Raw genomic sequence first — 576,716 nt, forward strand, 5'->3', positions numbered from 1 at the left:
CAGGTTTTTGTGTGGACCTAATTTTTTAGCTCATTTGGGTAAATACCAAGGAGCATAATTGCTGGATTGTATGGTAAAAGTATGTTTAGTTTTGTAAGAAACCACCAAACCGTCTTCCAAAATAGCTGAATCATTTTGCATTCCCACCAGTAATGAACTAAACTTCTTGTTGCTGCACATCCTTCCCAGCATTTGGTGTTGTCAGTGTCCTGGATTTTGACCATTCTAATAAGTGTGTAGTGGTATTTCATTGTTGTTTTAATTTGCATTTCTCTGATGACTTATGCTATGGAGCATCTTTTCATATGCTTATTTGCCATCTGTATATTTTCTTTGGTGAAGTGTTTGTTAAGGTCTTTGGCCCATTTTTTAATGGGGTTATTTGTTTTCTTATTGTTGAGTTTTAAGAGTTCTTCGTGTATTTTTTTTTTAATTTTTTGTTTATTGCAATAACATTGGTTTATAACATTGTAAAAATTTCAGGTGTACATCATTGTACTTCTATTTCTGCGTAGATTACATCATGTTCACCACCAAAATACTAATTACAACTCATCACCACACACATGTACCGAATTATCCCTTTCACCCTCCTCCCTCCCCCCTTCCCCTCTGGTAACCACCAATCCAATCTCTGTCCCTATGTGTTTGTTTATTGTTGTTATTATCTACTACTTAATGAAGGAAATCATACGGTATTTGACCTTCTCCCTCTGACTTATTTCACTTTGCATTATACCCTCAATGTCCATCCATGTTGTCACAAATGGCTGGATTTCATCGTTTCTTATGGCTGAGTAGTATTCCATTGTGTATATATACCACATCTTCTTTATCCATTCGTCCCTTGATGGGCACTTAGGTTGCTTCCAAGTCTTGGCTATCGTGAATAAGGCTGCAATGAACACAGGGGTGCATGTACCTTTGCAAATTGGTGTTTTCAAGTTCTTTGGATAAATACCCAACAGTGGAATAGCTGGATCATTTATTTATTTTATTTCCCCCCAAAGCCCCAGTAGATAGTTGTATGTCATAGCTGCACATCCTTCTAGTTGCTGTATGTGGGACGCGGCCTCAGCATGGCCGGAGAAGCGGTGCGTCAGTGCGTACCTGGGATCCGAACCCGGACTGCCAGCAGCGGAGCGCGCGCATCCAACCGCTAAGCCACGGGGCCGGCCCTCTTCGTGTATTTTGGATGACAGTCCTTTACCAAATGTGTTTTTTTTCCAAAATTTTCTTCCATTCTGTGGCTTGTCTTTTCATTCTCTTGACATTGTCTTTTGTGGTACAGATTTTAATGAAGTCCAGCTATTTAATTATTTCTTTCATGGACTGTGTCATGAAAAAGTCATCAACATACCCAAGGTCAACTAGGTTTTCTCCTATGTTATTTTCTCGGAGTTTTATAGTTTTGCATTTTTCATTATCTTTGATTTACTGTAGCTTAAAAATGATTTGCCTAGGTGTAGTTTTTTTGGCGTTTATCCTGCTTGCTGTTCTCTGAGCCTCCTGGATCTGTAATTTGGTGTCTGACGTTAATTTGGTGAAATTCTCAGTCATTATTGTTTCAAATATTTCTTCTGTTCCTTTCTCTATTTCTTCTCCTTTTGGTATTCCCATTATGCATATGTTATACCTTTTGTAGTTGTCCCATGGTCCTTGGATATTCTGTTCTGTTCTTTTCAGTCTTTGTTCTCTTTGCTTTTCAGTTTTGGAGGTTTCTATGATATATCCTCAAGCTCAGAGGTTCTTTCCTTAGCCCTGTCCAGTCTATGAGCTCATGAAAGGCATTCTTCATTTCTGTTGCAGTGTTTTTGATCTCTAGCATTTCTTTTTGATTCTTTCTTAGGATTTCATCTCTCTGCTTGCCTTGCCCATCTGTTCTTGCATGCTGTCTACATATCCATTAGAGCTCTTAGCATATTAATCATAGTTGTTTTAAATTCCAGGTCTGATAATTCCAACAACTCTGCCACGTCTGGTTCTGATGCTTGCTCTCTCTCTTCAAATTGTGTTTTTGTCTTTTAATATGCCTGGCAATTTTTTCTTGATTGCCGAACATGATATATTAGGTAAAAGGAACTGCTGTAAATAGGCCTTTGGTAATGTGATGGTAAGGTGTGTGTATAGCAGGGGGAAGCATTCTATACCTGAACTGAATCTTAAAGAATGAATGAGAGTTGCCAGGTGTAAGGTGGAGAGGGTAAAGGAGAGAGGTAGAGAGCATAGCATGATTAAAGGCTTGAGGCACAAGAGGCAGCAGGAACAAAATCTCCCTTGCTTAAGATCTCTCAGGAGTGAAATATTATGGTAATGACCTCATATTAGCTGTTTCCCTCACCAGACTGGGATCATGCCCAAATCAGCTTTATGTTCTTCACAGTGACTAACACAGAGCATGAATTTGGTGTGCAATGCTTTGTAAAACTAATAAATAATAATTTCCCAATAACATGGGACCTCTCTGCTGTCAGAGAATCACCTTGGACAAGCATAAGCTGGGCTTGGGGTCACATAAGTTGGGCCCGGTCTCACTCTTACACTAGTGAATAAATTACATTTGCCTCAAATCATGGATGGTCCCATTACTGCTACTCTTTCTACAGATACTATGATCACTACCACAACAATATCTATATTGTTGTAGTATATATATATCTAATGTGTGAGTATATAAATATATATGTGTGTATGTGTGTATATATATATATATCTATGGTAGTACATATATATATACGTATATATACACATACACAAAATAACAACTTCAAATTTTTAAATTACTTTCATATACATTATCCTAGTTGATCCTCATAAAATACTGTTATATTGTTTATGGCTACTCCAAATAGAGCATAGAGAAATAATAATGAAGAGATTTTAGTCATTCAGTTAACAAATAGTTATTAAGCACCCATATGTGTCAGACTGTGCTAGCCACCTCAGGGATACAAAATGCATATTGAAATAATAGTGTTTGTAGCTAAAAGGATTATTTAGTCTCATTTTATAGGCAAGCACTACAGGTAAGAGAGGTCAAACTTTTTGGCCTGTGCCTGCAAACTCCGTGATTCTATAACAATCTAGTAGTAATGACAAAATGAAAACATGTGAAATAATTCAAAAGCAATTAGGCACTAAATAGCATGGTCTTGACAGATGGAAAAAGATCCATACAGAAGAAAGCTGACAGGACTAGGTACCCGACATATGGGAACTTCCATGTGATGTTTATTAATCCTAAAAAAACACACTATCATCATCATCATCATCATCTTTATTTTATGATAAAAACTAAAGCTGAAAGAAGTCAGGTGACTTACCAAAAGCCACACAGCAAGTGGTAGGTCTGGAATTCAAGCCAGTTCTGTCTGAATCCAACGCTTGCGTTATTTAAACTTCAAACCACTGAAGTAGAACAGGCACGGCCTCTGTGTGGGATGAGAAAAGCTTTTCAAAAGTACTGAAAAAAAAATAGAGTGGGATCAAAGTAAGCAGGGCCTTGAAAAAAGGAAAGTGAGTTAGGTAGGTAATAGGGAGCCTTTGTAGGTTCTTAAGTAGAGGCAGTAACATGACCATTATCAGGGGACTTTAAAGTTGGAGGGAATCTCAGCTTAGAAGTCACGTAGAAATCTATTTATAGCACTACTTCCAGACATTTACTCAAATTCTGATTTAAGTAACCACTGGACAGGGAACTTCTTCTAAGGCAGTGCGTTCCATTACCGGCCAGCGCTTGTCGTTGATGCTTCTTTGGTAATCATGCTTTGTATTTCTTCAACTAAAAGAACAAATCAGCTCAGGACCAAGCTCAGAGCTTTGCATCTCACTCCTGGAGATCTTCTAGGTTAACACAAAGCCAAGAATCCATACCTTTTCATCCATTCACTCTTGCACAAAGACTTACTGAAGGCTTCCATGTGCCAGTCACCTTCTAGAGCCTACAAAGATCTCTGCCCTTTCGGAGCTTACATTCTAGTGGAGAGATAATAAACATTAAACATCATAACAATAAAAAAAGAGAAAAGTATATAGAGTGTTAAAAGATAAGTACGACAGAAATAAAAGATAGCCATAAAGTCGGAGGGAGCACTGGGAGTGGTGGCGGGTGGAGGTGGTGTGAGCAACGTTTTTACATAGGGTGCTCAGGGTAAGCCTCACTTGAGAAGGCAGCATTGAGAAAAGACTTGAAGGAAGCGAGAGAGTTATCCTTGCAGGTATTTGGCAGAAGAACATTCTAGGCAAAGGGAATAGCACCTGAAGATGTCCTGAGTGGGGCGCAGGCCTAGCATATTTGGGGAGGAGCAAGGGGGCCAGGGTGGCTGGAGTAGAGTGAGTATGGGAAGCGTAGCAGGAAACAGGAACAGAGAAATGATGGGGGCCAGAATATGAAGGGCCTGGTAGACCAGAGGCAGGAGTTTGACTGTTATCCTGAGGACAATGGGGAACCATTGTAGGGTTTTGAGCAGAAGCATGATCCTACTTTAATTTTAAAAGGATTCTTCAAGCTTCTGGACTGAGAATTGACGGTAGGGCAAGGGTGGGAGCAGAGAGACTAGTCAGGGTTTGTTGCAGTGGTCCAGGCAAGAGGCAGTGGTGGCTCAGACCAGGCTGGTAGCAATTTGAGGTTGGTTGTATTTTGTTGCAATCTAAACCTCCCCGCATCAACCCAAGTCAAACACTTTCTAAAAAGTGTTTTTTCGTGTGGAACTTGAACTACCACCACTCACTCTCTCCTTTGGTTTTTCCCTTCTCCCCTGACTCTGGAGGTGGACATAGGGAAGCCCAGCTTCCTTTCCCAGTCACTTCCCAAGACAAGCCTACAAGTCCTTTCCACTTTACAGGTTTTATTGCAAAACTGGAAAACTGACAGGAGATAACAACACTAACATGGATGAAGAAGTTACAAAGGTTAATTTCATGGTTTGTATAATAGCAATGCCCGGTCTACAGTGTCTAACTACCTTTATGGTTGTCTTGGGAACCTCATAGCCTCTGTGCTTGGTTTTTATTCTTGAAGAGTGAGTCTCCCTAATAGTCTGCTCCCTGACCTCTGCCTTTATCAACGGCTTCTAGAATCCCCCACTCCCTTACATTTTTTCATTATGGTCTCTTGACCTCAGGTTCAAAGGACACTCTTTACAGTTCACTGAACAATGTCATAGTTCTTTAACATCTGTCTCTGATCCCCTTCTCTTAATGTCCTTGTCTGAGCATAGACCAGAAAAGACCTTTCTCTTTCTTTCCCATCTTTCTCTCCTCCCCTCCGTAAGTCCACAAATGCTCAGAAGCCAGGTACTCAGGCCATGGTCACTGCTTTTCCCTTTCTCTCTATCATAAACTCTGGGCCTCCTTAGCTCCATTTCTACCCTGCAGTGAGTTGCTCTCTGTTTCTCTTAAAGTCCAGTTTCTTTATTATGACTTTTAGTTCTCTCCTCCCTTTTAGGTCCCCAACTTCTCCTTCAGCTTCATTTTCCACCCTACCACCTCCGTCCTTCACAAAATGAGGTTGGCATAGTAAGTATCAGCCAGGTATGCAGGGTCTTACAGTCCATGCTAAATACAAAGGAAAATCATTAAAGGATTTTAAGGAGGGGAATGAGAAGATCAGACTTCTGTTTTTTGTTTTTGTTTTTCGTAGAATATACGTAACATTTGCCATTTACCATTTATAGGTACACAATTCAGTGGCATTAACTACATTCAAACTGTTGTGCAACCATTGTCATCATCCATCTCCAAAACTTTTTAATCTTCCCAAACTGAAATTCTGTATCCATTAAATAATAACTCCCCATTCCCCTCTCCCCCCAGCCCCTGGCAACGACCATTCTATTTTCCATATCTATGAATTTGACTGTTCTAGGTACCTCGTACAAGTGGATTCAGAGTATCTGTCCTTTTGTGTCTGGCTTATTTCACTCAACATAACATCTTTAAGGTTCATTATGTTGTAGCACGTATCAGAATGTCCTTCATTTTTAAGGCTGAATAATATCCATTGTATGTGTATACGACATTTTGTTTATCCATTCATTCGTCAATGAATATTTGGGTTGTTTCTACCTTTTGGCTATTGTGATAAATGCCGCTATGAACGTGGTTGTACAAATATCTGTTCCAGTCATTGCTTTCAATTCTCTTCGGTATGTACCCAGAAGTAGAATTGCTGGCTCGTATGCTAATTCTTTGTTTAATTTTTTAAGGAATTGACAAACTGTTTTCAACAGTGGCTGCACCATTTTACATTACCACCAACAATACACAAGGGTCCCAATTTCTCTACATCCTTGCCAACACTTGTTATTTTCTGTTTTCTTTCTTCCTTTCTTCCAACATGTAGGTAATTGCCTAATCCCCCAGACTTTCCAGTCATTTGGTTTGGTCATAGCTGTACTTTATAGAATTGTAATTGAATCAGGGGCTTAATAACAATAAAAGTCACATTTGCACAGCAACTCACAATTTTAAAGTCCCTTCACCATCTTATTTAATGCTCACATAACCCTAAGATTTGGTATTATTATTTCTCATTTTCAGATAAGAAAACTCAGTTCCCAGAGGTTGAATAACTTGGTCACCGCTAGCCAGTAAGTGATAGAACTAGGATTCAAACCAGATCTTTTGACTCTAAATATCATTATGTTTCTACTATACCAAGAATATGAAGCTACACTGATCCCATATTCCGTCTTCTAGGCTCCCAAATGTCCTGGTGTTTTTCTTGTTTTGTTTTCCTAACATTTTATCGATTATTTTCAACATAAGACATGTATTTCTCTACTTTGTTTTTAGTATGAACCTAATTCTAAGAGCATGATGGGGTCTGCTGTATTAATTGAGCAAATACAACCATCGCACAAATTTTATTGACCTTGTTAGGTTCCATCATAACGGTATACTTGAGTTTTATCTGCGTGAATCAAGCACTGGAAAATCCATTTATCTGTCATGAATAAAGTAGCGTCAGTTCAATTTGATTTATATTCCACAAGTCTGTAAGAGTATAACTAATTGTAGTAGCTATTGCCCTCAGTCTAACCCAATAGTAGATATGGAAGACCTTCAAACCACAGGCAGATTCATATCAACTGGGGATCTTGTTAAAATGTAGGCTCTGGGGCCAGACTGGTGGCATAGCAGTTAGGTTCGCGTGCTCTGCTTCGGTGGCCCAGGGTTCACAGGTTCAGATCCCAGGTGCAGACCAACGCACTGCTTGTCACACCATGTTGTAGCAGCATCCCATGTAAAGTAGAGGAAGATGGGCATGGATGTTAGTCCAGGGCCAATCTTCCTCAGCAAAAAGAGGAGGATTGGCAATGGATGTTACCTCAGGGCTAATCTTCCTCACATACACACACAACAAAGTAGGTTCTGATACAAAAGGCTTAGGATAGAGCCTGAGATTATGCATTTCTTTCTTTTTTTTTTTTGTGATGAAAATCAGCCCTGAGCTAACATCCGACACCAATCCTCCTCTTTTTGCTGAGGAAGACTGACCCTGGGCTAACATCCATGCCCATCTTCCTCTACTTTATATGGGACACTACCACAGCATGGCTTGACAAGCAGTGCATCAGTGCACACCCAGGATCTGAACCTGTGAACTCCAGGCCGCCAAAGCAGGACATGCACACTTAACCACTGCGCCACCAGGCCACCCAAGATTATGCATTTCTAACAAGCTCCCAGATGATATCGTGGCTGTTGACCCTTGAATGATACTTTGAGAAGCAAGGACCTGGACAAACCCTGAGAATATAGTGAGTCTCTATGGTATTAGTCTTGCTCCAAGGGTGAGTCCTTTGAAATGAAGCCTAGCAATCCAGCTCTCTCTAAATGTGATTTCCGGATTAGTCCTTTAGTTCTCCTCATTGAAACTGTAGGCCTACCCTGAACCTTACCATCAGCTTGAGTGACAACCTATACAATTCTTCCCAGACTACTCTTCCTGAGGGCTAGGCCCCATCTCTGGTCCTCCTCATTAGGTTCTATTTCCAACTAACCACCTGATTATTAACACTGCCATGGTGTGATGGTGCCAGCTACTATGTCTTACTCCTAAGATAGAGCCTCTTGGATCTCAGTGTTGATCCAGATGGAGACAGGGTTTGCCTTGCCTTCATTGACATTGACCTGAATGACTGCTTGCCCTCCACAGAGTGCAAAATTTGTGTGTCAATAAAAGCCTTTTTATGTCCCTGATCCCACTTGTTTCTGGTAAGAAATGAGCTATGGATTTGTAAGTAGGATCTGATGGAGACAAGCCTGGAGGTAAGACGGTTCCGGGTTAAGATGGCAAAATGAACACACATCAGGCTTCACTCCCTCTCAGAGCACTGCTATAACTGCAGTAAAGGTATTTTTTAAGTTGTCTATTTTAATTGAGAAAAGATCTTTTTAACAGAAAAGAAAACTCCACTAGGACAGGAAGAACAGTAGATAATAATCAAAGGATTATTAATTTGGCAGAACCGAGAAAGCTAGATTCCAAACTGGCAGCGGGGAAATCTCAGAACCAACTTGAACTGCATCACAACAAAATCTTCAGAAGGCACAGCAGTTGGTGGCACTAAGTACCTCTGGACCTGGATGAGTGGTGGTATGGGGATGGGGGTGGGACTAAAATAAGGAGGGTTTTGTGAAAGCTAAGCAAGAAAGATAGATTTCCTGTGCCATTTCATTGGTTGACTGCCTGTCCCTCATCCTAGAAGAAGATTCAAGTTATATTCTCTGGAGAAGGTAAAACAGAGAGGTTCTGGACTGGAAGATGGCAGGCACAGTGAAACAGGAGGATTAAGTGACTATTCCTATACTGAATGCTGAATGCATAGACCCCCTAACCCGTTTTTACGCTTGGCTCTCAGAACACACACCTTTACTATCAGGGCAGGTGACTGAAAGAGATTTGTCTGGGGAATCTTGTTTCCCAACAAATGACCCATGCAGATCACCCCTATGGTGAAGCTCAAAGTCAACAAGCCCCACGGATGTGCTCAGAGATTCCAACAGCTGTTTAGTACCCCGCTCTTAATCAAGAGCAGAGCAGACAGCCAGTGTTACCAGATATCTGAGAAAAGCCTCCAATACTGAAGATAGAGAACAAAACAAGAAAACAAAACAAAACTTTTTTCCATGATTTTTTCAAGGAAAAAGGTGATTTTATGATCCCTCAAAAAGAGTATGATGGAGATCATGGAGGAAAGAGAATATGTAAGGTAAAGATAACCTAAAATATATTATTGGAGAGTGGTATTAGAAACCAAGATCTAGGTGCTGCGTGTCCTCATTGCTACCGGGTATCATTGCTTGTAGGCCTCTCAAAGGACAGAGCTAGGAAATGAACATACCTATACTAACGTGTATACACACACACTATAATTATCTCTCCATCTCTCAGTGTCTAAATTAAGCTAAGCACGAGTTCATACTGATATCTCCCACTGTCATCCAGGATCATATAATTAATTCTAGCTTTCCCTCCTTTCCTGTCTGTAACCTCTCACCCCAACAGTGAGAAACCTGGCTCCCACCATCTGCCACCCATATACTTATTTGTTCATCCTCGGTATACTTGTATAGTGGTTTTAGAATTGTTAACCCATACCTCTAAGGGAAACAACTTTACCAACTAGAGTACAGTGCTTATGTATAATTCCTTTTGTCTTTAGTTTTACAGCTTCCAGGGTTTCCAAAGTTATTAGGCCAACATCTCTTTTTCTCCACCCCCTTCAGTGAAATTATGTCATTTATAACACAGTTAGAATCTTTTGTCACAGTTTGTATTCTACCTGAGGATCTCCTGTCCTCCTAGTTGATTTTTTTAAATTTGCATACGTTTAGTCTCACTCTTTGTGCTGTAAAGTACTATTGGTTTTGACAAATGGATAGTGTCATGAACAATGTATTTTTCACGCAAAAAAAATTTTTTCCAGTGTGATAACAACAAGGGATTAATCTCCAAAATATATAAAGAACTCATACAACTCAACAACAAAAAACAAACAACCCAATCAAAAAATGGGCCCAGGATATGAACAGACATTTTTCCAAAGAAGATACACAGATGGCCAAAGGGCACATAAAAAGATGTTCAACATCACTAATCATCAGGGAAATACAAATCAAAACTACACTGAGATATCATCTTACACCTGTTAGAATGGCTATAATTGCCAAGACAAAAACCAACAAATGTTGGATAGGATGTGGAGAAAAGGGAACCCTCATGCACTGCTGGTGGGAATGCAAACTGGTGCAGCCACTATGAAAAACAGTAGGGAGGTTTCTCAAAAAATTAAAAATAGAAATACCATACGACCCAGCTATCCCACTACTGGGTATTTATCCAAAGAACTTGAAATCAACAATTCAAAGAGACTTATGCACCCCTATGTTCATTGCAGTGTTATTCACAATAGCCAAGACATGGAAGCAACCCAAGTGCCCATCAACTGATAGTAGATAAAGATGATGTGGTGTATATATACAATGGAATACTACTCAGCCATGAAAAAAGACAAAATGGTCCCATTTGCAACAACATGGATGGACCTTAGGGTATTATGTTAAGTAAAATAAGCCAGATAGAGAAAGACAAACACCGAATGATTTCACTCATATGTGGAAGATAAACAAATACATGGACAAAGAGAATAGATTAGTGGTTACCAGAGGAGACGGGGGTTGGGGGGGCATAAGTGGTAAAGGGGCACATATATATGATGACTGACAAATACTAATGTACAACTGAAATTTCACAATGTTATAAACTATTATGACCTCAATAAAATAAAAAAATTTTAATTATATTAACTTACAATTAAATAAATTACATTAAAACCAAGGTAATAAATATTCAAAACTCTTTAAAAAAATAGTGTGATAAAATATAAGAAAATGCCATTTGAGAGCAGGCAAGGGAATACAATAAGGAAGAAGCAAATAGATATAAATTATTGGCAGAGTTCCATTTTGTAAGTTGGGCAGTGAATTCATTATATTAATTAATTAGTTAAAAAATAAAAGGGGGCCGGCCCCGTGGCTTAGCGGTTAAGTGCGTGCGCTCTGCTGCTGGTGGCCCGGGTTCGGATCCCAGGTGCGCAGTGACGCACCGCTTCTCTGGCCATGCTGAGGCCGTGTCCCACATACAGCAACTGGAAGGATGTGCAGCTATGACATACAACTATCTACTGGGGCTTTGGGGGAAAATAAATAAATAAATAAAATCTTTAAAAAAAAAAAAAAAAAAAAAAAAGGACCATGCATGGACCAATGTTAGTAATATGTATGTACCAAAGATTATGAATTATGATTGTGATCAAATTGTATGGACTTCCTATCTCTATCATCAGAGTGGAAAGGGGGCCTTCTAGCTTCCCTAGAGATTTAATCAGACGGGTCAAAGAGTACCCAAGTGTCCGCCAATGGATGAATGAATAAACAAAATGTGGTATATACATACAGTGGAATATTCTTCAGCCTTAAAAATGAAGGAAATTCTGACACATGCTACAACCTGGATGAACCTTGAGGACATTATACTAAACGCAATAAGCTGGTCACAAAAGGACAAATACTATATGATTCCACTTAATGAGTAGTCAGGTTCATAGAGACAGAAAGTAGAATGGTGGTTGCCTGGGGCTGGGGAAAGGGGGTGAATGGAGACTTAGTGTTTAATGGGTACAGAATTTCAGTTGAGGAAGATGAAAAAGTTCTGGGGTTGGCAGTGGTGATGGCTGCACAACAACGTGAAGGTACTTAATGCCACAGAACTATATGCTTAAAAATGGTAAAAATGGCACATTCTATGTTATATATATTTTACCACAATTAAAAAAAAAAGAGACAGAGAGACAAAGACTGAAGAAATATTCAGATAAGTTTGCCCTTCCCCAACAGGAGTCAGAGGGAAGTGGTACGTAGGAATTAAGACTATGTCTCCTTGAGTTCTTTTATTCCATCATCAAGAGTGAAGAGGGGGCCCAGGCACTGGCCTACGCACTGAACTAAGACCACAAATCTCTCGGGTCTTCCATTCAATCATCAGGGATCAAAGAGGGGGTCTCCACTCTCGGACTAACCCCTGGTTTCCTGAGAAACCTCAGCTCTTTCAACAGGTATCAAAATGTAGTCTGTATCCCGTGTAAATTTGTCCCTCCTCCAACAGGGCCAAGAGTGAACCTGAGCACCTGAAAACCTGATCATGACCTTTACCCTCCCCCAGGCCTTCTGCCTATATCATCAGAAAAAAGGGGTACATGAACTGGGACCGAGAACTCGCATCCCTAGACTTTCTTACTCTATTAACAGGATATCCAAACATCCACCACTCCCTATGCCCCAACAACACTTAACAGACTTGAACTTCTGTCTATCTTGGATCCATTAGAACCAATCCCATTATGCCCTTTACCTCTGTTTTTGTCAGTCACCACAAAAAAACCATGTAATCCCTCCCCCTGGAAGAGGCAGTCCACTATCGGCCCTGGATGTCCCTGCAGAGAGTACCAAACTGCAAGACTTAATATCTCCTGATACTGAGCAGTTTTAATAGTCACAGGAGCAACTAAACAGATCAAGGTGACCGCGGTGTGACTACTGTCTGCTTGCTCACCTCCGCCCTCCCTGGGGGAGGGGAACTGGCTTGTCTGCTGCTTACTACAAAAGATGTGGAGCCCTTGGCCCTGCAGTTCTCAGCCATGGCACGACCCACTGTGTGTGTAGCATCCATCTGGGCCTATCATGTCATCCTGTGGGGCCTAAGGGCAAGCAAATCAGCACAATTAGGCTGATACTCCTGCTGTTTGCTGGGCTATAAGTTATAAACTGTCTTGCTCTGATCCATTAAGTTTCATTGTCAACATTTAGCCACCAAGGAGTCATGGAAACCAACCACATGCTTGTCTAGTTATCACCTTCGGAGTCCTTGTTACTTCTTGCCTTCTTCTATGAGATTGGGGTTCTTCCCTGATACCTCATCTCCCACATTCTAATCTCCATAAAGATTGGCATATCTTTTACTCTGTCTCCTCTCGCACCCCTCCCAGCTCCTAAAACTCTTCCACTGTTTACTCTAAAATACGTGATCCATTATCAGCAAAATCACCTGTGTTCTCAAATATGTCGAACAGTTCCTGCATCTTCTTGCCCTAAAGGCCGTGTAAAGTGGTGGCTGTATTACTCCCATGACCATCATACCCCTGGGCCTGGACATGGGGTAAGTGTCCTGCCACTTTCAGATTGTTCTCAGTCTCTCCTCCATGATAACCCTAAGTTCAGAATCTCATGTTATCAGATCTCACCCCTTACCCCTCATAGCTTCCATCATCTTCTGACATTCTCCCCATCCCGGTACACTCCCCTCACTTACCTACTGTTTTAGCTCCTGGCTTACCCTCCAGAATCACTCCTGTCTTAATTCTTAGTAATCTCAATATACACATAGATGATCCTTCTAATACCCTGCCTCTCAGTTCCTTGACCTCTTCTCCTCCAGGAATATTGTCCTCCACCCTATTTCCATCTTATTTTACCAATAACAGCAACCTTTTCATCAGTACCATGCATTTCCCTCTCTGACCACCAGTCACTCTTTTCAGTCCCCTGACACCTGCAGTTCTTTAATCCCCTGGACCTCCTAGCCTCCTGCTACCTTTTCACTATACCCCACTCCCCTGATGGCCTCTCTCCCCTCCTTATCTAGATTAAACTCCATGATCAATCATTATATCTGCACCCCTGTATGTACTGTAAACTCGCTTGCCGCTTTCTTGATTCATCATATTTATCTGGCAAAACCACAACCCTGGATACATAAAAACTTTTCACCTGCTCTGAGCAGCTGAAAGTGACTGACTGGAGAAAAAACATAGCAAAGCTGATTGGTCCCACTTTAAAATCTAGACCATGAACTTCAAGTGGTCCCTAATGCTGCCCGGCAATCATGGTATATACCCTAGTTCATTCACACATCCACTCTTCTGGATGAGAACTTTATAGCTTCTCTCTCCTCAAATCTTAACCCCCACCCAGATCATGACCTTGCCTCCTTTCCCAAAAAAGTTGAAGCAACCCAGGGCCGGCCCAGTGGTGTAGTGGTTAAGTTCACACACACGGCTTCAGCGGCCCGGGGTTCACAGGTTCGGATCCCAGGTGCAGACCTACACACAACTCATCAAGTCATGCTGTGGCGATGTCCCACATACAAAATAGAGGAGGATTGGCACAGATGTTAGCTCAGGAACAATCTTCCTCAAGCAAAAAGAGGAAGATTGGCAGTGGATGTTAGCTCAGGGCCAGTCTTCCTTACACACACACAAAAAGTTGAAGCAACCAGAAGACTTTCACAGACTCCCAACCTCATCCCTGCCTCTGGTCATAGGTCAACTCTCTGTGCTCCTGCCTTAAGCCAGTCCCTCTGCTTGTGCCCTAGGTTCTATCCCTGTGATCTAATGAAGGACATTACTCCAGGAATTGGAGTAATTATTTTTCACTCATTATTTTTCACTCTTTATCAGATAATTCTCTTTAGCATACAAACACTTCCCTCTTCCTCAAATATTTTTCTTCCTGTTTCTGTTTGGTTAACTCCCTCACCTCCTTCGAGTCTTTACTCAAGGTCACCTCCTCAATAAAGCTTTTGCTGAGCCTCCACTCCCTGCACTACTGAATCCTTCATCCTGCTGTACTTTCACTTTCTATCTATCACATTTATCACCTTCTAACGTATTATATGGTTTATTTCTTTATTATTTTTATAGTTTCTTGTTTGATTCCCCTCGCTAGTATTAAGCTTCATACAGGCAGGGATCTTTGTCTTGCTCACTGATATATCCCAAGTCTCCAGAACAGGGCCTGGCTTATAGTAAGAACCTCAGCAAATATGTGTTGGAACAATGAATGACTGAACCTGAGGCCTAAGAGACATCTTACCAAAGGGCATAGAACTAGAGTTGAATTAAAGGAAAGATCTACCCCGCTCTTGGATGGCAAGACTTAATACAATTAAGATGTTACCAACTTACTACATAAATTAAATGGAATTCCATTTAAAATCCCACTTCGATTTTTAAAAATTTTTAACTACTATATTTAAAAAATATACAAAACAGAGAGTAATGTAATGAAAAGTGACTGTGTCCCCATCTCCCAGCTTAAAAAAGTATCCACTTATAGCTATCTTTTATTTGCCTTATCCCCCCATCTACACTCCTAGATGATCTGTTATTTTTATTTCTCCCAAATTGTTTATTTAGAAGAATTTAAATTTACACAAAAGTCGCAAGAATAGTTCAAGGAAGCAAATGAACACCCTAGATTCACGAGCAGTTAATACTTTGTCACATTTGCATTAAAATAAATATGTTGTATCCTCTTCTGCCTCCCATATGAAAAATAAATTACCTGTATATTAGCATATATGCACAAGGATGTGAGCTGCAAATGGTACAGTGAGAAGTATGTGTATTTGTCTATACCTTTGCAAGACAGTATATACAAATATGTGTAGTTTGTGGGAGAAAGTTGCAAACTTTGTGACATTTTATGATAGGGTTTTTAATTTTGATAAAATTATCTTAAAGTTCATGTGGAAGAAAAAATATTCAAGAATAGCCAAGGAATTATGAAAAAGAGCAATAGTGATAATCTAGCCTTAAGAGATATTTGTATTACAAAGCCTCTGTAATAAAAAATATATGAGAATAGAGTATCTAGAAATAGATTCAAATATATATGATAATTTTATATATTAAAAATGTTATTTGAATTTATTAGAGAAAGATGATTTATTTAATAAATGGTCTAGAGAGAAAATAAAGTTTGATCATTACCTCACATCATATGCAAAAAAGTCATTTTAAGTGATTAAAACTTAAATGTAAACAACAATGCAAGTCATAGAAGAAAATTTAGGCACCTATATATACACAAGCTAAATGTTATGTAACCTTTAAATCCCAGGAGCTATAAAAGAAGAGATTTAACAATACCAAAAAAGACCCAAAAACTGTGGAAAAAGATTCCATAAGCAAAGTCGAAAGACTATTAATTTGTTAAGAAATGTTTTTGCAACACAAAGGACATACAAGGACTAAGAATTACAAATGTAAAGAGCTTTTATAATTTGGTGACAAAAAGACAAAAGACAGATAGAAAAGTGGACAAAAGATACGAATGGACAATTCACAGAAGAGCAAATACAAATGACAAGAAAGCATATACACAGAAGCTCATCTTCCCAGCAGTCAGAGGAATGCAAATTCAAGTACAATGCAGTCATTTTTATTTATTTATTTATTTATTTATTTATTTATTTATTTATTTATTGTGAGGAAGACTGGCCCTGGGCTAACATCCGTGCCCATCTTCCTCCACTTTATACGGGACGCCGCCACAGCATGACTGGACAAGCGGTGCATCGGTGCGCGCCCGGCTCCGAACCTGCGAACCCCAGGCCATGGAAGCGGAGCGCGCGAACTTAACAGCTACGCCACCGGCTGGCCCACAATGTGGTCATTTATACCTATCAAATTGGCGAGAATTAAAGAGTAATAATGCCTACTGCTGACAGTGACATAGAAAGGAAAGACTCTCATGCTGGTGGAAATATGAACCTTGTTGATCTTTTTGAAAGTGATCTAGAAACATCTGTTAAAATTTAAAATACACATACCCTTCAACCAAGCAACCCCACTGCTGGCAATGAATCTCATAATAATAAAGGGTGATAATTATTGAGTGTCTATTTTGTGCCAACTTCTGTTCCATGCACAATAATATATTATCTCATATAATCCTTACAACGACCCTATGAGGTAAATATTATTATTATCCTTATTTAGGGAGTAATGGGAACCTGTGGCACAGAGAGATCAGGTCACTTGCTCAAGGTGACACAGATCATAAGTGTAGAGCTGGGTTTCAAATCTAGGCTTCTGAATCTAGGGCTTGTACACCTCACCACCAACTGACTCTTCCTTTCATAACAGAAATAAAAGCACCAGCATGTGAGGTTATAAGCACAAGGCTGTGCACTGCAGCCTTGTTTATGATGGCAAAAAACAGATGCACGGGTATGTGGAAGATAAACGAGCAAACACATAGATAAAGAGAACAGATTAGTGGTTACCAGAGGAGAAGCGGGTGGTGGGGGAGGGCAAGAGGGGTAAAGGGGAACATATGCATGGTGACAGATAAAAACTTCACTATTGCTGGTGAACTTGATGCAGTCTCTACAGAAACTGAAACATAATAATGTACACCTGAAATTTACACAGTTATAAGCCAATATGACCTCAATAAAATAATTTAAAAAAAAGAACCAGATGCAAGAGGAAGAACCATTCACAGGAAATGTTTGAACAGACAGTGGACCATTCATGCCATGAAACATTATGCAACTATGAAAAAGAAAGTATTAGATCTATACCAGTTGATTTGGAGGGACTTCCACAATGTACTAAGTGAGAAAAGCAAGATAGAGAGAAACATACATAATATAATCTCTCTTTTTTTTTTTTGGTAAAACAAAAGCAAACCCCCTCAACCATATGAAAACAAAAAATAAGCAAAAGATATGAACAGACACCTCACCAAAGAAAATATACAGATGGCAAATATGCATATGAAAAGATGCTCCCCATCATATGTCTTTAGAGAATTGCAAATTAAAACAACAATGAGATACTAGTATACACCTATTGGAATCATCAAAATCCAGAACACTGACAATAACAAATGCTGGCAAGGCTGTGCAGCAACAGCAACTCTCATTCATTGCTGATGGGAATGCAAAATTGTTCAGCCACTTTGGAAGACAGTTGTCAGTTTCTTACAAAATGAAACTCTTACCATATAAGTCAGCAATCAGCAATCATGCTCCTTGGTATTTACCCAATGAGTTGAAAACTTAGATCCAAATGAAAACCTGCACATGGTTGTTTACATCAGCTTTATTCATAATTGCCAAAACTTAGAATCAACCAAGATGTCCTTCAGCAGGTGAGTGGATAAATAAACTGTGATACAACCAGACAATGGAATGTTATTCAGCCCTAAAAACAAGTGAGCTATCAAGCCGTGAAAAGACATGGAAAAACCTTAAATGCATATTGTTAAGTGAAAGATGCCAGTCTGAAAATGCATCTAATTGATTCCAACTATATGACATTTGGAAAAGACAAAACTACAGAGACAGTAAAAAGATCACTGATTGCCAAGGGTGGGGGAGGGGAGGGCCTAGGGATGGAAAGGTGGAGCACAAAAGATTTTTAGGGCAGTGAAACTACTCTGTGTGATACTGTAATAGTGGATACATGTCATTATACATTTGTCCAAACCCATAGAATGTACAATATCAAGAGTGAACCCTAATAATAAACTATGGAACATACATACATTAGTTAATGATAATGTATCAACATTAGCTCATCAGTTGTAACAAATGTACCACACTCATGCAAGATGTTAATAGTAGAGGAAATGTGTGTGTGTGTGGGGGGGAGAGCCGTAAGGGATATATGGGAACTTTGTACTTTCTGCTCAATTTGTAAACCTGACTGCTCAAAAAAATAGTCTATTGATTAAAAACAAACAAATCCCCTAATACGAGTCTTTCTGTATTTATGTGTGATCACATGTGCACTGAGAAAGCTAAGGAAGAGAACACACCCAGGTTTGGGTGATGGTGTGATGGTGGGAATGGGAGGGGATTCAATACAGACTGAACTTGCCAAAGCACTCCTGAGAAAAAAGAACAAAGCTGGGGTATCACACTCTCTGACTTCAAAATATACTACAAAGCTATAGTAATCAAAATAGCATGGTACTGGCAGAAAAACAGACACAGAGATTAGCAGAACAGAATTGAGAGCCTAGATAGAAAACCACACATCTAAGGACAGCTAATTTCCAACAATGGAGCCAAGAACATACAATGGAGAAAGGAAAGTCTCTTCAATATATGGTGCTTGGAAAACTGGACAGCCACATGCACAAGAAAAAAAGTAGACCATTATCTTACACCATACAAAAAAATTAACTCAAAGTGGATTAAAGACTTGAGTGTAAGACCTGAAACCGTAAAACTCCTATAAGAAAATATAGGTAGGGCCGGCCCCGTGGCTTATCGGTTAAGTGAGCGTGCTCCACTGCTGGCGACCCGGGTTCGGATCCCGGGCGCGCACCGGCACACGGCTTCTCCGGCCATGCTGAGGCCACATCCCACATACAGCAACTAGAAGGATGTGCAGCTATGACATACAACTATCTACTGGGGCTTTGGTGGGAAAAAAATAAATAAATAAAATCTTAAAAAAAAAAAAGAAAATATAGGCAGTATGCTCTTTGACATCAGTCTTAGCAGTCTTAGCAATGTGTTTGTACTCTTCAGGCAAGGGAAACAAAAGAAAAAAATAAACAAATGAGACTATACCAGACTAAAAAGCTTCTGCATGGCAAAGGAAACCACCAACAGAATGAAAAGACAACCCACCAACTGGGAGAAAATATTTGCAAATCATATATCTGACAAGCAGTTAATTTCCAAAATATATAAAGAACACATACAACTCAACAAGAAAAAAATGAACAGCCTGGTCAAAAAACGAGCAGAGGACATGAACAGACATTATCCAAAGATTTACAGATGGCCAACAGGCACATGAAAAGATGTTCATCATCACTAATTATTAGGGAAATGCAAATCAAAACTACAAGTAGATATCACCTCACATCCATCGGAATGGCTATTATTAAAAAGACAAGAAATAACAAGTGTTGGAGAGTATGTGGATAAAAGGGAACCCTCGTACCCTGCTGGTGGGAATGCAAACTGGTGCAGCCACTATGGAAAACAGTATGGAGATTTCTCAAAAAGTTAAAAATAGAAATACCATATGATCCAGCTATTCCACATCTGGGTATTTATCCAAAGAACATGAAAACACTAATTCTAAAAGATATATGCACTCCTATGTTCATTGGAGCATTATTCACAGTAGCCGAGACTTGCAAGCAACCTAAGTGCCCATCAATGGATGAATGGATAAAGAAGATGTGGTGTATATATATACGAGGGAATACTACTCAGCCATAAAAAAAGATGAAATCGTGTCATTGCAACGATACGGATGGACCTTGAGGGTACTATGCTGAGCGAAATAAGTCAGACAGAGAAAGACAGACACTGTGTGATTTCACTTTTATGTGGAAGATAGACAGACAAACACAGAGATATGGAGAACAGATTGGTAGTTACCAGAGGGGGCGGGATGGGGGAGGGCAAAAGAGGTAAAGGGGCACATATGTATGGTCATGGATGGAAACTAGACTTTTGGTGGTGAACATGATGCAGTTTATACAGAAACCAAAACAATGATGTACACCTGAAATTTACACAGTGTTATAAACCAATGTGACCTCAATAAAATAATTTTTAAAAAATACAGCCTGAAATTTGAGCAAATGCATAAACGTGAAATTCAGAATCCTGAGCCTGATCCTACCAGCTGAAAGAAAACTTTCTCCTTCCTCTGAGCTTCCATAAAACTTCACCTGTATCTTCTGTGGGCATCTATATTCTATCTGTATGTATACATGTCTTAGTACTATGAGGGACACTCCATGACCGAAATAAACCTTCTTAAAGGCATATTTGATAAGGATTCATTGAGAATTAACTCCCATCCTGGGATGAGAAACATACAATTTACCAGAGTTAACTTGAGTAAAATCGTTTTCAACACGTTAAAAGTTAGTTTAGAGTAGGGGTCTTACAGCAATTTGTAATTCTTTTCTTACTATAATTCATCTAGCATGGTACCACAGTATCATCCATATCTGGCTTAAAGACTTCTGGTCTCCTCTGCCTGTCTCTTCTTTTAGGTTATACTGCTTCACTTCCTCTGCTAATCCTGTCCCATCCAATCTAGGCTAGGATGTGACTTCTTGTCTCGGGGCCCTTATTATTAGTGGACAATTCTCCAACTCCTTATCTGCAATTGCCCAACATTCTTTGTAAGTGCCCAGTGGCTAGCCACCTTCTATCAGAAGAGGTTTGCTCACAATGACACTTCTTGTGAAATGCCTATTTTTCCAGGAATGGATTCTCTTTCCATCTGTCTGACCCTGCAGCTTTCTGTTCTTATCTCTTATCTGAGCCCTCCATGTTCTGGCCAGCTGTCTTGTAGAGAAGAAAATAAGAGTCCTTTCCTTTGGTAGGAAGAGTAAGTTTGGTTGTGCCCCAGTGAATAGACACCTAGATACTTTCTGCATAAGAGTAGCCAGCAAACCCTTGACTATGGAGATGTCTCTTGCCCACTGCGAAGTAGCCTACGTTAGCTCTCCTCTAGATTCTGAACTCCCTGGGGGCAGGAGCTGGGTCTAATTTATCTTGGTATCTCCTGAAAAATCTAGCATGGTACCACAGTGTCATCCTCATAGGTGATTAATTCAGCAAGAATTCATTAAATGACCGTGAGCCAGGCATTTTACCTGATGCTAGGGATACCAAACAAATACAATTTCTGCCTTCATAGAAACTACTTGTCTTGTTGTGTTGGAAGTTGGGATCAATGAAAAAAGAGTGGCAGAGATTGATAATTGAGTTGGGTGATGGGCAAATAGGGGATCATTGTACTATGCACTTTACATTTCCATGTTTGAAAATTTTCGTAATAAAAAGTTTAGAAAGGTAGAGAAAGGGGGAAGTGTCCTGGGCAGAAATGGGACTCTCTGAGAATTTTTTTAAAAAATGATGAAGCAATCAACTAGTGTTATGGACTGAGTGTTTGTGTCACCCCCAAATTCATATTTTGAAACCCTAACCCCCAATGTGTTAGTATTTGGAGATGGGCCTTTGGGAGGTAAGCAGATTTAGATGAGGTTGTGGGGCCCCAATGATTGGATTAATGTCCTTATAAGAAGAGGAAGAGACTGGAGTTCACTCTCTTTCTCTGCCATGTGAGGATACAGCCAGAAGACAGTCTTCTACAAACTAGAAGGGAGCTCTCACCAGAACCTGACCATGCTGCCACCCTGATCTTGGACTTTCAGCCTCAAAAATTGTGAGAAATAAATTTCTGTTGTTTAAACCACCCAATTTTATTATGGCAGTTGGAGCTAAGACAACCAGTAACCAGAACTAAGAAGAAGATGTGGTCAGAATTGACCTGATAATTAGATCAAGGGAGTTGTGATCTGAAGGCCATCAAGGCAGTATCTACAGTCCCCAGAAGCCTGAAATTCACCTTTACAGGCCGAGAAGAGGATTGGTACCTGAAGCCCAGATGGGACTCTAATGTTCTCCTCTTCACCATTTCTAGGATCTCTAGACCAGAGTGCTAGAGTATGCCACAGTAACAGGAAGAATGAACTGGTAAAATCCTTCCAATAGATGCTTCATCACTCTTGCTCTAGATATATTCAAAACTTCCCCCAACCTCAGAAGTGTTAGATAGGGATGGTATCTTAGGATAGGGAAGGAGTTTATCAGTGAAAGGATCAGCATCCAAGGAAGAAATCAAGTCTTCAGGCTCCTGGCTCCTTTGTTTTATGAATTTGCACCTTTCTCCCAATCATTTCAACAAGTCTGATGAAAGCTCCCAAGTTTCCGTTGAATAAGTTGCTTGCAAACCCTTGACAGTGGTGGAAAGAAAGAGTAAATAAGGCTGCCGTTGCCTATGCCCCAACTCCGACTTATTGAATTACAATTCCTGGTGCAAATTCCCTCGGTTATTATAGACACTTAAGATTAAGAACCGCTGATTTATACCCTTTCTTTGGTTACATTCAGGCAGCAAGCTTATAGACCTTGAAACTTTTATCTTTATTAACTTTCATTTGATTTACTTGTCACTTAGCTAGATTGCTGATTATTGTCTCTCCCCCAAAACAGAAGCCTGAAAAATTCTTTCCAGGGGCCGGCCCGGTGGTGGTGGCGTAGCAGTTAAGTGAGCGCACTCTACTTCAGCGGCCCGGGGTTTGCAGGTTCGGATCCCGGGCACGCATCGACATACCGCTTGTCAAGCTATGCTGTGGCAGCATCCCATATAAAGTAGAGGAAGATGGGCATGGATGTTAGCCCAGGGCCAATCTTCCTCAGCAAAAAAAGGATTGGTGACAGATGTTAGCTCAGGGCTAATCTTCCTCACAAAAAAAAAGAGAAAAAATTTTTTTCCACCTTAGGAAATCCTAAAGGAGATTCAGCTTCCAATTCATTAAATAGTCATCTTTAAACTGAATTCAGGATTAGGAACAATCAATTTTTCTCCCTACCCCCATAGCTTCATCCCCAATGTATTAAAGATGCAAAGAGAGTACCTGTCTCTTGTTTTCAGGGAAGATAGAGTGTTGCCTATGGCAACCACCAGACCACTTGAGATTTATTGCTGCAGGTTCCCTAAGCAACCCTGGCACCCATCTTTGCAGGGACTCTTCAGTGGGCAAAGGGTATGCACAATCTAGATCTATCGTATCCCTAGCTACCACCAGTTTCTGACTTTTCTTGGGAGGTATAAGGGACTCTGAACAACCTATTCACCAGGTGAAGACCTAAGGATTCTCTGTCTCCTTTGGGTCCCTGGAGCAAGGCAGAACACAGAGAAGGCTTTCTTTGGAAAAAGCAGAGGCAGCAGCTGCTCTGGGTATAGGCAAATGGCAACAATTACCTGCCAGGGAGACTTGCTGCCTAGCTCTTAGTCTGGCACAGGTATTAAAAAGGACTCTTTTTAAACTCTATAGGCACTTCGGGGTGTTGCAGAATTAATAGTTGGATGTTGGCTCTATGACTTGTGGAGTAAGAGGCACCTGTCAACACTTAAACCTGCATGGTGAGCCACAAGAGCACAACTTCAACCACCCCTTCTGTGATATCAGTGATTCCAGTCTACTGATAGTTCTGTTATCGGAAACAGCTCTGTAGCACATGAACTGCTGACTTTTTAGGGCTCTCCTGCTAACATAGGGGCCCCAGCCCTCTGCAAATTCCCCTTCTTCAATGTTCCTGGCAGCTCCATAAGCTATCTACCATCCTTCATTCCCAACATATCCACAATGCTCCATCAAGAGCTGCTGCTGCTCTGAGCTGATCCATTAACACCGCTTCCCACCCTGCTGCCTGGCATGGCAGCTTCTGCTAGGGACTGCCACTGCTCTGTTGGGAACAATGCACACTGCTGTATTCAGTTGTTGTGCTACAGTGCTTGCTGGAAATTGACACCTCCACGGGCTGGCACTGCCATGACTCCGCTCTTTCTCCTGGGTGCTCTGGGTCTTTCCCACTGCTCCCCGAGGAGTCTACTGGGTATCAAAGGAGCACATGGTCTGTAGCAGAGCAGGGAATAATTTCTCTCACTCTTTTGTGTTACACACCCAGGGAGGGGCCAAAACATGTTGTTTGAATCCCAGTGCGCAATAGAGATAGGGAAACAGCTCTTTCAATGTCCAAGACTTTTCTTTTTTTTTTTTTTTTTTTTTTGTGAGGAGATCAGCCCTGAGCTAACATCCGCCAATCCTCCTCTTTTTTGCCGAGGAAGACGGCCCTGGGCTAACATCTGTGCCCATCTTCCTCCACTTTACATGGGACGCCTCCACAGCATGGCTTACCAAGCAGTGCGTCGGTGCGCGCCCGGGATCCGAACCAGCGAACCCCGGGCGCCGCAGCGGAGCGCGCGCACTTAACCACTTGCGCCACCAGGCCGGCCCCCTTTTCTTTTTTTTTTTTTTTGTGAGGAGATCAGCCCTGTGCTAACATCTGCCAATCCTCCTCTTTTTTTTTTGTTTTTTGCTGAGGAAGACTGGCCCTGGGCTAACATCCGTGCCCATCTTCCTCCACTTTATATGGGACGCTGCCACAGCATGGTTTGCCAAACAGCGCCTCGGTGCGTGCCTGGGATCCGAACCGGCAAACCCCCAGCCGCCGCAGCAGAGTGCGCACACCTAACCGCTTGCGCCACCGGGCCAGCCCCGAGACTTACGTTTTCTATGAGTCCTGGAGCTTCAGCTAGGGAGTTGGAGCAGGGTTGCTTTTGTGAAACAATGACCGCACTCCATTCTGATGACCAGGGCACTAACTCTTGGCGAGCCTATCATGCCTGCTTCCATATTTCCCTAGGAGGAGCTCTCTCAAATGAGGCACCACAGGCTTCTTGCAAATAAACTTCCTTATAGCCACCCTACCAACTAGCCAGACACACCCAGCCACACCTGAGTCATCTGCAATGGACAAGATGAAATCCTGATCAACCTTGTGCAGCCATGTGCTGTTTTTCATGTTTGTAAGCTTATTTGTTCTCATAGATCACAAGATACTCGAGATCAGAGACCATGTTTTCCACTTCTTTTCTATCTGTAATGATACTAGCATAGTCTCAGAACTATCCTAACGTTAAGCAAAACAAACCTATATAACCTTTTATAATTTACGAAGTACTCTTGCAAACATTATCTCATTTAGTTTTTACAACAACCCTGTAGTTAGGGTATTATTATCCTCATTTTGCAATATCCCAAGCCGTCCAAGGTCACCAGGATACTCAGTGGTGGAGCTGAGCCTTGAATCACCATTAACAGGCTCCAGTGCAGGTCTCTTTCCACTGCTCCACTGCTGGCACATCAGGGCCCCTTACAGCTCTTATACTCTCCATCGAGGCCACTTTTTCTCTATTTGACCCCTCCTCATCCTCCACATCTCGGCAGGAAGCATGAAAGAGGACTGAAGACAAACCATTTTTACTTCATCCTTTTTCTTTCCTTTTTCAACTTACCCTCTTGTATTTGGGATCTTTTCTTGCTTGGACCTCCGAGACCTTGCTAAGGACTGAATGTTTGTGTCCCCCCACAAATTCATATATTGAAGCCCCAACCCCTGATGTGATGGTATTTGGAGATGGGGCCTTTGGGAGGTAATTAGGTTTAGAAGAGGTCATGAGAATGGGTTCCCCATGATGGGATTAGTGTCCTTAGAAGAAGAGAAAGAGAGACCAGAGCTTTCTCATTCTTTCTTCGAAACGAGGACACAGCCAGATGGCAGCTGTCTGCAAGCCAGGAAGAAACACCTCTTCCTGGAACCGAATCAGCTGGCACCTTGATCTTGGATCTTCTGAGCCTCCAGAACTGTAAGAGATAAATTCCTGTTGTTTAAGCCACCCAGTCTATGTATTTTATTATGGCAGCCTGAGCTGACTAATATAGACCTCATTGCCCATTCTTTCTTTGCCTTTGACTTCCAGGTCTTTGGTCTGCTATAATTATGGAAAGGAGAGGATTCCTTGTTGCTGCTTTGGTCTTTTGGTTTCTAGGCTTTTCTTCTCTTGCTTCTGGGAGGAAACAGTATGAAGGCAAGAGTGCTGGCTTCAAAAGGAGAGAGTCAGAAGATAAGCCTCAGATTCCAACCCTGCCACTACCTGTGCGAGCTCAGACAAGTCCTTTAGTATCTCCAGCTCTCAGACAGGTCGCTTCATCTCTTTGAGGCTCACGTTTTCTCATCTGCAATGTAAGGGGATTGAAAGACAGGATCCAGGACCCTTTCAGGTATAAATTGTTCTGATTTTATCGATTTGAGCTGACATCCTAGGCTCCTTCTCTGTTACCTAGCATTCCTCTTTATCAGCCACCAGTTCAGACATTCAGTCTGTCCCTCTTCCTAAGTCCTGATCACATAGCTCATATTATCTGATGCAATGCTAGGCACCCTAAAATACACACAGGCTAGTTCCCTAGGAAAGAGATTTTTTGCTACAGAATTAACTACAGCATAGTATTGTCTTTGTAAGTTTTTTAATTTTTAAAATGAGCTTCTCAAAGACAAGGAGTTTATTTCAGTGAATCTAGTTCATGTACACAATGTAGGAGCTGTTTATGGCTTGTTGGTTTACATAACTTGAAGTCAAGTGGTCTGGTTTACTTTGTTTCAGGTCTTTCCTTCATCCCACTACTTTACGTACATACATGGTTGATCCAAGAAACCACAGACCCGTCATGAGTTGAGGCACATGTGTCAGAGTTCCATGCTGCTTTCTCAAGCCTTGAAAATTACACAGCTGGCACTGTGAGAACAGTTACCTAACATAGACCTGGTATTGAGATAATTTGTGTGTGTGTGTGTGTGTGTGTGTGTGAAAGGATTCCCCTCATCTAGTGAACTAACACATCCATCACCTTCCATAGTTATCTTTTTTTTGTGTGTGAGAACATTTAAGTTCTACTCTCTTAGCAAATTTCAATTATACAATACAGTATTATCAACTATATTCACCATGTTTTACATTAGATTCTCAGACCTTAATCATCTTCTAGCTGAAAGCTTGTACCCTTTTATCACCCTGTCTCTATTTCCCCCACCCCCCAGCCCCTGGCAACCACTTTTCTACTCTCTGTTTTTATGAGTTTGACTTTTTTTTTTTAAGATTCCACATATGAGTGATACCATGCAGTATTTGTCTTTGTCTGTCTGGCTTATGCCCTCAAGCCCCATCCATGTTGCAAATTGCAAGATTTCCTTCTTTCTCATGGCTGAACAATATTCCATTGTGTGTGTATATATATACACACACACATATACTGTATCTTCTTTATCCATTCATCCATTGATAGCGACTTAGGTTGTTTCCATGTTTTGGTTATTGTGAATAATGCTGCAGTGAACACGGAGGTGCAGATCTCTTCGAGATCCTGTTTTCCTTTCCTTTGGATACATACCCATAAGTGGGATTGCTGGGTCATGTTGTAGTTCTATTTAAAAATTTTTTTTGAGGAATCTCCATACTGTTTTCCATAGTGGCTACACCAGTTTACATTCCCACCAACAGTGCACAGGGGTTTCCTTTTCTCTACATCCTCGCCAACACTTATCTCGTCTTTTTTTATTTTTTGGTGAGGAAGATTGGCCCTGAGCTAACATCTGTTGCCAATCTTTCCTCTTTTTGCTTGAGGAAAATTGTCCCTGAGCTAACATCTGTGCCAATCTTCCTCTATTTTTTTGTACGTGGGGTGCCACCACAGCATGACTTGATAAGCGGTGTGTAGGTCTGCACCCAGGATCCAAACCCACAAACCCTGGGCCGCCAAAGCAGAGCAGGCAAACTTGACCACTATGCCACTAGGCCAGTCCTCTCTTGTCTTTTTGATAATAGCCATTCTAATAGGTGTGAGGTGATATCTCATTGTGGATTTGATTTGCATTTCCCTGATGATTAGTAATGCCAAGCACCTCTTCACGTACCTGTTGGTCATTTGTATGTCTTTGGAAAATTTTCTATTCAGATCCTCTGCCTATTTTTTTTTTTTTGTGAGGAAGACCGGCCCTGAGCTAACATCTATTGCCAATTCTCCTCCTTTTTTTCCCCTTTTCTCTCCAAAGCCCCAGTAGATAGTTGTATGTCATAGTTGCATATCCTTGTAGTTGCTGTATGTGGGACGTGGCCTCAGCATGGCTGGACAAGTGGTGCGTCGGTGTGTGCCCGGGATCCCAACCCCGGCCACCAGTAGCGGAGCCCATGCACCTAACCACTAAGCCACGGGGCAGGCCCCTCTGCCTATTTTTTAATCAGATTGTTTGTTTGTTTGTTTTTGCTATTGAGTTGTATGAGTTCTTTATATTTTTTGAATTAACCCCTTACCAGATATATGATTTGCAAATATTTTCTCCCATTCGTAGGTTGTCTTTTTATTTTGTCAATGGTTTCCTTGCTGTGCAGAAGCTTTTTAGTTTGATGTAGTCCCACTTGTTTATTTTTGTTTTTGTTGCCTTTGCTTTTCAAATCCAAAAATCACTGTCAAGACTGATGTCAAGGAGCTTACTGCCTATATTTTCTTCTAGGAGTTTTATGGTTTCAGGTCTTACATTCAAGTCTTTAATCCATTTTGAGTTGATTTTGTATATGGTGTAAGATAGGGATCCAGTTTCATTTTTTTGCATGTAGTTTTTGCATCCAGTTTTTCCAGCACCATTTATTTAAGAGACTATCCTGGGCTATATATGCACACACAAACACACACATATTACGCCACTACCTATGATGCATTGTGCGTAGCCACGCTGTACTTCTTCTATGGAAACTCTGCTAACCTCTTTCCATTATTTTTCTAGCTTGGCTCCACCAGGGGTGGGGAGGTAAGCAAAACAATATCATTCTAGTTCTTTCCCCAACACATACTTCAAACCCTATTCTGGAGGAGATGTAATTCATCATCTCCCCTTAGGTCTGTCTAAGATACTCAGAAGAGCTGAGCTCATAGCTGTGTCTCTGCAGCCGTGAAACAGCAGATTTAGCCATATACATATTCAACCTTTTTCCCCCAAGTCAACAGGGTACTGAGTAAACACATAGTAGCTGAAAATAATTCAGCCCATGAGACTACCTCCAAAATGAGACTGCAATTGACAACCCTTGAGGTCTATCAACAAGGGATAGACAAAAAATAAGCAGACGTTGCCACTGCCACCAAACCAGCTGAGCTTTTTATAACCATGAGGGATTCTTCAGGGATTCCAGGGTTGCTGGTTTTCCCTGGAATCAGTGGGATCAGCAGTATGGCCTATTGAAATCATTGCATATGAAGTGGGGTTTGTATCTTTGAGTACTTGTTCAGCAAAACTGATGAATGGAAATGGGGAGAAACTTCATTTCTTCCTCCTGTGAAAGGCTCTCTCCCTGAGATGCTTCTCATACACTCCTCATTCCCTGCAATACGTGTTCTTCATAGAAATAAACCTGGTTCTGCTTCTGGATTCTACAGGTCAAAAAGTAGTTCAGACTTCAACCCTCCATACTGGCTTCCCAGAAATCATCTCTCCTACAAAGACCCTTGGTGCTTGGATGAAACACTTGATAATATATTTTTGCCCCCTTTTTATTAAACTCCTTTTAGCTGGGTCTCCATTGGTAGAGAATTTCTTCTGATTGGTTTTTCTTTAATTAAAAAAATTTTAACACCTTTATTGAAATTTAATTCACAAACCATAGAATTAACCCATTTAAAGTGTACAATAGGGCCGGCCCCGTGGCTTAGCGGTTAAGTGCGCACACTCTGACGCTGGTGGCCCGGGTTTGGATCCTGGGCGTGAACCGACGCACCGCTTGTCCGGCCATGCTGAGGCCGCGTCCCACATACAGCAACTAGAAGGCTGTGCAACTATGACATACAACTATCTACTGGGGCTTTGGGGAAAAAAAAAAAAAGTGTACAGTATAACAGTTTTAGTATATTCCCAGACTTGTGCAACCATCACTACAATCTTTCAAGTATTTTCATCACCCTAAAGGGAAATGTTGTATCCATTGGTAATCGCACTCCATTCTTCCCCACCCCCAACCCTGTCAGTCCTAGGCAACCACTAGTCTACTTTCTGTTTCTATGGGTTTGCCTATTATGGACATTTCATATACATGGACTCATACAACACGTGACTTTTGTGTCTGCCTTCTTTCACTTAGCATAATGTTTTCAAGGTTCATCCATGTTGCAGCATATCTCAGTACTTCATTACTTTCTATGGCTGCATAATAATCCATTGTAGGGATATATCACATTTTATTCATCATCAGTTCATATACATTCGGGTTGTTTTTGCTTTTTGGCTATTATGAATAATGCTGCTATGAACATTCATGTACAAATTTTTGTATGAATATGTTTTCATTTACCTTGGATATACTTAGGAGTGGAATTGCTGGGTCATATGCTAACTCCATGTTTGACTTTTTTGAGGAACTGCCAAACCATCTTTCCAAAGTGACTGCACCATTTTACATTCCCACTAGCAATGTATGAAGGTTTCAATTTCTCCACACCTTCACCAACTCTTGTTATTGTCTGTCTTTTTAATTTTATCCATCCTAGTGGGTGTGAAGTGGTATCTCACTGTGGTTTTGATTTGCATTTCCCTAATAACTAATGGTGTTGAGTATATTTTCATGTGCTAATTGATCATTTGTATATCTTCTTCGGAGAAATGTCTGTTCAAATCTTTTGCCTACTTTTAAATTGGATTATTTCTCTCTTTATTATTAAGTGGTAGGAGTTCTTTATATATTCTGGATTCATGTTTTTATCAGTTATATGATTTGCAAATATTTTCTCTTATTTGGTAAGTTGTCTTTTCACTTTCTTGCTGATATTGTCTGCAGCACAAAATGATTTATTATTAATTATTTTTATTTTGATGCAGTCCAAATTAGCTATTATTTATTTTGTCTGTTGCGTTTTGGTGTCATAGCTAAGAAACCATCGCCCAACCCAAAGTCATGAAGATTTACTCCTACATTTTCTTCTAAGAGTTTTATAGTTTTAGCTCTTACGTTTAGATCTAGAATTCATTTTGAGTTAATTTTTGTGTATGGCGTGAGGTAGGAGCCCAACTTTATTCTTTTGCATGTGGACACCCAGTTGTCCCAGCACCATTTATTGAAAAGACTATTCTTTCCCCATTGAATTGTCTTGGTATCCTTGTCAAAAATCAATTGACCATAAATGTAAGGGTTTATTTTGGACTCTCACTTCTATTCCATTGATCTTTATGATTTCATGCCAGTACCACACTATCTTGAAATAGGGAAAGTGTGAGTCCAACTTTGTCCTTTATAAAGGTTGTTTTAGTTATCCTAGGATCCTTACATTTTCATGTGAATTTTAGGCTCAACTTATCAACTTCTGCAAAAGAAGTCAACTAGGATTTTGATAGGGATTGCATTGAATCTGTAGATCAATTTGAAGAGTATTGTCATCTTAACAATGTTACATCTTTCAATCCAGGGACATGAGATATATTTACATTTATTTAGGTCTTCTTTCAACACTGTTTTGTTGTTTTTGGTGGACAGGTCTTGCATTTCTTTTATTAAATATTTGTCTCAGTATTTTATTCCTTTGTATGTTATTGTAAATGGAATTATTTTCTTAATTTCATTTTCAGAATTTTCATTACTAGTGTATGGAAATATAACTGATTTTGGTATATTGGTCTTGTAGCTTGCAACCTGGCTGAACTCACTTATTAGTTCAAATGGTTTTTTAGTGGATTCCTTAGGACTTTCTACATACAAGGTCATGTCATCTGCAAATAGAGATAGTTTTACTTCTTTCTTTCCAAATTGTATGACTTTTATTTCTTTTTCTTGCCTAACTGCCCTTTCTAGAACCTCCAGTACAATGTCAAACAGAAGTGGCAAGATTGGGCAGAAGAGTCTTTGAAAGGCTTTATTTTTCCTGGAGACCTGGTTAGAAAGAGTCTAATAAATAATGGTAGCGAAGAAATAGAGCCAATGGCTTCCCACTTGTCGTGGGGACAGAAAGAGATTTAACTACCCCTTTGGAGAAACTATTTTTAGCTCTTATGCAGCCTTGGGGTCATGTTTTAACAGTAGTTAAAAGAGTAGGCTCTTCTACCTTTCCTTTCCCTTGCATTGAAGTCAGAACTGGATCTTTGCCAACTATCCCTTCTCCTGCCCTTCTCCCAGCCTTCTGTTTCCCTGAAGGGGCAGAGTACTGGGCTATGCTATGTGCTCAATTATCTGAAGGGTGCTTGATTGCACAGCATACCCTTCACTTTTCTATTGGCTTCTCCAGAGGTGCCTTGGGATCCCCACATTTCTGCAAAATAAGGTGCTCAGACCAAAGTTGGATTTTGGATGGCAGCCCTAGAGCACCAGTCATGTCTGCTTGAACTCTCAGAAGAAAGAATATTGCTTTAGGATAAAACTTCCCTATTTTTCTCTTGCTTTATTTTTGACAATATGTGTATATACTGAGTGCTACCAGGTGCCAGCACTGTGTTAGGTTCTGGGCATATAGAAATGAAGTGATGAAGAAATGCTCTGGGCATATGGATTTCCTTGGCCTCAAAGAACTCATAATTTAGTGGGGAGACACTCATTTATTTAAGAAATATTTATTGAGGGGATGGCCCAGTGGCACAAACGGTTAAGTGTGCATGCTCCGCTGCGGCGGCCTGGGGTTCACCGGTTTGGATCCCAAGCGCGCACCGACACACCACTTGTCAAGCCATGCTGTGGCGGCGTCCCGTATAAAGTGGAGGAAGAGGGGCATGGATATTTGCCCAGGGCCAGTCTTCCTCAGCAAAAAGAGGAGGATTGGCAGATGTTAGCTCAGGGCCGATCTTCCTCACAAAAAAAAAAAAAAGAAAGAAATATTTATTGAGTATTTATTATCTCCCAGGCTTAGTGTTAAGTGCTGGATATACAGTAGTAAACTAAAGAGATGTGGTTTCTGCCTATTGGGGATTGCAATCTAATTAGACAGACAGCTATGCATGTAATGCAAGTTAGACTGTTAAAAATGCTACAATAGACTCATAATAATAATAATAATAATAATAATTTAATCATAAATAAATAAATTATTATTAATAATAAATTATTAATAATTTATAGAGTACTAATTATGTGCCAGGCACTATTGTAAGTACTTTATATGTAGTAATTTATTCAATCCTCCCAACACTCCTGTGAAATAGGTGTTAATATTATAGCTATTTTACAGTTGAACAACTGAGGCCCAGAGAGGTTAATTAATTTTCTTAAGATCACACGGCTAATAAGTTATGGAACCAGGATTTGAACTCAGTTAATCTGGCTCCAAAGCCTGTGCTCTGAATAGACAAAATGCTTGGGAGACTCAGAAAAAAACTGTGACTAATTTTTATAGGAATCTAAAAATCTTGAGCTGAGCTGTACCTTAAAGGAGTAGAACTTCCAGTAACAGATGGGTGAGCTTCAAGAGTCTTCCAAACACAAGGAAAAGCAAGAGCAGAGGTTAAGGAGAAGGTGCAGGATGTCCTTTGGTAGCAAAGGAGCCTGCAGCAGCCCTGGGTGGGGAAGGGTGGGGTGGGAGAATACAGGAAACTTGAAAAGCTGAAAAAGTAGGTTGGGCCCAGGTTGCAAAGGAGTTTGAGTACTCTGCTCTGAGAGTTTGGACTTTACCAAACAATGAATCCATAAATACTTGGTGCTTGGAAGTCACTGGAAAAAATCTCTAGAGAAATCAAAGCTGTTGTTAAAGTTGCTATGAAATGTAAGGGCAGAGTATTCAATACCTACTTTAGTGTCTACATCCAGCTTTTGTCGAAATGCGGCTCAATTCAGAGTTTAGAGTTGAAGTTGGGCCTGTCAGAGCTCCAATCCTATTATCCTACCTCATCATATCTTCCCCTTATTTTTAATTTAAAATTTAACTCAATGTTATAAGATTAATTAAGAATAAAAAGAAATTAGGGCATTTTAATTTTATTTTGAAAAATAGAGTTAAAAATCACACGTGGGTGTTTAGTTTCTTAAAAGCATATTATTGTATAAAATAAAGACATTAGTATATGTCAATATAATATATGTAATTTTTTACATATATGATTTTAAGTGAATTTTAGCAGGAAAAAATGTCACCAGATTGACTGATTCTTTCTCATAGAGCTCCTTTCTCATTGAGCTCTCACAGAGCACTTGCATTCTGCACAGTTTGGGATGCACACAATTTCTTAAGCAGATTGTTGCATAGCAATGATATAAATATTTTAGTATTTTTTAAAACATATATACTTTAAATAAATTTTAGAAGAAAAAAGTCACCAGTATCTTTTTTTTTTTAACCGACTATAGACACTGGTATACTGTGAAGTTTGGAAAGACAACTGGCTTTGGAGATTGAAAGCCCTGGATTTGCTCCTCAGATTCATCACTTTCTGGTTGTGTGAGCCAATCTTCAGATAGGCCAAGTAACTTGAGCATCTATAAAGCGGGGATCATAGCTACTCTATGAGGTTGTGAGAGGGAGAACGTTTTCATTGGACATGTCGAGTTGCCTCATAAACACAAATATGCCCAACTTCCAAAGACTGAACTATGCATGTTTATTAAACCAAACCAAAACATTTAAAACTATAATTTTCTCTTTTTAACTCTGAAGTTAATCCATTTTCACAACCATAATTCTACTCTCCATCATCCCTAATCTTTTGAAAGTGATTTGGAAAGCAGCATGTCGTTGTTGACATGCCTTTAGCGTTTAGAGGGAGGAAATTAATACATGAGGCATACTGTGCACTAGACTCTAATCTGGGTCCTTCTACATTAATACAGTTGATTCTCCTGACAATCCCATGAGGTAGGAGTGATTTTCCAGAAAAGAAAACCGAGGCTCAAAGATGAAATTGTAGGTGGAAAACCCCCCTAAAAAGCCTAGTCTAACTGTAAAACTCTTGTTCTTTTTACTCATCATGCCAGGCTGCCCTTAAATGTGCCAAAAAAATGAAATTATTTTAAAAATAAAAACAAACGGAAGTTAATGTCATCCTTAAGAGTTCTTTTTAAAATGCCACGAGATCTCTTGGGATAACTGGAGACATCCTTGGGTGGCACAAAACCACAGTTGTGGACTGTCACCTAAGCTCAAAGCACTGCTGTAACTTTATCCCACTGTACTTTCCGTTTGGCCGAAAAGAAACCCAGTTTCCTGGAGCTGGCTTCCATTTGGATTCCAGCTTTCTGGCTCCTGATGTGGGTTTGTGGTTTTCAACTGCCTGCAGTTTAAATAGAAAAGACTAGAAGGCCTTCGTGGATTGGAAAAGAGAGTAGTTACGCGTCATGTAGTTCAGAACTTTGACCAGCGGGTGTCTCTGCAGACAAGGGAGAGGGTTCCTCTCCACCTTAGAGGTGGAAGACGGATTTTCTAGTTTGAGGAAAACTGTGGAGGAAATGAAGCAAACAAGGTAGGTCAGTTACCTACAGAAATCCATCCCAATAGTATACATTTTTCTTAACCAACAGGTGGAAAGGCTGGTAGAAAACCTAAGCGAACACCAGTCTTAATGCAAGGATGCTGCTGTACAAGCAGAGTCTCTACTGACTTCCAAAAGACGCAAGGCGGTTTGAAGGGGAGCACTTAAAACCGAGAGGCAATTCCCAAGGCAGGTGTGGCAGAGAAGATGGCTCTTTAGTCAGGAGAGATGTGAAGATGAAGGGAAAAGAGGAAAGATGCAGTTCTGTAGGTTTAGAACCAGGGAAATCAAGAACTTCCATCTGAGGTGGACCTCTGAAGTATAACTCCCCTTAAGGAGCATACACTTTTGTGAAAAAAGTTGTCCTGGATGAATTTTTTTTCTCTACTAAATGTATTTTCCCATTGATTGTCCTTATAAAACCAAAAGTGTATTTACCTGAGGAAAATATTGATTCCAAATGATAATATAGTCACATCTAAGAATGCAGAAAACCTGTAAAAAAATCATACTTAAAGATCTTTTTGGATGATTTTAAGGGTAATTATTTAATAATAATCTAAAAATGCTTAAACCATATCCTAGAACATATGCAAAGTCGTAAGGGTAATTTTTATGTTTTGTGTAGTAGCTTGAATGGTTCCATTAAGAAGAAAACTGTGGGCAAGCTCAAAAGAAAATCCCCAACTGAAAGCCCATTTAGCTTCTCTTAAGCCCCTTCCCTGAGATATTTTATAGCAGGAGACTGTGTACTTACCCCGGCTGCTCAGACCTGTGTCTGAAGACCCAGGGAAGCACTGGGACATGACTAGGTTCATCTGGGATAGGAGGAGGAAAGACAACAGGCACACAGCTAGGGTGGAAATGCAGAAGGCAACCCTAACAAACAGAAGGCGCCCATTCAGCTCACACGGAGAACCAGGGCGCTGAGTGTTCTGACAATGTGTATCCAACAGGGCCCTGATTTCTATGTGATGGCAGAATTTATAACCGGCTAATAATTTCCTTGTTGGGGAATATGTGACCTGTAAATATTCTATGATGTTGCCTTTTGGCATACAGAATTTGTAAACAATACTTCCGTGTCAACTGAATGCCCGTATAATGCTAGCCTCTTGCAGAGCAGTAACGAGTTGGGCCAATGTAAAGTGAGGGGCTGAACTTTCTTCAAGGTCCCAATGGCTCTGAGAATTTGTGGGGCTACATCGTGAGGCTGTTTTCTTTCGGGTTGCTGGTAAACTGCCCTGCAGACAGGCTAAGTGGGCCTTTAAAATCATAAAACAGTTAATGTAGTACCTCCCACTGCTTATATCACTCTCAGGTCAAACCTACATCCTCACTTCTAGAAGTTTCTAAACGCCTATCATATCCATCAAGAATGCCTTGGTTTGCCCTTTTCAAATTCTAGAAACAAGACACAGTGACATTATGTAGGAAAATGTCTCATTTTCATCTTTGAATCTATCTTTTGCTTTTCCAGAAAAGCGTGATTTTGTTATGGAGGCTGATTGGGAGCTGGGTGGTGGCTAGCTCTCTGCCTCCACCCTGGACTGCAGGGGCTCCAAGAATTCAGGCCCAAGTCACTCCTCTGAGTCTGTAGCAAGGCAGGAACACACCTACCCGCCTGTTTCCTAAGGGCACCACAACTACACAATAAGCAGTGAGTCCCTCATGGCGCTGTTTACAAGTGAAGCCATCACAGGTACTTCAATCAGTTTTGTCGTCTGTTGTTCTTTATTGATATGCTTCAGTGCCTGCTCTGTCCTGCTTTCAAGAACTCTCCAAGTCCTCTTCTTCCTTGGGTCTAAACTGAGGTCAGTCACCCTGGGCTTCTGGAGAAATCCCTTTTCCCACTAGCTCCTACCTTGGCAGAGCTTGTAACCCAGTAGGGGGAGATCTTAGGCTCCAGAGGTAGGCTGCCTGGGTTTGAATCCCAAATGGATCGCTTTCTACTCTGTGACTGTGGCCAATTCACTTAATCCCTCTGCGCCTCATTTTCCTTATCTGCAAAATGGGGATAATAATATCATCTATCTCACAGGGTTGTTGAGGTAAATGAGTTCGCTTATACAAACTGCTAAGCATAGTGCCTGGCAAATTGTTTTTATGATTGACTGTGGGTTCCTCGTAAAACCTAACTCAGTCCTTGGTACCCAATAAATCCTTATTAAATACATACATCTAAACTATTTTCCTTTTTCCCTAATGATCTTCTTTGATTAGTCTCTTCCCCAATTTTCTATATTCTTTTCACCAAAGAGGACTCTTCAGAGAGATCTCCAAGTCTTTGTCCAAGTCTCAATGGGACACACCATTTGCTGGCCTCAATCCATATAAGCAGGGAACCTAAATGACAGAACAAATGCAGCATACACATTCTGGTCATTATTAGGGGCAAGAGTGATCTACCTCTTCTCTTGGGAAATTAGACTGATGCTCCATTTTCCAGTTTCTCCCCAGAGGCCTCTTTGTTTTTGACACCCTCCAGGGAGCAGCAGAAGTTGTGGTACTGGGTGTTCAAATGATCTACGAGGGTGGAGGAGACGCTGTAAAGTCACTAGTGAGAATGGTTTCAGGGCTGCTTCTGTAGCCTCCAGAGTAAAAGATGTTTTTTCCTTGCCTTACCAGGCTGCTAAGGTTTCTGTTGAGACTCCTCATCCCTGCCCCCTCCGCCACAGGGAGATGGTAAAACTGGGACCCTGGGGCCCAGCACCAAAGTTAATGTAGAGTCCCTGCTCCAGGCAGGTAAGTGAGGTCATGAAGTGGTAAAATCTGGGATTGAATGCAATGAACCAATGAAAGGGCTTAACCAGAGCAAGAAGCCTAGGTTTGCTTCATCTTTATCCTTATTTGCTAGTAAAGGAGCCAATTAGTGTTAATTGTGTTGGCAATGTGGAACAGCCACCAGAGAATTGATTTAAGACAGTTGTAGAATGACCCCTCTGTCCCAACTCATAGTCAGATGGAGAGTCAGAGCACTTGTCAATATCTTTTGGTCAGAGAGAGTAAACATGCATTCTCCTTGTCACACGTTTACAGCGTCCTGGGTGTCAGTTTTTAATATTGTACGTGCAGTGACCTGACAACACAGTTCTGCCAGTGAGAGACACAGATGTGGATGGATCAGGACTGGAATGAAGGAATACATTTTAACGTTGGAGCATTCACATTCTTCCCTCCTCCCCTCAGTCTGCCAAAGACCACCTTGTTATTGAAAGCCCAGTTGCCTACCCCTCCTCATCCCACCTAAAGCAGTAAAGTCAATCTACTTAATAAAGGGAGGGGAGAAAAAGAGGAGGGGGAAATCAGGGAGCTAGTGAGGGGCTCTGGAGGGTGTGGAATATCAGATAACAGAGCAGGGAAGAAAAAGAGATATGAGATTAATTGTTGAAGTTATGAATTTGGTCACCTTTAATGTCCTTGGAGAGTCACTAGTAAAGATGGAATTTTTATTTCATGATTTACTTATTTCTTTTGCCTAACAAGCGGTTTGTCTTTAACCGTGACGTGGCTCACTGGACAGTGTGCACCACTGCTTCATCAGGGTTATACAAGTGACAGAAATAGGACAGTCATTGAGCTCTAGAATTGTTCAGAGATGGGGTGGGAGGAAGGAAAATGACGTACCTTCCCTGGCCCTCACCCACCCAATGACTGGAATGCGTGTTTGGGCTGGTTTCTGCGTCCTTGAACACGCAAATCTTAGTTTCTCCATTCCCCTATATTCGGTGACAATTAAATTGGTCGTACTGGGTGAGTTGGGTTTTGTAAGAAGAAGGAATTTTACTGAAGAATTCCCCTGCCTCGCGCTACCAACTTGGTTACAGTTTCTTCAACACTGCAGCTATTCCTGCCTTTGTGGCCTCAAGGGCTAAAGTGGGACAAGGCTGGTATTTTTGGTGATGAGAAAATATTTGGTTTTAAGGGAGGCTGGGTGACTGCTAAACTGGGACAGAGGTCACAGTAGGGTTCACCGTAACGATTCTTGGGGCAACTGGGGGCTGGCTTCGGGTCAGGCATCAGGTGCCCCCGAGTCGGGAAAGCTGCAGCGGCTTGGGACTGGCTGGTACGCTGGCGGTGCCCACTGTCTGCTCCCCAGAGGGGGGCACCCGGGAGCCGGCGCCTGAGGAACAGGGCCCACGCGGGAAGGTCGAGCTCGCCGGTGAGGTCACGGTTGCCATGGCTCTGGGCAGTGACGCGCGTCGGCACGTGACGAGCGGTTGCCATGGCGCCGGGCCCCGGCGGCGCGGGCGCCCCGCCTCCCGGAGTGACGTCCGCCAGCCTCCCCCCCGCTCCTTTCCCGCCCCCCCGCCCTCTCCCCCCCGCCGGCTCCCCGCGGGGCCCCGGAGGTTTCACTGCACAACAAGATGGCGGCGGCGGCGGCGGCGGCGAGCGGAGCTGGCGGGGCTGCCGGGGCCGGAGCGGGGGGAGCCGGGCCGGCGGGCCGCCTGCTGCCTCCGCCCGCCGCGGGGCCCCCGGCCGCCCCCGCTGCTGGGCCCCCGGCGGCTGGCCCGCCGCGTCCCCCAGCCCCGGCCTCCCGCGGGCCAGTGCCTGCCCGCATCGGCTACTACGAGATCGACCGCACCATCGGCAAGGGCAACTTCGCCGTGGTCAAGCGGGCCACGCACCTCGTCACCAAGGCCAAGGTAGTGGCGCGGTGGCACCGGGCGGCCGCGGGGCTGCGCAGCCCGGGACCGTCCGTCCGAGTGTGGCGGGGGCAGGAGAGACCCGCGACCCGAGGCGGAGGGTCGGCGCGGCGAGCGGGGCTCGGGGTATGGGAGAGCGTTGGGGACCCGGGAGACGGGTAGGGGCTGTCGGGGGAGTGAGGAGAGGGCGAGCGGGAGGAAGGGACACCGGGGGACCGGAGCGAGGGAAACTCCACGGCGGAGGGGCGCAGGGGGGCTGCTGACCGCCGGGACCTGGGGAACTGAGGCGCCGGGGATGGGGAGGGGGTGCCCGGGGCTGTGCGGAGGGTAGTAGAAGAGATGGTTGGAAAGAGGAGGTTTGGAACTCGCATGGAGCCAGGAGTCTTCTTGTAAGCTAAGAAGACTCTGGAACGAGCGATTAGGAAATCCTGAGGGAATGAGGGCAGGGGCATAGGGAATGTGGACCAGGAGGATGGGGGAAGACAAGGGTAAACTGGTAGCGCGGGGGTGGGGGGAGTTATGAGGGGAACAAGGACGGCTGGGGCACGTACCTGCGGTGTGTGGTGGGTACGGGGTACTTCGAGATATAGGGACCTGGTGCCTTATGACAGATACCAATCAGCATTTGGTCGTCTAAGACTGATAGATGGTGGGAATGGGGGCCCGAGGACAGACAAGATTATTGGAGGAGGCGGTGAAGAAAATGGGGAAATGAGGGAGGAAAATTATTTTGCTTTTCTGCAGGAAGGGGCTCAGGGAACAGAGGCCCTGGGGGGCCCCAGGTTTATGGTGGCACTGTGTAATTAGGGGTTAAACAATTTGGGAGAGCTGGATTGCTGGTTATTTTTGGTTGCTGGAGGGTCTGAAATTGTGGGCTTTATAGAACCCAGAGTGGGCTCTCCGTGGTGAGGGGAAAGCCTGGTAACTGAAGAGGTGTATGAGGAACCCAGACACCAGAGGATTATACACATGCGTTGGGCCCTTGGGTTCCCAAGGGATTTGTGGAGCTGTAGAAGTGAAATTGGCCAAGGTCAATTAGGAAGCCATATATGTATACATATCAAATTCACTTTTTGAGGAAATATGGGTAGCACTTCCCAGGAGCCTTCTTCATGGGGAGTATTGGAATCTAAGACATCAGGAGGAATGGTTTGGTTTTGATAGGACCCACAAAGCCCATTTGTACTCCAAATTTCTTTCTTTGCACAATCTCTCACTTGAATGAATACTTTAAGTGTAGTCACTCATTGTGTTTAAAACTGCAGTTTGCGTTTCTTTCAACCTAATGAAGAACCCTTATAGCTGCTGCTGGTGCTTCCTACCAAAGCCACATCAGTTCTCCTCACCTCCTCAGCCTAGCCTCTGGTTATCATCACCTCTCTTGTTTTTGCTTCTATGGCAGTCGCTTGTTTTCAGAAGCCAGGGACTTATCTAGGCCTCTCTCCTGCCCACTTACAACCTGAAGTTCCCTTTTCCCTCCTTTCTGTCAAAGACAACAAGGGGCCCTTCTTACCAGTGTGGCAGGGTAAGTGGCTGTGGAAAATTGATTGGTCAGTTTCACTTCCTCTGGGGGGCCCCCTTCAGCCTTTCTGTCAGTTTCCACAGTGGGCCTCAAGTCTGCAGGTCTGAGCTGAATGAGATACCAAAGTCCAGGGTTCCCTGATGTTACCCTGGGACCCTGGGGCTGAGTCGACTGAGCCAAGACTCTGGGGAATCTCCACCCTTCCCCTTGAGTGTTTCTAATTGTTTACTGTTAGCCTAGCCAAAGTTATGTTTACAAACAACTGTAGTTGTTCAAGCTTTATTCCTTGTTTTGGTATTTCCTTTTTTACCCCCCTCTCTTCTAAGTAATCACATTGCGCTCCTGTGATTATTTTGCTCTGATCTCTGGGGGATGGACTCCTTGAACTTAATTGGTTGCCTTTATGGTATCTATGATTTAAAGAATTTTGTTATCTTCTAGCCTTGGATACGCCAAAATATTGATAAAAAATCTGTGACAGACAGGGTTGAATGTTTCTGTAAATGTAATTGCAAACAGTTGATTCTTGGCTTTATATATAAAAGAGACATTTCTATCTTCAGTAGTCAGCAAAGCCAGTGGCTAATTATGGCTGGTCTGTCTGCTTTCTAATTTTCCAGTATGTGTGTTTTTAGTTTTTCTCTAAGGCCGTGGTATCCTTTAGGACTGCAGCATTTTAAACATAGCTTGTTTATAAACGGGTGTCACTATTTACGTTGCTTTTTATCTTTGATCATTTGTGGTGTGCAGTTATGTAATTTCTATGTATGGAAATATTCAAAGTCCTGAATGAGACTGAAATGGCTTGGACAATGAGTTGCATGTGTGACGGGACCACACCAGCACTCATTTGTGTTTCTGTAGCAGTGTGCAATTTCCTAGTTACAGTTACAAGTGCCCTATCTTTTGCTGCTTAAATTACTCTGATGACATGAGTGAAGCTTAATTCACAAGGAGTTGTCTTGTGCTCTGGGTGAACTATGAGCATATTTTGGCCTGCTCCATGCTTATCTGAATCCACTTTGGAAGGGATTCTTGAATGCTGACAGCTTGATGTGCCTAACAGCTGTTGACATACAGTAGGATGGCCTATTAAGGCCATGGTTTGGTTATATAATGGCGAGGAAGGTGCCCAGGTACTAGCAGTTGAAGAAGCTGCTGTTTCGGTACTCAGGTAGAGAGATTTTTCTCCCCATGCACTGCAGCATTTATCTTACTTCTGCAGTCAGGTCACTAGGAACCAGAAAGCTTATTTTTTTTCCTTCTCTTTCCAGAATGTATCTTTTTTTGTTTCATCTTTTAGGGTATGTGATTTTTTTCTTCTTTTCTCCCTGTAGACCACTGAATGGTCTGGGTCGTTCTTATAATCGTGTATAACAATCCGACTCAAGTAACTCAGATGATATTTGTGTTAGCTGAAGTAGATTAGGTGCTTTCTGAACATCAGAGAAATATTTATGATCGCCTTTTCTTAACACACACTACCCATCCCAAGGACTAAGAGGCTAAAGTAAACTTCATTTATGGACTAACCCACTGCGCTCCGTCCAACAATAAGTGGAGAAGCTGGCCATTTCCCAAATTCTTTTAACTCTCAAACCTCTTAGTGTAGGACCCTGGGATGAATAAAATCAGTGGAGGAAAGGAAATATTTTCCTATTTGGTTGTTGGTGACTTGTGCAGCACGGCGTTCATGAGCTCAGGCTTAATGTTGGCAGCACTGCAGTGCTCAGAGCGCACTGCAGAGCAGTTAACAGGAGAGAATGTTCATCTGTGACATACTTTGGTTAGCAGCTCACCCTGCTGTCTTTGTCCCACCTTCTTTGATTTCCTGTTTTTGGAGGAGCCTTAGTCTGAGATTCTTTGGCTCTGTTCTTTTGGTAGGACAATATAAAGTATTAAAGAGATTTAAAAAAAAAGATTTTCTACTCTCAATTGCTTATAGTCTGTTGCCTGTGCCTAATTATACTTTCTTTGGTTAGATGGATGTATTTGGGGTACGAAGAGTAAACATATTTTGTATGCATTTTTTTAAGTATGTGTGACTATAAAAGCCGTTGATCAAATACTTTTAAAGTTTATTTCAACAAATATATATCACTTGCCTGTGATATATTGGTTTGTGGTAAGAGTGTGAGCTTTGGATAAGGCTGCCTGGGTTTGGATTCTCTGCTGCTTAATAGCTGGGTGATCTTGGGTAAGTTATTTAACCACTCTGTACTTGGATTTCCTCATCTGTAAAATGAGATGACAATAGTACTTACCTCACGAGACTGGGTGTTATGAAGATTAAATAAGATAACGTATGTGAAGCTCTTACAACAGTGCCTGGCACATGGTAGGCGTATAGTAAATATTATCATCATCATTATCATTATCAGATGCTGTAGTACCAAAGATGAGTTAGACATAGTCTCCCTTTCCTGCTTTTCCCCCCTTTGGAACAGTTCATGAATGCATATGCCGTTTGTTTTGTGCAGGTAGATGTCATCTACCTGCCGTGATGATATGCTGTCAGGATAAACAAAATACTTTGCTGTTGTTTCAGGTGCCACTTTGAGAGATTTGGGTTTAACTCTTGTGGACTGTGGGCTGATTTCATGAAATTGGCATTTTAAAACATAATTTTTCATTAGTTAAACTTTTTAAAAACAGTTATGAGACTTGCCTAATGAAAACTGTGACTAACACTGGCTTTTATTTGGGCTGCCTTGAATATTCAGTGTGTTTGTGTAACTACTCATTGTCATATTGGTAATGGAACAGAGTTTGTTTGAATTCAGTCTTTTCTTCAGAGCGTCGCTTAAATTTGGTGGAGAATATGAAGAAATATTCCTACAAGCTTAAGAACACATTTGCACTTGGGCGTGGAGTGTGCTACTCTAGAAGGCCAAGGTCAGGATTCTTAACTTTAGATATTACACAGAGAAAACATTTTGCCCCATGACACTGTTCCAAATATTGACCAGCCAGGACCTATCTGTGTGCTGTGTGGTTTTGTGCAAAGTCATTTCCAGGAGGAGAACAACTCAAAGTGGGCTAATAGTATTATTTTCGCTTGTAAGGAAGAGTTTAATGAATCAGATGAGATGATACTTTCTGCTCATTAGAAGGCTGAAAACAAGATTCTTTGGTAAATAGAGAATTATGTCAAAAAGAAATTGAAAGCAAGATTTACATGAGTTACGTTTGAGGAGGATAGTTCCATCCCTAGATAATCTAGAAATGACTATTGAAGGATGACTAACTTCACTTTGATATAGTTGTGATGGCGTTACTAACTGTTGAAACTTTGTGAAGAGCTAAGATTGATTTGGATTAGTCTCTCCACAGTCAGAATACCAGTATTCCACTTTCAACATCAAAGCTGTTTATTTTAACATTCTGACTTTGGTGCCAGCTCCCTAGAAAGTCATAGATCTGGCTCAAGCCAGAGGTGCCCAGACTAGTTATTTCTGTGCCAGAAGTGCTGTTTTCATTTTCCAAGCATCAAGCTGGCTAATGTTTTCTAGTTCACAGCATAAAAGAGAACAAAATGGATGCTTTGAGAAGAATAAGAAAGGCTCTCTACTCATCAGAGCCACTATAATTCTAATAAACACCTAAACCTCTCTGCACAGAGATGGAGCCTTTCCCTTATCCATTCATTCATTCAACAAATATTTACTGAATCCAAATTTTGTGTCAGGTTCTATCCTGAGCTCTTGAGTACTCCAATAAACAAGAGACAAAAAGCTCCTGCGTTCTTGGAGCTTACTTTCTAATGGGAGAAGACAGACAAGAAACATGTAAACAAATAAATAGCTTCATATAGTGATGGATACTATGAAGAAAATAAATGGGCTAGAGAGTGTTTGGGGAATGGTGCTGCTTCAGGTAGAGTGGTCAGGGAAGGCCTTTCCAGGATGGTGATATTTGAGCTGACACCTGAATGATGAGAAAGAGCCAGCATGGGAAGATTTGGAAGATGGAATATTTAATGCAGAAGGGATGGCAAGTGCAAAGGTCCTGGGGTAGAAATGAGCTTGGTTTGCCCAAGGATTAAATCCAAGGTCGTAGTGCCTGGAGCTTAGTGAACAATGGGGAGGGTGGTAAGGGATGAGGTCAGAAAGTTAGACAGGGGCCAGATCATATAAATCTTATAGGCCATTTTATGGAATTGAGTATGAAATGAGGAATTAAGTATTGACATCAGAGGATATCTAAGCAAAGCACTGACATCATCTGATTTATGTTATTAAAAACTCATGCTGGTTACTTTATTGTTAAGGGTAAAAAAGCTTTTTCTGATGAATTTCTTCAGCTAGAGGAGGTGTTCAATTTTAACAACTTATATTCTTTCATGCTATAAGAGGATGGCAAACATGATGAGCCAACAAATATTTGTTGATTTTTTTGGGCACAAAAAAGATCTTAGAAATGTTCTCTTCCAACTCTTTCTTTTCCAGAGGCTAGAAGGATGGCCTTAATGGAATTTAGAATCTCAGGCTTTTCAGGGGCTATTAAAGTAGTGTAGACCAATTATCCATTAGATTCATGGCTCTTTTGGGTATCCCTCCCACTTGCCCAGAATCCTTTAGCTAGTTAGTAGGGGAGCTGGAATTAGCATCTAGGCACCTCTGCTCCTAGTTAACTCTACTCTGACTCCTCCATCACGGAAAACATTGCCCTCGCCCTCTGAGCACTTGATCTTTTATTAGAGAAGTGAGATATACCTACTAATTAAAGTCTAAGATGTTTATCCTTTCTTTTAAAACAAACTCCAAAAGGGAAATGTCATGATGAGAGGAAAATTTCCAAGTAAGAGGAAGAGTAAATATACCCACACTGTGTTTCACCTATCCTTTCTCATTATTACACTCCATCACCCCTGCCACTTACCAGCGGTCGCCCATGGATCCATCGCTTTGCCTTTAAATCTCCTACTCAAATATGCCTAGGTGCCCCCTTGACAAGACTGAGGTGTCAAAAAAGTCTTTCGAAATACTAAGGAAGTAAAAAGGGAAAGCAATAGACACATAAAAGGCAATGACCATAAACACAGTCTGCCTATTATATAGTTTTCTTTTGCCACTATATCTAGCTCACTCCCAGGGAATATGAGTAATTATACTTTTGCTCTGTTGGGCTGGTCTGGTCTGTCTTTGAAGGTGCCTTTCTTAGATGGACACCTCACTTAGCAGATCACTACTAGTTTCCAGGGGATGGCGCCATCTTATGATTCATTAAGAGAACTGGTCACCAAGGTACATACTTTGATGTCACAGTTGAGGGCCAAGAGAACCACTTATCTAGGGCTTCTCATGTGGGGTTCTCGTTTCTGGTCTAAAAGCTATGCCCAGGGACGGCCCCATGGCTTAGCGGTTAAGTGTTCTCGCTCCGCTGCTGGCGGCCCAGGTTTGGATCCCAGGCGCGCACCGACACACTGCTTCCTGGCCATGCTGAGGCCGCGTCCCACATACAGCAACTAGAAGGATGTGCAACTATGACATGCAACTATCTACTGGGGCTTTGGGGAGAAAAAGGAGGAGGATTGGCAATAGATGTTAGCTCAAAGCCGGTCTTCCTCGGCAAAAAGAGGAGGATTGGCATGGATGTTAGCTCAGGGCTGATCTTCCTCACACACACACAAAAAATAAATAAAAATAAATAAAAAAAAAAATAAAAGCTATGCCTGTTCCCCAGGTGAATGACCTCAGCCATCAGGTGAGTCTCTGCCCCCTTCTAGTAGTGAGTAGCTTGGTCCCGTCTGGTATAATGCATAATATAGGACAGTCATACTGTCCTGTGGATGACTGATAACATCCAGAGGATGAAAATTATATACATTGTTGTGGACTTTTGTCCTAATGTTATAAATAGTTGTTAAATAAATGGCCTATGCAATGTCTTTGAGAAGCCTCAACAGTTGAGGATGAATTAGCTTGAAAGGGCTTCTTTTGGATCTATTCAGAATAAAATTCCATCAACTAGTACAAAACTGTTGGATGTGCTCTGGCGAAGTTATGTTAGGAACATATTTCTGTTTAGAAGGTGTGGGATCCACTGTAGACAGGGAGTCTCTGGCCACTGGTAAGTATTTCATCTCAGAATTTAGCTTGTCAGAGAGGTAGGAACCAGTTTGCTAATGCTCAGCCTCGTTTCTCAGAAACTGAAGGGGAAGGAGAATCAAACCCATCGTCCTTTTAAGCTTGTCTGTGTATGCTGGGCTCACTCAGTTGGATACTTCTGGCCAGTTTTCTTAAACTGTATTCGGGTTTTGATTAGAAAGTTCTGAGAAATTATCAAATTTCTGCCTAGTTTTAGCTCCAGTGCGTGCTTACCACCGGTATGCTTTATTTCTCATTGCTTCCTCCAGAAGAATTGAATGTGAAAATTTAGGCTAGCTAACCACATTTCTTGAGACTGAATTTTTTGGAGAAGAAATTTTTCATTCATTTCATCCATCCAGTAAACTTTTGAAAAATTATTTATCATAAACTTGGAATGGATATTTGGCACAAAATTCAAACAGTACACATTTGTATATAGTATATAGTGTGTAATTCAAAAAGTGCACATTTGTATGTCTGCCTGCCACCCCAAAACCTCAGGCACACAATTTTTTAGTCTTGTTTTATAGATGTTTATTAAGGGCTTCCCTGGATCAGTCCAAATATTAGATGCTGTTTATTTTCTGGCAGTGCTCTGACATACTTGAAATTTCTAAAAATCATTTTACTTAAAAAAAAGAAAAGAAAATTCTAACTTGTAACGCTTGTTAGAGGCACAGTGTGATGGTTTGACGTAAGCTCCCTGAGGGCAGGGATTCTCATCTGTGTTTGCTGCTGTATTCCCAGTGCCTACTACAGGGCCTGTAAATACTCATTCAGTGACTGAATGAAAGGATGAAAAAAATGGGAGCTGAGTTGGTTTTTATTCTCTTAATACATCTTACAATTTTACTATTGAAATTTCCTATCTTGAGTTAAGATGTTAAAGAAAAGTAATTTTCTACCCTTTTCTCACAAATCTCTGGGTAAGGAGATTTCACAACCTTTCTGGGTAAGTAATTTATTTTTGGCATTTCTCAAACTTTCATTATTAGGAAGTTCAGTATATCTCAAGTAAATCCTGCCATTTAAATCCGAGTCCTTTACTTTAAATAGAGGGTTCTTTCGTATCCGGGCTCCCAGTAGGTTACTTCCTGGAGAAGGCCCCACAGGTATGGTCAGTATAGTCAGCCTGTGCCTCGTTTTCCCTCTTCTGCCTTGGAGTGTCTTTCCACTATTTGTTGAGTTACCTCTTGTTCTTTTCTTTATACTAAATGATCTGATTTAAAAACAAAAATAAAACAACTTTCCTGTCACTGGGCCTTAATTTCAAATGGGTTGCTTTTAATGATTCTTACCTTTAATGGACTAATTCAGCTAGTATTTGTTGTGTCATCTGTATGCAAAAAGTAGCCACTACTGGTACTAGAAGACAAGAAAATAAATTTTATTCTTGTCAGGGTAGAAGAAGGGTTAAGTGAAAGGATGAATGCTTACAGCTTGAACCTGATAGACGAGGAAGACGAGGTATTAAGCAGAAGTTCTCTTACTTCAACCCACTTGCTTATTACTGGCTCTCTTCTACCACCTTGCCCTGTTTGTTTCTGATTTTAAAAGTAATTTGTGCTTCTGGGAGAAATTTGGGAAAACTCAGAAAATTATAAAGAAGGAGTAGGAAAAAAGTCACCCATAATCCTGCCACCAGGAGGCAACAATTATTAATATTGGAAAATACATAATTGGGATCATATTGGTATACTATTTTATTTCTCCCCTCCATCATTATAAGTATTTTCCCATCATTAGAAACTATTTGTAAACATCAATTTTAATGGATGTATATTTTTCCATTATATGACTGCTATTATTTTTTGAACCTTTTTCATACTTGAAGGTTCTTCCCAGTTTTTCACTGTTAGAAGTTTGCTGTGATGACCATTTTTGTGCATGAATCTTTGATGCATTTCTGATTTTTTGCTCAGGATAGGTTGTTGGAAGTGAAATCATTAGGCCTTAGGGTACCCATGTTTTTAAGATACCTGATACATATATTGCCACATTGCTGTCCAGAAAGGTTGTGCCAGCACTGGCCTCCCCAGCAGTATATGAGAAGGCCTTCTTTCTTTGTCTTGCATGTTTCTGCCTTTCTTGGCTTGGGAGCAGAGGGCTTCTAAGTCTCAGCTGCACCTCTAAACCTAGGGTGATAGATACAGGACAGGTCAAAAGATGGTTAGGGCATCTTTTGCCTGATCTTTCTCTCCCTGAACTAAACCTAGACAAGGAGAGAAAAGATTAAGTGTGACTCCTTCCAATTGTTTTTTATGAGTCATCATTCTCTCCTGATCTTTCACAAGGAGACATAAACCTAAGTTGGAGAAATTGCTGAAGGAAAGAAGAAAGGTTAATGAGAAATAGACTCAGATTACCCGAACCTTTAATTTTTAAATAACTATTCTTTGAGCCAGCCCTAATGGCCTAGAGGTTAAAAAGTTCAGCCCACTCAGCTTTGGCAGCCGGAGTTGGGTTTCCAGGCATGGAACCACACCGCTTGTCTGTCAGTAGCCATGCTGTGGCGTTGGCCCACATAGAAGAACCAGAAGAGCTTACAACTATATACAACTATGTCCTAGGGCTTTGGGCGGGAAAAGGAGGAAGATTGGCAACAGATGTTAGCGTAGGGCAAATCTTCCCCTGAAAAAAAACCAAAAAACAAAAAACCATATTTTGGTAAACTTGAGTGAGAATTTCAGAGATTTAATGAAGGTTGTAAATTTCTCCTCCCTGTTTTTAATGGTGAGAAGATGGTGAAGAAGATTGTCAGGGAGTTAATTATGTGAGTAAACACGGTGATGCTGCAGCCCTATTAGGTTTAGATTTGCTTTATGCATGTACTGTGTGCATTATTTAAGAGATTGTCAGGGGTAATTGGGCCATATGGGATACTGTTCTTAGAATGTTTTGGGGTTACCACTGTTGTATTTTGGGCATCTGATGATATGTTCTATCTCCAATAGAAGGCCTCTTAAGTTTGGGTTATGATTGGCTTAGTTAATTGGGGGAAAAAAACAAATGAAGCAGGAAAATTAGAAATATGCATATATACTTTTAATATTTTAACTTAAAACATACATATACATTCATTCACTAATCTTTTAAAAAGAGTTTATTATGGAAAATTTCAAACATAAACCAAAGTAGAGAAAATAGTATAATGAACCCCTACTGACCTGTCACCAGCTTAAGCAGTTGTCACCTCATGGCCAACCTTTCATCTATACTCCTTTCTGCTTCTCTTTTCTCCCTACTTTGTTTTAAAGCTAATCCCAGAATCCTGTCATTTCATCAGTAAATGTTTTGGCATGTATCTTTAAGTAGACCAGGATTCTCCTTCAAAAAAAAAACGTAACCACAGTATCATTATCCTACTTAAAAACAATTAACAGTAAGTCCTTAATGTCATTAAATATCAAATCAGTGTTAAAATTTCCCTGATTGTCATATATATATATATATATATATATATATACATATTTATTTATTTATTTATTTTTTCTTTTTTCTAGCCATTTATTTGTTTGAATCAGGGTCTAAATAAAGTCCATACATGGGCTGGCCCCGTGGCTTAGCGGTTAAGTGTGCGTGCTCCGCTGCTGGCGGCCTGGGTTCGGATCCTGGGCGTGCGCTGACGCACCGCTTCTCCGGCCATACTGAGGCCGCGTCCCACAAACAGCAACTAGAAGGATGTGCAGCTATGATGTACAACTATCTACTGAGGCTTCGGTGGGGGGGGGGGGGGATGTCCATACATTATAATTGATTGATGTCTCTCAAACTTTTTTTTTTTAATTTGTTTGTTTTGTTCTATACGTTTCCCTTCCTTCTCTTTTTCTTTGCGATTTAAGAAACACATTTGCTAATCTTTTGATGGAGGGCCAGGGCGTTTCTTTGTATGTTAATGCCCTGATTGGCGTTTCTTCATCTAGTTTGCATTAAACATACCCATAGTTCATCATCAATGATTTCCAGTTTTGTTTTGCTTTTTAAAAGAAAAACAGGAATTTAAAGGCATTTGTGAAGCAATATGAGTACAGAATCCCTCGTGAGTTTATGATTTCCCACCCAATTTTTTACACCTGTCTCATCCACATCTAATTTGGCTTTACCAAGTCTTTTTAAGAATTCAACTTAGTTTTCATAGGAACATGTCTTTCTTTTCTCCTGGATTTCTCATCAGTTTACATATCTAATTAAATTACGCAACTATAATAACAAGAGCAACTGGTATAAATAGGTTTGGAAAAAACCAATTAATTCTTGGTAAGCCTGCAACTTAATGGGTGGGAACAGAAATATCTAGGAGTGGGCCGGCCCCGTGGCTTAGTGGTTAAGTGCGCGTGCTTTGCTACTGGTGGCCCGGGTTTGGATCCCGGGCGCGCACCGACGCACCGCTTCTCTGGCCATGGTGAGGCCGAGTCCCAGATACAGCAACTAGAAGGATGTGCAGCTATGACATACAACTATCTACTGGGGCTTTTGGGGCGGGGGAAGAGGTGGAGGATTGGCAATAGATGTTAGCTCAGAGCTGGTCTTCCTCAGCAAAAAGAGGAGGATTAGCACAGATGTTAGCTCAGGGCTGATCTTCCTCACAAAAAAAAAAAAAAAAAGAAATATCTAGGAGTAAGAGAGAGTAACCATTAATTGGGGCCAGTTTCTATGCTGGGGCACCAATTATTTTATAGAGAAAAGGGGAAGCATTGATTATTTTGCCAGGTTGGTTGAGTGGAGATGGGTTAAGAGAGCATCCACGTTAATTTAAAATTATAAATAAGCCAAAGTTGTTAGAAATTTGAGGACAAGATATTTTATGGAATCTTTTATTTATAGAGTATACTTCAGGGTAGTATTTTTGCCCACTTATGTTAGAGTTTGCATGAACTGAGTTGAATTTGATAATGGGCCAGTGATGTTAAAAATTTGGTGAGGAAACAGCCAAAACTCTTTAGTTTAAAAGGTTCATGTCTGTTCCTTGCCAGTGTAATGTTCCATGGAACAAGTTGACATTTTCATGTAGTAAGTTGTTTTCGGTTCCTGGCAAAAGAAATCTTGGTTCATATGCCACAAGAAACAGAATTGTTTTTATTGTGGAAGACAGGAGCGGGGCTGTGTTTCTTATTAGGACTAGTTGAGCACCTGCAGGATTTCTTACTTCTTTCTTTGTGCTTCCTGCCTCCTGTTGTCCTTTCCTTCTGTCAGAATGTTCTAATGTTGCATACGCAGTGTTCTGACAATAGATGAGTTTTTTTAGTAGCACATTTTTTTAAACCCTCGAAATAATGTTTTTAGTGAATGTTTTAGCTTACTTTCCATTTCTGTATCAACAGTGATATTGTTATTCTAGTCAAATGGGGCAGTTGTATTCCAGCAGTGATCTTTGTGTCCAAGTCAGCAGCAGAGACACCACTTTCATGTATTATACCTAAGTATCTTATATGTGTATAGTAATTCTGGGAGGTAATTAAATTTGGGGATGATACTTTCAGATCTCTTTAAATGATTTTACAGTCCTTGAGAATAAAATAACTTGTTTGAAGCATGTTACTCATTGGCCTCTTTGACATATGCAGAAGAGTAGCCGGTGATTTCAGCCTTCTGCCTTTTCTGATCTCATTTTCCTTCCTTTTCAGTCAGCAGCTGCATCCAGTGCCCTGCTCTAAGTGAGCTCTTAGTAAAAGAGGTACTGTTTTACTGAGCACAACCCCCCCCCTTTTTTTTTTGTGAGGAAGATCAGCCCTGAGCTAACATCCGTGCTAATCCCCCTCTTTTTGCTGAGGAAGACCGGCTCTGAGCTAACATCTATTGCCAATCCTCCCCCCCCCCAAAGCCCCAGTAGATAGTTGTATGTCGTAGTTGCACATCCTTCTAGTTGCTGTATGTGGGACACGGCCTCAGCATGGCCAGAGAAGCGGTGCGTTGGTGCGTGCCCCGGATCTGAACCTGGGCTGCCGGCAGCAGAGCGCGCGCACTTAGCTTAACTGCTAAGCCACAGGGCCGGCCCCAACACAACCTCTTTATATCAATGGTGGTTAGCTTTTTTAGGCAAAGAATTCAGTTTGGAGTCACATTAAATTTTGAAAATCACATTCCAAGTGTGTTACCTAAATTTCTCTTCCTTTTCTTATGTTAGTGCCAGTGTTTTCTGCTTTTCCAGCTCTTTGGGGAAACTTTTTGGCCCCTCAAAATTGCCTGAGGCAGTCTGGAAACTGAGCATTGGTGTGGGAGTCAGGGCACTTCTTTCCAGAGTCAGTGTTTACTAGCCTAGCAGTTTTCTTTGGGCAAGTCGCTTAACCTCAGGGAGCTTCCAGTTTCTTTTATATTTATATATTTTTTTAACCACTTTATTGAGATATAATTCACATGCCATACAGTTCATCCAATTCACTGTTTTTAGTATATTCACAGAGTTGTGTAACCATCACCACAATCAATTTTAGAACATTTTCATTCCCTTTGGAAGAAACGACATGCCCATTAGCAATCACTGTCTGTTTCCTCAGCCTCCCTCTCCCAGCCCTAAGCAACCACAAATCAATCTCTATAGATTTGCCTATTCTGGACATTTCATATAAATGGAATCATACGATATATTGTCCTTTGTGTCTGGCTTCTTTCACTTAGCATAAAATCCTCAAGGTTCAACCATGTTGTAGCATATATTGGAATTTTATTCCTTTTTATGGCTGAATAATATTCCATTGTATGGATATACTGTGTTTTGTTTATCCATTTATGAATCGATGGACATTTGCATTATTTCCACTTTTTAGCTATTATGAATAATGCATACAAGTTTTTGTGTGGACGTTATGTTTTCATTTTTCTTGAGTATATACCTAAGAATGGAATTGCTGGATCATGTTTATGGATCAGTAATTCCAGGTTTAACTTTTTGAGGAATTGCCAAACTGTTTCCCAAAGTGGCTGCACCATTTTACATTCCCACCAGACATGTATGAGGGTTCCAGTTTTTCCGCATCGTCACTAAAACTTACTCTCTTTCTTTTTGATCTAGCCATCCTAGTGGATGTGAAGTGGTATCTTTTTTTAAAATAATTTTATTTATTTATTTTTTCCCCCAAAGCCCCAGTAGAGAGTTGTATGTCATACACACATCCTTCTAGTTGCTGTATGTGGGACGCAGCCTCAGCATGGCTGGAGAAGCGGTGCGTCGGTGCGCGATGGGGATCCGAACCCGGGCCGCCAGCAGCGGAGCGCGAGCACTTAACCACTAAGCCACGGGGCCGGCCCCGTGAAGTGGTATCTTATTGTGGTTTTGATTTGTATTTCCCTAATGACCAATGGTGTTGAGCATCCTTTCATGTGCTAATTGACCATTTGTAGATCTTTAGAGAAGTGTCTATTTAGATTTTTTGCTCATTTTTTAGTTGGGTTATTTGTCTTTTCATTGAGTTATAAGAATTCTTTATGTGTTCTGGATACAAGTCCTTTATCAGATATATGATTTACAAATATTTGCTCCCATTATGTGGGTTGTCTTTTCACTTTCTTAGTGGTTTTGTTTGCAGCACAAAAGTTTTTAATTTTGGTGCTCTACTTTCTTAATTTGTAAAGTTATTCTAACTCTGAAGTTATATGTTCTGTTGTGAATATTTTCCTCTGTACTTGTTCTGTACCTTGCTCCCATGTTTGGATAGTTCTTCCTTTTCCAGAACATTTTATAGCCTCAAAGTCTCCTTAAAAACATCTATCTGTGTATCTATCTATCTGATACATGTGTCTTATAAGATAATCACACTTTACAAAATATATACCATAGAAAGTGAAAGTTCCCTCTCAGCAGAGAAAAAATTGTTATTTTATCACTAGATTTTTTCCTATTCATGTGTTAACATTTTAGTTTTCTTTATTAAAAAGGGTTCGTACTACACATCCAGTTTGCTATTTTTAATAATGATGTATCTCCAGCGTTCTTCCGTGTCAGTACATTTTGCCCTGTCTCAATCTTTTTAATGGCTGCAGAATATTCCATTTTATGGATATACTATAATTTATTTAGGTAGTATCCTATTGATAGATTTAGGTTGTTTCCAGCCTTTATTTTTTTAATTACAAATTATGTTAGTTAATGTTTCCATGCATTTATATTTGCATACTAGTGCTAGTGTTTCTTTTCTATTCCATTTGTTTGCTGTTGGGCTATTTACTGTTTGAAAGACACTTAAGTCTCATACGTAAGTTTTAAAAATACAACAGTTTGGGGCCGGCCCCGGCTTAGTGGTTAAGTGCGCACGCTCCGCTACTGGCGGCCCGGGTTCGGATCCTGGGCACGCACCGATGCACTGCTTCTCCGGCCATGCTGAGGCCGAGTCCCGCATACAGCAACTAGAAGGACGTGCAACTATGACATACAACTATCTACTGGGACTTTGGGGAAAAAAAAAGGAGGAGGATTGGCAATAGATGTTAGCTCAGAGCCGGTCTTCCTCAGCATAAAAAAAAAAAGAGGAGGATTAGCACGGGTGTTAGCTCAGGGCTGATCTTCCTCACCAAAAAAAAAAAATACAAGAGTTTTATCAGGTCCAACCTAGAGTAAACTTCCCAAAAGTTACGTATTCTTTTCCATTATAATATATACGATTTTGGAATCTTCCTTTGAAACTAGGTTTTTCATTTTCTCAGTAATTTCATAGAGTAATTCACTAGAAGTAAAGTGTCTGAGTCAAAGTATGAGTGCTTAAAATTTTATAAATGTTGCCAAATTGCCCTCCAAGAAAGGCCAAGCTAATTCATTCAATTCAAGAGTGTAGGACAGTGTTCTTTCTGTTCTCTTTAACACTGGCAACCAGCCATCTTTTTAGGGAGTCAGTCTGACAGGTAAGAAAATGTCATTTTAGTCTGTAGTTATTTATTAGTGAATTTGAGTATCATTTAATTTGTCTATTGGCTATTCATATTTTTTCTTGGAATTGTCTGTGTCCTTTGTCTACTTTTCTATTGGGCTTTTTGGCTTTTTTTCATTAACATGTAATTGCTTTTTGAATGTAGAGAAATTAGTTACCTCTTAAAATATTATGGATATGTTTCTGTATTTGTCTTTTGTCTTGTGTGTGTGTATTCTTTTTTAATATAAAATATAAACATTTTTATATAGTCAGATTTTCCTGTTTTTTACTTTATGACTTCTCGTTTCCTTCCTCATTGTAATCTTTTAAAAATATTTCCTCATGTTTTCTTCAAGTACTTTTATGGTTTTGTTTTTAAATTTAGATCTTTGCTTCATGTCTGATGCATTTTGGTTTAAACTAAATGAGAAAGGGATAGGTTGTGGAATTTATTGGAGTTGTAATTTTACATTTATTTTTGTGGTTATTAATGGCTTGCTTTTTTTTTTTTTAAAGATTTAATTTATTTATTTTCCCCCACAGAGCCCCAGTAGATAGTTGTATGTCATAGCTGCACATCCTTCTAGTTGCTGTATGTGGGATGTGGCCTCAGCATGGCCGGAGAAGTGGTGCTTCGGTGTGCGCCCGGGATCCGAACCTGGGCCGCCAGCAGCGGAGCTCGCGCACTTAACCACTAAGCCACGGGGCCGGCCCTATTAATGGCTTTCTTCTCCCACTTGACTGTAAGCTCTCTGAGGGCAGTGGACTGTGTCATTGTTTTTCCTTGTTCTTATTTTCAGTGTCTAGCGCAGTGCTTGCCTCATGATAGGCCCTCTATTTATGGAATGAATGAATCTGTCTTTTTCTCCAGATGTCTAGCTTGTTGTCCCAACACAATTTATTGAATAACATCTTTCCCCTCTTGATTTAAAAAGCTGCTTTATCCACAAAACCTCCAGATACTTGGGTACATTTCTGAACTCTTTTAATCCATCAATTGGAGTGTCTTTACTTGCTTTGATACTATACAGCTTTAATTATTATAGCTTTATACTACTTAAAGTATATTTGGAAGCCTCAAAATATTCTTAAATTATTATACCAGTTTGGGAAGCACTGTAATCTCTTTTTCTAAAACGTCTTGCTATCCCTTAGAAAACACTCATTTAACTTACTGATTAAACATTTAATCCATTCTGAGAGTCAGCCTGCTAAGTAGAAATGATTTTGGGGTATTACTTGCCAAAGAATCTTTCTAGGATATGACATACTTAATTCTGACTTGACATCCTAAGTGTCTTTTTAAAAACTCTCATTTTATAATCTTGGGTATTTCTAGAAAGAGAAAACATTTTCCTCACAATTTTTTAATGCAGAATACACAGAGAGAGAGTAGGTGGTAGAAAAGGCGTCAAGAAAATGTGTTAGCACTCAGCTGATGTCAGAGCAGATAGTGGAAAAGATATTACTTAAAAGTGGTATACAGAATTCAGTTTTGTGACCTTGATTTCTCACCTTGTGCTTGACATGTTTCCTTCCTGTGGCATGCAATATTAGATCGATTCATTGGTTATGCCTTGGGTGAAGTTCAGGTAACACTGCTAAATAATCACTTTCTTTTTTTTTGTGTGTGAGGAAGATTAGCCCTGAGCTAACATCTGTTGCCAATCCTCCTCTTTTTGCTGAGGAATATTGGCCCCGGGCTAACATCCATGCCCAGCTTCCTCTACTTGATATGGGACGCCGCCACAGCATGGCTTGGTAAGCGGTGTGTCAGTCCATGCCCGGGATCCGAACCCCCGAACCCTGGGCCGCTGAAGCCGAGCGCGTGCACTTAACCACTATGGCACTGGGCCAGCCCCAGTAATCACTTTCTTTTTCTTTGATGTAGCCTCCTTTTCTCTGTAAAACATTAGCGATTCTTAGAGTCTGAAATAGAGCATTCTCTTGGGTCTTTCTCATGCAGGAGCAAACTTTAGGGTCTTAGGAGTCTTAGAGAAGTTTAAAGCAGAGAAATTAATGTCTGGGGGAACAGACCTAATGGAACAGGACATACCTATTGTGATAAAATCCTTGCTTTCTTTTTGATTGAGTAGTATTCTAGAGTGCTTCAACACAACTCTTAGTTCTATATAACCGCTAATTTACAAGTGTATTTTCAGATGATTACCCATTTTCTTAAAAAAAAGTACCAATAATTTTGTCAAGCTCTTTCAGACTTTTCCTTAATAAGCCTAACCATGGATTTTAGAAATATTAAAGTAGAAAAATACTCAAATAGGTTTTGTTTGGGACTCTCAGTCTCCACCCTGGAATTAAGTACCACTGAAAATAACCCTGGAATGAAGGGTTTTTGTGTGGCAGGACTAGTTGACTTCAACGATTATTCCTTTTGCAAGTTTTCTGTTGGTGGAAAATGGGCTTACTTTTCTTTTACTTGTATTCTTTATTTTTCTCAATGCTAGTCTTAACTGAGAGATTTTTAGGCAGTTAACTGTCCCAGCATACCAATAAGCAGCTTACTAGTAGATGTTATGATTTGTTACTCTTGAGATTGACTGTCCTTGCAAAACACCTGTCTGTATTGGAGCTTTGCTAGGTGGTTGGCTTTTGTGTTTGAAGATTTGCTCCAAAGAAAGCAAAGCTATTGGAAAAAGAGCAAAGGGGAAAGGAGTCAGTAAATCTCTATATGCTTTCATTGAAGAGACGTCCCAATTAGAAAGCTTTTGTAGGCTTGACCTTTTTGCACTAAAGTAACTCAGCATTTCATTATGTATTCCGTTGAGGTTTTGGAGCTCTGTGCCAGAAGGCGGGAACCAAGGTTGAATGTGAAAGGAATATTCAGAGGATGAAGCTCATAGTCAACAAAGTGCTGCTTCATAGGCTAGGTCCAAAAATAACCTGCTTGCCATGGGAGAGCAAGAATGGAGGTAGCACTTAGTGCTGTTTTCAGCAGTGTCTTAGGTCCTGTGATGTCATTCCAGCATGATTAAAGTCATGTTTAAGGCAGTGTCATTACAATTTAGGTTCCGGAGAATGTTGCCTCGGTGTTTTACTTAACCCCATGGAAAAGTTATTTGCCAAGTTTGGAAGGAGTACTTTTCTGCGAGGTTGGAGGAAATTAGCATAATTTACTCTTCTCTGAATAGGAGAATGGTCTGCATTATGGCAATCTAATCATTGAGACTCAAATTAGTGATTTGCTTGGGTCCTTTGGTGAATCTTGAGTGATTTTAAGGGGCTGAACTCAGTCTGGTTTAGAAAAGTTGTCATTGGAATGGATTGCTGACTGCCCTGAGGGTAGGAAATGTTATGGTTCAGAGGGCCCTTCTAAGGCTTGCAGTAGAACCCTAAAGACAATAAGTTTTAAGAGTTTATAAATAACATTGAGTGTGGAAATGCATAGCACCTAGACACATAGTTAGCAAGTCAAGAAGTTTGACTAGAAGCAATAAATTAACTCTAGTCATTTGATGGAATGAGATCATGGAAGGGCACATAGTTTGTTTTAGGGGGTGGTAATTGTGATGCTGAGGCTGGCCCAGGAAATGAGCTGTCAGATATGCTGTTATCCCCATTAATGGTTCGTATTATTTTTCAGGTTTATAGTTGTATGAAGAGATGATTTTCCTACCCTGTCTAGGGGACTAGAGGTTCAAAAATTTAAAAGCTATGAAAGAGTGAAATACAGAGAAAAGTTTCCTGCCCCCGCATACCCCATAGCCATCCAGATCCCCTTCCCATAGGCAGTCGGTATTATAAGTATCTCATATATCCTGAGATATTTTATGTGTATACAAGTAAATGTGTATATCTACCTACTGTACTCCCTCTTTTAAAACAAATTGTAGTAAATTATACATACTAGTCTGCATCTTTTTTCACTATTATATCTTGAGGATTATTACTTATAACTATATAAGAAGCTTTCTAATTAGAAAAAAATGCTGTACGTAGTCCCATAGAAGGGTGTATCATATTTTTTTAGTTAGTCTCCTTATGGATGGTTATGTGAGTTATTTCCAGTCTTTTGCTAATATAAATAATACTTCCTCTGGAGATCAGATGAAACTATAAAAGGGTAGGTAAGTCATCTCACAACTGGACTAGAGAGAGTGAGACAATTCATGCTTTCATTATATAGTTAATACTATTTGGAAACCTGAGTATAGGCCTGGTCATCAGTTTTTCATCGTAATTACCATGTGCTAAGTGCCTACTATGTTCCGGATACTTCAGATAATTCATGCTAACCTCGAAACAACTTTGCAAAGTAACTGTTGTTACACCTAGTTTCCATTGAGGAAACTGAGGTTCAGTTAGGTAACTTGTCCAAGGTCACATATCTTTTAAGTCGTGAGAGCTGAGATTTATAAGTAGGTCAGTATGACTCCAAGGCTCTTGTTCTTTCCACAATACCAGGTGTTAAGCACCAAAATTGAACAATGAAATTCTAAATAACCAGAATTCTATCACTGTCGTTGTAACAGTGTTAATATGTAACCAGACAACTTGCCTGTTACTGATGATTTGAGCTGAAAGAGTAGAAGGAATGCTAAGGAAAATGACCACTGGGGAAGCTAAGAGCTTCTATTCAAACTCACTCTGAGTATGCATATAATTTAAATTCAAGTAATGCACTTGCCATGCATATATAGCTTTAAGATAAATTCTCCAGTGTCCCCTTCCCCCATTTTATTGCAGTTCCTAAAGTCCTTCTATATAGAGATTATATAGCTGCCACTGAAGACCATAGCTAGTGGTAGCCAGGACCTGGAACTTTTTTGGGGGGAATGTCTGGGAAATCCATATACACCGAGACTACCAAAACCATGAATTCTCCTCCCATTGTGAAGTTTGAAGAGGTGAGAATCTCCTTGACTTAATAAATTTTGACTTATAAACTTTAGACTCAACTAGATTTTATTGCCCTCAAACCTTTAACATTATCCTGCAAAATATTGGAGAATACTTATTGGATAATACTTTTGATGTACTTCCAACAACCATTGTAAGGGATCGTTAATATGGGAGGTTCACATTTTGGTGAAATAATCACTTGGAAGCTGTGATTCAGCATTAGTCACTGGCTTTTCTGCTAGGTTACACTCACTCGTCTCTCGCCCTAATTGTGGTGCGTCTCAGGCATTTGATTACGCAACTCCCTAAGAGACTGACCTTAGTGATAACCCAGTCACATTTCCAGATAGTAAAAATATTCAGGGAAAAAAGTCATTCATCTGTATTAGCTAATGGTGTTAGTTCTCCTCTGGAGAAACGTTAGCACACTTTCTAGGTTATGCCCAATTACATTACAAAGATAAATGACCATCTTAGGAAAAATGGCCACTTACACTTTTAGTGTTCTTAAAAAGTGGAAGCACAACAGAATGTGCTTTCTGGACACACTCATTTTAGTACTTAATATGGGATCAGTTTTATCTCTTTTAACTGACTTTTTAAAACCATGGATGATTTGGGTTTGTTCTACCTGTTTTACCTCATTTCTCACCGTTCTGTGTTTCCTCACTGTCTCATGAAATTGCTGTGTTTAGTCTTTCACTTAAAAAATCTCTTTTCGGGAATGCCTATTATTTTTTTCCTCCCTTCTTTCCCTCCTTCTATTTGTTGACAAATATTTGAGTGTCTCCTGTGTTCCAGCCACTGTGCCAGGCATTGGGATGGAGTGGTGAACGAGAGAGAGACATGGTCTCTGCCCTCACGAGCTTACAGTCTATCCTAGTGTAACTGATTCCTATCCTGCCCTGCCTTCAAGATTCAGCTCTTCTGACCTTCACATACTTCTCTTTGACTTCTTTAGCCCTTGATGACGCATTACTTCTGTGAGCTACACTGCTTTAAATCTGATTCACACAGTTTAGTGCTTATTGATGTAATACCCATAATCTGGGCTAATTTTTAAAGTATCTTAGTCTCATCTTACCAGCTAGAGTGTAAGTTCCTTAAAGGCAGAGAATGTCTTGTTGTTTTTTGTCCTCCACAATGCTGAGCCCAGGTAATAAAAGCGTTTTGATCCATCCTCCACTGCTGAATGTCCAAGTTACTAGCTCTTGGGGTTTAGAAGTAGTTGTGAAGATTAAACTTTTTTTTTCCCCCTCCTAATTCTTTCTCTGACATTTTCTATCTGCTTCTGTTAATCTGTGCTGAAAATGAATGAAAATGACCCTACTGATTCACTGTCCACATTTATATTATTTTCCAGTGAAGGGTTGTATTGGAGCTGATTATTGCATAGCTTCTTCTCTGGTTCCCCTTGTGACTCATGAGGGATGGATTTCATGCCTAAGGAATAGAGCTAACCTAATGTTGATCTCTTAGCACTGTGCCTGTAACTTTTGGGCTTAAATCCCCACCAGCTATGCCTTAGTTCCTGAAGTGTTAAGAGTAACTCACTTAAAATGGGAAGCTGACAATGTAATAACTTAAAATTTAAAATTGAGCTCCTCAGAAAGATTAATAGAAATGGAAAATACTCTTTTAATGGAGCTTACACGATTTACATTTGTATAATGTTGGAGTTCAAAACTCTTCCTGATTAGTAAATGAAATGTAGCAACTTAATGGTGAAGGAAGGAGGCTGTGTCATTGAATTAAATGTTTTTCTGAATGTGCTAAAAGCTCTGAGGTAATGGCAGACCTCAGTATTGGGCATAAGAAGGGATATTTTCTTTATTAAGAAGGAGAGTAGAGGGTACTGGGAAAAGGAAATCCTCATCTGCCTGCACCTAAAAATTAAGAAGGTTAGTGTATGAAATTGAAGGAGTAAAAGACTATGGAGCAGGAGAAAAGGAAACCATTTTCCCTCCTGAAGTGATCCTAGATCTTGACTTGAACAAGCTGATTGCTAATGATCAATAGGGAGATTTGAACATTGACTAGATATTTGATGTTAAAGAATTATTATCTTTTTAGGTGGGGGTTAATAATATTGTGATCATATTTAAAAGAAAAAGTACTTACCTCTTAGAAATATTTACTGAAGTACCTATGGATGACATAATGTGATGTCTGGGATCTCTTGGGGGGAGGAAAAAGTGGTCAGGGTTATAGATATGAATGGCCATGTATTAATAATTGTTGTAGCTGGCTGATGGGTACAGGAGGTTCATTATACTATTTCTTTCTACTTATGTGTATGTTTGAAATTTCCGTAATAAAAACTAAAAACAGAAAACCCACAAAAAACCAAAAGCCCGACAACTTAGATATAGAACTGTCAAACCTACCCCTTTACCTTCTCCCAGCTTAGTGCCAGGTGGGGCAAGTAAAACCATAGATTCTTGCTGCTGTTGCCAAAATGGAATGTAGTTCCGATTTCCATCCTCTCGAGTTTGAATCTGTCTATAGTACAGCATCACTGAGAGAGCAACAAGCCCTACTGTCTTCCCAACAGTGTGGTGAGTTACAACAGGGAGAAGTTGTACTATCCATCTTTAAGTCTCTTCGTTTTTGTAGGTGAAGAAATAAGATTTAAAAAGCAAAACATAATTAAAGACTAGGAAAATATAGTTTAAAAATTGTGTCATTTTTATAGTGCCGACTAAGCACTGAAAATTCAGAGAAAGGAAAGAACGTTTTGGGTTAGGGATAAGCCAAGTTTTTATTAGGCGGATGGGCTTTGGAGTCATCGTTAAACAAAGTACAGGTGTGGATTGCTGACAGTAGTATGGCGACAGCATGCATAGGGAGAGAAAATACTATGTTTGGGGTTGAGTAGGTGAATTTGGATTGGTACGATATTTTAGATATATGGGATGGGGTTGACTCACAAAGGACATGAATTTTTAGCTGAGGCATTTGGGCTTGATCTTATAGGCAATAGGGAAACATTTTTGACTCTTAAGATAGCTAATTATTTTTTGATTTGGTGATAATGTAGTGTATTCTTAGTTGCATGCTTTTGCATGGAGACTATAACTTGAGTGTGTAACTTGTAAATTCTTTTTTACGTAAGTTCTTTATTTCTGCAGTGTCCCCAAAGGGCTATTCAAGGACCATAATTAATATTTCTGTTTTAGAAAAGGGAGGGTACTGAGCCACTCTATTAATGACCTTAATAGAAAAGTGTGAGTGAGTCAATGGCGGACCTGGGTTCAGATCACATATCTTGGGTTCTGAGCTCCTTCTACTCATTTTACTTATATTAAAGGTAATCGTTTTCCATATGACTGGTCTTTTCTCTTTTTACTTATTTATTTATTTTTTGGTGAGAAAGAGTGGCCCTGAGCTAACACCTGTTGCCAATCTTCCTCTTTTCTGTTGAGGAAGATTGGCCCTAAGCTAACATCTGTGCCAGTCCTCCTCTATTTTGTATGTGGGTCGCCGTCACAGCATGGCTTGGTGAGTGGTGTAGATCAGCGCCCATGAACCTGGGCCGCTGAAGCAGACTGCGCTGAACTTAACCACTACACCACTGGGCCCACCCCAATTTTCTTTTCTATTTGAGATGTGTAGTACATATAGGTAATGTTGACCCTAGGCCTTTCCTGCCTTTTCTCACCCCACCTTCTTCTTGGGAATATATGTTTTTCTTTGTCCCTTATTTTTTATGTGGTTCTATCCAGTTTTTTCCAGCAGGTCAGGACTCAGCACTTTCTTTATGTCAGTTTGTTGGGTGGTAGTCATTTCATTGCCATTGATAAATCTGCCCAGTGTAATGTTATGTCTCCAACTCATGCTTCTAATTGCTACCACTGTGTATCCTGCTTCCCCTCTGCCCCTGCAATTTACAAAATGGAATGATAATCCCAGCCTTTTCTGAGGTACTTTGTAAGAGTGTCAAAGATGTGAAAATATCCAGTGGAAGGTACGATAAACATCTTAGGAAACATGATAATTTTGTAGATTTTTTTCCCGCAAAATAACATTTTAATATTCTTAATCCGCTTGATTGAGGTATAGTTTGCATTCAATAGAATTGAACCATTTTAAGTATACGATTAGCATTTTGACAAATATATATGCCCATGTAATGACCACACAATCAAGACATAGAACTTCTGTTATCCCAGAAATTTCCTTTAGTGCCCTTTGCGTTCATTCCTGCCCTCCTTTACCCGCAGAAAACCACTGATTTGCTGTCACCATAGGTTAGCTTTGCCTTTTCTGGAATTTCATGTAAATGGCCTTATCCAGAATGTACTATTCTTTCATCAGCATCCTGTGTTTAAAATTCTTTCATTGTTGTTGTCTTTATCAGTAGTTTGTTACTTTTTATTGCTGAATGGTCTACCTGAGTAGTGTTGCATTATATGGATATAACAGAATTTGTTTATCCATTCATCTGTTGATGAAACTTTGAGTTGTTTCTGGTTTTTGGCTATGATGAATAATGCTGCTATGAACTTGATGTGGAACTCTGGGTAGACTTATGTTTTCATTTCTCTTGGGTAAATACCTTGGAGTGGAATGGCTGGATCGGGTGGTTGGTAGGTGTGGGTTTAACTTTTTAAGAAATTGCCAAATTGTCTTCCAAAGTGGCTGTACTATTTTATACTCTATCTAGCAGTATATGAGAGTTCCAGTTGCTCCATATCCTCACCAACACTAGTCTGATAAAATTTTAGCCATTTTAATAGTTGTGTAGCACTGTCTTATGGTTTTAATTTACATTTTCCTAATGACTAATGATGTTGACATCTTTTCATATACTTATTTGCCAGTTGTATATCTTCTTTGGTGAAGTGCCTGTTCAAATCTTTTGCCTATTTTTGAAAATTGAGTTGTTTGTTTTCTTTTCTTTCTTTTTTTTTTTTTGTGAGGAAGATCAGCCCTGAGCTAACATCCATGCTAATCCTCCTCTTTTTGCTGAGGAAGACTGGCTCTGAGCTAACATCTATTGCCAATCCTCCTCCTTTTTTTTCCCCAAAGCCCCAGTAGATAGTTGTACGTCATAGTTGCACATCCTTCTGGTTGCTGTATGTGGGACGTGGCCTCAGCATGGCCAGAGAAGCGGTGCCTTGGTGCGCGCCCGGGATCCAAACCCGGGCGGCCAGTAGGGGAGCGCGCGCACTTAACCACTAAGCCACGGGGCCAGCTTGAGTTGTTTGTTTTTTTAATGTTGAGTTTTGAGAATTCTTTATGTATTCTGGAAACAAGTCCTTTATCAGATAAATGCTTTGCAAAGACTTTCTTCCATTCAAAGGCTTATCTTTTCATCCTCTCAACAGTGTCTTTTAGGAGCAAGAGTTTTTATTTTGAATTGCAGTTTATCATTTGTTCTTTTATGAATTATGCTTTTGGTATCATATCTAAGAAATCTTTGCCTTTAACTCATAACTCAAGCAAGTAAAAACTGTCTTTCAGATACTTCTTCAAGTATCTAGGGCAACTGCAATGTGTTGTTTAGTAATCACCAGATTTTAATAATATTTGGAAGAAAAATACTTTACATGGGGTAATATTCACCCATATCTAACATGGTTTGCTAGAAAAATCATGTTTTTTAGTGGAGGCCATACTCCTTGGTGTAAGATGTCAGAAATCTTAGATTGAGAGGAGTAAAAAAAAAAAAAAATCTTAGCTCAGGGAATAAACTTCATTAAAATCAATTTATGAAGATTTTTTAAGATTTGAAGATATTGAAGAAAGGTGCTAGATTTGTGTGAAAATAGCTATTTATAGTTATGACAGACACAACAATAAAGATATTCTATATTTTGTCTTATAGCATACTTAAGTTCCCATGCTCTCAAATGAAATACAGTGCAAGGTTTAAAATTTGTTTTCATGGATTATTTTCGAAAGTTAGTGGGTTGTCTGATTTGCTGTAAAAAAAAAATGGAAAATTCATTTCCTTCGTTAATGAGATGTATTTTTTAGTGTGATTTTTTTTTTATTTTACTGTTTTAGATAACTCATTGTGAAAATTAAAAATTTAGTCTTTATCCTCTCCTTTCACTTTTTGAAGTAATAAAGTAGTTTGGGATTTATCAGAGCAGGGCAAGAAGTCAAGCTACCTTCCATTTTATATCCGGTAAGAATCACTGGAGACATTATTTTCTGTGGGATCGATTCCTGAATTTTCTCTAGCACAAGATTTTTAGCAATTAAAAGTCAAATGCAGTTCAGATATATTACTTAACTTTAAGTAATATTTTGAGTGTTTCAAGAGAACTCAATTTGTAAGCCACTTAGTTACTAACTACCCTGCCTTTTTTGTAGGAAGAACTTAAGTTGAAATTCTGTTTTAAGGTGCCTTTTTTAAAAGGGGCCATTGTAGGTCTAAGAGTTGACAAATGAACATCTGAGTAGCAATGGATGAGTATAAAGTACAAAGTCTGATAAAATATGCTAAATCGTACTTTTAATCCTAATTTGTGGCAGTGCTTATCAGTAGGAAAGAAATGTGAGCTATGGTTAAATACTCAACTACCACTGAACGTAAAATACCTTGTAGATGAGTTGGAGAAATGGTGAACCAGTCTTTATTGTCCAATTTTGACAGTCAGTAATCTCAAAGAATACAGAAAAAGGAGTTAAGAATGGGCGGCAATAAATAGTATGCTGTTTTCATTTAAAATATCTTTAAGAGATAATTACAAAGGCATAGGGTTATGTAATTTTTGGTGTTTCTCTGATGATAATGGAGTATATTATAAATTGGATAAAACAAGCACTCTGAGTTGTTTAAGAATAATTTCTTGGCAGTTGCTGACAAATTACACTTGAGAACAAGCCTAAGGCTCAGCACAGAAGCAATTCCAACATTAAAAAGACTGGAGGATTTCGACCTTAGTTCTGAGCCTGCTTCCTCTTGACCAGTCTCTGGATGAATTCTTAATACTGTGCTCTTACAGGCACATTTTTCCTAGCTCTTTCTGATACTATACTCATTGGCGTATGGTGAAGTTATCAGTGTACCCGAAGAGCTATTTTTTTTTTTTTTGTGAGGAGATCAGCCCTGTGCTAACATTCGCCAATCCTCCTCTTTTTTTGCTGAGGAAGACGGCCCTGGGCTAACATCTATGCCCATCTTCCTCCACTTTATATGGGACGCCGCCACAGCATGGCTTGCCAAGCAGTGCGTCGGTGCGCGCCCGGGATCCGAACCAGCGAACCCCGGGCCGCCGCAGCGGAGCGCGCGCACTTAACCACTTGCGCCACCGGGCCGGCCCCCCGAAGAGCTATTTTTTTTCTGACTGAATATGAGATGTGGAGTATACAATTTCTAACATTACTGACAAGATTTGTCTTTCTCTTTTAAGATGGGGAATCTTAAGAAACTTCACTAAGAACTTAAAACCTGGGTATGCTTTCCTCCTGATAATGTCTTTCTACTCATGTCTTAATAGATAAATCAGGCCAGAAGGATTGTTTTCCTTTTGAGAAAGAGAAACTAGGTCCTACGGTTTGTTTTGGTTGCAGATGTCTTGGCAGCTGAATTTGGGTTGAGCAGAGGAATACTGCCGTGCTTTCTGGTTCTGAGGATGGATGCTCTGGAAACCAAGATACTATGCCTGTTACATATAAGGTGGAAAATAATGAATCTTTTCTTTCCTTTGTGGGGGAATTCCAACCTCACTAATTTATGGTTTTTATTGTAGTTATGGTCATACCTTCTGAGACATGACTACTGATTATTTTAGCTGAAACTTGTTTAAGTGACAGTTTTAGGAAAAGTTTAGGAGGTGTATAATTCCAACAACTGGCAGTTTTTATTTATCACTTTAATAAATTCAGGTCTAATGATGTGAAGAATAGTTAGTATTAGGCAAGTCTACATGTATGTGCAACTATGACATACAACTATCTACTGGGGCTTTGGGGGAAAAATAAATAAATAAATAAAATTATTTAAAAAAAAGTCTACATGTAAGACATTTTGTTAAGTATAAGTCGGAAAAAAACCTCTAAGTAGTCATATAATTCATTATAGCAGCTGAAAATTTCTAACTGCATTATAAGAAACCAGTAAAGCTCATTTCCAATTCATCCAAAGCAAAAGAATTTAATATTCTAACTTTAGTAAAAGGCAACCAAAAGACAAACAGACTTGAATCACTTTATGTGCTTTCAGTATGTCAGATTTTTTTTCATCTTTTGTCATAGATTTTACTTCTTAGTCATTTACTTCCAGTGGTTTCCAAATTGGCTGAGGGAATTAAAGTGGTAGCTGAGTTACCTGTGTACCAGATTTTCCTGCTGTGTATGGGAACTGCTTTTTCTGGAAAAACCCTTCCATTGGCAGTCTTCTTGAGAGCATGTACTTTTCCCACACTTAGCGATTTGGGGGCTAAAGCATATGTTTAGTCAGAGGTGACAAATGGCTCAATTTTTTTTTCCAGTTTAGTGACGGAGAAATGATTCAGAATTGAAACTGAAGTGAATGTGGAATTACTTGAAGTTACTCTTAAACAGTTGCTGTCCGTTACTATTAGGCATATTTTGGACATGTGGGCTCCATTTCAATATTTTGTGTTATGTTGCTAAATTTCTTGTCTGATTTAGACACTTTGCTTTTGAAACTAAGTTGGAACTGGCTTTAAATAGAGGGCCACTGGAAATTGAATATAGTGGCCCATTTGGGGAGGACAGAAAGTTGGCATATTTTTACTTAAAGAATTCTTAGGAAAATTTTGATAATGTGGAGGCATATTTTCCAAATGCCGTAAAATTTTGAGGTTAAGTAATTTTTGGGAAAACCAGGAAGCTTGTGGTTCCTACTGAAAATATTAGCCTTTGAGCTAAAACTATCACTCAACATTTTTTCTTTTATAATTAAACAAAGGTAAGTTAAAAAAAAAACAAACACGTTCATTGTAAAAAGTTCACTTTATATAGAAATTTATAAAGAAAAAACTAAATGTCTTTCACTATCAAATTTTGCTCTCTAGAGATAACTACTATTAACAGTTTGGTATATGTTCTTCCTTACCTTTTTCTGGGCACATACAAATATTTGTAGGTAGATTTTGGGGGATTTATTTTATTTTGATCTACTGCAGCTTTTGTAACTCAGTCTCTTTGCATGAGTGTATAAAATCTACTTTATTCCCCCACCCTCGTTTTTCTGTTAGCTTTTTGAAAGATTATTATTTGTTTTCTTGTTTATGTATGGGACTTTAAAAAAAATCATATTATGGCGTGCTTTAAGTATTTTCTCTCTGCCTGTCATTTCTCTTAACTTTTAACTTTTGTGGTATCTTTTATCATATAAAAGGTTTTTTTATACTATAGTTGCAATATGACTGCTGGGTTTTATAATATGCTTAGGACTGTAGATGCCCACCTGCACATTTAAATATTCTACATTTTATTCTAGTGCTTTGTAAATTTATTTTTAATATTTAGGTTTTTAATCCACTTGGAATATATTTTCAGTATAATATGAGATAAGGATCTGACTTTTGAAAAATATTGATAGCCAGTTGTCCTAATAGTTTATCGTTTACCTATTTCTTTGAAATGGTTTTGTTAACATATACTCTTGATAAAGGCTACATATTCATGTACCTGTACTAACATTTTGTGTGTGTGTGTGAGGAAGATTAGCCCTGAGCTAACGCCTGTTGCCAATCCTCCTCTTTTTGCTGAGGAAGATTGGCCCTGGGCTGACATCCATCCCCATCCTCCTCTACTTTATATGGGACGCCGCCACAGCATGACTTGACAAGCGGTGCATCGGTGCACGCCTGGGATCTGAACCTGCCCGGGCTGCTGAAGTGGAGCGCGAGCACTTAACTGCTACGTCACCGGGCTGGCCCCTGTACTACATTATTTTAATTACTGTCACTTTAGAGTATGTTTCAAAATTTCAATTACTATTAGAATTGATTCTCTCTCTTTTTTTTTAAGTAGACTATCATAATCATCAGCAGATAATTTGGATGCTTCTAGTATTTCTGCTCCTTTTTTAATGAAAATGTTAAAGAATAACTCTGATGATAATATTAATACCACGTGATATAGTGCTTTTCAATGTTGTGTGCACAGAAATGACCTGGGGGATCTTACTAAAATGCAGATTCAGTAGTTCTGGGGTGGGCCTGAGTGCATTTCTGACAAGCCCCAGGTAATGGTGATTTATAGGTTTATAAACCTTTGAGTAACAGGGAGCTAACATTTATTGAACACTTAATTTTTTCTAGTCACTGTTCTAAGTGCTTTACATGTGTGAACTCTTTTAATCTTTTTAACTCCACGATGATTATTATCCCCAATTTAGCAGTGAAGAAACTGAGACTTAGAAAAGTTTATAACTTGCTCAAAATAACACAGCCGTTATGTGGAAGAGCCAGATTGAGCCTAAGCAGAGTTTGCACCCTTAACTTCTTTTTTTTTTTTTTAAATATTTTATTTATTTATTTTTCCCCCCAAAGCCCCAATAGATAGTTGTATGTCATAGCTGCACATCCGTCTAGTTGCTGTATGCAGGACGCGGCCTCAGCATGGCCGGAGAAGCAGCGCGTTGGTGCACGCCTGGGATCCAAACCCAGGCCGCCAGCAGCGGAGCGCGCGCACTTAACCGCTAAGCCACGGAGCCGGCCCTGCACCCTTAACTTGAGTATATTTCCTCACCAATAGCAGAAATTATTTTCTCTTGTGTGACTCAAATAGTAATGCCTTTAGTTTTAGTTTTAAATTAATAGACTTTATTTCTTGGAGCAGTTTTAGGTGTATAGAAAAATTGAGCAGAAAGTACAGAGAATTCCCGTATACCTCCTTACCTCCTGCTCCTCCCCCCCATTTCCCCTAATATTAACATCTTGGATCAGTGTGGTACATTTGTTATATTTGATGAGCCAATATTGATACATGATTATTAACTAGAGTCCGTAGTTTATATTAAGGTCCACGTTTTATCTTGTATAGTTCTCTGGGTTTGGACAAACGTGTAATGTTGTATATCTACCATTATGGCATCACATAGAAAAGTTTCTCTGCCCTAAAAGTTTCCTGTGCTCCACCTATTCATGTGCTTCCTGTGCTTCCTCCCTCTGCTACTCCCAATCCCTGGCAAACACTGATCTTTTTACTGTTTCCAAAATTTTGCCTTTTCCAGTTGTCATATAGTTGGAATCATACAGTATGTAGCCTTTTCAGATTGGCTTCTTTCACTTAGCAATATGGATTTAAGGTTCTTCCATGTCTTTTCATGGCTTGATAGCTTATTTCTTTTTAGTGCTAGATAATATTCCATTGTCTGGATATACCACAGTTTATGTATCCACTTACCTACCAAAGGACATCTTGGTTGCTTCCAAGTTTTGGCCGTTATGAATAAAGCTGCTATAAACATCCAGGTACAGGTTTTCATGTGGACCTAAGTTTTCAACTCACTGGGTAAATACCAAAGAGCATGATTGCTGATTGCTGGATCATATGGTAAGAGTTTCATTTTGTAAGAAACTGCCAAACTGTCTTCCAAAGTGGCTCTACTGTTTTGCATTCCCACCAGCAATGAATGAGAGTTCTTTTTCCACGTTTTTGCCGGCATTTGGTGTTAGCGTTTTGGGTTTTTGCCATTCTAATAGATGTGTAGTGGTATCTCATTGTTGTTTTAATTTGCAATTCCCTAATGATATCTGATGTTGAGCATCTTTTCGTATGCTTATTTGCTATCTGTATAGCTCCTTTGGTGAGATTCAGATCTTTTGCCCATTTTTTAATTGGGTTTTTTTGGTTTTCTTATTGTTGAGTTTTAATTCTTTGTATATTTTGGGTACCAGTTCTTCATCAGATATATGTTTTGCAAAGATTTTCTCCCCAGTTTTTGGCTTGCCTCTGCCTTTAGTTTTTACCATTACCATGATGCTTGCTCTCCAGTTGTGACAAATAATCAAGTTAGGAAAGTTTCCATCCCTATTTGTCTAAGAGCTTTTGTCAGGAATGGCTGTTGAAGTCCTTGAAAATTATTTGGCTAAATGAATAGATTAAGCTTTGTTTTTAGCAAGGTTTCTCTGTTTTATTCCAGATACTTAAAAACATTCCTATGGTGTTATATTTAACAATATAACTGAAAATTTATTCCTAATCTTTGTAAATAGTTTATTCTTACTCCTTCCATGATCTCATGTGCCTTTGATTCCCATGTTGATTGCTTGTCCAACATCTTAATCTCATTCTGGCTTGATTGTCTTTGTTTCAACTATCTGTCCCTCCACATGTCTGTAGTAACCTATTCCTGTCGCCAGACTTCCACTTCTGAAATCATAAATTTGGAAGTTTTACTCTCTGAACAATATCCTGTCTTCAGTTCTGCCATTTGCTGAACTTATTCTCTGATTTCACTGAGGTCTCTAGCCCCTTAAATCATCCCTGTCTCCAAATTTGTGACATTCTTCCTGGCATCACTTTATCCCATATGGACACCATAGTTGGTCATTTCCAGTGAGTCATAAGTGTCCTCAGTTCTTCTGCACCTTTGTTCTCTCCCACATGCCATGCAAATCTCCAGCTGTGGATTAACAATACTGCCCATTTTCTGTGTTCAGCTCTGGGGCCTGAAGAAATGATTGAATCATATCAATTTGTTCTATTATTAAATCATGAGTTCTACCCTCATCTGTGCTTGTTATTCTCCTTAGTAATCTTCTTATTTGTCTGTAGTTGATTTCATTTCTCTTTCACCAGAATGACTGTTCTTTCTAAATCTTGACCAATTTTTAAGCTTAAGTTTATCTCCGTCCATCACAGAAAACTCCATACTCCAGTAAAGTGATCTTAAAAAAAAAAAAGAAAAACCAACAAATCTATTTCCTGAGTAATACCTTTTGTTAGTCAGATGAAGATAAAGTTCTTAAGTTTAACATGCCCTTTCTAGTTTTCCAGCCTCATCTGTCTCCTCTCAGAACCCCAGCTGCGCTGGCCTTTTTTCAGATCCTTAACATGCCAAGCTCATTCTTAGCACAGAGTCTTTGTATAGGTTCTTCCCCCTGCCAGACAGTTTTTCTCTTTTGATGTTTAATTCACATTTATCTTTGGAACCTAACTTATATGTTACTTCCTCAAAGAAGCTTTTCCTGACCTTCCATTAACCTGAAGATAGATTAGATTCTCCTGAAATAATTAATAGTAATGAGAGTAACAGCAACAATAACAGCAAACATTTGAGAGTTTATTATGTGCCAGGCACTGTTCTGAGCACTTTCGACATATGGACTTTTTTAGTCTTCACAGCAACCCTATGGGTTAGATAGATGGGTAAATAAATAGGACCTATAATTATCCCCATTTGATACATGAGGACACTGAAGTAAAGAGTGTTAAGTCGCTTGTCCAAAGTCACACAGCCATTGGTAGCAGAGTTGGGATTTGCACCCAGGCTGTCAGGCCCCAGAGCCCGTGTTCTAAACTGCTGTGCTGTACTGTAATGGTAATTATAATTATGTAATTTTTGGTTAATGTCCACCTTCCTCGGCAGGCTCTAAGTTCCTTGAGTTCAGAGGTTGCACCTGTCTGGTTAATTTTTGATTCTCCAGTGCCTGGAACAGAGCCCGACAGTGAGTAGGCTGTGACAGAATTCATCACAGCCTGCCATTCTACTTAACTGAGTAAATAGAAGCTTTCAATGTGGTCGTCCTCAGTTTCCTTCCCCTCTCTTCCAAACATTAAACCCCCTTGATTGAAAGAATAGGTGCCCCTATTTATGTCAAAATTTAACCCCTTCTACCTGTTTACCTTCTGTATCCTAAAAGTAATATATGCACTTTGTAAGTAAGAAAAATTAGTGTAAATTTACATAATTTTCTTCTGTTTTCTTCCTCTCTTAACCTTTCTCACTTGCCAGAGGTATCGACTATTAGCGGTTAAATGTATATCTTCTTCTGTACGTGTACAAACCGTATGGATGCTTAAAATACACAAAAGAGAGTGTATGTAATATGCATACTCTTTAAGTTTGTTTTTTATATTAAAAACTAATTTATGATATTAAACTATAGTTTTGCAAGATGCCACCATTGAGGGACACTAGGTAAAGGGTACATGAGATCTCTCTGTATTATTTCTTACAACTGCATGTGACTCTACAATTATCTCAAAATAAAAAGTTTAATTAAAAATTAAATTATAGGACTATTTCCATGTCAGCATATTTATGTCTTTCTTCTAAAGACATAAGATTCCGTTGTATGGATGTGCATTGCTTTCTTTCACCTTTCCCGTAGTGATGGACTTGTAAGTTATTTCCATCTTTCCATTTTTGCCAACACTACTGCGGGGGACACGCTTGCATCATAGCTTTATACCTGCTTGGGTACATGTGCACAGCCAAGTTTTAGAAGAGGAGGAAAGATCAAAAGTTGTGCATGTTTGAAATTTTGATTGGCAGGCTGTTCTCCAAACCAGTTTATCCTTTCACCAGTGGTTAGCATAGAGCCTGTTCTCTATGTTGCCTACACTGTCTGGATCACGTTCCTCCACTTCTCCTTTGGGACTTACTTTATTAATTAGTCCTTTTCCATTTAATGTATCTCCTTCTCCGTTGGCTTTCTCCTGTCTGCCCATCCCCTAACAAATCCTTCACATTTTCTCTAGTAGTGAAGGGCTTTATTTGTATTTACTTATCCTTGCAGCAACCCTATGATTATTATCCCCATTTTACAGGTAAGGAAACCAAGACACAGAGAAGTTAAGTGACTTGCCCAAAGTCACCCACGGAGTGAGTTGCTGGATATTAATCCAGTCAGTCTGGCTCCAGAGTCTGTGCTCTTGACCACTGTGCTCTAAGGAGTCAGGAAACTACTGCCAGCTGCTCAGATCTGTCCTGCTTCCTGTTCTTTGTATAACCCAGCTAAAAATGCTTTTTACGTTTTAAAAGGTTGTTAAAAAAACAGGGGAAAATATGGGACAGTGTGTGACCCACAAAGCCTGGAGAAAAATTTCACTGACCCCTGCTAGTACCTCTTTTTTACCACCAAACTTCTACTTCTTCACTTTTCTCTTCTACACCTGTGGTAATCTTATGTCTGTCTCAGCAGTTTCACTTAAACTGCTCTGGGAAGGGTTGTCAGTGCCTTCTTGCTAATCCTAATTACCTAATTTAAATTCTTATTCTGTTGGAGCTCTTTGTATCATTTGACACTGTTGACTACCCTGTTCTTTTAAAAAATTTCCTTTCCTTTAGTCTTCAGAACAGGAGTGCCTTTTGTTTTTTCTCTTACTTCACTGACTTACTGCTACTTCTTAAACCCCTTTGCTACTCTGTTTCTGTGCCTGCTTTCTTTCTTTCTTTTTTTTTTTTTTGCTGAGGAAGATTGGCCCTGGGCTAAAATCTGTTGCCAGTCTTCCTCTTTTTTGCCTGAGGAAGATTGTCCCTGAGCTGACATTTCCCCCTATTTTGTATATGGGACGCCGCCACAGCCTGGCCTGATGAGCAGCGTGTAGGTCCTCGCTTGGGATCAGAACCCGTGAACCCTGGGCCGCTGAAGTGGAGCATGTGAACTTAACCACTACGCCACTGGGTCGGCCCTTCTGTGCCTGTTTATTAAGTGATTGTTCTTCTGAACTCAGTCTTGGGCTCTTCTTCCCAATCCATCTTTACCCCCACTTTTGCGTCTCTTCTTCCTCCAGATCAGAAGGACCTGCATTTGAATCTAATTCCATTATTTTCTCTCTGAGAGATTGTAAAGATTTACTTTATCTCTGTTTCTGTAAGAGTGAGAATAGTCATACACTTCAAGATTGTGTGGATTAGTTGAAATAATGTATGTAAAACATTTAAACAGTGTCTCATTTACTGCAAATGCTTAGTAAATACCTGTAATTGGAATAGTAGTAATAGTATAATTGTGGTGGTGTTATGACTCTGTATCTTTAGGACCCTCAGCTTTCCTGAAGTCCACACAAAGATATTCAGCTGCCCACTAAAGATCCACATTTGGATACCTCCCCAGATACTTAAACTCTGTCTGTCTGAAGTCTGTCTTTCTTTGGCTTCAATGCTTAGTGACTATGGCCTCAAATAAATTACTTATTTTCTTGAAGCCTCAATTTCTCCATTTTTGAAAGCATGATAATAATAGAACTTACCTTATGAGTATTAAATAAGATAATTCTTGTAAAAATATTTAGCATAGTGCTAGTATGTACTAATAGCTTAAGAAATATTAGAGACATTCTTCTTCTTCTTGAAGTTTGGTCTTCCTTTTGCCCCGTTCTGCTCAGAACAAGAACCTCAGAAATAGCTTTTCTGGTCTGCCTTCTCTTCCTTATCCACCGTGTGCAGTCAGTCACCGAGTACTGTTAATTCTACTTCAGAAGTATCTGCTCACATTCATCCACTCCTTATCATTTCTTGACAGAATTATTGTGTAACCTCCTAACTGGTCTCCTGGGCTCTGGGCCACCTTCCACCTTTCATCCAGATTTATCTTTATTGAAGGCAGATCTGCTCATATCACTCAGCTGGAAGGCCTCAGATGAGTCCCTCTTACCTGAAATGGAAAACCTGAAAGGCCCATAACACTGCAGGCTTTTTTAGAGCCTCATCTCTTGCTCCTGGGACCTATGAGTCCCAAGCACTCTAAAATCTCATGCTGTTGTCCGTCTCCTGTTATTGCTGCCCTTTCATTCTTTTTGCTTAGAGTGCTGTCCCCTCAACCACTCCCTGCAAATAAGTACCCACCCCTCCATCCCAAATGCCTCATCTGTCTGGTGAATTGCTGGTTATCCTTTAGTGGTGGGTCTCAAATATGTTATCTACTCTTTTCTCCTCTCTTTTGTTTTGGTGAGTAAGGCTGTCCCTGAGCTAATGTCTGTGCCAATTTTTCCCTATTTTTGTATGTGGGACACCACCACAGCGTGGCCTGGTGAGCGGTGTGTAGGTCCACACCCGGGATCTGAACCTGTGAACCTTGGGCTGCTGAAGCAGAGCACATGAATTTAACCACTACACCACTGGGCCGCCCTCTCTCTTCTCCTGTCTTTGGTCTTAACTGCCCTTCCAGACAACATTAATCTGTCCTTTGTTAAGAGGCAATATAATGGGTAGTTAAAATCCCTGAGTTAGGAGCCAGTCTTGGTTAATAACGTAGCTGTAGAACTGGGATAAAACTGTTTAACCTCTCTGTGCCTCAGTTTTCTAATCTATAAAAAGTGGATAATATGAGTCTTGTTGTGAGGATTAAGTGAATTAATATAGGAAAAATGCTTTGAATAGCACCTGCAAATACTCAGTACTTAATAAAGATTAGCTGTTATTATTATTATTCTCAAAGCATCTCTTACAGACCTCTATAATAGCATTTACCACTTTGTATTACAGTTACTTGTTTTGTGTATTTATCCGAGTTGACCGTGGCTTCTTCGAAGGCGGGACTGTTTTAGTCATCTTTGTGTCATCACTATCTAGTACACAGTGGGCCCTCAGTAAACATTCAGTCAGTTGTGCTGTTCGGTTAGGCCGTATAATAAAGCACTGGATCTTCCTGCATTTCAACAATCAGGATCTTACATTTCCTGGAAATGATTGCTCTCTGAAAGTATGACATTAGAGACACAAAACTGTTTGTTTAGGACCTCAGTGGGCTCTTTGACCAGAAGTTTTCTAACAGTGAAGCTTCCTACCTGTAGCAGGCAGAATGCAGCTGATAGCCTGCAGTCATGGAGAGGAAGTTTTTCCCACAGTATGAGAGAGCTTCTAATATTTTTTGCTTAAAGGGACACAGTCCAAGGCTAGAAAGTCTATTTACTCTCAGGCCTTTTTTGTTTTGTTTTGTTTTTGTATAGTAGAGCTGTTTCTTCCTTTTCAGCTTTGTTCTTATGAGCCTGCTGAAGATTGAAATGTTAAAACTTTTCCCTTTTAGTGATTCAGAGAAGAGATTTTTTAAATTGTAAACATGATACAGAGCTCAGAATGAATGCCGGATATGGGCTTTCTGTAGATGATTCCAGAGTATTAATTCATTAAGCCCCAAATGGTCTGGTTCTACTGCCAGCTCTTAACATCCCACTATGCCTGGGCTATTGCAATAGTAACTGGTCTTTCTACCTTTAGGCTCTTCTCTCCAGTCTGTCCTGTATACTGCTGCCATATTAATTTTTCAAAAGCCCTGATCTGATTTTTCTCATGCATTATAAAAAAATCTTCCAAAAGTACCCCATTGCATACAGGGTGAGTTCCAAACTCTTTAGTTTGACATTTGGGACTCTCTACAGTCTGACTCCTGTTACCTTTTCTGCCTTATCTTCCACTGGACCCTAGAATGAACTTTGTGGCTTATCTGAGCTCGTTGCGATTCCTGTAATGTGAATTGCATTTTCCTTTTTTACCTACTTGGAGTATTTTCCATTCTTTTCCTATTTTCCTTTTGAAATTCTGCCTCTCTTTTAAGATCTGTATTTTATTTATTTATTTATTTATTTATTTATTTTTTAAATAATTTTATTTATTTATTTTTTCCGCCAAAGCCCCAGTAGATAGTTGTATGTCATAGCTGCACATCCTTCTAGTTGCTGTATGTGGGACGCGGCCTCAGCATGGCCGGAGAAGCGGTGCGTCGGTGCACTCCCGGGCCGCCAGCAGCGGAGCGTGTGCACGTAACCGCTAAGCCACGGGGCCGGCCCAAAGATCTGTATTTTAAAAACTTTTTATTTTGCAATGATTATAGACTCACAGGAAATTGCAGAATAGTACAGAGTCCTGTGTACTTCCCCCCCAGCTTCCCCCAATGATGATATCTTATATAATTGTAGTATAATATAAGATCAATTTTAAAACTCCATTTTGAAGAATATTCTCAGTGATAGAAAAAGCTCTTTTCTTTGCTTCTTTCCTTTTTTTTTAAGGCTGGATTGGATTTGTGGAAACGTCCAGGAATCGTTTGGACTCATGTCTATAAAACAAACTAGGTGGGTGATCAAGCTGGGCACTATGGTGTCTGGTCCTGAAAAGGAAAAGGATATGGCTATACGATATATAAGACTGATTTTATCTGTCTTTATGAACTGGCTTTGAAAGTAATTTCAAAAAAGGAGTTTCTAAAGGTAGAATACGGGTGTATAACCTCCTTAAGTAATTAAATGAGGCACGGTACTCATTTAGATGTGAATATTCTAGTGTATTGGTTAAGCTAGTCTCAGTATTTTATAGCCATACCATTTATATTTTCTTTTTTTTCCTAACAGTTTTATTTATTTATTTATTTATTTATTTATTTTTGTCGGGGTGGGGGGGGAGATCAGCCCTGAGCTAACATCCATGCTAATCCTCCTCTTTTTGCTGAGAAAGACCGGCTCTGAGCTAACATCTATTGCCAATCCTCCTCCTTTTTTTTTGCCCCAAAGCACCAGTAGATAGTTGCATGTCATAGTTGCACATCCTTCTAGTTGCTGTATGTGGGACACGGCCTCAGCATGGCCGGAGAAGCGGTGCGTCGGTGCGCGCCTGGGATCCGAACCCAGGCTGCCAGTAGCGGAGCGCACGCACTTAACCGCTAAGCCACGGGGCCAGCCCTATATGTTCTTTTAATGCTTATGTTCTTCCTAGAGAATGTGTTTTCATAAAATAAGCTAGTTGTTAAAACACACACTGGATTGTGAAAAAAAATTATTTTTCTCATGGCTTATTTTTTAAAGGAAGGCAAAGGCTTTATAAGAAGAGATTTTGGAAAATAAAATTTATTTTCCAAATTAGAACACTCATACATTGCTGGTGGGAATATGAAATGGTACAGCTGCTTTGGAAAACAGTTTGGAAGTTCCTCAAAAAGTTAAACATAGAGTTACCATATGACCCAGCAATTCCACTCCTAGGTATATACCCAAGAAATGGAAAACATGTTAACACAAAAACATGTACACAAATGTTCATAGCAGCATTGTTCACAATAGCCGAAAAGTGGAAACAACCCAAATGCCCATCAACTGATGAATGCATAAACAAAATGTTATTTCCATACAATGAAATATATTTCAGCCGTGAAAAGAAATGAAGTACTGATAATGCAACTATGTAGACGAACCTTGAAAAACATTATGCTGAGTGAAAGAAGCCAGACACAAAAGGCCACATATTGCATGATTCCATTTATGTGAAATGTCCAGTCTGGGCAAATCTATAGAGACAGACGGTAGATTAGTGGTTGTCAGGAGCCGCAACCGGGATGAAAGGAGAAGGAATGGAGAGTGACTGTTAATGGGTGTAGAATTTCTTTTTGGAATGATGAAAATATTCTGGAATTAGACAGTAGTGATGGTTGCACGTCCTTTTGAATATACTAAAAACCATTGAATTATACATTTTAAAAGGGTGAATTTGATAGTACCCTGTGAATTATAGCTCAAAAAATTTATTCTCCAATTTCTGGTATCAAATTGTGTTGTAGTTTGGGGTGCTACCTGTTTGCCTGGTGTGATGGAACATGTACATAAGATTTCTTACATTTTGAGCTCCAAGTGAGATAAAAGATTAGCGGGAAAAGGGAGTAACTTTGTCAGACTTAAGCCTGGTAGCTGCTCAGTGCCCTATAACTAGTGGGCAGGGTGGAGGTAGAAGCAGATCAGATAAGGATGGAATTAACATCTCTTAGATTCCAGGCAAATGTATTAACACACAGAGAAATCAAGAAGTATTTTTTCTTTTTTTTGAGGAAGATTGGCCCTGAACTAACATCTGTTGCCAATCTTCCTCTTTTTTCTTCTGAAAGCCCCAGTACATAGTTGTGTATCATAGTGGTAGAATTGTAGCTCTTCTGTGTGGGATGCCACCTCAGCATGGCTTAATGAGCTGTGAGTAGGTCCGCACCCAGGATCCGAACTGGGAAACCCTGGGCCACCGAAGTGGAGTGCGCGAACTTAACCTGTGCGCCACTGGGCCGGCCCCTCAAGAAGTATTTTAAATGAAGCAGGTTCTGACTTGTTAAATTTGATAGGCTGAAGTTCCTGCCGTTCTCTCTGGACATGTACCTCACAGATCTTTTTTAAGAGATAGTGAGAGAGAGAAGTCTGTCTCATAATGAATTACAAGGAAAATTTTAATAGACCTTTTATCTGTAAGAGTATTTTTATCAATTTTTAAAGGTATATCAATCTAGGTTTTCATCTAAGTGTCAAAAATATGATTTTCACCAATGACATACTTATTTTTTCCACATTTGTGTAAAAAGCCTTTTGGTTTTTCTCATATTAATCTGTATGTTTGTGGTGTAAAAATCCTAACATGTATAGAAATGGTACCACCAAGATGGTAGCCATTCTGAACCATTATTCTTTGGCAGACTGAGCTATGTGTATTTTTTAAAAATAAATCATACTGCCATATCTGAATAAGATTTTAATCTTATTTAAATAAATGTATGAGCGGTGGGGAGAAATCATAAGATTTGTCTGATGGCAGGTAACATACAGTGAATCTTACTGTCTGCCAGGCACTGTCATCAGTGTTTTATATCCATCATCCCACCTAATCCTCACAACAGACTTAATCATTTGACTAAAAAAAAAAAAATCAGCATAACATGGATGTTCTCAGTGACTAACATCTTTTCGTAAACTATTTTAATGCAACAAACATTTATTGAGTTCCAATAAATGAACCCAGCTGGGTGCTTTAGAGCAGTTATCTTCAAACTGGAGTACACATCTAAAGGTATCTGGGCTGGATAGTTTTAAGAGAATCAATTTCCTGGTTCTCAACATTCATTTATATTCTTTCCTGAAATTGATTTGTCTGAAGGCAACACTGGCATTCTCTTTTCCTATCCTCCCTTTAGTCCCAGCTTTTCTTACAGTTGACAAAAGAAAAGCCATACCTTGCACTCATCTTAAATCTTGCCATTGTACAGTATAAAATCTGAGGTATAAAATCCTCCAGAGTTCCAACAAAGGGATAGTGGAAGCACCGGCACCAAGTGTGAAACTTTCTCTATCAAGGTTTATACCTTCTCTGTACATCTTGTTAAGAACTGCATCTCCAAAAAAGGAAATTACGTTTTATGTTTAGTTGTCAAAATTTGTAATATATTTGCATTGTTTTCATCAGTTGTATACTACTAATAACACCAACAGGAACTCAATCCAGAAGAAATACTTTAAATAAATAAAAAGTAATTAACATGCTTATTTTTGTTACAGGAAAGTATGATAACAGAAATTATGTTAAAATATTATGGAAGAAAAAGAATCAAATATAATTTCAAGAAGAAAAAGAAGTAATATAACATTTCATATAGGAAATTATATAATTTTAAAATGGAGGATGGTGGGTATCAAATTGCTCAGGTGTTTAGATTTCATTGGAGGCATTTAAATTAGTGATGTAATTGTTTTATTTTTTTCGATGTCGGTTTTGAATCGGCAAATATTGATCTATAAAGGAAAGTACAGCCTTTGCAATGATTTAAACTTTTGATGAAAAATTTCCCCCCAATTTTGTTTTAGGGGGTATATGAGCAAAACTTATTTTTTAATAAGTATGGTTGATATATTAGTTTCAGGTTTCAGGTGTATAACATAGTGATTCAACATTTGTATATACGTTATGAAATGATCACCACTGTGAGTCTAGTAAACATCTGTTACCGTACAAAGTTGTTACAGTGTTATTGATTGTATGATTGTATTCCTAATGCTGTACGTTACATCCCCATGACTTATTTATTTTATAACTGGAAGTTTGTACCTCTTAATCCCCTTCATCTATTTTGCCCATCCCCCCACTGCCCTCCCCTCTGAGCAAACTTTTTGAAGAATAATGCTCTAAAGGATAAAGAGATTGAGAAGAAACTATTTCTGCCCTCCAGAAGCTTCGTAGTTGAATGATGGAGCGGGGACATATACATGTAATTTGGCTTTAATAAAGCCTTTATTGGGTCATATTTTGCTGCTTATTTAACGTGGGCATTGTGCCTCGGTGTTGCATCATGCTTGTTAAAGTAACCCTTGAATAGTGATTTAGCTGATGTTCTCTGTTTCCGCATCGGCTGTTGTGCAGAACAGAGAGGGACTGTATCTTTTGAAAGACAGATGGAAGGGAAAAATGCCCACTGCACTAACCACTGGTGAATAGTAGGGCTTTCTCTGGTTGTCTAGTTACTGTGGTCATAAAGAACGTGAGACTGGGAGTCAGGAGAAACTAGTTCTTATCCTGACTCTACCACAGGCCATGTGACCTTGGCCAAATCACATAACACATATGAACTCTAGTTTCCTCATATAAAAAAAGTTTAAACTGGGTGATGTTTTAGCTCCAAAATTTAGAATCCATCAATTGAATTCATACATTTTTTACACAGTGCATTAGTTTTGGAAGTGATAGAGGTAGCAAACTTTAAGAAATAGATGCCAAAATAATGGAGCAGGTTACTTGCTTAATGTAATGTTGTGGAGAAGAATAGCTTACTCCTCGTTATTTATCTGAAGTATGACTGAGACAATCTCTTATACAGCCTGTTAGAACTCTTGTGGGTCTGACCACTGCCCTTTTTATTTAAAAAAAAAAAAAAAAAAGGGAGAATTTCCCCCAGTTTTTGAGAATTAGAACAAATTCTACATAGGATTGGTAACTGAGAATCCCAATTTTAGCTTCATGCCAGTGCCTTTAGTGAAAGCCACATTTTCGTAATGTTCTAGAAGAATATTAAAATGGATTATGGATTACTGACAGCTCCAGGCTTTGCCCTTTATAGGTCAGAGGCGGAAACCAGTAGAGCAATTACTGTTCACTCTTGTCATGGACTAGGCCTCTTAGGTTCTTTATGGAGCCAAAGTGAAACGCTCTGGAACAGTTCCACTAGAATGGCTTTCCTGGGGGCTTATGAGGCTTACATTCTGAAACCAATACTCTTGTAGTACAGGAATAACTACAAACTGATGTGGAATTAGGAGGCCGTAGAGGGGAGATGTCATATGCAGCTCTCATTCTCAAAAGTCCCTTGGCTAGTGAACAGAGATTTTTCCCGTCGGTAAGCAGATATTTGGTTATATATTGACAGCCCTCTCTAAACAACTTTTAGAATAGAAGACTCTGCTTCTGTTTCATGCCTTTGGAGGCTGAGAAGGATATTGAATTAGCTTGTGGTAGTTTAACATATACAAATATTCTCTGTTTAATTCCTGTCACCAGTCTCCATTTCTTATGTTTGTTCTTGAACATTGTTTGTGGCCAATAAAGATTACTGAATGAATTTTTACTGCTGATTTGCAGAAGTTATTGTCCTTTCGTTATTAGCTTCAATGTTGGATAGTTTGACTGATTTGTCTTGTTTAGGTAGATACTTAGATTGGACCCTAAAGGTTTTCACTTCCTTTTTTTTTTTTTGGCAGTACAAAATGTGGAGTGAAGAGGTCTATCTTTAAAGTGACCAGGCTTGGTGCCTTTTGATGCTGAAGAGGGAAACACTATTTCCTGGCAGACGTCATTGTGTTTTGTATCATCAGATCTCTAAGTCAGCAGTTTACTTTTTGTTTAGTAGTATGTCTTGGCTTGTCTGAATGAGTCATAATTAAAATATAGTCACTGGGACTCATTTTGTCTAAAGAGGAGTTACAGAGATACTGTGCCTTGCCATGTATAGAATTAGAATGGTACCGGTCTGCTGTGATCACTGAGATAGGTTTTTATAAATACTAAACTCCTTTGGAAGAATTCTAATGAGTTTCTTTATCACTAACCAAGAAAAAAAAAAGTCTAGAAAGTAAAAATAAATAGAAAATTAAGTAAAAATAATGATTATTAGAGTTGAAATCTGAAAATTTTCCTTTCATCTACTTGAGTTTTTATATTTATTATGTGAAAATGAAACGATTACTTTGTTTTCCTTGAAAAGATTCAAGGAGTAGAACAGTTTAAAAAACAATTTTGGCATTCCTTTTGTTCATTGACTAAAACATTGTCGGGAACACCACCTCCGGGCTTCTGATGTGGCTTCTGATCCATGTCAATAAGTAATACTGCTCAAGTTTGCTGTGGTCATTTGACATAAGGATTTTATTGAGCTAGAGCTCTACTAGGGCAGTAGCAATAGCCTTCAAGTCAGTAAAAATGAATTAAGAACTTACAGGCCAGGCACTGCACTAGATGCGGAGGATGCAAAGGTGAATAAAACATTATTTATGCTGTGTCTTGTCCCACAAAGAATTTGAAGTGGCTGACAGGAAGTAAATATAATAACATTGTAAAATGTAACTAAGTTCTGAACCAGGGAAAATAGAAATTAGATTTGGAGGCTCAGATATGGTTGAATAATAAGACGTGGGCCCTATGTTTGAGAAGCTCCGTTTAATGTCCCTCCTGGTAGTGACGTGGTGCAGAAGCTGAGCTTTATGTTCGAGCTGTGTTAAGGCGTGGTTAATACACTTAGCAGGATTGTGAAGAGTTCAGGCATTTTTGGGGAACGCCCATGAAAATGTCATCTGGAGTTGCTTTTGTAAGTGGTAGTGCTTTTGCTGTTTAGTTATATGAGTTGACTATCAGATGGATTTCAGTATAATTTTTTGATGTTATTTAAACCTCATCGTATGGGGGGACAGTCAAAGTACCCAGGCTGAGGAGCTAAGAACTGATGTTTCACTTTATTTTTATATGGTGATGGGTTTTTGTTGACATGATAAATATAGATTTAATGTTGAGATGGAAAGAGTAGAAGAAGTGAGTAGAAGTTTAGAAACTGTTCTATTTCCCTTCTTTCTATTTTTCTTTTAGTTATTACACTTTCCCCTTCCTTTGTTGCTAAAGTTGTTTCATGGCATCTTGGGGAGGCAGAGTGTGATGCTTTTTGCTGAATCGAAAACTACTGTGTTTCTCCAATTTCATAGGTTAGGGAAACTCTGATCAAGTAAATAATTTGTAATTTGAATATAGAGGCGGTTTTGGTGACTCATGTGGGCATATCTTGGTTTTAAACAGGAAAAAAAGATTTGCTGTTCTAAGGGGATATAGAAACACAATTTTATGACAGTAGCTTTAGATTTTTATTGGTTCAACAAATATCATTGTTGCACAATACATAATCTTCCAAGATGGTAGCTAACTACGTAACTGCTAACTGGTAGTAACTGCATAATTACACCAACACTTATGTGCCTTATAGAATTTGGCAGCTACTAAGTAAACAGTTTTTTTACTTATCTTAACTAGCTAAGTTATGTGCCATCATTGAATGGGTCTTATATTTTCCTTCATGCTGCTGCACTCCACATTTTTAGTTGAACAGAGAAAGATATTAATTATTGTAAAAGAGGGCTTGCTCTTATAGCATTTTAGCCAATTGGCTTTCCTTATTTAGGATGGTTACTCATATTTAGATGAAATCCAACTTGGGAAGAAATCACAATGAAGTACTTAATTAAAAGCATTCAGGTAGTCATTATGGAGGAAAGCCTCCTAGAAGGTAAAATATTTCAAGATTGTTTTAAAGTTTATCCTCATTGTTTTCATTCATCTTTATGTGTGTTAACTGTACAGAGGTTTCTGGTTATGGTACTGATGTTTTGGCAAGGGCCTGTGTTGTGTCTCAAGAGCTTCTGAGGCAGGTACTGACTTAAAAACCAGATACATGTAGATGCGCACCAAGACACCACTCTATCCTTCAAGACCATCTGTGTTTCTTTTCTGACCTGTAAGTTGTTTGCTAGTGTATTTCACATTTCAGCCAATAGAATCTAAAGAATGCAAATGGGAACATAGAGAACCTGTCTGTGAACAGGTTTCACTTTTAGGAGATTGAAATAGCTATTGAGAGCACTGTGGTTTTAGTGGGAAGGAGTGCTTTGGTGGATGGGCAGTGTCTACTATGGGTCAGATTGGGGGAACTGTAGCACGTACTCCTTCTATCTGTCGTCTCTGGTGTCACTTATTAGGAGTTGAACACATTCTCTGGTCATAATGAGAGTCCACATGCTCTAGATAATAATTTGAACAGGGAGCTGGGAGAAATAAAGAGGTCAGAGGTATATATGACAAAAGTGAGCCAGTAAAACGACAATCACATAAGGATGGAAGAATATAAAATGTTGAATTGGAAAGAAAAAGATTAAAAAGACATGGAAAAAAGAGTAAGAATAAACAGGCTCTACCAGTTTTCATTTTTTGATTAGGAAAGGAAAATATATCCCTATATGAAATTCTTGGGCCAGTTTGGGCGATGAAATTAGGGGTTAATTCAAGTTGTGTTGTTGTCAGAGTACAGTCTTAAAATTTTTGTTGTTCTCAAGGTAGAAAACAAAGTATGATACTTACTCATGGTACTCCTTTAGTTGGTTTATTTGCCACTTAGGATAAAACAAAATAAGGGAGGCTTCCAGAGTAGTGTGTAATTTTGGAAAAGTCTTTCTGAAAAATGATTATAGGGCTATAAGATGTCTCCTCTCTCTTTTCATGTGAGATCACAGCCTCTTTTTCCAGATATTTTAGTATCAAAGTTTCCAAGAATGAGATCTGTGGAACACTAGTGTCCCTCAATGTTTGAATATATGTTCTAGGAGGAAAAGGATCCTAAAGCAAGTTTGGGAACTGATAGTAGGTGCACAGTGAGTATTTGAGTGAATGAACAAATGAATGAAAGAGCAAGTGAGGCTTTGGAAAAGAGCCCCATCACCTGTAGCTCAAGGTTGTAAGTTACTTTCCTTTTCGAAGTTGACATTTATCTAGCCATGTGATAAGTTCTAAATGACTAAGAAAATTAGCAGGAGTTAGGTGGGTCGTGGGAGTGGTAGAGGTGGGTGTGTGGGGAGATGCAGGATGTTGTGTGTAGTCAAGAAGGTTGATTGCTACACTTGAAACTGCTGCTTTCCTTGTTGAGGGATAGTGGTGAGCCCAGGCTTTTGGAGTCCAAAAACCTGGATGGGAGTTTCAGCTTCCTCATTTATTAGCAGTTTGGGCAAGTTTCTTAACTGTTATAAACCTCTGTTTTCTCCTCTGTAAAATGACATAGCTACTTCATTAGTGTCTTCGTGAGGATTAAATCATGGAAAGCACTCAGCATGGTGCCCAGAATGTATTAAGTGCTCAACAAATGTTACTTACGGGACAACAGGTTTGACTTAATGTAAAATTAGCTGCTATCCCTTTTCAAAAAAATATGGCCCTTTGAACTTGGACCTTCAGATTTTAGTCTGTTAGAGTATTAAATAGATCTATTTTTTATGATTTTCTTCCCCTCTACTTCACATTATTTTATCTTCTAATTTGGGGAAGATAGTAGTCCAACATTCAGTTTATTTGTTTTCTATTTCATGGCAAATAAGTGAGCACTAGATTAGGAGCTCAAAGCACTAGGTTCCAACAGTTTCTTATTCATTCTGTTTACTTTCGTAGGTGATGTTGGCTGTGTGACTTAGCTTGTGGCTCTAGTCACTGATCAGAGATTTTCAGTGCTTTCATTGCCTGTTCTGGTAAATGTAAATATCTCATGCCTTATTGCCGTTTGTAATATTTTGACATAGTTACAAAATTGCTTTATTTTTAAAATAAAAATATTATCTTTAAATAAAAAAGTATCTAAACTAAACAATTATCATTGTTTATATAACAATGATATGTATACAAATATATTTACATATATATACAGCAAATAACAATTGAGGAGAACAGAAAGCATTTCTATTTATGCTTTGCAGTAAGAATTCTAGTGTACATTGCACCATACATGCACTGCAAATATGGTACGTTAATAGAAAGTCTGTCATAAACTGAGTTTGTTCTGAATATTTTCTCATTGCTAAGCTTTATTTTTGGTGTTTGCAATGTAAAGATAATGGCATCTATTTATCTGTAAGGTTTATTTTATTAATTATGCTTTTTCTTTTAAATTGCACCCTCAAGAGTCAGATCCTTGCCTTTCTGTGCTGGGAATTGCTGTAGCCTTAATGTAGAGCTGAGGTGAATCTGATCTGAGAGATCCTGCATAAATGTGGGATAATTCGAAGAATCCTAGTTTTGATTCATCTATAGGGAAAAAATGTGAGATTATTAGCAAAGATAAGAAGAGTGGAGAGGCATTGCAAATAAAGAATCTTGTAGTAATTTATTCTAGACTAGATCCAGGGGTGTGTTGATTTGGCTATAAATTATTAAAGTTGATATTCTGTGAAATTTTCTTTGAGTAGTTCTTTGTTTGATTGAGCAGGTTCAGATGAGGCTGAGAAAACAGGAAGATTGTGCTTAGAAGGGGGGAAGGTTGTCTTTAGGCCAAGACAGGTCAGTAATCTTATAAGAAGAGTCCCCAGACAGGACATTTCTGCTTTTAAAAATACTGTCTGATATGTAAATTCACATATCTGACGTAAATTATTCTGGCTAAGGTTGCCGCTTTCTTTTGATTTAGAAATAAGACAACATAGGTCTCTGCCCAAAAACATACAACAAAAAAGAGAAATCATAACACTTCTCAGAACTTCTTAAGTGGTATGATTTCTTGATGCATTCAGCATTTGAAAAACTGTGTGAAAACAGAGGAAAGGTGTTTAGCATAGGAATTAACTTGTTTCTTGGCAAGGAATCCAGGCAGCCTTTGAATCACTGGCTCTGTGGTGGTTCTGTTGTTTCTCGTGCATGTGTTTTTTTCCTTCTGCTTGATTGTCATCTCTTTTACAATTTCTGCCTCGGAAGATGTCTCTTTATCTAGGGCAATTACCTTGCTTACACAGGAGGCAAATTCAAAGAAGTAGTTGTTTTGTTTAAGCAGAACTTCCATTTACAACTGGTCCTAAGCTGAGTCATTAAGGTTTGTCCTATCCAGCTTAGGTCTTGAGGCTTGCTTGCTTTATTATTTGGGAGTGGCAGGAACCTGGAATTCGGTTACATTTCTTTTCCATCGTTTTTCATGTTAGTTGCTTAATGCTAATAAGAGGTGTCAGATCCACATCCTTCTTCCAATGTAGCCTCCTTCAACAGAATCAGGACTGTGAGGACAGGAGTACAAGTGTAGGCCCTGAGCGCCCTTCCTCATTCTAAGTACTTCCGCCCATTCCTGACAGCCTGGTTTAAATGCTTCTCAGCCTTAGGGAGGCTTTCTCAGCTTAGTCTGGCCCAGGTGATCATTCCCTCCTTTGAACTCAGATATCCAAATTGTCTCTGAGTCATGAAGCAATTAATGTTGTTTTGCTTTGTGATATCTCTTTTAGTTGACTTTTATTGTTAATGTTAAGCTGCTTGAGGACAAGGGCTATTGTTAATTTATCATTCCCTGTACTTTTTACAGTGACTCTTGATTTTTCCCTGGATTTACCTTGGGAAGTTTTCTTGCCTCCCAAATGACAAGAGGATCATTTAGAACATTTCATAAAAACTCACAGGATCTTTTAGATTTTTCGGGCCCTGCTGTGTGTGCCCATGGCCTTGATACAAGCAGTTTTTTCCCTTGCAAAAGACACAACCAAGTTTCCGGGAAAGACCAGGCACCACAGTCTTCCTAGATTAATACTTACCTTGAGCAGTTTTTTTATTTGGAGAGAAATTAACAGTATCCTTTACTTAGGCTTAATTTTTACCACCAAATATTTTAAAGATTTTTATTTATTTATTTTCCCCCCAAAGCCCCAGTAGATTGTTGTATGTCATAGCTGCACCTCCTTCTAGTTGCTGTATGTGGGACATGGCCTCAGCATGGCCGGAGAAGCAGTGCATCAGTGCACGCCTGGGATCCGAACCCCGGGCCGCCAGCAGCGGAGCGCGCGCACTTAACCGCTAAGCCATGGGGCCGGCCCGTCCACCAAATATTTTAAAGATGGAAACAAATGATGTACAATACTTAGCTACGGTGGCAGGTAAATAAGCAAACATTTAAAATTAAGATCTTGCATGACTAGTTAATATTGTATAAAACAGTCTAATTTTGCTGCACCTGCTCTGTAACACTAGAAATGAATGACTTGATTTTTTTTTTTTTTTTGTGAGGAAGATCAGCCCTGAGCTAACATCCATGCTAATCCTCTTTTTGCTGAGGAAGACCGGCTCTGAGCTAACATCTATTGCCAATCCTCCTCCTTTTTTTTTTTTCCCCCAAAGCCCCAGTAGATAGTTGTATGTCATAGTTGCACATCCTTCTAGTTGCTGTATGTGGGACTCGGCTTCAGCATGGCCGGAGAAGCCGTGCGTCGGTGCGCGCCATGATCCGAACCCCAGGCCGCCAGTAGCGGAGCGCGCACTTAACCGATATGCCACGGGGCCGGCCCTGAATGACCTGATTGATCTGGTGCTCTGAGCTTCCTTTAAGGGATCTATTTCTTAATGAATTAGGGGTTTCAACTTTAAAAGGAAACTGTGTATTTTTATATAATATCCCAACTTTCATCAGAGTTATTTTGTGTTTTTCATTGCCCTACTGGAAGCCCTAACTATTTTTCCAAAGAGTCATTTAATATATTTTCCACACTGACTTTGGCTTGGTGGCACGTAACAATTCTGGAGGAACTAATGATATGCTAATACAAGTTGCCTGTGTTGGAATAATGACAATAAATATGTCAATTTTTGTTTGGAGAGAAAAGTCTAAAATTCTACTTTAAAGGAGCTATTCTCATCTCCTGAGAGGATATATTTAGATCTCCTTTTTTTTTTTTTCTCTAACGAATTCTGGGGAAAATACAAACCTTGAGTTATATCCTAAAATATTTCCCGTGATGATTACTACCTTAGGTGTTTTTTTCTGTGTGTGTGTGAGGAAGATCAGCCTTGAGCTAACATCCGTGCCAATCCTCCTCTTTTTGCTGAGGAAGACCAGCTCTGAGCTAACATCTATTGCCAATTCTCCTCCTTTTTTTCCCCAAAGCCCCAGTAGATAGTTGTACGTCTTAGTTGCACATCCTTCTAGTTGCTGTATGTGGGACGCGGCCTCAGCATGGCCAGAGAAGTGGTACATCGGTGCGTGCCCGGGATCCGAACCCGGGTCACCAGTATCGGAGCGCACACACTTAACCACTAAGCCACGGGGCCGGCCCCACTACCTTAGGTTTTAAGGCTTCTTTCTTCAGGAGCTGACTCTTCTATAAGCACAGTCAGAACAGTCAGAATGCAGACTCTTCTTTAAGTAGAGTCAGCGTGCGCCTTCCAAAGGCTCATTGAACCTATGAATTTGTATGAGCCCGTGAACCTATGAATTGTCTCCATAGCATCTATATTTCCACATTTTCTCTTGTTATGGTTATTTTTTTCTGAGCACTTTTTGCAAAATATCTCCATACTACAATATCTCAACTTTTAGGAAAAGACAACTTACATATTCTTTATGTTATTATGAGAAACCATTTATTGCTTACATTGTTATTTTTAAAAATTTTATTTCCTGTTTCTATCTTGTACAAAAAGAACAGATCTTGGATTTTAGGGAAGTATAGATGTATCCTATGCATTGGGTCATGGAAGAACTTTTATTTTGCTTTAATTTAAAAAAATTTTTAAATTGTGGTAAAATATATATAACGTTTTAATTTTGTGTTTTTTCTTTACTGTTTCTGTTCTCACTGAAAACAGTTCTCTTGTTTCTCAGCCTCACACACCTTACTCACTAGGATATTTTATTATTCATAGAGAGGAAAAGAATTCATTGTCTTTTTTTTTTTCCAAAACATTTTTTGAAATATTTTTATTCTTGAAAACAAGTTCACCTGAGAGCATCCAGTTTTGAGCTTGAGTGAATCAGCACTGTTGTCTGTATTAGATATTTTAAAAATTGAGCGTTAAGACCACTTCTTATTAGGTTGGTTTCTGAAATAACGTTTTATAGCCAAAATTTGTGTCCTGAGCTCTTTGACCTAGTCTGAGGTTTTGCAAATGAAATTCTGTCTGTAACCTCAATAAGTGTGAAACTGAAAAAAGTGGAATTTTTAGTATAATTCTATTTTGTAAGTTTATTAAATTTTTAAGCAAGTTGTGTTTGATGAGCTCTAAGGAGCGCTAGGTTATTTTTGTGTTTTGTTTTGGTTGTACAGTATCAAAAACGTCCTTGTTTACATGGAAAAGTCCTTGTAAGTGGTAACAATTTTTTAAAACACCTTGCCTAACAACGACAATAATAATAAAGGCCACTAACATTTTTGAGCATGTAAGCACTAGACTCTTGATAAAGCTTTATATGTATTATTTACACAACAAACCCATAATGTAGGTAATTACTTTTATCTCTGTTTTACAAATGAAAAAATTGAGGCACAGGGAGTTAAATTAACTAATACAAAATTCAGATAGTAGGAGGCAGAGCTAAGCTCAAGTCTGGTGCCCTTAACCACTGTGCTTATTTGTACTGCTCTGAAAATGTTTCAATTAATCCGATCTAGAAGTTTTAAAATGGAGTAGCAGGAAATTCTCATTTTCAGGTAGAATCACTAATATTCCTTAATTCATACTTGTTCAGTTTGGAGTGATTGTTGAATAAGTTTCTCAGCTAATTTAAATCTTCATTGTGTGTTTGAAAATATTATCAATGTCATTAAAAAAAATCCTCATTGCCTGTCTTTGTCTTTTATTCACTGAAAATTTTAAAACAGTTAAACATACTTTGTTTTGTATGTTCAGTTCAAATTTTGTTTTAATTTTATCATTGACATTATTTGCAGCTATAAAACATGGTAGCATTACAACTTTGCATTGCAAAATTGTTTAAAATATTAGCAGGATGCGCCAGCTGGTGCAGCCGTGTTATAACTGAGAGATACTAAAGGAGTTTCTTGGTAACCAAAAGTAAAAGTGTCAAAAAAATTTTTTTCATTTGAACTATTTATAATAGAACTTGCCTTTGGATAGCCAACAAATTTCACAAAGGAAAGAGGAGATTCCGGAACTCATCATATAGTTACAAATAACTGTGAAATCTGAAATTTAAAGACCATGCCTTAATAAAATTGATAATTTGAATCATGCTGGCATCTTCTTAACAGCTCATGCTTGTCGATGGAGCATGCTATTCTTATTTATACCACATTTAGGTAATAGCTTTTGTAAGAGCCACTACTTCTGCAGTTTTTCCTGTCATTGTTTTTTTTTTTTTTTTAATTTTATTTATTTTATTTATTCCCCTCAAGCCCCAGTAGATAGTTGTATGTCATGGTTGCACATCCTTCTAGTTGCTGTATGTGGGACGCGGCCTCAGCATGGCGGGACAAGCGGTGCATCGGTGCGCGCCTGGGATCCAAACCCGGGCGGCCAGCAGGGGAGCGCGCGCACTTAACCGCTAAGCCACGGGGCCGGCCCCTGTCATTGTTTTGTTACCACCAGTACAGATCTTGGTATGTTTTGACTAGCTTATTTGAGGGCATTCTAAAAAGTGATCTAAATATTACTTATTTTTTCCCCTCCTATTGTGCATGATGTTTTACAAATAAACCTTTCTTATCTTTACTTGCATGAACATATCATTAAAAAAATTTGAGATTTCCAACATTCATGTCCTTGCCTAGTTAAAAGTGCAAAGATTTCACATCATTTTAGCCTTTCAATTATTCGAGTATTTTAGATGCTTTTCCCTGGTCTCTGGTTTCTAAATAACCGTCCTAATAATATTTAAGCAGTAGTATTTTCTCCAATAAACTTGTTCACAGTGTTGTAGTAGGATTTAGTAAGCTTTTCGTCCAGAGTGTGCACTAGTTCTTCATGTTCTTCTGTGTAATAACTTACCTTGAACAATGCTATGGTACTTTTATTGTTAGAGTTAAATTTTATTTGAACACTGCCCCCTGTCCCCCCCAATAACCTTAGGCTTTCTTTTTATGAACTGTCTTTTTCCGCAAAATAATGTTATAGCTTGACAGGGATCATAAATCTATTTTGTAAGATTTAACTTCATGTCAGGGAGTTGAGATATATTTTTTTCTTGCCCTAAAAGGTGACCTGTAATGACAAATAGCTAGTACCTTATTTATTTATATGAGATTCTTTCATTTCATATGCGGTTATCAGTGTGTTTGATAATGGTTAAAGAATTGATTGGTGTTGTTTTCTAATACTAATTATTAATTTGCCTTCAGCCTGATCAATCTTTTATATTCATTATCAGATTTTTTTTTTTTGCTGAGGAAGATTTGCCCTGAGCTAACATCCATGCCAGTCTTCCTCTATTTTTTAGTATGTGGGCTGCCAGCACAGTGTGGCCGCTAAGAGTGGCGGAGGTCCATGCCTGGGAACTGAACCCAGGCCACCGAAGTGGAGTGTGCCAAACTTAACCACTAGGCCACCAGGGCTGGCCCCAGATATATTTCTTAAATCTCAGAATTTTTTTCATCTGTTGATATGGTTCATTGAGGGTAATCATTTTACCTGACCACAAACATGTAAGTTATTGAAGAAGTATTGAAAATTTATGATAATGCTATCATAAATATAAAAGTAGGGCAACAAGGACCTGAACTTTTGTATTACAGGTTGACTTATTTTGTGACAGTCACGCTGACAGTCACACTGTGTCATCTAGAGCACGTGCTGAGGCAGTGTTGCCTGACACTTAAGGGAGTGCAGCATGTGTGTGTGCTTGTACCATTTTATGTGAGTGGATATATACAGTCCTGAGCAAAAGGAAGAAGAAGAAGAAACACAAGTACACAGCCATAGTCTTCCTAATCAAGGACAGATTTTAAAGAATTTCACATTCAGCAAATGAACAGAAATGCTTGGAGAAGCTTTATTTTGAGTCCTGCATGAAAGCAAATTAACCTGGTAGATGTAATTGCCTGGAGCTTGTCTCCATTTTATTAAAATTGGCATATAACACATCTGTGGGCATCTTTGTTATTGAAGTCTTAAAAATAGTTAAAGTTTATTTAAAAAGTGCAAGTAGCATAAATGTTTGCAAAAACCCTGATGTTTTTGGGGCATAGTTTGAAAACCACTGTGCTCAGATGACTAGTTCTAAGCCCAGTCATTGTCTCAATTCAGGAAGGATAGGGTCTTCACTTATGAGGCAGAATCTCTGCCTTGAGTTTGCTTGACTTAGACTGTATTTGTCTTGAGAGAAGTTGTATTATCATAATCAGCTAGAGCATGGATTTTTGCTCTACAGATTTGTTAATTAAGAATAACTAAACATGAATTTTTTAAACTTGTGCCTTATTTCCCATCCCATGATATAATGTTCTGTCCGGTAAACCACCATTCAAGGACATTGGCCAAAACGTATGGCTGCACTCAGCAATACTGGGCATGGATGAGAATTGTCCCCTTTTAGGTAGAAAATCTTTTAGCATCTGTATCGGGAGCTTGAATATAAGATTGTTATGCTGAAGTTATCCATCACACGGGTCAACCCTAGTTGTCTTGGCACAGGAACTTCCTCTTGATTAGGTACAGGATTTTAATTTTTATAGTGTTGAGGATTTTCTTTATCTGCAGAATTAAAAGTATTTGTCAGATATGATAAAAGATTGTTTTATGGGTAAATGAAGTCTCAAATATATATTTATTAGTATGTGAGATGAATGGAATATTTAATCATTGAAAGGCCTTCGATAGGCTTTGAAATATCTCCATTTTATATATTAATACTTCCTGTATTAATATTAATGGTAAGATACTCCATATTATGAATACTACTGATAAATGAATCTTAATGATATACGCTATTGTTTAAAAAAAATTTGGATTATAGCCCAAAACTGGAAACAACCAACAAATAAATGAATGCTGGCATATTCATACAATGAATACTACTCAAATAAAACAGGATGAACTTGAATCTCAAAAACATTATGTTGAACAAAAGAAACCAGACATGAAAGGTTATATGCTATACAATTCCATTTGTATGAATAGTAGAATAGGTAAAAAACTAAGTGATGGTGTTGGAAATCAGAACAGGTGTTGTCTCTGAGTGGATGGGTGCAATTGACTGGAAAAGAGTAGGAGGGAACTCTCTGGTGGAAATATCCTATATCTTGACGGGAGTGCTGGTTATATGTGTGCATACATTTGTCACAGTTCATCAAATGGTACACTACTAACATGTGTGTTTTACTATATGTAATTATACCTCAATAAAAACCATTTGGAATAGAAATCTTTCTAAAGTGAATAATAGTGGTAGCAGTAGCCATAGTAATAGAAAAGACTAATAATTATTGAGTTCTTATGTACCAGACAACAGCTCAATGCAGTAGGTTTTATTAGTTCCATTTTACATATATAAGGAAACTGGTTCTTAGAGAATATAAGTAACTTGTCGAAGGTCACAGAGCCAGTACGTGTTTCAATCCAAAGATCTATTTGACTACAAAGCCAGTGAGCTTAATAGCGACACTGATACTGAACCTCTTATTAATCTCAAGTTCATGTGCCCGATGCCCAGCAAGCCAAACACTGAGACGTCGGTGCTTGGAGATGAGAAAGGTTTATTCAAATTGGCCAAAACGAGTAGGTGGGAGCCTGGGTTTGCTCAAATCCACCTCTCCTAGACAGAAAGCAGGGGGGGTTTATAGAGCTACGGGGCTTGGCAGAAGGGGCTTCAGGGAAACAAAGGGGTCACTCCCAATAAGCCTCTGGGCAACCTGACTTCTGGGCTTCAACAGCTGCTGAGGGCTGGCCATCCGTCAGGTGATCGTCAGGTGATCGGCCATCTGGTGATAGCAACCTCCCTGAAGGCATTCTCTTTCTCCTGCAAAACAGGCTCACAAATTCTTGAGACCCCTGAGTCACCCTTCAAGTTAAACAGGAAAAATAGCAAATTGGTTTAATATCTACAGTACCCCTCAGATACCCGGCTCCAGCACTTTCCTGGGTATGTATATTTAAAAAATTAAATGTTTTCTTAAACAGGACATATGAGTATAATTTAAAATTATTTGGTGACTTAGGGTCATCATTATGAACACTATTTTTTGTATTGAAGTGTATAGGGCTCTTTCCCATGAATTGAATGAACTACATGTTTTGTTGAATTCTGTTTTGTAATACTTCTGTCTCTCCCCTCAATCTAACGGATCTTTTCTCTCCTGGTTCCCCTTTCTACTTTTTTCTCCTTTTAATATGCTGTGGGCTGGAAATGAAACTTAATAATGGTTTTCATATAAAATAAGAATTTAGTAAGGACCGAAGAGGCCCTTCTCTTCAACATAGTGCATGAGCTTTAGTGCATGAACCTTCTGATTTAGTTTGGCTACTCAGAGCCTGTCTCCCTGCCCCTCTCCCCTCTTTTAAATTTACCTTCTGGTTTTTGGTTGTATTCCAGGTAGAAGTAAGAAGAAACCAGGGGAGTAGAAACAGCTTTTTTTTGTGATGACTGACAACTAGTATTTAAGCGTTAGGCCCATTGTTTATTTAGCAAATTACTGTGGGTCAATCGGTTCTAGGCCTAGAAAAAATCAAACTATGAGTAAAGCTTACCATAATATTGGAACTTGTAACTTTAATTCTGCTTGAGGTGACAGATATTTCTTGCTTTTGGTTATGTTGACATGTATAGGTTGAGTGCTTTTATATAAGGAAACATTTCCAAGTTAGTAGCTTAAAAATAAAATTTTTGAAAAATGCTTTAATTTGTGGCTTAGCCTGACCTCCAGAATAAACAATGACTATAAGGAGTTTTGCAAGGAAGACTTGACTTTGTATGTGTTTATTTCCTTTATTTTGCAGCATGTCTGTACAAAGCGTACGGTATACACACACACACACACACACACACACACACACACACACACTTACATACAGACACATGTATATACAAACATACACAGGTACGGTGAATAGAGGCTAGTCTGCTCATTTTGAGCCTGCCCCACCTGAATGTGGTAGCCATGAGAGAGAATATTTTAAATGCTTCAGACTATTAATAGAATTTTGGTCAATGGAAAGATTCCAGAAGAAATCTACAAAAAGTACACAAGTAATTTTTATTGTTATTTTTGCTCCGTCTTTAGTCTTCAGATGTTATAATTTGAAAGGGGCATTTTCCCCCATTTCTTCTAGGCTTCTCCTACCAAACGTGAAAAAGAAGCCCATTTTTATTATTTGCATGAGCTATTTGAGAGGTAGGAAACAAACTACGTTTTTCTATAGGTTGTAAATATCCATCATACTTAAATGTTGGTGTAGTCTATTCAAATTCACATTGAAGGGGTTGAAATTTTGGCCTTTCCTTTTTAAAAAACTCTATAATGATGCCATTAAATAGTGACTTAAATCAATACCTTTATTTATTGCTAGCTATGTTCAAGGCACAGTAGGAGTATAAGCAATGTGTGGCATAGTCTCTATTATTACTGTATTTAATAATCTAGGGCCGGCCCTGTGGCTTAGCGGTTAAGTGCGCACGCTCTGCTACTGGCGGCCCAGGTTCAGATCCTGGGTGTGCACCGAGGCACCGCTTGTCCAGCCATGCTGAGGCCGTGTCCCACATACAGCAACTAGAAGGATGTGCAACTATGACGTACAACTATCTACTGGGGCTTTGGGGAAAAAGAAGGAGGCGGATTGGCAATAGATGTTAGTTCAGAGCCGGTCTTCCTCAGCAAAAAGAGGAGGATTAGCATAGATGTTAACTCAGGGCTGATCTTCCTCACCAAAAAAAAAAAAAAAAAAAAAAAAATCTAATTGTCCAGGTTATCTAGGTTACCAATTTAAAACAAAAAGTTATTGTCTTATCTTTATGACCAAGCTATTCTGGTAGGAAATGCCTGATAGGAGATATCGTGGTTGAGTTTAATTAACAGTGTTAAAGAGTTGTGTATAGATAGGTTACCACAGAGTGAATTGCTTAATAGGACAGTACATGTGTTGCCTTGTGAGGTTAATAGAGTGATCTTTGGATATACATGAGAGACAGAGAGAAACAAGTAATTCCTTTCCCCTTTGTGAGTGGCAGACTCTTTTTATACATAATCTTAGAAGGTCTCTACTTCCTCAACTTGATAAAGAGCATCCACAAAACACCTACAGCTAACATTATATTTAATGGTGAGAAACTGAGTCCTTTTCTATTCAGATTGGGAATAAGACAAGGATGCCTATTCTCACTACCCTTATTCAACATAGTGCTGGAAGTTCTAGCTAGTGCAATAAGGCAAGAAAAAGAAATAAAAGGCACATAGATCGGAAGGGAAGAAATAAAATTTCCCTATTGACAGATGACATGATTGTCTATGTAGAAAGGAATCTACAGATAAACTTCTAGAAATATGTGCGTTAGGCAGGTCGCAGGATGTGAGATAAACATACATAGATCAATTGCATTTCTATGTGCTAACGAACATGTGGAAATAAATACAATATCATTTACAATTGCTCAGATAAAATAGTAATAGTTAAGTGTATATCTAACAGAACATGGATAGGACTTTATGCTGAAAACTACAGAATGCCTGTGAAAGAAATCAAAGATCTAAATAAATGGAGAGACACGCTGTGTTCATGGATTGGAAGACTCAACATAGTAAAGATGTCAGTTTTTCCCAAATTGACATACAAGTTTAGTGCAATTCCTATAAAAATTCCAGCAAATTTTTTTGTAGATATAGACAAGATTATTATAAAGTATATGTGGAAATACAAAGGAACTAGAATAGTTAGTATAAGAAAAAGTGGGAGGAATCACTCTACCTGATTTCAAGACTTTTATAGCAACAGTGATCAAGATTGTGTGATATTAGTGGAAAGATGGACACTTAGATCAATGCAACAGAATAGAGAGCCCAGAATAACAATAGAGACCTACATCAATATCCTCAGTGGATTTTTTTTTTATTGAGATATAACTCACACACTATAAAATTTTTCCTTTTGTACAATTCAGTGGTTTTTAGTATATTCATGAAGTTGTACAACATTCACCACGCCCTAATTCGAGAACATTTTCATCACCTAAAAAAGAAATGCGATGCCCATTAGCCATTGCCCAACTGATTTTTGACAAAGATGCAGAAGCAATTCGATAGAGGAAAGATGACCTTTTCGTTAATGGTGCTGGAACAGTTGGACTTCCATAGACCAAAAAATGAACTTTGACCTAAACTTCACACATACAAAAATTGACTCAAAATGGATCAAGGAGTTAAATGCAAAACATAAAACTGTAAAACTTTTAGGAAAAAAACAGGAGAAAAATTTTGGAATCTAGATATAGGCAAAGAGTTCTCAGACTTGACACAAAAGCGTGATACATAAAAGGAAAAATTGATAAATTGGACTTCATAAAAACTAAAAACTTTTGCTCTGCTAAAAAGAATGTTAAAGACATCCTTTTAAAGATGTGTTAAAAAGATGAAAAGACAAACTACAGACTGGGAGAAAATATTTGCAAATCACGTATCCAATAAAAGACTAGTATCTAGAATGTGAAAGAACTCCAAAATTCGGTAGTGAAAAACCAGATGAATCAGTTAGAAGGTGGCAAAAGACATAAAAAGACATTTCACTTAAGCGGATATACAAATGGCACATAAGCACATGAAGAAATGTTCAACATTATCGGGGATTCACGAATTACGAATTGAAACCACGAGTTATTTCAAAGCAAAAAGTTTAATTTTAAAAAAAGGAAAAAATATTACATGAATATTATTAAATTTGGTATATACAAAAAAGGCTAAAGAAGAAGACAAAAAGTACAAGTGATCTTGCTACCTGTATGTAACTTCCACTACCATTTTGGTGTATTTTATACCTTTTTCCTTTTTTTCCCCTCTGTGCGTTTTTAATTTACATAGTTAACTGAATATGCAGGGATGTGTCCTGTTCTCTTCAACAAACGTTATCATGAGTACTTTTTCATATTACTTAAAATTATCCATGAATATAATTTTTAAATGGCTCATAATATTCATTGTATGAATGTACTATAATTTAGGTAACCATTCCTCTCATACATTTAAAATATTTCCATTTTGTTGCTATTATAAATAATCCTGTGCTGAACATTTTTGTATATAAACCACTGTCAGGATTTCTGACTCCTTCCTTAGAATAGATTCTTAGATGTGGAATTAGTGTGTCATTGGGTGTGGGCATCTTAGAGGTCTTTGAAACCTACACATTGCCGAAATACAAAATACTTTACAGAAATATTGTTTCAGTTTGTGCTCCTTCATACTCCCCTCTTAAAAAAATTTTTTTTTTTTTTTAAATTGTGATAACTCCCACTCTTTCATGCATTTCTCTTTTCTCTAGGTCTCCAAACACTTTATCTTGGCTCTCCTTCTACAACTCTGTCCTCTTCTCAGTCTTCTAACATTGTTTCTCTTTACCCCTTAAATATTTGGGTTCTCTACGGTTCGGTTCTCAGTCTCTTCTATGTATTTATGTTTTTCCTGGGCCATGTCTTCAACTGCAGCTTACACCCTAATGACTCCTAAATCTCATATCTCTTTTGAGTTTTAGGGCCCCATTTCTAACTGCATGTTGGACATCTTTACCTTATGCCACATAGATATCACAAACTTATCTCAGTTATCTAAAACTGAATTCATTATTTATCTAACCAGAACAGCTTCTCCTTTGCTACCTAGTAGTATAAGCCAAAAGTCTGAGTTAGCCTGGATTACTCCTTGAACCTTGCCTGCTACTTCTTGTCAATCACTAAATTTTAAGATTCTGCTTCCAAAATAGCTCTCTAGTTTGTTACCTCCCCTTCATTCTTTTTCATTGCCTGAATTTAGCCACTCGTATTTTTTTGTATTACTGCAGTAGAGTCTTAACTGATGCCTATTTCTGGCCTCGTTTCCCTCAGTTTCATCCTCCACACTAAAACCAGCTTGATCTTTTTAAAGCATAAATTTCAGCACGTTACTCACCTTCTCTGTCTTCTATCTCCTGTAAAACAAAGCCCATTTTCCTTAGCATGGCGTCGGTGAGCCTTGTCTTGACTGCCACAGCCCCTGCCTGTCGTCCAGCTTCATCCATGGCCGTGCCTGAGAGGCTCCTAGTCCTGCTAAGCTAGTTTCCTCGATATATTATATATATATTATATATATATTTTTCCTGCCCTTTATGCCTTTGTTTATCTCGTTTTTTCTTCCTGATATGCTTCCTCCCTCTCCTATCCACTTGCCAGATTTCTTTCACTTTTCAAGATTCAGGTAGCATTATAACCCCTGTGGGAAGCTTTCTTGCCCTCCACAGGAAGAATTAAGGGCATCCTCATCTGTGTTCCCATTGTGCCACACACCCACTTCTGTTACCACTTCCTATATTGATGTACTTTTTTTTGTGATTAATCTGTTCCTGACCGTTATACTAGATTCTGATACATCCTCTCTACCACTTAAAGAAGGACTTGTGTACCGTTTTTGTTTCCTCAAGGTGAGAGAATTGTGTCCAACATATGGTAGATATTTAATAAATATTTCTTGACTAGATAATGGAATGAATGAATGGCAGTTTTCATGGATGAAGGGTTTCATGCTGACAAATGAAAAAAAAGTTTAAGGAAAAATCACACAATTTGGAGTCAGAGGAATTGAGCTTGAGTTCTGCCATCATCTCTTAGTGTCTATAATTGTAGGCATGTCATTTCCCTTCTCTGAGCTTCAGTTCTTTTGCAAAATGGAGGTAGTAATAGTAGTAGTAATAATAATAGAATTGCTTTTTAAACAATAAATACTCTGTAAATTTTAGTTGATACTGTTTTCAGTAATAAAAAGCATCCTGTATGTTCAGGCCACGCGTGTCATGCACTATCTTCATTGAAGTAAGAGGAGACTTACTCAGATCTTTGAGTAGACATACGCATCAATTACAAGATCAGTTTACCTTGCTGTGCTGTAATTTGGTTTGCTATAATTTTATTGACCCATTACTTTATTCTTGCATTGCCTCATCACATGTTCAAACACTGAAGATGGGTCAGGGTGAGTCGGTTTCAGAAAACAGCCTTCCCTGAAAGTAGTCCTTAATGCTTATGGTCTGTGATGTGAAATTTCCAGAATGATGAAGTATACAGATGTTAACAAAGTTCCATGCTGTTTTCTAATGTGGTTTGACTTTTCTAGCTGTTGTCAGTGACAAACTTGTGTACTACTAGTCTGCCCTGTTTTCCGTATTTTCTATACAGAGATGTATAGTTAGAGCGGTGATGAGTAATATGTTTTCAAGAAATGCTACTGTAACCTTTAAGTCTAGATGAGTAGATTGAGCATTTAAAGTTATACCTCTTGAACTGCTCTGGATGACTGTGTGTTCCTACCAAATGAATCACTTTATGAATATGCATGAGCTTATAAACACAACTTTTTAAAAGAAATTCCTGTGTTCTGAAATAAAATTACACTGGTAGTATGTTCCAAGTTTTCTGTGAAAAGAAGCTTTCCATTAGTCTTAGAAGCTCTGAATAATAGAGTATTTTTTTTCACTCATTCTACATTTTAATGACATCTCTGGCTTTATTTTCTCTATCCTTTTTTTCCACGAGTTTCTTGATTTCACTGTTTCTTCTTCACCCTTTAGACAGGTGAAAGAGCAACAACTCAGTTTAAACTGTGAGTGGGGGAGCCCAGTGGCCAGAGAGCTGGTAGACCCTGGAGCACTAGACAGCCAGCACCCAGTCCTCTCTCTTTATTGTCCAGGCAAGGTTTGCAGTAGAGATGTGCCCATTCAGTGTTCCATTAATATATAATTTGTAGATTAGATTACTTTACTTTGTCAATTAGTATTTCCATTTGACCTGGAGGTTCAACTGTGTATTGCTTTGGGACATTTTTAATTGTTAAAAATCGTGGTTGGGTTCTGATCAGTGTATACAGCCTCAAGTTATTATTCATCCACATTGTGGGCTTTTGTTTCTTCTTCAGCACATCAGTCGCACACAGCACCTCAGAATGGTCCAACTTGTTTGGTTAGTGCCTTAATGAGCAGTCACTATATCATCTTGTAGAATGCAGGTATATACTTTATCTACAGTTCCCCCTTTCAGCTTGCTTAGACTGTAAATTCCTTGCATTTATATTTATTTTGTAAGATTTAGTTTTATGCATGGCACCATGTTGTTTTCCTGATAAAAATGGTAGAGGCCGGCCCCATGGTATAGCGGTTAAGTTCGCGAGTTTGGTTTCGGTGGCCCAGGGTTCGCTGGGTCGGATCCTGGGTGCAGACCTACTCACCGTTTATCAAGTCATGCTGAGGTGGCATCCCACACAGAAGAGCTACAGCTCTACAATTATGATGCACAACTATGTACTGGGGCTTTGGGGAGGAAAAAAGAAAAAAAAAAGAAGATTGGCAACAGATGTTAGCACAGGGCTAATCTTCCTAAAAAAAAAAAAATGGTTTTTATAAAACCCAAGTTTGAGAAGTTGATAGCAGTGGCTTAGCAGTGGACACAAGTATTGTGTGAAGTAGTGCAAAAAGCCTTGGAGAGGTGCCAATTAGGAGACTTGAGTTCCAGATCTGGCTGTGCACTTAACTCACCATGTCATCTTGGCTAATAACCTAACAATAAAAATAATAATACCTTAATTTATACAGTGCTCTGCCGTTTACAAAGCACTTTTCTAGATATGGGCAGATATGATTATTCCCATATTATGATGAGGAAACTAAAGCTTAAAGAGTTTAAGAGATTTGCTCAAGGTCATATACCTAGCAAGGGCTAGGACCAGGGTTAACTTTATACCCCACTGCCTCTCATTTTACTTTTAATTGTAAAATGAGGAGTTGGACCAAATCAGTGATTTTCAAGCTTCATTTACCCAGAATGCTAGGATTCTGTAGAATAGCCTCTGGGTTTGCTTATGAATGATAGAAATATGGGGAAAGCTGTTTAGACTGGGCACCAGGGTGGACATGTGGGGTGAGGTGGTGGTTGCAAATGACCTTTGGATCTTTTTCTGCATCTGTTATTATCAGTGCAGTTTTTGTGTCCATTGGGGCAAAAAGAAGGTGGAAAGGCATCTGATAGAAACTCTTGTTTTTTAGAAAAGGAGGGGGGGTTCCATAGTTTCTTTAAAAATTTTGAAAACAACTGCATTAGATGATCTCTAAGGCCATGTTTCAGCCTACGAGTCTGAAAAGTGTTGCAACCTTAACTTTGGTCGTGTTGCCAGATGGGCCGGTGGTGACTTTATAGATGTTGCAGCCTTACATCAGTTTAGGGTTAAGGCACTATTGAAGCTTTATGTATCTTCCAAGACAGTCTATTCTTACGTACGTGCTAAAGTGCCTATGTTTAGTAGTCTTTAGGGAAAAGAGGCAAAATGTCAGAAATGAACATGGGTAATTATGTTTATGTAGCCAATGTTGGTAATGCTTTTTTTTTTTTTAAAGACTGCTAGTAAGAATGACTGACTTTGGAGTTGCACTGGAGTTATTTTAAAAAGTGAACATGTGTGCTTTAGTCTACACTAGTTATCTTGGGTGTCATTTGTGTTTTCTACAGTCTGCTGATGGTTAAACCCAGCATTTCTATTAAGGAGGGGCTCCTTTTGTTTTTTCTTCCAAAGTAAAGGTGTTTTTATTAACTCTTAACACAGAGATCCACTATCTATTCATTTCTATGTTTATTTCTGAACAAAAGAGACTTGGCTTTTCGGCTAAAATATTCTTTTAGCTTCTTGTAGATCACAGTGGCAATTTCCATTTGTAATGTAAATTATTTACATTTGTACTATTTTACATTCCTCACCTGCCCTCCGCAATCGCAATCTGATATGCATCTCGTTGGCAATTATGAGAGACTAATTTGGGCCATGTGGTTATCAATGAAATTTCAGTTCATCTTATCTTAATCTGCCCAGAGGAAGTATCTCTGAGATAACTATGACTTTTTTGATGATACTTTTGACATAGGGATGGTTTGTGTTACTTGGCCTGATGTATGAGGCAGCTCTAGTTGATGAATGTGGTATACGTGCTCATAGGCAGATGCGGGTGTCCACACAGCCCTGAGACTCCTTTCTGCTTAGTGGAGGTGTTTGATTCCTTAAGAATTAATTAGTGGACAGACATTGGAAATAAAGGCTCAGGAGAAAAAAAGAGCAAGTTTTTTCATCTGGAATTTTTGTCTTATTGTGGTATGACATGGGGCTTCCTCTTGGTGCTTCCTAACTCAAGCGTTTGGTTATTAGATAATCATCTTTGACACTTGTATTTTTTAGGTAAAATTTGCATACTAGGAATTGCACAGATCTGAAGTATACAGTTCAGTGAGATTTGATAAATCCTTAAACCATTACCCTAATCAAGATAGGGAAAATTTCTATCATTCACATAGTTCTCTTGTGCTTCCTTCCAGTCAGTCCCCAGACACCTTTACTTGTATAATAAAAAGATTTTTACAGTACAAAATGATCAGACCTTTGTTTCTGTAGCAACTGGGTAAGTATAAATAATACAATGTATAATTAAAACTAAAAATTTTTTTTGTAGACAGGCCTGTGTGTATAGGCAGAAGGTGCTCAAAAACTGCTTCCTTAACTAATTAATAGAATTTTTGATGATAACTGACAAAGACAGTGGTAAGCAAAGCAGCCCTGCTACCTTTGGTATAGACTTTACATCTTAAAACATAGTCTCTTATGTGTGAGATTGAGAGCAGCTTTCTATAATAAAGTGATAAACAGGCATCATGTAGTTTGTTTTTTTTGAGTAGTCTATATACCAAGTAAAAGGCAGAGAGGACATTGGCCCAGGGGCCAAGTCCTCACATTTTTGTATCCCTAGGATATACTCCCCTATTTGTAAAACATCGTTTACCTCAGTAGGCTGCCATGGACATTGGTTAATGTTTGGAAAATTCTGTGTAAAGAGTGGGGTTCTGTCCATGTGCTCTTACCAGGGAGATTGAGCAAACTTGTACTAAGTGGTTGACCTTTTATAAGAAACACTCCTGGGGGCCGGCCTGGTGGTGCAAGTGGTTAAGTGCATGGGCTCTGCTGCGGCGGCACGGGGTTCATCGGTTCGGATCCCGGGTGCGCACCGATACACCACTTGTTAAGCCATGCTGTGGCGGTGTCCCATATAAAGTAGAGGAAGATGGGCACGGATCTTAGCCCAGGGCCAGTCTTCCTCAGCAAAAAAGAGGAGGATTGGCATTGGATGTTAGCTCAGGGCTGGTCTTCCTCACACACACACAAAAAGAACCACTCCTTCCAGCCCAACTTCTGATTCCATTTTTCTTTTGTGCAAATAGTTCTGGAGGTTTACGGTTTATTTTTCACTACACATGCAGTGTGCTTGCTCTTCTTGTGTAGAAACTGCCCGAATGACCGTGGATGACCCAGGCTCTTCTCAAGAATGTGTGCTTTGTGGGAACCGGCCAAGTTGGCTTTACACTTACTTTTTCTGAACAAACGAATATATAGTTTCATCTGGCAAATATGGTCAAACCTCTGGTTTGGGAGGTGGTTGTTTCTTTTTGTGTATTTGTTTTTGTTTTAGCTAGTAGTAATTGATGTGGTTGAGGTGGGGCTTTTCTTTGGGGAAGGTACCACTTTGAACTTCCCTTCCCTTTCAAGTAGAAATAGTATAGCCCCTTATAGCTCAGTAGTATCAGTAAATACTTAAGTTTTATATCCTCTTCTTTTATTAAGGAAAATATAGGGGCAGAAAATGATTTTGTTTTGTGGCCCTGAAGTTAGTTAACAGTGATTTCTTGAAATATCTCTTTTTCTAATATTGAACATAGTGTTTATCAGTATTATCCTTGTATATTTTGGAAAAATTATTTTTATTTCATATAAAGGAAGGAAAAAACAACATCAACCCTCCATTTACTAAGCCTAAAGTTCTGTTAGTATAGTTTCAGATTAATAGAGATTGTGTGTCTGGTACTGGTAATATATGTCTCTGGAGAGCAAAGTCACAGCAAAATGATACAAATGAATGATACTGAAGAATGGAAATGTGATATGAAATTCTTGCAGACTTCTTAATCCAACCCCCATCTTGTGTTAAGGGAGATGGAATTTACATCACTGTGCCTTATGTAATAAGGCCACTGATCTACAGTTTCACTCCTCCCGAAATTGTGTGGGGCATATGAGGCTTCTGTTTAATTGGTTTGATGTGTGATCATTAGAAAACTCTATACCAGTTAGATTCGAAATAGCAATCCTTTTTCTTTGAAAGGATTATTAAGAGAACAAAAAATTGTTTATAGTACTATTCCAGTGATTTCAGGTTTTTTTTTTAACCTGTTCTATTTGTTTAGTCTTGTGTTTGCATGGGACCTAAGCATTGCTTTGTGACCCTTAATACTTATTATTATTCACAATTGCTTATAGTTTTGGATTTCTCCAAACCTAAAGTGTAAATTAAAGTTCATCTCAGTCATTTTAGTAGTTTATCTTTCTTAAAAAGAAAGAAGATGATAGACAGTTTAGCTATAATTTCCCAATTAAATTAGCTTCGTTCTTCTCCCATATGATCACCTGTTGGCCAACTTCAAGAATATTAAAGTTCCTGATCTTCCTCACAAAATATTCATTTTGAACCTCGATGACTAAAGTATCAGATTCTTTACTTGGAAAATGTCATTATCGTTTGGAAAGCTTTGTAACTGTAGGATTTGACGTTCTTTTGGCTTCCCTAAAGTCAAACCTTGTTCCTTAATAGTGAACAAAATCAGAATTAATGATAATCTGGCCTTAGAGGGGCTGAAATCTACATTTTGCAATCTATTAAGAAAAAGTTGATTTCTAAGTTTAAATATTGGGAAGGGAGGAAGAGAGGAGGAGATTTTAGTTTCTAACAAGCTTTGTTAATCGTGAATGAATCTTAACTGTTTATTATGGGAACTTTATTTTGAATTCACCTTGCAATTATTTACTAGTAAAACTGCACCTTACTCACTGTGACCTTCAGGAAGTCATTTCTACTCTTTGGGCTTCATTGTTTTTTGTTTTTTTTTCTCTCTTTTAATAGACTTTATTTTTTAGAGCAGTTTAGGTTCACAGCAAAATGGAGTGGAAGGTACTACAGAGATTTCCCATATACCTCTTACTCCTACTCATGGATAGTGTCCCCCATGATCAACATCCCCTACCAGAGTTGCACATTTGTTACAGTTGATGAACCTACGTTGACACTTCATTATTACCCAAAGTCCGTAGTTTACTTTAGGGATCATTCTTGGTGTTGTACATTCTATGGGTTTGGACAAATGTATAATGACATGTATTCACCATTATAGATAGTATCATACAGAATAGTTTCATTGCCCTAAAAATCCTCTGAGATCCACCTATTCATCGCTCCCTCCCCCTAACCCCTAGCAGCCACTGATCATTTTACTGTTTTTCATAGTTTGCCTTTTCCAGAATGTCATGTAGTTGGAATCATACGCTACGTGGCCTTTTTGTAGCTTTTACCTGCATTGGCTTCTTTCACTTAGCAATATGCATTTAAGGATCTTCCATGTCTTTTCATGGCTTGATAGCTCATTTCTTTTTATAACTGAATAATATTCCGTTGTCTGGATGTACCACAGTTTATCCGTTAACCCACTGATGGACATCTTGGTTGCTTCCAAGTTTTGGCAATTATGAATAAAGCTGCTATAAACATCAGTGTGCAGGTTTTTGTGTGGACCTAGGTTTTCAGCTCATTTGGGTAAATACCAAGGAGCACGATTACTGAATCATATGGTAAGAGTATGTTCAGTTTTGTTAGAAACTGCCAAACTGTCTTCCAAAGTGGCTGTACCATTTTACATCCCCACCAGCAATGAAGGAGCGTTTCTGTTGCTCCACATCCTCACCAGCATTTAGTGTTGTCAGTGTTCTGGATTTTTGCTACCCTAATAGGTGTGTAGTGGTATTTCATTATTGTTTTAATTTGCATTTTCCTGGTGAAATTTGGTGTAGAGCATCCTTTCATGTGCTTATTTGTTATCTGTATATCTTCTTTGGTGAGGTGTCTATTACGATGGTCTTCAGCCCATTCTTTTTTAATTTTTTTTTTTTTTTGCGAGGAACATTGTCCCTGAGCTACCATCTGTGCCCGTCTTCTTCTATTTTATATGTGGGACACCACCACAGCATGGCTTGATGAGCGGTGTGTAGGTCCATGCCTGGGCTCTGAACCCATGAACCCCGGGCTGCTGAACTTAACCGCTATGCTGCCAGGCCGGCCCCTTCAGCCCATTTTTTAATCAGATTGTTTATCTTCTTATTGTTGAGTTTTAAGAGTTCTTTGTATATTTTGGATAACAGTCCTTTATCAGATGTGTCTTTGCAAATATTTTCTCCCAGTCTGTGGCTGGCTTGTCTTCTCATTCTCTTGAGGCTTCACATTTTTTCCTTTGTAAAATTAGGACTTATATTATGATGTCTAGTGTCCCTTCCATTTCTAGAATTCTGTGATCTACCCATTTGCTTTAAAATTTTAGAATAATTCAGTCTTTTACATATTCAGAATTGCTGTTCTTTGAGTGATATGGCCATAGCATTTCTTCTTCTTGCCTCCTTCCCAGCAGCATTTGCCTATTTGCAGATGATTGGAGTTGATTGGACTGGCAGGGGGCTCTTTCCTTTCTGTTTTTCCATTTGTGTTTTACCTAAAGCTTCTTATAAAGATGATTAAGATCAGTTTCTGCTTATTAATTTTAATATAATGAAATTAAATAACATTTTCCTGTATGATTAGTGCTTTCTGTCTTGTTTATGACATAAAGTCATGAAGATAACTTGTAATATTATCTTCTAAAAGTTTCATTCCTTTACCTTTAACATTTAGGTTTCTTAAGAGCTGAAATTATTAGATCACTAAGTATTAGTTGATTAAATGTAATTAGTGAATAAGTATTTATTGTAACTCCAGCTATGTAGAAGAGTCAGTGAAAGATACAAAGAGATGTAAGACATAGTCCCTGCCCTGAAATAATCTACATTCTGTTTGTGTAGGTGAGGCCCTTAGCAATAGGCATCATGTAGCAGAACACTGGACTGAGAATCTGGAGGCGTCTATTCCTTTCTAAAGGCCTGGCTGTGATGTTACCTTTGTGACTTTAGGCAAACTCTTTTCCCTCTTGGAGTCTAAGTTTTAACGTACTTGTAAAATAAGGGGATTAGCGTAAGTCAGTGGCTTCTGATTTTGATTCCTCAAGTTGATAAGGGTCTGGGTAAATACCAGTGGAAGCTATTTTTTCCTTTTAAAGCTGAAAGAAATTGCGCACTTTTAGCCATGATTAGGCATGGCTCAGGTTAACCAAAATATCAAGTATCTTTGTTTTTAACTGGAGTTGTATGTCCTTTCTGTGTGAGAACTGAGTTGAAGAGAAGGAAGCTCTGATCTACCATAAAAGTCTTTGATTTAGGTTTTTTAAAAAAAATAGACTTTTTATTTACTGATAATTGTAAGTTAGTAGACACTTTTTTGGAACATGGCCTTTAGACTTCAACTAAGAGGCCAAAGAGTGACAAGCAGGGGTACGGGGAGAATGTTAAATAACAAAAAGTGTCTTTGGTGATGAAAAAGTTAATGATTTTTAGGAGCTTTTCTAATTCCAAATATTATGAGTCAATGAAAAGATAATATTTACTCTTTGTGTTACTAAGTACCCAAATGAGTGATCTGAACAAGGACCATTACAGAGTTTGTGAGGAGGGACAAGAGAACGTGTGGTTGACTGGGATAGTCGGAGAAGGAGGGCTACTAGGATGAGCTAGGATTGAGTTGTGAGAAGGATTCTGTTTATATATGGGGAAAGACTTGGAGAGGGCATTCCAGACAGAGCAATGAAGGAAGGATAGGAAAGTACAAGTCATTTTTAGGGACAGCAAAAGAATCAGGAGATGATGAAAAAGTAGTTTGAGGTTAGAGTATAAAAGGCCTTTAAGTGCAAGAGTAAACACAGATAGCTTGGGAAAAGTTGAATGTTACAAGTGTGGTTGTGTAATGAGGATTCTAGTTCTTCTATAGGCCTGTGTAGAGGCTGCTGACTTTAGGATGTCCTCTGTGCAGTAATATAATGGTGCTGTCTGGCCCTTGACATTAAAAAAATTTTTTTTTAAGTGTTTGAGAGATAACCAGATTGGGATTGTATTGACAGCCAAACTACAAAGCAGTAAACCTATTTTATGGTAGTTGTTCAGCTATACCTTTCCAAATTTTATGTATGAATGACTCCTCAGTAAATCACAAGAAGCTTCTCTTAGTGCTAAAAAATGGCGATAAATGGTATTGAATTCTTTGTAAATCTCACCAATCTCAACAGAATCTCTGGTTCTCGGAAAAAAGAATTTTCTGTTTAATTTCTGTAGAAAATAACCACTTAGGAATAGTCCCCTCTCTATTATGTGTAACCATGGAAAGAAATTCTTCTCTGCATGGTACAAAACAATGGCTTATCCAAAACCATCTCTTGGAATTAAAAATGTAATCTTAATACACCCATAAATACTCATGTATACATGCTTAGACAGTCCCATTCTGCCTTCCTTTTTATTATAATATCTCTCATCTCATTGTGGTTTAGCCTAATCTATTTGCAACACATCAGCATTCTTAGTACAAAACTTTTGCTGCTTTGATTTGGGGAAAAAAAGAGGGGTGTGGAGATTTCAGATTTTATCTCTGATAGTGTTTCTGAATCTAAACTATGTAGATATATTTCTTTAAAAAACGTAGTAACCATTTTTTTGGTTGACTCATATAATGTAATTTACTGAAGTGGGGTTATCAGACTTGGGCTTCCTCCATAGGAATAGCATTTGAATGCTTAAAGGAAAAGTTAAAGAGAACAATGGCCCTGGGGACAGGGGGTTGGAGCATGGTTGTCATACAACCTAACAAGCTAACAGAGAAGAGAGGAGTCCTGCACTAAGCTGAGGCTACCCTGGTGATGTAATAGGCACAGTCCTTGGGGACTAGAGAGGATGGTTTAGGTGGAGAAAAGAGAAAAGTGAGGTTTTGATGTTCTCAGTAGGTCTTGCATTCCTCACCCTCAATACCCATGAGAACATAGCAGCCTAGCCCTCTTGTCCCTGGATTATCAGCTCTCTCCATGTTAGGGGATACCTGTCACAGCTTTTACCCCAGGACTGGAGAAGTTAGTCTTGTCTTCCCATCCCACCCATCCCTTTTCAGAAAAGAGTCTCCAAAACCTTCAATACTGATGCTGAGAGTACTATAGATATTTGGAAAGGGGAAAGGGAAAGAATAAATTCTTAGTGCAACGGAGCCTTAATTTGCTGCCTTTCCTTTCCTTCCTTCTCTCATCTTCAGAAAGGGGGGCCCACTGTGAGCAAGGAAGAGGGGAAGCCTGTCTGGAAGAGGCTTTTTGGAGACTGGGCTTCCATTGTGGAAGCCTCTTGTACCTGTCCCCTTGATGTTGGTGTGGCCTTTGCTCTGGGCGGCCAGAATCAACCTCTTTGGGGATAAACTGATAACAGCTGTTGTCATTAGTGTTATTTTAAATTTTTCATGATTTTAACATATATTTTTTCCCAAATGCATCTTCAATATATGGGCTTTGGAGGTAAAGTTTTGTGGGATTGGTTAATGCTGATCTAGAAGTTGAGCAGTAAAGCAAAAATGATACCATATCAGTATTAAAACAAAATAACTGAAAAAACATTCTTGAGGAGTAGTTGAACATCAGTTGAATAAAGATTTAGATCCAAAGAGAAAATTTTCAGAAAGACGATAAGTAGTGAATTATTAGGTGGAGATCTCTAAAGGATTTGTAAAGTACGTTGATTTGGTATAGATGTTAGAGCATGCTAATAAGTATACTTAGATTGATGGCCTATAAAGCAATGTGACTTTTATGGTATTTATGAAATGGTACATTTTAAACAATAAATCTTGACTTTATGCATCATAGTTTCTTAAAAATACCAGCCGATGTCTTGGTCTTCCTGTCTTTAGTTGGTCTAATTTTGGAATAATTTATTTCTGGGTTGCTTTCTGTAGTCTTGGTATAATTGCAGACTCACAACATGCTTCAGGAAGGCAATTTTACCAAATGTAAGGCTATTTTCAATTTAATTTTCTGTTTCAGAAGCCATAACTATTTGCTAGGTTTGGTTTTTCATCTATTTAATCAAACATTTTGATTTCCTTATTTCCTGTCTTAACTGTATAGAATTAAGCCCCTTGCCAATAGGAGTTTGACGTAATTCTGGAATTTGAGATAAATATTTTTTTAAAGAAACCACAGTGTCATTTTCTGCAGGAAAGGCTTTTAATCAAATATACATATAGCAGCCTGTGTACTTAACTGAATTCAAGGTTTTAACTTCTCCCCTTAGAGAATTTGAGTTGATTTTCTTGGTAGTTTTGCCTTTTTTCTCTTTCCTCCTTATTGACAGATTTGTGAATTTCCAAGGTTATAATAGAAAAAATATGGAGTTTGGAGTCAGAAAGTACTAGGTTCAAAATTCTAGCTTGATATTAGGCAAGTTACTTAACCTTTCCGAGCCTCAGATTCCTCAGCTGTAAAATGGGATAATATTATTCATCTCTTGGGGTTTTGGTAGGGATTAAACTAGAAAAAAGTGCTTAGCAATAAATGTTAGTTTATTTTCCTTTTGCAATCATTTATACTTAAGGGTTGAATTTTCTACTTGTTTTGGAAAAAATCCAAATTTTATGGTTATATTTCAGGATTTTTCTTCAAAGTCAGGCTTTTTTATATGTCTTCCTCCCTCCCAATTTTTAAAACTGGGCTTTCTGTCTGCCAAATATGTTTCTTTCTAACATATGTTTTCCGTAAGTGATGTATTAGTTATTGAAGTGTTATTGAAAGGAAGATGGTGTGCATTTTTTAGTGAGGAAGATTGAACAACTTGACAGTACAGTGAACTCACATTCTAAACTCTTAGAGTTTGCCAAATGACATACTTCTAGAAAAAAATTATCTAAATCTAAAAATTATTGTGATACACTATAACATAATTATAAGCCCCGAGGGCAGGGGAGGGCCTATAAAGATATAATGTTTCTTAGGATTTCCCACTGCACACAAGCACTTGTGATTGAATGTACTTTGGCATGTGCAGCAAATGGGCTTATATTAAATTTTAAGGTATACCACAGATATTTAGTTCACCAAATTATTATTTTTCATCCTTTTGCTTTCAGTAGGAAGCTGTTGCTATAATAGAGCATGTACCGAAGGGAACACTATGGGTTTGATGAGATAGTAGTGAATTGTGGGTAATAATCCAGTTTTGTGGCTTAAGTCCCCATTTCCAGGTTCTTTCTTTCAGTGAATTCACTGGGCTGCTCTGTTGGTAGCTTTGCTAGGACCACTTTCAAGTCAGTTCATTTTCCTTTATGGTAATTGTGTAATGTTCCATAACAAGATTAATCTGAGACAAGGGCTTTTCTGTGAAAGTTACTGTTTTCATTCTGGGGGAAGAATAGAACAGAATGCCAACTGTGTGTTTTTCTTATCCAGCCCTAGGTAAGTGAGGGGTTAAGATAGTCTGAACAGAAATACCTGTATTTGCAGAAGCAACAGCAGGAACCCTCCCACTCCCTTGCCTTACATTTACCCATTTCACATTGTGAAGATCTTAAGTTCTGTTCTTTAACTCTCTTCTTTCTTACTGCTTCCCACTTGCACTCCTTTTCCTCTTTCATTGTTTAATATAAGAGCCTTTGTCTTGAGTACACTTTGAGTGAAGTACCTAGGTGAGACTTCGAATAAATCCTCACCCAAGGTTGACCCCAACACTTGGTCATTGAGCATACCTAGATTCTGCTTTTGACTAGATGTGGAATCTCTGCCCATCTAAGATCAAGCTACAGTCCGCAAGGAAACATCCATCCAACCTTCTTCTTTACCTTCACTTAATAAAATTCAGTTAGTTTCATGTTCTGGTGATTTTACCTTTTGGATTGTATTTTTACAGATGCTAACTCAGTTGTGCCAAAGACCAAGAGAGGGCTTTGTATTCTAACCCATTTGTCCTCTGCATTTTTGTTTGTTAGTGGTTAAATCTAAATGAAAGTATAAGCTAATTTCTTTAGCTTGAGCAAGGTTCAAGGAACATTGTATTTATTCATTAATCAGCCTCTACTTTCTGCTCCCCTCTCTTCCCCTACCTCTACTTGACTGTGGTATCATGATTCTTCTTTGCTGGATTTATTTTCATTCCCCCAGTGTCTCACCTTAGCCCCACAATGGAGATTCATCTGTTTACCAATGACTGCAGTGGTATCAATTTCAGTAGGTGCATTTTCCTTTGCTTGAATGGAGTGTATAACATGCTAGATATCCTGCCTCTTTCTGATTAAGCATCTTTCCTGGGGTCATTTTGACTTGCTGCTTATATAAGTATCATGTTTTTGGGGTTGTGATACTCAAAAGCAGCAAAAAATAGTAATATAAATAAGACTTTTGCTATGTGCCACATAAAATATACTCTTTTGCTTATTACTCTCAGTCAGTTTGTGAAGTAGCTGTTGTTATGCACATTGTAGAGATAAGTAAATTAAGAGAGTGGTTAAACCTGAAATCCCAAGATTAGTAAGTGACATGGCTGGATTCAAACCCAAGTGGGAAGGACTTCAGAATCAATGCACTGACCTCTCTTGAGTCTGTAGGATACTGACCCAGTGAACAAGACTATTTCTAAGAAACGTTCAGGTTCTGGGCCTTACAGTGTTCCTTATTGTTCTGTATAATTTAGGATTCATTTCTGAACCACTTGGCACTTAGTTTTCCCGTTTACAAGTTATAATATAGGCAATAGTTCTTAATATAACAGAATTAGGGCCAGTGATGCAGTAGGCATTCATAGTTTGAAAATGAGTCTCTTCCATTATTGGGGATCACTTTGTTTGAGAATTGGTAAGAAAATGAAGACTAGGAAACACACTCCACAGATTATAAGACTGTTGTGGAACCATTAAATTCCCGATAAACACAAATATCTAGGAGATCCTATTAAAAATATTAGTGGAAGAAAGCATAGCTTATTCAGTTTATTTATACTCTGAAGTATGTAGACAGGTTGTTGGGGGTATTTTTTGAAATTTTTTCAGAGGCATATTTGTCAGGAATGGTCTAGGTGTGACTCTTCCTAAGAATAGGACTGACTAACCTCTCAGAATTCCTTTAACTCTTGTTCAATTCGTATATGACACACCAATTTTATAGATAGGAAAGTGATAAAATTTAAGAACTGTCTGTCTTTTATCTCAGACTAATTTCAAGGCTGCTCTTTCTGAATTAAAAGGTTTCCCTAACGTCTTTGAGATATTTCTCATTCTTTCTGTTGTCTTGAGAAGATCTCACCTCGTTTTCATTGAGGATAGTTCTTGTGCTTCTGTGAAATTGATATTTCACTTTGTATGCACTCTATTTCCTTGAGGGAATGGTAACTTCATGAGGTTTCGAAGTCACTGATTTAATGGGACTGGAAAATAGGACCTTTAAGCCAGTTTAAGTAGCAACAGATTTCCATATGCAAGGATGGTAGTCATTTTCATCATATCTTTTTCCTTGTGAGCTTGTGCCTTTTCATTGGATACTTGCATCTTATTTTAAAGGGCATTTTAAATCTGAAACCCACTGCATTATATAGCTTGGCCAGAATTGCAGTTCTCTGGGACTCCAGTATTGGCTCTTGAAGGTTATTGTGTGGAGGGCTGCGTTCCTTACAGTTGGGCTGTGGCCATGGCTGCCATTCTGAAAATTTCCATTTTTAAAGGAAAGTTTGCTGAGTGGAACAGCCATCTCCCTGAGTTGAGTTGAAAAATCTGTATGATGAGGACTCAAGAACTGGACGCAGTTTTTGGAGGGCCTTGGGGTTTCTAAATGATCTCGTTTAGTGCAGCTTTCTACCAGTGATTATATTTGTTGGCCGGGAAACATATCAATGAAAGAAAGGCAAATAGAGAAGAGGAAAGTGAGAGAGAGAAAACGTGGACGTATATAATAGTCTGTAGTCTTTTTGGGTTTGTTTTAATAAGGAAAATCCTCTTTTGGGCTTCATTCTTGAAATTAAAATTGGGCCAGTAGCCTGACAGCAGAGCAATACTCTGTTCTTGCTGATTTTTTTTGATCATTGCACCTCTACCAAAGCCAGATATAGACCAGATCTAGATTTTACTAGATTTGGCAGGATTGTAGCAAACACTGAATCCTGTACAGAAGTTTCTCTTAAGAGATTTGACCTTAAGGTCGAAATAGAGGCCCCAATATAGTGTCTTCAGGAGAAGGAAATTTTGTGGATATTGACTAGATGAACTGCTTTTCTGGTGATGTCTTTTCTTTTTGCTTTGCTACTTATGCACAGGCTCTGGGGTCAGACTGAGCTTGAGTTCTAGATCCACCATTTACTAGCTGTGTGACCTTGGCTGAGTTATTTAACCTTTATGTGCCTCAATTTCCTTATCTGTAAAGAGATGCTAGTAATTGCACTTACCTGTAGGGTTATTGTGAGGATTAAAGGAGATCATGCACCTAAGTGCTTAACAGAGCGCTTGGCACATAATAAGCTCTCAGTAAATGTTAGCCATTAGTATTTTTGTTTTCAGTGCTTTGTCCTTTGTTCACACTTTGTTTTTATATTTTGGGTATTAATCAGTAAAAAGGAGAAGAGGTCATTGATACATCTAAAGCTGATCTCAGAGATTGAGTAGCAAAAACATTGGATCGGGAGATAAGAGTTTTGGGTTCTAATCCTGGCTTTGACATTAACTAGTTGCATGAGACTGGGCAACTCTTCTAGTTTTCTTACCAATTAAATTGAGGTAGCTGCACTAGATGTCTCTAACATGCCTTCTAGTGCTCAAGTCTTTGTGACATTAAGCTTTAATTAGAAATCTTTGGTTTTGGGACCTCTTTATTATCCCATAGCCTTTAACCTTGTTTCCCTTCTCATTGCCCAGTAGGAATTGGACCCCAGTTGGTAGAAGGTGGGATGAGAAGAGGTAGGAGTCTTACTGCAGTTGGTTGGAATACAGTTATTGGCAGGTGGGAAGAAGTATTCTAGTGACTTTGTGGTTGTTTAAACCTTTATAAGATTAGAAAGAAAGAATGGAGTCAGGTCTTAATTAATAGTGTCATTGTTTCAGGGCCGGCCCCGTGGCCTAGTGTTAAGTTCGGTACGCTCTGCTTTGACGGCCCGGGTTCAGTTCCTGGGCGCAGGCCTACACCACTTGTTGGTGGCCATGCTGTGGCGGTGACCCACATACAAAATGGAGGGAGGTTGGCACTGATGTTAGCTCAGGGCAGATCTTTCTTGAGCAAAAAGAAGAGGAAGATTGGCAACAGATGTTAGCTCAGGGAGACGCTTCCTCAGCAAAAAAAAAAAAAAAATAGTGTGATTGTGTCATTTCTTCCCTTCCCCTTTATTATTATCTTTTGTCAGAATTGATTAGCAAAATGCAGTTACCCACGTGTTTTCAGGGATCCTGTTTGTATAGGCCAAATAGTATTGTTAGTTACTTTTATCAACATATTCCCCTACAGGTAGATTCAGTAAACTTACCTTTAAAGCTTAATTAAGGACAAGCTCCAGTCTTAGTTCAGACTAGTTAAATTCAGGGTTGCGTTCTATCAAATTTTGTTTCTAATCATTGGATGATAGGATGTTATTTGGAGAGGATTTTTAACACATACAATTCCTATGGTGGCATTGTGCTATTTAGTAAATACCTTTATCTAATTTCTTACTTCTTTTGCTTTTCCTTCTCTACGGTTTTTGTAGATGCCTGGATGAAGGCAATAGCACATGGATAAATTATGGTTTATCGTTTTGAGCATTTCTTGCTAAAGTGTAGTTTTCAGCAATGCTTTGCATCTGAAATGGGAACCAATCTATATTCCTCACTTCCATATTAGTCTATCAATAAGTAGGTTGCTCTGCCTTTAAATTCTCAGCTTGAATTGTTTGTTTTTTGTATGTGGAATTCGTAACCCTCTGTGATATTGACCCTACCTAAAGCAAATAGAATACCTCCAACAGCGAAATCGAAGTAACAGTAATAATAGCTTTTATTTACAGAGTGCTTACTGTGTACCTGGCGTTGTGTTGAATATATTATTTTATTTAATCCTGAGAACAACCCTCTGAGCTAGGTACTTTTGTTATAACCATTTTTCATTAGACGAAATTGTGCTTAGAGATATTAAGCAAATTATACAAAGTGCAAAAGTAATAAGTTGTGGAGTTTGAATTCCAAACCAGATCTTCCTGAGTCAAGCTTTTCTTTTTTATGTTCTTCTTCCCTAAAGACTCATAGAGCAGAAATGAGTGAGTGTTGGGCATATGCAGCTTGGTTAATTCTATATAAATCCTGTGAAATTCTGAATAGTGTAGATGTGATAAAGTCAATGTGAATTTCTCATTATTACAAGAGATTTAATGTAGCAAAAATCATTATCATAGGAAAGTAGATGTTAATATGGTAGGCGGACTAACTTTTTTTTGGTGGTTGTTGTTGGTTATTGCTCTAGCAACTACTACAAAGGCAGCATTTACTTGGCAAGTCATGTATACTTAAGGCAGAACACTGACTGCTTTTCATGCTGTCAAGTCCATACTTTACCAGTACTGGCTACCTGTAAGGAATGTGAGTGTGTTGGATTTTAGAACAGGAAAAACACAGCTTCCACCTCATTTCACAGTAGAGTTCACTTAGGGATACAGACTTTTTGGTGACAGGAACTGTTACTTTCTGCTTGTTATTTCTGATACTTGCATAATGCTAACCTGGTAGATATTGTCAGATGACAAGCCTTCCTCCTACGTGTTCTCTGTAAAAGAACTGCTGGGGACAAGCGTTTTATTATATTGAGAATTCTGCTCGATACTGTTTTAGGTTAAAGTTTATTTATTAGGAAGCCAATATTGTGAAATGTTCTTTTTTTCCTCTTCCGGAATGTGTCATTTTTTTCTCAGTAGTGGACTAAGGTGCAAGTGTACTGTGAAGAAGGACAAGTTATTGTCCAGATGGACCCCAGTGAAAGTAACTTAAGTATGTAAGTAGATTCTGCTTCTCTTTGGGAAAATGATCTAAGATGGACGCTATCTTTTTTTCTTGGGAGGCTAATACTTTATCCCAACATTTGCAACTTAAGGTCAGTCTTCTCCAGAGTCGGAAAGTTTTCTAGATGTTACTATAATGTTCAAAATGTAGGCTTTAGAAAGTGGGGAAGGGAATTTGGGGTAGATACAAAGACAGGCTTGAAAAAGCATGGTAATTTCAAGGAAACTGTCGATGCTTTCATAAGGCCAAAGCACAATGGCAGTTGTGGGGAAGAGGCAGGAGGTGAGAAAGTGTAGGTTAGTAGAGACCACACAAGAAAGGAGCTTTGTGTTGTATGCTGAGAAGTTTGGATTTGTTCCTGTAGGTAATGGGGAAATGTCTAATATCTTTTAAGAAGGGACCAGATAGAATCAAGTTTTCTTTTATTAATTCATGTGGCAGTCTGGAGGGTGGATTGAAAGTAGGGAAACTATTTTATTCGTTAGGAGACACATTCATTATTAGGGGACTGTTGTAATCATTCAAGCAAGAAATAATGACCTGAATTAGGGAATTGTTCTATTTGAGAAATGTTTAAGTTCTGTTATGTGTCAGACACAGAGTTAGTTACGCGTTGGTTAACAAGGTGAACAAGATATAGCTCTTGCCTTCAGGGAGCTGACAGTCTAGTGGGAGATTTGGCAAATAATTTAATTGTAATTTGGCAATTACAATTGTCAAGTACTGTAACAGGGCGATTATGATAGCACATAGACCCTAACCAAGTCTCATGGGGCAGAAAAGCCTGTTTAGGAAAGTGTAAGTAGAAGTCAGCTAAGTAAAGTTGTGCAAGATAGAGGGGTGGCGTTTGGGATGTTGGAAAGAAAAGTGTCTCAGTTGAGGAAATAGTATCTGAAAATGGCTAGAGGAGGTGAGAGAAAAACCCTGGTTTGTTTAGGGAACTACAGATTGTTTGGTGTGGCTGGATTGTGGAGAGCAAGGAAGTGGGTTGAGAGAAATGAGGCCAGGGGAATTAAACACTTATCTTATAAACTGTGTGAAGGAGTTTGCTTAAGAGCAAATGAACTGTTTCAGGCTCGAGAGTGTCATGATGTTGATTAGACCTTTAGAAAAATCCCTCTGGCTACTGTGTGGAGGATTGGGAGGGGAGGAGGAATAGAGTAGATAATGAAGGAGGGGAGGGTTTTTTGGAAGCAGAAGGAAGAGTTTAAAGAAGGGAGTGGTCAGTTCTGTCAAGTACTGCTGAGAAGTCATTAAGATAGAGACTGAGAAGTATCTACTGAATTTGATATTAGTTGGTCAGTTGGTGACCTTAGTGAGAAGAGTTTCAGTGGAGTAGAGGTGGAAGGCAGATTACAGGGGACTGAGGAGTGTTGAGTAAGGAGGTAGCACCAGTGATTAAAAACTACTTGTGAGGGCCAGCCCGGTGGTGTAGTGGTTAAGTTTGAGCGCTCCGCTTCGGCGCCACGGGGTTCACCGGTTCGGATCCTGGGCACAGACCTCCTCATGGCTTATCAAGGCAGCATCCCACATAGAAGAACTAGAAGGACCTACAACTATGTACTGGGGCTTTGGGGAGAAAAAAGAAAAAGAGGAAGATTGGCAACAGATGTTAGCTCAGGGCCAATCTTCCTCAAAAATAAAAAAAAACTACTTGTCATAGAAACTTGGCTATGAGGAGATAAAGAGCAATTGTGCGAAAAGGGAAGGGGGAGGTCAAGCGATTGAAGGTTCTAATGAGATTGAAGAGTATTTGCTGATATGATTGCTGTAAAGTGAACAATGAGGTGGGGGAGGAGAATTATTATTTTAAATGCTTATTTGAATGCTTGTTAGTTGTTTCTCATAATTTTGCAGGACAAGTATTATGATTGTTGGAAATGAGAAACTCTGCCTAGCTTAATGCAGTTATTGGACTTTTGGGTTTCAAGACTGGAGTACGTATGGATTATGATAAATCTAGGAGAGGGATTGAGATAACAGTAGAGTAGAGATAAAGGTCCTTGGCAGTAAGGTCATAGTTATGGGAGGTTGCCTAGAATGTTGGTTGTAATTAAGATGGAGAAGACAGAGGCAGATGCCAAATTATTCTCTATACATTGAAAGATGACCTGGAAAAGAGTTATGACATTGACTTAGTAGTATAGTTAACTGATGTGAGCTTCCGAGGAAAGGAAGATTTCCCTGCTATACCCCCACCCACCTGAAGGTGGGAGAACTTTGGGGAGAGGAAATAATGATCTCATATTCTAGTTCCTGTATGTGAGGAATGTTTGCCAAGAAGGTTGACTTTTTTAGTTGAGCTCCTTTGCTGAGAGATCAGTGAGTACTGTTTTATGAATAAGTTTAGTCTGTGATTCTCTGTGGAGAAGATTGCGGTCGGTTCTTTTCATATGAGTGAATGCATTTGGAACACTGCTACCTAGCAGCCTGTTATCATTTCCTAATGTTACTGTAATATGGTGTCAGTGACTAATGATCTCATTGGGCTAGTTATCTCCCCTCCAGCTATGCTGGCATCAGGAAGTACATTAATAGTCTTTAAGAAATGCATTCATTGAAAAGCAGATAATCACTTTGGAGCTGACCTTGGCAGTGTCTGAATGAGTTGGACAAGTTAGAGAAAATCTTGAGCCTGAGAGCTACTCTGTCTTTCAGGTTGGTTTCGGCAAGGTAACAAGAAATGAATCAGTTGTAATTTAATGGGATCTGATATTACTCTTATAAGATATATCACTTTAATATGATGTGTTGTCATTAATGTTTTAGTAATCTGACAGCGTTAAAGAGAGTTGATATTCCTCCTATTTTATTATTTCTTGGCTCCATGACAGAACTATGCATTAAAATGCACTTAAAATTTTAAAAGGATGTCTAAGAAAGTAGTTAACAAACAAATCCAAAGTGGGTTGATTTGACTTAGAAGTTCTAACAGTATGTAGCTAATGGCGGATAGATTTTATTATTTGGCTCTCCTGTGTATAACTTCTCTATTGGAACATAAGTAATGGAGATGTTGTCTTGCCCAACATTGGATTTGAGGAAGTATTTTCTAAGACAGGAATAGCAGAATAGTGTTATTTTATGGTGTACTTTCCCTTTTCATATAGCCTGCTAAAATTCAGAGATTGGGCAAGAGGCTTTTTTTTTTTTTAAAGCTCATTCTTTTTTTTTTTTTTTTGAGGAAGGTTGGGCCTGAGCTAACATCTGTTGCCAATCTTCCTCCTTTTTTCCTTTTTTCTCCCCAAAACCCCAGTAGATAGTTGTATGTCATAGTTGTACATCCTTCTAGTTGCTCTATGTGGGATGCTGCCTCAGCATGGCTTGATGAGCGGTGCGCAGGTCTGCACCGAGGATCCGAACTGGTGAACTCCGGGCTGCTGAAGTGGATTGCGCGACCCCAGCTGCTACAACACCAGGCTGGCCCCCTAGGCAAGAGGCTTTTGAAAGTGAGCTGATAGAGATTTTTAGCAACAATGAAAAAAATATACAATAATATACATATCTAATATTAGATCTACCTTATATACGTATTACCCACATAGAAATGCCAATTACAATGACATTCTTTTTTACTTGCTAAAATGGCAAAGTTTTATTTAAAAAAAAGATCATATTTGTGTGGGATGGGGGCTAATTAGGCACAAATTTAATGGTATGTATCAACAGTGTATCAACAGCCTTAAAAATATATACTCTTTAACTTAGCAGTTTCAGTTTTAGGGGTGTGTCTTGTAGAAATAATCATAGGTCAAAACAAGAATGTTAGCCATTCTATTTACTGCAATGTTATTTAGAATAGCAAAAATAAAAAACAAAAAACAACAACAACCCTGAAAGTCCAGTCCTGGGAGATCAATTTTAAATTATGACACACTTTGATAATGCAGTACAAAACTATTTAAAGACATTGAAAGATAAACAGTATGTTTTCTTAAGTGGAAAAACATATTCCATATAGTATGTGTGTACAGAATAGTTTCATTTTTGTGTTGAAAGATATGTGCATAGGAAAAAACTACAGACATATTCAAGGAATTTAGGGTGAAGTGTTGAGTAGGTACTTCTGCTGGACCTGGAGGAGGTTGGGGTGATGATGGAGCTGAGGTCAAGGTGGAAAATAACTGAGCCAGGTGACAAAGACGTATACTGTTCACTAAAATGTCAATGGTTGCATTCCGTGAGTAGTAGGTAACATTAGTGATTTTTTCCTTCTTTTTTGATCTATATTTTCTAAATTTTCTGCAATAAACATGTATTGCTTTGTAATTAACAAATGCTTTATTTTAAAAAACAAAAAGGTGGTCGGGTGCTCAGCTTTCAGTGAATTGTCAGAAGAGTTTATGCTGTGAACTTTAGCAAGTAGGCTAACTACATATGATGTGATGATGATGGAGATGATTATTAATTTCCTTATTTTTATATCCTTAGCCATGGCCAGTTTATAGGATTCTTTTGGGAAGACATTAAATTAAAGCAAAGCATGGAAAGATGATTTGTATTTAAAGTTAGATTACTAGATCATGGAAAATTGAAACATTTTACTGAAATGCTTCTTCAGATCAGGAATATTTTTCAGTTAAAGGCCTTAGAGATCCAACTCCCTCGTGTTTTACAAGAGCATATTCTTACTGATCTGATAAGGCTTACAAATATGTTGAACTTTAAACTGATGTTAAACTAGTGTTGTTCTGGATTGACTGGATAGCAGTTAGGATTGTAATTTATTTGCCATTGCTCATCTACCCTGAGCTTAAAGGAATCACAGATTTTAAAGAATTTTAGAAGAATTGAAGTTTTAGTTTCAGAAGAGTCACAGACATTTAAGTTTTGGAACTATATTTGGAATGCAAACATCTGTCTGTGGTTAATTATCAAACACTTGCCCTGTTATTACAGTTTCGTGTAAAGAAGTGATGGACCTAAAAGTAAACTATATCTACCAATAAAAAACATAAAAATGCTTGAAACTTTGGATTTGAACCTATGACTCCAGAACTCTTCTAACGTTTTTAACTATTTGATCAAACTCTAGGTAAGCAAGTTTGGTTCTCCTATGTTTGTGAAAATATATTTTCTTTCATAAATCTTTTGAAGTAAAAGCTACCTGGAATCTGATTTGAAATGTGCCTTGATTTCATACACCTTTGTTCTTGAGGCTAGTCTATCTGTAATTGTCCATATTCTCTTTGATTTGTTTAAAATGAATCACTTAGTAAAATTAGTTCTCTAACTGTATAGTTTTCTGATTAAAAGCAGCTTTATGGACTAATTTGGGCTTATGGCTAAATTTCTAATTTTGTATGGCCAATAATTTATACTTTTACTGTATTTATCAAGCAAAAAGTTTATGTAACTGCACACATTTATAAATCTGTGGCTATTCCTGAAAAATTTCAGTGATTTTGGGATTGAGGAAAGAGCAAAGCACTAGATTAGATGAGACTTCTCTGTGCCAGGCTGGGGCTTTGTGAGGTGCACAGCCTAAAGTTTGTTGAGGAAATGATGAAAGCCATACCCTTGGCCTGCCATTTTGTTTCTTTATTTATGAGATCATGGTTAAAGTCCCTGGCTCTCATTATGGTGAAATTGAGATTTTAAACATGTTTCTGTTTATATCCCAGATCCATCCTAGGTAAGAGGAAGAAGACATACAGATATTTTTCAAACAGCAGTTGTCAGTCTTTAACTTACTTTCCTTCCCTTGACCCCTTGAATAGCTTATCTTTGGATTATTATATATAGTAGTACCCCTATGAGGGTACTACTCTGGGGCATTAATGAGGTGCCACCATCTCAATCTGTTCTGTCTCCTAGGCATTTCTAAAAATGGTAATGGGGGAAAAACACTTTTAATTGATCCCAGAGGTTAGGTGAACCATGAAAATAATTGAGTTGTTAAATTGATTCAACAGATATTTATTAAGCACCTACTGTGTGCTTGGTACATTGCTCTAGGCGTTGATGTTACAAAGATCATGAAAAACCTGGGAAGAATGAATAAAGATACATAAAGTGCTGGAGGACATAGATGAGGAGGTGATCACTTCTGTTCGGGAGTTGTCTAGAAAAGCCTCTCACACTTTTTTTTTTTAGAGCAGTGGTCTTTGACTTTGCTTTGTTATTTAAAAAAGGAATCAACATTCTTTGTCAACAGTGGCACTATTATGCCCTTTTGGGTCCCAGCCTTCCGTGACTGTCCTGGTTGGATGAGATCGTTGCTCCTCCAAATTCATAGTATTCTGTTTTTTACATTGTACATTTGTCTATCTCTGGAAAAATGTTAAAAATCTTAACGTTCTAATTTTATTATACTAACCTCTTACTTTTTCTTTATCTCATCTTCGTAATCTCATTTTATCTTTCTTTTTCTTCATCATTTTATATTTTATTCAGTGTGTATTTATGTAAACTACCTTACATCTTTTTTGAATCAAAGTGAAATATAAATTAATAAATAAATGATATATATGCCTCTTTAGTAGTATATGTCATGTGCCATTTATTAAAAATTTAAGCCACTATAGAGTGAGTCTGTGATTTAAGTACTTTTACTCCTACAATACTGAGCAAAGTGCCTTGCATATTGTATATATTGCATAGATATAGATATGAATTTAGTGCCTTGCATGTTTGTTGAGTGAATGATTGCTACACATACAAGCTGTTTAGGGTCTTCTGTTTGCCTGTGTTTGATTTGCTTATCTAGCAGACTGCCTGCCCCATTAGATCCAGATAACTGGCTGAGTATATGAGTGTTTTATTCAGCACACTTCTGTTTGTTTGCATGGATTTATGCCTATTTGCAGACTAGTTGCCGAGGAGTCAAGTTCATGGCAAAATGAAGGAAGACTGGCAGTGAAGATATCTCAAGAGAGGTTATCTAATAATAATGGCCTGTGGTTCCTCTGAATCTTGTTTCCTCAAGTTGTTAACTTCAGAGAGATGTAAAATTGCTTGCATTAGGGTAGATTTGGGAATTCTTTTTTAATAATGGAATAAAGTGAAAAGGTCCTCTATGATATTGTTGTGGATGAATGTGGCACTGATCAGAGAACATGAACCTGCCAATTTTAAGTCTGCATGCTTCCATTAACAACTTAATCAAGAATAATGAAATAGCTCCCTGTTTATTCTTTTTATATCAAGGATAGAGAAATGCCATATATATATATTTTTTTTTGGTGAGGAAGATTGGCCCTGAGCTAACGCCTGTTGCCAATCTTCCTCTTGGGAAGTCTTCTGAAAGAATCTGAACTGTTTTCTGGAAGGGTAGATAACATTCGCACAGGTAGAAAGTAGGGGTAAGAAGTGCCTGGAAAGTGGGCCTTTTAGAAAAGCTGTAGTTGCTGACAGGCAGAAACAAAAAGGTATGCTTTGTATGAAGGAGAGTGAAGAGTAGCAGGACTAACACTGATTGTTTGGAGGCAGTAATTGGAGAGAGGTTTTAGAGGATCTTGAAAGCCAGACCCGTAAGTTTGAGTTTGGTGTGAGTAAACATAGGTTCCTGACGCACTATGAAAAGAGTGTTTTAGGAAGTTTAGTCTGACAATGATGTTATAGGGGATAGCTTGCAGTATACTATATAGCTGTGGTCAAGATGAGGAGGTTAATTAGATAATCTCAAAGGGATTTTGTGATCATTTATTGAATCCTTACCGAGCACTGTTTGTCCTAAGTACTTCAATCATTTTGTTTAAATGTCACCACTACCTTGTGAGTGAGATATTATTACTATCTTCACCTTAACAGATGAGGAAACTGAAGCACAGCAAGGGCAAGCAACTTTCTTAAGGTTACAAAGCTAATAGGGCTTAGAGCCGCCAGTCTGGCTTCAGAAACCAGGGTCTTAACCACTATACCCTAAAAGGTTGTATTTTCCAGAGAAAATTAACATTCTTTTTCTCCTATGTAGTTTTTTTCCCTTATTGATTCCCTGTCTTCTTACCTACAACATGGTTTAGTAGTCTTAGAACAAAGGTTTGGCTTGAGGATTTCCAATAGGTTTGCTCATTTCAAACTCTTCAAAACTAGTGACTACTGGTTACTTGTAAATAATACTTTGTAATTTCGCTTTTTTCCTTCTAAACTGGGACAAATCAAAACGACTTTAGACTGGACTTGAAGGCTAGAGGAAGGGAGGCTAGCTAATTTCATGAACATTTCTGGTTTGCTGAGTTTCTTTACCTGGGTCGTATTATAAACAATAATGGTTTTTATATTTATATCTGTTTAAATATACCACGTATGCCTATTAAATGTTAAGCTGATGGAAGATCTCTTGAGAACTTAGCATATACACACATGCGCATTTTGGGTTTCAGCAGTCAGCAGGTTCGTCATCAATTTCCACTTGATTGGTGGTCGCTCTAGTTGAAGCCTGTGTCCTGCGTCACTTACAGAAGGAAGCTCTTGGCAGTTGGTGTGCTCCAGGTTCCCTTGTCATTCCTGACAGTTGATCTCTTTGCCGCACGTCTTTTAGAACCAGGAATTGAGCTCCTATGAAAGCATTTCAGAGGTTTTCCAACTAATGACTTTTCCTCTTCTTCTTTACTGTTTGGTTTCTTTGGCAACCTGGCCGCCCCTAGCACCCTGCTGACGTCTTTTCAGCCCCTCTTCCTCTCCACTACCCCGCCCGTTACTGGAGGGTTTTTTCCCCGTGCTGCTTTAGGACTGCGCTAAGAAGAATATGCATGTTTTCTTAAATCTCTGTTCCTGTATGCTTCTCAGAATACACTAGAAGGGTAAAGAGAGAAAAGAAATGACTTTTGGAAGCTAAGTAACCTGTATTTTCAGGTTTCAGGGTTTCAGCCATAAAAGGCTAAATTTATTCTGTTGTCTGCAGTGTTTTTTTGTGTGTGTTAAACAGTAATAAAGAAAATGTTTTCCACTGAAACCAGACATTTTATAATGAAAATATTTTAGGAATGTAAGGTGTTATAGAGGGAAAAAATCTGAAAATGATGTGCATAGTTTGGTTACTCTAGGGTTATGCTGTGATTTGTCTTTTTAAAAATCATTTGTGTCTATGCAAAACATTTCTATTACTGTGGGGAGCAGAAAAGAAGTAAAGATCTAAAAATCTATCAATTGTTCACATTTGGTCTCTTAGTGATACTTTTTGAAACCCAATTCCTTGACCCTGTTACTCTCCTGGGCAGAGGTGGCCATTTTGCTACCTAAAGCACAGTGACAAGCTCTGCTTCTTGAAATACAAATGAAACCATTTGTACAGTTAATATACATTGGGTGCCACACTGTCGTTCTAACTGTAGTTCTAGTTGCTATGCCGTTTACTTTTACATTTGGAAATATTTTACTTTGGTCTCGTAATTTTTTTTTAAGTAGGCTGTAGAGTGTATGGGGTGTCAGTAAGGAGTGGATAAGAAAGGAAGGGATAGAAACAGAAGTAGTAAGAATTGCTACACAAATGCCTTTTCCTATAGATACACAAATATATGAGGTTTCTGTATGTGTGTCCAAATATGTGAAAAGATATCTGTTTTTCAGGATCTGTAATAAATTTGATGATATATGTGTATGAGTGTGTATGTATATGTACATAGATGTGTGTGCTATAAGTTAGGAATGAAAAGCCTGCTTTAGAAGCAAGAAGAGGGAGGAATTCATTTTGCCTGAAGAAGTCAGAGAAGGCTACATTAAAAAAATTGACCACAGACCTGGCCTTAGGAGATTGAATGAGAATTACTAGTTGTGTACAGTGGTTAGTACCAAAACGTGTGCGGCTAGGGAAGGGAATAGTATCTGGGAATATTGAAAGATATAGTTGAAAGGTAGGTTGGGAACAGATTGTGAAATACTCTTTGACCTTGTCATTTAAGCAATAGGTAAACACCAAAATATATTTTTTATTTTGGTCTTTTTAGATCAGATTCATGTTTTGAGACTATCTTTATATAAAATTGTGTGTATTTCATGACTGAAACTGTATGGTAAATAATGAATTGGTAACTTAGTTATTAGAGTGATAAAATTACACCTGGTTTCCCCCTTCCCTCATTTTTAAAAAAAGCATTCTGTAATGAGGTAGTTGTATATAGTGGTTAAGAGTTAGCATCTGCTCTTGAACGCCTAGTCTCCCACGTGTTAGCTCTCTCTGACTTGGGATAAGCGTTAAGCTTGGTTCAATTCATTTGTGGAAAAGGTGCACCTGGGAGAAGTGTTTTGCCGACTGGATTGAATGAGATGATGTATGTAAAGCCCAGCACTTCACACAGAAAACTTATCTAATAAATAGTAGTGATGATTATTTTGGAATGCTGCTTTCATTATAGAAGAAAATTTTTGGAATGTGAGGGATTAATGGTTTTGGGAGGTGGAGGGGAGGACCTTTGGTAAGTAAATTAATTAGGAAGTAGATTAATTATTGCTTTATCCAAAGAATGCTTTTAGGTGACGATGGAATTTAGGGTAGAAGAGGAGGTTTGTCAGGGGAAGAGAAAATGTAATCAGTTTAATTATGGATGGGCTGGCTTTAAGGTAATGGAAGACATGAGGGTGATATCCAGGAGGTAGTGGTTGGAGATATGAAGCCTGGAGATACAGATGGGGGAGTTATTACTGTCTGATTGCGGAATCCTGAGTCTGGGAAGAGTGAGTGAGTAGCTACCTAAGCAGAGAGAGAGCCTTAAGGAAAACAAATGTTTAAGAATTGGGAGCCTGTCAAAGAGCTTGTCCCTGTTTGACTCGAGGGATATAGTTCACCAGTCTTTGTAGTATATTGTTCAAGAAACTAGGGACTAAGAGAAATTAATGTTTTTTTTAAATGAATGTACTTTTTAATGTACTCCCAATAAAATAATCAGTACTATTATACTAAGGTATTAGACTGTGTATTCTGAAGGCCTGTGAGTTTAGATTTGTTGCTTTACTCATTAATGTGGGTAGGATATACCCAACTTTGCTTAGCCTTCTGACTGGTGGGCCTCATTCATAACATTTTCTCCAGTTCTTGCTCAAAGTGGGGGGTGGGGGGAGTTCATTCTTTGAACTGGGGAAGCTCTCTGATGTTGGCAGGTTTCCTCCTTCTCAAGTCTAAACATTTGGCCTCTACAGTAGTTTTTTATTCAGAAAAGTTCTCACCTCTGAATTGTAGACTTAGTGCAGATTAGCTGGTAATTGGCTAGTCAAGATCACTACAGTGATTGGTATTGGTAAGTACCAGGTTGTATTGCTGGCAGGAAGCTTGTATAGTTAATGTGTTTAGTCATAGCCTTTTCTTTACGTGACTGCACTATTAAAATACAGACTGTCTTCCTGCCTTCTCACAGAATGTCTACTGTTTCCAATTTATTTTTTTCTGAGTGGGAGGAAGAAAAAGTCTTTTGCCACTGTCTTTAAACTGAAATTTAAATTTCAGTAGACTCAGAAATTATTAGAACAGAAGTTTCAGTTGCTTACTTTCCAGTTTATAGTAGGGTTTAAACCTTAAGCCTTATGTGTTTTCAGTTACTTTTTGAGTTAAACTGTCAGAAACTATCTTGTTAGGTTAAAGATTTACAGTTGTTAATTGTCCTGACTTATCCTACTTCATGTGTTAAAATCTACACATGGGATTTTAATTTGAAAGCCCACAGTAATAGGAAGTTAACATTTCCACAGAGTTGAGTCTAATTTTTTTTTGTGTGTGTGTGTGTGTGTGAGGAAGATGGGCCCTGAGCTAACATCCATGCTAATCCTCTTCTTTTTGCTGAGGAAGACCGGCTCTGTGCTAACATCTATTGCCAATCCTCCTCGTTTTTTTTTCCCCAAAGCCCCAGTAGATAGTTGTATGTCATAGCTGCACATTCTTCTAGTTGCTGTATGTGGGATGCGGCCTCAGCATGGCGGAGAAGCGGTGTGTCGGTGTGCGCCTGGGATCTGAACCCCGGGCCTCCAGTAGCGGAGCGCACGCACTTAACTGCTAAGCCACGGGGCCAGCCCGGGTTGAGTCTAATTTTTCATTTTTCATTTACTCAATCTCTTCTTTACCTCTAGGATACTAATTGAAAACAACTTGGGTTGTCTTTAGTTTTAATTTATAACTTTTGTTAGGATTTTATGATACTGTATCTTTTGGGTCCTGGAGGTCTGAGCTGGCTGACCTTATTCTTGATCCTTAGGGACTTAGAAGGATAGTTTGTATTGGTGTTGAACCAGCAACATCTTGCTTGTTTTCAAGAAGCATAGAGGCAGAATACTGAGTTGCAAGTTTATGCAGACTTGAAGTGTATGGTGAGCTAAAAAGTTACAATGTTAAATTAGTTTCTGGCCTGCCCACATTGTTTCCAAAGTTCATTTTGCATTTTATTTTATTTATTTATTTTTTTGTGAGAAAGATCAGCCCTGAGGTAACATCCATGCCAATCCTCCTCCTTTTTTGCTGAGGAAGACCTGCCCTGGGCTAACATCCGTGCCCATCTTCCTTCACTTTATATTGGACGCCGCCACAGCATGGCCTGACAAGTGGTGCATCGGTGCACGCCCTGGATCCAAACCCCAGGCCGCCAGCAGTGGAGCGAGTGCACTTAAGCGCTACACCACGGGGCCAGCCCCTCATTTTGCATTTTAAAAGCCCTTACTGATTTTGAAAGCAAATATAGAGAATTGCATGGTAACACAGATCATCTGAGGGACATTCGAACTTGCAAAAGTAATGAAAGTAGAAGGAAGATATTGCTGGCTAGGCATTATAGATTAGAAACCTGCGTTTAAAATGTAAACTTGTTGTTTAAGATGACATGTTTTCCTGGTTTATCCTCCTATTTTTCCTGATGTCTCCTTGCCATTATCACCTACAACATAGAATAATATTCTTTTATTTACTGCAGTCTTATTTGGAAGAGAGACTAGAGTGTGGATTATTTAGGGTCAAAACGGGGGTTTGAGGTCTTTTCAATATTAGGTATTTCTATGTATGGACATGGCATATGTGTTCTTTTAGGTCCTTTACTAACATTTTGCAGTTTTCTCCATAAAATTCTCACATGTTTTTGTAATATTTTTTCCAAGGCTTCTGATAGTTTGTGACTATTGTGAATGTGTTCTTTTAAAAATTATCACCATATCTTTTTATAAATTAATGTTGGTATATTAGAAAGCTACTGAATTTTTTATTTGCTGGGATCTCATAATTTATTTTGCACTTAGATTTTACTTATCCCCTCAAAGCTTCAGTTTCATCATCTATGAAACAAAGGGGTTGGGTTAGAATAAGATATTTCCAAGGATCTTTGTAGTGTTAGCATTGCATGCTTCCCTGTTGAGGTGACATCCTTTACATACTTCATGAGGTGAGTGGGAGTTGTACCACCCAAACTATAGATAAATTCTGTGAATACGACCAAACTTACCTTTGTTCATATGTGCTCGCGTGTGTTTAACATACTTTGTTCTCTGTCTAATGATTCTTTAACATCTTGAGGTAAAGAGTGAATACTTAACATTTAAAAATAGCTCTCAAAAATACAGTTTCTTATTCTGGTTGAAGTGGTTTACTATTATCTTCTCACCCTGCATTTTAGTTTGTTGCTGTGTTAGTTTTACTGCATATTTTCCCTCCTAAAAATAGATGGTTTTTAAACCATAGTTTTTATAAATATTTGCATCTCAAGTCAGATTTTTCCTATAACATGGATTTCATTTGGTGAGTCTCATGAGAGCAGGTTATGTTAAGAGAACTTTCTACCAAGTGTTTATTCTCTTCTATACCTCTGTCCCAAGGATCCTGTGTGCAGATGTCAGAAGACTGCAGTGAGTGTGAGTAGTATTCTTGAAGGATTATTTTAATATTTATTTCTGCTGAGTGTAGGGAAGCAGATGTTGTACTTGTTATCTCTGAGAATATATTCTATCTTAACCCCAAAATGTACTTCAACAATGGGCCATCTTTTGTAAAGACATAGGTTAGATTTCTGCCTAGATGCTGGCCAGGAATTTGTTTGAACAAATTAAAATGGCTCAATGAATTTTAACCCTAATTTGAATAGGGTTCCAGAAAATTAATTCAGGGCAAAGGTTAGTGGAGGTCATAGTGGAATGGCACTGAGCTAGTACCAATGTGTATGTATACATGTATGCATGCATGTATGTATGTATTTAAATTGTGGTAAAATTCATAAACTTAGCATCTTAACCACTTTTAAGAATACAGTTAAGTAGTGTTAAGCACATTCACATTGTTGTGCAACCAGTCTCCAGAACTCTCTTCGTCTTGCAAAACTGAAACTCTATGTCCATTAAAAAACTCCCCATTTCCCCCTCCCCCCTGCCTCTGGCAACCGCTGTTCTACTTTCTGTTTCTATGAGTTTGAACCAGTAGTTATTTTTTGAGAACTTGACCTCCTATATGCCAGCTAGAAGGATTTTGAGGATGAAGAGGAGAGTGATCCTGTAAAACCAGTAGCCATTCTCCATAATCGTGTGAACGTTGGTAGTTGCCAACCCTGAAATTAGAGCATCAGTCAGTCTTCTGTAATGTGGAATTTGGAAATTGCTATCCCTTTTATTTGAGGAAGATGGTGATGATGGTAATAGCTAGTGACTAACACTTATTAGGCACTTATTATTTGCCTGAGGTTGGAGGAAAGACCTGCTTCTTTGGGGATGAAAAAGAAAAGGCAGGTTTGGGTGCATGAAGATGTATAGAGACATAAAGGAAACTGAAGGAATGCTTCATGTCTGTTTCTCTGCCAAGCACAAGACTTGGTCATCTGTTGAAAGTTACAGGTCTGAGGTTGGTTAGAGGCCTTGAAGAAAGTGACAGAAGTTTGGAATTACTAGGAAACTAGGTAGGGACCTGATCAGGGATAAGTAGAGTAATAATAGTATTAATAACAACAATAAGAACAGCCAATATCTATTAGTTATCTGTTCTGTGCCAGCTAATGTTCTAGGCGATTTATGTTTTAACCTTTATATAGTAACTTCATTAAAGTAGTTGTTCTATAGATAAGAAACTTGAGTGCTAGTTTCATTGTCATTCTTGGAAATTCATTCAAATTTCATTCTCTTGCCCCAAGCCTAGCCTCTTTTCTCTTTCTGCACTGTTAATGACGTTGAGAGTATCTACTTGACTTTGAAAGCCAGACGTTTAGAGTTTAACTTAAAAAATTGTTCTTCAGAGAAAGGAGGAAGAGTAGATTGAAAAAAAAATGTATATATCCAAAATATGACAAATATGTTGATGCTTTTTTCCCCACCAGAATAACTGATGCTCTTGACGAGTTGCCTGGCTAACTGAAGTGAGCTACCAGAGCCCTGTAGAAACCCAGACCTGGTTATGTGACTTGACAGTTAGAGGTATCTGAAATTATAAACTCATTTAGATTTACATGGCCTAAAACTGTAGAATGAATCTTTACCCCCGAAATCTGCCTTTGTCAGATTACTCATAATTCAGACTGAGCATTTACCTCTTCCAGGTTTAACCCTTTTAAACTTGGTAATATCTCATTTGCTAAAGGTATCTTGTGTACTCTCTACCTTGTTGTGATGCCTAACTTTTTAATTTTAGTATTAGGAAAAGAACTGTCAATAAGGTATGAGATGAAATACAGTATAGATGAAGTCTGTCAACTTGGTAAACACAAACTACTAGACAATAGGGGTTTGTTGCAGACTCCTTTCATAAGTAGAAAACTTTTCCAAAAGACATTTTTGAAGTTTTGCTATCATGAAAGATTGTTAGTGAATGAAAAGAGCCTTTTGTAGACCCCTATTTGAGAGTCTGGTAACTGGTACTTTTGGATTCTATGCACAGAGATCCAAGACTGGGAGAAATATCTCAGGGAAAAGCTATCTAAGTTTGGTATCCAAAGCTATTAATTTCTTCAATTATGAGAAGAAACCACAGATTGCATAATGGCCTTGGTATTTTGTTGGTATGGAGAGGATGATCTCAGAAGACTTGTAAGCCTGTGTTGAGATGTGTGTGACACGTGCCTTTTTTCCGATTTTTTTATTTCAATAATCGTAGACACATTTTTGAAACTGTGGATATCCGAAGTTAGCAAATCCAAATCAGTGCACAAAGCAACCATTTTTGCCAGTGCCAAATGCATGCTTTGCTGAACTTTCTAATCTGGGCACCAAAGTTTATGCATAGCAAATTCTAACATCTGCCAAGTTCTATTATGACTTAGAGGGGAGTAGAGCAAAGTGGGCTGAAGAATCTGGAAATGCATGCTGCCTATAGGGTAAATTGCATTTTGGAATTTGCTTCCATGTGGATTTTCTCCTCATGGACCACTGTGACTGTTAGCAGACTGAGCTGGAAAGGTCATATTGCACAAGATGAACAATAATAAATGGTCTGTTCAGTGACTTGCTGTTAAGCCTCCTGCCAGTGCCAACTAATAGTTGTAATAGCCATTTCTCCTCCGGGATATAAGAGTTTGGCTGTCATCTTTTTGGGAATTTGGTAATTTGTAGCCATTGCTTTTCAGCATGTTGGGGAGATCTAACGTTTAAAGGCTCTTATCCCAGTGGCTTACAGCTCTTTTTTTTCATGAACTGCTGTTTCTTCTTTTGAGCCTTGATTGTAATTTTAAAAATTACAGCAAGAGTATTTATTTTAAAAAAGTACATGTGAATATTAAATCCACTTAATTTGTTTTCATTTTGCTGAAGAGAACTTGAATTTATCTCTTCTCACAAAGCATTGGCCTCATCTTTATTTCACCTGAGGACACTGACCCTAGAAATAGTTTGCTGATTTTTTTTCCCTTTGCTTTTCTTTTAAATCAATAAAATTTCTTTTTTCTTGTGTTGTGGTGCAGTTCTAAACCATGTTTAAAATATGTACAGGGACACAGACCGCAATAGGGTTTCAAAGACATGAAGAATCTGTGGCAGAAGTTAGTGTGTCTAATAAGTGTGAGTTCCCGCAGATTTGCTTTAGAAGAAGTGTATTAATTAAGGACATTTTCCAAAGCATTTCCATCCGTGTGATATATGATATTTTACTTAGCTGCCTTTTAGAAATGTGGATGTATTCCTGAAATTATTTATCAATTTTTAATAAGTGAAATAGCTTAAAATGAATAATGAGTAATTACTTTTTCAGTAATATGGTAAATCAGATGTGCAGAGAAGCCCCTTCTGGTCAGAACATTTTATTTATTTATTTATTTATTTTTGAGGAAGATCAGCCCTGTGCTAACATCTGCCAGTCCTCCTCTTTTTTTTTTCTTTCTGCTGAGGAAGACTGGTCCCGGGCCAACATCCGTGCCCATCTTCCCCCACTTTACACGGGACACCGCCACAGCATGGCTTGCTAAGCAGTGCGTCGGTGTGCGCCCGGGATCCGAACCGGCAAACCCCGGGCCGCCAGCAGCGGAGCGCGCGCACTTAACCGCTTGCACCACCAGGCCGGCCCCAGTCAGAACGTTTTAAATGAAGCTGAGGAAGGGAAAAAGTTTGTGAACACATATAAAATATATGTAAAATGCTGGAGCTTGTGTAAGAAAAACAATTGAAGGCCTTGAAAGGAGAGAAAACGTGATTTTTTAAGGTAGAGGAGGCACTGAAGGTGATGTTTATGCTGAGAGTTTCTTATAGGATTAGAGCAAAAGGAGACAAGAGAAAAAGAATAGTGTCCAAGTAGAGTGGGAGGTCATACTGGAGACTGCCCCATATAAAACTGGGACCCCAGAGAGGATGAGGAGGATAAAAGATGCCCTACACACAGCAGCTTGCTGGTTAATGTCTTGGATCTGGATGGAGAGGGGTAAAGTCTCCCATGAAACTGCCTCAGCAGAAGCCTGCACTCACATGGATTTTCACAGCCTGCACTCACAGGCTTCATACTACCTGTGAGGCCTAAAAACCTCTAAGCTGACAACTTAGTTGGAAGTACTCCCAGTTGGTTGTGATTTGCAGTGTCTGGGAGAATCAAATTCAAATCTCTGTGGAAAGACACTTTATAGACAGGCCTCGAAGAATTTTTATAAAGTTGCAAGAAATGTGAGCTTGCACAAGAAAACAAGCAACTGTGAGTTAGTCAGATGTGGCAGATTATATTTTCCAAAGATGGCTGCAACAGTATTCCCGACCCATGTGCTCCTCTAGAACTTTGGTTTTCTACCATAAAGAAATAGAGTCTGTGTCCCCTTCCATGAAACCTGGGCAGGCCTTTGTGACTGCTTTGACCAAAAGAATATGGCAGAAGTGATACTGTGTGATTTCTGAGGTTAAGTCATGAAAATACCACACAGTTCTTCCTTATTCTCTTGGGATGCTCTTTCTTGGAACCCTTCACAATCCTGTGAAGAAGCCTGTGCAGTTCATGAGAGACACATGGAGAGGAACTGAGGCCTCAGGCCGGTGGCACCAACCAAGCTCCCAGCTGACAGCCTATACTAACTTGCCAGCCTTGTAAGTAAGCCATCTTGAAAGTGGATTCTCTAACCTCCTGTCAAGCTGCCCTAGGTGATGTCACATAGAGCAGAGACAAGCTGTCCTTTCTGAGCCCTGGACAAATTGCAAATTTGTGAGCAAAGTAAGTGATTGTTGTTGTTTTAAGCCACTAAGTTTTGGGGTGGTTTGTTACACAGTGATAGATAACTAAAACATCAGCAGTAACCATCAGTGTTGTAAAGACTATAGATGTTTAAAGAAATAAAAGAAGATATTAAAAATATAGTATGATGAAGAGACTCTCAAAATTGATGAGAAAGATGTGAAAGAAGAGCTCAGTCTCAGTAGAACTTCTAGAAATAAAAAACATAAATGGAAACAATGGAAAGATGATACAGATTGGATAGAGTTGGAGAGTGAACTGGAAGATAGATAAATATGAAGAAAATTTCCAGAATTTAGTACAGAGAAAGAAGAGATGGGCCATATAAGGTTTAGTGACATAGAGGATGAAAAGATACCACATATGTCTGATTTAGCAGTTCTCAAACTTTTTGATCTTAGGACCCCTTAAACTCTTAAAAATTATTGAGAACCCCAGTTGCTTTTGTGTATGTGGGTTACACGTATAATTTGGTCACATTTCTGTGCATATGTTATAGTTCAATAAAAAATTTACTTAAGGGCCGGCCCTGTGGCTTAGCGGTTAAGTGCGCGCGCTCGGCTGCTGGCGGCCCGGGTTCGGATCCCGGGCGCGCACCGACGCACCGCTTTTCCGGCCGTGCTGAGGCCGTGTCCCACATACAGCAACTAGAAGGATGTGCGGCTATGGCATACAACTATCTACTGGGGCTTTGGGGGAAAAATAAATAATAAATATAATTATTAAAAAAAATTTACTTAAAAAAAGGACAACACCATAAAAGATTTTATTTATTTATTTTTTCCCCCAAAGCCCCAGTAGATAGTTGTATTTCATAGATGCACATCCTTCTAGTTGCTGTACGTGGGACGCGGCCTCAGCATGGCCGGAGAAGCGGTGCGTCGGTGCGCGCCCGGGATCCGAACCCCGGGCCGCCAGAAGCGGAGCGCACGCACACAACCGCTAAGCCACGGGGCCGGCCCAGGACAACACCATAAAGAGAGTGAAAAGATAAGCCACAACTTGAGAGAAGATGTACTGAGGAAGTTCATTATCCAGAATATAAAAGAATTCCTTGAATTAAAAAAAAAAAAAGGAAAAAAAGGAAATAAGAAAGTCATCAAGTTTATTTCACAGAAGCAGAAACAAATGGTCCATGAACATATAAAAAGATACTCACCCTTTTTAATAATAATCAAGGAAATGCAAATTAAAACAGAGAGGAACTATTTGCCACACTCCCCCACCAGACTGGGAAAAATGAAAAATAAGAGTTGTTGGAGATGATATGGAGCAGTGGGTGCAGTCCCACTGTTGGATATAACCATTTTGGAAAACAGTTTAGCTTTGCTTAGTGATTCCTAAGTGTATACCCTAGTGAAACTCTTGTACTGGTGGCCCAGGAGACATGTTTAAGAATGTTTGAAGTACTGTTCATGATAGCTAAAAATGCAAACAAGTCAAATGTCTAGCAACTATAAAGCAATAAATAACGGTATAAAAGGGTGACTATTTCGCATAAAGTGAATTAAGTACCACTACATGCATCTTCATGGAGGAATATTATAACAGGATCAAAAAAGGCAGTTAAAAATAATAAGTATGATTCTATTACATAAAGTTTAAAAACAGACAAATCTATATGTTTGGTGATACATATATGGTAAAACTGGAAAGAAAAGCAAAAAAATGATAGCAAATTTTAAGATAGAGGTTATCTTGGGGTAGAGAATGGAATGGAAAAGCACATGGGAACTATGGTTTGTATATGACATATTTCACAATAAAAATTTCCGTGGGCCTGTTGTTGAAAGGAACCCCGCAGTGATTCTTTTTCTAAGGAAGGAATTTTGGTAATGCAAATACTAGTTCTTAATTAATCTTTTGGTAGGTGTTTTGCATATAAAATCCTCCAGTAAATATATTTCGAGTTTATTTTTCACAGTTTTTTTTATGTCAACCTTGCTAAGTAGGAAGTGTGCCTAGGAAGAAGATGAAACTAGGAGGATTGATTCACAAATTCAAGTTCAGTGGTTATAGACCTAGAATGAGAAATTAGGCCTGTTATCCTGTCTTAAAATTGGCTTAAAAGTGTTAAGAACAAAAGCCTGTTTCTTTATCTTTCTGGTCAGCGGCAGAGGCACTCTTTGGCCTCTACCCCTACCCTGAGTCTGCCGTTTGTTAAAAATCTCTATGTATTGACATCTCTTCCTTTTCTGAAGGAATGTGAAACCCGATAATTACACGCAGACCTGACCTACTTGGGAGGAACCAGAGGACAAAGAAACCCTAGCTTTCTTCATCCTTTTTTGGTTAACAAGCAGAGATTTGGGGAGGTGAGGGCCAGAGCTTCTTTTATCTATTCTTCTTTGAAGAGTCTAAAACAGTTTCTCCCTGTCCCATACATTAGAAGTTTCCCCATGTGTGTGTTGGTTGTAGACTAATGGACTTGATGCTAGTGAATCCTTTGCATGTCTGCTGATCTGGAAATGTTTGGCCATTTCCCAAGGGCACTATGGCTTTGAGAAAATAAGGATGAAAGAATCTATTGATTTGTTTTTACTTTTAATTGTCTTGTTTTATGTATTTGATTTTGTAAACGCTTCAGTCTTTTTTTTTTAAGAAGTAGTTGGGATCTAAACATACACACTTATATTAATGAATGAATCAATTGGAATAATAGTTTGGACTAGTCATCCCATTTAGTTACTGTCATGGTTGCCTAGTAACTGTTATTCTAGTTCTGTGTTAGTTCTGTTTCTCTGTCATTTTGCTAAGTTGGTAGGTTATTTTCATCCCAATTTTTAATATTTTCTTTATCCATTGACTTTTTTTTAAATAACAAAAGTTCTCCCTAAACCACAAGCAAAAATCTTTTTGGTTTGTTTCATTAACAGTTACTAAATCACAACTGGGTTCTGGGTCCTAGGTCCTAGGTCCTGTATTGGGTGATTGAGACTTTACTAAACCCACTGTTTTGTGTAATAAACACCAGCCTTAACAGAGTAAGGTGAATATCAACATCTGGAATATCAAGAACTAGGAGACAAGAGAGTGTGCATAAAGATAGACGTATAGATCAATGGAATAGATTCAAGAGTCCAAAAGTAATCCTTACATTTATGGTCATTTGACTTTTGACAAGGGTACCAAGACAATTGAATGGAGAAAAAATAGTTTTTTCAACAAATGGTGATAGGACAACTGGATAGCCAGATGTAAAAGAGTCAAGTTGGATCCCTGCTTTAACTATACACAAAAATTAGCTCAAAATGGATCATAGATACAAATATAAGAGCTAAAACTATAAAACTCTAAGAAGAAAACATAGGAGTAAATCTTTGCAATCTGGAGTTAGGCAGTGGTTTCTTAGGTATGACACCAAAAGCACAAGGGGCAAAAGAAAAAATAAATTAAACTACATCAAAATTAAACACTTTCTGGGGCCGGCCCCATGGCGTAGGGGTTAAGGGCGTGCTCCACTGCTGGCGGCCCGGGTTCGGACCCCGGGCACACACCGACGCACCGCTTGACAGGCCATGCTGTGGCGGCATCCCACATAAAGTGGAGGAAGATGGGCATGGATGTTAGCTCAGGGCCAGTCTTCCTCAGCAAAAAGAGGAGGATTGGCATGGATGTTAGCTCAGGGCTGATCTTCCTCACAAAATACATAAATAACTTTAAAAAAAAAATTAAAAACTTTTGTACTACAGACAATACTGTCAAAAAAAGTGAAAGACAATCCACAGAATGGGAGAAAATATTTGCAAATCATGTATCTGATAAGAGATTTGTGTTCAGAATATATAGAAACTCTTAGAACTCAATAATAAAAAGATAACCTAATTAAAAAATGAGCAAAGAAGGTATACAGCTGGCCAATAAATACATAAAAAGATGCTCAACATCATTAGTTATTAGGAAATGAAAATCAAAACCACAATGAGATACCACTTTACACCCATTAGGATGGCTGTAATAAAAAAAGACGGACAATAATAAGTATTGGTGAGGATGTGGAGAAATTAGAACCTACTCTTGCATTGCTGGTGGGAATATAAAATTTTGTAGCCACTTGGTCATTTTCTTAAAATTTCCAAAAAATATTATGTATGGAGTTACCTTATGACCCAGGATTCCACTCCTAGGTATAAATCCAAGAGAAATGAGAATGCATCCACACAAAAATGAAAAACACATGAATGTTCATAGCAACAATATTCATAATACCCAAAATGTGGAAACAATCCAGATGTCCATCAACTGATGAATGGATAATTAAAATGCCTATCCATACAATGGAATATTATTTGGCAATAAAAAGTAATGAAGTATGGGTACCTGCTACAACATGGATAAACCTTAAAAACATGCTAAGTGAAGGAAGCCAGTCACAAAAGACCACGTATTGTATGACTCCATTTAGCTGACATACTCAATATAGGCAAATTTATAGACAGAAAGTAGCTAAGTGGTTGCTTAGGGCTTGTGAGGAGTTGAGGGGGGAATGGGTAGTGACCTATGGATACAGGGTTTCTTTTAGTGAGGGACAAAATGTTCAAAATTAGATTGTTGTGATGGTTGCACTACCCTGTGAATATACTAAGAAGCATTGAACTGTACACTTTATTTATTTATTTATTTATTTTGTGAGGAAGATCAGCCCTGAGTTAACATCGTGCTAATCCTCCTCTTTTTTTGCTGAGGAAGACCTGCTCTGAGCTAACATCTATTGCCAATCCTCCTCCTTTTTTTTTTTTTTCTTCCCCAAAGCCCCCGTAGATAGCTGTATGTCATAGTTGCACATCCTTCTAGTTGCTGTATGTGGGACGCGGCCTCAGCATGGCGGGACAAGCGGTGCATCGGTGCGGGCCCAGGATCCAAACCCGGGCTGCCAGTAGCAGAGCACGCACACTTAACCGCTAAGCCACGGGGCAGGCCCCCAAACCGTACACTTTAAATGGGTGAATTGTATGGTATGTGAATAATAATAAAGCTGTCTTTAAAAAGAGAACTAAAATATCAGGAAAGTAGGGAAGCCTTTGCTGAGGGGAAATACTAATGTGATTATTTGTCTTGTTAATGAATTTCTCATCCTTACTCTGGCTAAATATTTGCAAAATTTAAGAGAAGTCTACTTTTGGAAAGAATTTCAGGTATCTTTAGTGAAAGACCTATAGACTGAAGCTTTAAAAGAAATTTATTTATTTTTATTTTTTTAAACTTTATTTATTTATTTATTTATTTTCCCCCCCAAAGCCCCAGTAGATAGTTGTATGTCACAGTTGCACATCCTTCTAGTTGCTGTACGTGGGACGCGGCCGCAGCATGGCCGGAGAAGTGGTGCGTCGGTGCGCGCCCGGGATCCGAACCCGGGCCGCCAGCAGCGGTGTGCGTGTACTTAACCGCTAAGCCACGGGGCCGGCCCTAAAACAAATTTAAATGAATAAGAGCCCGATAGTCTAGGGGAGAAGGGAGATGGATATAATTTTACCAGAAAACTTAGGTTTACTATAGCTACCACAGTTCGCTTAGCTTTTGGTTGCTGGCGGTAAAGGCAAACAAAAAAAACCATGATGAGTTCTTTAACTTACATTATTACGTAAAAGGAAGCAATCCAGTTGAGAAAACCTATTTTCCAGTACTTTATAGCAAACCTATTTTCCAGCACTTTATAGCACTCCACTGTAAGGCAAAATTTAATTGTCTGTGACTTGCTGTCAGGTTCACAAAACTATGTTTAAAAAAGAAAGAAAGAAAAATAAAGGATTCTTCAGTAGTAAATTTAAAAAAATATTCTAATATCCTTTATGTGGAAATTCATTTTGACCCTGGATATATGTCTAGTGTAAAGTGTTGAATTTATTGAGCTTTCCGGTTATCTGAATTGAGGAAAGAGTAGGAAACTGTTGTTTGATCTGGTGTCTCTGGCATTAAATAGAAGTTATCTAAAAATAGTTTGAGACTGAACTTGAATGTTGTGCCAGAAAAGCAGAGTATTTCGTTATGATGTTTGAAATGAGATGCATATGCTTGTTTTAAAAATTTAGTAAACTTTTTATTTTAGAATAGTTTAAAATTTACAGAGAAGTTGCTAATACAGTACACAGTTCCCAAATACCCCACACCTAGTTTCCCCTATTATTAATACCTTACATTAGTATGGTACATTTCTCATAATTAATGAAGCAATATTGATACATTATTATTAACTAAACTCCATAGTTTATTCACACTTCCTTAGTTTTTACCTAATGTCTTTTTTCTGTGTCACAATCTAGGATACGACATTACATTTAGTCATCACATCTCCTTAGGCTCCTCTTGGCTGTGACAGTTTTCTCATGCTTTCCTTGTTTTTGATGACCTTGACAGTTCTGAGGAGTGCTGGTCAGGTATTTCCTAAAAGGTCCCTCAGTTGCAATTTGTCTGATGCCTTTGTCATGATTAGACTGAGGTTGTAGGTTTTAGGGAGGAAGACCACAAAGGTAAAGTGCCCTTCTCATTACATCGTATCAAGGGTGGGTGCTGTCAACATGACTTAACACTGTTGATGTTGACCTTGGTCACCTGGTTGAGGTTGTGTTTGTCAGGTTTCTCCACTGTAAAGTTACTCTCCCCCGCCCTTTCCATACTGTCCTCTTTGAAAGGAAGTCATTAGTTATACATGCTTTTGATACCATTTTTGCCATTGACAAAAGCAAGTGTTTTGAAAACTAATGTCTCACATGCTTACTTTTTCCAGTGGAGAGCTTACCTATGTTTACACAGAAAGGGTTTGCTGGAATACCTTATAAGTAGGGCCAAAGCTTTTCTCCAGGAAGAGCTTTGCTTCTGTTCACGTGCTTGAACTCTTTTTTGAAACTCCTAGATTTCTGTACCATAAGTTATGGAAGAGATTTCCTTGGCCTAGAATTTCTTATAGATGAGAGTCACCTACTTTTATGGTCATAAAGAACCATAAGGTACTAGTTTTCTATTGCTGTGTAACAACTTACTGAAACTTAACAGCTTATAACAGCACACATTTATTATCTCACAATTTCTGTGGGTCAGGAGTCCTGGCATGGCTCAGCCCAGTCCTCTCCACAGGGTCTCATAAAGCTGCAGTCAAAGTATTGGATGAATTGTGTGCTTATCTGGAGGCTCAAATAGGGAAGAACCCACTTCCAAGATCATTCAGGCTGCTGGTAGAGTTTGTTTTCTTGTGGCTTTATGACTGACTCTTTGCTGACTGTTGGCCAGAGGCTGCCGTCAGGTTTTAAGAGGTTGCGTACAGGTCTTTGAGGCCACCCACAGTTCTTTTTCCTATGGACTTCTTAAACACGGCCACTTTCTTCATCAAGATCTCTAGCTCCAGTTGGAGGGGAGGGGAGAGATTACACAAAGGCACGAATACCATGCATCATTATGTGTGTGTGGAATCATTGAGATCCGTCACCTTAAGGTCTGTCTGCTACATATTGTATGACTTGTAATAAGGATATTTAATTTTGAGTAGGACTGTATCCAGTGAGTCTGTTTTAATGAAAGTTAATCACAGAGCACATCCCAAATATCAGTTTGATCTGGTAGAGCTGGTTGTAGTGAAAAGAGTAAACCTTATAATAATTGGCATCATGTTAAATGAAGGAGAGTAGAGGTGTTCATGGAGCATACCAGCAGAAGATGGAGAAAGAAGCTGGAGGAGAGGTGATATATTTTCCCATATGCTGTGATATATTTTCCCTGTTTCAAAATTTTGCTGACTTCTGAGGTCGTCTGTTATTCATTCCTTTTTTAGTCAGTTTTCTATGTTTATATTTAAGAACTCATTACCATAAAATCTTGTTTTGAGAGGCAGCAAAACATAATGTAGTTAAGGGCTCAGGTTCTAGAGCTCAACTGCCTGGGTTCAAATCCTGCCTCTGCTATTTAATACTGTATAACCTGGACAAATTGCTTTATTGGTGTGTGCATCGGTTTTAAATAAAAATAGTACCTACTTCATAGAGTTGTTGTGAGGATTAAGAGTTAATGCCTATAATTATTATTCATTTTTTCAAGTGTGATAATGATTCCATGAGTATGTTTTTAAAAAAGAGAGTGAATCCCTTTAGAGATACATATTGAAATATTTACAGATGTAATGATACAGTGACTGGGATTTTGGAGGAAATTGGTAGAGGTATAGATGAAGCAAAATCGGCCATGAGTTAATAATTGTTGAAGCTGATTCATGGTTTAATGATATTACTCTGTCTACTTTTGAATATGTTTAAAGTTTTTCAACAGTGCCTTGGCACATAGTAAGTGCTCCATATATTTTAGCTATTCTTATTATGTTTATGTTTATGTTTAACATATTGGAATTAACTTGTCTAAAACACAACAAAAATATAAAGCAAACTAAACTTGACACTTCAATTTTTTCATTTCTAAGATTCTTCTTATAGATGGAAACTTTATCAACTTTGGATAACATGTACAAGATTCTTAGACTTGGATTTTTGGTTTCTGTGTTAGCTTCTTCCTAGTTAACTTGTAATTTATGGTTTAATTAGTTTGACTTAATTGCAGCCTGCATCACATTCCATTTAATTTAGTTTACTATTGCTTGTCTATAAGTGGGATGGAAATTAATGTCAATATTATTGATTATTTAGTATTATTAGTATTAATGGTAGGAGACATTGACTTTACCAATAGTGAGTGTATTAGCAGCAAATGACAAGGCTTTTCTGGGTAAGCAGTGGTGTTATGCTTTGGTTTAATGTATTTAATTGCTGCTTAATTTAAGTAAGAAAGGTAATAACCTAAGAGCTTATTCACTGAGGTTATCTCAAATGTGGTAAATGCATCTTTCTGCTTATTGTCATATGATCCTACATGTTATAGCACTATAAAACTAGATGGCTTGAATATTTTAATTGTTCAAGATTAGGAGTTATCTAGTGATTCTGATTTATTTTATGTGTATGAACCTTAGAACTTAAAAAAGAAAATAAAAATTTAAAAGAAGCAAAACCAAAATCTCTCAGAGTTCTAATTAGGAATAGGCACAGTGAGCACCTTGTCTTGATAACTGTTTTCAAGTCTCATACAGGCACCTCTTTTATATAATAGATGAGGACATCAAGGACTACAGAGGTAAGTCCTCAATGGATTTGCCCAAGGTCACAAAAATTTCTTAGAGATGGAGTTGGGATTGAACTCGAGATCTCAGCTCTCAGTCCAGTGTTCTTTTTGCTGCCACATTGATTTCCAAATTGTCCACCAGAGCCCTAGAATTCTAAAAAGTTTTGTCTGTCTCTGAACCTTTTTTTGTGTGTGTGAGGAAGATTGGCCCTGAGCTAACATCTGCCAATCCTCCTCTTTTTGCTTAGGAAGACTGGCCCTGGGCTAACATCCGTGCCCATCTTCCTTTACTTTATATGGGACGCCGCCACAGCATGGCCTGACAAGTGGTGTGTTGGTGCGCGCCCAGGATCGGAACCGGAACCTCGGGCCGCGGCAGCGGAGCGCGCGCACTTAACCGCTTGCGCCACCGGGCCAGCTCCATGTCTCTGAACCTTTTACCCAAAGTTAACCAGAGTAGGTTCTTTTTTTCTGTCTTATGTATTAGGGTTTCTGTGAGATTTTGTTCAGAGGGAAAAATATTCTGCTACTGTATATGTTAGTTTTTATGTCTTTCCTACACTGAGCTCTTTATTCTGTGCCATATTCAACCCAGAAAAGTTCATTTGATTTGTTGGAGGGGTTTTCTTTGACTTTGTTTCAAAGAATGCCAATGTGATCTCTAAAGAAATCTGTGACCCAGAGACCTCAGGAAAATTCAAAAGGATTTTTAAATATGGAAGGATAATTATTTTTAGTAGGAAGCAAGACGTTGTTGGCACTGTGTAAATGTTAAAATAACAACAGCAATAATAATGTCAGTTTGGCTGAGAGAGTTGCACCTTATGTTAGAAACACTCCTAGGACTTCTGTTTTCTGAGAGGATAAATGTTAACCACATGGGAATTATTGGAACTGAGAGATCATTTTCTTTTTGTCTTAAAAATTTCCCTTCTATGCCTTGAATTCCAAGTAATCGCCAGAAAATTTCCATTTATTAATTATGCTCAGTATACCATGTTCCATCTTAGAAATGCTTCCAAGAATAACACGTTTCATTGTATATTTTCTCACTTGATAAGCTCTCAATTCTCTATCCCCCAGACATTGTAAATGCATGAGCTATTTTATTTTCACCATTCAGTACAGTCCAGAGAAGTATAGAAAAATAAAAGTCACCTAAAGACCTGCTAGATATTTTAAACTATTTCCTTGGGGGTTCATTGAGAGCCGGCTGATCCTTATCTTTGGTGGTCATGTTGAGTCTTTCTATATGGAGTTGGCTAGAATCCTAACATCTCAGTCATTCCTTAGCCTTGACAACTGCATATTTTCCCAGAAACACTTGTGATTGGTGTGTAAAATGGATAGAATAATTGGTTTTTTCTAAATATATGTCTTTGCTTTGCCCCACTTAGTACTTAATTTAACTATTTTTCACAAACTAAAATATGGACTCCTTTTTTTATTTTGTGAGGAAGATTAGCCCTGAGCTAACATCTGTGCCCATCTTCCTCTATTTTATCTGGGACGCCTGCCACAGTATGGCTTGATGAGCGGTGCGTAGGTCTGCACCTGGGATCCGAACCTGTGAACCGTGGGCCACCGAAGCGGCGTGCTGGAACTTAACCACTATGCCACCGGGCCGGCCCCTGAACTCCTTCTTGATTGGTTCCAATGCAGAGGTCGGGATCTTCCCAAGAATGTGGCAGCCTACATCCTGACCCTTGGCCATGTGGCACATCATTAATCATGGCCATTTAGTGCCTGGCGGGTTTAGCCTGATAGTCTGGCTTGTGTAGTTTGTGGTGGTTTAGGGTTTCTTTTTTTTTTTTAAACCTGTCTTCTGATGACACTTCTGTTTTCTAGTAAGTTTAAAAGAAAAAAGTTTTTTTTATCAAGGCTGATTGCAAAGGCATATAAATTCCTTTTCTAGAAGCCATTCTCAACTGGGAATGAATTAAGCCCTATAAAAGAATTAAGTACTACAGAAAATAATTTAAGTGACTATTTTCTCAGTTTTCCCAGAGATAGTACCATTCTACAGAAAATAATTTAAGTGACTATTTTCTCAGTTTTCCCAGAGATAGTACCATTCTAGATACATAGGAGAGAAGTTATTTCATTACATACAATGATGCTTTAGGGCAGTTGTTCTCAAAGTTTGATCCAGGGACCCCAGAGTCTCCAAAACTCTTTCAGAGTCTGTGAAGTCAAAATTGTTTTCATAAATATTCAAACATTATGTTCATTCTCTCACAATTATACAGTGGAGATTTCTAGAGACTACATGATGTATGATGATATAATTACTCTGATGGCTGATGAAATGTGTGCTTGTGTATTCTTACGTTTTAAAATTTTCTGTTTTAATTTAATTCAATTTTAAGTGAATATTGATAGATATTACCCATATAAACAAAACTTCTCTGAAGGCTCTTAATAATTTTTAAGGGAAGGAGTCCTGAAACCAAAGTTTGAGAACTGCTGTCTTAAGAGGGTAAAACTTAATTCTGTCATGGAAGCCTGGTGAGAGTAGCTGCAGGAGAGCTGCACAGGGGCAAGGCCTTAAGCCAATCAGTTGTTCAGTAAACATTTTTTAATGGAATTAAATTGAGTTCTTGGAATGCAGCTTTTGGGATCTTATTTAAGATTCTCTCTGAAGGCAGTATTTGAGCATTGAGTACCTTGCAGCCTGCCAAGTTTCTTCGAGGTAGGTGACTGGCAATTCTCAATATTGAGTCCAGTATTTCAGAAGTCATTTTCATGGAATACTGCTTTAACTGGTAGCTTATTGGCATCTTCTAGACCAGTGCTGTCCAGTAAAATGAGGGCCATGTATATAATTTTAAATTTTCTAGTAGTCATATTAAAAAAAGTGAAAAGAGGGGCCAGCCCAGTGGTGTAGTGAAGTTCCCGCTCTCCACCTCTGTGGCCTGGAGTTCGCAGGTTCAGATCCTGAGAGTGGACCTATACACTGCTCATCAAGCCATGCTGTGATGGCGTCCCATATACAAAATAGAGGAAGATAGGCACAGATGTCAGCTCAGGGACAATCTTCCTCAAGCAAAAAGAGGAAGATTGGCAACAGATGTTAGCTCAGGGCCAATTTCCCTCACCAAAAAAAAAAGTAAAAAGAAACAGATGAAGTTAGTTGGTTCCCCCCCAGCTTTATTGAGGTATAATTGACAAATAAAATTGTAAGGTATTTAAAACGTACAATGTGATATTTTGATGTACATATACATTGTGAAAGGATTCCCCCTATTATGTTAATTAACACATCTATCACCTCACATATTTGCCTTTTCTTTTTTTTTTGGTGAGAACATTTAAGTTCTCTCAGAAAATTTCAGCTATACAACAGTGTTATCAGCTATAGTCACCGTGTTTTACATTAGATCCTCAGACCTTATTCATTCTATAAGTAAAAGTTTGTACCCTTTTACTAACCTCCCTCCTGTTTCCCCCCCCCCCCCCCAACCCCTGGCAACCACTTTCCTACTTTCTGTTTCTATGAGTTTGGATTTTTTTTTTTTTTTTTTGAGATTTCACATATGAGTGATACTATGTGCTAGTGTGGTATTTGTCTTTCTCTGTCTGGCTTATTTCACTTAGCGTGATGCCCTCAAGGTCTATCTATGTTGTTGCAAACTGGCAGGATTTCCTTCTTTCTCATGACTGAATCATATTTCCTTGTATGTATATACCACATGTTTTTTTTTTTTTTTTTTGAGGAACATCAGCCCTGAGCTAATATCCATGCCACTCCTTCTCTTTTTGCTGAGGAAGACCAGCTCTCAGCTAACATCTATTGCCAGTCCTCTCCTTTTTTCCCCCAAAGCCCCAGTAGATAGTTGTATGTCATAGTTGCACATCCTTCTAGTTGCTGTATGTGGAACGCCACCTCAGCATGGCTGGAGAAGCAGAGCATCGGTGTGCGCCCGGGATCCGAACCCGTGCCACCAGTAGCAGAGCACACGCACTTAACCGCTAAGCCACAGGGCTGGCCCCATATACCACATCTTTTTTATCTCTTTATTTGATGACAGAAGCTTAGGTGGTTCTCATATCTTGGCTATTGTGAATAATGCTGCAATGAACATGGGAGTGCAGATATCTCTTCGAGATCTTGTTTTCATTTCCTTTGGATATATACCCAGAAGTAGGATTGCTGGATTGTATGGTAGTTCTATTTTTAATTTCTTGAGGAACGTCCATACTGTTTTCCATAGTGGTTGTACCAGTTTACATTCCCACCAACAGTGTACAGGGTTCCTTTTCCTCCATATCCCTGGGAGCATTTATCTCTTGTCTTTTTGATAATACATATCCTAATAGCTATGAGGTGATATCTCATTGTAGTTTTGATTTGCATTCCCCTGATGATTAGTGATGTTGAACATCTTTTCATGTACCTGTTGGCCATTTTTATGTCTTCTTTGGAAAAATGTCTGTTTAGATCCTTTGCCCATTTTAAAATTGGGTTATTTATTTTTTTGCTATTGAGTGATATGAATTCCTTGTATATTTTGGATATTAACCCCTTATCAGATATATGATTTGCAAATATTTTCTCCCATTCCATAGGTTACCTTTCATTGAAATTAGTTTTAATAATATATCTTATTTAGCCTAATATATCTAAAATATTATTTCTACACATAACCAATATAAAATTTATCAATGAGATAGTTTACATTCTCTTTTTAATATTAAGGCTTTGAAATCTGGTGTATATTTTACATTTATAGCACATCAGTTTGGACTAGCCGTATTTCAATTATTAGACAGCACAGATCTAGACCATAAAATGATTCTAGATCTGAGATGAGAATGATCTAGAATAGATAAGCTTTGTCATAGAAATAGAGAATAAAAATTTAGCTACAGAAGTTAATATAAAAACATCCCTGTTGAAAATAATTCACAATGGCAAAAAGTTTGATATCTGCCTAAATTTTCAGACACTTCAATGAGAAGGAGAACTTCTTTCCTTAAAAGAATATTGAAAAAGTAAGCTTTTCTCCACACTGTCGTAGTGTTTTTTCTTCCATTCTTAAAAGCATTCAGCCTGTTTACTGTATTCTGTGAAATTATTATGTGTGTATCTGTATACTAGTTTAAGGGAGCACTGTTTCTCTTTTTGGAGGAATTTTAGCGCTTGTGGTCTTTGCATTTTCTTCCTAAGTTGTTCCTCTCTTTTAACTGTCCATTTGTCATAGCATATCCCTGAATGAAGAGACCAATTATTTCTGACGGGTGAGGAGGAAGGCTGGTTTGTTTTGATCTCAATACTGAACTTTTCCTTGGTTTATTGGTTTTTATTCTGTCATCTTATCTTGGCTGTGAATGTGGTGTCAGGACATTCAAGTGAATTACTGCCTGTTGTGAAAAAACCACTATTTTTAAAAAATTTTCATTCCCTGTGAGCATTACTGTGCTTGCAAAAATGAGGTAAGAGTTAAAGGAACTGTGGTTTAGAAGTGAGACCTAAGGGGAAAATGGCTATTTTTCCCCTTCTAGAATCAGTAATAAAGAACTATGACTTTAAATTTGGCATGATCTGAATTTAATACTTTTTTTGTACCACATGCCAGTTAAAAAAGAAGAGTTTGTTGAATGGAAATATCTTGGGTGGGGAAATTTGTAAGGACTCCCGCAATCCGTGTCTATTTAGCAGTGTATTTGATACAATACCATGTTTGATTAATGTTAGTGTCAATTCACAAAATCATGCTCTTTGCAAGATAAAAGAATTTTATGTAGAACAGGCAAACTTTAGAAATATATGATTTCTTGGTAATGTGTTGGAAGTTTCCTTCTTGTTATGCTTTTCATATATAAGTGCGAGTATGTGATTCATAGATTTCAGCATCAATCTAGAAACATTCTTTGAGAGTTTATCTTCTATTTACCTACCAATTTGCCTTTTGCTGTGGACACATTTAATTTTTCAAGCAACTGATGTGTACTTTAAACTAAAACCGTTATTATATAGCCTCCAGTAATCTGTAGCAGTGAAAATTCATGATCATTGATCTCTTCAGTTATTCTCAAAATAATCATACCTGATTGCCAACTACCTGCTCTCTGACTTGATAGTTTTTCTGTTTCATCGGTATTTTTCCACTTTTTAGAAAATCTCCACTTTGCAGTTTGCAGCTAATGTAGGAGCTGAGCTTTAGGAAGTTGCCTTCTCCATTAAGTGGTCTATCAGGTATATGAGCCAGGTAGCACTGAGTATCCTCCTCTCTGGTGTTAGCTGCTTATTATGGATGGAAGGGAGGTCTGGCCTGCCGTGAAGATGCAGACCATTCTCTCTCTGGCACAGCCCTTGGATCAGGTCTTGGATGGATTCCATCCTGTGGCTCAGTGTGGCTTTCCTGAATGGAATGCATTTTTTTCCTAGCCCCATTCCTTCTGTGTTCTTCCCACATCAGCTGGAAGCAGCCGGTTGGTTCTGAACGCTGTCTACAAATGGTTAGCTATTTTGCTTCTTTGGCCCCCCAACTCGCCGGTTGAGTAAGGAATTGATGTGTTTCAGATCCAAGATTATGTTGCTTACTGAAGCAAATGTAATCCTTGTCACAGAATGCCTGAAGTTGAAGGCTTGATTCCAGAAAAAAACAAATAACGACAGTGGTACCTGTAGTTAATATATATTGTGTTTACCGTATGCCAGGCATTATACTAAGCAGGTTGCATGCATAATTAGTTAATCCCCAACAACCTTTAAAGTGGGTTCTATTGTTGCTCACATTTTATAGATAAGGAGCCATAGAAAAATTAAATAACTTGCTGAAGGTTGTACCTTAAGGGACATTTCCAAGGTTTTGAACCTAGGCAGCTTGACACCAAAGTCCTTCCTTTTGACACTATATTCAGCTACCAGGCAAAGCTTTGCCTTTCCGTGTCTTCTTGAATCTTGAATCTCATTGAAGAGCAGACAGGAATTTGGTGTTTTAATCTATTAAAGCCTCTTTGTGTCCACCTTCTAAGAACAGTTTATACTTAATGCTGTTTCCTCTGAAAAGATGAGAATACATTTCATTATGTGGGACCATGTTCCCTTTAGGTGTAGTCGGATATACTTGTTATGAAATATAAAACTGTATCCATACTATACCATTATTTTATTAAATTAAAAATATTTGTTAAGTGCATAATATATGTTATAAGATCTTAAGAGCCAACTTTGTTCTCATGGATGAGTAGGTATGGTTTTCTCTTGACCTTCGTGAAAGTCCTATTCCCTCAGAGTACAAATGAAATTCAGAATGAGTCCGCTGTGAATCAGGAGGTCCCACTATATGACTCTCTCAATTACAGTGTAACCTAGTACTCTCTCAGGGTTGAAAAAGTGCAAAAATATGGTCAAATGCATTGACAGCCCTCGTTCCGCACCCTCACTCACCACCCCCTGTTACTTTTTCTATGCCATCCAGTAGTAGGCATGGGCAGAATATGGGATTTCAGGGCCAATCCTTGGACAGTTGATGATCAACAAATCTTAGCAGTGCTTGCCAACATTTTGTGCGTTGTGGCACACACAGAAAATGATAATGTTTTCTCTGGAGTAAACAAATGAGGTTCCTTGAGGCTGGAGGTGATCTAGTATTGCCTACCCATTGCCTCGGGTACATCTGTAACCCATTTCCGGCATACCAGTTGGGAAGCTCTGCTATGGGCATATGTCTGCAAGTTTGTAAGCTTGTTATGTGTATGAAAGCACTCTGTAACATATAATGTGCTAATCATGTGTAACATTTTATTGATAATTATTACTATTAAGACCCAGATATTTATTCTATAAAAGGACATTGTGTACTGTGATTTTTTTTGTTTTGGGAACTGTTCTTAGAGAACCAGGTGCAGGTGCCAGACAAATTGCTGGAGTTAAGGTCCTATATGTGATCTGGCACAGTAATGAGAAGTAGAAATGCTGGTGGTCAGGGGTCATGTGGTTCAAGACTTCTTATAGGAAATCAAACTTCTGGTGAGATTTGTTAACAATTCTGCTATTTCTCCTCATAAAATTCCCTACCCTCTTTTCTGCCTATCCCACTTCTTTCTCTTCTCTAGTTCTGCCTTCTCGGTGAAGTCTTTCCCTATGTCTGCTACTTCTCCCTCAGGTGAAGGTGGTGCTCCATCCTTTGTTCTACTGTTAGACCTTGTACATAGCTTTATTGATTGTATTTCCAATGCTGTCTTGTCTGTTTCACATATGTCTTTCTCCTGTTAGATTGTGAGCTCCTTGAAGTTAAGGCTGTGTCTGATTAATCTTTGTAGCTCGAGCTACACATAACTCATTTTATCACATTTCATCATTAGGCAGGGCTTAAATGCTCTTTGAATCCAGCTGAAATTTGTCTCCCTGTGCCTTTCTCCCATTAGTCCTCATTCTAACATCTGAAACAACTCTCAGCAACGTTACTTTTGTGCTAGTCATTCACACATTTGAATCATCTACCTCGTATACTTCCATACAGTCTTTTTTCTCTGGGCTAAACATTTTTAGTGCTGATATTTTGCTTCCCTTGTTTTTCTTTTTTCCCTCAATAAGTATAAGTTTCCTTTCTCTCTCCCAGTGTATAAAATCATAGAATTTTAAGAACTGAAAGGGCTAGGATTTGCCTAATCCTGGTCCTTCATCCAACTATTTGTTGATTACATGCTGATTGAGTAATTGAAACTGAGATATAGAGGTATTTTGGGGCAACACAATATTTTGGGTATTTCGCTAAGAATAATGAGGAAGTTTAGATTAAAAAAAAGTCCTTCATCTTTCATTCTGTTTTAAAATGTATGTGCTACTGGGTATCTTAGGAATAATGAGCAAAATAGAAAGATGTTATATTCTGAAGCAGTGTATATGCAGTTAAGAAAGATCTTCAGATTTTTAGAGCATTACCATTAAGAATTTGGCTAAAGCCAAGCTCCCTGGGCTTCAGTCCTGGATCTACCACATACTAGCTGTAAATTACTTAATCTTGAGTAAATTACTTAATCTCTGTGTGTCTCAGTTTCCATATTTGTAAAACAAGGTTAATAATATGAGGTGTCATGAGTTAGTACTTGCAGATTGCTAAGAATTATGCCTGGCACATAGTAAACATGCAGTATATGGTAACTGCTGCTGCTGCTACCACCACCAACACCATTATTGAGTTATGCAAACACCCGGTGAGATGTGAAATGCACTTGTGGGATTTCTGGTTGAACCTTACTAAATTGTGTACTTATGATATAAGCTTCTTGTCTTAATAGGAAGCCCTACATATCATTCTCTGCACCAAAGCATGATGCCCAGACTGTAACTACATCTATGGAGTAATGAAGTGTTTTGTCATGGGATTTTACTGTAGGAGCAATTTAAGAAATGGTGAAAGACCCATTTGCTTTTGGAGTCTGTTCTTTTGTAACCAACTTTGCTAGAAATCCATTTCCTGTCTTTTTAAAAAGAGTAAATTCGTTTTCTTCGTTGACATTCTGTAAACAAAATACTGGCAGCTTGTATTTTGTGGAATATAATGTTTTTATGTGGATTTAATTTTCCTTAGTAAACTTCTTAGTAAAATGCATCAGATTAAATTTTCTTCCTTTGTTGTCAGGTTGCCATCAAGATCATAGACAAGACCCAACTAGATGAAGAAAACTTGAAGAAGATTTTCCGGGAAGTTCAAATCATGAAGATGCTTTGCCACCCTCATATCATCAGGCTTTATCAGGTAGGATTACTAGTGGTGTAGCATATGACAGCAAAGAACCCAGAATGGTCACTTGTATCTATAGCTACCTTTGAAGAAAAGGTGGGTGGGTGAACATCTGCAACTTTTTTGTTTCTATGTTCATCTTACTGTTTTCCCTTCTCTTCTCCACTTGGTACTCATATTTCCCCTGGCTATTTACTGGTAACGTCTACCTTACTCAGGCCTTTTTAATTTGTTCTTTAAAACTTGAATGCCATTCTTACTGAGAATTACACAAAAAGATTATTCAGAAGATGATGAGAACTTATTTATTTAGGTCAGAATCCTGAAGCAGAATGGGAAACCCAAAAGGAGCAGAGAATTTTGAGAGGTGAAAAGCTGGAGATAAATATAACGTTTTTCATAACGTTATTCAAATACTAATTTCTGTGATCATGTTATGAATTATGATGGCAAATGATATTTTAAGGATGGCTTCTTGTATCAGTCAGAACCTGAACTTCCTTTCTGTTCTAGTAGGGTCCTAGACTTAGTTTTCCAAGGTAGAATTTGATTATTTTGATAGCCAAGAGATTGATTCTGTGTAATGGAAGAGATTTCTATTCTAGTTTTCTTACGTTCTGAAGAAACATACATATTTCATGCCATCATCAAAAATGATTCCCTAGCCTTACTGCAAGCAGTAAATCTAATAGCTGGAATTACAAGACAGATAGGAGGAGTGGACTTTGCCTTAGCAGGCTGGTGGAAGAGATATTTCGGGAGAGGTGAGGCTTTAGAGTGCTTCTCAAATTGCAATGTGTTGGCAGCCACAAGCTCTACCTCTGCATAGGGCCAGCCCTGCTCACTGCTTTCTATCAGAACAGCCATCACCTAGTTCTGCAGGAAGTGGCCACCCACTCAGTTCACTTGCTGCTGTTAGTCCACAGTAAATGGTTACTGGCCCAGACATGGGACCATGTGTAAGAGTGGAGAAAGTACATCCAAAGCACAATGGGCAAGCTTTCATTGTCTGTTAATTTTATGGAAAAGAAAGCATGTGGTGTTGTTAGTATGTGTGGTTAAGGCTACAGCTTTAGGGCTCGACTGGCATCAGCTGCTCATATAATGAAATGAATTAGATCAGCAGGAGCAGACTTGTTGAAATTTATCAGACTGAATTATGTTGAACCACACCTACATTGTGCCCCAGAAGCAAACCTGTGAAAGCTTCCTGGTGTTGCCTGAAGACTTGTATCTGCAAACTCGGAGGTGTCTAACCTCTGCTTCCTTCCTATCCTGGTAGGCTGACTAAACTGCTTGACTTCACTTTTTAAAATAAAGCATCTTTAGATAATTGTAGGGCTTATTAGGCTGACCTTTCGCAAGTGGTTAACTTGTAGGTTTTAATCTTATAACTGAATTCTGCAGGTTTACCTTTCTTACTCAAGGTTTCATTAGCCTATAATAATTTCCATACTTTCAGCCCTGGCTTTGAACAGTGCCCTCTTTTAAGCCTTAATTTTGCTCTCCAGCAGCTAGTATTGTTATTGGGAGATTCTGAGCTGTCAACATGAGTGGCTATTAAATTGTCTTCATAGTATCAAGGTAGTTTCAGGTCATTTGCCAAAGCTTCAGTCTCCTCAGGTTTACGGAGTGAGCCAAATATAGGTAACTGTATAGGAAAGTTTTTGAACTCCTGAAAAGTTTAATAATGAAAGAACATTTGCAGTCAATAAAAGGCCTGCGGGTACAAAGGAGATATACAATATGGCATTTATTTTTTTTCAAAACACCTGCATGTATTTAGAGCACTTTTTGTTATATAAATCAACATATAGAGAGAGCTTGGAAGCAACACATGTAATAGACACTGGGCTAATATCACCAGTATATAGAGAGTTTTTAAAAGCTAAAGAGAAAAAAAGAACAACACAGTTATTAGATTGGAAAATTAATGTGCATTTATATGATGGAGTACCATGAAACCATTAAAAAAAGATAGCTCTATTATTATAATACATAGTACTGTTACATGATGTTAATGTGTAAAGATGTCAAAGATAAAGTAACTGGGAAATAAATGAACAAAATAGTTAACCGTGAAGTATAGTGAAAGTCTAGAATTACATTTTAATTAATTCAGAAGTAAAAACGGAAGCAATTTACAATTTAAAAAATTTTTGAAATGCTAATATTTTGGACATGTTGGGGTAAATGAAATATATTATTAGAATTAATTTCACATTTTTCTTTTTACTTTTTTAGTGTGGCTACTGGAAAAGTTAAAATTATGTATGAAGCTCACATATTTCTATTGGACAGCACTGCTCTAGAATGATACAGAATAAGCTATTAACAATGTTTCCTCTATGGAATAAAATGGAGGGGGTGGGGAAGAGGAAAACTTTTGGTCTTGTGTTGATATACTAGGTATTTAAAATGTTTATAGTGAGCAGGTATACTCATATCTTACTTTAAGAAAATATTTAATGAAAAAGGTAAAAGGAATAAAGGACTGACAACACACTACAACTAATTTAAAAAGTAGCAAAATAGAAAAAAAAAGTAGGAAAATAGAGACCAAGATAAAATACAAATGAGTAATTTATATTACTTAAAGTATTGAATATTTATATTATTATTCCCAGTTTTGAATAAATAGATAGTGGAAAGGAAAGTTGTCATTTCCATTTAAAAAACTGCCATATGTGATTTTTGTGCTGTTCTTAAGTCATTCTCATTGTTTTCCCTAAGGCTTTTTTTGTTTTGGTTGGTTTTTTGGGGGGACATTTTTGAGCTTCAAGTGATCAATGTTGAATGTGAACTTTTTGGTTCTTGACAGCTTCTTTGCTTCTCAGTTTTGTGGAGCTTAAGAGATTGCAGAGGCCTCCTGGAATGATAAAAGGACTGTCTCTCTCAAGTAGTAATTTCCTACTTTTAAGAACTTGGAGGAGGAATATCTATTTTCCCCCTTTCTTCTTAATAACATATCTGCCCCCCCCAACATTTTAAGTTTTCTTTAAGCAGTAATAGTTATTAATATTTAAAATGACAAAAGAGGAGTCGTTAGTTTCTCTCCCTGTGATATCAGCCTGTCATTTTTGTCACTGTCTGTCACTTTCCTGCCTTTGCACCAGGTTATGGAGACAGAACGGATGATTTATCTGGTGACAGAATATGCTAGTGGAGGGGAAATATTTGGTAAGTACATTTATTGCATTCTTTAAACAGCTATTGAGCACACTATGGAAAACCTAAAATAGCTGTTCAATGCCTTTGTCAGTTGAGCAGCTGTCACTTCATGCTGTCCTTCAGTGCTGTCATTTTCTATCAACAAAGTAGTTTTAATTATTTTTGATTTACCTATTTAAGTCCCTTCACCATCTTTGTTTCCTTAGCAAAGGTGTTTTGTTTATTTCAGTCAGGTGTTGACAGTTGAGACTAAAGATGTCCAAAAACAAACATCCCATCTGAACATGTGACTGAGGGTCTTTCCTATTGCCAGGTTCTAACTGGGGTTCCCAAGTGTGACAGAACTCCCACAAGTGTGTGGGCCTCTGTTGTGTCAGAAAGAGCCACTTGGAGCAAACAATCACACCCTAATGCATTCTTTAAACTTTGTTTAAATATAACACGTAACTGTATTCCTTCCCATGTGTTCCCAATTCCCTTGATGAGTCTTGTAATTTTGGACGTTTTGTCTTCACTAGCTGTCTTTTCCTCTAACACTCAGCCCAACATCAGAATTAAGCAGGAGAATTTATTACCAGGAAATCTTACTTTTTGAGGCGGTAAAAACTGGCCACAAAATTTTTTTTGTGACAGTGATAATGGAGCCAAGTAGAGGTAAAGGCTAAAGTTTTAAATCTAGATTGACGTGTCTTTTTATCTAAATTTTTTTTTCTTTTGGCAAGTAACAACAGGCATACTTGAGAGAGATTGTGGTTCGGTTCCACACCACCAAAATAAAGTGAATGTTGCAATAAAGCAAGTCACACAAATTCTTTGGTTTCCCAGTGCATATAAAAGTTATGTTTACACTATACCATGGTCTATTAAGTGTGCAGTAGCATTATATCTAAAAAAACAATGTACATACCTTAATTAAAAAATACTTTATTGCTAAAAAGTGCTAACCATCATCTGAACCTTTAGTGAGTCGTAATCTTTTGGCTGGTGGAGGGTCTTGACGATGTTGGTGGCTGCTGACTGATCAGAGTGGTGGTTGCTGAAGGTTGGGGTGCTGTGGCAATTTCTCAAAATAAGACAACAGTCAAGTTTGCTGCGCTGATTGGCTCTTCCTTTCACAAATGATTTCCCTGTAGCATGCAATGCTGTTTGATAGCATTTTACCCACAGTAGAAATTCTTTCAAAATTGGAGTCAATCCTCTCAAACCCTGCTGCTGCTTTATTGCCTAAGTTTATGTAATATTCTAAATTCTATGTTGTCATTTCAACAATCTTCCCAGCATCTTCACCAGGAGTAGATTCCATCTCAAGAAACCACTTTCTTTGCTCATCCATAAGAAGCAACTCTTCATCTCTTAAAGTTTTATCATGAGATTGCAGCAATTCAGTCACACGTTCAGGCTCTACTTCTAGTTCTAGTTCTCTTGCTGTTTCCACCACATCTGCAGTTACTTCCTCTACTGGAATCTTGAGCCCCTCAAAGTCATCCATGAGGGTTGGACTTAGCTTCTTCCAAATTCCTGTTAATGTTGATATTTTGACCTTTTCCTATGAATCAGGAATATTCTTAATGGCATCTAGAATGGTGAATACTTTCCAGAAGGTTTTCTACTTACTTTGCTCAGACCCATCAGAGGAATCACTATCTATGGTAACTATAGCCTTACTAAATGTATTTCTTAAATATTAAGACTTGAAAGTCCAAATTACTCCTTGATCTCTGGGCTGCAGCATGGATGTTGTGTTAGCTGGCGTGAAAACAACATTAATCTCGTTGTACATCTCCATCAGAGCTCTTGGCTGACCAGGTGCCTTGTCAGTGAGCAGTCATATTTTGAAAGGAATCTGTTTTTCTGAGCAGTAGTTCTCAACAGTGGACTTAAAATATTGAGTAAACCATGTTGTGAACAGATGTGCTGTCGTCTAGGCTTTGTCGTTACATTTCTAGAGCATAGGCAGAGTAGATTTAGCATAATTCCTAAGGGCCCTAGGATTTTCAGAATGATAAATGAGCATTGGCTTCAACTTAAAGTCACCAGCTGCATTAGCCCCTAACAAGAGAGTCAGCCTGTTCTTTAAAGCTTTGAAGCCAGGCATTGACTTCTCCTCTCTAGCTATGGAAGTCCTAGATGGCATTTTCATCCAAAATAAGGCTGTTTAATCTACGTTGAAAATCTGTTGTTTAGTGTATTCACTGTCGTTAATTGTCTTAGCTAGATCTTCTGGATAACTTGCTGCAGCTTCTACATCAGCACTTCCTGCTTTACCTTGCACTTTTATGTTATGGAGATGACTTCTTTCCTTAAATCTCATGAACCTAATTTCAGACTTTTCTTCTGCAGCTTCCTCACCTCTCTCAGCCTTCATAGAATTGAAGAGAGTTAGGGCCTCACTTTGAATTAGGCTTTGGCTTAAGGGAATGCTATGACTGGTTTGATTTTCTATCCAGACCACTAAAACTTTCTCCATATCAGCAATAAGGCTGTTTTGCTTTATCATTCATGTGTTCACTGGAGTAGCACTTGTAATTTTCTTCAAGAACTTTTCCTTTGCATTCATAACTTGGCTAACTGGCACAAGACCCTAGCTTTTGGCCTATCTCAGCTTTCAACATGCTTTCCTCACTAAGCTTACACATTTCTAGCTTTTGATTTAAAGTGAGAGACATGCGACTTTTCCCTTCACTTGAACACTTAGAGGTCATTGTAAGGTTATTGATTGGCCAACTTTCAATATTGTTGTGTCTCAGGGAATAGGGAGACCCAAGGAGAAGGAGAGAGGGAGGGGAATAGCCAGGTGGTAAAGCAATCAGAACATACACAATATTTATTAAGTTTGCTGTCTTATATGGGTGCAATTTGTGGTACCCCCCAAACAATTACAATAGTAATCAAAGATTATTATTACAAATAGAACATCAAAGTTCACTGATCACAGATCACCATAACAAATGTAATAATTATGAAAAAGTTTGAAATGTCGCCAGAATTACTAAAGTGTGAGATAGAGACATGAAGTGAGCAAATGCTATTGGAAAATTGGTGCTGATAGACTTGCTCAATGCAGGGTTGCCACAAACCTTCAATTTGTAAAAAAAAAAAAAAAAAAAAAAAAAAAACACGCAGCGTCCGTGAAGCGTAATAAAGTGATACGCAATAAAATGAGGTATGCCTGTACAGAGAAAGATTTCTTCTTATATACTTTAGCTTTATCTAGTTTTTTATTTTTAGGATTTTGTTTTTGTTTAAATCTGGATGGTAAGAATTTTGTTATATTTTGTATATTCAAAATATACACTTGGCACTTACTAATTTAAAATATATTTAAAAGCATGAAATCACTTTTAAAGTGGAATCTTCTTATTAATGACTGGTCAGTTGTGACTGTATGGATTTTTTGGTATGTTAAACTTTCCCCCCAAATCTTGTAATTTTGTGTCTAAGAATCTTCAGGATAAGTGTGAGTCTTTTTTTAATGGAAATATCATCATTTCTTAATATTTTTAATTGGTTTTGCATATGTGCTTATGCACAATGGTAATCTTGAGAGAAAAGAGACCTTGTCATCTTAATGTTCGTAATAATCAGAGAACCAAACAGTGCACATCAGATCTACCTTGCTCCTTAGGAAAACAGATTTTAAAAGTACAGAAAAGATAACAGTTCCTTAGTCATAGATTCTTTGTGAGAATGTAGCTCAAGGCATGAGGAAATAGAATAGTACTTTTTATAGAATTATTATAAAAGATCCAGATGAGGAAGAAAATGATGTATTTACAACTAAAGAAATCATTGTGACTGCATAGGGACATAACTGTCTCATGAGTTCTGAATTTTAGAAGTATCTGTATAAAAGGTGAAAGGACAGAATTAATCAAGAGTGTGAGCTTTGGAGGCAGTTAGATCTGGTTTTGAATCAGATCTTTGCCACCTATTTGCTGTTTTCCTTGGAGCAAGTTACTAAATGACTCTGGGACTCAAGAGCCAGCCCTGATGGCCTAGTGGTTCAAATTCAGCGCTCTCACCGAACAGCCCAGGTTTGCTTCCCGGTTACAGATCCACACCACCTGTCTGTCAATTGCCATGCTGTGGTGGTCGCTCGCATAGAAGAACTAGTATGACTTACAGCTAGGATATACAACCATGTACTGGGGCTCTGGGGAGGAAAAAAAGAAAAAAAAATGAAAAAAAAAGAGGAAGATTGGCAACAGATGTTAGCTCAGGGCAAATCTTTCCCTGCAAAAAAAATAAAATAAAAAAAATAAAAGTAAGATCTATAATATTTGCCTCACAATTGTGAAGATTAAATGAGATGGCATATATAGAGCCCTAGCACTTTGCTTCCTTCGCCTGCATGTTAAAGAACACGGGAGATTGACTTCTGGCATGATAGCACGAGGAGCTATGCTGACGTACTCCCCAGTGAAGCTGGTGAAAATGCTTTTAAAAATCCCAGAAAACCAGCCATTTAACGTCTCTGGAAATGATCCTAAGGATGAACAGCAAATGAAGAAACATTTATTCATGAACATCTCTGAAAATTTGGTAAGAAATGAGAGAGTTTGTGGTTTTCAAATCAGTACTGCGGGGCCAGCCTGGAGGCATAGCGGTTAAGTGCGTGTGCTCCGCTTCAGTGGTCTGGTGTGAAGCGGCCTGGTGTTTGCAGGTTCGGATCCCTGGTGCCCAGTGACGCACTGCTTGTCAAGCCATGCTGTGGCAGTGTCCCATATAAAGTAGAGGAAAATGGGCATGGATGTTAGCCCGGGGCCAATCTTCCTCAGCAAAAAGGGGAAAATTGGCAATGAATGTTAGCTCAGGGCTCGTCCTCCTCACACACACACACACACACACACACACACACACACACGAACAAAAAAACAAATCAGTACTGCTTCCTCTTTCCCTCTTGCCGGTTCAGTGAGGTAGAGATTCCACCCAAGACTACTTTAGCCAACAGCACAGTCCCCGCCACCCCCCACCACCTAGACTAATGACTTTCTTTCTGGAGGAACAGGACTTCAGCATTTCTCATCCTGCCCCCAGCTAGCTGTTGCTGCTGCTAAGTCTTGGGTGAGTGCAGTTGAGGAGTGGGGACTCCCTTCTTCTGCCCAGCCCCACTTGTGGAGTTTGGGTGTGATGTGCTGAGAATACTGGGACCCAGATCACTCTTGCTTTGGGTTGTAAGTTGGTGGTTCCATCCTAAGAGAGGAAGCTGAGAGGATCCTAGACTGCATTCCCTCTCCCTCCACTGAGCTCTCAGCTTCTAGAGTGGGAGTGTCGCTCAGAGAGAACTTTGCCATTGTCCCCACACCTAGCTTCAGAGCCCTGGCTCAGAGATTTGCCCAGAGGGAGGAACAGATTATAAAACAGATAGCTCCTGATTTCTTCCCAAAGGAACTGACTTCATTTGCAACACAGAATGAAGTTCAAACTTGAAGACACTCAAAAGAACAGTGGAGGGGGCCGGCCTGGTGGCATAGCGGTTAAGTGCACCTGCTCCGCTTTGGCGGCCCGGGGATCGCAGGTTCGGATCCCGGGTGCGCACTGATGCACCGCTTGTCAAGCCATGCTGTAGCGGCGTCCCGTATAAAGTAGAGGAAGATGGGCACAGATGTTAGCCCAGGGCCAGTGTTCTTCAGCGCAAAGAGAAGGATTGGCATCAGATGTTAGCTCAGGGCTAATCTTCCTCACACACACACAAAAAAGAATAGTGGAGGTTGTGGTAAAAGGCATTTCAAAGGAGATTCAAGATACAAGCTAAACTATAGGCCAACTAGTTTGCAGGAGAGAACCAGGGAGTAAAACATCCCAAGAGCCTTCCAGAGGTCAGAACAGAAATCAAACACTGATCTCAGAAACTATTCCTTCAAAGGAACCAGAATTTGATTAGATTGTTTATAGACAAATTTATGCCCCAGGACGTTGTTGAAAACAATAAAGCAACCAGCCAGCAGTTATTGGAGTGTAACAGCTGATGTGGTCGAGGAAAGAGAGGAAGAGAGCCCTACCCAAACTGTGGTGATCCAGTGATCTGAGGGTTACTGTGGATATACCAAAACTGTAGCTCCCTCAGGAACAACAGCTGAAGCTGAACATTGTATAGAGGGGAATAAACTTCACTAAAACAATCTAGCCAGTCACTAAACAAACAAGCAAATAATAATAATACACTCCAGAAGGGTAGAGGTGTACCAGTACTCAGAGATGTTACAATATATTATCTAAAATGTCTAGTTTCCAACAACAACAAAAATCTATGAGGCATGTAAAGAAACAGGAAAGTATGACGCATACACTGGAAAAAAAGCAGGCCACCAACACTGCCTGTCAGAGAGACCAGATGTCAGATTTATCAGAAAAAGTAGCTATTAAAGACATGTTCACAGAAATAAAGGAACTCACAATTAAGGTGGTAAAGGAAGATGTGATGACAATGTCACATCGTATAGAGAATATCAATAAAGAGACAGAAATTATTAAAATATGAACCAAAAGGAAATTATGGATTTGAAAAGTAAAATAACTAATAAAAAATTCATTAGAGAGGTTTAACTGTAGATTTGAGCTGGCAGAAGAAGCAGCGAATTTTTAGATAGATCAGTAGACATGCAAGTTGAAAATGAATTAAGAACAATGAACAGAACCTCAAAGAAATGTGGGATGCTATCAAGTGCAATAACATATACATAATGGGAATACCGGAAGACGAGAGAGAGAAAGGAACAGAAACAATATGCAAGGAAGTAGTGGCTGTAAACTTCATGAATTTATTGAAATTTGTGAATTATTGAAAAACAATAACCTACGTATCCAAGAAGCTCAACAAAATCTAAGTAGGATTCAACACAAAGAGATCCACAAACAGATACATCATAGTAAGAATAGTGAAAGTCAGAGATAAGGAGAAAATGTTGAAAGCATCAAGAGAAAAATGATGGGTCACTTAAAGGGAACTCCATAAAATTAATAGTGGACTTTTCAGCAGAAACAATGGAGGCCATAAGGCAAAAGAGTAACATTTTAAAAGTGCTCAAAGAAAAACAAAACTATTAACCAAAGCCCTATATCCAGGGTAAGGCTATCTTTCAAAAATGATGGCAAAATAAAGACTTTCCCAGATAATCAATAACAGAGAATTTGTAGCTTATAGACCCACCTTATAAGAAATACTAAAGGAAGTTCTTCAGGGTGAAAGCAAGTGACCCCCAGATGGTAATTTGAATCCACACAAAAGAACAAAAACAGGGCCAGCCTGGTGGCATAGTGGTTAAGTTCATGCCTTCTGCTTTGGCGGCCTGGGGTTCACTGGTTTGGATCCTGGGCATGGACCTACTCACTGCTCATCAAGCCATGCTGAGGTGGCATCCCATATAGAAGAGCTACAACTCTACAACTATGATATATAACTAAGTACTGGGGCTTTGGGGAGAAAAAGAGGAAGATTGGCAACAGATATTATCATAGGGCCAATCTTCCTCAAAAAAAAAAAAAAAGAACAAGGAGCACCAATAAAGGTAATTATGTAATTATAAAAGACAGAACAGATGCATACTTTTCTCCTTTTTTTAGCCTATTTAAGACTTGGTTGTATGAAATTATATATATATATATTGCAATGTTAGGCTTATAGTGTAATATATGTGCAATATATTGGCTAATAAACAGGACACAGGATGTGTGTGTGAGAAAAACTGCCTTGGGCTAAGGAAATTGCTACAGATGGTAAAGAAATAATCATTACAATTTATTGTTGAATTTGTAACATTAATTGCTGTAATGTTTATTTAAAAATACTACAAAAGGAGGTAGACAGAAGAGCAAAAAGGAAATATAAGACTTGAACAACACTATAAACCAACTAGACCTAACAGACATCTGTAGAACACTCCACCTAACAACAACAGAATATACATGCTTCTCAAGTAAACACAAAACATTCTCTCTCAAGGACAGACCATATACTAAGCCATAAAACAAACCTGAATAAATTTAAAAAATTAGCAATAATACAAAGTGTGTTTTGCAACCACAATAGAATGAAATTGGAAATGAATAGCAGGAAGAAATTTGGAGAACTCACAAATGTGTGAAAATTAAACAATATATTTCAAAGTAAGCAATGGATCAAAGAAGAAATCAAAAGCAAATTCAGAAAATACTTTGAGATGAGTGAAAATAAAGACAAAACATACTAAAACCTATGCAGTGCAGCTAAAGCATTGTTTAGAGGGAAGGTTATAGCTGTAAAATGCCTATGATAAGGAAGATCAGTAATCTAGTCTTCTTCCTTAAGATGTTGAAAAAGAAAGAGCAAATCAAACCTATAGCAAGCTGAAAGAAGGAAATAATAAAGATTATAGCAGAAATTAATGAAATAGAGAATAAAAAACAATAGAGAAAATCAGTGAAACCAAAACCTTGTTCTTTGAAAAGATCAATAAAATTGACAAATCATGAGCTAGATTGACTAAGAAAAAAATAAAGTCTCAAATTACTAGAATCAGAAATGAAAGAGGGGACATTAATACTGACCCTAAAGAAATAAAAATTATTATAAAGGAATATCTGAACAATTATACACCAACAAATGGTTTAACTTAGATAAAATGGACAAATTCCTAGAAATAAACAAGCTATTGAAACTGACTCAAGAAGAAATAGACAGGGGCCTGGCCCAGTGGCGTAGCGGTTAAGTTCATGCACTCTGCTTCGGTGGCCTGGGGTTCGCGGGTTCGGATCCTGGGCACAAACCTGCACACTGCTCATCAAGGCATGCTGAGGTGGTGTCCCACATAGAGCAACTAGAAGGATGTACAACTATGATATACAACTTATCTACTGGGGCTTTGGGGAGAACAAAGGAAAAAAGGAAGATTGGCAACAGATATTAGCTTAGGGCCAATCTTCCTCAAAAAAAAAAAAAAGTAAATAAAAGAATACTAGCAAAAGAGGCAAGTCCTAAAATAATAAAAAAGGAAGAAGAAATAGACAATCTGAATAGACCTGTGTCAAGTGAAGAGATTGAAGCAGTAATCAAAAAACTACACATAAAGAAATGTCCAGGTCCCAATGGTGTCACTGCTGAATGCTACCAAACATTTAAAGAAGAATTAATAGCATTTTTTCACAAAGTTTTCTAAAAAATAGAAGAGGATGGGATACTCCCCAACTCATTCTATGAGGTCAGTATTGCCAAACAAAGACATCACAAGAAAAGAAAACTATAGACCGATATCTCTTATGACCATGGATGCAAACATTTTCAACAAAATAGTTACAAACAAAATCCAGCAACATATAAAAAAAATTATACACTATGACCAAGTAGAATTTATCCCAAGAGTACAAGGTTGGTTCACCATATCAAAATCCATTAATGTAGTACATCATATCAGTAAAACAAAAAACAAAAAGACATAATCATCTCAATAGGTGCAGAAAAAGCACTTGACGTAATCCAACACTCTTTCATGATAAAAATATTCCACAAACTAGAAATAGAAGGGAACTTTCTTAATCTGATAAAGGATCTCTGGAAAACCCCAGTTAACATGATACTTAGTGGTGAACTACTAGATGTTTTCCCTCTCAGATCAGGAATACGACAAAGATTTCATCTCTCTCCACTTTCATTTAAACCTTGTACTAGAGGTCCTAGCCGCAGCAGTTAGGCAAGAAAGAGATATAAAAGGCATCTAGTTTGGAAAAGAATAGGTTAAACTAATGGTATTCAAAGATGACATGATCCTGTATATAGAAAATCCTAATGAATCCACTAAAAAACTGTGAGAACTGTATAAGAGGTCAAGCAAGATTGCAGGATATAAGAGCAGTATGTGCAAATCAGTTGTATTTCTATACCTTTACAATGATCAATCTGAAAATGAAAGAAATAAAACAATTCAGTTTACAATAGCATCAATAAGAATAAAATTCTTAGGGATAAATTTAAGAAAAGAAGTGCAAATCTCATTCTCTGGAACGTACAAAAAAGTACAAAACAATGTTAGAAGAAACTTAAGATCTAAACGATTGGAAAAACATCCCATGTTCATGGATTGTAAGAGTTAACATTGTTAAGATGGCAGTACTAGTCAGAGTGATGTACAGATTCAGTGCAATCCCCATCAGAATCTAAGCTGATATTTTTTTTTTAGAAATTGACAACCTGATTCCAGAATTCAAGTGGAATTGCAAGGGACCCAGAATAACCAAAACAATCTTGAAAAAGAACAAAGTAGATTCAGGTGATGCAGCCACAAGTCAAGGAAAACTGACAACCACCAGAAGTTAGAGGAAGCATAGAGAAGATTATCCCCTAGAGACTCCAGATAGAGTGAGGCCTTGCTGATACCTTGATTTTGAACTTCTTGCTTCCAGAACTGTGAGTGCATAAATTACAGTTGTTTTTAAGCCACCTACTTTGTGGTTATTTGTTTCGGCAGCCCTAGGAAATTAATACAGATGAGGACAGGATTTTGGCATAATCTCAGAATATCTCGCCATAAAATACTAATCATTTACAAGGGGAAAAATCAATTACCAGGTGGAGGAATCAGCAGACCCTCAACATAATCAGGTTATTATTATTAACATCGTGTGTGGTGAAGGCTTTAAAGAAGTAATACAAGGACTGCATCTTGGGGTACTTGCTGGAATTAACTAGGGGGAGCAAGGTATTTCAGAAATGCTGTAGCATGTTCGAAAGATTTCACGATGAGAGAGAGCATGGTGTATTTCATATTCCTTAAGTTGTTTAGTATGGTTTAAATATAGGCTCTATGTGAGAAAATGGCTGGAAATAGGCTCGTAAGGTAGGAAAGGCTCAATGGTGCAGGGCTTTGTATGAGTTCTCTGACTTGGCCAAATCCTCTATCGCACCCTCTCCTTGCCCTATATCCTTTCTTAGTAGTACTTATGTCAGTCGTGGTTTTATATTTATTTTTGTAATTATTTAATGATTTCTCTCTCCCACCAGACACCAAACTTTACAAGTTTATGGGCCATTTCTGATTTTGCTCATGATTGTATCCTCATGTTACTTCTTGCTCTCCAATTCATACTATTGGATGCAAATATTTACGGAGGGAAATGATCAATAACTGTTTATTGAAGGAATGAGTGAATGAATGAATGAACCAACTGTGTAAAAGAATTGAATTTTGTCTTGAATTATTGCCATATGAGGAAGAATTGGGTTGAACATACCAAGACCAGTTAGAAAACTGTACAGTAATATTTGAGAGTGATGAGGTATTGAAGTAAGGTAGTGACTTCATCTATTTCATTTTAACTTCAAAATAATCTTATAATATAGATATTTTTATCATCAGTTTACAGACAAGGAAACTGAGGTTCAAGGAGGCTAAATAATTTGCCTAAGATTATATAACTAATCAGTGATCTAGCTGAGATTTAACCCAAGGACTATCTGACTCCAGAGTACATATTCTTTCCCATTCGCTGAGTTGAGAATCTCTTCTTTCATATAAAAGAACTTCAATTAAGTATTTCTGGGAGGATTTTTTATTACAAATATAAACCAAATTTCTGTTTTGAAAATTTAGCAAAATATAGCAGCAAAGCAATCCTAATATAAAGTATTTTTTACTCTTCTGTTATTAAATCTCCATTGAAAGAGAGAGTGAGACAGATTTTTCTTAAATGAGTATTATTACTGTCAGATTTAGGCACAGGCAATGGCTTGTTTACAGAGCTAATATTTATAAATTAGCATTTTTCTCTATTTCTATAATAATGACTCCATCTTCTCTCCTCAAGACTTTTTGTTTTATCATTGTTTATGTAAAAGAAGTGGCCAATATTACTAAAATTTTAATTAAGCATATCAAGGATTTACTAAACTTTTTGAAAGTCACAGTGCTAGGTAAAGGAAAAAATAAGTAAGATGGTATTTAAGATGATTATTAGATTTTTGACCCTGTTATTGGTGTGACTGGTAGTGTCATTTACTGAGATAGAGAATACCAGGGTTAAAAACAGATTGGATAAATTGTGTTGTTTTAGACATATTAAATTTGAGGCACCAGTTGGTGAAAGTTGTCCATTAAGTAATTGGATGTACTAGTCTGGAAATCAGGGATAAGATGGAGCCCAGGGATGTTGTTTCAGCAGATAGGTTGTAGTTGGTCATCAATATGTGATAATGCAGAAAAGAACAGGTTTAAAGATGAAACCCTTAGTACCATCAGTGTTTAAGTGGAAAGTGAGGCCATGAAGTCTATGGAAAAGCTGCTGTGGATGGAATAAGATTGTGGTGTTATAAAAGCCAAGGAAAACAGGAATTTCAAAAAGGAGCAGTGTTAAATGCTGTAGAAAAGTCAGATATTATAAGGACTGAAAGGTAGCCGCTGGCTTTGTGACAAAGATGTGCTCAGTGCTCTTAGAGAGAGCTGTTTCACTAGTGTAATAAGAATAGAAATCAGAATGTAACAGGGTGAGGTATGAGTGCATAGAAAGGAAGGGGAAACAGAGTTTTTACCAGTGTTTTCTAAACTTGATCATATAACATATTAATAACCTTTTAAATTGTACACTCCAATTTATTCAAATATATATACAAACTTAAATGTTATATATGATATAATAACTACATTCTAAAGTATATACATATGTACAAATTGAAAATAAGATAAATAGAAGTGACAGGACTTATGGTAATAACAGAGTGAATAAGTTGGCAAATCTTCTCTCAAAAGGACAAATATACAACTGAACAAAATTGTCAAAAACAACGATTTTAGGGCTCTGAAAATGAACCAGTGGCAAACATCAAATTGAGAAGCTTTAATTCTTGAAAATCTTTGAACTTGTGAATAGAACAGTGAGAGTCTTTGGTTTTCTTGCCTGAGCCTCTACACTCTTCCTTTCCCCTCCCCAAGGGGAAGCATAATGTAATCAAGGTTGGGCTGGTCTTAAAAACCAGCAGGTTTTTTGCCAGAGGCAGCTGACTTAATTTGGAAGAAAAACCCCTGCCTAGTAATGTTGTCAGTAAAAATAGCAAGTTTGGTAGGAAATGAATGTGGAAGGTTCATAGCCTTGCTAGCTAGAGGTTGGGGTCTTGCTAGGGGCGAGCAACAGGGTGATTGACTAGTCACAAATTTAGTAGGGAGATCCTGTTAATGAGAGAACCACAACGGGATAGGTTCTCCATTCACCTCTGGCTTACTAGGGAAATGGCATCCACTAGAAAGTCCTCAGAGAGCCCAGCAAAGAGTAAAATCTGAGGCTAACTTTGAAACTTTCTGAACTTAAAATGCACTCTTCAGCTCACCAACAGATTTGTCAGCAAAGGGTGAAAGGTCTATTGGCTTGACCACTAATTGATGTAAACACAGGGATGAGCTCAAGGAAGCTAGGCTAAAAAATAAAAATAAGAATTAAAAAAAATTTAGCAGAGAAATCAATGGCTATATACCACAGGGAGACAGATTCTCAAATTATTTCCAAGAGGGTTACTAAAAAACAGAACAAAACAAAACAACGAAGAGCAGCAACAACAACAATTCTCAGGGGGAAAAACCATAATCCAGAATTGGTTAAATATATTATCTATAATACCCACTTTTATTAAGAAAACACTACTGAGTGTTAAAGAAAAAAACCTAGGAACATGTGATTCATACTCAGGAAGAAAAGTAATCAATAGAAACTTTCTCAGAGTGGGGCTAGATATTATTTTTGGCAAAAGTTCATGGCTATTATTATAAATTTGTTCGAACAATTAAAAGAAACCATGTCTAAATAACTAACAGAAAATATGATGAGAATGATTTAACAAATAGGGAATCTCAGTAAGGAACTAGAAACTATAAAAAAGAACAAAATGGAAATTCTAGGGTTGAAAAGTACAATAACTGAAATGAAAAATTCACTAGGTGAGTTCAGTAGCAGATTTGAGGTAGCAGAAGGGAGAACCATCAGACTTCAAGAAATATCAATAGAAATAATCCAATCTGAAGAACAGAGAGAAAACCATTGAAGAAAAATAATCAGAGCCTCACAGACCTGTGGGACAATATCAAGTATACCAACATATTTATAGTGGGAGTTTTAGAAGCAGAGGAGAAAGAGAAAGGGACAGAAAAAAATACTTGAAGAAATAATAGCCAAGAACTTCCAAAATGTATCATAAAACATTAATTTACAGCTTTAAGAAGGTCAGTAATCTTAAATAGGATAAACACAAAGGGATCCACATCTAGACATATCATTGTCAATTTGCTGAAAGCCAAAGAGAGAATGTTGAAAGCAGCAAGAGAAAAATGACTCTTCATGTACAGGGTAGCAACAATATGATTTATAGCTGAGTTCTCATCAGAAAAAAATGGAGGCAAGGAGGCAGTGGATTGACATATTTAAAATTTTGAAATAAAAAAACTGTGAACCGTAGATTCTCTATCTAGCAAAACTCTCCTTCAAAATGAAGGCAAAATAAAGACCTTCCCAGATAACCAAAGACAGAGAATTCCTTATAAGCAGACCTGTTATACAAGACATTCTAAAGGAAGTGCTCAGGCTGCAAGGAAATGATACCAAATGGTAACTCATATCCACAGGAGGAAATGAAGAAAATCAGAAAAGGTGACTATATAGGGAATAAAAGACTATATATAAATGCTTTTTCCCATTTTCTTCTCTTGATTCCTTTAAAAGACATAAAATGGCTTAAAGAAGTAATTATAGCACTTTATTTCTGGATTTCTAACATATATTGATGTAGCATAAGTACCTAAAGGAAGGTTGAGGAAATGGAGTTATATTGGAGGAAAGTTGCTATATTTTACCGGAATCAAGTCAGTATTAATTTGAAGTAGATTGTGATAAATTAAGATATATATTATAATCCCTAGAGCAACCACTAAGGTAAAAATCAGCATTGTACTGATTTGAAGACCAGTGATATAAATGACTCTTGAGAAACTTTGCTATGGTGGGAAGAAATGAGAGAGGGTTGGTAACTAGAAAGGGCATTGGTTGAATGTGTGTTGTCTTTTTATTATATATTTGACTTAAGCCTATAGTTTATATTGAGGGGAAAGAACCAGTAGAACCAGAGGAAATGTAGGTATAAGGGAGAAAGTGAGATTTAATGGAGCATTCTTCAAGGGGATACATTTTAGTGCATAGGTAGAGGGAATAGTCTTTGGTGAGATAGAAAGGAAGAAGGTAGGGGTAGAGTTGAAGCCTGGTAGTTTGTAGACGTTGATGTTTAGGGGATTCAAGTTGAGAGTCCAACTACCTAATACTCATTTTTGAGAAGTAGGAAAACAATTTGTATGCTGAGATGAGATCTTGGAATAGCAGCTGAAGGAAATGAAAGAAGTAGATGATAGGGGACAAGTTGAAGGATTGATGGGCAGCATCGATAGGCAAGCAGTTGTTGGAGATTGTAACTTTGTTGGGACTCTGCTTGTGGCTTATTTTATGGGTTGTTTGTTAGCAGTACTTGACAGCTTATGTATAGGAGTGAAAAACATGGTTGGTTTGATCCAGAGTTTTGCAAGCTTGCTTCAAGTGATGCATTGTGATACTTGGAAGTTTCTGCCCTAGGTGTGAAGGTTGTTAGCTGGGAACTTTATCCTGGTATTATTGGCAAATTAAGACACAAAACTGCTTTGGGTGGTAGTTGGCTACTTGATTCCAAATTCAGTTTCAGATTTGCTGGAAGAGTTGTTGCTGTCTTACCCTTTGTGGCAGTCACACCATAACTGGAATATTTTCTTCAGTTTTGAGTACTATATTGTAAAAGGGACATCACAATCAGAATGTGATAAAGCTGGTGAACAATATTTGCAATTGTCAGAGTAAGGAATGGGCTAGAGAAGGCTTTATAAAGGAAGTAATATTTGAACAAAGATTTCAAGTATGAGAAGTTTGCTGAGTGGAAATGAGTTTCCAGAGGGATAATATATGTAAAGTCTCTAAAGCATTGAAACAACTTGGCGTATTCAGGGAACTAGAACTAGTTTCTTAGAGGATTGGTGATGGGCTAATGGTTTCTCAGAATATTCCAAAAGTTCTAAGAGTTTTTTTGAAATGTCTACGATGCCTTTTCTGAGGAGATAGGTATATGAGGCAGTGCTAAGAGATCATGCTTTCCTCATAAATACGTTCAACTACCCTCTATTTTTTCCTCCTATCCAACAAGAGCATCTCTCCTATTATACCTATTATACCTATTAGATTTCCACATAAGATTTCATTTAAATAAATGCATCTCTGGCTGCTAAAAGTTTGATCCACTGTTAGATGATAGTGAGCCATAGAAGGGCTTTAAAAAAGGGCCACGATACAGTCTGACTTATGAGTTAGAAAGTGGACTTTGGTGGCAATATGAGGATGTATTTGAGAGAAATAAGGCTAGAGTCTGGGAGGGTAGTTAGAAGACTATTGTAATAAAACAAATAAGAGCTGAGGAGGTCCGATAAGTAGTGGCAATGGGGATAGAGAAAATGAATTTTAGTTATAGTTAAAAAAGGCAGCATTGTTAGTGGTTAAGAATATGGAGAGAGTCAGACTGCTCTGATTCAAATCCTAACTCCACCACTTACTACCTTTGTGACCTTGGGAAAGTTTTTTTTATCTCACTGCCTTACTGTCCTCATCTTTAAAATGAAGATAATAATAATAATAGTAATAATGATGATGATGATACCACTTATTTCAGAGGGTTGTTGTGAGGATTATGTGAGTGTTTATAAAGTGCTTTGTCCATGCAAAAACTTGTACAACATGTTCCTAGCAGCATTATTTATAATAGCTAAAAAGTTGAAACAAACCAAATGTCCATCAACTGATGAACAGATAAACAAAATGTGGTATATCCATACGATGGGATATTATTCTGTGGTAAAAAGGGACAAAGTACTGATACATGCTACAGCATGGATGAACCTAGAAAACATTGTTATGTGTAAGAAGCCAGAGAGAAAAGGCCACGTATTGTATGATTCCATTTATATGAAATGTTCAGAAAGGACAAATCTATAGAGACAGAAAGTAGATTTGTGGTTACCAGGGGATGGGGCGTGAAGAGAAGTAGGACTAACTGCTTATTGGTACAGGGTTTCTTTTGGGGGTGATGGAAATATTCTAGAATTAGATAGTGGTGATGATTGCACAACATAGTGAATATGTTGAAATCACTGAAGTGTACACTTTAAAATAGTTAATTTTATGCCATGTTCATTATATCTCATTTTTTTAAGTTTTTTAAAAAATAAAAATGGTTAGTTTATAGTAAGCTGTCACTGGTAGCTCTCACTATTATTTAGGAAGTATTGAGGAAGTTTATAGTAGCTCTTGCTATAATTTAGGAAGTGTAATATTACAAGATTTAGTAATAGATTGAATATAGGAGTTGAGAGAGATCAAGAAATCTAGGATAGAGGTTGGCAAACAATTTTTTCTAAAGGTCAAGGTAGTAAATATTTTAGGCATTACAGACCATATGGTCTCTGTGCAAAGCTGCTCAACTTTGCTGTTGTACTGCAAAAGGAGCCATAAACAATACGTAAACAAATGGCAGGGCTGTGTTCCAGTAAAACTTTATTTACAAAGACAGGCAACACTCTGTAAATATACCAAAAGCCATTGAATTCTGCCTTTCAAAATGGTGAATTTTATGGCATGTGAATTATATCTAAATAAAGGTGCTATTAAAAAAACATCAGGCAGTAGGCTGGATTTGGCCCATGGGCTGTAGTTTGCCCATCCCTGATCTCTCAATTTTCTGATTTGGGCTACTGGATTGATCATAGTGCTTCCAACATAGATAGGAAATTAAAGGAGGAACAGCAGATTTAAGGAGGGGAAATGAATAATTTGGGTGGGCAGTATGAGTGGGGAATGAGAATGGCATAAAGCATTTTAGGTGTCTGGAATATCCAGCTAGAGATATATAGGAAATATTGGGTACAGTCATGCACTGCATAACATTCTTTCAGTCAACGATGGACTGCATATGTGATGGTGGTCCCATAAGATTAGTACCGTATAGCCTAGATGTGTAGTAGGCTATACCATCTAGGTTTGTGTAAGTACACTCTATGATGTTTGCACAATGACGAAACCACCTACTGATGCATTTCTCAGAGTGTAACCCCATCATTAAGCGACACTTGGCTGTATATTGTTTTGGAGTTTGGCATAAGTTTGGCTGAACATAAAACTTTGGTAGTTACTAACATATAGGTAGCTTTTAAAACCGGCGGGTAGATATCATTCAAGGGAAGCACAGAGAAAAAGAGTGAGAAGAGGGTGAGGGAAAAATCAGTGTTAAAAGAACAGTCAGAGAAAGCAGGCCTAGCAAAAGATACTAAAAAGGAACAGTCAAAAAAATAGGAGGAGAATCAAAAGTAGAACACCTCATGGAAGCCAAAGGAGACAGCTTTGGAAGGAAATGATCAAGAGTTTAGATGCTCCAAAGAGGTCAAATAAAATAAAGATTATCAGCTGGCAACTAGGACATCATTTGTGACTTGGCGAAAAAGTGTCAATGGAATGACGGAGATGGAAGGTAGCTTACAGTATATTAAAGAAGTGGAGGCATTGCGTAAGGCTAGTATTTTGAGAAACAGCTCTGAACAAAAGAATGGGAAAGACAGTAGCTAGAGCAGGAAGCAAGGAGTTGGGAGAGAATTCTCTATGGGTATCTCACGTTTCTTTATATCTTGCAAGCGAGGTACTGATTGCCTTTGACATCCTTTTCAAGGATGCTTGTGGAGTGAACAGCCTTGGAAGATGGAGATAGTTTCTTCCTTGGGAGCTAAAGGGTAAATCTAATTATTGCCTATTATAAAAGATTTGGGTTCTCTAAGCTCAGAGTTCCTCTCCTTTAATGCACCTAACTGTATGGCAGGTGTCACCTGGCCACTTCACATCATCCTGTGGGAATTACGACTTGGGGAACTGAAGCAAATATGTTGATGCTCGTGCTACTTGCTATGCTCTAAATGCCAAAGTCCTTTGTCTGTGACCTAGGGGTCTCGTGTCTTCTGCCAGCATCCATGCAAATTATTAAATTATTAGCTTGCAAGTAGGGTAAAATCTCAGATCCTCTCAGTACTTGACAAGGAGCAAGGGGGAGTTCTGTTTTGTTTAAATATGAGACTTGATTATAGGGTGAGGTTGAGGATACAGTCATGAGCAAGGTGAGTTTGACTATAATTGATATGGAAAAGATAACCTGTACAGCCAGATCCATGAGGAATAGGAGGTGATTGAGCTATGAGCATAGTTGCTAGGAATTGGCCTTGCACAAGAAAGATAGAAGAAAGTAAAGGATTTAGTGGCTGTAGGTAATTTTTTAGGTAGAAGAATGTGAAGTAAGGTACTTCATCCATTTTGTCTAATTTTCTATTTGAAGTAAGAGGCTAGATCATCACCTGAGAGTTAAGAATGAGAGGATAGGGACCTGGATGAGGGTGGAGAAAGTGAAATTAGCTGCTTGGGGAGTGAAAGAGGGAGTGATCAAGGACAGCTAAAATAGTTGATTAAAGGCCTGAGAGATAGGAAACCATGAACTTGTTATTCCATTATACAGGATTGAATGATTTTTTTTGTCAGCAATACTCAACTACCTGTGGGTAGATGGGATAAGAAAGACAGTTGGACTGATCCAGTGTTTGGCGTTTACAGGACATGTGGAAATAGAAGAGAGACAGGTGGCAAAGGAATTGAGGCCACTAACAGTAAAGTAATTAATGTGTGGGTCCTTGGGCTTAGGCTGAAAGGAGGAGAACGCAAGTGAGACCAGGATAAATGATGTTAAATATGAGGAATTTAAAAAACTAGAGGTCTAGATGAAGTTGAAAAGCAAGTGTTTTGGGCATAAGAGGAACAGAGAGTTAAAAGTATAAAACTGTACTGCCCAATGCTGTAGTCACTGGTCACCTGTTGCTATTATGCATTTGAAATGTAGGTAGTGCACCTGAGAAACTGAATTTTGAATTTAATTTAACTTATATTTAAATTTAAAAACTGAGGCAATGTGCAAGAGTTTTAGGCTAACTGAGAGAGTTAGCGAACTACAAAGTTAGAACACAGTCTCCAAGGACACCGTCACTTCTGACACCAACTGTAAGTTCGAGAAGTTCTCAGAACCACTCTCACCTTTGATAATTTGCTAAAAAGGACTCACAGAATTCATTGAAATCTATTATACTCACACTTACAGTTTGTTACAGAGAAAGGATACAGATTAAAATCTAAATCAGCTAAGGAAAGAAGCACAGAGTCCACGAGAAGTACCAAACGCAGAGCTTCTGTTTTCCTCTCCCAGTGGAATCAGGATGTGTTACTCTCCTGGTATAGAGGTGTGACAATATGCACAGTGTTGCCAGTGGAAAGCTCAGCTGAGCCTCTGTGTTCAGAGTTTTTGTTTTACATAGACTTGATTGATTGCCCACATGACTGATCTCTGTCTCCAGGTCAACTGATACTGCATGACCCAGAGCTCCCATCCTAAGTCATATTGTTGGTCTTTCTGGGGTGGGCAGCCTGCACCCTAAGACTGTATGGGTATGGCCAGGCCCAGGCTAATCATATCGTTAGATTATTTGGCATGACCCAAGGGCCCTGGGCCAACAAAGACACTCCCGTCAGACATAATATTCCAGGGACCCAGAGATTACCTCCCAGAAGCCAAGGGAAAAGCTCAGACCTTCCCTTTGGGCAAGGCCAAATTCTTTATTATATACAGTGTAAAATATTTTTCTATTAAACACAACTCTCATTTTGGTAAAATTACGTTTCACCTTGACTTTAGACAGGTTAGTGTTTGAAATATGATATGCTATAAGTATAAATTGCACACTGTAGTTTGAAGACTTAGTATCAAAAAAAGAAGGTAACATCTCATTGCTAATATTTATGTTGATTACATGTTGCGTTGGTTATATTTTTGATGTATTGGGTTAAATAAAATTAATTATTAAAGTTAATTTCAAAATGAGTGATTCTTTTTACTTTTTAATGTGACTACTAGAAAATATTTAATTATAAATGGCTCACATCTGATTTCTATTCAATATTGCTGATCTAGAAGTTTATGTTAAGAGAAAGGGGAGTTTAGTTACTGATAACTAAACTACATAGTTAGAATTTCAAAGGCAGAAAAATATTATGCAAGGACAAGTCCAAGATGTGGCCATAGGAATAGTTGCTGAACTTGGTGGGGTAATAGGTCACTCACTGGAGATAAAGAAGGTTCGAGGAATCATGGGCTTAAATCATCAAATAGATTATTTTCATGGATGTTGACATTGCTTAAGTGACTAGCAGAATCTGGGTGGAGCAGTAGACTATGAACTGCATTTCAGTGTCTTTGATCAATGTGAAGGCAACAGAGGCAGAAAGGGGTTTACCAGATACCCTAGCATATACCATAGTGGTGTGAAGCTAGCATATACCATAGTAGTGTGAAGCTAGTGGGGACTTTGAATTTATGTTACTTCCTAATCCCTCTTGGAATATTGTCCTTTTTTTCTTCAGGGGACCTATAAAGGAATTGTTAGTGTCAGAGGAATTGATTGGAAGTGTGATTATCAGTAGGAGGGGTCAGGACACAGGATACAAAAGTCCTGCTATCCTTCTTTAGCCTGTTAGCTGCTACTCAACTTTCATGGCCTTTCTCAAATGTTATGCTTTCTGTGAACTCTGCTTTGATTTTGCTAGAGAGTTAATTGCCTTTTTCCTTCTTCCTTTGAACATACCTCTACTATAGCACTCTTTGTGGTAAATTTTCTTCTTTTTTTTTGTATTTCTATGTCGGTCATTTACTGATAACTAAACTACGTAGTTTAGACAATGGTCTCGTCACCGATCACTTTTCTTCTGGTGGTTCGTTTGCCAGATTCTCCTCATCTTGGTGACATCTAAATTTTAGAGTGCTCCTCTGTTCTCTCCTCAGAGCTCTTTTCTTTTCTGTGCACATCTATTCCCTAGTTGATTGTATATGATCTATTAAGCTGTTGGCTCCCAAATTTTAAATCTCCAGCCCAACCGGTCCTCTGAACTCTAGATTTATATTTCCAGCTATTTGCTTGACATTTCCACTTGGATGTCTAATAAACATCTCTCTTAACATATGCAAACAGAAGTCTTGATTTCCCCTTATCAACTTTCTCTTTTCCCCAGTCTTCCCCATCTCAATAATGGCAACTCCATTCATCCTACTTGCTCACCAAAAACTTCTATAGAGACATACTTAATTTCTCTCTTGTTCTCATACCTCATGCCAAACCCATCAGTAAATCTTGGTGACTCTACCTTCAGAATATATGCTGAATTCAATCACTTATCAGCACCACCACCAGTACCAACCTGATCTAAGTCATAGTCATCTCTTACCAGGATTACTGCAGTAATCTTTAACCAGTCTCCCTGAATATGCCCTGATTCCCCTATTGCAGCTAGAGTGCTTTTTTTTTTAAATGAAAGTGGAATCTTACCATTCAGCTACTTCTATTGGTTTTCCCATCTATTTGGAATATATGTATAGTCCTTTCTCTGGCCTATAAAGCTTCCTATAATCTATTCTCCAGCTACCTCTCTGAACTCAGCTCCTAGTTCTCCCCCCTTTTCACTTTGGCATCTTTCTCTTGTTCATTAACCTCTCCAATATATTCCCACTTTAAGGCCTTCAGAAATTCCATTCCTTCTTCCCGAAATACTCTTTTTCTAGATATTCACATGGCTGTCTCTTCCATTTCTTTTAGAGAGGACTTTGCTAGCCATGCTATTCCAAATCTCTCTTCCTACTGGCCCACTACTCTATATTTCCTTCCTTGCTTTATTTTTTCTTCTTGGTTCTTATCACCAACTGACATATATTTATTTATTTATTTGCTTATTGTCTGACCTCACTAAAATGTAAGCATCATGAGAGCAAGGACTTTGACATTTTTTAGCCTTGCTAAATCTCTAGTACTTAGAATAGTACCTGCAGTGAATACATGCTCAATAAATATTTATTGATCAGTTGAATGAAAGGCTAAGTGAATGAAAGAATGTCACTAGATTGCAGATTGTGGCATTTGAATCTTATTCATCTGTGTCTTCGTTGTTTAATGCAGTGTCTAACATATGGTAGGTACTCAGTAAATTTATTTCATTGTGTCACAATGAAATTAACCAAGTCAAGCATGGAATTTTCGTGTTATTCCTTAACATGTTTTAGTTAAATGAGCTTTTGATGTGGAGAGAAAACACCTTTTTGTTTTCTGGATCACTGCAGACAAAGACATATTGAAGATTATGAATTCTAAGCAATGTAATAGGCTTCAATAAGTGGTTATTGAATGAGCATTTATTACTCATTCAGTTGATTTATTGAGATGATTATTGCACGCTATTCAGTACTATATTATAAAGAGCCAGCCATGACAATGTGGGCCTGTTTAATTTTACAAACGGAATTGAGAAACTGGTTAGTTTTGTAAACCACTAAACTCATAATTTAAAACTTCCACAGTATGATTTCTTTAGATATATATCCCCAAACTTCCTATTTGAGACCATGAAGTCATAAATCCAGCACTTTATCAAGAAAGTTTCCTGAATACCAGGCAGAACTCATGGGCATTTAAAATAAATTACTAACTTAACTGTAGGTTGTTGAAGTGTGTATGATTTATTATGGACATTCTCAGTGCCTTAAAAATAACATTTCCTAATAGTGCCAACATGTATGAACCGAGAACTTCTCACAGTGCCATTTATTTATGCTGTGGGATACTCAAAGACTGACTAATAGGGCAGAGAATGGGAAAGACTGAATTGTGTAACCATTGTGTACCAGATATTTTGTGAAGTGTTCCATATGTGTTGTCTTGCAACCTGCTAGATGTTTGAGAACACTATCACATTTGTTTATTGAACACACTACCATGTTGTTGGGTTTTTTTGTAACGTGTTTTTCTCATTTAATCCTCACAACAGTCTGTATATCTTTACAACTAAAATACTATTTTCTCACTAAATTATTTACTTCCTTTGGCTATAAAAACAGGCTGTTTTCTGAGGCTTTACTGACAGAAGTAAATAACCATCTCGTTGAACTTCATTTAGTCACTCTAATTCAAAACAATTAACTTATCTCCTTCCCAAGGTAATTTCCCATTCATTATTCTTCATTTTTTTGTTTTATTTTCTTAATATCAGGCGTAACTTTAGCATTTATATTTGCAACCTGCCCAAGATGTATGAGGAAGTCGCCTCCTTGAAAGCTTACAGTTGAATGTCCTCACTTTACTGCTAAACGTCCATTCAGAATTGTCTGGTCATCCTCCAGTTCTACCCTGACGTAAAAAAAAAATGCGCCAGAGAATGAGCAAAGTATTTTTGCTGCATTGAGTGTATACAAGTCCCAAAAGAATATTTTGCTTGACTCCTATATTAATATTTTTCCTAAGGGTTTTCTGTTTTTAACCTCTTTTGGAGGTGGGGCGAGGGCAGGAAGACTCCATAGTCTTCCTATTGCGTCGTTTCAGGAGTTGTATAATGTCTGATTTCCCCACTTTTAGGGATGTATAAAGTTTTATAAAGTTTCCCATCAACCTTTTACCTAATGTTTTAGCCACTCTTATTATTTAGTTGCCCAAATACATTATTTCATCAGAAGTTGCAAAATGGTGATTTTCTAATTCTCTCATTTTTTCTACATTTATTAGCTATAATTCTTCTGTAAAGAACTTTGCCTCTAAACTATTTAGAAACTATAGTAAAGGCAAAATAAATGCTTGATTCTTTTATGTATCAAATTTCAGAATAATAAATTGGTACCCAGCAGTATCCAGTCCTGGTAGTCTAGTGGTTAAGATTCAGTGTTCCCTGCCACGGCCCAGTTTCGTTTCCTGGTCAGGGAACCACAACACCCGTCTATTGGTTGTTATACTGTGGCGGCTGCGGCTGCGTATTGCTATGATGCTGAAAGCTTTGCCACTGGTATTTCGAATACCAGCAGGGTCACCTATGGTAGACAGGTTTCAGCGAAGCTTCCAGACTAAGTCAGATTTAGGAAGAAGGACCTGGCCACCCATTAATGAGAAAATTGGCCATGAAAACTCTATGAATAGCAGTGGAGCATTGTCTGATATAGCACTGGAAGATGAGAGGATGGCACAAAAAGACCAGGCAGGGTTCTGTTCTGCTGAACACAGGGTCGCTAGGAGTTGGAATCGACTTGATGACACAAACAACAACAAACCCTAGCAATCTCCAGTGGTGACCAATGAAGTTGATTTTGTTTATTTTATGTATCATTATGAGGTTATGGATTTTAATACATTTGATGTGTTTTGGTCTACTGAGTCATTCTTCTTTTGTTTGTTTGTTTGTGAGGAGATCAGCTCTGTGCTAACATCCGCCAGTCCTCCTCTCTTTTTGCTGAAGAAGACTGGCCCTGGGCTAACATCCATGCCCATCTTCCTCCACTTTACATGGGACGCTGCCGCAGCATGGCTTGCCAAGCAGTGCGTCGGTGCGCACCTGGGATCCGAACCGGCGAACCCCGGACCGCCACAACGTAGCGCATGTGCTTATCCGCTTGCGCCAACGGGCCGGCCCTGAGTCATTATTCTTTTGATGCTCAAATTATTTCACTTAGCCAGTGGGAGCCTTTTCAAGTTGACTCCTGTGTCCTTTTGACATGATCCCAACAGTCTCAGATAGCTTCCTTGCTTTTAGGTAAGATGTCCAAGGCTTATCTTGAACATTTCCTGTCCCAGACCTGGAATCAAACATTTCTCTTGGAAGCTCTGGTTCCTTCAAGTGGAAAATAGCATTTAAAAATCCTGGGGCTGCTTGTTATTGCTACTGGTTTGTCATTGCTTAGAGGCCTTTTCAGGGCACCAAGGTAGGAAATATGTATTTTTTATACAGAGAAAAGTAAAACATGAGTTTGTACTAACATTCCAATTGAAATTTAAGATTTCAGTGTTTTTACTTAACTTCTTTAATATTCTTTATTTATATCTCTTTTCTCTTATGCTGAAAATTGTGGTTCCAAATGACTTGAACATAAGTACATATTTGATATGAGACAGTGAGGTTAAAGCTGTAAAACATGCTAAAAAAAAAAAAGCTGTAAAACAGGGTACATTCAGAAAAGTCTAGCTTCCACCCCTTTTCCATCCTCCTATAAGTAACAATTTTAGAAGTTTTTCACTTAACATTACTTTTTTTGGAAAATATAAACTAATATACACATATGTACACACACATGCGTATTTGTATTTCCTCTTTGTACATAAATGGAAGTACATTATACATATTTGCCTATACCTTGCATGGATTCATGGATAGAAACCCGTCCATAGACCAAGAATCCCTGGTCTAGAAGGGAAGATATGCGTGTTAAGAAATAACTGTAATTCAGTTGTTCAATGATGTTATGGAGGTGTATAGACTAAATGCCGTTAGAAACAAATTATGGAGCAGTTCTTCTAGGGGAGGTGATTAGATTAGGGAAAGCTTCAGATAAATGACTTTTCAGCTAGATTTTAAAGAATGAGCTTGATTTGGAGCCTGCAGTTTATACTAGGAATCAGGGAGGAACCTCTGAATTACAAAATTAGCCAACCCACCTTTGCTAGTCTGTTGGTGTAGCATGAGAAACATTTGCACTACATTAGAAAAGTCTGAATAACATTCTTGAAAGGTCTTTTGAAATATATGGGATCCTGTTTCATAGGCTGCCTGGGCTTATCCTTAGTCTAGGACTATTTTTTCAAGAAGCTATGAGAAAACAAATCCTCCTTTATATATTAATGTGAATGGACTTCATATCAAAAGAATAGCATGTTTTCTATAAAGACTTAATAGAAACAGTGCTTAGTTTACAAACGTTTTGTTTAGCGGCAAATGGAGAGTAAAAAATGTATTTTTTTAAAAGTTTATATCTTTTCTCTGATTGATATTCATTGAGTTAATCTGTAATTATTAAGCATCCATCATATGCAGAGCACTCTTTTGTATGTAGTAAGGAGGCAAAGGAAAAAAATAGTTCTAGTTTAAAACTTTCAAAACTAAAGCATACCTTGTGACGATTTCACAAGAGGAATTGTATTTTCTCAAAACCCTTAAAGAAAAAGTTTAATTTATTTGAGATAGGCAGAAGAAAATATAGTGTGCTTTTTGTTTTTGTACCTGCTAGAATACTCAGTAATGAGTAACTCCAAATAATTCTTTATCTTATTGCAGTGATTATTCCACAAATCTACACGTGATAAAATGACCTGGAAGTATACACACATTGTACCCATGTCAAATTCTGAGTTTTGATATTGTTCTAAATTATGTTAAGATTTAACCATTGGGGGAAACTGGATGAAGGGTACTTGGGATCTTTCTCTACTATCTTTGCAACTTCCTGTGAGTCTGTAATTATTTTGAAATGAAAAGTTTTTTTTTAAAAAAAGGATTATTACTCTGACTGTTGTTTTGAGAATAGATTGCAGGTGGCCAAGGGCAGAATCAGGGATACTAGTTAAGAGTAATATTAGGAGGCTATTACAGTAATCCAGGAGGAAGATAATAGCTGTTGGAGGAAGTTGGTGGCATCAGAGTGGGGTGGGGATAGGGGTGAGGAATAGTTGAATTCTGGGTATATTTTGAAGGTAGAGTTAATAAAATTTGCTGATGGATGTGAGGTGTGGGAGAAAGAGAATGAAAGGTGACGCCAAGGTTTTTGGGCTGAACAACTGGGAGAATGAAGAAAAGAGATAGTAACAAGAAGCAGCAACAAGTAAAGAAGGCTGGTATGAGATGGTTGGATTCTTGGCCAGGGAAACAAAATAACAAACCCTCTTCCTCTAGTCAGTGGCAGCTTGGGGCCTACGAGAGTGAGGACAGTATGACATTCAAGTGAGTGCACTCCTGTTAACCTGCTTCCAGGCAGCTGAGTTATCTTGGCCTCACCCTGGCTTTTTTGGAAAGAAGCATTTGTTTGATAAACAGGAAGTTGTTTCCATGGGTGTAGAAAGAAGAAATGATAGAACTGAGTGGCAAAGCAAAGAACTGCTAGCTGTGGTTAGCTTGGAATTGGCAGAAATTTTTTCAGGTAGCCACCTAAGCTTAGCATACATACTGCCTTTTCCCCATTCTGGACTGGGTTATTTTTCCATCATGAAAAAGGAAAACTTTCTGCCCTATTGCTTGACCTGCTGTCAGGGTATGTTCATTTTCAGCTAGTGTTTTGGATCAGTTGTGAGTTGTAGACTTAGCAGACAAATGGAGACACTGTCTGTTTATAGTGGAAAAGTGACTTATTTTAAGAAATGTTGGCTCCCCACCACTATCCCATTAGTGGCATGCCTCTGACCCTCCAATGAAGCTGGTCTAGGGAAGTTAAGACTGCCTGATGTGTATTTTTGCTCTTTGAAAGGTTAGAATCTAAATGTACCACAAGATATTTCTTTCTGAGTCAGATTGGGACAAAATTACAAACAGTGAATTCTGAAGCAAACGTTATACATACGGCGCTCTAATGCTTTTGAAACTTCAGACTTCATTCTCTCCACTTCTAGTCATTCTAATCCTCATGAGGTATCTGAATCCCTTAGTGTCACTAACTTCTTATTTTGTGACGAAGAACAGATTAAAAAGATTAAAGAAATCCAGTGCCAGGTGATTTGTGGCGATTGGAAAGTGAGAAAGAGAACTTATATTCCTTACTTTTGATAAGAGCTTGAAACAGGAGAACCATTTTCTTCTTCTGAGTCACCTCATCCTTGTCTGGATTGAAATGGTTGAAGTGAAGTTGTGATGGAGAAAAACTTTAAATTTGCCTGAGATGAATAGTGGCAACTAAATAGGTAAGTAGTTAATTGATGGTGAAAAAGGACTTACTGTGATGGAGTTTTTGCAGCAGGTATCTAATTGAAGATTGTTTAGCCTCCTGGTGGGTGAAGGGAGAAGGAATCTAGGAATACAGAAAGCTAGGGTCATGGCTGCCATGTGGGATGTTTGGGACTGAAGATATGGGTGATATCTCGCTGAGTATTTAGGAGAATTACCTCACTGAACTGCCTGGAAGAAGCAGAACAACTCTTTAGAGTTCCTTGCACCTATGGTTTATCCTAACAAGATTCAGAATATATTTTACTTTGAATCTTGAGTGGTTCGGGAGCCATTTTCTTTCATTTGCCTTCTGAAATGACCCCAGTATTTATTCAAATGCTGTGACTTTGTGTTAAGTCTAGGCTGGCTACTGCTCTGGGTTTTTCGCTGAAAGGTAAATATCCCATTTGAGCTTTAAGAATTTTCACTGCCTGCCTATAGAGCACACATGGACATAAAGCAGCCATTTGTCCGCGGGCAGCTAACAGGCAATTTCAGCAGGGACGAAAACCACTGCAGGCTGCTGGCTTCCTGGCACACCCACTAGACCCTGTAGGTTTACACTGAAAACAAACTAACAGGGGATAGGGGTGGTGGTGGTAATAAGACAGGCAAAAATAAAAGCAGAGGCTAAAGTCTGAAGACATTGAGCCATTAAGATGGTCCTGTATGTGGAGAAGAGCACAGTGCTCCCAAAGAGGAGAAAACTTGAACATCAAACGCAATGTCCAGGAGAAAACATCTGATGTTTGCAGCTAACACTTTTTAAAAAGTAATAATTTATATATCTTTATGTTCATAATTATAGGGATATTGTAGGTATCTTTAGGGAAAATGCTATACAATTTAAGCTGTTATACCCAGTGTGCTATCACGAATATCTTTTGGCCAGAACCATGTAACAGTGAAAATTGATATATATTGTAATCACCTTTAAACACTACAGAATCCTTGTGATCTGTTAACCAAATGCTTAAATATTCTGTGTATGATGTTGAGTGGACCTTTAAAAAAATAGCTTTTTGAATGTCTTTAAAGTTATGTCATATATGGTAACTCTTAATCAAAGTACAAATTTTGTTCCCAAATATGCTATCCTTTCTTTGGCCATTGCATGTTAACAGAGTTTATTTCTATTTAGCAGATCAAGAGATGGGGATATTGGCAGTATAAATGATTTGTCCAAGGACAACCAATGTGTCATTGTAGAGATAAAACAGAACAAGGCTACATTCCACCAGCTCCTGGCCTATGTAACAATTTTGAGAACTTTCCAGTCATTTTAGGAAAACAAAGTACTTAGAAAATATAAAGAGTTTTTTTTTTAAATAAAAGAAAACCTCTTATTTTGGAAATCACCAAATTAATCATTCTGTTGTATTTAAGAAGCTCTTTGATGTGTTCTGGTAATTAGTATTTACTGCCAGACGAATGTCTCTTGGGCATTTTAATTAATGGGTGGCTTGGCCAAATGAGCTTCTGATGGTAAACCTTCATAAGAGTTTATTTTTATGTTTCTCAAGAATAGCTGTCTCTTCAAAGCTCTTTAATTAGACAAAGTTTAGCAGCTAAAACATATTATTAGAATAATTGGGCCTTGGGTTAAGAGAAATAGGGGGTCAAAGGAGCAGGTACTGTTAGAAAATGGCCTCTTAAAATAACACATAGCGTTCCACATCTGATGGATGTTCAGTGTTTTAACAGCTTATGTTAAGTTACTATCCCTAGTTAGGGACTTTGTATTGTTTAAAGTTCATATGACAGATCTCACCAGAAGCCTAAACACACCAGAGTGTGAGCTCATTTATCACCACCTCTAAACTCTGTAGCAAGCTGTATTCTATATTCTAGTCCTTTTGACTTCTAAGCTGAAGACTTCTTACTTTCTCCTTCTTTCTACAAAATTGATAATCTTGGCCATAATAGTGATTGTTTTTGAGGAAAATGCTTCAAAGATCTTATGTTTGGGTCATTGATAACCCTAACAATTGTAACAATTCCCTTGAGGGGTCTTTCTTAATAATTTAAATCATCTGTTTGTAAGACATTGTTCTTAAAAATTCTGTAGTATTTGATCTCCAAAATTTTATGTTCTTTGAGGTCATAATGTTGTTTGAATTATTTGAAAATCTACTATGTAGATGGATTATCATTTAGCTCCCCTTCTTCACGTGCTCTCCCCCTCTGCCCCCACCCCATTTCTTGACCTAAGCTCTCAATCTTGGCAGTCATTGCTAGTGCGTTTGTTTTATCCCAAATTTCCTCTTTGTGAGGAATAAAAGATAAACCTGACTGGTCCTGTGAGTGATTGAGATGGCGCCAAAACAATGGAGTAGTATTACTGAAACTACTGTTGATAAACAAACAATGCATTTATTTATATTATCTAATTTTTCACTTTCCCACTATCTCAGGATGCCTATGATGGCAAATGTGTCCTTTTCCCAGCTAGATCAGTTGTTTTAAGGATAGTGCTAATGAGACTTCAAAAAGAGCAAACTATATTGTCACTCACATTTCTAATCCCATCAGTTGTCATGACCTGTGTATGTTGTTGGTCAGATGAAGAACTGGGTTAAGGATATGTATGTCATTGGTTCATTGTAAACCTACTGCCACTATTAGAAAAGAAGTACTTAAAGAACTTACAGTATTGATTATGGGTTAATCAATTCATTTTTAAATATAGAAGATAGCCTAATTTATAGTATTACAAAGTTTATCACATGTAAATTCTTTTGCTATACCTTAGTTAGCAACATAGCAAATGAAATTATTTCATTTAAAGTGGTAGAAACTTCACTTGGTTTTCTATTGATGTTATCTGTAAAAATTAGTAACATAGTTTTGAAAAATATTTGGTAAGCACAATAAATGCAGATGTAAAGATGCAGGCATGTTATTATGCCTTCCAGAGAATAGTCTCCAAATAAATACCTTTTTAAAAATGTCAAATTGTAAAACTTTGAGAAAGCATAAGAGATATCAGCCTAAACGGAGTCCTGTGTAAAGCAGTTTTTTCCCCCTTAGCAAGGACTGATTTCTGTCAGCTCTTTTCTAAAATGATCAATTATTGTGACTTTGCTTTTTGACTTGCGCTTTAGCACAGGAAATATTGCTGATACTTATCTTCATGTGTGTTTGCTTCGTATATATAATCTATTGCAATGGAGATATGACAAGGAAGGTGTTGAATGTTATGGTCTTGAAAAATACCGTTATATCCCTCAGAACTCTTTTTTTCAGGATTTATACTTAAAATAGTTTGGGTACTGATTACCAATGAATTTTTATAGATGCCAACCAGGACTATAAATGTGTTGTTTTCTGTTTGTTTGTTTCACTTCTTTAAATCCTTCCTTTGTTGGGCTCCTTGCATCCCTCCTTAAGTCTGCCTTTTGAGATTATACCAGGATCCAAAATGAGAACTGACTGTGTTTTTCTTCAATGCAGACCACCTGGTGGCCCACGGTAGAATGGCAGAAAAGGAGGCCCGTCGGAAGTTCAAACAGATCGTCGCAGCTGTCTATTTTTGTCACTGTCGGAACATTGTTCATCGTGATCTAAAAGCTGAAAATTTGCTTCTGGATGCCAATCTGAATATCAAAATAGCAGGTGAGAAGTGTATTGAGTATGTGAAGTAGAAGTAAAGGAGCTTTTCCTTCGGGGTTCTTAAAACAAGGAATTGTTTATTTCCATCTATGCAGAGAGAAGTATTGTGAAAATAAAGGATTTTTCTGTGGCTTGAAAGCTGATAAACTTTCAGAATACATTTATATTATTTTTCATGTAGTATAAGATGGAACTAGGCTGGGAAGAAAGAAGGAAAAGGGTGATATTTAAAATTCTATTATTTTGGTCAACAGGTCCCTTTTAAATATCAAGGAATAAAATATAGAATAAAGTACTAAGAAAAACTGCTAAAATTGTATACCCTCTCACCTTCGTTTGAGAAAGTTGATATATGTCACTGCTAATATAGAGCATGCTTATTCTAAAGACTGTAGTTTTATGATAATTTACGAAGAATAGATCTTATAGTGGTTTAAAGGCAGTCCATGTCTGTTTCCTCAAATTTCACTCATCTGCTCATCTCACAGTGCCCAAAAAGTTCTTTTCACTGCCTCAGTCTACTCATACTTCAGTTTTAGTAAACTGTCAGCATGTGCCTAACCAACACAAGCTCACCACCTATTGATAGAAGAAAGTGACTGCAATCTATATAGAATCCATAAATATGAGAATAAGCCATTTTTGTTTTCTGACAGTTTTCAGTATTGCATTATGTGTCCCTCATCTCCCAGATTAAAAGGGAGGGAGTCTCATATAGAAAGCTGAAGTATAGCTAGAGTAGAATTGCCTTGAAAAGCCAAGGTAAAAAGCAATTCTAAAAATTTTCCTCCTTAATAGGGTGGGAGTTGAGAGTTCAGATTTAAATTATAGATCAAAGTAGCTACGTGTACCCTTGCAGCTTGATGATTCTTCTGATAGTTTCTTTGTGTAGATAAGTCTGTTCGCTTTCCAGGCTCTACTTTTACATCCTTGGAACGTCACCTAGGTTTTTATTTGTTCAAGCCAGGCTGATGGATGCACTGGTTTAGAACTTGCACACAGTTGTAAGCTCTTTGAGTCCTGCACTTGCTGAGTACATAGTAGACAGGAATGCTTTCTTTATCTTACATAAAATCATGTTTTTCCTATGCCCTTATGTCTGTTTTATATTCTCCAAAGCTCTCTAGATGCTGACATTTCTGACAGAGGTGGGTAGCATGGAAAGGCCTGGCAATTTCAAACCCTGTTTCAAATTATTTGTTGTAGCTTCAATTAAGTTAATGGTAATAACACCTACTAAACTTCACAATCCTTAAAAGTATAAAAAAATGTTGTGTGAATTTCCTATTGTTGCTGTAACAAATTACCACAAACTTAGTGGCTTAAAACAACACAAATTTATTATCCTACAGTTCTGAAGTTTAGAAATCTGAAATGAATTTTACAGGCTTAAATCAAGGTATTAGTATGACTGGTTCTTCTGGAGGCTCTGGATATCTGTCTCTTTCGGCTTCTAGAGGCCTCCTGCTTTCCTTGGCTCCAGCCCCTTCCTCACATCACTCCACCTTCTTGCTTCCATTGTCACGTCTCCCACTCCTAATGTGATCTTCCTGCTTCCCTCTTGGAAGGACCTTGTGATTACATTGGGCCCTCCTGAATAGTGCAGGACAATCTCCCTATCTCAAGATCCTTAATTTAATCACGTCTGCAACAGTCCCTTTTACTATGGAGGTAACACATTCAAAGTTCCATGGATTAGGACATGGATGTCTTTGGGGGCCCTATTTAGCCTACCACAAATGTTACTGTCGAGTTCTTTGCATTATTGATTAGGGTAGTGAGTTAAAAGAAGGCCCTCTTTTTCTACTATAGTTTTATTCTACTTCTACTGACCAAATGTTAAACATTTTTTTCGGCTTCCTTGGTTCTTGATTTTGAATTTAGAACCATTTTGATTTAATTAAGGGACATTTTATGTAGTTTTTGCATTGAAAAACCAGGGGTCAATGATAATTGAAATTAGAAACTCTACTGACAAGTATTTGGGTAAGGAGATTTTTAAATGCTTTTCCTTGTTAATAGTTAAAACAAATCCATGTAGTCACAATAAGAGTCTACCTGCTGATGTGTAATTACAGACTCCTAGGGGTACTGGCAGCCAGCCTTGGGCTCTCTCTGTGTTAACATATATACTTTGGCAAGCTTTTTAAGTTCATTAACCCAAAGTTGCATTTTTATTATTTGTTTTTAGAGCCCAGCAAAGAATAATTGAACACCTCTAGTTTTGTGCCCTGCGATATATAGTAGCTAACATTGTCTTTGCTCATGCATTCTTTCCTACATGCCATCCTTACTCCGTTTCTCAATCATTGTCTGAACTTCATTTCTTACACATAAATTAGATAGGATTCCCATTCTCATCTGCCAAGTCTTCTTTGAACTTAATGAACCAGTGGGAGAAATGCTTTAGTTGAACTGACTACAGCATGACTAATTTTGGAGAGGGAGGTTGGATGGTTCTGACAGGATACGGTCAGATAAGTAATGAAATCAACTTTTTATTCTAAAAGCTAAAAGTAACTTTCAGATCCCTGATCTTTTCAGTGGTCTTTTTGATGAATTATTATAAATCTCAGTAGCAAGGAACTACTGCATATGAAAGAAACAAATGAGAGAGAAAAGAGTTTTTTTGTTTTATTTAAAATATTGTTAGTCTTTAGCACTTCATCTTTAAAATCATCATATATGTTATAGTAGTAAATTAAAGTGGAATTAATAAAAATTCAGATTGGGAAATTTAAGGAATTCATGCTCTTCTTATGCCACATTTACCTAAGTGATTTTGATGAAAAGATTATGCATCCTCTTCAAACGTAGAAGATGAATAAGTTGTTATGAGAATGTTTGTTTTACATTAATTTATTTTTACTTTTTATATGAATTAATGTGGCAATTTACATTTAATACTTGATACTATAAAAATATAGCTATTATAAAAACCCATGCTAGCCCTCTTTGAGAGAATATGTGTTCCCTGGATGTGAGAGAGAAACTTCACTTACAGGTATTAAAAGATTCAGCATCATTCCATGGTTTAAGAGTTTTTGTGCTTAAAGTCTTATCTATGAATATTTGTTCTAGTACTACTTCTAGAGAGAATGAAGCGCAGGTGAATAACTTTGTTTTCTTTCTTGTTTTAGAATAAAAAAATTCTTCTTCTTAATGGCACTAGCAAACCTGTCTTCTGTAGAATTGTTTTAAAGATGTTTCTGTCTTTAGTAATCTAGAATAAGCATTGATGGTTTTCAGAATAAAGAATTTTATTTCTGAAAGGCAATGTTACCAAGTCTAGAACTAAGAATTTGTAGGGGTTATCTGAAATCTTATCTGTTGTTAGCAAAGGCTCTTTGCTCGGGTGTCATGGAAGAGAAAAAAAGAAATGTAAGGCATGACTCCTACTCTCAAGAGTTGACTATTTGGGCAGCAAATGCTTAGACCTTTGAAAAGTTAAGTAACACTGAAATTATGCTTTACGCATATAAAAAATACTTTACAAAGCATTTTCACATGTATCATTTAATTTCATCATATTTGGCAGGCAAATATAGCTTATTTAGAAAATATTAGAGTTTCCAAAACACATACCTTTAAGTTTTCAAAACTTTGTATTTTTTATAAAGAACACTCATGCAAATTTCTTTCACGTAGAGAATCCAATGGCGGGAAAAGAATAGGGTTCTTGGCCTCTAAACTTTCAGTTTTCATTCTTCAGACGTGTAAGGATCCACAGAAGAGCAGATGAAGGGTGGGGGAGGCACAACACGGCTCTCTCAGCGTATAGCCTATTTCCCCGGGTGACAGCATGTTCAATAGCTACCAAATCATAGTTTGACACAGTAGAAGAGATGTTACAAGGCACGTCGTGATTCATCATTTGTTAATTGTACAGTCTAATTACCACAGGAGTTCAGAGGATGAAGAAACCACTTTTGTTTGTAAAATTCCATTAGATTATAAATGCCACAGGCACTGTAACCATATTGTGTTTGTTGTTTCCCCCCCACTGCCTAGCATATACCTGTTCTATAGTAGGTGCTCAATAGCTTTGTTGATCTGAACTTTAGACAGTGATGATGAGGACATAAATATCCTATTGAGGACATAACAGTTGAGGTGAGTCTTAAAGGATAAGTGGGATTCTTTAAGGTGTAGGCGTAGAGGAGAGAATTCCAGTAGAATTAGTCAGTCAGCAAATGTTAATAAAGCACTTGCTATGTACGAACACTGATCTAGGCACTGGGGATACAGCAACAGATAAAATAGTCCTTTGGAGTTAACATTCAGATGGGGGAGATAGAAAGTGAACACGTAAACAAATAAGCTCTCATAAGGGCTGTGAAAACAATAAAATCGAGTAATGTGATAGAATGCCTGGAGATACTAAATAAGGGGCGGGGGGTGGAAGGAGGTGAGATGAGAGAGCCGGCAAGGGCCAGTTCACATGGGGCCTTATGCACGTGGTGAAGATTTGGGATTTTATTTTGGTTACCGTGGGAGGCTGTGTCGGAGAAGCAAGATGAATGCACATGGTGTATTTGCAAAAAAAAGGTAAAGCAGCTTGAGTGGAGGGAAGACTCAAATAGGGGAGTCATGCCTGAGAAGGTGAGAAAGGTAGGTATTTATTTTAGATTGTGAAATTATTTGAATACCAGGCTTAGTAATCAGATTCAGAATGGATAAGATAAAAAGGTGGGAGTAGGGGGAAGGGGCAGGAAGGCAATAGGAAGATCAGTTAAAAGGCTGCGAAATGGTAAAATCCCACGTAAGGGTGGTTGTAGTAGACATGGAAAGGAAGAAAATGGCAACACATACAAGAGGGAGAGCAAAGGAAGGATTTCCAGTTCTAGATAACCAATCAACTATCTGGGCTAGGAAGAGGGAACTTTTAATGAAAGATATGTTTAGAAATAGAGAATTCAGATTTTCTTATTGATGGATTTTATTAAGCTATCAAAGAAAAACGGTATTGTCTTATTTTTGATGGTTGATGCGCTGCTATTTGAAAGTAATTTTAATTCTTGTCCCCAAAGATTAAGTAGAGAAATTTCTATGTTTAAAAAAAATTGCCTAAGAAAAAACCTAAATGTAGCTGGCTTACTCCCTGAAGCAAAGTTATTTGAAATACTCAGACATTATGAGAATGTTTTGAAAATTGTGGAAACTTTTTTTTTAACCTAAGGAAGTTGGAAACTTTTCTCTTTAAATGTCGACTCCCAGAATGGTCTCCATGAGATAGTTTCCACTCCGGTGTTATTGTTTTAGTTGGCAATCAGTAGACAGCAAAGATCTGAAGTACAACGACAGCAAAGCCAAAATTTTGGAAAGAATTTCCAGAGTGCATGGATTTAAGGTACTGTGGAAAGTTTTGACCTTAATGCAGTGAGATCTAGACTATTTCATTTTTTAAAAGTGAGAAACTAAAACGTTTTGTGAGTCTATTGACCTTTCACTCCTAGTATGAATATACTGAAATGCAATCATATAGGAAAAAAGGTTGGATTTCTGAGAACTCTTCCACAGTGTGGTGATTGAGAATGTCCCTGACTGGTCCACAGAAAGTGGTTATGCAATATTCATCGTATCAATCTCAAATTTTATGTCATAATCCTAACAGTTTATTTGGGTAATCAGTCAGTACACCTCCCTGGTTGACAGGTCAGTAAATTGAGATCCAGAGACCTGAATTCAGGTCATAATAGAGCCTAGGAATCATAATGCCTCAACTTGTGTTCTCATGCTGAAATGGTGAATGACCTTCAACTAGAAAGTGCTAAACAACTTTAATGTATGTTGACCATTGGCAAAATAAAATTTGAAAAATTCTCTCTTCTGAATCCTAGTCCTAAGACTGGAGCTTTACCAATGAAAAATTAGCGTACCTTCATCCAAAAGGCATTTTAGGTACACCCAGTTGATTTATTTGTATGAAAAAGTTCTAAAGTTAAAATTCAAATGAGCAGATTCTTTTGTCAGTCATGGTTCGAGGTTATAAGTGAGGTCTTACTGATCTTGAAAAGTGATTGCACCTTGCTAGGATCAAGAACAATTTTCTACTTATAAGACCTCACTTACTTACAATAGCTGTGCTACCCGCTTCTCAGATTTTCCCACTGTGGTTTCCCTCATCCTGGGGGATGAACTCCTATAGGGTAGGGGGACAAGCTGGGATTGATTACATAGTCTGAAATGGCTTACTTTAAACACATTTTTAATCACATGCTTTATCTTTAAAATTCATGCATATTTTGTGTTCTCCTCAATGTCATATCTATATTTGTTTTAATATTAAAATTATTCAACTTTATTTAACATAGAAAAAAAATCACTGTTTCAGGAAGATGTAGTTTATTTATTATATAGTTTCGCGTAACTCTTGGTACAGTGCATCATCATGCCTGAGGATATATAAACATACACCAGTTGGGAAAATTGAGAATAAAGAATTTCATCCCCAACCATAGGTTTCTGTTACACAAACTTTTAGTTTTTGCACGTTGACTTCTCTATTACTTTTCCTCAACCTCAAGGATTTCCATGCCAGTCTCTATTAATTGCGAAATCATTTATTTTGGGGATAATTTAAAAAAGAATGAATTGGAGCTTGAAAATAGACAAGGAGAGGGAAGTAGAAGACAGAAAAGAAATGGAAGCTTTTTCTTTGAGGTCTTGGGCAAAAGAAGAGAAGCTGTGGAGGAGGAAACCTGAGCCTCAGAGCTTGCCTCCTCCAGCTGTGGGGAGAAGGGAGCTGAGTGAGTGGAAGAGGACTGGGTGGCATGTGTTTTGGACCTACCCAAGCGTCTCAAAATTTCAAATTGCTCTTTGTCTCTAGGACCACGTTGGGTACAGCACTTAATAATAAGCAAGAGATAGTTGAAGAAATTGAGTACACACTTATCTGTGGTTTCTATTTTAAGGTGTTTTAAAAGAACATTGATATTCTATTTTTTCGAGTGTTGTTTTGATTTTATTATTGGATGTAGAAACTATAAGAACTTTCCTAACCCAAGACCATGTTTCCCCAACTCTGTTTTCCTTACAGGATCGTAAGCTCCTAAATTGCAAGTTGGTGTCGGGGAGGGACTAACAAATCATCTAGAGTATTTTTCACTCAGACTCTGAAGAAGTCTTTATTGTGTTGTATAAAGTGTGACAGAAACTTTTAAAATGAAGGAGATTTTAAAAGTCAAAAAGTGAGACTGAGTCCTTTTTTTTGAGTGCATCCAAAACTACTTTATCACTTTCTTTTTGATTATCGAGATATAATTGACGTATAATATTAGTTTTGGGTGTACAATATGATGATTTGATGTTTGTATCTATTGCGAAATGATCACCACAATAGAGACTGATTTGTTAGGCAGCCCTTCTCTAGGTGGCAGAATATTAGTAAGAATCCCCATTAGTCCAGAATCTGGTTCTTATTTTTATAAATCCTGAGACTTACTTTTATCAGTTCTCTTAAAGTCATAAGAGAATGAGTATAATATTTATATCTGCTTTCCTAGTGTCAACTTGAGAAAAACTCAGTTAGCTAGTGGTAGGCATAGATTCAAAACAAAAGGACTTGTAAGATCCTGAAGAGTTTTTCATCTAGTCTTTAAAAAACATGTTGATGTATTTGATCTTTAACTACTCGTTGCTCAGGCTGCACACAGACCACCCTTAATTTAATACCTCAAATAGTATACAGTATCTTTTCCCAGTCAGTGATCTGAATCCTTAGAGGTTCTGAGTGTTCCGGGAGATTCATGTCATAAAAAGTGATAATGACTTCTCTTGCCTTTTCCATTTTTTAGAAGTCAATAAATGAAGTAATGACTTAGGTCTCCCCACCCTAGTTTGAGAACCTCTGAGTGTAAATCAGGTGAGTCTGCCTGTTAGCAGGGAGCTAATGAGCGTGCTTATGACCCAATCATTCCATTTATTGCTCAGTTGAAGTAGTTGGTTACTGTGAGAGTTTTGACTAGTATACAGTTTTTCATCATATTTTGTTAAATCTTCTATAACATATCAAGATGTTTCTAGGACTTCAAAAGCCAAAATTTTATCACACACACACACACACACACACACACACACACACACAAACACACATGTAATATCCAGTTTGCTTTATTGGGAATAAAGACTGTCTACATATGTAGTGTATTACTTGCCAAGAAGCACTCAACTTGCTAATTCAGCTCATCATTTAAAAACAAAACATGAAAATAATTCAGATAAACAAGTGTTTTTTAGGTTCAAAAATGTAGACATTCCAAATACCAGGTCATGAAAAGTTTTTGGCTCTTTTAGATGTTATAATCTCAATATGTATGTGGTTTCCAAACTAAACATGATGTATCAATTTTAAATTAATACTTTTCCTTGTGTAATTTAAATAAATTAGTGAGTCACTTGTAAAATGGGAAAAAATGAATTTTCTTAAATAATATTTATAGTGACCTTTTAAATTAATTTTCAATAATGTAAAATAAAATCTTTTACTTAAAGTTAGTTCTTTGTCATAAATCATGCAAAAATGACCAGTTTATTTTTAAAATTTTTTTCTTGGGAGGTTTTTTAGATAATATATTTCTTTGAAAAGAGTTTGTGAGTCAAAAAAGTTGGAAAGTGCTGGATATCTGTGCAATTAAATAGGTTTACATTCTAGTCCAAATATAACCGTAGTTTTCTGGAACAGATTGAGAGATTCTCTGAACTCTGATGGACTCTTCTTCAGGAAAGCTCTCCTTTTCTATTATTTGTCAGTTGCCTCTGAACTTCTCCCTAAAACTCATTTGATGCTTATACTTATACAGTTAGACGTGTGGTTGTGTGCCTCCCTCTGGGACTAATCTGCTCCATGAGGGTAGGGGCCACGTGTATCTTGTTCACCTTGTGTCAAGAATGCATTAGGCGTCCCTCAAAAGCTTGAGGAGTACCCTACTCCTATTATTATATTCACACATTACCTTTTAGGTGGGTTACTTTTCAGATGTTTGCTCTCATTTGAATTATGTTTATTCTTTAACCCAAAGGGGTATTTTCCTCCCTGCTCTCAATTTCTAGGTGACAACTTAAAACTTCTTATATGATAATCATACCTTCTATTCTCCAACAGTAGGCTTCTGCTTATCAGACCATATGTTTTAATTTGGAAAATATTGTTATTATACCTATATACTATATTTCCATTTGCTATCTTTAGCTTCTGTTGAGAATTTAAGGGGACTTTGATTCATCATGGTCCGTAAAAGGCACACTAAAATTTGTATAGTATGCTCACCTATCAATATTAGAAACTTACCTGATTGAATGAGTGGACTTTTATTGTTCTAAGTGATATGAATTATGACTATCATGATATGCATTAATGTTTTCAATAATCCCAGTGATTATTGTTTGCAGGTCTTATAGAAAGAATTTCATTGCCACTTTTTTCTTTATACATCTACTCAATACTAAGTTCGATGAAAAGGTCCTATGTTGTGGAATAGTTTTTTGTTTATTATGAGAAGGGTTAGGGTAGTGCTATCTATAATAGAGTAGAGGGGATTGGCTTATTACCTCATTTGAAAATAGCTGAGTTCAGTGATGCTAACTGCTAAGGTATTTTAAAGCTTTGGGGGAAAATACATAAGTCATTTATTGAAAATGCCAGTGTAATGCTGGGCCAGCATTTTTGTTTTTAGACTTTGCTTTCCAGAGATAATGATCATACTATGTAGATAGATAGTGCTAGGAAGTTGGGGAGGGTCAGGAGATGTCTAAGATTAAGTGATGGATGTGGAAGCAGCCCCATATATGGTGTAATAGCAGCAGCTGCAACAAAATAGTACTGTAATACTTTTCTAATACCTTTCCAAAAAGGTAGATATATTCTTTCAATCTTATGAATATCACCCTCTCTCTTCCTCCAATTCTGACCTCCCCTGGTTTCTTAAACAAAACCAACACCTCCCCATCACAAATAAGCTGATTACTTGATTTTTTTTTTTTTCCCCCATGAAGGAATTTCTCTTGTGTATGAATGCTCAGGCTGTGAGTCAGTAGTTTTTGGCATTACTTCTCTATTAGCTCCTAGTCAGGAAGTTCAGCCAGGGGTTGGAGTGATTGCTAAACACTGAGGACTTCCCAAGACCCATTTTTAAGAGTGAACTAATACAGCGACTCCTGGGAACTTTGAAACTCATCCTTCATCACTACCATAGTTCTGAGATCCATACAGTTGACTCTTGTTTTGTTCAATTCCAAAAAAGCTTTTGATCACGTGATTTCGATGCTAGTAATATTGTATAGGAAAAGCAAGATTAGTTCCTTATCTGTGTTGTATAAGTCCATATAACAGTCTAAATCCTATTTATATAGAGTTCTTACATGGGTGTTGATCTTTGGTTCTTTGAGTCATTTCTAGCAAGAACACCTGACAGCTTGTTTTCCCCACTCTTAGTCCATTAAGAAATTAATCAAGGGCCAAAACTATTTCTGTTCTTGGTCTTTGTCTCTAATTGCAAGTACAGTATTGCGGTTATGAGTCCTCAGAAGCTTTCAGATTTTAGAACATGAAGGATCTTGTCACAGTGTTTTCTGGTGAGGTTGTTTATTCAGGATATATAAATATTTTCCCACTTCACTTTTTTCCTCTGCCCCCTGCTTACAAGCTGTGTACTTACAACTGCAAGGAAATGAAGCATAAGTTACTCTTGGAGGGGCTGGCTGTCACTTGTAGCTGTGCTGTATTACCTTAACAGACACTGAGCACTGGAACTGGCTGAAGGCTGTGCCTAATCTGTTTACGTCTGCTTTGGATTGATCCTTGGTCAGGCAAAAAGAAGTCAAGGGTATCACTCTGAAGTGGTGGATCAAATACGAAAATTTCCTGTTGCAGTTGTCCTGATTTTTAAATTAGTGCCACTCATTCTTCCCTTTCCCCTTACCACATACGCATCCCCAGTTGATGAGATACTTATTTTAAGGATATAATATCACCACCCTTTATGGCCCCAGGCTCCTGATCTTGCCTAGAACAAAGAATTTCAAGTCACAAAATTGATAGTAAAGCTCTGGTATTTTTTGTGTGCGTGTGTGAGAGGAAGATTGGCCCTGAGCTAACATCTGCCAATCCTCCTCTTTTTACTGAGGAAGACTGGCCCTGGGCTAACATCCATGCCTGTCTTCCTCTACTTTATATGGGACGCCGCCACAGCATGGCCTGACAAGCGGTGCGTTGGTGCACGCCCGGGATCCGAACTGGCGAACCCCTGGCCGCTGCAGCGGAGTGCGCACACTTAACCACTTGCTCCACCTGGCCGGCCCAAGCTCTGGTATTTAAACCATCCCTTGGGCCAGCCCCGTGGCTTAGCGGTTAAGTGCGCACGCTCTGCTACTGGCGGCCCGGGTTCGGATCCCGGGCGCGTACCTACGTACCTCTTCTCCGGCCATGCTGAGGCCGTGTCCCACATACAGCAACTAGAAGGATGTGCAGCTGTGACATAGAACTATCTACTGGGGCTTTGGGGGAAAAAATAAATTAATAAAATTATAAAAAAAAAAAATAAACCATCCCTAGAAGATAGACATATGGTTCAAATTAAAGTCTGTTGCACTGTATTAAGAGAACAAGGATATAAGATACCATTTCAGCCTGCAGACAAATGCTAACCAACCAGGGTGTTGGGGGTTGGAAAAGAGACTTGAGCAAATTATGGAAGGAGCCACTTATGAGAGGAGAAATAAATGACTATAGGCCACATGGAGAGAACAACTCCACCCATATGACTTCTGTTGTGTGGGTGTGAAGTATCCATCTTAACCAGTTTCTTCTGTTGTTTCTCTTTTGCTTCTGTAACTCTTTAGAATATTTATCATTTTAATGTTGAATCTGGAGGTCATAAATCTTTCCTATGGCCAATAAATACACAGTAAGGGATATAAAGTGTCTTTATGGGAATCTTCGTACCTGAGAATTTTCTGAAACAACAACAAAAGATTTTAAATATTCAAACTGGGATCCCACCTCCAAAACTATCATTATTTTTGTTTTGTTTTTTACAATTTATTTATTTACTTATTTTTCCATCAAAGCCCCAGTGGACAGCTGTATGTCACAGTTGCACATTTTTCCAGTTGCTGCATGTGGGACGCGGCCTCAGCATGGCTGGAGAAGCGGTGCGTGAGTGCACGCCCGGGATCCGAACCCAGGCCGCCAGCAGTGGAGCGCGCGCGCTTAACCGCTAAGCCACGGGGCCGGCCCAAAACTATCATTATTTTGAATGCATTTCTTTTGGGTTTTTTTTTCCTATATATATATTTTCCATAATTATAATCAGTGTATGTGTAATTTTAAAGGCAGGTTTTGTCCTTTGTATTATATCAAATATTTTCCCCTTGCTGCTCCATATAACCATTTTTAATGATCGCATATCAAGTAGATATACCATAATTTACTTAATGTCTCCCCTATTGTTATGAGCGCACAGAAATTCTTGATAGGACTTTGGTGTTAGCACTCCCCTCTCCTTTTTTGACATTTATTAGTGCATTTCAAAACTACAAAGTATGTATGCTTAACATTTTGAACATATGCTGAATCTATTTTCTCCTTTGCCTTAAGTTTCCTTGTTATTTTTTGTTCTTGTTTTTTACTTGTGTTGAAGTTGTCACTCTTCCGTTTTTTCCTTTATATTGTACTGGTGTCTGGCCTAATAGTGCTCTTCCTCCTGAGCCATGTGACCTAAACTTTAGCTTATGAGAGAGTTAAGGTTATTTATCTGAAACATTTGCCAAAATTATGTCAATTCTTAGTTGTCCAGTTTTTTATTATTGTTCTACTATCCAGGTTTTTTGGGTTTTTCCTCTTTTTTCTGGCCATCCATGTTTTTTGATTTACTAGTTTATTGAGCCTGTTTGCCTTAAATTAGACATATTAAAGGAAAAGGAGGAGAATCTAAGTCTCTTTAGTGTTGTTGTTCTTTGTTAGAAGCTCTTGTTCAGTTAGGGAAGACGGTGACATTATAGACAAAAAGGAATTTTTAAATTATTTATAAGCAATGTATCTCAGTCCATTTGGGCTGCTGTAACAAAATACTGCAGACTGGGTGACTTCTGAACAACAGAAATTTATTGCTCACAGTTCTGGAGGCTGGGAAGTCCAAGATCAAGGCACCAGCATGGTTGCGTTCTGGTGAAGGCTTCTTCCTTGTTCGTAGCCAGTGACTGCTCACTGGGTTCTCATATGGTGGAAGGGGCTAGAGCCCCAGGAGCCCTGGAGCCTCTTTTATAAGGCACTAATCCCATTGGTGAGGGCTCCAGCCTCATGACCTAATCAACTCCCAAAGGCCCCACCTTCTAACACCATCACATTGGAGATTAGGATTTCAACATACGAAGTTAGAGGGGACACAAACATTCAGACCATAGCATAATGTTTGCTATCTTTGTCTCTTAATATGAGTTATTGAGAAATAGTTATATAAGAGTAATACTAATATTTTTAATGTTGTTAAGTGCTTATCATTTATACCTGATTGCTGTTATAGTACGACTGTAATTATATGTATCATTAAAATATTTACTTTTCCTTTTAAAATGTACTTACCTACGACTGTAAACTTTAGCGTTGTATAGAAAATCTTCATAGTTTGCTGTTCTTCATATAGGATTATTGCTGTTGTCAACAAACACTTCAGTGAGATCCCTGTTTTAGCAAGAAGCTCCCAATTCCTACCCTGTTAGCTGTTCACTAAGGGCTGCTCTGAGTACTCATACATTTATTCCTTTTTTATGCTTACCTCTCGTTTCTTCTTTTTCTCCCTTCCTCTTTGTTCTTAGTTAACCAGTGAGTCATTTGTAAGATATTTATTGAGTGCCTTCTCTTTTGCCAGTTCTAGGTGTTAGGAAATCAATGGTGAGAAAAACAGCCTAATCCCTGCCCTCCTGACCCCTGATGTTAGTGGAGCTTAGATCCCAGTGAAATGGCCCTGAATGGCAAGAAATGGAAGTTGGGGAGAAAAAGATCCTATTCTTTTCTCTTTTTTTTCTTTGCTTATTATGAAATATTATGTATATACAAAGAAATGTGCCCTTACCCTATACATACACTATAAAGCAAACACCTGTGTAGTTACCACTTAGATCAAGAAACAAATAATTTCATCAGCCCAGACTGCACCCCCAACCCAGCCTCATCCTTCTCCCAAGAGGAAATCACTGTCTTGATTTTCGTGTTCATCACTTACTTGCTTTGCTTAAGAGACTTTTTTCCAAGTAGTTTTACCACCTGTCTAATGCATTCCTTAGGAGTTTTGCTCCAAGGGATGCCATTTATATTTAATATAATGTGCAATGGGCCCATCCCTAATATAGTTTGCTTTTTTTTGAACTATATATGAATGGAATCATACTAAATATATTATTTTGTGTCTTATTTCATACAACACTTATGTGTGCCAGATTTATCCATGTTTGTTTAGCTGTGATTTATTCACTTTTATTTCTATGTAGTATTCCATGATATGAATCTGCCACAGGAATTGTATCTGTGGATAGATATTTGGATTGCTTTCAGTTTGGAGCCCTTACTAATAGCTGCAAAATATTCTTAAACATTTATCTTGGTACACTCTTAAACATTAATGTACACTCATACATTTAAGAGTATTAACCCAGGAGTAAAGCTGCTAGGTCATACAGTCTGTCTGTTTTCAGCTTTTACTTAAAAATGCCACACTGCTGTCTGGTGTGTGTGTGTGTTCCCATTCCTGCATGTCCTCCCCAGTGCTGGGTATTATTACACTTGGTAATTTTTGTCAATCTGGTGAGTATAATGGTTATCTCATTGTGGTTTTAGTTTTTTTATTTTTCTCTTTCATGAGGTTGAGCTGCTTTTTATGTCTGTTGGCCCTTTTTGGTGAAATATCTGCTTAAATAAGTGTTTTGGCCATTCTTCTATTGGGTTGTATGTCTTATTGATTCATAGGAGTTTTTGTTTCAGCAGTAAGGATATGAGTCTTTTGTTTCATGTGTTAACGAATATCTTCTCTTTCAATGAATGACATTTTAGTATAATTTTAATGTCTTTCAATGAATAGACATTTTAGTATAATTTTAATGTAACCCAATTTATCACTTTTTCCTTTATGATTAGTGCTTTTTGTTTCTTGTTTAAGAAATCATTCCATCCCCTGAGGCTATAAAGATATTCTCCTTTATTATTTTATGAAAACTTTGTAGTTTCACCTTCTGCATTGTCTGTGATCCACCTGGAATTGATTTTAGGACATAATGTGAGGAAAGTGTCCTATTTAATTTTTTTCCATGTGGACAACCAATTGTTCCTATGCCATTTATTGAAAAATGCATCTTTTTTCCCCTGACATACAATGCCTACCATTCTTTTCAATGCACTGTTTTTAAAGAAACTTGTAAACACTCAGTATTCCTCAAGCACTATATGCCTTTGGGAATTACATAAGCAGAGCAGAGGGTTGACAGTCAAGAATAAAATGAAAAACAGTAGACTATAATAACTAAGGAATTTGGATGTTGTATAAAAATAGTTATGGGATGTGCATTTACCCCAATGTAAACATGTATGCGATGCTGAAAGCACACTGTGGGTGTGGGCTTTGAGGGCATTCAGGCCAGCATTACAGGCTGGGCCTTGTTAGTGATTTTTTTTTAAACTTTAAATTTGGGCATGTTATTTAATGAACCTCACTTTCTCAGACAAACAAAAATAATGCTCCTCTCAATGAGGTAATAAATACAAGATACTATAACACAGCACTCGACAGAGTATCCTTTAAAATTTGTCTATTTACTTTATTCCATATAGTGCTGCACAAATGGAAAAACTGCTGCCCTGAGAGAGATGACTCAGGGACAGTCCTGTTCTAGGTCTTCCCCGGGCATCTGGCTCCCTCCAGGTTCTTGCCATTCAGCTGCATGGCCATGTTGTTCATTTCTAAGTACATTGAATGAATTTACTAATAGTTCAGAATTATTTGTTGGTTGTCGTCAAACTTGGTAAGAAATGCCTTATTTTATTCACAGCGTGACATTCTAGATGATGCAGAATGAATCTGGATTATGTTTGTAGTCCATTCCTACAACGTAGCATTTCTTTAAAACAAACTAACAAAAATTCTGAGGGGAAATTATACCATTTCTAATCTAAAGTAATTATGTCATCATAGTTTTCCCCCAGATAAAGTTGCTTAGCACTTGGATGACATGGTATGGATACTGCAGACTGCATTTTCCTTCTTTGAAATGCTTTTCTCCTCTCAGCTTCTTTGTTATAATGATATTTTTCTGATTTTCTTCAAGAAGGTCACCCTTTCTCTTTCCTTTTTGCTACATCCTCTTTCTGTTCCTGCACCTGTGGAAGAGGAAGTACTTATGGGTGTTTCCACAGCCTTAATTCCCATCCCTTTTTCTTTACTTATTCTTTCAAAATTTTATCCATTGATTGCTACAACTTAGTTCCTCAGAACATTTCCACTTGAATTTCTTCTCACCTTCTTAAACTCAAGGCATAACAAAACAGTATACTTTTTTCTTTCCAAACCAACTTCTGCCTTCCTTGAGACTTTCATCTACTCAAACATGCATGGTCGTACTCTCTACTTTTCCCTCCTTTTCATCTCAGGTATTCAGTCTCTCCTCAAGTACTGTCCACTCTTTCTTTAAAATATTTTTTGAGTTGTGTTTCTCATTTTCACTACTCCTACTTTATCACAGGCCTTCAACGTGCCCTCACACCTTGCTTTCAGGTTAATTTTACTACATCATCAGCCTGCTCTGAAAGTGCTGACAACTCCTCATTGCCTATAAGAATGGTTCTCAAACCTCTTCAGAAAGAATTACATTGTTTGTTTACATTCAGATGTCTAAATTCTTTCCTCAAGATCTAGTAGGTCTAAGGTAAGGTTTGTAGATCACTGCAAATACGCTGCTTAATGATGGGGATGCATTCTGAAAAATGTGTCGTTATGCCATTTTGTCGTTGTGCAAACAACGTAGAGTGTACTTACACAGACCTAGATGGTGTAGCCTAAATGCACACCTAGGCTACATGGTACTAATGTTATGGGATCATTGTCATGTATGTGGTCTGTTGTTGACCAAAGCGTCATTATGCGGCACATGACCGTACACTTGTGATTCTGATGTATGGATAGGGTTGAAAGTCACTGGTTGGAGAGGGGACAAGGGATGGGATGTGTGGTGCTTATGATTAGATGTAAGTAATTATCAAGATAGTAATTTTTCATTTGGGTAGTAGCTTCAAGTGTGCTCATTGCGTTACTGAAAATGACTACTTCTAGAAGAAAACATAGGGGTGAATCTTCGTGACCTTAGGTTAGGCAGTACTTTCTTAGCTATGACACCAAATATGTAAGTGACAAAAGAAAATCCGGATAAATTGGACTTTATCAAAATTAAAAACTTTTCTGCATCAAAGGACACTATCAAGAAAGTGAAAAGACAACCCACAGAATGGGAGAAAATATTTGCAAATCATATCAGTGGACTTGTATCTAGAGAATAGAAATAACTATTGCAATTCAATAATAAAAAGATAGCCCAATTTTAAAATGGGCAAAACATTTGAATAGACATTTGTCCAAAGAAGACGTACAAATGGCCAATAGGCATAAGAAATGATGTTCAACATCATTAGCCATCAGGAAAATGCAAATTAAAACCATAGTAAGATACCACATCACCCCATTAGCATGGTTGTAATTTAAAAAAAAAGACAGTAATAAGTGTTGGCAAGGATGTGGAGAAATTGGAACCCCTTGTACATTATTGGTGGGAATGTAAAGTGGTGCAGCCACTTTGGATAACAGTTTGGGCAGTTCCTCAAAAGGTTAAACATGGAGTTACCATATGATATGACCCAGCAGTTCCACTCCTAGATATACCCAAGACAAATGAAAACATACGTGCACAAAAAACCTTACATGAATATTCATAGCAGCCTTATTCATAGTACCAAAAAGTGGAAACAACCTAAATATCTATCAGCTGATGAATGGATAAATAAAATGTGGTATATCCATACCAAGGAATATTATTCAGCAATAAAAAGAGAATGAACTACTGATACATGCTACAACATGGATGAACCTTGAAAAGGTTATGCTAAGCGAAAGAAGCCAGTCACAAAAGACCATGTACTGTATGCTTCCTTTTATATGAAATGTCCAGAATAGACAAATCCATAGAGACAGAAGGTTGATTAGTGATTGCCCAGGGCTGGGGCGTTAGTGGGAGAGTTGAGGGGGGAAAGTAGGGAGTAACTGCTCATTGGCACAGGGTTGCTTTTTGGGGTGATGAAAATGTTCTAAAATTGATTGACGTAATGGTTATGCAACTCTATGAATATACTAAAAACTACTGAACAGTACACTTTTAATGGGTGAATTTTATAGAATGTGAAATATAGCTAAATAAGGCTGTAGCAAAAAAAATCTAAATAAAAGCAGGCCATGAGTGGAGCAATGGTGAGAGTGTGTCATGAACCAAAGATTATAATTAATTCATAATCAAATTCTTTGTATCTGAAGTCTAATAAAATTTAAAATTTTTTGGAAAAAAGAAGAAAAGGGAAAGAAAGAAAAGCAGTGGTCCACAGGATGAAGTCTAAGGTCCTTGTTCTGTCATTTAAAGCTCTATTTTGTCTGGCCTGATGCTACTATGTAATCTGATTTCTTTCCAAATACCTTTACAAACTTTACATCATACCCAGGGCAGTCTCTTTATTGTTGCTTGAGCTTAGCGTGCTAGTTCCAAGTGATCTGCCTTTGCTGTGCTCTTCTCCAAACACTACTTAGAATACCCGTTTCACATTTCCCCTCTGCTTCCTCAGATCTTAGGCGTTCAACTAAGTTCTACTTCCTTTTTGAGTTCTTCTATGGGAACATATTTTTTCTGCCTTTGGTTCTTTTATAGGAACCAACACATTGCTCTACCCATTGGAAGGCGTCTGTAAATACATGTTATATACATAAGTGAAGGAAATGGAGGAACTTATGTAGAGACTTATTTAGGAACTTATAAAGAGATATTAAGAATAAGAAGCTTTAGGCCGGCCTGGTGGCATAGTGGTTAAGTTTGCACGATCTGCTTCGGCGGCCCGGGTTTCATGGGTTCCGACCCCGGGCATGGACCGACACACCGCTTATCAAGCCATGCTGTGGTGGCGTCCCATACAAAGTAGAGGAAGATGGGCACGGATGTTAGCCCAGGGCCAGTCTTGCTCAGCAAAAAGAGGAAGATTGTCAACGGATGTTAGCTCAGGGTTAATCTTTCTCACACACACAGAAAGGAGAATAAAATCTTTAGTAAATAATGAAAGACACTATGAATAAGAACAGCTCCAAAGCCAAAATAAGATGAATAATCCCATTGAATGGAAATATGGTTTTCTAGGTTCAAGGTAACTGATCAAACTTAGGTTCTAAAAGCATTTCTTTCCCTGCTTCTTTGGCATTTCTGATCCAAGCCAGCAAGAATTCTTTCTCATTTATTTTACTCATTCCTTTAAATTTTGTTGTGAGAACTTTCTCTTCCAAGTTGGGTCATCTTGCAGGTTTTTCAGTTGTCTATATGTGTAGATAACTAAAAACCAACAAAAATTGTAGTAATTCTGTGCATGTCTATCTATTCCCCACCTACCCCATCCCACCTCCACTTCCTACCACACATCCCAGCGACATTGCCTTAGTACTTCCCTAAACTACCAAAAAAAACCCAAAACAGACTGGTTTGAGGTTTTTTTTTTTTTAAAAGATTTTATTTATTTATTTATTTTTCCCCCAAAGCCCCAGTAGATAGTTGTATGTCATAGCTGCACATCCTTCTAGTTGCTGTATGTGGGACGCGGCCTCAGTGTGGCCGGAGAAGTGGTGTGTCGTTGCGTGCCCAGGATCTGAACCCGGGCTGCCAGCAGCGGAGCGCGCGCATTTAACCGCTAAGCCAGGGGGCCAGCCCTGTTTTGAGTTTTAACTGCTTTTATTTTTCCTTTCAGTCTTCTTAAAATGTGTGGCAAATGCTCCCAAACACAAGCAGCTGAAAGAATAAACGGGAGGTATTCTTCCTGTCCAGGTTATTCAGTCTCTGAAGCGTTGATTAGAAGGAACTGAACTTTCAAAATGAGTTCCAGATTTGGTATATTTTAATAATTTGAGGTTTCTCCCATATCCATAACTTAAATTTTCAGAAAATAAGTTATGTTATAGCTGAATGGACAATGAACTAGCCAGAATTTTAACTTACAGGCTACACAGCAATATTGAAGATTGATGTAAAATACTTGTGAAGAGGCACTAGTAGGGAAGATAAGACAGCAGTGTGCTTTCAATGAAACTGTGAGTTTATAGTAATATGTATATTGAAGGGGAATGGTAGGTCAGATCCTGTTAGGTTTGGTGCATTAAAGAATGACTTGCGGGCCAGCCCCAGTGGCCTGGTGAAGTTCGGCATGCTCTGCTTTGGTGGCATGGGTTTGGTTCCTGGGCGTGGACCTACACCACTTGTCTGTCAGTGGCCATGCTGTGGTGGTGGCTTACAAACAAAGAGAGGAAGATTGGCAGCAGATCAGGAGATTCAGGAAAGCAGATCAGAAGATTCAGGGTGAATCTTCCTCAGCAAAAAAAAAAAGAATGAATTAGGATATCCCAGGATCACTCATTGGAGGAGACTGACTTTAATGAAAAAGAAAAAAAAAGTGTCATAGCAGGCAGGGAGAAGCAAATTTTGCTTAAGTGAGCAACACCTTAGAGTTAGGAGTTAGAAAATTCCTTGGAATGACTAAAGGAGACCCCTTGACAGGTTTACAAGTTTGGGGGTTTTGGCTTAGTATGTACTAGGAAATAGAGCAAGCAGGTGGGGGTTTTGTTGTTGAATCTTATTGCAGTCTTGCTGTTGGTCATTGGATCTAGCTGTTGAAGCCAGCTGTTTGGCTGTAACATGCTGCGGAGGCAGGTGCTTCTCCAGATGTGGCCCTCTCTAGTTGTCAGCCCCTAATCGTATCATTCATTTTTGCACACTCATTTCTCATATAAACACCGAATAGCAATCTCAGCCTGTAGTCATCGCTGAAGATAGTTCCCTTTGATACTATTTCCTTTGTAAAGATTTCCTGTTTTGGTAGATATAATAAACAAGCTTGTGCCTTCCCCTCCCTGGCTGACTAAAAGGGTAGAAAGGTTACTAATTGTAGATAGAGCATTCGTGGTTCAAAATGAGAAATTTCATATATATTTTAAGCTGCTTATTAGGAAAATTTTATATCAACTGGTTTCACTTCATTGCTTGGCCTATTGCATTATCCATTCAAAACACAAACAAAATGCTCCGTGATTCTCTCTTCTGGACTTTGCTATCCGATCACAGTAGTGTGAGTCCATCAGTTATTACAGAATCCATTAGCATTCCTCCTCCACGCTATGGAGAGGAAGGCCAGTCATGGAAAAGGACCTGATAAAAACCAATAAAAAAAAATTAAGGGTTCTCTTTCTACATAATTCCTGAAGACAACTGCTTTACTGAATCTCATTTGTTGGGATTTTTAGCAACCTGTCCCCCTTCTCCTAAGAAAAATCTTCACAGGGTTCAGTGCATGGAGACTTTAACTTGTAAATTAAAATTATTGGCTTTCAAAAGTTGTAGGTTAGTTGGTAGAGCTTTAAATGCAGTTTCACTCAGTCATTATTTATTAAGTACTTACTGAGTTTAAACACTATGTTAGGTAATGTGAGAGAGTCGGAGATGAATAAGGTATTTTTAAGGAATGAGAGAGAGAGTAGATCTCTACTAGAGAGATAGGGTGCTTTTAAGGAGCTAGAATAGGATATATATAACCAAAATAAAGGAGAAATACTAAGCAGTAGGGGAGTACAGAGAAGAGAGAGAACATTTCTGATAGGAGATCCAGGAAGACTTGACAGAAGAGGCATTTATTTTCCATTGATGAATGAGAGTATTCGATTTCTCATAGAAGTAGCTATAATGATTCTAATGATGGGCCCTGACCTCTAAGCCCCTTGTGATCATTAAGTTAATTTTAGAACCTTAGGAGGGATGGCTAAGAGAGGCTCTAGTAGCTGGCCAGCTGCCACTGTCAGTATGAGAAGGCTCCAGTAGCCAGGAGGTGACGAGAGGATTGGCCCAGTGATTTTACTGCAGTTTAATTTAGTGACCCTTTCTTGAGTCCCTGCTATGTATGAAAACACTGTGTGGAGACTAGGATAAATAAAATGATACCCCTCCCATTTACTAACTAGTGGAGGGTATACACGCATAATACAACTAAGTGTAACAGAAGACAGAGTTGTAATTGGGCTGTAGAGGTATAAACAAAGGCTGTGGAAGCACAGAGGAGGAAGCCATTGGCATGGTATTTTGTGGTGGAAATCAGTTAAGGCTTCATACAGGAAGTAATATTTGACTGGGCCTTGAAAATGAGTGATATTTCAAATGTGGAAAGGAAGGGAAAAGGCTTGGCACAGAGAGGAAATAGCGTAAGAAAGGCACATAAACACAGGATTTGAATAGTCTAGTAATGCTAGAGTGGCTGGGGATAAGTTGGAAAGGTAGGGTGGAGCTGGGTAGTGAGTGAAGGACCTGAAATGACAATGCTAAGAGATTTAGACTATTTTGTAAGCAGGAGGGCGCCACCAAATGTTTTTGAGCGAGGGGGTAACACAATATGATTTGTGTACCATTCACTGTGCTGTGAATGGGTGACTTAGAGGAAAATGAAATAGGTATAGGTAGTAAGCAGTAGCATCAGTGTAGGTCAGAGATGATGAGTATGAACTGAGATACTAGGAATGGAAATAGAAAGGAGGAGATAGATTCAAGACACGCTTGTGGGGTAGAAGCAATAGAAGTTTTATTACCAGTTTGAAATGGGAAATGAGAAGGAAAGAAGAAAGGTTACTCCAGTGCTCCCAGTTAGCTGGGATGGTAATGCCATTCATTAATGAACATGGGAACATCACTAGAAGAGCAGATTTGATTTTGGAAAAGGGTGAGTTGGAGGTGTTTCTTTCCAGGCAACTATTGGGAGTTCATGTCAGGAACTTAAGTTCTGGTACCAGGGCCAGAGATATAAAATTTGGAGAATTATCACCAAACAAATTATGGTGATAGCTGTGGGACCAGAGGAGTTAGCCCTGAGAAAATATAAAGCAAGGGGAGACAGTCAAAATCAGCACATGCCCTAATAGAAAACACCTTCTGTAGAAGGTAGAAAGAAGAAAAGCAAGTAGCAAAAGGAAATGGTTGGCAACAAGAGTAAAACTAGGAAAGGGAAGAAAGAGTTTGAGAGAGTAGGGAGGTGCTCAGCATTTCAGATGCAGTGACCGCAGGGGACGTGGTAGGCCTGGGGCAGGACGGGGTTCTAGCCTGTCATACATATGAATTGTTCATATAAATATTTATGTACATGAAAGTATTTATAAGTCAGCCACTCTCTATCCTTTGGCCTGCCATCCTTGCTCATTTTCTTCATATTCCTCCCAAACCTCACCCCTCATATCTCCCATCTACTCTTTCTTAAAACAGTGAGAGGAGGAGAAAAGAAGGGGGAAGTTGAAGCACAACGAGGGTTGAAGTTAAAATGTAAACATTCTTGGGTCACTTTATAAATAAGTTGCTTATTCTTTATTTTGGATAAGCCACATTAATGATAATAATGTCACTTTAATTTTTTAAGTCAGTATGTCTCTAGTGGTCATAAATATGTTTGTCATAAGTAAAAATAATTTGAAAATTCTTGGTTCAGTTGAGTAGGCTTGCGTGTATTTACTGATTCTGATGTGTTCTTAACATCAGTCAGTATCCAATTTCATTTTTGTTCTTAAATGAACAAATACCACTTGCCTCACTCAGTCTAGGCTTATGAAGGGAACAGTGCTGGTTTTGCTGACATAAACCAATCGTGTTTTCTTTCAGTTAATCAGATATTTTTTGCATTCCACCTCAATCATATCTCTATTTCACTATTATTTTACGTTTAAGTGGCTGGTTATATAATTTCTAAATGTTCTCTTTTCACATTTGCTATTCAAACTTAATGATCCAGAACCTTTATACTAGTGACCAGAAACTAGTATTTGCTGGGTGAAGATAACATGAGTTATGTCCGTTTGCCTTTCTAGATTTTGGCTTCAGTAACCTCTTCACTCCTGGGCAGCTGCTGAAGACCTGGTGTGGCAGTCCTCCCTATGCTGCACCAGAGCTCTTTGAAGGAAAAGAATATGATGGGCCCAAAGTGGACATCTGGGTGCGTAACTCCCTTCTCTTCTACCCCATAGCATTAGTTACCCTTGATTGATGACAACTGTCCTCATCCTGGATGACACATAACACTGCATGTGAATTGAGGTCTTAATTACCTGTTCTTTGAATTCCTGATTCTTTGTGCAAAGTCTTTCCTCCAGCACTTGTCTTATGAACTGAGCCACAGATTTCCAACTCTCCCTTTTCATCTGCAAAAAACCCCAAGGGCAAGCTTGGATGGGTGCCCTTGCCATGAACAGAGATTCTTTCTGTTGTTGCCACTTGCCATCTCCCTAGAGGATGAGTACTGAGAGAACTTCTAGATATGTTACCCAAAATTAATGTCTGGAAGCAAAGAAGAATGTTAACTATTCTAAAGATGGTTGGCCTTGACAATGCCCCATATTATTTCTCATTAAAAAAGAATAAGAAATTTGTTCCATTATCTTGTGCATGACTCACCATCATCTTCATACACATACTATAATGGCCTCTTTTGTTTCCTCTGATGTGGTTAATTGTCCGTACTCTCTGTTTGGGATGCAGAGCCTTGGAGTCGTCCTCTATGTGCTTGTGTGCGGCGCCCTGCCATTTGATGGAAGCACACTGCAGAATCTGCGGGCCCGGGTGTTGAGTGGAAAGTTCCGCATCCCATTTTTTATGTCCACAGGTAAGGGAGTTGCTAGCACACAGCTGTGATTGGGTTCATGGAAAGTTAGACATGCTAAGTTATCCCAGTAATTGAGTGATGGAGTATAAATGGCCCATTTAACAACCTTTCTTAGCTCCAGTTTGCTGAATTGGCACCTCTGGAGGCAAGGTTCTATAGGAACAGAGTGCAGGCTCTGGCTTCAGATAGCCCTGCCTGAGTTTGCTTGAGTTTGGCTCTGGGCTCTGCACATAGCTACTAGTGTTGTGTGGCAGATTACTAAATCTGTCTGAGCTTTAGTTTCCTCCTCTATAAATGGCTGACAGTTTTGTGAAGGCTATTACTATGAGACTAAATTAAATAATGTATGTAAAGAATCAGGCCCGTCACCTAGTAGCAAGGCAATAAATATTCCTGTTTCACCCCTGTCCTTCACCTCCTCTCCCACTCTTTTTCAGGAAAATATTTCCATGTACTGGGGCCCCACTGAGATGTGGCAATAAATGCCAAGGATAAAGCAAGCTTTGCGTCTTAGTCTTGCTGCTACTACATTTCCTACTTCTATGACATCCCCCCAACTAAAATAAAAAAGTACTTTTTACGTGAATAGGCTGTAGGATAAGTAGCTCTTGGAAAAATTTAGCGCTGACAACAGACACCAGATACCCAGAATCTGCAGTGTTTTAATCATCATTTATGTGCACATGAGAAAAGAACATTTTAGACAGTGCAGTAAGCAGTCTATTTAGTTTTGCCTAATCATATTTTCATTTTAAGGAAGAACATTCAGAGTAAATGTCCACTGGGGGGGCCACAAAGTGTGCTACATTTTAGAATAAATAGGTGAAACTTGTACTAGATTTAACTTTTAGTCTCCTTAGAATTAATGACTTAAATGTAGGTCAGATAATAAGAAAAATAAAAATAGAGAAAAATAAAATAGAGAAGGAAGTTTGAGGACGGTGAGTAGGAAGTTATTAAGTGTGGTCAGGGAACCCCTTCACTACGAAAGTGACATTTCGGCAAAGACTTAAAGAAGGTGAGGGAGTGAGCTGTGCAGTCTGAGGAAGAGCTTTCCAGGCAAAGGAACAACAGGTGCAAAGGCCCCACGGAGGGAGCATGCTTGAGTGTGAGGATGGAGGCCTGTGTGCTTGAAAGGAATGAGTGACAGGACAAGAGAGATGAGGTCAGAGAGACAAGAGCTTACTTTTAGGGTCTAGTTAGTCAGTGTAAAGACCTTAGTTTTAGTTTTTACTCTGAGTGAAATGCAAAGGATCAGAGGGTTTTGACAAAGGGGTGACATAATCTGACTTGTTTTTTTCTAAATTTTTTAATGAAAAATTTCAAAGAAAGTCAAAAGAATTTTACACTGACTTTTGTTTTAAAAAAGTCACTTTGGCTACTCTGTTGGTTGAAAGGTTCAAGGGCTGAAGGAGGGAGACCAGTTAGTAGGAGACTTTTGCAATAATCCAAATGAGAGATATTGGTGGCTAGTTCCCAGACTGGGGTGTAGAGGTGGAGATGGGAAGAAGTGGTCAGATGCAAGAGATACCACATACTGTGTGGCAGGCACTGTTCAAAGCATTTTACAAACGTTTATTATAACAACCCTATGAGAGACATAAGACTGTCACCTCATTTTACAAGTGATAAAACTGAAGCCAGGAGACGTTTAGCAATTTTCTCAAGATAACACAGCTACTAAGTGGCTAAACTAGAATTTGAACCTAGGCAGTCTGGCTCCAACAACATTTATGTTGCATTTGATGTGAGACAAAGAGAGTAATTAAAGGTAACTCCAGGGTTTTTGGCTTGAGCAACTGGAAGGATGGATTTACTGCTAATTGAGATGGGGATGGCTAGGGAAGAATACTTATATTTTGGAGAGATGTTTTGATCTGTTAGTCTGAGATGCCTCTTCGACATCTAAGTTGCGATATTGTGTAGTTGAACATAGGAGACTGTAACTTAGTTTAGAGTTGTGGGCGGAGGATGTACATTTGGGAATTGTCATTGTACAGATAATATTTAAAGCTATGAGATGAGATCACTTTTTAGGCAGTGATTATAGAGAAGAGAAGAGGTCCAAGGATTAACCTCTGGAGCACACTAATATTCAGAGATCAGGAAAATGAAGAGGAATCAGCATAGGAATGGCTAGTGAGGTAAGCCAGAGAGTCTGCTGTCCTAGAAACAAGTGAAGAAAATGTTTCAAGGAGGAGGGAGTGAGCAACTGTGTGGAGTGCTGCTGATAGGTCAGATCAGGTAACTAAGAACTGAATATTGGATTTAGAACTGTGGAGGTCATTGATGATCTTGAAGTACAGTTTTGGTGGAGAGAGAGGAGCAAAAACCTAATTCATGTGGATACGACAGAAAAGGAATGGAAGGGAAATGGAGAAAGGAAATAGACACAACTTTTTCAAGTTTTACTATAAAAGAAAGCAGAGAAGGGATCCAGTGGATTGCTCTGGCTGGAGTAACCAGTGAGCTTGTCGTAATCAACTGGATGTCCTCAGTCTTTATCTTAATAACCAGCAATATTTAGCACTTGACCACTCCTTGCTTTCTTTTTTTAAAACAGACTTTATTTTTTAGAGCAGTTTTAGGTTCACAGCAGAATTGAGTGGAAAATATAGAGAGTTCCCATAGAGCCCCTATCCCCACACACATAGCCACTATCAATATCCTGCACCAAAGTAGAACACCTATTACAATCGATCAACCTACATTGAGACATCATTATCACACAAAGTCCCTAGTTTACATTAGGGCTCACTCTTGGTGGTGTACATTCTATGGGTTTGGACAAATATATACTGACATGTATCCACCATTATAGTGTCGTCATACAGAACAGTTTCACTGCCCTAAAAATCCTCTGTACTTATGCATCCCCCTCTCCCCCCTAACCTCTGGCAACCACTGGTCATTTTACTGTCTCCATAGTTGTGCCTTTTCCAGAATGTCATATAGTTGGAATCCTACTGTATGTAGCCTTTTCAGATTGGCTTCTTTCACTTGGTAATATGCGTATAGGGTTCCTCTGTGTCTTTTCATGGCTTGATAACTCATTTCTTTTTAATGCTGAATAATATTCCATTGTCTGGATGTACCATAGTTTATTTTATCCATTATCCATAACCCGTTGATGGACATCTTGATTGCCTCCACATTTTGACAATTATGAATAAAGATGCCATAAACATTTATGTGCAAGTTTTTGTGCGGACATAGGTTTTCAACTCGTTTGAGTAAATACTAAGGCGTATGATTGCTGGATTGTATGGTAAGAGTATGTTTCATTTTGTAAGAAACCACCAAACTGTCTTTCACAGTGGCTGTACCATTTTGCATTCCCACCAGCAGTGAATGAGAGTTCCTGTTGCTTCACGTCCTCACCAGCATTTGGTGTTGTCAGTGCTTTGGATTTTTGTCATTCTAATATGTGTGTAGTGGTATCTCATTGTTTTAATTTGCAATTCCCTAATGACATATGGTGATGAGCATCTTTTCATATGCGTATTTACCATTTGTATATCTGATTTGGTGATGTGTTCTCTCCAAGTGTTTTGCCCATTTTTTAACTGGGTTGTTTGTTTTCTTATCATTGAGTCACTTCTTACCTTTTGAAATACTTTTTTCTCTTTGTGTCTCAGATACCACATTTCTCCAGTTTTCCTCCTGTGTCTCTAGGTGCACCTTCTCACTCTTTGCTAGATTTTTCTCTCTCTGTTCATCCTTTAAATCTTTTCTTCTTTACACCGTGTTTCTGAACCATCTTATTTACTGCTGTGGGTTCGGTGATTGCTCTGCTGTTCAGTCCTCACTTAACTCTCAATTAACTCTCTGGCCCAGACCTCTCCTCAAGGATGAAGAGTCATATATCCAATCAGTTTCTACGATCAGTTTCACTTTCAAGTCTTAAATTTACATCAATGGAAACATTTTCAAAACTGAATTTAACTCCTCCCTCCCTAGATTTGCTCTATTCTGTGTTCCCTATCTTAGTGAATGGCATCAGCTTCTGACTAAGGCAGAAACTAGCCTTGATTCCTCCTTCTCTCATACCATCGGCACAGCCAGTCAATTATCAAATCCTGTAGACGCAAGGCTCCATTCCTATAGCCACTTCGGTAGTGGCTCTTGCGTAGATTAAGTAATAACCAACTCAGTGGATTCCTGGCTCCAGTCTAATGCCTCTCTAATCCCTTCTCCACACTGCTGCCTGAGTAATCTTTCCAAAACACAAATATAAAACAAAATACACGCATAAACGCGCACGCACACGTAGATCTGATATCATTTTTCAGCTTAAAACTTTTCAGTGGTTTATCATTGCCTGTAGACTAAAGTTCACTCTTTTTTTTTTTTTTTTGTGAGGAAGACCAGCCCTGAGCTAACATCTATTGCCAGTCCTCCTCCTTTTTCTCCCCAAAGCCCCAGTAGATACGTGTATGTCATAGTTGCACATCCTTCTAGTTGCTGTATGTGGGATGCAGCCTCAGCATGGCCGGAGAAGTGGTGCGTCGGTGCGCGCCCGGGATCCGAACCCGGGCTGCCAGTAGCAGAGCGCGCACACTTAACCGCTAAGCCACGGGGCTGACCCCTAAAGTTCACTCTTAATGTGGCTAGCACATTGACTTTCAGACATTTTTGACCATGACCATAGTAGAAAATACATTTTATCGTGTGACCTCAAACACATATATATACAACTGAACAATGTTTTTTGTTTTTTTTTTGGTTTTTTTTTGTGAGGGGATCAGCCCTGTGCTAACATCCGCCAATCCTCCTCCTCTTTTTTTTTTTGCCGAGGAAGACGGCCCTGGGCTAACATCCATGCCCATCCTCCTCCACTTTATATGGGACGCCGCCACAGCGTGGCCTGCCAAAGCAGTGCATCAGTGCGCGCCCGGGATCCGAACCAGCAAACCCCGGGCCGCCGCAGCGGAGCGCGCGCACCCAACCGCTTGCGCCACCGGGCCGGCCCCTTGAACAATGTTTTAATAAGAAAGCAAAACTTGCCTTTACTATGTGCATTACGCTCCAATATATTTTATTCTATTACATTAAAAAATATTGATTATAGTTTACTAAATTGATCTCATGACTGCTGTTTGGAAAACAATGGCAGAGAAATACCTTTATGACCTGGCTCCTGCCTATCTCTTCAGCCCCAATTCCCATTCTACAACTAGTCACCCTGATTTTCTTCTAGTTCCCTGAACAGGAGATATTCTCTGGAGTAATTCCCTCTGCCTAGAATACTTCTTCCTCCTCCACCCTGGCCCCCCCCACGCCCTCCCTCCGCCACTACCCACTCCTATATTCTACAATAAGAAATTAGATGTGATAGAAAGAAGAATCTAGATAATTTCTAACATTTTTCAGGTTTCTGGGTTTTCTTTTATCATGGGACTTACCAGACTTTTTACTGTAATTCTGTCATTGTATATCTTCCACACCAGACTGTGAGCTTAGAGGAAGTAAAGGCAAAACATGTGTTTTTTACAGTTGTCTATAGCCTAGCAGAGTATCTGGCCTGTAGTAGGACTTAGTAAATAGTAAGTACATAGTAAATAGAATCCTGCTTAAAACCCTCCAGTGGCTTTCACTTACATTTAGAATAAAATTCAAAAGGTCATTATTATTATGGCCTGCAAGGCGCAACTGTGACTGGCTCCCCTCTTTAATCTCATTTCCTACCACGCTTCACCTTAGGTTCTGAACTCCAGTCACGGAGGCATCCTTGCTGTTTCTCAAACTTGAGGAGCACATGCAGGTCCTTGTTGCGTCAAATATTCGCATGGCTTGCTTCCTCACCTCACTTGGGGTTTCTGCTTAAATGTCCCCTCAGAGAGGCCTTTCCTGAATCCTCCCATCATTCTCTTTCCATAACTCTGCTTCATTTTTTTTCATAGCACTTACCACTATCTTACTTGATTTGTTTATTGTGTCCCCACCCCCACATCCCCACTGCCTCTTGACTGTAATAAGATTTTGTTTTCGTTCACACTGTATTCCCAGAGCTTAGGACAATGTGTGGGTCCTAGTAGGCACTCAGTAAATATTTTCTAAATGAATGAATGCATGCATGCATAGATTTGTTAAAATGCTAACTACCAAAACCCCTCCAGAGTACACACTGTATTTAAATAATAATATCAGTAACAGTAATTTACATTTCTTCAAGGCTTTCAGTTTACAAAATATTGCTTATACTTGATCTAACTTGAGCTACATAACTGTACTCTGGAATTGGTATTGACACGTTATTTTATCATTTTGCCAATGAAGTTTAAGAAGCTGAAGTTTAAAGAAATTAGTTGACTTGCCTAAAGCCACACAGGTAACAAATGACTAAGTCAGTACTCAAATTCAGTGTTTGTTCTACTAGACCACACTGTTGCAAAGAAAGGGCAAGATAAACAAACCACTTCCTCTGCTTTTCCAGTGTCCACAGTATTTCCTGTGAGCAAGTTGGATCCCCTCCACCCTCTACCCCCACGCCCTGGCATGATGGCAAAAGATTTTTACTCAAGCCTTACCAGAGCTGGCTTCAGGGAGTGGATGCTGGTAAAATACCTAACCACGCTGTCAACCACATTGTCTATTAGTGCTTAGAAATAAACTATATAACATTTTAACTACTTAGAAAGAAGTAATGTTTGTAGTATAAGTTAACATGTAAGTTTAAAGATTCTCACACCGTCAACATAATTATCCTAAATGTGGTCCTTTTTAATCTCAGACAAGTAATTCCTTAGGTAGGAATAAAAATTTTTTATAAAATTAAGTACAGAAAATGAGAAACAACCCAATCTAGGAAATGAGTAGACAGTTGCTATGGTACCAGTATGATCTCTCTTGCCCTGGGGGATGTGCACGTGCTTGGCCTTGTCTAACATCATAGGCCTGAATCCCAAAGCCCATCAGAGAATGCTGTCAAAAGGATAAGGCATAGGAGAAAATGAATTCATAAAGTAGTTTAGTCTTTTCTTCCCTTAAACATTCTTCAAGTACTGTAAATTTTCAGGTTTATGTGAAGAAAACCTAGAGCCTGTCCTTGAGTCCTTTTTCTGCTTACATCTCTAGTTTCTGGGCACAATTGCACCTCACTGGACCTAGAGTTAATTTTTTACGTGGAGGCTGGAGCCAGCTACTTTCCAGCCTGTCAGGTCTACGGTTACTGTTCGACAGAAGGTAATGTGGTTGAGGGAAGTCCTTAAGAACAAGATCCTTTCTTTTCTCAGGCTATTTTCATAGACTTGAGCTGACTTTTCTGTCAAAAGGATCTAGAAACTCCAGCAGAACTGGTATAGTTTTCTGAATTAGCACTTGGGAGGCAAAGTGGGGAAGGCCCCATCGTCTAACTTTTTCTAGCCAAGTTGAATTCCAGAGCATCTACAGCTGTGTGGGAGGCCATGCTGTAAGAATGGATACAGTTAGTTCAAGAATTCTAAGCGTCTCTTTATTGTCAGTAATGTATGGAATGAAGTGTCCTCACAATTAGTGGATATTTCTATGCCTGGTCTTATTTGTTTGATACAGGCTTCCCTTCATGGACATCTTGAGATGTACTAAAGACACACTTTCAAGTTGGAATGACAGTGTTATAAATTTAAAAGAGGATTTATTTGAGGCTGAATCAATTTTATACCACTTAGTTTTATAATTATGTGTATGTCTTCCTCCCCTCTCCCTTAGAAAAGCCCCTTGATATCAGAACTGTGCTTTGCACATCATCATCTTCCATAAAATCTAACAGTGCCTGGTATGGTATAAACATTCAGAAAACATTTTTTATTGAGAAACTGAATCATCACTTACCTATTGAATCTTAAATCAGACTCCGGTACTTTATTATTAAAGTGCTAGTTAACTCACTGATGATCTGAATTATTAATTGGTTTTATGTACTTTTGTTATATAGGTTATTATGTAGATGACCAGGTCAAGTTACTTCTAGTTTTAAAAAGGTTTTGATCTATAGAGTTGGCTTTCTATGTCTCAAATAAAATAAGTTTGGTCCAGACCAATATTTTTGGATTAAACTTCTCAGAGCATCCCAGAGAGCAGTTAGGTAAAACCCTGAGCCTAAATTATAGAAGGATTACAAGTTAAAACTTGCTATTTTTTCAAGCTGTTGCGAAAGTTGAGACATGGCCTGGCCACATGTATTAGCAGATACTCTTTCTGCCTTCCTCTCCCGCTGAGGGAAGCCAACAACGTAAATTTTTTGAGCACCAAACTCATTCGCTACCAATATATTTTTTAAAACCGTCAGAAGCCTACTTCTTAAAGCCTACTTTGTCTTATTCAGCAATTATGCCACCTGCTAGCAAATATAGTAAGATCAGTCATTTATTTACAGTGAAGGAAAATTAATTTATAGTGAAAAAACTGCAGTGACAGCAAGTGCATAGAGATCTCTTGTGGACAATATTTTTGAGTCCTTATTGATTAGACTTCATTGTGACTTAATTAATTGTAATACTGCATAAGCATTTTATCACTGAGAATGCAAAACCCAGGCTTACATAATGCTTCTGATGGAGACTGTGCTGTGCAGCTACTGCCAAAAAGCTTCTACTTAGATGCAAACAACTCTGCCCTGATTGGCTTATCATCAAGAACCACACAACATCTTGCTTGGCTAAGAGCACTTTGTTTAGAGGGAAAGGGACAGGAGATTAAAGTAGCTCACTCATCAGTCTCCATATACTAAGGGGCTCAGAGTCCTCAGGGCAGTCCTCTCATTCCTTTTTGAGGCATACTCTACTGCAAGGGAGAAAATCTGTGTAGTGCTTTTGTGTTAATGAATACAGAAATCACAAATGTTTCCAAGAAAGAGGCTAGATCTACTTCAGAGTTAAGTAGGCCTTCTCTGCCCGTCTCCATGATTTTATCTTATATAATAAAAAACTAGTGGGTAAGTATTAGCACTGCCTTATTTATTATTACCCTTTTCAAGCAATCTGTCTCCTAGTTTATGGCAACCCTACAGAGGAAAATAGAGAAAGGGAGGGAGTTAAGTGGAAGCACTCCAGAGATTTGGATAATAGCTAACGTTTATTGAACATTTTCTATGTACCGACACTGTTGCATTAGCTTATTTAATGTTCAAAACTATCCTATGAAGTAGGCTACTATTGTCATTTGATAGACAAGAAAATGAAGGCGTGGTAAGGTTGAATAACATACCCAAAACCATAGCTGGTAAGTGACGGAGCTAAGGTTTGAACCCTGGCAGTCTGACTTCAGAAACCATCAAACTACCCTTGGTTGTATTTTAATTCTCAATAAATATATATCTGCCAAGTTATTCCAAATATCAAGAGAGTCTTGGAATGGATATCTTTGTCATCTACATGTGGATTATTTATCGACAAAAAAGTTAGTATCAAGTACTTTGTATTAGACTCTGGAGTAAAACTGAGCCAGAATTTTGTTCTACTATAATGATATTAGAACTTAAAAATATTTGAGTAATGACATGATAGTATAAGCAACAAATTTTTATAAATGCGAACTGCAAATTGGACAGCCTCTAGTAGTATAACAGTGTAGCAAGCCAGGGTCTTTTCAAGGTCAGGGCTAGAGGTAAGTGTTGGCATCCCCAGCGTTTAAGCCAGCATCTTGTAATTTCTGAATCTTAATCTGGCAGCCTCACAACTTTCTAGAAAAACTGTGGAAAATAAGGAGAGTTCAGGAAATAGGTGTTATTTTTCTAATAAATGGAGATAAAGAGTCAAACACTTGATTTTCCTCAGTCAGTCTCAGGTTGATAAACTCTTACGACCAAAGAGAAAAGCCTCACAGCATAAATTTATTGATTCCTATTGGAAGCTTTTCTTCTCAGTTCCATCTTTATCTTCCAAAGTGTTCCAAGCCATCTTCCTTTGGCCTCTGCGTTCAACTGCTGAAAATGTGTCATGGGATCGGGATTTAGTTATAAGGAACTTTATTTCTATTCCAGTATAATCTGATAATAATTTGCAGAAACCAGTGGTGTTGGAATTTATTAATGTATTAAATTTTGTTTCCTTCTTGGATTTTGAGATTTGAGAAATATGGAGCCCTCTTTGAAATTTGAATTGCTCTGGAGGATTAACCATTATTAAGACATTTGTTAAAATTATTGAAAATAAGAACTCTTGGGCTAAGTGCTTTGGAATTACCTTTGAACACACCTTGTGTTAGCTGGAAAGAGTACATGAGAAACCAGACCATACCCTTCCTGCAAGCACCTGTAAGAAACGTGAATTTCCTGGGTAATTGCTTCTTCCTTGCATTCTTCCCATGCCTCTGGCACACACATGTCTTCTGTTTCCACCAGCTCAAAGCAGTTTTATGTGGTCAGAAAGAATCCATGACTCAATTTCTTTTAGACCACTCCTCTGCCCACAGAGCTGAAAAGGATTGCTTTGCCATGTTCCACACTTTGGCATCACATGAAAGGTTTAAGGGACAGTTGGCGTTCCCCCCATCATAGGATCAGCCTGAAGATTCCGATGATCCAGTTCCCTAAATTTCTGTCTATCTTTTCTCCTTGGCTGTGATTCCTTGGTTGGGGAAGCCTGTTGTTTCTAGCCTTCCATCACAGTCTTCATCACCATGCAACAGCCAGAGTCTATGAACCAAGTTCACTCTTCTGTAGTCCATTTAATCCTCACCATTAAGTCTCTGCCTTCTCAATTCATCTTAATCCAATTTGCCATTCCTCCTTAACATTGTTTTCCAGGTAGTTCATAGCTTTCTGACCGTGAATTTACCCAGCCCATTTTTTATTAACTTGGCTTGTAGGTGACTCTCATGTTGGAACTTGTGAAGATTACATGGCATTTGATCTGTCAGAAGAGGGAATGAAATTGATTTGATTTTTTATAAAGATATGCTGGCTACTATCTAAAACATCAATAATTAATTTATTTTAGGTACTATTTGGGTTAAGAACTCTGGCTTTGGAGTAAAACTGACCAGAATTTGTATGCTTGGCTTTGCCTCTTATTATTTGGTCAAGTTTCTTAACTTCTCTGATTTTTAATTTTTTTATCTATACAATAGGTTGGTGAGTGAATTAAATGCTTAAATTAACTTAAAGGGTTTAGTACTTTGCCTAGCGTATAAGTGCTCAATGAATATTAGTTATTATTATTAAATGATATTTTTGAATGAATTGCTCTATTAATCTTTCATTCCCTCCTTCTCTGTGTTGTTTTTTATTGCTTTCTGTGTGTCTTTTTCTCACCCTCACTATCTTAACATGCTAAAGATACATTATTAATACTTTCAGTTAGCTCTACAGGGTTTATGGAGAAGACTTAGCTGCCTAAAGTTGTTTTGGTTTGTTGTATCATAACTTTGATGCTGTGGCTATACCCACGTGCTGATGTCTCTTCAAGTGGTAATCTGATTTACAGATTATTCTGTATAACCTCAGAAAAAAATCAGTGAGTAAGTACCCTCTGTGTGAGACAAAGAACTCTAAAGCTACAAGGAGAAGCCTTGGAAATCATCTGATTTGGCTTTTGCCCCCAAGTAGTGCCACTTCTCCATGTTCTGTAAAATGATAGTTGTCTGGTTTTTCTAGCTTGAAGCATGGAGAATGCCTGTTCTGTTGTGGATTCTTAGAATCAGTTTGTTAAAGTTGTTAGATGGAATCGTAGCAGTCATCTAGTCCAGTGTTTCTTAATTGGCATCATTGAGGGACTGTTACATTTTGGGTGTTATTGTAGGTGCTGGGGATACACAGCTCTGTGAGACACAATCTCCATCCTTAAAGGACTCTCAGTCTTCCTCACACCTAATGCTGGGAGCCCTTCGAGAGACATCTCAAATGCCAGCCTCTGATTAAAGATTCCCAGTGACAATGAGCACACTATTTCACAGGACAAATCATTGCCTTTTCACAGTGACACGGTTTTTAGAGTTGGAGGGGACCCAGAGTTCATCTCATCCACTTATCTCTGGACTTAACTCTTCAAGTGAAATCTTACCCAGAACACTAATCTATAAAATGGATAAAATTAACTGTGCTCCGGGTATGGCCCTGCCCACTTGACTGCCGCCTCTTACTTCCCTAAGGGGCCCCTCCTCAAATCCCTAGGACCCTGATCCAGTAATCTGGAACAACTCTAATAATTAGAAAGATTTTTCCTAAATACAACTTGTTACTTCCTAATTATTCCAATTTGAGGCCCCTGGAGCAGCACAGTATAAATTTACTTTGTCTTCTTTATAAAAACTCTTCACGTATTTGAAGAACACCCAGCATAGCTTTCCTGCCTACACCTTCTCTTCTCCAAGATAGGTCAGCTTCATTGCCTTTAACCTGTCTGCAGGTGGCATGTTTTCAAAGTTTTAGTCAGAAAATCCTTTCTTACATTATTCTGTTTCTTCTTCTAGCCTGGAAACTGGAGACAGAGCTTCTATTAAATATCTTTATTGACTTTGAAGTTGATTTTTCATTCCCCTTCCCCATTCTTTATTTTTTCCCCCTCAGGCTGAATACTTTTAACCTCTTAGAGAAGGCAGTTTATTATGAAGGTGAAAAAAGAAGAAAGAAGTTAAAGACCTGGCCTTCTTAGATAGAATTAGACTGGCAGTCTCAACTGAATTCCCATTTTAGGACCCTTGCTCATACAGCAGCTCTCTCCCCACAGTCGTCCAAATGCCTGTCAGCGCTGCAGGGCAGGGCCTAGCTGCGCATCCTCTAGTTAACATTCTGTTGGCATATCAAGTTTCATGGGCCCACAGTGATTTTCACTTCAGAGACCGCTTGGCGTCTTGCGTGGAGCAGATGAAAGCAGCCTCTGAAGGGAAGCAGCTCCTCTGGCACACACAAGCAGAGCAGCAGATTCCTGCATTGCCCAAAGTGCTTCAGTTTCATTCAGTATCAAAAGCTCTGTCTGCCTTTTGGGAAGGAAGAAGTGATGGGGCCATTTTAGACATTAAAATAGAGTACTTCTTGGCATCTGGAAAAGTTGATGTTTTGTACCCTTTGATCTGAGGCCCCATCTTCTTTCCACTTGTTTTAATTGACTGTCCTGTGGTTGATTGTGTTATTAGGTTTGAGAGCGTTTATTCCCTTTGTTTTCACTGTCTTTCCATATTTCATGTAGAATAGTGCATTCTGACCTAGTTTGAATTTAATTTCATGAGCTATATGACACTTAGGAAGTGTAGTTGATGATAATACTCTGGCTTTCTGCATTTTGTCGTGTTTTACCATCTGTGCAACACATGAGAAGTGTTGGCTGTCTGTTCCTCTGCGTGCTGGATGTCATGGGAGACACGCGCTGAAAGCTCGTGTCCTTTAGGTGTTGCCGCTGCAACCAGTTCTCAACCTGGGACCTGTGGATTCTTAGCCTGCCAGTCTGTGACGTGCTTTGGGGGCTCACTGAACAGACTAAAATTATGTGCACATTTTTGTGTATAAATTCTTGTTCACATTTTTCTGGAGATTTTTCAAAGCATCTGAAACCAAATAATGGTTAAGGATGACTGAATAGAGGTTTCAAGATCCTGAAATTGAACTAAATACATCTTTTAATCAGGACGTATTATGGTGGTGCTGATTTTTTTGTTTGTTTTTAAGGAAATTGCCTTGAAAATTCTGTTGTGAAGCAAGCCTGTAACCAAACATCATTCTGCCTTGGTCATCTGATTCAGGACTAATGTGGTTACCTTTTATGCACTAAATGCTTTATGGAAGCCAAAAGAAAACAGAAGAGTGCCATCTAGAGGTCTAAACAATTTCACAACTTTCCAGTCAGGCCCAGGCTTTCTCCCTACACGGGGGTCTTCAGTTTTAGTAACTTTCTAAATTAAGAAAATTTTTTTCCTCTCAAGTAAGTTCCGACCATAAAGGTGTGTGTCAGTATTTACAATCCATACAGATGCTACAGTTGTGGGGTCTAGCCTTGGGAACATAATTTTACTAAAAGCTTAATGTTGTAGATGGCATTTACTCTATTTTATAGAGATGTGGGAACTACAGGCTTTAGGATCCACACTGCATTTGAATATACTTTTAATCATAAAGCAAGAACACATTGATGCCTACTATAAAATCATTTTGATATAGGGACTTTGTTGTATTTTCTCTGGAAGTTAGAATAAATTAAAAATTAAGACTAATTTGTCTTAAGTACTCTTAATATTCCTTTCAAGATGGTGATATAGAATGGTGTTTTCCAAATAGTGCAGAAATTGTGGGGTTGTAGAGTTGAATTCACTCTGGAAAAATAGATCAGAGTTTACAGCCACGTGAAGATGTATAAAGGGTCGTCAAGAGGATAGTTCTCAAGTCCCAGCTCTGCCATTACTGTGCAGTGTTGAGTACATTAGCTTTCTTCTTCTTTTATAAATGGGGCTAATGATAGTATCTAATTTAGGGTTGTTTTGAAGATTAAATGAAATGAAGTTGGTAAGCACAGTGGCTTATATATAAAAGGTCTTTTAAAATTAGCAGTAATTTATTGTTATTGTTGTTATCACTAGCCAGTTTTATTCTCAGGACAGCTGTAATGAAATAGAAACAGACTACCTTAAAACCTGTATCTTATAGCGAATTTTATAGGTTCAAAAAGCATTTTCACAAATAAAATTTCATTTGATTAGAGTTTCAATAAATATTTATTCACATATTCAGTAGCTATTTATTCAGCTCCTATTAGGTGTAATAACCATCTTTGGTTTTGGAGGTTTGGTACTGAAAACAGCGGTAAGAAAGACATGGACCTTACGTTGTGGTGGAGGAGTTAGACAATAAACAAGTAAATAAACAAGATTTCACAAAGAAGTCATTAATGTGAAGAAAATTAGTGTGATATAAATAGAGAGTGACTGGAGGCCTACTTTAAACTGATTTACAGGAAAGAGCTTTCTGAAGAAGTGGCATTTAAGCTCTTTCCCAAATAACAAGATGCCAGCCACGTGAAGGTCTGAGGAGCAGCCGTTCCAGCTAAAGGAACAGCAAGCATAAAGGCCATTAGTGGGAGCGTATTCAGCAGGTGCACAGGCTAGAAAGAATGCCAGTGCGGCTGGAGCTCAGGGAGCCAAAGGGACTGTGGCAGGAGTTGAGGTCAGAGATGGAGGCACTGGCCTATAGGCCCAGGACTTTGGACTTTATTCTGTGGGTTATAGGAAGAGATTGGAAAGTTGTAGGCAAAGTAGTGATATGCTCAGATTTACATTTTGGAAATATCCCCTTTGCTTCTCTATGCAGAGTAGACTGTAAAGGAGCAAGAGTGGTAGCAGAAAGACCAGTGAGGTGACTTTTGTAGTAATCTAAGCAAGAGTTGGTGGTGGCTTGGATGAGGATATTGAATTAATGGTTGAGGAGTTTGGATCCTGCCCACAGCTCTGTGCAGTACAGAGGCAGTAGAGCATGTGGTTAAGAGCACCAGCCAAAGAGTCAGACTGTCTGGTTTGAAGACAGACCATGTGACCTTGGACAAGTTTCTTGACTTCTCTGTGCCCAATTTTTACCATCTCTAAAATGGCACTGATGATTGTACCTTGCTCCTAGGATTGCTGGGAGGGGTAAGTGAGAGAATGATAATTGTAAAGTGCTCTAAAGAGTGTCTATTAATACTGCTGTTATTATCGTCATCACCACCTGCATCATAAGTGCTACTCTCACATTATCCTCAATACCCCAATTTACAGATGAGAAAACTTAGAAATAGAGGGTGGTTTCGAAATCAGAATATAGGTTTCTTGATTGTGAATTCATTGTTCTTTATGCAATATAATACATAGTATGAGCTCCCAGAGAAAAATATCTATTGATCTGAATCTCTGTAGCTCGGAGCCCAGTTGTATGTACCTGTGAATGTTTGAACAACTTTGAGAAAATGATAAATAAGGCTAGCAGAGTCCCAGTGTGTGGTAGGGAGGCATCCTGTCCCTGTGCCTCTCTCCCCCACACCTTGGACAATCAGAAATTTAAATTCTGACTTTTTTTTTTTTGAGGAAGATTAGCCCTGAGCTAACATCTGTTGCCAATCCTCCTCTTTTTTGCTAAGGAAGATTGGCCCTGGGCTAACATCCGTGCCCATCTTCCTCTGCTTTCTATGGGATGCCACCACAGCATGGCTTTGGTAAGTGGTGCATAGGTCCATGCCCAGGATCTGAACCCGTGAGCCCCAGGCCACCAAAGCAGAGTATGCGAACTTAACCACTATGCCACCAGGCCGGCCCCTAAATTCTACTTTTGAAGAGAGCTTTTGGACACTTAAGCCAAAAGTGTTAGTATGCACATAGTAATACATATAGGAGGATAGAACTGAATATTTTGAGGACCTGGTAAGATAGCGAATCTCTTCAAAGGACGTTCAGGTTTTCATTAATTGTGTTAAATGGGGCCGTACATAATATAAATAAATGAAATCCTTGGCTTATCCCTAGACCTTTTCTGGTCAGACTTTTAATGAAGGTATTAACCCAACTACCAGATTTGAATTTCTCTTTTCTCCACCTCTTTCTGCCTTTGCCCAGTCCCTTCTGGAGTAAGCAATGATACGGGTACGAATCAAGGAACAAGAGAGACAAATTAGAAGCAAAGAGCTTGAAAATCTACCTGCTCGCTTTGCCTCCAGTTCCTCACCCTCACTGGTTCCTCCCTCATGGAGACTGAAGGCAGGCTCTTTGTCTGTTGCAGAATGTGAGCACTTGATCCGCCACATGCTGGTGTTAGACCCGAATAAGCGCCTCTCAATGGAGCAGATCTGCAAGCACAAGTGGATGAAGCTAGGGGACACCGATCCCAACTTTGACAGGGTGAGCTGGGCACCACTTGCCTCAGGGAACTCCTCTCAGAGCTACTGCAATCTCTTTTGCGCGAGATCGTAATCAGGCCAGAACCTGAAAAGGCGGGCACTGGGAACAAACTGTTGTGTGATACTAAAGCAGCCAGTGAAGCGAGAAAGAAGGAATTTTAAGCCAGCTGAGTTGTTGAAGTATAGGGATACCAGTTTCCTACCACTTGGCCACAAATCATAGTGCCTTCTTGGCTTTTGAGAAAGTACAGCCCACAGTTCTGCAGCTCACCCACCACGGGGAAGTCTCCTTCCTCTTGTCTTAGTGTGCTCAGTTCAATGGCTCCTGTAGCACACCTTTATTTAAACTGTTATGGCCGGGCCGGCCCCGTGGCTTAGCAGTTAAGTGCGCGCGCTCCGCTGCTGGTGGCCCAGGTTCGGATCCCGGCCGCGCACCGAGGCAACGCTTCTCCGGCCATGCTGAGGCCGCGTCCCACATACAGCAACTAGAAGGATGTGCAGCTGTGACGTACAACTATCTACTGGGGCTTTGGGGGAATAAATAAATAAATAAATAAAATTAAAAAAAAAAAAAGCTGTTATGGCCATCCCAGGTACCCCCAAGGAGCTCAGGGAAAATGGGGATCTTGTCTGCTGATAGCTGAGTACCCAGGACTGTCTTGCTTAGGCTTTATCTGAGGCCAAAAAGATCCCAAGCTAGGGGGCATGGACCAGCTTGTTCATTATATATGATATGCCATGTAGACATGGTTAATTGGGGGTTTGATAGCTTGCCTTTTTTATGTTACAGTTAATAGCTGAATGCCAACAACTAAAGGAAGAAAGACAGATGGACCCCCTGAATGAGGATGTCCTCTTAGCCATGGAGGACATGGGACTGGACAAAGAGCGGACACTACAGGTATCTCTCAAGGAGTCAAGAACAAAGTGAGGTGTAGCCATACTCCCTCTGTCCTGCTTTCTCCATTTTTTCTCCTTCCTGAGAACTTGGATCTTTCTGTTTTCCTCCTGTTCTTCTTCCTCTGCCCCTCTCTGGGCTTTGGAAAGAAGGTGCTTTGGTCTTCTAATGTTACTATTGAAAGGGTTTTGTCATTGACATACCATTTCACCAGGGTTTTTTACTGTTTTCTCTCTTGGTAGTCATTAAGATCAGATGCCTATGATCACTATAGTGCAATCTATAGCCTGCTGTGTGATCGACATAAGAGACATAAAACCCTGCGTGTCGGAGCACCTCCTAGCATGCCCCGAACCATGGCCTTTCAAACACCGGTCAATATCCAGGTGGGCGATAACTCTTGTGACCTGATTCAGGACAGTGATACCGGGGGCTGGGGGTGGGTGGGAATTGTTAGCCATTGCTTACTAACACTAAGTCAAGAGAGTTTCCTGTCCTTCCTTACTTCTGTCCCCTCCCATCTGTTATCTCTTCCTTTGTCAGAGGTCAAGCAAAGATCTGAACCTTTCTTTGACAGAGAGGGTGGAAGGGTATTTCTGTATTCGGAATGGATGACTATAGTTGCTTTTTTTTTTTTTAAGAAACAGCAAATCATTGAAAGAAACTGTCCTCTCTAAAGTATGCTTCCTTGTAGCTTCTGAGGGCAGAGGAACCAGAGTCAGAAGGAGTAACATAGACTTTAGTGATCAAGAATAGTTTGAAAGACTATCGTTATTTCCATCTAGTTTTTTAAGGTGTGTGTATATACGTATGTACTACTTTCCAGGCGGAGCAGGCTGGTACCACTATGAACATCAGTGTTCCCCAGGTGCAGCTGATCAACCCAGAGAACCAAATTGTGGAGGCAAGTAGCAACCTCTGATAGTTGTCAGCTGAAACCACTTTCTTTCCCGTATCCTTGCTTCCTTTCCTTACTTCTTGTTTCTGATTGGATTGTGTTTCCCTCCACCTCAGCCGGATGGAACAGTGAACTTGGACAGTGATGAGGGTGAAGAGCCTTCCCCTGAAGCGTTGGTCCGATATTTGTCAATGAGGAGGCACACAGTGGGTGTGGCTGACCCACGGTGAGTATCTGGCCAACAGCCCTGATAACACCAGGGCGAAGAACTCCCACCTGACTTTGAGTTCATTCCATGGCAATTTTTCCTACTTCATTGTATCCCCTAGATGAGATCTAATCCAGCGGCCAAGACATGTTTTTAACCCAGTTCAGGGTCCCTGGTAGATCAGACTTGATTTAAGAATTACAGAGCTTTCCCTAATGGATGGTGGGCTGATAGCCACCATCAGCCAATTAATCACAATACTTGGGCGAAGAGCATGGTAGCATCTTTGCCCACAAAGACTGAGGTCTTCTGATCTAAGTTACATAAAAGTACCCCTTAAAGTTTATCTGCATTTGACAACTTTTAAAGATGTTGTTTGCCGTATGTTCTAATGCAAAATTCATCTAGAAAGTGAGGACAAATTATATAATGTAATTTATATATGTTAAAAATTAAATTAAGTGAACAAGAATCCGAAAACACACTGAATAAGTACCAGTTTCCCAAAGTGTTTCCCCAAAACAGTCCTTCAGTATGTTCCCTGATGCTCTCACACTGGAGAAATGTCCTGAAGGCCAGCTCTCTCCGTTTTTGTTCTACATTTGAAGACTGTTTTTTTTTTGTGAAGAAGATCAGCCCTGAGCTAACATCCGTGCTAATCCTCCTCTTTTTGCTGAGGAAGACCAGCTCTGATGTAACATCTATTGCCAATCCTCCTTTTTTTTTTTCCCCAAAGCCCCAGTAGATAGTTGTACATCATAGTTGCACATCCTTCTAGTTGCTGTATGTGGGACGCGGCCTCAGCATGGCTGGAGAAGCGGTGTGTTGGTGCGCGCCCGGGATCCGAACCCGGGCCGCCAGTAGCGGAGCGCGCGCATTTAACCACTAAGCCATGGGGCCGGCCCCTGAAGACTCTTGACATTAAAAATAGCCTTAGCGCTTTTCCGGATATTTCTTTTACTGAGTACGGAAGAGAAGGTTGCGGCAAGAGTTCTCTTGAAAGTCAACTAAGGGCAAAGCCGGTTTTCTTATAAATACCTCTTTTCTCTGAGAGATTTCCAAAAAAGACTCCTGGGCCTGCTGATTTGCTGGCTTTCTGTTTCTCATTCTCGGCCCACAATCAAACAGGCAATAGGGGAACATTCTGGCTCGTGTCAGCTGCAAAGGGGTGGAGTCCTGTGTTGCTCTGTTAGTGGAAAGATCTCTTATTTTAAAGTATGCTATAAACCCTACTGTTGGAGCAGGACAGCCCTGCACGTCCACTCCTTATCTGTCCTATCAGCACCGACAGAAGTAATTGCATTCTTTCCCTGGAGAATCAGTTGCTACTTCGGGCAACCATTGTTTTAGTGGATGGCTTGTGTCCTCCAAAACTTGCTGTTCACCTCCAGGCTTTGAAAACCTGAACAGGACTGGAGCCAGTGTTTCCTCTTGGCTCAGAGCTGTTGGTTTTAAATGAGTGGTCAATGAAGAACAGCGGTCCCCAGTCCCAAATAGTAAAATAGCAGAAAGCCAAATTCCACACACTCGGCTTCCACTTGCTTTGGGATCTTAGAGAGAAATACACATTTAGGAGGAAAGTAAAAAAATAAAATAAATTGTACTGAACTTATCAGTTTCATCAGTTTTGCCAATTAAGCACTTTTGAGTAAGATTATTAACCAAACTTCTCTGTCATCCTGTTTCCTTTTAGCACGGAAGTTATGGAAGATCTGCAGAAGCTCCTACCTGGCTTTCCTGGAGTCAACCCGCAGGCTCCATTCCTGCAGGTGGCCCCTAACATGAACTTCATGCACAACCTGTTGCCCATGCAAAATTTGCAACCGACTGGGCAGCTTGAGTACAAGGTACCTGGATACGGGAGAGGGCTTGCCCCAGGAGAAATGCATTTGAGCTTCCTTTGAGGGACCTGCCCCAGGATTTAAGGGTGTTCTGATAGAGCAGAATGATTTCTCTTGCATTGCAGCTCAGGTGAGAGGGAAGATTTCACTAGTCTATATCAGGATCAGAGGATCCCTTAATTTCGGTAGATTAGAGAACTGCTGTTTTCTCTCCTCCTTTTCCCCCCACCCCACCAATCTGTCCTTCCTGCCCTACTCCTGACAGGAGCAGTCCCTGTTACAGCCGCCCACCCTACAGCTGCTGAATGGAATGGGCCCCCTTGGCCGGAGGGCATCAGATGGAGGAGCCAACATCCAACTACATGCCCAGCAGCTGCTGAAGCGCCCACGGGGACCCTCCCCACTTGTCACCATGACACCAGTGAGTAGCAGCACAGATCCCAACTTACTTTTTCAGAGGCTTTTGATCAAGAGGTTGTGGGCCTATGGTTGGAAACCCAGAGTCTGCAACCTAAACGTCTGAATTTTCCTCTTTCTTCAAACTTATGATGCTTAGTGTAGTCCCATTTTCTTCAGGCTTGTAGAATTTTCTGGTCTTAATATTTAGCTGACTTCTTTACTTAACCAAATAATTTCTACACTGAAGCCTGCTCCTGGAGAGAGCCTCATTCTCAGTGGGCCCCTCATAGACCCCCTAGTTAAGTACAGCTGTAGTCCTGCCAGCTTTGAGGCAGGGTGGCAGTTGCCTAACTCATAGCCTTCTCACAGATAACGTTTCCCTGCCAGAGGGCAGTGGAATCTAACAGCTGTCTCTGGAATTAATTGCTTTTTAGACTGGTTTCCGAAATTGCCTTCTCACCAACCCTTACTTCTTTGATTAACACTACCTCACATTTTTGGTATAACCTGGATCACTTGATTATTTGGGTTTCACAAGCTCTAACCTAGTCAGTTGGTCTCTCTCAATCCCATCTTTTTTATATGACAGTCACATTCAAAGATTCTTTTCCTCCCCTGGGTTCTGTTTATTTCTGGTTATTTTCCTGTCATAGGTAAATTCATTCATTCATGCATTCATTTATTCATTCAATCTCATAGTACCATAAGATTGGGTACTAATGATATCCATAGCCCTTACCAGGTGTTTTAGGGCAGTGCTTCTCAACGTATCTCTAGTTGAGGACCCTTTTTTCCCTTTCAATCTATCATCAATTAATACTTTTGTAAAATACAATAAAAGTTAATTATTAGAGAAATGAAAATTTTAAAACATACAAAACACATGGCTAAATGTTTTATTCAATTCAACAGACAAAATTTCTCTGTTAAATCGCTATAAAAGTTTCTAAAAGCTTACTCTCTATTTCTGTACTTACCTTATCATGAATTGGTAACAAAACAATTTGTGGACTGGCACAGGTCCATGGGCCACACTTTTAGTAACACTGCTGTTGGGAAAAAGGAAAGAATTATAGCCATAGTTCTTGGCCTCACTGAGCTTATAATATGGGAAGACAAGATCAATGTATGTGAAGTATTGGAGTAATAGTAAAAGACCATATGTGATTAAGTGCCAGAGTGAATACCATGGACTAGTAGGTGGCAGAGGCATTCACAGACGGGCAGGATCAATGCAGGTTGTGAAAGATCAGGAACAGCGTTATGGGAGGTGGAGTGACTTACTCTGTGCACTGTAACTGCTTTTGCCAAGGTCACCAACAAGCTCTTGTTGATAAATCCAGTGGACATTTTTAATCTTTATCTTTTTGGACCTCCCAACTGTATTAGTCACTGTTGACTGTTTTTCTCCTTGAAATACTGTCTTCTTTTGGCTTCTGTGATACTACATTCTCCTTGTTGTCCTCCTGCCTTTCCTTTTCAGGTTCCCTTTCTGCCTGTTCCTTGAAGTTGGTGAAACCTGGAGTTTTATCTTAGGCCCTATTTCTATCTCATTTTACCTACTCTTTCTGGATGATCTTGTCCATTCCCATAATTTCAGTTACCGGGTGATTCCGCAGCCCGGAATGCTCTTTGAGTTCTATATTTCTGTATGTACGACTGCCTACTGCACAAATTTAGTTGGTTATCCTAAAAGTACTCGCAGTTTTGATTCAACATGTCCCAGAATGAATTTATCCTGACTCTGTGAAACCTGTTTCTCCTCTTGGGTAGCAGTGAATGGTACTGTCATTGTCCTGGTACACAAGCTAGGAGTATTAACTCTTTTCTCTCCCTATTTCCATATCAAATCAGTTATCCATTGCCTGTGAAGTAAATATCTTCCTTCTGTCCGTCTCCGCTGCCCTTTCCTTAGCTCAAGCCACTGTCATCCTTTGCCTAGATGAATACAATGGCCTGCTAACTGGCTTCCTTGCTTCCAGTCCTGTCTCCTAATGCCTGTCACCAGCCCTTTTCACACTGCGACTAAAGCAAGCCAGCTTTCTAAAATATAAATCTTATAACTCACATCTCTGCTAAAAATCCTTTAGTGATTCACCACTGCCCTTCCTCAAAATAAACTTCTTAATGTGGTATTCAAGGCCATTTATAATTGGCCACAGTATTTTTCTCCTGCCTCATCTACAGCCACTTCCTGCCTAACCCTGTTCACTCCAGCCTTGTAGAACTGTAGTAAGGGATCTGGAAACCCTAGAAGCATTCAAACAATGGAATTATTCCAAAAGTTTTTTTTGTTTTTGTTTTATAATTATCGTCCATTAAAAAAATGCTCTTTTATAATAATTCAAGTATGATTTTTTGCTCTAGTGCCTGAGACATGCTGATAATATGAGCCACCAGGCTTTGAGTAGCTATCAAGGACGCACAGCATTCCATTCCGTATGCAGATGGCAAGAGTCACAGTAATGCATGCATTGTGGTGGTCTTATTTCACTTATATGTTTTGGTGGGTAACGACTGTTTTAAAGCATTGAATTGCAATTACACAATTATATGTTATGTACTAAAATGTACTTTTAAAAAACCATTTTGGGGGCCAGCCCTGTGGCTGAATGGTTAAAGTTCCGTGCACTCCACTTCAGCAGCCCGGGTTCATAGGTTCAGATCCTGGGCTTAGACCTACACCACTCGTCAAGCTATGCTGTGGCGGTGACCACATACAAAATAGAGGAAGATTGGCACAGATGTTAGCTCAGGGCTAATCTTCCTCAGCAAAAGAAAAAGAAAGAAAGAAAGAAAGAACTGTTTTGCTTTTCTGGAGTTAAAGACATCTAAACTCTGAAAATAATATTAATATGAAACAACAGGTCAGTTCCTAGACATTCCCGGTAAACAAGCTTCTGTTATATTTTCAGGTCCTCAAACACCTGCAAGCCGTCTCTTTTCTCTCAGCCTAGAAACCTCAGAGCTTGGCACCTCTTTCCCTCTTTGCTTGGCTAGCTCCTATTCATCCTGCAGGTCTCAGGTTAGGTGTCACCTCCTCCAGGATGCCTTCCTCAATTCCCAAGCGACCCATTAGAGGACTTGCTATTTTGTAATTGTCTGTTTACTTGTCTCTATTTACTACTAGACTGTAAAATGAGGGCAGGAACTGTGTTTGTTAATTCCCATTTTTATCCTGGAGCATAGTAGGTATTCAGCTATTTGTTGAATGAATAAATGAATGAATGAAGATGAAGCAGAGGAAGAAATCCAAGTTAAAATCACCTGAGCAGGGTAAAAATGGAAAAGTAGAAAGATATATGGTAGCTCTCAATAACCCAGGGGTCCTAGAAAAGTTTTGTAAGTAAGAAAATTAACAGAAAGGCCTGCCCCAAGTCCGGTTTCTAGAATAAGAGATATTACAGAAGAAGCAGTACCTTGAGTCTTTCCTTCCTGTCTCTCTTCAGGCAGTGCCAGCAGTTACCCCTGTGGACGAGGAGAGCTCGGATGGGGAGCCAGATCAGGAAGCTGTGCAGAGGTAATGTGGCATCTGGCAGTGCTTGCAGAACGTCCTTGGGCAGGCTCCCCCTGCAACCAACGAAAAATCACCTCTGCCCAAGGAGGTGGTACAGTGCAGCTTCAACATTTGTGTGGTCTCTTTGCTCAAGCCAGATGGCATGTTCCTCCCCACATGGAAGTAACAGAAGACTACCCAGAAAATTTCATTTCTGTAAGCGCCATTGGAAGTCCCCTAAGTGACAGCAATAACCATAAGAACTTTTTCTCTCCTCCCTCCTTCCTTCCTTGCCCCCTGCCTTCATATTGCAACTCTGATAGTATTCACAAGGCACAAAGCCTGCTCCTACCTGCCAAGAACTGTTTACTGAAAAGGAATTGGAGATTTGGGATGACAGTGATCCTGGCTAGTCTGGCCATGGACCTCTGGCATGGACTCTTCCTTTCCAGGAGAATGAATACCTCTTGTACTGTTTGCTGTGTGCTTCTTCCATCCCCTTGTACCAACAAAGAGATATTGAAAAAAGAATATGGAATTCGGGCCAGGGACAGATGCAAATATCCATTGTTTGCAGAAACCTGTTGACAGATGCCTAATTCACAGAAAACGGCAGTGACCATCAGGCATGCTGTACTGTCCGTTTTACCTCAGTTCTATTAACCATGGTCCTCAGCTCCATGCATGCCTTCTTGTGGGAGATGTCTTTCTTATTTTCCGGGGAGGGGGGTTTGACCAGAATCCAGCATGTATTTTCCCAGAAATACAGGTGTTCTTCAAGATTATATGTTTTTTCCTTGAGGGAAGTTGAAATAAAATGGTTTTCATGGGCTCTTGGGGAAACTTTGGGTGTCTTTATCAAATGGATATTAAACCACTAATGGCTTACTCTTTGGCAAGTTTACATACCACTAATTACTCTACAGTCTGTTAACTGTTTTTAGCTTAAGTGGGCAAAGTAGTTAAGAATGAAATAAGACCACTTTTTAAGAACCTGATGGTTGCTGGCCAGTACTGTCTTCCTCCCCCAGTAGCTCTGTGCGAGAGCTGCTGTTCAAAAAGAAGCTGGGCCCATTGGAAAGGCCAGTGGAGAACGGGTGTTGGCAGGTGGGCCAGCTCCTTCTACAGCTTAGCCAATAGAAGAAAAATTATAGTAACTCTTTATTCTCTTGATGCTGTTGTTTCTATAGTTTGTTGATAAAAAGGTATATAAAATTGTACATGGGCCCTGCTGGTATCATGAAGGAGAGAGAAATTAGGAAACTTACTGCCTTCCTACCATAATTACCTTATTAGCAATATTTCATTTTATCTTCTTTATCTTGGACTTTACTTCCTCCAGCTCCAGCTTCTTTCTTCTTTAGACCAACATTTAAAGGGTAAAATTCCCGTCAGTTTTGATGTAGTGAAAAGGAATAATGCTTCTTTTATGCATACCCCAGAAGAGCAGCAGTGGTGGAGGAAATCATCAGCCAGACGAAGGGGGACCGATACCTTATTAGTGGTATTGACTAAGTAGTGGATCTGAAAGATCTTCAGAATAAAAGCCATCAGCTTGTCAACTCTTCAGCTTTTGAAACTTCTATTTTCTTGCCTTGCCTTTTTTCCTCCTAAAAACAATTCTCAACATTTCATGTGGTTTCATTTCTTCATCCTCTAGAGAATGTTGGTTCCCTGGGAACAACATCAGTTTTTCTTCTCTGATGATTAAGTTAAAATCGTGAGGCATGAGGGAAGGGGTGGTTTTGGAACTCACTATCCCTGAATGGAAGGATCTGTTTTCTGTGACTTGTACTGGGGACAGTCTCAAAACCTGGAGGCCAGTGGGATCAAGAGACATATGTGGAACCCTTCTGAATATCTCCTTTGGCTCATCTCTAGGAATAATCCTTAGGGCTCATTTCCTCTGACTTATATTTTTGGAAATTTGGAGGGAAAAGAGGAATAAAATTAATAAGTAGAAAATAAATTCTTCTGTCAAATGGAGTGAAGTAAGGAAAATTGATCCTCTTTGTGAGCTACATCTGCTTTCTCTCTTCTTTTCAATGGCCACTCTTAGGTCCAAAATTCAGCCACTTCAATGATTAGCCAACTTTTGTTGGCCGGTTGGACATGTTTCACTTTCATCTAGTTAGGGATCTGTTTGCCCTCGAGCCCTTTTTGAGCTCTGGCACTATTTCATTCTGAGTGCTTTGGATTAACTTCTAATGCTTCTTGCTGAGGAATATTCCTGTCTGTCTTTTTTACTATGAAATGTGCTCCTGCTTGTTGCAGGTACTTGGCAAATAGGTCCAAAAGACATACACTGGCCATGACCAACCCTACAGCTGAGATCCCACCGGACCTACAACGGCAGCTAGGACAGCAGCCTTTCCGTTCCCGGGTCTGGCCCCCTCACCTGGTACCTGATCAGCATCGGTGAGTAGCCACATGAGCTATGTGAGCTCCTTGAGGCTCACCGGACAGACACCCTTCTGACTAGTCTTACAGTGATGGTGGCCAGCATCGAGGCTTTAAATAGCATCCTGAACTTACATCTTCTCAGCTCCTTGCACTAAGCAGTGCACAGGGCAATATGAAGTTCTTCTTTGCCATTACCTGGTAGACATGTTTATTGTCTGCAGTTTATTCTCATGATTCTAGATGTTAACTCATAGGTGAAATTGAACTTGAAAACTGGAAGGAGGTGAAGCTCTCAGAAGGCCAACTAGAAATAGGAGGATTTGTAGCTATACCAATAGACTTGACCTTTAATAACCCACCGCCTTCAAAAGAATGAGAATTTCTTATGGTATTACCACTGAACAATGAGCTTGGATATTGAGGAAGAAACATCCCTTTCTGAATGGTAGAACAGAGATATTGCATCCTCTTGAATGTTGTGCTTGAGAAGTCATTCTTGCAATATTCTGATGGCAAAATCTTTTGCTAGATCTTTGCTACATTTATAATTCATTCTCTTGAAGAAATAACAACAAGTTTAACCTTCCTGGCCAAGAAAACTTCACAAAATTGAATCCAAGTAAGCCTGGAAGCAGAAGGGAATGACACTTTGCTAGATGAAGAAGATGATTATCTTCTGTGAATACCTTGATGACTGAAAAGCTTAGCTGTGTCTATTCTGAAGCTGTCCCCAAGCTCATGGGCCACACTTTCAAAGCCACCACCAATTGCTAGAGCTTATTTTATTTCAATCTTTGTGGGAGGACAATGAAAATCAGTCTTACTTGGGAAGGTTGAAAAGCAGTCAGATTCTAAGGAAATTAAGTTTATAAATGTGTTGTTTTTAAATCTTGCAACCAGCTCACACTGGCAAGCTTGACACGATGTTTTTGTTGTGGCCAGTTAGCCATTGGGCATTGATGTAATTAGCAGAGACAGGTGAACTCTGAGCAGACTGAGACATAATTAGTGCCACGTTGGAACTCTGAAAGAAGGAAGATAAGCTTTTATAAACAACCATGAGTAACTTAGTAAAAAAGTCTCTTAGGAGTAGCAGGAATGATGATTCTCAAATAAAACTCTGGTGGCACAGGAAGACAGAATTTTTCTAAGGAAAATCTCTCAAGACCTACATTGTTAGAGTACTACATCAGAGGGTACTTTGAGTGATTATTGGAGAGCTGCCTTTTCCACTCCATAAATTTTCTGTGATTTCTCAATACTCTGAGCTCTACACTATTACCTAATAGACGCTTTATTACTTTCTTTCTCCTTGTTTCTATCTTCCCCTCCTCCACAGCCTGAGACTTAATTTTTCAGCCCTTGTCAGGGTCTCTTGTTTCATTTAAGTCCTTTGGGTATCCTTGTATAATTCTGAGTGTTCCTCAGGAGGTATTCTTATCAGGGAAATATGAAGGTCGGCCCATCTCCACAGTCAGCCTTTATCACAGATCCTATATCCTGTTTACATTTGTTTCTAAAGGAATGCCATATTGGCCCAGAGCTCCGTTTGTGTGGTTTCCACCCTGCCTACAGTCATTGTCAAGGCTGGAAATCTGTCTGCTGTCTGTTTGCATGTGAACACTCTTGGTAGAGTGTTTCAAGGGTTTCCTGTGGTCAAGCCAGTTTGAATTGGAATGAATGCTTTATGAGTGGCAGATTGTGTAAGGTGAGGCATTTATGCAAACTCAGCATGTCTTGATGGGGTTACCATAAAAATAGGGCAACACAAGAGACTAAAGGTAGTCTGCAGAGGGAAAGAGAAACCTTCCAAGGCCGTAAAACACAGAAAATGGGTGGCCTGGATAGATTATTGAATTCTTTTCATTTTCTGGAGGAAATGACACAAGAACAGCACATGTATCTTCTTCTGGGGTATAATAGAAGAAGTCCAACATGGAGACAGAAGAGAGATCTGATCAACCTTTTCAGTTGTGGAAGTGTGTAATTTAAAATTAAATTTTTAAAGCGTAATTTTTAAAAAACTAACACAAGATGGATTTGATCTAGGTGGGGAGCCAAGTCCCTGTTTGAAGAGTGTAGTGGGAATATCAGCCTAACGTGAGGCTGTCTTGAGTTTGAACATCATTGCCAATAAAAATAAAACACAACTGATACTGTCAGTGCTTCCAAAATGAGCAACTACATCAGAACTGTTCCTCTGAAGTTACTGTGCTGGATTGACCTGGGTATCAGTCTCTTCACAACCTGAGCTTCTGGAAAAGTCGTGAAATACCTGAACCTGGGAATATTGCTCTGATGGAAGAGAATGGGTTTTGTGCAGTGACTGTATTAACTACTCGAAGAACACAGCTTTCTGAGTGAATCAGAAATGTGTCTGTTATCAGAAAATATTGAAAGTGTAAGAATCAAATTTTAGGAGAAAATAGTATTTGCTTGGTTTAACTCCAAACACCTGAAGTAGAAACAGAACTAAGAAGGATTGAGGAAATGCTCCTGAAAGCAGCTTTCATGATCACTGTTTCTGGAGTGTGTCTGCCGAAATCATTTGTCTTTTGTGTTACTGAAGCAAATAGACGTTCGTGCTCATTTCATTAGCTCACTGCTGTGTCACGCTTCAGGTAGAGTCTGAAACAGAAGTCATCGTTAGAAAAAAGAGGGCAGAGGGCTTTTACCTACTGCCAGCACTCTTTTGACCCCTCTGCACAGTCATCAGACCCTTCTAGTCCCTTTCTGTCTGCATTGTATTTGAACTTGCTTGTTAACCCGCTTCCTTAGCCTTGGTTCTGCTTCAGTCCAGAATGAGTAACTGGCATTTCACCCATAGTTCAGTGTGATGTCATCTCTGCCCTGAACATGAAACCCTGATCCTTTCCATCAGCTGCTGGAATGCTGCCTTGGCAGTCTTTTATCTGCTTACCTCAACCCATAAACATCTCTTTCTGGTTAGGTAACAAGTACAGGTGTTAGCTTCTAACGCTGATGCTTAGGCATTTTTTATCAATAGCTTGTTCTTTCTTTTTGTAAGATACTGGCTAAGTTCTGACTTCACTGTGGGGGTTTTGAAGGTGATCACATGACGCTTCTTTCATTAGGAGGTTGGGAGGGCTGCTGCTCTGAGAAGTTAATTTTCCTACTAGGTAACCTTATTTGCATTGACCAGGTACTTGCAGGATCTTGAGGCCCACATTCCTTAAGAACGTGCTGTCTCCATCTCAGGATCAGAAATATCCATTCTCCCCCACTTTAACCTCCACCCTCCGTTTTCTAGCACAGAACCTATGAGTTCCAAGCCAGACTTTTGACCACAAAACTGACTGGTTTCCCTCTGGCCATATGGAGATTGCTGCTCAGGCAAAACTTTGGGTCAAACAGTGAATTTTAGGTTTCTAAAGGCACTAGATAGAGACATGATTATAAAAGCAAGAGTTCCGGTACAGCTTGGCCTGGGAGATATTGAGAAGTTCTTCTCGCTGACCTAGTGTATTTGTAAGAACTGGATGTGTTTGATCCCAGGACCTCACCAGGCTTGGAAATTAAGCCAACTAAAGGTAAGTGGCAATGGAAGATGTGCACCTGGAGCCCTCTAAAGGGAAGCAGGCTAGGGAAACGACTGGCCTCTGGAGGTGGCTCGGAAATGGCATAGTACGCAGGGCCACACGTGCAGCCAGCCACCTTTGTTCACCTGGAACAGCAATCCCTAGGTGATTTGGTCAAAAACCTTGAGTCCAAGCCCCTAACCTTCTCTTCCCATGTATTCAGCTCTACCTACAAGGACTCCAACACCCTGCACCTCCCTACGGAGCGTTTCTCCCCTGTGCGCCGGTTCTCAGATGGGGCTGCAAGCATCCAGGCCTTCAAAGCTCACCTGGAAAAAATGGGCAACAACAGCAGCATCAAACAGTTGCAGCAGGTAATGGAAGAGATGGCAGGCATCTCTGGAGAAGCATGGGTAACAGAGACCAGTATTGCAGGAGGACTGGGGTGTTAAACTTTCTACCCCCTTCATGTCAACAGCACTGCAGTTTTATAGGTTCAAAACCATGTAGCTTTCCAATGCACTTTCCTGACTTCTTGTTATGTACAGCTTTCCCCAGAATCAAATTTGCTTACCCCATGAAGGGACTAAATTTTCCTCCTGTCTCTGTAGTTCATTGGAGAGGAATTTCTGGGCTTGGCTTTCAGTGGGAAGCACCAGGGAAGGTACTTCTAAGCAACCCTGGTATTCCTCTCATGATTTATGGGTCTTGTTGGAGCCTGCTCTGCATGGTTACCACCTGGCATATACTCCAGTTGGTGTGGAATGGTGCTCCCAGAGGAAGGAAGTGTACCTCCAGGCTTCTATAAAGGGCCAGTTTCCTCTCTGCCTTCCTGGTGACCAAATTTCGAGTGGCACGTGCTCTTTTGTACACAGATTTCACATCAGACACTTGTACACAAGCCTCTTTGGTGTTTTCCATTCGTTCATTCAGAACAGAGTTTGAATGTATTTAGTATACAAATACTATATAAATAGGTTAGTTGCTCATCAAGGACACTGTTCTTCTCTTGTGGCTCTTTCTGCCCATGAGACCTTGGCGCAGATCTGCATCTGCTGACATCGCTGTATGGGGTGGGCCTGGCTACATCCCATCTGTATGAACTGCTTTCCCTTCAGGAGTGTGAGCAGCTGCAGAAGATGTACGGGGGGCAGATTGATGAAAGAACCCTGGAGAAGACCCAGCAGCAGCATATGTTGTACCAGCAGGAGCAGCACCATCAAATTCTCCAGCAACAAATTCAAGTAGGCCTTCCCTCTTTGCTTTCTCCAACTTGTTTGGAGTTTGCTCTCAGGCTGATTTGCCTGTAAATTTTGGAGGAGATCACGCAGGGCAAAGTGGAGTTGAGTTATGCTTATGGTGGATATGTTTGAGTAAAGGTCATCACACCTTTTGATGCACAACAAAAGCATGAATCTCAGTCACAGATAGTTCTTTCTGTTTCTTCTCTTCCTGAGAATAGCCCTGATTAATCTTCCAGCTCACAATTATTTTTCTCCTTTCCCCCATATGTTTTAGGATTCTATCTGCCCCCCTCAGCCTTCTCCACCTCTTCAGGCTGCATGTGAAAATCAGCCAGCCCTCCTCACCCACCAACTCCAGAGGTAATGAGTCATTTTGTTTCATGCCTAAGCCATTGTCTCTAGAGCTTGGTGTCCTTGGCCTGACTCATATGGGAGATACTGACTGACTTTAGCATTTGTCTTGGAAGAACCTATTTGAAAAGCAGAGAAACCAATCTAAATTTCAGCAACCTTCCTAAAATCCTGACTTCCTGTGCTGCTTCATTTTCTTAGCCCCATGAACAAAGTAATCTGACGTTTAATACAGGAGCTCAGACACAGGCCCACAATGACCTGTCTCTTTGTCTTTCTGGTAAAATAAGATGTGGAGAGGTTTTAAGTAGGCTGTGGTGGGTGCTTTTTGTATTTTTTTCTAGCCTGGAGGCTTATCAAAACTAAAAAAGTAGTTTCTGCTTGTGTGTATCGTATGGCTGAAACTAACTTCAAGGTTATATTGTCACCTCAAGAAAATTATTTATCTGGTTTTGTTGTTTTTTAAGGTTAAGGATTCAGCCTTCAAGTCCACCCCCCAACCACCCCAACAACCATCTCTTCAGACAACCCAGTAATAGTCCTCCCCCCATGAACAGTGCCATGATCCAGTCTCACGGTGAGTGGAGGGGCTTAGACTGAACATGGAATGTCATGAAATGAATATGGAAAAAATGAATCTTAGTCTTGAGTGCCACAAGTGGTTGATTTGAATGGCAGAATAACAGTATTTAAAGGTGTCGGCTCTAGAGCCGGACTGCCTTGATGTGAATCCTGTTTCTACCAACTCCTTAGCTGTGAAATTTCAGGTAAGTTACTTAGCTTCTGTGTACCTCAGCTTTCTCAAATGTAAAATAGGGATAAGAATAGTATTTAATTGATAAATATATGTTAAACACTTGGAATAGTCTCTGGCAAAAAATGGTTCTCAATAAAGGTTAACCATTATTGACATTTTTCATAAAACCCCCTCCAATTCTACCAAATAAAAAGCTTAATTGATAAATATATGTTAAACACTTGGAACAGTCTCTGGCAAAAAATGGTTCTCAATAAAGGTTAACCATTATTGACATTTTTCATAAAACCCCCTCCAATTCTACCAAATAAAAAGCTACTACCAGAACCTTCCTTATTGTCATGCCTCCGATTGGTTATCCATTGTCCTTGTGAATCCTCTTTTGTGGGTGTTTAGATGGAGGTGAAGATGAATATACTCTAATTGGTATGGGTCTTCAGAGACCAGCACTCTGAGGGTTTAGTATTCCAAAAAACTGGTAATCTCTTAAGTAGCACCACACAGTCTAGATCTCCTGAAGAGTCTGAATTGGTCGCTTAGCCCTTCCTACTCAGAGTGGGGTTCCCTGACCAACAACATCGTCAGGAAAAATAGAATCTCAGGTTTCATCCCAGACCTGCTGAATCAGAATCTGCATTTTAGCAAGATACCCGGGCCATTTGTATGCACATTAGAGTTTGAGAAGCACTGCCGTAGATCAGAGCTACTCAAAGCATAATCCATGGACCAGCTTTCAGGGCAACTTATTGGAAATACAACTTTTTGGGGCCCCACCTTCACCTACTAAATCAGAATTCTGTAGGTAGGGCCCAGAATCTGTATTTTAACAAGTCCTCCAGTTGAGCCTTATGCATACCAAAGTTCGAGAAGCACTGCTCTAGTTGGTATCCAGTTTGAATATCCTCATTGGCTCCCATTACTTCCAACTGGCAGGTAACCTGGGCATTCAGTCACTCTGAGGTTCCTTTCTCTCCAGGTGCTGCGTCTCCCTCCCAGTTTCAAGGCTTACCCTCCCGCAGTGCAGTCTTCCAGCAGCAGCCTGAGAACTGTTCCCCTCCTCCCAATGTGGCACTAACCTGCTTGGGCCTACAGCAGTCTACCCAGTCACAGCAGGTGACCATCCAAGTACAGGAGCCTGTTGACATGCTCAGCAACATGCCTGGGACAGCTGCAGGCTCTGCTGGGCGGGGCATCTCCATCAGCCCCAGTGCCAGTCAGATTCAGATGCAGCACCGTACCAACCTGATGGCCACCTTCAGCTACGGGCACCGACCCTTGTCCAAGCAGCTGAGTGCTGACAGTGCAGAAGCCCACAGGTAAGGCTGCCTAAAGTCACCCAGCCATTTATTCAGGCACTCCAGGTGAGAGGAGGCCCCTTAGCAGGGCGAGAGAGGAGGGGGGAAGAAGAATGAGTCTGACTGGGCTGTGCTCATTTCACCTTTTCTAAAATCAGGGTGGTGGGTTTGGGATGAACTTGAAGCCTATTTATTGACCCAGGATCAAAATGCTGAGACAGAGGAGGAAAATGACAAAGCTACCTTCCTATTTGTCTGCAAAGAGGAAAACAGCCTATTAGAGAATAAAAGTGCCAGTTTCCCTTGTCTGTTCTTATAGGATTCTTTCCCTCTCTGTCACTCTTATTCTAAGAGATTGGTCCTTGTTAATAGCTCAAGTGATGTTGTAAAATAGGCCAAGTTGCTACCTTCAAGCTAGAGCTGGATCTGTTAAATACAGTGCCCTAGGTGTCTTGGAAGTTACTGGATAAGTGAGTGTGGGGATGAGTAGGGTTGGTACATACACCCCAATCTTCCCTGTCGCGCCACAGTTCTCTGTTCCACTGGGGGCTCCCTACTGAGGAAGAGTAGTAGCTATTCCCTAGGGGAGTCTAGCGGACTTGTTACGTGGATACCTGGTACTCACTCCCTTTTGTGTCTGCAGCTTGAACGTGAATCGGTTCTCCCCTGCTAACTACGACCAGGCGCATTTACACCCCCATCTGTTTTCGGACCAGTCCCGGGGTTCCCCCAGCAGCTACAGCCCTTCAACAGGAGTGGGGTTCCCTCCAACCCAAGCCCTGAAAGTCCCTCCACATGACCAATTCCCCACCTTCCCTCCCAGTGCACATCAGCAGCCAACGCACTATACCACGTCGGCACTACAGCAGGCCCTGCTGTCCCCCACACCGCCGGATTACACAAGACACCAGCAGGTACCCCACATCCTTCAAGGACTGCTGTCTCCCCGACATTCGCTCACTGGCCATTCGGACATTCGGCTGCCCCCAGCAGAGTTTGCACAGCTCATTAAAAGGCAGCAGCAGCAGCGACAGCAGCAGCAGCAGCAGCAGCAGCAGCAGCAAGAGTACCAAGAATTATTCAGGCATATGAACCAGGGGGATGCTGGGAGTCTGACTGCCAATCTTGGGGGACAGAGTATGACAGAGCGCCAGGCTTTAGCGTATCAAAATGCTGACTCGTACCACCACCACCATACCAGCCCCCAGCATCTTCTACAAATCAGGGCGCAAGAATGTATCTCCCAGGTTTCCTCACCCACCCCGACCCATGGTTATGCTCACCAGCCGACACTCATGCATTCAGAGAGCATGGAAGAGGAGTGCTCGTGTGAGGGGGCCAAGGATGGCTTTCCAGACAGGAAGAGTTCAAATACATTGACCAAAGGTTGCCATGACAGCCCCCTGCTCTTGAGTACTGGCGGACCTGGGGACCCTGAATCTTTACTAGGAACTGTGAGTCATATACAGGAATTGGGCATACATCCGTACCGACATCAGCCAACTGCTGCTTTCAGTAGAAATAAGGTGTCCAGCCGAGGTAAGAGTCCCTTCAAAGTAAAAGTCCTTGGCCAAGCTGCCCTAATTCAATTAACTCAGTAATGTTATCTTTTTTCAGCTGGTACTCTTGTGTTCCTAAGGGAAAAGGAATTCCTGAGAAGACCTTCAGGATCATTTTGGGGAGAAGCATGTAGGAAGTGGGTGTTGGTGGGTAAGGGGTCTATTTTCAAAATTAAAAGATAGTGATAGAAAATTAACACTTAGTACAGTCAGTAAGATTATGAAGATTAAAACATGCATATATGTGTTTTGGTTTATACATGATGTTTGTGTGTGTGTGTGTGTGTGTGTGTGACAGAGAGAAGCATTTGATAATCCGAATGTATGGTATAAATAATATGAAGTATTATTATTACTCTGATCATTTGATTAATAAGCTAAATACAGAATATTATAGCATCATAAGGGGCCTCATGTCATTTCATTTTGAATAACTTTATAATTAATGAGTACATTCATTTTCATTCTGAAGGAGATTAGGATTACCATCAGTAAGTTATACTCAGAAATCATAGCATTCATCCTAGACAAAATCTGGATTGATGTCGAACCCATCATCATAGATCTTGAAAAATGAGTTTATCTATAAAATATACAACCCTGAAACTGAACATTTCTTCCATTCTTCCCTTCTTGGAGCTACCTGCATCTCCTGCCCTATTCTTTAAAGTCAGCACACAAAACTCAACTCGTAGGGGAATTAGGTCCTATAGCACAGTGCAGGATAGAAGACCTTACTCTAAATCAGTTTATGTGAAGAAGACTTGATGCCTTCAGGTGTCCTCATTAAGCACTGATAGGGAGGGATGTGTGATTGCATAAAACGCCAGTTAAATCCTAGGCTTTTGAACAGATGGGTGCCGTCCATTTTGGAGGTCTGTACCAGTGAGACACATTGCGTCCACTTGTGGCTGCTGTATTTTTAGGTGGACATGGGTTGATGGGAGGTTTCAGAACCAGACCATATGTGGAATGGCTGACAGACCTGGGGATGTTTAGGCTTGGGGGGAAAAAACTAAGGAAACCACCATACGTGTTAGATAGAAGAAAGGATTAGACTTTTCTGGGTTCATATTATGGAGCAGAACCAAGATCAGGATAGAAGTTGCAGCAAATTTCAAGTCCTGTGGAAGACCTGTATAAGAGCTTTCTAGAATAGACTGCTTCAGCAGCCTGAGAGCTTCCTGTGGCTGAGAGTAGTCTAGCAGAGGCAGGTTGGTGGTATCAGGGATGCTGTGGAAAAGCTTCCTGTGTGAATGAAAGCTTTCACCAGATTAGCATACTATAGTTGGCGTAAAAAGGCGTATAGCGAACATTTCTCTAGTGCTTTCCATGTGCCAAACACCAAATACTATTCACGTATAAATTCATTTAATCCTCACAACAACCACATAAGGTAGTAACTCTTGTTATTCCTATTTTACCAATGAGACAACTGAGGCACAGGTGAAGTAATTTGCCCCCAAGGTTAACAGCTAGTAAGTGGCAGTGGAAGCCCAGAGTTATTCATTTCACTCCAGCAGATGCTTACTGAGTGTGTCCTGGGTGTGCAAGTCCCTGAGGAGAGAGCAAGGCTGGAGCAAATTGTGTACACTCCTTGCTCCCCCTACCCTGGATTGCTGTGTATTAAAACACTTTTTGAAATAGGTTTCTTCAAAAATTCTTCTGATTTCTCTTTACTTTTCCCTCCTGTGAGACACCCATGTACAGAAAGCCTGGAGGGCCCGAATTCGCCTGTGTCCCATAATTGTCAGAGGAACCTCCCTTTCGGCAGACTTGGGGTCTATTTAGTACCTAAAGTAAGGCAGAATGTGGTTGGTACAAGTCCTGTGGGAGCACAGAGGAGGCAGAGATTAGTTCTCAATCAGAGGAATAGGGTAGGTTTCAGCAGTAAGTGGCGTTTGAGTTGGGTCTTGGTGGATGAAGAGAATTTTGCCATTTGGATTTAGGGGAGAAGCCTGAGGAAAGACCAGTGGGTGCGAATGTCTCAGGGATATTTTGGTGAGAAGGCAAGCAGGCTTGGTTGGTTTGAGTGTAGTGTACATGAAGGAATTAGTAAAAGTTAGGGGCAGTGGTTTTCTGAATCCTGAGTTTGGTCTAGATCCAGCTGCAATGTGCCGCAAGAATCGTGGCTCACTGCTCAATTTTCCTGGCAGTTATCAGTACACGGACCTGTCAGTCAGTCTGTGTCGTACCCCTTTTTGTCAGTCTCAGGCCTTTACTTCAGGCCGAAACTTCATGGTTATGATTCTTTTGACAAATCTCTCCTGCTTCTTCCCCTAGCTGAGTTACTGTCATTACTTCTCTCTCTCTTCCTTCTCCCAGCCTTCTTACATCCACCACCATCACCGCCATTATCCTCTACAGAATCTCTTCTGGTTTCTGGAAGAATCGGGTCATAGTATATCCCTACAGGTTTCAGCTCAAAACTACCCTGTCCTTGTTGCCTCGTTATAATTTTTGCCAGTGTCTTCCCCCAAAGTCCTCTTTTTTCTTGAATCTTTTTTTCCTGACCTTTGATATGAGCTTTTCTAGAAGCTGTACTCTTAGCTCCTGCCTTTCTTGCTAATGTGTTGTAGAGATTATTTTTCCTTCTTTCTACCCAGTTTACTCTAAATGTACTCTTTAATTTAGCTACAGAATATGCTTTTTTGTTGCTTGAATACTATGCACCTTACCTCTTTCTAACATCTACTCCTATTTTGTGACTTTTGAGACCACATATATAATCATCTTTAATGAATAAAGCCTCAAGTTTATAACTATGTGAATTTAGAATCCAGTATAGTAAAATAATGCAATAGAGAAATTAATGGCCTGGGGAAGCCCGATACTGCTTCCCCGATTTTAACTAACGAGTTAAAATCCCTTTGGGGATGTACATCGTGCTTAAAACAATGTCTTATCCTGAGGCATCCCTGTTGTCCTTACCTTCAGTGACTGAGCTTGCTCTGTGACCATGGGCCTGGTGTATGATCTGCCCTCCCTTTCTTCATCTGTGTAATGAGATATCTGGGCTAAGTGCCCCCTAAGAGGAGGAGAAAGGAACTCATGTCTTTAGTATGTTTGCTGCATGCTTGGTGCTTTCGACTTAGTTACTCATTTATTTCTCACAGCCACCTTGGGACATATATGCTATAATCCCTTTTACAGTAGATACCAAGGCTCCACAATCTCTTCCTGCTTTAACCTGACATGATTCTATTCTTTTAAAATCTTGAGAGCTCACGGTTTTACAATACCAAAGAATCATTGGATAGTTTGCTATCACTTTTGCCAAGAGAGGGTTATAATGCTATACTCCCCAACAACCCCCCTTTGCAGGCCAACAGGGGAAGCTCACCCTTGTTTATCTCTTTGGATGGGGAGGAATGCCTGCAGTTTCCTTTAATGATAACCTCCATCTCTGTGTAGTTTCACACTAGTCCCAAAACACTTCATCTGTTATTTCCATGATAGAGCAAAGTCAACAAAATTTATTGAATGACTGGGTTGCACAAGACTCTATTGTCGGTGCTGTGGGGAATGCGGGGATGAAAAGATAAAGAACCTGCCCTCAGAGACCTTACACTCCACTGGGGGAAAGGAAGACAAGCTCATAAACATGAATGCTATGTAATGAGTGCTGTAAGAGGTATAATTATAGAGAGTAGAGCTACTGTGATCTTTCTAAAATTTTGTAAAAGTAGATGAACAGGGATCACTGGCATTAGTCAAGGAAAATTAAGTGCCGTCATATCAGTGTCCATGATTACCTATTTCCTTTATGGCTGTTTGCCACCAATCAGTGGGGCCAGGCACTGCCAGAGCACTGAGCAGGCAGCATGCCAAAGGTTTCTTTCAAATGTGTGGAAGTTAAAGGGCTATCCATGCCCCACCTGCCTATAATCTCCCTATCTGCTACTCTAGAAGTAGAAATAAGGTTTATCTTCCTTCTATAGTATTACACACACTTGATTTTTTTCACTTGGCAAATAAATAAGTACAACAGCATAACCAGTTTACACGGTGAGATTACCAACTTAAACTCACACAGAAAACCGCGTCCTCTTCTCCGAGCCTGGTCAGCTGCAGCAATATTAAAGGACCTCAGGCCTCATAGAGGGGTGAAATGATGACACACTGGGAGGGTCTGCCCCTCAGGATCTTGAAGAGGTATATACACGCATCTCGTTTCTCTCATTTTCTCTTAAAACCCAGTAAATGAGTAAGGACAAGTCAACATTGATAGATTCAATAGAGAGTTGTGCAAGCTGCCCCAGAGTTCCCTGGCCAGGTGGGTGGTGTGCATTGTGTCCATTTGTGAATTTTTTCTTGTTGTTGTCAGAGGATCATCCTCCCTTCAGTATGCTCCCGGCTCTGCTTTGGTAAATACCCAAGAACACTCCTCTCAGCAGTCTTCTTCCCCCATTATTTATATATCCTTTGGTGAGCTTGACAATTCCTGTGGCTGCTGAATTGGCGTAAAGGATGCCAAAGATTTGAGCCTAATTTTCATGTCCCTTGGTCAGTGGGTTAGTCTACTCATACCCCCCTAACCTTGTCTGTGGGTCTCATCTATAGAGTGTCACAAAAGACTTCTCAACTCAGGAGTCAAGATTCTTACTAAAAATACTTGCGTAGTCTTTGACAATTTTGGAAAGACGCTTTCACATGTGTTGTCTTTTGAGCCCCAGACAACCCTCATTTTTCAGATAGGGAAGCTAAGGTTAGGAGAAATTAAATGACTTACCCAAGTTCAGACACCCTGTTGGTGATGGGGCTGGATCCTGACTTCAAGTTTTCTGATTCCCTAGTCTTATATTCTTTCCTTTATGCCTCCTTGTCTCCCATTCTACACCTTCCAAGTATATCTGCCAAACAGAAGGTGCTAGCCCTTCCAGATCTTTGACCTATGGATTACATTGAAACTTGAGCAGACAGAACCCTGGTTTATTACCCAACTCATATAAATAAGCTTCTTTTTCATCTAGTTCTTAACTTGCATTGGTCCCTCCTAAACCAGAGACTTCTTCTCTGGAAATTAAAGTTTCAGTAACTCATTTGTTCACTAACAAATGGGTAAATTGTCCCCATAATTCTGGAAGTAGGGTTCTGTGATAAAAATCAGTTTGTTTGTTTGTTTTTGTCAGCTGGCTCAGTATGTCCTTATCCACTCAGAAATAACATCGCTGAGATGGGTATCAGTCTTGACTAACTCTTACAGTGTACCAAGTTCTAGTCAGTACTTTACATACCTGTGGAGGAAGTCCTGTCTTACAGATAAAGAGACTGAGACCTAGTGAAGTCAGGTAACTTGCCCAAGATCTCACTCAGCAGGAATCCTGGGATCCATGCCCAGGTCTTCGTGACCCCAGAGCTTGTGCTCATGAGCTCTGGCTGCAGAGTCAAGAAGGCTCATCAAATGATTTGTGAAGCAGTAGCTTGCTCTGTCTTGCTGGCACTTTCAGGTGTGTTGGCACCAGGCCTGAAGGCTGGGAAGAGAGCTGACAAAGGAGGACAGGATCCATGTGACCTTCCCAAAGGCAGGCCCAGAAGAGGGGTGGGTGTTTGGATTTGGAGAAAGCCCATTCTCAGGAATAAAAATAAATTCAAAAAAAGAGAGAGAGAAAGGAGACAGCATACATATCAAACACACACACACATTGAGCCCTCTAGAAGAAGTGGGAAGGAGCTAAATATCAAGAACCAGGACTGTATGTATACATTTTGTTAGCTTTGTCCCTTCCTCATGTTTGATAATGATCCTTTAAAAATCTTTAAACAGGGCCGGCCCCATGGCTTAGTGGTTAAGTGTGCGCGCTCTGCTACCGGTGGCCCGGATTCGGATCCCGGGCGCGCACCAACACACTGCTTGTCCAGCCATGCTGAGGCTGCGTCCCACATACAGCAACTAGAAGGATGTGCAACTATGACATACAACTATCTATCTACTGGGGCTTTGGGGGAAAAAATGGAGGCTTTGGAGGAGAATTGGCAATAGATGTTAGCTCAGAGCCGGTCTTCCTCAGCAAAAAGAGGAGGATTAGCACGGATGTTAGCTCAGGGCTGATCTTCCTCACACACACACAAAAAAATCTTTAAACAGGAGAGGTGTCATGTTTGTCTTTATGGGGAGCAAGGGGGTGCAACTGATGAGATTTGCATCCAGCATTATTATCCAGAAAAAAAGAATTGAGTAGATGGTGTTAGCTATCAAAGAAGAGCATATAGGCATTAGAAAATACTTTGAGAAAGTAAAAAGCAGCTACTTGTGTTGCTTCTTGGGAAAGCAGACCAGAGAGCCAGTTCCTTGCTCCACAGAGCCAGTGTTGCATCACTTCCTGCCAGTGGTTTTTGTTTGGCCCTGGGGCCAGCAGATGAGCAGTGCCCACTGAGAGGAATTGGGCTAGGTAGGTAGAATGGGCGAGATAGTCCCACAAAGCAAGTCTTGGTATAGACTTTTTTGTCTTCTCTCTGCTGGCTTTTAGCTTTCAGTAGCAAAAGAGTTGCCTTCTGGCTGGTCCTTTGGCCTCTTTGCTCAGAGAACTTTCAAAGAATTTCTCACTTACCTTTATCTTTGGTAGTTGGGAAACTTTCCCCCTCTCCTTTTTCTCCAGAATGTTTGCATTCCCAACAACATGCATGTCAGTTAATTCCCCTCCCTTCCCTTCCTACCTCAGCCCCTAAGCCCAGGCCTCACCTTGATCATTATAGGAGACCATTTGAATATAGAGACCTGAAACCCTTTACCCAATACTCAAGCAGTACATTTTGCTTTCATTATTCAAATAGATGTTGGAATGGGCTAATTAGCATTAGGGTTGTGTTTCCTATTAAAATCATTTTTAAAACCTGGTTTTGCCAAGGTCCAGTTCATCAGGAGATAAGCCCAGTAGTTGCCAGGAGCTTTAACTCAAAAAAACCAGCCAAGCAAGCAAAACATATGTTCACATCCCAGGCTGTTAAGGACTGGAGCCAAAAGTGCTACCAGGAGGATCCTGTCAACCTAGGTGTGTTATTCTTGACCATCCTTGGTCAGGAAGAAATATTCACTCCTCTTGAACTCCTATTTCTCTCCAAAATCCAGTCCATAGGGTTGCATGACTCTGACCAATATTATACTTAGTAACCAGTATTAAGAGAGCATTTATTAATTTCAGTTAAAGAGATAATTATTAAATACTGAGTATAGGGCAATGTTCTGGAACACTGAAGGCTCACAGACATGTGTAAGATACAATTCTTGTTCTCAAAGAACTTACAGTCTAATATGAATGATTAAGAGAAGTACACAATTGAACATTGTACCAGGAATAATGTTAGAGTAATCAGAGTCCAGTAAAGTCTTCTGACATTTAAAGAAAGAAAAGATAGAGGAAGATGGCCACGGTTGTCAGCTCAGGGCCCATCTTCCTCGAGGAAAAAAGGGGAGGATTGGCATCAGATGTTAGCTCAGGGCTGGTCCTCCTCACAAAAAAAACAAAACAAAAACAAACAAAAAAAAAAACAAAGAAAAGATTTATTTCTATTTGAAAGGGAAATTTCATAAAGATGAAAACCTTTGAGGTGGACCTAGAAGGATGAGTTGATTTGGATTGGCAGGAATGGAAGTAGAAGAATCAAGCATTTCGGGAGAGGGAACAGTGAGAGCAAAAGCACAGAATTGTGAATGGGTAGGAAGAGCTAAGTGGTCCCATTTGACTAGAGCTTAAAATATAGGGGAGAGTAGTGTGAGGTACTCATTGGAAGGTAGGCTGGGGCCCTGCTGTGAAAATGAAGTGTTTGGGCTCGCTATAGAAAGATTAATCTTTGTAGGGTAGTGGTGGAAGGATGGTTAGGAGGCTATTGTAGTAATCCAGGCAAGAGGTAATAGGGCTTCAGTGGAAGCAGTGAGATTGGAATGAAAGGGACTGAAGTGACCAGTATTGCGGAGGTAGATTCTTTAAACTTAAGGTGATGTGGAACCAGAAGTAAGGAATCAACAGGGACCCTACGAGCTCACACCCAGAAGATTAGGAAAATAGACACCCAAACAAGGATGTCTGAAAGGTGCTGTTTGTGAGGGAAGTCGATGAGTTTGGAATTGGACATGTTAAGTGTTAGATGTTGGTTAGCTATCCAGGGAAAGATATGTAGTAAATAGTTGGAATTATGGATCTGGAGCTTAAAAGAGCATTTCAGTAATTCCTTACATAGAGGCAATATAGTTGAAGCCATGAAAATACATGATATTGCCAAAGTGTGGGAAGAGAGAGTAGATCAAGGATAGAAATGTAAAGGATGCTTGCTTGTAAAGAGTGGAGGAGCCATGAAAGGAGTTGGGAGCAGTAGTTTGAGAAGTAGAGGAGAGTAGCAGGATGGTACACTGAGATGGAAGCCAAGGAAGGAGAGAAAAAGCATCCACAGAATGGAGGCCTCCTAGGCTAGAGGTTCCTGAAAGCTCCAAGAGTGATTTTTATGTGCGTCTAGGTTTGGGAACATAGCACTGTCAAGTCAACAGAGAAATGAAGAAAAAAGGAAAGGTTCACTGTGATCCAGCCAACCGCTGATCTGTGGGATTTTTCTCTTAAGGGTATGATGCCTTCATAAAGAGGCTCATATTCACTGGAGGACTTAGGGTTGGCCATCTGCTCCAGGCTCCTCTAAGCGCCATCACCAGCCAGCTGAGGATTAGCAGATAGTGCACATGTGGTCTTCACCCTTGCTTATCGTCCCCTGCAAGACATTTCTTTGATGGGAGTTGACAGTGTGGAGAGAAACTCTAGGTCTGCTGACCCTGTTTTGCTCTGTCTCCTCAGAGTCTGTCATAGGGAACTGCATGGATAGAAGTTCTCCAGGACAAGCAATGGGGCTGCCAGATCACAATGGACTTGGGTACCCAACACGCCCCTCAGTCAATGAGCACCACAGGCCCCGGACCCTCCAGAGACACCACACGATTCAGAACAGCGATGATGCTTACGTATGTTGGTCTCCTCCTGCTTCTACGAGGTGGGATCCTACCAGTCCCAACCTTGAAAACAGAACTTAGTAATGTGGGGTAGCATCTACTCCTCCATTCTTCTCAACCGGAGTCCAGCACCTCTGGGAACTATGGGAGCATGTCTTCGGACAACCCTAACAGACCAGTCCCTAACTCCAGTAGAATCTATACCCCAAATTTTAGACTGAGGAATCAAGGGTAGTTATCATCTGTTCCCTCTAGTCTTAGTTATTGAACTTCTCCCCAAACAGTCTAAACTCAAGCCCCAGCAAGTGAACCCTTAGGCTCTTAGTTAGGTTTCTGGTAGCTACATTGAACTTATTCAGATAAAGGGAGCTAGTCTGGCTCAGCAAAGCTTCATTTTCCTGCAGCAGACTCTTAGGGCAGCACTGCCTAATACAGTAGCAACTAGCCACATGTAGCTATTCAAATTTAAATGTACAGATCTTCCTTGACTTATGATGGGGCTACATCCCGAGAAACCCATTGTAAGCTGAAAATATCCTAAGTCGAAAATGCATTGAATACGCCTAACCTACTGAACACCGTGGCTTAGCCTAGATTACCTTAAAAGTGCTCAAAACACTTACAGTAGTCTACAGTTAGGCAAAATCGTCTCACACAAAGCCTATTTTATAATAAAGTGTTGAATATCTCATGTAATTTATTGAATACTATGCTGAAACAGAATGGTTGTCTGGGTACAGAATGGGGGTCAGTGTCTCGGTTGTTCACCCTCGTGATCGCGGGGCTTACTGGGAGCTGCGGCTGCTGCCCCTGCCCAGCATCACGAGAGAGGATTGTACCGCATATCACCAGCCCAGGAAATGATCAAAATGCAAAATCTGAAGTATGGTTTCTACTGAAGTCCTACTGCTTTCGCACCATTGTAAAGTTGAAAAATTGTAAGTCGAACCATCGTTAAGTCGGAAACTGTCTGTAAAATAAAACGAAATAAAATAAAAAATTTAGTTCCTCCGTCACACTAGTCACATTACGAGTGCTCGGTACCCACTGTGGCTAGTGGCTAGTGGCTCTGTATTGGACAGGGCAGATAAAGAATATTTCCCTCCTCATAGAGAGTGCTATTGGACACTGGTGTCCTAACACAGACTCCTAGTGGTGATAGTGTGACGGGGATAGGTCAGAAATAGGGTTTTGGAAGGCGGTGTAGGTGTCAAGGGCATCTGACCACCAGCTGAGATTCACCACGCCCTCCTCCACCCCTACCCGCTCTGTGGGGGAAAGCTGAGGCAGCTTCCCACACTCTTGCCACTGCAGCATCCCCCTTTGGGTGGCACTGCAGAGGAAGGGAGTCTGGATGGTACTGCTTGGGAGTGATGCCTGGGACTGTTCTTTCCCTGGGCTGTTAGAGGGAACAGCTATCTCTAAGGGTCACCTGGCAGTGGCACATTGTCTGGTGTCCTTACTTCTTCTCCTAATGTTGTCTGCAGGTGCAGCTGGATAACTTGCCAGGAATGAGTCTCGTGGCTGGGAAAGCACTTAGTTCTGCCCGGATGTCGGATGCAGTTCTCAGTCAGTCCTCGCTCATGGGGAGTCAGCAGTTTCAGGATGGGGAAAATGAGGGTAAGGGGCCTTACACGTGGGGCACCCTGGAGAAGTTCCTGGAGGGCCCCACCCCCATCTTCACCAGTGACTGCTCCCCTCTGCTGTATAAAGAGTTTATGGGAAGGCAGAGGCACAGCATCCCCATGGGGTTCTGGACACAAAACCCTTCCCCACTTCTCTTCCCCCGAATGTGGGTGCCTGAAGGAGCATGTCTTCTGGTTGAGAGCAGGGGTGTCACATTTCTGTTTGTGATGCTTTGTGAAGATAGTCCTTTAATAACTGTTTTTCTGGTTCTGATGAGAAGCATTGTGTTCTAATGGAATATTTCTACCTCTCCTTAGAACCAAGAAAGGGAAGGTGTCTTAATAAATATGAAGCATAGCCCTGGAAATGGCCAGGTCTGCAGTAAATTGTGACTGCACCCTTTACAGGCTCCACAGGCAAGGAGCTTAACCTTTCTGAGGCTTGAGGTTGTCCTCTGTAAAGTGGCAGAAATAGTAGAGCCTATATCCTAGACCGTGCTGTGACATTAACTGGCTTAGTGAGTTTAAAGTGCTTAGAACAATGCCTGGAACACAGAGAGTTCCCGGTAATCAGTGTCTGCTAGCGGTAAAGTTGTCTTCTCCCCTAAAGAGCTAAGTCTTTCAGAAGGAGTGGTGGTTGTCTTCTCTCACACTACCATAGTTGATAGTGCTTGATGGTGGGAAACAGTGAAGGAAAAGGGAACAATGAAACACTTAGAGACTATAGGAAGAATCCTGGCCCCCACCCCAAAGTCACTAAACACACTGAGGGCCTGTTACGAGCCCGGATTTGGGTCTGGGAGTCAGCTACAGGGTGCTCAGACTTCTCTTCCTCCTCTCTCTCCTTTGCCCACCTTCCCTCCTAGCTCCCTGCAAATCTCACATGTTCTTTCTGGTCGTGCAGAATGCGGGGAGAGTCTAGGAGGTCATGAGAACTCAGACCTGACTGATGGCAGCCAGCATTTAAACTCCTCTTGCTATCCATCAACGTGTATTACAGACATTCTGCTCAGCTACAAGCACCCCGAGGTCTCCTTCAGCATGGAACAGGCAGGCGTGTAACAGGAAATGGAGAGTGAGTATCACCCTGGCCAGGGCCAGACCAGCCCTTTGGCCCAGTGCCAGCTCCTGATCCTGTCAGGGGATTCCTTGCATGTGTGGTAGCCAGTGAGGTCGACAATGCCACTCTTCTCCTCATGGTCTTTGCATCTTCCTGCTCTTTCATTAAGCACTATGCTAGTGGTTTGGGGGTTTGGGCAGGGGCCATACAGAAGAAATGCTGGCCAGAGTCCCTTGGTTTACTTATGGGGGATAAGGCACGTGTGTTATCGGTGCTGTAGCCTTCACAGAGACCGTCAGTGAGCTACAGCTTCAGAGGACAGAGGGGATCCCTGGCCAGGGTAATAAGGAAAGAAGGCAGTCCTTGAACTCAGTCCTGAAGGATAAAACCCAGCAAGAAAACATGTGCAGCCATATTTTTTAAGGCTGTGCTGTGGCAGAATATCCTAGACAGGGGGAATAGGTGATCAGAGGCCGGTGGTAGAATATGGGTAAATTGACCAGTTTGTCTGGAGTAATGCCTAAAAGTACATAGTATTGGCTCTGTCTTTCAAAACTCTTTGACAGAAAAGACTTGAGGAAAGTTAAGCCATCTGGCAAATCCATATTAGAGCCTCAATATGGCAAACCTCTTAAAATACCTGAGGTAAAGTAAACCAGTTGCATTTATAAAAAAGTTTTCAGTTGAATATTTGAGATGTTCTTTTTGGAGACTAATCCTCCTGTGTGTCTGCTCTGTTGTAGGTTTGTGTACAGCTCGGGAATGAAGAGGTTGACTTTAAACCAACAGTATCTAGCAGCATTGCGCCAAATTGCCGTTGTGTTTCTCTCCACCCAGAGTGTCGTGGCTCCTTTCCTCACGTTTGGTTCATCAGTGTGCTGTTCTTTGGGTTCTGAGGGGGTTTTGCCATGTTTGCTTGTATGACCAAGTCACCAAGGAAATAAACAGGAAATCCATGTTCGCCACTTTTTGTGAAAGCGTATTTGGTGTATTTGAGTTGGTGCTTTGGTTTGCTTTGGTTTGGGTTTTGGTTTGTTTTTGTTTTATTTTGTTTTTTGTTTTGGTTTTGATATGTTTTCTTTTGGAGGTGATTTTCTTTTTTTCTTTCTTTTGTGTCTCTTTTTTTTTTGTTTTTTTCCTTTCTTTTCTTTTTTGAGACAGAAGGGCAAAGCAGTTAGAGTACAGAGGCCAGGGGACCCAGAGCCACTCCTCTCCCAGCTTCCACCCACAGAGCACCCTCCGGGCCTTGCATTGCTCCCCCACAGGAGCAAATTCTAAAGGAGAACATCCTCTGGAATTGTAGTGGCTGGAGAAAGGGAGAGTGGTAGGGGTGATGGCCTCTGGCACTTGGAGAGCAAAAGTGGAACCTGGGGAAGTCTTCAGTGCTGGGATCCACTGAAACATGTCTGGCCCAGCCAAGGTCAGATCAGAACGTTAGCCTGGAGGCTGCAAGTGACCTGGCATTGATGGGGTGCTGGTTAGAGTGTCTCCATGTGAGCCTTCTCTGCTGCATACTCAGCTCCCCTCTTGTAACCTGGAAAGTCGGTTCCCTTTACCATCCTGCTGGTTCTACCCATGGACTGAACCAACCTAACAATGGGGCACTATGCTTTGTGTCACCTTTCATCCTCATTTTATATTGTGCTGTAAAAAGAATTGTCTCCATATATGTATATATATACATATATATATATACACACACACACGTGTATATGTATATCTATGTATGCTTTTCCCTTTCAGCCTCTTTGTCACAAGCAAGAAGAATAAGAGGCTGTCTCGGGTCTTGTCTCTCTCCTAACATTCTCCTCCTCCCTGGGCATCCTCAGCCCCTATTTTAATTCTTGATCATGTAGGAATTGTTTTTGGTAAATGTTGATATTATTATTATTATTGTTATTATTATTAATAAATAAAAACAAAAGGAATTTTTGTTTTAAAGAGAAATGTTTAACCAGATTCTGTTCTATTTGAATTGTGACTTGCACCTTTTGTTCAAAGTATTTTATTTAGACATTGTAATTGTGACCAGTTCTCTCTTGTACCAGTGACAGACATAGTGGTCTCCTTTCCCCAGTTGAAGCAGTGCATATGCAATAGCTATTGTGTCACTATCTTTATTTTTCTTCACTGTTAGAAACCAAAGTCTTCTCTGCTGGCTGGGGGCTGACAGAGGATCTGGGTTATCTCCTTCTGATCTTCAAAACAAGAAAGAGATGTTAAATATTTTGACTCTTGATCCTTTTTCCTGGGAGAGGAGAGTAAAGGGTCCCCAGTCCCCCTAGTCTTTCATCCTGAATTTGCACAGAAGAAAGCGGGTGCCCAGCATGGCCGTCCTGCTGCTGCTGACGGACCCCCATGCAGCTGTCCTTCTCACTGATATTGGCAGCTCAGCTCCTGGACCCAATATCCCTCAAGTGGATTTCTGCAGAGCAAGAGTCTTTCTCGGGATCTTTTCTATGGTCCCCAATCTCCCCTCCACTTGGCGTTGTGTTGGCCACCAACTACTCACCAGACAGAGGCTACCAAGAAAGCCCTAACAGCTACTGTTTGACTTCTCGGGGCTCGTTGCAACCTCGATGCCCCCAGCTGTCCCCCCCACCCCTGCCCAAGCTCAGCCTGTTCCATTGACGTGGTACTGTATCGATGGAAGACCAGACTGCCACCCCCAGCAACCACCCAGATGAAAGCCAGTGAGCCTATTAACCGTGCCATCTTGCGAACTACACTTTTAAAAAATCATTGCTTTGTATTGTAGTAACCAATATGCGCAGTATATGTTGAATGTATATGAATATACTTTCCTATTTCTGTTCTTTGAAAATGTCAGAAGTATTTTCTCTTTCTCATTTATGTTGAACTAAAAAAGGATTAAAAAAACCTCCAGACCCAAGTTGCAATAAGACCTTTAGTCCTTTCTTTATGGGCGCTTACAACTTAGTAACTTAGTTGGACAGTAGGGGATTGTGAAAATAAAAACCTGATTACGATCTTATGTTGATATATTATTTGCCTTGTGGTTCAGAGTCTAGTTGGGAGAAGCATCCAGCTGGGTAGAAGCTGGAACGCTGGAGGCTGCAGAAGTCTGTCTACCAAGTGTGAGTGGAACTTTGAGCAATCCACTGTCTCACCCCACCTTGTAAAAGTAGCATTCTCTAGAATCCGGAACTCAGCTCCGCACTGTGTCTGCAGGTACCTGGCTTGGACTCTGCCCCTCAGAAGGGAGCATTTGAGTTTGCTGAGTTGGATGGAAAATAGATTCCTTGAGAGGGTACTTTTTTTTTTTTTTTTAAGATTTTATTTATTTATTTTTTTCCCCCCAAAGCCCCAGTAGATAGTTGTATGTCATAGCTGCACATCCTTCTAGTTGCTGTATGTGGGACTCGGCCTCAGGATGGACGGAGAAGTGGTGCCTCGGTGCGCGCACCGGGATCTGAACCCGGGCCACCAGCATCAGAGCGCACGCACTTAACCACCAAGCCACAGGGCCGGCCCATGAGAAGGTACTTTTGAAAGAGTAGAAGGAGGGCCTCAAAGAGTTGGCACAGGCTAGGGCCTTTATGAGGTGACTTCAGTCAGCCCAGAGATGTGATCCCCAAAAAGTGTTAGGATAGAAAGGGGACTTTACCTAGAGTTTTGCCCTTTTCCCACACCTGGACTCCAACAGGGCAGGGTAGAATTTCCAGCAAGATCCCAGGCATGGCTAAGAGAAAGCTGATTGAAGGTCTTCTCTGAAGCAAGATGACTGAAGCTGGAAATATTGACTGTGTTTGTAGAAAGAAGAGTGAGAGGAGGGAACTTACCAAGGCTTTCGAGTCCCTGGTGGACTAGAAAATCACTGTGGGACTATTTAGAACAGAAAAGAACCTTCTCAAGCAGAGTCTTCTAGAAATCGTCTGTCTGTACACACTCCCATGGAAGGCTGGGTGAGTGTCTCTGGAACCAAACAGCAGTATACCCAGGTGCCTTCCAACAACTGGTAACAACCTTTTGCAATAGGTGCCACTCTCCCCAAGTCAGCCAGGGTGCCTTTGGGACAAGCACAGAGGAATCAGTGCATTGCCTCCTGGATAGATCTGGAGATCTGGGCTCTAGAAAATAGAAGGCATGCTGACAGATCCTTACTGGTCTTCTTTCTGACTTTGTGGTACCCCCTACCCAACTCCAACTGCAAAAATGAAGAATTCAGAAGGCTGGCATGCCTGCCAAGGAGCCAGACCCCTGCTCATGCTGGTCACAGGTGAGCTCTGTCGTCACCTTAGTCTCCTAGGCAGAGGGGCAGGAGAGAATCTTGCATTTGGTTGGTTACAATGCCCTGCCCTAGAGTCTAAACTAGGGCTCTATTTACCACCAGGAGCTACAAGAAAATTGCCAAATAGGAAATATTGGGAGGGGGGGCTCCTCTCTCCCCTGATCAGTCCAAACCTCCCCAACCCCCAGTCTCCCATCCTGACCTGCACCACATGCTCTCAGATGAAACGTTCTGAGCGGGGTCCGTGATCCAGGGCCAAATGCTTAAGAGTTTCCTGAGTCTCCCAAGGCCCGCTCCTTCAGATGACTCTTTACCATCCTGGGGACACTTCCGTTAGTGCACCAGTGTCGTTCATTGAGCAAATATTTGTTGAGTGTCTGTTAGGTGCCAGACCAAGCAAGGGGACAGAGTCCTCCCAGTGCAGACTGACCAGTACGACGTTGGGACATAAATTGTGAAATGAGTTGCTAATCATTCTGAGCAAAATCCACTCCTGCAGTCAGCTAGCAGCACTGTCACATGTGTCAGGGGACCCAGGGCCAGCCACTTGGTCACCCATTTCTGGAGACTCCCATGATCAGGGGAAGAGAGTAGTGGGACTAAGGGCCTATGTTGGTGGGCCCTCACCCACTAGGCAGCTAGTCCAATCCATGGGCACTCGACACCTCTAACAATACAGGATAGACCCCACGTCTGATTCTGAGATATGCCCAGTTTGTTGGTGGTGGTATTTCCATAGGCCTCCATCCAGAAAGACTTCCTTCTCTAAAATATTAGTAACAAGGGTCTTGGGCTAGTTTAAGCCAAATATCTTACAATGAAGCAGAGTAGACATGCTAGTGTGTGTGTGTGTGTGTATAAGTATAAGATACTTACCTAATAAGTATATTAGAAAAGAAACCTTCCTGCTTGGTAAGGTGCTGTCAAACAGCACTCCCTAGCCTGATGCCTTGAAATCCCCAAGCCAGGAAGCTAAGAAGTCCTGAGCAGAGTACGAGGCACCATGGGAGTCGGGGCCCTGCTGCTGGTGGCCAACAGGCCACCATCAAAGCACTAGAAGCCAGGCCTCCTGATTCCCAGTCCTGCGAACACCAAATACTAATGGCTGGAGAACGCAGGGCAGCTGTTTGCAGCTCTGAGCTGCAGTCTTCTCTCAGGCAAAATAATAAGGAGAATATCTGGCCAGCTGGCCTTACAGCAACATACTAAGTTAATTGTGAAAATGCTTTGGCCACTAAAGAACTATGCAAATGTCGGATACCAGATTTAGCCATAATAATTATTTCAGTAATAAACCAAAGAGAAGGGTAAAACAGTGGCAAGTAGCTTGGAGTCCAACCAGTAAGCTTCTGAAATCCCCCATATGCTGGCTGGGACAAGCTCTACCCCAAAAATGAAAAGAAGCTCTCTCAGCCTGAGACACCAGGAGCTGCCCTAGCAGGGGAGCGGCCTCCCTCCCACTCTGCAAACAACAGGCAGGAAGCTGAGCTGGCCAAGTGGCAGCCCAGGCAGACTGTTTGCTGAGTCTCCCTCTGCACGGTCCCACAGACCCCTGCGGGGGGTGTGGGGGGGCTAGTCCTGGAACAGAGGTCCCACACCTCAGCATCTGCAAGTCAGGGCCACGCGGGAGAAAATGCGATTCCCTGCCTTGCCCCACTTCTGCTGCCAGAAGCCGAGGTCTTAGCTCTGGTCTGACAATGCAAACTTGTTCAGTGGGAACAAGGGGATAGAAGGCCAGAAATTGCGATTCTGGGACATAGAATAGTTACCGTTTACTCAGTGCCAGGCACCGTTCAGTTTTGCCATACATGTTCAAATTGAGTGCTTAAAACAACACAAATTTATTATCTTACAGTACAGTTCTGGAGGTCAAAAATCCAAAATGGGTCACACTAGGCTAAAATCACGGTGTCAGCAGAGCTGTGTTCCTTCTGGAGGCTCTAGGGGAAAACCTGCGTCTTTGCCTTTTCCGGCTTCTAGAAGCTGCTCACATTCCTTGGCTCATGGCCCCCTTCCAGCAATCACATCAGTCTGACTTCTGATTCTGTCCTCTCTTCTCCTTCTCTGACTCTGCCTCTCCTGCCTCCCTCTTGTATATTTAAGGATCCTTGTGGTGGCATTGGGTCCACTTGGATAAGCCAGGATGACCACCCCATCTCAAGGTCCTTATGATCACATCTGCAAAGTCCGTTTTCCATGTAAGGTAAGAATCACAGGTTCCAGAGAGGAGGACATGGACATCTTTGGGAGGCCATTATTCTGCCTGCCATACATATCCCTACTATAACTCTAGGGGATGGCATGTTCTATCATTATCTTCATTTAACAGATAATAAACTGAGGTGTGGGGAGGTTATATAACTTGCCCGGGGTCGTACAGCTAATAAGTGGCAGAGCTGGGATTCAAATCTGAGACTGGCTCCAAAGCTTTCTTCTCTGAGACGAAAGGCATGAGATTGGCTAGGATGGGAGAGGCCTGGAGCCCTGCCACTCCACGATCCGGCAGACGGTGGCCCAGGCTGGTCTTCAGAATGTTAGGGAGTTTCCAGGGTAGATGATGCAGGGCCCATTCTGCCCTGGGTCCTAAGTTCAGAGACCTGGGTTCGAAGTCCAGCCCTGCCTCTAACTCCCTGGGAGACCAGAGACATCGGGCAAACTCCTTTCACTGTCTCGTTTCCTTGTCTGTAAGATGGTGGGGTGGGGAGAGGCTGGAGCCGTTGATCTCAAAGTTCTTCTCAGCTTGAACATTCACATGTTCTATGACTCAGGTCCTGTTGGTTGGAGGTCTTGGCCTCTCAGGAGCAACCTTACAAAATGGTGCCACAAATACCAACGAACACACAGCACTTTCCAATCGCAGGATCTCACTGGGTCTTCCAACAACCCGGCCATTCTTGTCTCCATTTTCCTGATAGGAAGCCACGGCTCAGGGAGATTACATAACTGGCTCACGATCCTCCTCCAGGATTTTGCAAGTTGGAGGCAAAGTGAAATGAGAAACCAGGTCTTTTGCTACTTCCCAGACCAGAGATCTCTCCCCCAGTGACCCTAAGGGCTGGCATCCATTCTCACCTGTGCGTGATCAAATATAAGTATGGACAATGCAAGGATACATGTATTCAATACAAGTGACTTCTTTATTCTGAGATTATGCCTTTTTTTGGTGTTAAAAAATCTTCTGAAGTGCTGGTCATGGTAGATGGTAGGGTTTGGGCAGGAGGGGCAGTGGGAAAGATTTTTACATGACAAAATTAAAAGTTGGCAGCTCCATGGGTCTCTCAAATTTGTATTGAAATATTAGAGGTCTCTGAAGTTTCAAAGTCTAGGAGCCACTGAGCTCTCTCTGCTCTCCCCAGGCAGCTCCCTAGCACCGCAGGTTCCCTTTGCTTATGGATTTGGGAGGTCTTCCAGGGCCCGGAGTGGGGTGTGTGGGACCTGTCGGGATGAAGGACGCAACAGAATGTTGGTGGGAGGGCTGTCTGCCGCCTTTGTGGGGTCGAGGTCAGGGGTGGGTGTGACATAATTTCCCTGGAATGCGAGAGGACGGTGGGGGAGGACATCTCCTGAGTGGAGGAGTCCCAGCCAGCTTGTGTATTCTTCTTCCTTCCCTCCTCTCCCCGGGTGGGTGGCTGCTCTGTCACAATGGACAATGGCGGACACATACCCCCCCACCGAGAAGAAGGGGATGGGTGCAGCTGACCCCGGCCCAGGGGACCCGCCAACCTGCAACCGCCCCCTCCCACTCCCACCTGAATCCTTGATCCCTGGCCCTGCAGCCCCTGGAGCTTCCTGTTTGCCCACTCTATTTGCCGGCCCCAGGGACAGGGCTGATCCTTGAACTCTTAAGTTCCACATCGCTAGGACCAGTGAGCAGTGGCAAGGCCTGGGCTGGGCTTATCAGCCTCTCAGCCCAGCCTCTGCCTGGAGACATAAATAGGCCGGGGAGAGCTGGCTGTTCGAGACTGCTGAGGCGCTGAGGTAAGTGCTGCCGCCTGCTCCAGGTTCCTCCGGTTTCTCCCAACTCTAGCATCTGAGGCTCAGGCTCTGGGTTCCTGGCTCCAGGCTGCCTCATACCCCCGATCCCGGGCTCTGGAGACCTGAGGCCTTCTCCCATTCTGTGCTCCCCTTCCTCCTCCCTCGGCTGGAATGAGTGGGGAACACAGAGCTCCTGCATGCTAGAAGCCGCCCTACTCAGCCAGGCCCTTCTTCTCCAGGTCACCCACATCTCTTCAGGATGAAAGCCGTGGTGCTGACCGTGGCCGTGCTCTTCCTCACGGGTAGGTGCCGCCCAACCTAGGGAGCCAACCATCAGGGGGACCCTTCTCCCTAAACCCCAGTGGTCCACCCTCCTGGGCACAGGGAGCAAAATTTCTCACTAGCCCCTTCTCCCCTGCCTCCAAGTCTGGCATTTCAGCTCAGATCCTGGCCCAGAGCTGACCTGATCTGAGTCTCCCCTCCCACCTCCAGGGAGCCAGGCTCGGTATTTCTGGCAGCAAGATGAACCCCAGTCATCTTGGGATCGAGTGAAGGATTTAGCCACCGTGTACCTGGACGCCGTCAAAGACAGCAGCAGAGACTATATGAGCCAGTTTGAAGCCTCCGCCTTGGGAAAACAGCTGAAGTAAGGACCCAGCCTGGGGCCTGGGGCAGGGGCTGGGGCTGCTGGTCCTGGGGGGCAAAGAGGCCTGTGGGAAGATGTAGCCCAACTGCCCGAATCCCCATCTACTATTTGATGGGCCCCATAGAAGGCCCGGATGGAGAAACAGGAAGGGGATCCCAGAGCAGGGTCACAGCCTCCTAGCAAGCGACAGAGCAGTGCCACCTAGTCAGGAGTCACAGCACTGCCTTCTGTCTGCAAGTGCAACAGCCCCTTCCCGTTCTCAACCACCTCCTCTGCTCCTGCCCAGCAGCAGAGATGGCTGTCTTCAGAGAGGAGAATGGTCTGGAAGTATAGAGATGAGGACCTTAAAAGGCCCAGCTATGGGGACAGACAAGACTGGATACCAAACCCAGCTGCATCTCTTTCTAGCTCTTCAGTCCACCTGTACAATGGGATGTGGTGGTGGTGGGGGTGTGGGGTGCACTGGGTGAAGATAGTGTATGGGAAAAGGCAGGCTGGGGTGTGACCCACAGCTATTGCACACTCAGCGACAGGTGTTGCCCAGGTCTCACTACAGGTGAGCTGGGGCGCTGGGCCTGCAGCTCCGCGGTGTCCAGGGTGCCAGTGAGGCCACCTCTGAGGCCCTCTCTCTCTTCCCCTTCAGCCTGAAACTCCTGGAAAACTGGGACACCTTGAGCGCCGCCGTCAGCAAGCTGCGCGAACAGCTAGGCCCAGCTACCCAGGAGTTCTGGGACAACCTGGAAAAGGACACAGAGGGGCTGAGGCAGGAGTTGAACAAGGATCTGGAGCAGCTGAAGCAGCAGGTGGAGCCCTTTCTGGACGACTTCCAGAAGAAGTGGCAGGCGGAGCTGGAGACCTACCGCCAGAAGGTGGCGCCGCTGAGCGAGGAGCTCCGCGAGGGCGCGCGCCAGAAGCTGCAGGAGCTGCAAGAGAAGCTGAGCCCGCTGGCCCAGGAGGCGCGCGACCGCCTGCGCGCCCACGTGGAAGAGCTGCGCGTGCAGATGACGCCCTTCAGCCAAGAGCTGCGCCAGCGCCTGGCCTCCCGGCTCCAGGAGCTCAAGGCGGGCGGCGGCGCCACCCTGTCCGAATACTACACCAAGGTCACCGCGCAGCTGAAAGCGCTCAGCGAGAAGGCCCAGCCCCCGCTGGAGGACCTCCGCCAGGGCCTGCAGCCCATGTTGGAGAGCTTCAAGGCCAACGTCCTTTCTGCCATCGATGAGGCCTCCAAGCAGCTGACCGCCCAGTGAGACGCCCATCGCCACGGGAACTCCTCCTGTGGGCCCCGGGACCCAAGGGGCTCTCTCCTCGGGTTCCCCTTTCCGTCGGTTTCTTAGAATAAATGTTTCCAAAGTGGGATGCACGTGTTGGGTTGTATGTTTTTTGGAGCTCCAATTATGATTTTTAAACAATAAAATGTTTTCAAAAAAGTCTCTTTTGGGAGAGTGGGGGCTGGGTGTGGGCCACTGGAGGACACCTCCAAGGGAGACCGGCCAGGAAGCAGCACTTCCCTGTTGATTTTCCAGTTGGAGCTGGTCAACTCCGAACCTAGGCCTTTCAGGGCCTTTCGTCAGTGTGGGAGGACCTGCTAGGCCCTGGCTGCTTGTTGTCGGGTAGTAGATAGAGCCCCTTCCCGAAGGGGGCCAGAACAGAAAGGAAATAAGAGGACTAGGCAAAGCGACAGAAAAGCTGGGAAAGAACCTCAAACAGTAAGTCCTGCACCCTGGCTGAGGAGAGTCAGGAAATGGTCTGCTCTGTTGGGAGAAGTGGACTCCCTGTTCCCAGCAGGGTTCCTGTGGGCAGAGGACAGCAGCCTCTCCCAGCCCTCCCGCTCTCTGCTGGCTGGGGTGGGCCCAAGGAGCAATCGAACTTGAAGGATTTGGGCAGGTTCAGGTGAAGAGCTTAGTGCTCGCTCCTTCCTCCTTTATTAATTCAAAAAAACGCTTAAATAAATGCTTCCTTTTGCTTTTCTCACAAGGGCGGCATGCCACTCTTCACACTGCCACCCCACCCAGAAGCAGGCGCTGTTTCCTCAGGCACAGCTGTGGAAGCCAGTGTCCTACCCACGGGGCTCCAAACCCTGCCACCCCCTCTTTCTGCCAGCTCTGGCCTGAGTCAGAAAAATAATCACCACCTCCTGCAGGTGATTAGCACGTGTTTATTTCCCCAGATGCTTTCATATCCGTCATCTCACTGCACCCTTCCCGAAGTCCTGAGTAGACTGCCATCAACTCCACGGGACGGATGAGGAAGCTGCAGCTGGGACGTGTGAAGTCACTCGCCGAGGCTGACGAGCAGGATGGGCAGCATTGCCCTTTTTAGACCCATCTGCCCCTGGGCATCCATGATTATTTTTTTAAAAAAGTGTGTGGCCAGGCACTCAAGTTCACATAGATGCGCACGCAGGCATGCATATTCTCATGTGCATCTCTGTTCACAGCCAGCCCCTCTCCACACTCAGGTACATATACCCCCATGTGCATGCACGTGGCTTTGCTGATCTTCAAAGATATGAGCCGTGCATCCATGGAGACTTCCTTACCCTCTCCCCCTGGTGCAGGCCGCTGGATAATCTGTCCCTCCTCCCCCTCCAGTGTGTCTTAACTCGCAGATAAAGGAGTGGGCTTGCAGTTCTTAACCATCCAGAGCTACAACAAGCAGTGTCAAGCCCAGATTTGGGTTAGAATATTTTCCAGGTGTGGGGGCTGCGATCCCTGGGCCAGCAGCGCCAGAAGAGAAGCCCGGGTAGATTTCCATTGCAGACATCTCCAAGTGGGGCTGGATGTACTGATGCCACCAAGATCTGTCAAGGAGCCCTCCGACACCTGGCCTAGGAGTAACTAAGCAGAATATGGGCAGCAGACCCGCGCTTGAGGTCCGGCTCTGGCATTTGCTGGCTCTGTGACACTGGGCAAGTGCCTTCACCTGTCTGAGCCTCAGTTTTTTCATTGGAAGAGTGGGGGGCCTGCTCAAGTAGTCTATGGTTCTGGAACTCTCTGTCGTGAACATCTGTTGGGTGGTGCGGACATAACAGAAGCAGCCTTTGTTGTGTAACCTTGGGTTCCTTCTTTGTCCCCAGGACACTAGCCCTCCTCTTCAGTCCTGGTCCCAAGGGGACAATCGGCTCAGCCTATAGCAACAATGACAATCGTTTACCAGGTGCTTTTGATGGGCCAGGTGCTGTGCCCTGTCTCATTTCATTCATTCATTCAACAAACCTACAACGGAGGAGGTATTAATGTGCCCACTTTACAGATAAGAAACTGAGGCTGATATAAAGTGATGGAGCCAAGACTAGAGCCTAGTTGCATATTACTCTAACCACCACCCCATCGGCCTCCTTCCCTCAAGTGTGGTTGCGAGGGCCAGGCGGCCGGGGTGGTGCAAGTCAGCTCCATAATTCTGGTGAACACACACAGTCTCAACTCTGATGATGACAGAAAAATGCCAGCCACAGTGCCTGGCAGAGACCACACACTCAAGTCATGTTGTATGGCATTTGGCAATTTATCCAAGTGTTGTCAAATCTCTTATCCCGTTTGGTCCTCCCCACAAGCCTGTCGAGGCAGTAGGGTAGGTAGGGTTATTCCTCCCTTACAGATGAAGAAACTGGGGCCCAGACACCACCCAGCTTCTAAGAGGTGGGTAGGGCACTGGCCCCAGGTCTGCCCGAGTTGGAGTCAGTCCAGCGCCTGCCCGGAGAACAGCCCTGGCCCATTCCCATGCCCGAACATACATGGCACGTGTGGGACACCCACTCATGGCAGCTTCTCATCCAGCTTTATTGGGAGGTCAGCATGCCTGGGGGTGATCAGGTCCAGGGTGGGGTGAGAAGGCACTGAGGATGCTGGCCCTTTCAAGCGACCTTCGGGGGCAGCCCTGGAGGCCGCAGGACCCAAAGAGCCTGCAGGATGGACAGGCAGGTGGACTTGTGGCGTCAAGGTCTCAGGCGGCCTCAGAGCCTGCAGTTGCTTTGGGCTAAAAGGTGGAATCCCAGAACCCGGAGAACTTGCCCTTCAGCTTGCTCCAGTAGTCTTTCAGGGAGCTGAAGCCATCTGACACCCAGTCCCTGGGGGGTAAATCAGTAGGGGGAAGCAACAGAGGTGGGAGTGAGAGCTCTGTAGGTGGCAGCAACCACGGGCCCCCACCACGTCCTCACCGCCTCTCCCCCCACCCCAGCCTCACCCAGCAACGCCCCTGAGACCTCAGGCAGGGACCCCCACAGCTGCCACCCCAGGCAGAAGAGATGCCGAGGGTGGTGATGGGACCCTAGCACAAGTCCAACCCATGTTTCTCCAGGTTGGGCAGCCCTTTGTGCTAACACGGGTCCGAGGCAAGCTGGAGAGGAGTGACTGAGTGGGGAGATGTGTAAAGTCAGGGCTCTCATTCTATTCTAGGCAAATGACGCCCCCTAGAGTTGTACAACCTGGTGGCTCTGAGTGGGATGGGGCAGAAGGAAGCAGTTTCTCATTTGGAAAATCATCAGAGGATTGATTAGCTGTGTGATCTGGGGCAGGTCACTTAACCTCTCTGAGCCTCGATTTTCTCATCTGCAAAATGGGGAAAATAATACTCCATAGCCAGTTCTGAGCACTAAGAATGTTTGTGAATGCCTCTGCTACGTCAATGGAGCGGAGGTGGGGAAGGGGGTTGGGGAAAGGAGAAGACTAGCAGGCAGGGGCAGGGTGGGAGAGGAAGGACAGACTTCTGCTCACACAGGACCCCGGGGTTGGAACAAGGCAGAATCACACATACAAACACCCTGGGCTGAAATCGGTCAGGTGGGGCCTCCCAAGCCAAACCTCTAGCCAGACTATCAGAAAAGGAAATGCAAGTGAGGGCTGCAACGGCCTGCCATGGAGCCACGGGGCACTGCGGGAGAAAAGAGGGACGACAGAGGGAGGCGAGGCCAGGGGGAGACAGGAGGCAAGCAGTCCTGCCTCGGTCACCTCTCCTGGCAGCCTGGAAAAGCCCTGGAAGGAACCCCGTTTTATAGACCAGAACACGGAGGCTCAGAGAGGTGCAGGCCCTGGTTGGGCGTGGGAGAGCCACAGCCCCACCTCCAGGGCTTTCGCCAGGTCAGGGGCAGGTGGGTGCTGAGGGAGCCTGTGCAGAGGACAGGTAAGGAGGGCGTACCTGGCGTGCTGGGCCACCTGGGACTCCTGCACGCTGGTCAGTGCGTCCTTTGCTGTCTTGGAGGCGTGCTTCACGTAGCCATGCACGACATCCAGAAGGGAGGAATCCTCATCCTCTGCAGCTCCTACGAGGAAAGCAGGGCTGAGTCGGGGGGATGAACCTCTGGGGAGCCCTCGACTCCTGCCCAGCCAGCCATCAGGGCCCGGGATCCCCAAGCCACCTCCCAAGGGTCCTCTAGGCAGACAGCTGCCCCCAGCCCAGTCCCCACAAGCTGCTTACGGGCGGAGGCCAGGAGCGCCAGGAGGGCAACAACGAGGAGGACACGGGGCTGCATGGCACCTTCGTTCCTGCAGGAGAGTCCTGTGAGGGGCACCCCAAGTCCCCCCACCACCTCTGGGCCCTCCCTGGGGAAGTGGTGTGGCCCCTTAGGTGGAACCTGAGCTGGGTCAAGCCAGGAGAAGAAGTGCCCTGCTCCCACGCTAATACGGGGAGATGAAGGGCTTTCAGATAGGGATCCCGGGAAGACCCAGGTGCAGAGAGAGGGGGATGGGATGGAGCAGAAAACCCACCAGCCTAGGAATCAGGACACCTGGGTTCTGGCCTGGTTTCTGCCACTAACATGCTGTGGGACTTTGGGTAGATATCTGTCCGTTTCCAGGCCTCAGTTTTTCTGTCTGGGGTAGGACTAGGGTGTTCTTCCAGTCCTACACATGCAGAGTGAGGGGAATCTGGGGCCAGTTCCAGGCCCAGCTCTGCCGCTACACTCTGTGTAACTTTGGGCAAGTGACCGTCCTCCTGGGCCTCGGTTTCCCCCAGTGTGCAGTCAAGCCTATGGCTTCCTTGGCTCCAGCCAGCTCTCTTCCAGCTCTGCTGGCTGGGCCGGGCAGGGACCCTCCTCTGCTGCTCCCCATCCCTGCTCACCTCACCTCCCAGGGGCATTACCTGGAGCAGCTGCTTCTAGAAGAACTGGGTAAGCAGACAAGAGGGTTCTGACCTGTTTTATACTGTCCCCAGGGCAGCAGGCACCGAGGGCCCAGTGAGCCGGGCAAAGGTCACCTGCTGATCAGTCTAGACCAGAGCCTGAGCAGGGCAGCCTGCTGGGAGAGTTGGGAAATCTCTAGAAGGCTGTGGGCGCCCATGCCGCTCGCTCTCCTGCTACGCCTGTAGCCCAGATGGGCTCAGGAACTGGGGGTGTATGGGGCCTTCCTAGCAGCCTGGCTCCCCAGGGAGAGGCTGGTGAGATGGGAGGGTGCTTAGGGGACAAACCAGGGACCTCTGGGCCCACCTCAGTCCCTCACACTTGGTCCCTCCCTCCCCTGCCCCCAAGCCCTGAAAACAGCCTGGACTGGGGGGGTGGTGGCGGTGGTGAGAGGGTGATGGGCTTCTTCAGACTTGGGAACAACTCAGTGGGCTGGGGTGGGGTGTCTAGAGGGAAGTCCCAGAGACCTATGGGCAGGGCTTGCGTGGGGTACGGGTGACACAGTGGAGTTCACACGGCCCCCTCCCCAGCATCTCCATCTCTGGGCTTCAGTCCCGGGGCTGCCCACCCAGGAGCCTCCCCAAGCTAAGCCCAGGGCAGGGGTTGGTGGGAGAAGGGCAAAGGCCACGCTGAGCCCAAGGCCTTTGTCCTGCCCTTCCTCCCCTCCTCCTCCCCTTGCCCTCTGGACCCTCTGATAACATTCCCTGGGGCAGGAGCTAGGCTCATGGCTGAGGCCCTCTCTGAACTGTGGGAGCAGGGTTGATGCCAGCATCGAGTACCTCACACCCTGGGCCTCAGTTCTTCCGCCTGGAAGCAGCAGACCTCATAGCCCCCTGGCTGGGTGCACACGGGAAGGAACCAAGACTGTGGGGAGGCCCGTCTGGTGGGGGGAGTGAACCCAGAGGAGCCCTGCAGAGGCAGTCGGCTGTCCAGGAGAGGCCTCAGGCCCTTCTCGGGGTGAGGTGTCCCCTGCGCCCACGCTGGGAAACGGAGCCTGGATGGCAGGACCAGGGGACTTTGTCTCTGGATGCTAAGACTTCGGAGCCAAGAAATCCCAGGTTTAAATGATGCCTCTGGCACTTACTCGTAGACCCAGGTCCAGAGATCTCTCTCAGAGCCTCAATTTTGTCCTCTGTAAAATGGGGATAGAATGGTGATATGCCAGAGCTACGGCAAAAGTAAATAAGATATGTACAAAGCAGCTGGTCCATGGAGGGGCCTTGATAAATCTCTCTCCCTGCCTCCCAGACACCTTGCCCTTCCCCAGACAGCATAGTCTGAAGGCAAGAAGAGCTTCCAATGTAGAAACTGGATTTTTGGCAGGCAGCCATCCTCTCAGGAAGAAGTAACTAACCCCACAGTGTGAAATCAGAGGCCTGAGAAAGTGGCCTGGCCCTACCCTCAGAATTCTTTATCCACAGCTGAGACTCGAAATTCCTCTATTAGAGACTCATTCCTTGGACTTAGATCTTGTTTTCTTTTAAAATGCAATTATTCAGATTGCTGTGAAGGAGACATTATTAACCCCATTTTATAGGTAAGAAACCTAAGGCTCATAGGGGTAGAGACATACCCAAGTGCACACTTCCCATCTGTGGCAGAGCTGGGAACCAGAATCCAGGCTCAAACACCCATGCTGGTCCCAAACAGCTTGGAGAGATGAGACCCTTGGAGATTTATCAGATTGATACCTCAGAGCAAATCAGTTTCAAATGTCTTTAAAGCACAGCTTTGGGGATGGGGTGGGGAGGGAAGGAAGATGATTAGCAGGTCACTGAAGGATTTGGGTATTGGAGAAGGTAGAGGGCCACCTGTACTCACTTCCTTCTTTTGTTCTGGCCTGTTCCTCAGCCCCGAGGTGAGGGCCACAGTGGGAACCCAGATTCCAGGCTGGGCTGGGGTACAAGGTCCTTGGGCCCTGGGCGTGCTAGAATGGGCTGGCTAGACCCCTTAGCCCGGTTCCTCCAGGCCCCTCTCCACCCGTGTAGTGGTCTGGATGAGCCTGTGCTCTCCCTCCTACACAGCAATGGGCCCAATGAGGCCAGGGAGGTCAGGAGACGCGGCAGAGACCCAGCAGGGCGGTGCTGAGCTGGGTAGAGAACCCGAGCGTGCGGACTCGTGCAGCTGGGTCATGCATGCTGTGAGGCCTGGGACCTCACCTCTGTCAAGAGCTCGGCACCAGTGAGCGCCTGTCCCCCTTCCAGCAGCTCTAGCCTGGGTCTGGGTAGGGGCTGTCTCGGGGCCAGCCTAAGCTCTCCCTCCCTCCTCCTCTGGCTCCCCTGGAATGAGGAGACTGCTCTGGGCTCAGCCCACAGACTGACTCTAGGGAGTAACTAGTGGTGGTGGGGAGGAGTGGGAAAAGGCTTGACTAAGTGGGGCCAAAATGGGTCCTCTGGGATTGGGCCCACTCCCTCTGCTTGCACTTGTGTCTGAGAGTGGCTTACTACATGAGCCTCTGTGATCCACACCCCTGCCTCTAGGCTGGACTGAGCAGCCCTGATTCAGCCCTGCCAACCACAGGCCCTGGTCCACCATGCCTCTCCACGCTGGAAGTTCCTCCTAGAATCTCACTCAGATCCTTCCTATTACAACAGGAGCTACTCCCCTTTAGTTCTGCCCTGGGAGAAGGGCCAGTGTGGAACATATGTGGGACACAGGTCCATATGCCTTGCCTGTCCTTGGCTGGGCCTGTCCCTGCCTGGGCCTGAGCTGTCCCCTCCTGACTCCGATCTCTGGGCTGACCCCTGGTTTGATCCCCATGGGTGGACAGGAGGGTGGCTGCAGGTAATGCTGGACTGTCGGCCTCATCGCCTCACCAACCATTCGGTCTGTCTGTTGTGCAGACAAGGACACTGAGGCTCAGAGAGGGATGTAACTCACTCAGCACCACACAGGCCCTTTGTGCCCACCAAGGTGGCCGTCCTCTGACCTGCAAGCCCAAGTCCTTCTGTAGGTGCTGGCACTTGTGCCCAAAGAGAACCAGAGGCCCAGCTGGAGCAGAGTCTGCTCTTTCCATCAGCAGCTTGAACTCTTTAGGATGGGGCACAGGGGCTCTCATGCTCCCCCGGCCCCCAGCACAAACCCATCCACAGATTGGTACAAAGCATGCCCAGAGTCTTTGGGAAATACAGGCATTCACTAATGGCGTCCCACCACGACAGGTGGGGAGGCAGCGCACCGTCCCCGGGGCTGCACACAGGCCCGCGCCAGGCCTGTGGCTCCAGGCCTTAGCTTTGTGCCCACAGACAGCTGAGATATCTGCACACTTGTGTGACTCTGCACACATCCTGGCAGTCGCTCTCAAATATGCTCAAATAGGCACTGACAGTCCCAGCGTGTGTACACCAGGCCAGCAAGACAGGCAATCTCTGACCCTGTCACGTTGATGGCACCTGGTGCTCAGATTAAGTCCAGGAGGGCAAACTGCAGCTGAGGTGTCCTTCGTGACTCACTGCCCTCCTCACCTCTGGCCAGGGGGAAGGGAGGGGGGCACTGAGCACTGAACTTTGCGCCCACCCCAGGCTGCACTGTGCCTGATTCGGGAGCAGGACCAAGGCCGATGGGTCAGTGTTGCAGGGGGTAAGCCCCTCGGGGGCAAGACATGGCTAATGCTTGCTGAGCGCTTACTATGCACCAGGCATGGTTCCCAGCATTACACAGGTCATCTCACCGAATCCCCGCAGCCCAGGAGGCAGGTACTATTCTATGCCCCGCTGAGGTAGCCAAGGCTCAGAGAGGTTAAGAGACTTGCCCAAGGCACAAAGACAGTGAGTGGGGAGCCCAGATGCAAACTCAGGGAGTCCGACTCCAGAATCTGAATGCTTAATAACTACTGCGAGGCGGCACAGGCTGCTTCAGGAAGGAAGGGCTGCCTGAGACTGGAGGTGACCATGGGTGGTGTGGGGACACTGCATGGTAGTGGGGACCCTGCAGAAGGAGTGTAAGCATCAGAAGGCCTGTTAGCTGTCTTCAGTCCCATGAGACATCAAGGCACCTCTGGTATGTGAAGCAATGGAGACGTGGTAAATCAGAGTCAGCACAGCTGTGTCTGTTCTAACAGCAGATAGCAGGGCCGCCTGCACGCTGGCTCGGCGCTCAGCGACGGCAGCCAACAGCGCAGTGTGGGGGGTTTCCTCTCGTGGTCACTCAGGGTGGCGTGGTCTAGCAGAGGGACCCCAGCTGACCAGGCTGCGTTGTTTTCTTGGTGGCTGTCTTTCTGTGATTGTGTGTGTGACCTCAACTGTAGAGAATGTTAGAAGTTCAAGTAGAAGACCCCCTGGGCCCTACCACCATCCCCCGTCCCCCGGAGAGCCTCAGGGCCTGCGATTCATCACAAACCCACTGCCCCTGCCCAGGGAGTGTGGCCAGGGGGGAGGTGGGCAGGAGTCAGGCCTCAGGCTGGCCCCGCCCACCACCTGGCGACCCCCAGGGGGCTGGGTCGAACTCTGCCACTCTCACTGGACTGCACTCCCTGCATTGGTCCAAATCCGGAAAATGATATTATTATTAATAACAACTATTTTTTAGGGCCTACTCTGTGCCAGGCACTACACTACTCACTTCACAAGCACCATCTCATTTCATACACCCAACAACCCCACTTTTCAAAGCAGAAACAGGCTCAGAGCTAGGTCAAGTTGAGTCACTAGACTGAGGTGGCACAGCTTGGCAGTGGTGGGACATGAAGCACACTTGCAATGAACCCCTTCAATACAGGGCCCTGCCCACCGCACCCACCTCCCCAAAGGCTTGGAAAGGCCCCTTCCTCCCGGCCGCACCTTGACTGGAGCCCTGGATCTCAGCTCATTGCCCCCATCTGCGGCCCTGGGTGTCCCAGTCCAGTGTCTGGTGCTCTGAGCTGGAGTCAAGGTTGGGGGATGTGGGTGCGGGGCTCTCTCCCCTGGGGCAGACAGAGGAGGGATGGACTTTGCCCCCAAAGCCTGCACAGACCCAGAGCTGCCAGCAGGCCTCTGGGACAGTAGTCCTGGGCTCAGGGGTTCCCTAGGCCTCAGTTCTCCCGGAGCTCGTGACTCCCCCACCCTCCCTCCCATGCTGGGTGCAGCAAGCACAGAATAGCTGCCTCTGACCGCTGCCCAAGCCCCAGTCTGCTGTCAGCTTCCACGTTGTCTTAGGATCACAAAAGTCCAAGAGGCCTTCTGGGAATGTGTCACCTTCCAGCGTGGAGTCACACCGGGGAGGGAGGCGGGGAGGGCAGCCTGGAGCGGGTTTAAATGACTGGCTGGCTCCCAGCTTCAGCCAGTTGCAACAGCAGCACAGCGGAGCTGCCTGAGAACTATTCCTCTGGCCCCCTCTGATTCCAGGAGGGATCCAGTGTGGTGTGAGACTCTTCCAGCCCAGTGAGGAGCCCAGGATGTTCCTGAAGGCTGTGGTCCTGACCCTGGCCCTGGTGGCCGTCACCGGTGAGTAGGAGCTGCCTTCGGATGAGGCTCTCAGGCAGGGCCCATCTGTTGCATCAAGTGGGGCAGGGTGGAGAGTCTGGGGCAAGGTGAGAGGATGATTCCGAGTGCCTGTCAGCCCCAAGCTGGACGCAAGGGGCTGCCCAGTTGCCGCCTGGCTCTCAGGCGAGCTGGCCCATTCACAGTGGTCGGCCCCTGGCATTGGTGCTATATCAGCGTCATATGCCCCTGTGGTTTCTAACCAGCCAAGCACGGAGAGGGAAATCTGCGGTTGGGCTCCCCCACCATCATCCAGTCTGCAGCTCAGGGCTGGGGCACAGGGGCGAGGAAGGAGACGGGTCCTCATGAATCTCTGTTTCCTGCCCAGGTGCCCAGGCTGAGGTCAGTGCCGACCAGGTGGCCACTGTGGTGTGGGACTACTTCAGCCAGCTGAGCAACAATGCCAAGGAGGCTGTGGAACATCTCCAGAAGTCTGAGCTCACCCAGCAGCTCAAGTAAGAGGGGCACAGCTTGCAGGGCGTGGCTTCTTAAAGGCCATGCAATGTGCTGTCAAGGGCTGAGCTCCGAGGCAGGAGACCTGGGTTTAGGATACCCACCACCCTGCCACTAACTCCCTGGGTGACCCTGAGGTCTTGACCAGGGATTCACATATGCAAACAGGAAGGCTGGACTGAATAATCCTTAAGGTGTCTTCCTGCTTTAACTTTCTAGTGTGACAAATGGCCACATCTTAGCATTGAGGCTCACGGAAGCAACTGCTTGTGGTCACATTATAGTAGATTCTGTGCCTCATGCTCAGGATGAGATCCAGAGATACAAATTCAATGTTATTACACCCATGGTCCATTACCTCCATTCTCTCAAATCATGATCCACCATAGGGAGGGGCCATAGAGAAAAGACGGGTGAACTCGGTACCCGCGACCACTCACCTGTCCTAGGCAGGTGCGTATAAGGTAGGTGCTGTGTAAGGAGACAGGTCCTGGCATGTAACGCCAAGTGTAACGGTGGCCCCTTGTGCCCTTCCCTGGCAGCGCCCTCTTCCAGGACAAACTTGAGGAAGTGAACACCTACAGGACTGACCTGCAGAAGAAGCTGGTGCCCTTCGCCACGGAGCTGCATGAACGCCTGACCAAGGACTCCGAGAAGCTGAAGGAGGAGATTCGGCAGGAGCTGGAGGAGCTGCGGGCCCGGCTGCTGCCCCACGCCAACGAGGTGAGCCAGAAGATCGGGGACAACGTGCGCGAGCTGCAGCAGCGCCTGGGGCCCTACGTGGAGGAGCTGCGCGCCCAGGTCAACACCCAGGCGGAGCGACTGGGGCGCCAGCTGAGTGCCTACGCGCAGCGCATGCAGACCGCGCTGCAGCAGAACGTGAACAACCTGCAGGCCTCGCTCACGCCCTACGCCGACGAGCTCAAGGTCAAGATCGACCAGAACGTGGAGGAGCTCAAGAGGCACCTCACGCCCTACGCAGACGAGCTCAAGGTCAAGATCGACCAGAACGTGGAGCAGCTGCGCCGCAACCTGGCTCCCTACGCGGAGGATGTCCAGGAGAAGCTGAACCGCCAGCTGGAGGGCCTGGCCTTCCAGATGAAGAAGAACGCCGAGGAGCTGAAGGCCAAGATCTCGGCCAGCGCCGACGAGCTGCGGCAGAAGCTGGCGCCCCTGGCCGAGGACGTGCACGGCAAGCTGAGGGGAAACCCCGAGGGGCTGCAGAAATCGCTGGCGGAGCTGGGCGGCCACCTGGACCGGCAGGTGGAGGAATTCCGCCGCCACGTGGAGCCCTACGGGGAGACCTTCAACAAAGCTTTGGTGCAGCAGGTGGAGGAGCTCAGGCAGAAGCTGGGCCCCTATGCGGGGGACGTGGAAAGCCACTTGAGCTTCCTGGAGAAGGATCTGAGGGACAAGGTCAACTCCTTCTTCAGCACTTTCAAGGAGAAAGAGAGCCAGGACAAGCCCCGGGCCCTCCCCCAGCAGGAGCAGACGCTGACCCCCCTGGAGAACTGAGCTGCCCCTGGTGCTCACGTCCCACCACTGACACCTGCCCTGCCCTGCCATCTGTCTGTCTGTCTGTCTCAAAGAAGTTCTTGTATGAGCTTGAGGACACATGTCCATTGGAAAGTGACACTGCCTCTGGCTACTCAATAAAGCTGCCGAGAAACTAGCCCAGCCTGATTGCAGTGTGACTTCTCTGTGTTGCTGGGCCTGAGATGGGGATGAGACCACTCCTTGGCAAAGCTTAGCAGAGGCTCACAAGGGGTAGTTTGGGGGACACCAAGGTCTGGGGAGACTGCAGGAGGGGTCAGGGCAGGGAGTGCCAAGACGGGTGAGGGGAGCGCTCTAAGGGGGAAGTGGAAGATATCACCCATTATCCAAAGATGAAATATGCAACCCACTTATGTTTGCTTAGCTAGCAAATATTTATGGTTACTAAATGCCTCAGTGTGTCAGTCACTGTTCTAGGCACTGGACAATGAGCAAAACAGCTTTTGTGGAGCATGACTCTGACACTGCTTCCCTCTGAGGGGCCATGGAGGCAAGCAGGACATGGTCCCTGGCTTTGGAGAGCCCACAGCCCAGTGCCGGAGACTCTCCTTGCACAAGGAGAGAATGCCTTTAACTTGACTTATTTATGTGAATTTTGGTTTATTCCATCCTACCCCACCCCACCCCACCCCATTCCCATTATAAAAATGATTCATGCTTATTTTAAAAATTTCCTGACTACCAAACCCATGGTCTCCAGAGTTGAGGAATGAGGCCTGGAGACGTGGATGAGTCCTGGGAGGTGGAATGCAGCAGGTTCCTGGGGCCTGTGGGGCCTGCTGTGCTCTGCCCAGGACCCTCCTGCAAAGGGGCCTCCTGTCGGGGTGGAGGTTACCAGCCACTGGGGTAGACGGCAGGGCGAGAGAGGAGCTGGACCCCAAGCAGTCTCACCAGCGCAGCCAGCTGTGGGCAGCTGCAGCCTGTGGAGTGGGCTCCCCCTCCAACCTCAGAAATTCAGACTCCCCTGAGCAGGAAGCCTCAGAGAAGAGCCAGTTCAAGCCCTTGTCCCAAAGGAGCTAATATCCTGGCTGTCACTTCTGACCCTAGGTCTGCGAGTCCAGCCTGGCACCCCTTTCCTTCCCAAAGTGGGGTGCAGGCCTTTCAGGGCTTTCCTAGAACACACCCAGAACGCCCTGGGGGGCAGGGTCCTGGGAGAGTGTTCTGGGGCCTCCTGTCTCCACCCTTCCCCGCTCCCTCCCTCCTAAGGTTCCCTCAGGACAGTGGCCCCACAGGCATGGTCTGGCCCAGGCCTATCCCGCTCCGGCCCTGGTGCGGCCCTGGTGCTGGTCTGAGCGTCTGCCTATTGGGAAGGATTAGGCTTGGGAATTAGGCAAACCTGAGTTTGAATCTGGGCTTTTCCACTGACCACTGGGTGCTTTGAGGTAGACTATTTGACCTCTCTTGGAAGATAGGAATGGTAATGATGCTCAGCTCCCAGAGTTGCTGGGAGGGTTTAATGGGACCGTGCATTTTAAGCACTTCACACAATACGGGGCAGAGTACACAGCAGTAACTGTTGGCTTGTTGCTGCTGCTGCTGTAGCACCATCGATGCCCAAAAAATGTGATTTCCTTTCCCTGCCCACTCCTTACCCCCCTGACGCTGGGTCACATGCTCTATAACACGAGGCCACCAGAGCTGGCCAAGGGCAGACCCCTGGCTCTCCCCGGCCCCAGCTGCTCTCACTCCCACCCTCTGGGTCAGTAAGGCTGCTGCCGCCTGCACAGCTGGCCCACTGGGAGGGCAGGAACCTATGTGTGAAAATACCTTGACAAGCCACCAGGCACCTGGAGGTTTACTGGCCACCTTTGGGAAAGATCCAAACAGAATGAGGCACTAAAATGATGTGCGACAGAGGGTGAGCAGGTTTCTGAGTGGGTCTGGAAGCTTCAGAGATGCTCTCAGACCTCATCTGAGGGCCGCCCGGTTGAGTGCTGCCTCCAGGGTCCCTGAGGCCTCAGTGTGTTCCAGAGCGTGGTCCTTAGTATGAGTCCTGGATAGTCTCCCCCACAGCCCCCCCGGGCCCTCCTGCAGGCCTCCGAGGGTCGTGCCATGGCCGTGGTCCCCCTGCGTGAGGAATGCCTTCTCTCCTACACCAAGATTTCTCACCTGCTCTTCAGTCTCCGGGATCCCTGACCTGGCAGATGTCCGCTGGTAGCGGCATCGCTTCCAGCTGCCTAGCCTCGGACCCTCCTTTGGTTTGTTTGGGGAATTTCTCACTCATGAGTCTTGATGGTGTCAAAGCCTACTTCCCATGGGAGACACTAAAAATGCCAGCCTCTTGCCTTCCATTCTCCCTTCTTCTAGAGTGTGGCACGGGGCCTATGCTCAGCAAATCAGATGCAATGCCCCAGACTCGGAATAAGAAGCTGGTGTAAAGACACAGGGAGAGTGGAGAATCTTTTCTGGATGGGCCGGAGCAGCGGGGCAGCAGGAGCCAGCTTGAGGCTCAGGGCAGCACTGGGGCTCGCCATGGCTGCAGGGCACGCTGGGATATCCTGGCTCAGTGGCGGCAGCAGTGTTGTCCCCATGGGTCTAGTTTTGTGGAGTGATCATGGCCATGTTTCTCCCTTAGCTTCCCTATTCTTGTCTATTTTCCAAACCAAGTACTACCGCTTTCCTCAAAATTTCCAGAAATATTTGAGTAAACTCATTTTCTGCTTGTGATTCTCAGAGTAGGTTTCTGTAGCTAACAATTCAGAAACTTGATTGACATGCCCCTTCTCTCTTGTGGTGGTTTCTCTTGCTTTGGCCCTTGGAAGCTGTACCCCCATCCCTGACCGGTTCTGGTTGGTCCTGTTGGTTTGTCTGGGATATACTTATTAGTCCTCCTTAGGGCTGGTTCCATCTTTCAAGGAAGGCAGTCTTCCTCTTTTGCTCTAAGCTAGTGGGTGGGCTGTGTCTCCTATGCCTCAGTCATCCCAGGGGACATCTCTAGCAGCTAAAATGATCAGACAACTGAGGAGATGAGGACACGACCGCGTTGTGCTCAGCTTGGGCAGCCAGCTCCATCCACCCTCTCAGAGGTGCTCTGACAACCAGGCTCAGGTCTCCCATGACGTCCTGAGTTCAAGCAAAATGCTCTGATATGGTTTGGGGAATTTTTTTATTTATGAGAAGATGTCTGAGCTATTTTAAGCAAGACAAAAAGGCAATGTCCTGCATTATATGCATCATACAACCCCTTGAAGCAACACACATGCATATTAGAGTGTGAATGTGTAAGGAGGTGAAAAGTCTGTTAATTCAACAGCTGGACCTAGAATTCCTCTTACAGAGAGCACTGTATTTGGCAGTCTACACTGGCTGCTGAAGAGGAGACCCTGAGGAACTGGCTGGAAGGAGACTGTGAAACAGACGGGGCTTCAGCTGTCTGTGCGTCCTCTGTACAGGCGTTTGAGGTGGTAATGAACAATGGGAAAGGAGGGGAGGTCACGGGGGGAAATAGGGAATAAAAGAGGAGGCTAAATCATCCCCCCACCAAAAGCGATGGCCAGTGAGGAACATCCAGTGGCAGAAGGTTGTATAACTTGTAAATATAGCAATGACAACAAAGCCGACACTCTGCTCACTAGTGCTAAGTGCTTTTGAAAGACATGATATATGTACCATGTGGACTCATATAATCCTTACAACAGACTGTGACATCAAAGACGCAGTAGGCGAGGAGAAGGCAGTTCAGAATGGTGAGGTATGTTGTCTGGCATGTGGTGGAACTCAGACTGGAAGCCAGGCCATCCAGCTACAGGACTTGACTCTTAACTCCCAGGCTGTGGTGCCTCTAGGGTGAGCCTGGCATAACGAGGAGGAGTGCAGCCCTGCTAAGAACCCCTAGAAAGAAGGGGGGACTCCCACCATACAAGGGCAGGTGGGTTCTGCCCAGTTACATTTGGATTCCAATATCTGGCTTATGGAGAAGAAAGAAATCTGGAAGCCGAGAAGGTAAATTCATCGGGGCCCATCTCAGGAGGGTGGGCTCTTGCTTTCTACTTTATACATTTATTTATTGTTGAGATTTTTTTTTTTTTTGCAAAGAAGATTTGCCCTGGGCTAACATCTGTTGCCAATCTTCCTCTTTTTTTTTTGCCTCCCCAAAGCCCCAATGCATAGTTGTATATCCTAGTTGTAAGTCCTTCTAGTTCTCTAGTTCTTCTGTGTGAGCCGCTGCCACAGCATGGTGACTGACGGACAGGTGGTGTGGTTCTGTGAGCGGAAAGCGAACCCAGGCTGCCAAAGCGGTGAGAGCGCCGAACTTGAACCATCAGGGCTGGCTCTATTGTTGGGATTTTAAGATGATGTTTTAGTATTACTTTTTTATTGTAATAAAATACATGTAACATAAAATTTGCCATTTTAACTGTTTTAAAGTGTACAATTCAGTGGCATTAATTACATTCACAATGTTGTACAACCATCACCACTGTCTCCAAAATTTCTTCATCACCCCAAACAGAAACTTTGTATCCATTAAGCAATTCCCCATTACCAGTCCCCAACTGCAGCCTCTGATAACCTCTAATCTACTTTCTGTCTCTATGAGCTTGACTATTCTGGATAGTTCATGTAAGTGGAATCATGCAATATTTGTCCTTTTCTGACTTACTTATTTCACTTAGCATAATGTTTTCAAAGTTCGTCCATGTTGTAGCATGTATCAGAATTTCAATCCTTTTTATGGCTGAGTAATATTCCATTGTATGAATATACCACATTTTGCTTATCCGTTCATCAGCTGATAGACACTCGGGTTACTTCTACCTTTTGGCTGTTGTGAATAATGATGCTATGAACATGGGTGTTACAAACACCTGTTTGAGCCCCTGTTTTCAATTCTTTTGGGTATACACCTAGAAGTGGAATTGCTGGGTCATATGGTAATTCTATGTTTAACTCTTTGAGAAACTTAGTATTAGTTTTTTTTATTGTGGTAAAACATACATATCATAAAACGCATGATTTTAACCATTGTTAAGTGTACAGTTCTGTGGCATTAAGTACATTCATATTATTGTGCAAGCATCACTACCATCTGTCTCCAGAACTCTTTCGTCTTTCCAACTGAAACTCTGTACCCATTAGGCAAAAATTTCCTCCCTTTCCTCAGTCCCTGGCAACAGCCATTCTACTTTCTGTCTCTATGAACTTGTCTACTCTAGATATTTCATGTGAATGGAATCATACAGTATTTGTCCTTTTGTGACTGGCTTCTTGCACTTAGCATAATATCTTCAGGGTTCCTCCATGTTGTAACATGTATCAGAATTTCCTTCTTTTTTAAAGGCTAGATAATATTCCATTGTATGTATATACCATGTTCTGTTTATCCATCCATCAATGGATGCTTGGGTTGCTTGCACTTTTTAGCTATTGTGACTAATGCTGCTATGCATATGGTTATAGAAATATCTCATCAAGTCCTTGCTTTCAATTCTTCTGTGTATGTACCCAGAAGTGGAATTGCTGGATAGCATGGTAATTCTATGTTTCCTTTTTTGAGGAACTGCCATATTGTTTTTTGCAGCAGCTGCGCCATTTTTGCATTCTCACCAACAGTGCTATTTCTTAGCTGCTTGTCATTCTCACCAACAGTGTTATTTTTTGTTGTTGTTGTTTTTTGAAATAATAGCCATCCTAATAGTATTACTTTAAAAACTAGAAATAAATAAATATTCACCAGAGCTTCTCCAGGATCCAGTCTTTACCACTTGGCAAGACTGAGCACTTGCACACAGAAGGGTGGTGCACTGAGTCCTCTGCGAGTGCCAGGGAAGGGCGCTTTCTGGACTCCGGGGCACATCAATATCTTCCAACAGTGTCCCCGGAGCCCAGCGTAGTTTCAGCTCTGGGTCCTCAGGTGACCTGGAGATAACGGACTCTCTGTGGGCACGGGTAAGTGCCCCAAAAGGAGCGTCGGCCAGCACCGATGTGTGCCAGGCTGAGACGCTAGCCACACCCCCGTGCCCCTCCCCAAAGCTCAAAGGTCATCAGTCATCTGAGAACATCAGAGGGGTCAGCACCCCTGAGGTCTCTGGCACATGGAATGGCCCTGATCAGGGAGAGGAGAGCAAACAGGGCAGAGGGAGGGGTCTGGGGCTGCTCTCTTCTTGTACCCACAGGGCTTTGCTGCTGTTGAGGGATTGTACCGGCTGGGTCAGGAGCAGCTCCTGCATGGGGACATGGTGTCCTCCTGTTACACAGGACACCCTGTGCTCTGGGGAGAGAAACAACAAGCATGGGGTGATCTGGGGACTTTTGTATCCGAGAGCACGTAGAGTGGGACCATTGTTATCTCGCTGCATGATGACAAGCAGCTAAGAATGGAGGAGCACAATTAGAGACCCTGGAATTGCCCATGTCAGAGGAGGGAGGATTTGAACTGCTAGTTCTAAGATGGTGGACTAGTGATGTGGTGACAAAGAACTAGGACCTACAAGCACAAAATCACAAGACATTAGGATTGGAGGGAAGTGCCTTGTCTCTCAGTCCAATTTCTTTGACATCATCTCTATCAAATGATCATAATGCTCCACTAACAGCCTCTTAAGGTCAGGCACCCCATTTGTTTGCTCATCATTGTAGCCAGTCTCCAAGATGGCTCCAAGATTGATCCTCATCTCTAGTGTTCACACTCTTGTGTGGTTCCTCTCAATATTGAAGAGGGCTGATCTGTGTGATCAATAGGCTATTGTGGAAGTCACAGTATATGACTCCCAAGCCTAGGTCATAAAGGGCATTGTGGCTTCCACTTTGCTTTCTCTTGGATCATTGATTCTGAGGGAAGACAGCCACCATGTTGTGAGGACACTCAAGCAACCCTGTGGAGGGCTCCATATAGGGAGAAACTGCAGCCCCCAGCCTCAACAGCCAGCACCAACTTGCCAGCCATATGAGTGAGCCACCTTGGAAACAGATCCATCAGCCTTGGTCAAGCCTTCAGATGACTCTAGCCCCAGGCAACATGCTGCCTGCAACCTCCTAACAGAGCCTGAACCGGAACCACACAGCTAAGCCACTAACCCATAGAAATCGTGAAAGATCATACGACACTAAGTTTTGGGGTGATTTGTTATGCAGCAATAGCTAACTAATACACAGTGCCTAGCACAGTCCCTGGCACATGATCACCACTCAGTTATTGAGTGAATGAATCCTGCTTAGTCTTGAACACTTTCACTGATGGCCAACTTACCATCTCCCCAAACAATTGATTCTATCTTTGGGCAACTCTGTTAAAGATTATTAAATTAAACTTGTTCTTTGTCAACACAGCTTGGGTCTTATTTTTACTCTTCTTTTGAAACAGAGAATGATTATAATTCCTTTGTATGTATGTTCTGCTCATATAAAATCCACCCAGCGGCTCCTTGCACGGAACCCCAAACCTTGTGGACAAAATTGAGCCAGAGATGTGCCATACTTCACAGCTGCCTTGGGATGAAGACTCTTGGTTGGTTACTGAGAGGGCAGAGATCTTGTCCATCTCGTTTGTTCTTATGCAGTCAGTGTCTAGCACAATGACTAGAACTTAGTAGGTGCTCAATAAATATTTGTTGACTAAATGAAGGAATTTAATGAATCTTTTTTTCTTGCTCAATTGTGCAGTATACATGTATTTATCTTTACCTGGTAATGTTGAATTGTTTCCCAAGGTGATTGCACCACTTTTCTTTTATCTCTTCCAAAAATAGGAACTTCCTGGACAGGTCTTCTAATTCTCTTATCTTTTCTCTCATTTCTTCTATCTCTGCACTCTCTCCTATCTGAGAGATTTCTTCACACTCTATTCAGTTTTTTGTTTCTGCAATCACGTTTTTAATATGAAAGAGTTTTTTTCTTTAATTTTGTGAATGTTCTTTTAGAGTTTCCTGTTCTCGTTTCATCGATATAATACATTCTTTTGACTCTCTGATGATATTAACGGTATTTAATGGTGTTCTTCTTTCTGTGTAGCCTCAGTTTCCTTCAATTTCCTTTTGTAATATTTGTTTTGGTGTCTGTCTTTCATGTTAGGATCTGTTCCCAAATGACCAATAATCTTTCCTTGTCTGCTTAAATTTAAGAGGGGATTTTTAAGCTGATTTGAAGCTCCAAGTACACGCATCATACATGTTGACCATGAGCTTCACTGTTGAGTGATCTACTGGAAAGTTTGGTTGGAGAACTCCCAATGTAAAAATATTTAGAGCTTTCCTTTTGAACTGGTCATATTTCCCTAGGAAGTGTCTCCCACTCTTCTGCCTGGAGGGTAAAGGCCTGGATACCAGCGTTCTTGGGGCCAAATGGAAGAAGCAGGATGGGGATCAGCATTCAGAGGGCATACTTTGATTTAATCCCTCTATTTCTAGTACAGTACCCCTGCCCTCATCTCTGCCTGGCATTTTCCTTTCTCAGATATTCAGTCTTTCCTCTTCGCTTTTTAGAGAATAAACCTCCAGTCTTCTGCCAAGGTGAGAGAGAAGAGCTAAACCTTAACCTGCTTTTTAAATAGTTCCAACCAATATTTCATATTTTACAATAGCCTCCTCATTCACCTCTGCTTTCAGCGGTGACTGGTGTCTTCAGTTTGGGGCTGTTATGCACAGCTGTGCAAGTTGTGGACTGCACAATTCTGAGAGGACTTTTCTCACACTGTAGACATTATGGAATTGTATATTTATTATGACAAATTTCTAGCAGATGGTAGTAGAGGGTCTTGAGAAAGGGGAGGCTATTTCTAATTCACACACAGGTGCAACCCAGGCTAGCAGCAGATTTACTACAATTCTTTAGCCTTTTGTGAATTCAGTGCAATCATTCAGGTTGGAGCTCATCTTTCCCCTCCACCAACTTAAGATCAGCTTTCTCAGGCCTGCCAAATTAGTCGCAACTGATCTATCTGCTTTCTAGCTTTCAAAATTTTGCTGTGATCTTTTCTTCCGTTCTTCTTGTTCCTATGGGGTCTACATCTTTTCTAAAAAAATATCTTTACTATAGTTTGAGGGAAGTTTCAGAAAAAAGTGAAATTAGATACATGCACTCAATTGCCGTGTTTATCTGGAAGTCCACCAAAGTAGCACAGACAGAAGATCGCTGAAGGTTTTGTGCTGCATTCATTCCTCTAGAGTCCAAGCCACTGGTTCCAGCCTACCTGGGAGGTCTTCAGTATGACTGCAAAGGGTTTGTGAATAGGAACGTACCTGTCCAGAAAATGTTCTTCCATTTAAAAATTTATGGTAAGGAAATAACCACGGACTGCATGCATTTAGCTATAAAGATGTTCATTGCAGTGCTGTTTACAATTTTAAAAATTAAAAACAAAACAATGTACAAGAAGAAGTGATTGTCAAATTGTCGTATGTCCGTGTTAATCTCCGTTAAAAATCATATTGTGAATGAACATTTGTTGACATGGATGTATAAGTATGATATACTCTTTTAATGATAAATCAGGTTACTAAACATCTTGGTCCCATAAAAATAAATTTGTAAAAAAATATGTAAATGGGGGCTGGCCCCGTGGCTTAGTGGTTAAGTGCGCGTGCTTCGCTACTGGCAGCCCGAGTTTGGACCCCGGGGGCGCACCGATGCACCGCTTGCAGGCCATGCTGTGGCGGCGTCCCACATAAAGTGGAGGAAGATGGGCATGGATGTTAGCATAAGGCTGATCTTCCTCACACACACAAAAAAATGTAAGTTATGCTTAGATAAAAAAATAATGGAAGAATATACAAGAGCAGATAGTGGAATTATGGGTGATTATATATTTTTTTGCTTATCGATATTTTATACCTTCTCTACACTGTACTCTTAAATACTAACAAAATGAAAAGCTATTTGTTAACGTTAGTTAATATTTTAATAGGTGGAACTTCCTACTCAAAAATATCAGGCACCTTTATGGCTATCCATAGATCTTGTCAGCCCACCTGACAAGATAGCTGAGATATCTGGGCTACCTCACCTTGATCTTATGCCAAATTGCTCTTCCTCAGTGATTTTTTTAATATGATTCAAACGTCCCTGTATGTTAAGTCCCATAGAGATATTTATTTTGCAACTCATTGTTTGGAAAAGCTTTATTTTCCCTGTGAGTCTGATGTGCTTTCTTCTTCTGATTATGACAATTATGTAACTGATTGAATTTCCCTCTTCGTGGGTTTCCAGGAAACCCAAAGTCAATGTGAAAGTCAACTATTGCAACTTTGTCATCCTATTGGCTCCGTGATTGTGTCCTTCAGATCCTGTGCTTTATCAGGTCAGGATTTTCTGCCATTATGTCTATTTTTGCTGGTTCTGAGGGTCTCCTCTCTCTCTCTCATCATCATTACCATTTCAGTTTTCTTTGCCAGTAGCCTCAAATCTTTGGTGATGAAGAAGGGTGCATGTAAACAAAACCCAAACCAATAAACAACTAAAATCCTTATCTTTGTTGGCACGCCATCGCTGTGTTGACTCGGAATACGCTCAGTACATTTCGAGGTATTAGAGTCCACGTCACCAGTCCCGCCGAGCTGTTGCACCACTGGCAGGTGTTTCTGACACAAACTTCTAGCTGTGGGGCATTTCTCAGACACTAAGGATCGTGGTCTGTGGAGGATAAACAGGTCATAGTGTCGAGGCTAAGGACCTGGTGTTCTGGCCATAGCTAGAGCTGATTCCACCTCTGTAGAGGACAGGAGCGGAGAGGAACTGAGGGGGGCACGTTTAAGTGTGGGACAGGACAAAGAGGGACAGGTGGACTCCACTCCCCATGATGATGTGGCAGATGTCCTTGGGCTTGGCTGTCCTTTCCCTGGCTGGCCCTGAGCTACTGTTCCTGTGCCCAGACCCTGGCATGGTACACATGGACCCTGGCTTCCCTGCATTTCAACAGCCCTTTTTCTCCCAAATCATAAACCCCTTGGGGTGAGGGCACTAGGACCTGACTTTCTACTGAGAACAATGGGTCCCTGGCTTCTCTCAGGAAGGACTGTAGAGTATCTATTGTGCTTCTGGTCCCAGGAGCAGGGTTCTATCTTCTCCCAAGCATGAGATGTTGTGTTAAGCATGGACTTCAGAGTCAGATAGACCTGGGATTGGCCCAGGGCAAAACCCTGAGCAAGTTACCGAATCTCTCTGAGCCTCAGTTTCTCTGTAAGTAAAATAAGGATAACCATACCTACCTTGGAGTATTGACTTGAGCATTACAGATAATAAAAGTAAATACCAGGCATGTGGTATGTGCTCCACAGAGGGGTATTGTTATCAAGTCTTTTCAAATCCTACTGGTCCAGACTCTGAGGACCAGAGAGATGTGCAGGTGTTCCCAGCCTACCTTTCCAGGTTCCTTTCTACTACCATGCTGTAGCCATACTGAGCCCTTCATTGCTTTCCCAACGTGCTATGGATTGTGTAGCTTCCTGTCTCCATGCCTTTCCTCATGCTGTGCATACTGCTTCTTCCCTTCATCACCCAGAGAACTCGTCCCTTGCTGTATTGCACTTGGACCATCCGTGGGCTCATAGTATAACCTAGTTGGGTATTACGTGGTGCTGAGTTCATCTCCAGGACCTGGCAGTGTGTCTGACACACAGCGAGTGGTCCTACCCTTCCAGGTCCCAATGATGTTGGTCTCACTGTCAACTGCTGCCTTCATCAAGGCTTTGGATATGTTTGATGCAACGTTAGCCTCGCTTCTAAACCCCCTGTGCCTCACATCGCTGTTATTCCTGGTCATAGCCCAAAAATAAGACTCTCCGGCTCTCCCACTCTCTCTCCCTCATCGTTCTTTGCTTATTCTTCCTACCCAACACCCCAAAGTTCTATTCCCTCCCAATTTCCCCGCTGCCCTCTGGGACAAACTCATCTGCATCTTCAGCCTTGCCTAGAACACTCTCTCCACGGCCTGGCCTCCTCCCCAGTTTCTCCTGCAGCCCTCCTTTGTGGGGACTGATGATTCTCAGGCCTAGTTGCTGTTTCCAGACCACTAAATCTTTGAGGCTGGTTCCATCTGGTGTGCTCCCGTACTTGCCCTCGTTGCTGACTTCCACATTCACTGAAGAGTTTGGCATCTGGCTCCTAGTGACATCTATCTCTTCTCCTAGGAGCTTGCCTTCCTCCCAGGGACACTAAAATCTATGTGGAAAGCCCATCCAAACACCTCCCCTCTCAACTCCTTGACCTCCTCAATTTCAGTATCCTTTTCCTCTGTCTCATTTCAGCTGGCCAAACACGTGCACAGGAGACCTGGACTGCTCCACCTCTGGCACATTAGTCTTAAACATCCTTGTTGCTGCACACAATGCCCATCCTCCCACTCTCTCATTCTCTGTCTCATACCCACTGCTCATGTGCTTCTGCCTCCACCCTTCCCATCCAGCCCATTACTTTCTTCAATGACTTTCTTGTAATTCCTAGACCCCTTGTCCACTTGTCTTTCATTCATTCCCCTGGCAAAGCCTCATTCAGGATAAAGCTGGCTTCTGCTTTTTCAATTTCACCTTGTGGAGCTCTGTTAGAGAAAATTATGCTGTGATTTATGCCGCTGTAAATTCAAGGGCTCCAGCATATAGTGGGCCCTCGGCAAGGGTCTGGTAAGCCTTCTACGAGTTCCTACTCAATTCTCTCTCCCGTTCCCCAAAGAAGCTCTACTAAACATCCATTCAAGTCCCTCCATTTCTTCATTTTTCCTCAGTTCACTACTGTTTGGCTTCTACTTCCAGCAACCCACTGTGTCTGCTTCTATCGGGCTCACCAGGAGCCTCCTGTGTACAAAACCAACTCAGCCTTTATCTTCCTTTATCTCTCAATTTACTTGATATTGATGACCTCTTCCTTTTTATTTTTAAAATTTTATAATGACATATTTAAGCATATATAAAAGTACATTTGATAGTATAACTAATATCCATGTACCCTTACCAAGACTTGGCAGATATTAATGTTTATGTCTTAGAATCTTTTTTCTAAAGAAATAAAGCATAATTGATACAGTGGAAGTCTCTGTTGTTTGTCTCCCCATCTATTTCCTTTCTGTCCCCAAAGGCTATCACTAGCCTGAAGTTGGTGAGTCTCCCTTGCATCCATGGTTTTATTCTTCTGTGTATATTTATGTAGCCAAAATGACATGCAGTATTGTTTCACGTGCTATAAAAATTTATGTAAATAATACAAAATTGTTTATATCCTCCTGCACCTTGATTTTTTCCACTTTACATTATGTTTTTGGGACATATCCATGTTAAGACATATATATCAAACATGTTCATTTTTACCAGCTAATGTAGTTTTCCATTCTGTGACTATACCGTAATTTATTTGTCCTTCTGTTGGTGGACTTTTATGTTTTTTTTTTCTTTCTTTCTTTTTTTTTCCTATGACAAACGATGCTTGGATTTCCCTTGATGTCTAGTATGTACTTGATTATGGTAAAGATTCTATATTTCCTGGGGTACAGTGTGCTTTACATATCAAGTTTGTTGACTATTGTTCACATCTTTTATTTTTCTGCGATTCTATCAATTTCAAGAGAATGATACTAAAATCTCCCACCAAATTTGTCAAGTTGTCTTTGAGACTCAGCAGCTTTTTGGTTTATATCTTTTGGGGCAATGCTGTTAGGTTTTATTTTCCTGGTGAATTTCTTCTTTCTATGAATCCTTTTTGCCCCAAAGGTTATGTGTTCTGATATTACATTGTTATATCTGCTTTCTTTCAATTAATTTTAGTTGGTATGTCTTTTTAAAGTGTCCTCCCTCCTTTTAACCCTTCTCTGATATTATATTGTAGGTATGCCTCTTTAAATAACAAATGATTGGAATTTTTATAAAATCTAATGTGAAAACAATAATAATAGTAAACTCGTATACAGCACTTACTACGTGCCACGCATTGCTCTGAGTGATTGTTATGTTGTTTTTTTTTTTTTTTTTTTTTTTTTTTTTTTTATTTGTGAGGAGATCAGCCCTGAGCTAACATCCGCCAATCCTCCTCTTTTTTTGCTGAGGAAGACGGCCCTGGGCTAACATCGGTGCCTATCTTCCTCTACTTTATATGGGACGCCGCCACAGCATGGCTTACCAAGCAGTGCGTCGGTGCGCGCCCGGGATCCGAACCAGCGAACCCCGGGCCGCCGCAGCGGAGCGCGCGCACTTAACCGCTTGCGCCACCGGGCCGGCCCCATTATGTTGTTTTTTAATATATTAAAACATTTATTTCCCACAGAATTCCCACTATAATTATCCCCATTTTACTAATAAGGAAACTGAAGCACAGAGAAGTTAAATCTCTTGCCCAAGGTCACGGAGCATATCCGTGTCAGCATTTTAGCCCAGGCAATCTAGCTCCAGAGTTTGTGCCCTATGCACTGGTTTAATCTGTTTCCTTTTATTGTCATTAGTAATTTATTTCTATCGTATTATTTTGTATTTTCTATTTATTATGGTATTTCTTTGCTTTTTTTATCCTTTTCCTTGCACTTCTATTGTCTTTATTATGTTCCTTTAAAAAAATTTTATGGGGCTGGCCCGGTGGCCCAGAGGTTAAGTTTGGCACTCTCTGCTTCGGCAGCCTGGGTTCGGTTCCCTGGGCACAGACCTACACCACTCATCGGAGGCCGTGCTTTGGCGGTGACCCACACACAAAATAGAGGAAGATTGGCCGTGGATGTTAGCTCAGGGTGAATCTTCCTCAGCAAAAAAAAAAAAAAAAACAAAAAACTATGTACTTTTAAATTTAGTTTTTATTTTACCAAACTACAGTTTAAAGAGTCAATTCTACAAGTTAGTGTAAAAAAGCAGAAGTCCCTCAAGTTCATGCCCATTTTCAATTCTGCAAAAACAACAACTTCTGGCTCTTAGAAAATCCTGTGTTATTGCTCTCTGATTTTTCAGGTTTGGGCTTATCTTATCTTTAGGCTTATAATTGCCCACTATCAATGAAAATCGAGTTCTCTTTCACATACACACACCTGCACACATCACACACACACACACACACACACACACTTTCTGTCCCCTGCCTTCCAATTTATTATATCATAGTTCTTATTAAAACTGTGATATCATATTCGGTAATTATATTATCATGATGTACATGCTAGTCACACGTGGTTTAATATGGTAACTTTTCCAGTGCAACTTCTTTTCTCCTTGCAGTTAATAATTGTCTTTTGTTGTTGTTTACTTGGTTTTCTCTGTTTCAATAACTCACCCCCAACTTCTTGCCCAGTTGTGTAAATCTGGAATATAGGGAAGGAGAAATCAAGCCCGTCCTGGGGGGCGAAACAGATCTTGCCAAATATCTGGAACACTGATGCATTCGAAGAAACTACCATCTTTCTTAGTAAAATCCATCCAATCTTCTAGCATTGAGACTCTCCATATAGGGAGGGTCTGCTGGACTTTGTTACACAAATGCTTGTCTCCCATATTTCCCTTCCCCCTTGTCTTGACATGAGTACAGCCATGTTTGGCCGCTCCATTGACCTACCACCACCAGCACAAAAAAGAAATACAAAGCTGCTTTCTGTGTGGTGGGAACTGGCCTTTTCCCGGGAACTGGCCTTTCTCCCACAGAGAGAGTTGCAAGTTGTAACATTTCAAGGCTCTTGGAGAGTCATAGCCCGGAATGGACTGGCCATCTGTGCCGGGCTGAGACGATAACCAAAGAGAACAATGCACGTACACAACTACTGGGCTGGGACGTTAGCCAGGGGGCTCAGTGCACGTATGCCACTGATAACCATTTTGTGCATGGGAACACTAGATGCTTGCTCTGTAAACTCTGTAACTGCTTATAAAAACTGCTGGAAACTGAGACCTGGTGAGAGTTCCACCTGTGGAAGGGACACCTTGCCCAGGACGTGTGATCCTTGCCCAGCCGCGTCGACTGACAGGACTCTCCCGGCAGTGGGGCATAGATGTTGTGAGTTTTTGATTTGATGTGAAGTAATTGATTTGATATAAAATAATTGATCTGATGTGTTCTCTTTTCAGTCAACCTGGTGTTTCTCTTTCCGGTTGATTTGTGTCATCTCCCTTCAGTCGATCTGGTGTTTCCCTTTCCGATAGATCTGATGTTTTTCCCTCTTATTATATGGCCTATTCGGATCTGCTGCTATCTCAGCTGATGTGGATGTTTTCCCTTTCCAGTCGAGCTGGTGTTTTTTCCCTCTTATTATTTGACCTATTCAGATCTGTTTGCGGACTATCGCCTTTACTATCCTCTATATAATAAAACATACCTTCAGTCCATTTGTTTGGAGTGAAAAGTTTCTTTTATGTCTCCGATCGAATCCCCAAACCTCTCATAACACCCCTCCACCCAGTTAGGTTCATGAGGGTAACATTCCTAATAGGTGTTGACTTGCAGAAACAGAGGGAAGAGGCTTGCAAGAGTAGGAGAGCCAGCAAGGGATTATAAGGTAGGTTATCTGGATCACTGTATCCCAGGCTTCCTCTTTCTTGTTTTACTTCCTTCTTTTGGTGGAGCACATCCTTCACTAGCTTTCTGAGAAAAGAGCATGAGAGGTACAGTTTTTGAGATCTTGCATGTCTGAACAGGTGTGTATTCTACCCTCATGCTTAACCCATACTTTGGCACGGCATTCTAAGTTGAAAATTTTTCTCTCAGAATTTGGAAAACACTGTTCACTCTATCTTTTAGCTTCCAGTGTTGCTACTGAGCAATCTGAAGCCTTTCTGCATGTGACCTTTTGTTGTTGTCCTCACTCTCTCTAAAAGTTGTTAGTATCTTCCCTTTCTCTCTGTGGTCGTGAAAAGTCATGATGGTGTGCTCTGGTGTGGGTCTGTTTTCATCCACTGTGCTAGGCACTAGAGTGCTAGATGGGCACTTTCAGTCTGGAAACTCATTTCCTTCAGTTCAGAGAAAATTTCCTGAATAATTTCTTTAAGGATTTATTTTATTCTGTCTCTTGCTGCAACTCTTATTATTTGAATGTTGGGCCTCCTGGATTGGTTCTCTAACCTTCTAAATATTCTCTCCTCTTTTCCACTGTCTTTATCTTATAAACTTTGTATCAAATTTTTTGTTCATTTTGATTTGTTTTATTTCTGCTATCATATTTTTTAATTTTCAGGAGCTTTTTTCTTGTCATTTAAAAAAAAATCCTATTCTTGCTTTATGGTTAAAATGCATTTTCTTACATCTCTCCACATTTTGTTTTTCTTTTCTTCTCTCTGCAAAGACTTTCTTTTCTCCACATTGCTGTTTTCTGTTTGGGCCCACATTTTTCACATGAGAGACTTTTCTTAGATGTGCTATGATTCTTGGCTGTCTACTTATGTTTATGAGTAGAAACCCTTAGGGAGCTAACAGGACACACTAGAAAGCCCTAAAGTAAAACAGTGTGGTATTGGCATACGAAGAGACAGACCAATGGAACAAAATGGTAAGTCCATAAATAGGCCAAACAATATATGGAAATCTAGTGTATGAGAGAAATAATATCTCAAACAACAGGGAGATAGTATTGAAACAACTGGATAGCATTTTGGGAAAAGATAAAATTGGACCCATTCCTCACGCCAAAAACTCCAAATGCATGAGAGAGAAACTCCAAATGCATGAGAGATCTAAATGAAAAGATGAAACCATACAAGTACTAAAAGAAAACACAGGTGATTTACTTTAAAACTTGGAAGTAGTAAAACTCTTTCTAATTATGACTCAAAATCCAAAAACAATGAAAGAAAAAATCGATTTGACTATATAAAAATAAAAGTATTCTGCATGACAAAAAATCAAATCACTATAAGCAAAGTCAAAAGACACATGATAAATTAAAACAAAATATTTGCAATGTATATCACCTCTAAGAGGTTAATCTCCCCTATATAAAAAGAATCATGAATCTAGACGAAAAGGCAAACTCATAATGGCAAATGAGCAAAAGACCTCAGCAAAGCAGCCACAGAAAATGCCAAATAACCACAAAAGGTAGGAAAATATGCCCACTTTACTTGTAATAAGAGAAATGCAAATTAAAATTACATGAAAATAACTTTTGTTACATGTCTGATTGGCATAAATTTTTTAAAAAATTGACTATACAGCCTCTGGTAAGGCAGTGGGAGAAAAAAGCACTTTCATGCATTGTTGGTAGGTGTGTGAAATGGTATAATCCCTTTGGTGAGAGATTTGGCAACATCCAACAATTACATACGCATTCATGCTTGAGCCTACAATCCCACTTCTAGGCATCTATTTAGACAGTACACCTCCACAAATATGAATGAAACAGTGTATGCAGAAGGGCATTTATTGTGGCATATTTTATAATAGTGTTGGGGCGGGGGAAAATCCCCTTTCTATCCTTCTTGTGTTCTTACAGCTGGACTAATAAGAAAATTGACACAAGGCCGGATTAACAGGAGAAAAACCCAGTTTAATATATACACATTGGAGATCATAGAGACATGATGCTCGGAGAGTGAGCAAAGTAGGCAGTATACGCATCTTTTACACAAAGAAACAATAAATTTATGAGGAATGACAGGACTAAGAAACTTAGATTTGAGATACGTAAATAGTGAGGAATTTAAGCAAAGTTTAGGCTAGAGGTAGTAAATTAGCAAGGTTTGTTTACATGGGCTTCTCTGTCCTGAATTCCTAGCTCTGGGATGCAGGGAGAGCAAGCACATTTCACATGGGACATTTATTTCCTGCTTTCAGGGAACAGAGACAGGAGGGTCAGAATGCCCTTTTTGCTTCTCAAGTAACTTTATTTCAAAATAATCAATGTGCCATTGTGGGATATTTTGGAGTAGCCTGCCCTGGGCACCAACCATAGCAAATGATCAAAAATAATCCAAGTATCCATCAACAAAAAGATTGGCTGGATAAACTATTGTGCATCCACACAACAGAATACCATGGGGCTATAAAAAGGAATAAGGGAGAGCTCTCCAAACTGATACAGAATGATCACCAGGATATTATTTTAAACAAAAAAAATTGAAATATAGACATCATATATAGTATGCTATCTCTTGTGTAAGAAAGGAGGGGAAGTAGATGTATTCTTTACTTATTTTTGCACAAAGAATTACTAGAAGAATAAACCAAACCAGAAAGGATTAGAAATGTTCACCAGCATGCTGGTGGGGAAACAGAGTGAAGGGGATGGGGCTGAGTACGGCTTCTCTGGCAATATCTTTTCATATAGTTAGGACATCTGAATCACCTAAATGTTTTATGTATACAAAAATTTAAAATTTTATCAAAAAGAAATAAAGTAAATCCCCAAATTCAAAGCAAACTGAAACAAACAAACCTAACTGTATGTTACATTGATAACACAACAGTGCAGAGAAAAGAATTATTCCAAGTGACTTTTGAGCACAGGACTCTGTCCTCCATTTGGTATAGTCAAGGAATAAAAGGAAATTCAAAGAAATGTTCAACTTTAAAATTTTATTTTTATTAGTAGAGTTGATATTATAATGTTAAAACTATTTTATGTATACCATAGTTTAAAGGAAATTGATACACATATAAGAGAAAAAGGAAAGAATTTTAAAAAAGGAAAAATTCTGCAATTTAAAAGTTGAATGAGAAATATCTATATGAAATCATGATTTTTTTTCCCTATACATTCTATCTTTAGTTAACTGCAAAGGCCTACAAGCAAAGACAACCCAATAGCAACGAACACACCAGGCACTCAGAACCTTGTTTTTAAATAATACTTCCCACTGAAACAAACCAATGCTTCATGGAGAAATGGCTGACCCAGGTCTGGCCAAACAAAGTACAAGGTGAGCCTGAGGTATCTAGTTGTACCAGAAATCAAGGAAGCGCTCAAAGATTAATGGAGTGTGATGGTTCATTTTATGTGTCAACTTGACTGGGTTAAGGGATGCCCAGATGGCTGGTAAAACATTGTTTTTGGGTGTGTCTGTGAGGGTGTCTCTGGGAGAGATTAACATTTGAATCTGTAGACCGAGTAAAGAACATCACCTTCTCCAACATGGGTGGGCATCATCCGATCATTTGAGGGCCCAAATAAAACAAAAAGGCAGAGGAAGGGCAAATTCACTCTCTCCACTTGAGCTGGGACATCCATCTTCTCCGGCACTTGCACACTGGAGCTCCTGGTGCTTGGCCTTTGAACTCTCTCCAGGACTTACACCATCGCCCCCTCAGTTCTTCGGTTCATACTGAGACTTACACCATTGTCTCCCCTGGTTCTTAGGCCTTTGAGCTTGGACCAGCTTTGCTGGGCCTCCAGCTTGCAGATGGCGGATCGTGGGACTTCTCAGTCTCTAATTTTGTGAGCCAATCCCTCATAATAAATCTCTTTCTATTTATCTATATATATCCAATTGGTTCTGTTTCTTTGGAGAACCCGCCTGATAAATGGAATGTGTTAAAAGAACACAGGAGCAGCTTGAAGGGGTTCCCGCTGGCCAAATTAGGAAGAGTTTGAGCATCAAACATGACTATATTGTATTGTAATGCTGTAATTTATTGTAAAAAATTGAAAAAGAAAGCAATTCCATGAGTCCAAAGAGAAAACCTAAAGAAAAAAATAAAATTTAATTTGCCACCATTGAGGAGACTATGTTACCACCTCCTTCCCCTGTAAATTGGCCAAGGGAAAGAATTAAGCACTTACCCTGCTCCTTCAGGAAGAACTGTGGTTCATTCCCATTGATGATGGAGAGCTCCTTTTTACAGAATAATGTCAGCTAAAACATGCAGAAGGAGTAATAAAATTAGAAAATCACCATTCTCCAACTCCTGTAATGAAATAATCAATTCAGGCAAAGATCCTGAACGTATGCTCAATTCATCGGGTTGCCAAGGCATCACGGCATGCCAAGGGATCATTTGCAAATTACAAGAGGAAATAGTGTATCTTTACAACTAAGAGATCTCACAGTCACCACCTTGCCAAGTGATGAAACTTAGGATCACTAACAGTGGGACAGCTGGATGTTGCACATCTCCTGAGGTGATGTAGAGTGAAGTTCCTGCCTCATCTTTAAAGTATTCTTGCTGGAAATACTTAAACATAACCTGAACATAACTGAGTCTTTAGACCTAGATTCCAGTCTATGGGAGACATAACAGAGAAACAAGGTAAATGACATCACAAAGAAACAATCAGACATATCAAGAATATGCGACATTCTACAGGACAACTGGCTTTTTAATAATTTAACATCATTTAAAAAAAAAGTACGAACATGGGGCTGGCCCAGTAGCGTAGTGGTTAAGTTTGCATGCTCGGCTTTGGCGGCCCGGGGTTTGTCACTTTGGATCTTGGGTGTGGACCTATGCACCACTCATCAAGCCATGATGAGGTGGCATCCCACATAGAGCAACTAGAAGGATGTACAACGATGACATACAACTATCTACTGGGGCTTTGGGGAGAAAAAAGGAAAAAAGGAGGAAGATTGGCAACAGATGTTAGCTCAGGGCCAATCTTCCTCAAAAAAAAAAGAAAGTAGGAACATTTTAGTAGAGACTAAAGATTACTTAACAACCAGGGCAGTATATGAACCTTGATTGAATCTTGATTGAAAAAAACAATAAAACAATAATAAAAAGCTTTTTAGAGAAAAAATGGGGAAATTTGATCATGGACTGTATATCAATGATATTATGGAATTCTTGTTCATTTTCCTAGGTATGAGAAGAGTATTGTGGTTTTGCACAAGAGTGTCTTTAGTATTTAGGATATGCAAGCTGAAGTTATTTAGAGAAGTGCATGCATACATATAAAATACAGGTATAGAGAGAGGAGGCAAACATGGCAAAATACTAACAATTACTGACCCCAGACAGTGAGTATAAGAGTGATCATTACACTGTTCTTTCAACTTTTCTGTATGTTTGAACATCTTCATAGTAAATTAGAAGAAAAAAAAAGCTGATGTGAAGCCTTGAGTCCATGGGTCACTTTAGGCTGGACCATCTTGACCACAAGAACCCCCAAAAGTGTTTCTTTAGGTCTATTTTCTTGGGTTAGCCAGATTTCTCAGGGAGGATGGTCCAGTCTCCTTCCTGGAGGGTAAAGTCTAACTGGCCAACATTTTGGCCAAAGGGAAAGATGATGTGTGGAGGGAGGCATCTCACAAATATATAAAGTTTTACTTAAATCCTCTTTTTTTGAGCACGAGAACCCTGGCCCCCAACAATCCCTTGTTTTCCCCAGGCCAGAGACCCACTCTTTCACCCTCTCTGGAGAATAAACCTCTGGTTTCCTGCTTCTTGGGGGAAAGGACGGTCACCCAGCTGAGTGGAGCTGGAGAAGACATCTGTTTCTCAAACAGACTCTCAACCATCACAAACAGACTCTCAACTATCTGCACTCTCATCCATGCTTCCAGAAGAATCTGCTGCTGCTACAGTCTGAGCTTTCAAGGAGTTCAGTAATAGTAGTATAAATCAGGGGAGTTCCTGGCTTTCTCCATTGCTGCTTCAAAATTCACCTTCTCAGGTGTGTCCAGTTACTACCGTTTGACCACCTGGAAGCGTTCCAGCTTCCAAAATGTCTTTTGTCTCATCTTCTATTCTCCTTGTGGGTTTATGCATTTTTTTAAAGTGCACTTTAATGCCATTTTATTGAGATTTCAGAAAAGAACAGAGGCTATTGCACGCAGTCAATGCCCCTTCCTCTACTAGAAGTCAGTCTGATGTTCTTTAGTCTCTTTTTCCCATATAGTAGTTTGAAAACTATCCATTCTTTGTATTCTTTTAATGGGTTATCCTTAAACTTTTAATATTCCTGCTTGTCGTAACAAAGTCTAAAGATAATCAATATTCCTTTCTTCTTCCTGAATAATGCAAAGACTGCAGAATGCTTTAACTTTGATCTCTCCTTTTCCATTTCCCCTGGTACTTTGGTCTAATATTTTAGTTCCTCATTGTTTATAACACCTCCTCCAAAGTAGTCCCTTCATCAATATATATTTATTGAGGCTCCCTACCATGTGACAAGCAATGTTCTAAGCACTGGAAATACAGCAGTGAATAAGACAGACTAAACTACATATAAAAACATTTTATGTTAGGTTGAACTATATGAAATTGCCAATATTTGGCCAATTTTTAGTTACAAAAAACTAATCTCAGAGTCCAGCCCGGTGGTGTAGTAGTTAAGTTTGTACACTCCGCTTCGGCAGCCCAGGGTTCACAGATTCAGATCCTGGGCACGGACATACACACTGCTTATCAAGCTATGCTGTGGCAGCATCCCAAATACAAAATAGAGGAAGATTGGCACAGACATTAGCTCAGGGACAATCTTCCTCAACCAAAAAAAAAAAAAAGAAAACTAATCTCATATGGTTTAAATGTATGTATATTTAAATATATATATACACACACATTTATATAGTTACATATAAAATCACTAACGCTTTTTCAATTTACCTAAACATTTACTATTTTTATTGTTCACTGTTTCCATGCCTATTTGTATTCCACTCCTCTCTGCGTTCTATTTCCTTCTCAGATCCAGTTCTTTCAATGAGGATCTGTGAGTGATAAACTCTCTCAATCCTTCTCTGAAATTAACTTGTTACTCTTGAATAATAGTTGACCTGAACAGAACTCTTCATTGGCCATTAATTTACCTTCAGTCTTTTGAAGCTATATTGCTGATAAGTCAGCTGTCAGTTTAATCATTTTCACTTGTAGATAGTCTTTTTTCTTTGGTTGATTTTGAGATACTCTGTCTTTGATGTTCTGCAGATTCACAATGATGTCTCTCTCTCTCTGGCTCTCTTTTTTTTTTTTTTTTGGTGAGGAAGATTGGCCCTGAGCTAACACCTGTTGCCAATCTTCCTCTTTTTACTTGAGGAAGAGTGGCCCTGAGCTAACATCTGTGCCCATCTCCCTCTATTTCATATGTGGGTCACCACCACAGCATGGCTTGATGAGTGGCAGAGGTCCGCCCCCAGGATCCAAATCCATGAACTCCGGGCCACTGAAGCAGAGTGTGCTGAACTTTTAACCACTGTGCCACTGGGCTGGCCCCACGATGATGTCTCTTGACTTGGATTTGTTTTAATTTCTCCTACTCAAGACTTGGGATGCTTTCTGCAACTGAGGATTCAGGTCACATCCTTCTTCAATTTTCAAAATTTCTCAGCCATCATCTTTGAATATTGTCTGTACCAAATTCTCTCCATTCTCTTTATAGAAATACCAGGAGGCATATTTTGGGCCTTCCCATTCTGTCCTCCATGTCTCTTACCTTCCATTTCATATTTTCCTTCTCTTTATTTCTATGATTCTTTCTGTGTGATTTTCTCAGATCAACCTTCCAGTGTACTAATTCTCTCTCCAGCTGTAGCTAAATGAGTTTAAAAAGATTTTTTAATGACTATATTTTTCACTTCTAGATATTTTATTTAATTATTTTCCTTTTTGACAAATAATGCAAACAGATTGTCTTTCAAGACAAACAAACAATGCTTACACAAGTCACTATTTACTTGCTTGGCTATTTTACTGCTGTGTTAAGTATAAATATCTTTCTTATTTAAGTGTATTTGAGATGTATATTTGCTTTTTGAAAAAACAGATTTCCATTAAGGCCTGGTGATAGAAGTGTAAACAATGTAGAAGGGATCCATAATGAACAGTTATTATATTCGACCCGTGTCCCTGATGTGTTCTGAGATGGGATCCAGCACTGCTGCCGCACTGAGTCAAGACCACTGCACCACAGTTTACATTTGAATTCTTGGCAAGATAAGACTGAAGGAGAACAATTTGCAACAAGCTTTTCTTACTATTTATAATGAGGAGTCACAAATGTTCCTCTAAAGAACAGGGCACAAGAGAAAAACTGTCTAGGAAGTCTTCTCGTTTGGTGCATATTGAGTTTTTATTTGAGATCCATATACCTGTTTAATTCATGTTTATAGCAAAACCGCCGCTATGGAGCATTAAAGAATAAGGTACCTTTTAATCTTTACAAATATACATCTTAAAATTCTTTTTATTCTACATCTAGATTATATCAGCAATTCTTGGATTGAAAAAAAAACCTAAGTGGGTAACTCTCTTCTAAAAATGCAGCTGTCTGCGAATAATACGATACCAAACAACAAAGAAACAGTGGAGAAAAGGGAAGTGCAAATAAGTTCACGTGGAAATAATCCGGTTCAAAATACTCCATAGGTGATATTTGGCTCTTCTTACTGTATCATATCTGGAGGTACCATCATATCTGGAGATATTTACACGAAATATCAGATTGTCCCACTATTTGGTCATGCTAAGTTTGATCACTTGATTAAATGATCCACCAGATTTCTCCACTGTAAAAGTTAATAATTGACAAGTAATCTGTGGGGTGACACTTTGAAGGCATGTGAGCATCCCTTTCCCCAACAACTTTTCTCCTAATGGTTTTAGCATTCATCGAAGATCTTTTTTTTGTGAGTATGTGCCATCGAGTTGATTCCGACTGCTGGTGACCCTGTGGACAGCAGAACTGAAGGCTGTCCTGTCTTTTTGCCCCAACCTCTCATCTTCCAGTGCTGTGTCAGACAACGCTCCCCTGCTATTCACAGAGTTTTCACAGCCAATTTTTTCAGAAGTGGGTGACCAGGTCCTTCTTCCTAGTTTGTCTTCCGCTAGAAGTTCTGCTGAAAACTGTCCACCATGTGGTGACTATGCTGGTGTTTGAAATACCGGTGGCATAGCTTTCAGCATCACAGCAACATGCAGCCACCACAGTATGACAATCAACAGACAGGTGGTGTGGTTCCCCAACCAGGAAACGAACCTGGGCCATGGCAGTGACAGAGCCGAATCTTAACCACTAGACCACCAGGGCTGGCTTGATGCTCCTAGCCTGAATCAAATATTACCTGAGGGTTGCAAAATAGTGATTTTTAAAAAAAATTATATCATTCCATCTACATGTATTAGCTGATTTCTTCTGTAAGTAAGAGCTTTTAGGGAACTTGTTTTCAAATCCAAAGACTTGAACCAAAAATGTTTAACCTGAATCTAAAGGTGAGGAAACAATCAGTCAAATCCAGAACATTTTATAAGACATCTTCCTTGGACTCTTCAAAAGAAGTCAATGTCAAGGGTTGGGGAGTACTGTTCTAAATGAAAAGAGGTGACAGGGGCATAACAACCTCCTGAAATGTGTTGGATCCTAAATTTAAAAAGAGAAAACAGCTGTAAAACGCATTTTGGGAGAATTGGGGAAATTTGAATATGTGGTATATATTAGATGATATTAAAGAATCATGTTAATTTTTGAAGGTGTGATAATGTGATTATATTTATGTAAAGTGTCCTTATTCTTAGGAGACGTATGTTGAAGTATTTAGGGTGAAGTGTCATGCTGTCTACAATTATTTCAAATGGTTTCACACACAAAGCATGTAACACATACACATATACGAATACCTCCAACCAACCCAAACATTTTAAAAACTAAAACTATAAGATGTCATCAAATAGAGAAGCATGAGTGTGTCTTGCATCTACCTATTGTACTGATCTACATTTGGTCAGAAAAACAGGAGCCACTCTACGTATTTCAAGTGTGAAAGGCTTTAATGTAGAAAATTAAAGGTTTATAAAACTGTTGGAAGGGCTGGAGGAGTGACCATCTCAGCTTGCACTTGAAGGGGTGATTCTCAAAAGCTCGCAGGTAAGTGGTCACAAATGGGCTGCTCACCTAATTATCTTAGTCTGCAAAACCGGACGCATTTGATTCTTAAGAAGGTCATCCAGAAGATGGTTTAAACCCCAAGTCTGCCTATGCATCTGCCTGCGGCTACCAGTGAAGAATAATGGTCTCTCCTCTTCCATCTCACATTGGCTGACTTTAACCTTGGCCCACAGAGAGAAGGGGATTCTGGGAAGTATGGTTCCAGGTGTCTCCTCTGCATCACAGAAAAGACCTTAGAAGAGGTGGTGATGATGCTGATTTACAGACAGTCTAATGCAGACACTCCAAAAAACCATTGGAGTACCAGAAATGCTTTCTAAAAAATATTGTGGTAAATATGCATAACATAAAAATTATCATTTTTAAGTGCACAGTTGAGTGACATTAAGTACATTCACATTGTTGTGCAGCAATCACCACTATCCATCTCCAGAACTTTTTCATCTTCCCAAACAGAACTCTGTACCATTAACCAATTTATCTCACCATTCCTCCCTCCCCTTTGCCCCTGGTAACCTCTAATCTTTCTGTCTCTGAATTTGACTATTCTAGGTACCTATATAAGTGGAATCATACAAGATTTGTCCTTTTGTGTCTAGCTTATTTCACTTATCATAATGTCATCAAGATTCATCCATGTTGTAGCACGTATCAGAATTTCATTCCTTTTTAAGGCTAAATAATATTCCATTGTATGTATGTATATAGACATGTATCTATATGTATCTATCTATGTCTATATCTATAGATCTATATATCTATACCACATTTTTTTAATCCAATCATCTGTTGATAGACACTTGGGTTGTTTCCACCTTTTGACTATTGTGGTAAATGCTGCTATGAACACGGTGTACAAATATCTGTTCCAATCCCTGCTTTCAATTCTTTTGGGTATATACCCAGAAGTGGAATTGCTGGAGCATATGAGCACATATAAGCACAGAGCATTAACTCTGTGTTTGATTTTTTTTGAGGAAGCGTCATGCTGTTTTCCACAGTGACAGCACCTTTCACTTCCCACCAGCAATGCACAAGTGTTCTCCACATCCCTACAGCACTTGTTATTTTCTGTCCTGTTTGTTCATTTGTTTGTTTTTTAAAATAGCCAATCTAATGGGTGTGAAGTGGCCAGAAATGCCCTTAAAAGTAGAGGGAAAAAGCATTGAAAATATGCCCTCAGTTCAGCTCAACACGCCACGGTGGGAAGCCATTCTTTCCTCACTCTTGAAATCTTTCCTTCCACAGTGTGGCGGAGGCAGCAAGTCACCCCCAAATATCTGTTCTTTGCCTCTTTCTTAGTTACAGAACCCCTGATTTTTAAAAGCTCTTTGTTGAGACACAATTCACATGCCATAAAATTCACTACAATTCAATGGTTTTAAGTATATTCACAGATTTGTGCCACTATCACCACAACCAAGTTTAGAACATTTTTTGCACCCCAAAAAGAAACCCCATACATATTAGCAGTTATTCCTCATTTCTTCCCAATACTCCCCCAGCCCTAGGCAACCACTAATCTTCTTTGTCTCTATAGATTTGCTTTTTGTGGACATTTCATATAAATGGAATCATACAATATGTGGTCTTTTGCGACTGGCATCTTTCACTGAGCATAATGTTCTCAAGGTTCATCCATGTTGTAGCATATGAACATATGGACATCCATGTTGTAGCATACGAAGCATAATTCCTTTTTATTGCCAAATAATATTCTGTTATATGGATATGCCACATTTTGTTTATCCATTCATCAGTTGATGGACATTTGGGTTGTTTCCACTGTTTGACTATTATGAATAATGCTGCTGTGGACATTCATGTACAAGTTTTTGTGTGAACATATGTTTTCACCACTCTTGGGTTTGTACCTAGGAGTGGAATTGCTAGGTGACAGTGTAACGCCATGTTTAACCATTTGAGGGAATGTCAAACTGTGTTCCAAAGCAGTGGCACCATTTTACATTCCCACCAGCAATGTATGAAAGCAGAATACCTGATTTTTAACTGGGCACTGGGCTTACGGCCATTCAAAATAAAGACACCATCTCTCAGCCTCCCTTACGGTTACTGTGACTAGTTCTGACCAATGGAGGGGAAAAGAAACTAAGGCTTTGCCCTTAAAAGAGAGGACAGTACTTTCTTCTCCCCACTTTCCCGTTTCCAGTGCCTGGATGTGGACTAGGTGCTAAGCTATCTTGGATCATTTGGACAAAAGTTAGCACATAGGGATGGTAGAGCCTTAAGACAGAAGGAGCTTGGGATCCTGGACAGCCTTTTGGAGCAGTGCTACCATACCAGCATGAACTTTTATGCAGGAGAAAAACAAGCTTCTTATCGTGTAAGCACTGTTATTTTGGGTTTCTCTAGGAGCAGCCAAATATATAATTTAACTAATACACTTGCTTTCTGTGATTCTTCTCTCTTCTGATTATACTTCTACTTCTCTGGCTGCCCTTTTTTTAGACTCTATATTAGTCAGGATAAGTTAGGCTCTACAGCAATAACAAATAAATCCCCAAATCTTAGTGGCATAACACAATGAACGTCTATTTCTCACTCAGGCAAAATGTGATGCTGGCTGGTGGGAGGTGCTCCTCCATGCACCAACGCAGAACACCCATCCTCTCCTTCTATGACTGTGTCATCTTGTAGTTCTTTGTTTCCACCTGACAGAAAGGAAAGAGAAAGTATGGAAAACTCACATCTACTCTTAGTTGTCCTGGACCAGAGGGGACCTACTTTTTTCCTGCTCACAGCCCATTGGCCAAAATTAATCACATGGCCCCAACCTAATTGCAAAGAAGACTGAAAAATGCCGGGTGGTACATGGATCTTTGGTGGTTATTAATTTTCTCAGCCAGAGGCTTCCTCTGGAGGGTGTTTCCCCTCAGATTTCCCTTAAATGCTGTTATCTAACCTCAGTCCTTTTCTTTTCTCATTGCACACACTCTCCCTGGGGGATGTCATCCACTCCTATGTCTTCCACTTCCACTACAGGCTGATGACTCCCCAAATTCAGTCTCCCACCTAGACTTCTCCCCTGAACTCTGGGCATCTACATCCAACCGCCCTAACATCTCCACTGGGGGATCTTTAGGCACAAGACAATGCCAATCTGTGAGTACAAATAAGAACCCAGATCTAAATGTGAAGGGCTCTCTCATTCCCGTCTTCTTTCATTTCCTGAAAACACACCCTTCCCAGATACTGTCTCCACACTTCTCTCATGACTATAGTCTCGTGATTGGGTTGTAGTTCCTGTTGGTTTTTTCTTTTCAAATGAATTTTCTCTTAGGAGGCTTCTCAGCCATTATGCAAATAGATCTCACTTGGGCTTGCCCTACGCTTGTTTGAAACCCTGCTTAGGTTCACAGTAGGATTCCTGTTAAACTGAACTCTCATTCCCCATGTCAACCTGCTCTTCCTTCGGTATGCTCCTCCCTTGGCGAAACATGGAATCATCTACCTTCTTGCCCAGAAACCCGGGAATCATCTGGATTCCTCGTCCACCTCCCTCATCCAATCAGCCACCAGGTGCCATCAATTCACTACTTTAATATCCTTCAAATACGGTATTTTCTGTCCTATCAATCCTCACTGCCATGCCTTAATTCAGGCCTTCATCATCCCTGGGATTACTCAGATAGCCTCTTAGACAGTCTCTCTGCCTTCTATCCTGCCACCCTCCAGAGTGATCTTTCCGTCATGTACCCTTCAGTGACTGCTCACACAAGGCCCTTCATGACCTGGTTATGGTCTGCTTACCCTTCCTGCCTCATCTCCTGCTCTCCTGAGCTACCAGAACTAAACACCTGGGTTCCAACTCTGGCTGCGCCTCTTGCTGTGCAATGATGGATAAGTCATTTAATATCCCCAAACCTCAGTTCCTTAATCAATTGAATGAATGAATTCAATCACTCAATCTTCTATGTATTATACACTGTGCCAAACATAATGGGGGACATAGAGATGAATTAGACAGAGTCCCTGCACTCAAAGAGCTCTCAGATATGTCAACAAATCATTGTACTGCAGGATAGTAAGTGCTGTAATATAGGAATATACAAAGTGCTCTGTGACTACTGTGGAATCAGCCTGTCTCCAGGACAGAGAAGGGTGAAGGCAGAAGAAGGCATTCAGAGTGATATTGGAGCTGTGCAGCAGAGCCTACTATTGTCCTCCCCAAATCCATTCTTCTTCCTGAGGGATATAGTTCTTTTCCAGCTGGGAATACAGCCATCCAGAATAAAGATTACATTTCCCAGCCTTCTTTTCAGCTAAGTATAGCCATGTGACCATGTTCCCGCCAATGGGACGTCAGTAAAAGTGGTCAGATCAATTTCTGGGACACGTCTTTAAAGGGAGGGAACATGCTCTTTTCCTTCTTCCTGCTGGCTGGGAGGTAGACTTGATGGTGAACTGGAGCGGTTGAAACTTGGACATGAGCCTCTTGTTGAGGATGGTAGTGCAACAAGACAGGAGGAGCCCTGCTTGGCCTAAGTTTACATGAGAGAGAAACACAAATCCATTTTGTTTAAGCTATTCTCTTTCTCCAGTTTTTGGGAGGAGCTCACTTGCAGCTAAGCTTAAATCTAACTAATACAAACTAAGTCTGAAAAAAATGAATATAAGTTCACCAAGGGTTAGGATATTTCAGAGGCAAGCAAGTACAAAGGCTCAGGGTCCTGAGAGAGGTGGTATGCTCAGGGAATGCCAGGAGTTTTGTGGGGCAGGAGATGAGACTGGAAGTGGGTTGGGATGGGCCACAGCAGAGGATGGACTGAATAGGCAGGACTGTGGCAGAGCACCCCGCTGGAGGTTATGGATGCAATCAAAGTGAGAGACTAGTGGGCTGTGATGGGACCGGTGGTGGAAACGGAGAGGGGATAGATTCATGATACATTTAGAAGCAAAAATCAGGAGTTTATGAATGTGTGTGTTTAAGTATATGGAATGGGCATGTCATCAGAGAAAGGTCTGGGCTTTTCGGCTTCCCCTCCTCAGAGGCCCTGTGGGTGGAGGCCAGCCTTTCCCCATCGGGGACTTCTCTTGCGCCAATTCTTTGGGCCCAGAGTCCTTGGCCCAGAAGCCTCTCCCCATCTCATCTTCACCCCATCTGACTTCCCCTGCTTGTTCCAGGATTATTTCATAATGGAGGAGGTGGGAGGGTCTTTAACCCTATAAATGCTGTCTCTTCCCAGGCTGCCTGAGGAGCCTATGGTGGAGCTGTCAAGGGCTGCTCAAGTTCAGGCTGGCAGCTGGACACTGTCCCTGTCGGGCTGGGCACAGTGCCTCTGAGCAGTTGAGTAAGAGTGTGGCCCTCAGCAGACAAACAGGCTTGTCTCTATTGGTGGGCCAGCCAGTGATCAGTGGGAAGGGTGAAGGTCATGGGGTATAGGGGGAACTGGGTGAGAAGTTAATCCCCATTCCTTGTAAAACCTTCCAAGAAGCACGTTTCTACTGGAGCAGCCCTCTGATGCTAGGGCACTCATTAACCCTCTGGGTGCCAGGAAAGGGCAGGAGGTGAGCACTGGGAGGCAGCTGAGGTCATCCTTCTTTGAACCTCCACGTGGTGTTTATTCAGAGCAATTGTGGCCAGAGGCCCAGGCCCCTGGAGTATAAAGTGGAATGTCTGCACTCTGTGCCCAGAACCCAGCAGGTGAGCAGCTGGGGCAGAGGGATGTGTGTCGGGGTCCTCTGGGAGGGGACTGCAGGGGTCTCAGCAGAGAGCTGGGGTGGGAACTAGGAACTAAGGACATCCTCTTGGAGCACCTTGGCAGAGTCGCTCCTTCCCCCTCGGGATCCCTTAGTTTTCCCAGCCATGAAATGGGAGGCAGGCAGATAGGTGAGCGAGGGAGTGGTGGCAGAAGCCCCTAGGAGGCTGCTCCTGAGGTCTGGGGTGGGTGGCGATGGCGGGAACCTTTACAAAGCAATGGGAGCTCCACACTCCATATTATGTGATTGAGGTGAAAATGGAACACCCCCCAACACACACACACAGTCTGAGGAAGACACCCTTTCCCTCCCAGCCACACTCACCTCTGTCAGTCCTTTTGAGCCCCAACAGCTCTGTGCTCCCTACACCCCAGGGAAGGGTTAACTGATTTGGGGCAGGTTGCCCCTGGACAAGTCCCCTGGGAGGTGTCCCTTCCTTTGCTTCTTCACCCTAACCAGGCCTCCATTTGCCTTCCTTCCCAGAGCAGACAATGGCAAGCACTGTTGCAGTTCCGACCTGGGCTCTGGCCCTCATCGTAGGTGGGTCTCCAATCCTGACTTCAATGTGGAGGTGTGGGTGGAGGCTGGACCGAGGGGCCCGTCCACCCAGAGGGAGGAAACCCAGCCCCTAATCGCCCATCCCTCTCCACAGCGTTTGCAACCGCCCAGGCACAGAAGGGCTTCTGGGACTACTTCAGCCAGAGCAGCAGGGACAAAGGCAGGGTGGAGCAGATCCAGCAGCAGAAGCTGGCACGGGAGCCCGCGTGAGTGGCCAGGGCAAAGGGAGCGGGTGAAGGGAGGAGACAGCCGGGCCGTGGGTGATGAGCTGCCTCTGATTCCTCTACCACGTGGTCCTCAGTACTAGTTTTGCTCGCTATCCTGGCCGTCCTGGGCTGTTCAGCGCCCTCTGCCGGCAGCAGCCCCGCCTTGACCTCGCTATAGCTGCTGCCCCCTTGCCTACTGAGGCGTGGGACCTGGGAGCAGCGGAGAGGAACCCCACCATGGCCCCCAGAATGAAAAGAGTGTGTGACAGTCCAGGTGCATCTGTGCTTCTTTGGGCAGTCGTGATCAGGATTTGCATGTGCCATATGTTTGTACTTTCTCTGTGAGAAGTTGTGGTCAGCCCGGGGCTAGAACTAGAGCCCAGGCTCTGGGACCACCGCTGCACATCCTTGCTTTCCCCAGAGCAATGTCTCTGGGGCAAAGGAGGTGATGGAGCCTAGCAGTCTGATGGCCTGGATGTCTGTTCCCTTCCCCAGGAGGCTGAAAGACAGCCTTGAGCAAGACCTCAGCAATATTGACAAGCTCCTGGAAAAGCTGGGCCCTCTGAGTGGGCAGGGGAAGGTGACACCCGGGCTCCCACGCGACCCGGCGGGCATGTGGCAGCGGCTGCAGGAGGAGTTGGAAGAGGTGAGGGCGCGCCTGGAGCCCTACATGGCAGAGGTACACAAGCGCGTGGGCTGGAACCTGGACGGGTTGCGGCGGCAGCTGAAGCCCTATACCATGGAGCTGATGGAGCAGGTGGCCCTGCGCGTACAGCAGCTGCAGGAGCAGCTGCGCGTGGTCGGAGAGGACACCAAGACCCAGCTGCTGGGGGGCGTGGATGAGGCGGGGGGCCTGCTGCAGGAACTACAGAGCCGCGTGGCGCACCACACCGACCGCGTCAAGGCGCTCTTCCACCCCTACGCCGAGCGCCTGGTGTCCGGCATCGGGCGCCACGTGCAGGAGCTGCACCGCAGCGTGGCCCCGCACGCCGCCGCCAGCCCGGCGCGCCTCAGCCGCTGCGTGCAGGTGCTCTCGCGCAAGCTCACGCTCAAGGCCAAGGCCCTGCACGCGCACATCCAGCAGAACCTGGACCGTCTGCGGGCAGAGCTCAGCGCCTTTGCCAGCACCGGCGCTGGCGCCGACGGCGCGAAGGAAGGGGCCGTCCTGGACCCCCAGGTTCTGTCCCAGGAGGTTCGCCAGCGACTCCAGGCTTTCCGCCACGACACCTTCCTGCGGATCGCCGCCTTCACCCACGCCATTGACCAGGAGACTGAGGAGGTCCAGCAGCAGCTGGCGCCGCCACCACCAGGCCACCATGCCTTGGCCCCAGAGTTCCTCCAAGCTGACAGCGGCAAGGCCCGGAGGGAGCTGCAGGCCCGTCTCGACGACCTGTGGGAAGATATCAGCTACAGCATTCATGACCATGGTCTCGGTCATGGGGGAGAACCCTGAGGGTCTACTTGCCCAGGCCCACTTCCCAGCTCCTTTTCTGGAGAACCCAGGACCTGAGCCCCTAGCATAGCTCGGTCCTTGACTTGTGGCCTGTTGGGCAAAGGGTGGAAGGCCCTGCCCAGGATAGGAGAGGCCACCGAAGTGGCTGTTGTTCCCAGTATATCCAACCTCCTGCGATTCCCCCATCTGGATGCATTACATTCACCAGGCTTTGCAAACCCGGCTTCCCGTGCTCATTTGGGAATCTTCATGAGTTGCTCCATTCCAGGATGGTGGGAGTGGGGAGGGAGAGAGGCATTCTATGGTAATTATGTGCAAGGCTGTTGCCATGGTGCTGGAAACCTGTGCCTCTTCATCCCAGGGTTGGCTTTGGTCAATTCTGGCCATCTGGTGGCCACTGTTACAGCTGGTCCACAGAGGGGGGCTCTTTTCTCCCTAGGGCTGCCATGACAGCTTCTGTTGGGGGAAGAGAAGGAAGGAAGGAGGAAAATATGATGAGGAAAGCATGTGACCATGTGTACATATTCCTGCTGGTGCCGATGCTGGTGGGTACGAATGGTGGGGGTTGCGATTGGAGGAAGCAGAGCCCTACACGGCTCTACATCTAAGCAGCTGACAGAGCTCTCCAAACTGTGGGGCTGTCTTAAACCCTCTGGGGAGCAAGCATACTGTGTGCCTTCCCCATCTCCAACCCCTCCCTCCTGACTCCCAGGCTGAAGTCTAGACTTCTGACTCAAAGGAAATAGATGCTTATGATGGAAGCTTATTTGCCTGGAGTGACTCTCATTTGGACCATGTCTGAAAGCAGTGGCCTCACCACTAGCTCCAAAGCACAGCCATCACCTATTCCAGTCCCTCACTGCTCTTTCTCATTGACCCCCTCCCAGTCCAGGTCTGTCAGAGGGGACGGGCTCTGGCTGGGCTCTGCTTTAGATGACAGCTGTCATGCTTGGGTTAGAGACCCCTCCTTTGTACCTGCGTTGTTCACTGGCCTGCCTACCACAGGATGGTGTGCATGAAATGCAGGCTCCCGAGGTGGCTTGTCTCCTTTGATCCTGATGTTCAAGATTTTGAATGGCCTTTTTTTATGACTGACTCTCTTCTTGGGAACCCCAAACTCTTAAACTCCCCATTTCCCATATACAGATTCACTTGGGGGCAACAAAGCTCCTCATAGGTCCCCTGGGAACTCTGAAATTGGGAGTGGGTGAAGTGGGGGGAGGAGGAAAGTGTAAACACACCCTGTCCAGCACCCTTCCCTCCCGGCTCAGCCCACCATGCACAGGGTTCTCAGCACTGCCACACTCCCTCATAACACAGACCCCATGTGAATCTGGCCTCATCACCCCAGCAGGCTGGGCCTCTTCCCTGAGACCCTAGATTCAGCAACAGAACTGGGAGAGAGATGCCCGGGGAGAGGAGGTGCTAGAAAGGAAAGTTTACAAAAAAAAAACAGGTGTTTTTGTTGTTGTTGGTTAGGAAACTGGGAGAGGTGGGTCAGCTGGGGTCGGATGTGGGATGAGGAGGTGAGAGTAAAAATGAGTGTCGTGTATTTGAGGCTGGAATTTGGGCAGGTGTTTCTGAGGACAGAAATAGGCAGTGAGAAGAACAGAAAGGCAGAGTGATTGAGGGACCGAGGGAGGGGGATCTAGGGTTGAAGCAGCGTCTGGCCCAGCAGTGGATCGAAGCAAGCCCAGGTCGGAACGCACCTCCTCTTGGATACCGAGGGACAAGCCAGGCCGCTCGTGGGCAAGGCTCTTGCAGTCAGACTTGTGGACCAATAGTTAGAACCCTGTGCGATGGAGCTATTGCGAAGGAGCAAAAAACTGCCCTAGGTCTGAGAGGACGTCCTGGCAGAAGTGACGCCTGAATTGAGGTGTAGGCAAAGCCCGAATCCGGCTGGCTATGGAAGCCTGGACCATGTAACCCCGGCAACGGAGAAATTTTGTCAGCTACTGTTCCCCGAGGGCTCAGAGTCTGCGGCCCATTTAAGAGGGGGCGTGGCGGCATCTGGCGGAAGTGCCTAAGGAAGGGGTGGGGCCACGAGAAGAGCGGAAGCCGGAAGTCGAGGCCTGAACTGCGCGTGGGGGAGATGGCGGCCGACGGGGCTGTGGAGCCCGGGCCCCCGGCGGCTACTGCTGCCCCCTCGCCCGCCCCTGCCCGGGCTCCTGCCCCGGGGCACTTCTTCCGGCCTATCAGCGCCGAGGACGAGGAGCAGCAGCCTACCGAGATTGAGTCGCTCTGCATGAACTGTTACCGCGACGTGAGCTGGGGGCGCGGCCGCGGGCGGCGAGAGGGTCGGGCTGAGGCGGGGAGGGGCAGGGGGTCGACGACCCGGCCAGGTGGGCCCAGTTGGGGACCCGGAGGCGAGGCACGCCCGGGGGTCAGTGGACGGGCAACTCGGGTTTCGTTGGTTCTTTCCTTAGCTGCTTTCTGCTTCCCCAGGGCATGACGCGCCTCCTCCTCACCAAGATCCCCTTCTTCAGAGAAATAATTGTGAGCTCCTTTTCCTGCGAGCACTGTGGCTGGAACAACACAGAGATCCAGTCGGCAGGCAGAATCCAGGACCAGGGTGTGCGCTACACTTTGACCGTCAGGGCTCCGGAGGTGAGAGGTGCCCAGAGCAGGTACCTTAGTGGCCTAGAGAAGGCTTGGGGACTGGAGTCAGAGCTCTGGACCTCGAATAAATCCCCCTTCGTGCCCAAGCCTCAGTTTCCTCCTTTTTAAAATGGTATCGGTGCTGTTATCTGCTCAGGTGAGATAAGACTTGTGAAAGTGCTTTGTCAGTTTTGTCAGAGGGTGTCAAATGAGCAGCAGTTGTTATGAACTGAACTCGCACCATTTGGGCAGCCTGGCTCACACCACATGTACTATTCTGGAGGAATAGTCTGGATCCCCTGGAATGGAGAGAGGAAGAAAGAGCTGGGCTAGGGTCTGATGGAGGGGGACAGTTTGGTATTTCTTGAGGAGAAGCTGTATTGCCAACCTCTCTGGACTGAAAGTTTTTGTTTCTGTCCAGGACATGAACAGAGAAGTAGTGAAGACTGACTCTGCCACCACAAGGATCCCAGAGCTGGATTTTGAAATTCCTGCCTTCAGCCAGAAGGGAGGTACGTTTAAGATCAGGATATTTGGGCTGTTCATGCCTAGCTGGAATCTTTCTTTCACGCAAAATCCCTGGTGCCAGGCCTAGGGGCTTGTGTATGGCTTTGGCTGTGTAGTCATCGTGATTTTCATTGGTTTAACATAAGCAGAAAGCTTAGATAAAACAGCTGAGATGGTAGACAGTGATGGTAAGAGTGTGATGTGCTTATTACAGAATTTTAGCACCGCTATTATTAGAGATGACTGGAACCTTGTTCCCGGTCTTCTCATTTTACAGATGAAATCAAGGCCCAGAGAGTTCAAGTGACATTTCCCAGGGCCATATAGGTGCTTGATAGCAGAGCCAAGACTCACCTGTCTTTTATTCTCGTTCACTAGCTCTGACCACTGTTGAAGGCTTGATCACCCGTGCTATCTCTGGCCTGGAGCAGGATCAGCCCACACGAAGGGTGAGCTGGGGTGTTCTGATTGCAGCAGCTCAAGGAATAATTACTTATATTATTATAAGTAGTATAAGTCTGAGTGGAGTGTGTAGTTTCCTGTGTAGCCGAACTGTCCCTAACTGAATGCTGGAGAACTTTCGGGGGAAGCACGGTGATGCTGTGGCTGCCAGGGTGTGGCATATGTTGTGCCTACTGTCCTTTCCACTTCCCTCCCCCTCTCAGACAGATAACGTAACATTACCTCTGAGGAGCCTTTTCTAATCCCCTTGGGTTTATCTGTGTTTCCTGAGTGTTCCATCGTATCTTATGGTTATTATGACAAGAAGAATATAGTTGCATATTTAGTCATCTGTCTTCCTAACTGGCTCTGATTTATTTACTGATGTATCTCTAACCTGGCATGAATGCCTGGACTAAATGATTGGATGAGGGAGAAATGAGGCTCACCTGGCACCACCTGTAAATTTCAAATTTATTTGCTACATCTTACTGTGAAGTCTGAGTCTCGCTGTTCCCACTCACACTAAGACAGGTGGTGGCTTCCTGATGGAAGTGACATGGGCATGAAAGGGAGTAGGGGCATAAGGTCTATCACCAGGGTTGATGCTTTTACTCTCTATTCATGTCAGGCAAAGGAAGAAGCCGTAGCTGATAGAATTGATGAGTTCATTGTCAAACTGAACGAGCTAAAGCAAGTGGCCTCTCCTTTCACTCTGGTGAGTACTGATGGACTCCAGGTGCCCTAGATTTAGGGGAGGAGAGATCATTAAGACTGTCTGGGATTTTTCCATTGTGGTGCCTGAGTGGTCTGATGGTAGATGGAGGATCGTACGTGATTTCTTCTTGTAATTACTTTCTCCTCATGCACCTGTTAGATCATTGACGATCCCTCAGGGAACAGCTTTGTGGAAAACCCACATGCTCCCCGGAAAGATGATGCCCTGGTGATCATACACTATAACCGGACTCTGCAGCAGGAAGAGATGCTGGGGCTCCAGGTAAGTGGACTGAAGAAGCCAGAAGAATGCTCTGGAATTATCTTGCATTCTGGGTTGCTTGGAGTCAGTGGAAATTTATTTTGCTGCTGCTGCCCTGTGTACCCTTTCTCAGCATGTCTGAGCCTCTCATCTAGCTCATATCAAGGACTTAGGGTAAACTTGACAATAAAGGATGGCAGGGGCTATGATCCTGTCTTAAGCTCTGTTCTTCTCCTGATTGGGCCTTTGCTTTTTAGCTTCTTTGTTAAACCCATGAGGTGGTGGCAGCCGACATAAACAAGCCAGAGCATTTTCTCTCCTTCCAGGGCAGGGTGTTGGGGAGGCTGAGGTATATATGCCAACATGTGACTTGCATCTGTGCTGCTTTAGGCAGAGGCACCAGAAGAGAAGCCAGAAGAGGAAGATCTCAGAAACGAAGTGAGTCACATTGGCTGCTGTGGAGGAAGGAGGACAGTTGTGGGCTGAGACTGATGCTTTTCAGTGTCACTTCCTCACCACCAACACGGGCGACCACCAGCATACCAGCTGAATGTCTTTAGGCTGAGCAGAGCTCACCCACCTGGGAGGGCTCACCATACGTCCCCATGTTGTGTTCCAGGTGCTCCAGTTCAACACAAACTGCCCGGAATGCAATGCTCCGGCCCAGACCAACATGAAGCTAGTTCGTATCTTTTGTCGGACACTTGGGTTGCTCTTCATCTGACTCGGGCATGAAGATTATATTCATGGTGGGGGTTACTCCCTTCAGGGAAAGCACATTTCATTCCGAGCCATGAGGAGGATGTTGCCTCTGATGAGACTGTGCACCTTGGCTTTTGGGTTCAAAGAGAGAATTAGGCCATGGTCTCTAGGCTCCTGTGTGTGGCCTGAGCAATGTCTTCGAATATTTGTGAACAGAGATTACCATGGGTTGTGACCTTGTCCTCTTCTGGAGGACCATCTGAGGCTGCTTCTGATGATCCTGCAGTCCTGGGACCAGCAGCTGTTTTTTTGGGGTTTGGATTTGTTCTTTCCCAGAGGGTGGTCTTGCTATCCTGGAAGCAGATTTCCTTAACTCCATCTTGCAGAAATCCCCCACTTTAAGGAGGTTATCATCATGGCTACCAACTGTGAGAACTGCGGCCATCGGACCAATGAGGTGGGTGCGCGCCATCGTTTGGCAAGAAGACTAGCTTGAGAGTAACCCCTGTCTAACTGTCATCCTTCCTAGACCTCTTTTGGGATGAGGAAGAAGGGGGCTGGGTCTTTGTTTTAAGCTTAGTGTAGGATGCGGAGCCCTTGAAGGATCTGGGAATTAGCTCAGAAAAGAGGCCTCATAACTTGTTTAAAGCATACTAAATGTTGGTTATATGGAAGAGAGAGACCCACCCCTCAGGAGTGGAAGTACAGAGAGGCAGATTTTGACTCAAGAATAAAAACTTTCTAGTTTCTTTCTGAAAATAGAATGGGCTGCCTTGGAGGGTTGTAAATTCCCTTTCCCTGAGTGTTTTCAAGCTTAAGCTGTTTAAATTCTTACACCAGAATATTGTAAAGGGGATCCACACATTGGATGCAGTTGAAAGTCCCTTTAAACCCCAAGAGTCAGTTTTTTTAAAGGTAAATTCAGAGTTTCTTGGCAATTTGGGCTGAGTTTTGGCAGGGTACTGGTGCTGGGTTCTCTACTCTCGGCCAGCTCTTGGTGTTTTTGGTTTGGATGACTGCTGCCACTATTGGTTTAGAAGGCTCTGTCTTTGGTAGCCTTTAGTGGGCCTGACTGGAGGTCTCACCAGGTGAGGATTGTATCTTCTCTGCTGCTGCTCCTGACTCCTGTCATCTATGCAGGTGAAATCTGGAGGAGCAGTAGAGCCCTTGGGCACCAGGATCACCCTCCACATCACAGATCTCTCAGATATGACCAGAGACCTGCTCAAGGTAACAGCCTGCTTGGGGAATTGACTGTCCTCGTCACACAGCTGTCTCTAGGGGAAATTGTCTTTTTAAATTATGTCCCTGGGGTCATGAGGTACCTCCTTACTTCCCTGGGTTTGTGGACCCCTGAGCAGAGTTAGTCCATGGTAGGAAGTGCAGATTCAGAAGGTGACCCCATATGCTCTTTCTGATGACTTGGCAGCTTTTCGCCTCCAGTGTCTGTAAGGGCCCTCGCCTCTGGCGTCTAATGACAGGATACGTGACGGCCTGGAGCCATGACTCAGAGTGTCCCTTTATTAGGTTGGTTCTGTTCCTGTGGTTCACATGGATAAGAGTGAGTCTAGCTTTAACTGGAGAGTCAGAGAAAACTGGGACAGCTGATTTGGTCCCCAGATTGTCACTGGTGGCATTAATTTGGTAGGAAGACTCTGGGTAGCTTTCTCTAATAGCTCCTGATTTAAAGCCTAATTTGACCTCTCATCTCGCAGTCTGAGACATGTAGTGTGGAAATTCCAGAGCTGGAATTTGAACTGGGAATGGCTGTCCTCGGGGGCAAGTTCACCACACTGGAGGGGATGCTGAAAGACATCCGGGAACTGGTGAGTCCCCCGACAGAGTGCGCAGCTGCCTCAGCAGTGTGGCTCTGAGGAAGGGGCCAGAAGACCTCGAATGTCCTAGTCTTTAGAGCTGATAACTGGGGGTTTCTTTGTCTTAAAGCTGATTTAAGAGACTTAAATATTATTTTGGATTGTGAAGATAAGTTATTGGGAAATTCTGAATGGAAATTCCCGGGCCTTATTCTGGGACAAGGTAGATATTTTGCGGTTTTGGGTAAGTCATTTATTTCACTGTAAAATTAGGGGATGAGGGTCCTTGCAGCATCTAAAACTCCCCAATATATATATATGTATATATAAATATATATATATATATAAATATATATATATGTATGTATATGTATATGTATAAATATATATATATGTATATATACGTATATATATATATAAATATATATATATTTTTATCCTCTTGATGAATCATTTCACTTAACTGATTCTCAGTTGTCAGGCATTTTGTCATTGTAAATTATATTTTACTTTGCATTTCTTCAAATTAGGACTACAGCTCATATTGTGAGAATGTTTTCATAGTTTTTGTTTCACATTTCCAGTTGTTGGCTTGGCAGATTAATCCGTATATCCTTAGGAGTGGCTGCCTAGGTTGGAAAGGTGGTGTGGGATCAGTAGAGACCCAGCTTCCCTGACGGGGCACCTGCCAGGTTTATGGTCTCGCCTAACAAACATAGAGCCAGTATTCTAGCAGTTTGGATGCCATTTATTGCAGGTGACCAAGAACCCTTTCACACTGGGTGACAGTTCTAATCCTGGCCAGACGGAGAAACTGCAGGAGTTTAGCCAGAAGTTGGACCAGGTGAGAAGACTCTGGCCGGTCAGTACTTGTGGTCCTGGGGCTCCAGTGAACAGGAGGCCCCATATTCTTTCTTGCTCCCTTTTAAACATCTAACCAACATGTTGAGGATTCTCTTGGTTTCTCATGTCCCGTGTCATCTTTCTCGGTTTTCTCCCTTATTTTGTTGGAGCATCTTCTCCAGTAGCTTTCTGAGAAGTAACATTTCTGGGACCTTGCATGTCTGAAAATTGATTTATTCTACCCTCACACTAGATTGATTAATGGCTGGGGATAGAATTCTAGGATGGAAATAATTTTTCATCAGAATTATGAAGACATTGCACTAATGTCTCCCAGTTTCTAGTTTGACTATTGAGAAGTCTGAAGGCATTCTGATTCCTGATCTTTTGTACTGACCTATTCTTGTGATACCTTTTTGTGTCCTGTGATGTGAAATTTCAGGATGTGCCTTGGTGTAGGTCAGTTTTCAACCACTGTGCTAAGCACTTGGTGGGTCCTCTGAACTGGAAACTCATGTGGCTCAGTTCTAGGAAGCTTTTTGAAATTATTCTATGGAGGATTGCTTCCTCTCTGTTCTTTCTGAAACCCCTGTGTTTTGGATATTAGACTGACTTGTCTGGTCTTCTGTAATTTACTTATTCTTTGTCCAGTTTTCAGTTTCTTTGTGTTTGCTCTACTCTGGGAGGTTGCCTTGACTATTTTCCAACCTTCAATTGAGTTTTTCATTTCCACTAACATATTTTTATTTTCCAAGAACTTTTTTTAGTCTTTGAATACTCTCCCTCTGCCTTTTTTTAAAAGTAGCATCCTGTTGTTTTAAGGATGTAGAATTTTTTTTCTTTAGAATATTAATTTTTTTTTACATTTTATTTTCCTTGCATAGTTTCCATTTCCTCTGCGTTGTTTTTTTCCATTTAATTTTCTGTGTTTCAACGTTAGGGACTTTGTTCCGACGTCTAGTAATCATTGATTGTCTGTTTAAAAGTAGAGGACCAAAAAACCTGAGTGGGGGTGAGTCTTGTTAACATTGGGCTCATTTTAGGGGGTTTTGGGTTAGCCGTTTTGTTGAGGTAGCCCCACTGCCAGAGTTGTTAGGTCTTTTCTCTTGGGCTGGTCAGCTTCCCATCAGTGGGTGTTCCATTTCCTGGTCTGAGGATGAAGGCTTGGCTGGCAGTCTTCTGAGAGCTGAGTGTGGGAAGAGGGCTGGGGTGTGTGTATGTCTGTTTCCAGGAAGCATACATCCACTTAACCTGTTCTTGATTCTTTTCCCTCTGCCGTCAGCTGGGCCAAAGTCCTTTAGTCCATAGCCGATGTGGTAACTGGTCCACAGAATCCTTCTGTCTTCTGCTGGGATGGGGGAAGGGAAATCTAATCATTGGCCTGTTTGGAATGGGAGATGAGATCAGGGATGTCAAATTGTTTCTTAAATAGCTTTCAGACAGTCCTTATTTTAATCCTTTCCACTCCATTTGTAGAGGTACCTCATTTCATCAGTTCTTGAAACTTTTGGGCATTCTGCAATGCAAATTGTGTTGGTTGTCCTCTGGCATGACATGGCCTTTTCCTACCGGGAGCTGTGTAAAACTTACATACGGTATTCTCTCTCCTTTAGATCCTTGAGGGTAACATGAAAGTCCACTTTATTATGAACGATCCAGCAGGAAACAGCTACTTGCAGGTACAGTAGACCTTCCCTGATAGTTCTCAGATATATTTTCTGACCTTCCTTGAATATGTATTATTTCCCCAGAAACTGAGAGACTTAGTTCTAAATGAACTGCTCTTCAGCAGGGAACCTCTTAGCAGAAGTTGGAACATAAAGCAGAAAGGGGGAAGGTGGGAGGGATTGTAAGTGTGTGGCAAGAGGGAAAGAAGGATACTCCTAGGCTCCTTCTTCCTTGAGTCTAGCTTTGTCCCCAGCTCCATGTCCAGCAATGGAGTTTTCATTCTGCAAATCTGATTGTGGAGTGAGGGGAAATGGTGCCTTGTCCAGGGGCCAAGGTAGGAAAACTGAAAGGCTTTAAGCTGACTAGGGAGCTTTTCTGGTGATTGATAGCAACTTTAACATTTATTGAGCAGTTATTGTAGGTCAGGCAAAATGGTTCCTAAGGTCTCTGCATGATTAAGCCTATTGCTATCCTCGCATAAGAAGGTGCAGATAGACAGTGTTTTAGGCAGACTGTTCCCTAATTCTGCCTGGGGCTGGACTGTTCCATTCCAGCCCATCTGGGCTCTGTTGCTGCCCACCAGTTGCGCCTAGCCATGGGGAATTGGAGGTACTTGGAGAGTAAAAAACTCATTGAGTTCCTGGGAAAGCGGCAGTTGGAAGCCACCTGGGGGAGGGAGGATAGCAGGATGGCACAGGCACTGATCATCTGTTGTCGGCCTTGCAGAATGTGTATGCACCTGAAGATGATCCTGAGATGAAGGTGGAGCGTTATAAGCGCACATTTGACCAAAACGAGGAGCTTGGGCTCAATGACATGAAGACGGAGGGCTATGAGACAGGCCTGGCCCCACAGCGGTAGCAGTGGGCCGTTCCCGGCCAGCCTCCGGTGCTGCTCAGACTGCAGGGTTATTTATTACTATTGGGAAAGGCTGGGAGTGTCTTCCCCACCAGGCCTCGCCCTTGCGTGGAGGGCACGTGGTCTGAGTTGGAGATCTACGCACACTTTCTAAACAGTTTGTGATGCCAGTGCAAGCCTATTGTGTTATTTGACCTTATTTTGGAGGTTTTGAAACAGTTTGGGAAGAAAGCCGGAAAATGAACCATGGGGCCTGTCGTTATCACTTTGTTCCTTTCAGATCTTTACCCTCCTTCCACACAACACTCTCTCCTCTAGGGTTGGAACTCTGAAGTTGTACAAGGTGGAAGAGAGCTACAGCTGGAGTTTGGGGGTTGGCTTTGGGTATATAAAATACAGACTTTTAGCAGGAAAGGAGTCTTCTGAGGGGAGGAAGTCCAGCACAGGTGAAGAAGTTGTCATTAAAATGGTGGCTTTCAAACAGTACTGGCCTCTGAATTCACTCTGCCCGGTGTTTGATATCATGCTGGTAGAATTCAACCTCCTGAAGAAAATTTTCTCTAATGTGGCCACTGTAATTTGGGGATTGGTGCTGGTGTTTCCTTCCTTCAACAGATGTGTGAGTGCTTCCTTTGTGCCAAGCACACCGCAGAACAATGAACAAAACAAAACTGCTTTCATGGAGCTTAAAGTCTAGGGGGGCAAACTGACAGCAAACTGACAGGTGAAACGGTCTGTCAGATGGTGGTTAGTGTTATGGAGGAATGAAAGCAGGGAAGGGGTATGGACAGTGCCAGGGAAGGTGGGGCGTGTGTTGTAAATAGAGTAGTCAGGGAAGATCTTAACAAGGTGATAATTGGACATATAGGCAAAGCTGAGAAGGAGGTCAGGGAGTAAGCCATGTGGATAGCTGGGGGAGGAGATTTCCAGGCAGAGGGAACTGCAAATGCAAAAGCTCTGAGGTGGGAGGCTGTTAGAGCCAGTGGGGGTATGTGAGATCCTCTAGTCCCTCAATTAGAAATGGGGAAACAGGTTCAACCAGAGAGGGAGGCGCGGCCTACAGGTGGGTAGGAAGTTAAGGACCCAGTGAGCCTTCTGCAGCCCAGGGCCCTGGAACCCCCAGCTAGTGCTCTTTGCTGCACTGTGTTCGCCACTGATGACTCCTGCAGTGCTGGCTGCAGGGTATTTGTTCAATAAAGACCTGTTAATTGATTGACATGCTACGGGAAGCCTGAGTGCTTTGTGTGCAAACGTAACTCGGAAGAATTGCCTAGTTACAGATGACTTAGTACTCACACCCATCTACTCTCACCACTCTATTAAACTAGTATCAGAGGTCACAAGTGGGATTTTCCACTTGGGAAATGTTCTTTATTTGCCGCATTTGACAGTGGACGATGTCTCAGCCCTTTTCTTGGCTCCTGTAATACTGCATCCCTGCTTTTCCCTTTACTTGGGTCATTCCTTATTTGGAATCTCTGCCTCCTCCTCCTCCTTTAAATGTATTTGTTTCCATAGGTTCTGTTTTCAGGCACCTCTTCATACTGAATTCTTTGGCATCTTACTACTTTCATGTGGGACTGACTCCTATACCTCTATCTCTAACTTCTGTAAGTGAGGGCAAGAGGAGGGGGTTTTAAGAATTTGGAGATTAGCAAATGACTCACACAAACTATAAAGCTACAACTCTTTGAATAGACTTCTAAGCAAGTGTTCTACCCTGATAGATTGTCCACAGATGTATTTCCAGTTGATTGGGAATCTGAGTTCATCAGGCAACCTTCTGATCCATCTGGTCTCTTGAATGGCTTTCCCTATGGGATGGTTGTGCTCTGAAGATGACCCCTGGTGTCAGGTTCATCTCCCATTGTGAAGGAAAAAAGTGGCACTCTGGTTTATTACTGAGTCTTGTGAATTTGGTTGGTGTGAGGCAGTCTCCTAGACTCCAACTAGTTATTGGCAAATGATAGCTTGAGTTTTTGAATCCTCAAAGACTGACTGAGGATGAGGTGCCAGACTGGGATAACACAGCTAAGGTGCTTCTTCCTCTTTGACAGGGCCAAGGCCTGGCAGCCTTCAGTTTTACATTCAACTCCAGTCTCATTTCATGCAGCCTGTCGGGGGTGGGTGCCTACATCTATTTAACTGCATCTTGCCCCACAGCCCCTAACATGGCATATGGTTAATAACATCTGTTACATGATAATCCTCAGCAGATGCTTGTGAATCCTCCATCCTGGATGAAGCCCTGTTAGGGCACTGGGGGTAGCACAGAGATAACAAGGTATGGGAATGGTCGTGCTCTAAGGCCAGGGGAGTGAAAGAGAGTGCCAGCCCAAGAACATGTAGATTCAGTTTCACAGCCATGAGGATAAAATTTAAGTGGAAAGTTTTCTGATTATATTAGAAGGAGAAAGAAGAGTTCATTTGTGAGAACACTTTTACTTCATAATTTCAAGCATGTTGCATACAGCCATATTTAGTCATTTAGTCAATGGTGCCTCTGCTTAAATTTAGGGCAGTGGTGTTTAAGACTGCTTCGCTTTATTCTTATTTGTAAAAATGTTTGCACACTTCTACTCTTTACAGGAAAACGGCAGTGTTTTCACTTGTGAAGAGAAAACAGCCAGTGCTTGTTATCCGCAGGGCTGAGGACTTCAGTTAGAGATACACCAAAGTGGACTAGAAGCCCAGGCAGGACTGTGTATAGGGGGCCCGTGGGGCTCTCTAGCTAGTGAAGCCCTATCTTGGCCCAGGGTCCCCTTCTCACAAGCTCTCAGAGACCCAGCCTGCTTTCCTATCTGGGCCTGTAATGTGACCACTCAGTATAGCCCAGGGGTTAAAAGTTCATGCTTCAGGGCAGTGATCTCCAAACCTGTTATGTTGTACGTCTTTGAACATGTATCTCAAGATATGTGTATTTATTTATAAAGAATGATAATGCCTTCTTGACTAATAAACTAAAGCAGCAAGAAAAATTGAACTTCTACATGATGAGATAAAAATAACATTTTATTTAAAAAAATTTGGATTACCTGTTGCAACCCCACTGCTCCCAAGAGTCATGTGGAGTTGGGCAGCTTCCTTAACCTCTCCAAGCTTCAGTTTTCTCATCTGTAAAAGAAGGATAAAACTGAGGATTGTGAGTGTTAAATGCGATAATGCAAGTAAAGCTCTTAATGCTTACAAGAAGAAAAGTCTTTCCTTTTCCCCAAAACCTGAGTATTAGAATTCAATCTCTCTAGCTTCCCTCTTTTGCTATGCTGAAAAGAGATCCAGATCCTTTTCACTGGAAAGATTCTACACAAGAGATAGCTAGGGGCTACCAATAATATCAGACGTGGGGAAGTTACACAGGTTAGAAACCTCCACATTTTTCATAGTAATTATATTGGGTTTGGAATTTCTGACTTTTTTTTTAATAATTTTATTTATTTTTCCCCCCAAAGCGCCAGTAGATAGTTGTACATCATAGTTGCACATCCTTCCAGTTGCTGTACGTGGGACGCGGCCTCAGCATGACCTGACAAGCGGTACGTCTGTGCGCGCCCGGGGTCCAAACCGGGGCCGCCACGCGCGCACTTAACCGCTACACCACAGGGCCAGCCCCTGACTTCCTCTCTTGAATGGTACCTGGAAGCCTATTAAAGCAGATTCCTCCCCCCCTAAACATACTTAGACTAATAAAAATAACTAACATATATATACTATGTGCCAGGCATAGTTCTAAGTAAGCACTTTACATAGTAATATTATCTCAGTCCTCGCAACCATTGAGTTAGGTGCATTATCCCTATTTTGTTAAATAGCTTGCCCAAGGTCGTACAGCTAGGAAGTTATGGAACCAGAACTCAAACTTGGATACACTGCAACTCCAGAGCTTATGTTCTTAACTACTACACTACAGTCCTTCTGAAGCTGCTGGGGCGGGGATGTTGTTTGGGTCGTGGTTGTAGCCTCACGGCCACAACAGCACTTGCTGCATAGTCTGCTGAATGAGCCGATGGATGGACAGACAGAAGAAATAGGGTTACGCCGCCTGAGGGACGTAGAGTGGGTGCCGGAGGCGTGCACGTTCCTCCTACGCCCGCAAAAACTCTCACCTGTCAGCCTGGGTAGTCCCAGACACACTCCGCGACTTCCGGTCCTGGCCCCGCCTCCCCGTCACCGCCGTCCGTTTTGCGTTCAGGAATTTTGGCCCCAGCGCCGAGCCGTCTCCCCTCCCAGGCCGCTGCCATGGCGGCAGCTCCGCCGCTCTCCAAGGCCGAGTATCTGAAGCGCTACTTGTCTGGGGCCGATGCCGGCGTCGATGGGGGCCCTGAGTCCGGTCGCAAGCGTCGCAAAAAGCGACCGAAGCCCGGCGGGGCCGGCGGCAAGGGGTGAGTTGGTTCCGGCGGGGGCGGGGCCTGCGGCGGCTCGCCGCCCCTCACCTTCCCACCTCCGCCCTCGGCCCCCGGCTCTTCCTTCTCTCTGCCCGGCCGGCCTCGGTCCTCTGACCGCTCGTCCACCCTGCCCAGCTCAGAGCCCGCTCGGGCCGCCCCTCGCGCCCCTAGGCGGGGTCTTGGATGTGTTCAAGCCAGGCTGTAACTTTCATTCCTCGTTTCCCGCGTTTGTAGCCTTCCGACCTCTCCCATAGAGAATGAATGTTGTGCCCTGAGAATAATGCTGGACCCAATTTAAAGCCTCTGTGCTTGGGTGTTTAGGGCCTAGAACCTGTCTGTGAAGGCTCTCAATCCTAAGGACTCTGGTCTTGAGTCAGAGACCTGTGCTCACTTCCTGTTACTCTTAATACTACTACAACTACTAACAATAATAAGTAACATTTATACAGCTCTTGTCATGTGGCAGGTACTGTTCTAAGTACTTTAGTCTTATATGAATTTATTTGTCTTATGTGAACACTATCACGAAGTAGGTATTGTTATTATCTCCATTTCTCAAATGAGAAAACGTTTGTGCCCCAGTATACTAAGTTGGATAGTGCCCCTCCCCCCCAATTCTTGTCCACCCAGAACCTCAGAATGTGACATTATTTGGATATAGGGTCTTTGCAGATGTAATTAGTTAAGATGAAGTCATACTGGGTTAGGATAGGTGCTAAATCTAATAGGACTGGTGTCCTTTTAAGAAGAGGGAAATTTGGACACAGAAACAGGCATAGAGGGAAGACGACCATGTGAAGATGGAGGCTGAGATTGGACTGGATTTATGCTGCCACTAGCCAAGATGTGCCGGGGGTTACCAGAAGTTGGAAGAGTCAAGGAAAGACCCTCCCCTAGAGCCTTCCCAGCAGGCATTGCCTTGCAGACACATTGATTTCACAACTGATTTCAGACTTGCAGCCTCCAGAACTGTGAGAGAATACATTTCTGTTGTTTTAAGCCACCCAGTGTGCGATACTTTGTTAGGCAGCCCTAGGAAATTAATATACTCAATAAAGTCAAATAGTTCCAAAGAACTAAACCATTTCCTTTCTTGGTTTGTTTCTTGCCTTATTCTTGCTTTCTGTCTCTTTGCCCCTCTGATATGTGTGGGTTCTTTGGAGGCAGTACCATGTAGTGAAAATAAATTGAGCTTTGGAGCAACACTGATCAGAGTTTGAGTCCTAGCTGTGCCGCTTTACGGGCTCTGTGGCCTTGGGCAAGATATTTCATCTCTCTAAGCCTCAGTTTCGTCATCTTTAAAATGAGAGTAATACTGAATGATATCATTTATATTAAATGGTTATTGTGATTAGAGATGTATAAAGTGACCCTGGCTTTTCAAATAATGACTGTTCACATCACGGCAGTCGTTATTATTTGGACTCATCCATAGTTTATTCTTGTAACAAACATTTATTGACTACTTTCTGTGCCAGTTACTGCAGGGTGTTGAGGATGCCACTGTGAATGAGGAAGACATAGTCCCTATTGTGATGGAGCTTATAGTTTAATGGGGATACAGGCTTTAAACAGCTAATTACACAACTAATTGGTTTATTTCCTTTGTGATAAATGCAATGAAAGTATTCCAAAAATGTGTTAACAGGAGTTCTTAGTTGGGGAGCAGTAAGGGGGAGTAGTCAAGGAAGGTATGCTCAAGGAAGTTATATGTATGCTAGGATCTGAAGAATGAGTAAGAGTTTCCTAGTAAAGAGTGAGAAGAGTAGGTCAGGCAGAGAGAAGGAACTGAGTATGTGAAACCTGATGTGGTAAGGAATTTGTCTCACTGCAGGCGCCAAAAGATGACCAGTGAGGTAGTGAACTGAGGGGGCAGTGGTATGAGATAAAGTTGGCCGTGTCGGCAAAGACCGGAACATGCAGGATTTTGTGGGATTTTGAGCTTTATCCTAGAACCAATAGATAAGTGTTCGTAGGCTGCTGTCCAAGAATGATTCTTCCTTTTTGATCTTTTTATTTTTCACATTTAGAATGCGGATTGTGGATGACGATGTGAGCTGGACATCTATCTCCACCACTAAACCAGAAAAGGAGGAAGAAGATGATGGAGATTTGCCTGTGGTGTGTATCTTTTGAGGCTGTGAGGACTTTGTAATGCAAGACTCTCAATCTCAACTCCAAGTGCGGGATAGATTTGTAAGCGGGAAAATTGAGGGCAGAGAAGAGGTGACTCTTTCCAAAGAGCTACTTTAAAATAGTCTTCTTTGGTGATGCCTATACACTGCCTTCTTTGTTTATGGATGATCCCATTGGCCTAAAAATGGGAACTAATCACAGAGAGAGGCTGGACTCCTCAACATCAGTGATAGAGCCATGATTAGAATTAGTCATGGTTCAGTTTGTTGGAATCTACCTTAGAAACAATGTTCAGGTTCATTTATAAGAAACTTTTTATTTGCCCCTTTTATTCATTGATTCCACTAAGGTTTAACATTGTAGACACTTGTTTAAGTACTGGAGATATGCAGATTAATAGAACACAGTGACTGTACTTTAGAGCTCATAACCCTAGAATGGGAGACTGAGTTTCAAATAATTTCAACAATATGATAAATGTCAGAGATACATTTCACATATGTACCAAATGCTATTAGAGCACAAGGGAGATAGCACACTGTTTATTCCATTGGGAAATTCCATGAAGGATGTAAATATCTGAATTGAGTTTTGAAGGAGCTGTAAGAGCTAGGTGGGCAAAAACAAAGGCAAATAATCTAGCACTGGTATAGTCATGGAACCTTTGCTGAGAATTGCTGAGAAACAAGGTGAAAAGGAGAGCTGTCGATAGGCAGCAGTATACTAAAAGGTTGTAAAGATGAATTCCAGATGAGTATATTTGATATTAATCTCCAGCATTTTCTAAAATAGGTAATTTAAAAGATGGTTTGTTAGTAATTAAAAGTGAAATAGTGATCTTAAGGCCCCAATTTAGTTTCAGTCAGAATGAATCCCTTAAACCTAGTTAATGTTTATAATTAAGCACTTGGTACATAAGTGAAATGTATCTCTGACATTTATCATATTGTTGAAATTATTTGAAACTCAGTCTCCCCTTTTAGAGTATGACCTCTAAAGTACAGACGCTGTGTTCTATTAATCTGTATATCTGCAGTACTTAGATGAGTATACAATGTTAAAGCTTAATTGAATCAATGAATAAAAGGAGCAAATAAAAAGTTTCTTATAAATGAGCCTGAACATTGTTTTTAAGGTAGATTTCAAAATATTTTTTTATTTTATAAAAGGAACACATAGTTATTGTAGAATATTTGGGAATTATAAGCAAGTTTAAAGTTTTAAAAAGAATATAGTAGGGGCTGGTACGGTGGTTAAGTGCGCAAGTGGTTAAGTGCGCGTGCTCTGCTGCAGCGGCCCAGGGTTCGCCGGTTTGGATCCCAGGCGTGCACCGACACACCACCTGTCAAGCCCTGCTGTGGCGGCGTCCCATATAAAGTGGAGGAAGATGGGCATGGATGTTAGCCCAGGGCCGGTCTTCCTCAGCAAAAACAGGAGGATTGGCAGATGTTAGCTTAGGGCCGATCTTCCTCACGATAAAAAAAAAAAAGAATATAGTAATCATGTATAATGTGACCATTCAAAGATAACAGGTGCTAACATTTGGATGCATGTTGCTTTAATTCATAGATTATACATACTTGTATTTATTTTTCCAAATATAATTGGGATTATACTGTACATATGGTTTTGGAGCTTCCTCTTTCGCTTAATAATATGTTGTGAATACTTTAGTAGAACTTTAAAATATTCTTTGAGAATGTGGTTTTTAGTGATTGCATAGTAGTTCAATATACATATTAATTTAAGCTGTCATATTAATGGACGTATGTGTTGTCTCCTGTTTTAAAATATCATAATGCTTTGATAACTATCTTGTACATAAATCATTGTAGGAATCTGTTTATTTCTTTATGAAATTATGGTCCTTTTGACCTGTATTCCCATATTGCTTTCTGAGAGGTGGTACTAATTTATACTCCCGCTAGAGGTGTATGAGAATGCCAGTTTCCCCATTTCTTCATCAATACTAGAGCATTATTAACAACAGCAAAAACAACAGCAAACCTATGCTAGTTTGGCAGGTGAATAATGGTATCCAGTATAAGACTATATTATCTGTTTTACATGTCATGGGTATATTTTGTCATTTGCCTTTTCATTTATGATAGTTTTTGACATTTAAAAATTTTAATTTTTATGTAGTCAAGTCTATTAATTTTCCTTTATAATATTATCTTTTGCTCTTATGATTGCCCCCAAACCTAAAGAAGGATGGCTTTAGTCCGACTGTTCTCCACACTAGTTAAAACAGATGTCGATTATTGAATTCATCTTTGTTACTGCAAGACCATCACCACCACCAGTAATAATGGCAAAATAATTAGGACAACCACAATGGCAGTGGTGGCACAAGAATAATAGGTATAATTTATTGAACATTTACCATGTACCAAACACTGCTAAGCTTACATGAATTATCTCATTGAATCCTCATACTTTTACTAAAGAGGAAATTGAGGCTTAGAGATAATTTGCCAAAGTTTACACAAATATTAAGTGGCACAGTTGGGGATTTGGATCTCAATTCATCTTGCTTGAAAACCTGTGCTTTTAATGCCCAGGGAGAGATCTCAAAACTAGGTTATATGAGGAATGATGGTAGGATCTCGGGAGAAGAGAAGTAGAGGGGAATTATGACTTGGCTTTGTATGCCACTTCTGGCACTTGCTAGCTTGTGACATTGAGAAAGTTACTTAAGTTCTCTGAGTCATAGTTTGCTGTTTAGCGGTGTGGAGCCCTTCTTTGCGGGGCTATTGTGAAGACTGAGTGAGATAATATAAGTAAAGCGCAAAACACAGTGCCTTCCACATAGTTGCTACTCTGTAACTAGAATTTATTATGCCAGCCATCTCTGAAAGTCTGTTGTGTGGAAAGGGGATCAGTTGCGTCAGAGGTCAGAACTAGTGTCAATGGAAAGAAGTTATAGGAAGGTAGACCTGGGTCCAATTAAACTAAGAACCGCCTTGTGACGAGTTCCCTGTCACTGAATTCGTTTCCTGTCAGGGAGGGACTGGGTGAGTGATCATTTATCAAGGATACTAAAGAGAGGATTCCAGATTTGTTTGGGAGTTTGGATGAAATGAAATGTGGTTTTATCTCTTAAAAATTCTGTGATTCTATGTGCATCTTATTGACTTCTTTTGGTTGGATTCAGGAAAACTTATCATTGTGACTACCTACAACGAGAAAGTTTTCGTAAGGAGCCTGAAGCCCTTAATGAGTGATAGGCGTGATAGGGAACTTGTGTTTTCACTCCGAATGTAAAAGTGAAAAGGTAAAAGGAATTTAGCTTTTAGCTTTTAAGTGGCACTTGTGTACCTGGCAGGTTAATAAAAAAGTTTGTAATGAAAGAAATTAACCTTTGGAGGGAATTTGATTAGTCAGAGAAAGATCTATAACTAAACTGCCCAGTGACGATCAGGTGTTTATGGAGCAATCATAACTGAGGACCACTACGTGTTTCTTCATGGCCATTTTGGGTCTGTGTGCCATGTATATTAGGAATGGGAATGGTCATAGCTTCAGGTTCTTGAGACAGCAGTGCTCCTTGGCTGGATCCTCTGGGTTTCCTCACCATAGTGTCCACACTCCCACAGGTGGCTGAGTTTGTGGATGAGCGGCCGGAAGAAGTAAAGCAGATGGAAGCCTTTCGTTCTAGTGCCAAATGGAAGCTTCTGGGAAGTAAGTTCCAACAATAAATAAATCTAAGTTTCCCATTTATAGGGGAAGCTTTTTTTTCTGTTCTATTCTTTTCCTTTAGAGGAATGCATAGTTTATTTTAGTGTGTCATTGATCCTGAAAAATATGATGTGAAAAAGAATTCAGAACTTGTTCAGAGGTAGTAAGACACGGGAACTGGGAGACCAGGTATCCTGCATTCTCTTATATTTTGGTATTAGGGTTAGAGGTCAGGAAGTGACTCATTTGGGGGCATTTCAGCACCCACTCCTCTCTGGCCCAGAATAGGAGAGCACTTAGTATATAGGCAGGACTTTGGAGGAGTTTACGAGAATCTGAGGAACAGAGTTTGGAGACTTCAGCAACCTCTGTCCTCTTCTAGAATGAAGCCACTCACATGTGGGTTAAGGACCAATGGTTTCTGTCCTTTTTATTTGTGTTAGTAGATCTTTCTTTGTTATTTCCTTAAATATTATATTTTACAGTGCATCATCCTCTGCTTGCCCACTGTACACCCTCTTCCTAGGCTAATAATTTAACTCCCTGTTTAAAAAAAATGTTTGAGATCTTGAGAATTCCATAAAGAGCGTTTGTCATGTCTGAGCAGAGATGAGACCTAGTCTTATTTGCCTTGGTATTCCCCCCAGCTAGCACAAAGAGGTGCCGTTAATAAATCTTTGTTGAATTGCTAATAAGTATTTGATTTTTGCAGCCTACTGCTCTTTGGTAAATCATCACTTGAGGCTTAGCAGTCACTGCCCCTTTTCGAAAAGCTGGGTAGGTAGGTCTATGTACTAAAGGACACAGACTAAGAAATACTTAGTCCCAGTGAGTCACAGCCTTGGTCCCAGCAGTCGTTCGGGCTCTGTGTGGCCAGTGGAAGTGTGCTGGTTTTTCACTCCCTGTGTTCATTCCTTCATAAACTAGGATCTTGCTTCTTGATAGTTGTTTAACTGCGGTTTACCCCTGATGCTCATTCCTTTTTCACACATGGAGGGTTAGGAGAATTAACTCCTAAAAAGGATTTGTTCTTTCTGTGTTATACTCTGTGCCCTTAAGTTAACTATCCTACAATTCTGATTAGAAAAAAATGCATAACAAAAGTGACAGTTGGCTGTAGGTTAGTGATCACCACTGCCTCAGTTAATTTTCAGTACATTATTATTATGTTTTATGAATGAAAACTTTGTTATCAGTATTCTTTTATCAGAGTTCTGTTCACTCTCATCCGTTATTTTCTGCCTTATCCTGTAGTTGTCTTTCTAGTCTTTTCCGCAATCCTTTTTCAGAGAGAATCTTTTGGTCTTCATATCAGTAGGGCTAGGAAGTGATACACACAGACACACATACACACACACACACACACACACAGAGTTCTTTTTCTTTTGCTTCATTCTCACTCCCCCTCTCCATTTGTTACTGGAAATATCCTCGCTGATCTCTGACCTTTACTTCCTTTTTATAATTATGGAATTTATCACCCTCATGGATTAGATTTACTGTCAAGTCCCCTACAGATATCAGTACTTTTCTCTGAGGGGTGGATTCCAATCAGATAGGCCTATTCCCCAAAGTAAAGGAGTTGACTTGGGTTAATTCATCCATTTAACAATTATTCACCTAGCTGTTGTTTGTATTTAGGCCTTGGAGCTCAATGACAAGAAATAGAGGGAGAGGGAAAACTGAGTTTTGGAAATGTCCTGGGTTGCTATAAATGTTTTTTTTTTTGTGTGAGGAAGATCAGCCCTGAGCTAACATCTGTCACCAATCCTGCTCTTTTTGCTGAGGAAGAGTGGCTCTGGGCTAACATGCGTGCTCATCTTCCTCTACTTTATATGGGACGCTGCCACAGCATGCCCTGACAAGCAGTGTGTCGGTGTGCGCCCGGGATCCGAACCCGGGCTGCTGCAGTGGAGCGCATGCACTTAACCGTTATGCCACCGGGCGGCCCGCTATAAATGTTTTTATAGCAACATCCTGTTATGCCTTTGAAAATTGAGTGTCTCAAACTCTTCTCAAATACATATTTTTAAAGATTGAACATGGACTCTGGAGTCAAACAGATCTGGATATGGATATTCACTCCACCACTTATTAGCAGTATGACTTTGGCAAATTACGTAATCTTTCTGAGTGTCAACTTCCTCATCTATAAAATGGGAATGACAATATTTATCTCCTAGGCCTGTTGTGAGAATTAAACGAGGTAATCTATAGAAAACACTGGCAGTAGGTGTTCAGTAAATGTTGATTCTTTTTTTTCTGGTGATCTGCCCCTATCTGATAAGGAGCACAGTGACATGGATTAAATAGCATTTCATTTTGATGTGGCACATGTTTAGTAATTTGCCTTTTGAAAGAAGAATGAGTACAAACTATAAATTACCTAGGCTAAATATCAGTAGGAGCCTCTGACTGGGAACTCTGTACAAATAAGGTTTTGGGAAGAGCACTGGGTTGGCATTTAGAAGACTGGGGTTCTAGCCTGTCTCTTCATCTTGGTAGCTGTGACCTGAGGTAAGAAATCACTCGGCTCCTTGGAGCTTCTGTTTTTATGTCTGTAAAACAAGGATACCTGCTCTGCTTACCTTATAAGGTTTAATATAAAAATGTATTTAAAATGCTCTACAAGTTTATAAGTTGTTAGGCAAATAAGAGAGATTGTTTTTAAAATTTACGAGTGCTGGTTTGTTGCCCCTAAACAAAAGCGCTATGTAGACCTTTTGGGCTTTCTGATTAGTTTTGAGATGTATGCTGCTGGGGAATCTTTTGAAATTTTGGGTACTGGAGGTGAACAGAGCATTTGTGGGACTCTGACTCTTTGCTATTTGTGTTTAGGCCACAATGAAGATCTACCCTCACATAGACCGTTCCATCATGATACCCCGGATTCATCTCCTCCAAGGAGGGTCCGTCATGATACCCCGGATTCATCTCCTCCAAGGAGGGTCCGTCATAACACCTCAGATTCGTCTCCTCCAAGGAGGGTCCGTCATGACACCCCGGATTCGTCTCCTCCTGGGAGGGTCCGTCATGACACCCCAGATTCATCTCCTCCTAGGAGGGTCCATCACGACTCCCCAGATCCTTCTCCTCCTAGGAGAGTCCGTCACGACTCCCCAGATCCTTCTCCTCCTAGGAGGGTCCGTCACGACTCCCCAGATCCTTCTCCTCCTAGGAGAGTCCGTCACGATTCACCAGATCCGTCTGCTCCTAGGAGGGTCCGTCATGATTCCCCAGATCCATCTTGCCATGGGAGGGCCTGTCATGATTCGCTGGATCGTTCTCCCCTCAGGAAGCCTCATCGTCATTCTTCAGGTGTATCTCCCAGGAAGGCCCGTCATGACACCCCAGATCCATCTCCTCCTAGGAGGGCCCATTGCAATTCCTCGGATATCTCTCCCCTCAGAAGTGCCCTTAACAGCTCCCCTGACACATCTAAACCTAGAAGGACTCTTGACTCTCTGGGTACCTCGCAACTCAGAAGGGCCCGTCATGACTCCCCTGATTTGGCTCCGGATGTCCCTCATTCACTGCCCAGAACCAAAAGCAGTAAAGCCCCAGAAAGGGCCTCTAGCAAAACTTCCTCACATTGGAAGGGGCCAGGACCCTCTCATCCATCACTCCTAAAGAACAGCAAGTGTGAGTATGATTCGGACCTCTCTCCTCCACGAAAAAAGCAAGCAAAATCTCATTTCGGAAATAAGCAGCATGATTCTAAAGGTGAGCCTTTGATTGTCCACCAGAGGGACTTATTCTGTAGGCACTTTCTTTTGTGCTATTTACTTGCTTTATTAGGTATTTGTGATCTTTAGAAATGAGAATGGAGTTTCTTTGGAGAAGTTTTAAGAACTGTGGGGAAGTGATGAGAGGTTGGGTTGAGGAGAGTTAAAAATTCACCGTGTCAGGGAGGAAGTTTTTATATATCCTTTTGTTTATTCTAGCCACCCCATCTAAAAGTACTGCATGTTTGTTGCAGAAACTTCAGAACATATACAAATGCATAAAGAAGCAGAAAAAAGGTCGTACAAAATTCGGTCATTCAGAGCCAGTCACTGTTGTAGTCAGTTCTTTTAGTGTTTCTTCTGTTCATTTTTGATGTAGTTGAGCCCTGTCTGTGCAGTATATATAATTTTGCCTGGGTTTTTCACTTAACATTATCTTCCCCATATCATAAAAACATCTCTTTGTTAATATAATTTTTATTGGTGTTCTATTACATAAATTTACTAAGCCATTTCCCTAATATTGCATATTTTAGGTTATTTCTAAATTTGTGCTTTTATAGTTCTATAATGAACACCCTTGTACATAAACTGTTGCTCCATTCTGGATTATTTCTTATCTACTTCTAGATAGATTTCCTGGAAGTTTAAGTACTTCTAGATGTGTTTTCTAGGAAACTAAGTAGAAATTGATTTACTGGGTCAGAGAGCTGTATGTTTTTAAGACTGTCAATACGTATTGCAGATTGCTTTTTTGGGAGGTGATTTGTGATGCTTATGCCTACAACTCAGGCCTGTGTGGGGAAATTGGTTTACTCCATCTTTTGTCCCTAGGTAGTGTTTTAAGTTTTAAATTCAAATACATTGTTATCCTTTAGTCTGAAGACATCAGAATATATTCTAGGTAGTTTTGACTTTTGCTGAGATCTGAGTGCAAGTTTTTTGCCCGTTCTGTGCCTGGATACATGTGACATAGATAAGTGTGTTGAGATCTCACAGTCACTAGTAACTTGGGAATAGAATACCGTGTCCTGCCTACTGATTTTAAAAGTTGTCTCTGGCTTTGCTGTTCTCTCATGTCATCCATACTTGTATTTAGGTTAGTGATAGTTCTTCATAGGAGGACTAAATGAATATTAAACGTTAGCCTGGTTAGTTCTTTTTTGATTCTGCCAAGGGGATTAAAGATTTTATTCTTTAATTTCTAGGCTCTTCTCCCAGCCATAGGAAATTTCGTGCAAGCTCTTCACCTAGGAGACATCAGAGTCACACCTTGGACTCTTCTTCCTACCCAGGTGACAGTCGGAAAGCCTCTGATTCAGATCTTTCTCCTCCGAGGCATAAACAACGTCTAGGGCGCCGGGATTCTGATTCAGATCTGTCACCTCCACGGAATAGACCTAGACACCAGAGCTCTGATTCTGACCTCTCTCCACCGAGGAGGAAACAGAGGGCCAAATCTTCTGATTCCGATCTGTCTCCACCTCGAAGGAGTCAGCCTCCAGGAAAGGTAGGAATTTTCGGGAGCTGTGTCCTTCTCTTAGAGTGACTCTTGTGTTCTAGCTGTGTACAAGTCCCAGCGATCCAAGCCAGAGGAGGAGGATGTAGCTCTTGGTAGTATAGTAAATCTAGTTCAAAGGACCGCTAGTGACCTTTCCTTCTCTCTGAAGGCAGGACTGTCTATGACCCAGCCCAGCTGAACTTGCAAAGATGCAATTTCCTAAGTAGCTTCTGCCTTTATAGCCTCTTAATTCCACAAATCTCATTTTAATAGAGAATAACTTCCTATTTTCTTATGAATAAAGTGAGAACTGAAGTTTACAGAGTAGAGTTAGAAGTACAAACCTTGTGTCAAACAGATCACGTATTTGAATCCTACTGCTGCCACTTAGTGTCTGTGAGATTTGAGCAAGATATGTAATATCTCTAAGCCTCAGTTTCTTCAGCTGTAAAATGTGGATAATAGTAGTACATACTTCATAAGGTTATTGTGAGAATTAAATGAGTTAGTGTAAGTAAAACTCTTAGCACAGTGCCTGGGACAAAGTAAGCATTTAATGTAAGAAATTTATTATTATAAATTGAACTGTAGGTCTCTGTATCCAGAGCTTAAGGAGAAGCAACTAAAATATAAAACTACTTTTAGAAATCGTATCACCTGGGAAGTCAGTGTTTTGTTTTATTTTAAATCTATGATGAAGGCTGAATTGCCAAAAAAATCCATGTGAACGCTGAGTAATTGTGTTGTGAAGAATACCAGTACTAGTATAGGAATCTTATTCTGGTGAGTTGGTTAAGAAACGGAATGATAGAGCCTGTGGTGTGCACATTTCCCTCCAACACAGACTTTTGAGAGACAACACAGGTAAGTCTCCTCTATAGCCCACGTGGTCCTGGCAGGGTAGACCAGCCTGTCCCTAACCCGGGAATGGGGGTTCTTCTCTTTTGGGGAACAAAGTGAGGTCTGAATTTCAACTGGACCCCTTGACATTTTATGTATCTTTTTAGTCCATGGACAATTTAATATTAGTCAAATTTAGCACATTGCTTAAGGATATCAGAGTTTACTGTATAGTCCGTTTGTGGATTGGTTTGTTATCTGGATACAAAGTGGACTTTAGTAAAAAGTTTTGGTTTGGTCATATCTTGTCATTATCCTGAAATATATCTACAATTTAAGGATCTTAAAATATAAGCTTGAGCTTGTATTTTTTTTTTTTTTTTGTGAGGAGATCAGCCCTGAGCTAACATCCGCCAATCCTCCTCTTTTTTTGCTGAGGAAGACGGCCCTGGGCTAACATCTGTGCCCATCTTCCTCCACTTTATATGGGACGCCGCCACAGCATGGCTTACCAAGCAGTGCATCGGTGCGCGCCCGGGATCCGAACCAGCGAACCCCGGGCCGCCGCAGCGGAGCGCGCGCACTTAACCGCTTGCGCCACCGGGCCGGCCCCTTGAGCTTGTATTTTAAATGGAACATTTTATCAATGTGGGTTTCTACTGGAGGGCTTAGAGCTTGATACGGGTTTTAACCAGGTGACCTGAGAGTGAGTCTTCACCTGGGCAAAAATACAGATGCTTAGCCTTTCCTTTAATGTCTTGTTGGTTTGTGTATTTGTTTACTCTTAAAATTGATAGTACTATTAATTTTGCATGAAATTCAATTTTATTTCTTTTCTATTTTGTGAGTCGTGTGGTCAATAATGGGAATATAAAGCTAGAGTTTTTGGTTTGGTTATTGCTGATCATCAGACAAAAATGCACCTAACTGTGTATACCCATGGAGCCTACTGCTGCATTTTCTCATTAATGTTGGATACTCCCTTTTCCATTGCATAGGCTGCACATATGTATTCTGGGGCTAAAACTGGGTTGGTGTTAACTGACATACAGCAAGAGGAGCAGGAGCTCAAGAAACGGGACCAAGAATCCATGGCGTTTGAAGGTAAAAATGTACAAGTGCAGAGACCAGTCGAGGCTCATGTAGCTTTTATTATTTTTTTTAATGTAGCTTATTGTAACTGACATTTTAAACTTTTTATTGCTATTGACTTTCAGCTCTGGTTTTATGTATTATTTTAACTTCTCAGTGGGTCCAAGTGGGTCTTTTCCTTCTTGAAAAATGTTATTTTTCAGGATCATCACCAATATGCACTTAGTATTGGTAAGAACTACTTGTACTCTGGCTGCAAAACTGGTTATCCAGCATCAGAATCCCAAGTGGTTGATTTCAGCTGTTAGAATATTATTTCTGATTTTGATACCTGATGTTTAGCTTTAAAAATATAATTTTCCTTTGCAGCTGAATTCCAATATGCTGAAACAGTATTTCGAGATAAGTCTGGTCGTAAGAGGAATTTGAAACTGGAACGTTTAGAGCAAAGGAGAAAAGCAGAGAAGGACTCGGAGAGAGATGAGCTGTATGCCCAGTGGGGAAAAGGGTAAGAGAACCGCTGAAAGAGGAAACAAGGCTGCAGAGACTGGAGGAAGTCATTTCTCTACTCTTCTGAGAAGTTAGTTCCTTGTTCTGCCTTCAGAGGCTATTTTGAGGAATGGGAAGTTCAGTGTGCTGAGTCTCCTACCTAAGATACTGATATATTCCACACTTGCAGGTGGTATTCTAGGAATTTCACCCTTTTCAGTATTTGACTTAGGCTGCTAGAATGAAGAGATTCTCCAGATGTAGCAGGGTGGTCTGTCTCAATGTAAGAGTGGAAATGTTAAACTGGATAGCAGACACTCTTGGTTCTTTTTGCCCAGGCTTGCCCAGACCCGGCAGCAGCAACAAAATGTGGAGGATGCTATGAAGGAAATGCAAAAGCCCCTGGCCCGCTATATTGATGATGAAGATCTGGATCGGATGCTGAGAGAACAAGAAAGAGAGGGGGACCCAATGGCCAACTTTATCAAGAAGAATAAGGCCAAGGAGAACAAGAATAAGAAAGGTGAGCCTTCTGGGAATCATCGGAGGTGGAGGTGACTTAAGGGAAGAGAGAGACTCATTAGGGTGATAATACATAGCTATGTGCAAAGAAGGTTTTCCCATACAATTTTAGATTCCTTGTATTTGGAGATTTAGGTTCAACTCAGTAGAAATTTCTGTATAAACATTTTTTTCCCCACTGCCATCCAGCTGTAAATTGAATTATACAGGTAACTAACTTCTCTCTCTCTCGTTAGTGAGACCTCGTTACAGTGGCCCAGCACCTCCTCCCAACAGATTCAATATCTGGCCTGGATATCGCTGGGATGGAGTGGACAGGTAAGCCTGAGTATTTCCTACATTTTTGTTTTCTCTTCATCTGACCCTAACCTTCCTTAACTGTTCTTAAATCACTCTATACTCTACCTCATTCTCTGCTCTAATCACAAGGTTAATAACATGCAGTTTGTTTGCTTCTATTTCTGAGGTCCTCAGATCCCATTTCCCATACTTAGAACACCCTTCCTCCTCCTCTTTCCTTTTCAAATCTTTTTAAAGCTATGGACAAACAACTCAGGTGGTCCATATAGGACACTAATGTTGTTTTCTAAGGTTTAGGGGGGTAAGTGATGGGTGGCAGTTGGAGCCTTCTGTATGTTGTATCTTTAAAATGTAGCCCTTGAACTTTCTCTTCACTGCCTTAGGAGTGAGTTACTTGTAATGTCTCACTGACCCCTACCACCTTATCTATTAACTTCCCCATATCTGTACCCACATACTCTAATTTCCTGTCTGTTGTCATGGATGAACTATATATGCTCCTCTCCAAAGTCAGTCTGTCTGCTTACATATCAGATGCCATTGCCTCTTGCCTACTAAAGGACATTGTTCTAGCATCTAGCACAGTGAGTCTCAAACTTTGATTTTAAGACCCCTTTACAATCTTAAAAATTATTGAGGACCCCAAAAAACTTTTGTTTATGTGAATTATATCTATTAATATTTACCATATTAGAAATTAAACTGAGAAGTTTAAAAAGTATTTATTAATTCATTAAAAAAATAATAAAGCCATTATGTTAATATAACCATATATATACATGTTTTTTTTTTGCTGAGGAAGATTAGCCCTGAACTAACATCTGTTGCCAATCTTCCTCATTTTTTGCTTGAGGAAGATTAGCCCTGAGCTAACATCTGTGCCAGTCTTCTTCTACTTTATATGTGGGTTGCCCCCACAGTGTGGCTGATGAGTGGTGTAAGTCCATGCCTGGGATCCAAACCCACGAACCTGGAGCGCTGAAGCAGAGTGTGTGGAACTTAACCACTACACCACGGGGCTGGCCCTGATGTAACCATATTTTTACAGAAAAAAATCTATATTATCCAAATAAAAAAAATAGAAGAATGGCATTGATTTACATTTTTGCAAATCTCATTAATGTCTGGGCTAATAGTAGACAGCAGGATTCTGCATTAAGTCTGTTGCAATATGTTTAGTGGAAGTATAGGAAGAAAATTCAGCCTTATACGTAGATACATAGGTAGTTAGAAAAGTAAGTGTATCATATTTTTTAATACTATAGAGTAGTAGTTTCTTAAAGGTTATTTGAAATATGGAATCTGAAACCATATTAAAAAACTTTTCATACTGTTACGTTGAAATCCATTGTTTTTTTTTCCACTTTGGATGGATCTTTTACCCATGCATGGTTTTATAACCATGCACTGGTCATTTTGAAAATATTATTTTCTTGAGTTTTTCAGACCTTCCAAATGTTGACTTATTTCATTATACAGTATCAAATAATCATGTATTTGTTAACATTACCTTTGATCTCATCACAAAAATCTTTAAATAATGGAAAGCTAAAGAGTTCATGGTGGTGGATACAAGTTTTTCAGAATTCTGATTTATGGTTAAAAGCTCAAATTTTTATCACTGCCAACAAATATTATCAGTTGTTTTTCTTGAAGTAAAGCTCACTTTGTATAATAGCGTTTTTGTAGAGTCCCTCAGATTTTGTATCTAGAGGATCATGTCCTCTGTGAATTCCGACAGTTTTACTTCTTCCTTTTCAATCCATATGCCTTTTGTTTCTTTTTCTTGCCTTATTGCACTAGCTAGAACTTACAGTGCAGATGTTGAATAGAAGTAGTAAGAGCAGACACCTTTGCCTTGTTCCTAATCTTCGGAGGAAAACATTCAGTATTTTATCATTAAATATGTTGTAAACTATAGGTTTTTTATAGATTCCCTTTATTGAGTTGAGAAAGTTCCTTTCTATTCCTAGTTTGCTGAGAGTCTTTTTCAGAAATGTATATTGGATTTTGTTCAAAATGTTTTTTCATTTCCTTTTGGTTCATTCTTTGATCCATGAGTTACTTAAGGAGTGCGTTGTTTAATTCCAAACATTTAGACTTTTCTAGATATTTACTGTTACTGATTTCCAATTTAATTCCATTAAGGTCAGAGAATATACTCTAATATTTTAATCTTTTGAAATTTAGTAAGATGTGTTTTATGGCCCAGTATATGGTTTACCTTGGTGAATAGTCTGCGCTTGAAGATAATAAATATTCTGTAGTTGTTTGGGGTAGTGTTTTGAAAAAATTTTTTTGTATGTTTTTTAAATAAACTTTTTGTTTGGGAGTAATTTTAGATTTGCAAAAGTAGTATAAAGAATTCCTGTACACTCCTCATACATTTTCAATTCCTTTCATTACATTACCGTGGTACATTCATTAAAACTAAGAAACTATCATTGGTATGTTACTATTAATATACCAAATTTTATTTGGATTTCACCAGTTTTTCTGATAATATCCTTTTTCTGTTCAAGGATCCAATTCAGGATACCACATTGCATTTAGTTGTCATGTCTCCTTAGTCTCCTCTGATCTCGGACAGTTTCACAGTCTTTCTTTGTTTTTTGTAACCTTGACAATTTTTTGGAGTATGGTCAGATATTTTATAGAATGTCCCTCAAATTGGGTTTGTCTGATGTTTTTCTCATGATTAGACTGAGGTTGTGGGTTTCTGGGAAAAATGCCACAGTAGTAGAGTGCCCTTCTTCTCATCACATCATTTTGGGGGGCACATGATATCCATGTGACATCACTAGTGATGTTAACCTTGATCACTTGGTTAAGGTAGTGAGTGTTTGCCAGGTTTCTCCATTTTAAATTTACTATTTTTCCCCTCCTGTTCTGATACTCTGTTCTCTGGAAGTGAGTCGCTGAGTTCAGCTTAACTCAAAAGAGGACCTGTAGGAGGATGTCTACATATATTATTTGAATTTTTCTGTAAGGAAGATTTTTTTTTGTCTCCCTATTTATTTATTCAGTCATTTATTTATATCCATATGGACTCATGTATATTTTATGATTTGGATTGTAATCTAGTAGTACGTTATTTATTTTGTTGCTCAAATTGTTCCGTTCTTTGGCCATTGGGAGTTCTTTCAGATATCCCTTTCACACACCCCACTCTTTTATTGTTTGAGCACTTGTACTTTCTGATACTACAAGGTGCTCCAGGCTCATCTTCTATTTTCCCTGCCCTAGCCCTAGAATCAGGCATTTCTCCAAGGAGCCCTGGCTGCTTTAATGGAGAGTGATATTTAGAAACCAAGATTTGACTGCTAAAAGTGCTCATTGTTACTGGGGTGTCATTGCTTCTTGGCCCTCTCAGCAGGCAGAGCTAGGTAATGCATGTGTGGTAATCCACGTATACACACACATCTGGGGTTATTTCTGTATCTGTCCATCTGTATGTATGTGTTTGTATACACATGTATTTATATATACTTATATGTAAATATGAGTTCATATTGATGTAACTGACTCTAATCCAGTATTACCTTTACTTCTTGCTTGTCTATAACTTCCCTTTCCAATACTGAGAAACCTGGCACCCACTATCTGCCATCCGTTTTGCTCATCTCAGTATTCATGTAAAACAGTTTCAGAATTGAGAAATTCAGAAACAAGAGATGAATTTACCATCTCGAGTATAGCATTTATGTGCAGTTCCTTTTGTTATTACCCTTATAGTTTCTAGTCAGAATAACCATTTGCCAATATAACTTAAAGGGTCAGTTCCCCCCACCTCCTTGCACCTCAGTGCAGTTATGTCATATGTTTGTAATGTAGTTAGATTCATTTGTCATAGTCTGCATTCTATCCTGGGATCTCCTGACATCTTGGGTGATTTTTTCCTTTTATAGTTTACTTACATTAATGTTTATTCTTTATGGTATACAGTTCTATGGGGTTTGATAAATGCATAGAGTCATTTATCCACCACCCTAGTACTATATAGAACAGTTCCATCATCCTAAAATTTCCCCCTAAAAGTCCCCTTTTAGTCAATTACACCCCCTCCACCAACCCCTTGTAATTACTGCTCTGTTTTCTGTCCCTATGGTTTTGCCTTTTCCAGAATGTCACATGAATGGAATCATACAATATGGGTAGCCTTTTGAGATTGATTTCTTGTGCTTAGCAAAATGCATTTAAGATTCATCCATGTTCTTGCATGACTCAGTACTTTATTTCTTCTTATCACTGAGTAGTATAACATTGTATGGGGCCGGCCCAGTGGCTTAGCAGTTAAGTGCGCACACTCCGCTGCTGGCGGAGTTCGGATCCCGGGTGCACACCGACGCACCGCTTGTCCAGCCGTGCTGAGGCCGCGTCCCATATACAGCAACTAGAAGGATGTGCAGCTATGACATACAACTATCTACTGGGGCTTTGGGGGAAAAATAAATAAATAAATAAAATTATAAAAACAAAACAAAACATTGTATGGATGTACCACAATCTGTTTATTCCCCAGTAGACAGACGTCTTCATTGCTCCGAGTTTTTAGCGATTGTGAATAAAGCTGCAATAAACATTTGTGTACAGGTTTTTATGTGGATATAGTTTTCAGTCTACTGGGGAAATACACAGTGACTGCTGGATTGTGTGGTGAGACTGTTTAACTTAATAAGAAACTGCCAATTGTCTTTCAAAGTGGCTGTACCATTTTACATTACAGAAAAGAATGAGGATTCCTCTTGCTCCATATCCTTGCCAGCATTTGGTATTATCAGTATTTTGGATTTTAGGTGTGTAAGTTTAGTGTTCAATTTTAATTGCTCTGTCATCTTTTTTTTTTTGTGAGGAAGATCAGCCCTGAGCTAACATCCATGCCAATCCTCCTCTTTTCGCTGAGGAAGACTGGCCCTGAGCTAACATCCATGCCTATCTTCCTGCACTTTATGTGGGACGCCGCCACAGCATGGGTTGACAAGCAGTGCATTGGTGCGCGCCCGGGATCCGAACCTGGGCCGCCAGCAGCGGAGCGCGTGCACTTAACTGCTACGCCATGGGGCCGGCCCTGCTCTGTTATCTTTTTAGCTGTAACTTTCTGCAATTTTTTTTAGTGTTTACTTTAAGGATCACAGTATGTGTCTTTAACTTATCACAGCCTACTGAGAGTTATAATTGTACTGTTTCACATAAAGTATAATAATCTTGCAACACTATAGTTCCATTTACTCTCTATTCTTTGTATTATTGTTATCATATGTACTACATAAAAAATGGTATAGATCCCACAATATGGTATTATAATTTTTACTTTACGGTTATATATATATATATTTTTTTGTGAGGAAGATTAGCCCTGAGCTAACATCTGTTGCCAATCCTCTTCTTTTTGCTGAGGAATATTGGCCCTGGGCTAATATCTGTGCCCATCTTACTCTACTTTATATGGGGGATGCCTGCCACAGCATGGCTCGATAAGCAGTGCATAGGTTTGCGCCTGGGATCCGAATCTGCGAACTCCGGGCTGCTGAAGCGGAGCACATGAACTTACCCAGTATGCCACTGGGCCAGCCCCATGTGGTGATATTTTTTTAAAGAAACTAAGAAAATAAAAGAAAAAAATACATATAGTTGTTAATATTTACTCACATATTTACCATTTCTGGTACTCTTCCTTCTTTCCTGAAGAACTTGGAATATTCCTTCAGTGCAGGTCTACTGATGACAAATTCTCTGTTTTTGTTGTTATGAAAATGTCTTTATTTCACCTTTATTTTTTAAAAACTTTAATTTTGAAATAATTTTAGACTCGTAAGAATTTGAAAAAATAGTACAGTGTGTTAGTGTACCTTTCGCCCAACTTCCCCCAATGATAATATTGTATGTAACCATGGTACAGTATCAAAACCAGGAAATTGATGTTGGCACAATTCTATTAATTAAATTAGAGACCTTTTTCTTGCCTTTATTTCTGAAGGATAGTTTTGCTGACATAGTGTTGGAAGAGATCATTGTGAGGTGGACCCAGGCAGAGGCTCCTTGCCCCTGTCCTTGGAATGTACATCTGGCCTACTATTCCCACACCAGCAGTTGTTTCAAGGACGTAGCCTTGAGAGAATAAGGTGTTGCTGAAACCATCTGGACTGAATATGTTGACTGATTCCAGTTAAGGTCTCTATATAAGCTTTAAGATTCTGGCAGGCAGGCGTGAAGATCTACTTGTCTTGCGGCTGCCCAAGACAAGCCTTGTTTGTAAGTTCCCTTGCTTATTAAACCTGCCATCTACCAATCTGGGATGGTCTGCTTCTTTCTTCGGTCTCTCCTTACCCTCTGCATACGGGGGCCAATTTCAGATTTCACCCAGGAAACTCCTAAGGTTGCGAACCAACACATAGAAGTCTGGATTGACAGTACTAGAGGTCTGTGACAATTCTGTCAGCCCTTTAAAGATGTTTCATCATTTTCTATACCCCATTGTTTCTGATTAGAAGTCAGCCCTCAGTCCTATTTGTTTCATTGTTAACACCCCCCCCCACATACATGTTGTAATATATTGTTTTTCTTTGGCAGCTTTCAAGATTTTCTTCTTGTCTTTGGTTTTCAGTAGTTTGACTATGATGTACCTAGGAGTGGTTTTCTTAGTATTTATCCTGCTTTGGGTTTGTTGAGCTTTCTGGATCTGTGAGTTCCTATTTTTCATATTTGGGAAATATTTGGCTATTTTTTCTTCAATTATTTTTTCCAAACCTCTCTTCTCCTTCTCCAATTACACTATTTTCCACCACTTGGTATTTTCCCACAGATCTCTGAAGTGCTGTTCATTTTTCTGTCATTATTTTTCTCTCTATTCTTAAGATGGAATAATTTCCATTGATCTATTTTCATTGACTCTTCTGCCATCTCTAATCTATTAGGCTCATACAATGAATTTTTTGTTTCAGCTAGTTTATTATATTTTTAAACCCTGGAATTACCATTTGATAGTTTATATTTCTCTGCTGAGATTTCCTATCTGTTCATTCATTATGAGACATTTTCCTCTTCCTTTAGAATATTTATAGTTCGTGCTTTGAAGTCCTGTCTGCTAATTGCAACATTTGGGGCACCTCAGGATTGGTTTCTATTAATAGCTTTTTCTTGAGTTTGGTCACATTTTACTGTTTCATTACAAGTCTGGTCATTTGTAAATGTATATTGGGCATTATGAATGATACATTGTGGAGACTTTGAATTCCGTTATAGTCCTCTGAAGTGTGTTGATTTTTATTCCAGCAGACAGTTAACTTTGCTGTATAGTCATGTATTGCTTAATGACGGGGATATGTTCTGAGAAATGTGTTGTTAGGTGACTTCGTTGTTGTGCGAACATCAGAGAGTGTACTTACACAAATCTAGATGGTATAGCCTACTACACACCTAGACTACATGATACTAATCTTATGGGATCACCATCGTGTATATGGTCTGTCGTTGATAGAAACGTCATTATGCGGTATATGACTGTGTTTGAACTCCAAACTCTGTCCCTTTGCAGTGGGCAGCAGCTAAAATTTCTGCCCAGTTCTTTGAGTTTCTCGCTGCTGTGTTTTCATCGGGCCCCATGGGGTTTCTCCTGCACAAGCAGTTTAGCAGTTAGCCAAGGATTTGGGTACGGTTTGCATGTAGATTTTGGGTTTATCCCTTTTGTAGTTCTCTCTCTTTCAGTATTTCCTCTCTGATTTTCCAGCTGCTCTGCCCACGTTGCACTGGCACCTCAAGCCAGTCAGCCTGTGGCTTTCTGCCTCTGTGAGCTGTGCAGATTGGGAAGTGCCCTCAGGCAAAAAGCTTCACAAATCTCTTTTCACACATAGACTACCATCCAGGTTCTGCCTGCTTTTGGTCACTCTCTTATACCTCCAAATACTTGTATTTTTATATTTTTGTCCAGATTTTATAATTGCTAGCTGAGGGTGGGTAGGTCTGCTCAAGTTCTTCCGTCATGACCGGAATCCGCTGCCCCACCTGATATTGTCCTAAGGCATTGTCTTCTGTCCCTCAAGCTGCTGTGAAAATCCAAGGCTGTTGTTCCTGATATTGGCAGGTATCCTCAGAGTGGCTGTGGTTTTAGGCTATCTTACTGCTGCTTTGGTTTGCAGCTCACTGTATCTAGGCTTTTTGTTTGGTAGTGAGAGGATTTTTCAGAATACTAATTTGCCATGTAGCCAGAAGTAGATCTTTTTATAGCCACAACCTTAAAGATGTTCCCTGCTACACTGAGTTCATTCTTTTATTCTTTTTTCTATTTTTTTAAATTTCTGGACCCAAAACTTAGAACTCTCCCTGACCTAGTTTTTACTGGTGTCTGTTTTATCTGCATCTCTCCCAGTAGTTTTCCCTCACTTCTCGTTCTTGTTTTCTCCTAGATTTTTCCTTTTAGTTCCTTTTCTCATCCTTGCTTTCTTTCTGATTATTCATTCTTTCATCACCTCTTCTAGTTTTGTCTGTTTTTGTCCCACTGCACGTGAATATTTCTAGAATAGATCTGTAGTATGTTACAATTGGAAAGACACATAAGGTCAATTAATCTAACTCCCATTGTTTAAAAGAGAAATTGAGGTCCAGATAAATTTAACAACTTACCTAGAGTCATTCAGCTCACCCGTTAAAGCTGGAATCAGAACCCTGGGCTATCAGTTCTCTTGCAGTTTGTTTTTTTAAAATTCTTTTTAGGGTTTGGTTTGTTATTCATGGGTCCTTTGTCTGTATGATAATATTAGTGTTGATTCTCTTAAGTACTTATTCCCCAAGTCAAAAAACAGTGGTTTCCTTGGTGCTCTAGAATACCATCTATGCTTCTAAGGTTGGAGATGGTGTCATTCGTAATAAGCTTCCCTCTTCCTAAAGCCTTCCGTTACTCACCCTACTCATCCCTTAGGGAAGGCCTTAGGAAAGAGGGAAGCTTGTTATCCCATTTAGTTCAGTAACACTTAGCGTACATGTTATAACTTTAAGCAGCTGTGTACTAGGTGCCAGAGTCTCAGAATTAGTGAGAGACAGTCCCTGAGCCCAGGAACTCACTTTCTATCTAGAGGAAAAGACAGACAAGTCAATAATTTCAATGCTATTTGGTAAGTATTACTATAGAGAATTTTCAAGGTGCTTTGGGAGCACAAAGGTAGAGTAAATTCAGCCTTGGGAGAGCGTGGTCAGGGAATACTTCCTAGAGGAGGTGATACATGAGCTTAGGCTTAAGAGATGTCAATCACCAGGCAAGATAAGAAGGAAAAGAAAGATGTTTAAGGAAGAGGATTCTATATGTGCAAAGTCATAAGGATATGGAACATCATAGTGTTATGGGTGGGGTAGTCATAAGCAGCTTGCTGTTGGTGGATAGCATTAAGTGTGGAATGCAGTTGTACGAGATAGACTGAGGTTAGCAGGGGCCTGGTCACAGAAGGCCTTGGAATCATCTTTGAGGAGCTTGGTCTTTACCCTAGAGGCAAAGGGGAGCCATTGAAGGATTAGTAGCAGCTCTACATTTTAGATAGATAAATGATTATGGCAGTAATATGAAGCATTTGAAAGGCACAGGTTTGGAAGTAGAGAGACAAGATACAAGGCTGTTGCAGTAGATCAGGTTAAAGGTGATGGAGGTCTGAACTGGGACAGTGGTAGTAAGGATGGAGAGAAGAGAAAGTGGAGAAGCATTTAGGGGATAAGATGGCAGGACCTGGTGCCTAATTTGGGGAGAAGGAGAAATCACTGGATTTGGCAATAAGGAGGGTCATTGATGACCCGAAAGAAGGCTAATTTTGTGGCATAGTGAAACAAAAGCCAGGTTCTAATGTGTTATGGAGTGAATGAAAAGTGAGGAGGTATAGGCAGAGAATACAGGCTCTTCCAAGAAGTTTGTATAAGATAACAGAGAGAATACATAGTAATAGAAGGGAGTTGAGGTCCACTCCTTGAAACTCACCCCTGTATGGGCTTCCATGACACCCTACTCCTGGTTCTTTTCTCTTATTGTTTTTTGTCAGCCACCTTAATGAGTTGCTTTTCCTCTGTGCACCGCTTGAATGTCTTTCAGAGCTCCATCTGTAACCCTAGCTATTCTCACTCCATGTGCTTTCTCTGGCCAAATCTTATCTAGTCACCCGTTCAATTACCACCTATATGTACCTGATTTCCAAACCTGTATTTGCAGCTCAGTCTGGTGTATGTAGCTGCACTTTACCTTTCTCTATTGATATGTACTTGAGGCACCTTAAATGCGATATATTCAAAACTGAACTCATTAGCTTCCCCTACTCTAAACCTGCTCTTACTCTTATGTTCTATCCTGGTTAGTAGCAGCCTCATTTATCTAGTCACTAAAATTATTAACCTACGAGTCAAACTTACTTCATCCTCCTTATATACCTAATTGATCACTAAGTCCTGCTGTATTTTCTCTCTTTCTGTCCCTCTTCTTTATCATTGTTTTTGTCACCTGTTGCCTGGACCACTGCAGTCACTTTCCTGCTTCTGATCTCCTCTAGAGTGATCTCTTTGAAATGCAATTTATGCTCCTGCTTTAAATCTATCCCTACTGGATGAAGTCTAAGCTTTTTACCATGGCCTACAAAACTCATTGTGATTTGGCCTCTTCTTACCTTTCTGACTTTGTCCCATGCTACTTCCTTTGTCATGAAATAGCGTGTGCCAGGCTATTTCTTATTTTTGTGCCTCTGCTCTTGTTGCTCATACTGTGCTCTGTCCTGAAATGCTCTCCTGACCTTTCTGGCCCTCCCCACCTCCAGCCCTCTGGGTAACTCTAACTTTCTAGACTCAGCTTAGGGGCCACTTCCATGAAGCCTTTCCTGACCCTTCTTGTCCATCCCCCCTCCCAAGCTGAGTAAGATCCCCATCTGTTTTCATGATACCCAGTGTGTGTTTCTACCATAGTTTATGCTTTTTAATTATTTGTTTAAATGTTGATCTCTTCCACTAGTCTGTGAGTTCATCAGGACAGACGCTGTGTCAGGCTCATTTTCATGACACAGTGCCTAGTATATAATAAGAATTCACTAAATGTTTGTGGAATGAATGGATAAAGTATAAGATGTAGACATCAGCTGAGAGTGAGTTGGGCCTTTAGAGAGTGGTAAATGTTTGAAACAGTCGTCAGAGTGGCAGAAGGGTCTGAACAAGAACTAATAAGAGGATGAATTATGTATTTTGTCCTTTTAATTCTGTATGCCTTAAATATTTTCACATGACTGCCTTAATTTCCTCCTTATTTGTTAGATTGTGAACTCTTCTCTTTTTTTAAATATAAATGTCTGGGGCCGGCCCGGTGGCGCAAGCTGTTAAGTGCACGCGCTCCGCTGCGGCGGCCCGAGGTTCGCCGGCTCAGATCCTGGTCACTCACTGACGCACTGCTTGTCAAGCCATGCTGGGGCGGTGTCCCATATAAAGTGGAGGAAGATGGGCACAGATGTTAGCCCAGGGTCAGACTTCCTCAGAAAAAAAAAAAAAAAAGAAAAAAAGAAAAAAAATAAATGTCTGGTTCAGGATTCTGGCTGATTAGTATCTCTTGATTGCAGATCCAATGGATTTGAACAGAAGCGCTTTGCCAGGCTTGCCAGCAAGAAGGCGGTGGAGGAACTTGCCTACAAGTGGAGTGTTGAGGATATGTAACTTTTCTGAGGCTGTAGGGGTGGCTGTGGGTTGTGGTAGTGGACATAGGGCAGCGAGACATCCAGCTGTAACAGTTGTCTGTGCTCATAATCAGGGCCCACACAGACCAGCAGCTTGCTGAATGCCAGTTTTGACTGCAGAAGAATATTTGGTTCCTGATGTTTGTACTGAAGCACCTGTACTTTTCAGGTGTGCCAACACTGGCTGTTGCTGGCTTTCAGAGGAAGCATTGATTTCTTGGTGTCCCTGGGTTGTTCTTGGTTAGGATTTTTCTTTTTTAATAAACATACATTTATTTTTTTAAAATCATTTTCTTAACTGGTTATTCTGTTTTTGGGAAGAATACAAGTTAATATTGCATCCCTAGGGATCTTGGAGGGTGATGGTTGGATTTTTCATTAATCTAGAAAGAAGTATGAGTGAAAACTTTCATAGTGATAGATCATTCCTCTTAGAAAATAAGAATTAGCGCTAAATTAGACTTAGAAATACAGTCATGTGCTACATAACAATGTTTTGTCCATTGACAGACCACATATATGACAGTGGTCCCATAAGATTAATACCATAGAGCCTGGGTGTGTAGTAGGCTATACCACCTAGGTTTGTGTAAGTACACTCTGTGATGTTCACACAACAATGAAATCACCTAATGACACATTTCTCAGAACCTGTCCCTGTGATTAAGCGATGTATGACTGTAGACATGGCTACTTGGAGACACGTGTATGATCAAGATAGATCACAAATTAGTGGAGAAGAGATGGATAATGGTGCTTAGAAAATTGGCTTATTATATGGACAAAAATAAAGTTGGATTCCTACCTCAAACCATATAAAAAAAAGACAAATCCCAGAGTGAGTAAAGATCTAAAATGCTAAAGCCAATAGGAAAAATGGAGAATGTGTTTGTGACCTTGGGGTAGGGGTAGATTTGTTAAATAAGATCCCCAAAGCACAATCTATAGATTGATAGCTTTGACTACTTCATAATTAGCGATTTCTAGTCAACAAAGCATCCCATAGTCAAAGCTAAAGATAGGTATAGATTAGGAGAAAATATTTGCAATGTCTAAAACTGACAAAGGATTGCACATGTAAAGGATTGAATATAGAAAGAAGTACTGCAAATTGGGAAGAAAAACAAATCACAAAATAAAAATAGGCAAAGAATATGAATGTGTAAAATCTAAAGGGAAAATCAGAATGGCTAATAAGTATAGTAGCTCATTAGTAATTAGAGAAATGTAAATTAAAACATTAATGAGTTTCTACTTTATATCTATTAGTTTGGCAAAAATAAGCGAGACTGAACTCTCATGTGGAATGAAAACTCTTGAGGAATTTCAACAGGTGCATCCATTCTGGAGAACAAATGGGTAACACTTAATGAAATTAAATAATATCTGGGATGCAGTCAATATTGCAGAGTTTTTAAGAGTGTGGCTCTGGAGCTATGTTGCCTGATTTTGAATCCCAGCTATGTCTTTTACTAACTCTGTGACTTCTGTAAGCCACTTAACTTCTCTGTGCCTTAGTTTCTTCATCTGTGAAATGGAGATAATAGTACCTACCTCATAGGTTTATTGTGAGCTTAGAACAGTGCCTGGCACGTAGTACGTGTCACAAAATTGTTAGTTATTATTATCATTGTCTTCCTTATCGTCAAATGTTGGTAGCCAGCTTCTACAATGGCCCCCAATGATCTCTGACTCCTGGTATTCAAGCCCTTGTGTAGTCCGCTCCCACAATGAATAGGGCTGACCTGTGTAACTGATAGGATTACTGGAAATGTGTGACTTCTGAGGCTAGATCATAAAAGACATTGAAGGATCTGCCTTGTACTCTTTTGGATCACTTGCCCTGGAAGAAGCCACTGCCATGTCGTGAGAACACTCCAGCAGCCCCTTGGAGAGGTCTGTATGGAGAGGAATTGAGGCCTCTCACCAATAGACAGCACCATGTTACCAACCCTCTGACTGAGCCACCTTGGAAGTGGATCCTCCAACTCCCTTTAAGCCTTTAGGTGTGTGGGGCCCTGATCAACAATGTGACCACAACTCATGAGAGATCCTGAGCCAGAATCCCCCAGTTCCAAATTCTTGACCCAAAGAGACTGAGATAATAGGTGTTTATTATTTTTTTGAAAACAGCTTTATTGAGATATATAATTCACATGCTATATAGTTTACCCATTTAAAGTGTACAATTCAGTAGTTTTTAGCATATCACAGAGTTGTGCAACCTTCACCACAATTAATTGTAAAACATTTTGGTCACCCTGTGGATATAAGAAACTTTGTATCTGTTAGTAGTCACTCCCTACTTACCCTCAACTCCCTCAGCCCTAGACAACCCCTAATCTACTTTCTGTCTCTATAGATTTACCTATTCTAGACGTTCTGTATAATATGTGAATGGGACTGTCATACAATAGGTGGCCTTTTGTGTCTAGCTTTTTTCATTTAGCACAAAGTTTTCAAGGTACATCCATGTTATAGTATGTATCAGTACTTCATTCCTTTTTATGGCTGAATAATATTCCCTTGTATAGATATACCCCATTTTATTTATCTGTCCATCAGTTGATGGACATTTGAGCTATTTCCACTTTTTGGCTGTTGTGAATAATGCTGCTATGAACATACATGTACAAGTTTTTGTACGGACATATGTTTTCACTTTTCTTGGAGTAGAATTTCTGAGTCATATGGTAACTCCATGTTTTACTTTTTGAGGAACTACCAAACTTCCAAAGCAGTGTAGAGAATTCCAGTTTCTCCACATCCTTGTCAACACTTGCTATTATCTGTCTTTTTGATTATAGCCATCCTAGTGGTTGTGAAGTGGTATCTCATTGTGGTTTTGATTTTCATTTCCCCAGTGTTAAACATCTTTATATATCTTCTTTGGAGAAATGTTTCTTCAAATTCTTTGCCCATTTTTCAATTGGGTTATTTGTCATACACACACACACACACACACACACACACACACACACACTCTTATCTAGAGTTCTTTATATATTCTTGTTACAAGTCTCTTATCAGATATATAATTTGCAACTATTTTCTCTCATTCTGTGGGAGTTATTGTTTTAAGTTGTTAAGTTTTGAGGTAATTTGTTATACAGCAATAGATAACTAATGCATTAATTATGTATATACCCAACCTCAAAGCAGTTCCACTCCTGGCTATATCCTTCAGAGATACTTGGAAAGATCCACAAGGACTTACATATAAGGATGTTTATCTATATATAGTTTGGGTAGCAAGAAGCTGGAAGCAACTTAGATATCCATCCCTAAGGGAATTGATAAGTAAAATGTGGGTATATGCTTATGATGGAATATTATAAAAAAGTCAGATGCAAGCTATTAGGAAGTTAGCAGCATGATAAATTCCGGGGGAGGAAAATAAGGAACAGTGAAATTTATAGCAAAAGTTAGTTAAGTAAATTACACACAGAAAGCAACATTATTTTTTTAAGGAGGGCATACACCTTAACTCTAGACTAGAATAGGGTCTGTGAGAGGGAACAGAAAGGGGCTAGAACGGGGAATGAAGGAGGGAAAGGGAAACCAAAGAGGGGCCTTGCGTGAATGACTGTGATAGTGTGTTCAGGAACTCAGACATGTGATCGACTCAGTTCTGTGCACCTGAAGCTCTCAGCACAGATCCAGAAGCAAGGTCTTACTCTAATGGAATTGACATTTGGTACCTGCACTAGTTAGGGTAGGCTAAGCTGCTGTGACATCCTCCAAAAGGACTGGCTTACTGCAATGGAAGCTTTTTTCTCCCTCCTCCCTCATGTCCAGGGTAGTTTCAGATTGGGGCAATGGGAGGGCGATACTCTACTCCATGCAGTCATTTAGGGACCAGGCTGTTGCTGACGTTAACATGGCTTCCAAGGATGCTTTGGGCATTGCCGTTTTAGTGAGTTGAGCAGAGCTTGCAGGGTTGCTTGGTAGATATTACAGGCCAGCTCTAGAAGTGGCACACACTTCCACTCACATTCTCTTAGCCAGAACCTGGTTGCATGGCTGCTGCTTGATGCAGGGGAGCCTGAGAAATGTAATGCACACCCAGGAAGAAGGAAACAATGGAGGTTGGACTGCAGCTTGGACAGCTGCAGTAGGCACTTCTCAGACTCCTGAAGAAAGGCTGTCCATCTCCCAGCCATTTGAGATATATGTGGATTTTGAAGTAACTATGAGATCTGAAAATCCCAAAGGAGCTCCATTCTCTAACTGGAGAGTCTCATCGAAGTCACTACCAGGTTAGGGATGTCTCTTCCCTAACTCTGGCCAGTGGCTGTAAGAGAAGAGCTTAGGCAGAGAGATGAAGGGTGAACTGGAATTGTGTCTAGAAAAAGCATTTGTGAGATGGAGGTACTTTTAGAAAGGAAACAAGCTCGGAAAATAAACTCTAAGGTTCTGCAGTTAGCATATGGCAGAATGGAGACTAGAACCCAGTGTTCTGCTGGGCTCCACACTGCCTATCTGGTCCTTTGGCTCCTTGCTGAAAAGGTTTTTTTAAAAGGCCCAAGGTTAGAACATTATTGATGAAACTGGTGAAATCTGAATAAAGTCTGGAGTTTAGTTTATAGAAATATGCTGATGTTAATCTTTTAGTTTTGACAAATGTCCCATAGTTATGTGAGAAATTAACAGTCAAGGAATTTGGGTGAAGAGTAATGAGACTCTCTATATTATCTTTACAACTTTCTGTAAATCTAAAATTTTTCCAAAATAAAAAGCTTATTTTAAAAAAAGGCCTCAGAGAATATAGGCTCTGGGCACTGGATCCTACTCTGAGTTACTACTTTTGAGTTTATACTTTTGTAAGCCTGCCCCTTTCCTTGGCCAGAGGTGGCAGTACATTCAACTTCTAGCCCATTGTCACACCTGTTGTACACAGCTGGACTTTATTTCTGTACGGGTTCAGGTTTTAACTTCACTTTTGTGGAGTCCTACAGTGTTTCTAGGGAACTGTTTGCTTTAAGAAACTATTATGGATGGAGTGTTGTATTCCCCCAAAATTTATATATTGAAATCCTAGCTCCCACGGTGATGGTATTAGGAAGGGGAACTTTGGGAGGTGATTAGGTCATGAGGGTGGAGCCCTCATTAATGGGATTGGTGCCCTCGTAAAAGAGACCCCAGAGAGATCTCTTGCTCTTTCCGTTTCGTGAGAACACAGCGAGAAGCCGGCCCTCACCAGACACTGAATCTCCTGGTGCCTTAACCTTGGACTTCCTAGTCTCCAGAACTGAGAAATAAATATTTGTTGTTTAAGCCACCCAGTCTATGGTATTTTGGTCATAGCAGCCTGAATGGAGTAAGAGGCCCAGATGCTTTGGAAATCTTAAACCACAATTTTTTTCTGTAACAAAGGAATTTATTATAAGTTTTCAAGCAGAGACTGAGGTGGAGGGGAAGCAGAAGGATTCTATTCCATGTGATTAGTAGGCATTGGTGGAAATTTATAAATTCCTCCTCCCTCCCATTTCTCTGCCCTTATGTGTGTGAGCACAGCACGGAGACCTCCAAGCCTGTTCAGCTGGTAGATGGCTGTCATTTCCTAGTCTGGCTACTAGAGGGCAGTGTGACATGCCTTTTCTGGACTGGGGAAAGCATGGCCTTGGGTCTATGCATATTTTTCAAGATAATAAGCCTTACAATCTCTCAAGGATATAGGTGGCTAAATTCAGTTGCCTATTCCTCCACTTCTTATCCCTACCTTAGATCCAGAAACATAATCCTGTTTTCAATATGGTAAAGATTTTCAAGAGAGAGACCTGGTATTTAGATTGTGATCAGAATCTCCCTTACTTGGACTTTGGAAAACTTTCTCTATATGGAACATATTTTTTTTTCCTTTTAATCAAATTCAGACCCTCTTGCTCTCTTTCCTTTCCTATACTTTGTTCACTCTGAAGTTTAAACTTAAGAAGTGGTGAGCAATACTAAAAACTACTGAATTGTACACTTTAAAGGGGTGAATTTTATGCTATGTGAATTATATCTCAAAAAATGTAAAGAAAAAAAGCAGCAGTGAGCAGACACTGTAGCTCAAAGAGAGTGAAATTAATTGATGGTACTGACTCGAGAAGTCTTGATGCTTTGCCATTGACTCAGTAATAAGAGAGAAATGCTCTGACCTCTTTTTCCCTCAAGTTTTCTGGAACACGTTGACCTTCTAGGACACGGAGTGCGTCATTCCTTTCTCAAGAGGTTACCCTTGCCCAGTTAGTGTCAGAGGGCTGGATTAGGGTTAGAATGTGGCTGGGAAACCTAAGGGAGAAAGCTGAGTCAAGGCTGTGAGGCAGCTGTCTTGAGACCTGGGTTTTAAGTTTGAGCTGATTAGGAGACATATGTCCTGAACTGTGCATTTTTGCATAGGTTACTTGGGTAGTTTTTCTCCCAATTTTTTTTTTTTTTTTTTTTGAGTTTTGAGTCCTGTTTTGGCATAAGTACTTCTGGAGCTGGCTTTCAGGCAGCTGGACTGGCCTGTAGGAACAGATTATGGGGCCAGCTTGGAGCTGAGTCATGTCTCCCCTATGACCCTGGCTTTTTTTTGCCATATGCAAACGACATTACTATATCTGGGAATGACTTAGTCTCTCCTTTGTATGTTTTTCGTTGCTCAGTGGATGGATTGTTCGCCTTACGTTTGATGCTGTTGACTTGGGGCTTACACAGTTTCACCCTTTCAGAAAATAAGGGCATGTAGGAGGTGCTAGTGGTAGTTTGATCCTCAGCTGGTGCCTGTAAACCCATACCCTTGGGAGGGGACAGAAAGCAGTCAGCTGAAAAAGGAGTAACTCTTCCCCTCCTTGCATATTATCTTCAGTACCCTCTGTCAGCTCAGGAATGACAAGGAGTCACAGGTAAAAATGCAGTGTCTAATGCTCAGTAAGCAGGGCCTGTTTTCTTTCTTTTGCTTTTGGCAGGAGAGAAAAACATTTGTGCAGAGAGATTAACTTGCTCAGAATCGCTCTGAGTTGGAAAAGAGCCAGGATTTAAACATCAGGCTCCTCTCTGTGCAGTCCCCACCTCCCCCATCCTCACCCTCGTAGCAAGAAGGTGAGAGGGGACTGTCCCCTGCCCGCAGCAGGAGTTCTTACCAGGGGCTTCTCGTAGCCTCTGTCATGAGGGCCTCCATAGCATACTTGGGGCTGAGTTCCGCAGTCCTGGAAGAATTGCTTGCTGGTAGTTTCAGTTTGGAACTTGGCTTTGAAGACCCTGAGTGTGCTAGAAGGGCACTTACACTTGACTCTTTTTGCCAGGAATTTGGGAGGAGATAAATAAGACATCTGGGAAGAGACAAATGCATGTCTGGGGAAACAATGATAATGATTTTAATTGCTGTCTTTTGTTAAGTACTTACCATGTATCAAGCATATGTTAAGTATGTACATACCTCACCTCTGTGGTCAGGGAGACGTCAGAGTCTGTAAGTGGCTGCAAATTCCTGAAAGCCAAATTTCTGGATTTCCCAAGAAAAGTGGGGTTGAGAGGTCCTGGCAGGGTAAATCCTTTCCCTTGTTCCCTGCCCCCCGACCCTCTTGGCTTGAGGGAGCATTTGGGACCCTCATGCTGATTCCCTCTTAACAGAGAGCTTGGGCACTTTACCCTGGTCCCTGTGTCTTCGTCAGTCTTGGCAGTGCTCTTCCCACCCAGGATGGTCATCTCCTGCTTCCGCCAGCTCGGCTTCTGATGCTGATGCGTAGTGGGCTGCCAGGGGCAGTGTCCTTTTGCACAGTCGGGATATATTTGCTGCGTGGGGTAAAAATATTTCTACAAGTCGGAATCTGTACCTGTGAACCAATCCAGGCCTGCAAATAGAAGGGCGCTGTGCTATCTACATACTTTCTTTGCCTTTCATTTGTGTGTCTGCCTGAACTATACAGTGTATTTTCAGGTAATTTCGAATGAAAATTTATTTCCTCTCTGAAAACAAAATTTTAATTTATTTTATCTCTGTTTCTTTTCACACTCCCCACTTATCATGCTAAGACCCTGCAGAGAGGATGTGACTCCTGCAGCCAAAGGATAGGGCAATGGAGAGCATTTCTACAACACCCTGTTAGGCAGCTGGAGACTACAGCTTAGAGAATGTGGATTTGGCAAACAGGAGCTTGCTGGCAGGGAGAAGAGATGTTCTTGTTGCTAGGCTGCCTGCCCTGGTCACTTTGGTGTGAAGATTATCCTTTCATCCACCACTTTGGAATAGGATGGTAGTTTCTGTAACATTTATGTGACACTGGCTTTGGGTTGGAGCTGGGCCTTCTAACCTTTCAGGGATGAGTCAGAGGGATATAGAGGGCCATTCTGAGCTCCAGGGGAAGCAGGCTTTGATAGGGAAGAAGCCAGGACAAGGATGGCCAAGTGGAATGCCTGACTCTTCATAGTTTCTTGGGTCCTGGATAAGCCTGGCACTCTACCTCCTGGCTTGCAGTTAGAGTTCGTGTCTCCCAGGGAGGCATGGGGGAGGAGGCTGACCCTCAGTTATGAACAGCATGCAGTTTGTCCTTGCCCAAAGCTTATGTGAGGTGAGAGGACTAAGTAAATTTGAACTAGATGGAAATCCAAGATTCTACAACAGTTAGTCCTTTGCTCTGTTGCCTTCTACAGCTCTGTCTCTGAATTGAATCGAAGCCTGAGTTCTGAGCTTTCACCTTTGTCTTGGGAAATAGGGCCCTCCTCTGTCCCCTTCCCCCAGGGCAACCCTGCAGCTTGCCAACAGTTCTGGTTACTCACTTGATCTCCTGGCTGTTTCTGGCTGGGTCAGGTTCAAGGACTGGACTCCACCCTGGGGCTTGGAAGTCACTCTGATACTGGCTGATACACTCCATGTAGCCTGGATGCACTGTTGGTGCTACTTTTCTGCCCAGAGTGTGAACTGGGAACAGCAACTGACCAAGAGGAGGGTTCTGGAAGGAAATCTGATGAGTAGTGGTCAGGTACTGGTCACCTAAGGGATCAAGCAAGTGTGGAGGGGGCCTCCTCTGTGTGGGAAAGTCATGAAATTAAAGGTAGGGATCTGGACCCCCTTGGCAGCCTTGGCTCCTGCGTGGCCGGCTCTACTTAACTAAGCCTTTTATAATGGGAATAGCAGACCCAAAATATATCAGCATTGCCTGCTCCACCACTCTGACCTTCAGGGTTGTCTCCCCAAGACCAGAACTACAGAATCCTTAGTGCAGAATCCCAGAGTGGCCTACAAGCCCCTTTTGAATCCTCTGAGCTTTGAAAGCCTGGATTACACGGCTGCTAGTTGGTCCAGCCCAAACAGGAAGGAGGGTGGGCTGGGATGGGGTCATTGGTATGGTGCCCTCCCAGAGGGGTTCTGGCTGACCATGTAGTCAAATGTTGCCTGAAGGGCTTTTGACGAGAGAGGACCGGGGGCCCTTGTTGCTTCTTGTATTCTCCTGGGTTGGTGGTTCCCACCCCTTGGGATCTGCCTGGGGGACAGGAGTGCCCCTGGGTAGGGTGAATGGGGTGGGTTGGGAACGGAGGGTTTAGTTACTGCTTTATGTGGAGTGCCACTCCTCTATCCCCTATTACCCTGCACTCCGCCCAGCTGAGTCTCACCTGAATGCAAGGGCTTCTCCCCGTGGTAAGTCTCAGGCTCCATCTTCCAGGGCTTGTAACAGGCCCCGTAGGTTGTACTGAAGGGGAGCCATTGAGGGTTGCAGTGCTGGCTGAAGTAGCTTGGGGGTTGCATCAGAGTAGAGCCTTGGGAAGGGGCTCCACGCGTTATTTTATATGTCCTGGGGCTATTTCCTCCTGGGCTTCTGACTCCTGCAAAGCAACCCCCCTGCTGCTGCTTCCCCATAGGGGAAGTTCTTTTTTGCCCCTTTGTTCAGTGGGGTCCTTCTTATCTTCCCCTCATTAATAGGGGAAGTCAGTGGGGATCAGACTCCTAGAGTGAGAGGTCATCGGAAACTAGGCTGGTGCTACCTTCTAGCAAGTTGCTTAACTTCTCTGAGCCCCAATTTCCTTATATGTGAAAACAGGATAATAATCCTTTCTTGGGTTATTGAGAGGATCTGAAATAAAGTATCTAGCAGTGTCTGGCATGTAGTAGGTGCTTAATAAATAGTCTGTTCTCTTAAAATGTTAATATGATATTTCAAGAGCGTGACTGCTGCATCAATGGCACGTGTCCCTGTTGACTCCACTCTCGTCTCCCTCCTGACCTCACCTGAACACCAGGACGGCTGTTCTCTGGCTGGGTTTGGAGAGCCAGCATCTCTTGCTGGGTGGAATTGAGAGCTGTACTCTGAAGAAGTGTAGCAAGTGGGCGAGGTCTTCTGTCCCCGAGAGAGGGGGTGTCTAGAGCAGGGGGAGGAGTGTCACTGACCTGTTCCAGTGATTCTTCCCCATCTGCCTCATGGCAGCCTTCCCTTACCCACTACCCCTACTAAGGGGAGTTGTGGGGTGCTGCTGGTGGTGGTGGTATCCAGACGGGACCCAAACTGAGTCTATCTGAGGCTGGATCAGCGAGAACTGGGTGGGGGGCTTTCTCTGCATGTAAGGGCATATGGCATTTCAAAAGCAGTTATTTTTAATGAGCATTTTAGGTCTTTTTTTTTGGTGTTGAAAGTGGTGCTGGTTGGAGGAGGGCTGGCTTACAATGACGATGGTTATGGCGGAACTTCACATAGGGGGGCACCCTACCCTAGGGCTTGGTGCAGTGGCTGTGGTGTCTGTGTTTCTTAAGGGGCAGAGGAAAGAGTAGTCTCTAGGAGCACAAGAGGCTTAGAGCTGAGTCAGGGGTTTTGTTCCCTCCCTCCTTCTGGAGCTGTGGGATACACCCCACAGGACCCGTGGAAGCCCCTCTAGTTCCTCAGGGAGAGAGGGAGGGTGGAAGGGTGGCCTCCTGTGCTTGCCACACTAAGACTCAGCATTTGAGGTTCAAGGGTGGGAGATTGGGAGAGGGTGGGCTGCTGCTTTTTTAGAAGCAGCTCTTTGGCTGGCGAAGAAAGAACATTTTTGATTGACCAGTGTAAAGTGGAGGAGGCAGGGTAGGGTTCTGCAGGATGGAGAAAGGGGCTGCTAAAGGGCCATTTTACCTATAGATGGATATTGGGGGGCTGTGGTTACAGTGGGGAGCAGGTAATGAGAACTCTATGGGGAGGACTGCCCTTGAACCATTGAGGTCCAGGCACACCCTGAGCCAGAGCAGTACCCAGGACAGGAACCGTCCTGTGTCCTCTGCCTGTCAACCCTGCATTAGAGGGACAGAAGCAGAGAGCAGGAGCTTTGGGGATGGGTAGGGGAGTGAGAAGGGGGATGCCAGGTAGGGGGGTGTTTAGAGGACACACCCATAGTCACAGAGCCCACAGAGATGGCTGAAGGCGGGCACTTTGGCTCACTGGCTTTCTGGGTCATATTGGCAGTAGCTTCTCTTGTTCAGCCCTGTCCTTTGTCCCCCAGCTCCTGACTGAGTGCCTGTGCTTTGGCATATTGGCATTGGTTCTGACATCTGGTGACTTAGGTCGCCCTGGACTTCCTCATTGAATGTGAAAGCCACTGCGCTGGTTTTGGGAGGTGAGGTGGAGGCAGCTATGTTCCTAACAACAGACTGCTGTGACCAGCAGCTAGGGGAGGGGGTGGCTGTGGAATTGCTCCCGTCTAAAGATTGTTGGGCCTTGTCTCTGCCATCAGCCTCACGTCCAGCTCTGGATCTCCACTGTATGTGAGATGCCTGTGTGCCCAAGCTCTGGCCCTTCAGATGTCTGTCTTTCCCTGCCCTCATCTCGAATCTCAGTGTTGGAATGTATGTTAACAGACTTCTATTCACTACACTTTCCACACACCAATTAATTTAAAAGTATTTTCTATCAGTTCACTAGCTCAACTGCTCTCCCAACCTCTGGTCCCATGGAAATGCAGTGCTAATTATATTAATCCTAGAATCAGAGTTGGAAAGGGTTTTAAAGAGACCTAATCCTCACGCCTACTCCAGTGCTGGAATCCCTTGGCAAATCATATTTCTGGGAAGTGCCACTCCCACCCATGTTTGAACACTTTCTACCCTGTCACCACCTCCTGGGACATATGTATTCCATTCTTGGGTAACTTGAGCTATATTCAGTTGTATTTCCCTGTGGCTTCATCATTTGTCTGAATTATCATCTTGGGGCTTACAAAAACAGACAAATAACCCCTCTGCTACTTGACAACATTTTAGATGTGTGTGGATAAATTTTTCTTCCCATGCCCTACCTGCTACCCTTCCTAGAGCCTAGGAGGTTAAGGTAATAGGAGGAGAATTTTGTATTGAAACTTATGCAAGAAAGGAAGCAGACAATTTTTGCATAATAAGGTAGTAGGAAATTAATCTTCATACATAGAGGGTTTAATTGTGTTTACACATACTTCACATGGGGCCTCTTCCCTCCGCTCCACCCCCAATCCAGCAGCAGAACCAAGCATGACGACCCAGCTAGAGGCTGACATGAGAGGAAGAGGTGGTAGGAAAAGGATGAAGGACTGTAGGAGAGGACCGAGGTGGTCAGCAGAGAGCGTCTGGGGGCATGCTTAAGTTAACCTTGGAGGGTGGTCTCCAGGTGGGTCTCAGCATCACGATAAGGGACAAACTGAATAGAGGAACTATTCCTGAACTCTACCGTCCTGCAGGTGCTGTGTGGGTTGGGATATAGCCCATGAACCTGAAGCAGGACTGAGGGAATGATCTCTGGGGTTCATTGTGCTTGAGTGGCTGACAGTAAGACATTTCCCCCTTAACTGTGGCATCTCCTGTATGATCAGGAAGTAATGTCACAGTTATGTTGACAATAGAAGAAAGCTGCTGGGCCCATCAGACTCTTTTCCAGTTCCTTTAACCATCCTGTTAATGCATGATGTTGAGTCCCATATTATCTTCTTTGGACTCACTCCAGTTTGCTGCTGACTGTTTTAAAGTACAGCAGCTGGCTTGAGTCCTAAGGCTCTGGGTGTTCTGATCAGAGTACAATTGGACTATCACTTCCCTCCATCTAGATATTATATTGTAGTCAGTGTATTTAAGGTTGAATTAGCTTTCATGGGGACCACCTCCCACCATTGATTCCCACTGAGCTAATTATTGTCAAAAGTTCCCACAGCTCCTTTACACATGTTTGAGATGTCGCCCCAACTCCTACTTGTGCAGTTGGTGTTTTGGACCCACTATAGTTGCCTTCAGCCCCTAGAAATCTCACTTTGATGTTCTTCTACACTTTCTCAACCTGCAAGGTAGTGGGATGGTGGGCTTGTCCTGGTTTTTCTTGGTGCAGGAGAGGAGGCTGAAATGGAGTTATTTGGGGCCAGTCCTTCTCCTGAGGCTCAGGTTAGCCCGGCCAACATGGCCTCACGCTGGAGAGGACTTAACTTCTGAGTCACAATGTGGGAAGTCTTTCAATGTGGACTAGAGAAAGTGTTGACAAAGACAGACTCAAGCAACCACCTGCGGTGCTGGGAGACCCCCAGCTGATGTGGCAGGGGCCGGAAGGGCCCTGTCTGCCCGGGTCTGCTTAGGGACGCAGGATGCAAACTCGTGCCACTGCTTCCAGTGCAGCTTCTGCTTACCGAGTCAGCCTTTCTCTGAGTTTTCATATTTTGTGGGTTGTGAGGTCCTATGGCGAGGACTCTTATTTATTTTCTTATTCTTATTATTTTCTTATTCAGGTCTCTCATTCATTTTCAAATCCCCAGGTCCTAGCCCAAGGCATTCTACCTCAGAACTAATAGCTATCATTTGTTTAGTGCTACTATGGCCTAGGCACTCTCCATATAGTAATCACATAAAACCCCAACATATTTGATGCTGATATTTCCATTTTTCAGATGAGGAAACTGAGGCTCAAGACCACAGAGCTACCAAAGCCTATGGTCTTTGTCTAAATGAATGAATGAATGAATGAGTCTTGAAGGGGTTACTCTGGGTGAGAGTAGGCCAAAGTGGGTTCAGTGTCTTCAGGATGCCCCTTCTTCTCAGCTTCTTAGTGGAGGTCTCTAATCAGCTGGGCTAATTGATTGTCATGGTCGCAACATGATGTGAATGCTTAATTAGCACATGGACCTCCTGTCAGATATTTATGGAGTGGCTCTGCCAGCCAACCCAGGCCCAGCGACAAGGAGTCTGTGGCTTTTGTGGGAGCAGGGTGGGGGAAGCATGATTATCCCAGTACTGACAGGGGAGACTGAGGGCAGGAATGTCCCCCAGGGTCACGTGGGAGGCAGACGGAGGATGAAGCCCTTGTCTACAGGATGTGTCCAGTCTCCTAAGCGTTGTGTCAAGGTCCCTTGCACCTGACCTGTCGGCTCCTTCCCTGCACTCTCTGGACTTCTTACTTCCCTTGGTCAAATACCACTGGTTCAGGCCTCTGCTTTTCCAAGTTGTTGCTTCTGCCCTGTTCTTCCTCTCCCTAGCAGAACCTTACTCATCCTTCAGAGCCCAGCTCAAATGTCATTTCCTTTGTGGCGTTTTCCCTGGCTCCCTCACTACCAGCAGAAGGGCAGAATTAAATGCTTCCTCTTTGGGTCTGTTCCCATAAGTATATACCTGACTCTAGTATAAAGCTCTTTATATTACGATGAATTGTGGTGTGTTTCTCTCCCCCTGCCTGACTTAGAGCTTATTAAAGGCAGAGACCTCAGTCTCCAGCATCCAACACAAAGCCTGGCCTATAGGAGACACTCAATAAATATTTTTTGAATTCAGCTAGACGGTAGGTTGAGGTTCCATTGCAGGCAAGAACTGGGCAAGTGTGAACTTCCAGAACTCAGCAAGTGATGTGCAAGTGTAGGTAGGGCATTTTTGAAATCTTTCTAAGCATTTTGTGGTCCTTATTTTTCCTTTTCACAATAATCCTCTCCTACATGGGGAAAAGGGGGACAAAAATCCCAATTTGGCCCCAACCACATGCCTGGGAAGAGTCTTGACGTTAGACTGGAGGGACAACGGTGGAGGCATGGGCCTGAAGCCCAAGGGCCAGCCACCCAGGCCACGAGCTGCTTGAGTGCAGACGTGGCTTCCCCTGCCTCCTGCAGGGTCTGGCCATGGGCCTCACGTGGGAGGGGTCCTGGGGAGTGGGAAGGCAGTGCAGGAAAACCCATGTGCACCAGCCTGGTTTCTCTCTTCCTGCTAATCTCGCAAGGCTCTGTGGAGTAGGGACTATTGCTGTTGTCCGAGTCCCCAAAATGCCACAACTGTTGGTTCCTGATGTATATAGTGTGCATTTGTATATTACTTTGCAGATAGTTTGCATTAATTTCTGCGAATGGTGGAACATACAGAAATCCCCCAATTTCTATGACCCCATTCCTACCCCACAAAGAAACACAGTGGTCCCTATATTTCTGTCTTCAGGAATCCCAACCCCGTTGGGTGGATAAGAAGGGGTTCCCTGAGAGCCGTGCATCAACCAGGCAACAGCACAGAGGAAGGGATGCAGGAGTCCCGCTGCCCTGGGTCTGATTGCTCTTACTACTCTTCCCTATCTTTTGGAGGGAAAAGTGGGAGGGACTTATAAAGTGTCTTAATTTATTGATCTCACAATTCAGGCTCAGGGAGTCAGCTGGGGAAAAGCAGATGAACAGTAGGGTAAAGAGGAGAGAGAGGCTTGCAGTTTAGGTGGGCTTTGCAGAAGGGCAGAGGCCACATCCCAGAGCCACACAAGGCAACCAGCTGATGAGCTGCCCTGCTGCTTGGGGGATGGGCCCACGCTGACTGCTCCGTGTTGCCATCTGCTGGACACGTGGGGATAGCATTTATTCCTTTTAGGCTTCCTACCCTTTTGCTGAGTCGGCTCTTCTGTCTTCTTTCTGTTCCTTCTGTCAAGTATTTCCCCCCTTGGGAAAGACCTGCTTTCCTTCTCTCCCCAAGCAGGACTATCAGGACGCCTCTGCTCTGGCTCACAGGGTGCTGACTAAAAGGGAGTAACGTCACCTCTGGTTGGGGGTGGAGAGAACGTTGCTTGTCTCCATGCTTGGAGTTTCTCCACCTTTTCCCCAGGCTCTCTGGGACCCTGCGCTTGGCTGTGATGAGAGACTATTTCATTTATTGTCCAAACTGGGACTCTTCTGAGAGTCAACAGTGTGTGTGTGCATGCACACGTGCTATTAATAATTATGCCGAGACAACAGGTGTAAACCAGGACTGTCCCAGGTACACTGGAACTCGTGGTGAGCATAGTTCTGAGGGTCGCCGGCCTTCCTTTCATCCCTAGGCAAGATGTGGAAGGCGAATGCAGCCAGCAGGGGCTGCTGCGGCACTAGCTATGGTTGCAGGTCTGGCTGCCTGAAGAGCCCCTTGTGCCACTCGGGGGTTGTGGGAGGAAGAGGCCGGGGAGCAGAGAGCTGGGTGTGTGGGTAAAGCTGGATGTAGTAAGGGCTGGGGTCCCCTGAGTGACAATGTAGCAGAGAGTGGGGTCTCATCTGGGCCTGGTTTATAGTGTGGTAAGCAGGCTATGTGTTCCCTCTGGTCGGGTTGGGGACACAGCCCAAAGCCCTGGGGCCTGGTTTCTCAAAAGCTCCCTGTAATTCCTAGACTGGACTGCGCCCCTCCTGAATCCGGTCAATTTTTGTCCTAGCCCTTCAGGCAAAGACTGGGCAAGCAGGTTCTTTGTGCTACCAGCTCCTGAGGCTGGTGCCTTCCTAGGTAGATTAGCACTTGGCTGGAGGGCTCATGGGTCAGCCCAGGCACACCCTGTGCCAGAGGGGACCCCAGGCACAGGACTGGGGTCCTTCTCTGCCTGACCTTGCAGAATGACTTGCAGGTGGGGAATGCAGACCAGCCGTGGAGTCCTGTGAAGAAGAAGGGCTCTCCTGGAAACTTCTAGCCCTCCCTCCTCTTACCCAGCTCTAACTCTGGCAGCAAGACCCCATTTCCTTCTCCCCGATCCAGGGGACCTCCCTCCCTTGACCCCTAAGTGCAGAGTTAGAAGACCTCACTCCTTGTGGGAGGAAGGGATTTCTCTAGTAGGGTGGGGTCGTTCCCCTGCTCTGGCCTGAGGAAAGCCTTGGTTGCTGAGTGGAGTTTGGTCCCCTGCCCCCAGCTGTGATGGCCTGGCCCCCACCCCATCTGCTCTTCTACTCACCTGGAGGGAGAGGCCAGTAGCTGACTTTGCAGACCACGTGTTGGTGACCATACCCCAGCTCCTCAGCCTTTGTCCTCAGTGATGGTAAAGGGGTGGTGGTCTCAGCAGGCACGGGGAGAGCTGCCCTGCTTAAGCAGAGAATTCTGGAGCAGCAATGGATATCCAGGGCAGCCACAGGATTACCATGGCAACACGAGAGGCAAATAGCGGTGGGGAAGGGCTGGAGCTGAATTCCTAGAGGGGGTCAGAGAAGGGCTTAAGGGTAAGGAAGAGAGAGAGAAACCCACTGCTGCCCCCACCCCAGAGAACCACATGCCCCTGCTTATTGACGCTTGTCAGGGGAAGCTTGTTGCCCTTTGTCAGTGGAAACCCAACACTCCCTGGCACGGTCTGTGATGCGCCCAGCCTGGCAGAGGGTCTACTGGTGTGTGGAGAGGTGGTGACTCTGGAGGGGGAAGGGGAACCAAACTCACTCTCTGTTTTCTCAGTCCGCCTGAGGAATGGCAGTGGGTTTTAGACTGCTCTGGCCTGCTTCTCTACCTGGGGGACCCCGAGCCATCCAAGTTAACCTAGACTAGTAACCAGGGATCAATTACTGGCCTGTAATGTGCCTTCCAACTGCCCCTTGCAAAAAGCAGCCTGTTTGGAAAAAAATGAAAGTGCTTTTCTAGATCTCTGGTGCCACTGAGCCAGTGTGACTCCTCCCTCCCCAGCTGCCTTTGCCCACTCCTCACTCATTGCCTCTACTCAATTAGGCAGGGCTGGGTTAACCCCACAAGTGCCAGGTGTTGGTGACCGATGGTTGCTGTTGCCTTTTCCAGACAGGCCCTCCTCCCAGCACGGTTCTCAGGAGCTCAGAGCAGGCCAAGTCCAGTGCCTGCCAACCTCCTCCCCACCCTCCCTCTGGATGCCAAATCTGACTTTGATTAGCGTGTGGAGGGGGAAGAAAGCAGGAAAATAGAATATTAAAATCTTAATTTAATTTAAAACACTGTCATTCACAGGCATGCCAAACAGTGAGATGACTAATTATTATGCAAATGAGGCAGATAGAAAAGTGATTAATAATTGCACAAATTAAAAATTATTGTAAACATCCTGTGACGAGCGATAAGTCCGATGGAGAGGCGAGGGCGGTGGGCTGGGGAGGCCATGGCGGAGCCAGCTCCTGCATCCTTATTTCCCCATTAGGGGGATTTAATTAGCCCCTGATGATGGGGCTCAGTGCTGCCAGGGGTAGAGGAGTGGGTGGCCAGGGCTGGGGCTGGCTGTGCTCATCTTCAGTTCCCTCCTGCTCCTCCCCATTGCCCCGTGGTGAGGCTGGAGCTGGCTGGGCAGGAGGAGGGAGGATGCAGACCAGCCACCACAAAGGGATGGGTGCTGTGTAAAGCTTCTTTGCTGCTTTCCACTGGCCTATACCAGCTGCTGTCCCAGGTCTGGGCAGGGGACGATGAGGAGGCCTCTGGGTGGGGGACTGGTGGGCACATCCTTATTCAGCCACCCAGATTCCTCAGGTCTAGTGAAGGGACAGCCAGAGCGTAACTTCAGTGCTGGAACATTACAGTGAAGATGGACAGGTACATGGTATTGCCTGGGGCCTCATGGTTACCCTGGGTCCAAGTGTCCCTGACTCTGGGGGCCACAGAGGAACTAAGTCGGTGCCCTGACCCAAGTGACTTGCCCTTCTCTTGTCCAAGTTTCCCTAGACAGGGCATGCCTAGGACCTGCTTTGGCTTGGGTGATTTGATCGCTCAAGGCTGGGGGCAGAGGTGGCTGAGCTCCTCTGGCCCAGCAGGACTGTTGGTACTTTCCAGTGCATGCAGCCATCCTGGGTCCCATCCACTAAAGTAGGACAGCTGCTGACATATTCTCCTTAACAAAGTGGCTGCCTCCCACTAGGCCCTGGAGTCTTGAGTCCTGAGCAGGTGTGGATGGGGCTGGGGCCAGGCCTAGGGCGAGGGGGCTGATCCATCCCACTGTTCTTCCCCACCCACCATGGGCCTTAGGGAGATGGTCTTCCATGTCCAGAGAAGACCACAGAACAAGCTGGGAGGTCAAGGGCCTGGTGAGGAACTCTTGTCATTCAGAGGAGCAGTGCGTTCTGGAAATGGGGAAGGCTTCTGGGAAGGGCTGGGGTGGGGAGCTGGCCTTTGAAGGATGGGGAGGACTCAGAAAAGAGGGTGAGAGGTGAGGAATAGGGACAGTAGAGTTATCCAAGCCTTTATTTTTCCCTAAGGATCCCAGATTTCCTAACCGCTATTACCACCCGGGGCTAAGAAGCTGGCGTTTGCACAATTCAAAGGTCCAGCCTGTGTGTCCCCAGATTTCTCTTCCTGAGACTGGGACGTATAATTGTATTTTTCTCCCCTGTTGGGGGTTTGGGAATGAGAAAGAGTTGCTTCTGTTTCAGGACTCCCACCGTGAATCCAGGCTTAATAACCTGTACACAGCCTTGTCACCATGGCCAGCACTGGCTAATGTCACTCCGTCCTGGTGTCCTGTCTTCACTCCAGCCCCAGGATTTTCTCTAGTCCCATTCTGATTCCTGGAGGAGGACAGTTTTTTCCTACTAAGACCCCAGTGATATCTGCGTGAAACCTCCCGGACTCTGAAGCCCCTTCCTTCGTCACGAGCTGTTTAACCATAGGCACCCCCCTTCCACCATCCTCGTTCTCCATCTCCTCTCCCTGACCATTACTGACTCCTGTCCTGCGCTGCTCCTGAACCCAGCCTAGGTTCTTATTCTGTTCTTTCTTTTGTGTTGGGCCTTCCAGGGTTCTTCTGAGGCAGCAACGGGTGGTGTGATGAGGTACTGATTCTGTGAGACCTTGGGCAGGTTGCTTCACTTCTCTGAATCCATTTCCTCGTTGTTGTAATAATTAGGGGAAAATATTACAGCCTTATGAGACTTTTCACTTGTCCTTTCCCGTCGTCATCATTTAGTAGAGACATCACCTCTATGTACCAACTGCTGGGGATGCAAAGTTGCAGACAGTCTCAAGGATTGTGGGAGACAGACAAGGGAACAGCATGTGCAGAGGCCCAGAGGAGGGAGAGGAATAGAAGAGACTGGCAAGGAGTTTGGGATGACTGGAGGATAGATTGTGTTGGGGAGCCATAGGGCTGAGGGGCATTTTGTTCCATGGACTTTTGATACTATTTTGTGGGCTCTGAGGAGGCAAGAAAGGGCTTCATGCAGGAGGCAGGCATGCCTAGGACTGTGTTTTAGAAAGACAATTTCGGCAGCAGCGTGGAGATGGGCAAGGCTGGAGGCAGGGTCCCAACCCAAAGGCAGTCCGTGTGAGAGGTGATGACTGTGGCTGTGGTGTGGGGCCCACGTAGGAGGAGAGAGCTTTGTCACAAGGCGGAAAAGGCAGGACCTGGTCTCTGAGTGGCTGGGAGGGGTGAGGGAGACAGTGGGGTCCAGGATGACGCCCAGGTTTCTGGTGTGGAGGGGTGCTATTCCCTGAGAAAGGGCAAACGGGGAAGGAGAGATGATGGTGTTGCTTGGGGACACCTTAGAGGTGAAGACTCAACTTGGTAGAGTCAGCTGGTATGTGGTAGGTGTTGAATACCTGCTCGTTGATATCAAACATGCTCAAGACTTGGTCTGTCTTGCGTTTTTTTTTTTAATTTGCTGTGGAAGATTCACCCTGAGCTAACATCTATTGCCAGTCTTCCTCTATTTTGTATGTGGGTCGCTGCCACAGCATGGCCGCCAACAAGTGGTGTATGTCCGCACCTGGGAACTGAACTGGGGCTGCCAAAGCAGAGTGCGCTGAACTTACCACTAGACCATGGGGCCGGCCCCTCTCTTGCCTTTTTAAATTCTCGCCCTGACCGTATCCAGATCTTCAAAAGCAGCCTGGCCCTTTCCTGGAGCTTGACCTCGACCTTCCCCCTGTCAATCTTTTGGTTGATGGACGTTTGCAGTGTCTGCCTGCTGGTAGCAGGGCTTGATGGGATTGACCCTTCTGCTACTCGGTTGTGTCTGCATTTCTATTGCCTCCCCTGCAGGCTACTGTGAGATTGGAAGGACCCATGTGTGACCCTCTAGCATGGACTTGGGTTGTTGTTACCTCTCCTTGATGCCACAGCCATGAGGAAGGAGGCCATTTTCTGCTGAGTGCTTCCGGGTGTGTGCTGGTTCTGAGTCCTAGACCCCTGTGCTGCTCCAGGGCTACACAGAGGGGCTTTGTTCTGGATGAGGGCCCTACTGAGTCTTACTGCTTCAGCCCTGAGAGGGCCCTTCCTGCCAACAGTCCTGCCTCCCGGTGCCCAGGTATCCTCTGCCCCGGAGGTGGAGGTAGGGCTGGGGCCTGAGTCTGGGGGACTGACGCCAGGCAGCGCTCCCAAGCAGTCAGGTGGGGCTGCTCCCTCTTTAGGGGTGGTTTTCCACACCAGGCTGCACATTCCCCTGTGGCTGCCGCCATACCTGGGAAGCACAAATTGGTGGTTGCTGCCCAATCAAAGGCCAGTTGCTTACCCTCTCTTCCAGGGCAGTGTGGCCCTGCTCCTGGCTCCCCTGGGGCAGGCTGCACCGCTACCCACCCGTCCTCTTCATCAAGAGAAGAGGAGCTCAGAGTGCAGCACATGGTGGAACCTGTGAGTACCCTGGGGAACCCCTATGACCCCCACAGGGTCCCAGTTGGCATTCTGCCCTCTGCAACCCTAGAGTGCTTAGGAATGCCCAGCAGTGTGCTTATGCTCCCAGTGACACCCCAGAGAGTTCCCCAGTAACCTTCCAGTATGTCCCTAGCAACTCCCATTGCGTTCTCATGGTGCCCGTGTCTCTCCAGTGGAATCCCTGTAAGGCCTCCAACACTCGTGGTGGGAATCCCAGGAACTCTCTAGTAGTGCCCAGGTTGCTCCAGATACCCGACAGTGGACTTCTAGTGATATCTCAGTGTGTGTTCAAGAGCATTGGTGTTCCCCCAAGAATTTTCCAGCATGTTCCCAAGAATGCACCAGCACATGGCACCAATATCCATCCCACTGTTGCTGCAGGATTTCCAATAGATTCCTTCAATTCCCAAAGTGCCAATGCCAGCTAGGGCTGGTGCCTGGAGGAGGATCTGTGGTCCCTCCACTCCCTGGGCCCTGCCCCCTGCCCCCAGGGAAGGAGAGAGGTTCTCCAGTGGGCAGTGGTGGGGAGGGAAAGGCAGTGGAAGCTAACTATGTCTCAGGCGTTTTGTTTGTGTGATGAACCACAAGGTGGGCAGTATCCCTGTGTTATAGAAACTGTTACCTGGAGAAGTGAAGTGTTTTTTCCCAGAGTCAGTAAGTGACAGGGAGAGATCTGAAGGCAGCTCTGTCAGCCCCCCTACACCCCTGCCTGTGCAGAGCCTGCAGAGAACCAGAGAAGGCAAATCCCAGTGCCAGAGACGCTTCGGGCAGGAGGGGTGGGGCAGTGGGCTCTGGGCTCCTGCCTTCCCTCCCTACTTTGTTTTCTTGGTTCCCAGGAAAGAAAGGAAAGGGGTTAGGACTGGTTAAGCTTTCTTTGGAGTGAAGCTCTGGTTCCTGGGAATGTCATGGCTCTCAGGCACCTGCAGGTGTCAGAGCTACCCCCTCCAGTTTCACACGCCCATTCAGGTTCCACATTTTACATCCAGTGGCTCACCAGACCCATAGACTGGGCCAGATGAAGCCAGTTCCAGGGTCAGCCTAAGGTTCTGGGCTCACCCCTCAGCGCTGATGGTAGCCACAAACTCCAGGTTCCAGGTTGTGCGTCAGCCTCCCCCGCCCCCTCCCCTATGCTAGCTGTGGATGCTCCCTCCATGCTGCCCATGTCAGCCGCCCATCTGCTTCTCTCCCACTGGCTGCCTTCCCTGGCACGGGAGACTCTTGCAAGGTGACTTTGAATAGTGCAGACTCAGCGGGAGGGGGGCCGAGAGCAGCCCTGCAGGTGGGGGAAACAGGAATTAGACAGGGTCCCTCTGCCCTGGGGAGTGTGGATGGGAGGGCAGAGGGCGGGGAGGGCACTGGTTAGGGGAGTCTGTGCCGGTGGGCTGGCTTCCCCCCACCAAGGGCTCTGACCCCCTGCTCCCACCTGGGGAAGAGAGGAGGAAGGACTCTGGTCCTGTGTTGGGCAGGAGCCTCCCCAGGCAGAATGGGGAGAGGAAAGTGTTAACACACCTTGGCTTCTCAACCGTCTCCTCCCTACCCTGCCCCACCATGGCAGACGTGATGGAAAGGCATGTAATGGACGTTTTAGAGTTTAGGTAGTTTAGAGACAGACTGCCTGGGTTCATATCCCTCTGTATCACATACTAGCTGTGTGACCTTGGACATATTACTTAGGGTCTCTGAACCCCAATTTCTCCATTCATAAAATGTGGCTAATAATGTTAAACTTACCTGTCGTATAGTAAATACTCAATTTTAAAAAACCTAATGATATATGCATTTTTCCATATGTATCTTGTACTTCATACAACCATACTTGCACACATATGTGGTTATGTATGGGCTTCTATGTGCTCTGCCGTTCCCCCCCTTGCTCTTTGTTGTTGCCTCTAGAAGGTTGGGTGGGAAGTGAGGAGTCTACTCCTGACCACTCTGACTACTCAGGGGGCTGAATGCTGCTCAGGAAAGTCAGGTACAGAGGGGAGAGGGCTGAGCCTAGGGAAAGGGAGGCCAGGTCTTGCTGAAGGAAAGGCAGGAGGACAGGGAGGGTGGCTGGGGATATAGCAGGAATCCCAGGGCATCTCAGGGCAGCAGAGGCTTGAAGCAGTGGGAGGCTGCCTTCCTGCTCAGGCTCACCCATCCATCCTGTCAGTGCCCACCCCTGCCCTCCACCTGGGAGACCCAGCAGTGCCTCTGCTGAGACCCTGGCCAGGGAGTGCCGGCCATTTGCACCTGCCACTTGCCTCTGGGGGAGATTTTTTGAGGGGTAGAGGGAACTTTGGCTTTCTTAGGTTAGCTCCTCCTACTGGTTTACCCTAAACAGGGAACAATTTGGTGAGAATGGGAGACTTGTGATGGTTGGGTCTCCATAGGTGGGCACTTCACGGAGTCTGTGGGTCTGGGGCTCCTTCTGTGAAGTGTCAGGGACAGGATGTCCTCCAGTGAGTTTTCTGCAGGTCATGACCTCTCTGATAAGAACCTTTGGGGCACGGCATCTTCACCTCAGGATCTAGTTAGCAGGTGCTGGAGTTAGCATGGCCAGCCTGAGGGAGGGGGATTCTTCTTCTGTGTCCTCTCTATGCCCCAGCCCCTCGCTGCAGTCTTTAGCCCTGGCAGGGGCGGGTGGAGGCAGGGAGGAGGGAAAGGGCGATGATCCCTGACCATAGTGGTATCTCTGGTGGCAGTGAATTTGGGACTAAAAATCAATAATGCTGACATATGCCAACCATGCTTAATTGTAGAATAACTGAGGACAATCCAAGATAAAAATCACTAAAAATATTGACTTGAGGCCTCAGATTTGTGCCTCCTTCCTGCACACTCCGAAATAAAATAAATCTCTCTGCATCTTGATGGCTTCTGCTGAGCATTTTTCAGCGTGTCTGAAGTGTCTGTGGGGCGGGCAGCTTACTCTCCTTGGGTCTGGGTTCCCTACCAAATATCCCTGTGAATATGGGTGGGAGCATGTGGAGAAATACTGAGAGAAGGAAAAGCCAAGGGTCTGAGCAGGGCCTGTGTGGGGGAGGGGGCCTGCGAACCCCTCCCCGCCATGTCCCCCTCCCCCGCGTGATGGTGAAGGGAACAGGGCCTGGGAGTGTTTATGAGCCTCTTTTCTCTCTTTTTCTTTTCAATTACAATGATACCTCAGGTAATTAACTACTAATAACCTTGTTAATTTAAAATGGATCCTCTCCCTTCTGGCCATCTCAGAGAAGACTTAAGTCACAAGGAGTCAATAGGTTTGGAGGAAAGGGGGCAGGGACGGGCAGAAGAGGGAGTAAGAGGACCTGGGTGGAAGGGCAGAGCTGCACCTGTTCGGTTCCACCTGGTTCCTGGCCAGAGGTCCAGGCCTATAGGAGAAGCTCCTGCTAAGTGCAGGGCTCTCCGATGGGCCCCGTGGCCGTAGAAGTCCAGAGACTCTGAAATCATTTCCACCCCACCACATTCCCAAACAACACCCCATGTCACACAGTGTCACCCAGCTTAGGAAGAGAGCTCTGTGGGCTCTGGTCCAGCACCCTAGCTCTTCCCTGTGGTCCAGCCTGAGGCATCTACCTTTTAGGAACTGTCACTTGTCTTTGGGCTCATGATCCTGGAAACCCAGCCCGCCGAGTGAGAGTCACTTCTCCCACCCTGATCCCCTCCCAATCTCAGTGATTTGAGATATATTCAGGATGAGAATAAACTTCTTGTTCTGGATGGTTTAGACATTTGTCAAGAGTCAGGCATCTGGATGAGGTGACTATCTGTGATCTTTTTCAGTTGAAAAGATTTATTCAGTTGACAAGCTGTTCAAGTATAGTCCAGGTCTTAGTGATACGAAGATGGAGAAAGATATGGTCCCTGTCCTCAAGGAGCTCATTGTTTCATGGCCAGAGTCTGTCAAGTAAACAAATAACAACACAAATTATGCAGAGCACAGGGAAGAAAATACCTAAGCTCGAAGGGTATCGGGGTAAAGGAAGGCTTTACGGAGGAGGGGGTATTTGAACTGGGCATTGTGGGTAAGGAGGAGTCCGCTAGGCAGGTAATACAGAGAGTAGGAAGGCCATTCCAGCAGAAGGAACGCCATGGAAGTGGAACAGGCCATGGCTGCTGGGGGAATGGAAGGTGCTTTGATATGGATGGAACACAGGGTAAATGTGGGGATGAGGAGGTGGCTGGAAAGAGAAGCAGAGCCAGATCGTGAAGAGTTGGTAGGATTTCTTCTGAGAAGTGATGTCCCTAGCCCGTGGGAACTTAGCCAGGGCAACTGGGGGCCACACTCCACAGCTGAGTGCCTAGGGAGACTCCAGCCTTGTGACATGAGCTCCTAGAAGGCTTGGAAAGGAGCTCCCCATGCCCCTGCCCTCGTCTTTCCATTTTAGAGTAAAAGAAGAGGGGCGTGGGCTAGGGGAGAGCTGGAGATTTAGGGAGGAGTAGGTCCCCTGGTTTGGTTTCTCCAGGTGGCTTCTCTCTGTCCCACAGTGGTCTGAGACCATTTTGGAGACTTCAGGCATTGAGTCCCAGGGTGGGTACAGGGCATCCGCTCGCTCCCTGGGGAAGCCCCTGCTCAGAAGCCGGAAATCGCTGTTTCCAGTAAGCACCTCACTCTGCTGCTCTGGGATGAGTCCCTGAGCGCAGCTTGGCGGTGCCCACCTTCCTGCCCCAAACCTCTCTCCTGCAAGAGTCCTGGGTGGAGGTGGCTCCTGTGGTTCTTAGTGGGCCACTAGCTGAGGGGCACCAGCACTGTCCAGGAGGGATAAGATTATTCAGGGAGCCCGAGTCTAAGATTTGGGGGCTAAAGCCATCCTGTATCCACCAGCCTCCTCTCCCAACAGATCGTGCCACCGTTTCCAGATCCTTGGTCTCCCTCAGCGGCAGAATCATCAGCTTCGCAGTTGGGCTGGAACAGTCTGAGCCTCCTTTCTCTCGTCCCCTTCCTGCTCTTTTAGTTTTTTCTTTTTTTTTCCAAGACAAACAGCCGCAAAGCTCCCTCTCTTAATGAAACTGTTTGATGTTGATTAATTATGCAGCTGCCTCATTTGCATGCACAGGCTGTGGCTTCCCAGCTTCCCTCCCACCCTTCTCTGCCAGAATCCCTCTATGTGCCTCAGGCAGAATAGAGACCTGATCACTCCAGTGTCTGGCCCCTCCGAGGAGCCTCCCCAGTCACGTGCCACATCTAGAGGGGCAGGCAGAGGCTGGCCGATGGAGTCACACTGGACCGGGCGTGTGTTGTGGACTCTTGAACCAACGTGAGAAGACAAGGCTCTTGGCTCTTACCTAGTTCCTCTCCTTTATTTACCAAATGTTTGACCTGAGACAGACCATTAACTCCTCTGGTGTCAGTTGCTTCTTCTGTAAAGTGGGAATCACTCTAATACCATCCCAGGGGGCCGCATCTCCAATCTGTCTGTCAGTCTCCAGTGTCGGGATCAGTGAAGGTGCTACTGACGTGGTTTTTTGAATGATTGGCTGAATCAAATGGTCTCTTGGGATCTCTTTAAAATGTTAACTCCAGAAATCTATGGGATTCCCACTTTTACCAGGGTTCCCAGTTCCACTGTGCTGTAACCAAAGGCCCTCTAACCTCTAACAGTCACAGCATCGCTGCAGCATCCACTGTGTATAGAATTGTGTCCTCATCAAGAAGCCCCCTAGGGCCTTGCAGGCCACACACCAGAAGGCTCTCTTTTGGAGGAGATACGGTGGGAAGGATGGAGGCTGCTTGTGCCTTGCACACTAAGTCCCTGGTGGAGCAATGAGGCCACACCTTGTGCTGAGGCCAGGGCCTGAGGGAAGGGACCAAAAGTCTGCGGTGTTGAGGTGATTTAGGTATCAAAGCCCCGTGTCGCTAAAATTCACATAGGTATCGGGCCAGGTAGGAGGAATCTGGTCAAGTGGGCTTTGCAAGGGCAAAATTCACCCTGAGTTACAAAGCATTCAACCTGAACTGTCTGTTATGGGTGGGGTGGAAGGGGGAATTGGGGCCTACAGGCAGTGAATCTCAAACTTCCTGGGGTCAAGGTACCCTCTAGTAATGGACCCTTTTCCTATAAAATGTACATGTGTTCCTATAAACCCAAAAGTGTATTAAGGGCCTTCTTAGGGCCCCTGGACCTGAGGTAAAGAACCCCTGTCTGGTCTGGGCAAAGAAATCTGGGGGTTCTGGAAAACCAGAGGGGAAGAGGGGACAACAAGTACAGTGGGGGCCAGATGGCCTGCCCAGGGACTGTGTGGGGTATCCGAGGGTGGCCTCCTGGGAAGGGACAGAACTCACTGTGGGAAGAGGTTTTATCTGGAGTTTAAGGAGTGACCCTGGGACCAGAGGGCAAGCAGGCTCTGAAGCTGAAGCACAGGAGCTGAAGGAGAAAGGGCCCTGACTTGGCCTTGGGGACAGAGGTAGGGATGGAATCAGGCATGAAGGAAGAATGCCTGGCTCTTAGGCTGGTGAGTGAGGTCTGAGGTGGAGTAGGGAGGCTGCAGTGAGAAGACCAGATCGGGGTGTGGAAGGCCTGGAAAGGAGTCTGTGTTGATGCTGGGGCTTGGGGGTTCTGGAGGAGTGAGGAGGCGGGAAGTCTAGGCAGAGTCAGGGAACTGAGGTAAGGCGGGACTTCATCTCATTATTGATTTAACCTTCAGAGAAGCATGTGTGATAAGTATCAACAGGGAGACCGAGACTGGACAAGTGAAGAGCCAGGTTCACTGAATGGAAAGGGAGGGAAGGCATCGCCATGGGGGAGGGTGGCTGCCTGGTGGATGGATGTTAACAGGTGCTTGTGGAAGGGAAGGATCTGGGATTTTAAGCTACATCTATGTGATTCCAAGTCCTGTGCCCTTCACGCTGCAAGTCTGTCAGTACTCAGTTCTTCCCTGGGGCTCATGCCTTTCCCCACCCGTTTTTTTCAGTCAGGTTTCTCCAGAACAATGGTCAGAGAGGGCCTCCCTGTCTCTAGTCCATGGTCACTGGTCTTTGGGGATACTGCTCTTGTTGTGGGAGCTGAGTTGGTAGTAGCTTGGTTTCTGACAAGCTGTCAGAGGAAGGATTGGAATCAGAGCTTCAGAAGGATGGCTTTTTTTCAGCTGAGCATGGTCAAGGAACCAAAGAAGAGAGACAGTTTTTTTTTAATTGATGTTTTAATAGTTTATAACATTGTGAAATTTTGGGGTGTACATTTTTATTTGTCCATCACCATATATATGTCTCCCTTCACCCCTTGTGCCCACCCCCTGCCCCCATTGCCCCTGGTAACCACAATACAGTTTTCTCTGTCCATGTGTTGGTTTATATTCCACATATGAGTGAGATCATACAGTATTTGTCTTTCTCTTTCTGGCTTACTTCACTTAACATAATACCCTCCAGGCCCATCCATGTTGTTGCAAATGGGACGATTTTGTCTTTTTTTATGGCTGAGTAGTATTCTATTGTATATATATACCACATCTTCTTGATCCAATCGTCAGTCGAGGGACACTTAGGTTGCTTCCACTTCTTGGCTATAGTGAATAATGCTGCAATGAACATAGGGGTGCATAAGCCTCTTTGTATTGTTTATTTCAGGTTCGTTGGATAGATTCCCAGTAGTGGGATAGCTGGATCATAGGGGATCTCTATTTTTAATTCTTTGAGGAATCTCCGTACCGTTTTCCATAGAGGCTGCACCAGTTTGCATTCCCATCAGCTGTGTATGAGGGTTCCTGTTTCTCCACATCCTCTCCAACATTTGTTGTTTTTTGTCTTGGTGATTATAGCCATTCTAACGGGCGTGAGGTGATATCTGTGTTGTTTTGATTTGCATTTCCCTGATGATTAGTGTTGTTGAACATCTTTGCACGTGCCTATTGGCCATCTGTATATCTTCTGTGGAGAAGTGTCTGTTCATTTCCTCTGCCTATTTTTTGATCGGGTTGTTTGTTTTTTTGTTGTTCAGTTGTGTGAGTTCTTTATATATTATGGAGATCAACCGCTTGTCAGATATATGTTTTGCAAATATTCTCTCCCAGCTGGTGGGTTGTCTATTCATCTTGATTCTGGTTTCGTTTGTCTTGTAGAAGCTCTTTAATCTGATAAAATCCCATTTGCTTATTTTTTCTTTAGTTTCCCTAGTCTGAGTAGGCATGTCATCCGAAAAGATTCCTTTATGACCAATGTCAAATAGTGTGTTGCCTATATTTTCTTCTATGAGTTTTATAGTTTCAGGTCTCACCTTCAGGTCTTTGATCCATTTTGAGTTAATTTTTGTGAATGGCGATAGCAGATGGTCCACTTTCATTCTCTTGCATGTGGCTGTCCAGTTTTCCCAACACCATTTGTTGAAGAGACTTTCCTTTCTCCATTGTATGTTCTTAGCTCCTTTGTCGAAAATTAGTTGTCCGTATATGTGTGGTTTTATTTCTGGGCTTTCAATTCTGTTCCATTGATCTGTGTGTCTGTTTTTGTACCAGTACCATGCTGTTTTGATTACTATTGCTTTGTAGTATGTTTTGAAGTCAGGGATTGTGATGCCTTCAGCTTTGATCTTTTTTCTTAGGATTGCTTTAGCTATTCGGGGTCTTTTGTTGCCCCATATGAATTTTAGTATTCTTTTTTCTATTTCCATGAAGACTGTCATTGGGATTCTGATTGGGACTGCATTGAATCTGTAGATTGCTTTAGGTAATATAGACATTTTAACTATGTTTATTCTTCCAATCCATGTGCATGGGATGTCTTTCCATTTCTTTCTGTCATCATCGATTTCTTTCAATAATGTCTTGTAGTTTTCATTGTATAGGTCTTTCACCTCCTTCGTAAGATTTGTTCCTAGATATTTTATTCTTTTTGATGCAGTTGTAAATGATATTATCTTTTTGAGCTCTCTTTCTGTTAGTTCATTATTAGCATACAGAAATGCAACTGATTTTTGTAGATTGATTTTGTACCCTGCGACTTTGCTGTAGTTATTGATTATTTCTAATAGTTTTCCAACTGATTCTTTAGGGTTTTCTATATATAAAATCATGTCATCTGCAAATAGTGAGAGTTTCACTTCTTCATTGCCTATTTGGATTCCTTTTATTCCTTTTTCTTGCCTAATTGCTCTGGCCAAAACCTCCAGTACTATGTTGAATAGGAGTGGTGAGAGTGGGCAGCCTTGCCTCGTTCCTTTTCTCAGAGGAATGGCTTTCAGTTTTTCCCTGTTGAGCATGATGTTGGCTGTGGGTTTGTCATAAATAGCCTTTATTATGTTGAGGTACTTTCCTTCTATGCCCATTTTGTTGAGAGTTTTTATCATAAATGGATGTTGTATCTCGTCAAATGCCTTCTCTGTGTCTATTGAGATGACCATGTGGTTTTTATTCTTTGTTTTGTTGATGTGGTGTATCACGTTGATTGATTTGCAGATGTTGAACCATCCCTGCATCCCTGGTATAAATCCCACTTGATCATGGTGTCTGATCTTTTTAATGTATTGCTGTATTCGGTTTGCCAATATTTTATTGAGGATTTTTGCATCTATGTTCATCAGCGATATTGGCCTGTAATTTTCCTTCTTTGTATTGTCTTTGGCTCTGGTGTCAGGGTGATGTGGGCCTGGTAGAATGATTTAGGAAGTGTTCCATCTTCCTCTATTTTTTCCTCAGTAGTTTGAGAGGGATGGGTATTAAATCTTCTTTGAATGTTTGGTAAAATTCACCAGAGAAGCCATCTGGTCCTGGACTTTTATTTTTTGGGAGGTTTTTGATTACTATTTCAATCTCTTTACTTGTGATTGGTCTATTCAGATTCTCCATTTCTTCTTGGTTCAGTTTTGGGAGGTTGTATGAGTCTGATCCATTTTTTCTAGATTGTCCAATTTGTTGGCATATAATTTCTCATAGTATTCTCTTATAATCCTCTGTATTTCTGTGGTATCCATTGTAATTTCTCCTCTTTCATTTCTAATTTTATTTACTTGAGGCTTTTTTCTTTTTTTCTTAGTAAGTCTGGCTAAGGGTTTGTCAATTTTGTTTATATTCTCAAAGAACCAACTCTTTGTTTCATTAGTCCTTTCTACTGTTTTTTGGATCTCAATTTCATTTATTTCTGCTCTGATTTTTATTATTTCTCTCCTTCTTCTGACTTTGGCCTTTGTTCTTCTTTTTCTAGTTCTGTTAGGTGTAATTTAAGGCTGCTTATTTGGGCTTTTTCTTGTTTGTTAAGGTGGGCTTGTATCGCTATGAGTTTCCCTCTCAGGACTGCTTTTGCTGCATCCCATATGGTTTGGTATGGCATATTTTCATTTTCATTTGTTTCCAGATAGTTTTTGATTTCTCTTTTAATTTCATCAATGATCCATTGGTTGTTCAGTAGCATGCTGTTTAATCTCCACATTTTTGTCACTTTCCCAGTTTTTTTTCGTGGTTGATTTCCAGTTTCATAGCATTATGGTCTGGAAAGATGCTTGTTATGATTTCAATCTTCTTAAATTTATTGAGGCTTGCTTTGTTTTCCAACATATGGTCTATCCTTGAGAATGTTCCGTGCATGCTTGAGAAGAATGTGTAGTCAGCTGTTTTTGGATGGAGTGCTCTGTATATGTCTACTAGGTCCATCTCGTCCAGTTTTTCATTTAAGTCCACTATTTCTTTTTTTTTTTTTTTTTTTGTGAGGAGATCAGCCCTGAGCTAACATCCGCCAATTCTCCTCTTTTTTTTTTTGCTGAGGAAGACGGCCCTGGGCTAACATCTGTGCCTATCTTCCTCCACTTTATATGGGACGCCGCCACAGCATGGCTTACCAAGCAGTGCGTCGGTGCGCGCCCGGGATCCGAACCAGCGAACCCCGGGCCGCCGCAGCGGAGCGCGCGCACTTAACCGCCTGCGCCACCGGGCCGGCCCCTAGTCCACTATTTCTTTATTGACTTTTTGTCTGGATGATCTATCCATTGATGTAAGTGGGGTATTAAGATCCCCCACTATTATCGTGTTGTTGTAATGTCTCCTTTTAGGTTTGTTAATAGTTGCTTTATGTACATTGGTGCTCCTATATTGGGTGTATATATATTTATAAGTGATACGTCTTCTTGGTGGAGTGTCCCTTTTACAATTATATATTTCCCTTCTTTGTCTCTCTTAACCTATTTTATCTTGAAATCTACTTTGTCTGATATGAGTATGGCAACACCTGCTTTCTTTTGTTTGCCATTAGCCCGGAGTATTGTCTTCCATCCTTTCACTGTGAGCCTGTGCTTGTCTTTAGAGCTGAGATGTGTTTCCTAGAGGCAGCATATTTTTGGGTCTTGCTTTTTAATCCATCCTGCCACTCTGTATCTTTTGATTGGAGAGGTCAATCCATTTACATTTAGTTCAATCCATTTACATTGATATATAAGGGCTTAATGTTGCTGGTTTGTCACTTATTTTCTGGTTCCTTTGTTTCTTGTCCCATTTGTTTCAGACTGCCAATTCAGTTTGGTTGTTCTGTCTTATGACTCTTCTAGTTTTCTCTTTGTTTATCATATGTGATTTTGTTTTGATTATTTGTTTAGTGGTTACCTTGAGGTTTGTATAAAAAATCTTGTGTATGAGATAGTCCATTATCTGATGGCCTCCTATTTCCTTATACTAAGTCAATTCAATCACTTTCCTCTTCCCCATCTTTTTTTTTTTTTTTTTAATTTTATGTATTTTTTTCCCCCCAAAGCCCCAGTAGATAGTTGTATGTCATAGGTGCACATCCTTCTAGTTGCTGTATGTGGGATGCAGCCTCAGCATGGCTGAAGAAGTGGTGCAGCGGTGTGCGCCCGGGATCCGAACCTGGGCCGCCAGCAGCGGAGCACGTGCACTTAACCGCTAAGCCACAGGGCCGGCCCATCCTCTTCCCCTTCTAAGTCGTTCTTGTTATACCTTATTCTATCTTGTGTTGTGGGTGTGTGTTTACAGTGATGAGGTTAAATTTATTTTTGGTGAATTCCTTCCTTTGATATTTGATTTTGATAGTTAAGTGGTTGCTAACCTATTCGGTAAAGCTCTACTAGTTTTCTGAGTTTGTCTACCTATTTTTCTCCTTGCTCCAAGCTTTGTATTCCTTTTCTCTTCTTTTTTTCAGGCCTGAGGGCCTTCTTGAGTATTTCTTGTAATGGGGGTCTCGTGGCCATGAACTCCCTTGGCTTTTGTTTATCTGGGAAAGTTACTATTTCTCCATCATATTTGAAGGATATTTTTGCTGGATAGAGTATTCCTGGCTGGAAGTTTTTGTCTTTCAGTATTTTGAATATATCATTCCAGTCTCTCCTAGCCTGTAAAGTTTCTGTTGAGAAATCTGCTGAGAGCCTGATGGGAGTTCCTTTGTACATTATTTTTTGTTTTTGTCTAGCTGCCCTTAATATTGTTCATTTGGCATTGACTTTGGCCAGCCTTACCACTACATGTCGTGGAGTGGGCCTTTGCCTGTTGACGTATTTAGGTGATCTATTGGCTTCGCTTACTGGTATTTCCTGCTCCTTCCCCAGATTTGGGAAGTTCTCAGCTATTATTTCCTTGAATAGGCTCTCTGTTCCTCTTTCCAGAAGAGAGACAGTTTTGAGTGTTGGGAAGTGTGCCTGATGTGGAGGCCGGTGAACTGGGGCTTGGTGCTGGTCTGCCTTTAGCTGTCCGATTGGTCTTGGGTAAGTCACTTTTTGTCTCTAAGCCTCAGTTTCTTAATCTTTAAAATGGGATAATTCATCATCCACCCATCCATCCATGTGTCTGCCTGTCCATCCATTATCCTGTGCATCCATCCATCTCCTTCCATCCAGCCAGCCAGCTAGCCATCCGTCCATCCATCCAGCCAATCAGCAACTATTTATTGGATGCTAACTCTCTTCTGGGCACTTTATGTAGCCCTGAGGATACACAGCAGTGACAGGGCTGACATAGTCCCTTCCCTTGTGGATCTTAGGGTGGACTAAAGAAGAAAGACATTAAAAAATAATAGTAATATCTGTCTTCCAGGGTTTTTGGAGACTAAACTAATGAGACACTGTGGGAAAGGGCTTTGTACTACAGAGCACTTTCTTGCTTGGAATTCTTGTTGTCAGAGAGGCTCAGGCCACACCGGAGCTAAGAGGCTTTCAGCTCATTGAGCCTATGATTCAATGTTTAGTCCAGAAACCCTCCATTCCCTCCCTATCATTCACCTCAGCCACCCCTCCCCCGACCACTCCTCCCTCCGTTTTGCCCCCTGCCTCCACCACCTGCTGTGCCTTCCCCTGCAGGAGGGAAAGGAAGCCTCAGCCATCAGCCATATCCCAGACCTGGCAGGGGTTGCGGGGGAGCTAAGCTGATTGCTGATTAGCAGCACTGAACCTTGGCCAAGCTGGAGAGGCAGATAAAGGGAGGTGGTGGTGGTGGAGGCAGTACCTGGATGGTCCTGCTGAGGGTGTCATGGATTCTCCAGGGACAGGCCCTAAGGTAACCCCTCTCCCATGCCACCCCTTGGCTGTGTCCAGCCAACGTTACCCATGAATGCACAGTGGAGAAAGAAGACCTATGGTAGAAGAAGCAGATGGTCCAGAAGGGAGGACCCTTCCAACTGTGGCCTTCTCCAGATTCAGGAGAGGGAGCCCACCCACTCTTAGTGTTCTTGCTCTAGCCCCCTGCTTGGGCCATCCCCTTTGCAGGGAATGCCCTACTTTCCTCACCACCACATTTCCTCTGTCCTTCCAGACCAGAGCAGACGTCTTCCCCTCCACCAAATCTGCCCTCCCTGCTAGCTGGAAGCAGTAGCTCCTTCCTCTAAATGCCCACAGCACTGTGTCCAGACCTCTCTCATGATGCATGTCCCATTCTCCTTTGAATCACACATGATGGATATGTGTCTTCTCTCCCCAGCATTCTTAGGGAGACCTCTGTGTAAGTTCTCTCTTCATCCACAACACCTCACACTGTCTGACACTTAATAAGTGCTCAACAAAGTTTACCAAAAGACGCAAGAATGTCTCTGGCCATCTGGGGGCTTATGGACCATTTCTGAAGGTGCATTTTACAAATGAAGAAACTGGGGATCAGAGAGGCCAAAGAGTTTTGCTCAAAACCAAACAGCCAGTAAGAAGTAGAGATAGACTTCAAAGTCAGGTCTGCTTTGGGGCAGTTTATTATTTCGGGGGACTTCTGTAGACAACAGGTTCAAACAGCTAAATAATAAACGATAAAAATAACCAAGGCAGGGCTGGCCCAGTGGTGCAAGCGGTTAAGTGCGCGTGCTCTGCTGCAGCGGCCTGGGGTCTGCTGGTTCAGATCCCCAGTGTGCACCGACGCACTGCTTGTTAAGCCATGCTGTGGCGGCGTCCCATATAAAGTAGAGGAAGATGGGCAAGGATGTTAGCCCAGGGCCAGTCTTCCTCAGCAAAAAAGAGGAGGATTGGCATCGGATGTTAGCTCGGGGCTGGTCTTCCTCACAAAAACAACAACAACAACAACAACAACAAAAAACCAAGCCAGCACCCCTGAAGGGAAGGAACGAAATGTGTTCAAGCTGACCTGACTGGGTTTCCTGTCTTTGGGTCCCTGGGGAGTTCCCTCTGAGAAACTGCTGCCTACTGACCTTTCCGTCATAGCACTGTGGCTATGAGAATCTTCTAGACTTACGCCTGGTTTTCAGTGCAGAATATCTGGAATGGGTTGGAAGAGTCCACAATATGTTCTGATGTCACAGATAGGCCCTCTGATATTCTGAAACAGCTCTCTTTACCAGTGAGGTTGCTAAGAGCCTACATTAGCACCTCACTGCTGTGGGTAAAGTAATGTTAACTTTCTTCTGTGTAAATCCTGGGAGATGGACATGGGCGAAATGGTCTTTGATATTTTCTGGTGGCTCAGTGTTTGACTCAGTAGTCCCCAAGACTTTTTTTTTTTGTGAGGAAGATCGGCCCTGAGCTAACATCTGCCAATCCTCCTCTTTTTTTTTTTTTTTTTGATGAGGAAGACTGGCCCTGGGCTAACATCCGTGCCCATCTTCCTCTACTTTATATGGGATGCCGCCACAGCATGGCTTGACAAGCAGTGCATCAGTGCATGCCCAGGATCCGAACCGGCGAACCCTGGGCCGCCACAGCGGAGCATGCGCACTTAACCGCTTGTGCCACCGGCCCGGCCCCCCAAGACTTTCAGAAAGAAATTTTTGCAGTGGGGGTGGAGGACCAACATCTTATTGTTTTTTATTTTTCCAGATGTGGTGGATGTCTGTTTTCTTTGTACTTGGCACTCTTTGCCTCTTGTTCAGTTACCATATCCCTACTTCCTTTAGGGCATCCGCTGTTCCCTGCTCTGGTGGGGAAGCAGGATGGTACTGTTACCTGGGCCTGGAGAGTAATCCCATGACTCAGGCCTGGCCAGCATGGTGTCCCTGGCCACAGCGATTGGCCTTAGAATATACATACGGCCCAAGGTGGGACCATCAGAGTCCTGCCCTGGATTTCATATGTGGGTGCTGAGAGAGAACGAAGGTCTCTTTCCTCTGAGATCCTAAGCAAGGATAACGTAAGCCCAGAGCAGCCTTTGGCCATTCCTCCCACGACCCAGGGGTCGTGGGACCCCAGGGGTCATTCCTCCCACGACCTCAACCCGGGGAGGAAGCTCAAATTTAGTAAGAGAGAAGAAGGGCAATGCAAGGAGGGATGGAGAAAGGGAGAGAGACCTGACAATACCATCTGACTTGCTGGTTTCACCCCTGTTCTTCCTAGTTACATGAGCCAATACGTCCCCAAAGTTGCAGTATCAGTTTAAATCCCTCCCTTGCAACTCAAAGAGTCCTGAGTTATCACCAAGGAAGGTTATATGCATAACTTACACCACATGTATGTATGTAAAACCACAAACAAAATGGGGGGGACAATTTCAGAGTTAGGAATATCTATAAAATTGAGTACATTTAGCTTTATGGAAAACTTACTACATTATCCCTCTTTTTACTAGTGGAAACTTCATCAAGAGTCAGCACCTGATTGTGTACCTGTGTTTGGGAACCATAGATTTAGCCAACCCTTTCTGGAGAACAGCTTCTGAGGGGCAAAGGGCTCAAGAGAAAACTGGGATGACTTGGACCCCAGAGGCAAACTCGGCTTTATGCTTCATTTCATGAGGGCTGTTCCTGCCCTAGTGATTGCATTGGAGGGTGTTTGTGTGTGCGCATGTGTGTGTGTGAAATCCAAGGTCTCCCCACCCCAGGCCCAGCACCCCTCCGACCCCACCACTGTTTGGCTCCTTCTGGTAATCAGACCTCCCAGTTCCTGGGGCTGCCCTGCAGAGTGCCTTCCCGGGACAGTGGGTGTGTGGCACTGGGAGCGGGGAACCAGTAGCCAGTTCCTCGGGCTCGGCCTGGTGTGAGCCATGAGGGCTTTATCTTGCCATTAATGGTTTTCTAAATTGGTGGCAGTGGAGCAAAAAACCCAATTTGCGCCTGGAGCATGCATGATTACTATTGTAATAACCTCAGCTAATAAGAATATGATGTGGGGCTAGGCTGGGAGAGAAAACACATTTCTCATTAGCTTTTGATTAATTACTCTACATAATTTCTTAGTTGTGGTGGTTAAGGGGGGGTGGGGTTGCCATCTCCTCACCTCACCTTAACCCCATGGGCTGGGAATATTCTAGGGATTGTGGTATTTCCACAGTGGCCATCGAGGGAGAAATCCCTGCCTGCCCTCCCACTTCCCTTCTCTCTCTCCTCCTCACATCTTTCGCCATCTTCCTCCCCCTCCCCTCTGCACTCTTCCCTCTCCCTGCCTTCCTAATCTCTTCTTTTCTCCTTTCCCTCCCCCCTCCCCTTTTCCCTAGTCTTCACGGGTATCCGAGTGGCATTTGGTGACAGCCCACACTATTCCCTCTATCCCCTTGCACTGCCGGGTAGGTAGGTAATGGCTGGTTTGCAGGTCCTGGCTGATTTGCCCTGAGCCCTGAGCCAGCTTCCCTCTAGTTCCTGCTCTGGATCTCTCTGGCTCTGATCCAGGGGCTTTCTTCTTGCCTCACCTGCTCCTGATGAGGATTGTTTCGGGCCTGGCTGAGAGGCACCCCCCCCCTCCTCCGGACCTTCTCAGGGGCTCTGTGTGGTTTGGAATTGTTCTTGCCCCCTGACCACCTCACCTCCTGGCCTGAGGGCTTCTGCCCCTCTCTCCTGGTCCCTGGTAGCTATGTCCAGGCTGGACGGTCCCTCACATCCTCATGTTTGGGGTCTAGTGCTCAATAGGACAGCAGCTGGAAAAGTTTTCATTTTCTTTGTAACTCCGCAGGTTTCTGTTGACCCCTACTCTGTACCCAGAACTATGCTAGGCACAGTGGGGGATATAAGAAATGACAGGTGTGGGTCTTGCCATCAGGTTGAGAAGGGTGTTGAGGAGGGACAGAATCTAACACGAGTCTGTCTGTACTGAGTGCCCAGTGGGTGAGGCAGACAGAGCAGGGGATTGAGGCCTCTCAGGCTGGGGGTTCTGGGAGGCTTCTTGGAGGAGGTGGGGGCTCAGGTTTGGATCGACAGGAGAGGGAATTCCAGATAAGGGCGTAGTGTGAATACAGACCCAGAGGTGGGAATACTTGAGGCGATTTTGGAGGATGGAAAGCTGGCCAGTGTATTTTAAATGGGGGTTTCTGGGAGAAATGAGAAATGAGGGCAAGTTGGAGGCCAGCTCTCTTGAACATCTGAGGATTTGTGACATACAAGATATGTAGTTGGAAGTCCTGAAAGGTATTGGAGTGCGAGCGTGATCTTATAGCAGTGGTTTGCCAAATGGATAATGTGGGGTGTATTAGTTTTCCATTGCCGCTCTAACAAATTACCATAAAATTAACAGCTTATTAATAACACAAATAACAAAAATAACCCAGATTTATTATTTCACAGTTTTGCAGGCCAGAAGTCCAGGTTGGCTTGGCCGGTTTCTCTGCTCTGGGTTATACAGGACTGAAATCCAGATGTTGCTGGCTGGGCTCCTGTGGGGAGGCTCTGGGAAGAATCCACTCCTAGGCTCATTCAGGTAGTTGGCAGAATCCTGTTCCTTGTGGTTATAGGATTGAGGCTCCCCTTCCCTTGCTAGCTGTAAGCTAGGGCCACCCTTATCTCCTAGAGGCCCCTCCCCATTTCTTGCACGTAGACCCGCTATATCTCAGAGCCAGCCACAGTGCATCAAATCCTTCTCACGCCTGGGAGCTCTCCATCTTCCCCTTCTGCTGCATCTCTCTGACTTCAGCTGGAGAAAGTTCTCTGCTTTTAAGGGCTTATATGACTAGATTGGACCCACCCAGATAGTCCAGGATAATCTTTATTTAATATTTAATTTAATTTAATATTTTAAGGTCTGTAACCTGAATTTTAAACATCTGCAAAGTCCCTTTTGCCACGTAATGTAACATATTCCCAGGTTCCAGAGATTAGGGCGTGGACATTTTTGGGGAGAGGTATTATTCTGCCTACCACACAGGGCAAGACAGATTAGGTAGTTCCTGCAGGTTCCATCCTGGTGAATGGAAATAAGGGCTAGCACCTGCGGTCTGATGGGAATGGAAAGGCCAGGCAGGTACCACGTCATTTCAAAGGAAACTGGAGGATGCTTGATGATTGGTTGCATGTGTGTGTGTTTGCGGGGTGGTTAAGGGGAAAGGAGGAGTTAACCTTGGATCAAGCCTAGGAAATGAGAGAAAGATGGTAACTCATCAGTTGCTGTACGAGGAGGAGCTGGTTTTGGAGGGCAGATGATGCATTTGTTTCAGGCAAGATGACTTGGGGCTGACAGCAGAGTTCCTTCCAACCTGGAACTGTCTTCTGAGCCGTTGGGAACACTCACCAGAAGTGTCAGACCTGGTGATACTAATCTGTGAGCTCTTTACCTGGAAGTAATGGTTGAAGGATTGGAGAGGGGCATAGATCATTGTGTCCAAAGGAGACAAGGTAGAAAGGAAATGGGCTAGAACCTTGGGGGATGACCAAAGAAGAGGTGGGAGGAGGAAGAAGAGCTAGAGAGAGAAAGCTCAGGCGCAGCTGGGCAGCTGGACAGGAAGGAGGGGTGCTAGGAGAGGGCCCATACGTGAGGCTGGGCAGGGCTGGTGCGCAGGGGTAGGAAGGATAGAGGTCTGGCAGGAGAGTGGGACAAAGGGATTGTTGTGGGTGATGGGGATGTGGGTGGTATGGAGGGAGGGAGGGAGGGAGTGGGAACACGCACCAGACTCAGGGCCCACAGGCGCTGTGTGTCAGCATGTGGGGAGCGATGGGGCAAGGCCGGAGGCGTGTGAGAGCAGAGCAGAGGAACAGACTGGCACTGCTGGAAGCAGAGGGAGGGGTATGATTCAGGAGCAAGGCCCCCAAAGTGAAGGGGCTGATAAGGTTGAGAATGAAACCGGAAGCTTTGGGGGAGAGACAAGGGTGGACCCATAAATATTTGTGGGCAGGGCTGAGCTCACAAAGGGCCTACTCACCCTGGTGTGTGGTGGAAGTTTGCATACTGGCCCAGTGTTTCTTCCCGGCTGGAAGTCCGAAGCCAGGACCTGGAGAGGGGAGAGGCAGGGCCAGGGTACTTGGGTAGGACAGGCTGGGTCTGGACCCATGGGTCTCTTAGGACAGCAAGCCTTTGGGGTTGGAGGCCTGGCCTGTGGGGAGGGGGCAGAGGACAGGGCCATGCAAGGCAGCAGATGGAGCCACAGTGGGGTCATTTCTATCCTGGGACTATCTTGTCTCCTCTGATTATCTTGGGGGGCCAGGTCTCCACAGCACAAAAGCACCTGGGGTGAAAGGAGTTAATTGATTCAAGGGGAAAGGAGGCATAGGGGCTTCTTCTCTGCCAAAGGGTCCTACGGGAGCAGGAGAGCACTGTGCCCAGGGCTCTTGGTTCCATCAGCACGTGGTCAACCCCGTGGCCCTCCACACCCCCAAGGCCCCTGTGAGTCCCAGCCTCCCCGCTACTTCTGACATTTCGCCGGCCATTGTTTGAGGTCTAATTGCCTGCCACAGCACACTGCTCTGAGGCCCTGCCAGCGTCCTCACCCGCCCGCTAGTCCGCGGGGCGGCTCAGAGCCGGCTCCCACTGTTCGCTGTGGCCCGGCGGCGCCGACAGGCAGGCCCAGAATAAACCGGCAGCGGCGGGCGGGCGCGGTTGATCTTTGTGGGCGCTCGATGGGGACCCTCGATGTGCGCGTGGCCGTGCGCGTCTGCGCAGACCTGTGGGTATGGGAGTGTCTACAGCTCAGCCTTCCGGGGCCTTCAGGGTTGGGGGTCACGAAGGTGGCCGGGGCTTTGGGTGGATGGAGAGGACACAGAGGGGCCGGCGCGGCGACGGAGACTCGGGGAGGCCGGGCCCATTCGCAGAAGAGGGCGGGGCAGGACGTCTGGGGATGGAGGAAGGACCGAGAAGCCCAGGGCTCGGCACCGTTGCCTTCGGCCAGAGCCACGGATCCCGGCGCCAGCCCCTGGGCCTGCGACCCCCGCAGCTCCACGCCCTCCGGCTGGCTCCCTCCCCGGCCTCCCGCCCCGCAGGGAAGAAGAAATCTCGCCAGAGATCCATGTAAAAATAGATGTATTTCTGGATAAGCAGCGAGCCTGAAAAACGGCTGAGCCGGAGTCTGCTCTGCTGACAGAAGATCTATGTACCAAATTCCTCTTCAAAATCTATCTCTCCGGAGATTTATTCTTACAGGGCTCTGCCGAGCTGGGGGAAGTTCCCGGCACTGGGCGACTGGGTGGCCGCTGCTCCACCCTTTCCTCTGTGACTGTTTCCCAGAGTGAGCAGTGGTCAGAATAGGGGGCCCGATGGGTGCAGACCGGAGCAGAAAAGTCCAGAGGGATCTGAATGGCAAAAAGGTCATTTTCATGCATTAGCTTGGCTGGGTCGGAAGCCGCCGTGATGCAGCGTGACATCCATCCTGGCGGCTGAGAGAATAAGTGATGGCTATATTTATGTTTCCATCTAAATGCATGGATCAAAGCAGACACTTTAATCTATTCAACAACAGCCCGAGGATTAAAAAGTTGCAGGCAAATCACACTCTTAAATTGGTAATATATTTTTGCTTGTCACTTGACAAATCATTTTAGAGAGTGACTCCAGGCCGGGTGGGGGACCTGGACTTGAACCTGGCTCTCTCCTGGAGAGTGCCCCAGCGCCATGGGGTGTGGCGTGGATCCCCTCACTTGCTTCAGTCCCTGTGAATCCAGCTGCAGGGACTCCTAGAGGTGAGTGGGAGCTGACGGGGAATATCCAGCCTGGGGTCACGTCTCTAAATCTGTGCTAATCTCCATAACAGCCCAGCAGGTAGACACTGTAATGACCCCCCTTGTATAGACACAAGACCCAGCTAGGTGGCTTACCTGGGTCACACAATAATAGTGGGAGAGTGGGGTGCAAAGCCAGGTGTTCTGACCTGGAAGTCCAGTGTTCTTGTCTCTCTGCTGGAGGTGAAGAGTGACGTTCTCCTCTGGGGCCAGGAAGGCAGCAGAGAGGAGCAGAGACTGCTCTGCCATTGCTATGTAACTGTTGGCAAGTTCCTTCACTTCCCAGTGTCTTCTCTGCTAAATGGGGACAAGGAGGGCATCCACCTCCTGGGGCCATTGTTGGGAGTAAATGAGGTGATGCATGGAATGCACTTAGCTCTGTGTCTGACATGTGGTGAGAACGCAGGTTTGTGCTGAGCTCTGAAGGACAGGACCAGACAGGAGTGTGTTTGGAGGCTGAGAAAGGAACTCACAGGCATGAATTCTGGGGAATGGTTGAAGGGACTGGGGCCGCTTAGTCAGGAGGAGAGAAGGCTGCCTCCTAACGTAGGCTGGAATCCTGAAAAGAAAAGCAGATTTGATTCACTCTCTGTGGCCCCAACACAGAGACTATGGGATTTCAGCTAAAGAGAAGCAAGAACTTTCTGATCCCCAGAGTTGGGCACAGAGGGAGTGATGAGCTCAGGGTTTTGGGAGGTGTGCGAGTTAAGGCCGGATGAGCACTTGGTGATGATGTAAAGATAGATGTGCCTGCCCTGGGGCAGCATTTAGACCAGATTTCTTTAAAGGTTCTTTCTAAACAGCAGAGTCTAAAATTCCATAGTAGTAGGTCAGCTCCCAATCATTTCCAGTAACCGAGGACAAGAACGGTTGGGTAGTTTACTGAGAACAAATCATGTATTTTTTAAAAAGGCATTCTTTATGTGTATGTCATGATTTAATTCTACTGATTTATGCTTGGCTCAGATCTCCACTACCTTAGGGTATGTGGGGTGGTCTAGCAGTTCAGGAATGGACTGGGGGGCTCAGGGATGGTCAGGTGGCTGGGCTGGAAGGAGGCAAAGCTAACCTTGGGTGAAGGAAGAATTCCTGTCCCCACCCAATATTGGCCAAAGTGGTCCGTGGAACCAGAGGAGCATAGCCAACAGAACAGTGGACTAGGAGTTGAGGACACTCGGGTTTCCATCTGGCTCCATCTCTTGATCTGTGTATCCAGCTGAAAGTCAGCTGATCTCTCTTAGCCTCAGTTCCTCCACGTGGGAAGCAGGGAGCCATACCGTTCCTGCTTACCTTTCAGAAGGGGTGTGAGAATCCAGGAGAAGATGGCCTTGCTGCTCCCTTGGCCTTGGGAGAGAAGCACTGTTCCTGGAAGGGAAGTGGCACGTTGGGCACCCCACAGTCTGGCCGCCAACGTGCTCGGCGCGAGTCCTCTGCGGATCCTGCCGCGTCTGTCCCGGCTGGCTTCGGGCATTGGCGGTGGCCGCGGGACTCCCAGGGCGGGGCCTACGCACTGGCGCGTGGCCAGATTGTACCATCTGCCTGTGCGGAAATGGAGCGCAGGTGTCGGGTTTGGGGCGCAGGTAATTGCTGATGGCTGAGCCAGCTTTCCCCGCGTACGGTGCCGGAGCGCGGCGGACCCCTGGCGCGGGCGGCAGCGGCCCGTGTGGTTCCCCGCCTGGGCCCACACTCTGCGCCTTTCCAACGCCTTCAGCCTGTTCCCTTGTGAGCCTCAGCTAAGCCGGGGAGGTCGGGGCATTATCGGATTCGTTTTACCAGCGTGGAAATCGAGAACCAGAAAGGTTAAATCTCCAGCCCCAGGTCCCGGAGCCAGTCAATAGTGGGCCTGAACCAACCCTCGGGGTCACCCGACTCTTAATTCCATTTTCCTCGTGTGACCCTGCGGCGCCGCGCTGTTCAGCACACATTTATGGAGGGCCTCCTATGGGTCAGGCACCGAGCTGGGTGCCGGGGTGCAGACCTGAGCTCTGGCTCTGCTCATGAGAGGGTACACATTTAACCCTCCTGTTTGGCCCCGAGGTTCCCACTGGCTCCCCATATCTTGGTGTCAGCCACCTGGGTCCCTGAGGTGTTTCTCTGGAGCACAGGTCTGATTGGTTCACACACCTGATGATTTGCTGGGGCCAAACTCCTTGGTTTGCTGTGCAAGGCTTTTCTGAATCTGGCCATGGTCTACCTTTCTGGCTTCATGCTTCCCTGTTTGCTCCTGGACCCCTGGCTCTAGCTACACAGGTCGACCACCCACTGTTGTACGGTGTGCCTGGGAAGTCAGTGCCCCTTCCAGCCAGGAACCTGGCTTGTCTAAACCTACTGTGTGTTCAGGCCCAGCTCAAATGTGACTTCCTCCCTGCAGCTTTCTTATTCTCTATTCCTTCCTGATTCTTCCCCATCAAAGAATGATTCCCTTCTCTGTGCTTCATGCCCTTTGTGATGACAAGAGGCTCCCCTACCCCTTCCCTGCTAGACTGTGGGCTCCTCAGGGCCTGGGTCTGGGTCTTATTAATCTATGGCCCATCCCCTCCCCCAGCTTGGTGCCCAGCACACAGGAGATGCTCAGGGATACAAATGAGATGGTGTATCTGAAACTGTTTTGTAAAGTACCACACAATGCTAGTACTGCTGCTGCTGAAACTGAAAAGTGTTTAAAATCCTAGGAAATAAGAAGGTTCATCTCAACAACCCTCTATTTTTAAATTCTAGATGAAATTCATTTTCCTATCAATATAAAATCACAATAATCACGATAGCTTAACATTTATTGACCTTTTTGTGCCCCATATTAGCTGTTATTACGATAGGAATATACATCTTTCAATTTCTGCACATTGATTAAATGATCATCAGGGCAATATTGAAATAATGTCACAAATCTTCAAATGTGTTTCAGGAGATTCTCAATAAAATGCCTCCCCCAGTGCCTCTGTGACCTCGGGCTCTTAAGGGCCTTTGTGGACGGAGCTGTGGTTGTCAGGTGTCCCCACCAGGTCGGGAGCTAACCTCGGCCTAGTAAGATGCTCCATGCTCTGTGACTTTGTCTCTCCTTCCTAGGGGTGAAACCAGTAGGCCTCTTCTCCTTGCCTTTTGGGGGCCACGGGCAGTGAACTTACCGGAGCATGCCCAGGGATGGGCCAGACTTGTTATGGAGTGGGACCCACATGGGAGTCTTAAAGAAAATGTGTATCTCTGGGAGTCGATCATCAAAATTTTTATTTCAAGTCTGAACGACACAAGGATTGTTGGATTTCTGTCCTTTTGGCATTTATGGAGGACACAAAAAAGAACTGCTGTGAGTAAATAAACAGAGAAGATTAAAGGCCTTTCTCAATGGTGGGCACCGTTGATGAGGCAACCAGCCAGGAGGGTCATCTCTGGGATTCTGCGATGCTGCTACAGCACTGAATGGAACCACAGTCTCATGTCTGAGTCGTTTCAGAAAGCTTGGGCTCCTCAGCGTCTGAGTTTTAGCTTTTAGATGTTCTGATCTGTGTGTGTGTATCAGGCGAGTATGGGCATCTCCCTGTAAACGTGGGTCTGTGGGTGTCTAAGGTGAGTGTACTGTGTGCACTGTCTGTGCGTGTGCAGTGTCTGTGCATGTGGGTGTGTGTATAGAGAATGTGCCTAGGGTGCATGTGGATCTTTCTGGGTGTACATCTTATATATTATACGTGAATGTGCATTTATATGCAAGGATATGTATTTTTGAGTGTGAAATGGGGCAAGGTGTAAAACTGGGGTGTATTTGCTGTGAACACATGTCTGAGTTTGTGAGCATGGGTGTGTTCACAGTGGAGTGTGGATGTGCATTTTTCAGCATGTGCCTCTGCCTGGATGAGTGGGTGAGAGAGGGTCATGGGTGAGTGTGGGTGCACACATGTGCACCCACAAATGTGCAAGCTCTGCAGACAGGTCCCTGCAGACTTTGTATGCTCAGCTCCTGTGGCTCCTCCTGGCTTGGTTGCTGCCTCCGGTCCCCAGTGGTTCTGCCTTGCTGGTCCGCAGAGAGATCAACACCCTTCAAACCAGCTGCCTCCTTGGCTGCGGCTCACTCAGTTGGCCTCCTGGTGCCTGCAGTTGCCATGGAAACCAAAGTAGGTCTGTTTCTGTCTGCCACTGGGTCCCTGGGCTAGGGCAGCTGGGGGCCAAAGCTGTCGTGGTGAGCGCTGGCCAGGGGGAAGAGAGCAGAGGTCTAGGGGACCCTCTAAGCCTGCTTCTCCTCATACCCTCCTGGGGCCTTGTTTCTCCCTCTAAACACGAGGGCAGGTCCGTGCTGTCAGACAACTGGGATCAAAACAGCCCCGTTAGACAAGGACAAAACAGCCCTGTTAGACAAGGACCCGAGCAGTTGCCTTTTTCACACATGTACAAAATCCTTTCTTGAAAAAAAAATTCAAGACATACGCTAATTCTGTATTACTGTGCATGTCATTTGTACACTATTAATTCAGTGCCTAAAATAAAGTGGCTTTTAGGAGAGAGCTGCTGCTTTCTGGTGGGAGAACCCTGTCCGTGCTTTTGTGGCCTGGTTTTATAATAGGCATCTGCTCAGAGTTCACTGCACTGGGAAACCTTGAACATAACAGTGTTAAGCACTGAAGAGATCACAGATCCTGTTTAGTTTTGAAAAAGTGAGTAGCAAGCACCAACCTAGCTGTGTAAGCCAAGGGCAATACATTGCTAGGGAGACAAGCACAAGTGGCACAACCATAAAGCAAAGCCAGGGGATGATTAATACGAAGGTGAGGAAGGTGGTTAACTCCAGTGGTTAGCAGGGGGCGGGGGCTCTGTGGGGGGTGCTGGGGGCTTCTAAGGTGCTAATAACATTGTATGTCTTAACCTGGGTGCTGGAAAGGCAGAGGGGTGACTGTTACTCTTTTCACTGCGCATGTATATGTATTTATATTCTTCTGTGTGTGTGATACATGTGGCAATAACAAAACCACCCATCCTGAGCTTGTGGCCCCTGCTGGTTAGAGGCTGTATGGGGGGAGGGAAAGAAGACAGGGTGGGGATCACATTTTTATGGGTTCTGGAGCTGCCTCCAGCACCGCTATGTGACCTTGAGGAAGCCACTCAACTTCTCTGGGCTGAGTTTCCTCATCTGTAATATGATGAGTATGTTGGACTTGTTCATTCAATTAAGGATTGGTTTTGAGCTTTCTCTGTGCCAGGTGCTGTGCTGGGAAACAAGTCATGTATAAATGTCACCGCAGCACATGATGGAATGTGGTGAGCGCATGGGAAAGGGCAGAGACCAGAGAGGCTCTGGGAAGGTCAGAGCTGGGAGAGAGAGACTTCAGCGGAAGACGCGAGTTTTTAATTGGATCTTCAGAGATGGGCCAGATTTCAAGTGGCTGAGACAGGGGAGGAGGAAGTGACAGAAGTGAAGACTCAATGGGTGAGAGACAATTGGGGAAGAACGCAAATCCCATGTGGCTGGAGTATGGAGGACTTGAAGGACGGGTATGGCTTAATTATTGGAGGGTCCTTTCAACAGTAAAGTGAGAAACTCCCCTACCTGGGCTGGGGAGGAAGAGAGCTGGCCCAGCTGGGGTAGGGGTTGGGGAGAGGGAGAGGGAAGGGAACAGGTACTGTTGCTAGTCCCCGTCCTGGGTGCAGGTGACTACTTGGTCCCCAGGACTCTAATGCTTAAGATCTTGGGCCCCTCGAGACAATCTGGGCACCCCATCCCTCTGGCCTCTATATTGGCCAGGCTGTGAGAAAGGACTCTTCCTTCAGATGAAGACCCTAAGGCCCTGGGTGTATGAGGCCCCCACCACCCCACGGACATCCAGATAATCCCCATGCTAGCCAGCTGCCAGAATGGGTGTGTGTGGAAGCAACACCCTCTGGAAAGTTCCTTGGGGCCAGGACCATACTGGCTAGGATGTCTTGGCTGGCCATCAGGCCTGGCCTCACCCTGCCTTGCCCCCGGCACCCACACTGACCTCTTCCCTGTAACTTTGGGTATGTGGGTAATAAGAGAAGAAGGCCTGGATTTGGGATCAGAGAAGGTGGGTCCCTATCTTGGCTCCATCTCTTTGGAGGCAAGACAAGTCTCCAGCCGTCTCTGATGGGTCTCAGGTGTCCTTGTTTCTAAAGTGAAGGGTGGACCAGTAATCATATAGGAACTTTCCACATAGAACAATTTGCCCCTTCCAGGTGGAATGACTTGTTCATCTCTGCCCCTCACCTGCTGGGCACTTGTCTTAGGAAACCATGTGGCTTTGTCTTGGTGGAGATGGTGTCTTTCATCATTGAAGTGTGTAAAGTGTTTCTGATGTTGCAAGAGTGTAATGTCAGGGCTCTAGGACATCTTCTCTCTGGGAGACACCTGAGTGATGACTCACTGGAGAGCCCCCGGGAAGCAAGGTCACCTATGCTTGCTTGTTCTTGGAGTGCAGAACCTGTTGGGCAGATGAACTCTGCTGGGAAGACCAGATGAGAGGAGTGTCCCCAGACTATGTCTGATGCTGAGAATCCAGCGTTGGAAATGGAAGGGCTCCAAAGGGACCACACACCCCAGGCAGGGGGTGCCCACCTGAAGGACCACAATGACTCCAGGGGAAGGGTCTGATGCCCATCATTCATGCATCCGCTGAACACATCATAGGTTCATTAGTATTGAATGAGTGCCTTTGGGGCAAATTCAATGTCATTGATATTCTTTTTTTTTTTTTTTGTGAGGAAGATTAGCCCTGAGCTAACATCCGATGCCAATCCTCCTCTTTTTGCTGAGGAAGATTGGCCCTGGGCTAACATCCGTCCCCATCTTCCTCCACTTTATATGGGATGCTGCCACAGCATGGGTTGACAAGCTGTGCATCGGTGTGTGCCTGGGATCCGAACCCGCAAACCCCGGGCCACTGAAGTGGAGTGCATGAACTTAACTGCTATGCCACTGGGCTGGCCCCAATGTCATTGATATTCTTGAATCTGGTGATTGGCAAAGATCTTAGGAGGTAGCTGGTGGTGTCAGAGGTTCACCATCTCTACTCTTAGTGGCAGAGAGCATGAGTTTTGGAAACAGACAGTTAAGGGTCTGAGTCCTGGCTTGTGTATTTACCAGCTGTGTGACCTTTGGCCTCTCTATCCTCAGTTTCTTCATCTCTAAGATGGGTGCAGTGTTAGTACCCATGTACAGCACATGAGGATCAAATGAGATAAGTCATGCAGAAGGCTTAGAGCTGTGCCTAGCACATGGCAAGTGCCAGTTATTGCTCAGTACAGCAGTGGATGGTGCATGGTGGGTGTGTCATTGGGTGGGAGGGGTGCAGTGGGGAGTGGCGGGGGAGGGAAGGCATCTGGCAGGAAAGCAGGTGGATTCATGGTGAGGCTTGTTTGTAAGTCAGGCAGAGGGCAGCAGGGAGTCATCAGGTCAGTGATGTGTGGAGCTGAGAGTGAGAAAGACAAGCTTCGGTGAAGGGGGAGCCATGCTTAGCACCAAGCAGGACGTTCATTTGACCCATTAATTCCTTCATCCACTTATTCACTCACCAAAGTTGTACTAAGTGTCCACTGTGTACCGGGCACTACTCTAGGCACCAGGAATACAGCAGTAACGGAAAGTTGAAGTCCCCGACTCCAGGACCTTACTCTGGTGAAATCCAGGGGAATTCTTTTATCAATCAGCAGACGTGTTTGGAGCCCTTGTCCATTGCATGATTTTGTATTTATCTGCCCTGTGCTTTCTAGTAAAAGTCCTTTTCATAATGTTCTAATCTCTCCTGGGTGGACTATGAAGAAAAGGGGAAATCTGCCCACATGTAGATCAGGAGAGATGGGGTTGTGGGTGGGGACAGGTCACATCATGAGACTAGGGGTTGTGGTATAGCAGGGGCAGCCCAACCCCGCTAGAAGGCCTGGAAGGAGGGGATTCCCAGGTTGATGCTGAAGAGAAATTCAGGCCAAATTCAGCAGAGCAGCAGATCCCTTTCCTCCCTGCTCCTGCTCCTTCACCAATCTGGGAGCCTGGGTCTCATGGCCAACGTGGCTGTGGCTTAGCTGACTCCAGATTTTGCCTAGTTCTTCACTGTCACTGGTCTTCCCCCAAACCTGTGGCCCGTAAGCCTTCTCCCTAAACCTTCCTTGCCTGGAAAAGAGCAGTAGCATCAGAACCAGAGAGAACCACACTCAGCCTCTTGGAAACCTCTCAGGGTCAAGACTTCATCAAGGCCAGTAGAGTTGGCAATCATGGTGATATGGTCCAGTATGGTGCTCTGGTAAATTCTTGGTTCCCGTCTGCAAGGATGCTTTATTGGGCGGCTTAGGAGATCCTCCCAAGTTGTGACACATCCGCAGGGCAATGTCCATAACCCTGAGAGTGAAGCCCTGTCCTTAGGGTGGTGGAGACATGCTGTATTAGTCAGGGTTCCCCAGAGAAACAGAGCCAATAGGAGATATATATATATATATATATATATATATATATATATATATATATCCTATATATATACCTATAAAATAGGAATTGGCTCACACACAGTTACAGAGGCCAAGAAGTCCCATGATCTGCCATCTGCAAGCTGGAGAACCAGGAAAGCTGATGGGGTAATTCAGTGCAAGTCAGAAGGCCGGAGAACCAGGGGAGCTGATGTCTGAGGGCAGGAGAAGATGGATGTCTCAGCTCAAGCAGAGAGCAAATTCAGCCTTCCTCTGCCTTTTTGTTCTATTCCTCAGCAGATTGGATGATGCTCACCCGCATTGGTGAGGTCAATCTTCTTTACTCAGTCTTCCAATTCAAATGCTAATATCTTCTGGAGACACCCTCACAGAAACACCCAGAAATAATATTTTACCAGCTGGGCATCCCTTATCCTGGTCAAGTTGACACATAAAATGAACCATCACGCACGCTTAGCCCCGCTTCCAGCCTGGCTGGCAGCCTAATTGCTGGAACTCACTTTATTCATTCTCATATCTAGGCCTTTGCTCCGATTCCTTCCCCTGTTCTCAGCCTAGCTGAGTCCTACCTGCAGAAGCACTGAATCAGGAAGAACACAGGCTCTGCAGCAGAGGGACTCAAGTGTAAATCTCAGCTCTGCCCTTTTCTGGATGAGCTTGGGCGAGTCATGGAAGCCCCTGGCCTCTGCCTGGATCATAGGTGATGTGGGTGGTGCCTCTGGCACCTGGCAAAGCACTCAGCAGATGTCTGGATTCAGTAGCTTTGTTTCTTTTTTGGAAAAAGGCAGAATGTGCAGACCTTATTTTAAATGTAGCTACTAAAATGTCCATCTCCTCCATGGAGTCTGCCAGGCCACCGGAGCCCTCCTTCTCTCTCCTCGCCAGCCCTCTGCTGCTCCTGAGCATCCGGCCCTTGGCCATGTCTGTCTGGGAGGCCAGCTTCTGTGTGTGTGTGTGTGTGTGTGTGTGTGTTTAGTGTCTGACTCACCTTTACTTCCAGTCATGGAGCACATACAATACATGGAGAGTGTTTACTGATTGGTGGGTGGTGGGCAGGGGCTGCCTGGGGGAATGAGAGCGTGAGGGCTGGGCTCAGGGCCTTGGCAGCCAGGACAGGATCCAGGCTGGCTATAGAGGGATGGGGAGGGGCCTGCAGCCATCTTTCTGACGTGGTCCCCCATCTTCGTTTGGGGGCTCCCACCCCCTCCTCCCTGACCTTGTTTCTCATTGACTCAGCCCTGTCCTGCTAACGACAGCCGCTTGGCACCCGCCTCTCCGATGTGCTGACTCAGTCCTGTGGTTCCTGCTTCCTCTGCTCTTGTTTGAAGATGCCAGTTAATTGCTCTCCAGCTTCAGGCTGCCCTGGCAGGGGCAGGGCTCCCCTTTCTTCTCCCCTTGCACACGCCCTGGGAAGGGGACAGGCCAATGCTCTCCAGCCCTGGGCCTGCCCTCTGTGGACAGGGCAGTGTGGGGAGTTGGGCAGAGGGGCAGAGAGGGGAAATTACTGTCCATTAAGGAGAAATGGGGAGGGAAGGGGCCGGCATTTCCTGGCCCTCAGGATCTGGAAGATGCCAGCCACTGCCAGGATGGCCCTGAGTGGGAGGGAGTGGGTCTGTGAGCACTGGTGGTGGCCTCTCAGATCTGTGCCCAGAGCTGAGGGCCAGGAGAAGGTAATGGTTCTGGGAGGTAGAACTTAGGCCACAAATAGGTAGGAAGGGAGGAAGAGAAGGAGGGAAGAAAGAAGGAGGGGAAGGAGGAGGGAGGGAGGGAAGGCAATGTTGATTCTCGCACAAACTCTCCTTTAATTCCCACAGGGTGCGCTACAGATGCACTGTCCAGGGGTGAGAGTCAGTGTGGCACCAGCTCTTAGTAACCAGGGTGGATGCCCGGCCAGGAGCTGGGCAGGGTCTGGAGGCCCCTGAGCTGTGCCAGAAGTTAACCCTTTAGTTGCTGGGCCATGAGGAGGTAGGGGAGGGAGAGTGGGGTGGTGATAAATGTTCACCAATCAGAGTGAAGTATTTCAATATTTTAACAATGTACCCTCCTCATTGGCAGGCTGTTTGTCTGTTGTGCTCACTGACGTGTCCCAAGTGCCAAGAAGCTGCCTGGTGCACAGTAGGGGCTCTAGCCTTTGTTGAATGAACAGTCAAGTGGAAGGTCAGTGTCAGCCTGGGAAGTGAGGGAACTGACGTCAGTGGGAAGTGGTGGATGACCTGGATGACAGTGAATCAGGGCCATGTAAGGATCTGAGGGGGACGTGGGGAAGATGCCCCACTAGGGCCTGCGGGACAGAGGGTGCATGAGGACAGTGTCTGGAGGTGGGTGGTCCTGAGGAGGGTGCACTGGGGACCCTTCCTTGGAGACCTTGAATTTTGGGGTCCCCCTTCTGGAGATTGGTCTCTGGCCGCACCCAGGCTGGCTGGGTGGGGCTTGGGATGCAGGAGCCGAGGGACAGGCAGGCTTCCAGAGGGGCCCTAGGGGAGGCCTGGCATGATGTGCACTAATTCAATTTTTTAAATTACTCTGACAAAAAGAGAGGAGGAAGGAAGAGAGGGGATTAAAAAGGAAGCTCTAATCCCCTGGTGATCCTGAAGGCATAGACAGATGAAAGAATTTTCTCTGGCGAGGACATGGAGCCTCCTGGGGGAGGGCCCTGTGTTTCTAGGTGGGTTTTCTGGCCTTGGCGTCCTTGAAACGACCCGGGTAAGGGGAAAAGCCCCTCTTGCCTTCTTTCTTCCTCTCTCTCCTTCTCCCTGAGCCTAGGAAGGTTGGGGGGTGTGTGGGAGAGTGTGGGACAGGGGGGTGAGAGGAGAGAAGGGCATGGAGCTGGAGAAGACAGGACCCAAGTAGGACCCGCCTCTTAGCTTTGTTCTCTGGGAAGAGCCGTTTCTGTTTATCTGCTCCTCACCAAAAGGGGAGACATTTTCTGATCGTCTTCCAACTTCTCAAACCAGAGGATTTGCACGGACTGCGCAGTGGGATGAAAGAAGGAAGGGGAAGAGAAGAGGAGCACGTGAGAGAACAGTGGACTCCCGAGTAAGGGGGACGTCTCCTATGGGGTACAGGCCCCACAATGCACCTGAGAGTTAGCCTTAGGGACCTGGGGGACCGGGCCAGTTTCAGTGCTTTCCAGAGCCCTGGAGTGGGTCCAGTCTGAGCAGGCCACACTCCCCTCCCCACCCAGGCCCATCTGGGGCATGCCCTGTCACGTGCTTCTTCTCTCTTCTTTCCTTGGGTCTCCAGCCAGCCCACCGGCTTGATGAATTAGCCCCATAGATATTCCGTCAGGAAAGCAAACACATATCATATATATCTTTGACAAGTTATTATTCTCCCTTATCAGGATTCGGGTGCATCCCGCGCCCGCCATTACTCACACTGCACACCCGCCCTGCCTGGGACTGGGCAGAGCCCGCTACGTGGCAGTGCCCGGCCAGGCTGGCTGCAGTCCCTGCCCTGCCTCTGGATCGTGGCGTGTGTGAGTGTGTGTGTGTGTGTGTGTGTGTGTGTATGAGTGTATGTAGAGACCTCCCACCCCGTCCTTTAGGCCGGAAGTGGAGCAGGAGCTGTCCTGGCCCTCTTTTGGCCCAGTGGCCTGACTGGCCTTCTTCCCCAGGCAGAGGTTGGTGCAGCCCAAGACCAACCTGCTGGCCTTCTTTGGTTCTCTCACCGGAACCAGGAGCAGGAGTTTTGTCCCAAGGAATGTTCTGGTTTGGGCCTCAGCCATGTACACTTTGTGGGGCTAAGGGTGGGTGCCCCCCATTCCCCTTGCTGCTGGGCCCTCCCCTGGCCTGCTGGCAGGACTGACTGCTTTGCCACCTCTGTCATCCCAGAGCTTCTTGGAGCCCAAGGGGGCTCCTCTGAGCTGTCCCCTGTGGCCCCTGAGATGGCTGAGGCCCTATGGCTGGCGGGGCCTGGGGAGGCGGCCTTGATGAATGAGATGTAAGCGAGTATTAGTGCTCTCAGCCTGGCCGCTGGCCGTGATTTGTCATCTTTCACCCAGCACATTCCCATGTCCCCAGAGGCAGGCTCCATATAACAAGTCCTCTACTTAGGAATATAAATGGGGCATTTGGAATTGCTCCTGACAGCCTGAGGCTGCTAATGCACTCAGGCCTTGTGGTGGGATAAGGGGGGGACTGGGTTGAGGGCCAGCCAGGGAGGGCCCCACACACTGGGAGTCAGCCTGATTCTGAGGTGGGGAGGTCCCTGCTGCCTCGGCTTGGGCTGGCTGGGGCTGGCTCTCGGACTTCCACCCCACCTGCCTCTCAGAGCTGATGGGAACTATGAGGGCACCGTCTTCCTCTCTCTGAGGCACAGCCCTCCACCATCTCAGTACAGAGAGAAGGTCAATACAGACTGAGGCTGCTATCACCTGAGAGCCAGCCCTTCCATCGCAGTGCTCTCTCTCCAGCTTCACAATGTGCATTCCTGGGAACCTTCCCTTCTCTCTCCTGGGGCCAACTGCCTGGCCCCTCAGGGCATACTGGATCATGGAGAGGGGATGGGAGAGGAGGAGGAAACCTTGCTGAGGGCAGGTGTTGCTCTGGTCTCCTGTGTGGCTGAGTGCTCAGGTGGACTTGGTGTAGCGAACTCTGCATGGGTACCAGAGACATACGTGGCTTGATCCCTGCCCTCAGGGGCTCCCAGTCTACTGGGGGCATGGCTGGGGTAGGGGCAAAGACTGGTGGTCCTGAAAAGTGTTCTGGGCCCTCAGAGAGGCCCCCTGGTATTCATAATCCCTGCAGGAGGTCGGGGGGGCAGTGGAGGCAGGGCTCGGGGAAGGCTTCCTGCGGAAGGGAGTGCTTGGGTGGGCAGGCGTTAGATGAGCCTTGAGTTTGCCTGAGAGAGGAGTGGGTGGGAGTGTTGGAGGGAGGGCACAGGCCATGTTTGGGGATGTGCCGTGGACGTTCACTCAGGGTTCCGGTCATTGCCCCAGGGCCAGAATCCTGCCCTCTGGGGGAGCTTTCCTCCTGACTTCTCCTGAGGCTTTGAGAGGGTCGGGAGGCGGAGGCATAGGAGGTGAAAAGGGAGAGTGGGAGTTTGCTGTTGTTTGGCCTTTTGGTGCTGTGGTGTCCAGGCCTCCCAGCTCCTGTATGATGCGCAGGGGCCTGGCGCTGCCACAGTGGGTGTGCCCACCAGGGGCAGGTTCCCGCTTCGCCTGGGGCCCTGGGAGGATGCGGATATGTTGGTTGCAGTTAGCCTCATGGCCACTAGAGGGCAGCCCCAGCCCACGTTTCTCTCCCTCCTGGAGGCAGAGAGCCCAGGCAGGGATTCGAGATGGGGGAGGGGGCTGTCGGTGCTGGTGTCCAGGCTGGGGTTCCTCGCGCTGGGAATGGGGGCACCTGCTCTACTACCTCTGTGAGTTGGGGCCTACTAGTGCCTGAGCTCTTCAATCCCAAGTTAGGGAAGAAAAATCTCTGGAAATTTTGAAGCCGTGGGAAAAAGGCCTTTTGTTTAAACATTAATATCTATAATACTTATTTTAGTGCCTTTTACAAAAAAGTGTTATGAACGTTAAAAGGCTTTGTAGAAGACCATGCAGCTGGTGGTCAATGTCATGGGCTCTGGTGCCAGACTGCCTGGTTGGAGTCCCAGCTCCTGCACCTGATCGCTGGGTGACCTTGGGCAGGTTAAATAACATCTCCAAGCCTCGTTTGTGCCGTGTGTGAAATGGAGACTATAACACCTGCTCTAGGGTTGTTGTAAGAGTAGACCCCGTGAGGGTCACTTAGCACCTGCCCTGCATGGGGCAAGTGCTCCAGTCCCGCTCTTCTACTTCCGTGATCAGCGGTTACATTTGATTCAGATGGAGGAGTAAAGGCCCACGTTTAAAGCAAAAACACGATGTTTCCTTCCATTAATGTTTTAAACACCATCCCCCTCACAATAAAGTGAAAAAAATTGGAAAACCTTCCCCCAACTCTGACATTTTCCAGGCCTTCGTGCAGGATGAGTGAGCAGCAGTTTTCACCTTAATTTGTCTCATGTGTCCTGAGGGGTGATGGCCTGCTGGGCACCCCAGGGCCCCTCTGGGACGCAGTGGGCACTTGGGCCCCCATCGCCTGCCACATCATAGGTTGCTGGCACTGTGAGCCAGTGGTGTCTGTCACGGACCCACCACGGAACCCTCTAGCTCTTGCTTCGCCACCCCAGCTGCACGTTAGAATCACACTAGTTTGCTGGAAAAACGACTAGTGGCTGAGCCCCACCCCCAGAGGTTCTCATTCACTTGGTCTGGGGCAGGTCCCAGGCCTCAGGCACAGTGCATGCAGGGTGGATGACCGACCACTGCTGGGAAGGTCTCCTCAGGTAGAGGGAGGTGCCTCAGCCCCCAACCCCATGGCCTCACAGAATTCCAGCCTCACAGAATTCCCTACAAATTTAGGAGGAGAGGTTTGGCTTGATGTAGGAAAGTCCTTTGGATTGTTAGTGAGGAGGCCGGTTCCAGTCCTGGCTAGGTGGTTAAGGTGGTTAATTCTGTGTGGGCCTTTTGGTAAACCCCCTGCTTCTGGGCCTCAGTTTCCTCACCTGTCAAATGGGATGAGTAGGGCCTATTGGGCCTAAGGAGTCATCTGATGTGAGGATCAGATGCCATGGGTGTGAATGTGCTTGGAAAGAGTGAAACCCAGAATCCACAAGCAGGTTTCTCTCACTTCTCTTTCAGAGAGAGGGAGTGTATTGGTGTCCTAGGGCTGCTGTAACAGAGTACCACAACCTGGGCGGCTTAAACAATAGACACTTACTGTGTCACAGTTCTGCAGGCTAGAAATCCAAAATCACAGTGTCAGCAAGGTTAGTTCCTCCGAGGGCTGTGAGGGAAGGATCTGTTCCAGGCCTCTCTCCTGGGCTTGTCGATGGCCGTCTTCCCTGTGTCTCTTCTCATCATCTTCCCTCAATGCGTGTTTGTCTCTGTGTCCAAATTTCCCCCTTTTATAAGAACATCTGTCCTATTGGTTAGTGCCCACCCCAATGACCTAATTTTAACTTGATTACCTCTGTAATCAAATAAGGTCACATTCTGAGGTACTCGGGGCTGAGACTTCTGCATAGCATTTTTAGGGGACACAATTCAATCCATAACAGGGAGTGAGCGAGTGCCCAGCACTTGATTCAGAAAAGAGCAGCAAGAACAACAACTCAAAAGCACTGGAAGGGGATGGGGGGGGCAGAGACCAGGCTCAGCCTCGCCCTGCACAGCCCTCCTCATTTCCCTATCTTGTCCCCTCACCTGGGGACTGATGTGCCTTCCAGCTTATGGGGTGTGGGGTGTGGTGGGGGTGAGGGGGACAAAGTGTGTGTGGCCCACCTCCAGGGGGCACCAGGCACATTCCAGTCTCTGTGGGTGCATTCCCTGAACACGACTCTTGCACAGCGTGGGGGTCTTGGGAGGACATCATGAAGGGGGACAGGGGACTGTTTGGTGGTACCTTTCAGTTACAAAGCAGGTGGGGTGCTGGAGGCATGGCAAGCTCCCCTTCTGCCTTGATGTGAGTTGGGGAGAGGTGGGAGAGCAGGAATACTGGGGAGAAAGGGCCTCATGTAATATTCAGGCCAGGCGGGGCCCAGAGCCTTGTTCCTGTAATCGACAAGCACATGGGCTGCCTCCCTCTCCCCGTCCCTCCCTCCCCTGTCTGTGCCCAGGGATACACCAGGCAGAGGGTGAGGGTTTGTGTGTGGGGTGTGAGCCTGCTGCCAGCCAGGTGTGCATCCATATTTATCAGGGCCAAGTCCCTGGGAAGCAGCTGGATGCTGAACACACCAGGCAATCTGTTTGGGCCAGCTGCTCCATTCCTGGCCAGCCACTGGCGGGAGGAGATTCTGGAATGTCAACCCAAACGATGGTACCCTGAGTAGTAGTGTTTGCCGATTTCTGTGGTGTAAATATTCCCACCATGGCTGATTTCAAGCTATCAACATGAAGTCAATGTGCTCACAGAACTCCTGAAAATTTAACATTTTGGCGCAACCACCTTGCTATAAAGAACTGAGGCCCAGAGGTGGAATAGCCCAGGGTCTTAGCTCAGCTGATTAGGGGCTCAGCTGGACTCTGTTGCCAGATTGGAGTATGTCTGTCTTCCTGGTGTCACGACTGATAATGGGTCCTCTGTGACAGTGGGGCAGGGAGATGAGGGGTGGACTGGCCACCCAGAGGGGTGGCTGAGGGAGCTCTGCCATGCGGCCTGTGCGGGTAGTAACACCCCGCATCACAGAGCACCTTGTAGTGCGCCCAGTGCCTTCTTACCTATTGTCTCTAAATTTAATTTCCACAGCAACCCGGGGGGGGCATATATTGTTACTGCATTTGACAGATGAGGAAACTGAGCCTCAGAGTGATTTTGTGATTTCTAGGTCACATGACTAGTGAGTGGCTGTGCATTCACCCAAACCTAGGTCTTCTGAGACCACTCCTAGTTCCTCCCGCTCCCCAGGGTGCTGAGGCCATGACACCTTCCCATCAATGCAGCCTCTCCAGGGGCCTGGCGAGCCTCCACCTGCAGGAGGCCTAGAGCTGGGCACAGGTGGTGCTTTCCACTGTGACAGGCTGGCACAGAAGGCCCCTCAGTAAGTGCCTGCTGGGGTGAACTCACCCTTGGGCAATGGCCAAGGGGCTGACCTTTACCCCCGCCTGCTCCCTGAGGGTGGTGCCCTTGGTGCCCGGCTGCTGGTCCCACCCATCCTACCTGCTTTCCTCTCACTCAGGACTGAGACCCCCAGCTCGCTTCACCTTAGGCCTTCCCAGGGCCGTCCCCATCACCCAGCCTCCGCCTCTCCACCCCCCACAGCCTCCCAGGCCTTTCTTCCAGGGCCTTGCCTGCGACAGGTGAGGAAGATGTTCACGTGTGTGGCTGTGTGGTTTTTACTCTGGTTCCTTTCCTGAAACAAGTTCTCTTCCTGATCCGTGGCAGAATACAGATGGAAGTCTCAGCCCCAGCCTTATCTGCGTCTCTCAGGCAGGCCTGTTGAAGGGGACTGCAGATTGTTTGGGAGATAGGCAGACAGACAGACAGACCAACAAAGGGAGGAATGGAAAGACAGACACTGAGGCAGAGAGACACATGATAACATAGTAAAAAGCAAATAGTAAACAAACAAACAAACAAATAACCAGGGGCAGGCTTGGTGGCATAGCGGTTAAGTTCGTGTGCTCCACTTCGGTGGCCCGGGGCTCATAGGTTTGGATCCTTGGCATGGACAGATGCACCGCTTGTCAAGCCATGCTGTGGCAGTGTCCCATAGAAAGTAGAGGAAGATGGCCACGGATGTTAGCCCAGGGCCAATCTTCCTCAGCAAAAAGAGGAGGATTGGCATTGGATATTAGCTCAGGGCTAATCTTCCTCACAAACAAAACAAAACAAAACAAAACAAACAAATAACCAGAACTCATATGTGCCAGGCACTGTGCTAAGTCCTTACAGTAACCCTCTGAGGTAAATGCTATTTGATCCCCATCTGAGAGTTGAGGAAATGGAGGCTCAGAGAGGTTAAGTACCTTGTCCAAGATCACACAGCAAATGTAATGTAATTCAAACCCATTATATCTATTCCCACCCATTACATAATTGGGTGTCCTGGTTAAGGAGAGGGAGGCCAGAATGAGTGGGACAAGGAGATTGAGAGGTGAGAGAGTGACTGAATGTCCATCCCAGCACTCTTATATACATGAGAGGGCCACATGTTGAGAGGCAATGCAATGTACCAAGGAGAAAGAGCACCTACGAGGAGTCAGGATATCTTTTGCCAGCTGTGTGGCCTTGGGCAAATCACCTCACCTCTTTGGGCCTTCAGTTCTTCATTTGCAAAGGAAGATGATTCTGCCCTGTCTGCCTTTCAGGCTGATCCGACAGTAATAAAAAATAATGGATGTAGAGAGGATTCTGGGAAGATGGTGGCATCAGAAGCACCAGGAATCTGTCTCCCCACTTAGAAAGCAATTTCCCTGGCAATTAGAATCTTTCTGATATAACTGTTTGGAACTCTGGGGTCTGTTGAAGGCTTGCAACTTCCAGGGGAAGACTTGGATGGTAAATTGTGGTTAATTTTGGTCAATTTCAGCTCAGTAGCACAGTAGCAGCTACCCATTCTCCACCCCAGCCACATGGCAGATAGCTGTGCACGTGTTGCTGGAATAGCTTGCACACAGCTTTTGGGAGCCAGGGTGAGCAAAAAGGACTCTGTCCTCCAAATATTGGGAATCTGTGCTCTGATCACTGATTGCTGCTTCTGATCACAGAGGAGCAAACAATGGGACAGGTGGCCATTGTTTCTGCACCTCCTCTATTGTTCCAAGTCCCACCCCTTTGGCTGAAGTGACTTACAGGGGATTTAAAGGATGAGCACCCTTTTCTGTCCCTTCATTTTTTCTCTTTTTCTCCTTGTGGGAGCCAGCTATTAAAAACTAGGACATTCAAAATCAACCTCATATGTGGGAAAATTAGAAGGTGACAGCATGTGCCCAGGGAAAGGCTCAGAAAAGACCTGAGAAAACCTTAAGTTTACATCTCAAGTGATCCTCGGCACAGAGACAGCCTAGAACAATAAAATAAAGAAACAAACAACAAAAACAGCAAACCCTGGTGAAGGAGGAGAATCTGATTTCCAGAGTTACCAAATTATTAGATTCAAATGTACAGTTTTCAACAAAAATATCACAAGACATACAAAGAAACAAGAAAGTACGGCCCATTCAAAGGAAAAAATAAATCAAAAGAAACTTCCCTGAAAAAAACCTGATTGCAGATACACTAGACAAAGACTTTAAAACAGCTGTCTTAAAGATGCTCAAAGAACTAAAGGAAGATGTGGAGAAAATCAAGAAAATGATGTATGAACAACATGGAAATATCAATAAAGATATTGATATTTCTAAAAAGAAACCAAAAAGAAATTTTGGATCTGAAAAGTACAATAATGAAATGAAAAATTCACTAGAGAGATTCAAAGGCAGATTTGAGCAGGCAGAAGAAAGAATCAGTGAACTCGAAGATAGGAAAATGGAAATTATGGAGTCTGAGGAACAGAAAGAAAAAAGAGTGAAGAAGAGTGAACAGAGTCTGAGGGACCTGAGGGATATCATTAAGTGGACCAATATAAGCATCGTGAGAGTCCCAGAAGGAGGAAAGAGAGAGAATGGGGCAGAGAGAATATTTGAACAGATAATGGCTGAAAACGTCCCCAATTTGTTGACAGACATGAATATAAACATCCAAGAAGACTGACAAACTCCAAGTAAGATGAGCTCAAAAGATCCACACTGAGACACATGATAAGTGAACTTTCAGAAGCCAAAGAAAAAGAGAGAATCTTTAAAGCAGCAAGAGAGAAGCAAGTTGTCACATACAAGGGGTCTTTAATAAGATAATCAGCAAATTTCTCATCAGAAACTGTGGAGGTCAGAAGGCACTGGACCAAGATATTCAAAGTGTGAAAAGAAAAAAAATTGCCAATCAAGATTCCTATATCTGATGAAATCATTCTTCAAAAGTGAGGGAGAAATTAAGACATTCCTAGGTGAATAAAAGCTGAAGGACATTATATATTAACAAAATGTTCAATACAGCAAGAATACATAATAATTATATATGTTTACACACCTAGTGACAAACTATCAAAATATACATAGCAAAAACTGACAGAATTAAAGGGAGAAATAGATAATTCTACAATAAGAGTTGGAGACTTCAATATTCCACTCAAAATAATGGATAGAACAACCAGAAAGAAGATAAATAAGAAAATAGAGGACTTAACACAACCAACTAGATGTAACAGAACACTACCCAACAACAACAGCATATATATTCTTCTCAGCACGTAGGACATTTGCCAGGATAGGCCATATATTGGGCCACAAGTTAAATCTCAATAGATTTAAAAAGATTGCTATCATACAAAATATCCTCTCTGACCACAATGGGATGAAATTAAAAATCAATAACACATGGAAAACTAGAAAATTAAAAAAAATTGTGGAAATTAAACAACAAACTTTTAAATAACCAATGCATCAAAGAAGAAATAACAAGGGAAATTAGAAAACACTTAGAGATCAATGAAAATGAAAATACGACATACCAAAACTTATGGGACACAGTGAAGTCAGTGCTAACAGGGAAATTGAAGGTTATAAATGCTTACATTAAAAAAACAAAAAGCACCTCAAATCAACAACCTAACTTTATAACTTAAGGAACTAGAAAAAGAAGAACAAAGTAAACCCAAAGCTAGCAGAAGAAAGGAAATAATAAAGATTAGAGGAGCGATTATTGAAATAGAGAATAGAAAAACAATAGAGAAAAATCAATGAAACTGGAAGTTGATTCTTTGAAAAAATCACCAAAATTGACAAACCTTTATCTAGATGGACTAAGAAAAATAGAAAAAAGACTCAAATTACTCAAATCAGAGATGAAAGTGTGGACATTACTACTGATTCTACAAAAATAAAAAGGATTATAAAAGAGTGCTATGAATAGTTGTATGCCAACAAATTTGATAATGTAGATGAAATGAACAACTTTCTAGAAACACAAAACCTGCCAAGACTAAATCAGGAAGAAACAGAAAATCTGAATAGATCTATTACTAGTAAGGAGATTGAATCAGTAATCAAAAATCTGACAGAGAAAAGCTCTGGACCTGATGGCTTCACTGGTGAATTCTAACAAACATTTAAAGAAGAACTAATACCATCCTTCACAAACTTTTCCAAAAAATTGAAGAGGAGGGAACACTTCCTAACATTCTGTAAGGCCAGCATTACACTGATACCAAAGACATAAGAGACACTACAAGAAAAGAAAACTACAGGCCAATATCTCTTATGAGCATTGATGCAAAAATCCTCAACAAAATGCTATCAAACCAAATTCAACTGCATATTAAAAGGATTATACACCATGACCAAGTGGAATTTATTCGTAGAATTGAAGAATGATTCAACATACAAAAAACTGATCAATGTGATACACCACATTAGCAGAATGAAGGAAAAAACCCCACATGATTATCTCAATTGATGCAGAAAAAGCATTTGACAAAATTCAACACCATTTTATGATAAAACACTCAAAAACTAGGAATAGGAGGAAACTACCTCAACATAAAAAAAATATATGAAAAACCCACAGTGAATATCATACTAAATGGTGAAAGACTGAAAGCTTTTCATCTAAGATCAAGAACAAGGCAAGGATGTCCACTTTCACCACTTCTATTCAACGTAGTACTGGAAATGCTAACCAGAGCAATTAGGCAAGGAAAAGAAATCAAGTCATCCAAATTGGAAAGGAAGAAGTAAAATTATCTCTGTTTGCAGATGATCTGATTTTACATGTATAAAACCCTAAAGATTTCTACAAAGAAACTGTTAGAAGTAATAAATGAATTCAGCAAAGTAGCAGGATACAAAGTCAACATGCAAAAATCAGTTGCATTTCTATACATTAACAATGAACAACCTGAAAAGGAAATTACAAGAACAATTCCACTTACAGTAGCATCAAAAATAATAAAATACTTAAGAATTAACCATGAGGGGAAAGACTTGTGCAATGAAAACATCAAAACATTGCAAAAAAAAAAAATTAAAGAAGATATAGATAATGGAAACACATCTCATGTTCATGGATTGAAAGACTTAATGTTGTTTAAATGTCAAAACTACCCAAAATGATCTACAGATTCAATACAATCCCTATCGAAATTCTCATGATGTTTCTTGAATAAATTGAAAAAGCCTTCCTAAAATTCATATGGAATCTTAAGTGACCTCAAATAGTCAAAATAATCTTGAAAAAGAAGAACACAACTGGAGGACTCGCACTTCCTGATTTCAAAACTTACTACAAACCTACAGTGGTCAAAACAATGTGGCATTGGCATAAAGACAGACATATAGACCATTGGAATAGAATATAAAGCTCAAGAATAAACCCTCACATATTTGGTCAAATGATTTTTGACAAGGGTGCCAAGAACATGCGAAGGGGAAAGGATAGTCTTCTCAACAAATGGTTATAGGAAAAATAGATATCCACATGCAAAAGAATGCAGTTGGACCCTTACCTAACGTCATATACAAAAATTAACTCAAAATGGATCAAATGCGATACTTAAAATAATAAAAATCTTAGAAGAAAACATAGGAGAAAAGCTTCATGCCATTGGATTTGGCAGTGATTTCTTGGATATGACACCAATGGCACAGGTAACAGAAGAAAAGTTAGACAATTGAACTTCATGAAAATTAAAAAATTTTGTGCATCAAAAGACACTATCAACAGAGTAAAAAGACAACCCACAGAATGGGAGAAAAGATTTACAAATCAGTATTGGAAGTCCTAGCCAGAGCAATCAAGCAAAAAACGAAATAAAAGCCATCCAAATTGGAAAGGAAAAAGTCAAATTGTCTTGATTTGCAGATGATATAATCTTATATATAAAAAATCCTAAAGACTCTACCAAAAAACCATTAGAACTAATCAGTGAGTTAAGTAGAGTTGCAGGATACAAAATCGACATACAGAAACCAGGTACATTTCTATACACTAACAATGAAATATCTGAAAAAGAAATAAAACAATCCCATTCACAATAATATCAAAAGTAATAAAATACTTAGGAGTAAATTTAACCAAAGAGGTGAAAGATGTGTACACTGAAAACTATAAGACTTTGATGAAAAAGACTGAAGACACAAATAAATGGAAAGATATCCCATGTTCATGGATAGGAAGAATTAATATTGTTAAAATATCCATACTACTTAAAGCCACCTGTAGATTCAATGCAATCCCTATCAAAATTCCAGTGACATTTTTCACAGGTATAGAAAAAAGAATCCTAAAATTTGTATGGAACTACAAAAGAACCTGAATAGCCAAAGTAATCTTGAGAAAGAAGAACAAAGCTAAAGGCATCATACTGCCTGATTTCAAACTATACTACAAAGCCATGGCAATCAAAACAGTATGATACTGGCATAAAAATAGACAAACTAATGGAACAGAATTGAAAGCCCAGAAAAAAAACCCTCACATATATAGTCAGCTAATATTTGACAAGGGAGCTAAGAATACTCAATGGGGGAAGGATAGTCTCTTCAATAAATGATGTTGGGAAAACTAGATAACCACATGCAGAAGAATGAAATTGGACCTGTATCTTACACCACTTACTAAAATTAGCTAGAAATGGTCTAAAGACTTAGACGTAAGACTTGAAATTGTAAAACTCTTAGAAGAAAACATTTGGAAAAAGCTCCTTGATATTAGTCTTGGCAATGAATTTTTGGATATGACACCAAAAGCACAAACAACAAAAGCAAAAATTAATAAGGGGGACTACATCAAACTTAAAAGCTTCTGCACAGCGAAAGAAACACTCAACAAAATGAAAAGGGAACCTATGATATGGGAGATAATATTGGCAAATCATATATCTGATAAGGGGTTAGTATCCAAAATATACAAAGAACTGATACAACTCAACAGCAAAAAACCAAACAATGTGATTAAAAATTGGACAGAGGAACTGAATAGACATATTTACAAAGAAGACATACAAATGGCCAACAGGTACGTGAAAAGGTGCTTAATATCACTTATCATCAGGGAAATGCAAATCAAAACCACAGTGAACTATTGCCTTGCACCTGTTAGAATGCGTATCATCAAAAAGACAAGAGATAACAAGTGTCAGCAAGGATGTGGAGAAAAGGGAACCCTTGTGCACTGTTGGTGGGAAGGTAAATTGGTACAGCCACTAAGGAAAACAGTATGGACATTCCTCAATAAGTTAAAAATAGAACTACCATATGATCCAGCAATCCCACTTCTGGGTATATATCTGAAGGAAATGAAATCAGAACCTCAAAGAGATATCTGCACTCCCATGTTCCCATTGCATTGCAACATTATTCACAATAGTCAGGATACGAAAACAACTTAAGCATCCATCAATAGATGAGTGGATAAAGAAGATGTGGTATATATACAATGGAATATTATTCAGCCATGAGAAAGAAGGAAATCTTGCCATTTGTGACAACATGGATGGACCTTGAGGGCATTATGCTAAGTGAAATAAATCAGACAGAGCAAGATAAATACTGTATGATATACTTATTTGTGGAATCTAAAAAAGCCAAACTCATAGAAACACAGTAGAATATTGGTTGCCAGAGTTTGGGGGATGGGGGAAATGGGGACATGTTGGTCAAAGAGTACAGACTTATAAGATGAATAAATTCTGGGGATCTAATATACAGCATAGTGATTATAGTTAATAACACTGCATTATAACTTTCTAAAGTTGTTAATAGAGTAAATCTTAAATGTTCTCACTACAAAAAAGAAGTGGTGATTATGTGAAGTGATGGAGGTTTTAGGTAATCTACAGTGGTAATCATTTTGTAACATATAAATATCAATAATGCTGGAAAAAAGATGTACAAATTATATATCTGATAAGGGATTAATATCTAGAGTATATGGAAAACTAAAACTCAACAACAAAAAGACAACCTGATTCAAAAATGGCCAAAGGACTTAAATAGACATTTCTCCAAAGAAGATATACAAATGGCCAGTAAGTACGTGAAAAGACGCTCAACATCACTAATCATTAGGCAAATGAAAATCAAAATTACAAGGAGATACCACCTCACACCCGTTAGGATAGCTACTATCAAAAAAACAGAAAATAACAAATGTTGGTGAGGATGTGGAGAAATTGGAACCTTTGTGCACTGTTGGTTGTAATGTAAAATGGTATGGTCGCTGTGGAAAACAGTATGGTGGTTCCTCAAAAAATTGAAAACAGAATTACCAGATGATCTAGTAATTCCACTTTTGGGTGTATACCCAGAAGAATTGAAAGCAGAGTCTTGAAGAGATATTTGTGTACCCATGCTGATGATAGCATTATTCACAATAGCTATAACATGGAAGCAACCCATGTGTTCATCAACAGATGAATGGGTAAGGAAAATGTGGTAGATGCATACAATGGAATATTATTCAGCTTTTAAAAGGAAGGAAATTCTTCAATATGCTACAACATGAATACACTTTGAGAACATTATGCTAAGTGAAATAAGCCAGTCACAAAAAGGCAAATATTGTACGATTCCACTTGTATAAGGTACTTAGAGTAGTCAAAATCATAGAGACAGTAGAATGGTGGTTGCCAGGGGCTGGCGAGTAGAGGGAAAGGGGAGTTATTGTTTAATGGGTATAAGGTTTCAGTTTTACAAGATGAAAAGTGTTATGGAAATGGGTAGTGGTGATGGTTGCACAACATATGAATGTATCTAATACCACTGAATTGTACACTTAAAAGTGGTTAACATGGTAAATTTTATATTATGTGTATATTACCACGATAAAAAATTGAAGAAAATGGGCATGATTATACAATTATTCATCCAATAAAATATACTGAGTGTCCACCATCTGCCAGGCACTGGGAGTAAAAGTGAGCAAGTCAGACACCATCCCAGTTCCTCATGGGGCTTCCGATCTAGAGGGTGATATAGACCATTACGGTAGAGGGGTAAGTGCTGAGTCCAGGGAGTGATGGAAAGGAGGAGCACTTGACCCAGTTTAGGGTGTCAGGGGAAGCTTCCTAGAGGAAGTGGCACTGAAGCGGAGAAGGACCGTAAGTAAGAGTTGGTTTGGACTGGGGAAGAGGGGGGGTATGCCGGGAGAGAGACTGGAGGAACGGGAAGCAGCTGCAGTCAGCTGTGTAAAGAAGTCCTTCTTTTTATTTGCCTAAAACATGCCTTGGTATAATTTTAAAGGTGGCCTTGAGCTCTAGAATTTAGATTTTGTGTCCGAAGAAGTCTTTGTCTAACCCAAGGTAATAAAGATTTTCTTCTAGAATTTTGCAGTTTTAGCCCTGCATTTATGTCTATGATTCATTTCAAGTTAACTTTTGTATAAGGTGTAATATATATGTTGACGTTCTCTCTCTCTCTCTCATATATGGATATCCAATTGTCTAGCACAATTTGTTGGAAAGACTTTTTCCCATGGAATTAACTTGGTACTTTTTCAAAATTCATTTGACTATCTGTGTTGGGTATATGTCTGGACTCTTCTATTCCATTGACCTGTATGTCTGTCCTTACCCCAATACGACACTGGCATGACTACTGTAGCTTTATAGTAAGTCTTGAAATCAAGTAGTATGTCTTCCAACTTTTTTCCCCCTTTCTATGCTAGGTCTTTTGCATTTCCTTTAGAATTAGACTGTCTATTTCTAAAAAAAGCCTACTGGTCTTTTGATGAGGTATGCATCGAATCTATAGACCATTTTGGGGCGAATCACCATCTTAATACTGAGTATTCTGGTCCATGAACATGTTACATCTTTCTGTTTACTTAGGCTTGCTTTGTCCCTCTTGGCAATGTTGTAAAGTTTCTATTGTACAAGTCTTACACATACTTTCTTGAATTTATCTCTGAAGTTTTTTCTAAGTACTATTACTTTTTAAATTTCATTTTCCAATTGTTTGTTCCTAGTATATAAAAATAAAATTGTTTAAGAAAATATGGGCCTTGTATCCTGTGTCTTTGTTAATCTCATTTATTTATTAGTTCTAATAGCTTTTTTGTAGATTCTTTCAAAATTTTTCACAGAGACCATCTTGCCACATGATAAAGGCAGTTTTTCTATTCATTTCAAATCTGAGTGCTCATTATTCATTTTTCTTGTCTTATCGTACGGGCTAGGAATGCCTGTACAATGTTGAATAGTAGCATTGAGAGCAGACATGCTTGCTTTGTTCCTGATTTTAATAAGAAATCATTCAGTCTTTCACCATTAAGTATGATGTTAAATGTAGGGTTTTAAGAATGCTTTTTATTGGGTTAAGGAAATTCTCTTCTATTTCTATTTTGCTGAGAGTTTTTAAAAGTAAATTACAAAAAGGTGTTAAGTTTTGTCAAATGACTTCTTTGTATCTACTGAGATGATCATACATTGTTTTTGTTTTTAGTTTGTTAATATGGTGAATTACATCGGTGGATCTCCTATGATGTTTTATTATTAGGTGCACACATGTTTAGAATTGTTATGTTTTCTTGAGTAATTGACCTCTTTATCATTATGAAATGTCCCTATTCACATGGTAATATTCCTTGTTCTGCTAACTACTTTGATATTAATAGAGCCACTTCAGCTTTCTTTTGAATAGTGTTTACTTGGTGTATCTTTTTCCATTTTACTTTTAATCTAGCTGCGTCTTTATGTTTTAAGTGTTGAGTCTTGCTTTTTCATTCAGTTTGATGATCTCTGTCTTTTAATTTGTGTGTTTAGATCATTTAAATTTAGTACAATTATCAACACAGTTGAGTTTAAATATACCTCCTATTGTTTTGTTTGTCGTATCTGTTATTTGTTCCTACTTTCCAGTCTTCTTCTGGATTGAGTTTAAAAAGAATATAGTTCATTTTATATGCACTATTGAAAGCCACTGCTTTTAATCACTATACTACCCTCCCATGAAGCCCCTCCAACAGAGCTCCAGGGGATGGGGTGGGCTGTGTGGGGGTATGATTAGGGAAATAATGCCTTAAGAATAGGTCTCACATCTGAGATAAATAGCTAGTTTCTAGGCCCAAAAGCTTGGTACAATTTATAAGGCTCTTTCACCCAGCTTCCTCTCTTCTGAGGCATCTCACCATCTCAACTTCTGGGAGCCTTCAGGACAGCATAAGCTGTGCCATCAATCAAAGTCAGAGAAAGAGACCTAAATAAAAAATTCCTACATTTTCTGGACCTTCCCCTTCCTTCTGAGGCACGGATCTCTTCTATAGTGATTTCCAGGGCAGTGGGCCCTAGCACAGTGAAAATCCTCATCCTCTTGAATAGCACTCACTGCTGGAGAATTAAGAGACATTCATTACTTCTCCAGTTGCTTTCATCCCTGGAAGTGGACTGGGCCAGTACAGTCTCACGGTATCTCTGCACTTTTACCATGCAATATCCATAACTGATATATCATAGGAATTAGAGCTGTAAAGAAGAAAAGGTACAATTTTATGTAGTGAGTTCTCTATTGAGGAGACATTCAAGTCAGAGTTGGACAACTACTTAGCAGGGAATGTTGTAGAGTTTTCAATAATGGATGGGACAGTAGGTTCTTAAATTTGCCTGACCATCATAATTACCTAGAAGTTTTTTTTCCCCTTAATTTTAATTTTATTTAAGGCTATATATACACATAGTTTACAAAGCCAAATAATAGCAGAGGCTTATAGTAAGGCTTATAGTAAAATACAGTGGTTTCTGGCCGGCCCCGTGGCTTAGCGGTTAAGTGTACGCGCCCAGCTGCTGGCGGCCCGGGTTAGATCCCGGGCGCGCACTGACGCACCACTTCTCCGGCCATGCTGAGGCCGCATCCCACATACAGCAACTAGAAGGATGTGCAGCTATGACATACAACTATCTACTGGGGCTTTGGGGGAAAAAAATAAATAAATAAAATTAAAAAAAAAATAAATAAAATACAGTGGTTTCCTGTCCCAGCCCTCTCCACTCTCCTCTATCTTCCTCCCCACAGGCAACATCTTTCTTTTAACTCTTTCTTTTAGTATATATACTTCTCCATTATTCTAAATAATGTGTAAATACTAATATCTTTTGATTAATCGCTTTTAGACATCCATTGATTTCTATTTATGATCGATAAAGATTTAGTTATCTTAACTCCCCAATATAGCTATATTATAATTTAAAATATACCAACATGTAATATTTACATTGTTATACCTATGCAAGTATTCATAACTGAATATTATAACTGAATATTATATTGTAGTATACTTTATTTCCTTTCTTTGCATTTCTCCTGAGGTTAATAATTGCTTTGATTTTTAATTTCTTAGTTTTATCTGTACTCATTGCCAGTTCTTCTTATACCATCTAACAGCCTCTCAGTATGATTACCACAAGGCCAGTCTCATCAGGCAATCTATTAGTTCCGTTTAAAAAAACTAGGGAAATCCCTTCTGAAGACCTCCAAGTTCCTTCTACCTGGGCTGATCACTCTCAAGGCTTGCTGTACCCCTGTCATCCTGGGTCTTTCCTTTGCTGCCATTCTTGGTTTTTCTTGCCTCTCTCCTGTGTTGGATTCCTTGTTTCTAAATCTCATGTCTTTTTCTGTCTTGCTTTTCTTCTTTGTTCTGGTAAAGTGCATCCTCAAGTGTTTTCATGAGACTGATGGTACAAATGCAAAGGTATGGTGAGGACACTCCTAACTCTTACTGCATAGTGCTCCAACCTGGACTAGTTGTCTTCTATGTGTTGTGAACAGTTGTCATTCTAGGATCTCTTTTCACCTTCATCCAGGAGATGCCCTTTGCTTATGTCTATACCTTCTCCTTTCTTGGCTTACTCTTGTTTTGGTGGAAGATATGCTCTGTATCTTTATGGAAAAGTATAGAAGAGAGATAAACTTTTTGAGATTTTGCAAAATGGAAAATTCTAATTATTCTACTTCATATTGGATGATAGTTTGGCTGGGTGTAGAATTTATGGTAGCCTTTAATGTCATTCACCAATATTTCTAGTTCTTCCTTTTCTGGGGACATGATGAGATTGCATACCATCATCTTCTTGAAGTTAGACATTGTGATGTGATTTGCTTTAGACAAAAAATGTGAGTAGAAGTAGAAGGTTTTCCTTGGACAGAAGACTTTAAGAGATGGTGTGTAATTCACCACATTTCCTCTCTCCTACTGTGACTGACACATTTGAGATGCTGGACACTCCATCAGCCTAGGTTCCTGAGTGAGAATGACTTGGGACATACCTCTCCCTACTATATAGTTGAGCAAGAAATAAAACTTTCATTGTTTTAAGCCATTGAGATTTAGGGGTTGTTTCTTGTCACCTCACATGATCTAGCTCATCCTGACTGAGATCAAGATGGATTCCTAGAAACGGAGTACTAATGAAACAAAAAGCCTAAAACAGGTGGCCTTGCCTAGAGGCTCTGTAGTGAACTGGAAGAAAACTTTATTGGAGGTGTAAAAATGAAAATTTACATAAAGTGGTGGGAAATATTTATTAAAATTGTCTGAGAGTCAGATCACATTCTTAAGGAGTTTTAAACTCAAGATGAAGATATGGGAAAACAGTATATTAGCATATGTTCAGTTATTATTGACTGTGCTTGGCACAATTGTAAGAAAGAATGTGCTCAGAACAAAACTGGCCAATGTGCAAGCAGAAATGAAAGTGAATAGAGAGTTTCCAAAAATTCAGAGCCTTGAAATATTTAGAAAAGCCCCTTAAGTTTGGACTCCAAATACTAGGAGATAAAATTGAGTAAAATTTTGAATGACAAAGTCCACCTAAAACGCATTCTTGTGGCAAGGGCGTGGCCCTCCACTTTTAAAAACAGAATAAGTTAAGATGTTTCAGATAAAAATCCTTTGAGGATGTGGCACCCAGTTATTCCTTTAAGAGGACAAATGTCTCAAGAAAAAGAAACTAAGGCTATAGCTCTCCTACACAATCTTGATAGGCTCAAGGCACACTGATCTTTAGATGAAGAGAGAAGATATGGAGATGATAAATCAAAGACATATAACTCTGGGAACTATGTCTCTAAAAGAAATGTAGGCATCCTTACTGGATTCTATTGCTGACAGAATCAAATAGGTAAGAAGATAAGATATTGAGAGAGTTGTATTACCAAAAGAACCACCAGTCTGGACAGAGGAAGATTTTTCAAGAACCTAAATTGACTCTATCTATCAGTAGCAAGTGATCTGAGAAAGAGGCTCAGCCCTCAAGAAGAGCATATTCCCTTATGTTCACCTCAGATATGGCCAAGGAGAATAATGGAAAAGAAAGAATGTCCTAGAGGAAAGAGCTAGGAGCAATGGAGTATTATGGACAAAGGAGCTACAACACGGGAGCATAATGGGAGCCTAATCCAGCAACATCCCTGCTTCCGGGAATAGGGCCTTCAAAATATCTGCCCAGCAAGATTTCAGGCCTGCTATGGACCAGTGTCTTCTGTTTCCATTCTTCCTCTTTCTGAATGGGACTGGCTATTGTGGTTTTCCTATCCCTGTTCCATCACTGCATGTTGGGTGTGTGGAGCAGAAAACTTATTTTTAGCTTATATGTCTCCAGATTAAGAGGAGAACCACATCTGGATCTATGTGGACGCTATGACACATCACCTAGGGATCTTGAACTTTGTGTTTGTTGCTATGACTAGTTGGGACTTTTGGATTGTTGCCCTGGGAAGAGGGTGATGTATGTTGCTTGGTGAGGAGAGCAAACCAAATATTTAATGACCAGAGGATGGACTGGTAATTATATAGATCTTGTTCTTCTCTCTCATGGTAGGGTTTCACTTCTCTGACTCTTTGAACTTAGGAAGTCCATGTAACTAACTATGGCCAAGGAAATGTGAGCAGAAGTGATGTGTGTCACTTCCTGGTAGAATTTGTAAAGAGCTACTGACCCGTTTGTCATATTTCCTTTTCTATCATGGAAATAAGTGGAGATTCCAACAGCCTCGGTACCCCCTGAAGTGAGATGCACATGCAGCATCTGAGATTTTGGTGTTGTCTGTTACTGCAGCATAACCAAGCCCATCCTGACTGATACCGAATTCTAATTTGTAAATTGTTTTCTCTCAGAGCGTTAAACACATTGCTGCATTGCCTTCTTGATTTTAATATCGCTGTTGAAAAGTCCAAAACCATTCTAATTCCTGATACATTGAATGTGACCTCCTTTCTTTTCGAATTTTCTCTTTTGCTTTAGTGTTCTGAAATTTCACAGTGATATGTGAATTTATTTTCATCACTTGTGCTCAGCACATGGTGTGCCCTTTCAACCTTGGAATTCATGCTCTTTGTTTTGGGAAAATTCCATGAATTATTTTATTGATGATTTCTTTTTCTCTGTTTTTTTTTTCTTGTTCTCTTATAATTTGATCTTACAATTTGATCAAATCTCCTAAACTGGTGTTATAATTTTCTTATTTTTTCTCTCCTATCTTCCATCCTTTTTGCTCTACTTTCTGGGATATTTCCTCAAATTTATTTTCTACCTTTTCTATGGAGTTTTTCATTTTTGCTGTTAGAAATGTCCAAAAGCTCTTTTTTGTTTTACAATGTTCTTTTCATATCACATCCTATTCTTATTTTGTGGATGTGGTATCTTCTTTTATCTCTGAGGATATTAATGATGCTTTAAAAAAATTTTCTTCCTCTGCATAGTTTGTTTCCTCCAAGTTACCTTTTTCTGTTTGTTTGATTTGGCCTCTATATTTTGTATTAAAGGTTTTTTTCTCCTCAACTATCTGATGATCCTTGACTGTCGGCTCATGAGTTGAGTAGCAGACCAAAGAGCTGATTGGAAGCTTTGATCTTGAGGGGGGCACTTGTCAACTTCAGTGGGATGTTTGTTTAACAATGTCAATGTCTTAAGTCTCTCCTCTTCAGCTGTTCACATTCCCCAGGTGGTCTATACCAAACTCCTGCCTGACTGATGAAAGTCGGGTTGCCAGCATTCTGGAATCAAATGAATGATCAGGTCTGGAAGCCTCAGGATCCCATATTTAGTATTACAAAATAACTGATTTCCATTGCTTACAGTCTGGTACTCACCCCCTCAATTGTGCTGGTTGACCCCCTAGTCCAGGGACCTTCTGTTTTACCCTTTCTAGAGAATAAGCCTCTAGTCATTTGCCACAGTTAGGAAAGGGGCAGTTGTCCAGCAACCTGGAGTGGGAGAGGGAAGAATCAGAAAAGGAGACTGAGAAGGAGTGACCAGTGAAGGAGAAGGACAGCTAGGAGAGAGTGATGTCCCTGAAGCAAGTGAAGAAGAGGTTTCAGGGAAGAGGGAGTGATCACTTCTGTCAAATAGTCTGATGAGGAAGATAAGGACAGAGAACTAACCATTGGACCTGACAATGCAGAAGTCATTGGTGACCTTGATGAGAGATGTCTCCTGGAGCCTTGGGGACAAAAACTTGGTTGGAGTGAGTTCTAGAGAGAATGATAGAGGAGGAAGTGGTGACAGTGAGTGCAGACAATTATTTCCATTTGGTTTTGTTCCTTCTCAAAACAACCCTGTGAGATAGTCAGTAATCTTTATTTTATAGATGTGTAGTTGAGGAAACTAAGTCCCAGAGAGGTTTAAGTGAATGTGCTCATGGCCTCACAGCTAGGTGCTTCTCAAAACAGCTTTTGCCTAGTCTTTCTTATTTTAGGTCCTTCCCACTCCTGCCCCAGTTCCAGAGGTATCTGGTGCTGTCAGTACCTGAGGATTTTGCAGATTTTTGCAGTGTAAATTGAGTTGATTCTTAGCTTTTCCCATTACTATTTGGGGTTTCAACATTCTTGGGTCCACTAAATCAGTTATCACTTGTCTTGTCTTGCAGCTTTTCAGCTTCTAAAATTTTGTGATGTCCGAGCTGCCAAGAGGGATTTCAGGCCCCAGAGAACCTCTTCTGGACCTCTAGGTGCTCCTTCTCATCTTCTTGGCTCATTCTTCCTCATCTCCCCAAACTCTAGGGCTCAGTCCTTGGAGTTCTCTTCTCTCTCTTCCTAGATGATTTCATTCAATTTCCCGGCTTTACCTTCTTTGTGCGGATGATGTCCACGTTTATATTTCCCACAGGAACCTCTCCATTGAGCTCCAGATTCCTATATCTGCTTGCCTACTCAACATCTCCACTTGGATACCTAATAGGCATTGCCAGTGTGACGTGGCTAAAACTCAACTTCTAATCTCCTCCAAACCTTCTCATCCCACAGTCTTCCCACTTCAGTAAATGACAGCTCCTAGGAAAGACCCTTGGAGTCACCCTTGACTCCTCTCTTTTTCTTATACTGCACATCCTATACATCAGCAATTCCTGTAGACTCAATCTTCAAAATACACCCATTCCAACTTGGGTTTGAATCCTCACTCCCCCATAAGCTGTGTGACTGTGTTAGTTTTCTGTGGCTGCTATGACAAATTACTACAAACTTAGCAGCTTATGTAACACAAATTTATCTTGCAGTTCTGTAGGTCAGAATTCTGACACAAGTCTCATAGGGCTAAAATCACAGTGTTGGCAGGGCTGCATTCCTTTCTGTAGGCTCTGGATAGGCTCTGTTTCCTTGCATTTTCCAGCTTCTAGAGGCTGCCCACATTCCTTGCCTTGTGGCCCCTTCCTCCGTCTTCAAAGCGAGTAAAGGAAAGTTGAGTCCTTCCCAAATTACATCACTCTGACCTCTTCTTCTGCTTGCCTATTCTATTTTTAAGGATCCTTGTGATTATGTTGGGCCCACCCAGATAATCCAGAATGATCTTCCCATCTCAAGGTCCTTAACTTAATCAAATCTGGAAAGTTCTTTTTTCAAATCTGGAAAGTTCTTTTTGCCATGTAAGGTAACATAGTCACAAATTCTGAGATTAGGATGTAGACTTCTTTGGGGGGCCATTGTTCTGCTTACCACAGTGACCTTAGGCTCTTTTTAATCTTTCTGATCCTCAGTTTCTTCACCTGAAAAATGTGGATAATCATACCTCCTGTGAACTGAACACATAACAGATACTTAACAAATGAAAGCTAATGAAATTCCTCTTCTCAGTTCCATACCTAACTCTGGGCCCTGGCAAGGGTGTCCCTCTTGAGACCTCAAGGTAACTTAGGAGAGAGAGCAGGAGCCCAGCCCAGGTACCTTACCACACATGACAGGTCCCTAGTATAACAAGCTTTCACACCCTCACACCTGCCAGACCCTCTGTGTAGACTCCTCTAGAGCACTTGGATGTGACCGTGGTGGTTTCATCTGGTCTGAGGTGCACAGATGAAAATGTGGGTGTACTAGTGGGTGGGAGAGAGTGTGAACAGAGCCCACAGCCTTCACGCCCAGCACCTCCAGACTGAAGTTTCTCCAGGAGAGGAGCTGCACTGATTTTGTCTCTTATGCCAGACACTGGCTAAATGGTTTATAAATATTATTACATTTAATCCTCAAACAACTTTGTAAAAAAGTTTCTATTATTGCCTCTATTTTTTTTTTTTTTGGTGAGGAAGATTGGCCCTGAGCTAACACCTGCTGCCAATCTTTCTCTTTTTGCTTAAGGAAGATTGTCCCTGAGCTGACATCTGTGACCATCTTCCTCTATTTTGTATGTGGGACGCTGCCACAGCGTGGCTTGATGAGTGATGTAAGTCCATGCCGGGGATCTGAACCCGTGAACCCTGGGCCACCAAAGCAGAGCATGCCAGACTTAACCACTACGCCACTGGGCCAGCCCCTATTGCCTCCATTTTATAGATGAGAAAACCATGACTCAGAGAGATGAAGTCCCTTGCCTCGGTAACACAGGCAATGAGTGGCAGAGCCAGGAAATGGGCCCAAGCCAGCAGGCCCCCAAGTTCTCTGCTCCTCACTGTGCTGCAGTACTGCTCTGAGGCTGGCAAGGTCCTCCTGCTGCGCTGCCTGCCTTGGAAAATGTTTGCATGGGTCAGGCTACAAAATAGGCCACTTGACCCTGTTTCTGGGACCTCCTCCATTGCCCCAGCCACCCAACCCTCTCCCACTTCCCTTTCCTCTGGGCCTGGAAGGATGAGCATCTGCTCCAAAAGACTCTTGTCTGCTCACCTTCAGGGGCCTGCTCTGATCCCTCCCTGGGAAAGCCTTCCTGATGGCCTGCCAGGGCAGAATCAGGCCCCGTCCTGTGTGTGCTCTCGGATGCTTAACCCACCTGCCTCACCGGCGTCTGTGAACTGGCACTTGACCCTCCCACCTGAGGGCAGGGACCACACGGACCTTCCTGAGTGTCCCCCTCTTTCTCCCTCAAGCTGTGGGATCCTTACCCTTCTGTGTATCAGATGGCAGGCACGGATCCTCCCCCCAGGAAAGCATTCGTATGTGTATAGACTTGTTTCACATTTAATTTCTGGGAGTTCAAGGACTTCCTGAAACCCTTCCATGGACTCCCCATTGATCCATGGGTTTCTGGTTAAGAACCCTGATCCATGGGTTTCTGGTTAAGAACCCCTGAGCCAAGTGTGCAATGAGCCTGGACGTGAGACTGCATGCTCCATTCTCTGCCTCGCCAGGATGTGACCTGTAGTAGGTGCTCAGTTAGGAAATGTGTATCCTGTGTCTGCCATGTGGAAGGTGCTGTTATAGGCACTGCACACATGGACATGGGGGCTGCAAAGTCCTGGCCTGCAGGGAGCTCGCCTTCTAGTGAGGAGATAAACATAAATGAATACGTATCTCTCTTGTAGCATCAGGACTGCTAAGACGTGGGTAGAGGCCAGATCGTGTAGGAACTTGTAGATCGTGGTAAGGACTTCCGACTTTGTCCCCAGTGTGACAGGAAGCCATTGAGCAGGCAGTGATAAAATCAGATTCTGAAAGACCATTTTGTCTGCTGTGTGCAGAATTGACTGTGGGGAGGCCACAGTGGAAATAGTCAATATCCAGAGCTTAGGCCCACTCACCTGGGCTCAGAGGCGGGCACCCCGGGCTGGAGGGCAGCTCACGCAGGCTGGCCTTTGAGAAGCAGGACACTCGGGGTGAGGGGGCGTCCCTGCTCTGTTCTAGTTCTCAGCATGTCCTCCCTCCTCTTCTCTCCCCTTATTAGCCACCTCACTTCTCAGGCAAATGGCACCAGGGCACCCAGACTGGCCTTCTGCCTCCTCTCCCCACAGTTTCTTTTCCCCTTTAGACCTTGCTGCCGTGCTCTGGGGCTGCATTCCACTTCCCCTGGACCTGGCTCTGTGCTAGGTTTGCAGCAAGGGCCCAACCTGTGCTTCTTGCTTGAATGGTGGGCATGAGGAGGACAGTGAACTGAGGACGATGGCTTTTGCCCCAGGTGGGAAGGCAGATGGCATTTCCTCCCGGGTGTGTATCTGCCTCTGCACGTGAAGCCTATACATGGGGGGCCTGTGCCCATACCCGGGACCCAGTGTATGTATGTGGAGGTGGGTGGTGATCCTGTGCACTGTGTGGCTCTTGTGGGTTCACCCCAGTGGATCCCCAAACTTCCTTGCCCATAGGTTGGGAAAAGGGCACCACTTCCATCCTGCTGGCTGGGTGCAGGCCCTGGACCTTCTGGGCTGGGAAGACAGCCTGGGACTCCATGGTGGGTAGTGGGTCTGGCTTCCGCGTTCAGGCTGCCACTACTCAGGGGAGCCATAGTCAGAAGGTGGTGGCATGGCGATCATTGCAAGATGTCGATAAGCAGTTCTGAGAGGTGAAGGGGCAGGATTTCTTTTGCGTGTTGCCGTCCAGTTCTTGCTCTCTCCTCCCAGGAGGAGGAGAGGAGTGTGTGGGCTGCCTGCCCCTCCTGCCCCTTGGCTGCCTCATCAGCATGCAGGGCCTGCTGCTGCAGAGAGGGCCCTTGCTGGCTTTATGCCTTCAAGGTTACGGCCAAGGCGGCAGCTTCCCCAGAGAAGCAGAGAGAGGCATTGCCCAGGCCCCACCAGGCCCTGCTGGGGAAGAGGGTCTGGGCAGAAACTCTGGCTTCCCAGCGCCTCCCAGTACTGTGTGCCTCTCAGTAGCGCTCTTGCCTAACTACAAGCCTCGTGTGCCCTTACAAGTGCCAGCCCCTGTGCTAGGCCCTCAGGAACTCACCGTCCAGTGGGGGAGCTAGACCAGAGATGATCAAGTATAACAGGTGTGGTGAGAGTGGCTGCAAAGAAGAAAAAGTATTGGGGGACCACAAGGGCGGGAGCACTCGCCCCTGTTTGTTTTTTTCTTTTGGTGAGAAAGATTGTCCCTGAGCTAACGTCTGTGCCCATCTTCCTATATTTTGTATATGGGACGCGCCACAGCATGGCTTGATGAGTGGTGTGTAGGTCCGTGCCTGGGATCCGAACCCATGAACCCTGGGCAGCCGAAGTGGAGCACGCAAACTTAACCACTATACCCCCCAGGCCAGCCCCTCACCCTTGTTTTATTAGGGTGTGTGTGTAGGGGGAGTTTGCTTGGGGAAGAGGTGTAGAATTTTTCCAGGTGGAAAGAAGACAGTTTCACATGCAGAGACCCAGAGGGGTGAATGCAGGTGTGGGGCTCAGGACTAAGAAGGTCTGGGGTATAGGGGGGCCCCAGGGACAGTGTGGTGGACGATGCAGTTAGAGGAGGGGGAGGAGCAGACGGAGGTGAGCTGGGGGAAAATGGGGAGGAGACCCAGATGGTGACATGCATTTCCTGTCAGACGTAAGAGTTTGGCTTTTCCCTGAGGTCTCCACATCTTGCATGTTTGGAAGGAGTAGCATGGTGAAATCTGTGTTTTTAGAAAGAGCGCTTTGGCTTCTCTGAGGAGGATGGATTGGAGGGGGAAGACTGGCGGGAAGGAGACCAGCCAGGAGTCCTTTGGGTGGTCTGGGCCAGAGTGGAGGTTGAGGTACTGAAGAAAACAGTGCCCAGAGGCAGCTGGAGCTAAACATGGCAGGCCTTGTTGGGGCCAGACAGAGCTGGACTCTGGGGGGCTCCCAGGATTCTCCCCGAGTGCCAGGGTGGATGGTGGGCTCGTTAACCAAGAGAGGAGGACGGGAGATTTCAGGAAGATGACGGTGAGCCCAGCTTTAGACATATGAGTCGGAACGTGGTTGTGCCTGTGACCGGCAGGCAGTTAGAAATGCAGGTCCAGATTTTAGGAGAGAGATTTGGGCCAGAAAGGTGGGTTTGGTGAAAGGTTGTGCCTGAGGTGGGGTGCAGGTGAGTTCACCAGGGAAGGAGAGGGGGAAGTGGAGAAGGAAGGAAGAGAGGGTGGAAGTTGCTGCCAGGAAACACTGTCATTTAAGGAGTAAGGAAAGGAGCCCTGACAGGAAGCAGACGAGGTGAAATCAGAGAAACAGAAGGGAAACCTGAGGAGCACAAGGTCATGCAGCCAGGAGAGGGGGAAAGACTAAAAGAAAATCATTGTTTCTGGCAATTTTGTGGTCCTTGGAGACTTAGACTTTCTAAATATTTGGATTGTGAGGGACCAAGGGGGACATTTTATTTGATTCTTCTCAACAGATGGTTTTGAGAACCCACTGTGTCCCCGTGTCACACTGCATCCTTGGTCTCTCCTCCCCACCAAGATGTGTATCTGGGTCCCAGAGAAAAATAAAGAGGGTGGTGAGAAAGAGCTGCTTCTTGAGAAACTCTATACCGCTTTGGAGTGTGAGGCTGCACTGCTGAGATGCCCCCAAGAGGGTCACTCAGAGAGTGGGGACAGAGAAGGGGCAGAGCCTGCTATTGCTCACACGAGGCCACTCCTCCCTGGGCTGCACACAGCTGGACTACATTTCCCAGCCTCCCTTGAGATTAGATGTGGCCATGTGACTGAGTCTTGGCCAATGGGATGTGAGCAGAGATGATGTGGGCACTCCCAGCCTTTGCCCTTTAGAACCTCCCTTGTGCAATCCTTGCTCCCTTCCTCCCTTTGCTGCAGAATGGAGAGGACTCTGGGGTCCTCGAGGAGGGTGGAGTCTCAAGATGGAAGGAGACGGGGTTTATGAATGACTGTGTGGAGCTGACTCCCTTTGGGCTGTGCTGCAAGCAAGAGATAAACTTTTATTGTGTTCAGTCAGTGAGATTTAGGTGTTTATCTGTACAGCAGCTAGTGTCACCTTAACAATATAGAGATTTTTCTCTCCTTGCTGCCAACTGCCATGCAGATGTGGCACCTCAAGGCTTGAGAGCAGTGCTGGCCCTAGAGTGGGTGGAGGGGACCAGTGCAAGCCCTGAGGACTGGCCATTGGGGAAATATCCAGGAGAACGGTTGGTGCCACCTGGCAGAGGGGGTGGTGCAGGGTGGAGGCCCAGTGGTAGCCGTCTGGACCTGCGCTTCCTACTTGAGCACGCGTGACACTTCCTGGGATGGCCAGAAATGCCACTGCCATCTAGGGATGGTCCTGCAATTACAGTGCAGCAGAAATGCGGGTTATTACTCTAATGCAATCTATTTGCATTAAGCGTGTAATACAGTCGTGCCCAGCACGGCGTGAATGCCTCTTCAGTGTAGATATTTACGGCTCTGAGGCTGGGGTGATCAGGGAAAACAGGTTACACATGATGCAGTTCTGGGGAGTCTGTGCCCAACTTCCTCTCCTACTTGTAGTGCAGGACAGACTGTAGAGTGATAAGATGGAAGCCGGGTGCAACGTTAGAAGCGACCTGGTTTCTCTTCTACATTGTATGTAGATCAGGAAATCGACACAGTATGATGTTAATGACTCCAGAGCCAGCTTTAGGGTTAGGCCGGGAAATGGCATAATACTGTTTGCATCAGTGTCACCCCACAACCCAGGTCTCCTGACCTCTAGCCAGGGTTCTCAAAATTAGGAAATTAACAAAATACTGATTAAAACAAAAAAAAGAAATGAGAGATATCACTTACATTCCAAATATTTAGACAACTATTGTTAACATTTTAGTTTATATCCTTCTGGCAATTTTTCTTATGTGTGTGCACAGACATATTACATACTTATAATAATACATATGCCATATATTTATACTACATATATAACATAATATATTATATGTATACATAAAAAACTAAAGGAAAATAAATTCATGCTGTACATATTAATAGCCTTGTAAACTGCTTTTTCCAGTAAAATCACAAGATTATTTTTTGTTATTAAATATTATTTCTCAATATTTCTTATGGCTGTACCATCCTTTATTTAACCAATCTCTTATTGTTGAACAACAAATTGTTCCCAGTTTTTGCTGTTATAAACAATAGCTCTGAGGTAAACGTTTATCACTGCACATTGATGATTTATTTTTTTTGATAAAGTCCTACATGTGGAATTTTTGCATCCAAAACTAAGAAAAATTCTAAAACTTTTGATATGCATAGACACACTGGTCTCCAGAAAGCCTGTGCTAATTTACACTTCCATCAGTGGTGAATGAGAGGGCCCATTTACTCACGCTCTTGTCAAGACTGGGTGGTATCATTTTCCCAGGGCGCCTTTCACTCCTGGGCTGTACCATGGGGAGGAAGCAAGCCTTGTCCTGGGTCCCCACGTCTGTTCCTTTCTGGGAGTGGGCAAGCTTTGGTGAGATGGGCCAAGCTCAGGTGGGGTGGATGGCTGGGAGGTGGTGGTACTCTGACGAGAGAGGGCGGGGAGCCCTCCCCTGGGCATCTGACCATCCTATTGGAGTTCTGGCCGTGGAGCCCAGTGGTGTGGGCACCCGAGCCTTGTTCTGGGCAGATGGGTTGGGTCAGTAGAGTGCCAGAGATGTGTCTGGGAGACAAAGTGAATGAGGGTGGAGCAAAGGTGGACACCACTAGTTGTTGGCTCCAGGAGCTGTAACAAAAGCAAATATTTGGAGGGTGGGATTGCTTAGCTTCCTCCTTGGAATCAGCAGACTCTCGGAGGCTGGGATTAATTTGAAGAAATTTACTAGCAGAGTTTGTGGCAGATAAAACAGTTTGCTTATTTCACACTTGTATGGCCACCTGCTAGGAACTGTTTGTTCAGTTTCGGATTCTTTAATTAAAATCAACATAAAACAGATTGAAAACATCCCAAGAAGGGGATGCTTGATTTGCTGGAGGATATTGCAGAAAGATGGAGCAAAGTGGTTCAAAAAGCGCTTCGTCACCAAGCAGGCAGGTGGGTAGGAATGTGCAGCCTAGGTAAGTGTGAGGTTCAAGTGTGTGTGTGTGTGTGTGTGTGTGTGCAAGTGGCCATCGGGAGGTGTAGAGAACTCACATAGGTCTTCTTCCTACTTTGTGCATTTTCCATGATGATGGTGGGCTGGGTGGAAAAGTGAGAAGTCCTCTTTGCTTCCACCACTTGGAAAAGGTCAGCTTCACATTTTTTCTTCTAACAAATAGTCATTGAATCCCTCTGTGTCAGAAATTGTGAATAACATGCAATCCCCGACCTCAACAGTTCAGAATCCTGTGAGGGAGACAGGAAAGTGAAACAGAAATTATAACTAGTGTGTGCTAAGTGTTGCAAAAAGAGTAAATGCTGGGTGCTATGGGAGCCCAGAGCAGGAGCACCTCCACCTGAATTGTGGAGGTGGAGAGGGGGCTCAGGTCAGACTTCTGAGAAGAAATGACATCTACCTCAGCTGAGGTCTGATGAATGGCTAGAAACGACTCACGTTAAAATGATGTATCAGTGACCTATTACTACAATATGCTGTGTAACAAACATCTATAATATCTCAGTGGCATAACAGTTACCATTTATTTAGTTCATACTTCTGTGAGTTGGCTGAGGGTCAGCTGATCTACGTTGGGCCCGATTAGGCAGCTCTGCTCCATGAGTCTCTTGTCTTCCTCCTGGGACCTGCAGGCTAGCGTGGGCATAATCTTCTGATGGTGATGGAAGAAGCACAAGAGGCTAAGCCCAATCACACAAGCAATTTTCAGATCTTTAGTCATGTCACTCCCATTTAACATTCCATGGGCCTAAGCAAGTCTTATGTCTGAACACAAGGTCGAGAGGCAGGGAAATATAGTCTACCTCTTTGGTGGGGTAATATCCTCCATCTCTTTAGAATGCTGGCATTCATGCAATCTGCCACACATGGCATGGATGCACGGTGGTGGTGGGATGTTACAGGATGAGGGAACAGCATGCACAGCACGGGGCTTGGCTCATGGGGAACTGGTAGGAGCACTGAATATGCAAGGCTGGAGCTCCTGGAAAGGCCTGCAGGAGATGAGGGAGGGCCTTATGAGTCAGCAAAGCCTTCAGATTTTATCCTCAGGGCAGTGAGGAGGCACTGCTGGGTTTTGAGCTGGGGAGTGCCATGGTCAGATTATACCTTAGAGTGATCATCTGGCTTCAGAGCAGAGAACAGAAGGGAGAGGACAGAGGGGGAAGGTTAGGAGACCATTTAGGAGACTTAGAGTCACCCAGGCTTCCCTGGGAGTTGATCTGATGATCAGGAGACTCAGGTTGTGAGCCTTCTCCTGCTTTTGTAAGGGTTTTACTAAATGCTTACCAATGTTTAACTCTTGGCATGCCAGTATATAGCAAAAAGCCCCGCTGCCGCCAAGACAAATGGAATCGGCTGAGCTGGTTAAGCAAGTAGGGAGGTTTATGGGTCCTGAGGCATCCCACCCATCTTGGCCTTGACTCAGTGCAATTGGTCCCCTGAACCTCACCATCATCTCTCTGCAGGCTCCACCAGCTCCTGGGAAGGCAGGACCTAGAGGCCTCTACCCTTGTAAGAATCACTCAGCTTACCCTCAGATGGTCTGCCATCTTTCTGAGATGGACTCCCATCCTTCCCTTTTGGGGCCAAGTGTCCCTGACACTCTGCAGACACAGCTGGGCACAAGGACTGCCTGCTGGAGATTTTGGGTCCCTGAGTATCATGGGGAAGGCCGGCCACACAGGCGCAGCCCAGGACCCATTTCCGAACACCTGATTTTGAGCTAGCCACTTTACATTTTGCACCCCATACCTGACTACCTTGTGTGGTGGGAAAAGCACTGTACTCAGGGTCCAAAGACCTGGGTGTGGGTCCCAGCTCAGCTCCCTGTAGGTCCTGTGATCTTGAACAAGTCACTGGAGCTCTTTGGGCTTTGGCTTCCTCGTTGTTGGTTCATCCCAGCAGGTAAAGCATCAAATGAGGTCGTGGGTGTGGAAGCTCCTGCTAAACCTTTCATCTCTCAGTTCCCTGCCCAGCACACCCCTAAGCATCCTTGAAATGGCAGCTGAAAGCTACCTCCTCTTCCCGAGAGCCCAGGCAGACCTCTGCTAAAGCTCTCACCGCCTTAAACATGGCTCCCGCTGGAGTGGACGCCTCTTGTCAACGTGTCTTTTCATCTCTGAGCCCCAGCCCCTCGCACAGAACTGGCAGGTGCTGGGTAAATAGTGTTGAAGAAATGAGCGTTGACTCTTCTAGCCTAATCTAGCTGGGCAAATTCAACTGCTCTCCTCGTCTTTTCTCTTCTGAAGACACTTCTACCTTGTTGCCCCCAGACTGCCTCTCCCTTCTCTCCTACCCTCTCTCCTCTGCTTCTGTAGGTCTGTAGGTGTCCCATGGCTGTAGGTCTCTCGTGTGCCTCCTGCCCTCCTCCAGCTCCCGAGGCCCCTGAGGGTGAGGACTGTCATCACTTCTGTCCCATCCATACCCCTGACTCCTCGGCTGGTGCCCAGGTCCAGGTGTCACACCCCGAGTGCAAGAGTTGTGCTGTTGATGGCCCCATGTCTTAGTCTGCTTGAGCTGCTACAACAAAATACCACAGACTGGGTGGCTTAAACAACAGACATTTATTTCTAACAGTTCTGGAGGCTGGAAGTCTAAGATCAAGGTTCTGCCAGATTCGGTGTTTCTTATAAGGGCACTAATTCCATCAAGAAGGTCCCACCCTCATGATCTCATCTGAACCTAATCACCTCCTGAAAGTCCCACCTCTAAATACTATCACATTAGGGGCAAGGGCTTCAATATATGAATTTGGGGGGAGGGCACAATTCAGTCCATAGCACCCAGGCAGCCTCATGTTTGGATTTCTCCTCCCTCCCTTCCATCTCAGCCCTAATCAGCGGTGGCCTTTATAAAACAATGGATGACAGGACAACAGTGGATTGGGGTCATGGGTTTGTGGCTGAAGCTTGGGGTTCAAGACATCCCAACACTGCTGCTCACAGGCTGTGTGGCCTGGGGAACTCACTGACATCCTCTGAGCTCAGTTTCTTCATCTGGAAAATGGAGATGATTTTACTGCTACTTGCTGACTGTGCCTTTTTGAGCATCTCTTGTGTGGAAGGTACTGTGCATGCAAGGTTACCAGGTATGCAACTCGGCATCACCACCACCATCATCACATCATCACTGTGCTGGAGCTGCTGGTCCTGAGAGCTGGTCATGGTCCAGGTGAAATTGACTATGAATATTACCTCATTAACCTGCACACATTCCCGCAAGGCCTGTCCTCTTGTTTCCAGGTACGTCCTGCCTGCTGTGGAGGTTGCTGTGAGGAGCAAAGGAAATGATGCATGTGTGTGTCTGGACGCTAATTGTTCCTAGGGTCAGGGGAGGGCAGGCCGGGGACACAGGAAGGAAGGGCTGGGCAGGCCTTCCCACCTCACTTTAGGAGAGGCAGCTCAGATAAGAGAAAGCTGCTTGGATCCTGGAGTCAAAGACAGAGATTTGAATCCCAACTATGTCACTTTCTACTGTGAGGTTTGGGGCAAGTCACTCATCTGCTCAGAGCCTCAGTTTCCTTATCTGCAAAATGGGGTAAGATTGCCTACCTCGAAGATTACACCAGATAAGGAGTGAATACAAAGCAATCAGCAGTAAGCATAGAGTGAACTGTAGACTCCGTAGATTATGAAGTGGTAGGTAGACTGGCTTACAGGATGTCCTCAAAAGTGAAACATCCTTCCCTGGATTTTATTTTTATTTGATCATCATCAAATGGGTTTTCAGGGTGGGTAAAGAGGGTTCTGGTCATCCAGAGGAGAAACTGAAGCTCAGGTATGTCAAGCAGCTTGCCCAAGGCTACACAGTGAGCAAATCACAGGGTGACTTCTGACCCAGGCTTGGGCCCCAGCTCCCTCCCAGCCTCAGTGGCCTTGCTGACCCAGCCACCTGCCTCCCTGATACCTTTGTGCCTGGCTCTGGGCCAGGGGCCGTGGCTGGGGCCCTGTGGTGTCCAGGGGCTGGCCTGAGCCCTCTGTCCTTTTCCCTACCCCCCATCACCAGCTCCCCAGAGTCTGGGCCTCCCCGAGGGCCCGCTGCTGTGAATCAGCCTCCTTTGTGGAGTTGATTAGAGGCCTCCTCCTACAAACATCAAAGCTTCAATTAACATGGGCCGCTTGCAACCCTCTTGCAAAACTCTGATAAGAATAGAATTTTCTCTTGGAAAATGGATTTTTATTTAGTTGTGTGTACTGTTGGTTAAATGACCTACTCTATACACTGGCGCTGAGATTCCGGGGACAATTAGGGGGCTCGTCAGGAACCGGTTATCTGAAGGAAACAGGCGCCAGGCTGTTTAGCTGTCTAATATCCTGACAGGGGGCAGGGGGCAGAGGCACATTAAAAAAAGGCTCCTTTCCTTCTCCAGACATGGGGTGCTGAAGGTGGTTTGCTGAGTTGGGGCTTTGTGGGGGGAGGCAGGGTAGCCCCAGCTATGTTCTCCTGGGAGTATGGCTGGGTTGGGGGCCCCCAGCCTGATCTGGACTGCCGTGTGTGTGTGTGTGTGTGTGTGTGTGTGTGTGTGTGTGTGCATGCGCATGCAGAAGTTTCCAGATGCTGCTGAGAGTATAGCCTGGCCTCTGTCGGGGAGGCCCAGGGGAGGCTGGCTGGCTGGGGAGGGAGGGGCCAAGGCCTCAGGAACACAGCAGGGCTGGGGGCACCCAAGCTGGGGATAATGGGAGGCTAAGGTTTGTGGACCTTTTACTTTTTCGATGGCCCCTCCACCTACGAAACTTGGCCTTCTCTGAGAGAAGGGAGTGGGATAACTTTTGGGAAATACTGTCTCTTCAACCTCATTGCCTCTGGGGTAGGAGAAGAAACACTCTTCCTCCTGCCAAGGATATAAATGCCTTTCCTCTGAGAAGCAGAGACAAGGGTCACTGAGGGGGGCGGGGGGGGGCGGAGTCATTGGGTCCATGCACCTGACTTAAGCCACCATTGTGCTTGAATATTTTTGGTTCTGAAGAGCCTTTGGAAAAGGGGAGTCCTCTATTCCCTCCAACCCTGCTTGAACTTCCATCCACTGCCAGAAAAGTTCTTCCTGTTGTCTAACCACATCCCTCCAGCTGCACTCTATGTCCATCTGAATCAAGTAGGTAAGTCTGATGGAGTGGGGGACTTAGGGTCAGAGGAGTGGCCTGGTTGGGAGAGGGAGTGTTTGGGGTGGGGGTGAGGGGGTGGCTGGGGACAGTAGAGGACAGGAATGTGTGAAGAAGAGCAGCTCACCAACCAGCATCTCTTCCTCGAGTCGAGGAGGCCTGGTGTAGCATGACTGTATTGATTCAATTATTCCCTACAATGTAATACTCTGCATTTGTGTGATAGCAACAAACAGAGTTGAAAGACATACAAAAATAAATGATCTGAAAGTTAATATGGCTGAATGGGCATCTATGAATTCGAGGAGAGAGGTTTTGTTTTACATTGTAAAATCAATAGTGTGCAGAACAATGTCCTAACTTCCCCCAGGGACCCGGGCGAACCCGTCCGTATCGATCGCCATGCAAATTAATTGAATTCATGAAATCCACATTGCTGGGTAATTGATGCTTCTTATAATTACCTCCGAGTTATGAGCTTTTAGGGGATTGCATTGATTCCTGGGCAGCGGGGAGGGCAGGGCAGAGAGGGAAGAGGTTGGGTTCCTGGAACTACAGCCAGCGGCTGCCCAGGTGGGCAATGGGCAGGTGGGGGATGGTCAGGCTTGAGTGAGGGGCATTTGCCTGGTGGTGGTGGGATCCTCATTGCATGGAGTTTACTGACCCAGCCCAGGCAAGAGGGGGACTTGGGGGACACCTGAGCAGCTACACTTGGACATATGAAGGACCCCCAGGTGCCCTGGCATCTGGGGCTCCTGGGAAGCTGAGACCATTTTTGGCGAGTAACAATAGCAAACACTAATTTAGCAGTTATTATATGCCAGGCATTGTTCTAAATACTTTACACAATAGAACTTACTAAATCTTCAAAACAACCTATGAGGTATGTACTATTCTTGTCTCCTTTGATTATTGAAGAAATGAGGCATAGAGAGGTTAGGTAAGTTGCCCAAGGTCACACAGTGGCGGAGCTGGAATCCTTGACCACTAGCTAATCTATGAAAGGGCTTCAGGAGTGAACCTCCTTAGGTCACATGAACAGTCTGCACATCGGTGCATATGAGTATTTTTCAGAGGGAGTCTGTAACTTGCATCAGATTATCACTGAGGCAAATATCTGTTATAGAAACATTGTTTCTGTGATTTGTACAATGATGAATGTTTGGATCCATGTTCTCACACAGTATGCTGTGTGACTTTGGATAAGACACCTAACTTATCTGAGCCTCTTCCACAACAGCAAAACCAGGAGGGGTGGGTCTTTCCCAGGTGTCTTTGCAGCTCTGGCATTCTCTGACCGACACAGAGCATTTATTCACGTTGACCTCCCAAGAATCCCGGAGCTGATGGGGATGCTGGTGAGAAATTGTGCCAGTTTTACAGAAGAGGAAACTTAGACACAAGGGGGCTAGGTCTCTTACGGAAGATCATGTGGCAGGTTAGTGGCAGGGATATGATGAGGACAGGTGGAACCAGGCTCCACGGTAGGCACGCCTCAGGCTCCTATCTCTGATCTGCCTCGAGAACTCCCGTGTGGATCAGCAAAACCCAAGGTGAGTCCTATACTGGGTCCTGCAGCTGCACCTCGGCCCTCTTGCTTAGAGCCATGTGCCAGCTTGGCCTGAAGGCTCCCTTCTCCTCACTGCTGCTTGGGAAAGTCATCACGCCCCCCAGGTGCAGCGCTGTCTCTGTGCAATGAGTGGACTTTGGGAGCTCTGGCCAGAGCAGGGCACCGGGTGCTCCTGGCCACAGGGTGGGAAGGCTGGGTTGGAGCCCAGAGGGAAGCAAAGTATCCTAACAGATACTGTCTCCACGCTTCGCAGAAAGTCCCTGGGTGATGCCGGCCCCTTCTCTTCCTTCCCTGGGCTTGGCGGAAGGTGAGGGCTGGTCATTCATGTCGCTCCTCCTGCCCTGGCTTTGTTTTGGAGCAGTCAAGGAGGCTGAGGTTCAGACTCATCTCCTGATTGGTGGAGTCTGGCCTGGCTCCACATCCTCGCCAGGGCTGTCCGGGCTGGCCAGGTGGCACTCACAGCAGGGAGAATGGGGCTCAGAGTTCAAGGTGGCGACTGGGGCAGATTGGCAGCTTGGTCCTTCCTGTGGCTGGAGCTTCTGCCTGGCTCTTGAGGACTTGGTTGGGGGAGGAGCTCCTCGTCAGGCACTAGGCAGTGGATGGCTCTCCATCCCCCAGAGGTTTGGAGGTAGGAGGCTACCAGCTCCCGACAGGGCAGCCACCTCTACAGCCTCCTTGCTGACCACTGCCTCATCCCTTTCCCACTGGTGTGAGTTCCAGGCTCTGCTAGGGTATCCTTCCTGGCACAGTCACAGACTTGGAGAAGGGACCCGGGAGGCTGACTCACCCAGGCTCCCAGGCGGCCAGCTGGTGAGCAGAACTCTCCTGGCTCCATCCTGGTGTCCAGATCACAAGCTCTTGAATGACCTTGAAGCTTATCTTCTGGACTCATGAGTCTTGAGAGAAGGGAGGGACCTTATGAGATCACCCAATCCAACCTCCTCACCAAAATGAGGCTCAAAGAGGTCATATGACTTGTTTGAAGTCTCACAGCTAGTACGTGTAGTGTTGAGTCTTCTGTCCAAGGCTTCTGACTCTTAGGTCCAGGGCTCTTTCCATGACACCAAAATAGTCTCCCAGCCACTAGCCAGCCCCATCTCCTCTTTTGGTGACCTCTGGGCATCTCTGGGGGCAGGGGTGATGGGGGTGTTCAATGAGGAGTCTCTGTTCCCCTTCTCCTCTCCCTGCCCTCACCCCAGAGAATCCTAAGACTTCAGAGAGATTGAGGACATGGTGGAAGGCTCCTGCCTTGCTTCTTGTGCCTTCCCCTTGGGCTTCTGGGTCCCCTGAACCATGAGAGCACATGCTTCTAGACCTAGCTAGGACCGCTTCCTCCCTCCCTTCTGGGGGAGAAGTGCCCAGCCTCCCTCAGCATACCCTAGGGTAGAGAGGGCTCTGGACAGCCTAATTAGGTGAAGTTGATGAACTTGTCAGAAATGCCTGTAATTAAGATTGAAACCAGTTGTGGGATGATTGATGTTCCTCTCTCTCTTCTCTTTCCCTGCAGAAGAATTCTCTCTGTCCACATTGAGCCCCAGAAAAGGCCTAGGGTGAGGTCTTGCATGAGGCCTGGAGTGAAGGACACCCTCAAGTAATCCTATGTCCGTCTGTCCATCCATCCATCCACCCATCCATCCACTCATCCACCCATCCATCCACTCATCCATCCTTCCATCCACCTGCACGTCCATCTGACATGTCCTCCCCCTACTGAGTGTGGGCATTATGTTGGGAGGTACACTTGTGGGTACAGACGTGAATGATTCTGGGTGGAGTGGGGCAGTAGGTGTGCAGGGAGGAGGACAGATTCTCACCCCATGTCAGAACTTCTTGGGGTTCCTAACAATTAATTCCTGGAGGAGAAGGCCTCAGAAGAATGGACTCCCCTCTATAAATGAAATCAGGATCCTGAGTTGCTTAAATTTTGTGCTATGAGAACATTTAGTTATTGCAGGCCCTGGTGAAAGTGTCTCCTTTGTCACAATCATCCTGAACATTTGAGGAGGGCCCTCCAGGCCTGTTCCCCTGATCTCTTTTAACTCTCACAACAGCCCTATGGATCTGATGCTGTTATTACCCCCATTTCACAAATGAGGACACTAAGGCTTAGAGAGGGTGGCAGAGCAAAGGTGCCTCAGTGAGTAGTCCAGGGTTGTGATGAGAATGAAATGAGCTCAAGGCCAAGGTTTTCTCTGGAAACAAGCCCTCAACTAAATAAGGAGAATTATTATGGGACAGGAATGACCAGTGTCCTTTTTTTTTTTTTAATCTTTCCTTTTAAGCTCTCCTTGCAAATTAATTCAGACCCTAAAGGAAATGGCGTAAAGAAAAATGGGAAATCCCCAGCCAGTCCTGCTCTCCTGGCTTCAAGGGGTGGGTGTTCCGACATTTATGGAGCTCCAACGTTGTGCTTTATGTTGTATATTTATTTCTCATTTCATTCTCATGTAACGAAGCTCTTTGCCACACCCTCAGAATAATACTTGTGAGAAACTGAGGCAAAGAGAGTCAAGGTCACTTGTGCAAGATTCTCCAGACGGTAAGTGGTGGACTGAAGTTTGTGGCACGGTGAGGTAAAGGCCACCGTGTTCTCATTTCTGCCCTGGCCTGGGCAAGCCACAGACTGTGTCAAGGTGGGAGGAGCCAGGGGCGATGAAGACCTACCCAATCCTGGGAATGCCGAACAATCCCGACCTGGCCCATGCCCTCCACAGCCAGGCCGGCTCTGGGTGTCATTCAGAACTCTGTCTGCAGCAGGGCCTGTTGATGGCCTGCCTCGGGGCCTCTGCATCATCTCCCGACCCTCCCTGCTATGGGCACTGACTGGGCTCAGTTGTTTATAACACAGGTCCCCAGGGGCCACTGTTGGGGGTGTGGCTCTAGACCCAGTCACAAGCCCCTGTCACAGCCATCCATTGCTGCATAACAAGTTATCACACAATTTAGGAGCTTAAAATAATAAAGGTTTTTTACCTCACACGGTTTCTGGGGCTCAGGAACTCAGGAGTGGCTTAGCCGGATGGTTTTGGTTCGAGGTCTCTCATGGGGTTGCGGTCAAGATGTTGGCCAGGGCTGCACAATCTGAAGGCATGACTGTGGCTGGAGGAGCCCTTTCCAAGATGGCTCACTCACACGGCTCTCAGTCTAGGACTGGCTGTTGGCAGGAGGCCTCAGTTCCTTGCCAGGGGGACTTCTCCACAGGGCTGCTTGAGTGTCTTCACCACATGCCACCCCCAGAGTGAGCCACCCAAGAGAGAGCCAGGAGGAAGCTGTAATGTCTCTTATGGCTTAGTATCATGTCACACTGTCACGTCTCCACTTTTTTTTGTTGTTGTTAGAAGTGAGTTACTAAGTCTGGCCACACACAAGTGGAGGGAAGTTCGGCTTCATTTTTAGAAAGGAGGGGTGTGAAGAAAGATTATGGACGTATTCTAAAACCACCACACTGTCAACTGCTCTGTTTTGCTGGTAAAGATAAGCCACCCGGTCTTTACCAGGTATCAACCAGGGCTCCACCAAGCTGCTCTTTGGGGAAAGCTCCCCTGACTGTTGCTCACAGCTTCTTCTGAGTGTTGGGTGGGTCTGCAGCCTCATGCTCTCTATCAACTGAAACTCCTCATTCTTGGCATTCAAGGCCTCCATGCTATGGCTTAAACCTGCCTTTCCAGCCCATCGTTAGCCACTGCCTTTTATTAGCTCAATGTTTTCTATTTATTCTTTATAACAATAATAGCTACCATTTATTGAGCATCTACTATGTGTCAGGCACTGTACTGATATTGTCCATAATCCTTAAACGATTCTGCAAGATGCGGAAAGAGAGGTTCAGAAAAGTTAGGTAACTTGCCCAAGAACACACAGCTAGTCAGCAGCAGACCCAGGATTCAAATCAGGCTCCCTTCCCTGCCTCCTGCCGCTCATCCACGTCACAAGTCCTTCACCCTATCTCAGCCTCTCCCAGCCTTCAGGCCTGGCTCAAGCATAACCTCCAGAGGGAAGCTTTCTCTGATGTGCCCCCAGCTGCCAATGACTGATCCAAGAGTCCCTCCCACCCCCTGTGTCATTGTCATTTTGTTATTTGTGTACATACCTTATTTTCTCTATTGGCCTATGAGTGGCTTGAGGGCATATGTTTGTCTAATGGTCCCTGTGTCCCCAGACTGCCTGGCACACACCTGGCATATAGTGGGAGCTCAGCAAGAATCTGGGACACAGTGAATGGCACAGGCCCCCCAGCCAACCAGCTGGGATTTGGAGACTCTGCACCCAACTCCGGGTGGATGCTGCAGGGGTGCCCCCAATCGGTCTCAGGGAAAGGGTCAGAAACCGGAGTCCTCTGGCCAGTCACCACTCAGCTGTGACTGTTTTCTGCCTGTGCCCCTCCGCCCGGCACCAAGGCCCCGGCGCCGCCTTGCTTCAGCGCGGCCATCAGGGCTGGCTCCTCCGGGCTCGTCTCCGCCTGTCACCCCCCTTCCTGCTATCGCAGCTCCCAAACTCCCTGCTCTTTCTGGCCTAAATTGATTCTCAGTCAGCTCTCTCTTTATTTGACTCCTCAGGCCGCTTCAGCTTTGTTGCCGGACTCTTTTGTGCCCCGACCCGCCTCGTCCCAGACGCACCCCCTGCCTGTGCGCCGCGCCCCAGCCCTCTCCCCGGGGCGGACCTGTTGCTGGTCTGGCGCCCCGCCTGCCCGCCCTCCCTCCCTCCCGCCGCGCCCCTCCCTGCGCCCGTCTCCCGGGCTCTGGTCTCCAAGGTTACCCGGCGACTTCGCCCGTCTCTGCTTCCTCTGCCCGCCTCCCGTTTCTTAGCTGTTTCTGCGGGGAGGGTGGGAGCGGGTTGGGGGCCTCCTTGAGAGACGGCGCCCTCTCCCTCCGCCCTGGTCCTTTCCCTGTTGGTCTGTCCCTTTGTCTCTTTCTTTTTCCTTCTTTTCCTCTGCCTTCTAAGCTTTCCTTTCCCTCCTGCTGTGTAAGCTTCTCTCTTCGTTTCTCCGTCTCTCTCCTTTTTTTCTACCTCTTTGTTTCTCCATCTTTCTTTTTCTCCCTGTCTCCCACTTTCCATCTCTCTCTCTCTTTCTCTCTGGGTCTCTATCTTTCCGTCTTTGCTCTCTCCTTCTCTGAGTTATTGGTTGGAACTCAGAAACAATAAAGGATTATCCTCGGCCGCATCCCTGGAGGGGCCCTCACCAGCACCCCATGTCTAGGTTTCCATGCTAAGGGGCTTTGCAGGAGGAATTTACAGTCGGAAGCCCAAGGCAGGGCTGAGTTCTGTTCAGGCCAGGTCACGAGGTGCTTAGGGGAGGGGAGTGGGCAGGACCCCAAAATAGCATGTGCACCCTGCTTTCCGCATATATCCTAGGCCCAAGAACAGACCGGTGCCGGCTCCGCCCCCTCCCCGGTGGCCGGGACACACTCGGCGTAAGCAGAGGCTAACTATAGGCTGAGCTACCCCGCCTGCCATGTATTGGGCAAATGCTGTCGGCTGGGGTCTGCTGCAGGCTGCATGTGCCGGTGATCCACAGGGCGTCCCCTTTTCCTCACACAGGCGACGCACACGATGAGCCAGCACAGAGCGGGGCACACAGCAGGTGCTCTGTGTGTGTGTGTCTCCTTTCTGAGGAGGCACTAGCACGGGGCCTCTGGCCTCCCTGTCACATAGGCATTATGTAACATTCTAGGAGAAATAGTGCTTTTCCCAAGAACCTTTTTGGGGGGACTTTTGTAGAAAAAATAAGAGAATTTTTTTCCTCTGGGAAATGTCCATTTCCCTCTGCTGAAATTTTTCCATTTTTCTCTCAGACTTTCATGTCTGTACCAAAACACAGTAAATGGCTTCTATATGTCAACATGATCATTACATCTTAATGCATCTTATGTTCCTACACTAATAGTCATATTACAAAGGGCCCTAAAAACAAGACCTCGCATAAATTTGGATCCCCTCACGTTTCCCTTGGCCTCAACATTTCTGGACTTTTCCCCCTCTATGTCTCTAGACTAGAGCCCCCAAGGTCAGGCTGAGATGACAGGTGCTAGACACTGCTGATACGGGAGCGAGGAGGAGGCTGCCAGCTCAGCCAGGCCCACCCCAGACCTGGTCAGACCCGGTCCAGCCTAGTCAGACCCCACCAGACCTCGCCCAGTAGGGTCAGGTCCAACCAGGCCCTGTGGGACCCTATGAAATCCAGCGAGGTTGCACTGAGGCTTCAGTTCTTAGTGGGTCCTTTCTGGTCCCAGAGAGGGGCTCTTTCTGGCTTCTGGCCCAGATTCCCAGGGTGAACAAAGGAGTCCTAGCTCAGGCACCTATCTGTATGGGAGGACAATCCATGCCATTTTGCCATCCTCCCCTCTCCCACAAGTATTTGGGAACACATAGTGCCAGCTCTAGACCATCCTTCAACTCCTAGGATGCTTCCTGTCTTCTCTGTTGATCCATTACCATTGCCTTTTAAAAAATGGATATGTAACTCACCTCCTCCTGGAAGCCTTCCCTGATTAACTCATTCATTCAACACGTATTTATGGAGTGTCTGCCACATGCCAGGCACTATAATGGACACTGGAAATACCTTAGCACAGGAAAGGTTCCTGCCCCTAGGAAGCTTACACGGGACAGACAAACAGTAAACAGAAAAACAGGTGCCCTGGGTGACTAATAGGGGATCCTACTCTGGCTGGAGGGTCAGGGAGGGCTCAGCCCACTCTCAAAGGGGAAAAGTCCTGTCCCGAGAGGGAAGTTCTAGTCCATCTCTCCACTAACCAGTGGTGTGACCTTGGGCAAGTGACTATCCCTGAGCTCATTTTCCTCATCCGTGAAAGAAAGGGGTTTGGAAAAAGGTCCCTTTTTGCTCTGAATTGTTGTGTCTTTACTTAAAAGCAAATTTACTTTAAGGTAAATTTATAAACATGTCATTATTTCTTGCAGCTTAGTTGGTCATTGTAGGAAAAATGTAAAATTCCAATTAAGCATAAAGAAAAAAAGAAAGAAAGAAAGAAAAAGTAATAAATACAACAAAACAAATACCCAAACAGACCAACAAACAGTCTGATTACCCACAATCCCTCCTCCCAGGGATAACCCTCCGGGTACTTCGGGAATCCCGCTCAGGCAGAAGCTGCCAGTGAGCGTCTCCCGAGGTCCCGGGAGACGCTGTTCTCCTGCTCACCCCCTCCCTTGTCCCTGCTCTGAGGTCCCCGCGCGCCCAGGCATGGGGCGGGGGAGAGGGGCAACCTCAGGGAGCCCTGGGCCCCTTGGGGCCTCGGCGCACTGTCTCTCTCCAAGGGCAGAGGGCCCCTCCGTGGCTGCCTGGGTTGGTCTGGGGTCTGGATGCTGAGAGAGCGTCCTGCCGGGGTTCACGGAGGTGGACCCCCTCTTTGCGCGGCCTCCGCAGACGCGCGGGCGGCCGCCGGGGGCCTGCGGCTCCTGCTGCCTTCACCCCGTATGGCGGGCGGGAATGCAGTGCCGCGCGCGGCCAAAAGATGGCAGCACTGCACTGCCTCAGGCCCGCGCTGCAGAGGCGCGGCGGGAGGGGCCGCCGGGCGCGGGTGTGCCAGGGTCTGGGAACAGGGCTTGTCCTTTGTCCTCTAGGGCTCTGGGTGGGGACCACCGATTTGGCTGGGCCTCCTGGAAGGTGTGGTTCATGTGGCCTCGACCCAGAGCGACAGGAGGATCATTGCATTCTGGAGGCCTGGAGTGCTGGCTCTGCCCCCAAATTGCCCAAATTTCCAGGGTCATTTGCTGTTTCAGTGCAGAACAGTCTGGGGTAGGACCCCAAGACCCTGATAACAGCAGCCCGGCCTCACCTGCCGTCACCCCCACTCCCCGGTCCCCCTACCCCCATTATAGCAGATCTTCCCTGCTGGATACCAGGACAGGGAGGGGAGGGGAGAGGGAAGAGGGGCAAGGATGGCTGAGCTCTCAATTCCCATCTCACTGCCTGGCCTCCAAGCCCAGTTTTACCACTTGCTTGCTGGTTTGCCTTGGGTAAGTAACTTAACCTCTCTGAGTTTTCTCATCTCTAAAAGGGAGACAATAAAAATAACGTTAGGTTTTATTATTGTTAGCTATTTTAATCACAGATCTAAAAGACCTCCCCTTCCCAGTTGATTAGGCCAATTCAGAAGCATTGCTTGGTGGTCTTACTTCCTAATAGTCCCTGTGTTTGTCCCTGTCACCCCCCTCAGGAGCCCGAATCTCTAACTCTTTCCTCTCAATAATAACGCTGCAATACCTGCCATTTCTTGGCATAGACATCATGCTGGGCACTCTGCATATATTTCGGTTAAACTTTATCAGAACCTGTGAGATACCACCTTATACAAATGGGAAACTGGGGCTCAGAAAGGTGAAGTAACTTACACGAGGTCACACAGCAGAGCCAGGATCCCAACCCAGGCATCCCAGTCCTGGACTATCTTACTTCAGACCCCTTGGCCCCACTCTGCCAAGCCGGGCTATTTTCTCTTGTTCAGACACCAGTCAGGGCCAGAGCGCCCTTCTCTGGGGTTCTGCCCCTGCTCCAATCCTTGGGTGCTGTTGATGCAGCCGCTAAGCTCCTGGGCGCGTGGGGGCGGGTTGGGGGAGTAGAGGGCAGAACTGAGCCTCAGGTTGCCCTTGGGTGTGTGTCCTCCGCACGGGGCAGGAGGGGGACGGAATAACTCCTGGAGGCTAGTGCCCAGCCCCGCGTAGTGCCCCCCGCTAGTGCTGACTTGTTAGGCCGAGGGAGCTGACACCCTAACAGCGCCTGTCAGACTCCAATGAGTTGATGATGTGGAAACTGGTTATTAAGTGTAATAACAGTGGTTTGGTTTTTCCGCAGTTCTGCCTGTAAGTGCCTAAGTGACAGCTGGCTTGTGCCACAGTGCTGCATTCTAGATGGCCTGAGGATGGGGCACTGGGGAGGATGAGGGGGTCCCTTCTAAGGCTTTGGATGGAGGGAGGTCAGGCTGCTGCCTGCCTCTCGTCTGTGGGCGAGGCCTTCCAGATCAGACAGGAGGATGGACCCTGGCTTCTGGGTCAGGGTCCGGGCTGATGGCATGTGTGGATTCAGAACATCAACCCATGTGGTGATGTGTCTCCAATACTGCCAGGTCCTCAGATACAAGATGTCCCTCCTTGATCTGATCCCTGGGTCAACAGTTTAAGAATTGAGTTGGAAATCTGGAGGCTTGGGGTCTAAACTTTGCTCCTAATTGCTTGTGATCTCAGGAACATGGCTTAACCCTTTGTGTTGCCACATCTGCATAATGAAGGGTTTGAATAGGGTTAATTTATTTGCTTGTAGTTAATTCAAGTGTCACACCAATGGACAATGGATAGAAACTTGCCGTTAGACATATTGTTTGGCCCACGTAGTGCTTTAAATTTAAATGCCAACATTTAAAATTCTAGGCTTTCCAATAAAGGTGCACATTTCTGGCTTTTCTTCAAAAATTATAAGAATTGGTAACACTGGGCCTGCATGCCCCCATGGCAACAGTTGGCTACAAAAATCCCCCCTCAGACAGAATTTATATTTTCTAACTTGCCACAGTCCCCACCACTCCCTATTGGATCCCCAACCCGGAGGCTGAGTGCCAATGGCTATTTGACGTGCTACGCCTGATCTACCTTATCATCTACCTTGGGTACCTGACCTTGCATCAGATATTCACTGGGCCTACTTGTGCATGGCATCATGCTTTTCACTTCAGAAATTACAATGATAAATGAAAGAGCTGGGAACAGGGAACTGAGACCTGAAGAGATAGTAGACATCTCTATCATCCTTTTCAGCTTTATATTCTAGGATTCTGTAGCACCATGATTCTCTGACTCTTTCTTCCTGAACTAGAGTAGTGAAGTATTTCATTCAGGGTGGTCTCCATCTCTGTGCTCAGGTCTGGGAGGGAGATCGGCCCCCTTCCCGTGTCCTAATCGTGCCTCCCCAACCCTACAAATAGCTTAGCCCCCCTGAGTGTGTGTGTGTGTGGGGGGGGGTGGGGTGCTGTCATAATCTAGCCATGTCCTCTCTGCCTCAGTTTCCTCATCTGGCAAACAGGCCACTCGGTTGTGGAACATTTTTGAGTTTTGGGTTGGAGATTTTCAGGCCACGTATTCCATGAGTGACCTTGGACGAGTAACCTCACCTCTCTGAGTCTCCTCCTTTGCAAAAATGGGGATAAATACTAGCATTCTTGTGTAGGAAAATGTGTTCTGGAAATGGGAAAGTACTACACAAATTAGCAATTATTGTTATTAATTTTATAAGTATAAACAGCAGAAGATATTTTCCCCTCCCCTGTATCAAGGGGATGGCAGGAGAATAATGTGACATGATATGCATGGTGGTACCTTGGATGGGAAACTGTTCCAGTCCACGAGGGATTCTCGTATTGTGCTTATTAATATAGTTTCACCAAATGGTTTTGGCTGGAAGCCCGAAGGGGTAGCAGCTGCTGAGACTCGGAGCTCTCCCCCATTGTGGCTCCTGTTCGCTTCTCAAGGCAGCACCCATCTTTCCCTCTTCTCCAGGCCGGCTTTGCTCCGCCCCTTAGGACTCGTCCCAGTCGTCCTTCTCTCACTGGTCTTTCTGGCTGACCAGCTCTGTCTGCGCCGCCTGCCGCCCTTGCCTTCTGGGCACAGGGGTCAAGGGCCATTGAGGGCCCGTTCGGAGGGGTTTTAGTGATCACCGAATGATTCAGCCAGTGGACAAATTGTTTTTTGAGCCTCCACCATGTGCCAGGTACATGTGCCCTGTGCCAAACAGGTATTGTTCCGGAAATTGGTGTTAAAGGGATGAAGAGACAGATGAAGTCCTCGGTCTGTGGAACTTATAGTGGAGGGAGGCAGAGATAACATACAAGCAGACAAAGGAGTACAAGTAGAGAGATACTTTAGATGGTGATAAGTCCCACGAAGAGAATAAAGCAGAGAAAATATGCTCCAGAGTGATTGGAGGGTGGGGATGGGTGGTCGGGCCTCTTGGAGGAGCTGCCGTGTGAGTAGAGACCAAAAGAAGGAATGAAGCAGCCAGGGGAAAAGCGAAGGAGGTGCATTCCAGGCGGAGGGAACGAGCTTGGCTTGTCCAGACTCTTTAAGTAGCTGATGAAGAACAGAGAGGGGAAGTGTCTTGCATAAGGCTGCACAGCCAGTCACCAGCAGCAGAGCACGACTAAAATCCAGTTCTCTGGACTCCCAGGCCAGTGCTCTGCCAGCGCAGCCCTTATTTCTTCTTTATGAAATGTCAGCTCCTCAAGGGCAAGGCTGGGCCTCTGCTGAACTCCCCACCTGTCAATCATCTCTGCATCCCAGCCAGAGTCCTGTGCACGGCCCTCCATCCCCGGGGAAGGCGTGATCCTGCTCCAGCCCTGCCCAACGGAGGTAAGAGAGACAAGGCAAGAGCAGAGAGACAGCAGAGTGGCCGAGTGGTTCCTGCCATTAATTGCTAAGCGCAATAAACCCGGTGGAATCCCAGCCTTATAATGGCCTTGTTTAATTAATGCTAAACGACTGTGGGACCCGTATGGATTTATACATTAGATCCACATTAACACCAAATCGTTTGATCACGAATAACTGTTAAAATAATGAACACAGGCGCTTTACAGCTAGCTGAGAAAGATGTGACCCGGCCTCCTCCCAGCTTGGGGGAGGGCCAGAGCACTCCTCTCAGGGTTCTTCCTCCCTGCCTCCTCTTCCTCTCTTTTGCTTTTTAAGTCGTTATTTCCAAAAGGTGTTTATTGAGCTGTCCGTGTGCCAGGCATTGTGCTAGCACTGTGTGTGTGTGTGTGTGTGTGTGTGTGTGTGTTTTATAAAACTTTCCTCCTGGAGGTTGCAGTCTAGATGAGGAGGTGAAGTGTGTGCTTGAAAATGAAGCATTACAAGAGAAGTACATTTATTAAGCATCTACTAAGATCTGAGGCTTTACAAATATCTTATGTAATCCTCTCAACATTGAGAGGTAGGTACCATGATCATATCTCGATTGGCAGATGAGAAAATTGTGCTTGTTAAGGATGAGTAGCTCACCTATCTAGTTGAGGCAGAATGGAAATAAAACTCAGATTTAGCTTCCCGAGCCCTTGTTAATTCCACTGCGGGGTCTTGCTTCTTAAGACAATGGTCTAGAGGTAGTAGTTTTCAGCCTTGGTGGTACTACTGGTAGTTCTGGCTGGGGCATTCAGGGAAGGCTCCGTGGAGGAAGAGGGCTTTGAAGGTTACCTGTAGGCTTGTGTTTAGGGTGGGGAGTTGGTGGATAGAACTCTTAAGGAAGGGATTTTCTGCTTCTTCCCCTCCCTCACCCATCCCTGTCCGTCCCTCTCACCCTCTGTGTTCACACATCACCTCTGCAGAGTATCCAAGTGCTTCTCCCTCCAAATGACTTCACTGAAATTCCTTCCTGAGAATCAGGTTATTCGATGTGTCTGTCCTCTGGGCTGAGCTGCCAAACCAGCTGCCTCCAGCAGGTACCAGAGGAGCCAAGGGGACCAGGCCGGTCGGCAGGCGAGAGATGATCCTGTTAACCATCCATGGCTCGAACAAATGGGCACAATATTTTGGGTTCCTTTTCCCTTCGCCAGGACATAGATCAGCCCTCTGGACAGTATTTTGGAATTGGGTCCTGGAAATGGAGATGAGCCGAGGGGGAGCCCAAGGACTGACCACCTCAGTGGGGGCTGTTCCGGAATGGGCCTGAGAGTGGTGTGACTGCCACAAGTGACCATGCTGCCACTCAACGTGTCAGTTCACATCACCTTACTGTATCGTGAAACCAGGCTGAACACTTTAGATTTGATTCCCTAGGAAATAGGACGATTGTCTGATAAAACTAGATTATGGAAGGTCTGGAATGCCAGGATAAAGAATTTGGCTTTAGTTACTTAAGGTGAATACCAGATATGTGTATCAAAGTTGTCATTGTTCTCAGTCATGGAAAATATCGGTAATTGATCACAGCGCCTTTCTCCAATGAATCTGTACTTGTCCTCAGAATCTTTCTTAACCCAGTGCTCAAGATAGCTGTTGCAACTGATTAGAGCTGGTACTCAAAGGAAATCTATTACTATCTCTGGGTCCAGGCTCCTCACTGTAAATATAAAGAAACTGAGGCTAAGGGAGAGGGTGTGACCTGCCCAGGGCCATCCTTAATTTAGTAGGCAGATGGGACAATGGTAAATCCTTGGGTAGGGGAGGGACATGATGAAAGCAAGGAGATTAATCCAGCATCAGGATGGGGGACCAGGGTGCAGAATATAAAGAAACATCACTTTCAGTTGTCAACTCTATGCTTGCAGGACCCTGAGAATGATGCCTGCTTAAATTTTGCCCCCAGGTGCTCGTTGGCCTCACCCTAGTCCCGGCCCTGGCTGGGAGACTAGTTGGAAGCTAACTTTTGCTGAGTCCAGGCATCAAATAGAGCAGTGACAGCAGGAACGCGAGAAACTGATCACAGCTGGCAGATATTGTAACGGAAGAACCAGCAGGACTTGATGGCAGACTGATCATCAAGGGTAAGAGAAAGGGACCTATTCAGGCCACGAAGTGACCGTGAGGATGGCGGAGCCTGACAGGAACAGGGAACAGGGTTACAGCTTATCACTTGGTTGTGATTTTGTCTTTCTGGTGAGTGTTTTTCAACATTGGCCTGCTCTGCTATTTTTCATTAAAATGTTTTTAGATTGTAGTACATATAACACATATAGAGAAAAATGTACTTACTGTAAGTGGTGAATTTTAGAAAAATGAATCAAGCCACGTAACTACTATCCAGATAAAGAAATATAACATTCCCAGCACCCCAGAAATCCCTATTGTGCCCCTTCTGCTCTCTACCCCTACCCCCCAAAGGTAGCCACTGTCCTGACTTCTAGCACCAGAGATTAGCTTTGCTTGGTTTTGTACTTTATCTAAATGGAAGCTCACAGTCTGTACTCTTTCACGTCTGGCTTCTTTTACTCAATATTCTGTTTGTGAGATTCACCTGTGTTGTTATGAGACCTTGTAGGTGATGCATTCTCCTTGCTGTATAATATTCTCTTGTGTGACTACACCAGGATTTATTTACCCATTCGACTGTTGATAGGCATTTGGGGAGTTTCCAGTTTTGAGCTGTTATGAATAGTGCTGCTGTGAACATTACTGTGCATGTCTTTTGGTGACAATGTCTATGCATTCCTGTTGAGTATATATATGTAGGAGTGGAATCGCTGGGTCATGAAGGTGTGTGTGTCTAGCTGTGGGAGGTACTGTGCTGGCCGACTCCTGATTGTCACCATGAGTATGTTAGATCAGGACCTCCAAGAGGCAGAAGCCAAGATGGGATTTGGGGTGCAAGAGATTTATTGGGGGAAACCCTGTGAACGACAAAGGGGAGGGAGCAGGAGTAGGCAGGGACAGGCTTCAGACGTCAATATCTATATTGACCCTGTGGAAGGAGAGGGAAAAGGAAGGAGGGTTGGATACGAAGACTCTGAGACCCAGCACAGGTCTAAGAAGGCATTGGCCAGGCTGATGGAGAGTCTGCAGCCAAAGTCCCCATTAGAAGAGGCCAGTACCAGCTGTACTCAGTCATTGGCTGGAAGGAGCCTGGGGGGAAGCATGGCCTCGGCACTAATGTGGTGGTTTTGGATCTAGAGGAATGACAGCTGTGTTCCCTGCAGCAGGATATCTGAGCCGTGCACGTTCATGGCCACCACGTTCATGTGAGAATAAAGAACCCTGTGGGTGATTGACAAAAGTATAGTGAAGTGCTTGAGAGCCTCGGTTTTGGAATCAGCCAGGCTGGGTTCAAGCCCCAGCTCAATAATTTGCTAGCTGTGTGATCTCCTGTAGATTGCCTAACCCCTCTAAGCTTCAGTCTCAAGTTAGTAAAATGAAAGTAATAAAGACTAACCCATGTAATTATTGTAAGGATTAAATGAGATAATACAATGACAGCACTCAATACACAGTAATCACGCAATAAATATTAGTAGTTCATTTTTCATTTAATGCATTTATTGTCAACACCTTTAATATGCTAGGCACTGTTCTAGGCTCAGGGGTTGCAGCAGGGAGAAAAACGGAGTGTACATTCTAGTAGAGAGAGAGACAGCAAACAGACAAACGAGCAAAATATAAAGCATGTCAGAAAGTTGTAACTGTGGTGGAGAAAAATAAATCAAGAAAGAGGGAGGGCTCTCTCCCGTGTTACCAGAGTGGTCAAGGAAGCCTCCCCAGAAAGGTGACATTTGAGCAGAGACCTCAGGAAGTGAGAGACCATGCCATTCAGATGAATGGGGTAAGTGTATTCCACGCAGAAGAAACAACAAGTGGCAAGGCCCTGGGGTCAGAGTTGTTTGACTGTTAGAGGAACAGCACGGAGGCTGGTGGGCTAGAACAGAGCGAGGGGTGGATGATGAGGTTGGAGAAGCAGTTGGACGAGGAAATGCGGGGCCTTGTGGACTTTAATCTGAGCAAGATGGGATGTCAATATAGATTATGAAGGGTTCCCATTTCTCCACATTCTGGCCAACACTTGGTTTTACTTAACTTAATTTTTCTTGCCTATGTTATAGGCATAAAGTAGAATTTCCTTGTTTTAATTTGGATTTCTCATATTATTAATGAAACCGAATAGCTCTTTATAAAAGTTTTATTCATTTGGGTTTCTGCTTCTATGGATTGCCTATTCACATCCTTTGCCTGTTTCTCTATAGGATTTTCTGTTTTGTTATTTCGCAGTTCTCTTGCATGTCATAGATTGTTACCTTTAATGATTTTAGACTTCAAAATATTTTCTATCTGTTGTCACTTGTTTGTTGATTTTCTCTATGCATCTGTAGTAGGTTGAATAGTGTCTTCCAAGAATTCATGTCCACCTGGAACCTCAGAATGTGACCTGATTTGGAAATAGGGTCTTTGCAGATGTAATTAGTTAAGGATCTCAAGAAGAAATCTTCCTCAATTTAGGATGGACTATAAATCCAATGACTGGTGTCCTTATAAGAAGAGGCGAGGACACAGAGAGACACATAAAGAAGGCCATCTGAAGGCAGAGGCGGAGACTGGAGTTATGCTGCCATAAACCAAGGGCTGCCTGGGGCCCTCAGAAGCTGGAAGAGGCAAGGAAGGATTCTTTCCTAGAATCTTCAGAGAGAGCATAGCCTTGCTGATACCTTGACTTCAGACTTCTAGCCTTCTGAACTGTGAGAGAATAAACTTCTGTTATTTTTAGCCACCCAATTTGTGGAACTATGTTATGATAGCCCTAGGAAACTAATGCAGATTTTGGTACTGGGTAGTGGGGTATAACAGATACCTAAAAATGTGGAAGTGGCTTTGGAATTGGATAATGGGCAGAGGCCGCAACAATTTTGAGGTTTATTATAGAAAAAGCCTGTATTGCATTGAAGAGATTGTTGGCAGAAATATGAACGTTAAAGATGATTCTAGTGAGTGCTCAGATGGAAGTGAGGAGCACAGTTGAGAAAGCTTCTATCATTGTGGAGAATACAATAATCATCATGAATTGAATGCTGCTAGAAATATGAACATTAAAGGGACTTCTGGTGAGGCCTTAGAAGGAAATGAGGAACGTGTTATTGGAAATTGGATTAAAGGCAATTCTTTATAAAGTGACAGAGAACTTGGCAGATTTATTTTCTAATTGGGCAAAAAGCAGAACTTGACTTGGATAGTTAGCTGAGGAGATTTCCAAGCAAAGTGTGGAAGTTGTGGCCTGGTTTCTCCTTACTGCTTATAGCAAGGTCCAAGAGGAAAAAGATTAATTGAGGAGGAAATTGTTAAACATAAAGGAACCAGCACTTGATGATTTGGGAATTTCTTGGCCTATCCAGATTGCCAAAATTAGGAAATTCACTATTGAGAAAGCACACTCTGGAGAAAGCACCAAGGGAATGGCTGGACAACATTTTGCTGAAGAGATTAGTTTTGTGACTAATGGATCCAATCAGCCATCTCAGCAGAAGCCAGGAATAGAGGTGGGGTTATCCAGGAAGTATCTGTGGAGAAACTTCATATCTAGTAGCATAGATTCCCTTGACATACACAGGAGACCAACAGGGTTTGTCAGAATGTTATACCAGCAGAAACACTGCCAGCTTGGACTGAAAAGGATAGAGACTGGATAAAATAAAGGAAGGCTATTAGACTCTAGGATTCTGTAGGCAGAATACTAGTTGATAGAGCTGCTCAGCTGCAAACATGTGCTACCCTTAAAGAAAATGAGGAATGATTCTAAGGGCAGACCCACAGATGCAGAGGCAGAGGCAGGGGCTACCACTGTAGGCTCAGAGGACAGAGCATCAAGTCACAGAGGATTATTCTCAGGCCATGAAATCCATAGGAATTGTGACCCTTTTATTCCTTTAAGTTTCTTCCTTTTGGAATGGGAATGTCTATTCTGTGGTTGTCCCATCATCGTATTTTGGAAGCAGATAACTTGTTTTCTAGTTTCACAGGTCCACAGCTGGAGAGGAATTTTGCCCCACGATGGATTATACCCAGAGTCTCATCCATACCTGATTTTGATGATGCAATTTGGGACTTTTTGAGTTCATAATGTTCAGATAAGATTTTAGACTTAGAAGTGTTGCTGGAATGAGTTAAGACTTTTGTGAATGTTGAGACATGGTGAATGTATTTTGCGTGTGGAAAGGTTGTTTTGGGGTGGGGGGTGGGCAAAGGGCAACTGTAGTGGGTTGAATCGTATGTCCCGAGAAGATGTGTTGAAGTCCTAACTCCCATTACCTGTGAATGTGGCCTTATTTGGAAATAGGGTCTTTGCAGATGTAATCAAGTTAAAATTAAGTCTCTAGGGTGGACCCTAATCCAATATGACTGGTGTCCTTATAAGAAGAGGAAAACACCAAGTGAAGACAGAGACACACAGGGAGAAGATGGCCATGTGATGATAAATGCAGAGACTGGAGTAACACACCTACAAGCCAAGGAATGCCAAGGATTGCTGGCAAACACCAGAAACTAGAATAAGCAAGGAAGGATTCTTCCCTACAGGTTTCAGAGGGACCATGGTCCTGCTGACACCTTGACTTCAGACTTCTAGCCCCTAGAACTGTGAGACAGTAAATTTCCGTTATTTTAAGCCGCCCAGTTTGTGACATTTTGTCCTGGCAGCCCTAGGATACTAATGCAGTCTTCTTTCAATTAACAGAAATCTTTAATTTTGACATAGATTCATCAATTTTTGCCTTAAGGCTTTTGCTATTCGGGTTTTGTTTTTGAAGTTTATCCCTGCCCAAGATCACAAGGAGAGTTTTATTCATTTTATTCTATTAGATCTATTATTTTACCTTTCAATTTTAGGTCTTTAATGTATCTGGAATTCACCTTTGTGTATGGTATGAGATAGAGATTTTTTTGGCGAACCATCAGCTAAATAAATCATCCTTTCCCCACTTATTTGTGGTGCTGTCTTTATCATATATCAAGTTCCTTTATATACATATATTCTCTCTTCTGTTCCATTAGATTTGTATGTCTGTTCTTGAGTTCGAACCAAACTTTTATAAAATTATATAGCTTTGTATTATGTCCTAACGTCCGATATAGAAAATCACCATGCTTTGTTCTTTTTAAAAAAATCAGTTTAGCTATTTGTGGACTTTGAGCCTTCATTTTTCTATATATTAATTTTGGAATCAGTTTGTCAACTTTCTAAAAAAAAAATCTGCTAGACTTTTGATTGAACTTTCATGGAATTTCCTGCAAATTTGCCGTTGGATCTAGAGGGTTGATCAGATCTGATCTATATATCTATATCTGTATCTACATCTATATCTAAATCTGTCTACATCTATATTTACATATCTATCTATATTGATATATATATCTATATATATACACATTTTTTACATGACTACCTCATAAGTGGGTATGTTCTTCCTTCAAGAAGAACATAATGACAATGTCTGATTGATTCTCCTTTTTTGGTTTTAGTAGCCACTGATGATCAATGGCTAGATCAGTTACTTTGTTAGGAGTTGCAATAAAGTGATATTTTAATTTAATGTGTTTTTATTGATTTCTACCCCTATTTTCTTTTATTATTTTCTTCTTTAGATTTACTCTGTAATCTTTTTTTCCAAATTCCTGAGTCAAGTAGTTAGCTCATTTTTTCCATCATTGTTGTTTTCTGATGAATATAGTTAAAGCCATTAATTTTCCTTAAGTCCTGCTTTAGCTGTGTCCCACAAATTTTGACATACAGTGTTTTTATTGTCATTCAGTTCTAAGTATTTTGTAATTTCCCCTATGATTTCCTCTTTAATACAAGTGTTATTAAGTAGCTTGGTTTTTCAGTTTCTATACCTTTGGGATTAATGAAAACCTGTCTTTTTGTCATTGATTCCTGTTTTTATTACAGTCTTTGGAAATGCTTGAATCATCATCCTTTGTAGCCTCGTTCATGGTGGAATTTTTGAATGTTCTAGGTGAGCTAAAAAATAATATACATTTCTCATACCTTGGGTGTTGTTATATCTCTGTTCAAGGTTATCAATTGGATTACTCAAATCTATCTGCTCATTTTTGTCTTCTTGATCTGTTAGTTTCTGAGAGGAGTATGTTAAAATCCTTAACTACAATTTTTGATGTATCTTTCCCCCCATAGTACTGTGAACTGTTGCTTTATAGTCTTTGAGGCTATATTATTAAACATATATGTATTCATGATCCTTATATTTTCCTGATCTATTGTTCTTTTACAGTTTATAACATCTTTCTTTGTCCCCTGCAGTTTTATTTTTGGCCTGAAATTCTACTTGGCTTGAAAATAAAACTGTGGTTTATTTTTCCATGGAATATCTTTTATGTGTATTAGTTAGGTTCAGATTCAACCTAACTTAGTCAAAGAAAACCTAAAATATCAATGTCTCGAGCAAGGTAGAAGTTTATTTCATAAAAGTCTAGAAGAAGCCTAGTTTGTGCTGCTTAAATATGATAGAAGTTTATTTCTTCTTGATTAAAGATAGGCAGACAAGATCTGTTATGGCAGCCCCAAAAAGTTCTTAGGGACCGAAGGTCCTTCCACAATCCTTAGGTTATGTCCCTTGTCCTCATGATTTAGTAAGAAGGAAAGAAGAAGGGGAAGAAGAAGGGCATGCCCCATTTCTTTAAGAATACTCTCTGGAAGTTGAATACATAATTACCACTTACATCCTATGGTTAGAATTTAGTAATAGGCCACTCCTAGCTCAAAGGAGGTTGGGAAATGTGGTCTTTATTCCAGGAAGCCATGTGCCCAGCTAAAATTTATATTAATAAATTATATTTATATTAACAAATGAATATAAATTATATTTATATTTATAATATTTAAATTTATAATTATAAATATAAATTATATAAATAAAATAATATATTATTTGGAAAAAGAGAAGAATGAATATAATTGACAATTATCCATCTCTGCCATACTATCTCTTTATTTTTCAACTTTTTTGTAGTTTTTGTTTTTTAATTGAAATTTTTGAGATAATTGAGGATTCACATTCATTGTAAGAAATAATGTGGGGACATCCCATGTATACACTTTAACCAGTTTCCCCTAATGGTAACGTTATGCAAAACTATAGTATAATATCACAACCAAGATATTGACATTGCTACAATCTACCAATCTCATTCCTTATTCAGATTTCCTCATTTTTACTTGTACTCATTTGTGTGTGTGTGTGTGCACAGTTAGTTCTTTGTGTGCACACATTTAGTTCTTTACAATTTTAGTACATGTGTAGGTTTGTGTATCCACTACCACAGTCAAGATACTGAACAGTTCTATTACCACAAGGATCCTTGTTGCCCTTTTGTAACTACATCCACCACTATCCTCCTTCCTCCACTATCCCCTCCCTGGCAACCCCTAATCTGCTGTTGAAAAAAATGTTATATAAATGGAATCATATGGTTTGTAACATTTTGGGATTCACTTTTTTCATTTGGCGTAATTCCCTGGAGATTTATCCAAGTTGTTGTGTGTGTTGATAGTTCATTATTTTTTATTGTTGAGTAGTATTCCATGATATGTATGCGCTGCAGTATGTTTAACCATTTATCTATTGAAGGACATCTGAACTGATTCCAGTGTTTGGCTATTACAAACAAAGCTGCTATGAACATTCATGTACAGGTTTCTTTGTGAACGTAAGTTTTTATTTTTCTGGGATAAATGCCCAAGAGTGGAATTGCTGGGTTGTGTGGTAACTGCATGTTTCGTTTTATAAGAAACTGTTTTCCAGAGTGGCTGTCCATTTTACATTTCCACCAGCAATGTATGAATGATCCAGTTTCTCCACATCTTCACCAGCATTTGGTGGTGTTCCTGTTTTTTATTTTAGTCATTATGAGAGGTGTAGAGTGATATCTCATTGTGGTTTTAATTTCCATGGCGGATAATGATGTTGAACGTCTTTTTATGTCCTTATTCACCCTCTGTTTGTCCTCTTTGGTGAAATGTTTGTTCATGTCATTTGTCCATTTTCTAATTTTATATATATATATGCTTATGAACATCTAATTGCTTTAGCATCATATGTTTCTAATTGTGTGTGTGTGTGTGTGTGTGTGTGTGTGTATTTTACTGTTTTGAGAGTTCTTTATATGTTCTAGATACTAGTCCTTTGCTGGATATGTGGTTTGCAAATATTCCTTCCAATCTGTAGCTTGTCTTTTCGTGATCTTCACATGGAATTTCACAGAGCAAAATTTTTTAATATTTATGAAGTCCAATTTATCAAGTTTTCCTTTTCTGGATTTGCTTTTGATATCATATCTAAGAACTCTTTATCCAGCCCTAGAACCAGAAGATTTTCTCCTTCTTTTATTTTTTCTAAAAGTTTTATAATTTTACACTGTACACTTAAATTTATGATCCATTCAAGTTAATTTTTATATAAGGTGTGAGGTTTAGGTGGAAGTTCATTTTTTACTTGGACGTCCAATTGCTCCAGCATGATTTGTTGAGAAGGCTATTCTTCCTCCATTGAATTGCTTTTGTATCTTCAACAAAAATCAGTTGAGCATGTTTGTGTACGTCTATTTCTGGGTTCTCTATTCTATTCCATTGATCTATGTGTTTCTTTCTCTGCCAATATCATATTGTCTTGATTATTATGGCTATATAGTAAACTTTAATATCAGGTGGAGTGATTTCTCCCACTTTGTTCTTCTTTGTCGAAATTGTTTTAGCTATTCAAAGGCCTGTGCCTTTTCATATAAATTTTAGAATAAGCTTGTCTACTGGGATGGTTAATTTTCTGTGTCAACTTGGCTGGGTACAGAGTGCCCAGATATTTGGTTAACCTTTATTCTGGGTGTGTCTGTGTTTTGGATGAGATTAGCATTTGAATCCCTAGAATGAGTAAAGCAGATTGCCCTTCCCCAATGTGGGTTGGCCTGATCCAATCCATTGAAGGCTTGAACAGAACAAAAAGACTGAGTAAGGGAGAATTTTCTCTTCTCTGTCTGATTGTCTTCAAGCTGGGTCATCAGTCTTCCTCTCTCTTCAGACTTGGACTCATACTGGAACTATATGCTTGGCTCGCCTGAGTCTCCGGCTTGCCTACTATAGATCTTGGGACTTCTCAGCCTCCAGAATCCCATGAACCAATTCCTTATAATAAATCTCTCTCTATATATCTATATCTATATCTATGTCTATGTCCATATCTATGTCCATGTCCATGTCCATATCCATGTCCGTATCCGTATCCGTATCCATATCCATATCCATATCCATATCCATATCCATATCCATATCTATATCTATATCTATATCTATATCTATATCTATATCTATATCATCTATATCTATGTGTATGTCTATGTCCATATCTATGTCTATGTCTATATATTTATGCACACACGTACACACTTACATACAGTCATGCATTGCTTAACAACAGGGATACGTTCTGAGAAATGTGTCATTAGACAATTTTGTTATTGTGTGAACTTCATAGAGTGTACTTACACAAATGTAGATGGTATAACCTACTACACATCTAGGCTATATTGTATTAATCTCATAGGACTACTGTGGCATATGTGGTCTGTCATTGACTGAAACATCATTATGTGGTACATGACTATATATACACATAGAGATGTATATATATATCTTACTGGATCTATGTTTACAAAATCCTGGTTGGGATTTTGATAGGAATTGCATTCAACCAATTTCAGGAGAATTGACATCTTTACTATGTTGTCTTCCAATCCATGAATCTGGTATGTCTCTTCAGTTATTTAGGTCATCTTTAATTTAGTTCATCAGCATTTTATAATTTTCAGGATAAAGATCCTGCACATGTTTTGTTAAGTTTATATCTAAATGTTTCATTTTCTTTGGACTGATTGTAAATGGTATTGTGCTTTTAATTTCTGTTTCTGCATGCTCATTGTTAATATATAGAAATGTGATTGATTTTTGTGTGTTTTATCTTTTATCCTGCAACATTGCTGAATTCACTATTAGTTCTGGGAATCATTCTTCTATAGATTCCTTGGTATTTTCTCATAGACAATCATGTTATCTGTAAATAAAGACAGCAGTTTTATTCTTTCTTTTAAATCTTAATGCCTTTCGTTGCTTTATTTCTCTTGCCTAATTGCAGTGGCTAGAACATGCGATATTATGTTGAATAAGAGTGAGGATAGCAGACATTTTTGCCTCACTCCTTCTCTTAGGGGGAAAGCATTTAGTCATTACCTGTTAAGTATGATGTTAGCTGAAGGTTCTTTGGGAATGCTTGTTATCAAGTTGAGGTAATTGTCCTGTAACCCTAACTTGCTGAGAGTTTTTTAAATGAATGGGTGTTGGATTTTGTCAGATGCTTTTTCTGCATCAATTGATATGATCAAATGATTTTTCTTCTTTAACTTATTGATATAGTAGACCACATGGATTGATTTTGGAATATTGAACCAGCCTTGCATAACTGGAATAAATCCTACTCAGTCGTGATGTATAATTATTTTTATACGTTGTTGGATTCAGTTTGCAATTTTATTGAGAATTTTTTCATCTAAGTTTGTGAGAGATACTAGTCTATAGTTTGCCTTTTTTGTACTATCTTTGTCTGGTTTTGTTATTAGGGTAATACTGGCCTCATAAAATGAGTTGGGACATTTTCCATCCTCTTCTGTTTTTTGAAGAGACTGTGTAAAAGTTAATTATTATTTAAATGTTTGGATGAATTCTCAAAATTTCAGGAGCTTGAGTATCAGATGGTATTATAATTTCCATTTCAATTATCAAATATGATTTATAAAACTCAAGAGGAAAAGGATAGTCTTTCATATGTACCAATATTTTTGTTCTTTCCTTCTTGATGCTCCAAGATTCTTTCTTTTATCGTTTCTTTTCTATTTGAAGACTTTTCTTTAGTCAATCTCTATGTGTAGGTCTGGGATCTGGGAGCAACACATTCTTCTTGTTTTCCTTTGTTTGAGAATACCTTTATTTTCACTTCATTCCTGAAGGATATAAAATTTGGATATAGAATTTGTAGTTGATAGTTCATTTCTTTCAACTTGGAAAATTTTGTGCCACATACTTCTGGCCTCCATGGTTTCAGATGAAAAATCCACTCTCGTTTGCAGTGTGTCATTTCCCTCTGGCTGTTTTCAAGATTTTTAGTTTGTCTTTGGTTTTCATAAGTTTAATTATGATGTTTCTCGGCATGGATTTCTTTGAGTTTATTCTGTTTGCTCAGCTTCTTGAGTCTGTAGGTTTGTGTCTTTGGCCACATTTGAAGAGTTTTCAGCCATTATTTCTTTGAATAGTCTTTCAGCCCCTCTCTCTTCCTCCTCATTCTGCGACTCTGATGGTGTGAATGTTGGATCTTTTGTTATTATCCCCCAGACCCCTGAGGCTCTGTTCACTTTTTTTCAAACTATTTTCTCTCTGTTGTTTAGATTGGGTGAAATTTATTTATCTGTCCTCCAGTTCACTGATTTTATCCTCTGAGATTATCCAGTGAGGTTATTTTAAAAAAAATTCAGTTATTGTACTTTTACATTCTGTAATGCCCATTGGTTCTTTTATTTTTTATAACTTTAATCTTTGCTAAGACTTATTTTTTCATTTGTTTCAACAGAATTTGTAATTGATTATTGAAGCATTTTAATGATAGTATCTTTAAAAAAATGATCTTGTCAGATAATTCCAACATCTGATTCATCTCAGTGTTGGTGTTGTTGATTGCCTTTTCTTATTTGAATTGTGATTTTTCTTGATTCCTGGTATGACAGGTGATTTTTAAATTGTTTTCTGGATATTATATATTATATTATGAGACTCAGGGTCCTATTTAAATTTTTTAATTTTAGCAGGCAGGCACCCTGTTTATGTTTGGCACAAGTCCTGGCCTACATTGTGGGTTATTTGTGGGTATTTGTCGTTATTCTAATGACAGTAAAGTTCTCAGAGCCTTTCTGGTGTTGTTTTGGTCTGCTTGGTTTATCTGGTGTGGCAGGGGATCCTGCTGGTCCAGGCTAATGCTGCCTGAGGGGTTTCCCCAGGCTGGACCCAGGATGTCTCTCAGTAGAGTAGGGTCTCATCCCAGCAGGGAAGGAGAGTACTTTCCCTGGCTGCTTATTGTTGGTGTGGCTCCCCATCGATCACTCTTGGTGTTGGGCTTACTTGATGTTGCCAGAGGAACTCCTGTTTGATTTGGGGAAGGAACGAGCCTACTGGGTTGCCTTCTCTTGATAGGTTGGGGTTTAGGAAATGGAGGGTCTGGACCCTTCTGTTGGATGGGAGACATAAAATGCCTACTGCTTGGTTGTTCCTCTGGTCCTGGGGCTGCAAACCAGTTTGTCTTATTCCACATTGTTGAGTTCTCCTTTGGTTGCTTCTGGCATTATTTCCAGGGTTTATCATTACACTAGTGGGGAGGAGCAGGGAAACAAGTCTATACCATCTTATTCAGACTGAGAAGCTAAATTTTGTTTTTAAATATGTCTCATCAAAAATGTATTACTGGATTTTGCTTTTTAAGAAAATCCAATGTGTATATGATTCTCTATCCTTGTTAAAATTTTGATTTATTTTAGTACTCCTTTCTGCTGTTTTGTCATGCCGTACAATTTTCTCTCTCTCCCTCCATTTTTATGCCTTTCATTAATTAGACTGAATTTTCTTTTTTTGGTTTCAAAGATGTTACCGTCCTCCCCACAAGAGGATTATACATCCCTGCCTTTTGTCATGTGGCTTGCAGCATTTCCCTGTGAGTAGATTATACTTTCCTACCCCATTAATATCAGGCATGGCTTGAGATTTGCTTGACGAATGGAATATGAGTCAAAAAGATCTGTCCATGGTTTCTGAGCCAAAGCTTTAAGTACCATTGTGTGGTTCCTCTATTGCACTTTTCCCTCTGCCATGAGGCTGAGATAAGGCCTTCTCCTTCAGCTGGGTCCTGGAAGGAGAAGATGCGTGGAATGCACCTGCAGTAGCCGGCCTGCAGCCAACATCTGTATAAGAAATAAACCTTTGTTGTTGCAAGCCACTGAGATGGATTGCTTATTACTGTAACATAACCTTGCAAAAGCTGACTGGCCCAAAGTAATTCATTCTATTTTTTTTATTTTTCTGGTGGTTGCCCTATTAAGACCTCTAATGGTATATTTTTTTCTTATTAAGTTCATTGATGCTTTTCCTTTCCTTGAATATAGACCTCAACGTGTACCTCTTACCTCCGTGGGTGATTCTCACCTTGTCTGAGCATGTTAGCTTTGTTTAAAATCAGTTCTAGATTGTTATGGATACACTTTTGTTTCTGATTTTTTCTTTTTTCTTGCTTACCCATGTATTTCCCAGCATACTCCTTAATTTATTTATCTTCTTGCTAAAGTACTTCTTCCAAGAGTTTTCCAAAGGGAATATTCTGCCTGTTACTATCTTTTATTTTGGTCTTATATTTAAATATAGCTTACTTGGATATAAAATTCTAGGTTTAAAATTTTTTTTTCCTCCAACACTGAAAATATTACTGTGTTGCATTTTTTGTATTCAGGATCGCTGTTGAGATGTCTGATGTTGATTTGATTCTTGTTCATATGTAGTTTATCTGCTTTTTTCTTTTTGGAAGTTTTTAAAATTTTACTCTGCTTTTGATCTTAAGTTACTCTATAATATGTCTAGTTTTTTACGTTTTCTTCTGTTTTTGTGTTTTTTTTTTCCCCCAAATCCATCCTGTTTGGCACTATTTGAGCCTTTTCAGTCTGAGGCCTTTCAACTTTCTTTAATTTTGAGACGTCCTCAATCATTATTCCTTGAACTGTTTCCTCCCCTCTGCTCATTTTTCTCTCCCTATAGGACTCCTATTAAACGTATATTGATATCTCTACTTCTATGCATCGTATTTCTTAACTTTTCTTTTATATTTTACGACTCTATGCCTTTATGACACTGTTTAGCATCAATCTGATCTTCCAGTTCACCTGTGTGTTCTTGAGCTGAATCCGTTCTGCTCTTCGACCCATCTACTGAGTTATTTCAACTCTTATGTTTTTCACACTGGAATTTCCAATTGCCTCTTCTTTATAACTGTGTTTTCCCATTTCATGTCACCAGTATCCTCCCTTATCTCTTACAGAATCATTATTATAAAGTTATTTTAAATTCTTGTTCTGTCCAGTCTTTTAATTCCATTTTTGTCTGCTATAGTTTCTTATATATATATTTTTTAAATAAGGGTTGCACTCCTCACATGTTTCATTATTTTCGTCTGTGAACTTATATTCCCCAGAGGCATCAGCCATCTTGGCTGTTACACATACAGAGAGGGAGTAGATGAGTCCTGGGCCCCAGCTTGTACCCCTCCAGGTGAGTTTAGGGTGTGTGGAGTGAGACGGTGGATAAACACCCCTCAGTGTGCAGACCCTGGTAGTACAGCCAGTGTTCAACTGTTGCCCAGGAACCACCACCATCCTTTTCCCTACTAGGTGACCCTGACCCCCAGGGAACTTGCCTTAAGTTTTAATCCTAGTCTTTACAGGGGTGGTGTGTGTGTGTGTGCGCGCGCGCGCGTGTGTGTGTGTGTGGGGGGGTATGTGGGTGTGTGGGTGTGTGGCTGAGGGGCCTCTGAAGCTCCACCTGGATGTTCCTCTGCTGATGGCGCAACCTGGGCTTACGCTGCTGTTTTCTGACTCCTGGTGACGAGCAGAGGTCTTCTCAAGGTGACATGGGACTGCCCTCCTGCTGTCTCCTGTCCTCTCTCTTACATCCTTGCCTGCATTTCTCCCTCTTGCTTCTGTAACGTCCCCAGAGTTGAGTTTGGGGGTGGGGGGGTGTTGGTCCCTGATCGTTCACTGCCTTTCTGCAAATGGGAAGTTGGCTCCCTGACTTTCCTTTCCATGCCGTCTCAGTTGTGATTTCAAGGGATTCTTTGTCTCAAGTGGGATTTCCTTTCACAAGTATGGGCAAAATCTGGGGGTGGACACACTGTTTCTGAACCCAGAGTGCCCAAGTGGGAGAAGGGGGGCAGCAGAAGCAGGAACGGGGCTGTGTGAAGTCAGCCAGGCCTGGGTGTCTCTGAGGACCAGAGCGCATGCTGTGAACAGCATCATCCTCTCTGCATGCGCCTGGTGACCGAGCCCTGAGCAAGGGGGACCTAGGGAGCACTGATGGGTGAGGCACGAGAGAAGGTGGCCCTGGGAGGGCTGGGGCTCAGGAGATGGATGCAGCTTCAGGGCTGGACCCCCTAGGCTCCGAGCCACCCCAGCACAGCACTTAGTGTTGAGAGGGTCACGGAGGCAGCCTTAGAGAGACCAAGGGGATGAGAGGGCGGGAAGGAACCTCTAAGGCCCCAAAGACAGGTGACAAGCAAAATGGGGTGGTCTGGACCTTGACTTTATCCATCCATTCACTCATCTGCTTATTCAGTAAATATTTATTGAGCACCTACTAGGCACTGCTTTGGATGCCGGGGATACTGCCGTGAACAGGACACTTCAAGACCCTGCCTGATGGAGCTGACAGTCTAGCGGTAGAGTAGGTAGTGCACAGAACTATGGGGGCCCCAGGAGCAGAATCCGATACCTTAGGCCAGAGTCCCAGTGAGGAATTGAAGTACTGGGAAGGGAAGCCTCTTGAACTGTAGGCCCAAGGTCCCTTGAACTGTAGGCAGGGTGTCCATCTGACCTGTCTGTCAGCACCTTGCAGTATGACAGGTGTGCACGCTTGTGCACAGACCCACTGACTGACCAAACCCTGAGGCAGAAGCTCCTTGGCCCAGACTGAGAGAGTGGGGGAGCCATCAACTTGGTGGGTGCCTGGAGGCCCAGGGCTCTGGCTCCTTAGACACCTGAGCCTATGAGGCCAAGACTGCTTCTAGATCTCAATAGAAGATCTGGTCTGCATCTGTCCAGAAACTAGATGGGACAGAGCCTTCAGGCGGAGGGTACCAGGACTTCTGATCTGGAGGGGAGGGGTCCCCAAGAAAGCAGAGCCTGACTCCAAGCCTTTACCCTCCATGAAAGAGAGGCTCTGCACTGGGCTCCAGCCCTACCCAAACAGTCTGCGTGCTGACAGCCACTGTGTGACTGCCATAGACGAAATGTCTGTGTCACCCCCCCCAAATTCTAAATACCCAAGATGTTGAATCCTAATCCCCAATGTGATAGTCTTTGGAGGTGGGGCCTTTAGGGGGTGAATAGGTCATGAGGGTGGAGCCCTCACGAATGTGATTAGTGCCCTTTTAAGAGAGACCCCAGAGAGTTCCCTTGCCCCTTCAGCCATATGAGGACATAGTGAAAAAACAGCCATCTATGAAGCAGGAAGTGGGCCCTCACCAGACACAGAATCTGCTGGCACCTTGATCTTGGACTTCCCAGCTCCAAAACTGTGAAAACTAAATTTCTGTGGTTTATAAGCCACCCAGTCTCTGGTAGTTTGTTATAGCAGCCAGAACTGACCATGACAATGACCTTGGGCAAGTCCCTTCACCTCTCTATCCCTCACTTTTCTTCTTGGACCTCAAACTAGATGGCCCCTGTCTGGAATCTCTGGCCCTGAGATTCCCAAGTAGAGCAGGGAATTCCCATCCTCACCCTCCCCTGCCACCCCTCCCCATCTTCGGAGCACAGGGTGGAGCCCTCATTACACCTTTGGTGTGACATGTGAGTGAAAAGTGCCACCTGAAACCTCAGCTTCCCCACAGGCCCTTCCTGCTGTCGATTTGCAGCTCAGAGCGAGTTGACTGCCAAGTCAAGTATTCAGGAGGTAATAGCCTGGTATCGGATGAATCCCCAGAGCTGGCAGCTGAGTCTGGAAGACTCCATCCCCATGCCACGTGCACCATTCACGACCAGGAAAATAATTGTGTAAAGCAGGCTGGCTCAGATCAAACCCGGGCTGACACGGCGCGCTGTAAGAATTGCCACCCCCCGGGTCTGATGTGGTTATTAGGACCTTGCTTGAGGGCAAGGCTGCCCAGAGCGCCAGGCCTGCTCTGATTCATTTGCCCATGCAGATCGGACGCTGTTCCCGAACCTGCGGGGATATCTCTATCGCCGCCTCCTTGCGCAGCGCCCCCTAATTTTTCCCTCGTTCTCCCCCATCGCCTGCTCTGGCTGCCTCTTGCCTTCCCTGTCGGTCCGTCGTTGCTGAAATTCTTGCAAAGTGCTGATTTTATTGAGTGCGACAAGTGGCAGTTCATTAAAAAGTGGGAGCAGATGGGGAACGGATTGTGGAAGAAGATTAATGATGCACACAGACCACTAAATAGGGCCAGGTTTGGGAGTAAACACAATCACTCCGCTCCCTCCGAGTGGGTAATCCTGCTCTGTCAGATCTGTTCTCGTTAGCTGGCTGACATCGGAGGGCTCGGGAGAGTTAACGAGCAGCGCCAGCCTGCCGGCTGGAGGGCCAGCCCGCGCTCTTGGCCAGGACAGGGGTGGGTGGTGGGGGTTGTGATGGGGGTGCCCAGCAGCTCCATGAAGCTGAGGAACAGTGCCCTTCCGGCTGAGAGGCCTGTCTGGGTGTCTGTTAGGGGAGGGTTGGGGGAAGAATCGATGACCTCTTTTAATAGCCCTGGCAGGCTGGGTCTCGGCGTAGGGGTTAGCCCACCCTACGTGGAGTTTCCTCATGAGCCCGCAAGATTTGGGCTCCTGAGAGTTGCCTGACTCCACCTAGAGTTTCAAGGAGCAGAGGCCTGCCGCTGCCCCTTCCTTAACCTCCCTTTCTGGCCTCAGGTCTCCGCCAGTCTGGCATGAATTCTGGGCCAATTCTGGGCCAAGGGATCAAAGCTTTGGTTGCAGGAAGAAAATCTCTCAGAGGGACAAAGATGAACTGCCTACCAAGAATCCTAATTTATAATCCAAAAAATCCTTCTAGAGGATTTTCCACCCAGCCTAGACAACTGCCTATGGTTTGGGACAGAACAGTATGTGGTCATTCCAGATCCAGGGGGAGGGAGGTAGTTACAGAGAGAAAGGAGGACTCCTCTTCTGAATGACCCCTTGGATCTCATGCATTAATTTAACAAGCAGTTATTAGGTACCTATTATGTGCTAAACCAGAGATGGCAATTAGCTGGTGTTTGCTCCACTGCCCTTCCTTGCTCTGCCATGGAAGACGTCAACCTTGATTCTAGCACTTTTCCCACTGAGTCAAGAAGAGTCCTTGGAATCCTTCTCAGCACAACATTCCACATAGCCACTAACAATTTATTGGCACTGGATGGTGAAATGAAATGTTTCCCATCCCTGTGTTAGACATTTTGGGAAACCCAAAGATTTATGTCGTAAGACAAACTGCTGAGGGGAGCAGAATATTTCAAGATGAGAGCTCATTTGGAAAAAGAAATAGCAGATCCTAATGAGCACTGAAGAAGGGGTGATGTTCATTACACTTGTGTGTACACAGAGAACACATACTTGCTAAGGCATAACCTGTGGGTCCCACATTCTCTGCTAGAGTGAGGGAGAGGAGACGAACCTGAAAACAGCTACCCAGGCCTCTCCTTCCCATGTCTCCAGCTCTCCCCACAAGGATGGCAAGTGGGGTATGGCCAATACTAGAAGCCAAGTCTTGGCAAGCCTGCCCGGTGTCCTGGGACAGGAGAATTTGTTAAGCCTTCTCTGTGGGCTCCTTGTCCGTCAGGGGAGCGCCCATATTGCAGTTTGCTCTGGCGAAAGCTTCCTGGAGGTAGCCTCCCGTTCCGTGCACTGTATTTGCCTCCATCTGTGAGTCTGGCTTCAGAGTCTCATTTGCCTGGTTTCCTCCTGCTATCAGGTAGCTTTTGACATGTGGTGTCAGCCTGTGCCACCCTCCACCCCCACCCCCTACCCATATGATGAGGCAGAGCCTATGCTCCTCCCCTGTCAGCCCAGGCCAGGGGATTCTGGTCTCCCAAGTCCTCATTTCCATCCCCTCATCTCCATTCACCCTCTGTGGGTGAGGATTATCTCCAAGGCTTGACCCCAAGAAAGGTGGGGGAGGCTGGTGGGAGTCCCTGGCTGCTAGCGGATCCGGGACCCCAGCGGCAGATGTCGTTTCCCTGGTGTCAGAACCAGCCTCCATCTTCACCCCTGAACCTCCTCTTTCTTTGACCTCCCCATTTTTGCCTCTGGACTCATTAGCCTGTCAGGCCCCCTGTACTCACAGCCTCGGAAGTCTCGCTGATTCCCTGGGCTGGAGACTACTGGTTGCCTTCCTTTCTCCCTAGTGACAAATCCTGAATGTGTTCAGGGTGCAGTGGGTCCATCCAAAAGACTCCATTTCCCACACTCCTTTGCAGCTAATATTGGCCACGTGCCTAAATTCTAGTCAATGAGATGTAAGAGGAAGTGTTGTAAGAGAAAGGGTGAGGGTTCCTTAAAGGGAGCTGACTCAGAGGGAGATTTTTGCCTTCTCTCCCTTCCTTCCTATTGTTGCCTAAAGTGTAGAAATGGTGGAAGAAGCTCCAGCAGCTGTCTTGGTCTACGAAGTGACCTTGGGAATGGAAGGCATATGCTAGGATGTTAGAACAGAAGGAAGGAGCCTGGGTCCGTGATATGTCTGGAGCTGCCGTAGCAACCCTGGACTGGCTCCTCCAGATTTCTTTTAGGTACAAACACTTTATCTTGGGTTTCTGTTATATTTGGCTGAACCTAACCCTAAATAATATACTCCTCTTTCTGCTGTCTGCAGTCTGCCTAGGGAGTAGTAAAGTCCAGGGGCTCTTTCTCCATTCTACCCCTTGCCGTCTCCTGGCCATCCCCTGGTTTTGAGCATGTCGTTACCCAAATCAAATATCCTTAATAGATCCCCATTATCTTCTAAATACAGAACAAATTGCTTCCCCTGCCATCGAAGACCTTCTATCACTGGGTCTCAACTTTCTTTCTAGTTATACCTCCTGCGCACGTCCTGTGGTTCAGCCACGTTGATTTCCTGGAAACCCCAGGTACCCCATACTTTTCTGCCTCTCTTCTTTGGCTCCAGTGTTTCTTCTGCCTGTCAAAACCCTACCCATCACTCAAGGCTCATCTCAAAGTTGCCTCCTCCATGAAGCCTTCTCAATGCCTCTGAGCTAGGAGTGATGGTTCCTCGTCTGGACTCCCATAGCAAATTGTAGCTGTCAGGGTCTGCTCAATATTATTGCTACCTCAGCTTTTTACTAGATCGGAGCCCCTGTAGGTCTGGATTGAGTCTTGTTCATTCCCAAATTCCCCAAGTGGTCTGGCCCGGGGCCTACACGTAATAGGTCCTTGGTAAATGTTGTCTTATCAAGGTGACCCCCACTCCCTATCTCTGGCCTCTGCCATGTCCAGGACCTGTGCAGAAGTCCCCTCCTGAGGTGGGGGGCTGGCTCCACCCCTGATTTCGCTCTCCTCTTCTCTCCCTGTCACTGTCACGCAGCCATGTCTTTGGACCTGGCTGCCGGGGAGGGGGATGGATGGGGGTAGGGCCAGCAGCCCGACAGTTGCTGCCGCCTTGGGAAACAGAGATGTCAGGGTTGACATGGCGGAGCTGGCTGCTCATTAGATCTGCTAAACTGCTGTCACAGGTCCGCTCCCCTGGGGTGACAGGGTTCACCTCTCCCCGCCAGGGCCCCCTGCGCGCTTGCCACCCCCACCCTCCCTCCTGACAGCGCTGACCTATCTGGGTGCTGCTCTCACTTGCTAACCTAAAGGCCACTGAGCGTCAGGGCCGTCTCCACAGAATACAAGGCCATTTGTCTTTCAGGAGGGACGGCCCCTCCCTTGGGGGACTGCCTGCAGCCTTCTGTCCCTCCCTGGCTGTAGTCAGAGAAGCCAGGGGAGAGAGAGCTGGCTTGGGCCAACCTTGACCTTGGATTCGGTGGGTTTGGAACCCCTCGTGCTTGTGGCAATGATTTCTACCTAAGTGAAGTCTCAATTTAAACAATAAATCATTACAGGATACTGTGTAGCGGGGCCACAGAGAGCTGACTCCAAATCTGAATACGATAGGCCTATAAATTACAGCGACGGCTCAAGGCTGTTCACCAGGGACTAATGAGCACACGTGCCGACAGCGCGCAGGGGGCAAGTGGTTTGCACGGCCACGTTTGGGAGGATATATGTTCTTTGGAACTTTTCACACTAACAGAAGGCGGTAATAAAGCAAGTAAAAGAACAACCTTTGAAGTTAAACTGCCAGGGTTCAAATCCCAGCTCTGTTAAGTGATAACTGAACTTGGGCAGGTTTCTTAGCTTTCCTAGACGTCAGCTTCCTTATCAGTAAAAGGAGCATTCGCAGACCTCCTGTGCAGATGATACAAGATGTCACAGGCAGAGCATTTAGCAGTTTCCAGCCGTAGTCAATACTTAATAAGCTGATTATCTCCTAGAGTGGAAGCTCCCAGAAGACAGGGGTCTTATCCATGTTGACCATCTTGACATCCCTAGTGGAATCTCAGTGAATGTTTATGGAATGAATAAATGTGCATCTAGAGAGTAAATTTCATGAGGACTGGACAATGTCTTTTTTCTTTTATCTCGCATAGTACCTGCTATAGCACCCTGCATCCAATAGATGCTTAATAATTAATGATAAATTTAAGTACAAAGTGTCCTTGCAATTTTGGAAGGTATTTTATATATAATAAAGAGAACTTAAAAGATCTCAACCAAATAATGCCCACATTTGGGAGATTTTGCAATCTTCCAGAGTCTCTCCTGGGTCTCTAGCTAAGTCAAGTCCCCCAGAACGCAGCAGCTTGACCCAACATAAGGTGCTATGAGAACGGTCCAGCATGTTGGGAGACCTGAGTCCTTTTCTTGGATCTTTAATGGTTTCGCCGTTTGACCCTGGGCAAGTCACTCTCCAACTTTGAGCCTCAGTTTCTACGTTGGTAATGTGAGGGGGTTGGTCTGGATGCTTTTCCAGTTTTATTTCAGCTTGATCCTTACAGCATTGATTGTAAGGTGCCAGGCTCCCATCAAGACCTAACTCTGGGCCCAGGTGTGATTCTGTAACTCCTTCCCCTGGAACGGGGAGCCAGGAGCATCTTTTCACTTTGTGTCCCTCAGGACAAACCAACATGAAAGGTTGGAGGAAGTGCTATGGACCCAAAGCCCTGCTCCCTCTGAGCTGGGTCTGGGGGAAAGGACCACAATGGAGAGGCTAAGAGGGCACGGCCACAGCCCACTGTCCTCCTGGTTGGAGTGGTGATAAGGGTGGGTTATGGTAAAGGTTCCATTTTCTGAACCGCTCTGACTTAATCCATGGGGCACCAGGGCAGGAAATCCACAGCCAGACCTGTTGGGTAGCTCATTACTCCAAGAGGGAGCCAGGGCTACAGCGAGTGTGTGGGCTGTGGGGGGACAGGATGAAGGGATCTCATCTGTCCCAGCCATCTGCTTCCAAGGGACCATTTTCTGTGCGAGAAGTCTCACCAGATAAGACCTAGGCAGAGCCTGTTGAAAACCCTCCTCCGTACCAGCATGGTCTACTGCACCTTGCAGCTTGTGTACTATCCTTCAGCCAGCTGGAACCTTACCCTAGTATTGGAACCCAGAAAACCAAGGATGCCCTCTCTATGAAGTCTAGAGCCTTGTTGCCTTCAAATTTTACAGAAAAGACATCTTGTTTTCTTGAGTATCATGGAGTTACCCGCCCAAACTCTCAGTTATACGTGTCCAAGGATAGGTCTGCTGTTGAGCTCTCTGCTCTCCCAGCTCCCTGGGGACTTTTGTGTCTCATGTGATGGGACAGCTGGTAGCCTGGACAGGGCAAGGAGTGATGGTGAGCACCCTGAATGCCCGGGATCAAGCTGAGGCTCTGCTGTGTGACTTTGGGTCACCTGCTCTCTAAGCCTCAGTTTTATTATTGATAAGATAGGGATGGTGATAGATACTTGTAGTGTCCTGTTAAGAGCAAATGAGATAATGAGGGTGAAAAGGATGTTGTAAGCTGTGAAGTGCTGGGCATCAGTAAGAGGTGCAGAGGCGCTGACACTGAAGGAAGCAGTCTGGCCTCCTGCGGGTGGGGCAGCGCCCTGTGGAGCAATTGGTTCATTCTGACACAACTTATTGCCTCTCCCAAGCAGCTCCTCCTCCTCCCCCAGAACTCTCCATTACAGTTTAATCCACCTAATTAAAAGACTGCTGGATCAGGCAAGGAATTTATCAAAGGGAAGGAGAGGAGAGCCTGGTGCCATTTGGCTCCCTGAACATTTGTCCTTTCAAATCCTTGTAGATAATTCCATTTCTGCGTTAGGAGCAAGACTGGGATTTTGCATGAGAAGGAGGAACAGGAGGAGGAAAGGGAGAGAGGAAGGGATGAGGCCAGAGACTGGGGGAGAGCTGAGGCTGTCCGGGCCTAGGGGTGGGCCGGTTAGGGGCTCTCTTGGGCAGGAGAGGCCATGGCAGTGGCAGGGAGCAGCCAAGGCAGAGGGAGTGAGGCTGAAGGGGGGCACTGCCCTGCTGAGAGGGCAGCTGGCTGAGAAGGCAAGGGGAGGTGACACCAGGCAATTGCAGCTCCTCTGCCTCCGAGGGACGAGGAGGCTCAGACTGCCCTGAAGCCAGCTTTCTGACATGCCACTCACCTACATAGAAGTCAGTGTAACCCTAGGCACCCCTTCTCAAAAGACTTTGCCTCATTTGGGGAGAAAGAGGAGAGGATGGTAGCAGAGGCCTGGCCAGGAATTTTCTAGGAGGATCCAGCCCAGCCTGACACAGGGAAGGCTGAATGTCCAGGGGAAGGGACTGGTGGCTGCAGGCATTAGGAGAGGAACAGAACTGAGGGGAAATGCAGAGAGTGGAAAGGGTGGGGCCACACCTACTGTATGGTGGATGCTATTTATGGGCTGAAAATTCCATCCCCAGGAAACTCTAAGAGGAGGTTATTATTAATCTCACTTTATGATGGAAGAAACTGTGTCTTGGCAAGATTTAGTGCAAGCAAATGGAGTAGGCTTGTCCTTTGAGGGTGGGAGATGAGGGGCCCAGCACAGGCAGGCTGAGGCAGGCAGGGGCAGGGCAAGCTGAGTGAGGCACATGCGGGTGGGGATGGATGGGCACTTCTACACAAAGAAAGAACGCTGTTCTCTGTGGGGCTGGACTCATGTGTTCATGCACTATTTATGCGCCTGGCAGCATGGGCATACTCAGGAAGAAGGCATAGCCCCCACCCTCCAGGACCTTGCAGTTCAGAGGGGAAGGCAGAGGAGCACAAGAGCACTGGATAAATATAGTGCAGCGTGGTGAGAGACTGCTGGGGAGGAGGAGTGTGCATTGCACTCTGGGAATCCTGGGGAAAGCTATTGATTAGTTTCCTGGTGATGGGACAGGTGCCAGAAAAAGTTTCACAGAGGAGGTGGCATTCCTCCTACAGAAAGTTGAGAGATTGATTTCTAGGGTGTTGATATATCAGTCAACTTCTAGAATAAAGGAGTGTCTGCCCTGTGCTTCGATATGTTATCACACATAATTCTCACAATGACTTTTGTGAGTCATTATTCTTACCCCCATTTCACAGAGGGAAATACCGAAGCCTACCTAAGAAAATATGGATTGTGCCTTTCCCACCTCCGTCCACTGTCTGGGAGGATCCATGTTAATGGGCTCTCTTGCCCTAGGGAGCATTGTTTACCCACAAAGGGACTGTGGCAACGAAGAAAAACCTCAGCACCTTGGACAGGGCCCAGGGCCTGTCAAGATCCCAGACTCGGATAAGGTGATGGAATCCAGGGCCATGGCCGGTACCTTTCCAAAATCCAGGGACCCACGAGTGGGCACCACTATTTCTAAGATGATATAATCTGGAGTACCAAAGAATCTGGGCTCACAGTCCACTGAGCTGGTCTGTGACTGCTGTGTTTGGAGACAGATCTGCCCCAGCAGAGGGGATTAAGAAATGTGTATCTGAGGGGCTCCCGGCCATTTTGTCTCCATCCTCCCAAAGACATATTACCTTTGAGAGGCTGAGACAAGCTTAAAAGACCCTGTAAAATGCAGATACATTAGCTGAGAGGAGAGGTAGCACAGGTTAGGTGCATCTTGGAAGGGGAACTGGAAATGTCTGGAGCAAGGCCACTGCTCAGGGCGAGTGGGCTGGCGATGTGCCAGGGTCAGGGGCCCTGTGGCCTCTGAGGAGCAGCATGGGAGGTCAGGAGTGGGGTGGGGGAGGGCTCACTGATGACAGAATCATGATTTTTCTTCTGGCTGGAACCTGTGCTGGAGTCAGGGTGGGATGGACATCTTGGTCAGTGAATTCCCATTTCTGAGAAGTCTATAAATGGGAGGGGCCCCAGAAAGACACATACAAGCAAGGAGACACCAGGAGAGAGAAGAAGGCACATGCACATGCATATCACTACTGTGCACAGAAATCCATGAAGGGCCTGCTTGCGCTTTTATCCACATATGTGTTGTTGGCTGGTCATGGCAGGGTGGTATTGGAAGGCCAAGAATAATGATGATTTCCAGCTTGCTGGAGCTTATGTACTTTCTCTTTTGATCCCTCCTAAAAATCCAGTGGAGTAGAAAATATTCTTTCCATTTCTCAGATGAGAAAACTGAGGAACAACTATGTTAAAAAACTTGCCCAAAGTCATACTGTTAGTAGGAGCAGAACTGCCACTTGAGGAGCCCAGGTCTTCCAACTCCAGGTCAAGAGCCATTTCTGCTGCCTCTCAGATGAAGCCGGTGGTCCCAGCAGCCCACTTCTGTGACCCAGAACAACTTCTCAGGGCACGTGGGAGTCAGGCCAATGGGAATCTGGCAATGCATTTGGGAGGGTTTATCTAAAGAGCACGGATGTTGGAGAACATAGACTTAGGTTTGAATATTGGTACCTCCTTTCATAGCTGTGAAATATCAGGCAAATTTATCAGCTTCTCTGAGCCAACGTTTCCTCAGCTACAAAATGGGAATAACAAAATCTACCCCACAAACTGTATGAAACAAGAGGAAACATATGAATGGCCTAACACAGTACACAGAGTTATGAGAATTCTGTTTACCCTGAATGTCCAGGACCTGTCCTATTCTCTGAGGGATGAGGTCTACCTGGCAGTTAGTGGTGAGGACAGTGGAGTGCCCTTCCTTGGAGCAGTGTCAGTGGAGAAGAGGTAGCAAGGGGGCTTCGGAGGGGCTTTCCTGACCTGGGAGCTTGACTTCTTTCAGACCTCGAGGACCTCAGCCCTAGAGATGCAAAGCAGAACCTCGTGGAGATAACCCACGAGGGGCTGAGGCCGGCTCCCGCAGGCAGTGACCAGGGCTTCTAGGGGGCAGTCTGATGGGGTTTTGTGCCCGGAACCCCAGCATAGAGGAAGAGACCCGCTCCCACCCCAGGTTCTGCTTGGGGCTCTGCCTGCAGTTTCCTGCCGTCAGCAGGCAAGACACAGGGCTGCTTTGTGGGCACCGGTGCATGCGAGGTGATTACCCCTTTAATGTTTAATGTGCTGAAAAACCATTAGACCCCAAAATGGACAAGTTCTCAGTTGGTAACTTTAATTATTGTTAACACTTGGTCACGCCTGCTTATTAGCAATTATGCATGGCGTCTCCCAGCGTGCTATGGGCCTCCCCCTTTTTCTTCCTTCTCCTGGGGAGAGCAGAGTGTGGACTGCCGCACAGGTGGCTCCTGTCGCTCCCTTCTGTAGCCTGGCCTTGCTTAGGACCAGGGAGGGCTGTCTGCTTCTTCTCAAAGGAAGAGGAGGGCCTTCCAGCGCAGATTGGGAGGGCCCGAGGGGGGCTAACCGCATAGCATGATGCCCTTTACGAAGCACTTTTGCTTCCATCACTTCATTTCCTTCTAACACTGTCCCAACTTTACAGATAAGGAAGCTGAGCCTTAGAAAGGTTAAGTAATCACAGTCACCTTTGAGTGCCTACCCAGCATGCGTCCCCTTCTTGGAGACCTGCCCACTGAAGCTTTGGGCCTAAGTGCCATGACAGTGCCACCTGACCTCCCGTCCACTCCTCCCCTCACTCCATCTCCACAGCTGCCTGGACCAGGGGTGGAGTCCTGGCCTGAACTGGGCCACTCAAAGGCTCTCTCCCGGAAATGGGGCGTTGCAACACAGTTGGTTGAATGCTGGACCTTGGAGATGATCGCGAACCGGGAACCTGGGTGGTCCATTGAATCATATACAAAGAAAGCCAGTCTCTAGGGAGGGACACTAGCAATAAATTCACAGAGGCAGAGAGAGAGAATGAGAACATGAAGCCACAGAAAGACACAGAAATCATCCCTGGTTCTTTACTTTCCATTTCCTTGTGAGGCCTGGCTGTACCTGCTACCCTCAGGTTCCAAGAGATAGTCCTGTATCCTTCCAATAAAATCCCCTCTCTTGCTTGAGAGAGTTTCCTGTCCCAGGTCCCTTAGCAAGCTCAGACATAAGCATTTTGAGGTCAGCCCTGGTGGTTGGCTGGAGATGAGAGAGTTCCAGCACTCCTTCAGATTTCGGGGGCCAGGGATGTTCCTGGAGAACTGTGGGCGCAGCTCCGATTCCAGGCTGGAAAAAGAGGCAGGGAGGAGGCAGCCCCTCACCACAGACCACCAGCGATGTCCATCATTCCCTGGAGAATCTTCCTGAAGGACCACCTCTCTCTCGCCCAACACAGGAAACCCCAAGATTGAGCTATGCTCAGGCAAATGGCAGAATGATGCTGTGAGCTGGCAGCCCTCCCTCTGGCCCTGATTTTTAAGGAGGGGAGGGAAAAAAAACAGAAGGAAAAAAGTGAACATGAGTAATGGGCCTGGAATGAGGCATACAAGATAACACTGAATAATAACGCGTCAAAAGCTACAAGATGTATTTTTTTTATTTCCCAGTGGAGTTTCCATTGCACTAATCCATCACTGTAGAGCAGGCAAGATTATGCTTCCCCCAAAAAACTCCGGGAGATAAATGTGAGTAAATTAGGGTTTATTATATTATTTGGGGTGATATAATTTCCAAGCGGGCCCTTATTAAATTACGTCCTCTGGTGCTGACACTTCCTGCCTGGGTCTCTGCACCTTCGCTCCACTTCCCCATCTGAAGCTGCTTTGTATTTTAATGTCTCTCATCATTTTTTGGTGGGGGTCGGGTGCCAGTGGAGAGAGCCAGAAGGGAGTGCTGCTGAGTCATTGCTGTCCGGCTGAGTTCCTTCCTTGCCAGCTTTCCTAGGATCACAGAACCACAGCCTCATACAACATTGATGCTGGAAAAAATAGAGATACTCAGCCTACACCCTCACTTCATAGATGGGGAAACTGAGGCCCAAGGAAGAAAAGTGCGTTGCCTTAGGTCACAAAAATCGGTAGGGACAGAGTCGAGACTGGCACCCTATCTGCTGATTCACAGGTCAGTGCTCTTCTTTGCGTGGGGTTTTCTTGTGCCTGTAGGTCGTCTTGGCTTTAGGGCAGCTTCAAGTCCAACAACAGAACGCCATGGAATTTAGGAGTCTTGGTCATCTACTTTAAGGTCTTCCCAGTGATTCAAAAAGAGATATGAGAGACGACCTCAGGTCTAGTCTTGGTTTGGCCACAAAAAGGCTGTGTGAGTGTAGGCAAGTAGCTTCACCTCTCTGAGCCTTTATGATAGGTTTACCATCTTTATGGTAAACAGGCTTGGAACAGCTTAGTGGTTTTCAGACTGAGTTTTTAGCAGGAACCTTACTTGGAACTCTAACATATGAAATATTTAAATGAGGAGTTACTCTGATTGAAGAAGAGGACTGGAGGTTGGATGGCCCTCCCCTCAGTCTCCTTCCATCTTTCTCCACCTGGTCTGAAACTACTCAGTCCAATGTCAGCATCTGACCCTGATTTCGCCCTGCAGCGCTCTCCTGGCATCCTCACCGAGTCCTGCCCAGTCTCCAAAGATGAGTGCAGTCTCTCTTCCAGCCCTGGGAGTCTGTGATCAGACCCATCCACACAGCCTTGTCTCCTGGTCCCGACCTGTGTAATTCCGTGGAGCTCAGCCTTGTGGTGAGTGCGTGTTTTTACCATTTACCAGCTGTGTCACCTTGGGCAAGTTGTTAATATTATTTTAAATCTCTCCGAGTCTTTCTCATCATCTCTAAAATGGGATGATAATAATTTTGACCTCATAAGGTAGTGAGGCTTAAATGAGAAAATACATATAAAACACTTAGCATAGTACCTAGCATGCTGTAAGTTATAGCTATAATTTTCATTATGAATACCACCACCTTGACTTTTTTGTTTTTGTGAAGTTCGTACAAGGGCTTATTACAGTACACAGTAGATGCTTAACACACGGATAAATGGAAACTGTCATTTTTATTAGCTGTTATGATAATAGGACCATGGGGAACCAATGGTGAATACACTCTTGTCCCCCCTCTCAAGAGACTCCCGAGTTCTGCTTACCCACCCAGACACCAGTGCTCACGCTGTCCTGACTAGGCTCTGGGCTTCAGGAGAGGACAGTGGGGAGCCTGCAGGAGGAAGCTGTGAGCACCCACAGAGGGCATCCGCAAAGGCTTCGAAGAGGAGGGGGTTGCTTTCTGTCACTGCACAACAAATTACATAAACTGAGCAGTTTAAAATAACACCTACCAACTCACGGAGGCTGAAAGTGGAGTGGTGGTTGTCAGGGACTGCGGGGAGGGGGCAATGGAGAGATGCTGTTTAGTGGGTGTGGAGTTTCTGTTTTGCAAGATGAAAACTCTTCTGGGGATTGGTTGCACAACAATGTGAATGTACTTAATGCCACTGAACATTAAAAAATGGTTAAGATGGTAAATTTTGTGTGTATTTTTACCACAATTAAAAAAGGAAAATCATGAAAAAAACCGACAAAAAGCCCCACAACACCTGTTTCTGATTTCCCAGGACAGGGGGTCAGAAGTCCGGCCTGGCTCAGAGTGTCCAAAGGGCTGAACTCAAGGGCTCGGCCGGGCTGAGCTCTCGTCTGGAGGCTCCGGGAAAAAATCCACTTCTAGGCTCGTTCAGGTTATTGGCAGTTGTAGGACTGAGGTCCCCATTCCTTGCTGGTGGGTGGCTGGCAGTCACTTTCAGCTCCCAGAGGCTGCTCTCAGGTCCTGTCCACACGGCCACCTCCACCTTCCAGCCAGCAGCAGCGTGTGGAGTCTTCCTCATGCTTCGAATCTCTCTGGCCTCCCTTCTGTGACCAGCAGGAGAAGCTCTGTTTCTAAAGGGCTCGGTGATTGGGTCAGGCCAGCTGAATAATCTCTGTATTTTAAGGTCACCAATTTGGGACTTCAAGTACATCTTCCAAATTCCTTACAGCAATATCTAGATTAGTGTTTGATTGAATTATCAGGGTGAGGAATCTTGGGGGGCATTTTAGAATTCTGCCTACCATGGGAGGTGTCCTTAGAGTGGGGACTGAAGGAGAAACAAGATTTGAAGGAGCGCCCAGAATAAGGCGTGTGAGGAAGTGACCAGCCCCGGGGCAGGACTGAGCGTTTGTGGGTGGGGATGAGTGATGAGAGGGGAGTTGGGGGTGGGCATCGTATGAGATGCTGAAACTTCCCACTGCTCTGAATGTGTTTGAGGACTGGAAGGACCTTCTGGGATGGGTTAGGAAGAGAGAGCGACTGGGAGCACTCTGGGGGGCCCCTTCCCCAGACAGAGCGTCTGGAAAAAGCAGAAGTGTTCTCCTTTGCCCTACCAAAGAGGAGCTTGGTTCCTTTCTTTCTTTCTTCCGTTATTCTTCATCCATTCAGTAAATATTACAGAGTGTCTACGCCTGTGACTGATTCTGAGGACACAGTGATGAACAAGATGGGCATGATCCCTCCCATCTGAGTGCACTTAAAGTCCGGAGAGGAAAGATGGAGCAGAGAGATTCCTATGCAGAAGAGGCTGTGGCGACAGGGGAGGCGTTGGGTGCTATGGGATCCCCAAGGAGGCCCTCACCCCAAAGTCCCGATTTAAAGTGGATGGATCAGGAGCTCCTCACCCCTGCTCAGGGGTGGGAAGGTGGAGGAGTGACAGACGCCCCATGAAGGGCCATCCAGGGCGTGCTTGCCCAGGCTCCTTCTGCCCTTCACCAGGGGGAGGCCTGGGCTGGCACTGGAAGGAGCCTAAGCTTTGCCTGAAATGCACAGTTCTGGGGAGAGGGGAGGCAGAAGGAAGCACAGAACTGTTTGATCAGAGTCTGGCCCCTGGGAAAGAGCTAAGTGTCTTTTTGCTGGCAGCTGCAGCAAAAGGTACAATCATTAGAAGGTGGCATTTTGCATTAAAATTGTTCCCATCAGCCAGTGACATTTTCTTGTTCCTTCTGGTCAAGAGACCTTTCAGTGCCACAGATTCAAATGACTCGGGCGTCAGGATTTCTTTCCCTCTGGGGAATAAACCCAGTCCAGTCACCCTGGGGTGGACATCTGCATTAGCTGAGGTGAAAGAAGCAGATGAACTAGTGAGCACAGCAAGGACGAAAGGGTGTGCATGAGGACATGGAAGAAAACAAAAGTGTATGTCTGTGTTTGCACATCTGAACCATTTTGTGTCTGTGAGGATGGCAGGCCCGGGGTATTGGGCCCTGCGTGTGTGCCCCGCAAGTACGTTCGTTACTGTGGAGAGAGAGGCCCACACTTGGGTCTGTGTGTGAGCGTGTGCACCGAGGAAAGCAGCGAGCAGCTGTGCATGAGAGTGTGTGCACGTGTGTGTGCAGGCGGACACCCATCAGTGTCTGGGCGTGTGTGGGGCTGCACGGTGCATGGCACGGTGTTAGGTGGTCTGTCTGGGGGTTGGTGGCGGTTGGCCCATCCTCTGCTCATCCCTACCGGCCACAGTCTTCCCCACTCTGTAAGGGGTACCACCACATGCCCAGCTGTCAGGCCCCAAACCCAGGAGTCCTTCTCCTCCCTTTCTTTCATCTCAAGTTCAAATTTCTTCAAATTTCAGATAGACCATTTGTGGTCACCTCATCCAAAATATCTCCCTCAGTCCCCCCCCAAGTATTCTCCATTACGGCACAAATTTCGTTTCCTTTATAGCATTGTCTCTATCAGAAATTATCTTGTTACATGTTTATTTACATGGCTAGTGTCCTTTCACCCCTTCCAGAATGCAGGTCCCTGAGAGCAGAGGTTGACTTTCTTGTTCACTTCTGTGTACCCAGTACCGGTACACAGTAGGCACACAGTAAGTGCTTTGTAGAATGAGTGGTGAATGACTTGTTTCCTGGTGTCACCCCAGGGGCTGACTTAGATCTTAGAGTAGGTCTTAGAGGTGTTGCTTCAGTGCAAAGACACTGTGACACAGAACAGATTGGCACATGAGGGAGTGAGCTCCTTGGCACAGAAGGCGTTCACATAGAGACTGAGTAGATGCTGTTAGCTTCCCACACCTGCGGATTACCACTCAAGGGCCATATTGTGAGACACAAGCATTGTCAAGAACTGGTCCCGTTTTACCTCCCCAGCCTTGTGCCTCCTGTTTGCACATGCTGTTATCCTGGCCTGGAAGGCCTGTCTTCTCTTCCGTGAGGGAAACTTGTTCTCATCCTTCCAGCCTGTGCTCCATTATTCGTGCTCTAGGAAGTCATCTTTGACTCTCAGACAGAACTCAGTCCCCCTTGCTCCTGGGGCTTTTTTTATGGGCCTCCTAGCTCTGACCACTGTGCAATGTTTGCCTGTGTGCCCCCATGCCAAACCCAAACCTCTGGCAGACGAGGCTTGTAGCTTGGCATCCCCAGGGCACGTGAGGGGAGGTCTGGCAGGAAGGCAGAAGTCACAGCTCCACTAATAGAATCTTCTGCTCCCTCCCACTCCCCTCAGCCCTTCTGATTTTACAGCCACCAGAGGTTGGTCCTTTCTGATGACTCCTGGGCGCAGCTTGAGAGCCTCTGATGCCCCAAGGAGAAGATGTTAAAGGATGCTGTCCAGACTCCAGGTGCGACAGTGACTGGTGGGACACCTTCCCCAAACCTGGGCCACTGGGCAGAGGGACTCGGGACTTAGGCCACTGAAGAAGCTTACAAAACTCCTCCTTCATAGGGCCCAAATGGATCATTCTGGGGAGACCCCAGGAAAAGACAACACTTTCTGAGAGGCCAGGGCTGGGTGAGAGTGGAAAAGGTGAGCCTCAGTGATTTCCACTGTCGTCTACATCCCAGCGGAGATACAGAGAACAGAGGCAAGAGCAAGTTGGTGAGGGCCAAGGAGGGGCCCTCTAGGGGCAGGTCAGCCTGGCTGGTCCACGCCAAGTTTTTAGGGCAGCTCGGGCCACCTGAGGTGGGATGGCAGTCCTGGGGCAGGCTGGGCTCATGGGGTGCATATGGGCAGCAGAGAGCCCTGGGGAGACTTTGAGGGACGGCACCCTGAACCTGAGGTCAGCAGCTGTGGGCTCCAGTCTGGCTCTGCCACTTCCTAAGCACACAACCTCAGGCGAGAGTCTCAAGATCCCCCAAGCCTCAGTTTTCTCATCTGCCAAAGCGGAGTTTAGGGATTAACTAAATGTTAATTTAGTTACTAAACTAATTAGTAATTTAGTTAATTTAGTAACTAAATTAACATTTAGTTAATCCCTACAACCCATGTTGTATGCTGTCTCATTTATCTTCATGGCATCTCTATCTTCATGGCACCTCTAGGAGGTGAGCACTATTATATGTCCCATTTTACAGATGAGGAAACTGAGGCATAGGCCAAATAATTTGCACCTAGCTGCACAGTCAGCCACATAGCCAGCGCTGGGATTGGAACCTATGCTCTGTTTAGCTGTAACGCCCATGTCCTCAGCCACTACTCGAGTTGCCTCGCAATCCCTGCCAGGCCCAGTTCCCAGGATCAATGTGAAGATCCGGAGAGATCACGGCTGAACATGCGGTGTGAGGGGCCCAATAGCTTTCACGTGTAGGACAGTGGCTGTGTGGCCTGGGGCTCAAGACAGCCCTTTCTTCCTGGCACCGCTCCCCTCCCCCACCCGGCTCTCGCTGGCTGCCCCTGGGGGCAGGCGCAGGCCGGTGCCCTCTCTGCCTGCTTCTGCTGCCGCTAAACTTTACACTGGGCTCTGTCATTAGCCCAACAACAAGCTCCCTGTTTGACTAGCCCTGTCCAAATTTGCTCGGCGCGGGCAGGAGCCCATGGTAAGTAAACGGTTTTCTGTTGATATTTGAGCACTAATGAAGAGGCAGCGAGCGGGGCCCATTAATAACTGAGGAGATGATTGTGTTTGCAGAAGGCCTGTATACAGCGTGTCAGCCTGCCCAGACGGGGCCCGCCTCCTTATTGATTTCCCAATAAGCCGCGGCGGCACGCTTGTTCTCAGGCCAGGCGAGAGGCACCCTCTGTGCAGGCCCAGGGCTGGACCTCCTTTCCCAGGGTGCTGCGACCCTGCAGAGGCTCTCAGCCTGGTTCTCAGGTGAGGGTGGGGGCTTCATTCATTCTGCCTTCGTTCATTCAACATGCATGGTTAAGCATCTTTTATGCACGGGTCACTCTACCAATGGCTGAGTCCCTGTCCTCACCTAGAAACAGAGCCTGCCCTTGACCTTACTGGGGTGGTTCGGCCTCTGATACTTCTGGGTAGACATATGGTCAAAAGCTGATTCTGCATGGACCTCTGACCATGCACCACGTGGTACCCCATCATCATATGCTGCCCATCAGGACCCTCTACCCTCATCTTGCACTGACCAAGTGCCTGATCTGTGACGGGAGATGCCCTCTGGCTGGCCCTGCGAGGTGCTGTCTTTCTTCCCCATGTTATCAGTTAGCCCTGAGATCCAACAGGCTCAGCTTGGGAATTTCTGAATTTGAATAGGATAGTTAGTTATGGAGAAGGGCTGCAGGGCATGGTGGACTGCCCGCTTATCCTCCTCACCGGGAACCTTCCAGATCCTGAGCTCTCCCAGGAGATGGCACAGCAGATCCAGGGCCAGGGCTCCAGAGGGCTGCCAGGACACCCAGCCTGAGCCTGGTTTGGGGGTAATTTCTGGCCTGTCTTGCAGGGCACATCAGGATGACTAAGGCAGTATCCTATCTGATGAGTTCGTGGTCTGGTAGAGGAGGTCAACCTGTAAAGAAATAACTTGAGAAAAAAATTATAATATGTTGAGAAGCATGAATCCAGGGCTGTGGGAGCAGAGAAGAGGATGCTAGAAGGCAGGGAGGACTTTCCAGAAGAGATGACAGTTGAGTAGGTTCTGTAAGGCTGGCTAGGGCTTTATGGAAGCCACGTGACTGCTCCCCCTGGTGGGGGAGGAAAAGAACGGAGGTGCCATTGGCTGCAGTCTTGTAGAGACCCAGACTTGTGTCCCCTGACCAGAGTAGGCTTTTGAGGGGAGGACTTTGTCAGGCAGGTCCTTGAGTTGGAATTGGGGTGTTAGGGTTGGGGCTGGGGTGAGATGACCCTGGAAACACATCCTCCTGGCCTGGGTGTTGGTGTCCACAGCCTTTCTCCCATGCGAGTTGTCCTGGGAAAAGATGAAGGAAGGTGGGGAGGGTGGGAGGCAGGAGGCTCAGATGCTCCTCCTAGCCCTGCCATTAGCCAGGAGAATGACTTTACGTCTTGGAGCCTCCATTTCCTGATCTGTAGAATGGAGCTGATAACACCAGCCTGCCCAAAGAGGAGAAGCAGCTGAGGTCATAGAATAAAAATTGCTGTAAGGAAAAGCAGCAGAGTGATGACAGGCAGTCAATACACCAAGAAACACCACCCAAGCGTCTGCATTTAACTTTGGTTCCTAGATAGAGAGGCACACACATCTCACACTGTGATCCTTCTGTGTGACACCACTCTCCTCTTGCTACAGCCCTGGGGACAGAGCCCATCAGCAGCTAACTGAGGAGAAACTGTATTTGCAGGAGCTCAGGGCCAGGTTATGATGCTGGAGACCAAGAAAGTGAGTGAGAGGGATTGAGGAGGATGCCCGAGCTAGTCCTAAGGAAGCCAGCCTGGCCTGTATCCTCTCTCCCGGGACACAGAGGCCCCTGGCAGGGCTGCTGGCTTGAGTACCCTTTCCAGAGGGCCCTGAGCTCCTAGGATCAAGGGAGCAATCCAGAGTCCCCTTGGGGGCCTGGAAGAGTTCTGATAGTGAGTAGTCTAGCCTATTGGGCCTGCTCCCTCAGCCTTTTATTCTGGCCCCAAGTTGCCTCCCTTTCCCTCTCCCATCTTCTAGTTCTAGGAAGCCCAGCCAAGGGCTGCAGAGGGGTAGCCCTTCTGCTAGGCTGAAACCCGCATATCAGTGGGTGTCTTTGACCAGATTCTAATGAGAGGAAAGGAGGTGCTGGCAGTAGTATCTCCTTTTGACCATCCTCATTGCCACACTGCCTTGTACTACTTACTATCTTTCATTGAGAGCTGGAAAGAACCAACCCCAGCTCCCATCAACTCCTGTCCACTAGCCCCAGGTTAGTACAGCTGTATGAAATGGAAGGCTGCTGGACTATGCATCTGGACCCCCTTCCTGATATTAGGACTTGTGTCTGTACTGGGCACCTGACCTATATCCAGCAGAAGAAGAGGGTCTTTGGTAAGAGAGAGAAAAATGACAGAGACTCTGTTAGCAATAATACTGCATTTCAGTTATACCATGAGTGGTGGTCAAAATCAATGCAGTGGTTCTCAACCCTGATGGCACTTTAGAATTACCTGGAGATTGCAGGTGATGCCTGGACCTCACCCCAGACCACTGAAATCGCACCTCTGGGTGTGGATCCCAGGCATCTTTATTCTGAAAAAGCTGCCCGGGTGGTTCTGATGCATAGGAAAGGCTAAGAACTGTGGGGCTGGAGGAGATTTATCTTCTTTGGTGTTGTCTCTGGGAGGCTGGTTCCTTCATTCTTTGCGAGACTTGCAGAATCTGAAGCCCCTTTGATTTCTATCAAGGGAAAAACTGGATGGAACCTATTGCCCGAGTGCCTGAGCCAGAGGTCAGGAGGAAGAAGTAGCTGGGAGGGAAGAAGAGAGGCCTGAAGTCTGAGAGGGGGCAAGGGAGCATAGGATAGAACCCCAGATGTCCGTCAAGGGGGACTTGGCCCGGAGCAAAGGAGAGACCCGCTTTGTGCTCTCCTCTAGCTTCTGTGCACCTCACTGCCTGACGAGAAGAGTTATTTCTGATAATGGGTTCACCTTCCTGTGCTTCCAGCTACAAAAGCACAGTTAATGCTAAGATTTGGGGACCCACTCACAGGGATTTTTGGACCTAACGTGCAGCGCTCTGCTGCACCGCAGATGAACACCATTTGGCTAAGCTCTCTTTCCACCGTGACTGCCAAACCCAGACTCGGGGTGAAGCGGTGGAGGTAGAGTCAGCATGAGCCAAGAAATACCACCAGAAAGCCACAGGGACGTAGGACAACCACACAGAAAGTGGACTTGCAATTTGGGAAGAAAGACTTGGATGATCCGGGTGAAGAGCCCAACTTCGGGGGCATTAGTGAGAGCACTAGAAAGAAAAGGCCTAAAATCTTTCTTTGTGAAGTTATTAGCTGCAAATAAAGTTAAAAAAAATGTAGCTTCTATGGACACCTAATTTCTTAAGAAGTTCATTTTTTTTGAAGGGGAGAGGAGGTCAGGGCAGAGATGCAGGAACTTGTTCCTGGCTTTTGCCTGGCATCACCATCTGAGGCCAGGTCCACGGGGTCCTGGCTGCTGATGTGGGACGGCATATGGGGATCAGCCAGCTCTGGAATCACTAGCACTAACCATCTTCTTCCAGAAACTGGAGAAGAGTGCTAGACGTATGCTGCTGAGAATGAGAGGAAAAGATTTGAGTCATAGAATCTTCAGAGAAATGGCACAGGGTGGCCAAGCTTGCATGTAGGGCAATGCTGCTGTTCATGACATCCAAAGCACTAACTAATGCACCCCTCACAAGGGAGCCGTGCATGGACCCAGAACCATACAGACTGATGCGTCTTGCAGCTCTGGCTCACAGCCCTGGAACGAGCATATGGCATTGCGGGAGCTAGCGCTTTCTCCGTCACTCAGCATGTTACGGTGGTCCATTGTGTAGGAACTGCAGCCCCTCGGCAACAGTGGAAAGAGTTGCTTTTGCTCTTCCCTCCGTGCTCTCAATTGCTCCCTCTCCCTAAATGAGTTGATGAGATGGGAAGAGGGGTCTGCGCAAGAGTGGCATGGGCACCCTTCTTCTCTCTCCTGTCAGGGCTGCCCTGTCTCCCAGGAGCCTGCGTTCCTTTCCTCCTCACTGGGGTAAAGTCTACCCCTGTACGGAAAGTCCTGCAGTTCAGTGTGCAAAGTTCAATTCCAGGTGAAAGTATTAGGAGCCCAACTTTGGACGTAGATCCAAGCCAGGCTTGCCAACCAGCCTTCTCAGCAATAAAGCTGGTGGTTCTTTCTGTTCCTGTGGAGGGTAGTGATATTTGAGCCAGGCAGCAAAGAATGGGCAAATTAGGCCGGGGGAGACTGCAGGAAGAGAAGGTGGCGCGAGCACAGTGGTGCAAGTATCCCAGAAGAGTTCTAGTGAACACAGCTGAAAGGAGAGGCTGGAGGCAGGCCACAGAGCACCTTGGATGCCAAGCAGAGGAGTTTGAACTTCACTGGATAGACATATGTGGAGCCGCTAAAGTTTGTTTAGGTTAAGGCATGACAAAGATCAGAATTGTAAGAATCTAAAAACTTGGCTACTGATTAGATGGAAGGAGCAAGGGAGAGTGAGGGGTCACGAGGAACTCCGGGGTCTCAAATCTGGTTGCGTGGGAGATGTGGATGGCCTTCAGAGAAGCTAGGAAGTAAAGAAGGGAAGCTGGGCGGGGTGGGGAAAAGACAATGACTTTGGTGCCAGACATTTGGGTTTTGAGCTGTTATAGGATAAACAGAGAGAAGGATCCAGCAGAAACTCAAGAAGGGAGACTGGAGCTTTTTCAGGAGGTGAGGGGGCCTGGGATTTAGATATGAGAGTCATCTTTACACAAGAACAAGGCCACCAAGAGAAAGGGTGTGCTGAGAGAGCGCAGCTGGAGATATAGCCAATGTGAATACTCACACGTGGGGCTGGGGGGAGAAAGGTAGGAAGGGAGCCAGTAGGAAAGAGCCAGAGGGATAGGAAACTCAGAAAGCAGCAGTGCAGTATTGCTGAAATCAAGGGCTGGGAGTGCTCTGCATGAAGTAAGGGCTTGCTACCCTGAATTGAACCTAAGCAGAAGGGGGTTGTCCAAAGTGAGAAATGCCACTCAGGGGGTCAGAGGATGAAGACTGAGAACAGCTCTTAGATGTGGTCATTGGGAGGTCATTAGTGGCTCAGCCATATTATGGTCTGGTTGGGGTGGGAGCTAGACTGCAGGGTTTGAGGGGCAAACATGTAGTGAGGAAGCAGAGGAGATTTCTCTCTTGAGGCTCCCACAAGCCCCTTGAATTGTTCAGAAATCCTGGTGGCAATACTTGGTCCAAATGAGGTTGTCCTCTTCCCAATGCCAGGTGCAGAGAGAGCTGCAGCCTGAGGGCCCAGCGCTGCTGTGACTTGCTGTGGCTTCTCATAGCTGACAGTGCTCTGCACAGCCCACAGACTCTTGTCCTGTGACCCCTGCCAGACCACGGTGGGGCCCCAAACTTGGGCTTTAAACCTTCAGCACTCGTGGATCAAACACACACTCAGCCATTATTACCAAGAGGACACACACTGTCCAAGGATGTCTGGATCTGGAGGAACTTCTGCACCACACACATGGTTTCCCCAAACCAGCCCTCTCCTGTGCACGTTTATGTCCTTGACTTGGGCCCAGGTCACTCTCCTGGACACCTCTTTCCTAAATTCTATTTTAAGGGCCTGGATTTTACAGGCCATTAGTCTAGCCACAGCTCTCCCTGACTTTGAGTCTTGGGGAGCAGAGGTTAGTTAGGGCATCCACCTATCTCTTTCCTCCCAAAAGGCATTGGCCTTGTTATGTAAATTGGGTTCCTGCCCCAGCAATCAAAAGGTAAGGCAAATTTTGCTAAACCACCAGAACAAAACCAAACCCCCCAAACACAGGTTTTGTTATATCTTGGCCCCTTAAATGGTAAACTCCTTCTAGCCTCATCTTTGCAAAAGTAAGAGGGTTCCTCAAGTGACCTGGAGCAGGACAAAGATCAGCTTCACAAGGAAAGAACCTGTGTAAGATAAACAAAATCAGTAAAGAGGAGTGTGTGATTAATTCTTTCCAGGGTTGGTGTGTGGAGTAAGCGGAGAGCAAAGGAGAAAGGACCAAGGAGCAAGGAACACCCCGTCCCATTAACATTTTATCATGAAAAATTTTAAATATACAGAGAAGTTAAAAGGTTTTTTCACTGAACACTCAAGCCACCATCTAGATTCTACTATTACCATTGAATTGTACTTACTTCATCACAAATCTATCTGTTCATTTCTCCATCCATCCATCAATAGCTTGACTGATTAACAGCTTTGTTGTTAATTTTATTCATATCATAAAATTCATCCATTGTAAAATTCACCCACAATTCAATGACTTTTGTAGGTTTAATTAGTTGTGCAACTATCACCACAAGCCCGTTTAGAACACTTCCATCACCCCCGAAGAGTCCCTTCATGCCTGTGTGCTGTCAATTACTGCTCCTGCCCCCAGCACGAGGCAACCACCAATCTGCTTTCAGCCTCTGTGGGTTTGCCTTTTCTGGAAATTTCATGTAAATAGAATCATACAATACATAGTCTTGTGTGTCTGGCTTCTTTCACTTAGCATAATATTTTTGAGGTTCATTCTTGTTGTTGTGTGTAACAGTGGTTTGTTTCTTATTGCTGAGTTGTATTCCATTGGATGGATATACCATAGTGTGTTTATACATTCACTGGTTGATGGACATTTGGATTGCTTCCAGTTTTGGGCTGTTATGAATCATGCTTCTGTGAAGCTTCCTGTACAAGACTTTGTGTGGACATATATTTTCTTTGCAAGGTTTTAAAGGCTAAATAGGACCTGAGTAGGTTGTTAAAGCCAGAGGAAAACATTCCTGGCGGGATGTACAGTATGTGCAAAAGCTCAGAAAGTTAAAGTCTGGTGTATGCAGGGAATGATAGTAGCTTGGTATTGTAGGGAAGCAACAAAAATTCTCTTTTCCTCAACCCATCTTGGGTTCATTCCCTGGGCCCCTGAAAATTAGACTGACAAAAGATAGAATAACAAGAGAAAAACAGAGTTTATTAACACGTCCATCATGCATACATGGGAGAAATCAGTGATGAGTAACTCAAAGGGGTGGTTAGAACTTGGGCTTATATAGCATCTTAACAAAGAACAATGAATTTGTAGAGAAGTGACGAGACAAGGGAACAGGGGTTTAGGCTTTTATGGCTGGCAAACTGTGGGAAGGTAAATATATGGGGGAAACTAATGGAAGATAAGTGTTGTTTCAGCAAGATTTGTGATGTAGATTCCTCCGGTGTTGTCTGTGGACAAGAGTCTAGAGTTGTCTCCAGTGATTAAGAGTCATCCCACCCTTCCTGGTAGAGAGGAGGAGGCCAGAGAGTTTGTCCTGTGTCTGCTTTTCAAAAATTGCCTTCAGCTCGAAATAATCCTTATGCCAGAGCGGCATGTTTGGGGGTGGCATTCTCTGAACCCCTTCAGTATCATAGAGGAGTGGGGTAGAGAGAGAGGCAGGGGCCGGACCGCAAAGCCAGGCACTGTGCTGCGGGGAGAGGGATGTTGGGTTGTATCTGGAAGGCTCAAAGGAACCTCAGAGGAGTTTTGTAGGAATGAACATGGTCAGATGTGCTTTGTAGAAAGATCATAGGCTTGCAGCACAGAGAATGAGCCAGCTAGAAAAGTATTATTACTGTTAGGTGAGAAATACAAGGTCCTAGACCTGGTCCTCGCTCAGGATGGGGGTCGACAGGGGGCAGATTGGATAGATTGAGACTTTCTGTGTGTGTGTCCTCAGGGAGGGGAGGACACGGGGTGTTGAGAGGGCAGCCGAGTGATTCAACCTTCCCTGCAGCCCCGTGAACACCCTTCTGCAGCAAGGCGGCGGCCCCTAGCTCTCTTCTCCCGGACCATGTGTGGCTCTCAAGGTTAGCGTCAAGAGGGTCAGCGCTGTTTAAATGTTGATTACAGAGACGGTGGGAGCCGCTCAGATTTCTAATTAAGATTAAAGAATGTACCCGGCTTATAAATGGTTCTCAGGAATGTATAATTTGATTAGCCTATTTTCTCCGGGCGCTTTAAGTTCTGGATTAGTGAACGTGGCCTCTGACTACAGGTGGGGCTGCTTGCTCCCCAGACATAAAGTTGAGGACTTTGCAGGGCATTAGGATTGGGGTGGGGTGGGTAGGGCAAGGGGAGGACAGCAAGCACTGGCCAGAGTGGTACGTTTCCTCTTTCTTCTCCTCTTCCTCTCCACTTCTGGACAAGAATGAAGAATGCCCAGCTAGGGATCAAAAAGTGCCCAAATACCGACTATAAAATAAATAGTGCTCACTTGGACCTCATTTGCATTAATTTATTTCTATCCAGAGGCAGCACAGGATGAGTCCTCCCACTCCTAATCCTGTCCTCTTCTTTCCTCTTTCCCATTTTGAGCCCAGCCAGCTAACACCTTGGCAGGGCCCCATGTAGGGCTGAGGTCTCTTTAGGGAGCGTTGCCCCAGTGTCAGTTGTAATCACCGTGACAACTCTAGTGCTGATTCAGCGGCTCTGGCTGCCACGAGAAGTCATATCTCCCTATGGAAAGCATCCTAGGCTCCCGGGCAGTCACCTTCCGCTCTCCTCACATCTCTCACCCTCCTGCCCCTGGCCGAATTATGACTTTTGTGAATCCCTAGGCACTTTCGCTTTCATGAGTCCCTTCCTCCACAAAAAAAAAAAAAATTTCTATTTTACAACTGCATTGGTATAAAGACAAATTAATATTATATGTTAAAACACTTTATTATATCTGAAAGTTCATTTGTTTTCTTCTGATTTTAAAAGAAATTAAAACATTTTCTTGGGCCCCTAAAGGTATGATAGGCCCTGGGCCCTCTGCCTCCTGTGACGAATGGATAAGAGGGCTCTGTTGTGCCCCCCAAGTCTCCTGACTGGCCGCTACCTGCCCATGGACCTAGCGACAAGTGGCAGGTCTTGGGCGTCTGACAAACCAAATGCTGCTCCTCCCTGCAGAAGTCCTCAGAGGCAGCCTCTGTTAGCTCTGCCCTCAGGCTGTCCCTAGCCTCTCCCTAGACCCTCTTCACTTCTGCTTCCGCAACCCGAGGGAAGCACTCCTGCAGAGGGCCCAGATGTTTCCCGCCCGCCAGCCCGCCAACCAGGCCTGCCCCGGATGGCCCTGCTTCCCCGGGGCGTGGCTTGCTTTCTCTTTGAATGAGCATCCTCCCTGCCCCTGCACTCCCACGTGGCTGACCTTCCCAGTGTTTGTGCAATGCTCAGCTCCTGGGGGGCAGGGGTTCTCTAAGAGTGGTTGGAAGAATGTCCAGGGGAGGGGCTGAGAAGTGAGTGTTTAAAGAAGATTCCAGGGGCTCTAACCTAGACTTCACATCAGAATCCCTGGCCAGAGCTGGGACTCTGCCCTTGGGGGGGCTCTCCAGGTGATTCCTATGCACAGGAAAGTTGGAGAGGCCTGGTGTCAGGGAAGGGCATGAACTCAGTCTCCCTGCCTCTCCTTCCTTCTCCCAGGCCTCAGGCTGCCTGCTGCTCCATTTTACTCTTGCTCGGAATTCAACAAACGTTATTAAATGCCATGTTAGGAATTACGGAGGAGGGAGGGATAAGTGGGGTCCAATTCCTGCTTCGTGGAGTTTAGAGTCTCCTTTCACAGAGGTGGGGATTACCCTCTATCCACTCCTCCCCCTCCCTTCCCTTGAATTGACAAGAAAATTCAAGAGGCTTGTCTTTTCATGCTTCTGAGGAAGAGGTCCAGGGGTCAGCCCCATCCACCAGCTTCTGAAGAAACCAGGAAATGTCTCTGGGCAAAAATACTTGTTGATGGATCAATGCTCACTTTTAGGAAAGCAGCATGAGCAACAGTGCAGGCAAGAATCACATGCACTTAAAGAAATATGATTGCATTCACTCTGAGAGGGTGGGCTGGAAGGTATGGCACAGGAACTGGGGATGGCATCCTGGGATCCTGCCCCAGGGTGGCCACCAACCAGGGTGTCACCTAGGGCAAGTCTCCAACACCTCTGAGCCTCAGTGTCTCATTAGGACCTATCAAAATAATGCGTATAGCAGCACTTCGTAAATGGTAACGAACTCCGCACATCATTCATTATTATTTTTCTAAGTATTGAGGTGGTTATTCCAAGGAAGCAGTAAGATGTGAAGCCCTGGAGGAGAAGTCTGGAGACCAGGGTTCCGCTCTGCTTCCAACTGGCTGTGTGATATGGAGACCCTTCCCTGGGCCCTACAGTCATCATCCCTAATAAAGGTGGGAGAAAGGACGAGATAATATTCAGTCTCGGTTTTACGACTTCCAGGGCAGTCTCATTCCCAGAGCAAGGCCAAGATCTGCCAGAATTACTGCCTGGTACACCCCAAACCCGCTCTGAGCTCCGGTTTGTGTCTCCACAGTCTTTCCGCCCTGGACGGGGGCTTAGGGGAGGCAGGGATTGGGCAATAGGGTTTCTGGTCAATAGGGGGCGTGGTTCTGGGGGCGGCCAGAGAAGAGGCACATCCTGCAAGATTTAGGAAAACACATTTCTTAGGGCTGACCAGGGTCGGTACCAGGAGACCACCTCGCGCCGTCCTTTAGCGGACTCCTACACGTCCAAAACGTAGAGTGCCTCTTCAGTGAAGCCCTCCTGGACATCCTCTCGTCCTTACCCGGAGTGGGATGGATACATCTGCAGTTAGTTGTGTCTTGTACCCCGCTCCCGCCCCGTCTCTATCCTCGAGTCCCGATCTCCAGAAGGCGGGGAAAAGGATCGAGAGCCAGGAGGGATGGGGGTGCGGACCCGCGGCGGTCCCGCGCTTGGGGTCTCGGCGCCCCGCCCGGCCGCTGCAGCACAGGCTGGCAAGGGGACGCTCCTGGGCTTCCCGCGCTGTTCGGGAAGCGTGTTGGAACGGGGCTAATGATAATTAACACTTGGGGCGCGTTTTGTCTTCGAAGTGCTTTACAAACACGACCTAATTAGGCCGCGGGGAGGAGCGGCGCCACCAAAACGCTTGCTTTATTATTCATTTATTTCTATACCGTCTGGAGCGCGCAGCCTCGGCGCGCGAGTTGGGGGGGGGGATGCGCTGGCTGGAGCATCTCTTCCCAGGTCCCCGGCTCTCGGTGGGGAGGGCCCCCAGCAAGGCCGAGCGCGACTCCGCGCAGTTCAGCCCCTTCTCATGCGTCTCATATCTCCGCCGCAATCTAGAGAAATGGCTAGGCTCTGGGGCTCAGAGCAGTCAAGTGACATGTCCAAGATCACACAGGCGATATGGGGGCGCTGAAACTCAAACCCGGTCCCGGAACCGCAAAGCTCCAGGTTTTCCCCACCTTCCCGGGCGCCTCGCGGGCCCAGCGCAGCGAGGGTCTGGGCATCCCGCCGGGCTCGCCGCACCCGGGCGCAGCGGCGAAGGCGGGCGGAGGCTGGAGAAGGCGGGCGGCTGGCGGCGGTGCGCGCGCGCGCTCCCGGGCCGGCCGAAACTGTTGCCAGCGCAAAGCTCCCCGCTACACCTGAGCAGGGGACAGATGTGCATCAATATTTATTCGGAACTCCCAGGAAACCTGGATGAAGTGTAATTATCTCAGCTCAATCAGCTCGGATTAGCATAACATCAAGTCACCCATCAGACGGAGGGTTTGATTTCGGGGATCAAAGCGCCGCGCTGTAGCCGCTGATTAACCGGGGAGAAGAGAGCGGCGAGAAGAAAGCTGCGCCGGCTCCGCGAGCCACAGCTGCGCCGCTTTGATGCGCCGATTGTGCCAAGTTAACTTTGCCCGCCCGCTCGGCGCCGGCCCTGCCGCTCCTCGGGTTTGAGCGCCGCTTCCCGGGCAGCAAGTCGCTGGCTCTGACATAAACCGCGACCCTTGCGCACCCCGAGGCTGTGCTGTGAAGCGGGCTGTTGTTCCGTTGATTTTCTGCTCGGAGGCGCAGGGCACTTCGGTCTTGCCCGTGTGGTGACCCCGGCCGGACACCGGCGAGGAAGGCCGCGCGTTCTCCCCCTCGGATCTCTCCTCGGAGAGTGCGGCGGCGAACCAAGGGGCCGGCCCCAGGCTGAGCGGAGGGGTGAAATGCTGGCGTTCAAGGCCTTCCCGGGCCTTCTCCAGCTGACCTTTCTCACCCGCACCATCCCCACCCCCTACACAAAAATTGCTCAGATTTTCTTAACGCGCCCTGCTTTCTTGATTCTGCACCTTTGTACAGTGTTTCCCCGACAGGGATGCCCTCTGTCTCTTTCCTTCGCTAACCAATTCTGACGTCTTGAACACAGCCCAAACGCGTCTTGCCCTAGTGAAGCCTGTCCTCCTGCTTCCAGTTAGTTCTCCCCAGCCAGCGAGGGGAGCCTCTGTCGCGGCACCGTGGCATTGTGGTGTCATGATTTGAAAAGCGCCCCCTTCCCCAGCAGACTTGGCCACTGGGAGGGACCCAGGGGGCCCTGGAGAAAAGCCTTTTCCGGGGGATGAGGATGGGCAGCAGGGTTAGATTTCATTGATAATCCACACCGCTGTCCTGCCAACTTCCAGAGCGTCTCCCCCCGCCACTCCGCTAATTTGTACTGGCTCCCCCTCCCCCATCAGTTGTGCTGTAGGTAGGAACCTTGTCTCACCCGTGTTTGGGTCCCCTTGGGTACAGTCTTTGGCACAAAGTGGATGTGGATTCTAGCTCTTGCCCTTTGCTAACTCTATGTTTATTTGACCAAGTCACTTGACCTCCCAGGAACTCAGACTGCCGGGCTGCAAGGTCTTTATGGCTGTAATGTTCTGTCTTCTGTGATCCTTCATAAACCCTGTTCAGTGAAGCCACTCCCAGAGGACGGTGCCCCAGTTGGTGTCAGAGCATCCCAGAATCTTAGAGTTGAAGGGAAGCTCACAGACCCCTTCCTCACTCTCCTGATGACTAGTCTTCATCCTTTGCTTGAGGGGATGGGAGAGTGGAACCGGGTCCTGAGGGTCTGCCCTGCAGGTGGCCCACATGGCAGCTTGCCAGCATGGTGGGGGCAGGGGACTGGAGGACCCACATGGCCACTCTTCAAGGCTCTCTTTGGCTAATAGGATGAAGGCATCAGCCATGGCATCGCCTCGGATGTCTGTACACCAGGATTCTCCCTGCTGGGAGGGCCTGGAGAGCAGTGGAGACCCAGGGGAGCCTCAAACCTGAGACATGTGTGTATCTGTTGGCATTCTTCTCTGGAGTGTAAGCCCCTTGAGGGCAGGGACCATCTCTATTTCATTCCCTACTGTGCCCCAGATTCAGTGCTTGGCACATAATAGGTGCTTAATAAATAGATGTAGCATAAATAAAAGAAGAAGTGAATGAGAGAGGGAGGCAGGGAAGAAAGAAGGAAGAGAGGAATAAGGGATTGCCAGTCCTGGCAACGGGCTAAGTCTTGAGAGTGGGCAGGAATGCGCCCAGTGTACTGGCAGAAAGATGATTTATCTCTATTTCAAATCTCTGCTGTGCAACATCGTGGATTTTTCTCTCCCCTTTAATTAAGAACTAAATATAGATCTTAATTAAGACACTGATGAATTTAATTTAGAGTGGCATTAGGGCCTTAACTTGCAGAGCTCTATGCCATGTTTGTATAATGTGGGATATAAGCTAAATGAGTGCTTGCTTGTTACTACCATAAATAATTCCCTTGCAAATCCCTTTGGAAGCATTGCTAACAAAATCTGCCCCATCTAGAGGATGCTCTTGGACTCCCACCACTGAGCCCCTCTTCATTTGTCTACATCACAAGATGCCTTGTCTTGTCGTCAGTGCTCTGACCAGACTGGAATCCTGCTTTCCCCACTTCAGCTGCCTTGCCCACCTCTGCTTCTGTTCACACAAGTCCCTCTGCTGGGAAGGTCTTTTTCCTGATTTCTCAGTCCAGGTCTGTCAGGAGAGCTCCTCCCTTTCCTTCAAGTTCCAGCACAAGTGTGTGGATTTGCTGAAGCGCTCTCTGCATCTCTCCTGTCTCCTGATCTCAGCACTTGAGGTGTGAGCTCTGAACTTCCACAGGGTTTTGTTGATTCCAGTTCTTATTCTGCCATCCACTGTTATTATTTCATTTCCTTCTTATCTCCCTGGCCCAATCGGGTTGTGAGAGCCAAGCATGGGGCCTGTGCACAGTAGGAAGAAGCTGTGACTTTGGCTTTTGTCAATGGAGCTCGAGGAGCCAACCTCCCCACTCAACCCTGGATGCCAGGCACCATGCTGGGACCTGGGAGACCCTCACAACTTGTGCAGTGGGCCAGGGCTGAATGAAGATGTGTGGCAAGGGCAGACAGGTCTAATTATGTTGTGTGGAGGGGCAGAGCATGACTTGGGCCCATTTCATTCATTGTTCAGGCTCCAGTCTGATGCCAAGGGCGAAAGTACAGCATGGTGATGAAGAGCTGTTGCTCTAGAGTCTGATAGTCTGGAGCTGGCCTCAGTTACTTCATCTGTCAAATAGGGTTGCTATGAGGCTAACTGAGATTTTGCCCTCAGGGCAGAACATGACACACAGTAAGTGCTCAGCAACCAGTAGCTATGTTGGTGATGGCGTTTGGTTGACATGCTAACCTAGTTGGAGACTGGGCAACTTACAGTCAAATGGCGGAGCAGAATGTATCGTTTATATTTTGTATGTAGGAAAATTGGGGTACAGGGGGTGATTGGCCTCTTCAGGAACCCCGTGCTTTTTGTCCACACTGTCTGTGGCTCTGGGCCCTTCCTCTGTCCTCTATGCTTCTCGCCTAGGAAATGAGGGGTGGGATGCAGTGATTTCACCCTCTCCTTTTGTAGTCTTGGGTGACTCAGCCTCCTGGCTCCTCCTCCTCTCTGTCCTAACCTTTCATCGGTGCAATTTCATTCCCAGTGCCTAGAGAGTGGGGGCTCTGCTTTTCAAGCACTTGTACCTGCAGTGCCAGGCACATTGCTCTTTCGCGTGGCACGCGGTAACTCTCTGTGATTTGAAGAACTGCATCATTTGCCTGAACCCAGTGCCCTGCTGCAGCACTGCTGTTCCAGGCTCTGAACAAAAGGTGCACCTTCTGAAATCTGTAGATCCAGTTCCCTCTTTCTCTTGTTGCCAGCGCATATTGAACACTGGCCATGAGGCTCTAGACCAGTGTTTCTCAGCCTCAGACTCTTGAGATTCTGGGGCCAGATGATTCTTTGTCGGGGGGCTGTCCTGTGCACTGCAGGATGTGTAGCAGCTTCCCTGGTCTCTACCCACTAGATGCCAGTATCAACCCCCACCCCCAGTTGTGACAATCCAAAATATCTCCAGACATGGCCAAATGTTCCCTGGCGGGCAAATTGCCCCCAGTTGGGAACCATTGTTTTATACTACGCACAGGCCATGTGCATTATCTTATGCATCTGCCTGGCAAACTTGTGATATAGACACTGTTCTAATGCTCATTTTATAGATGAGGAAACAGAATGAGCTGGGATTCTGGAATCAGGCATATTGTCATCTGGAATCTGGGCACCCACCCAACCTCCTTTAGCTTCAGTTTCTCACCTTTAATATGTTGATAATCACACCTGCTCTTAGGGTTATTGTCAAGTTCCTGGCACAGTGCTTGACACTTGGTTAGTGATCAATAAATATTAGCAAATATTCTTTTGTAGAGGCACACTCAGACTCAACAAACATTTTTCATGCCTACTATGTGCCAGTAATTGTAACAGTTAATATTTATTGAGTCCTCACTATATGCAAGGCACTGTTTAAATGTATTAACTCATCTAACCCTCGCAGGAATCCTGTGTGGTAAATGTTATTCTTATTATTCAGATGAGGAACAGCAGCACAGAGAGTTAAATAACTTGCCAGTAATGTGAGATACAGGGATTCAAACCCAAGACCACGCTCTTTATTACTACCCCATGCTGTGGCACCAAGCTCTTAGTAGGAGCTCTCATGTTCGTTTCACTTATAGGCCCCATCTCCAGAGACACCTCTTTCTAGAACTACACTGCCCAATTTGGTAGCTGTCAGCCATTTGTGGCTATCTGAATTAAAATGAATTAAAATGCAAAATTCAGTTCCTTAGTCACACCAGGCAGATTTTGAGTGCTCAATAGCCTCATGTAGTTAGTGGCTATGTGTTGGACAGCTCAGATACAGAACATCCCCATCATCATAGAGACTTCTATTGGACAGCACTGTTCTAGGACTGTGGGAAATGAATTTCTTTCCCTTAAGAGTGTTTTGACATCCCTTTAGATAATTGGTGTCAGTCAATCAATGCTGTGTCCAGAATTATACAGCCACCAGTGTTTCTGTTTATTTAACATTTCTTAAGTCCCTACTAAGCATCTGGAACAGTATTTGGGTCTGAAGATATAAAGATAAATAAATAAATATGGCCCCTGCTTATAAATGTAATTCATAAGAGCATGAGGTTGTTAACTTAGAGAGTTCAATGCTGTGTTTGTATCGTGTGGCCTAGCCACACGATAAATGAATGATAAATGAATGTGAGAGGTGCTAAGTTTGTGCAAAAGCCAGATGTCATGGTAGCCAGGGCAGGGGGTAAATAATTCTCTCAGAGTTGGGTTAGTGGATGCTACTAGAGGAGGGACCTGAGGACCCTTCCTTGGTTGTCATTGGGCAGGCAGAGACTGGGTAATGTTCTCTGCATTCTGGAGTTTGGCTCAAACTCTCTTTGGCTGGAATTTCTGCCGTAGAAACTTGCAGCTAAGAATGTCGAGCTATTAGAGCAGGTTGGCATTATTTAAAGGCGATTTTGTCAATTGGTAAAGAAGTTACATTCCAGGTGAACCCCTAGTTGAGTACAGTGAGTGGGGTCGGAAGTGCAGAGATAGAAAATATTAGGGAATCACCTCTGCTTGCACCTCCGGAGACCCCAGCGTCCTTTCCTAATTCCAAACTAAGCCCTTCCTCCCACCTCCCTGGAGCTCTCAAACTCTAGTCCCCACCGTGTCAGCTGACCCTGCCCGATTGCCCATCTTCCTGCTCCAATTCAACACTCTCCTAGCTCAGAAATTGCTTGGTGATATTGGGAACAATGAGGCCTGACTCTGTTAGTTCAGAGCAAAATGGTCTTTTTAAGGGTATTGCATTCCCGGTGATGTATGGACAAGTCAGGAGAGCAGAAGGAGAGCTGGGACAGGAAGGGAAGCGGAGTGGGGACTCCAGAGTGGCTGGAGCCTTGTGGGGCAGGGGAGGTGGCTGCTACTGCTGATGCATGGGCTCATGGTCTTGCAGAGCAAGGTCCTGGCTGAGCCAGGCAAGAGGAAAAACCCTGGGTGCTTGGCTGGGAGGGGTGAAGCCATCAGGGCTGCCAAGGGGCCGGGGGCCGTGGAGAGTTTACTTCTTCTTGGAGGCAAGAGAGGGATCAAATTTAGCTTTATCTCATCCTTCCTCTCTTGGACAAAAGTGAGGCAGTGAGAAGGGCTGGAGTGAGAAGGTTTATGTGGGGCCATACCGAGGCCCACAAACTGCAAGTGTTTTGCCTAGGGTCACACAGCAAATTAGTGGCTCTGTCAGCAGAACCTAGGGCTTTGTGTGTATGTGTGTGTGTGTGCATATGTGTGTGTGTGTGTGTGTGTGTGTGTGTGTGTATCAATAGTTTATTCTTTTTATTCTTGAGCAGTGTTCCACAGTATGAATGTACCACAGGCTGTTTAACCATTCACTTGATGGGCATTTGGGTTATCTCCAGATTTTGGCTATTATTATTATTTTTAATTAATAGACTACTTTTTAGAACAGTTTTGGGTTTACAGATAAATTGAGTCGAAAGACAGGGAGTTCCCTTATACCCCCTTCTCAGTTTCCTGTATTAACATCTTGCATTAGTGTGGGACATTTGTTATAAATTGGTGAACCAATATTGATACATTATTATTAATCAAAGTTCATAGTTTATGTTAAGGTTCACTTTTGGCTTTGTACTTTCTATGGGTTTTGACAAATGTATAATGTCATGTATCCACCGTTACTGTATCATACAGAATAGTTTCACTGCCCCTAAATGCTCCACCTAGTCATCCCTCACTCCCTCCTAACCTCTGCCAATTGCTGATCTTTTACTGTCTCCACAGTTTTTCCAGGGCTTTTTTATTTGCTTCTCTTTAGAATTTTCTAGAAGTCTCCCCTCTTGGCTCCATAGACCCAACCATGCCTAGCCATAGAGCCTTCTTGGAACTCGGGCCCTGTGAGGAGCTGGTTTGGGGGTGTGTGAGCAGCCTGCACATGAGTTTGGATTGTTTTCTTTTAAAGACCAGCTATTGCTGGAACTGGCCCCATTCTAGCCCCATTCCACTGGTTGAGCTGTGTGCTCAAGAGGGCTTGGTGCTTCAGGCCCTGTTTGGGGGTGAGGGAGAGCAGAGGAGCGGAGGGGGTGGCCTTGTCAACCGAGAGCTCAGCTCTGGGGCCTTTTCCAACCCTGAGGCTCTCGGAGACCCCAAGAGCTCAGCTCCTTGACAACCAAGGGTAGAAGCCAGCTGCCTGGGCTCTCTCCCTCCCAGTGCCTCTGGCTCAGCCTGGGGCTGCCTCCTGGCTTGCAGGCTCCCCCTCTAAGTCCCACCTTCATTTCTAAATAGACAGTAAAATAAGCAATTGATTTTTGGATATTACATAAGCTGGGTGAGGGAAACTTTAATAAGGAAAAGAGCAGAGGCAGGGGTCTGAAGATCTTAAACTCAAAACTACAAAATCCTACCATTTTCAACCAAAACGGAGACAGCTACAAACCTGCCGTGATCAGAGAGATGGTGCAGGAGGCCCCAGGCCCTTGGGAGAAGCCTGGCCCAGCCAGCCAGGGCTCTGCGACATCCCACTGGAGGCTGAGCCCAGGCAAGACTTTTCTCCCTCCTCCCACCATGGCTGCCAAGGTCATCCCTTCTGTTCCCCTGGTCATTCTGCACCTCACAGTCACAGCTTCATTTGGTTCTCAAACCACCCTTGGAGGCAGGCTGGGACTTCAGACAGTCAGGGACACACAGAATGTGAGGGTGGGAAGGCATGACAGGGGCTGCAGCTCAGGTGTCCCAGTGCCCGAGGCAGTGCCTATTCCCTTGTTGTCAGGTGAGATGATGAACATATGGTGCTTTGCAGGGTGTCTATGATCAATACTATGGAGGTCGTATACACTCCAGATGAGGAAACTGAGCTTTGGAGAACTGGCTCTCTCTTGACCAGGCCTCTGGACTCCTGGTTTGGTGTTATTGACTGTTCCATGTTTTCTTTATGGTCCTGCCTATCCAGCCCACTTCAGGTTGAGCGGGCTGTCCAGAACAGCTTACTGGGGTGTGTGTATGTGTGTGTAGGGTGGGGAAAGACAAGGACTGTGGGCATAAATGGTAGGAGGGGTAACTGAAACTCGGCAGGGGGAGGGCGGAAGGTTAGTAAGGGTCTCATGGACCCTGCTGTACACTGGCCTCCCAGGCTTGGGAGATTCTCATTTAGAACATATGGCTCCGAGCAGCCACGTGGGCACTGGTGTAGCCTCTGCACCCCCTTCTCTTAGCCCCCCTGGTGTAAGAGGCCAAAAAGAATGCTAGTAGATAGGCCTATGAACCCCACATCTTCCCCAAATCTGGATCCCATGAGCAGAACTCCAGAGGGCTTAGAAGGCTGGGTGGGTGACCATCCTCTACGGCCACGGCTGCCCTGCTTCACAGTCCTTGTAGGGTTGGGTTTGGAGCCAGAAACTAAGAGGCATCCCCCCTAACCACAGCCAGGGGGACATTCATCCTGCCTCTGGTGGTGGTGTGCTTTTCACAGTAGCTAAATCCATGCCTGGACTCTTGCATTCTCTTTAAGAAAAGATTTGGAAATGTGAGAAAGCAAGAAAGACTTGATAACCTCCTTTCCGTGGGCTGTGGAGATGCAGGATGGCCCTTGCCTCGCTGTTTATACTCACAGAGGAGAAGAAACAAGTGCGTAGGGAGGCCCGTGATAAGATGTAATTAAACACCCCACAGGGGGGCCCATGTGCTGCCTGGGTCCAGAGGTGGGAGCGGCCTCCTCTTGGTGTGGCCCTGAGTAGGGGCAGTTGGTGTTTGAGCTGGGCCCTGAACAGTGGGCAGGAATTCGACGAATGGCAGTGGGAGGGAGGGTGTTCCAAGCGGCAGAAATGGCATGAGCCAGGGCACCAAGACAAGAAATTGTGTTGTGTTTGGGGACTGACCAAGTATCAAGTTTAATTGAAGCATGGAGTATATGTAAAAGAGGGATGGCAGAGACACCTTGGGGGGTGCTTGCGCCAAGTCATGGAGGATCTTGAATGCCAAGCAAAGGAGCTTGGGCTTCACTGAACAATCATTGGGGATCCACTGAGGGGTTCTGACTTGGGGATGGCATGATCAGAGTGGTGCTTTAGGAAGATTAATTTAGCCAATTGCACGGGATATATTTCAGCAGCAACCAGGTGATTGCAGTGGGCTGGGCAGAGGCGGCGGAGGCCCAACCTAGAGGAGCAGCCACGTGAAGGGTGCAGGGTGTGCACTGGGGAATCTTAGAGAAGAGAAAGATATGGCTCCCACCTGAAAGCCAGCTGGAGAGATAAGGCTAATATATACACAAATGAGACGAAGGTATAAGAAGAGTATTTAATGAGTTGCCAATTGTATATGGTTAATATGTGTTGTGGGCTGATAGAAAGGGATGCAAGGGATGAATCAATAGAGATTCGAGCAGAAGGAAAAGGCTTCTTGGACTACTTGGGACTTGAGCTGATTCTTGAAGTCAGGGAGGATTTCAGTAGAAGAGAAGTAGAGATAAAGGGAGGGGGTCCCTGGCAGGGAACAGTGTGAGTGAGGGTACGTGATCTGACTTTGAAGGCAGGAACCAGACTGGGCTGAGCTGATCATATTATTTCTGGATAAAGTGTACTATTAAATGCAGGATTCCTGGAGCTCAAAGGCTGGGGTCATTGAGAGGGCCCAGGTGAGGATCTCCAGTCTCTGCTTCTTGGAAGACTCCAGATCTCTATGCCCTCCAGGCCAGGACCTTCACAAAGTCTTGGACAGGCTGGCCTTATCTCTTCTGGCCAGAGTCTAGAACTCTCATCCCATCCCTGCTCTAAGGCTGGTCCCTCCCACGGGAACCGCAGCAGAGAGCCCAGGGAAGGAACACAGGCCTGGGAGTCAGGTTTTGAGAAAGCAGCCTGGGTTGTAGGAGTCAATGAAAAAGTCACACTTTTGAGATCTTGTCTGGTCCTCTCACTGGGTCCTAGGTTTCTTGGGTGCTAAACAAGGATTCCCAGATTTCTATGAGGAAACCTACACTTTGGAACCTGTGGGGGGCACCTGTCCCTGGCATCGTGCTTTCCCTCTCAGTCAGCCTTTGGTGGCCTTACCGGAGACCTCTCCTTTGACGTCCTCTTTGCTTGTTTCTGAACTGGGACTTGGTGGAGGGGAAGACCGAGACTCATTTCACTGCCGTGCTCCAGGCCCAATCTTGCATTGCCAGGCACAGGGTCAGGAGAGATGGAAACCATCCCTCTGGGTCTATCTCCCCACCCTCTTCCTCCATCTTAGGCAATGGGAGGCCCTCCTGTTAACACTCCACCTGCCAGTGGGGAAGGTCAGGCTGGCTCCATCTCCTTTGGCCTGGCCTAGGAATCTGACATTAGACTCAGGGCAGCTGTAGACGTGTATAGAAGATTCCAGTTTTGATCCCCTGGGTGGGTGGGGGGTCAAAGCTGTGAGGGAGATGCTCCAGGATAGGCAAAGAGATAAGAAATATTTAGGACCAGGCAATTTCACCCTTTATCTCTCCCTCTTCCTCCAACCCTCATATTTATTCAAGTAACTGAAGGCTAAGTGGCTGGTCGGTGCATCTTGGGAGGGAAACTTGAGTGACTAAAATGGAAGCTGCAGCCTGAGAGAGGAGCAGCAGAGCAACGTCACCATTCCACATGCACATCACATGGTAAGTGGTACTGTACCGTGAGAGAGACCTCTGCCCTGCCAACCCACCTCCCACGCAGTCCACTGAAGCAGGGTCAGGGCACAGCCCCTGGAGTTGGTTCTCGGGTGGGCTTCAGATTTGGCACCTCTTCAGGAGGGGTCTTCCTCCCTCTGCCGGGGTTTTGCTAAGGCTTTTATGCCACCTTCAGCCCCAAACTCATTCTCAGGTGACTTGTGCGCTATTCACAGAACAGTTGTCTTGCCACTTGCTGCTTGTAGAGAGCTGGCACCTGGACTCACATGCTGGGATCAGGCCCAGCTCCGTGCTAAGAAGCAGGGAGAGGAGATCAGGGGGTCCAGGTGTAGCTCCCTGGGGTGGGGGTAAAAGCCCCTGTGGGGCAATCTGAGGGGGCATCCCTGTGAGGGGTGGGTCCCGGAGCATAACGCTCCCCCAGACTCAGGACTGAGAGCCTCCAGTTCGCATCCTGGACGCCAGCCCAGTGTTTCCGCATTCCCTGTGCAACCTGGGAGATGAAAGAGCTCACACACCGCCAACCCTCTGGCCCCCGGGCCTCTGAACTGAGGAAACGGCTGAATAATGAATGAACCAGAGCTCTTCAGAGAGGGGCCCAAGGGACAGTGCGGGCAGAGGAAGGGGCTTGGACAGGTGGGGGAGACCTGGCATGTGGAGAGATGCCAGGAGCCCTGATGAGCTCTGTGGCTGTGGCTTCCACAGCAGTTCAGAACTGTTGACTCATGTGGAAGAAAGTGACCACGAGAGCTTGCATATGGATTGTGTTGCAAACCCGTCGCCTGTCGCCCATCTAACCTCCTGGTGCCATCCCTATTGTCCCCTCACCTCAAGCTCTTGGTAGGGAAGAGCTTGAAAAAAAAGTGACCAAGAAAAACTACCTGTGGACTTTGCAGAGGTACTTTGCGAGGCTGGATTTAGGCTGGATCCAGGGAGCCTTTCCTAAGATGAGGGCTACAGGACAGGAGACTTTTCTGGGGCATTTAGAGAAGGGCCAGATTAGCCAGAAGGGTGGTTGTGGTACACGTGACTTCCAGCAGGTGCTGGACAAAGGCGGCTTGCATGGCAGTCTCCAGAGGGGATCAAGGGTCCTTAGGGGCATCCTTGCCAGATACTCAATTGCTTCTGGTGATGAGACACTCTCTTCTCTTGAGGCTGCAGTTAAGTTATGTGGGCGTCTAAGCGTGTGACCTGGGGACTTTCCAGTTCTTGTTCTCTCTGTCAACTCAACATTGTCCTTACACTTTCTGCATGGCCCAAAAGAGTCAGCAGCTCCCCAAACTCAGCCTGCAGAAATGGGGGACACATCTTTGTTGAGTGCTTGCCACGTGTCTGGTTCTTTTCTCATTGAGTCCACTTGATAGTTCAGATATGTAAGCATGAGTGTCTCCCCTTTAAAGAGAAATCAACTGAGGTACAGAGAGACTGAGTAACTTGGCTCAAATCACACCACTAATAATGAGTGAGCTGGAATCCAAATGTATGTGGCTGAGCTGGGATTGGAACCCCAGGCCCTTTTTGTGCCAAGCTGGAACCAGAGGAGGTTCTCATTCTCTTGTTGGGCATTTTGGGGGCCTTTGAGTCAGGATCACTGTCGGGGCAGCTTCTCAGGTGCTGCCCATTGCCCCAGTGCCCCAGCTCTCTCAAGCACTTCTTGGCCTAAAGCAACTGGTAGAGCAGCTTTTGGATCAGGGATCCTGCCAGGGCCTGGATCTCCCTCCCAGGATTCCTTTCCCCCTTCTTTGCAAAGCCTGGTTGAAGCAGGTGGATGTCCTGTATTTGCCAGGTGAGTGGGACCCACCTGATAGCCCTTCTCTCTGGTCCTGCTGCAGGGCACTCCTAGGCTTTCTTTCTCTGCCAACACCAAGCATGCCACCAAAGCAAGTGGGGGACCCCTCCTTTTAGCTCAGAGTTGGCTTATGCTCACCCTCTCCACGCATCCTTCAGGGAGGAGGCAGCATCTGGGCTCTGACTGGCTTAGGGCCTTCCTGTGCACCTCAGGTGCATCCTCGTCTGGCACCATGTATGGCCTGAAGAAACTCAGGAGGGCTTCGTGTAGAAAGTGGTCTCGTGGTGCTGGGCAGCAGTAGCTCAGACAGGAGCTGGGTACAGGGTGGTCAAGCTTGGAGCCCGACCTGGGGCCGCCTGCCTTGCCTTGAGGAGGGAGCTGCTGAGGAGCAAGTTGCCTGATGGGGGTTGCCCTGGGGCCACAAGGTAAGCAGGGCCTGGCTCCCTGCTTGTAGGTGTAGGGGTAGCGAAGGGGCTGGGATTCAGCTTGAGCCCGAGGCAGGGGTCCCTAGGTCTCCTCCCCTGCCAGGCCCCAGGCTGAGTCCCCCTCTGAGCCTGTGCCTTCCCAGGGTGTGGAAGACTCCTACACGCTGGTGTGTGAGATCCAGCAGCATAAAGTGGGCAAGCTGAGCTCGCCCGACAAGGGTGGCCCACGCTGCGTGAGCTGCAAGTACTTGCTCTCGTGATGGTGGGTCCACTCTGAAGCCCTGCCAGCACAAACACAGGGCGTGGAGGTGCCAGATGCGGGGAGGAGGTGCAGATGGACGAAGGAGGGAGGAAGGAAAGAAGTGCCGCCGGAGCCCGGCCAGCCCAGGGTGCATGGACAGAGTGACCACAGACCTCCCATGAACACTTTGCACAGACTGTCTTGAACTGACACCAGGGCCACCCCAGCTGTTACTCTCTTCCCACCCTGGCCCGTTGGGCACAGATTGAATTGCAGTCAATTATTGGGTGGTCTTGACCCTGGCACCTGGCCAAGGTTAGGTGGCCGTGATGCGAGTTGCCGTCCACGAAGCACAGCAGGAACCTCAGCTTCATCTGGCTGGCGGCCCCTCTGCGGGCGCAGCTGGCAGAAGCCGGTCAGGTGGTCTGGGCTGCACCACCCTCTGCCTCTGGGGGCATCCAGCACATCCTGCAGAGGGCTCTGGGCACTGCAAGAACAGGCCCATCTTGCATTTTAACACAAAACTATTTTATTGACCTTTAGCCAGCAAGGGGGGAATTGAGGGCAAGAGTGTGTCCCTTCCTCCCGAGAGGGAGGCGTTCTTAGGGAACGCTGAAACCAGACTGGCAGGGCTAGTGCACACCACCTTGGAGCCTCCTTCTGACTTGGGTGAGATCGCATTTCCTGAGTTTTGGGGGCCCTGAAAGGCAGTTGCCAATGACAATGGCAAAGTGAGGGACCTGGCCCCTTAGGTCCATGCCCACCAGCGTCCTCCAGCCCAACCTGGAGCAGTACCTCTCCGATTCTTGGAGCAGGTCCCCAGAGCGGTCTGCTTGGCCTTGGGGCTCTGCCCCGTGGGTGCCAGGTGGCTGCTCAGGGCCCTGGCGTCTGGCTGGCCCCGTGCCCTTGTGTGCACGAAGGTGGGGCTGGCCCTCCTTTCCCTGCCACCCCCTCGCTGGGCTGGCCTGTTGCTTCCAGAGCTGCCTCAGTTCACTGACGCGGCATGTGGAGCATGCCCAGGCTCAGGTGGCCGCATACTGCTCCGACAGGGCTCACCCTCCCTTAGGCCAGAATCCAGGGCTGGCCAGGGCCACAGGGGCCTCGGTCCCCTCAGTCCTCATCCTAGCTGCAGGGGTATTCATGGTGCCTCTGCTCTCCCAGTGACTGGGTTCAGGCCAGGCCCTTCTGGGTCAGGGACTTGTGCCCTGTGAGAGGGGGACCATCTGCCAGGAAGGCCAGTGTGAAGACTCTCAGGGCATCCTGCCAGCTGGCTGAGGCCTCTGGATTACCTCGCTCGTGATCGCCCTCCCCTCTGGAGGACCCCTAATGTCCAGATTCCCTGTGGACATGGAGGTCATGGGGTGGCAGGGATGTGGGGGGCCTCAAGGCAGCTTGGCCAGTGCTGCCCTGGCTCCGTCTTGGCCATGCCAGTCACTGCCCCAAGATGGGCATGGGCTGCAGGTGCCACAGGGCTGGAGGGGTGCCCTGGACCCTATGGCTCCATCTTCAGCAGGCTGGGCAGGGCCTGTCACTGGGGTCCCAGTGGGCTTCAGGGCTGGGCCTGTTGTGTGGCCCTTAGGGGTGGCCCAGGCAAGTGTCAAAGGGAAAGGGACCCGGTGTCCTGGCTCAAAGCTGATGTCTGGGGGCCAACTGCCTGCTGCCTCACGGCTCACTGGGCGGTTGGGGAGGGAATTCCGTCACCATGGCTGCAGCCAATCCTGAGAGCTGTCCTCGGCTGGGGCAGGCAGGCCAGACCCAGAGTCTCCGGGGCCCCAGAGAGTGATTTGTAGCTGTGGAGTTCCTTCATGCTGCCGCTTCCATGCCTCAGGGACAGCCTGGTTGGGCCAGGGTCTGGGCTGCTCATGCTGGGTGACTGGGCCAGGGAGGGGCCAGCCCATCCTCTTTAGGGAGCATCTCAATGCTGGGAGAGGTGAAGAGAGGCCTGGGCACCAGGGACACTCGCTCCATGCCCAGGGGGCCCAAAACATAATATGGTTTCGGAAGGTATAGTTCTCCTCGGGGTCAATCTGCTTTATTTCCGGAGAGAAAAGCTTGACCTGCTCCTTCATATTCTGTGGGCGGAACCAAGGAGGAGGAGCCCGCATCAGAGATTCAGAACACTAACTGCCACCAACTGCCATCAGAAATGGAGCTGGAACGTGCTGCTGGCTGGAACGTGAGTTTTTCCCGCAGAAACCTAATTCTTTCGCTTGTTTCTGAAACTAGGGAGGGTCACAAGTACCCACCAAGCCCGTGATGCCCACGTCATGGCCTGTGCCCAGCAGCCCTGGGGAGGGGACTGCTGATGGTCAGTCGGTGGGCTCCTCCGAGGACCAGACCCCCACTCTTTCAAGGCACCGTCCAGGCCACCCCAACCTCTCCTCCCCTCCCCTGCGCAGGGCCCTGTCCAGGACAACAGCGCCCACCTGGGCTCTGAGCTTGTCCCCCGGGGAAGCTGTTCCCAGTGCACCGGCCCATCTCAGGGGACTCCGGGAAGCGGGGAGTGCAGCTCGGCCTCTGCTGCTTGACACCTTCCTGAGTCCTACAGCCGGACAGGTGAGGTGAGGCTGGTTCACTATCTTCACCTTCCTAGCTTCACCAGCTCGCTTGTTCTATTTTTCCAAGCATGAATCTGGCACCAGCTCACCTGGCCATCCTCCAACTCAGGGCCCTGGGAAGGGAGGGCTGCCCGGGGCTGAAGGCCTGTCTGCAGCTCTGGCTCCATCACCCTGACGCTAAAACTGCCCAGGAGGAGCGCGGAGCCCCACGGCCCTGATAGCCCACTTTCAGATCCCTGGTTATGAAGGCAAAGAAGTATCCTTGGGGCTCCACATAGGCCTAACTGATATGCGTCTTTCCTATTTCCCTTTTTATTTTGGTGAGGAAGGTTGTCCCTGAGCTCACATCTGTGCCAATCTTCCTCTATTTTGTCTGTGGGATGCTGCCACAGCATGGCTTGATGAGTGGTGTGTATGTCCATGCCCAGGATCTGACCCGTGAACCCCAGGCCGCTGAAGCAGAGCGTGTGAACTTAACCACTATGCCACCGGGCCAGCCCCTGCATGCTTCCCATTTTAAAGCTTTTTTTGCTCGTATAAAGGAAAACTCTTGACCTTGCATATTATCTTGTACCCAGCCAGCTTTCTAGATTAGTTTACTAATTCTGATTAACAGGTTTTTGTAGAATGTCTTGAGTTTTCTAAGTATATGGTCAGATCACCTGCAAATGAAGATAATTGTTTCTTTTTTTATCTAACTGTTTCTTTTATTTTCTTGTCTAACCGTATTAGTTAGATCTACCAAAACAATTTGAATAACAGGAATGATAGCCAACATTTCTGTTTTTTCCTTCCTGATTTTAAGGGAAATGGCTTCAGCATTTCACGGCCCCTTATGATATTTGCTGTTGGTTTTTCCTAAATAGTTGTGAAAATATTTAGTTTATTTCTATTCTTATATTACTTATGATTTTTTTACAATTTAGAAATAGCTGCTGAATTTTATTCATTAGCTTTCTGGAATCCACCGATGTCATCAAGTGACTTTTCCCTTTTAATGCATCCATGTGACATTTAGTCCCCACAGGCTGGTTCTGGAACACACCCTACTGGGTCATGAGGGATCACTCTTTTAATACTTCACTAACCTGTTAAGATTATATTTAGAATTGTGCCTCCATAGTCAAACGTGAAATGGATTTATAGGTTTTCCTTTCTGGAGCTCTTTACCAGGTTTCAGTATTGGGGCTGACAGCTTTGTAAAATAGCTTTCCATTTCCCCTGGGTCCAAGCCTCGGGCTGAGGAACTGCATCACAGAAGATTGCATCCACTGCAGCCAGGAGCAGCCCAGCCTACCCTCCACTGATGGTGCTCTCATCTTTTCTTTGGTTATCCTTTAGTTAAGGCTTCTCTTTTTCTTCCTTGTGGGCTGATTTTGCTTGGCCGTTATCTGCTTCCTCGGTTTTCAAATGCACACCCATCGAATTGCATACAACCTTCCCTTGTAATTCTCTAGGCCTCATCCTGCTTGTGGCCAGGGCCCCGTTTCTCTGAAGGCCCCGCGTTTTATCCTCTCTCCCTTCCTTTATTCAACCTTGGGAGAAGTTTAGCTATAACACTGGTTTTTCCAAACGACCGGGTTTTATTTATCTACATCCTTTGGTTTTCTATTTCATTTTGCATTTTTAAACTTCCTCTTCGTTATTCTTTTGCTAATTTTTTCTTCTAATCTTCAAGTTGAATACTTAGTTCTTTAATGTCAGTCTTTAAAAAATAAAACGCATGCTTTGTGGGGCTTTTCATGACTTGTTACATAAGTTGTAATTTCAGTTTTGATATTCCTTTTGCTCTAAAATTTTGCTGCCATGGTGAATAGAATGTTTTTCTTATAATATTTACTAGGTGGTTGGTAAATAGACAGTGGTTTTTATTATTGATGTGGCACCATTGTGTAATATAAATTATAACCGTGTATGCTGTAAGTAGTAACAACCTGCTACTTCAGTCAACTCTCTTTTTGCCTATTGGGCTCTTGGCGGAGTCCCTTGTGTCCCTACGTACGTGGCATCATCAGCTATTGGGCAGTTTGTCTGGATTTTCATCTTTTTCTAGAGGCATCTGGCTGGGTTCCTGGTAATCAGTTCAGAAACGGACTCGGGCTATCAGAAGCACAGGGGATTTGTGGGTAGCTGTGCAGGGAGCCTGGGGGCCCGGATTTGGGACCAGGTGGGGGTGCAGATGTCCACGTGCTGCCCCTTCACAAGCCTGGCCCTGTAGCGGTGCAGCAGAGGGGTCTGGGCTCACCCTCCTGCCAGGACAGCATTCCACAGCCCAAAATGATCCCACCTCTTCTCTAAATATCTTATTTATCCTGTCCCATCGCACTGAGCTGCATTTACAGGACCACAGTAACAAGCTGCACAATGGGTAACTAGACCCTCCTCTTGCCCCCGGTTTTACCTCAAAGGGTGCCCTTTGAGGGTTTCACGATTAAGCGTGATACTGGCTGTTCCACCATTATCGATGGTTGTCCTCGTGTGTGTATATTTACCACATTAAGAAATGGTCTGTTCTTGGGCTGCTTGTTGAAGTGTGCCCACCATCACACCCCCTCCCAGCTGCCCTTCCCGGTGTCCAGGCTTCACTGGGCGGGTCCCACTTAGTCTGGGTGCATCGATGCCCTTTCACTCGCCCAGTGTGCACAAAGCACCCTCCCTGGGGCAGTGTGACCTGGGGGGGGACCCTAGTGGGAGACCCGAGCAGTGGGAATGAGGCCAGGTGCAGGGTCCTCACTGGCAGGATGAGAAAAGACCCGTTTCTTGTCCCAATTAAGTCTTTTTATTTGACTTAACTTATATCTGTTGTTCACATATGTTTGGTTTTGCTTTTCTCATTTTGTGGTTTCTGTGAGTGTGCTTCCTTGCTCTTTTCTCCCTGGTTTCTATCCTTTGCTGTGTGACTCTGTTCCCGGCTCAGGTGTCTGAGAGGGCTTAGTTTGGTTCCAGGTGGCATCTCTCCATCTCTGGATCCAGTGTCTGCACTGGGCCACGCTGAAGGGAACTGAGGCCCAGGCAGCAGGGAGGGGGCAAGGCCCTCCCAGCAGGAGCCCCAGAGCCTGTGAGTCGAGGAGGTGCCAGGAAAGTGCTGAGGATGGGCGAGGCTCTCCATGGTACACACCTTACTCCCCCAGGCTCCCCGCAATCTCCTGACGAGGCCTGGCCTCTTAGCCTTGCCTCTGCCCAGTGTAGAAGGGCCATACCTCATATTTTCCTTCATTCTCTGCCTTTAGTTTCTCAGTGTCCAATAGGAGAGACCAAACCTGATCTTGCATCTGTGGAAAGATTCCTTTGTAGACCCTTCGATGCACCTACAGGATAGAAGAAAGCTCTGGTGAAACAGGCCACAGGACGACACTGCAGAGGAGACGGAGAGTGAAGCATCTGGAAGATTCTAACTTTGGGCTCTGTGGTTTCTCAGAAGAGGTTGGATTTACCTAGAACTGGGCCCTATCTCCCACAATTAAGAGTGGACAAGGGCTCAAGGGACATTGTGGACTGTGGTCCTGACTTATCCTTCCCTATGGGGCCCTGGGCCTGGGGTGGCTCCGGCTCTGGCATCAGATTCTTTCCAGGCCAGGTGACCCTTGTAAGGTGGGCAGGGAAGCTATAGGCTGCCCTGGGGACCCAGGCCTGTCCTCCTTGAGGGTCAGGACAGCATACCACCTATCTAGCGCTCAGCTCTCTATCTTCTCGCTGCTCTGGTACTTATTCCATTTCTTTAGCATCTTGACCCACTTATCTGCTTGCCCAATCTCCTGGAGTTTTTGCTAGAAAATGAGAAATGGTAGTGCTAGCCAAGCTGCCAGCTGTCCTGGAGTGGCGCTTAGTGCAGCGTCGAGTCATGCTTAGGAGCCCTGATGTGAGCAAATTCGAAGGAGCCAGAAAAGGCGCAGATCCTCTCACACAGACGCCAGGGCTTCCAGCTAGGTCCCAGCCCTGAGGTGGCTGTCCTGGCGGCCAGCAGGCAGTGACTCCTGAGCTGCATGTGCAGTTCTGGGACAGGTGGGTTTGGTGAAACACCCCTCAGGACAGCTCTGGGGTCAGGGGTGGCAGGAACCTCGGTCCCTGCACCAGTGGACTGCCTCCTGCCTGCGCGGCAAGGACGGGCTCTTACCTTCACCTCCTGGGTGCTGAGGCCGGGCAGCTCCTTCTCACTGGAAGGCAAGAGAAGCAGAGCTGTGAGGAGCTGCACCAGGCTGAGTGCCAGGGAAGGACCAGGCCTGCCCCCCTATTAACCCCCAAGTCTTGGCCCAGGAGGCTCTGGAGGGGAGGGCTGACCCCAGGAGGGTGCCAGCAACATGGGGCAGAGGGAGGGCAGGGGCTGCCACGTGCTTATGGGGCTCCAGCCACAGTCGGGCTGGAGGCAGCGCCCTCTGTGGGAGCCTGAGAAGGGTCAGTGCTGGCACAGGGAGTGGACTGTGCCCTGACAGCAGCCCCCCAGAAGGTGACCTGCCACTGTCCTGGGATTGGGCCGGCCTGAGAACTGCCCAGTGCAGCCAAGGTGCACCCTGTGCCCATCCTGCTGACATCCCCACGCCCCTCACAGGGTCTGAGCGTCTGGCGTCCACCCTGCTCTCCCTGCATGCCTCCCACGTCCTACCATCACCCGTCTCTCGTCCGTCACTTCAGCTGTCACTTCTGGCCCGTCTTTTACCCCTTATCTTGTCAGAACCTCTGAGCACGACCCACCCCTGACTGGCCCAAACAACTGCTTGTCCACTGGGTAAAGAGTGTGACTGAGGGCCCTGCAGGCAGCAAGGCTGGCCCCAGGCCGCGTCTCCAGCCTCAGCTGGCTTCTCGTGGTGACTGTCAGCCTCCTTCCCTCCTGCTGCAGCATCGCTGCACAGCCCACTGCGCTCTACCTTCACACTTCACACACCAGGGCAGCCTCCTCCCCATCTGCCCTCCTCCTGCTGATGCGGGTCATCCGCTGTGTCTGCTCTGCACCCTCCCCTGCCTGATCATAGGCACCTCCTCCACAGCTTCATGCCTGCACTTTTGACGAGCAGTGTCTTCAGAGAGCACTGCGGAGGCCTTCAGGCCTGACCCAGGCCCCTGGCACAGGTGTCTCAGGTGAATTGCTTCCCCGCTGGGCCTCTCCCCGTTCCGGGCTGTCCTCCCTGAGAGAAGATGCCACCATCCCACGAGCCCAGCACCTTCGGCCCTACCATAGGCTAGCTCTGTCCAGGTACACACACACGTCACCCCAGTCCCATCTCTCCCGTCTTCTCCTCTCTCGCCCTCCGCCACAGCCTGGCCCACCTTCCACCCCAAATCTCCTCCCAGCGCCAGACCCTGGGATCGGGTTGTCTTCAGCCTCAAACTCCACCTACCTCTGTCACCTTCCCGTGAGATTCTGAGGCCAGGTCCTGCTGGAATCCTCCACCTGCCTGTCCCCTCAATGCCTGAGGCCACAGCCCTCACTGCCCTCATGCCTGTCCCCACATGGCCACTCAACGGGGCCCACTTGAGCACTTGGAGACCTGCAGGACAGCTGCCCACAGGCTTGGCCAGGTGCCCCTCACCCTGTGGAGCCACCCAGGCTGGATCTCCCTCTGACCATGGGAGGCGGACACCATCGCCCCCTCCCCCATGCAGGCATGGAGGCCACACCGCTGAACGCCCAAGCTCCTGGCCCAATGCCCAGCTCCACTCCCTGCCCACTTCCTCAAGTTTGCATGCTGGGTCTCTCAGCTCGAGCCTAGTGCAGACCCCGGCCCACAGTGGGCACCAGGGGATAAGGCCCTGAGATGGAGAGACAGGTCCTGCCTCCAGAGAGGTGTTTCTGCAAACAGAAACCATCCCTGAGATGAGATGGAGGCATGTCTAGATGACTCATTGCAGAAAACCAAGGTGGTTGGCGACTTTGTACAGTGAGACCTCAGCATCCTCCGGAGGGTCTCTAGGCACCTCGGCTTGGCATCCCTGAAACCCAGAGGGGACACCATGGTGAGGACATACCAGAGCAGGATGGCTCCTCCTTCCCCTGCGTCCTGAGGGAGCCCAGGAACCTTTGATAATGGGCACAGTGTGAGAGGCAAGGACCCGCCTGCCTGAATGGGAGCAGCCTCACCTGCCTCTACTATCTATGATCCTCACCTGGCCCCTACCTGCTCATCCTTGGCTATGATCCTGCATGGAACATACGTGCTCCTGCTATATGATCCCTACCTGGGTCTCACCTGCTCCTGCTGTCTGTGATCCCCGTCTGGGCCTCACCTACTCTGGCTGACTGTGCCAGTCAGCCCTGTGTGCTCAATCTTGGCTATGATCCCTGCTTGGCCATACCTGCTCATATTGGCTATGATCCTGCTTGGGCCTCACTTGCTCCTTCTTGGCTATGATCCCACCAGGGACATACCTGTTCCTGCTGTATGATCCCTACCTGAGCCTCACCTGCTCGTCCTTGGCTATGATCCTGCCTAAGACATACCTGCTCCTGCTGTAGGGTCCCCACCTGGGTCTCATCTGTTCTTGCTGCCTATGATCTCCGCCTGGGCTGTACCTGCTCATCCTTGACTATGATGCCCACTTGGGATGTACCTGCTCCTACAGGTGATGATCCCTGCTTGGGCCTTCCCTGCTACTGACGCCTGTGAGTCCTGCCTGGGTCTCACCTGCTTGTCCTCGACTATGATTCCCGCCTGGGCCACACCGCTCATACTTGGCTATGACCCTGCCCTGGGTCTCACCTGCTTCTGCTGGCCCTGGTCCCTGCCTGGGCTGTATCTGCTCCTAGTGGCTGTGACCTCCTCCTGGGCCTCACCTGATTGTATTTGGCTATTATCTCTGCTTTTTCTAAGGGCAGCAGGGTCTGCAGATTCTCCTTCATGTCCATGCTGCAAGACAAAAAATCCAAATATTACACTGCACTGAAGAGCTTTGAGAACAAACAAGGCTGCTCCCTCTTGGTGGCTCCCCAGTCTGTCTGATCTGAGTGGAGAAAACTCTATAACCAGGTTGGGTGACATCCTGGGTTGGTGGATCATAGGTTCACACTCACACTTTTTAACACTCCCGCTTACAGGCTACCTTCCCAGCCACCTGGGAAATTCTGTCATAGTGGGATTACCAAGTTCTCTTCAGACAGCTTTATGAGGAGCAGGAAGTTGGACCTAAGAGGCTCAGATGAACTGCTGATCTGCAGTGCAGTGTGGTGTACTCCTGGCTCAGGGCTGGCACTGAGGAAAGGAGAGGGCAGCTGCCTGCTGATGAGGGGCTTCCTGCAGGCTTACTGGGAATCAAATTTTGATCCTGAGACACTAAAAGCACGAGAAACAGAAGAAAGAAATCAACAAACTGGACTTGATCAAAATTAAAAACTTATGTGCTTAAATGACACCATCAAGAAAGTGAAAAGGCAACCCACACAATGAATGAAAATGAATGCAAATTGCCTATCTGATAACGCGTCTAGTATATAGAATATATAAAGAACTTGTAACTCAACAATGAAAAGACAAATAGCCCAATTAAAAAATGGACAAAGGACTTGAATAGACATTTCTCCAAAGTGATATACAAATGGCCAACAAGTACATGAAAAGATGCTCAATAGCATTAGCCCTCGGGGAAATGCAAATCAAAACAACGAGATACCACATCTCGTCCATTGGAATGGCTATTACCAATAAAATGGAAAAGAACAAATGTTGGTGAAGATGTGGAGAAATTAGAACGCTCCTGTATTGCTGGTGGGAATGTAAAATGGTGCAGCTGCTGTGGAAAACAGTTTGGCAGTTCCTCAAAAAGTTAAACGTAGAGTTACCATATGACCCAGCAATTCCACTCCTAGGTATATACCTAAGAGAAGTGAAAACGGGTTCTCAAAGAAATATTTGTACATGCATATTCATAGAAGAACTACTCACAATAGCAAAAAGGTGGAAACTAAGTGTCCATGGACAGATGAATGGATAAACAAAATGTGGTCTATACATGCAATGGACTATTATTCAACTGTAGAAAGGAATGAAATATTGATACATGCTACTACATGAATGGACATTATGCTAAGTGAAATAAGTCAGACATAAAAGACTACATATTGTATGACTCCATTTATATGAAATGTCCGGAATAGCCGGATCCATAGACACAGAAAGTGGTCCAGTGGTCCACAGGGGCTGGGGGAGTGGGGAATGGGGGTACCTACTGAAGGGTAAGAGATTTCTTTATGGGGTAGTGAAATGTTGTGGAAATAGTGGTGATAGCTGCACAACTCAATATATAAATACTCTAAAAACCACTGAGGTGTATACTTTAATGGCTTAATTTGATGGTTTATGAATTTAAGAAAATCCACCCTCAGAGCCAGATTCTCCACCATCTCAGCCGCAGGGGATCCTGAAGGTGGGAGCTGAGAAACTGCATACAATAGATTGAAAGAACTGCCAGGGCACTCCCACCCATGGACACTCCCTTGATCCTACCCTCTAAGCTCTTCCCTGGGCAGTGCACTTGCCTGGGGATGTCCCTACAGCAGGAGGTAGAGCAGGGATTGGGGACCACAGGTCTGTAGAACCAGCCTCCAGGAGGTTCCACAGACCAGGCAAACACCCAGTTCTTCACAGGAAACAAGAACTCTCACATCTATTCCATTCTACTTAAATCTTAACTGATTCTGGCTGGTGAATCAACTTAGAAAACACCACCAACCAATCGGGAAAGGTTTGGGTTTGGGAAAAGGACTATGTATTTGACCTCAAGCAGCCTCTATGCTTGTGAGACCATCTCTCAGGTGGAGGGACACCAGATTTCACTATTCTGAGCAAGGCGATAGGAGGAGGGGCTTCATTTTGCTCAGTCACAGCGAAGGAACACATTAGCTCGTGGGACATGAGGTCCTGGAGAACACCCAGATGGACCAAGCCACCAGGGAGCATGCATTGGGGCATGGAGTGGGTGGCATGTCCAGAGAACCTGGGACGGGGCTGTGCTGGGTGAGCCCCCTGTGCCCCTGCTCCAGCCTACAGGACAGATGCTCATCACCTGTCCAGGTGTCCCCAAATCTAGACAGGCTGGAGTGGTCAAGGCTAAAGTCTAGCACCACACAGTGTAGGGCTTACGAGTGAGCGGTGGGACCCTGGGCGAGTTGTCCAAGCTCCGTCCTCAGTCTCCTCCCCTGGACACAGGCACCACCTGCAGCAGCCCACACCCCGTGATGCCCTGGGAGGGCTGCATGAGCCCAGATCACTGTCAGTGCTCGGGGGTAGGTGTCACCCTTGGCCTCAGCCCAGGGAGGCCAGCACTGCCCACCCACCGGCCACTGTCCCCAAAGTGGCCCCAAGGGAGGAGGGAGCAGGTCATGCTCACCGTCTTACCAATCTCTATGAGAGCTGCACCTGCTATCTAGAAAGGGACATGCAGGTCGAGCGGGGCAATGAGGGTGTGGCAGAGCCTGTCACAGAGCACCAGTGCCTCCAACTGCACGGACAGCAAGCAGAGTGGGTGCCAGGCAGCGGGCAGAACCCAACAATGGGACCCCTGGGTCAGCAGTGTGGGTCAGTGGAGCCGGGTTGGTACTTAGGCCTTAACCCCTGAAGGTCAAGTGCCTGTCACCATGCAAAGCACAGGTGAGGAAGGGCAGGTGTGAGCCCAAGGAGCAGGAGACCGAGGTGCACGTGTCCTCTGTCCCCTACAGGACGAACCCCATGTCCCCACAACCCTCACTGTCCTTCCCTCCTCCTTTCCTGCTGCGTGTTAGCAGTGTGTGGAGTATATTTAGATTGACTTTTGAAACCTTTTTATTTTAATTAAAAATCAGTACAGGTAGTTCCCCCACACGCCTCACCCAGCTTCCCTGAGGTTCCCCTGGTCTGACGACCAAACAAGGGGCTCCCACCGGTACAGCCTCCACTGGGAGCCCATCCTGGCCCCTCACTGCTCGCTTTGGGTTGGACTGGGCCCCCTGCTCCTCCTCCATTCTCTTCCTCCTCCTCCTCCATCCTCCTGATACCTTTTTCTTCCTCCTCCTCCATATTCCTTTACTTCCACCTCCATCTCCTCCTCCGTCATCTTCCATCTCCTTCCTCCCTCCTCGTATTCCTCCTCCTCCTTCCTCTCCCATCCTCCTCCTCCATCCTCCTCTTCTGCTATCCTCCCCCTCATTCCACTCCTTCTCCATCCTCCTCCATCCTCCTCTTCTGCTGTCCTCCCCCTCTATTCCCCTCCATCCTCCTCCTCCATCCTCCTCTTCTGCTATCCTCCCCCTCTATTCCCCTCCATCCTCCTCTTCCATCTTCCTTCTCCTCCTCCATCCCCCTCCTCTGTGCTCCTCTTCTGTCCCCTCCATCCTTCTTCTCGTCCTCCTCTATCCTCCTCCATCTTCCTCCTCCTCCTCCTCCTTCCTCCTTCCTCCTCCATCCTGTGTCTCCCTCTGACACCATTCCTCTGGCAGGTGGGGCTGGGCTGTGAGCTGATCTGCAGGGACCAGAGCCCTGTCTGGGCAAGACCATGTTAGAACAACCCTCCGCACTCGGAGACTCGCTTCAACCCACGTGCATGTGTCACCTCATCTCACAACAAATTTCACTGTCGTTCATGTTTTATTAGTATAAGTGCCTTAAAAGCAGATCAGAGATTCAACTAATTTGCTCATTAGTAAAAGGAAATTAGCCATTTGAGATCTGTTCTAATAAAATTAGCTTGGTGACAAAGGCTTTGTTGCTGTGTTTATTAGATTACCATACTCCCTGCATTTGAAAGGCCAGAGCAGTCAGCAAGTCTTCAGGGTATTTTCAGAGCTTCTCTCTTCCAGGTTTTTGCACTTCCCTTCAGGCCTGTGGAGGATTATTTTTGCCCCTTTCATGGCTAATTGGGAAAGTCTGACCCAAATCTGTGTTCATTCACACATCCCACAAGTCCTCGGGGTGCATGGTCTCCCTCCCCCACCTCCCTCGCTGCCCCCCACATCCTGCCTTTTGACTGGGCCCCACCCCTCCAGGCTCGGCCCCTAGATTTCTCTGTTGCTGGTCTTTTAAGGGAACTGGCATCTCCCTGCCACACGACAGGTTGGCAGCAGCAGCCCCCCTCCACTTCCCTAATTGCCTTATGGGCCCTGTCACTGTTCCTTGCCTGGTCTCCTTGTCCCACGGAGACAATTCTGCCTTATACTCCAGCTGAAGACCACCCAGCTCCACCCAGCCGCCTGTCTCTATTCCGCTGGAGGTGACCCGGCCCCAGTAGTGAGGTCAGCTTCCCCATTTGCCTCTGTCCTGCGTGTGCTGGGCTGTCTGATGATCGGCTGGCGTGCACAGGAAGCTCCATGAAGCAGCCCATTGTACACTGAGCTGCCTGGAGGGTCCCCCGTGTGTCTGAGGCTGGCAGAGGGATGTGTGGGTGTGAGAAGCTCCTAGCTAACCCGGGACTGTATGATCTAGGAGCATGTGGCCCCAACATGGCCACAGCACTCTGCGGGCACCCCTCTTTTAGCAGCATTTCCTGCTACCCTGGGTATCATTTTCACAACCACCGTGAGCACCTGCTCTGTACCAGGCGCTGGGATCGTTCTTCCATTTAATCTTCAGGATGACATTAGGAGGGAGACCACCTGCTATTCTCATTTTAAAGATGGAGGGACTGACGTTGGAAAGTTTCCCAAGGTTACCCTGCTTGTGAGCTGCAGAGTAAATGTGAACCCAGGCTCGTGTGCCTCCAAAGCACCTGACTCTAACCATTGGGCTCTTCTGTGTGCTTGGGGAGGAGCTGCCGGCCCGTCCTGAGCGTGGGGTGTGAGCCTCCTGAAGGTGAGTCTGTGGCTTAGACATCTTCCATCCCTCACAGTGCCTGGCACAGACCTGGCATGAAGTGAGTGCTCAGAAATGTTACTGAGGGAACAGGTAGATGGGGGAGAGCTGATCAGACAGGCCCAACTACTCCAGGTCAGAGGCCCAAGGTAGAGGCCCTGGGCTGGTCCAGCAGAACCCGGCCGAGTGCTTTTCCTCCTCTCCCTTTCCTCCTCCAGCCCCAGGCCCAGCCTCTCCCGGCCCCTCCAGGCTCCCTCCTCTCTTGGTACAAATCATTGGCTCAGACAACAGCGATGGGTTTATCCCACAGGATGTGACTCTGAATATTAGAATGTCAGGAGTGGCTGCCTTCGCAATAAGTTGCTGTCAGAGAGGAAATAAAAGGGGAGTTGGAGTTATTTAATTTGGAGCGTGCAGGCAACAGGCTGGGCCTGAGGACTTGCTGCTGTTTCCCAGCAGCTGGGGCATCAAAGCCCACAGGACCCCACCCTTGATTCTCACCCTCTCCCTGGTCACGCCGTCCTCCAGCCCCCTCGCCTCCAGCCTCATGTCCCACATGGGTGCCCAGCACCCGCTGAGCCTTTGCTCATGCATCCCCACCCTCCAGTGCTCCTGCCTCCTTCTACCTCTCAAGCCCCGCCCCAACCCCTGTGGTCCTCAAGGAGCCCTGCAATTTTCCCCTGCTTTCTCTCCCCACTGCCCTGCCCAGTATGCCCTTCTCCTGGCACCTTTATATATTATTTATAATGTAAATGATAGTTAGTCTTATCATCAACAATAATATTATTAATATTATTTAATAATATCAATCAAATTATTAATAATAATCAATATTATTAATAATACTTGTCCTTATTGTATCCTTATCCTCAGTTATTTATCCTGCCCCTCCAGTGAGGTAGACATGATTTGTCCTATCTTAAAGAGGGAGGAAATTGAGGCTCAGAAAGGCTCAACATCCAGGTCTTCTGATTCACGTAAAAGAAGACACCAAAGGAGACCGGTAGCGGTGGTTCCACAGTTCTTGTTGAGTGTCGTCCACGAGCTGCCCCCGTCAATGCCTAGATGGATGAGCCATACCATTCTTGCCTGGAGTGGTAGGGGCCGTGCCACTGTGCCCTGGTTCACAGGGGAGGGGTGTCCCGGAGGCTGGGGGTGGGGCCTGCATGTGTGCTAACTGTTTGGATCTGAATCTCCCGACCTCTGATGGCAGTTAAATCTCCTTTCTCTAGTTTGGGCTCTGGAAGGGGGATGCAGGGTGGGCACAGGGGCCCTGGGGTGAGTGAGAGTGTCCAGGCTGAGACTTGGGAGCTGATTTTTTGATGGAGACATCGTCCCTCTTTCCAGTGCTGCGCTTTGTGTATGAAGCATGTGCCCTACTGGTTCCAGCCCTTCAGGAGAGGAGTTTGGGGTGACAATTTGGAGCAAGATCCCCAGAGAGATAGAGAGAAGAGCATGGGCTCTGGAGGCAGCCGCATGAGGGCTCAAAGCCAGGCCCATCAGCTGTGTGACTTCCGGTAAACTGCCTAACCTGCCTGGGCCTCAGATTCCTCCTCTGGCATCCACTTTTCAAGAGGGTTATGAGGATGAATGGAAACATGAGTGGAGCTGAGGGTGAAAGGTTCGGGGAGTGATGGTGACCCTCCAAAGGCAAGGCCTGGCCTGACTTCTAGCCAGGCACAGGAAGGAGCTGCTGGGCCTGGACCTCGAGGGCCAGTCTAGGTGAAGCTCTTGGGATTCTGTCCAGCCCCAGCCCCCGCCTGGTGAATCCACCCCCTGGAGGGAGGGCATGACTCCCTGGGGTATAGGACAGCCCATCCTGGCAAGAGGCCCACCTCCCTGTGGAAAGAGGAGAGGGCCCTGTAGACTCATAGACACCTCTGTGCTCACCCGTGTTTCCTGATCTGCTCTATCCTGAGCCCCACACCCCCCCACACCCCCACTCGGTGCTGCTCTCTGCCTGGAGTCACACCAGGGCTTCCCCCACCACTGAGTCTACGGGGCATGAGAGCACGAGCAGCGAGGCAGCGGGGTGCAGTGGGAAGGTATAAGGGGAGGGAGCTGGATTCCAGTCCCAGCTTTGTGAGCTGAGTAGTTGCTTTACCTCTCTGAGCCTTTTCTGCCTCTTGAGACCGAGGCTATGGAATCCCTCACAGAGGTGTGAGGGCCAGTGGACTGATGTAAGTGATCGGGCTCAGCACGTGATAGGTGCAATTTCTCCTCCTTGAGGGGCAGCTCAGAGCTGAGGCTGTAGGGCTCTCACCACACCCCCAGCACCCTCTGACTTTCCTCACCCCGCCCCCAAATCCAAGGTGAGGTGGTGAGGGGGACTTCAAAATTAGAGGCAGTCTTGATTCTTTAGACATTTTTTCTGCTCCTTTCTCTCCACCCCTCCTCTGGGCCTCCCATTACAGGTGTGTTTGTACAATTTATATTGTCCCACAGGTCTCGGAGGCTCTGTTCTTTTCTCTTCAGAAATGTTTGTCTTTCTTCTTCAGATTGGATAATATCTATTGGCTTATCTTCAAGTTCACTGATTCCTTCTTCTAACATCTCACATCTGCTCTTGAGCCCATATGAATTTTTATTTCTGTTACCATATTTTTTAATTCTACAATTTCCATTTGGTTCGTTTTCATTTTTATTTCTTTATTGAGATTTCCTATTTGTTAATTCCTTGTCTTCATGTATTCTTTTAATTCTTTAAACATAGCTTCTTTTAATTCTTTAAACACATTTATTTTTTTTTATTTTTGTGAGGAAGATCAGCCCTGAGCTAACATCCGACGCCAATCCTCCTCTTTTTGCTGAGGAAGACTGGCCCTGGGCTAACATCCGTGCTCATCTTCCTCCACTTTATATGGGACGCCGCCACAGCATGGCCTGACAAGTGGTGCGTTGGTGTGCGCCCAGGATCTGAACCCCGGCCGCTAGCAGCAGAGCGCGCGCACTTAACCGCTACGCCACGGGGCCAGCCCCCTTTAAACACATTTATAATGGTTGCTTTGAAATCTTTGTTTTCCAAATCCAATATCTGTGCCTGCTCAGAGCTGGTTTCTTTTGACTTTTTTTTCTTTCCTGAGTATGGGTCATTTTCCTGTTTCTTTCCGTGTTATAATTTTTTGTTGAAAACTGGATATTTTAGATAATATGTTGTACAAATTTGGATTCTGATTTTTCACTCTTGAGGGTTGTTGTTCCTGGATTTTTTTTTTTTAGTAACTTACTTGGACTTAATCTGTGGAACCTATCTGCCCAGTGGGACATACTGCTGATATCTCTACTCAGTTTTTAAAAATTTATTTTTAGAGCCAGCCCTGATGGCCTAGTGGTTAAAGTTTGGTGCTCTCACCGCTTTGGCAGCCCGGGTTTGTTTCCCAGTCATGGAACCACGCCACCCATCTCTCTGTTGCCGTGCTGTGGTGGCGGCTCACATAGAAGAACTAGAAGGACTCACAACTAGAATATACAACCATGCACTGTGGGGTTTTGGGGAGAAAAAAAAAGAAGAGGAAGATTGGGAACAGATGTTAGCTCAGGGCAAATCCTTCCCTGCAAAAAAAAATTTATTTTTAGCCTTGCTTCCTAAGGCTTGTCTCCATGTCTGCATAGCTCAGTGGTCAGCCAGTGATTGGTCAGAGGTGTGTGCAGCTCCCATCCTCTGTGTACGGATTGGGGGGTGGGGCACATTCAAAGTTCACGTGGTTTTCAGGTCTTCCCTGCTTTTACCTTCTGAGGCCGTCCTGGTCCGGGATACCAGACAGGGAGCTTCTTCGATCCCTCTGTGGTGCTCTCACTTCCAGGATCTCCCTGTTAAATTTCTGGCTGGTTTGCTCTCTGATGATTGCAACCTCAGCGCAGCAGAGCTACAGGCCTCACCCACTTGCTTCCTCACTGATCAGCCATTTTCACCGCCAACCACTAGACACAGGTTCCTCACTTTCTGCTCCAAATCAAATCAGCCCTCTCCCGCAGTGAAGCTTCTCCCATTTTTATAGTCAGCCCCACCCAAAAAGAACCACAGCTAGGGGTGGGAGTGGGAGCAGTCCCAGACAGAACATTGTAGACTCCTACTTTTCTTACCCAAAGTTCAGTTGTTCATGAACACATGCTTCTTGGTTTGTCATTTTGCCTTTGGTTTTGGGGTTGATTTTCAGAGCCCTGAAATAGTTGTTTTTGTTTTTGGCTATTTTGTCCTAGACTTGGGGAAGAAAATTTACTGGCCTCTTCAGCTTGATTCTGCTTCGATTCTTGAGACCTGGGTTTATCAACGTGTACCTTGAGTTTTATTTGCAAGTGATGAAGAACCCTCTACCTGTTCTGTGTCTCTTGAGTTTCTGGAGGCCTTTGGTGACCTGACCTCTTCCCAAGACGAAACAGATTTGGAGATGTGCGTGCTTGTCTTGGGCCCTGGCTGCTTCCCCTGAGGTCTTCTCCACCATTGTCCCCTCCAGAGGGGAGGACCAGGTCTGTGCCAGCTATTATGAGACCTAAAAACCCTCCCCACTGAGGATCTGTTTGCCCATCAGCCCCACCTGATGTGTGCCTCTGATGAAACTAAAGGGGTGGTATCCATCTGGGACCCCTGAAATTGTGACGCCACTTCATTATGGGGCTTGTCTCATGAGCCCTCCCCTTAGAAGAAGAGCATCTGCCCAACCCCTCCCTGGAGGAAGGGACGCCACTGTTGAGGATTCCTGGGTCCTCGCTGCCTCTAGGACTCCATGGTCTCTGGAGCAGCAGGTTCTGTTCTTCTCATATATCTTTCTAAAACACAGACACTAACTTATCACGTTCTTGTTTAAAGCCTTATTGCTCAGCACTTGCTATTGGATAACATCCAAACCTTCTAGCCCGGCATTCAAAATCCTTCCTGACCTGACCTCCACTCATCTTTCTAACCTTCAATCCTGTCACTGCCCCTCACAGTCTGGGCGTCAGCCCAGGGATTTGCTGCTCTTTGAACATGCCATGCTTGTTCACACCTCTGCACATTTGCATATGCTGTTCCCTCTGCCTGGAATGCCTTTATCCCTTCTGCATCTGGTAAACTCCTCCCTTTATGACCCATCTTAGTTGTCACCTCATCTATTAACCTTTCTCTGATTCCTCCGGGCAGAGATGCTGTCCCTCCTCTGTCTTTCCATTAGGATTCTACCCTTGCTTGGGCTAGCCCATCATACACCACCACTTGTTTCTGTGTCTGCTTCTCTCCCTGGCCTGTGGGTAAACTGAGGGCAGGGGCCGTCTTCAGCTCATCTTTATATCCCAGTGTCTGACACAGTGCTTGGCCCATGATGGGTTCCTAATAAATGTGTGTTGAAAGTGAAAATGACTTTTCTATAACCTTTTCTGCCGGAATTGAGTTCTCTTGATGCCCCGCTGTAGGTTTTGAAGTCTTTGGAGCACAGTTTATAATCTGATTATATTCCAATGTAGAATCTACATGACAACATCAATTAAATTCAATCTTTTATCATTTTGGGTGGCTTTAACTTATTTAATATTTATTGTCAATAGCAGTGGGAGACCCCACCCTCCCCAAACTCTATATTCAGGTTCTAGAATTGCTTCATTTAGTTTTGTCTATCTGTTGTAAATAGCTGTGTTTGGATCCTGAAGAAACCTCCGCCCACCCCCCACGACCCCGTCTTTGCCCTTTGTGATCGGGGGTCTTGGTGCTCATTGCTGCTACCACGGGCTTTTCTGGAACAGCTGCCATATGTGTGTGTGTGTGTGTGTGTGTGTATGTGTGTGTGTGTAGGAATACTTGTATTAAAGAGGAGGGAACCTCATCAAATGGTATGGGATCAGCTGGTTATTTTATTATTTCTTCTTTTAAAAATCAAATTACTGATGCTGGCAAGTATTAAAGATTAATCCTGTAAATTCCTCTCTGAGCCACAGTGATCCCTTAAACAGGCCCCTTTCTTGATGGAATACATTCCAGGAGGGAGGCTCCAGAACAAATCCTGCCCTTGTGAGGGGATCTCTGACTTTGGGCTCTTGAGCTGACAGCTGCCCATCTGGTAGCTGGAGGGGGACAGCCTGGGAGGGAGTGGTGGGATATTGGTTGGGACCCTGCTCTCTGCCCCCTCCTCCAAGCCAGTGGCCCCCCTTGGAGAGGCGGTGAAGCTGCAGATTACCACACCTGCTGCTCAAAGGAGAGAAAGCCAAGGGCAAGGGCAAGCGCTTTGGGGAATTCGGTGAATTTGGCTGGAGTCTCCTGGGGTTCTGTGAGGACTCAGATGTGTCATCCAGGTCATTCCCCAACTTCTGAGGGGTCCAAGTCCAAACAGCCCCTAACAGAGAAAAGTTGTCTCTGAGTGTACTGATGGGTCGAATAAAAGACACCCATCTGGTTCCCAGTTCGCAGAGAGAAATGGACAATGCCCACTGTGCCCCCTAGTGACCATCTCACACCACCTCCAGACTCTGTGTTCCTGGTTCTATGCATGTCTGACTCCCACCAGACTGTGAACTCCTTGGGGCAGGAACTGTGTCTAATTTATTTTCATATTTCAGTACCTTGCATTGGGTCTGGAATGTAGAATGGGCTCACTGAAGACTTACTGAATGAGACAAAGAATGGGTGGGTTGGAGGATACAGTTCTGGTGGGAGGTGGGGACCAGGCAAGAGATCCTTGACTGTAACATAAGCGGGCGCTGGCTCCTGTGTCTGCACGTTAACCCTCTTACTTGTGAGGACACCACGTGTCCTCTCTAAAGTCCCTCATAAACTATGCTGCCTGCTGGGCTCCTCTCGTCCTCACAGCAGCTTAGGGCTGAGGACAGGGTCCTTGATTGGTCTAGACCAGGGAGCAGGCCAGGTCAGTGTCTCAGGCGGAAGCAGATGGCTCATTCCAGAGGGGTAATGAAAGAGGGGGGTCTAATGAGGGGGCTATTGACAGAAGTGTAGGCAGGGTTGGGGAAAACCAACAAGCATGGTAAAGCTCCCCAGGCATAGCAGTGGAGGGGCACGGCACCACCCAGGCTTGAGAGGCAGCTGTAGCTGTGGGAGCCTTAGGTAGAGTCTTGGGGAGAGGGAGCCAGGAATAAATAGCCCAACCTCTCTTTCCTGGTGAGCTCAGATGGAAGTCAGAGAGCAAGGGAGTGTGGGTGAGGCAATCCCTAGAGGCGGCCTCCTGGGTCACACAGCAGGTGGTGAGAGCGCAGCTGGGATGGGGGGAGGGAACTGATGATATCTGGCACACAGGGTACGGGTTGCGTGGAGAGTGTCCAGCTCAGAGAGATGTGTGAGTCCAGCTGGGCCTCACCTCTATAGTGGCTGGGCCTGGCTGGAGGTGGGTAGGTTGGCCCTTGACACTGTCCCGGAAAGCAGAACTATAACCCCAACTTGTCCAGCCGCCCAGCCCAGCCCTCACCTGGCCTTCCTGACCTCTGACTCCATGACCCAGCAGACTTTTTCTCTTTCTCTCTGTCTTATTAAAGACCATCCACCTTAGGCAAGAGAGCCAACTGGCTGTCGATGAAACACCAATGGCCTCATACTCTCCTAGTCAATGTTGGGGTGGAGAGGGAAACAATTAGTGGCTTTTTGTCTTCTAAGAAGTGGGCTGTCTTTTGTGCAGGGAGAGGTGGAGGGTACCTGTCAAAGTGCTTCATAAATCAAAAGCTAGTGACTTCTAGGTCTTGTGAGATTGGTGGACGTTTGCAGAGTTGGTGTCCGGGTTTGATTGGGGATGGGTAGCGGAAGGAGAGACGACCTAGAGAACCTTGTCCTAAGGGAGTGAGTTTGGAGTTGAGGTGGGGAGAAAGGCATTGGGTTCCAGGGCCTGGTGGCTTCTCTTGGCCCACCTCAGGTTTGACTGCAAGTTCCCAAATCACAGAGTGCAGGACCTTAGAGCTTGAAGACCCTTAGTGATCTTTGGACAAACCCCTTCATTTTACAGAGGGAGACACTGGGACATCATGAATGCAATGACTTTCCCAAGGTCACACAGTCTGTCCATGGGAACACCACACACTCTCTCATGAAATCCTTTTAACAAACCTGTGAAGTGGGCTCTATCCAACCTGTTTTACAGCTGTGGAGATAGAGGCTCAGAGAGGCCCAGTAACTGGCTCAAGGTCACACAGCCCGTAAGTGGAGAAGCCCAGGTCTCTCTGGCTCTGCAGTCCATGTCCTTCCACCAGCCATGCTGAGACGGTCTTGCCAGGCCAACTTGGGACCATCTCATCATCTCACACTCTGTGAGCAGAGCAAGGATCTTTATTTTGACAACGTCAAAGTTCCGTATCGCTAGTTGCTATAGTCTGTCTTCAGTGACACTGCCCTGTGTTTGGGATGATGCGTGAGGGTCAGCTAGGGATAATTAATAGGATCTATCCTCCTTTCTTCTGCTCAGTTGAACTCAATCTGGGTGATTCTCATTAGTCCATCTGGAGGCCTTATCCCACACGGGGGTGGGAGGCTAATGGGATAGTTGTACCCCAGGGTCACCTGGGTCTCCCACAGCGGGGTGAATGGGTTGATGTAGGTCATCATTGTGAGGGCCTGGATAGTGTAGATATCCCTTGCTCTCCAAGGAGCAAAGGAAGACCTGGACGGATCCTGCTCTGGGCCTAAGCATGTATGTGGAGCAGTCATGCCTCTCCCTTCTGGTTTTCCTTGGAGGCCTAGAATCTAGAAAGCTCTGAGATGAAAGGGAACAACTTGCTTTCTAACATTTGAATCCTTTCTGCAGCACCCTTTTTCCCCTAAACCCTTGTCCAGTGTTTACTTGCACACCTCCAGTGTCAGGAAGCTCACTACTCCCACACCAGAGCTTCTTCAGCGTACTCCCAACGGGCACAGTTTGTGAATTCTCCTCAGCCATAGGGCTGTCAGTGGGTGGTCTGAGTCTCATTGATGGTCACCTGTGGCTTCTGGCAATCTTGTTCCTTCCTTTCCCCAGTGAGTGGTACAGATACGATCAGTTTCTGTGTGAGCCATGATGTGAACAAGGTCAAGAAGCACTGCTCTGTGACATTTGTCAGCCCTAACTCCTGTGTCCTCTTGTGGGACCTAAATCGTCGTTTTTCCTACAGTTTCCAACAGCAGTCTGAATTCCACACTTTATGGGCCAAACAGTCAAGCCCGTTCTGTAATAGCTCTTTAAATACTGGATAGTTTGTCCCTGTAAGTCTTCTACAGGCTAAACATGCCCAATTCCTTTACTCTTTCTCCTTTGACATCATTTGAAGTCTGTCCCTATCCTGGTCACCCTCCTCTGTCCAGATCACTCTTAGCTCAATATTCAGCACTGAACCCAGTTCCCAGGTAGGGCTTACTGCAGGGACAGACAAGACTATTACCTTCTTCGTTTTGGATCTTGTGTCTCCACGAAAGCAGCCCACATCTGCTAGCTTGGCTGGCAACCCCTTCACAAAGTTGACTTTCTCCTGTCTGGAGCCCCTAAGTCCTTTTCACAAGGACAAGATGAGATCTTATCTCAGCACCACCATCCACGGTCCTTGAGATGCCTATTAGGGGCCATCACCACCCTCCAATCTCCAAAAAAAACCCAAACAGCAAACATTTTCTGAGCGGTCGTATGTGCTCAGCCTTTTGCTAGTTCAAAAGAAGGAGGAGATGTGGGTTTGGCTCCAAGAAGAGAGAGACCCACGAAGGCCATGTTGGTCACGTGAGTGTCCGGAGGGCAGAGCTCTCTCTGGCTTTGGCTTCCCGTCTCTCAGTCTGTCCTTCCTTCCCCCTGCTCTCCCTGGTGTCCTGTCCCTCACTCCCTGCAGTTCTGCACTCTCTCTCCTCCTTCCCAGTTGCTGGTAGATCCTTTCTTGGGCTGGGTGGCGATGCACGGTGAAGAGCAGGGAGGGTGCCAAGGTCTAACCAACTCTCGCCCGACATCCTCAAGGCAGATCAAGTTAGTTGTTCATCCTGCCATCTCCAGTTGGGTTGAATTAGTTCATCCCAAGCTTATGGACAGATGCTAGGGAGAAGGTATCCATCCTTGTTGGCCTTCAGAGGATACTCACAGCCTCGGTCGGTGGTCCAAGCTGGATTCTGTGCGCTGCACACCAGGTGCGCTCTGCGAGCTCGTTATGTTGTGATAACCTGGGCTTGAGTAAGAAGAGCCGAGTCCTAACCCAGGCTCTATGTTCGTCAGCTGTGTATCCTCAGGAAAGCTATGTAACATCTCTGAACCTCAGGGTTGAAATCTGTAATATGGGGATGTAATTTCCATCTGCCAGAACTGATGTGAAAGTTTAGAAAGATATCATGTGGTCTAGTATTCACATAGTGCCATGCGTGTCGTAAAGACTCAATTGTGGTTTTTTTGGAATTTTTCTACTGATGGTGAAATAAACAATTTTCAGAGGTTTGAGCACAGTGGGGATGGTTTGGGAATGGGGTGGCTGTGGAACAGTGTGCAGGCAGAGGCCCGTCCATAGGGGCTGCCCCTCTCAGGGCCAGTCTTCCTTGCAGAGCTGGGCCTGCCAGTCTGGGGAGCTGAACAGTTTTCTGAGAGCTGCTGCTCTGCTGCTGCATGAGCTTCAGGTCCTGCAGGAGCTGTTGACTCTGCCCCCGGCTCTAGGCTCTAGTGACACTGCAAGTAAACAGCAGTTGTCAGAGTCGATTTAACGTTGATATTTTTATCCCGTATCACGGCCTGGCGCCATGGCAAGGAATGACAGAAGCAGAATGCTAAATAATTTCTCTAAATAATGTACGCTCCCCGGGCTGCCTGGAGGGAGGAGGAGCTGAGGGAGGTGGGAACAGTGGCCTGGTTTTCAGTATATGTGTGAGGGACACAATTAGTCCCTCATCCCCCGGGTCCCACCACTGACAGCCTCTCTCCAGCCAGCTCCTGGGTGAGTGCGGCCGACCACAGGGCAGCAGAGGTGGGTGGAGTAGAGGCCAAGGGGAGACACAGAGTCAGGGAAGGGGAGAGAGAGGCTCAGACTCAATGAATACTTGTTGATTTGATTTGAAAGGAGAGAAAGAGGGAGGAAAAGGAGGACAGAATGGCAGAGGCAGAGCCTGAGAACCCGAGTTAGAGACTGAGGGAGGAGAGGGGGAGGCACAGATGGAGCGAGACACAGGGGAACCAGGTACCAGACAGCGAGAGAGAGGGGAAATGGAAAAGACAGAGATGGATGCAGCGAGGATGACCTGAGATGGAGTTGCCATGGGAGAGCAGTAAACAGGGCTTGGCCAGGGGCCCAGGGAGGGAGGGAGGGGACCCCAGAGGGCTGCAGCAATGATGCTAGACAGGCCAGGGCCCCAAAGGGTGAAAACCTTGTCTTTTGCAAACCTCCACCACTCTACTCCCCTTCTCCCGACCACTGCTTCCATTGGGGCACAGAGTTATTCCTCTGGGCTTGGGGGGAGGCAGAGGGGTCAAGGCTGTGCATGTTCAAAGCCTTCCCAAACCGAGTGAGCCATCTCTGGGGAAACCATGGATCCACACAGTCTAGCAGCCAGGGTAGGGAAGTCCCACCTCTTCTCACTCTCTCCCTACCCGGGAGGGACCAGAGAAGAGGGCTCTTCCCCTGCGATGGGCCCTGGTACCCCTGGTCTCCCTGGCTGCTGACAACTCCAAGAAGGACTTCCAAGGGCACTGCATTTCATTGAAATGCTTCCAGTCTGCAGTCTCTCTCTGGAGAGCTACACTGGTCTCTGAACAGGGAGCATCTTGTTCATCACTCTAATTCCAGCTCCTAGCAAAGTGCTGGAATATATTAGGTGGTCGATGCATGTTCATACAATGAATGAAGGAGTAACGAACCACCTCAGGGTGAAGGAGACATCAGAGAGGTTAAATGACCCTGTCCCACAGCACATTTCTGACAACCCAGGACCCATAGAGGCCCCAGGCAGGGGAAAGGTCTTCCAGCTTCTCAGTAACTATCTCTGGAACCTGGAAGAGCCTTTGGTCCAAACCCCTGCTTACAAACAAGGTGGGTGAGGGTGGCATCCTGTTCAGTCTAGGCAGTGGCTGAGTCCTAGAAAAGTCTGAGTCTTCCTACCTTCCCATCTCTCTTTTTTCCTCATTCATCTTCCCATATCTCCTTCCTCTGCCAATCCAATCTGCCAGGGAAATACTGTGACTAATTCTCACGGAAACCTTGTGGCCAGCTAAATCCCACCACAGCTCTCGTTCACACCATCCTTGGTTACCACAAAGGAAAGATGATGCTGCAGTAAAAATAAACCCCCAAATCCCAGTGGCTTATCGCAATAAAGGTTTATTTCTTGTTTGTGTCACAGTCTGATGTGGGTCGAATGGCTCTTCTTATAAGCTCTTCTTCAAAGAATGACCACAGGGATCTTTGCCCTTCCATTTTGTGATGCTGCCATATTAACACATGATTTCTAAAGGAACCTTGAAAGGGGAAGATAGAGCATGAACAAGCACACGGGTGTCTTGGGCCAAGTAGGAAGTGGCGTACATCACTTCCGCTCACGTGCCATCAGCCAGAACCCAGTCAGACAGCCCCCGCCCAGGTGCAAGGAAGGCTGAGGGAAACGTAGATGACGTGGGATCTAGTGAACACATAGAATTCTCTGCCACATCACCTATGACATCATCCTTGCCATCGTCTTTCCTTTCCCGTACTCTACCTATACTTCTCCGTGGGACCTCTCGCTGATTCACCTCCTCCACTCCCCCGCCTCCGAAACCCTTCCCTCTGTCCTCTGGTACCCAATTCCTCCTACATCCCCAGCATTTTCTCTGAAAGCTCTTTCCACCTGCTGGCCCTAACCAGAAATGGGCTCTCTTTTGAAGACATCATTTTTCCCAGCCAGGGAGGTGGGGTTGATGTCTTCCTCACACTCCAAAGCCAGGTCTGGACCTTCACCCTCTTATAAGGAACTCGGCTCCTCTAGATTGCTGTCGTCTGCCTCTACCTTTCTCTTTCCTTTCTGACTATGTCACCCGCTGGCCTCTCGGTAACTGTTCCTCAGTCACTGAACATGTCACATCTGCTCAGTCTTCGTCCTCATGCCAAGGCCTCCCAAGGCCCTGGGAGCTTCAGTGCCCACAGGGGAGACTCATTCAAAATCCTGGCCTCTCTGTCTTCCCATTTCTCCATATATATATGTCTTCATCTTTGCACTACTTCTGGCAGCCACTCCCATAGTGACATCTGGATATTATTGTCCAGAATTTCCTCCCTCTGAAATCCTATATTCATGCTTTGACCACAACTTCCCATCAACCAAGTTCTCTTGCTCAGTTTTTTCCACTAAATGTGTTTTTCACTCTCGTGGCATGCCCCTTGATCTCTTTCGTTCTCTGTCTTCATTTCATTTCCCATCTAGCTTAAATTTTCTGGTCTATCATTTAGCCAATGTGTTAATCAGAGTTTCCCAGAGACACAGAATCAATAGGAGGTATATCTATCTGTACCTATATCTATATCTGTATCTGTATCTATACCTATATCTATATCTATATCTATACCTAAAAAGAGAGTTATTATAAGGAATCGGCTCACACGATCATGGAGGCTGAGAAGTCCCAAGATCTGCCGTTGGCAAGCTGGAGACCCACGAGATCCGATAGTGCAGTTCCAGTCTGAGAGCCAGCAGGAAAGAAATAATATCCCAGCTTGAGGGCCTGAAGGCCATCAGGCAGGAGGAGTTTACCTCTACTCTAGGGAGAGTCAGCCTCTACCATTTATCTCTACTCAAGGAAGGGTCAGCCCTTTTGTCCTAGTCAGGCTTTCAGTTGATTGGATGGGGCCCGCCCACATCAAGGAGGGCAATCTGCTTAACTCAGTTTACCCATTGAAATGTTAATCTCATCCCAAAACACCCTCACAGACACACCCAGAATAAAGTTTGACCAAATGTCTGGGTGCCCTGTGGCCCAGCCAAGTTGACATGTAATATTAACCATCTCAGCCACCCTCTTGCCATGTCCTCAGGTCCTTCGCTCCATTGCTTCTATCTCATAACCTGGAAAAATCCCAAACCCTGGATCAATCCAATGGTCTACTTTCTCCACTACTCAGTCTGGGGTGATGGGTGCTGCTGAACACACACACACACACACACACACACGCACACACAATGCTGAGCAGACTGGTGCCTCCTAAATTCACGGCCTCTGGCTTCACCTGGGCCTTCAAAACTTCTCTGATTCCCTAGGTGGCCCTCTTTGTGTTTCTCCAAGAAGCTATCTCAAATGTTATTTTCTCTCCTGGAACTTCCTCAGACTCTGTCCTCTTTCCTCTCAACCCGCCTCTGGCACCACTGAGACAATAGCAGTCCTCAGACCCAAATGCCCTCAACAAACTTCCCTCCCCTACGCCAGTCCCCCTGCATTTGTGTTTGGCCTTCTCCCGGCTCTTTCCTGTCCCGGTAGACAGTGGGAGCAAGTGTTCTGTCCCCTGCTCAGGGACTTGACCTCACCTATCAAAGAGCTCCTTTCTCTTCTAAAACTGCAGACACCCCACTCCCTTTTCTGGATCCATCCATGCATCATTTGAGCACGTACATCTCCCATTACATAAACAAATACACTCCCTTCTTTGACTTCACACACCTCCCTGGTTACTGCCCCATCTCTCATTTCTCCTTTACAGCCAGACTTTTTGAAACATTGTCATCATTTCCTATTTTTATTTCATTTGTTCCATTGGAGTCACTGGGACTGCCACTCTGCTGAGGTCACCTGTGACCGGTTTGTGTCACCAAATGCAGTGGGCAGGTTTAGCTCCTGTCCTGCTTGACTTCTCCAGATCATCAGCTCTAGTTGACTACTCCCTCTGGAAATGCTCTCTCTGCCTTGGTTTTCGTGTTGCAGTTTTCTTCAGTTTCTCTTTCTACCTCTCTGACTGCTTCTTCGTGGTCTCCATTGTAAACTCCTTTTCCTCTTCTTTTCCTTAAATTTTTGATATTTCTCAGTGTTCAGTTCTCTGCCTCCTGCACTTTTACGTCCCAAATTCTCTCCGGGTGTTTGAACCCAATCCCATGGCTTCAGTTGTGATCTATTGGCTGATGATTCTGGTGTCTTCCTCACCCCAGACCACCCATACGTCCTACTCTTTGCTGCATGTCTCTGAAACTTAACTCATCATCCCCTCTCCCCCAACGAACTTGCTTCTCCTCCTGGATTCCTTCTCTTGGTGAATTCGTCCATTCCACACATGTTTCCTGAGTGTCTACTGTGTGCCCAGCAGTGCTCTAGGGCACTGGCTGCCCAAGCCAGAAACCTTAAAGTCAAGATTGCTTTCACTTTCCTAAAACACCAGATTCTGCCACATCTACCTCTGCGGTCTCTTTTAAAGGCTTACCTGTCTCTCCATTCCTACTGCTTCCTGGACTTCTACCTTAGCTCCCAGATTTATCTCCCTGTTTCCAGTCTTGCCCCCTCAATCTCTTATCTCTATTAGCCCAGATTGGTCTCACCACTCTACTGCTCCAAACCCTTTAGTAGATGTCCTTTTCCCTCAGGCTTCCTGGCACCTAAATACCCACCAGCCTTTGTGTTACGTGGCCTCTGCTCCTTTCTCCAGCCTCATCCCTCATGGTTTGCCCCATCCTGATGCTATATCCGGGATGAAACACTTGCAGTCCTAGACATGCCATACTGTCTCCTCTGCCTGGAGTGCCCTGCCTCCCCCTCTTTGCCTGGCAAACCTTCCATAGCTCAGATAACACCTTAGAGGTCCTTTCCCAAGAGGCCTTTGTCTTCCAAGACCAGCTCAGGTGTGCCAACCTACATGCTCCAAAGCACCCAAGCTTGCTTTGTCATAGAGACCACCACAATGTGGTTTCATGGCTGCTGTACTCACTGTTCCCCACCCCCACCATGAAGCTCCTTCTAGGAAGGGACTGTGTGTTGTTCATCATTTGTACTCCTAGCACTTCACATAGTGCCTGGCACATAGTAGGTGGTCAATTTATTTATGTTAAGTGAAGGAGTGAGTCAGGCAATGAGAAAAGCAATGCATTAACTGACCCAGAGCCCAGCCAGGACCACAACAGACAAGGGCATCTATGGACAAGGAAGGGCTCTGAGGGCGTGGCTTGCAAATGAGGCTGTCACCACAAACACAGGACTGCCTGGTACTTGTTTGGCAACACCGATGATGGTGGAAGCAGTAGTGACCTCTGGGTCAGAGAACTTGGGTTCTGGTTATGTTTCTGCTATTTCTTCACTGTTAATAACTCACGACAATTCCTTTAACTTGCCCAAGCCCTTGGTTCCCTCATTGGTTAAATGGGAGCTTTAATGCCAGCCTCATAATGTTGTGGTCAGAATTAAATGAGGTGAGAGTTGTAGGAAGTGCATTTTACAAATGTGAGGAAGGTCTCTTGAGCATCTGTTAGGGACTTGGGCAAGTGGTGACCTTAGACAGGCCTGGCTTGCTCAGACACAGGAAGGAAGCAGCTGCTCCCTGGGGCCTAGGGGTGGGGTCTCCGTGGGACAGAGAGTGCCAGCTGCTCTAAAGCGCCACAGCAGGGAGAGGGGCAGCCTGGATTAGGCTGCTGCCTGACCCAGGCCTCCTGCCTGAGAGCGGACCCCAGCCTGGGGCCCCTGGGAGGAGGGCACAGCCTGAGTGACCGGGGAGCAGGACAGCCAGGTCCCAGTGGGAGGCCCCACCCCTCTGAGCCTGGTGGGCTCCCAGACCCCCTCCCCAGTGCTGTTTCTTCCTGGAGCTGCATCTGTCTTCCCTCCATCCTGTGTCCAGGGCCCTAAGGAGGAACCCCCTCTGAGCCTACAGAGGTACTTGAGTGTGGGCTGAGAGGCAGCTCCATATGGCAGGAGGGCCGTGAAGAAGAGACTTGGGTTCCTGTCCCAGCTCCGCCATCTGCCAACTCTACAGCCTGGGCCATTGCTTCTGGGCCTTTTCTGCATCTCAAGAATGGAGTTATAAACCCACCACACACACTGTTGTGAGGGCCAGTGAGATAGAAGATGTGAACTACTCTGTGGATCATAAAGGCCATGCAAATAGTCAGAATGATCAGAGAGACCTGGCTTCATGAAGGGCTCATGGAATTGGTGCACTAGTCAAAAGATGACTCCTCGTCAGACCTGTTTAATCCTCAGCCGGGTAGCGGGATTGTGTGGTGGGGGTTGGTGAGAAAAGATTCCAAAAAAGGGAATTTTCCCCCTTTTGTGTCGTCCAGTGTTGGGACTTGCTGGGGTGTGCCTGTGGGGAAAGAGGGGCTGCTGCCCAGTTTCTGGAGAGAGGTGAGGGACGGGGGAGGCCGGGAGAGGGCGGCTGTGATCAGGAGAGCCCCAGAAGGGCTAAGGATAGGGACCCTGCAAAGCTGGCCAGGCCGATGCCAGGACTCAGCTGTGCCAGAGTGTTTAACTGCTTACTTATAGTTGAGTGTTTAAAGCAGTTTACTCGTGGTGCCAACTGTTCTTGGATGATTTTCCCTAAATGTTTTATGTTTTGTACTTGTGCCCGGAGGCAATTTTATCTGGTGGGGGCACTTCTGTCAATCTATCACTGTGAATGATTAGAGGAAGGAAGGAGGAGAGGGAGGGAATGGAGGAGAGGAGGAGGAGCCCTGTCCTCCTGGAGGGCTGGGGGAGGTCTGTGCACTTGCTCAGGTGGATTGTCCAGGGGTCAGCCCACCTGCTAAACTGAGAGCCCTTAAACTCCCTGAATGCGGGGGTATGATGGGGGAAGTGCCTGAGAAGTGTGGGCTGGCGTCTGCTTTCAGGGAGCTTAGGATTGACTGACGCCATGCTCCCTCTCTCTCTCTCTCTCTCTCTCTCACACACACACACACACATACACACACACACAGACACACACGAGGCTTGAGTGCAAGCCAACCTTACTAGTGAGTAGTTTCCTACAGGGCACGATCTAGGGCATTCTTGGAGGATTCTGCATCTTGAAGCCTCCCCTCCATCCTTTAACCTGGAATTCCCTTTCTGTGAGCGACTCTGACTTCCCTCAAATCTTAGGTCAGCTACTCCGAGGCCAGGGCCAGCGCTGAGAGAGCAATTACCTGACCTGGGAGGTGGCAGGCTGCTGGTGCCTGGGCTCCTCTCTCTTTTATTCCTGATTTAAGTGCTTCGATGCCAAGTGGTGGCCACTCCGGGCTCAGAGCTGGGCTCAGTGCAGCTTCCGGATCAACTGGAGGACGGTGATCAGAGGCCAGGACATAAGCTCCTGGAGGCACGGGTTTGCGCCTGGTGTGTTTAGTGCTAGAACTGTGCCTGGCACATCGTCCCCATGGAGTAAATATTTGTTGGATGAATGAATGAATGAAGACCTTTCAGGAGTCCAGAGTCAAGGTTTTAGTTTGTCAGCAGGCTCTTTTAAAATGCAAATGCCTGGGTGGGAGGCAGCGTGCTAGGTTGTTCTAATGCCGGAGAGTGGCCTGGCTTTGAGCCAGACAGATCCCAGTGAGAATCTCAACTCTGCCAATGACTAAGTGTGTGGCCTCAGTTTCCTCATCTGTGAAATGGCCTCACAGAGATTAAGTGAGTAAGCTGGGAGTGAGAGGAGAAGGCATGCGAGAAGCCCAAACAGAAGTGGGAATGGAAAGAAGGAAGCTTCATCTCGGTGAACACTGGCTGCACACTGGTTGGGACTTTCAGACCCCTGGCGGCCAGCTTGGGGAGCCAAATGCAGCTCTGAGGTCTCAGTCCTACAATCATGGGGCATCTGGTATTCACCAGGCAGTGGGCGGAGCAGACAAGCAACTCCTTAACTGAGACTGTGTCCTCCTCCCTGTTATCAGTCAATCCCGCTTGACTGTGTCCCAGTTCGCGAGAGTCTTCCTGGCCTTTCTAAGGGGATAGAAGTTGTGACCAAGTGTCAAGGAGAAAGGATTGTTTGGGGGCGTGGAGGTGACGTGTAAGGAGGCTCACATGGGGAGCCACAAGCCTGGGAAGGAGCATAGGAAGCCGATCACTGAGGATCTATTTTACCCTGGACATACTTGCTTGAGAACGAGAAACCCAAAACATAGGAATTCTCCACATGGGGCTTTAAAACCTACACTGTTTCACCTAATTTCCATAAAAGCTCTGAGAGATTTTCATGGAAGATATTATCGTCCCATTTTGCGGATGGTAAAGCGTTAGAGCAGAGAATGGAAGGAGGTACACATGCCAGCCAGATTGTAGACGGCAAATGGCCGTTTGGGAGCTTTGGTCACCAAGAGGCCAGTCCTTCCACGACTGGTTAGAAAGACTGTGAACAATAGGGACAGGGGACATTGGGATCAGGCTCACCTCTAACTCTACCAGTCACAGTGAGGGTAGCAACGGATTGCTGTGGGGCACCAGCGGGATCCTGGGAGACCCTGAGCAGGCCTGGAGCCAGTTACTGTTAGTGCTGTCACCAGGTCCAACTGTCTCCATGTCTGGGATGGCCTTGTGACAGTGTCACTGCAGTGCAATGGCAGGGAGTCATCCCAACTCGGGTCCAGGATCTGGCATCCAGTCTGCATCCTCTACTTGGTGGACATGTGGCCTTAGGCACAGAATTCTGGTCCACGTCAGCACGACGGCCCGCCCTCTGGCAGAGGGTTTGCGTCAGGAAGGGAGGCAGGACAGGAGGAAAGGCAAGATTGGAAGGGCCTCTTCTGGCCACAAAGGTTTGGCTGCTAGATTGCAGGTGAACACCCCAGAGTGTGTGGTGTGTCTGAGAAGTGTGACAAACAGTGCTTGTGGAATGGAAGTGTATCCTGGACAGGGCCAGTTACATCATTTGTGGGATCCCCCAGTGCAAAACGAAAATGTGGGGCCCTTTGTTCAAAGACAATTAAGAATTTCAACTCAGTGACAGCAGACCATCCAACAAAGTGCAGGGCCCTCCGAGCGTGGGGTCCCGTGGGACTGCGCAGGTCACATGTCCATGAAGCCAGCACTGGTCTTGGTCCATGGCCGGAAGGGTAAGCTGTGAGAATTGGAAAGGGGTCCCTCCTTCTCTCCTTGTGGGGTTTTGATTTGCCCTGCATGTCCTCAGGGTGTCAGGGGCTAGGAGGTGGGGGGAAGAGGAATGTGGGTGCTCTGGGGAGGGAGTTGCTTCTGCACTGAGCAGACGCAGAGGGATGTCCCCCCACCTCCCACTCGGCACTGTTCCCTCCCCTCTCCGAAGGCAGCACAAGGTAATAGTTTTCGACACATTTCATTGAAATATAATAAAATATTTGCATGGCGTTATTAGATAAATAAGGGTTGACTTGAGGCAGTGCTTATTGGGAAATGTGATATGAAAATTCATTTACTATGAAAGAACGTGGAAGCTTAAGTTTATGGTAATGGATTGATTGCGGATAGTATCTAATAACTCCATTGAAATATATTTCAATCACAATATCCGTCGGGGTGGTCCTCGGCTCCAGAGGCGTACGGGGCCATTGTATGCCCAACCTCTCTTCCGGGCCAGATTAGAATTAATTAGTTGCTAATATTGTGACATTACTTTTGTAATTAAGAAGCCCCATAATTTTCAGTGGTGGTGAGAATGAGAAGTGTTTATTATTGTCTCTGATGAGGCTGGGGAAGGTAGAGAAGCAGAAAAGTAACAGCAGAGAGGAATCTAGAGCGGGAGAAGGTGTTATTCCATTCTCTGTGTCTTGAGGTTTTCTGCTCGCCTGCAGAGCGGGGAGCCCCAGATCAGAGGTAGGGTCTCGGGGCTGGGCTGGGGCGGAGGTTCCAGCACCTGCTCGGAAGGTCAGGGAGGACTTCTTTCTCAGCCTTGCTGATCCCAGGAGGCAGGGCCTGGGAGCCAGCTGAGTGGGGGGGCTCTGGCGGGGAGCTGTGGCTGAGACCGGGGCGGGAAAGCAGGGACCAAAGGTGGGTCACGGCTGATGAGTCCGTGACACGCCCCTTCCTCCCTTGATAAACTGTGAAATCCATTTGTCCTTGGCCGGGCTGAACTCAGCTAGGCGATAGCTGTCACTTCTGGGCATCCTCAGAGGGGCTGGAGGAGGAGGAGGGGAGGTGCCTGTCTGAGGCCCAGATGCTGGCCTGTCTCCCGATACATGACCCTGGGAGTTTGCTTGTCTTTCTGCCTTTTCCTTTCCCGGGGAGAAAATGGAAATAATTTCCTTTGAAACGTGACATTTCCTAATCCGGCGCCCAGCCTGGCTGACAGCAGGATTAGTGCGCTCGGGCTGCCGGGCCTGGCTGGCCATATGCAGGCGCCTCCCAAGGGGCTGCGGTGGCCAGCACCGGCCCCCTCCCCTGGCTCTTCTCCCACCCCCGGTCTGGTCCCAGCTGCCCTCTCCGTCTGCACATTAGCAACTGGTGCCCACTGAAGCCCTTTCCCTATAAGTGTGTGTGCGTGTGTGTGCGTTGGGAGGGGTGGGATGTTTCACCCACAAGACGATGTTAGTCTTGTCATCAGGAAAGAAGGAGAGGAAACCAGGACCTGGAGAAGCGGGTTCAGGTCTTGGCTCTGCATGGATCAGCTATGTGACCAGAGCTGTCTGTGTCCCCTCTCAGGGCTTCAGATTTGTCATCTTCAAAATGAGATGGTTGCATTAGATTGCTTCTACTCCCTCTGCTTCCAGCAGTCTCTATTCTCTAGTCTTTGTCAAAGCTCTTTTGTTAACAATAAGGGCCAACAAAATAATGGGACCTCAGTAGTTAGTTCCCGCATGAGGTGTGCTCCAAGGGCCAGAGCTGCTCTGCTCTCCCCTCTCTGTTTCTGCCTCCTAAGGTGCCCAGGACTGGTGGTTCTGCACTTGGGGTCTCTCCATCAGGGTGCCTGGCAGACAGCCTCGCAGACCCTCTTATCCATGGGCCACGTGTATTATAATGCATGACGTCAACACTCATGACAATCTGACAGGTAGATAGTCTTCCGTCCTTTTTACAGATGAAGAAATTGGAGGATCAGAGAGGTTAGGTGATGCTCAAGTGATTAGTTCAAGCAAATTTGAACCCAGACAGCCCAACTCCAAATCCCCTGCCCCCTCAGGCTGCCTGTCACATGTCACCATATGAGCCATCCCGCTCAGCCTGCACCCCCCTGCCCCCTCAAGTCCATGAACTCTGGGAGTTGGGCTGCCAGCCCTAGGCTGCCTTGGCTGTGTAATTTTTATTTTTTTGCGGTAGGGATTGGGGTACTTTCTGTGGGGGTGGGTCTAGTGTGCCCATCTACTCCACATTCCGGACCAGGCATTGTGAACTCCAAGACTATGACCTTTGGAGGTGTCCCCAGATGCAGAAGGCCTCATCCACTGGCTGCACCCACAAATCAAGCTGAGAGCTGAACATTCAGGTTAGACAACCCGACAGAGAGAACCGTACAAGGAGCTCTAAATTGTTTTGCTGGGGTGGAATTTTCCTAAGCATGTGGCTAGAGATCTCTCTTTTGGCCTTGGAGACCAAGAGAGGAAGCAGAGGGAGCCCAGCCTTGAGTGGTGGATTAGCAAGGGAAGGAAAGTGAGGTGAGGCCGGGAGAACTCTAACCTGGGGCCCTGGCTGCTTCTGGGATGGAGTTTCTTCCCTCCTCTAGATCTCAGTTTCTATGTCAGCAGATCAGAGACTGGGCTTGTGTCTGAGATTCCAGGGTCACTCGGAAGGGCTTTGAGGCCAGTAGGGGAGGGAGAGAGATATTCTGCAGGTAGAGTGCCCCTCCTTCCTCCTTAGCCCACATCTCCTCCATGTGCCCATGTTGTAACGTGCAGTTTGAAAGTCTAAGAGTTTTACTTAGGATGTTGGGGTATTTGCAGTGGAAACTAGGGAGGGGAGTTGAAGGGTAGTTGTTGCTGTAATGGCAGGAGGAAAGAAGTGTACACAGCCAAGCTCAGCTCATCTCTCCCTTGTCCATCTCTAGTGCAAACAGCCCACAGGCAAGCTCCTTCATTACAGTTCAGAACTACAGATGGGAGAAAACATTTCCAGCGTAGGACCCAGGGGTGGAAGGAAGACAGCTTGGTCCTAGAGTGCCCTTCTTGAAAACAATATTTGTTGGAGATTACAGTAGCAATTCCCAAAACAAAATCCAGACATCATAGGCTTGGAGAGCTGGGCCCACCTGCATGAGTGAGGTGTGGTCCACTGGGAACGCCCATCCCTACTCCCACAGTGGATGTTTACCTGACCTCCTTCATTTGGGTCCAGGAGGCCTTGTCCCACTCCACACTCTGTCTCTTTCTTGCTTTGTCTTCCTGCTTGTCCTTTCTTCTCTGCATCTTCGGTGTCTCTTTCTTGGTGTCTCTGCCCCTCCCATTTTTCTCTCCGTTGGTCTCCCTCCCCATCGATCTCCCGACCTCTGCATTAGCATTCACAACCTCCGGCACCAGCCACTTAGGCCAGAAAGACAGCTCCTTGGAAACACAATTGAAATATTTTTATAAATGACCAGCGGCGTTTGAGTGACATGCCCTTCTTAGGCTAAATAAAATTAAAGTTAAACCTTCTAAAAAATACATGAGCCAAACATCCTCTGCACATTTCATTATGCAAATGCAGCTGTCCGGCGCTGCACAAATTAGCCCTCCTTTTGAAATTCGCTGCTGCTTCTTCCCTTCCCTTTGCTTTCCTCTCTTTTTCTCTCTGGGTTTTGAGAGAAAAGGCTTTGTGATTTTAGGCCGACAGCTGGAGTCTGGGGGAGAGATGGGGGGCTGGAGGGTGGGAGAGCCAACTTACTCCTTCTGATTTCCTCTTTGTCCCCTGTCTTCCCTCTCTTGAGGGGGAAGGTGGTGGGAAAACAATGAGCACAGGATGACTCTTCACCCTTTCTCTTTCCAACTGCTTTGCAGGGTCCGGCCAGGAGAGGTCAGTCTCGGGTTGGGAATGGGGGCTCCCGGAGTTGGGGTGCTCAGCAACCTGTCAGTCTGGGGGCTGTGGGAGCCTGTAGCCACGGGATGGACTAGCAGACCACTCCCGCCTCCGGGTCCAGACACTCTTTCCCCAGAGCCTCAGGCATATTCAAAGATGTCTTTTCTCTATCGCCTGAATCTGAGATGACAATTGGAAAATGTGAGCAATGTTCTAGGTGTGGCATCTGCTCTGTGCCCAGCCCACAGTGTCTGGGAGAGTTTGGGTTTCGTGCAGGTGGGGGAGGGTTGCATTGAATTGGATAGATTGGGGATAGCCACCCTCCCGAGGCCAGCTCAGGTCATGTAGGGGAGACTATGGTCCTTATAATCTTCCCTGCGTGTGTACTGCCGCAGCGTGAAACGTCACCATTAGAATAACTTATCTGCCCCCGTCTTGAGGGGAAAAAACACCAGGGAGGGAAGAAAATAAATCACACAGAGGAATAAATAATCTCCTGGGATCTCAGCGTTTAGATGTGTCTTAGAGGGTTTCATGTTTGCTGCTACAGATATGGGGACTGGGATCCAAGTGGATGTGCTGACTTGGCCCTTGATTCTTCAGTGCTCTTCTCCAAATGGAAGCACCAAGGTCAGGATGCAGAAAGAAGAGGAAAAGAGGACATAGGGACAGAAAGAGCTGCTGAGACAAATGTCAACTGGTGCTCCTCCATCCCCAGATGTGAGGGATGCCATGACCGTTTGGGTGCGAGGCAGCACGTGGCCTTGCATCCAGCCAACCCGCTATGTGTCCTTACGTGGTTAATCCAATCTGGACTTGAAGGACCGAGTGTGAATTCCAGGATTCCTCTGCCACTCCTGTCTCCCAGCAATTCTGGGCTAGTGCATGGGGTCCGAGTTGATCTTGCACCAGCCGTCCTCTCTCTGAGTTTAGCTGGAGGAGAGTGTGGCAGGGAGGATGAGGGGGGCAGAAGCAGAGTGGTAGAGGAAAGTAACTCAGATGAGGCAGTTGACAGCCGGTGGAGACCCACAGCCACCTTCCTTTCCATTCCAGCCTCTCTAGTTTGGACCCTCCTCCCCTTAAATTTAATTTACTCTCACTCTGCGACACTCTTCCCCCATTGCTAGTGAGATTCCTATTCTGACTCCCTGATTCTTATCAATCACTTTCTTGCTCAAAAACTTTAAATGTTCAGCCTAGTACCAACAAACATTTATTGAGTCTCTGCTACATGTCAGGCATTGAGCAAGACCCGGGGGAGAGGGGCGGGCTGAGGAGGGGCATGAAGTGCACATGCCGTGGAGGCCTAACTGGAAGCGACGGTGTGACCACCATGTGGCCGACACTGGCTGGCTGTTTACTAAGCCTCTTTCCTCTCCTTCCTGGGGCAGAGCTGGATGACCTTTTCCTGTCTCCCTTGCAGTGGCATGGTTTTCTGACTGTGGTCTAGCTCCTTGCACACAAGGCATATTCCTTTGACAGCAGCGTCAGCATCACCCGGGAGCTGGCTGGGAATGCAGATTCTCAGGCCTCACATCAGACCTACTGACTCCAAGTCTCCGGGAGCCGAGCCCGGGAATCTGCAGGTCATAATGTGAGAAGAAGCTGTTCTGACCAATGGAAGAGGCGTGGACGTGCCGCCCTCAGGCAGTCTGGTGCTTCCGAGTGGTTGCTTTCTTTTTCCTCCTATTTATTGGACAGCAGATGCATAGAATTGGCTTAATCACATCCCGCAGTTCGCGGCAACCAACATCATTCATCTGCGGAAGGCCTCTATTTTGTTTTGTTCCATTATTGCTTTCCATCTCACCCTCATCCTTACTTCCTTATCTCTAATATATATCATATGTACATACATGCACACTATATGATACAGACCAAATATATATATGTGTGTGTGTATATATATGTTTTGTATTTTTGATACGTATCAAAATATATATATACACATGTATACTTTGTATATTTGATACAGATCAAAATATATATATATATACACGCATGTATTTCAGTCTGTTTCTTACTTTTTCACTCCACTCTGTTTTTCATCTTAGTTCATGCTGCTGTATATACATCTGTTTCCCTGCTTCTGGATGGTGCATAGTATTCCACACTCTGTGCCCACTGAACGTTGCTTCTGATTCCCTGGTGACAGACATCCAGGCTGCCTCAATTCCTTGCTGTGATGAACAATTTCAAGCATGTCCTGTGATGGGTCTCTGTGGAAGTTCATTGCAGTACATCCCCAGAGAGGGCTTGCTGGCTGTGTTCAGTGTCACTGAGAACTGCCAGGTGGCTCCTGAGATCAGCTCTATCCATGGACTCTCCCACTGGCAGTGCCTGTGGGTTCCAGTTTCCCCATGTCTTTTCCAACACTTGATGTTATCTGGCTTTCTAATTGTTGCCAGGTTCATGGGCTTACAGGGGTGCTTCACTGGTTTTTGCGTTTCTCTGATTGCTCTGCAGGTATACAGCTCTTCATGTACCTGTTAGAGGGAAGGACTTTGCAGATTTCACCTTCTGTGAATTGCCTAATCATATTTTTGGCCTTTTCTTGTTGATTCAAAGAAGTTCAAATATATGTGATATGTACTAGATATATACATATTCTCTATTTTAGTTGCAATATCTTCTCCTGGTTGGTCACCTGCCTGCTAATTCTGTCTTTCTGTTCTGTCAGTGAACAAAAAGCCTCAATTTTATTCTAGTCAAATGCATCATTTCTTTTTTGCCTTATGGTTTGAGCCTTTTGGGGTCTTATTAAAGAAATCTTCCCACACCAAGGTCACGAAGATATTCTTTTTACATTTTCCCTATTAGTTTTGTAGCTTTACAGATCACATTCAGGGCACTAACCTTCTGGAGTTCAAGTTTTTATATAGTAGGAGAAACTTAAAGTTGTTTTCCATTTGTATGGTTAAGCCAATTACACTACCCACTACACAAACCACATTTCCCTCAGTGCCTTATGACTTTGCCTAGACCATATGCCCAGTCGAACACACACACAAACACAGAACATCTATATGTATTTTATGGGTTCTCTCTTCTATTTCATTGGTTTATTTGTTAGTCTCTGTGCCAGTACCACAGTTTTCTTTTTAAAAAATTATTGTTGCAGTCATTAGGACTGTTCACAAATAGTGTAGTTCCCTTCTTTTTCACAAAAATGGTAGGATTGCATTTCCCTGTCCACTTGGAGTTCCATGTGTCTATATGACTTGATCTGGACAATGAAATGTGAGCATAAGTGACACATGTCACTTCTGGAAGGAAGCTCTCAGAGCCAGTGTGTAATTCACCATGTCCCCTTCACCCTGCCATGACAACCTGCCATGCTCCAGTCAGGTAGGTGCTGTCATCCTGGATCCTGGAGTGAATAGACACAGAGCAACCCTCGATGGACATGTACCATGAGGGGGGGACAGACCCTGGTTGTTTTAAAAGACTGCACTTGGAGGTTTTTGTTTCTGCAGCAAAATCTAGCCTCTCCTGAGTGAAACAATTACCATGGCTATGCTATTTCCAATAGCTGATAGGGCATGTCCCTCCTTTTTATTCTTCTTTTAAAAAATGACTTGGTTCTCTGTGGGTTTTGTTCTTCCATTTTAGAATTTGTTTGTCAATCTTCTAAGAAATTCCAGCTGGAAAAATCCACCTGTATAAGAAGTTTTGAGCAAGGGTGTGACAAAAAAGGGAGGGGAGGGGTTTGTATTGCTGAAATGCAAAGAGACTTAGTTTTCACAACAAGTGTCACCTTCTAAAGTACATGTATTGGTACCTCAGCAGAGCCACTCGCCTTCGATTCATTCCAACCTCTTGCCACTTTTCTGGCTCATCTTTTCACCATCTTCCCTTCTTCTTGTTTTTCATTCTCTCTCACTCTCTTTTTTTGTGTGAATAACCACAAATTTCTCCTGAATCTCACGTAGAGTGACTTTCCCCCATCTAATGTTTTGGTGCCACTGTCACTCCAGCCTTCAGGGGGTTCACCTTTTATTGCACATTTATCAAGAGAATCTTCTAAACAGTGACAGTTGTCCCCTAAGAGGAATTCTGATGCCAGCTGTTAAGATAAAACAAAGTTATCCACTTTGTTACAAATAAAAGATGCTGGGAAAAATTAGACAGCTGGTGGGGGCGGAGAGCGGAAGACAGACATGCATCAGATACATATCTTATGTCATAAAAGAGGAATAAATTTCTTGCGGATAAAGCAGTTAACTGCAGGGGGTGGAGGGGAAGGAATGGGTGTAGGGGGTCAAAAGCTACAAACTTCCAGTTATAAAATAAATGTCAAGGGGATGTAGTGTACAGCATGGTGACTATAGTTAATAATACTGTATTGCATATTTGAAAGTTAATAAGAGAGTAGATCTTAAAAGTTCTCATCACAAGAAAAAAAATTTTGTAACTGTGTATGGTGATGGATGTTAACTAGACTTATTGTGGTGATCATTTTTTAATATATACAAATATCGAGTCATTATATTGTACACTTGAAACTAATATGATGTTACATGTCAATTATACCTCAATAAAAAAAAGTTAACTGTAAAAATTGAATCATAGAAAAATAGAATAAATATCTGATTTCTGTTTCTAACCTCAAAACTAATGGAAGAAATCATACACACACAAACTGACAGGCTTAACTACATAAAAACATAAAACTCCTACATGTCCAAACAGTATAAGCGAATTTAAAGGCAATCAACAAACTTGGAGGCATTTTTTACAAACATGACAGGAAAAACTTTGTAACTTTAGTAAAGCGTTCACCAAATCAAGAAAACCTAGTAACACTCTTAAGAAAGAGGGCAATCATAGAAATAGGCAGTTCCCTAAGGAGGAAATAAAATAGCTAAATAACTAAGATACAGAAAAGGTATTCAGATTCACTCATAATAAATTAAAATCTAATTTTTAACAATTCTGCTGTAATTTTGTTCAGAATTGTATTTAATTTATGGATCAATTTGAGGATAATTTTCTCCATTTATTTAGGTCTTTTGTTTTACCCTTTAATAGTTTATAATTTTTCTTTGTAAAGGTCCTTTGAATTTTTAGGCAGGTTAATTCCCAGATACTTTATATTTTTGGCTGGTACTGTGGCTCACACCTGATTTGTAGTTGAATATTGAGGGAGGTGGTTTTGTACTATGTCAGCATAGCTTAGCTAGAATTAAGTTTCCCAGAATTCCCTTTCCTGAATGATTCTGGGTTGGGATTGACCACAAGAGAAATTTGGGCAAGATTTGAAAGGCAGAAGGAAACCAGCAGCCGTTATACTGCAAGGTCGGTCAGAGACCCAGGTGCCACTGTAGCTCCTGCGTGTTGTCAACCATCTCCTGCTCCCCTCAGTGGGGCCGGGCTGCAGCTCCCACTGGGTCTCCCCTTCAGCTTCTGAGTCCTGGCCAGACCTGTGTGAGGTTCTGTAGCCAGAGGTCCAGCTCCGTTTGCAGCTTGTCGAGGGTGGGGGCAGTGAGAGACAGGTGCAGGCTCCAGTCTGCCCTTGCTCCCCCTTGCTTCATGACCTATAGTCACTTCAGGCCGACATCAGACAGAGGAAACAGGCTGCCATAGACTCCTTCACCAGCTAACACTATTGTGTGAGGTCTAATTCCTATAATAAGTCCCTACTCCATCTTACAGCAGCTCCACTTTCCTGACGAAACCCTAGCTGACACAATGGCTCTGTGCTCTCTGGACCTAGCAGACCTTGGAAGCCGCCTCATTCTCTTGTGAGTTCCCCACAGACTCCTCTCTGACCTCAGCTCTCTCACACAGGCCACCCTCCAGCTGTCACCCCCTCCCCTGAGCTCCCCTTTTTTGTCCAGTGGGTGTCTACTCGCTGTTGGAACCCCATTGCCCTCCCAGGTGCCCCTGTGTGGATACAAAATGGCTCCAGGATGGCTCTCTTCCTCCGATGTGAGCCACTTCTGGTCCCTGGAAATGCAGCAGCATCTTCTGTCCCTGACAAATCCTGGTGGTGCAGGTCTTTCCACCCCAGAAGCAGTTCTTCCTCTGCCACCAAAGCAACTCATGGGCCCAGCTCTCTTGCTCTTTAATATCCTGGCAGAAGCTAGACACCAGTCCCTTGGGCTCCTCAAGCCACAGGGTGCCCTCATCAAGCCCTTGGAGTGATGCTTTGGAAGTCCCCCTCATTGGGCCCCTCTCTCCACTGGTCCTGCCTTGGGGAGGATGGGGAGCCCTTACCACAGTTCTCACCAAAGAAAACTGCTTCTCAGTCTCGCCTCTCTGTGCCCACTTTCTCCACCCTTTGCATCCTCTTTGTGGATCGTAGAGCCTCTCACTGGTTTTTGAACATCTACTTTGCCATTTCTACTGGTGGACTGGTATTTGTTGTTTATCATGGTGCCTCAGTCAAAATTTCCATGTAACACCCTGTTAAGAATGGATGAAGGCCTCCTCTTAGATGGAGACTTGCAGAGGAAGGGGTCATCCCCCTAACCAGGCCTGCAGGGTTAGAATGCAGGGCCCCTCTCCTTGCTTTCCCTAGGGATCTTACGAGAAAGAACATGTTGCTGGTCTTTAGGGCTGACTTTTGGGGGAAATCCTAGAGCCACACAATGTCAGAGCTGGAAAGTGTCACAGAAGTTGCTAGTCCTACTCCCTTATTTTATGGTGAGGGACCTGGGGCCCAGAGAGGGGAAGCAACCTGCTCATAGAGATACAGGGAGTTTCCAACCAAGGCTGGAAGGGATCCAGGTGCAGACCTCATTTTTTTGGTAAAGCAGAGCCTCAGATCCAGCAGGTTCTTAATTCAAGTAGACACCAGCTTCCCTACCCCTAAGAAGAACTGAGTGTGTGCTGGAGGGTTGGGAGGTCCGTGGGGAGGCTGGCCTCCAGAGCTTCCCTGCATTCTCCCACCTGGGAGGAGGCCAGAGAGTTCAGTCAACCATTGGTTCATGGAGATGGCCGTGGGTCTGGAACCCAGCATTTGGGGATCTGGGCCAGTGAAGAGGCATCAGCAACCTCAAAGTACAGTCTGAGGGCTGCACCACTCCTGGTTTTGCATGTGTGCCCGTTGCTTGTGGCTGTCAGACCCAAGTCCCTGAACTCTTCTTTTTACCCCACCAGCTGGCCAGACTGGGCTGAGGCTTGTTCGCGAGGCAAATCCTGGGCTCCCATTTGGGGGGCTTGGCCTCTGCCCCTCTGGGGCACGGTTGGGCCTCTGAGATACACCACTTCCCTCCTCCAGCTCTGGGAGGAGAAGTGCTCCCCCCCACAGAGAGCAGAGCCTCTGAACAAGCTTCGCTGTAGACAGAACACACTCTGAGTCAACAAGGGCGGAGGTGGTGCTTGACCGAGCTGTGAGGGGTATCTGTATCACCACGCTGAGCACTGTGCTAGTTTGCATGTGCCATTCTTTTTAATTCTGAAAATAATTCTGAGATTGTGCTATTGAGACTCAGGGTAAGCAACTTGCCTGGGGTCAAAGATCCAGCTAGTAACAACCTCATAGAGGGTATATCAAATTACACTTCTAACCAGCAAAAAAACCCCCAGAAAACAAAAAAACAACAACTGTGTCTCTACACTCTTTCCTACACCCGGATTTTGCACTTTATGACCTTGGACCTTCTGCAGATGAAAATGGTGTCATAATGTTAACATTTCTCTTACTACAGGTAAGGGCAACCATCTTTGCTTGTGTTTGAGAGCCATCTCCTTTCAGATGAATGTTTCTTTGTATCAGTTGCCCAATTTCTCATTGATTTATAGATGTTCTTTCTCCTTTCAGAAAATTAACTGTTTGTGATATGGTTTTCAAAATTTTTTTCCAGTTTGTCCTTTGTTTTTTGGCTTTATTTACACTCCTTCCTACCTCATCAGCCCCAAACTAGGTGAATTTGATTTTTTTTTTAATTTTATTTGTTTATTTTTTTTTCCCCAAAGCCCCAGTAGATAGTTGTATGTCATAGCTGCACATCCTTCTAGTTGCTGTATGTGGGACGCGGCCTCAGCATGGCCGGAGAAGTGGTGCGTCGGTGCGCGCCCGGGATCCGAACCCGGGCCGCCAGCAGTGGAGCGCTCGCACTTAACCGCTAAGCTATGGGGCCAGCCCATGAATTTGATTTTTATATGATCAAATTAACCAACTTTTTGAAATGGGCTCTGGGTTTTGGGTCATATTTAGAAAGGTCCACCCTACTCCAAGATTATATTTATAAAATTCTCCCATTTTTTCTAGAGTTTTATGGTTTTATTTTGTCAAAATGTAAATATTTAATTCTTCTTGAGTTGATTTTGGTGTAAAATGTGAGCTAGGAATCCAACTTTACTTTTTTTTTCTCTCAAACTGCTACTCAGTTGGCTAAATGCCATTTATTAAAAAATTCTATCTTCTGCCCTTTTGAAAGGCTGTCTTTGGGTCTCTTTTATTCCACTGATTTGTCCATCTGTTCATGCCGGGTACGATGGTGTTTTAATTATTATAGCTTTTTCACTTTATAACCTGTTTTAATAGCTGATAAAGCTAGTCCTGCTTCTGCCACCCATTACTCTTCTTCAAAAAACATTTATTCTAGTAATTCTTGCTTATTTATTTCTAGAGATTATTATTTATTTCAGAATCATCTTTTTAGTTTCCCCTCCAAAATACCCAAGCAATCAAAAATAAACAAACAAAATTAAAAAAAAAACCAAATCCCAACTCTGTTGGTATTCGGTGGGCAAGGTTACATTGAATCTATACATTAACACAGGGGGAGTTTTTGTATGTCCAATGTTGAATCTTCATATCCAGTCTTCAATAGAAGACTATGTGCCTCATGGCGTGTT

At 43.7% G+C, this 576,716-nt stretch overlaps 7 protein-coding genes and 1 long non-coding RNA gene across 16 annotated transcripts; 6 read left to right on the forward strand and 2 right to left on the reverse strand.

Annotated features, from left to right (window-relative positions):
* The first annotated feature begins 40,158 nt into the window (after window positions 1-40,158).
* SIK3 (SIK family kinase 3) lies at window positions 40,159-269,673 on the forward strand. Of its 8 annotated transcripts, XM_058545157.1 has the most exons (26): window positions 40,159-40,380; window positions 160,738-160,854; window positions 163,956-164,019; window positions 196,324-196,485; window positions 220,644-220,768; window positions 221,311-221,434; window positions 238,086-238,204; window positions 238,994-239,104; window positions 239,344-239,487; window positions 239,928-240,005; window positions 240,116-240,225; window positions 241,901-242,054; window positions 242,314-242,469; window positions 245,897-245,967; window positions 248,218-248,361; window positions 252,109-252,259; window positions 253,004-253,129; window positions 253,404-253,489; window positions 253,948-254,057; window positions 255,214-255,553; window positions 256,176-257,071; window positions 257,150-257,242; window positions 265,872-266,035; window positions 267,511-267,643; window positions 268,553-268,723; window positions 269,452-269,673. In XM_058545157.1, exons 2-25 carry the CDS (start codon window positions 160,813-160,815, stop codon window positions 268,708-268,710), a joined length of 3,861 nt encoding a protein of 1,286 aa, XP_058401140.1. In that variant the 5' UTR covers window positions 40,159-40,380; window positions 160,738-160,812; the 3' UTR covers window positions 268,711-268,723; window positions 269,452-269,673. The 8 variants fall into 8 exon arrangements, with proteins under 8 accessions (XP_058401140.1, XP_058401133.1, XP_058401138.1 ...); XM_058545149.1 differs by lacking the exon at window positions 257,150-257,242 and having other exon boundaries at window positions 40,161-40,380; XM_058545152.1 differs by lacking the exon at window positions 257,150-257,242 and having other exon boundaries at window positions 40,161-40,380; window positions 256,356-257,071.
* A 7,187-nt stretch (window positions 269,674-276,860) lies between these two features.
* On the forward strand, window positions 276,861-278,935 carry APOA1 (apolipoprotein A1). Of its 2 annotated transcripts, XM_058544494.1 has the most exons (4): window positions 276,861-276,938; window positions 277,175-277,237; window positions 277,428-277,581; window positions 278,225-278,935. In XM_058544494.1, exons 2-4 carry the CDS (start codon window positions 277,195-277,197, stop codon window positions 278,826-278,828), a joined length of 801 nt encoding a protein of 266 aa, XP_058400477.1. In that variant the 5' UTR covers window positions 276,861-276,938; window positions 277,175-277,194; the 3' UTR covers window positions 278,829-278,935. The 2 variants fall into 2 exon arrangements, with proteins under 2 accessions (XP_058400477.1, XP_058400476.1); XM_058544493.1 differs by lacking the exon at window positions 276,861-276,938 and having other exon boundaries at window positions 277,003-277,237.
* Window positions 278,936-281,357: 2,422 nt separating this feature from the next.
* APOC3 (apolipoprotein C3) lies at window positions 281,358-290,492 on the reverse strand. Its single transcript, XM_058544496.1, has 5 exons — window positions 290,194-290,492; window positions 284,778-284,825; window positions 282,994-283,061; window positions 282,715-282,838; window positions 281,358-281,647 (listed from the first exon to the last, which is right to left on the reverse strand). The coding sequence occupies exons 3-5, from the start codon at window positions 283,046-283,048 to the stop codon at window positions 281,557-281,559; spliced, it is 270 nt and encodes an 89-aa protein (XP_058400479.1). The 5' UTR covers window positions 283,049-283,061; window positions 284,778-284,825; window positions 290,194-290,492; the 3' UTR covers window positions 281,358-281,556.
* APOA4 (apolipoprotein A4) lies at window positions 289,065-291,117 on the forward strand. The gene is made up of 3 exons (XM_058544495.1): window positions 289,065-289,113; window positions 289,478-289,604; window positions 290,145-291,117. Exons 1-3 carry the CDS (start codon window positions 289,065-289,067, stop codon window positions 291,115-291,117), a joined length of 1,149 nt encoding a protein of 382 aa, XP_058400478.1.
* Window positions 291,118-324,006: 32,889 nt separating this feature from the next.
* On the forward strand, window positions 324,007-326,009 carry APOA5 (apolipoprotein A5). Its single transcript, XM_058544497.1, has 3 exons — window positions 324,007-324,055; window positions 324,168-324,279; window positions 324,775-326,009. The coding sequence occupies exons 1-3, from the start codon at window positions 324,007-324,009 to the stop codon at window positions 325,730-325,732; spliced, it is 1,119 nt and encodes a 372-aa protein (XP_058400480.1). The 3' UTR covers window positions 325,733-326,009.
* A 1,803-nt stretch (window positions 326,010-327,812) lies between these two features.
* Window positions 327,813-337,365, forward strand: ZPR1 (ZPR1 zinc finger). The gene is made up of 14 exons (XM_058545173.1): window positions 327,813-327,995; window positions 328,178-328,339; window positions 328,752-328,842; window positions 329,216-329,286; window positions 329,910-329,996; window positions 330,156-330,278; window positions 330,648-330,695; window positions 330,877-330,943; window positions 331,346-331,416; window positions 332,100-332,189; window positions 332,675-332,785; window positions 333,531-333,617; window positions 335,230-335,295; window positions 336,011-337,365. Exons 1-14 carry the CDS (start codon window positions 327,825-327,827, stop codon window positions 336,143-336,145), a joined length of 1,380 nt encoding a protein of 459 aa, XP_058401156.1. The 5' UTR covers window positions 327,813-327,824; the 3' UTR covers window positions 336,146-337,365.
* Window positions 337,366-339,136: 1,771 nt separating this feature from the next.
* On the reverse strand, window positions 339,137-340,311 carry LOC131408429 (uncharacterized). Its single transcript, XR_009220764.1, has 2 exons — window positions 340,246-340,311; window positions 339,137-339,256 (listed from the first exon to the last, which is right to left on the reverse strand). It is a non-coding gene; the product is annotated as an uncharacterized LOC131408429 (long non-coding RNA).
* An 18-nt stretch (window positions 340,312-340,329) lies between these two features.
* On the forward strand, window positions 340,330-366,777 carry BUD13 (BUD13 homolog). The gene is made up of 10 exons (XM_058545172.1): window positions 340,330-340,521; window positions 342,555-342,645; window positions 346,260-346,344; window positions 349,180-350,064; window positions 351,275-351,576; window positions 353,406-353,511; window positions 353,869-354,007; window positions 354,327-354,511; window positions 354,747-354,828; window positions 366,375-366,777. Exons 1-10 carry the CDS (start codon window positions 340,379-340,381, stop codon window positions 366,466-366,468), a joined length of 2,112 nt encoding a protein of 703 aa, XP_058401155.1. The 5' UTR covers window positions 340,330-340,378; the 3' UTR covers window positions 366,469-366,777.
* The last annotated feature ends 209,939 nt before the right edge of the window (window positions 366,778-576,716 follow it).

Source organism: Diceros bicornis, chromosome 7 (genome assembly GCF_020826845.1).
Source record: "Diceros bicornis minor isolate mBicDic1 chromosome 7, mDicBic1.mat.cur, whole genome shotgun sequence".
NCBI classification, from domain to species: domain Eukaryota; kingdom Metazoa; phylum Chordata; class Mammalia; order Perissodactyla; family Rhinocerotidae; genus Diceros; species Diceros bicornis.

Bases quoted from the DNA above. Each gene is read 5' to 3' on its own strand.
- SIK3 (XM_058545157.1), top strand. From the start codon at position 160,813: ATGAAGATGCTTTGCCACCCTCATATCATCAGGCTTTATCAG. The intron at 239,488-239,927 runs GTGGGCGATAAC...ACTACTTTCCAG, and splicing joins AAACACCGGTCAATATCCAG to GCGGAGCAGGCTGGTACCAC. The intron at 266,036-267,510 runs GTATGTTGGTCT...TGTTGTCTGCAG, and splicing joins AGAACAGCGATGATGCTTAC to GTGCAGCTGGATAACTTGCC.
- APOA1 (XM_058544494.1), top strand. From the start codon at position 277,195: ATGAAAGCCGTGGTGCTGACCGTGGCCGTGCTCTTCCTCACGG. The intron at 277,238-277,427 runs GTAGGTGCCGCC...TCCCACCTCCAG, and splicing joins GGCCGTGCTCTTCCTCACGG to GGAGCCAGGCTCGGTATTTC. The intron at 277,582-278,224 runs GTAAGGACCCAG...CTTCCCCTTCAG, and splicing joins GCCTTGGGAAAACAGCTGAA to CCTGAAACTCCTGGAAAACT.
- APOC3 (XM_058544496.1), bottom strand. From the start codon at position 283,048: ATGCAGCCCCGTGTCCTCCTCGTTGTTGCCCTCCTGGCGCTCCTGGCC. The intron at 282,839-282,993 runs GTAAGCAGCTTG...CTTTCCTCGTAG, and splicing joins GGCGCTCCTGGCCTCCGCCC to GAGCTGCAGAGGATGAGGAT. The intron at 281,648-282,714 runs GTACGCCCTCCT...TTTACCCCCCAG, and splicing joins CAGGTGGCCCAGCACGCCAG to GGACTGGGTGTCAGATGGCT.
- APOA4 (XM_058544495.1), top strand. From the start codon at position 289,065: ATGTTCCTGAAGGCTGTGGTCCTGACCCTGGCCCTGGTGGCCGTCACC. The intron at 289,114-289,477 runs GTGAGTAGGAGC...TTTCCTGCCCAG, and splicing joins GGCCCTGGTGGCCGTCACCG to GTGCCCAGGCTGAGGTCAGT. The intron at 289,605-290,144 runs GTAAGAGGGGCA...CTTCCCTGGCAG, and splicing joins GAGCTCACCCAGCAGCTCAA to CGCCCTCTTCCAGGACAAAC.
- APOA5 (XM_058544497.1), top strand. From the start codon at position 324,007: ATGGCAAGCACTGTTGCAGTTCCGACCTGGGCTCTGGCCCTCATCGTA. The intron at 324,056-324,167 runs GTGGGTCTCCAA...CCCTCTCCACAG, and splicing joins GGCTCTGGCCCTCATCGTAG to CGTTTGCAACCGCCCAGGCA. The intron at 324,280-324,774 runs GTGAGTGGCCAG...TCCCTTCCCCAG, and splicing joins AAGCTGGCACGGGAGCCCGC to GAGGCTGAAAGACAGCCTTG.
- ZPR1 (XM_058545173.1), top strand. From the start codon at position 327,825: ATGGCGGCCGACGGGGCTGTGGAGCCCGGGCCCCCGGCGGCTACTGCT. The intron at 329,997-330,155 runs GTGAGTACTGAT...TGCACCTGTTAG, and splicing joins TGGCCTCTCCTTTCACTCTG to ATCATTGACGATCCCTCAGG. The intron at 330,279-330,647 runs GTAAGTGGACTG...GTGCTGCTTTAG, and splicing joins AAGAGATGCTGGGGCTCCAG to GCAGAGGCACCAGAAGAGAA.
- BUD13 (XM_058545172.1), top strand. From the start codon at position 340,379: ATGGCGGCAGCTCCGCCGCTCTCCAAGGCCGAGTATCTGAAGCGCTAC. The intron at 346,345-349,179 runs GTAAGTTCCAAC...ATTTGTGTTTAG, and splicing joins CAAATGGAAGCTTCTGGGAA to GCCACAATGAAGATCTACCC. The intron at 354,008-354,326 runs GTAAGAGAACCG...CTTTTTGCCCAG, and splicing joins TATGCCCAGTGGGGAAAAGG to GCTTGCCCAGACCCGGCAGC.